We start from the raw sequence: 423,466 nt of genomic DNA, 5'->3' as shown, positions 1-423,466 counted from the left end.
TTTGCGTCTTTTAAGGAATTTGTCCATTTCACCTATGCTTATTGGCATAAAAATGTTCATAATGTTCTTTTAATATCCTTGTCCTTTTAATGACTAAATTTCATAGTGATGAAACCTTTTTAATTCCTGATACTGATAATTTGTTTATTTTCTTTATCAGTTTGGGTAGGGGGGTTATCAATTATATTGCTCTTTTAGAAAAACAACTTTTGCATGTATTTCCTTCCATTTATTTCATCCCATTTATTTCTACTATTTATCATTTCATTCATTTTGCTTGCTTTGGTTTCAATATGCTGGGGGTTTTTTCTAGTTACTTAAGACAAAAGTTTATTGAATTGAGTTCTTCTTTTTAATGTAAGCAGGTACTGTTACAAATTTTAGTGTTTTCATTTTAATTTAATTCAACGTATTTTCTAATTTTCCTGTGATTTTTCCTGATTCACAGGTTAGTTAGAAGTATGATTCTTAATTTCCAAATATTTAGAGTATTTCAAGTATCTACTTTATTTCTAGTTTAATGCCATTATGATCAGACTATACACTTTGTACGATTTAAATCTTTTTAAAGTTGATGACATTTGTTTTATGGCTCGGAATATGGTATCGCTTAGTGAATGTTTCATGTGCACTTGACAGGAGTGTGTATTCTGCTATTGTTGGGTTGGTCACCTATAAACGTCAATTAGGTCAAGTTGGTTAGTGCTTTCCAAGTTTTCCATATCCATACTAATTTTCTGTCTACTTGTTCCATCTGTTACAGAGAAAATTAATTGTTGCACTTGCCTGCCTCACAGTCCATGGACAAAAGGCATCTGCATTCTAACAAGAGTTGCTGGCCCCAGAGCGGGAAGAGGGGACGGCGCGACTGTGGGTGTGAACGAGGCACTCACTTCGCACTCACTGGAGTAAATATCTTCTCTTTGGTCCGGCCAGAGGATAAACCCATAGTCCTTAAGTCCTCTCCTCCGCCTCAGCAGCAGTTCTGTTTTTTTTTTTTTACCAGGCCCCGCCTTTCAGCCGAACGCACCAATTAAAGGTACAAAAAAAAAAGTTTCTCAGTACCTCGTCCCGGACTGACGGACTCTCGCGAGAATTCGTGGGGCTCCGACTGTTTCCGCGCAGATATCGCGAGGCGATTGGTAGCCGGGGGAGGGCTGCGCCGTGGCCCCGCCTTTCCGGAGCGCGGGCGCGCGGTGGCGGGAATTTCGCCTGTTTGCGGTTTAGACCCCAAAGATTCCTGTTGGTGGTCTGGGTCACAGGAGGCAGGTTTCGGGAGCTGGAAATGTGAGCGGGTACGACAGGCACCGCGGGTAACCGACGCCCCGGGTCCTTGCTGCAGCCGGGTACGCGGGATACCGGCACCCCGCCTTCTCCGCCCGAGTGCTGCCAGGCGTGGGCCTGGTGGGTCTCGCCTCCTCCTTGGAGGGTCGGGGTTGGCCCTAGGGGTTGCTTTCCTAATTTCCACCCCGAGCCGGGGAGGGAGCGTTCTCCACCCTGCTGCTGGGAAACGGGCGGAGAGTGGTTTAGAAACGTTGCGGAGGGCGCAGTTCTAGGCAAGCCCGGGACGCTATGTCCTGCAGACATTTCTTTGCTTTTCACCTTGTCCTGGGCTGCAGAGCCCGACTTAGTGGCCGGATTTCGAGGTCCCTGCCACAGCCAGTTGGTTGTGCATTTTGTCTTAAGTTCTGACAGCCTTGATGGACGGAGGGCGAGGGGGAATTGGGAATTTGGCCTCTGGGTTTGTTCGTTTGTTTTTCCTTCCTGCTGGCGGACGTCTTGAGAACTTTCTGAAGTAATCCCCACTCTCTCGGCCCCACCCCCCCCCCCCCAACAGGAATCTCTTCACACCTTCTCTTTGGAGCCCTTAATGATACGACGAACCCCAAGTGTTTCAGAACATGAAGTAAACAATGGAGAACTGTTCTGCTGCATCGACGTTCCTGACTGACAGCTTAGAGCTGGAGCTGGGGACGGAATGGTGCAAACCTCCTTACTTTTCTTGTGCTGTTGACAACAGAGGAGGAGGAAAACATTTTTCTGGAGAATCCTACCTCTGCAGCGGAGCCCTTAAGCGGTAGGTAAAACTCAGAGACATTTTCCCTCATCTGATTATTCACCAGTTTTTTAGGAATGTTAGTTATTTCAGCCCATTAAACTTTGGTGTTCACCAAGTCGTGTTTTATAAATCAGCTTAGTATATCATAAGGGTACAAATGATTATCAGTTCTGCTGGCTTCTTGGTAAGGGCATATCTAAAGTATTTGGGGTATTAGGGAAAACTTCCTTGGTAACTGATGTTCCCTTACTGTAGGGAGCTGGGCACTAATTTTTCTTCTACTTAAAATGAATTCCTAACTATCTGAGCCTTTTGCAGTAGTATTTCCTTCTAAAGAGTGTGATAATATTCTAGAGCTTTCCAGTAATATTTAAGAGAGACAAACATTTTTTATTGCCCCTGTTCCTTCTAATCCTACCTGCACATATAGAAGTGTATAGACTTATTTTGCCTTGGGCAGGTACATATATATTACAGTAAAACTGTTCTTGAAATATTTTGGTAATACCTGCTGAGGCAGTTTCAGTGAGGAAACTATTTTTGTTGACCTTATAGTTGTACCTTGTTAGAAATCTTAAATAGAATACTCAACTTCATTAGTTGGATACTATTCTCCAGACATGGCTCAGAATAACTGTTAGCAGTTTTAAAATTAAATGTCCCCTCAAAGGATGAAATTCTACAACTGAAGACTACTGGTGAAGACAGGCAGAAATATGTTTTTTAGAATTCTTGTTGATTTTTCCTCTTAAGTTACATTACACTTTAGTCGTACATTTTATCAATATAGAAGATTGACGTTTTAATACAGTCTAGCTATTGTAATCTTGAATGTGTAAAGTACCAAGGCATTTTCTGACTTTTTATACATGTCATGTATAATATGGATTCAAATAATGTAAAGAAAAGAGCCGTCGTATTATGGTACTTAGTATACTTTTTATGAGATTGAAACAATTTTCATTTCAGATTGATTTTGAATCTTGACCCTTTACCAACTAATTTTGAAGAAGATACCTTGGAAATATTTGGCATTCAGTGGGTTACTGAAACAGCATTAGTGAATTCATCTAGAGAACTCTTTCATTTATTCAGGTATTTCTTCGTTATAACTTTCTGTGAGTGTAGGTGTTGTTCACTTTTGTAAATTACGTTGTTGGGTGGCTTCTAATACTGATATTACAAAAGACCAGAGGAATTGTGCTGGTTGCTCACTTGATTATCTTACCAGTAACAATAATCAAGCAGCAATGCCTGATGAGTAATGGTTTTAATGAGTTGCGTTTTCAGAATCTTTATTCTTTGCATTTGACACATGTATTGACAAATATTTAAGGCTTTGAACTATAATTTTTAGAAGAAAATTAAAATATTTTTGTTGTGCAATAGCCATAGTCTTTCAGTGATCTTTAGAGTATGGTCTTAACAAATAAATTGTTTAGACTGTGTAATAGAAATATTAATTATTTGGACAACATTTAAAATTTTTTTAATGAAAAATTTTAAGCATACACAAAATAATAATATAATGAACATCCATATACCCTCCTTCAGTTGCAGTAAACAACAACTTTTTATTACATTTCCTTCATCTGTCTTGTCTCCTCTTCTTTTGGCCTAAGTATTTGTAAGGAAATCCTAGGCATCATGTCGTTTCACCCATAAATACTTCAGTATGAATTTCTTAAAAATATGTGCTTTTTAAAAACGATGAGGACGGCCAGGCGCGGTGGCTCATGCTTGTAATCCCAGCACTTTGGGAGGCCGAGGCGGGAGTTCGAGACCAGCCTGACCAACATGGTGAAGCCCCTTCTGTACTAAAAATACAAAAATTAGCCAGGCGTGATGGCATGCGTCTGTAATCCCAGCTACTCAGGAGGCTGAGGCAGGAGAACTGCTTGAACCCAGGAGGCGGAGGTTGCAGTGATTTGAGATTGCCCACTGTACTCCAGCCTGGGTGACAGAGCGAGACTCTGTCTCAAAAAAAAAACTCATCTCAATTAATAAAAATTAAAGTTCTTCATTATCATTTAAGACACAGTTCATATTCAGATTTTAGGTAATTTTAAACAGGAGTCAGTTATTGAAAGCTAATTATTCCAAAACACAGTAAAAATCTATATGTGATACATTTAAAGGAAAATGGAGAGGTGGAAGGAATTCTCTCACCATCATCCCATGAAACCTTTTGAAGAGACTTAAACTGTATCTACGCCATGTCATACGTTTTATTGATAGAACAGGCTCAGTGAGTGATCCTCTGTAATCCTGAAGATTACAGAATGAGCGAGTCTTTATCTAGGACATAGGTTATAAATATGGGTTAATTTTTAAAGACTTTGAAATCAACTAGGAAGAATAGCAAGAAATTGCTATCAGGAATTAAGATGGAACATGATAAATAACAGCTTTCCCTGATACTTTAGTCTACATTATTCCTTTTTTGAACTTCTATTGTATAACTGTATGATACAGTTTAAAATTTTATTATGTAACTGTTAACCTAGAATGTTTTATGTATCTTAAACTTCTTTTTTTTTTTTTTTGAGAGGGTGTCTCACACTGTCACCCTGGCTGGAGTGCAGTGGGGTGATCTTGGCTCACTGCAACTTCCGCCTCCCGAGTTTAAGCGCTTCTTTGCCTCAGCTTCCCGAGTAGCTCGGATTACAGGGTCCCCCCACCACGCCCGGCTAATTTTTGTGTATTTTTAGTAGAGATGGGGTCTCACCATGCTGGCCAGGCTGGTCTTGAATTCCTGACCTCAGGTGTTCCACCTGCCTTGGCCTCCCAAAGTGCTAGGATTACAGGCGGGAGCCACTGCACCCCATCTTAAACTTCTTTTTTTTTTGAGACGAAGTCTTGCTCTGTTGCCCAGGCTGGAGTGCAGTGGTGCGATCTCTGCTTACTGCAAGCTCCAGCTCCTGGGTTCACACCATTCTCCTGCCTCAGCCTCCCGAGTAGCTGGGACTACAGGCGTCCGCCACCATGCCGGGCTAATTTTTTCGTATTTTTAGTAGAGACGGGGTTTCACCATGTTTGCCAGGATGGTCACGATCTCCTGACCTCGTAATCCGCCCGCCTCGGCCTCCCAAAGTGCTGGGATTACAGGCAAGAGCCACCACACCCGGCCGTAAACTTAAAGATATAAACAGTATCTTGCTGATGGTGAAGGCTATGGTATTTGAAATAATTTTTGAGATATATGCAGTCTTTAATAGATAATTTTGGAAGGTCAGGCAAAGATGTATTTTATCTTTTCTTAAAGTTTTCATTACCTGAAGCTGATCCTTTAATTAACATTCACAAGGTATTAATCATCATCCCCAAATTAAAGAGGTATTGAAGCTGTGTAATTTGGAAACATTGTCCACGTAATTGTTACATGCTTTAAAGTGTTCTAAAATTAACTCTCACCTTACATTTTTAAAATTAGGCAACAACTGTACAACTTGGAAACCTTGTTACAGTCCAGTTGTGATTTTGGTAAGTTTAAGGTGTGTTTAATGCAAAAGGGAATGGTGCTTCATTATAGTGAGTTGCACATGGGTCCATGATGGTATAATTGGCATATCATGATAATACAGAGGAAGCATTAGGCCAGAAGTTTACGAATTTAGTGTTCAGAAAAGTATGACTTTTTAAATTTTGTTGTAGCTGAGATATATAGTATTTTCCCAAATCTGTAGATTTTAAAGGTAAAACCGACTTAAGCTAAAATTCTCTGAAGAGAATTAGTACTTGTTTTGGAGGTAGGGAGTGGGATAGAGAACTTAAATGAGAACTAAACAGTGCCAGACCTCATGCTGTCTTCTTGATTTTCTTTTCTGCTTTCTGCTTTTGTGTTTGCTTTTGGTGTGTGATGGATTACTGATTTTTTTTTCTTTTGTTTAGATTGGTATAGTTGGTTTTTTTTTGCTTTTTTTTTTTTTGATAGGGAGTTCTGCTCTTTTGTCCAGGCTGGAGTGCAAAGGTGCCATCTCAGCTCACTGTAACCTCTGCCCCCCGGGTTCAAGTGATTCTCCTGCCTCAGCCTCCCGAGTAGCTGGGATTATAGGCACCTGCCACCACCCCCAGCTAATTTTTATATTTTTAGTAGAGATGGGATTTTGCCATTTTGGCCAGGCTGATCGCAAACTCCTGACCTCAAGTGATCCCCTGCCTTGGCCTCCTGAAGTGCTAGGATTACAGGCATGAGCCACCGCATGTATAGCTAAGGTAATAAAGGGAATTGAAGGGCAGTGTGTTTTAGTGCAGTCTGGCTGCTTCTCCTTTCTAGTAATTTTGGTGCAGTGCAGTGTTTAGAATCATGGCCTTGTCACCCTGGCTTCCAACCCTAGCTAATTGTGGGTCTTACGTCAAGTAATAGTTCTAACTTTGTTGAGCGTGTTAAGTGCTTAACACAGTGTCTACCATTATTGATGCCTAGCAACCAAAGACTACCTGGAACACTTTTGGTCAAACAGAGGTTTATTAGATTATGAAAAAAGGAAAAATACACATTACAAGGAAAAGCTGGGGCTTGTCAGTAAGAGGGAGTAGGAAGGGACTTGTGATATGTTTGGGGCTCATTCTGGTGATTTTCCGTAGGGCTTAAGGGGGATAAGGCTATATTCTGGATTGGATGCTGTTAATTAGCAGGGGCAATTTGAAGAGTGGGTATTTTAATTTTTATCTAGGAGGTGAGACAAACAAAGGGAGCATCCTAATTAGTAAAAAAGTATTGTCCTGGTCACTGGAAGAGGGAGGATGTGTTTTTTTGTTCATTTTGTGTGTGTGTGTGTGTTTTGTTTGGAGTGTGTGTGATTGCATAGTGCCATGTTTTGTATTCAGACATGGTTACAGAGGTTTTGTTTTTGTCTTGTTTCACTGTAATGGAGTGGCCCTGTATCATTATTATTTATTATTATTATTATTTTTTGAGATGGAGTCTCGCTCTGTCACCCAGGCTGGAGTGCAGTGGCATGATTTTGGCCCACTGCAACCTCCAGCCCCCTGGGTTCAAGCAATTCTCCTGCCTCAGCCTCCTGAGTAGCTGGGATTACAGGCGCACACCACCACACCTGGATAATTTTTGTATTTTTGGTGGAGATGGGGTTTCACCATGTTGGTCAGGCTGGTGTCGAACTCCTGACCTTGTGATCCACCCACCTCGGCCTCCCAAAGCGCTGGGATTACAGGCGTGAGCCACCGTGCCTGGACTATTTTTTATGTTTTATGAAAATTGTTTATTTTCAGTAGGGGATACCATGGCCTAGCTGTTAGCTATCAGCTTTTAGGCTGTTTTATATTTTTTGTTTTCTTAATATGTTACGTGATTTGTAAATGTTAAGTATTATTGTTTCATTATCATCTGATGGGTCCCTGGTTCATGCCAGGTACTTTGCAAGGTACTGACGAATCAAAGAGGAAAAATATGCTGCTGATGAGTTTGCAGTTGTGTAGACAGCTAGACATGCAAGCATACATCAGCTTGGTAAATGAAAAGGTACGGTGATAAAGGAATGTACAAGCTGCTGTGGAAGCCAAGGGCTTTGTCTATCTGTGAGCTCCTCACTAAATGATGCCAGATCTGGGTCTTCACAGATGGGAAGAAATTAGCTAGGCAAAAGATTTGGGAAAAGTTTTTCGGACAGGAAGAATTCCAGGCAGAAAAAAATAAAACTGTATAAACAAAGACGTGATGTGTGTAAAAACATAAAAGTTTAGAGAGCATGGATTAAATATTAATTACATATGGTTGGATCAGAATGTGTGTGAGTGATGAATTTGGAAGGGATAAAAGCAGAGTTGGCTTTGTAAACCATGACAGAGAGTATGATTTTTATTTTGGAACTCCTGTGGAGCCACTAAAAGATTATAGTGGAAAGAACCAAAATACCTTTACCTTTACGTAGAATAACTTAAGTAAATTGGGTTCATGGAAGGCATTTATTATGATAGATTATTATTATTACACTTATTAACCTGAAACCACTGCAGTGGACTATTTGTTAAGATGGTTGTTTGTTACACTGACATTTTGGCTGTTTTTGTTGCTTAAAAAAGCTTTTAATGACAGATTTTGGACAAGTTAGTGGTGTTAAATATTATCCATACATGAACATGTCCCTGCCATGTAGCTGTGTTCATTAACTTGTGTAGCTACCCTTGGACCTCAGCTGTGCCAAGAAGTCCCTATGTAGTTACTTACTGCCAGATGAGTATAGTTCTTGTTCTAGCCATTATGCTTCCAGGGTTAATTTCCAGTTGAGGCAGAATAACATACTTAATGACATGTTTTGCTGACAGCTGTTTTTTTTCTCTCTTTCCGTCTCTTTGTCTCTGTCTCAAGACAGGGTCTCACTCCATCGCCCAGGCTGGAGTGCAGTGGTGCGATCATGACTCACTTCAGCCTTGACCTCCTGGGCTCAAGCAGATCCTCCCATCTCAGCTTCCCAAGTAGCTGAGACTACAGGCTCACGCCATCATGCCTGACTAAAATTAATTTTTTGTAGAGATAAGGTCTCACTATGTTGCCAAGACTGGTCTCAAACTTCTGGGCTCAAGTGATCCTCCCGCCTTGGCCTCCTAAAGTGCTAGCATTATAGGTATCACCCACCACACTCAGCCAAGAGCTATTCTTAAATATAATTGTTGGTGTTACCCTGTCTCAGCTATTGTGTGTGTGTTTTTTTTCTCTAGACATTCCTTATGGATTTTTTAAAATGTCTTCTGTTTCTGACTTCATGCTTGTTTTCATCCATCTTGAATATATGGAGTATACATTATAACCACTGTTGTTGCTGCTATTAATAATTCTTCTTTTTGAGAGGGCATCTTGCTCTGTCACCAGGCTGGAGTGCAGTGGCGCCATCTCGGCTTACTGCAACCTCTGACTCCCTGGTTCAAGCAATTTTCCTGCCTCAGCCTCCCGAGTAGCTGGGATTACAGGCACACGCCACCATGCCTAGCTAATTTTTGTATTTTTAGTAGAGACAGGGTTTCATCATGTTGGCCAGGATGATCTTGATCTCCTGACCTCGTGATTCGCCTGCCTCAGCCTCCCAAAGTGCTGGGATTACAGGCGTGAGCCACCATGCCCGGCCAATAATTCTTTTATCACTGTCATTTCTGAAACTATTTGTATTGATTAGTTTTTCTCCTGATTCTGTGATATATTTTTCTGCTTCTTTGAATATATAGTAATGTTTTATTGTTAGATGAACATTGTGGGTTTCACATTGTTGCTTTCTGGATTTTTATTCCTTAAACTAGATGTTGAATTTTGTTATGGGTCGCTATTGTGTAGTTGTAATCCACTGGTTCTTCTTGAGGCTTGTTTTAAATTTTGGTAGGACTTTTAAAAAGCAGCCTTTAATGTTAACTTAGCCTAGTAAATTAGTCTAGTAAGGCTTTGAGAATTCTTTCTCGTGCGTAGTCTATTATGAGATTTTTTTTCATGCTTGCTGGTGAGAACTTGAACTATTCCCTGGCTTGTGTACTCTTTATAGGGAATTGTTTTCTGGTGTTTTTCCCTGGCGTTGGGTAATATTTTTCATGCTTGAACAGATCGATACTTAAATCTCAGAGGGACACTTCTGTACCCTTCCAGAACTCTATTTTGTATAGCTTCTTTCTTCTTGGGTACTTTTGCCCTGCAAATTTGGACTTCCCTAAACTTGGATCCCATATCTCCTCATCTCAAAGAGTGAGTTGGGCTGTATTTGGGTTCTCTTCCTCATATTGAAGCCTGGAAACTGTCTCTAGGTGGGGAGCTGGTACAGTTGTAGGGCTCAGTTTCTCTCTGGGAGAGCAATCTTATATTGTCTTGTGTCCAGAGCCTGAAAACTTGCTTGACGTAATTTTTATGGTTTTCAGCTTTACAGTGGGAGATGGAGCAATCTGATTATTTTACTCCGTCTTGCCTGGATGCAGATGTTCACTGCAGTTATTTTTAAGAGAGTACTGCCTTAATGGGCCGAGAATTGTGAAAATTGGGATGATATGACTTTTTATGGGTGAAATAAAGCCATAAAAATGCAGTTTAATATGGAGGTATTTACACAACTGCTTCACACTTATGCTTCTATTCTGCCACAGTAGTGGCATGATTGTTCATTTGAATTAAACTTTAGTTTCATGTTTAGTATGGCTGTAAATTTGTAGCCTATAATTCTCATCATGTTTTCTTTGCTTTTGTTTACTAGATTGTCTCTTACTCATTCTCTATATAATGATTATTAGTGTTTTGCCCATAGTAACTACCTAGATAATTATTGCTGATATAAATGCTGAAGTAAGTGAGGGAAAGCTGACATGGAGTGAGGTTGGGAGAAAGGCAGCAACTATTAAAAGGTCGTTCAGAGCTTTATAAATTATTATTAGGAGTTTTGATTTTATTCTAAATATAATAGGTATTCTTTCAAGAGTTTTGACTTGGGAACAAGATAAATTGATATACATTTTAAGCAGATTTTTTACTTAGTGTATAGGGGGACAAAAGAGAGCATGGAAAGACCTGTGAAGAGTGCTATTGTGGTGGTTTAAGTGTTTATAGGGAAAATGGATAGTTTCAATGTATATTTGGTTATTAACTTAATAGGACTCTGAAGGATTAGATACGAGGTTAAAGGAAATGCAAGAATCAAGAACCATATAGGCTACTGGTGGCACCATTTTATGAAAGGCTGAAAACAAGGACAGCATCAACAGGTTTTGAAAGAAATCAAAGGAGGTATTATTTGCACTGTCTGAGCAATCCAAGTATAGGTGTTAGGCAGTTTAACACGGAAGGTCTGGAGTGCAAAGGAGAGATGGGGTTGTAGATAACCCTTTTAGAGTCATTATCATTTATTAATAAAGGAACTGATGAGATCATACATATGGGAAGAGATATACAGAGAGTAGAGGATTCAGGACTGAGTCTTGAAGAGACCATATTAATAATAGAATTGAGGAGGAGGAGCCAATAAAAGAGGTAGGACAAAGGATACATGAGGAAGAAAGAAGACTCATTATCTGGCACCATGAAGCCAGGTGTAGCTAGTGCTACTGTGGGAGCAAGTTACTTGAGGGTAGGCACTGTCTATTAGATTGGGCAATGTGGGTGTGATTGGTGACTTTAATAAGAGCATTTTTTGAGGAGTAGCGGGGAGCAAGAACCATAAGAGAATGTTTAATATAAAATGTTACAAGATAGAGAATTGCTGCCGGTATGGCTTACAACATTTTTTGTCACTGCCCATGATAATTATTTGAACTATGATTAACATTGTCTATTTTGGTTTCAGGGAAGGTATCAACTCTACACTGCAAAGCAGACAATATTAGGCAGCAGTGTGTACTATTTCTCCATTATGTTAAAGTTTTCATCTTCAGGTAGGATATCAGATGAGTATTTTGATCACTGCATGAATTTCTGTGTGTATTCACACAGACTCTAGTTGTTTATTTTATCTAATTATTTTTTAGGTATCTGAAAGTACAGAATGCTGAGAGTCATGTTCCTGTCCATCCTTATGAGGCTTTGGAGGCTCAGCTTCCCTCAGTGTTGATTGATGAGCTTCATGGATTACTCTTGTATATTGGACACCTATCTGAACTTCCCAGTGTTAATATAGGAGCATTTGTAAATCAAAACCAGATTAAGGTTTGACTTGTTTCATTTGATTTTTAAATTATCAGCTTTTTCTCCCCACAAGGAGTATTCATTCAAGAAGGAGAGAAATTAGTCAGAATTACAGCTCTGGAACCTGACTGCCTGAGTTGAAATTCTTGCCCCCCATCCTCCTTTTATTAATTGTGTGCTTTTGGGCAAATGACACCTCAGCCTCCACATCTGTGTAATTCTTACAACTTACCAGAATCATTGGATGAATTAAATAAATTCATATACATGAAGTTATTAAAACATAGTAGTCATTGAATCAGTAGCTATTCTCTTGATTTATGACAGTATAAGTGTCTGAAAATTTTAAAGCAAATGAAATAATCTTTATTTTCTGAAATTTTTATCATATATTACAGTAAGATTCAAGATCAGCTTATAAAAAAAACTTTCAAGACCACATCATTATGTGTATTCTGACTTTTGAGGCCTTTTTGGAATGTGATTAAGATTGTTTTGACTGTGCCCTTTTTTTCCTACCTGTGATAATCATTCCCTCTGAAGTTTGGTTTTTAAAACTTTATATTGTTACCGTGCCTAGCTTATAGATAAGTAATAGATTCTGCCTATGAAAATGGGAGCTTATATGAATAACAAATTATGGTAATTCACAGTGAGATTCCCTGAAGTCTCAACCCCTTTCATTATATTTGACTTTACCGTTTTGAATAATATTTACTCTTTATGAATATATCTTTGTTAAAATATAAAAACGGCTAAGCATGGTAGCTCATGCCTGTAATCCCAACACTTTGGGTGGCTGAGGCAGGAGGATTGTTTGAATCCAGGATTTGAGACCAGCTTGGGCAACATAGCGAGACCCCATTTCTACAAAAAATTAAAAAGTTAGTCCAGTGTGGTGGCACATACCTTGTAGTCCCAGCTACTCAGGTGGTCGAGGTGGGGGGATCCCTTGAACTCAGGAGGTTGAGGCTGTGGTGAGACATGATTGCACCACTGCATTCCAGCCTGGATGACAGAGCAAGACCCTATCTCAAGAAATAAAATAAGTAGAATTAAATGTTTACATATTTCTGTGAAATGAAGCAGAAACAAGTTTTTCATCAGAGATCAATATATGTAATAATAAAAGCAAAGTTCTAACTGAATTTACAAGTTAATATATCTAATCGATAGAAAACAAATAGGTAATTGCTTTTAATTACGTCATTTAATAAAAAGATTCATGAGTAGATTGTTGAGGGAGGGATATTTTCCTTACTAGTTTCTGTAAATTGGACTGGTTTTTATTTTCTGGTTATCCATCAAATATGTAAGAAATAAAAATGAATAATTTATATAGCAGCAGAAATAAAAATTTGTGCACTGGGGTCCTCAAACTAGGTTTTGCCTTTCATAGGCTTTTTAATTAGGCAGACTTGAAAAGATAGGTTATTTGAAGCTCAGAAGACTAAATTTTTAAAGCAGGGGAACTTTACAGTCTTCAAAAAATAAAAAATCACACACTAAAATACTGTTCTTTTCTGAAACAAAAAAGCATAATAAAATAAAAAGCATCTTTCAAGACTTTATATATTTGTTATAACAGTCTTGTATATGAAATGTCTTGTTTTAATTGGTACTTCCAGTTGAGCTTCTTTTATTTTTTAAGAACTCTCTAGGTATATATTAGTTGTTCAGAATTATGTATTGCAAATATTTTCTTTTATTTACTTTTTCATCAAGTAAGCTGACTTTCTAGGTCGATTTGAATTTTTTAGATAGTTATATTTTTCCGTTTTTTGTTTTATCTATGCTGTTAAAATATTTTGATTGTTGCTTTTATTTCTTTAATTCATGTTATTTTTAAACATGCAGTGAGGTGAGAAGTCTAACTTTAGTTTCTTGCAAAGTTAAAAATCTTATTTTTTATTGAATGACCCATACTTTTCCCATCGATTTCAGATGCCACATAAATTTATTTCTGTCTTGTCTGTTCTTGCTGTTTGTTATCTATTTCTGTCCCAATATTGTTTTGTCAGTGTAGCATTTTATTTTGTTTGTATACCTAATAAGGCAGGTCTACTCTTCATCATTCTTTCTATTTGTTTTAATGGAACATGTTATGTCATTGTATTTATTTTTATAGTGATGCTAAATGCTGACAGGAGGAAGGTTATTGATAACCCAGTATAACACAATACTTGAAAGTGCTGGGTTTTGACTCAGGTAGAATTGAGTTTGAATACTAATACATGAATTGAGAGGTAAATTTTTTCACCTCTTTTAACTTCTGTTTCTTAATGAGATGACAATAATGTCTACATGACAGTCTAAAGTTCTTTTGTTAAAATATTTTATAGGAGTTCCTGGGTACTCATACATTAAAAAAAATTTCCTAGCTAAATTCTAAAACAAAATTATGAAAATACGTGTTAAAAAATTCTTTTACTGCCTTGCAGCTGTAGTAGAATCAGAGGTTGGTTGGAAGGTACCTTTACTATACAAGTCTATTCAGCAGCCCCAAGGTGGGTTTGTCTTAAACCAACAGATGAAAATATTTCCTGCTTTCAAAGATCTTCAGTGAAAGAATCCTCTAATGAACAAGACAGAGGTTTTCCCTGAGCTTTTGAATAGTGGTAGGTTAATTGGTTCTTTATCCTTGTGTTTATGGAGGAGTATTGTGACATGCTATGAAATACCTAGTAAAATATTAATGAATTCTCAATCACAGTTGATAATGTCATCCACAGCTTTTTCCACCGTCATGGCATTTATTACATCTCCACTTGGATATACATTGGCTGGTGCTAGAAATTCTTTACATGCTGGGTGAAAAATTGAGTAAGTTTATGGATTTATGATTTATATTCTTTTTAAAATCAGCTTTTATTGCTTTTTAAAATTACATAAGTAATAAGTGCTTTCTGATATTTAAAAAAAAATCAAATAGTAAACAAAGTATGAAGTAAAAGTTTTACTCCTTTCTTTCCAGAGATAACTATTGGGAACAGCTTGGTTTATCTTTCCATATTTACCTTCTATCTGTTAGTATACATATATAGAAACTCATAGGTAAAATTTTGTTTTTGTTTTTAACCACAGATATGATCATCATACTGTTCAGTGTGATCTTTCATTTATCAGTGTTTTAGCGATCTGTTTATGTTAGTACCTATAGTTCTACTTTATCCATTTAAAGGCTGCATGTTATGGTTCTACTATATTTAGCCATGCCTATTTTTAAACATTGAAGTTACTTTCATTTTTTGATTTTACAAATCATTTTTCACTGAACACCCTTGTGTATAGAAATATATCTTTAATCTGCGTACAAGTTATTCTGTAAAATATTCTTAGAAGTAGAGTGGCACATCGTAGTTTTAATATGTATATGCTGCTGTTTTGCTGAATAGTAAGTCCTGCTGATATATAGGCATTAACTGTAGTGTGCCTTTACTTCATACTCTTGCCAGTAGTTGATATTATCAATTATATTTTATTTTTTGCCAGCTAACATGTGAAAAATGAAATGGCTTTTTTTTATCTGCAATTTCTTGGTTACTAGTGAAGTTGAACATCTTTACGTTTTATTGTCTATATTTGCTTTATTAATTACTCATTGTATTTTGCAAATTTTCCTCTTTTTTTAGTAGGAGTTTATACATATTATGGATAAATATCTTTTATCCTTGTGGATATGTTGCCCATTTATTTCTTGATGTTGCTCTTTGGCATTTTTAAGTTCCATTGGCAACCTGTCACTTAGGTTGTAAAGATGTCTGTTACTCCTACACCTGCTTTTCTGTTAATAAATACATACATATATATGTCTATATATGTATATACTTACATATATATGTCTATATAGGTATATACTTACATATATTCATACACAGAAACATATGAAGATGTACACCAGTATATAATTTCCTCTCATGTGGACTCTGTATTTCACATTAATATATTCTTAGAGTAATACTCAAGTGGACTTATTCTGATAAGTAAAAATTTTGGTTATCTATTACCTTGGTTTGCCCTATTTTATGCCATAAAACAATTGCATGGGATCAGTTTATCAGTATTTGTTAAAAAAATAATGTTTTAAAGGCTTTGTTGGTTAGAAATGTGGATGAAGATTTTATGTTGTTCTCTCTCTTTTTTTTTTAAGTTGTGTTGCATTAATGCTTCTTAAAGATAGACTTATTAGGAAAAGAGAAGTTTATTAGATGTTACTTGGAAGAATTAGAAACTTTTGGGCTGGACGTGGTGGCTCACGCCTGTAATCCCAGCACTTTGGGAGGCCAAGGTGGGCAGATCACAAGGTCAGGAGATTGAGACCATCCTGGCTAACACGGTGAAACCCCGTCTCTACTAAAAATACAAAAACAGAATTAGCCAGGTGAGGTGGCGGGTGCCTATAGTCCCAGCTACTTGGGAGGCTGAGGTGGGAGGATGGCCTGAACCTGGGAGGTGGAGCTTGCAGTTATCTGAGATCGCGTCACTGCACTCCAGCCTGGGTGACAGAGACCTCGCCTCAAAAAAAAAAAAAAAAGAAACTTTTGAAGATAATGTTTATCAGTGCTCATATGAGAAGGTTGTCCTCAAATTCATATTTTATTTGCAAAAAAAAATTAAAAACTGTATGTTTTAGTTTTGTTATAATTTAAAGATGTACAGTCACTTTTTCCTTTCTGACTTAGTAAAATCTGTATTTTAAAACTATTTTTATTACATTTTCAGAACAAGTTGTATATGGTCATCAGTTTATGAATCTGGCAAGTGACAATTTAACCAACATCAGCCTATTTGAAGAACATTGTGAAACTCTCCTTTGTGATTTAATAAGCCTGTCACTCAACAGGTACGACAAGGTAATGCTTTAAGAGTTTGTATTTTTGAGACTTAAAGACAGTATTCAGTCCTTAATGCATGTCGTTTAATCTGTAAGAATTTAAACTAAAATGCTTTATATGTTCTAATTTTATATTTAGTTGCTATTATCTGGGAGCTGAAAGGGAAAACAATTTTTATTTAAACATCTAAAAGAGGCTGGAATTGGTATTTTAGAGCTTTTCTTTTTTTCTTTTTTTTTTTTTTTTTAAGAAAAATAGCCTTTTCTATTTTGACAAAAATAAATAAATAAAAATGATGTTTACCGAAATCACTGGAAGCCTAATTTCTATCCAAATAGTAGAGGCCAGCTCTTTAATAATGTATTGTATTACTGTTGTGTAATAATAAAATAAATGCTTACTTAAAGTTACTTTACACATTTTAAGAGAGGATTTTCTTGCTTGTTTTCATAAAAGGTCTCGAATCTGGGTAAAATTATGTGTTTTTATTAAATTATGTTTATCATAGAGTGTTTAATGGAGACAGTGATTTAAAGGTGCTACAGAACATGTTTATTTTTAAGTAGTATAAATGTTTGTAGAGTATTATCTGTTATTTTAGATTACAAGCGTAAAGACTGTTTTTGGGAAATCAAGATTGAGGGAAAAGGAGTTTTATAATTTTTCAAAATTTAGATTTTTTTATGCATTATCAATATTTTTACAATTTAGTGTGTATGTGTATTAGTGGATTAACCAGATATGATAGAATAACTTTTAAATATTTATTTATTTTTGTTAATTGACAAAATTATACATATTTATCATATACATCATGTTTTGATATGTGTATACAGTGTAGAATGGCTAAATATAGCTAATTAGCATATGTATTATCTCACATTCTTATTTTTTGTGTGAGAACACTTAAAATCTATGCTTCTAGTGATTTTCAAGAATACAATATAGTACATTGTTTTTAACTGTAGTCATCATGTTGAGCTTATTCCCTTATCTAACTGAAATTTTATATGCTTTGATCAACATCTACCCCGCCTCCCTCCTAATCCTCCTCACAGCCCTTGGTAAGGATCATCTTACTCTGCTTCTATGAGTTCAGCTTTTTTAGATTCTACATATAAGTGAGATTATGTGTTACTTGTCTTTCTGTGCCTGGCTTATTTCACTTAATTTAATGTCCTCCAGGTTCATCCATATTGTTGCAAATGACAGCATTTCCATCTTCTCAAGGCTGAATAGTAGGGTCATACACTGTGTAACAAAGTTTTAGTCAGTGACAGACCACATATACAAGGTAGCTATACCACATAGCCTAGGTGTGCAGTAGTAGGCTGAAAAAGTTTAAGTACAATAAATCATGTTAGCCTAAAGACGTGCTTCTCAGAACATGTCCTGCTGTTAAGTGACACATGACTGTATTCCATTGTGTATATAAACCACATTTTCTTTATGCATTCATCTGTTGATGGACAATTTGGTTGATTCCATGTCTTGGCTCTTATAAATAATGCTGCAGTGAACATGGGAATGCAGATATCTCTTAAACATACTAATTTCATTTTCTTTGCAAATATACCTAGTAGGATTGCTGGATCATGTGGTAGTTCTATATTTAATTTTGTGAGGAATTTGCATACTGTATTACATGATGGCTGTACCAATTTACATTCTCACCAAACTGTGCAAGGGTTTTCTTGTCACCACTTCCTCTCTGGCGCTTATTATCTTTTGTCTTTTTGGTAATAGCCATTATAACAGGTTTGAGGTGATATCTTATCAAGTTTTAATTTGCATTTCCATAATGAGTAGTGACGTTGAGCATTTTTCATGTACTGCTTGCCCATTTGTATGTCTTCTTTTAAGAAATGTCAGCTAGGCGCGGTGGCTCACGCCTGTAATCCCAGCACTTTGGGAGGCCGAGGCAGGCAGATCACAAGGTCAGGAGATCGAGACCATCCTGGTTAACATGGTGAAACCCGTCTCTACTAAAAATACAAAAAATTAGCCGGGCATGGTGGTGCGTGCCTGTAGTCCCAGCTACTTGGGAGGCTGAGGCGGGAGAATTGCTTGAACCTGGGAGGCGCAGGTTGCAGTGTGCCAATATTGCGATATTGTGCCACTGCACTCCAGCCTGGCAACAGAGAGAGACTCTGCCTCAAAAAAAAAAAAAGAAAAAAGAAAACGTCTGTTTATATTTTTTGCCAATTTTGTAATTGGGTTGTTTTCTTGCTATTGAGTTGTTTGCGTTCCTTATATATTTAAAATACTAACCCCTTATCAGATGTATGGTTTGCAAATATTTTCTTCCATTCTCGAGATTTTCCCTTCATTCCGTTGATTTTTTTTCCTTTGCTTTGCAGATATTTCCTTTTTATTTTGATATAATCCCATTTGTCAGTTTTCATTTTCATGGCTTGTGCTTTTTGGGGTCATATCCAAGAAATCATTTACCAGACCATTGTCATATAGCTTTTCCCCTATGTTTTCTTCTAGTTTTATAGTTTCAGGTCTTACATTTAAGTCTTTAATTTATTTTGAGTTGATTTTTCTGTATGGTGTGAAACAAGGGCCTAAATTCATTCTGTATGTGGATATCCAGTTGTCCCAACCTGTTTATTGAAGAAGCTGTCCTTTCCCCGTGTCATGCTCTTTTCATCATTGTCAAAAATCAATTGTTCTGTTTTGTTCTGTGTCTGTTTGTGTGCTAGCAGCACACTGTTTTGATTACTGTAGCTTTGTAGTATATTTTGAAGTCAGGTAGTGTCATGCCTCGAGCTTTGTTCTTTTTTGCTAAAGATTGCTGGGTCTATTCAGGACCTTTTGTGATTTCCTACCAATTTTAGGATTGTTTTTTCTATTTCTGTAAAAAAGTGTCATTAAATATTTTGGTAGGGATTTCATTGAATCTGTAGGTCACTTTGGGTAGTATGGACATTTTAACAATATTTCTTCCAATCCATGACCACAAGATATTTTTTCTACTTACTTGTGTTGTATTCAGTTTCTTTCATCAGTGTTTTTTATTTTTCAGTGTATAGGCCTTTTACTCTTTGGTTAAATTTATCCCTAAGTATTTTTATTTTTGTAGGTATATACTATATATGGGATTGTTTTATTGATTTCTTTTTTGGATAGTTTGTTGTTATTGTATAGAAATGCTATGGTATTTTGTATGTTGATTTTTGTATCCTGCAACTTTACTGCATTTATTTATTCAAATAATTTTTGGTGATGTCTTTAGAGGTTTCTATATATAAAAGATCATGTTATCTACAAACAGCAACAATTTTAACATTTCTTTCTGTTTAGATGCCTTTTCTTTCTTTTGCATAATTGCTGTGGCTAGGATTTCTAGTAACATCCTAATACTTTTTTTTTAACTTTGTATTAGGTTAGAAAAGTGTACATAACTTACGTAAAATATTGCATACATTATTAATTTAAGAAGCCTAGCTATATTTGCAAATATAGTGTACATTCTGTGCATTATCTAGGGCTGCTGAGGATTTTTTTATTAAAAAAAGGTAGATAATTTAGAAATTACTGAATCTTTATAAATCCCTAATAACTGTATTCATTCTGTCTTGCAAAATTTTTACTCTGTTTACAGTGAATCAAAATTTATTTTCTAATCTTTTCATTAGAAGTCTTTTGTTGTAGATGACTCAGGGCAAAATAAGCAAACTAGCCCTGAGGTGTAATCTAGCCCATTACCTATTTTTGTAAATATAGTTTTACTGGGATATAACCAGGTCCATTTCTCTTACCAGGTATCTGCGGCTGTTGTACTGAAATGGCAGAGTTCAGTAGTTGTGACAGAGACTGTATTGACAACAGACTCTTAAATATGTCCTATCTGGCCCTTTATAGAAAAAGTTTGCTGGCTGGGCGAGGTGGCTCATGCCTGTAATCCTAGCACTTTGGGAGGCCGAGGCGGGTGTATCACGAGGTCAGGAGATCGAGACCATCCTGGCTAACACGGTGAAACCCCGTCTCTACTAAAAGTACAAAAAATTAGCCGGGCGTGGTGGTGGGCGCCTGTAGTCCCAGCTACTTGGGAGGCTGAGGCGGGAGAATGGCGTGAACCTGGGAGGCGGAGCTTGCAGTGAGCCAAGATCGCTCCACTGCACTCCAGCCTGGGTGACAGAGCGAGACTCCATCTCACAAAAAGAAAAAAAAAAGAGAAAGTTTGCTGACCACGGCACTAGATGATTAAAATTTTTTTTTAAGTTGAAATCAAATTAATCTGTGCTTTTTGTTTTAAAATGGAAATTTGTCTTAAAAGTTAAATGAAATTGCACATTTTCAATAAATAATTTTGTCTAATTGAGAATAAATTCTTAGTCATCTAAATCATTCTTTTAAAAGTATTTGAAAGATATATGGCATTTAAAATTCTGCTGCTGTCTTATAAATAACACATTTTGGTTATTTTCTATAGGTTAGGTCTTCTGAATCATTAATGAGTGACCAGTGTCCATGTTTATGCATTAAAGAATTATGGGTTCTACTTATTCATCTTCTAGACCACAGAAGTAAATGGTTTGTCTCGGAAGTAAGTTGGAAAATTGATGTGTTGGTTATTGTTACTAACCTTTATATTGATTTAATCCAATGGTTTTAACTGAGAAAAATCTTAACTTCCTTTTTTATAATAAGGCAATAATAACCACCAATAGAGCAATAACTGAGTACTGAATATCTACTTTATTTTTAACCCTAATTATTTTTAGCCCCAAGTTAGTAATATGAAAAATCTAAGAGCAGTACAAGGTTCAACCCTTACTTTTTTTCAAGTTTTGTTGTTGTTGTTCTATCAGAAATCTTTCAGACTAAGGTATTTACTACCCATTAGTAACCTAGAAAACATTTTAGTCAGGAAATACGGCAGATTTAGAAGATTTGTGGAGAAATAAAACAGGTTTCTATTACTCAATTTTATAGCAATTTCAAGGAGGGAGGAAGAGAAGCAGAAAAGGGAAGATGAGAAACTTTCACTTCATTTTCAGTCATGTCTTCAGAACAGGGCTTTATTTTATTTCAAGTGCTGTAGGTTATTGAAAAAGAGAAGTATCCTAGGCAGAAGTAAGTAAAACAGTCTGTTGTAAAACGGTATTAAAAATGGTTTATGTTATATGAAAGGGTACTTTTGATTTTTCATGGATTTTAAAATTTTCCAGTTTTCTGTAATTTGGGGTTTGGGTGCTGCTATCTTTTTTTTTTTTTTTTTTTGAGGCAGTCTTGCTCTGTTGCTCAGGCTAGAGTGCTCACTGCAGCCTCCACCTTGGCATGATCTCGGCTCACTGCAATCTCCGCCTCCCAGTTCAAGCAATTCTCGTGCCTTAGCATCCTGAGTAGCTAGGGTTACAGGCATGCACCACCGTGGCCAGCTAATTTTTGTATTTTTGGTAGAGATGGGGTTTTACCATGTTGCCCAGGCTGGTCTTGAACTCCTGACCTCAAGTGATCTGCCTGCCTTGGCCTCCCAAAGTGCTAGGATTACAGGCATGAGCCACCATGCCTGGCCTGCTATCTTTTTTTAATAACAACTCTATTTTTGTAGGTTTGCAAGTACTGTATTTATTTTGAATTATTATTTTAGCATCAAATAAATGTAAACTTAATATATTTTTGTTTATTGAGTAAAAAAATTTATTTTCATAACCTAGAGGCAGTTGCTGAATTGTGTAAATTTGAACTTTGGCTTTCAGGCATTAAGGGGTACAAGAATAGAAGATAAAGTTCAGAGTTTATCAAGTTGGTAGCCTACAACTACACCAGTTATCCATAAAACTGGGCACTCAGAAAGATGAAGTAGAAACTCAACTAGATTTGTAAGGAAAACTGACTGTCTTTAACTGTGGTGCTTTTCAGAAGTTTAAAATTGCGTCTGTGTGTTTTTTGTTGTATTCTAGCCCTTATGTGGGTTTACAGACTGAGTTCATGTTACCTAGATTTTATTAAAAATTTCAAACCATTGAGCCCAGGATATCGAGGATACAGTGAGCCAAGATTGTGCCACTGCACTCCAGCCTGGATGACAAAGCAAGACCCTCTCTTGAAAAAAGAAAAAAAAATTTCAAGGCATTGAATTCTGGGTAGCCAAGAAAAATGGATGGATGCCTAAACCCACATCTCCCTACATAACCTTCCAACAAAATATAGAACAGCAAAATCAAATATATCTACTGTTGACTCTTGAACAATGTGGGAGTTAGGGATGCTGACCGTCCCCCCAACATGCAGTCAGAAAACTGCATGTAACTTTTGACTTCCCCAAAAAACCATTGGTGGCCTACTATTGACTGCAATCCTTACCCATAACATAAAGAAACAATTAACATGTATTTTGTATGTTGTATGTATTATATACATGATAAACTAGAGAAAATAAATGTTAAGAAAACCATAAGAGAATATATATTTACTTCTCATTAAGTGGAAGTAGGTCACCATGAAGGTCTTCATCCTCATCTTCATGTTGAGTAGGCTAAGGAGGAGGAGGAAGAAGAGGAGGGGTTGGTCTTGCTGTCTTCGGGGTGGTAGAGATGGAAGAAAATCCATGTATAAGCGCACCCATGCATTTCAAACCCGTGTTGTTCAAACGTCAGCTGTATACAAAAACATACGTATTATATAACTGCAAATGGGAGTGCTTAGTACTGTCAGTTTTAAAAACAGAAAACCTCTAAAGCTCTTACCACGAGCCTTTCTAGCAAGGCAGGGCAGTCTGAGAAAAACTACTCTGAGAAGAGAACTAACAGTGGTTATAAAACTGCTTTAAAATCATTGCCAGAATGTGAAGATACTGAAAAAGTTTTCTTGTAGATCGGAGAACTGATAAGAAAGAAACATAAAAGTGTCCACATGACATGGAGTTTCTGTAGAAGGCAAAAATGAATCATGGTACCCATTGGTGATTGGGTGGTGAAGGGCACCAGAAGAGAAAGCAGAAAATTTAGGGTCTTAAAACACCACCACCAAAAAAAGAATAAATCAAAGGACTCATACCCTCTCCCACCACCAAAAAAAAAGAAGAAAGAAAAGGAAAGGAAATTCAGTAAAGAAATGGGACTTTGGTGCATTGTCAAAAGAAGGTAACCCTGAATTAAGAATCTTTTAAGCTAATCCTAATCTACAAAATGAATGGAATGAAACTAGACCATTATAAACTTACTAGAAGAAAACAGATTTGATAACACTTTAGTTGATGGTACCCTCTCCCCCAGAAACAACCATAAAACAGAAGAAACTGACAACACTGTAGATTGAATTAGTTTGTCTGTTCAGACTACATCTGGGAGTATAGAAAAACACCTTGAATAAGATACTCAAATGTTAAAAACAAATGGACAGAAAACCGGGGATGGATGGAAAGAATACATTCAATGCAGGAAAGAAATAGGAAGAGGAAAATTATATCCGTATTGACTAAATTACAACATGACTGAGGGAGAATAGACTTAAATGAAAATTTAATAAGGGGCATAGAAGAAAGGTTGAAAACAACTAAGGGAATAAAAATGAGATAAATATGAAGAGAGTGAGAAAATGGTTGAGATGGAAGGTAGGCAAGGAGGAAATAACTGTACATATAAATGCAATCCCTAGAGAAGAAAACAGTGTGATATAGCTAATATTAAAAACTATAATCAAAGGAAACTTCCCAGAAATAAAAGATCTAAATCTACGTATTGAAAGGGTCTGCTGGATAATTTGAAAGATTAACCCCAAGCAATCCACCCGAAGACAAGTCTTACTAAAACTGTTTCACTTTAAACATAAAGGAAAAAATCTCCAAGTCCTCTAGGCACAAAGACCAAACAACTTATAAGAGCAAAATAATTTTATTGGCACTAGACTTGCAAAGTCAACTTAAAACAAGGCCTCAATGCAGCATTTAAAATGACTCAATGAAAAAGTGTGAGCCAAGGATTTTGTAACTTTGACCCTAGCAATCCCACTTCCAGGAATTTACTCTAAATGTGTACCCTCCAAAATTAAAATGCATATGCATACGTTTATTTATTGCAGTATTGTTTTTATAATAGTATAGTAGAAACTAAATTCTTATATATAAAAGAGTAGTTGAACAAACCATGGTATATCTGTACTCTGAAGTATTATTCTGTATTAGTGTGTGTTCTCCAGAGAAACAGCCAATAGGATATATAGATATATATATATATATAAGATTTATTATAATGAATTGGCTCGCAGAGTTATGGAGGCCAAGAAGTCCCGAATCTGAGGTTGGCAAGCTGAAGACCCAGAGGAGCTGATGGTATAGTTTCCAGTCTCAGTCCAAAGGTCTGCAAACCAGGAAAGCCAATGGTGTAATTTCCAGTCTGAGTCCAAGTCTGAAGGCAGGAAAAGAACAGTGTTTCAGTATGAAGCACAGGGAGTCTTCTCTACCCTCGGAGGACTTTTTGTTGTATTCAGGCCACTAATTGATTGGATGGCACCCACCCATATTAGAGAGGGCCATCTCTTTACTCAGCCTACCAATTAAAATGTAACTCTCAACGAGAAAACCTTTATAGACACACTCAGAATAATATTTAACCAAATATCTTGGCATCCTGTGGCCTGTTCAAGTTGACACATAAAATTAACCATTCTATTTGTAGTTGTACAATAGAATGAGGAAGATATCTGAACTGATACGGAGTGAGTTGCAGAATGTATTGTTAAATGATAGAAATAAAGTTCAAAACTATAGGATGATGTTACCTTTTGTATAAGAAATTAGGAAAAAGGCAATGTGTGTGTGTGTATATATATGTGTTCAATTGTGCACAAATAAATACTGGAAAGACAAACTATTGAGATTGGTGGGTAAAAATAAAGATGGGTGGGTGAAAATGGAGTGGAAGGGTTTGATGTAATTATTTGGGTAGTTCTGACTTTAGAATCGTGTTAATGTTCCACATGCCCTAAAATTAAATCAATCTGTATGAAAGGTGCACTCAATGGAATATAACAGAAACAACTGAACTTAAATGTATTTTAAATGAATAACACTCTTTGAGGGGATTGGCAATGTTAACCCAGGTAACTTAAGAATGTACTATTTTGACACTATACTATAAGGCTAAAGACAATCATAAAGAATTGTAAATACTTAGGAGATTTGTTTTTTACATTGTTATGTGAGGATTAGCAATTTTAAATCTATTATATTTGTATTCTTGGACTGGACAAATTAATAAATACATTGTGGGTAATTGGAGTCAGGTTTGTCTGTGTTGGGGAATTGAGTTACACATATGGAAAGAAGGAAAGCCAGCATGAAGCACATTATGTTGGATTAGAATTTGTTATAGTATGCAATACTTCTTTTTAATATATAGGACTATATATAAATGTATATGTGTGTGTGTGCATACCTCCATTTCCTACCTTTTTCACTGGGTGGGCTTACAAGCAATGATACTGAGTAACAATATACACATTGCAGCTATATCTTAGTTTCAAAATAACCATTCTGTAGTGAAAGGAAACGAGTCTTTGAACAAATGGCTGATTACAGGATGAAGCATGGAAAGTAAACATGAGCCTGAAACATCTTGTACCAGAAACTAAGGAAGTGCTCAAAAAATGATGAGTACATGTCAGAAGGACATGAGAGTCAGCCTTAAGGTCTATAGGCTAAAATAGCTTTATTTTACCTCACTTTTTAAAGATATTAATAGGTAAAGAATTTTAGGTTGACAAATACTGTTTTGATACAATAAGGATATCATCCCACTGGCCTCCATTGCTGTTGAGCTACAAAATAGTAAGGGATTGTAATCTGTTCACTAGGAATCTGTGAGTCCCTACTGATATAAACAAATTGGGAAAAGGGAAGCTCTTCCTAATAGATGTAGAGTCATGATGGAATTAGAAAATCACCATTTGACAACCTCCATGGTAATTGTTTCAGGCAAGAATCCTCAATGGATGCTTAAAGTAGTGGACAAAACTGATGAAAAACAGCACATTTACATAGTTTGTTAAGATCTTTACATAATATTTATCAATTATAAAAGGGAAAATAATAACTTTATAGTACAGAAAATGTGGCAGGTACTACCTTAACCAAGCAATCAAAGTTAACTAGTAATAGGACAGATTGATATCATGTACCATCAATATGATGCCTTGAAAGAACAAAAATAGACCAGGTGTGGTGGCTCATGCCTGTAACCCCAGCACTTTGGGAGTCCTAGGTGAGAGGATTGCTTGAGCCCAGGAGTTCAAGACTGGGCAACATAGAGACGTAATCTTTACAAAAAATAAACAAGATTACCTATGTGTGGTGGTGGCATGCCTGTGGTCCCAGCTACTTGGGAGGCTGAGGTGGGATGATCACTTGAGCCCAGAATTTTGCACCAGTGCCCTGTAGCCTGGGCAACAGAGTGAGACCCTCTCCCCCCACAAAAAAAGAATAAAATGTGTAATGTCAGACAAACCTGAAAAACTGGTATACTCTAAAAATATCAAGGTTATGAGTGGTATAGTCTGAGGAACGCTTACAGATTAAAGTAAGCTGAAGAAACATTAAATGATGGGATAGCTAAATGCACCTTATGATTGCTGCATAATGGTATAGTAGGCTAATTTTGAATAAGATCTGTTATGCATAATATAACAAAAGATGGAAAACATGAAAGAGTGGTTAAGAGACATTAAGAATAGAGAGGATGTCTGATATACTTCTAACTATAGTTAAAAAGGAAGTGGAACAACAAAAATATTTGAAGAAAAAATGACTTGAAAATTTTCAAATGTTAGTGAAAGCTAATCAGATAAATTCAGTGCACCCACATAGGGTAAATAAAAAGAAAAAACACACCCAGATAACATCACAGTGGAATCACAGAAGACCAAAGACAAAGAGAAGAAATTTAAAGCATCTTACAGAAAAATGTGTTACTTTATTTTATTTATTTTTTTAAGAGAGAAGGTCTCACTGTGTCACCCAGTCTGGAGTGCAGTAGTGTGGTCACAGCTCACTGCAGCCTCAACCTGTTGAACTCAAGTGATCCTCCTGTCTCAGACTCCTTAGTAGCTGGGAGTACAAGCACATGCCACCACACCTGGCTAATTTATTTTTTGTAGAGACAGGGTCTCACTGGTCTGCCCAGGTTGGTCTCGAACACCTGACCTCAAGCAGTCCTTCTGCCTTGCCCTCCCAAAGTGTTATGATTACAGGTGTGAGCTGCCACAGCTGGCCAATATAGTACCACTAAAAGAGTGACAATTGGGCAGCTGACTTTTCAACAACAATGGAGGCCAGTGGGAATGATATCCTTATTGTATCAAAACAATATTTGTCAACCTAAAATTCTTTACCTATTAATATCTTTAAAAAGTGAGGTAAAATAAAGCTATTTTCATTGAAGCAAAATTGAAGAGAATCCTGAAGGATATTTAGGCAGAAGAATGGTGATGCCAAAATGGGAATTCTGACATGTAGAAGGAATAAAGAGCAAAGAAAGTGGTACATGTTTTGTATAAATCAGTAATATAATTTATTGGAATTAAAAAACGGCTAAAGCACATAGTAATAGTACCATCTAAAGTGAGTAGGACATAAATGAGCTACTCTTTTAAGGTTCTTGTTTGCTCTAAGAGAAAGGTCTATGTTAATTTACCAAGACATTTGGATGTGTAATGTTTATTTCTAAGATCATCACTGAAAGAAGAAAAGTAGACTTTTTAACTTCCAAGCAGGTAGAGGGGGAAAAAATTAATATTCAACCCCAGAGAAGGAGGTGTTGATGGATACAGTAGGTATACAAATAGAAATATGGAATAAGATTGTAGATTTAAAACTAAATATATTAGTCATTATATTACCTGCAATGGTACTACTAAAAGCTCCATTTAAAAGACATATTGTCAGGATATATTCTAAAACAGAATATATCAAGGTTCAAAATTGATAGAAAAGATACAAGAAAGTGACGTATTAAACAAATATTGGAAAAATTTTGACTTTAAAACAAAAAAGCATTAAGTTGTTTTATAGTGATGAAAGGTTTACTTTATCAGGGATAAATTTAAATTTGCATGTGGCTAATAACATGGTGTTAACCGTAGCAATTTAAAATGGACAGATTTTCAAGGAGAAATACACATGCATAGAAATAATGAAATATATTTCTAAATAACTCATAAGTTAAAGAAGAGATGATGGAAATTAGAAAATATTCCAAAGTAAATAACATTCTGTAAACTAAAGTTTTGGGACTACAGCTAAAAGTTATAATTAGAGGGAAATTTGTAACTGTATATGCAAATACAGGAAAAAAGAAAGATTGCAAATGAACTAATAATTTATCTCAAGATGTTAGCAATAAGCCCTTCATAGTAAATCCAAAGAAGGTAAAAGGAATGAAATTATAAAAATAACAAAAAATTATGAATTTAAAACAATGAAAAGGATAAAATGAGCAAAAGTTGGTTCCTCAAATTGATACCTAAAATTGGCCAATGTTACTTAAGATGGTTACAAAAATACTCAATACTAGAAATATAAAAAGGAACATGACTTCAGTTTCTGTATACATTAGAAAGGTAAGAGATACTGTCGACAACTTTATGTCTAATAACTTGAACATTTACATGAAATACCTAGAAAAACCTAAAACTCACTAAATGTTCTGCAATAGTAGATTGAATAAATGTTTTATCATATAGTCATATACTGGAATATTGCAATAAGCTATGGCAGTTTTCATTAATATAGATGAGTTCATCAGAAACGCAGCATTGACCAAAGAAGCAAGTTACAAAAGAATTAGAAACAAGCCGCTTGAGAATACAGACATGCATTTAAAAAAAACAAAATACAGATGAAGCCACACAATATATAATATAGGCTGGTATACCTGTGTGGCGAAACAAAAAAGCAAGGAAATGATTTATCATGAAAGTCAGCAAAATTGTTAACTACTGGATGGAGGAGGAAGATGTGGTGACCTGTAAGGTACTTCTAAAGTACTATTTATGTTCTGATTCTTAACCTGGGCATTTTTATTATTTCAGTTTTATATATGTGTTTTGTCTTTTGTATATATGCTTCATTATAAAAATAGAGAAAAACCACGAAATCAAAGGTTATTGAAACTGTCTTAATGGAATCAAATTACTTCTGTTTCTATAGTCATTTTGGAACTGGTTGAATAAACTACTTAAAACACTGCTTGAAAAATCAAGTGACCGAAGAAGATCCTCTATGCCTGTAATCCAGTCCAGGGATCCATTAGGTTTTAGTTGGTGGATTATTACTCATGTAGCATCATTTTACAAGTTTGATCGCCATGGAGTACCAGATGAAATGGTAAGACTTCATTTTTTAAAAACTTTCTTATATTGTCAATTAATATGTAATTATTTGGACAAATTAGAAAATAAGTGAGCAGAAACAAGAAAAGTCAGACTACAATCACAGAGATAAATTATTTATGTATAATGTTTCTGTAAACATCTTGAAAAATTATAAAGTTTATGTTTTAATTGTTTAATTAAAAAAAATTACTTGTAGAAGATTTGGTATGTAGTCCTGGCCCTGCTACTGAACAATTGTGTGACCCTGAGCAAATTACTTAAACCTTTCTAGCTTTGTCTTCCGTTAACAAAAAATCATGGGATTGGATTGTCACAAAGATTCCTTCTAGTTTTAAAATCTATTATGATTGGCAAAGAAATTTCTCGAGGAATGAATTACTTATTTTTGTGAATAATTTAATAAAAGTACTTCAGAATAGCACTTCTTTAGTGAAGCTTTTTGCTAAGATAACTTATTAAACAACCATGAAGTTTGCTTCAAATACAAAGAGATTTTAACTAGTATATTAATTTCTCATTAGAAACATTTTTTACAGTGTTACTTAAAAACCCTATGAATAAAATCAGCTAACAGATGTTTACTTTGAAGCCCTATTTTTATACAATTTCTACCATATTCAGAAATTAATAGTATTGTATTATTGTATCAGCCTATCAGCTCCATAAAATAAGCATCTAGAATCATGAAGCCAACTTGTCTATATTTTCAAAATTGCCATTTTTTATGGCAGTGGTTACCAAACCTGGCTGATCATTAGACTTGTGAGTTTTAAAAAATCCAGGTATCTAGTCCAGCTGCAGTGGCTCATGCCTATAATCCCAGCACTTTGGAAGGCCAAGGCGGGTGGATCACTTGAGATCAGGAGTTTGACATCAGCCTGGCCAATGTGGTGAAACCCTGTCTTTACTAAAAATACAGAAATTAGCAGGGCATGGTGACGCACACCTGTAGTCCCAGGTACTTGGGAGACGGAGACAGGAGAATTGCTTGAACCCGGAGACGGAGTTTGCGGTGAGCCGAGATCACACCACTGCACTCCAGACTGGGCAACAGAGTGAGACACCATCCAAAAAAAAAAAAAAAAAAAATCCAGATACCTAGATCTTAACTCTGGAGGTCCTGATTTGGAGTTTGGAAATCCTGATTTTTAAAAAGTTCCTTGGTTCTCATCCTCTACGAGGTATGGGAGCCATTGCTTTATGAAACATATTCTTTAATAGGCTTGATAGATTTTCCTCTTTGGAATATTGGATAGACCCAGCTTTGAGAAGTCATCCATGGAATCTGAGGGTTAGTTAGTATTAATATAGCATCATAGAAATGGAAAGGGTCTCAAAAAGTCCTCTAAATAATCCCCGTAATAATAAAAGGTCCTGTAGGAGATCCCAGAATATAGTGAAATAGTCAGAAATTGCTCTGAGAAGTTCACACACGGCCCAGTATCAGTGTATTTGAGTATTCTACCAATTTATTGAGAAAAGTCAATGAACTTCTCACAGAAAAGAATTGTATGTTTTTTGTTTGTATCCATGATTATTTACCATGCTAATACAGAGTAAATAATAAATTTTAGCAATTGCCATTATTACTATAGTAGTGCTTTTATTAAGTGTTTTTGTGGAGTTAATGTGATTTCACATCTTTTAATTATTAGAATATTAGAACTATATTAAAGGAACTAAGAAAATTTACCTGTAATTCTAAGGTCGTAATATAAGCATTTGCATTTTTCTTCCTCTCCAACTTTAGTTCCTCCAAGTATATATTTCTCATTTTAATCAATGTAAGTAAGTATGGCAATTAGTTAAGTGTTTCTGAGTTTCTGTTGTGTATTTGCATAATATTAGGTGCCTATCAGAGAATACACATGAAATAGATTGTACTACTTTTTTTTTTTTTTTTTGAGATGGAGTCTCACTCTGTCACCCAGGCTGGAGTATAATGGCGTGATCTCGGCTTACTGCAAACTCTGCCTCACGGGTTCAGGTGATTCTCCTGCCTCAGCCTCCCGAGTAGCTGGGATTACAGGTACACACCACCACGCCCAGCTAATTTTTGTATTTTTAGTAGAGATGGGGTTTCACCATGTTGGCCAGGCTGGTTTCGAACTCCTGACCTCGGTTAATCTGCCTACCTCAGTTAATCTGCCTGCCTCGGCCTCCCAAAAGTGCTGGGATTACAGGTGTGAGCCACCGCACCCTGCCAGATTGTACTACTTCTTGCTTCAAGGAACATGCTTTTAGGTTATTAAAAACTTGTTGGAACTGTATTAACACTTTTTTGAGTGCGTAGTATATTTTAATATTAGTTGATATTGACCCCGCCAGATATTCTCAGTGTGGTAGGCAATCTAGTCACATTAGGATATATTGTTGCCATTGCTATTGTAATATGGAATTGCAGTGATATAACCACCTATGGTTGCAGTGCTGAAGTCACTCTTCTATTTCTTTTTTTTTTTTTTTGAGATGGAGTCTCGCTCTGTCGCCCAGGCTGGAGTGCAGTGGCGCAGTCTTGGCTTACTGCAAGCTCCGCCTCCCGGGTTCATGCCATTCTCCTGCCTCTGCCTCCTGAGTAGTTGGGACTACAGGTGCCGGCCACCACGCCTGGCTAATTTTTTGTATTTTTCGTAGAAACGGGGTTTCACTGTGTTAGACAGGATAGTCTTGATCTTCTGACCTCGTGATCCGCCCGCTTCGGCCTCTCAAAGTGCTGGGATTACAGGCGTGAGCCACCGTACCTAGCCCTACCCTTCCATTTCATACAGAGAACTCCAGAGGAGATTATTGCTTTTATTAGCTCTGAATCAAGATAGTAAATGAATTGTCTGTGTTTAAAATAGCTTAACTTGCGTCTTTTAATATTTGTCAGCAGTTCCTGATTTTCTTTTGCCACGATTTTAAAAAATCACATATTTTATGTAGAAGGTTTTAAAAGAAAAGGCTGTGATAATTAATAGAAAAAGGATATGATAAAAATGATGAGGATGTGTAATATATATGTGTATATGCACATGTAAAATAAACTTTGCCTTTATATATGAGTCCTCAAAGAGTTTATTTCTGGATTTCCTAAAGGTTTTTAAAGAAAAGCTCTCTAGTTAATAATAGTTTTCATTAGGGGTAAAATATGTGCTGCATTTGCAACATATTTAGTATTTCACAGTGACTGTGTATTATCTCAGTGAAATATTTTAAAGTAGGTGAGAGGGTAATATATTCATTTTACAGGTAAAGAAATTGAGATACACAGTGGTTAAATATCACCCTATTTTATCTCTTAGATAAACTTGATATTAGATTTCTCCTAAGGATTGCCTCTTACGAATAGGTCTTTGGTAGGGTAACCATGTGTTCCATTTTGCCAGGTACAGACAGTCCCACTTTATACCTTATTATCTATTCATCCTAACTGGTTAATTTTTGCTTTTATCCTCAAAGTGTTTCAGCTTAATTGACAAATCAGATAGTCATTCTAATCCATGAACATAAAGGCATATTGACGTATTGTTTCTGAGAGATTATATAAGATGTTAGTTTGGGTCTGGAATCTGTTTAGAATTTTGAAAATTTTTTTTTCTCCTTATGATATATTAACATAAGCAACTACAATAGAGAAAATGGTTGTGCAGTAAGCATGCTTTATTCTACTAACAAGTAATCTGGAGTGAGAGATGATATGAAGTAATAATGGCTAGTCATGTGTTCTTCACCAGAGAAATATCTATAATCTTGTGGCAGTGTGGCGATGTTTCAGTTTTTAAACGTGAACTGCTTTGCCCTGAAGGTTAATGTGAAATCTTTACATTTTAAATAGGTTTAAAATGTAAACCTGTAGTGGATTTAAATCACAAAGCTATAATGGATTTAACTCACAAAGCTAGCCAATTTCTTAGTGTAGGCCTGTAAGAAAAATCTGGTATCTCACTTTTTATATTAGAGTCATTAGATTTTCTTACGTTTCTGTTTAATGCTTTTCTCTCAGACAAGATGAGAGTGGGTTACTCTCTCACGATTCTAGTCATCTATTTTAAAACCAAATACAGTTTAAAGAGGAAAATTACTTCTGGGCATTGCAAGGGGTCAGTTTTAACAGTGTTTTCTGTACCCAGAACATAATGCAATTAGTCAGGCTAGCTGATGCTCGTCTTTGAATCGTCTGAAATAGTAACCAGATAAAAGTGTGAAATGTAACCTTAAAATGAGAGTTGCACCAGACTACCTAGTCTGCTGGAAGTGGAGGGTGGAGAATCTGTTCTACATATCTGGTAGAGATCCTACCTATACTAACGTTTAAATGGGTATCTTAGTTTTAATGCTGAAATAAGAAATATAAAATGTAGCCTCAAATTGATGACATCCTACCTGCTTTCTATCAGCAGATTTAACTTGGTATGTAGAAAAAAAAATGCTGTAGCTGCCCAAAGTGAAATTTTATTGTGGAAGAAAAATCTATATCTCTTTGATACATATTCTCTTACCCTTGATTTGGGTATGACATAGTTGTCATTCTTTTCTTTGAATTACAGTTTATTTTTGTTTTAGATTATAGCCACAAAACTGATTTATATAGTTGAAATTCTTTGGGTGAGAATTACAGTTTTTCTGTAATTCTTGTGATTCAAATGCTTTGATAACACAGAATGATTGAAATATACTCAACACTATCCAGTTATAAAGCTAAAACTTAAATTATATCAACCCTGTCATGGCCCTTCTCACTTGGCACTGGAGGTGACATTTTCTTAATAAAGAATGATACAAAAATGAATTGCTGAAATCTGAGGGAAGGCATGTTAGGTAAAAAAAAAAAAAAAAAAAAATTGGTTATTGGTACGTGTTATAATAGAAGAAATACAGGCTTTGGTGCCAGATAACCTTGGATTTGAATTCATTCTTTGATTTGTACATACATGACCTTTCTGAGACTTAATTATGTTTTCTGTGAAATGGGGAAATTTTTTTGAGGAAGCACTATGTCAAGAACGTAACACAGTAGACATACAGTATTGATAGAAGAAAATGAGCTTTTTTTGAGAGACTTTTAGGGCCAACTACCAAGTTTCAGGGGACAGTCCCTAAAACTGTCTTTACTTCTGACACCAGTTGCAAGCTCAGGGTTCCCAAAACGACCTTAGGTTTGATAATTTGTTAGGACTCACAGAACTCACTGAAAGCTATTATTTTGTTTTCTTAAAGGGGAAGGATATAAATTAACATCAGCCAAGGGAAGAAGGGCATAGGCCAGAGTCCAGAAGTACCAAATGTGGAACTTCTATTGTTTTCTCTTAATGGAGTCAGGCCACGTTCTTCTCCTGGCATCAGTGTGTGACAGTATGCAGGGAGTGTTGCAAAACGGGTGCCCACTCAAGCCTCAATGTTCATAATTTTTATGGGAGTTCCATTATGTAGGGGTGGACTACTGAATTGCTCACGTGGCTGATTTCAGTTTCCAAGTCAACTGACTCAAAGCCCCCAGCCTGAGACTATTGTTGCTCTTTGGGTGTGACCAGGCCCTAAGCTAAGACTATGTGGGTGTGTCCAGCCTTCACTCTCTATCACATAGTTAGATTATCCAGTATGACCATAGGACCCTAGTCAAAGATGCTACTATCAGGCATAACATTCCCAGGGCCCAGAGATGACCTCCAGGAAGCTATGGGCAAAGGTCAGATCTTTTTTTTTTTTTTGAGACAAAGTCTCCCTCTGTTGCCCAGACTGGAGTGCAATGGCACGATCTCTGCTCACTGCAACCTCTGCCTCCTGGGTTCAAGCGATTCTCCTGCCTCAACCTCCCTAGTAGCTGAGATTACAGGCACGCACCACCACACCCTCCTAATTTTTGTATTTTAGTAGAGACGGGGTTTCACCATGTTGGCCAGGCTGGTCTTGAACTCCTGACCTCAAGTGATCTGCCTGCTTCGGCCTCCCAAAGTGCTGGGATTACAGGAGTGAGCCCAGCAGGCCAGATCTTTTCTTTGGGCAAGGCCAAATTCTTTACTCCACATTTTCTCCCAATAAATGCTTTTTTGCATTCATTTTATTTGTGTATGTCAAAAAGTCAACAATTTTGCTAAAAATAACTAAATCATTGTATTAGTAATCTATTGCTGTGTCACAAAAGTATCAGCTTAAAACAAACATTTATTATCTCACACTCTCAATTTCTGAGAATCAGGCATTCAGGAGAAGCTTAGCTGGGTGGTTCTAGCTCAGGGTCTCTCATGAGGTTGCAGTGAAGCTATCAGCCAGGGCTTCAGTATCTGAAGATTTAACTGGAACTGCAGAATTTGCTTTCAGCTTTACTTTAGTTGGCACAGTGCTTCAGTTTCTCATCATATGTGCTGTTCACAATATAGCTGTTTCCAGATCAAGTTAACAGATCAGAGTGTCATAAAGATGGAAGCTTCAGTGTCTTGTAACCTATTCTTGGAGGTGACATACTATCACTTATATTGGTATTGGTAGTCTGTTAGTGACCAACCCTCGTACAGTGTGAGAGGGAATTGTAGAAAGCATAAATTCCAGGAGACAAAGGTCACTGGGGGACATCTTAGAGGCTGACTACCATACTCACTGTGCTCTTTATTAAGAAAATATTGATTTACTGATTTACTGTATTTAGCATTTTACATGAATATTGCCTAGCCATTTAAAATCATGAGAATTCATTATGCTTTAACACTTTATTGATCATTTGAGTTCATGCCTCTGAACAGCATATTCTTTATAACAGGGATAAGAAGGGTATGATGAAGGTCTTTCTTTTACTTTTTAAGGCCTCAGGTTTTGCTTTTTGAGGTCTTATGATTACTTTTCTTTTTTTTTTCTGAGACGAAGTCTTGTTCTGTCACCCAGGCTAGAGCGCAGTGGCATGATCTTGGCTCACTACAACCTACACCTCCTGGGTTCACACCATTCTCCTGCCTCAGCCTCCCGGGTAGCTGGGATACAGGCACCCGCCACCATGCCCGGCTAATTTTTGTATTTTTAGTAGAGACGGGGTTTCACCATGTTAGCCAGGCTGGTTTCCAACTCGTGATCCACCTGCCTTGGCCTCCCAAAGTGCTGGGATTATAGGTGTGAGCCATCGCTCCTGGCCATGATTACTTTTTATACCGTTTTTTTCCCTTCCACATTAGAAGCTGGTTATTACTTGCTTATTCTTTAAAATGCTTTCTTTGCTTTTGGTTTTGTCCAGTATCCACATATCCAGAACTTTAAGAACTGAATATTAAGTGAACTGAGTATCCTGTGAGAATGTCTTCCAGGCTTTCCTTTTGGAAATGTGGAATTGTTTTAAGTGCCTACCTAGCCTTTGTGAAAGTCCTTTTTAGCTTTCTTCCTTATGGAAATCATTCTAGATAGTCGAGGTTGTCAATTTATTTTCTGTATAAAATTTTTAGTTACTTTGTTTACTAAAGTAGATGGTCTCAGGTTTGTTATTCACAAAATGAAGGAAAAAGCTCTAGTGATTAAAGTGGAAAATAGGGATGATTACTCAGCATAAAAAAAAAAACAAACACCAAAAATACATGTGGCTATATAATTTTTTTTTTTTCCTGTTGGATTTTGTATCTGAAAGCAGAAATTAAATATTTGGTAGAATATTTATAATCTTACTGAAGCACCACTGTTACAACTCCTGATATGGTTTGTATTGGATTGGAATAGTTGTACATTTTTTTCTGCCAAGTTTGTTAACTCTTTACCAAAGGAATATTAGAAATTCAAGAAATCACATTGATGCTGAATGATAGAGGAAAATGTACTGCACACTTAATTTGCTATACCCTAATTTTAAATATAGGCATAATCAAGAGCAATAATTTTGATGCACTATTTTCTCCCTTTCTAGAGAAAAGTGGAATCAAATTGGAACTTTGTAGAAGAACTGCTGAAAAAGTCCATCAGTGTTCAGGTATGCAATTAAAGTAAGACAGTTTGTGGATTTTGCTTAATTTTTATGTTACAAATTTTATTTTTAAAACCAAGCAAGCTGTTAAAATGATTCAGAAAACAAATAACTTTCATGCTTTGAAGGGTTAACTCACAGTAGTTTCTTTTAGTGATTATTCTTTAAAGATTTTTAACACTAAGTTGTCAGTTAAAGGACAATAATATCCTAGTTGATGACTTTGACAAAATGTATTCAAAATAAGTGGTAGATGCTTCAGAACTGTATGCCATTCCTTGACTGTATGATATCAAACTAGGTGACACAATGAGGGAGATAGTCATTGGCATTGAAAATTCAGCTATATCCTCATCACAGCAGGAAGGTGACTTGCCTTGCTGAGCAATTTGTCTTACAGGCTTGAATCATATTCTAACTGATAAGGTCCTAGTTTCTGACCATTCGTTTCATACCTTATCATTTTTCTTTCTGCAGAGCTGTTAATGTAGTGCTTCATGGCCTAGAGGTCAGACTTGACCTCCTTTTAAAATAGTTTTAAACATGCTGTTCATCACATTTTTAAACATATTGTATGGAAGCCCTGTAAAGTTTTGTAATATGTTATCATTTTTGTAAGAGTTTATGGAGAATTATAATAAATAATATTTTGGAATTTGGGAAATATTTTTCTTTTAAGAAATAAAGATTATTTAAAACTTGAAGAGGAATAAAAAATATTGTAGTATAATATTGCTTTATATGTGTGTGTGTGTGTGTGTGTGTGTGTGTGTGTGTGTGTGTCTGTAGTAGCTATGTCTTTGGAAAAATTTTAATTGCTTGAAATTTTCTTTTACCCATTATCTGCATTAACTCTTACTTTTTTAGGAAACATAAAGGCATTTAGTTATAATATGAATCACATAATTATGAACTAAAAATTTTAGCTTAGAATGCCAAAGAATTCTGCATACATAAATTGGATCAGAAACAAATCTATTATCTTTTTATAATCTTTCCCATAATCCCTGTAAAAGTTTTGTTTATTGTATTTTGTCCTATATCATGTTCATTGGTTGTCCTCATTTTTTTTGAGAACATATTGATTTAGTAACTTAAAAAGTTTTTTATGTATATTTTTTATTTCAGAATGAAGGGAATTACTAAAAAGTGGTTGTGAAATAAGATGCATATTACAGTGGCCATTGTCATTTGTATCAGTTACTAATTCAGTCTTAATGCTTTAACCAAATCCAGAGAATTTCAGTAAAGTCTGGATAACATTATTATTCTATTGGGAGTTACTGAATCTGAGTCAGTAACTAGGGGTTTAATTTTCAGTTAGGTTGTAACTGCTTGTGTTCTTTAAATTGCTTTCTCATTGACCCATGTTTCTGTTGTATTTAATAATTTTTAAACTCCCTTTCAGCTCTAACAGTGTATGAATTTATGGTTTTGCACTCAGCTGGTTTTAAGTTACAGAATATTTCTTAAGAAGCTTTAAAGGTTTATATGGATAAATATATATATTATATATATTTACATAGATCTCAGCCCTGCACACCAGAGGCCTGGATATAAATTCAGCTCTGTTGGCTGTTGAGGGAGCATAGCGGGAGTGAGACTGACCTTGCTGGCTGCATGGGAGCTGGGTGAGGCCTGCCACTGCCAGCTTTCCCCCACTTCTCTGGAGACCTTTATGAAGCAGCAGAGGCAGCCATAATTCCCCTTCGAACATAATTTCGTAGCCCTGAGAACTGCCCCCGCCCATACCCACTCCACAGTGGTCGCATCAAGCCCTGCCCAAGGAGAGTCTGAGCTCAGCCATGCCTAACCATTCCCCCATCTTATGGTTTGTATTAGGGTTCTCTAGAGGGACAGAACTAATATATATGGGAGTTTATTAAGGAGTATTAACTCACATGATCACAAGGTCCTACAATTGGCCACCTGCAAGCTGAGGAGCAAGGAATCCAGTCCAGGTCTCAAAGCTGAAGAACTTGGTGTCCAATGTTTGAGAGCAGGAAGCATCCAGCACGGGAGAAAAATGTAGGATGTGAGACTAAGCCAGTCTAGTCTTTTCATGTTCTTCTGCCTGCTCTTTATTCTGGCTGAGCTGACAGCTGATTAGATTGTGCCCACTTAGATTAAGGGTGGGTCTGCTTTTCCCAGCCCACTGACTCAAATGTTAATCTGCTTTGGCAGCACCCTCACAGACACACCCAGGATCAATACTGCATTCTTCAATCCAACCAAGTTGACACTCAGTATTAACTATCAACAGTCTTTCTCTACCCACCTGGTAGCCGAAGATAGAAAACATAAACTCATGGGAGCTCCATGGCCCCATCCATCACCTGAGAAACCTGAATACTTATGCAGGTGATTTCAGGGCAAGTTTATGTCCCCCCTGTAGTACCACAGCTGATGCCCTCTTGAAAGTGCCACCTCCTGGCTGGAGGCCAACCAACTCAAGCCATTACGGCAACTCATAACAGAACAACCCTGCACCAAGGAAGGAGAAAACAACATCTAATTTCATTACCTGTAACATCCTGTTTAACCAGAGGTCCTGAGTCTGTCCACATGACAACTTCACTGCTAGCATAACCAGCATTCAAGAAAACCAATGTACTAAACAAAACTGCAACCAAGGATCCTCACAGAGTCCATTTCACTCCCCTGCTACCTCCACCAGAGCAGGTGGTGGTATCCACGGCTGAGAGACCTGAAGATAGATCACATCACAGGACTCTTTGCAGACACCCCCCACCCCAGTACCAGCCCAGACCCCAGTAGCTCTGCTGGGTGACTAGACCCAGAAGAGCAATAACAATCACTGCAGTCTGGCTCTCAGGAAGGGGGAGAACACCACATCAAGGGATCACCCTGCAGTACAAAAGAACATTAGTCCTTGGATCTCAGATCTTTCCTCTGGATATGGTCTATCCAAATGAGAAGGACCCAGAAAAACAATTCTGGTAATAGGACAAAACAAGGTTCTTTATCACCCCCACAAGATCACACTAGCTCACCAGCCATTAATCCAAACCAAGAAGAAATCTCTGAATTACTAGAAAAAGAGTTCTAAAGGTCGATTCTTAACGTTACTTAAGGAGGCAACAGAGAAATGTGAAAACCAGATTAAAGAAATTTAAAAAATAATAACAGATATGCATGAAAAGATCTCCAGAGAAATATATATCATAAATAAAAAACAATCACAACTTCTGGAAATGAAAGACACATTTAGAGAAATGCAAAATGCACTGAGAAGTTTCAACAGTAGAATCAAACAAGTAGAAGAAAGAGCATCAGAGCTTGAAGACAAGGTTTTCAAATTAATCCAATCCGATAAAGACAAAGAAAAAAGAATTTTTTAAAAAAATGAACAAAACCTCCAAGAATATTGGGATTATGTTAAGTGACCAAACCTAAGAATAATTGGTGTTCCTGAAGAAGAAGAGAAATCTAAAAGTTTGGAAAACTTATGTGAGGGAATCATCTAGGAAAAGTGCACTGGCATTGCTAGAGATCTAGACATCCAAATACAAGAAGCTCAAAGAACACCTGGGAAACATCACAAAAAAGATAATCACCTTAGGCACATAGTCATCAGGTTACCTAAAGTGAAGACAAAGCAAAGAATCTTAAGAGCTGTGAGGCAGAAAGCATCAGGTAACCTACAAAGGAAAACCTATCAAATTAACAGCAGCTATTTTAGCAGAATACAAGCTAGAAGGGATTTGGGTCCTATCTTTGGCATCCTTAAACAAAATTATCATCCAAGAATGTTGTGTCCAGTGAAACTAAGCTTCATAAATGAAGGAAAGATATAAAGTATTTTTCAGACAAACAAATGCTAAGAGAATTTGCCACTACCAAGCCAGCACTATAAGAACTGCTGAAAGGAGACCTAAATCTTGAACCTCAAAATATACCAAACAAACCTCTTTAAAGCATAAATCTCACAGGGCCTATCAAACAATAACACAATGAAAAAAGGCACTCAGGCAACAACTACCACAGTGAATAGAATAGTACCTTACATCTCAATACTAACGTTGTATGTAAATGACCTAAATGTGTCACTTGAAAGATATAGAAGGGCAGAATGGATAAAAATTCACCAACCAAGTATCTGCTGTCTCCAAGAGACTTAACACATAAGGACTCATAACTTAAGGTAATGGGGTGGAAAAAGATAGTCCATTCAAATGGACCCCAAAAGTGAGCAGAAGTAGCTATTCTTGTATCAGACAAAACAGATTTTAAAACAACAACAGTTTGAAAAGACAGAGGGACATTATGTAATGATAAAAGTATCCAACAGAAGAATATCACAATCCTAAATAGGGAACATACACAACTAACACTGGAGCTCCCAAATTTATAAAATAATTACTAGACCTAAGAAATGAGATAGATGGCAACACAATAATAGTGGGGGACTTCAGTACTCTACTGACAACACTAGTCAGGTCATCAAGCCAGAAAGCCAACAAAGAAACAATGGATTTAAACTATACCCTAGAACAAATGGACTTAACAGATATTTACAGAACATTCTACTCAAACTGCAGAATATACATTCTCTTCACCAGCACATGGAACATTCTCCAAGATAGACCATATGATAGGCCACAAGTCTCAATAATTTTTAAAAAATTGAAATTATATCAAGTACTCTCCCAGACCACAGTGGAATAAAATTGGAAATGAATTCCAAAATGAACCTTGAAAACTATACAAATACGTGGAAATTAAATAATCTGCTTCTGAATGATCTTTAGGTCAATAATGAAATCAAAATAGAAATTTAAAAATCCTTTGAACTGAATAGTAATAGTGACACAACCTATCAAAACCTCTGAGGTACAGCAAAAGCAGTGCTAAGAGGAAAGTTCATAGCATTAAATGCCTACATCAAAAAGTCTGAAAGAGCACAAATAGACAATCTAAGGTCACACTTCAAGGAACTAGAGAAACAAGAATAAACCAAACCCAAATCCCATCCATAAGTGGGCTAAGGACATGAATAGGCAGTACTCAAAAGAAGATATGTAAATGGCCAAGAAACAGATGAAAAAATGCTCAACATCACTAATGATCAGGGAAATGCAAATCAAAACCACAATGCAACACCACCTTACTCCTGCAAGAATGGCCATAATTTAAAAATAAAAAAAAAATAGATGTTGGTGTGGATTTGGTGAAAAGGAAACACTTACGTTGCTGGTGGGAATGTAAACTAGTACAAACACTGTGGAAAACATTATGGATATTCCTTAGAGAACTAAAAGAAGATCTAACATTTGATCTATCAGTGCCATGGCTAGGTGTCTCTCCAGATGAAAAGAAGCATTATGAAACACTTGCACATGCATGTTTATAGCAGCACAATTTGCAATTGCAAAAATATGGAACCAGCCCAATACCCATCAATCAATGAGTGAATAGAGAAAACTTCTTATATATAGAACATGGAATACTACTCAGCCTTAAAAAGGAATGAAATAATGGTATTTGCAGGAACCTGGATTGAGTGGAGACCATTATTCTTAGTGACAACACTCAGGAATGGAAAACTAACCAACATATGTTCTCGTTTTTAACTTGGAGGTAAGCTATGAGGACACAAAGGTGTAAGCATGATATAATGGACTTTGAGGGCCTGAGGGGAATGGTGGGAGTAGGGTGAGGGATAAAAGACTATACTTAGGGTACAGGCCGGGTGTGGTGGCTCACGCCTGTAATCCCAGCACTTTGGGAGGCCAAGGCAGGTGGATCACCTGAGGTCAGGAGTTCAAGACCAGCCTGGCCAACATGGTGAAACTCTGTCTCTACTAAAAATACAAAAGTTAGCCGGGTGTGGTGGCATGTGCCTGTAATCTCATCTTCTCAGGAGGCTGTGGCAGGAGAATCACTTGAACCTGGGAGGCAGAGGTTTCAGTGAGCCAAGATCACGCCATTGCACTATAGCCTAGGTGACAAGAGCAAAACTCTGTCTCAAAAAAAAAAAAATGACCATACTTTGGGTACAGTGTATATTGCTCAGGTGATGGGTGCACCGAAACCTTAGAAATCACCACTAAAGAACTTATTCATGTAACCAAACACCACCTGTTCCCCAAAGACTATTGGTTGTGGGGAAAAAAGTAGGTCAGGTGACCAGCCATCCTATCCTGGTTTGCATGGCCCAGAGTTTCAGTGTGAAACCAGGAAACATCTGAGCAAACCAGGATGAGTTAGTCACCCTAGAAGTAGGAATAATATGACTAATCTAAGAAACATGCTCTATGAATTTAGGTCTAGCATAAAGTCAAAATATCTTTCCTATGGGAAAAGAGGCGATTATAATATTTATGAAGAAGTAGTTCTGTGGTTCTCTGCTATTCCTTCAGTTTTAGTGTTCCTTGATTGTATCAAATTATATTCTATAAGTAGTATAGGACTATGTGTTGGATTTCTGGAAACCAATTTTGTGGGAGCAGTAGTAGGTAGTTGTAAAGAATAATATATTTGGATAGAACTGTCAGTTTGATTATATCTATTTTCCTCCCATTGAGGTAAATTGAAATCTGACCATGGTCATGTACTTTGACTTGATCTCCAACAGTGACAGTGGTGAAAGAGTCCATTTGCTGTATTTAAACAAAATAAAAATCTTCCAAATATACAGCAGCCTTCAAATAAAATTAGTGTACACTTCATTATACTTTTTGTTTTTATTTTTTGTTTAAAGAGACAGAGTCTTTCACTGTCACCCAGGCTGGATTGGAGTACAGTGGTGTGGTTATAGCTCACTATAACCTTGAACTCCTGAGCTCAAGCACTTCTTCTGCCTCCTTCTCCCGAGTCATTAGGACAGGTGCATGCCACCATGTCTGGCTAATATCTTCATTTTATAGACAGATCTTGCTGTGTTTCCCAGGCTGATCTTGAATTATTGGCCTCAAGGAATCCTCCTGCCTCAGCTTCCAATAGTGCTTGGGATTACAGATGGGAGCCACCGCACCCAGCCTGACCACTACAGCTTTAATCAAGCAAATAATGTTTTGAATTCTTTTTTCTAGCTAGAGAGGATCTGCCAGAAACAGAGGTGGAGTTTTAGTTTAGTAAAGAGAACGTATATTGCTCAATTTTACTTACTTAAGTACAGTTTTTTAGAGGTAATCCTATTTAATATTTGTGAATGCTAATTGTAAACGTGTGTTCTACCTTTGGGAACAGCATTATTGTTTTCATATGAGAAAGATTTTTCATCTTTTGCTGCCTGCTTTTTAAAAGCCTCATTGTTTTCTGAGATCACAGAAGTAATTTTTAGTTTTATAAAGGTTATGGAAGGGTATTTAAAAAGTAAGCCTGATTTTAAAAAATTATTTTGATTTTTTAAACACATTAATTTGGAGAGTCCAGGAGTAGAACCAACTCAGAATGTGATTAGATCTAAATAATGTGGGACAATAGTCTTTAAATAACTAACTAAAAATCAGTGTTTCTTGAGTAGAAGGATCGTAACTGGGATATTGAAGCCCAACTCTATTCTCTCCTAAAAATAAATCCAATTAGGCAAACTTCTGGTAACAGTTACTGTTTAGACTGTGAATAAATTTTCTTCTTGTGATGGTTTCTGATAGGTAGGCTAGTTATGCATAAATAAATGAGTCTTTGTTAAATTATATATAATAACCAGTTGTTAAATTGCCATTTCTTTTTTCTTTTTTTTTTTTTTGAGATGGAGTCTCGCTGTTTCGCCTAGCGGAGTCAGTGGCGCGATCTCGGCTCACTGCACTCCGCTAGGCGACAGAGCACTCCGTCTCAAAAAAAGAGCTAAAAGAGTGAATGTGCACCTTATTAGTCCAATTAAAGATTTGACCTATGTAGTATGCCCAAATGTAATATGCGTACATTTGATTGTTCAAAATAAAGATAAGACATTCTTTAGAAAAGGACTAAAGCAGAGATTAGAAGCAGGCATATTCATTTAACGGACTTATTGGAATATTCATTAAATAGCTCATATTCTCTCCCCGTCTGATACACTCAAACACACACACACACACACACACACACACACACGAGATGAGACACGCTGAGAGCCCATAAGGGCTTCTGAAAATGTGGGAGATGCGTAGTACTCCTTGAGCCAGTCAGGTTTAAGGCTTTGTGGAAAAGAGGCCCACAGGCCTTATGGCTTACTAAAAACAATCTTTAATCAGAGGGCATGGAATTACATGTCTTTAATCAAATCTCTGGTAGGGTTTGCTTAAAACTGACAAAATTGATATGTATCATCTTAAGGAACAATACTATGACCCTGTTGCATTTATTATTTGATCATCAGAAGAGTAACATTGGTCTAAAGTACATTTCTCTCCTGCAGATAACAAAACGATAGCTATCCCTGTGCAAGCACTCTGCTTAACACTTACTGCACATACCTTCACTTAATACTTACGACAGTCGTGTGTAGTGATATTTCTGTTTCCGTTTTATACTTTTACAGACTGAGGCCCAGAATGTTTGAAGAACTTGTCCAGGTTCACACAGCTAGCTTAGGAAATGGCAGAACTGAGATTTGAATTTTCATATGTTTAACTCCACTGTTTGGTACCTAGCATTCATACTTTTGCTTTTCCCAAACTTTGCATATTTTTTATAGTTTAAATATGTTTTTCTGGATTTTACATGGTAAAATGAATTTCAGATGTTAAATAAAACCCTTCAGTGTGAACTTTGATAACATAACCTACTTTTTTACCTTATAAACATGATAAAATTAGTATGCTTTATTTCAATTCAGTAATGTGCCATAGGAATCAATATGAACCTGGATCTAGTTTAATATTTTCATAATAAAATTAGAGGATATTAGTGATGGACAGAACCTTGCCTTCTTTGGTTAAATAAGCTTAATTGTTTATTAGAGAAGCTAAATGTCTTTCCCTAAGCCATAACTCTACTTGTTGGGAAGAAGCATCAGAACCCAGATCTCAGTTTTGTTCATGAATCATTTATGGAGGCTCTTTGGTGAAACAGGCACCGTGGCGTATATACCATGTGGGTATTATTCTATCTTTCAGAGAGCTCTTAGACACTTGAAAGCAGATAAACATTAAACTTAACAAGGTAAGTATGATGATGTAGGTATGCCTAGTGTGCCATAAAAGCGTAAAGAAAGGCCACTTATCTAGTAAGGGAGTTAGGAAGTTTTCTGGAGAACTTGTAGTTTGAAGTGTATTTTAAATAATGAATAAAGAGTTAAGGCCTTGTCCAAAAAAAATTGTGCATTGCTGCTTTTTACCCATATTTGGGTCACTCTTCATTCATTGAAAAGGTTTTGTACCAAGATCACTGTGTTCTTCTTTACCTGTACACTATTTCTGCTAGTGACCCTGACGTTATTGGGTATAATCGAACTGTCCTTTCAATTTCTTAATAGCCTCACTTCTTATTAGATTTTCTTTTACTTGCCTTATCTACCTCCTCCCATGGTTATACTCTACAGCTTTTCACTTTTCATTTTTCTTTTCATTTTGCCCGTTACCATTGACCTTTTCATTTTTCTGTCCTCTTCCATTTCCTCACTTTGTTTCTTAAACAATATACACAACCAATTATTTTTAATGAATATTCCAATAAGTCCATTAAATGAATATGCCTGCTTCTAATCTCTGCTTTAGTCCTTTTTTTTTTTTTCTGAGGCGGAGTCTCGCTCTGTCACCCAGGCTGGAGTGCAGTAGCGCTATTTCGGCTCACTGCAAGCTTCGCCTCCCAGGTTCTTGCCATTCTCCTACCTCAGCCTTCTGAGTAGCTGGGACTACAGGCACCCGCCACCATGACCAGCTAAATTTTTGTATTTTTAGTAGAGACGGGGTTTCACCGTGTTAGCCAGGATGGTCTCGATCTCCTGACCTGGTGATCTGCCCTCCTTGGCCTCCCAAAGTGCTGGGATTACAGGTGTGAGCCACCGTGCCCGGCCTTAATCTCTGCTTTAGTCCTTTTTAAAAGAATGTCTTATCTTAATTTTGAACAATCAAATTTAGGCATATTACATTTGGGCATTACTCCATAAGAAACATCTTTAATTCCATAGCCCTTAACTTGTTTTAACCATGAAAAAGCCATTCTTTCTCTCCTATCTCCCACACCACCCACAACTGAATATTGTGAGAGAAAATCATACATTCATTTTTACTAAGATGATTGACTTTAAATTGTTGATCATAATCTCAAATGGCCATCAGCTCTAGAATGTTTGCTTTTCTGCTCTCCAAAATGACTTAATGACTTACTTCAGAACTTCTCTTTTTTTTTTTTTTTTTTTTGGAGAAAGAGTGTCACTCTGTCTCCCAGTGCAATGGCAGTCTCGGCTCACTGCAACGTCTGGCTCCTCCCGGGTTCAAGCGATTTTCCTGCTTTGGCCTCCCGAGTAGCTGGGATTATAGGTGCCTGCCATCTCGTCCAGCTAATTTTTGTATTTTTTAGTAGAGATGGGGTTTCGCCATGTTGGCCAGGCTGGTCTTAAACTCCTGACCTCAGGTGATCCACCCAGCTCGGTCTCCCAAAGTGCTGGGATTACAGGTGTGAACCACCGTGCCTGGCCCGGAACTTCTCTTTGACATAAAATTTAATACGTACTCTTCTCCAATCCATTCGGGTTAACATCTTGCCTCATAAATCATTGAAAAATAGAATTGGTCAGGTAAGAATTCCTATCTTTACAGCTTTAAATCTCCCAACACATCTGCTTCATATTCAACCTCTCAGACTATTCTTCTTTTATGTTAGAAGTGTCACTTTCTATCAAGAGCTAATTCCTTCCCTCGTGCACTGGATCTTAACTCTTCTCACCTGTTCAAGGACTTTATTGTTTGTGTATTTTCACTTAAATATTTACTTCCTCACCTCCTAGATGTCCTCAGCCATCCATAGTTGAGCTTCTTCATCATAGTCTTCATCAAGCCCCAAACTGCTCTGGGAAGGCCGTCAATGACTTCCATATTGTTTCTTCCAAGGGTTCTTATTTCTTCTTTTTGTAACCTCTGAGCAGAGGTCAATCCTGTTCACCATTGTCGTTTTTCTGAAGTACTTCTCTTGGCATCCGCAATGCCTGGTTTCCTTTTTACTTCATTGACCACTTGTTTTTGCATATATTCTCCACTTGCTTCATATGAAAATGTTATAATATCAAATGGCTCTCAGTTATGGATCCTTTTATCATTGACCCAAATTTATGTCAACAACTCTGACTTTAATCCCTTAACTCTAGACCCATAGGTCAGATTATCTGCTTAATAGCTCTACTTGTATACCCTGGACACTCACCTCATAAGTTCTTCCTTTAGTCTTTGCCATTTCAGGAAATAGCACCATTGACCTATTTCCTTATGCAAAAACCTGAAACTTCTTTCTTTCATACTTTAATGTAATTTACCAGCAAATCCCACTGAATCTTTTTCCAAACATATCTTTAAAGTTTCAGTCTTATAGTTTCGCACAGTCGCCTCCTACCTGGTCTCCCTGCATCTCTTCTTAACCCCTCTATTCACTCTTTATGTATAATCCAGAGCAGTGTTTTTGAAACAATCACATCATGTCACTTCTGTGCTTACTCTTTTCCAGTAGCTTCCCAACATATTTAAAATACAATCCAAATTTCTTACCAAGACCAGTAAAGCCTCAAATGAGATATGATGTCTTCCTGTCTAGAATTTTATAATACCAAGCCTACTAATAATTGAGGAACTTTCCACTCATTTTCTCTGCCTTGAATGTTTTTCTTCCAAGTCTTTATTGACTTTCATTTAATCATGTAGTTCAATTGCAGCCCTTCAAAAGGCTTTTCCATTCATAGCAGCTAATAAAATAATGATGCTTATCCTTTACCAATTACTTTGCCACATTACTTTGCTTTGTTTCATTTTCACAGCAGTTACTTCTGTTCAAATTTATCTTGTTTTAGTGTCCTTTTCTTTTCTTTCCAAAAATGTAAGCTCTACCAGTACATGTGCTATCTCTGACTTACTTGTTGTCCTATGCCTAGTACGTTAAAACAGTGCCTAGTATGTGGTAAGTTTTAAATACAATTGTTGAATGATTGGAATTCAGTGTGTTATTTAAAAAATATATGCATGGTTATATCGTCATAGAAAAAGCATCTATGTTTTTTCTACTTCCTTTTCCTCCTGTTATCTCCTAAAAGGTTAAAATAGATGTACTCTGACAATCCTTTGGTTTTAGAAAGAACAACTCCTATAATCCTATAAAAAGATTTGACCAAGTACTTAAGTATGACCAAGCACTCTGGATTTGTGTACATCTTAATCGTTACATCATTTTTGCCACTTCTTTTTGGTTTGGGTTCCTTTTCTGGTTTCTGGGTTTCCAGTACCATTCAATTATGAAACACCTGTAATTTTTAAATAATTGAATTAAAAGTCGAGTTATGTGACTTCTGTTATCTGAATGTGTTAATGGTGTTTAAAACATGTTTTTGGAAGTATGTGTTGTGTTGATTTAGACCTAGTCTGCATATGAGAATGGGTATGATTGGGTGACACATATTTATTTTCTTTTTAGCTGCAGGTTATATACAGCACAATATCAAGTGAAAATGTTTATATTGCCAGAGCCCATTTACCTTCTCATAACTTCAGTTTATTTTTTAGGGTGTCATTCTAGAAGAACAATTACGAATGTATCTTCACTGTTGTTTGACACTTTGTGATTTCTGGGAGCCAAACATTGCAATTGTTACCATTTTATGGGAATATTATAGTAAGAACCTGGTGAGTGAATAGAATAGGAATTTGCTCCAGGAATTTTAAAAATTTGTACATATTTGAGGAATGTCTTTATGGTTTAATTATGAATAGTTATGGATTTTTCTTAAAAAGTTAATTTTTTTCAGAGTAGATTGGAGTAGCTCGTGAATAGTTTTATCTTTAACATTGTAGAGCTTTGTCATAAGGGAAACAGCATTTGGTATCCTTTTTCTCTTGAGAGCAAGGGTAAACAAAGTAGCTAAAATGTATCAGATATTTATAAAATCTTCATTTATAAATGTTTCTAATAATAATTGATTGCTCATGACACATTGAACAGGCACTGCTGTCCTGAGTAAGAAACAATCCTGGCATTTGAGTAGCTTATAGGCTACTAGTGGGTGGGTATACATACATTGTGGGAAAAAAGTTATAATTGTGGAACTCCAGAGGAGAGGGTATCTAACCCGGTATCTGTATTTGTGGAAGACTTCATGAGGTCATAATTTTTGAACTTGGCTTTGGGAATGAGTAGAATTTTCTAACAGAAGAAAAAGGGATCCAGGCAGAATGAACAACATGGACAAATACATGGAGGTATGAAAAAGCATGGTCTGTTCCTACCATGTTAAATAGTTCTGAATTATAGGCCTCGGATAACTATGGAGAGACCGAAGATAGGAGACTAGAGAAGGCAGTCTGGGGCTAGGCTATGAAGGGTTGAAGATAATGTACAGTTAATTCTGGTTTATTCAGGAGACACTAAATAGCGAGGATGTGACTTAGGTATGTGTTTGAGAAAGCTTTTTTTTTTTTTCTGAAAGTGGTGTAAATGAATTGGGTACAGACAACTTAGTGGTTTATTGTAGTTGTATGAGCAAATGATACTATGGCTGAGAACTGAAATAGGAACAATATATTTAGAAAGGAGAGGATGAGTTTGGAAGATTGAAAATTTAAAGGTAGATTTAAAGGATTTATACTTTGTATATAGAAAGGAAATTTGGGATGTTTTGGGTTTGGGGTAAATAATTAGTGAACCTCTCAATCAAAATAGAAAATGGTAATGGAAGATTTACAAGTAAATAATGTTTGGATTTGTGGATAATGGAGCTTATTAAAAAATTAGAAAAATGCCCTTCTCTGAAGCATAATTTTAGGCTAGTTGGAGAAATGACTGATTGTAGTCTTGAGGCAGGAAGAGTCCAGGGTGAGTCTAGGGTGTCTTGTCATACCAGAAAGCAGGAAAGGTATCAAATTAAGCTAGAGTCATGTCAGAAGAACACAGGAGCCAACCTGAAGGAATGTCCATTGCCCAGAAAATGGGAAAATTTGAGCATAAGAAAGAATAATGACTGCAATAGATTAAAACATATTAAATATGTTTAAATCTCTGAGTTTATGCTTCTTTGTAAAAAGTTACTCTGAAAAAAGAAACACCTAATTCTGAAAACTGTAAAGAAAATACAAACTATATTTTAGAGTAATCAGATTTCTGATGAGTTAATTAAGAAAACGTGATAGAATTAGAAGTCACCATTTTGTACATTTAATGAAATAAGGCATCTGGGCAATGATCATCAATGCTACGAAAACTGTTAAGTAAAAGGCTTGTGGGACCACTAAAATGGGTGGACCAGGCTGATAACCTGACCAGTTTTAACATCACAAAAAGTCAGAACTTATGTGCCTTTTTACTAAATGCAATAGGAACTACTTAGTACTACTGATGAAAGATTCTTGTCAAAAAAGTCAACATAAATCTGATGAAACCTCTAGATATAGCCACCAATTTACAGAAAAGGGAAGGGAAAAAAGATTAAGTAACACTAGAGCCATACAAGCAGCTAAATTTAGAACATGGGAAATTTTATACAACCAATGACCTGATATTAAAAACAAGTGGTATAACAAAAACATTGGGAAACTTAAAGAATAAAAGAGCCCACAGTGCCATGCATATCACTGAATGCAATGTATGGATCTTGTTTGTATCCTAATTTGGACAAATCAACTGTTAAAAACACATTTGGGGGACAATCCAAAATTTGGACACCTCTTGATGCTCTGTACTTTCATGGAATTTTTATTTTAGAGAATCGTGTTCATGTAGTTTTTGTGATTAAGATGAGTCAGACTTTTGATGAACCAACTAACTGGGATTTGCAGCTTACCATTTTATTTACTAAGAGACTAATAATTGTTTTCTATCTTTTTTTTCCCCCCTTTTAGAATAGTTCCTTCAGTATTTCTTGGCTTCCTTTTAAAGGCCTTGCTAATACCATGAAGTCACCCTTGTCTATGCTTGAAATGGTGAAGACTTGCTGTTGCGATAAACAAGATCAGGAACTATATAAATCCAGCAGTAGTTATACTATTTTTCTTTGTATTCTGGCAAAAGTTGTTAAAAAAGCAATGAAGAGCAATGGCCCTCATCCTTGGAAACAAGTCAAAGGAAGGTATATGCAGTATCTTCTGTCATGAGTGTGCACTGATATCTTTGGATAGGTGTTACTATTTGTATTTTGTTATGTTTACTTGGGATTAGAGTCTTAATTAGTTATAATGTTACTAGGTAATCCATTATATGCATTTGATTAAAAGTGATAGAAACAAACATCTTCAAGTTGTACGTTGGTAGGTAATAGTTTCAACATATAAAACTTTTGTGTTCTTTGAGCCCAGCGGTTCACAAGCACTGGTTTTTTTGGTTTGTTTTGTTTTTTAAATGAGAACTGACCACAGTATAGTAGAACCAGATAACTAATGTTCTCATTTGGGAACTATGCTGTTTTCATTTCTGATAAAATAAACTTTGGTCACATTAGTCCATTGTTTTCTCTGTCTCTTTTGAGAGTTTTGCTTGTTCAATGAGTATACTTTTAAATTGTCTTTCTTTTTTCTACTTCCTTTGCCTATATTAGCTCTTTTCTTAGCCTTCTTTGTGCAGTACACCACCATCTACCACTTGCTCAGATTATTTGTTGAGACCTCTCAGGGAAGAGAATACTAGGTAGGGACTTCTCAAGAATCACTTAATGAAATTCCTGTTTGAGTCCCACAGTGAGTAATTCTTATAAGGGTATGGTGATATGGTTTGGATATTTCATTTGTCATATACTGTTTTAAATGCCAGCTTCTTTATTAAATCTACAAGAATCACATGGCTTAAACAGTTTTTTTTTATTTTGTTCTATTTGACAGTTTGTTTTTGAATCTTAAGCAATTTTATGGAAGACATAATACTCAGAACTTTATGGCTAAAAGAAGTCATTGGAGTTTATTCAATAACAAGTCTATTAGACACATACTATATGTCAAGCACTATAGTGGGGATAGTAGTAGACAATACAAAGATAATTAAACAGATTTTTACTTTTAAGAGTTTGTCAGCTTTTAAGTATTTATAAACATTTAACTCTCATGAGCATTACTCATTTCTGTCCTGAATAAGCCAGTTATAGAAGTTGCAAAACTTAAGGCCAGGTGTGGTGGCTCACACCTGTAATCCCAGCATTTTGGGAGGCTGAGGTGGGCGTATCACTTGAGATCAGGAGTTTGAGACCAGCCTGGACAACATGGTGAAATTCTGTCTCTACTAAAAAAAAAAAAAAAAAAAAAATAGCCAAGCGTGGTGGTGCGTGCCTGCAATCCCAGCTACTCAGGAGGCTGGGGCAGGAGAATAACTTGAAACTGGGAGGTGGAGGCTGCAGTGAGCCTAAATTGCGCCACTGTACTCCAGCCTGGGCAACAGAGTGAGACTCCGTCTCAAAAAAACAAAAAACAAAAAACCAACAACAACTTAATTCGTAAGTAGGAATTCAGATGAATTGTTTTCAATTCTAACCCCTTAATTGATGAAAGAAAAGAATGTCAACTATTAACTATATTATCTATTGTACTATTTTGTCAACTATTGTATTAAATAGTATTGATGGGAGATTTTTAAATGCATAGTTCTTTGCAGATGGCTACAAAGAATTTTTCTAACGCCTTGCATTGTCTTAAGGTATAAGTAAAATAAGAGCAAGTGTTCGTGAGGGGGTGCAGGGAGAAAAGAGTTTAAGGAAAATTGTTACATAAAATTGTCCTGTTAAGATCTCTGTAAAAGCATATCAAATTGTATTTAAAAGATTATATATTCTTTCTTATTTACTAATCAAAATAAGAAAAGAAAGGTGATGGGGGACTTGAATAAAAGGAAAAGCCATGTACTATATGAAAACATTTCTACTTTCCTTTGGGGAAAGCCATTGAATCCTTTGATTCACTTACAGGTGATTTGCTGCATCATTGGGAAATTTCAAGGTAGGGCCATTATGTGTTTTCTAAGTAAAAAAAGTGACAAGGCAGCATCAAAATAAAGAATTAGCTTAAAATTTAATGAGATTGTTATGAGTATTGAAACAAATTTTCTTTTAAGAGATACAGATTTTTGTGAATGAAACAATTTTATTAAAGCATTTTTTAATGTTTTACAGAATATATTCAAAATTCCATCAAAAAAGAATGGAAGAACTAACTGAAGTTGGTCTACAGAACTTTTTTAGCCTTTTTCTACTGTTAGCAGCTGTTGCAGAGGTAGAAGATGTTGCAAGTCATGTTTTAGACCTCCTGAATTTCCTCAAGCCTGCTTTTGTAACGTCTCAGAGAGCCCTCATTTGGAAGGGTCACATGGCCTTCCTCTTGATGTATGCCCAGAAAAATCTGGACATTGGTGTTTTGGCTGAGAAATTTTCATGTGCTTTCCGGGAGAAAGCAAAGGAATTCTTGGTGTCTAAGAATGAGGAAATGGTACAGAGACAGACTATCTGGACCCTTCTTTCCATATACATTGATGGTGTTCAAGAAGTGTTTGAGACCAGCTATTGCTTGTATCCTTCCCATGAAAAACTGCTTAATGATGGATTTAGTATGCTTCTGCGAGCATGTCGAGAATCTGAACTTAGGACAGTATTGAGCTTCCTACAAGCTGTTCTGGCCAGAATCAGGTATGGTTTTCAGTTGTATGCTAATTTATGATTTGTTTTATATAATTACTTATGTGGATTTTATATTAAAGTTATATATATGCATATATACAAATACACATGAAATCCAAATGTAGAGGAAGGATTTAGTTTTCTACTACATGGGCATAAATCAGTACAGGTTGAATATATCCGTGTACTAAAATGCTATTATATGAAAAGCTTGGGACTAGAAGTGTTTTGGATTTTGGATTTGTTTAGATTTTGGAATATTTGCATATGCATAATGAGATATTTTGAGGAGGGGACCCAAGTCTAAACATAAAATTCAGTTATGTTTCACATACATCTTATACACAGGCTGAATGTAATTTTATGCAACATTTTGAATAATTTTGTGCATGAAACAAAGTTTTGACTGCAACCCATCCCATGAGGCCAGATACAATTTTCCACTTGTAGTGTCATGTTGGCACTCAAAAAGTTTTGAATTTTGGGGCATTTTGGATTTTGAATTTTCAGATTAGTGAGGCTCAACCTGTAGTTTTCAAGCTGTTTTTCAAACAATAGCTTTTCAAAAGAAAGCTTATATGCAAACACAAGATGCAGAACTAAAGTCAAGAGCAGCTCTGGTGCAGTCTGAGAGCCATGCTTTCTCTTAGCCCTTCCTTCCCCTGCTACCTCTCAGAAAAGTGTATTATTACCCAGAGATACGTTACAGATATTCTGAGCAAGATCATGAGCTCATGTCTGAGGTGGCTTTTACTGAAGCATTTGTAATTTTGTGCCCATAAGGAAGTTTTGGTCACATTACACCATTTTTTAAAAGTGACTTTCTTTAAATTTTTGCAGCAAAGTCATAGCCTTAGCTGCATCAAATGCTTTGAAATAAACCAGTTTGCTCTGAAATTAACATAGATAATTCTATTAATAACACCAATCACCTATACAAAACTTACTGTTTTTCAGATCCACTTAAATTATGCAGATATGTTAAATACACTCAGACACAAACTTGATGTGGATAAGAACAATGGTTATGATATTTATTGCCTTTAGGCACTTTTCACATAGCAGTTTTACCTTTGAAGTACATGTTCTTAAGAAGTTAAATACTACCACTCAGTATGGTTACTCACTGTCACAGAAAATGATTGTATTTGAAATCATGTCCAAAGATAAACAGACTGCTTCCCTCCTCCTAATATCATATTACAAATGTTGCATCTGTTTTTCAGAGGTGCTAAGCTTGGCAAGATTTCCAAATTTTGGGAATTTATTTATTATCAAATTTATTTCTATTACTAGCTTGATTTTCTCTATTCTATGCCGTGTTTTCATGGCGGGTTTTATACTTCTTCCAAATGCCAACTTTGTTTTATTTCTTCAGTTTTTAAATAAATGTTAAGTGATTCCCTGTGCTTCTTGGGAAAATTAGAAATTTTTATGTTTCCAATATCAGTTTTGGTTTGTCTCTATATATCTGTCTGAATATACAAAACAAGAAGGAAGAGGAGGGTGTTGGTCTAAGCCATCCTGGTCATGGAGAACTATAGTCCCCAAAAGATGTCAGAGCATAGGAATAAGAAAGGAAGAAAGAGTATGGGCATCTTCAGAAGAGGCAGTCGTGGGGAAAAAAGTAGCAGAATCCATATATCTTTCTGCCTTTTCTGAAAATAGATAAGTCCTTTTTAATTCTTTTTAACAATTATATTGCTTCTTACATAGTTTTTTTTTTCCTCATAGGTTCGTATCCTACAAGTACTTTAAATTTAATGTGTTAATTAAAAATTTCTGGCAATCTTTTTGGTTTTTGTTAAAATTATCTTTATATTGTTTGTGTAATATATTATCATTTTACAAATGGGGGACAAAAGAGATATAAAGTGACAAGTAAATCTGTCTCCTCAGCTTCACTTCTTCATTCTCTAGTTCAGTAGTTCTCAACTGGGAGTGAGTTGTCCCCCAGGGAACATTTGGATGCCTGGAGACATTTTTGGTTGTCACAACTAGGGGGACAGCACTGGTGAGGTCAGAAATGCTGCTAAACACTCTACAGTGCTCAAGACAACTCCTACAACAAAGAATTATGTCGCCCATCTTCAGCAGTGCTAAGGTTGAGATACATTGCTCTAGTTCTAATCCATAGAAATAAAATTGTTTCTATAGAACCTTCCAGATATCTCCTTCCTACCTACATACATATATATACACACACTATATATGTATTTTTATATATATACATATATGTATAAAGAATGTATAAAGAATGTATAGGATATACACATATGTGTATATAGAATATATACATATATATTTTGAGACGGAGTTTCACTCTGTGCACCCGAGCTGGAGTGCAGTGGCGCCATCTCGGCTCACTGCAACCTCCGCCTCCTGGGCTCAAGCAATTCTCCTGCCTCAGCATCCTGAGTAGCTGGGATTACAGGCACACACTACCACGCACAGCTAATTTTTATGTTTTAATAGAAGCAGGATTTCACCATGTTGGCCAGGCTGGTCTCGAATTCCTGACCTCAGGTGATCCACCCGCCTCGGCCTCCCAAAATGCTGGGATTACAGGCATGAGCCACTGTGCCCAGCCGTATATTTAAAACACAAAATAGATGATCTTTGTTTTGCAAATTCCTTGTTTTATTTAATATTTCCTGAACAGCTTTTCATGTTAAAACATGAAAACCTACCTAATTCTGTTAAATGACTATTTACTGTCTCATTATATAGATGTGCCAAACTTTATCCAGTTGCTAATAATGGAAATGTGTATTGTTTACCAGTTTACGTTTATTTAACATCTTTGTAAATGTATTTCTGTGTACTTGTGGAAGTATACCTATAGATTAATTCTTAAGAATGAATTGGTGTATGTGCATTTTAAATGTGAATAGATGTTACCAAATTTCATACCAAAAAAACCCATTGTACCAGTTTTTACTCTCACTGATAATGTATGAAAAAGCTTCCATTCTCATTTTTAGATCATTGTATGGAGTGTATTTAGAAAAGCATTCTAAGATAAGAAATAAGGCTGGGCGTGGTGGCTTATGCCTATAATCCCAGCACTTTGGGAGGCCGAGGTGGGCGGATCACGAGGTCAGGAGATGAGACCATCCTGGCTAACAGGGTGAAACCCCGTCTCTACTACAAATACAAAAAATTAATCGGGCGTGGTGGCGGGTGCCTGTAGTCCCAGCTACTCGAGAGGCTGAGTCAGGAGAATGGCCTGAACCCGGGAGGCGGAGCTTGCAGTGAGCCGAGATCGTGCCACTGCACTCCAGCCTGTGTGACAGAGCGAGACTGGGTCTCAAAAGAAAAAAAAAAAAACTTCGAGACCAGCCTGGCCAACATGGTGAAACGCCGTCACTACTAAAAATACAAAAGTTATGGGCATGGTGGTGTGTGCCTGTAATCCCAGATACTCAGGAGGCTGAGGTAGGACAATTGCTTGAACCCGGGAGGTGGTGGTTGCAGTAAGCCGAGATCACGCCACTGCACGACTCCGTCTCAAAAAGAAAAAAAAAAAGGTAAGAAATGAAACACAGAAGTTTGTTAACAATGTCAGTTGAAGCTTGGTAATAGGCGTATTAGACTTAATTTGAAGGCTGGATAGACATTAAAAATACAAAGAAAGCAAAAAAGAGAGGAACTCTTTTCTCTATTTCACATTCATTCACCAACTTCATCTTATCTTGAATCTCCTAACTGGAACTTTTCTTGGTATGTAATTCTTTAAAAATAGTAACTAGAAACACAAGAATAATTCTTACATTCTTGAAAGAGTTAATGCTTATAAATACTGTCTTCTTTATTCTTTACTAATCCTGCCATCCCTATTTATAGGTGAAAAAAATGGAAACAGAGACTTTTTTGTGGCTCATCTAAAATAACACATTTAAATTTCAGAACTGGCACTCAGACTCTTAACCAACTATACCACAGCTGCCTTCTTACACTATATTTTTAATTAACTTACTTAATTTTCTTTTCTTTTTATTTTTACAGGTATAGAGGTTACAAGTGCAGTTTTGTTACATGCATATATTGTGTAGTGGTAAAATTTGGGCTTTTAGTGTAACCATCACCTGAATGGCTTATACAGTCTTTATAAGTTTACAGATAACTAAACCAAAACTAACCATACCACTACATTAAAAAAAAAAAAATTAGAGATGAATGAATGAAATCTGCAAACTTATTTGCAAACCTGAAATTATTACCACTATTTGTATAATTCTGAGTGCTTTTACATTTTGTTTTTGCTACAAAAAAAGGGGTAGTTGCTTATTGGGGACTTTTGATTACTTTCTTTTTATTTTGTAAGTTTTTTTTTTTTTTAAATGAGTCAGTTGGAAAAAATGATTTGAGAGGTGTGGAGACAAGTATATCACATTTTATTTATAATAATTTGTCTTTGATTTTTTTAGTACTATTCCAACCCTCTAAATTTCACTTCTTGCAATAAAAACAAATTTTTGCTCCTTAAATTCAATTTAGTAGAAATCCTTTAGCATTAAAGCCAAAGTTATTTCAGGAGTGTTAGAAAAATATTTCTTGCAAATATATTGTGAGTTATGATGTATCTGTTAGTCTGTGGGACACTATTCAGAAGTACAGAGGTAGAAATCAAAAAAGGATGATGAAGAATGACAATTATATAAAGTGAAGTTAAGTTTACATTGATAGGAAGAGTTTCTTGTAACTGCACCTGGATTCAATTTGTAGTTTGCTGTCCTCTGGAGTGTGAGTAGGTGATAGGGGGTTGTGCTATTGGCCTTCAGGATTAGCCTGTGCAAAAAGGATCAGATGTTTATGTTGATAACATTTGATTCCTTTCACAAATGTCTGTTTTGGTTTTGTCTTATGCTGTCAACTATGATTGAAAACAATTGCCATAAAAAACCCATCAAATCATGTTCAGCTTATATTGCCCAAATCAGCAGTTTTAACAGATACAAGTATAAGGTCAATGTATGAATAAAAATAGTGCAGCAATATGCAAGTCTTTATTAATGCTGTTGTATTTTAGGTACTAACATACTTTAGTAATTTGCAAACAGATTACTGTATGTAATAAAAGGAACTATGACTTGGATAGGTTCATTTTATCCCATCAGTTTTTAGCATTTCCAAGGCAAATATTATCAAGGCAGTCCAGCCTTTAGTTTGGGATTTATTGGAGATGGGCCCAAGAGATCATTCAGGATTGTTTACCTTAAAAATAAAGAAAGAAGGGAAGAAGAGTTGGACAGGAAACAAGAAAAAGTTATTTAGGTATTCAGTTATGGAGATGTATTCCTAATTTCTTAACCCCAAATCTGGAACTTCATTCAAGATTTTTTGATAGTAGTTTTTTAGATATGCCATATACTGTTAATACTATCGGGTCAAAAACATTTTGGATAGTTGTTAAAAATTAAAGCATAAGCTCGCCGCCCCCTTTAGTTAAGAGCAGAGCTAAGTTATTTGAATTTGGGTTTAGGTAAGGAAGATGGATTATATAGATTGATGATATTTATTCCTGGCTGCATCTCTGACAAGGGAAATAATGAAATACTTAAACCTTAGCCATCTCTTCTGTTTTCAAATTCAGGTGGGAATAGGTACCAGTCCTTGCAAAAATGTGTGTATAAAGTGTGTGCGTGTGTGTGTTGAACTGGGTAATAGTTTTACAACTGTATGACAGAGAAATTATAGGTAGGAAGGATCTATGATCACTGATTAAAGAGAAAAGCAGTTCCCTCTAGGCTGTTTAGGAATAATAACTTCATATGCTTCTTTCTGCTAACTGGAGCTGATGGCTCACCAGAGCATTCTTTATTGCTGATTAAGTAGCATTGTGAAAATACTGACTTGGTTATGTTAACTAAATGCCTATGTTTAAAACTTCGAATGTCAAATAGTTTTAGCAGTCATCTTTAACATTTCACATTACCTCTCTGGAATCACATTTTAAGTTCTCACTTGCTGTTATTTGAGGTTAATATAAAAATGGCAGTCTTTCATTTGTGGAGTTAGGTGTAGCCAAAAGCTTTCCTTTAATTATATCCATTCATGCTGCTATAGTTGAGGGTCTGTCAGCATTTCCATTATAAACCTCCATTTTCGGGGTTTTATAACACAGCTATGAAAATTAGCTCTGGGCAAAAACTTGACATACAAGGCCTCATGAGATTCTCCCTCCCTCCCCATCCCCCTTTTTCATTTTTACTGAAGTAAGGGTGAGTGATTTCAAAATGCCTTTTGGCATCTGAAAATACCATTTGGAGTTTAAAAAGAAACAATAAATTTTCAGGATTTGTACCTGTTTGTTCTACCACTTAAGGGAGGTTGTGGACTTATGAATTTAAGCCAAATAGATATTGATCAACTGACATCCTATTTTGTATTAAACAAGAGACTAGTTTCAAAGATGTCTAAAGGCAGTTGAGAACTTGCCTAAAATGCTAAATACTGAGACTAAGAAATAGTTCAGAAGCGATAATTACCTTTTTGAGATGCTGTGTGCTGAACTACAACTTCTTCAAAGATTAAGGTTATTTTCCCTGGCTTCAAAATACATTTTGAAAATATATATATATTTAAATTCCTTTTTTTCTCTCCCTATAAGGCTAGAAGATCATCTGCTTGTTTTATAACTGTTTTGACATTTGAAGTGTTTGTGTATGAGCATGTAGAGAAAAACTGTTTATTATTCTCTTCAAATATTTTTATGCTCAGTAGTTTTATTGGTATGGTATTATTTATTCTCCCCAAAGATTTTTGGTTTTTCTTTGCTTCTGTAAGAGAACTGGGGATTGCCTAGGCAAAAAAGGAGGTACAAGAGGAACTGTTCACTTGAGGGGCTGCTGTATGCCAAATAATTTATATAATATTTCAGGAAAAATAGAAATGATACTTTTGACAGCATGCAAGCTTTTTCTTCCTTTTGTTATTGGGTGTTCTATTAGTATGAATGGGTTACAGCTTTTAATTATTGACAGTTTACAACAAACAAATTTGAAACTGGATAGAATTTTTAATCAAATGAGTTATTTCTGTAGTTTGCTCAAAATGTCTGCTCTTTCATTATATATAATTTTATGGAAATTTTGAGGCAGTGTTCTAATAATTTTTGGGAAACACATGTGTATGCCCTCATGGTAATAAAATCTATTACCAGTTTTTATTTGAAAAACCAAGTAGAGATATTGTTGCTTACAAGGAGTAATCCATTGCCTTTTTTCGTTCCTTCAGAGAAAGCATGGGTATCTCTAAGGGAATACAGTATAAATCTTAGTATTTCAGGAATGTATAAAATATGTAAAGAAAAACTTTTTTTCCTAGTTAAATATTTTTTATATCTTTCAGCTGAGTATTTAGATATATACTATAAATTAGTATTTTCACCTTATTTACTCTTTATCAGGCTTGAATTTGGCATAATGTATTTCTATTACATATTTTATAATCCCATGCAGTAATATAAACTACTCAATATATTAGCTTTGCAGAGTTCCACTTTTTTGTGTTTTGCTGAAACATAGATTATCTCCTCAGTTTTTCACGCATAGGAATTAGTATTTGGGTCACTTTTTCAGTCCCTATCTAAATCCGGTACATAGATACGAGTTTTCCTTAAATAAGTATAAAGCGATTCATTTAAAATAATGTGAGGAAAAACTTATGTGCCAAAATCTTGACTTACTTATTTGTAAAATGAGGATAATACCACCTACCTCACTAGAATGTTTTGGGAATTATATGCAATAATGAATATAAGGCAGTTAGCAAATTGCCTGGCATATCAGTAAGTGTTCAATGAATGTTAGATAATGCTATCATCATAAGTATTGTTTTCAAAAGAACTCATAATCATTTCTTCGTTATGCTTTATGCCTGGCAACATCAATGGACGTGTGTGTGTGTGTGTGTGTGTGTGTGTGTGTGTGTGTGTGTGTGTCAGGGGTCTTATCTTGGATGGTTTTTTTACCCATTCTTAATATAATACTTCTAGCATAGTGACCATTGAGCAAGTTTTGTTGTTGTTGTTGTTGTTTTAGTGTGTAATGAATCGTTTTCTTTAAAAACAAAGAATTGTAGGAAACAACATTGCCTCACTGCAGTGGACCCATTGGAAATTGTAATGCTATGTTACTGAGTGCTGCTGTAGAAAAAGTAATTTTTAAAGGTACAAATGTGACATATATGTATACCCTTTCTTTTTATAATCAGCTGATTCTTTTGGTAAGGTGGGGAGCGTGTGTCTTCTTTGGTGAATTCCTTTTATCTTCTTTCTTTTATTCTCACAGATGTCATTACCTCTGTTTTTAAAACATTAATACTACTTGCCTAATCACCCTGCCTCCAATGCCTTCCTTCCTCAGATTATCTTTTTTAATGGCTTTATTGACATATAATTCACATATCATAGAGTTTGCTAGCTTTATTCAGATATAATTCACACACCATACAATTTATTGGTTTTTAGTATATTCATAGTTGTTTTGTACCCATCACCACTATTTTAGAACATTTCATTACATTAAAAAGAAACTTTTAGTGACACTCTAATAGACACAGTAGAAAATTTCACATTTCTTATCATGGTCTTTAAAGCCATCCACAGTCTTCTTTTACCTTAATCTGTAACTTTTTCTTGTGATTCTCCTTTAGTCAGATGGAGCTACTAGTTCTCAAGAAATCCCCAAGTCTTTCTACCTTTATTTATATCTTCTTGTCCAACGAAGTTGAGGGTCAAAGTTGACAAGTTTGACCTCTTGTCAAAACCAATTGAGGGTTCAGGCCAGAACATGACCAGTATAGCAGAGCTGAAGCTGAGGACTGAATAAGCATGTCATGTGAGAGTCACTGCTTAGAAAAAGGTTAAGTTGGGGGAATGGAAGTAATTGTCAAAATCAAGAGTCAGAAGTGGTCAGTGTTGGTAATAGTAGACATAGGGGTGAGATGGCAGAGTATAGAAAAAGAAAAAACTAGAGGTATTTGAGGAGAATGGAAAGTGTTTTCAGAAGTTAGTAGTATGTTGATGAGAGGTAGAGATGGAATTAAAGAGCATCATATATGGGAGGAGCCAGTATTCCAGGCAGGAGACTTATGCACACAGCAAGTTTTGCTTTTTGCCTTTGCTTCTTAAGGAACCTCTAGTAGTGCCTGATAGTTGCTGCTGTCAAAACATTGTATTAAAAAGCAGGAGCTTTAAGGTCAGTAAACCTGAGTTCAGATCACCCTCTTTCATTTACCAACAGTGCAATCTTAGGAAGTTACTTAATCTTTTCTAAGTTTCAGCTGCATCTTTGTAAAATAATATCCACCTCATAGGATTTCCATGAACATCTGCTTAGATTTCTGCTGTCCAGTAGGGTAGCACTAGCTATGTGTGACAGTTTAAATTAGTGAATATAAAATAAAAAATTCAACTGTTCTGTAACACCAGCTATATATTAAGTCCTCAATAGCTATATTTAGTTAGTGGATAATGTAGTGGATAGCAGCAGAAAGACTTGCCAAGGGATAGCACTGACTTTGATGCTGCACCTGTCCAGAACATGAATCATAATAAGCTTTCAGTACATTCAATACATGTTGGTTTTCTTCATTTATCTTTTCTTCATTTTTTTGTGAATAATATTCATGTCAAGAAGCTTCATGTCAAGCTTCTCTTGAAATGCATGCTTGTACATTTCAAGAGAAATGTATGCTTATCCGTGTGTTACCAGTTGATATGGTTTGGCTCTGTGTCCCCACTCAAATCTTATCTCAAATTGTAATCCCCACGTGTCGAGGGAGAGACCTATAATCCTCCATGTGTCAATGGACAGAGGTGATTGGATCATGGGGGTGGTTCCCACATGCTGTTCTTGTAGTATTGAGTGAGTTCTCACGAGATCTGATGGTTTTATAAGCATCTGGCATTTTCCCTGCTAGCAGCTCTTCCTCCTGCTGTCATGTGAAGATTTCTGCTGTCCAGTAGGGTAGCACTAGCTATGTGTGACAGTTTAAATTAGTGAATATAAAATAAAAAATTCAATTCAGGGGTCCTTGCTTCCCCTTCACCTTCCTCCATGATTTTGGGTTCCCTGAGGCCTCTCTGGCCATGGGGAACTATGAGTCAATTAAACCTCTTTTCTTTATAAATTACCCAGTCTAGGGTGTTTATGGCAGTGTGAGAACCGACTAATACACCAGTCTTGAATAATCTCTATTCCTGTTGAATTTCCTGAATAGTTACTAAATCTCTAATGTCCTTTATTGTTTTTTACCTTGTGTTGTAATTATTTTCTAAAGGGGAGACATATTCATGAAAAACAATTTATTCAACAAATTTAACTAGTATTTTTGAATGCCTACTATGATAGTAGGCACTTAGGATATATCAGTGAACCAGTCACATGAAGCATATGTAGTATGCACTCATGTATTTTTTACATGAAAGACTAAGATGGTAGAGAGGAAGGACAAAGAAACTTGTATTTATTTAAACCATCACTTTTTCACCATTTCATACTACTTGCTAATGGTTTATACTTGTCCTGAAATTTTATATGCTTATCCAACAATTCTTGCCAGTGTCCATATGCAAGCAGACAACAGTATCCATGCAGTCAGGATATGGATTTAATGCATAATCTGAATTTCATCTCTGTGTTTATTGTCTTCTAAGTACCCATGGGTAGAAGGGACCTCTAGAGGATGATAGGAGGTTTGTTCTTCCCAGTTGAAAGGTTTTCGGTGTTATTGAAAAATTCAGTGTGTTTTCCTTAGTATTTTCTGGATGACTATTATTATTTTATCTTTCTAATTCACTAGTTATCATTGAATTTTTTCCACTGAACTATGGAAACAGGTGCAGCAAGTGGGTCCTTTGAGCCTTTACCTTCCTTTTGAGACATTTCGGAACCAGTCTCTCAAGGCTGGGTCTGCAGGAACACTTTGAATCTACAAGTGCAGATTGTCTGTATTGGGATTAGAGTGGAAGGAAGGCATTTGGAAGAGGGAACTTAGAAAATGGAATGAAGGAAATAATCAATAAAACAATTTAAGAAAATTTCTCAGAACCGAAGATTCTGTAATGAAAGGGCCTATTGAGTGACTCCAGCACAACATAAGAAAATAGAATCACAGCAGGGTCCATCTGTGAGAAATTCAAAATACTAGCTACAAAGAAAAGATATCAAAGCTTTCACAAACGTTCCTCACCCTTGTTAGTCTTCTGGTTTTTTATTTGCTATGCCCCTGATTATAATCTGTAGTTGTAATCTAGGTCAGAGCTGATATTTAACCCCAGTTCCTAATAATTATATAATTAACGTGGGAGGTGAATGAAGCTTTATAATTAGATTTTATTTGGCTGGGTGCAGTGGCTCACACCTGTAATCCTAGCACTTTGGGAGTCTGAGGCAGGCAGATCACCTGAGGTCAGGAGTTTGAGACCAGCCTGGCCGACACGGCGAAACCCCACCTCTACTAAAAATACAAAAAATTAGCTGGGCGTGGTGGTGGGCACCTGTAATCCCAGCTACTCAAGGGCTGAGGAGGCTGAGGCAGGAGAATCGCTTGAACCTGGGAGGTGGAGACTTCAGTGAGCCGAGAATGCGCCATTGCACTCCAGCCTGAGCAACAAGAGTGAAACTCCGCCTCAAAAAAATAAATAAATAATGAATTAAAAATAAAAATATATTAGATTTTTTACAAGATTACTCCTACTTTCAAGAAGCATAGAATAGAATAGAGCTTTATGATTTCTGATTTATAGTTATTACCAAAATTTGAAGTTACCAGTAATATGATTTTTCTAGGATGAAACCCAGAAAATTGTCTTCTCATAATTACAGAGGAAAAAGAGAAAACATAAGGGTGGAGAAAGAACACTGTAAAACAGAAACTAGAGTGAAGAACATTGGATAAAAGGAGAAGGAAAAAATAAATATACTCTGTAAAGAAAGCATTTCATTCCTTTGAAAGTGGATCAATTCAGTTGTTTAGGGAATAGAAGTGCCATGATTATTTTTCTTTACCAGCCACTGGAATATTTCTCTTTAGCAAATGGCAATAAATCAAAAGATGATGGGATGAGGCAAAAGCTACTTTTCCCAATCTTATTTATGTCACTGTGATTCCTAGTCTGAACCCTGTGGTTCACTATAGGTGTTTAGACCACCCAGATCTTTGAAGCTTTAGATGAAATTCAGCAATGAGTTTGTAGGAAGACATCACTACTGTGCTCTTTCATGGCACCACACGGTGCTGTTTCTTAAACCAAAGACAGGCTGTCATAGTAAGTATATTGAAGACTGGTAAATCCCATTCGTGACAGATTGGTTAAAGTTAACTCTTCTCTGACTATGGAATAGGTTAAAAACACCTAAAATTGTGACTTTGGTACATTGACCTAGTTTAAAAAAACTCAGTATGATAAACTGGCATTGTGGCTTTTGGTTATAAAAGGGAAGTACTTGGGAAGCAAGTAAAATTTCAGCATTTACATTCAATAAATGCACTAGAATAAGCTACCAGACTTTTTTTTTTAATGATGTAATATGACAGTGAGGGAAGGAAACCAATCTTAATTATTCCTGTAATTAATTACTTTTGGATTAATAAAACCTCAGAAGGCACTATAAATTGTGGAGAAAATAGATTCATTATAGTTTTAAAATACTTCTAGCTATTCTCACCATCTTACTGTTACCCTAAAGCTATTTTCTTTAAGATGTGTTTTGTAGAAAACATCAGAGTACATGTTTAATGATATGAATTTACTGTTGCCACCATATTGTTTATGGGAAGCAGTTCTTAGCTTTCTTCATCCGCCTTGTGGAAAAAGGTGAGTAACTGCTGTTTGAAATTTTATTTATATTTTAAAGAAATTGAGGACAAACAAGGAGTGAAACTAGCATTTGAAACTCTTAATTTCAATTGTTTCTTCTTTACCTTACAAGATATATATTTTTCTCTCTTTAGGGTATCTCTTGTCAGATTTAAGGCTTATTTAAAATGAAAAGAAAGCTGGAGCAATTTTCTTTATTCCATTTCAGTCTCCTAAGGCCTATTTCCCCCTGGTGAGCTCATAGCAACAGGGGGGTTTAAGGGAATTCAGCTTTCTGCAAATTAATGTCTCACATCATGAAAATTCAGGACTTTTTTTTTTATCTTGAAAAGTAATACAGTGAGTGCGAGTATTATTTCTTGCCAGCGGGTGGAAGATGAATGATTTTGTCACAGTTTTACTGCTTGATGAGCAGTGTCCTGAGGGTCAGGCTTAAGTCTGTGTCACTATGCTGCTCATTACTCTTGAGCTAAATAAGGGCTGATTGGATCTAAATTGCCTAGCACATGGGCCACAGATGAGCTCAGTGAGCAGGGGATGACCTGCTATTCAGTCTGGGAGTAACCCCGGTGTGCAAATGCAGCATTAGAACACTGTGGGAGAATGAGAGGCTACCGGCTGCTGCCAGCAAAAGAAATCGAAATGTAAAAACTCTTTGATGCTGTGATGTTAGAATTTGAAATGTAGGAAGTGACAGGTTGATGGTACTTATCAGCTTTGGCTGGATTAGAGAACAGTGTCATCTTGCTTATATAATGACAGAAGAATGAAGTCAGCAGCTAACTACTGTGCAGAGCAGAGCCGCTGCTGTTGCCACAGCCAGTCATTGCTGCCTCCTACTGGCAGTTTTCCTGGAAACTAGTAAAATATTATAAAGAAAAAATCCTCCTTGTTGGTTTCAAGGAATCTTGAGCTCTTTGGTGGTGAACAGCCGCTAGTGAAACAATGCAAAAAAAAAATATATATATATATATATATATATTTAAAACATGATTAATTGTGAAAAAAATCAGAAATTGGGAAGTTGATTGTTCTAGAATTTTCTAGTGAACCAAGGATTAATCCATTTATGAAGTGAAACTCCCAGGGCAAGAAACCTTGTACACCCTTCCTGGAATAGTATTCTTTCAGGGGGCCTCAACTGGGTTGGTTGATCTCTTAATTACGTATTTTTTTCATCATCAGTAACAGGACTGTGCAAACAACTAATCTTTAAAATCCAGAAACCACAGTGTTAGCACAGTTTGAAAGGCAGCTGATAAAAATATAAAGTAAAAAATGCCCCGATTATGTGGCTTATGCTGCATAAATCTCTCTCTTAAGGAGGAGGTGGGATGGAAGAAAAATGTTTCTCCTATAAGTCAAATGATTTGAAAAAAAAAAAAAAACAAAAAAAATAGTAAAATCTTATGATATAAGATCTCTTTGTTTCATTTTACTCCTACAGCTGTAATTTTTTAAGAAATCAATATTAGGCTGCTATTATATATATTTCTGGTGTTAAACTTAGAAAATGTAGATGGATTTTTTAAAAAGTTATTTAACTCACCATGCTGAGAGAACTACTATTGATATTTTGTTGTATTCTTCTACACATTACTATTCATATACTTTTTTAAAACCAAAAATAAGATTAAATGCTGTTTAGTGGGCTGGCTTCTTCGCTTACTATATCATCAACAACTTTCCATATTGATGACATCTACATTATTATTGGTGTTCATTGTGTAGATATACCATAATATTCCATGGTGTGGATTAACTATTTCTTATTTGTGAAAACTTCTGCTATTTTGAATTTTTCACCATTAGATACAAGGCTGTGGGGAATGTGCTCCTGTGTGTCTTGGCAGGGCTCTTGGGTATTGTACAAATTGTGTGCTGCATAACCTCAAGGGTACCATTCACAGCAGTGTAAATGAGGCTTTGATCTTCATAGACTTGTTTGATTATGTGTAGAAGGTATTTTTTTTAATGATTTGATTTAAAAAATAGAACCTTAGATGTAATTCTTAAAAATGAATGGGAGCCATAGCGTATGTTCAAGATCCAATTACATATATCCAACAGATGCAAATTTTTAACTAGTTGAAAAACCTTAGACTAGAAAATTTTTTTTTAACTTTTTCCAGATTTTTAAAACAAAGCTGTAGTTCTGTAGATGGAAAAACAGATAGGAGGCTTCTAGAGCCTGTGGTGAAATGATAGGTAAAAGGATTAATAAATTAACTTTTATTTTCCAGTATTAGTATTTTTTCTATGCTTGTTAGTATAGGTACCCCACTATTTCTCTAAGCCTTTTTTCTTACTATTAATATCAAATATCAAATAACATTTTCAGTGTAATTTCTGAAGCAGTTGAAGGCTCTAGAGAGTTTTTAATGCCTCTCTTTTACATTTTTATATTATCAAATTTATGTATCTTGCAAAGAATGTAAATAATACAGAATTATATGTAGTAGAAGATGAAACTCATTCTTTTCCTAAACCCTACCCTTCGTCTGCAAAGGGAGCCACTATGAACACTTTGGAGAATATTTTTCCCAGCTGCTATTGCTTCTCCTTTTATCTACACTGCCTCCTTTACCACCTGTTTTATTTTGAAGGGTGGGGGGACAAAAGTGGGATTATACTATGGAAATTTCTACAACCTCTTTCTTTTTTTTTGAGGTGGAGTTTTGCTCTTGTTGCCCAGGCTGGAGTACAATGGCGTGATCTTGGCTCACCACAGCCTCCACCTCCTGTGTTCAAGTGATTCTCCTGCCTCAGCCTCCTGAGTAGCTGGGACCACAGGCATGCGCCATCATGCCTGGCTAATTTTGTATTTTTAGTAGAGATGGGGTTTTTCCATGTTGGTCAGGCTGGTCTTGAACTCCCGACCTCAGATGATCTGCCCACCTTGGCCTCCCAAAGTGCTGGGATTACAGGCGTGAGCCACCATGCCTGGCTGCAACCTCATTTTCTTCACAGAAAAAAATATCAAAGACATGTTACTCTGTCTACAGACACACACACACGCACACACACACACAATGTGCTCATGCACTGTTTAAAACTGTGTAATATCTCAAACTTCATGTATATAAATCAAACGACATTTAACCCAGTGAATGTTTAGGAACTGTACATAGTTTTTAGTTGGCTTGGCTCTTGTTTCCAAGATCCTAGTTGCTTAAAAATTTGATTTGCTTAGCTTATCTAACTGGGATATTCACTGTATTTCAATTTTGTGGGTCATTAATATATCCATTGTCAAAACCATTCGAGCAAATTTTCACTTCAGTCATTTCGTATGTGTGAATCATACATAGAATAGTCTTTTGCTTATAGTAAAAAAAAATTACTGTATTTTTCAAAATGTTACAAATGTGAATTTGAATCCTGACTCTGCTCTTTCACTGTAGTCTTCAACAAGTCTTGTCACTTCTTTGAACCTCAGTCTTTCTGACCTGTAAAATGTGTATAATGATACGTATTGAAGAGCTGATTTGGAGAATAAAAAAGGTAATATATGTCATGTCTAACAGAGTACCTAGCGGTGATTGCTTTTATAATCATTACTGTGTGTTGGTTTCAGAGAAGTAAAGTGAGAGAATGGTTTATTAGACAGAGTTTTCCATTCTAAATTAAGATTTTTTAGGGCTCCATTCTGAATCAGTACAATGATAGGTATTCCATGAAAAGAATACTATTTATGCTTTAAGTACATAAATTGCTTTCTTGGTCACATCTCTGTCCCCTTTTATTTTTCTTATGTCTTTGGAGAAAATTCTGCTGTATTAATTTTGTGCTTATGCATGAAACAGAAATGTCTGTATTTTCCAGCCAGTACACTTATTGAGTGCCCATCAAGTACCTGCCATGACAGACTTTGTGCTGGTATTGGAGAAAGTAGAGATGCATAAAATCAGAATGCTGCTCTTAAGTGCCCCACAGTGTAGTGAGGTAGACATATAAACAAATAAATGAAATACACTGTGATGGATAGAATAATAGACAGATGTTGGAGACTTTTCTTAAAACTTCCATGTCACTTACAGAATTTTCTCTGAGATTGCCCTACATAAAATAAAGCATGTGATTAGATTATGTGGCAGTAAGTCAGCTACACTATGTCATATAGATGATAGGTGGCAAATATTAGAAGGGAGGAATTTTAAGTCTTTAGAAGTTTGTGTTTATTTAGATAGCAGTTCAAAAGTTTTTAAAGTTTTTCCTGACATCTTTCACACATTCCATTAATAATAAAAATAATTAACTTTGCTACTTGTACACATATTTAAGGTCTTGAGTGAATTGTTATTATAGCACTGTGTTATTGATACACTTTGCCGCATTTCTTTCTTCTGACATCTACTTTTCTACTTCTGACATTAGGTGTCAGAGAATGGGAATAGAAGAAAAATAGATGTCAGAAGAATATTTTAATATGAAAAAATAGATTCTAAAACCAATGTAGTATTGCTTTGTGCATTTTAAAAAGTTTATGTACATGCTAACAACACGGATGCTACATAGAGCTGTGCAACTTCCTTTTTTTCTAATGCATTACACTTTTGAGGTATACTACTAGAAGATGAAGATTTTACATTAGGGAAATGAAAGATTAAGTCAAGAAGAAGAAATCTTTTGATATGTTTGCTTTGAAAAGCCTATAACACAGAATGTGGATTGTTCTGATACCCTCTTATTAAGTAATCTATTTTTTCTTTTAATATTAATTTGCCACAAAATTGTATTAAATACATCAATCTTCTATACATTACGTATGTTGCAAATATATTGGCCCCACTTGAAATTTGCATTTTATGTATTTTTTTGGATGTGTAAAAGTTTTAAGGGATTTTTATATATAAATGTCATAATCTTAAAAAATTATATACACACACACAAAAGTAAACAGCTAACAGTTTTTTAATTGTGGTTTCCTAAGAGGAATTCCAATGTAATTCAGCAAATGTTTTTTGAATGCTTCTGTGTCCCAGAACTGTGCTAGTAAGTACTCTTGTGTACATGAAAATGTTCCTGCACTTGTAGAGCTTATAGTATAGTAGAAAGCATTTATACTATCATGCCATTTAATGCCACCAAGTTTTTATGTCTCCATGGTCATTCCTTTTTAAATTCTGAAATGGTTGGACCATTAATTTGATACAAAATATGGAATCTCTTACATTCTGCAGACTACTCATGGAAGATGGTAAGTGGCCTCTGGAATATAAGAAATTACATATATTAGGTTGAATTAATGGTCCAGCTATTTCAGAATTATATTACAGTAGAAGTTTTGTGAGAACGTGTAACCAAAATATCCCTTGTTTCCCAGAAGGCAAGTGTATTTTGCCTAATTTAGAGATTCAACACAGTTCAGTCTTTCCATGATTTCTATATGGACTAATACAACACAGTTCAATCTTTCCATGATTTCTATATAGACTAATACAGTCATGTCTTGTCTTTTGGTATGCTGTTCTGAATTTGTCATTTAGAATGTACTAGTGGGCACCAGGAACTTGAATAACTTAAATATATGAACTTGTTTACATGTTGGACAGATGTATTTATTCTCATTGGAATAATGATTGTGGGAGAATGAGTCAGATTAAATTTCATATACATAAATGAATCTTTTCTCTTACTGTTTTTTATGGCATTTATTTTGGAAACCCTGAAGTTAGAGAATCCTTTCTTCACCCTGTTGTCTGCTTTAGTTCTTTTCTTTATGTTTAATACAAAGATTCAAAGTGAAGGGGATAGGTTAAAATTGATACCTGATTCTGTTCACTTATTATCTTGCATATTAAGCACTTTTTATATCTCCTTGGTTATTCATTAATACAGTATCTACATTTATTTTAGGAGCAAGAACTACTGGTTTAAGGATATATAAGATTTTTAGGAAAAAGCAAAAGGTTGGATATGAAGTGATGGAAAGAGCCTTTTGTACCTAATTCAGCTCTAACTCTGGGACCTCAGGCAGGTCCCCATATTTTATTTCTTTCATCTGAAGGATAAAGGATTGGATTAGATTACTTTAGTGTTTCTAATTATATCAATTATATATTGAATATTTTAACATTTTTAAGCAAATTTGCTTTTCTCTTTAAAGTTGATATAGGAAATGGAAATGTGATTTACACTGCCAGCACGATTAAATTAAATTTTACTAAATTACCATTATTTAGTTTTCTGCTTATATAGAGCTGCTTTTTCTCACTTTATGTAGCATGCATAAAATAAAATTACAAAAAAAGAATGACATAGGAAAGACTTTTCTTAAGCATCAATTTATAGTGCTACAAATATTATCAAATATTTACTTTGAGTGATTTTTAGATATGTATTAGTTAAATAATTTAGTCAAAAAATACTGAGATAGCTGTGTTATTCAAGAAATCTTTTTCGATAGAGACATAATAACTATGTCATAGTTGATTACTAAACAGCATATTTGCTTAGGGCCTTTTGTATGTCAGAGACCTTAAGCAGTTTGAGTTCTCATTATCTTTTGCTTTGGGTTGAGGAGAGATTTGAAGAGAAAATTACTAATAAATTGGTTGTAATTGTAGATAGCTTGAGGTCAGTGAAGGTAGAAGAGTACCCAGGCAAGTATTTCTTGGGTGCTTTGTATGGACTTACTCTCTTACCGGTACTAGATAGGATATGAGAAAAGCACAAGATATTCTCTAGTTGGAGTATATGATAGCACACAGAATATTAAAAAGTAGTAGTGGGATACTGTAGTAATTCAGTAACGCTTTTGAGTGCTATTAGTGCAAAATGCTTTTTGGTTTGTGTGCAAAAATAAGGATTAGATTCTGTTCTTGGGGAAATTATTTTTTAGTAAACCGTACATGTGTATAACTAGTGTAAAGTGAAAATTAATGAGTAATGAACACTTGAAGATATTTGGGGGATTCATCAGTAGGAGAAGGAAGAAAAAGGGTGGAAAGAAAGGATTAGGAAAGATATTTTGAAATAGATGGCCTTTGAACTGGGTATTCAAGAAGTAGGATTTATACCTGTGATAAGGAAGGAGGAGGGGTAGGGAGAGCCTCTTGAAAGAGGTTGGATGTGAGTGGCAATTACCTAAGTTGTTGAAGAAGAGAAGTGAGGAAAAAAATGCTAAAACAGGAGAGTGACTTAAGAACTGGAAGTTGGGACGGGTTAAATGTTTTTTAGGTAGCGATACAAACTAGTCTGATGAATGCAGAGGATACATGCTCCAGTAGAAAGTTATACCAGATTATGAAGGACTTTGAAGTTAGGGCCAGAGTGTAGACCTGGGTGAGGAGGAAATCAAAGACTATAGGTTTTAAGTAGAGGGGTGTGATGAGAGCAGTTCTTTATACCCTTCATATGCTGTTCTGTCTCCCTGAATCATAAGATCCTTGACAGAAAGACCTTACCTGTTTCTTTCCCTTAATCCGTCTGCTTGAAATGCTCCTTGATTTCTTTTCTGCCTGGAAAGTTTATTTCCTTTCGGGTGTAAGTGAAATATACAGTTTCCCCTATTAAGGGTTTCCAGGTTCCCCAAGAGGCAAGTGTTGTCCTTCTTGTTTGCCCTGTTCATATTTGTATCACCCAGAACATTTACCACTTGAAATATCTCCTTCACTAGACTGATACTTATTGAGGGCCGGGAATTTGTCTTATTCATAATTATAACTTCAGCACTTAGGTATCCAGCTAAAAGTGCATGACGTGTCTGTTGAATGGTGATTATATAGATGGTTCTGGCAGTAATATGCCCAATGAATTGAAAGAGAACTTTAAGCAAACTTTAAGCAAGGAAACTAGGTAGGAAATCATTGTGGTAATAAAGGCTAATAATACAAAAATGCCAAAGTAATTTTTAAAAATACATAAAGGTAGGAGAGTACATTAGTTTTGAAGTCATGACTGGGATTGAGTGATAAAGGGAATAAAGGAAAGGAATGATCTGATGACTCAGGTTGGTCCTGTATGTAGTCAGGCAATAATATTTAACCAACATTTTCAGTAATTAGGAAATTTTAGGAATTATGACTTAGACAAACCTAATAGCTTCTTATACTTAAATACATCTTTTACTTATGTTTAACTACTGATAAAATGTTTCACTGTTCCTGTGGTCCAAGATTTCTCTCATTGGTGCTCTTGACCTTATCACCCTAAGGATATCAAAACACTTTAATATCATCTCATTTTTTCTTCAGTTTCAGCCATATAAATGCAGAGGTTGGAAATTTTCAATGATTTCCATATGCCTGTATAGTTCTTTTCATGTGTAATGTTAAGAGATTTTGGAGGGGATAGTCCAAATATGAGACATACCTCTTAATTGTACTCCTTCAGCAAGTTGACTATGTATTTGTTGTCTCTTCAGTTAAGAGAAGGTCTTATTTTTTCTGAACAGGGTTAATTAAGCCTTAGTGCAGTGCTTGGTACACAGAGATCTGACTTAGAATCTTCCTGTGACTGGAAGACTGGTGTGACCACAGTATTTCCCCTGACCAAAGAGAGAGGAGAGCCTCAAGTGAGCCCTTGCTTTACAGCTTCTGAGAGTTCCCTTTTGAAATAGGGTGATGACCTTTAACAGATGGTTACATTTATGTGATAATTTTTTTTAAAGCAAATAGTTGTAATGAAATTATGTTTTTAGGCCAGAAATATATCTTAATTCCTATGACTTACATGTTTTGTACATTGAAGTATAACACACAGCATTAGGCCAGAGACTTCTGTTCCCTATTTCATATACAAACACAATTGACCAGAGGAGCACTTGATTCCTTCAATTATTGCCCTCTGAATCCAGGAGTGATATGGAGCAAACTAATCAGAAGCAAACTTGATAGAATCATTTGCTCTGCTATAATTTACTTACAACTCTGGAAAACTCAATTATGGAAAAATGAGTGGAACATTAAAATCTTTTTGAGAAAGAGTTTACCACAAAGTTGTATTGCCTATATATTTAAAATAGAGAATTCTCACGAACATTTTAGTTTTTTGACTGTAGCTTAAAGTGCTGAAGTTTCACTACATTAAAAAGTATTATAATTTTAAAGATATTATATGATTAATTTGGCCTTTACTTGTCTTTAACTTAGGGTTAGGTTATATTTTATTTCAGTTAATGATGGGAAAGAAAGAGCTCCAAGGTAGTGTTAACATAACTTAAAACTTTTAAATTGCCACTATATTAAATCATTAAAAACAGTAATTTTAGATAACTGTTATTCTACCTAAAATCTAAACATTGGACAGTACTTAGTTTTATGCCAACTTTGTACTGAGTAAATTTGATATGGTCCTTATGATGGGCGTTTAGTGTCTCTTTTAGCCATGTTTAGATGGTATTGAAAATTTGTATTCTGCCTTTCTTTTTACCCCTTTCAAAAAACATCTTAGAGACTTTCTTTTTAACAAAAAAGTCTTTCCCCACTTCTCCAAGTGTACTTTTGATAGGTATATTGTTTGACTGTTAGGACAAGAATTATGATAGATACAAACACCATTGAATTTCTTTGTTTTCTGTAGGATAAGAATATAAGAACATAAAACAGAATTTTGTTTTATTATATAGTTCATTATAAAAAGCATGTTAATTTAGTGCTTATATTGAAGTTTTTAAATTTAATGTGAGACATGTTTTCCTTTAATTTTACTGAAGGTCTAGTGTGTGTGTGTGTGTGTGTGTGTGTGTACATGCGAGGTTCAGGAGAAATCAGTTTTGAATATTCTCCAGCAGCCTTTTTTTTTTTTCCTTGTTAAATGTGTGCTATAAATTGTGCTTCTTGAAAGAGGTAGGAAGGAATGTGGAAAAGGAAAGTAGAGAAATTAAAAATCATTTCAATAAAATGCTTTAATTTATGCCTCTGCAGTTAAGCAGTGCTCCTGGTTAACAGAAATACCCTTCAGCTACACAGGATTTTGGAGGGTTGGAGGGCACTCATTTGCACATAAATAGCCATTAACTGATAAATTCCCAGAGGTCTCCTGTTGCATGTTAGTGGTTCTGACCTACTTAGCTAGCTGGAATTTGTTTTACAGAATTATTATAATTCTATCCTTGGTGCTTAAACTTTGTGATTAATGCATGCCTCACAATACAATTAAAGTATAATTACACAGTTTTGCAGTTTCCTATTGTGGAGTTATTATTACAAAGATCTGGATTTTGCAAATAGAAGAGTTACGGTTTCCATATTTCTCACTTTTGCTGTTATTAGGTGATTATCTTAAATGGGACCATTTTATGTCTGAAGAAGGGATTGGAGGGAAGGTGAATCATTATTAAATGTAGCATTTGTTAGCTTGGAAATGATTGGGTCAGCTAATGTGTGGTCATTTTTGCATGCTGTCTGCATTGACGTGTCACAGGCATTCTTAAAACTGTTTTGTGCTTTTCATTGTTGCTTTTTCAAGTGTTTCTGAATTATAGTAGAATCTTCACACCATTTTCTAAGAAAAGTAGTGTTGGGTTAAATGTTAGGAAACAGTAGAGAGACACAGTGGGTCTCAGGAGATCTAAATTCTGATGCTGACACTTGCTGCTTAGTTATGCAGAACAATTCATGTCCCTGAAAGTTTGTCGCGTCATCTGAAAAATGAGTAGTTTAGACTAGAAAGGATTGGAAAACTAAGGCACTGTTGGTCAGATCTTGTCCATAGCCCATTATTGTGTAGCCATAGAACTTAGGATATTTTTTACATTTTTAAAGAATTGTAAAACAACAGGAAGAATATGTGAGCTAGACATTGCATCTGTAGGCACAGCAACTTAGTCTGGGCAACATAGGGAGACTTAAATGCTTAACCCTGTCTCTTAAAAAAAAAAATACGTGGCCGAGTATGGTGGCTCATGCCTGTAATCCCAGCACTTTGGGAGGCCGAGATGGGCAGATCACGAGGTCAGGAGATTGAGACCATCCTGGCTAACATGGTGAAAACCCGTCTCTACTAAAAGTACAAAAAATTAGCTGGGCATGGTGGCGCACACCTGTAGTCCCAGCTACTCCGGAGGCTAAGGCAGGAGAATGGTGTGAACCTGGGAGGCGGAGCTTGCAGTGAGCTGTGATCGCGCCATTGCACTCCAGCCAGGGCAGCAGAGTGAGACTCCATCTCAAAAAAAAAAAAAAAAAAAAAAAAGACACTGTACATGGCCCTCAAAGCACAAATATTAAAAAAAAAAAAAAATTGCCAGCTCTCTGGCTAGATGTTCTCTAAGGCTCCTCTCAATTGACATTCAGTATTAAATTATAATTATAGTTGATTTTTTTTTTTTTTTTTTTGACACTGAGTCTCACTTCATAGCCTAGGCTGGAGTGCAATGGCACGATCATGGCTCACTGCAGCCTAAATCTCCCTGGCTCAAGTGGTCCTTTCACTTCAGGCTCCCGAGTAGCTGGGACTACAGGTGCATGCCACCATGCCCACCCCCTACCCCCGCCTAATATTTTTAGAGGTTGGGTCTCACTTATTGCCCAGGCTAGTCTCGAACTCCTGGGCTCAAGTGATCCTCCTGCCTTGGCCTCCCAAAGTGTTGGGATTACAAGCATGAGCCACTGTGGCCAGCCCTAGTTGATTCTTTTAAAATGCTAATGTTTTATAGCTCTATGCATTTGTTTTGGGTTTCATTTCTTTCACGTTCACTGTTTAGAGTGATCTGTGATGTCATGCCTAATACCTGCCTCTTCAGTGTCCATTATACATCCAGTTAATGTTATCTTAACCATGAGGATGGTAAATTTTCTGAAGATTCATAACTTGAAATTTAGGTTTCTACTGAAAGGAATTCCTAGTAATAGATACTAAGATGTCAGTTCTATTGAAGGGGAGGCATGGGGATGAAATGCTTGACTGACTTTGAAACACTTAACAATGTCAGTTTGGAACACTTTGAAAATTTTATCCTGTTTTATAAAAAAATACAAATACATGCCAAATAATATTGTTTAATAAACAACAACAACTTTTTCTATAAATTTTTTCGGAGCATCAGTTAATCTATGCTGCTGTGTTACAGTAGGGTTTGGCATTCCTCACTGTGTCATTGAACATGGAAAGTATGGGCCACTGTTAAAGTTTGGCTGCCTTTAAGTGGTAGTCAGCTACTACTGCTGGAGAAATTTAGCATCATATATTGTTTACTTGTTAATATGCATTAAATATAATGAGCTAAGTACTTTTAAACCACTTTTATTCAATATTGTGGGGGAAAATTTAGCCCCTTCCAGAAGAAAGAGATGGTCAGAAACAGCTGCTTTGTAAAGTTGGCATACAATCATTATATTTCTCCAAAGAAAAAATGGTTACCCTGTAATAATCGGTCTAATGAATTCAGAAATTCATTGATTGTCCCAGCTCTGGGTAGATTAGGTAGAGACTTGCTTCAAGGAGTGGAATTTATGAAATGTTTGCTGCATCCAGCAAGCAGAGCTGCTATAATACAGCTGCCTCCTCAGTGGTTTGCTTTGATCCTGTGGAATGAAAGGACAGGAGGATCAGCTCAGGTCTAAATGAGATTACAGCTGGTTCTGCAGCTTATCTGGTCTATTGCCAACTAGTGTGGCTTTGCACGTCCTAAGGGGTTTACAACAGAAACTGTTTATTGAGTATCATCGGTTTACTCAACACAAGCAGGCTAATCCTTCCCAGCCTCAGCATGTTGTAGAATTGTGCAGGAGCCAAACCAAAAGCTGGTGTAGCCAGACCCTCTAGAGCCCTTTGTCTCGCTGTATATTGATTTTTACCTGAGTTAAAGACAGTAAAAAAAATAAATAAATAAATAACCAGTCCTGTTGTGAGCAAAAGGTTAATCTTACCTAAAATCTTACAAAAAGCATCTGTTAACCCTAGAAGGGACAACCTCCTTTTTTTGCCTTTTTAGTCAAGTGGGATTTTCTAGTTTCGAATTTTGAAGAACAAGATAAGAAAAACAGCTTAAAAGATCTTGCTAGGCATTCCAAGTTAAATGCTTAAGTCTCTTCTAGTAGTGCAATAACAAAAAGCTTTGTATGTGGAATATGGGTGATGTGTTTCTAAGTAGTAAGTTTTTGTTTTATATCCTTTTTGTACAAAGCAATTATTTTTTTTGATGTGGCAAACAAAATGCATAAAAACAAGGCTGGAAACCTTAAGGAAAAGAACTCAACTGCCAACATTAATGACCAGTAGTCATCTTAACCTGATCATCCCTTGATTAGTAGTATAGTTCTTTAATGAATAAATGTTGGTGATTAAGAGTATTATAAAGATACACCTCTTATAAATAATTCTGTGTGTGCTTTAGTCTTATTTTACTATTAGGTACTCTTTTAAACCTTCAAGTGTAAGAGTTTAATTATTACAGTTAAATCTTGAACAAAGATGGTTTATAGTGAAAAATGCTTTGGAGTCAGATACACCTGGGTTATAATTCCATTTCTGTTACTTAGTGGTCAAGTTATTTAACCTCTGAGTCCATTTTTTCATCACCAAACTGTAGATGATATTATTTACTTTACAGTATCTAAAAAACCAAATTAGAAAATACTAGAAAGTAGTACTGAGTTAATCAGGTTAGTCAACGCTAAGGTAATAGCTCAGGAACCCAAAGTCATTGAAGATTATATGCATAGGATCCCTCCCATAATGCTAGAAAGGATATTTAAAAGTTGTGTTGCAGCGATCTTCGCAGCTTTGCTCTATATATATAGATCTGAAACATCCATTGCCATATTTAAAGGTATATGATCTCAGGCAAGTGGATAGAGAGGTTGCCAGGTAAACACCCTTCTGTTAGTGCACAGGAGTAGCTACTTGGAAAGCCATCTGTATGAAATCTATGCTAGTTTAAAATTCCTAGGAAGGCCTGAATAGTAAACTGTTATTTAGGATAGGTGGGTGAGCTCTATTTATGTCCTTTCCAGCTTGAGTGATTACTCAGTTGTTTAGTACACAGCAAAATATATGTAAATATTGTCATCTGTGTTAAGTGCTAAGTAAAAGACAAAGGTATGTTGTTATAAGAAGAATACAGTGGTCTCTTGGTTTACTTTCTCCTAATTGGCAGTGAACATGTGTCCTCTGCTATATGTAAGCACAAAAATGTTACTGTGGAAACATTTGTAGGCTTTCTAAAAGTATTGTTCGAGGGAATAAGCTAAGACTGATATTTATCTTAAACACATAGCTTGTCCAATATTTAAACCTAATGGACAAGATGTGTACCAGTTGAAAATGTAATATTTATCCAGTCATTTCTATTCTGTCAATCTAGGCTCTAAAGCAATAGATTGCACTCATAGAGTAATAAATTTTTAGTGAATTTGGAGATAAAGGCTATTGGTGGTGATTGCTTAAACTCTTTTTGCTCAATCATCTGAATGGTGCAAATCAAAGCATTTTGTCAGACTGTGAGAAGTTTCACCTAGATATTGCTTCCCACACACGCGGGTCACCATATAAATTACATTCACGGTTTTACAGCATAGCTGGTGCTGGAAGTTAAATTGATGCCCAGTGGTGGAACTCGTAAAACATTTTCCTGTTAACACGACCAGGCAGAGTTGACATTGTTGATGGTGGGTTCGATCTAATAAACTATTGGGTCTAACAGTGATTTTTACTGTGTTTCAGAGATGATGATGATACAAGTTTAGTGATCCAGCAGTTCTTCCTGAATGACAGAAAATTAGCTCCACTGTCTATATTACCAAATGCTGGGAAGAGTAAGAGTAAGAGGTGATTGAAGCCTAACGTAACCACATGTTCTGAAAGATCATGAATTATAGGAACAAGCTCTTTAACTCAGTGTATACCTTCTTTATAAAGAAAAACACTGATTTTTCTCAAAAGAATATATTATATATTATCTGTTGGAAATACTTTATTATTACATTATTATTCAAATATGTAGGCTGTGTCCACCTTTCACAATCTTTTACACAGATGTTGTAAGCTGATTATTGTTTCTGAAAGGAAAGCAGGTTTACATTTTGGTTACATTTTTTTCTGTGTGTTTTTTAAAGTTACTTTCTTATAAGGACTTTAAGCTTTATCAAAGATTTTTAATTTTGAACTACAGCAACAGTCAATCTAAACATCTTATTCCCATAAGAGTAACTTTCAGGGGTTAATTTCTACTGGCAGTTACAAACAATGGGTACTGTCTTAAGATTTATTTTGAACTACTTTTGCATTGTTCTTAAAGCTTTATGAAACTTTGTCTTATTTGAAAGTAATTTTTTTTTCCAATTTCTAGTTAAAATTCACAGGATGGTAACAAAGCCCTACTCTTTTATCAGTGTAAGCAAGTATCTTTCCATTTCTTCCTTGTTTGACATTATATCTGCTCCTATAGCACTGTTGCACATTCATACTGAATCGGTGATCTTTTTGTAGTTTTGTTCCATTTTATGAGATATCACAGGTCTTTTACTCACCACTTTAACATTTCTTATCCCAGCATATGCATGGATTTTTTTTTCATCAGGAGATGAGCTTTTTTGATGTGCAGATAAATGTTATCAATGGTGCTACGCAGATGAAACCTGTCATGTACAAATAGCATGTATCAAGCCCTAAGCATGCAGATACCAGATAAATCGGTTCATTTGCTGAAGCCTTGCAAAAAGAAATTAGTGCTATAATAAACGCCTTTGAGGCTCTCAGCCCTAATAATGGAGCTTTATAATAAACCCCACAGATCATTGACTCAATGGATAATCTTTTAGGAAACTTTTTCCCCTCCTCTATCTTTTCCTCCCTTTTAAAGAACTACAGTAAAAGTGGTAAATAGCATCTCTATAGGGAATGTATGTGGTATGAAACTACATATCTGGAAAACCATAATTTAAAATTAAGAAATTTATTTACTGCTAAATATGATATTATTCTAAACGAGCTTATACTTTTTGATGATTTTCATAATTGATCTTAAACATGTATTAGTCACTGCTTTTTCTACATAGAATTCATATTAAACATTCCTCCTAAGTTAGTGCATTTTGTACATGAGGTTACAGTTGGATTGTTGACTACAACAGAGGCACAGAGTGAGGAGATCAAAATAAGGCAGAAGAGGAGTCAGGGAGAGAAATTGAGAGGAGGCATTCAGCTTGTACTTAGAAGTGTTTATAAAGTGGTAGAAAGCAGAAGAAAGGGGATGGGGCTTATACACATTTATGTATACACAAAACTTTACACATAATTTCAAGGAGTTTGCAGATTTCTAAAGATTATATATGTACTGCAGGTTTAGCACTATATTACAATGGTGACTAGACTGTTATTTCCATTAGGGTTTGGTTATACTTTTGATGAATAAACACTTTAAAAAATATCCCTAGGTACTTTTTGACTCTTACTTGACTGAGTTTTGAAATCCAAAAAGAAAAAAAAAAACAAGTCACTATTGGAGCTGATGATGAGGTTTGTAGATCCATTAACACAATTGGCAATGGTCACTAGTTTCTGGTTGTATAATTTACTGCATTTTTTGAGTGTGAGAGAAGTGTTGAGGATGCAGAATGCTTAAGAGGTTTTAGAAAAATTATTTATCAAAGAACACTACTTTTCCAGTGCATTAGCTATTGTAATTATACATTGGTACAATCTGTTCACATAGAATTGGATTTGATTTAAATGGAGGTGGGGGGAAGAGACTGGACATTTTCAATATTTATTGATACATAGTCCGTTAAGGTAAATTATAAAGCAAATTTCACTGTGACGGGAACATTTGGGTTGATGTAGTTAATAATCAGTCAACATTACCATTAGACCCTTTATTTATAAAAATTTATTACCAACAATTAGGAAAAATGCTCACAAATGGACTTCAGCCCTAGCTTACTTACTGTGGAATAGTTGACCTCAAAAATCTTTGGCTCTTTACTTTTAATAAAATGACTCCAAATTTCTTTTTTGAAGCAATGCACGCTCCCCCACATAGCATATAGCCACTAACCACATGTAAAATGTGGTAGAATGATTGCAGTTGTCATTAGAGGGTAGCAGTGACTATGTACTACTGTTTTCGAAAAAGACTGCTGGGATGGTGAGAGCTAAGCTAGTTTTTAGAGGATAGTTTTATTAATTAGCTTTAAAAGGTGGTCTCCATAGGTTCATAAACATAATACCTTACATCTAGGGAAAACTAAAATGAAACTTTTGAAAGCAGCAAGAACTGAATAAAGTTTATTGAGAGGAAATATGATAATATACATAAAATGTCTCAGCATATGTTTCATATAGGTGTTCTGTGCTGGATAGGTAGAAAAATAAAGTAGTTTTTCTTAAAATTACCCTTATCTCTGAAATTCATTTGTCCTGAAACCAGTCCAGAATTTCTTAGATTGTTGGGAACGGCTTCTAGGAGACTTAAAACAGCTATTTTGTCTAAGTCTGCCTTTGTACTATTGTAGATACTACCCTGTGGTTATATTTCTAATAAAATTCTTTGTTCCTCCCACCTCCCACCCCAAGCTTCCCAAGTGTGAATTCCTTTAGGTCAGGTCTGCATCTTTTTCATCTTTGAATCTCTAATTCCTACATAGTGCTTCTTATATGCCCTTTAGAGCATAATATACTATGTAATAACATAGTGGGTAAAACACCACAACAGCAATCCTTTTATTATGCTTACAGATTCTGTAGGTCAGGACTTTGAAAAGCCAAGGGCAGCTCTTATCTGCTCTACCACGTCTGGAGCCTCAGCTAGGATGATTCAATGTCTGGAAGTAACTCTAATTCAATGTCTGTGAGTAACTAAAGGCCGAGACTAGAACAGCTGAAGCTGGAGGATCCAGTTCCTAGATGGCTTCTTCTTCAGTAATACATCTAGTTTCTAAGCTAGAATGGCTGGTGGACAAGCTTAGCTGGAACTGTTGACCTGAGTGCTGTCTGTGGCCTCTCGAACAGGGTATTCTCAGGGTCATTGGACTTCCTACATTGCATTTCAGGGCTCTAAAAGTGAGTATTCCCAGCAAACAAGGCAGAAGCTTTATGGCCTTTTATTACCAAACCTTATAGCCACATAATGTCATGTCTGCTGTGCTCTTTGGTCAAATCAGTCACAGGATCTCTCAGAATCAAGAAGTGTCAAAGAATTGTGGCCATATTTTAAAAATTACACGTTTTTCAGCAAACAGTGGAATAGCCAAAGCAAGACAGAGATAGAGATGCAGGGTGGGGGAGGATTGGGAGGAGGAAGAAAATTAAAGATTGTGAGGTGTTCTTAATATCATAGTAATTATTGGCTCCAGTGCTGCTAAGTTAGATAGATTGGTGGTCTCTTCCAAAATGAAAATGAGGGCATATTCCATAAATATTTTGTTCACACTGTTGCTTGTATTCTAACTTTCTTTTTTAGTCACCAATTCCTAACTGCCCCCCGGCCTGAGCTCATTCTTTTTTCTTCTATGAGAATTCAATACATAACATTTTGGATAAGATCTAGTGCATGTGTGCTTGCACAGTTATACCCTATCCATTTACATTTGAAGAGGAAGATAATTGTATTTGAAATCCCAAAAACCAGTATAACAACTTCACATATTTTATAAGGCATGTACATTTTGTTGTGAGATTATTTTCAGAGATGATCTCACCTCTGAGTGCCTTTAACCCCAAGGACAAAGATCCTGGACCTTAACTAGTGGTCCTACCCACGTGATACTCTGGTAGTAGAAAACTTGGAGACTGACTAGCTTCATATTCAGCCATAATCTCCCCCTCTTTTACTTTCGTTCATTACGTTGTACCCACACACTTGCTATTAAATTTGGAGGATGAGTTCCTGGAAATGGGAGCCCTAACTGAATACAAGCAGTGCAAGTTGTCACAATCAGATGATGATCATTCTGCTCTTCTTTTAGAAATTACTAACCTACGATGACGTCTGTAGTTCCTTATAGTTATAATGCCAAAGGATGTACCCAAGCCTTAATTGTGGCCTTTACCCTCAACCATTTCCTTGAAGGCATCTTGTGATGCTGTAAAACTTAAATTTTAACATCCAGCGTGAAAATTTTTATTTTTTTTGTGTGTGTTAACTTCAGGACTATAACTTGTTGGTCATAATGATGCTTATAGGTGAAGCTGATGCTTATGGGTCAGCACCGAAGCTTATGGGTAGCTCTGCCCATGCTCACTTTTATTAGATGAGAGCATAAGATAACGCTTAAGCATTGGCAAAATGTATAGATATAGATATACAAATGTATAGATATAATTATGTATCTATATATGTGTAGTATGTTGTAATGAGTAATATAGATTCGTATATGTGCAAAGTCACACTGCACATACTCATCAGGTTGGGTTTTTTTAATGAAAATATTTCAGAGACAACTAGCATTGTAACATTAGCACAGTGCAGTTAAAGAGGATGTTTAAATGTATAAATATATTAGGCAATCCTTAATAAGCATTAGATTATCTGGGAACAAACCATGAGGAATATATATGTTGGGTATATAAGTTGGTTTTCTCTCATTTCCAGCTACCTTAAAGACTTTACTTTTGGCTCTAACTTTTTGAGATGACATGATCCTCTATGACCTGTTCCTTATCAATACTATAGTTACATTATACAAATGTATAGTTACATTGTTCTTATCAGTACTACAGTTCCTTATCAATACTATAGTTACTGGCACTTGACTAAAGGTAATACCGTCTACTAGTAATACCACACTGTTTGTGAATCCCTTCATGTACCATGCAATTTCATGTCACTATGCTTTACTCATGTTATTTTAACTTTCTGCAACTCTATTATTTTTTTAATTAACTAATATGACTTCTGTAACAGGTAATGGCATGTCTTCTCCAGGAAGTCTTCTTTGAATCCTGTTTTTTACTCTTTACATACCTCTGTCTCGGCACTTAACTGTACATTCTTTGAAAGGAAGGACTATATTTGATAACATCTAGTACAATGGCTCATGTAATTAACAGACATTGACGTGTTCATTAAGATGATCTGAACTATTAGGTAGAATGATTCCTGAGTCTGATTGTACTCTTCGACTCTAGGTCCAGATTTCCAAAAATATTTTCGATAGTGTTACTTCAATTTTCTCTTTTCATATCAAATTATATCCTCCTGTTATAATTAACTGTCCCTCGTAACTTTCAGTTTTTCTCCCCCAAAATTTGGCAATGACAGGCTGCTCCTTCCTTTCCCTCACAAAATGCGAAATAATTAGTGTTGGCTTTTTCCTTCATAAAGTAACTGAAAATGCACATTAGCTCTTACCTGGATGTTTACAGAAGCTTCTTAATTAGTTTCTTTTATCTTTAGTCAGTTCTTGTTCTGACCCATTCTGTTTGCCATTACCTGATTAATCTTTCCCAAAGCACTTTTTTCATTATATCACCCTCCAGTTCAGAATCCTTCAGTGTCTTCTTACCACTTTAAGAATGAAGTCTTGATTTTTCTTTTAACAGCAGGATTAACCATTTTTGTATCTCTAGCATCAGACATAGTGACTAGCACTGAGTAACTTCTTCTGAAGTGAATGAAGAAAACATATGACTGAACAAATGGAACACCATTTGTATTCTTAAATTTATTGCCTTCCAATGCTACTATAAAAATTCTCTATTATAATCAAAGTGGTTACGTTTTTTTCATTCTTCAAACACCTTGTTCTTTTATATATTCCTTTTAAGATGTAAATTATATTACACTTCTGCTTTTCTGGCTTGTTATCCACTTGGATTTTATCCAAAGTCCTTACATGGCTCACAAGATCTTACATGGTCTGGAACCCTGCCACCTCTCCAGTTCATCTGCTGTTCATCTGTCACCCATTGTGCTTCAGCCACTTTGGACTCCTGGTTGTTGTTCCTTGAGTCTGTGAAACTGTGCCAGGCCCAGCACCTTTGCACTTTTTCTTCTCACTGGAATATTCTTCCCCATATACCTGTGTGTTTCCCTCCCTTACTTATTTAGTTCTTTGCTCAAATGTCACCTTCTTAAAAGATGTTTCCTGATCATTGTACAAGTACAATGTTATTGTACAAAGTTCTATCAATCATCATCCCCATACTGTGATTTCTTTTTTATACATAAAGCTCACCACAAGTTCAGGTATTACATGGTTGTATGTTTAATTATCTGTCTCTCATTAGAATATAAGTTCCAGAGGGCAGAGACTTTGTCTGTTTGCTAGTTTTGTACCCTACTGCTTAGAACGTATGCTGTATATGTTGAATTAGAGAGTAAGTGATTTGATTTTATATACCTTTGTGTTTTTACTTTCCTCCTTTTCACCTAAACACTCCTTACCTATCCTTTGAGAATCTCTTCCACGCCCATTTTCTTGTGCTTCCCCCCAAAGGTTTTTCTCCTCTGAGTTGGTAAAACAATCTTATACTTTGTTTTGCACTTATACCTATAGAGTAAAGGAGTATTTTCAATCCTCCTCCATGACAGGATTATGTATGATCTTGTTACTTAGTCTATGAACTGCTAGTTGCATGGTCATTGCCTTATCTGTTGCAGGAATTAAATAAGGCCTATTCAATAAATGAAATAATTATTGATCAGAAAATCAAAGATTGTTTATTGAAAATATATATGCCAGATCTATTCTAAGTGTTTGGCCTTTATTAATGTAATTCTGTAGGTACTATTATTATCCCTTTTTTTTTAGATGAGGAAAGCCAAGAAGGTGACTGCCCACAGCATGGTGCACCATAGGATAGCAGCATCTGCCTGGTAGAAATGTAGACCCTCGGCCGGGCATGGTGGCTAACGCCTAGAATCCCAGCACTTTGGGAGGCCAAGGTGAGCGGATCTCAAGGTCAAGATATCAAGACCATCGTGGCCAACATGATGAAACCCCGTCTTTACTAAATATGCAAAAATTAGCGGAGCATGGTGGCACGCACCTGTAGTTCCAGCTACTCGGGAGGCTGAGGCAGGAGAATTGCTTGAACCCAGGAGGTGGAGGTTGCAGTGAGCTGAGATGGCGCCACTGCGCTCCAGCCTGGCACCAGAGCGAGACTCTGTCTCAAAAATAAACAAATGAGGCCAGGCACGGTGGCTCACGCCTGTAATCCCAGCACTTTGGGAGGCCAAGGTGGGCAGATCACGAGGTCAGGAGATCGAGACCATCCTGGCTAACACGGTGAAACCCCGTCTCTACTAAAAATACAAAAACATTAGCTGGGCGTGGTGGCGGGCGCCTGTAGTCCCAGCTACTCGAGAAGCTGAGGCAGGAGAATGGTGTGAACCCAGGAGGCGGAGCTTGCAGTGAGCCGAGATCTTGCCACTGCACTCCAGCCTGGGTGACAGAGCGAGACTCCGTCTCAAAAAATAAATAAATAAATAAAATAAACAAATGAAATGTAGACTGTCAGACCAACTGCGTCAGGAATTAAAAACAAATAGTAAATATTATGATTGGGCCCAATGCTGAAGTTGCAGAAAGATCTTTAGTGAGGCCAAGACATTAGTAAATTTGTAGAAAGATATACAGATAATTTTGGTGGTAGTCAACATTGGGAACTACTTACAATAATAACAAGGAAGTGGATCCTTGTTACTACTGTGTTATAAAATACAGTGAAACGTAACTGAAAAACTTAAGTAATTTTATACTCATAATCATCTACAAAGTCAAGACTAATGAAAATATGAGGGTAAATTCTAAAAATGATGACTTCTTACTGGTATGTTTTCATACCAGTGCTAGTTACTGTTTTTGGGACACAGGCAAGCAACTTCATTTTAGGCACTTCACCCCTTTTATTGTATGTAAGACAGCATTATTATAGGCATGCTTGGTTTGCTAGGTTCATCACTGGATTCCTGATTTGTTGTTCTTTCCCAGTCTTGCAAACTAAGTCAATTTTGGAGCATAGGAAAATTGTAAATTATCACACATCGTTGACCTTTGGAATCCCTATAGAGCCTGGCACTCCCCAGAAGTATTAAACTTTTAACATGTATGCATCTGGTATATCACCTGGGATTAGCTGTTATACTACTTTATAACTACCTTTATTAAGAACTTACATATGAATGAGTGAATACAGCAATGCGACATTTGGAGCATGTATTATTTATTTGTGTAGTAAAATGGTATTTGAGGCAGCTGTAGCATAGTGATTATGAATTGGGGTATTGAAGCTAGACTGTTTGGGTTCAAATCCTGGCTCTGCTGCTTACTAAGAGCATGACCCAAGCAAATTACTTATCCTTTCTGTACTGAGATTCCTTGTCTATAAAATGAGGACAATAAAGTACCTACAGATTAAATTAGTTATAAAAGGTCAAACACTTAGAATAGGGCTAGTACATATATTATCATTAAACAGTTTTTAATTCTCTGGCCAACCCTAATAGTTACTCTTTATTGAATATGTCTTATTTAATTCTTGCAGCAGATGAGGAAATGACCATCCAACTGCTAATTGGCAAAATAGGATGTATACTTTAGTATGTCTGTCTCCAAAGCTTGTATCTTTCTAGTGATGTTCGAATGCCTCTAAGAACATGTTTATTAGGATTTAGAAGCAGTAGTGCATATTGTCTTGCCTTACAGTCTATGAAAGTGCATATTATTTTGCCTTGTCTACAAAGTATTTTTACCTAAATGCTGTGACTTTAATGCTTTAGCAGCTCCATAGAGGACAGTAGGGCCTTATTTCCATTTAACAGATGAAAAACTGAGGCTTAGTAGTTTTCCAGAGTCACAAGCTGATCTTTTCTGTCTTAGACAAGAGCTCATTTGAAGAATTCTCCTTGCATCTCAAGGAGCCCTTATTTTTCTCTGTAATTATATGTGACGGTAAGCATCATTGCCACTGCTGTGCTTTATCATCAAAACAGTCAATAAACTCTTGCTTTGATTTCACATATTCATTCATTCATTCATCCATCCATCCATCCATCCATCCATCCATCCATCCATCCATCCGTCTACCACCTACTTACCCCCTCCTCCACATATGCACAGACACACAGATGTACTGGGGTGTCTGTTACATGGAGGCATTGCAAAGTGTGCTTGAATGCTACTTGCCAGCCTGGTTTCTCCCTGACAATTTGGGCATGCACAGGATTGGGACTCAGGATTGAAACTACCATTATCTCAAATTGAGGCTTTGTAAAAGTCTCTTCATACCTAGAAGTTGTCTATTGTTTTTTCTCATTTTTTGAAGACAAGATTGGATTGATGATTTTTTGGATAACTTCCACTGTTTAAATTTCAGGGATTTTTTGTTTTTCTGATAATGCCATTACCTTAGTTATGTTATATTCTTCCTGGATAATAAGGCAGAGTAAGCCCTGTTTCACAGATACAAGCAAGTATGATGAGAGGATTCAGTGTCTAAGATTTTTTAGTGAGTTTAGCTGAAGCTAAAAATGGTTATAGAGTGTCCTGATTCCCATTTAGTTTTCCATCAGATCAATAAGATACTTGGAATAATTACTCATAGTGGTTTGGAACAACTTTTTGACTTAAAATTTTCCATTATATTTTTCACTAATAAAGATTTTTTTAAAGTTACCATGTTTGCAGTAGAGTTAAAAGAATTCAATTATTGCTGTTAATCCTTACCAGTCATATTTATTATATTATGCTTTTTCCATGTGATGAAAAGTCCATCAATAGACAATTTTAATTTTCCTTAAACTTTGAGGCATCATGTATTAGAAATAATTAATATACAACTGTGAATACCAGGAAAGTGGTATATAGGATGTCATACCTTATTCTATAACAGTTATAGGAGAAACAATGGTATGCCAAGATTAGAGGCGAAAACTATAAGCAGTGGTCCAGTAAGTGTTCCCAGAAGCCTGCCTAAGTTACTAGGGAGGAGCAGAAACTGAGAGACCAGACTGGCAGGTAGAAGTTTCAGGTACAGGGTTCCATGCGTCTCATATGATAGATGCCTCAATAAATTTGTGTGTCTGTGGGGATAAGGTATCTGTGTGGGAGTAGAGAGGTGGGGGCAAAATGGATAAGTAAACATGAAATCAAAGCAAGAAGTAGCAGACAAATAAAAACAGGAAATCTTGGAAAGTGGGGCAAAAGAGCAGTCAGATGAAAGAATCAGGAAAATACTTGAAGATAATGAGGAAAGCTAAAGGAGGCAGGGTAACTGAGCTAAAATAGAAGCGTAGGAACACCTGGATAATTGGTATGTGAAAGTGTGGGTGTTTATATAGTGTAATGATAGGCTTCTAAACTTTTCAGAATGTTATTTCCTGTGGTCTTCACAATAACCCTGTTAGGTGGATATAGCAACAATTGTTCCTGTTCTTGACTCTAAAGAAAACAGCGAGTTGGGAGGTTACTTGTTTTTCCAAAGCCACACTGCTCTGGATAGCTATGCTAATAACCATGTTTATTACGCAGCATAATTACTCCTTTTGTCTCAATTTTCTCATATATAAGATTTGAATAATAATTATGCCTACCTCATAGGGTGAGAAACGATGCTTATAAAACACTTTGCATGGTGCTGGTCTCATAGTAAATACCAGTAAATGCTGGATGTTGCTGTTATTTCCACCATGAGAGCTGCAATTTGAATAACTTGACATTCAGCAAATTTATTTTCTACTATACTGTATTGTATCTTTTATAATGTAAGAGAGCTGGTTACATGTGTGTATTTCCTTATCTGATCTTGTATTTCCAAACTGATCTTAATGTGAAATCTGTCTTTACTCAAATAAAACAATTGCCAAGTGTTGGGAGATCCTACATCCTTGTGTTATGTCTTTCAGTTTCTGACCAGAAATCACATATTTTTCCTTTTATGCAAAAAATCTACTTACATATTTCTACTGTTTGTGTTGAAGAAGGTAAATAATGCCTCATAAAACAGCCATCACCTAGAACTATATTACATTCTTTATAATATTTTATGTATGTTTTGTGTTTTCTTTTACATTGTTACCTCTAGTGACAGAGCTTCTTCTTTGCATTTTTGTAAATGTACCTTCAGCAGATATGCAGTGGTCACATCTAATATAATTTATTTTTCAGTAGTCTGTATAATTAGTTTTCTGGTTCAAACATGTGATTTTAAAAAATTACCAGTGTCTGCAAGGAGTATTTCTAGCTATTTGGCTATAGTGCAAAAATTTGGTTCTTCCTTCAGACTTCTATTACAGTGCACTCTTGGCATTTCCTGTATTTGTCACTCACTGATTTCTTTATGCTTAAATAAATTATTATTATAAGGTCTTAAACAACTAGGTTCTGGTTTAAAATAGCAGGTAATCATTTCTTCTTATCCAGACTGAAAAAGCTTGAACTTTCAAACTATTGAGCAGGAAACATTTTGCATATTCCCGGGGATATTAGCTGCTTTTCAAATCCAAAAACACAAAGTGGGTGCACATTTCCAACACAAGTGTGGTTTGGGGTCAGTGTCTTACCCTTAGTTGAAACTTGTCTTAGCTGTTTTAACTCAACCTTGGAGGATGTAATCTATAGCTTTAAAATTTTTTACCTCACAATGGTTTTTTTTTTTTAATTAATTATTCTTTTTTTTTTTTTTTTTTTTTTTTTTTTGGAGACAGAGTCTCGCTGTTGCCCAGGCTGGAGTGCAGTGGTGCAATCTCAGCTCACTGCAACCTCTGCCTCAAGCAATCCTCCAGCCTAAGCCTCCCAAGAAGCTAGGACTACAGGCACATGTCACCACGCCCGGCTAATTTTTTGTATTTTTAATAGAGATGGGGTTTCACTATGTTGCCCAGGCTGGTCTTGAAATCCTGAGCTCAGGCAATCCACCCACCTCAGCCTCCCAAAATGCTGGGATTAGAGGTATAAGCCACTGCACTCGGCTTTTTTTTTTTTTTTAAACCTAATGGATTCAGAACTTTGAGTCCTATCCCCACGTTAGCTCATACTTATACTCCCTGGTACCTCAACGTTTTGTTGTGGAGAGGTCAAAGGTGGTTCACATTTGTTGGCCTTTCTCATTATTGCCTTGAATACATGTTTTCTAGCATCTCTTCTTATAGTCTTTCCTAATGTTAGAATTCTGATGTTGCTCCTGGCCCTTCAAAAGACACAGCTACATGTGGCTTTTCCAGCCCCTTTTCTTAAGCTTTCTGAAATTCCTTTATTTTATTTATTATTATTATTATTTTTAAATTATTTTGAGAAAGTCTTGCTCTGTCACCCAAGTTGGAGTGCAGTGGCACAATCTCGGCTCACTGCAACCTCCACCTCCTGGGTTCAAGCAATTCTCCTACCTCAGCCTCCTGAGTTGCTGGGATTACAAGCGTGTACCATCATGCCCGGCTAATTTTTTTGTATTTTTATTAGGGAGGGGATTTCACCATGTTGGTCAGGTTGGTCTTGAACTGCTGGCCTCGAGTGATCCACCCACCCTGGCCTCCCAAAGTGCTGGGATGAAATTTCTTTAACCTAAGTAGAAAGAGAAGATAATTTATCAATGTTTAATTCACTTAAAACTTGTGTATGTGTAGGCGCATAAGGGTGCATGTCTTAGTGTGTAAAAAGAAAAGTGGGCTTCAGAGTCAGATTTAAGTTCAGATGATGGGGCCAGCCCTTTCTAGCCATGTGACCTTTGGGCATATTTAGCTTTCCTACTGTTAGCTTCGTCATCTATAAAGAGGATTAATGATACCTATCTCATAGAGTTGTTCCGATTTTAAAAGAATTTAATTAATTTAAGGAATTTCTAGCACATATATAGAGGTCGATCAGAAATGTTACTCCTTCCTAGGGAATAGGTTTTAGTTAGTAAATAAAATGGCTTTTTTAGATATGGTGAGCAAAATCCATCCTACTCAAGTACCATAAGTTATTTATTGTCTTTTGAAACCAATATACTTTGAAAAAGCTATAAAGGGCAGTAGAAATGGTGGTATTATTTTACATGGATTCCACTGTGTAGAAATGTACTGTGAACTTTGCTATGTTGATATAGGCAGTTGAGTTAGTTGCCAGATAGATTTTAGTGGTTTGTTATTTATCTCACTCTAAGATAAAGGAACTGAAATGGTTCTCTAGCCACTAGTTCAAGTTGAAAGCATCTCAAGAAGTTTTTACAGAGAGGACATAGCAGATATTTGGTTAGCTTTTATGAGAATTGTTTACTGTATACTCTTTCCCCAGCCATTTGTTCACTTGTTTTTTGAATATTTCCTGTAGTATTAAGTAATATCCCATAATTTTCCAGGAATTCCAATGTAAAGGGGCTCAAGGCCCTAATGTTATACAGTTTATACTTAGAATTTTTACTCACTCTTGGGTAGTTATGCGAAATATTCTAAGATGTGATCTTATAACCAGCTTGATCTTTTTGTGGGATTGCTTTAGATACACATGCTAGTTCTGTGTTTTGTATAGTTCTTTCATGTTATCCACTTCCCCTAAACTGTTTAAAAACATCAAACATCTTTTTTAAAGTACTTAATTATTTTTCTTAGTGGAATGCTATCTCTATTAAAGGAAGTCTTCTCCATAATTTCCATTGGTTATTTTTTGCTGCTTTCTGTATAATTGAAAAAAAAATGCAAATGTAAATGTATCCATGCATTTATGTCTACTCAGTTGATCTGGCAGTAATATAAACAGAAACAGGAATAATAGCATGGTTGTACATTTAGTTTTAAATAATCATATTATCAGTGGGTGCACAACATAAATGCCTTCTGTTCCACATCACTAAGAAGATCTCTTATTTCCCTCTCTTTGGTAACCTCAATTTCCTGCACGTTTCTATTAAGGTCTAGAGATATCTAAATTTTCGATTGAATTAATCAGCAAAGGTGAGTAAATGATTAATCAAAATTTGAGGCAGTATCGAATTATGTTTTATTATTTTATGAAGAGCAACTTGTTATTGTATATTATTGCCTACCAAGTGAGAATGATTATGAATCTTTTGGGACCAAAGTAGTAAGATTGTATCTAGCATAGTTTTGTCTACTACACAAGGCCTGTGTCTTCTAAACAAGGAAAGTATTTTAATTTAAAATACCACGCATAAGCCAGTTGTACTTACCTTCCTCTTGGTACATCCATGTCCTAAAGCCCTCAGGAGAAAATTGTTTTAAAAATTGTTTTCATGTCTAGATTTTAAGTAAAAATCACTTGTCATGTGTGAGTTGCAAAATGCAGACCTTCATTCTGAAGCTGCCTCTTTCTCATTTGGATCTGACATATTAAAAAGCATATAATTAATGGTTGACATTAGTAGTTAACATTAACTTTATGATGCTTAATATGCCATCATTCATCCATCAAACAACCAGAAATGCATAATGTCTTGGCATAAAGGTTTTAATTATATAAAATGTTTCTCATATGATATAAATGGAAAAAGCTCAAAATGTACTTTAAGAAGATTTTTGTAAGCATTTATTAAGGGTGTTAGCTGTATTTTTATTTCTTTTTAGGAGTATGCATCAACAATTGTGTCAGGAACTTCAAAGGGACAATGTGGACCTATTTGTACAGTCTTCATTATCGGCTAAAGAGCGCCACCTTGCTGCAGTTGCCAGTGCACTGTGGAGACATTTCTTTTCATTTTTGAAGAGTCAGAGAATGTCACAGGTAGTGCCTTTCTCACAACTTGCGGATGCAGCTGCAGGTCAGCATTAATTATTAATTTGCTAATTTCTCTTTTTGCAGACTCTTTGTCAGTATTTTCCTTTATTTTCTTAGTAACAAACTCTTGTATAGCAAACATTTTGTCAGCCAGAAAGATGAAACAAATTACATATTAATAAATTGGGATCCTTTGGCTTATTTATTGCTAAAAATTAAATGATTATTTACTAAAAATAAGATAATTTTCTATCCTGAAAATATTGAATATACATAAGCTTTTCTTATGCATGTAATATTTTGGAAGGTAAACTAGCATTTGATTACGTGTGATTCAAGTAGTTTATTTTCAAATTGTATGAGCAGATACATAGGTATAAGATGAAGTTAATTTGTGTAAAGAGCAAAAGAATATAAAATAAATACCACTTCAATCCCAAGAAGATGAGATCAGAATGACACTGAATATATAGGATGTTATTGTTCTGACTTCTACTAGATTCTACTTTAAGTTGTAATTTTTACTTAATTTGATTATTAACCTAAAGACATGTCCTTAGGCTTTAAGGGACTCTGGATCTCATGAAATTATAGGTAAGAATTTGAATATATGCGCATATATATCATTTCTAAGAAGAGGCCATTGTCTTCTCAAGGGGGTATTTTGCTCAAAATATGTTAAGAAGTATTGGAATAGACAGTGATTAGTATGGTAACTCCATGTACTTGAATGAAGTCCATTTAAAGGTATTTAATTTATTTTTAAATAATAGTTTTAAAAACCTAAGATTTAAACCAATATTTATCCTAGTGTATACGAGGAAAACTGAGCTTAAAGTGCTGTGTAAAAGACTAATGATTTAAATTTGAAAAGATTTTGAATTCTGATAACACTTCTATAATTAGGACTTTACGATGATAGATTAAAGAATTGTGACAGGACAACAATTTTCCAACTACTGTAATGTCTATGAAAATAAATATTGATATTCAGCCAGTTTAAGCAGTCATTAATAGATGATATAACTTGTGTACATGCATCATCCCAACTGCCAGTCAACAAAAATAATAATGCATCAGTTCAGTCAGTGCTGTCTTAGATGCTGAAGATAAATGGTATATAAATAGAAAGCAAAATATGTGTACTTTGGCTTTGATTTGAAATAAAGACTTGATAGTTTAGGAGAGAATGATTTTCTTCATTTAAAAAAAGTTACTGAATACCTAGTTTAATAGGCATTGGAGAGATACTAATGGAGAAGAAGGACAAAAATACTTGTTCTGATGGAGCTCATAATCTAGTGTTGGGGCATAGGAAGACCACTAAATGAGTAAATAGTGTAATGTGTGGTGATAAATGCTGTGGGAAAGAGTGGAATATAGGATAGGAATACAGAAGGCCAGAGGCAGTTGTGATTTTAAATAGAGTGGTCAGGAAGGCCCAAGTAAGTAATATTTGTGCAAAGAACTGAAGGAGATGAGAGACCATGCTTTGCAGAAGTCTGAAGGCAAGAACATGTCTGGTGTGTTTGAGAAACTATAGGGAAGCAGCAAAGGCTCATGTGGAATGAGAAAGGGAAAGAGAACTAAGAGATGGATCAAGAGGTAATGGAGAGCTAGTTTGTGTTCTGCCTTGTAAGTGGTTATAAAGACTTTTGGTTTTACTCTGAGATTGGAAGCTGTTGAAAAGTTTTGAGCAGAGGAGTGATAAGAGTCCTCTGGCTGCTAGGTTGAGGCTAGACTTATAGGAAGACTAGGCAAGGGGAAAAGCAGGAAGGCAGTTAGGGAACTATTGTAATAACCCAAAAATGAGCAGCTGTGGCTAGAGTGGTGGCAGTAGAGGTGGTGAGAAGTGGTCAGGTTTCCCATCTGAAGAAAGTATTTTCAAGGTAGAGATGACAGAATTTGCTAAGTGGGTAAGATACGGTAACCAAATAGATAAAGAGAGGAATTAAGGGTAACTATAGCCATTTGCTGAGATGAGGAAGATTGAGGCTAGAACAGATTTTATGAGGGAAGATTAACATTTTTGGTAATTTTTTTTAAGATGTTCATTAAATCCAAGTAGGCATGTTAAGTAGGCACTTAGATAATGATCCTAGAGTTCAGGAAGAGGTCCAAGCTAGAGATTTGAAGTTGGAAAGCATCCATATATAAATAATTCTTTAAAACCATGAAACTGGATGAGATCACCCATAGAGCAAGTATGGATGAAAAGAAAAGTTTGAGGACTGGGCCTTAGGGTATTCCTTTGTTCAGATTTGTAGGGTCAGGAGAAACAAGAAAGGAGACTGGAGAGGAATGAAGGTAAGTTAAGAAAAAGCAGGGAAGTGTGGTGCCGTGGAGCCCAAAGAGAGGAAAGTGATCAACAGCTCAGTTTCTATAGATGGATCAAGTGAGATAAGGTCTGAGAATTAGTCATTGGATTTAATAAGAGGGAAGTCACTGGTGACCTGAAAGAGCAGTTTGTATGTAGTGGAGAGGCAAAGGCCTGATAGAAGATGATTCCAGAGAAAAGGTGAAAAGAGCAATTCCAGACTGCAAATTTAGATTAATCTTTTTGAATATCACTGTTTAAGAGAAGTAGAAAAATGGGGATAGTAGCTAGAGGGGTCAAAGAGGAAGGTTTGTTTTTGTTTGGTTTTTAAATAACATGGGAGACATTTCAGTATATTTAAAATGCTGACAGGAATGCTCCAAAGTGAAGGAAAATTGCATGGTACAAACAAAGTCACTTTTGTTTTAGTGCCCAGATAAAATGGGATCTTATAGAGAACTTGGCCTCAGTTCATCTCTAGTAGCAGAAGAGAAGGCAGAATAAGTGAGCCCAGATGAAGGCAACTGCGTAAATGTGGTAGCAGCTTGTGATAGTTCTCTTCTGATGTTTCTTGTTTCTCTGTGAAGTATTAAGTCAGTCCATCAGCTGAAAATGAGGAAGGGGCAGAAGGTGCTGGCTGTTGATGAAGAGTGAAGAGAAGATATGCAATTGTACCCTAAGAGAATAAAAGACTGAATGGACTAGGGAAATGTCATAGGAATGCTGGCCAATTCTAAGAGCCTACTTGAAGTCTGTAGTCATAAATGTAAAGTGGTATCAGTCAGCATGGTTCTTCTTCAGCCATTTAATACTGGTACATGTGGGGAAAAGGCCAAGAGTTTGAATTAAACAGGTGATGATTTTTCCAGGCGAGTACACAAATCAAGAAAGGAGCAAGAGTTGGTAGTATAAATGAATGAGTATAATAATGGACCATGCAATCAAGTGTCCTAAAAAGGGACAGGGAAGGCATGGAGACAAGGAGGGATGAGGAAATGGTTGTAGGATCAGTGGATTTTAGGTCCTGATGGAATCAAAGAATTGTTGGAGTTGGGGGAGAAGAGGAAAGTTGGAAAGCTAGTTTGGAGTCAAAAATTGGGGTACTTTACAATTGAAATTACTGAGATTGTAGTTACTGGTAATGCCAAGGTCGCTGGGTATCAGCATGGGAGTGAATGGCTGACGTAGAATGGAAGATAGATTCATTAAATCAGAGGAGTTCAAGAAATCAAGAGTCCATGACACTGGAGAAAAATAATCACAAAAGATTATGGCAGGAGTGCTGTTGGAGAGCATGATAGTGAGCTACAGTCTACAAAGAATGAGAGGAGGAGGTGAACTAGGAAGTAGTAGGTAAATGCAACAAAGATAGTGACTGATATAACCTGATGATATGAAATTCAAAGCTAGCAATTTTAGGGAGGAAGAGGGGAGAATAGTCTAGAAGCAGCAATGTGGACCAAGGAGTAATCTCACCCTGTTGGTAGATCAAGTGGTATACGGGGAGTGGGAAAATAGACAGCCACCCCGTTTCAGAAAGCTGCATAGGAGTTCTTAATAAATAATGTATTGGCAAACAAATTAATATCATACAAAATGAGTTTATGGGTTCCCAAGAAAAATCACAAAATAAAACATATTTGTTTAGCATGGTTAACTAAGGAATTCTAGTTCCTAGACTTTGTGGGTTCTAAAGGAAGTGGAGTGTCATTGATTGTAGGAGATCTCTGTTTAATAGAAGAGAATGTCCAGTGTCTAAGGTGAGAAGGAACTGTTCACCTGTGGCAGATGACAGGCAAATTTGCTTCCTTAGAAGACTAGATGCTGGACATATTTTATAAATAGGTCTTTTGAATGGTGGAGGCACATTAGCCAAAACCTCAGGCATAGAATTTGTAATTAGAGGGAGCCATTATAGATCTGTAATGATAATGCAGAGATAAATTCTTCTAGGCCTTTCTTGGAGATCTAGATGCTACAGAAATTTCTATGACAACATGAATTTGTTCAGTTTTAGCTTTTTGTTTGCTCTACATTTCTAAGTAGAACATTTTATTATTTGTTACTTAAAAAAAAAAAAAACACTTGTTATAATTGGCCAGGGGTGTGTGGGTCAGAAATGGTTTTTAAAGATTCCTGACTTTAAGTTTCTCTCATTTTGAATCTAGACTTTACTTTGCTAGCAATGGACATGCCAAGCACAGCTCCATCAGATTTTCAGCCTCAGCCAGTTATATCAATTATTCAACTTTTTGGTTGGGATGATATCATCTGCCCTCAAGTTGTAGCAAGATATTTAAGTCATGTCCTACAAAATAGGTACGTGCTTTTATTTCAGGCATACACATTAATGCAAACCTGTGACAGATCAGTATCCTAGGAAGCTAAGAATTTTCACAAATGAGGACTGATCTCTACTACATATACTCTCACTTTGTCAGGTTTTTGCTTTCAGATATATCAGCCTTTCGACAGTAGTAATAGTAAGAACACTAACTTATATTTTGTGGCCTGCTTTAAAAAAAAAAAGTTGTTTGTTAAGCCCTTTCAAAACTGTTTTTGTAAGACTGCCTTATCATCATACTGAAGTGACCTTTCTACACATCCCACTGTGAAAGAAATTACACATTTATTATTACTGAATCTGTAAGATACTGGTATTTATTACAGTCTTCGTTTTAATGATAGCTTTCCTTTTTGCTGCTAGATTTTTAACTGTTAACTCACTCTTAACTCATGAGATCATGAGTTTTCACTCTTAACTCATGAGATCATGAACAAGATACTTCACCTGAACAATGTCTTCCTTATCTATAAGTATTTCCTGCCACATTACACAAGAGATCTGAGGAACCTCATTGGAAAAAAAAATAGAATGAATAAAGTTACAATAGAAATAGTGTAGAGTGGTCAGGAAGACTTGAATAAGAACATCAAGATGAGAGAAAATAAAATAAATATACAAGCCTAAGAGGTCTTAGTCCTCTTTTTAGTAACAACTGCTTGTAGAGTGAGAGAGCATATTCATGACCACTTCTCTGTTTATTTTTTCTAGGGTTTTTATTTTTATTCTACTTGCCACTTTCTTCATTACTATCTCACATAGCTAGTTATAATAAGCCCTTGCTTTTCTCTTGGTAGCCATAGTCTTTCCTGTCTTCGTCCTTAGCATAAACCTACACATACGTCGTGTGTACACATGGCATATGTGTAGGTTTATGAGATCTTAGTCCTCTTAGGCCTGTGTATTTATTTTATTTTCCCTCATCTTAACGTAGTTTTTGTCCAAGCTGCCCATCAGTGGAAATGAAGAGAGATGTAGTTGGTGAGCTAAGTCTTTTCCTAAGGAAGCTTCAATAAGCAGTATCATTAAGTATACATTTTTTCATTGGGCTTTCAGTTGTAAGGTAAGAGAGTTCAAATTCAGTTGGATTACTTTTACAATCCCTTCCAGTTTGGGAATTCTTTAATAGTAATGAACATTTATATTATGCATTAAAGACTTTTGCTGAAATAATTTGAAATAATTTCTACTTAAAAAATGATATTGTTAGCGTATTAGTAACATTTGAAGAAACTGAAATGCAAAGGTGCTATATAGCTTTGGGAAAGTTATAAGGTAATAAATAACCAGTCTGTGTTCTTCTTCATTGTGTCCTTTTTTATGACAACTTATATTCGAGGTATTTCAAAACATTTTTAGATTTGTGGTTTGTATGAATTTTAAAAATTTTGGACATTACATAACATTTTATATTTAGGTTAAGACCATCCCCATCCTCTCTACCCTGACTAATGAATGGGTTAGAAATCAGGTTTAGTGGCCAAGCACGGTGGCTCATGCCTGTAATCCCAGCACCTTGGAAGGACAAGGCAGGCGGATCATAAGGTCAGGAGATCGAGACCATCCTGGCTAACACGGTGAAACGCTGTCTCTACTAAAAATACAAAAAATTAGCCGGGCATGGTGGCGGGTGCCTGTAGTCCCAGCCACTTGGGAGGCTGAGGCAGGAGAATGGCGTGAACCCGGGAGGCAGAGCTTGCAGTGAGCCAAGATTGCACCACTGCACTCCAGCCTGGGCAACAGAGCGAGACTCCGTCTCAAAAAAAAAAGAGAAAAAAAAAACCAAGTTTAGCCAGCCCATTGTCTTCATATAAATAATTATTTTTTAAATCTGGCAAATGGTTTTGGAATTCTTTGTGAGGTAATTTTTAGTAACAACTCTCCGTATAGTGAGAGAGCATACGTTCATGACTACTTCTCTGTTTACTTATTCTAACGGACACTGATATTTATTCTACTTGCCACTTCCTTCATTATTATCTCACCTAGCTAGTTATAATAAGCCCTTGCTTTTTCCTTGGTAGCCACATTCTTTCTTGTCTTCTTCCTTAACATAAACCTACACATATGCCATCAGTGGAAAAAGGAAAATTGAAAATTATAACATTAAAAATGAAAAGAAGGATATTTGTTTAACATCTTTTTGGGTTTATCTGTAGTATTCATTTTCAACAATGCATGCCTACGTTAGTGTGTTTGTCTGAAAAATCAATGAGGCCAAGGAGTTGCAGGGATGTTAGAATGTTTTTCTTTACTTCTTAATCTCTATACTCAGGAAACGTTTTTGTTTTAAAAATATTTGTCAATTTGTTTCTACAGCACATTATGTGAAGCACTTTCTCATTCAGGCTATGTATCTTTTCAAGCCTTAACCGTAAGATCATGGATTCGTTGTGTTTTGCAAATGTATATTAAAAACCTCTCTGGGCCTGATGATTTGCTCATAGATAAAAATCTGGAAGAGGCAGTTGGTAAGTAAGTGTACGTTTTTTGGGGAGGATGGGGGTATCTATGGAAAGCTATTTGCTGTCTAGATCATTTGTTATGTAATTAATAGAAAATATACAAAATATTCGTAATTGGGTATGAATACAAGCAGAACTTAATTTCCTTTTGTAGCCTGTTTCCGTTTTTTTGTTTTGTTTTGTTTTTATTTTCCTGTTACTATATATGACAAACTTCTCTGCTATAAAAGATAAAAGAACTTGTTTCCTTGGAAGCCAAGGACAGAAATTTGCTTCTCAGGTGACAAGCTATTTTTTTAAAGAAACTGATCACGAAAAAAGTAGAACTCTGAAGCGAGTAACCAGATATCACACTGTGAACACCCTAAAAAGAAAAATACCCAATTATGAATAATTCTCTCCCATTTTATATTAGATATTTTGCCTTTCTTCTGCTTTACAAGTAGTCATTGAGTGATATCTGTACTTTTTAAAAAATGTCCCATGCAGTTCTGTTGTCTGTAGGACATGTCTTTTCCCAAAGCTATTGTTTGTGGCCACTTGTTATTTTCATGAAGGTTGGCCTGAAAAAAATCCTCCAAATTTATTTTAATATTTTATTATATTAGTTGGTGTTACATGAATAACTTTTGGGGCAAGGATGTTCATAAGTGAGAGAAATTTAATTTGAAGTCCTTGTGTGGAAATTTGAATTTTAAAAGAAAGCATGTCATAAGTGAAGAATACTGTATTACTTCTCATATATACATTATATATATGTTGTATGTGTGGTTATGTATATAGTATGTTATATAAATTGATATAACAAATACTATTTTATTTTAACAGAAAAAGAGTACATGAAACAGTTGGTCAAACTGACAAGATTACTATTTAATCTCTCAGAAGTAAAGAGTATTTTCTCAAAGGCCCAAGTTGAATATTTATCCATCTCAGAAGACCCTAAAAAAGCACTTGTTCGATTCTTTGAGGTATTTGTCATTTATTAGTATAATTGTCCAGATTAATTACAATTAATTTTCAGAAAAACCTGAAGTATTCTTAAAGTTTTTCTATAAAATGAATTCTTATAAATTGAATCATATTATTGATTGCCTGCTATTATAAAGTTCTGGAGGAAGAAAAATGTGAATCTAAGGTATAGTACAATTCACACTTAAGGACAGCAGAAAAATTACATTAATGAAGAATAATAAAACTAAAGAATACCACAAAAAAGCTTTACTCTAAGGCTAATCTAAATTGTAGGAATATTGACACAGTTGCTGGACAACCGCATTGTTCAGATGCTTGGGAACTGAATATCCTTGTAAACATTCCATGATACTCCCACCTTAGTGTTTATCACCCTGTAGCGAACAGTGTAGGCATAAGCACCATCTACTTCGTATGATAGTATAGTTGGAGCATTAAAATCCAATCCATTTGTTTTGTTTTGTTTCCATAATAAACAGTACCATTCAAAATTTTATTTTTAATTATTAATTGTACAGAAATTTATCTATGTGAGAGTGTTTGTTTTGCAAACCTAGTTGTTAATGTGTTTGGATTAGTGTCTTTTGTAAGCTATTAATTGTAAAAGTTGGTTTATTTTCCCACAGAGTGGTTGGTATTAGCTGCAGTGAAAATAATTAAAATCAATAAGCTCTTTCCATAAATGTTAATTCTTCCATTGGTTTCTATTAAGTTAAAGTACAATTGTATGACAATTAGAGATGTCATGCAATCTCTAAAAATATTTGATAATAGTAAATGCAGATGTAAAATACACATTCCATTTGGACCCTTATTTAGTTGTTGATTGGATCTGAACCTGCAATTAAATGCCTGTGGTGTGCTAGGAGCTATAATGGATCAGAAATAGAGCTAGAAATCAAGTTCTTCATTGATAGTTTTCATCTAGCCCAAATTAATTGTTCTTTCACCACTAAGAAAATGAGTTTTTTGCTGAATGCTAGATAATATTATGCTAGAACTTCGTAGGGATTTGAAAAATCAAAAGAAGTAGTTCTTTATCTCAGGTGGCCTTTACTTCTCTGTGGATATAAGACATACACAAAGACTAAAATAGTAACACAAGGCATTATATGCTAAGTGCCAGTTGGTTGACAGATCAATCAGTAGGTAAAGAATTTAAAGCATTTTAGTATAAGAAGTTTGGATTTTATCCTGTGAAGATTGTGAAGGCTTTGTAAGTTTTTAAGTAGATATGATTTGGTTAAATAATTTTTTTAATGAAAATAAGTAACAATAATATAACTTAAAGGTGCAGAGAACTGTTGGCCAAAAGCTAATGAGGTTTAGAAGGAATCAAAGATTGAATGGTTGTGGGATTTCTGAATGGATATGAAATAAATGCTGTGTTTGACTAAAAGAGTGATGATACCTTAAGGAGAAATAGGAACATCATGATTTAGGGTGACAGAGAAGTAGGTGAGGAATTCAGTTTTAAATTTATTCATTTTTAAGTTGTGTCAGGTCTCCCCAAGATTATCCCTCGGTTCTGTGATTCATAGGACTTAGCATATAGTTGTATTCACAGCTATGACTTATTAACAGAGGGATACGAAGCATAATCAGCAAAAGGAAAAGATGCATGAGGAAAAGTCTGAAGAAACCAGGGACAGCTTCCAAGATTCTTTTCCCAGTGAAATTACACAGGATATGCTTAATTCTTTCAGCAAGGAATTGTGACAAGACATGTGAAACACTACCTGCCAGGGAAGTTCCTTAGTGACTCAGTGCCCATGGTTATTATTGGGGACTGGTCACGTATGCCCTCTTTGCCTCATACTTAGAGAATTCCAGTTCCAGAAGGAAAGCAGGTATTCAGCATAAGCCATATTATTTGCATAGACCAGTTTAGGATCAAGGAATTGTAGGAAGCTTTTCAAAATCTAAGACCCCAAATACCAGCCAAGAGCCAGCCTTGCAAGCAGGACATTTTAAGAGTAGCAGTCTTGGGTCTGCTGTATTAACTCTTTTCTGCACAGAAATGATAGTATGACATCTAAGTTATTATTATCAAGGTACCGAGAAATACATGTTTTTTAGGCTAGGGAAGTTAAGCCTAAGCATAGAGCAATATTGAGAAGTCTAAGGCACTGGTGTTCAAAAGTGTAGTCCATAGACCCCTGGGAATTACTGATACCACCTGCTCAAAACAGTATTAATATTTGCACAAATAGTGTAAAATCTTTTACATGAATCAACACTGCGGCCCAAGATTATACTAGTATTCATTATAATTGATACTGCCATGCATTTACAGAAGAAAAAGCCAGTTTCACTTAAGAATATCTTCAATGAAGCAGTAAAATTATTTATTTTATTACGTTTTGACTCTTGAGTACATGTACTTTCAGTATTCCGTGAACGACAATGCAAAGTGCACTTAAAGCACTTTTGCTGCATACCAAAGCAATGTGGTTGCCTAAATGAAAAGCACTTGTGTGATTATTTGAGTTGCAAGCTGAACTGACTGCTTTTATCTTAAAAGAACAACTGACAAAGTATGGTTATTCAGACTTGGCTATTTGGCAGACATTTTCTCAAAAAATGAATGAAGTGAGCCTGTCACTTCAAAGCAAACAACTGACAGTATTTGTTGCTAATAATATAATTCAAGCTTTCAAGAAAATTAGAATTTTGAGAAACTTGTATTTGTCATCGTGATCTTGAGAGCTTCCCGATACTTATTTTCTGATGAGAATGGTGGTGGTATTAGCAGGTGTGATTTTTTTTTCCTGATATAAATAATGAAGTGTGTCAACATTGGGAAGCTGTGTAACTCAGTGAACCACAATTTTCCAAATGACGAATATAGGCTTTTTAAAAAGCATTCATGGATGTAAAAGATTCACTCAAAATACAGGATAGACCAATGGCTTTTAATTTAACAGAATATAAAATGTTTATTGACATGGTTTCAGACACCATGGTTTAGTTACAACTAATCTGTAGGAAATACCACTTGTCAAGTTTTGGTATAATAGCAAAGAGGAATTCTCATGGTTATGTGAAAAATCTTTCAAAATATTTCTTATTCTTCCAGCCACATATATTTTTGAAGCTGTATTTTCTTCATCTGCAGCATACCACAATAAATCATACAGGAGCAGATATAAGAATCAAGCTGTCTTTTATTAAGTCAGGCATAAAAGAGATTTGTAAAAATGTTAAAAAATACTACTTTTCTCACTAAATTTGTTTTTTGTTTGGGAAATAGTCTTTCACTAAAATATGTTACTTACATGTAATGTTCATTATCACTTTTCAATGAATTAATAAATAAAATTTTCTAATATCATAAATATCAATAGATATAACCCAAATAATTAAAAGCTCTTCAAGATCCTCCATTTTTAAGTGTGCAAAAGGGAACAGAGACCAAAGAGTTTGAGAACGTCTAGTCAAGGGAAAGAAGTGTAGAAAACAAAGGGAAGAGAGCTAAATAGAGAGGAATGGGATTAGTCAAGTATATCTCTTGTTCTTATCTGCTAATCTCACAGTCACTCATTTAGGTTCACTGACTTTCTTATCTTTTTCATTTCACATTTTATTGTCAGCATGTCCAACTTTAATGTCACCATGGATGACTTCTATTAAGCTTTCATTTCAAAGCTTCTGTAGTACTCTTTCAGTCTTTCAGTGAAAGAAGTAGTCTTTCACTTCTCCCCTACTTCATCCACCCACTTCCGTGACTAAACCCGGAGCAGTGGAATCTCTTGGAGCATCTGAAAGCTCATTGACTACCATCATCTGTCCTTCCAGCTCATGAGTGACCACACTGTAATCTTCCCCTCTCTGTTATCCTAGGACAACATTCTCCCAAGGCCTCACTTCCTTCCCTATTCACCATAATTAGACCCCTTAGGGCCTTACTTCAGCTACTCTTACCAACATTCTCACAATCTTGAATCTTTTTTCTTTTGGTCACACCTACAAACCCTCAACCTTGGCTCAGTGCAACCACCTCTTCTCTTTCCTTTGTCTTACATGCTGAGTGCTGCAGAAGAAAAATCACAGAACTGTTTGTATTGGTGCAATTCATGGTCCAATTTGGGTCATTGGAATTCATTATAAGTTCTCAAAAATGGTTTGAAAATTTTATTAGTTTACTTAAACTTTCTTTTTATTTTTTTTTTTTTTTTATTTTTTTTTTGAGACAGTCTTGCTCTGTCACCAGGCTGGAGTACAGTGGTGCGATCTTGGCTCACTGCAACCTCCACCTCCTGGGTTCAAGCCATTCTCCTGCCTCAGCCTCCCAAGTAACTATGACTACAGGCACACGCCACCACACCCAGCTAATTTTTGTATTTTTAGTAGAGATGGGGTTTCACCATGTTGGCCAGGATGGTCTCGATCTCTTGACCTCATGATCTGCCCACCTTGGCCTCCCAAACTGCTGGGATTACAGGCGTGAGGAGCCACCGCACCGGCCACTTTCCTTAAACTTTCTAATCCATCTCTTAGCCAGTCTTCTCTTGATTCTTTTGTGACCTTTCACCCCTTGCTTATTCTAACCTTTCCTCAATTTATTCTCTCATTTATTTCCTTTCCTCTTCTTCTCATGTCTCTGTTCTTCTCTTACTGATTCACCTCACATTTCTCTCTACCACTCTCCATTTTGCCATCTCTACCTTCTCTGCCCATCCTTTTTTTTTCCAAGAAGTTAAGCTGGCATCAGATGGCTCATAAAATTCTAGGAAGAAAAGTGAATTCATATAATAAAGCTGAACTTTTTAGAGGTTTTGCTTGTAAAAATTTGGCATTACTTGTAGGTTTTCCTTGTAGGGGAATTTGGGGATTTTGAATTCCTAGTAATCTGGGAAATATGGTGAGCCAACCTGTCTGGAAGTCATGATGTGATTTAGTTACAAGGTATGTGTACATAAGTTTCACATTTTTTTTTCACTGATATTTTGCTAAGTCGGCCCTTCTATAAGTAGTTATTGGTGAGTTTTTAAGATTTCTTCCTTTAACCTTTATTTTAATAATAAAAGACAAGACTTAATTCTTTTTACTTGTGTTTTAATTCCTATGTCTCTTTATTGGAAGGTTACAAATGAAGGCTTAAATGTAAAGGGTATGGGTGCGTATGTAGAAAAAGAGAGAAAAATTATCTTTATGTTCCAAATCTTTATGGTATAAACTTTGGGAAGTTAAATAATGTTTTTCTTTATTTATAGGCTGTTGGTGTAACTTACGGGAACGTCCAGACACTTTCTGATAAATCTGCCATGGTCACAAAGTCCTTGGAATACCTTGGTGAAGTATTAAAATATATTAAGCCTTATTTGGGAAAAAAAGTTTTCAGTGCAGGGCTGCAGCTGACTTATGGAATGATGGGTATGTATTCCTGGCATTATTTTGCTAGTAACATTTCCTTAGGTTGAGCCTATACTATCATGATGGATAGGTATATATTGGCTAAATCACTACCCTCCATACAATCATAAGAGTAATCTGAAATACAGTGATTTAGCTTAAAATAATTCATGTTGGCCTTCAAATGTATCTCTGTCTTGCTCTATCTCTTTTCAATACTTTTGATTGTTTTAATATTAAAATTATGATCAATACAGAAAATATGCTGGCACCAATTGCTTTCAGTAGTCTGTCATGAGTCACATTTCAATACCTGAATAACTAGAATGGACCTTTTTTAAAAAAACGCTTATCTATTGTTAGAATTAAAAACATCAGAAAACTATCGCTTACATCTATTTCTATGCTCTGCTCTGTATGAAGGAGATAGGATTTAATACAGCACTAAAAATATTTATGCTTCAAATCTTGTTTCTCACAATACTCTTCCCTTTTCAAAAAGAAATCATTTTCTATGCCCGTTCTATAACAATGGAGTTTATCTTTCTTTAGGAAGTCAGTGATTAACATATCTTTTTTTCACGAAAACCATGGTGCTAACCAAAACTAGGAATTGGATAAAGGTAAATGAGAAAGATTTCCTTAGAAGTTTTTATATAGAATTTAAGTTTTTTGTTTTTTTCCTTTATTTCTCTGTGGTCAAAACCTTTTATCTGTTCCCTTTAATCTTATGAATGTATGAGTAAGCCTGATTCGGGTTGTCTGAAACCTTTTATCTTTGTTGTAAAAGATAAAGGCGAATGTGAAAATGTGTAAATATAGAAGATGTAAATTACAGGAAAAGCTATAGCAATTCAGGCATCTTAATTTTAGAGAAAAATGTAAGTGAGAATTTATAAGTTTAATAGTAAAATACACATTAATAAATATATTGGCATTCATGCTTATAATTTATTAGTGTCTACAAAAGTTTTCTGTTTCCAGATTTAGATTTTTGCCAAGATAAATGTCTGATATAGACATGGGACAAAATTCTACTTAGGAAAAATTGAAGACTTTCTTTGCTTTGCTGCCTTGTTGATTTTTGTCTCCATGCGCAGATCTGTATTCTTTCCTTTTGTCTAGGTTTCAAAGACTAGGAAGAGTATATTGCTACAGTGTTGCCCATTTATTTGTTAGGAATTAGGATAGGTAACTTAATGATTTCTTCATGTTAAAGGATTAGAATAAAACAGAGAAAGAGCAAAGTATAAACTTTGGAGAGCTCCAAGGTGTTTTAAAATGTGTTGGGGTTGGGATAGCATAACCATTTGAGGGAAGGAGTTAACCACTGAAACACTGTACTCTATTTACCTTGACAGTTCCTAACTGGGGACACCTCTGCTGTTCACTTACAAGGTTGCAAGACTGCTAGTGAAAGGCACAGAACTGTTGATGAAATCACCTTTCATATTAAGGAGAAGGCATCTGTGATCTTAATTGTAGCTCAGTTATTTCTGAAAAGGCATGGTGGATCCATCAACTTCTCTCCTCTGTAGATTTTGTTTTGTTTTGTTTTTCTCATTCTTCATATCTGATAGTTTTCTGTTTCCATGTATAAAGCTTTCAATCATCCCTGTCTCTTTGGCCATTCTTCCCCATTTTGCTTTGTAATTGAAATTCAAGTCATGACCCTTTGGTGCCAAGTGCAAATTTCCCCACTTTTCCCACATTGCCAAGTAGACTTGATCATCTCTCTCATTACACTTCATCTATCCTTTTCTTGTGATATGATATTATTTATAGTTTGCCATTTGTTAAAATTACTTGTGTACTTGACATGCCCCCACCAAATTTCAAACTTGTAGTAGCCATCTCTTGAATTTTTTATTCCCATTGTCATGTATTTTGAACAAAAAAGAACAATTATTATGTATCAGGTGCTGGATTGAGAGTTAGGGATACATTAGTTAAAGAGCTCCAAAGTAGGAGATAGTGTATACTATATAAATATTTATGGAATTTAATGACTTTATTAATCTAGCAATAGTATATATTTTTTAATGTTCTTTTTGTTTTTCTTTGTTGTTGTTGTTTTTGAGACAGAGTCTCCCTCTGTCACCTATGCTGAAGTGCAGTGACGTGATCTCAGCTCACCGCAACCTCTGCCTCTGGGTTTAAACAATTCTCGTGCCTCAGTCTCCTGAGTAGCTGGGACTGCAGATGTGCACCACCATGCCTGGTTAATTTTTGTATTTTTACTACAGACAGGATCTCACTATGTTACCAAAGCTGGTCTTGAACTCCTGGGCTCAAGCAGCCTGCCTGCCTCAGCCTCCCAAAGTGCTGGGATTACAGGTGTGAGCCGCTGTACGCAGCTTTTAATGTTCTTAAATGAACAAAATTACTTTCTAACTATAAAGATTTAAAAATGTATATTGTAGTGATCCCAATTTTTACGTAGGGTAGAAAGTAGGCAAAATACATAGGATAGAAAATACAGAGGATAGAAAATGAGTAAATACTCAAGAGCTTGTATAGTGGTTATCATTGAATGGAGAGATTGTATTAAATTTTTTTGTATTTTCAGTTTTATTTGTTAATAAATAATATATTTATAGCCAGAAAAAGAAAAAAAAAAACTTAGGTTTTTACAAAGGTACTGTATGTATTTAAACCTTTCCCAGTTTTTTACTTTAAAAATCTTTTTATATTTCCATTTTGCATTTTTAATAACACACACACAAATATTCATTGCTGAAACCTAAAAAGTAGGTGTCTGATAGCAAGGAGTAAAACAAATATCTCCACCTTATATGAACTCCTAAAGCTTACAGTCTTCAACAAAGTGTTTCAACCGTTGCAGAAAATGAAATACAGTAGTTTCCCCTTATTCATGAGGGATATGTTCAACACCACTAGTGGATGCCTGAAACCGCAGATAGTACCAATCCTATGTATGCTGTGTTTTTGCCTATACATACATACTTATGATAAGGTTTAATTCATAAATAAGGCACATAAGAGTTTAACATAATAACTAATAATAGTATTAATAGAACAGTTGTGACAATAGACTCTAATAAAAGTTATGTGAACTTTGTGTCTCTCTCTGACTGCCTTCCCCACCCCCTCGTCAAAATATCTTATTGGTATCCTATACCACGGGCAACTAAACTATACCACGTGGTACCCTATATCACCGGTAACTAAACTATACCATGTGGTACCCTATAGCACGGGTAACTAAAACTGTAGAAAGTGAAACATACCTGTATTGCACCTGAGAGTAATAAGAATCATTTCATATGCCAGTGATGATAGCAGTTCCCCTTACAGGTATATTAATGTTTTTAGAATATAAGTTCTTCTAATATTGCTGTCATACTGAAATTCTCCACCAACTGAAGAAATGAGGAGCAAGCCAGCATTATTTAAAACTTTGCTAAGTGAACATTGTTTCTTTATGATTGATTATTGTACTTCCTTTTACAACAAAAGATGAATGTTGCTGTTTGTTCTTAAAAGTGATAATTTGTTGAGTTTTTTTCTTTAACATCAGTATACTTTTCCATAAGCATATTTTGGTTTTCCTTCAGAGCTTAAATTTTAAACTCTTTATTTGATGGAAATGACTTTGAATTTTATCGTTTTTGCTTTCTAGGATGGAATAAAATATAAAAGTTTATGCAGTAGATGTACCACTGTGCTTTTTGGATAAGCATTTAATCTGTTTTTAAATTCATTTTTCAGTAAGGAGACCTCAATAGTAATAATATATCCTAATGGGAATTATATATCTGCTCTTAATTACTTTATTAAACAAAGGGTGCTCATTTGTTAAGCTTTATTATCATCAGATGTGGCAATTAACAGACTTCTAGCACCAAGGAAGCCATAATATATTTCAAGTAGCAAAGAAATCTGTTTCTCTTCATTCAGAATTAAAATTTTGTTTGTTTATATTAAATAATGGAAAGGTGTAAAAACTGAAGTTCATGGAGGTTAACTGAAGTTGGTGGAGGTTAAGTGATTAGCTTATAGCTAATCCTGCTTTCCATGTATTAACAATTAAATTTAATTATACTTCTGTTGCAAACTGGATTGAGGCCACTTACATGTAAGATTAAAATATGAAGAAATAGGGGTACCAACAAATAAATATAGAGTTTCATGGTGAGGCCCAGGGAAAATTAGTATGCATATAAAACCATAATGTATAATCCTACAGTATTCTTTAAAAGGTGGATTGTTAATTTGCATTTGGGCATCCTAGCAACTCAGAGGGAAAGCAGAAAGGGAAATCCTGAATAATTTCAACATTCAGCCAATGTAGTCACATAATGTATAAATATATTCCACTGTATGTGTGAGTGTAAACAGGTTGACTAGCCCTTGTCTAAAATTCTTGGGACTAGAAGTATTTTGGAGTTCAGATTTTTTTGGATTTTGGAATACTTGTAGTATACTTAACCAGTTGAGCACCCCTAATCCAACAGTGTGAAATTTGAAATGGTCTAATGAGCATTTCTTTTGATCATCATGTTGGCACTCACAAACTTTTGGATTTTGGAGCGTTTCAGATTTTATATTTTCAGATTAGGGATACTTAACCAGTGTATATATTAAATGCCAGTTGCTCGGAAAATGTATGTTTTCCTTGGCCCAAAACTCTATGAAAAATTTGTCTCTTTAGTGAAATATATGAATTGACATAAATATTTGTTACTTCTACTATATGTCTCTTCCTATTCCCTACTTTAATTTGGTCCCATGTGCTTTCAATACAAATTTTTAAATTAAGTGACAAAATGTTCTGGTCAGAGGATAACAACAACATGCTGTTACTTCTCTTCTTTGTTAGGAATTCTTGTGAAATCATGGGCACAAATCTTTGCCACTTCTAAAGCCCAAAAATTACTATTCCGGATCATAGATTGTTTACTGCTGCCACATGCAGTATTACAGCAAGAGAAGGAACTGCCTGCACCTATGTTGTCAGCAATTCAGAAAAGTCTTCCTTTGTATCTCCAGGTATAGTATCTGTGGTTGCTTAAAAGTTTAAAAAAAAAATATTGAAACTTTGCCTTAAAAACATAGTTTACTAAATGCAGATTTAAAAACTGTACATTATAATCTCAAATGCTTGTGTGGCACATTTATTGAACATATTTTAAATTGCTTTTATGTTTGGCTTTGGAAACAAAAATGAAAAAGCAGAGGAGCTTAAAGTTGAGAGAGGAGGTAGATGAGCACAGACACTTATGGTAGTGTGCTCAGTATTTTTTTTTTCAGACCTCATCTATTAGACTATGGGTGAGGAGATATAAGAGAATACACTGTAGAGGACATCAGAGGTAAAAGAGCAAAATGGGTAGGAGTTGGAGGGCTTTTCATTTCAGAGGGAGCAACATGTACAAGGGCATGAGCTTTAAGAAAATATAGAATGGTTCTGTTGTGGCTGGAGAGTCATATGGGAGGAGCCATGTAATGGAGGGCTTTATATTCCATCCTAAGAAGTTTGGACTTAATCTTTTACATGGGGACCTGATGAATTTGGAGCAGAGAAGTAGAAGTGACATAATGATATTTACATTTTAGAAAGATGATTCTGGTGGTCATATGTAAGATAATTGGTGTGGAGGTTTTGGAAAGCAGTGGTAACTAGTTCCTTGTAATAATCCACATATTGTCAGAAGGTTTTGACCTAAGGCAGTGGGAATAAAACCCATAACAGCAGATTTCAAAAACATTTGGGAGCTGTGATTAAGAGTACTTGCTAATTGAGTGTTGTGGAGGAACTCAAAGAAGTGAAATGCTTCCTAGATTCCAGAGTGGCTATCTGCGTAGATAGTAGTTCTACTTACTAACGTGGGAAATCCTGGAGATGTCGGGATGAAGGTAAGGATTGGTTTCTGAGCAGCTTTAGTTTGAGGTAGGCAGTTGGAAATATTGATCTGCCATTCAGGAAAGGATGAGACTGGAGGTGTACTTTATTATTCATTAGTGTCTGATGTTAAAGATAAGTGCTTCTTAATTTGAGGTCCAACAAGGGAAGCTGAGGAGGAAAGGGAAAATGGATTTTGATTATGTAACAATCTTTTTTCAAAGATGTATTTCTTAACAGAGTTTTAAGATTCCTGAGAAGTTTTAAATTTTCCCTCTAATTTTTATTCATAATAGCATTTAAAATGAAGTTTAGTGTGTTAATCTAGCAGAATGACAAAAAGGGGAGGCAGCCACACCACAGCCTGAACCGCCAATCCCACAGAGGGAGAGATGAATAGAGGGGAGTGGTGAGCAGCAGGAGAGTCTGGAATATTTCTTCCATGTGGTCCTCTTAAACCCAAACAGTCCATTTAATAAGAATTCTCTTAAGCTTCGTAAGTGGTAAATTTAAAAGTTTGGTGTATTATCTGTTTGGTAGAACTGGAGCTATGTCTTTAATTTCTTCATGGTACCCAGCTCTCCTCTTCGGAATTTTCAGAAAATATTCATTTATTACTTCATCTTCTTCTGATTTAATGTGCTTTTCCTTAAACTACTCAAGAAACAGAGTTGGTGGTGGCGGGTGGGTTGGGGGAGGGGTTCATTGTTTGATTTTTTTCAGTTGTTTATTTGGTACAGTTTTAACAGCTGTATGCTATTTTTCATTACAAATAAACTTTCAGAATTTCTTATTGGGTAAGTACCCGTTTACAACTAAAATGGAGACTTCAAACATTTTAAATTATTTCTCTTGGAAAATACGTTGTGAGTCACCAAGTACCAAATTAAGAGTTAACTTTTATAATATAATGTATTGCTGTGTTGGTGATTATCTATATTTAGTAGCATTTAATATTTACTAATACTAGCAGAAAACATTATTTTCTCTCAGAGTATTGGTTTAAGTATTAAATACTGTAATATATATGAAAGTATTTTGTTAACTGCTATACAAATGTAAGAGATTAAATAAACAGACATGCAACCAGATATCAAGAGTTCTGTGTGACTGTATTAAACTCTTCACTTTTCTAAACCTTAGTTATCCTAGCTGTAAAATGGAGATACAATATTACTAACTCAGTGGTTCTTTGAGAAATTTAAATGAAATAGTGAATATAAAGCACACAGCACAGTGCCTGTTATAGGAAAACTAAGTAAATTGTTATTCCGAGTCTTAATTTCCATATTCCTCGCCCTTTGTTATTACTTTAAAAAAGATTATCAGATTTTTAGCATGGAAGACTTTTAGCAAAAATTGTATAGTCTTAGACAAAATAACCAGTACCTAGAAAAAAATGACCTAAAGGTGTTTTATAACTTTGTAAGTACACATAAATGTAGTTGATGAGCAAGATGTTCAAGTGTTCTGATGATTACAGGAAAAGAATCTGCCTTTGTCTTCCTACTGTTCTCCCCTGCTTCCTTTGTCCACACCTCAGACACACATGCTTAGTTAGATGCCATATCATATGTATTGCCCAGGCTTAACTCCTTGTAATTCGTATGTACATTATCTGTGGATTACGTGAGGTATCCTTTTTGATTTTTATATTCTCACATGATTATTAATGCTGGGGACTTCATTAGTGAGTTTCTAAATATTGTTTGTTCTTTGAAACTTTACCTCTTAGTATTTCTTACTTTTTTTCCTTGTAGGGCATGTGTATCGTGTGTTGTCAATCTCAAAATCCGAATGCCTATTTGAATCAATTGCTAGGGAATGTTATTGAGCAGTATATTGGGCGATTTCTTCCAGCTTCACCATATGTTTCAGATCTTGGACAACATCCTGTTTTGCTGGCATTGAGAAACACAGCCACTATTCCACCAATATCATCTCTAAAGAAATGCATTGTGCAAGTCATAAGGTACATCTAAATATTAAATATAGGTGGTATGTACAAATTATTAAGCTCTATTAAAGTGATAAAGTGGCATTTCAAACATATTGGCAACCCTTAGGATACTAGTAGTTCAGAAGCTTTTTGTTTTCCTGAGAAGCATTATCTAAGATTTTATTAAAATGACATTTGCTTATGGCAGCCTAAGACAATGCTCTTTAAATTCCTTCTCTTTTCTCTATGTAGCTATTACCTTCCTTATATATGTCCTAAAGGTATATTTTTGCTTTTTAGTTTTTCATCAGATAAACAATATTTGTATTTTATACTGTATAAAACACAGTAATTATATTTGGCTGGGTGTGGTGGCTCACACCTATAATCCCAGCCCTTTGGGAGGCAGAGGTGGGTGGATTACTAGAGGTCAGGAGTTCGAGACCAGCCTGGCCATCATGGTGAAACCCAGTCTGTACTAAAAATACAAAAAAATTAGTTGGACATGGTAGCGGATGGCTCTAATCCCAGCTACTCAGGAGGCTGAGGCAGGAGAATTGCTTGAATCTGGGAGGCAGAGGTTGCAGTAAGCTGACATTGTGCCACTGTACTATAGCCTGGGTGACAGAGCGAGACACCATCTCAAAAAAATAAAATACAGTAATTATATTTTATAAAGATAATTAAGTGAAAAAATGAATGCTAATATTGGAAATGAAGCACCCTGAAGTCTTGTTAGTTTAGTCTTAACTCAGTTTTATTAAGCAAATGAAAAACAAAACTTCTTAAATATTCTACTAAGTCTATATCCTTTAACTTTAACATTAGAAAGTTCAGTAATAAAAAATGTTTTGTCATTGCCTTCATGTATTATTTATTTTTATATGAAATTAGCTTTTAAACTTTAAGATGCTATGGTGATGTATGTTATTCTTATCTAGTATTAGTTTTCTGTGTTTTTTAATGACCCAATAATATCTGTTACCTCTCATAGAATTCCATGCCTAAAATCTGTCTCCCCTCTCACCTTTTTGAGTTCTTAGTGTCCTGTTACTCAGGTTTGGAAGCTTTATCTTCTTTGCTTCCTTTCCTTGCCCATCCTTTGGCAATCCTGTCCTCCTTTTCCTATTTCTCTTCCCTTAGTGCATTATACCTAGACTATTGTCAGAATCTCCTGACTGCTTTCTGCATCTCTAGTCTTTTCTTCTAGTCCACCCTAAACAATGCCCCCAGATTACTTTTCCTAAAATACTCTTTCATTATGAAACTTCCCTGCCATTAAACCTGCAATATCTTTTTTGTCCATGAAATAAATTTCATGCTCCTTAGCTCTCTGCAATCCATCACTTACCGTTTCCAAATGTATTACATATGGTGTCATACAACCCCTAATAAGATTCATATTGCCCCTCCAAAATGCCTCATACCTCCCTATGTCACAGCTTTATTCAAATTGCTTTCTCCATTAAAATGTCATTTTTTTGGGCTAAATCCCACGTATCCTTTATAAAACCTACACCTGATATGTCAGTGTACCATGTATGTTTCCTTTTTTGAAATCATATGCCCTGTACAGCTCAATTTGCAGAATTATGATAGTTTTGCCTTACTTGTATCTGAATTTCCAACAGGATTGTAGTAACCTAACACAGTGTTTGAGATATTGCATAAGTAATTATAGTACAAACTAAATGACAGATGCTGAAGTGAAATTGAATCTGTAAAACTGTTTAAAACCCCAGTGTTTAGGATCCCAGAATTAGTTGACTTTCCTATTTACTTAACACACAGTGAAAATGTTTTTCTTGTGGTTTATAGTTGAAGGCTTTTTTTTTAATACTCAGGAAAGATATAGAGATTGTCTTCTATGACTTCTTCCATGCCATGCTTCTCTATTCCTGCACTCCCTCATCTGAGTTAGGGCTCTTTTCTCTGAATTCCTGAGAATTCTGTGCTTATCTTTGTCAAAAGCACCATTATGCTATATTATAATTGTCTTTTTCTTTTTCTCATTTAACTTCTCCACTCCATGGTGGGCCTCTTGCTTTCAGAGACCATATTTTATTCAATTTTATATTCTTGTTCTTAGACATGTACCTGGCATTCCACTGGCGCCCAATATATGTTTGTTCTAGGCATTAGGAATTCAGCAGTAAACAAAATTGGACAAAACCTCAAAGAATGAATTTTCTAATATGTAGTATTTGTTGGAAGTCACTGTAGGGAATAGAAATAATTACTAAGACATAGTTCCTGTCCTTATGTTTATAATACTTAGTGGTTTCTCTTCCTTATGGTTATTATTACTTTGCAAATATATATATATATGGATGTCTAGTTTATATTTAGCTGTATTTGACAGATTTTCACATTGTCTAGACATTTGTAGAAACTAAGCAATTCCAACTTTTATTTATTCACTTAATAAATGTATACTGAACACTTGTTATGGGCCCGGACCTGTTCTAAGAGGTGAGAATATACAAAGATGAGTCAAATTATTATCCTTATGATCGCTCTTGAGTTCTAGTACTAAATTTTGTCTTGTCTTGAGAGATAATGCTAAATCCTAAATTAGTTCTCTGAGTCTTTAACTTGCTGGAGGAAGGAAGGAGATAAAGCTTGAGTGTCCTATCTTATTCCTAGGACAGTCCTCTGTTTGTTTGGAAAAATAAGACTCCTTCCAAGTCCTTAAATAAATAGATATGAAGAGAGATTTCTTTATGCAAATTTGACATTAGAGAAAATGTTGCGGCATTGAGGACCCAATGGAGGAGATCAGACTTGTATTAGAAAGGGAAAAAAAAAACCTGCAAATTAACAGTTAGGCTTTCATTTGGATTTTGAGTTCATTTTAAAACAAGGTTGCTTTCAATTTAGTTTGTGACTATATTGTGCTTTGGCCCTCAGAACACACCAGAAAGATATACAGTCAGTCATTGCTTCTAAAATCCTATGTTTGAAGATAGCATGGTAAAATATACATACTTTATACAAGTGGCACTGTATTAATTTGGGGGGTAAATTTTGCCAATATCTTTAAATTATATGCCATTTGGTCTTGCTCTATTGAAGCTTTAAGCAGAGAATAAACAAATTTTGCTTCTTTTCAGGAAATCCTACCTTGAGTATAAGGGGTCCTCACCTCCTCCTCGCTTAGCATCCATTCTGGCCTTCATCCTCCAACTCTTCAAGGAAACTAACACAGACATTTATGAAGTTGAACTACTCCTCCCTGGCATTTTAAAATGCTTGGTGTTAGTCAGTGAACCACAAGGTTTGTTTGTAAGCTTATTTTTGTTACCATTTTCTTTTTACAAGTTAAGAAACTACTGTTTCCCCTCAATTTAATGGATAGTTACAAAATATATGTGATTCTTTTATATCTCTTGATATGGGTCATGGTTAAAGAATAAACTCCAGCTAGCAGCTCAGATTAGGTATGATAAAATGGTTAAAAACTGAGATGTTTTGGTCCATTTTAGTTTTGGCTTTTTTTCTCCCCTTGAGGCAAATAGTTTATTTAAGGGTTACTTCCCTTGATTAGATTTGTTAACCTCTCAAAGAATATTTGTTCAATTTGACTTCAGTATTAAAGGCAATTTGTTAAATATCAAGTAATGAGAGGTCATCATACTTTTTTTATTCAGGTTTTTGCTGGAATATCTAAGCTGATTTTTGAGGCAAACCGGTAGGGGTCCTTTGATTCTACTCCTTTTGTTTTCAGTCTCATCAGCCTTACTTCCAGTGATTGCTTTAAAATAACATTTATTGGCCTGGCATAATGGCTCACACCTGTAATCCCAGCACTTTGGGATAGAGCTCTTAGGTCAGAATAAATCTCAAGCACTGACCTCAAAGGAGCCTGAATTTGATTAGATTAGTCCTTAAAGCAATTTATGCCCCAGTGTATTACTAAAAACATTAAAACAATCACCCAGAAATTAATTAGTGGAGCTTAACAGCTGAGTGTGATCAGGGAAAGGGACAGTCAAAGAGAGTCCTGCCAAAACCATTGTCTTCACATGGAGACTGTGGGCGTACCTGAGGTTACATCACCTCAGAAGCAATATCTAAGGCAGTGAGAGGGCAAGAGGAGGAGTGGACTTCATTATTTAAAAAGCCCAATTTTCACCAAAAAATTACAGGACATGCAAAGAAACAGACACATACAATCCATATACTGAGAATAAAAGCAGGCCACAGGAACTGCCAGTGAGAGCAGTCAGATATTGTCTTTAACAGACAAAGACTTCAAAGTAACTATTATAAATATAGAACTAAAGGAATGTGTGATAAATGAAGAAAACGAAAGTATGGTGGCAATAGGGAAAGAAATTTTATGAAAAGAACCAAATGGAAATTTTGCTGAGTTGAAAATTTCACCAGAGGGGCCCATTAGTGGATTAGAACTGGCAGAAGAAAGAATTAGCAAACTTGAAAATAGATCAATACAGATCATACAATCTAAAGCACAGAGGACAAAAAAATGAAGAAAATGAACAGAGCTGTTGAGAAATGTGGAACACCATTAAGTGCACCATATATACAACAGGTGAACCAGAAGAAGAGAGAAAGCCAAAAAAATTGAAAATAAAATATAATTTCTAAAATTTTTTCAAGTTTATTCAAGAATATTAACTTATACATTCAGGAAGTTCCACTAACTCCAGGTAAGGTAAATGCAAAAAGATCCACAAACAGATACATTATAGTAAAGATGCCAAAAGCTAAAGGCAAAGAAAATCTTGGAAGTAGCCAGAGAAAAATGACTCATCCTCTACAAGAAACCCCAGTAAGATTAACAGCTGACTTCTCAGAGGAAACTGGGGGCCAGAGACAGTGGGATAGCATTCACAGGAATTAAAGCAGGAGTGTAGAGGGGGACCTGTCAACCAAGAATCTTTTTTCAGCAAAGCTACCTTTCAAAACTGAAGATGAAACAGACCTTCTCAAATAAATTAAAACTGAGAGAATTTGTTGCTAACAGACCCACCTTTTAACAAAATGCTAAAGGAAGTTTTTCAGACTGAGACTGACCCCAGGCAGTAATTTGGATCCACATAACACACAAAAGAATTCTAGTAAAGATTATCATATAATTATTAAGACAGTATAAATTCACATTTTTTCATCTTTATTATCTTAACTGGTTTTTAAAAAGCATTTGTATAAAATAATATTGTTGGGCCTATAACTTATAGAAATATAGTATTTTATCAATAACAATAAAAAGGAGGTGGTGAGAGAAAACAGTATTAGGCTAAGGAAAGGACTCCACATGGCAACTCAAATACCTGGGAATAAATGAAAAAAAAAAAAAAAAAAAACAGAAATGATAAATAAGAAGGTTAATATAGGATGAGTATTCCGTATCCAAAATGCTTGGGAACAGAAGTGTTTTATATATCAGATTCTTTTGGATTTTTGAATATTTGCATATTTATTATGAGGTATCTTAGCAGCAGGACTCAAGTCTAAACATGAAATTCATTTATGTTTCATATATACCTTAAACATGTAGCCTGAAGGTAATTTTTTACAATATTTATAAATAGTATATGCAACTTGTCACATGAAGTCAGGTGTGGAATTTTCCACTTATGGCATCAGGTCAGCTCAAATACTTTCAGATTTGGAAGCATTTGGAATTTTGGATCTTTGGAATGCTGGACCTATATAGCAGAAGTTAAGATATGTATTTGCTGTTCTCTCTTTTCTTAGCTTCTTTGAAAGACATAAATTTATATAAAGTAAAAATTACAACAGTATACTTTTAAGTTTTAACATTTGTAGATATTATATAATAAGTATAACAATACCACAAAAAGGGAGAGAAATAAATAGAGCTATATAGTGCATAGGATTTATGTTTCTGTATTTCACTAGAATTAGTATAAATTTGAAGCTCTGATAAGTTAAGGTATATATGGTTAGCTTAGAGTGACCACAAAGGAAATAGTTCAAAAATAATTAATAATTAAATGGGCTAAATGCCCCGATTAAAAGACACAGGCTGGCAAATTGGATAAAGAGTCAAGATTTATCAATGTGCAGTATTCAAGAGACCCATCTCAATGTGCAAAGGCTCAAAATAAAGGGATTAAGGAAGATTTACCAAGCAAATGGAAAGCAAAAAAAAAAAAATCAGGGGTTGCAGTCCTAGTCTCTGATAAAACAGACTTTAAACCAACAAAGATCAAAAGAGACAAGGCCATTACATAATGGTAAAGGGATCAATGCAACAAGAAGAGCTAACTGTCCTAAATGTATATGCACCCAATACAGGAGCACCCAGATTTATAAAGCAAGTTCTTAGAGACCTACAAAGAGACTTACACTCCCACACAATAATAGTGGGAGACTTTAACACCCCACTGTCAATATTAGATCAATGAGATAGAAAATTAGCAAGGATATCCAGAACTTGAACTCAGCTCTGGACCAAGCAGACCTAATAGACATCTACAGAACTCTCCACCCCAGATCAACAGAATATACATTCTTGTCAGCACCACATCGCACTTATTCTAAAAATGACCACATAATTGGAAGTAAAACACTCCTCAGCAAATGTAAAAGAACAGAAATCACAACAAACTATCTCTCAGACCACAGTGCAGTCCAGTTGGAACTCAGGATTAAGAAACTCACTCAAAACCGCACAACTACATGGAAACTGAACAAGCTGCTCCCGAGTGACTACTGGATAAATAACAAAATGAAGCCAGAAGTAAAGATGTTCTTTGAAACCAGTGAGAACAAAGATATAACGTACCAGAATCTCTGGGACACATTTAAAGCAGTGTGTAGAGGGAAATTTATAGCACTAAATGCCCACAAGAGAAAGCAGAAAGATCTAAAATTGACACCCTAACATCACAATTAAAATAACTAGAGAAGCAAGAGCAAACAAATTCAAAAGCTAGCAGAAGACAAGAAATAACTAAGAGCAGAACTAAAGGAGATAGAGACACAAAAAAACCTTCAAAAAAATCAGTGAATCCAGGAGCTGGTTTTTTGAAAAGATCAACGAAATAGACCACTAGCTAGACTAATTAAGAAGAAAAGAGAGAAGAATCAAATAGATGCAATAAAAAATGATAAAGGGGTTATCACCACCGATCCCACAGAAATACAAACTACCATCGGAGAGTACTATAAAGAACTCTACACAAATAAACTAAAAAATCTAGAAGAAATGGATAAATTCCTAGACACATACATCCTCCCAAGACTAAACCAGGAAGAAGTCGAACATCTGAATAGACCAATAACAGGTATTGAAATTGAGGCAGTAATTAATAGCCTACCAACCAAAAAAAGCCTAGGACCAGACAGATTCACAACTGATTTCTACCAGAGTTACAAGGAGGAGCTGGAAACATTCCTTGTGAAACTATTCCAATCAATAGAAAAAGAGGGAATCCTCCCTAATTCATTTTATGAAGCCAGCATCATCCTGATACTAAAACCTGGCAGAGACACAACAACAAAAAAAAATTTTAGATCAATATCCCTGATGAACATCAATGCAAAAATCCTCAATAAAATACTGGCAAACCGAAGCCAGCAGCACATCAAAAAGCTTATCCACCACGATCAAGTCGGCTTCATCCCTGGGATGCAAGGCTGGTTCAACATATGCAAATCAATAAACATAATCCATCACATAAACAGAACCAATGACAAAAACCACATGATTATCTCAATAGATGCAGAAAAGGCCTTTAACAAAATTCAACAGTACTTCATGCTAACAACTCTCAATAAACTAGGTATTGATGGAACGTGTCTCAAAATAATAAGAGCTGTTTATGACAGACCCACAGCCAATATCGTACTGAATGGACAAAAACTGGAAACATTCCCTTTGAAAACTGGCATAAGACAAGGATACCCTCTCTCATCACTCCTCTTCAACATAGTGTTGGAAGTTCTGGCCAGGACAGTCAGGCAAGAGAAAGCCATAAAGCGTATTCAGTTAGGAAAAGAGGAAGTCAAATTGTCTTTGTTTGCAGATGACATGATTGTATATTTAGGAAACCCCATCGTCTCAGTCCAAAATCTCCTTAAGCTGATAAGCCACTTCAGCAAAGTCTCAGGATACAAAATCAGTGTGCAGAAATCACAAGCATTCCTATACACCAATAACAGACAGAGAGACAAATCATGAGTGAACTCCCATTCACAATTGCTACAGAGGGAATAAAATACCTAGGCATCTAACTTACACGGGATGTGAAGGACCTCTTCAAGGAGAACTACAAACCACTGCTCAACAAAATAAAATAAAAGAGGACACAAACAAATGGAAGAACATTCCATACTCATGGATAGGAGGAATCAATATCGTGAAAATGGCCATACTCCCCAAAGTATAGATTCAATGCTATTCCCATCAAGCTACCACTGACTTTCTTCACAGAACTGGAAAAAAAACTATTTTAAATTTCATATGGAACCAAAAAAAAGTGTGCATAGCCGAGATAATCCTAAGCAAAAAGAACAAAGCAGGAGGCTACTTTGTCACGCTACCTGACTTCAAACGATACTAGAAGGCTACAGTAATCAAAACAGCATGGTACTGGTACCAACACAGATGTCCAGACCAATGGAACAGAGCAGAGGCCTCAGAAATAACATCACACATCTACAACCATCTGATCTTTGACAAACCTGACACAAGCAATGGGGAAAGGATTCCCTATTGAATAAATGGTGCTGGGAAAACTGGCTAGCCATATTCAGAAAACTGAAACTGGATCCATTCCTTACACCTTACACAAAAATTAACTCAAGATGGATTAAAGACTTAAACGTAAGACCTAAAACCATAAAAACCCTAGAATAAAATCTAGGCAGTATCATTCAGGACATGGGGATGGGCAAAGACTTCATGACTAAAACACCAAAAGCAACGGCAACAAAAGCCAAATATATAAATGGGATCTAATTAAAGAGCTTCTGCATAGCAAAAGAAACTATCAGCAGAGTGAACAGGCAACCTACAGAATGAGAGAAAATTTTTGCAATCCATCTGGCAAAGGGCTAATATCCAGAATCTACAAAGAACTTAAACAAATTTACAAGAAACAAACAACCCCGTCAAAAAATGGGCGAAGGATATGAACAGACACTTCTCAAAAGAAGACATTTATGCAGCCAAAAAACTTACGAAAAAATGCTCATCATCACTGGTCATTAGAGAAATGCAAATCAAAACCACAATGAGATACCATCTCACACCAGTTAGAATGGTGATCATTAAAAAGTCAGGAAACAACAGATGCTGGAGAGGATGTGGAGAAATAGGAACACTTTCACACTGTTGGGAGTGTGAATTAGTTCAACCATTGTGGAAGACAGTGTGGCAATTCCTCAAGGATCTAGAACTAGAAATACCATTTGATGCAACAATCTCATTACTGGGTATATACCCAAAGGATTATAAATCATTCTACTAAAAAGACACATGTACACATATGTTTATTGCAGTACTGTTTACAATAGCGAAGTCTATTGTGAAGTCATCAATACTTGGAACCAACCCAAATGCCCATCAATGATAGACTGAATAAAGAAAATGTGACATATATACACCATGGAATACTATGCAGCCATAAAAAAGGATGAGTTCATGTCCTTTGCAGGGACGTGGGTGAAACTGGAAACCATCATTCTCAGCAAACTAACACAAGAAGAGAAAACCAAACACCGCGTGTTCTCACTTATAAGTGGGAGTTGAACAATGAGTACACATGGACACAGGGAGGGGAACATCACACACCGGGGCCTGTCAGGAGGTGGGGGACTGGGGGAGGGAGAGCATTAGGAGAAATGCCTAATGTAAATGACAAGTTAATGGGTGCAGCAAACCAACATGGCACATGTATACATATGTAACAAACCTGCACGTTGTGCACATGTACCCCAGAACTTATAGTAATAATAACAATTTAAAAATTTGGAAGACTACGTTAAAAAATATTCACTTAATGTAGTAAGAAAACAGTAAAGGAGATTAAAGAAACAAACACGAGTCATTAAGAAAACAAAAAGTAAAATTGCTGATGTAAATCAAACTATATCAGTAATAATACCATGTGAAAGGATTGACCAGTCCAATGAAAAGGCAGAGATGATCACAATGGATTCTTAAAAAAACAAGATCTACCCATATGGTATTTACAGGAAACACTATAGATTCACAGATATAAATAGATTGAAAGTAAAAGGATGGGAAAAGATAGTTGTGCAAACAGCAACCACAGAAAGCTTAAGTGACTATACTAATAGCTCCATATGAATTACTAATTTATATGGAATTACAGGGGACCCAGAATAGCCAAATCAATCTTGGAAAAAGAAGAAGAAAGCTGGAAAACGCATACTTCTTGATTTCAAAACATGTTACAAAGCAACAGTAATCAAGACAGTGTGATAGTGGCATAAAGATAGATATGTAGGTCAATAGAATAGAATTAAGCGTTCAGAGATAAACCCATGTTTATGGTCAACTGGGGTTTTTTTGTTTGTTGACAAGAGTGCCAAGACAATTTAATTGGGGAAAAGTAGTCTTTTCAACAAATTTTGCTAGGTCAGATAGCCACATGCGAAAGAATGAAGTTGGACCCTTGTTTCCTACCACATACGAAAACTAACCTAAAATGAACCATAGACCTAAGTGTCAGAGCTAAAATTGTAAAAGTCATTGAAGAAAATATAGGAAAAAAATCTTCATGACCTCGAATTTGGCAACAGATTCTTAGCTATGGCACTAAAAGCATGAACCACAGAAGAGATAAATTGGACTTCATCAAGAATTAGGAGCTTTTGTGTTTCAAAGGACACTGTTAAGAAAGTGAAAAGACAACCCACAAAATGGGAAAAAATACTTGTAAATTATATGTGATAAGGAGTGTGCATCTATAATATATAAATAACTCTTAAGAATAAGTGGACAAATAACTGAATTTAAAAATTGGCAATGAATCTGAATAGGCATTTCTACAAAGAAAATAAACGGCCAATAAGCACCAGAAAAGGTGTTCAACATCATTAGTCACCAGGGAAATGCATATCAAAACTACCCCGAGATATCACTTCATACCCACAAGGTTGGCTATAATGAGGGAGTCAGATAATGAAAAAGATTGGGGAAGATGTGGAGAAATTGGAACTCTCATTTAATGCCATTGGGAATGTAAAATCATGTTGCTACTTTGGATAATAGTCCAGTAGTTCCTCAAGCGGTTAAATATGGAGTTACTGTATGACCCAGCAATTTCACCCCTAGATATATATATATATTTAAGAGAAATGAACAAATATGTCCACACAGAAACTTGTAAATTAATTTTTATAGCAGTATTGTTTATTATAGCCAAAAAGTAGAATACTCATCGTTTGATGGATCAATTTAAAAATTTTGATATATTTATACAATGGAATATTGTTTGGCTATAAAAAAGCATGAAGTACTGAAACATGCTATAACATTGATGAATCTTGAAAACATTATTCTCAGTGAAAGAAGCCAGTCACAAAAGTCACATATTATTTCATTTATTTGAAATATCCAGAATAGTTAAATCTATAGAGACAGGTCTAGGCATGGTGGCTTACGCCTGTAATTCCTGCAATTTGGGAGGCTGAGGCAGGTGAATCACTTGAGGTCAGGATTTCGAGACCTGCCTGGCCAATACGGTGAAACCACATCTTTTCTAAAAATACAAAATTAGCCGGGCGTGGTGGCATGCACTTGTAATCCCAGTTACTCGGGAGGCTGAGGCAGGAGAATTGCTTGAACCCGGGAGGCAGAGGTTGCAATGAGCTGAGATCATGCCACTGCACTCCAGCCTGGGCAACAGAGGGAGAGTCCGTCTCAAAAAAAAAAAAAAAAAAAAAAAAAGATCTGTAGAGACAGAAAGTAGGTTAAGGGATTGCTTAGAAGGAATCGGGATAGCTAAAGAGTGTGGAATTTCTTTTCAAGATATTGAAAATATTGTAAAATTGTGATGATGGTTGTACAACTCTGAATATACTAAAAGCCATCGAACAGTATACTTTAAATGGGTAAACTATATAGTATGTGAATTATATGACAATAAAGCTCTTCTTTTAAGAAATAAAAAGGCCAGGTGTGGTGGCTCACACATGTAATCCCAGTGCTTTGGGACGCCAAGGTGGGAGGATCACTTGAGACTAGGAGTTCGAGGCCAGCCTGGGCAACATAGCGAGACCTCCATCTCTACAAAAAGCTTTTTTAAAAAATTAGCCAGGCATGCTGGCATGCACCTGTAGTCCTAGCTACTTGAGAGGCTGAGGTGGGAGGATGGCTTGAGCCCAGGAGATGGAAGTTAGAGTGAGCTATCATCACACCACTTCTCTAGCCTGGGTGACAGAGCAAGACTCTGCCTCTTAAAAAAAAAAAAAAGAAAATACTCATTTTTTTTAAAAAAAAAAAGGTAGTTCAGTTAAAGAAAAAAGAAACTGCATCTAAAATGAGAAGTTATTTTAAAAAGTTGTAAAAAGTTTTCAAGTAAAAGGCAAGGATGCTGTGTGTTCCTTAGCCACGAGCCTCATCGCATGGAAAACATTCTCTACTACCTAATATTCATTATGTTCATGTTCATCATATATTTTGTGCTCCTGCTATAATTTAGGGTTACAGTTTCTGAACTTTTTTTTATTCTTGGAAAAAGCACTTTTTTCTCTGGTTTCTTATATTTAATGTGTCAAAAACAACATAAGAATTTAGTAGCATTCAGAACATATTGGGTTTTCTACATCCTTTCTTGGTATTTTTGCATTATTTTTGTGTACAAGCACACAATTTTAAAGGATTTAGTTAAATATTTAAAGAATGTAAGTATTCTTTTTATACTTTATTATCCTTTGAAAGGAAGATAGCATCACAAACAACATTTTGCATACATATTTGGCTAATTTTAAGTGAAAAGAAATTGTTCACGGTATCTAGTTTGCTACTTACATGTTTGTGAGGGGGTGGGAGGAATATGCTTATGAATTTTTAAAAAATCAATCTGCCTGTCTGTAAATCAGCTGAATTTGTAAAGGCTTTCTTTTGTCGGTATGTTACTGTTTGTAGGATTAGGATGGTGTAACTTTTTTGAATATGGGCACCTTTCTAAGAGAAAAATAGGTCTTCATGTATTATTTCAGACTAAAAAGTAGACTTTTAAACTTTTATATTTTCTTAAAATGGAAGATAGGTATACTTTAGAATAAAACAAAAACTTAGAACTATTTCATTTTGAAAAATAGAAAAAGGATGTACATACTTTAAGAAAACAACATATTTTTCTAAATCAAGAGTGTTCATAAAAATGAGGATCCAGATGGTCAATTCAGACACAGTGCCTAATGCTGTAATTTTTCCTTCTAGTTAAAAGGCTGGCCACAGAGAACCTGCAATACATGGTAAAAGCCTGCCAAGTGGGGTCAGAAGAAGAACCTTCCTCCCAGCTGACTTCTGTGTTTAGGTAACTGGAAAATATGCCACCTGGCAAGGAAACTATTGCCAGCCATTTGACAGCCAACATGTTTTTTAAATAACTAATTATCCAAAACATAATGTGTTACTACTTGTTTATAGTATTTCAATTATTGTATTTTTGGCAGTAGTTTTGTTACACTGTGATGTTTTATTGAAAAATAAAAGTGCCAGTGAAAAAGATAAGTGAGGGGACTTAAAATTACCTGTGAATTTAGTGAGGAAGAATCTTGCATGAACAGTCATGTGTCTCTTAACGATAGGGATAAGTTCTGAGAAATGTATAGTTAGCCAGTTTCACCATTGTGTGACCATCAAATAGAGTGTACTTATACAAACCTAGGTGCTATAGCCCACTCTGCACCTAAGCTATATGGTATGGCCTAATGGTCCTAGGCTGCAAATCAGTATAACATGTCTCTGCACTGAATGCTGTAGGCAGTTGTAACACAGTGGTAAATATTTGTGTATCTAAATGTATCCAAACATAGAAAAGGTACAGTAAAAATGCAGTATTTTAATCTTATTGTACTGAACTACCATTGTACATGCTATCTGTCATTGACTGAAATGTCATTACGTGGTCCTAGACTGGGTTTGAGAGAGTAAAGTGGGAAATGTGAGTCATGATGACAGGTACACAGGCCTTCAGACCTTGCTAAACATGTTCCGCTGGATCCATTGTAGAAGTACATGTCACTGCTTTTCTGACTTGCTTTAGTATACTAACTGTAGCTTCAGAAAGCTCCGTTATGTTTAATTTGTGAAGCATGGACTTTATAGAAGTAGATCTATTGTTCATAAGAATAACAGTGCAACTTGAGGCATATTTTCTTTTTCTTCCCTGTCTTGTTCCCTTTAGAGTCTTGTGCTGTTAGGGCAATACGTTTTTGTATTTCTTTCTGAAGATTTCTTCCAGTTCACCTTTATTATTCCTATCTCTGCCTTACCACTACCATGAGAAATAATTTGCGTTCGTTTCCTTCATTCTATGTTGGATCTTTGATACCTCCATTTTTCTCATCACATAATTAGTGCCTGTCAAGTGTTTATAGTTTATTTAAATTGTGATCAGTCAGTAACAATGGATTTGTGAAAATTGTGAAGCCCTAGGAGGGGAGAAAAGGATTTTCTATGATCAAAGATTGAATGTTATCTATAATTTACTAAGCGAGGTGGCTTTTCATTTTGTTGATTGGTAGTGGAGGGTAGAGGTTTTAAGGCTAAATATAGAATTTTTATTTATAAAGACCTTCTATGGGTCTAAAGTCTTTTATTCAGTTAAGGAACATAAAATATATTAGGAATAACTTGCTTTCCTCATAAAAATATTGTTTGACTTATATAGAGCTACAAAGAACTAAAAAATAACTAGGAAATCTGACTTTTTTCTGTTACTGTCTCCCATATCCTTTCCACTCAGATTCAATATGTAGAATATTGCAAAAAAGTCCCGGGATTAGATTTTTACCCCTTCTTCTCCCTCCCAAGCTTCCAACTCTTCCCTTCCCTGCTCCTCCCCACAGTGCTTTCACTCTGGTCATGGCTCAACTTAAATAAGCCACTTCAATTCTTTATTTTAAAGTGTTTTAAATAGTTTTCATATTGCATCCAGATTCTTACAGTAAACTTTTATGAAATGATCTTTGTTATGTTCAGTTCATAGTTGATTGCCACGTAGATACCAACACAAGGAATTGCCCCAGGAGTAATCCTAAATAAACCTGTTTTACTTTCAGGCAGTTTATCCAGGATTATGGTATGAGGTACTATTACCAGGTTTACAGCATTTTAGAAACAGTAGCAACATTGGACCAGCAGGTTGTCATCCACTTGATTTCTACCCTTACTCAGTCTCTGAAGGATTCAGAGCAGAAATGGGGCCTTGGCAGGAATATAGCACAAAGGTATGTTTGATAATTTAATTACATTGGGGGGGGCAGTGATTATAAAATTTATATTTCATTTTATAGAAATGATTTATTTTCTTATTCCCCAAAATTTGGGTATGTTCTTTTGAGATGAAAAATGTTTCAGTACTGTGATTATCAGTTTTACAAAGTGTGAATAGAAGTAGCATGGCTCATCAGCAAACTTAGCAAAATCAATACATAAATTTGCATGTTTTTCCTTTCAAAGTGACCGCTTTAGAAAGCTGTATATTTCAGCAGTGCTGCTGTTGCTCAAAACGCATTTCAGTGTTCCTCATTGGGAAGTGGACTTCATAGCCTTGGATGTCTTGTTTTTTAATAAAATTTATGGTGGCAAATCATAACCGTTTGAGGGATGCTTGATTTATTTAGTCAACTGTATCATGTGTATCTAGTGAATAAGTGACCCAATTAGACAGTATAGGTTTTGGTCAAAAATAGGAAATAAGACTTTTTTTTAATAGGCTCATAACTCAACTGAAAATAGTGCTGGACTATTTAGAGTCTCAACATTGTGGGAATAAGCCTATATTTATTTCTTAAAGAAATTGTTTTAGAGTAGTCAGTACTCACAGTGGAATTTTTGTGTCCTAAAGGTTATTAAAGAATCAAAATACAGTTATGTGTTGCTTAACGACAGGGATAAGTTCTAAGAAATGTGTAGTTAGGCGATTTCATCATTTGTGAACATCAAATAGAGTATATTTACACAAACCTAGATGGAATAGCCTATACCACACACCTAGGCAATGTGGTGTGGCCTATTGCTCCTAGGCTACAAACTTGTATAACATGTTACTGTAGTGAATACTATAGACAGTTGTAACTTATGGTAAGTATTTGTGTATCTAAATATATGAAAACATAGTACAGTAATTATATGGTAGCAAAGATTTTAAAATGGTATACCTATATAGGGCACTTACCGTGAGTGCAGCTTGCAGGACTAGTAGTTGCTCTGGGTGGGTCGGCGAGTGAGTGGTGATAAATGTGAAGGCCTAGGCCATTACTGTACACTATTGTAGTAGACATTATAAACATAATACATTTAGAGTACATTAGTTATTTCTAAAATTTTTAGTTTTTCAATAATACATTAACCTTAGCTTACTCTTTTTTACCTTTTAAACTTTTTCTTTTTTTAACTTTTTTACTCTTGTAAAAAAGCTTAACACACACATTGTATAGCTGTACAAAAATATTTTCTTTCTTTATATTCTTGAATAAGCTTTTTTCTATTTTTAAATTATTTTTTATTTTTAAACTATTTTGTAAAAAATGAAGACACACACGCATTAGCCTGAGCCTACACAGGGTCAGGATGATCAACATCACTGTCTTCCACCTCTACATCTTACTTCACTGGAAGGTCTTCAGGGTCAGTAACGCACATGGAGCTGTCGTCTCCTGCAATAAGGAAGCCTTCTTCTGGAATACCTCCTGAAGGACCTGCCTGAGTCTGTTTTACAGTTAACTTTTATTTTTATAAGTATAAAGAGGAGTACACTCTAAAATAACAATAAAAAGTAAAGTATAGTAAATACATAAACCAGTAACATTCTTTCTTATTATCAAGTATTATATACTATGTATAGTTGTGTGTGCTAGACTTTTATATGACTGACAGTACAATAGGTTTGTTTATACCTGCATCACCACAAACAACACGAGTAAGGCATTACACTAAGACATTACAATGGCTACAACATCACCAGGCATTAGGAATTTTTCAGTACCATTATAATCTTAATGGGATCCATCATTGACCAAAATGCAGCCCATCATTGACCAAAATGTTTTTAATGTAGTGCATGACTATAATCATATGCATGTGTGTCTGTTTATCTGTACAAATACACACTCTAATGAATATGCATATTCCAATTTTTAGACAAAAATTTTTTATTAAACAATATATGAGATCTTTCTTGAAGACATGACTATGTTGATTATAGCTTTAGCTAACTAATGGAATCCATTTTTTCAATGCCATTTCATATAAAAGGCAGGGGGTGCGGACTGGAGAGATCATCCTTGTAAAGCTTTTGTATGCCAGAATGGAACATCTCCTTTCTTCTGCATGGTGACTTGGCTAGCCTCCTGTGGTTTTCTAAGGAGAGAAGATTGAATCACTTCAAATTGTAGCTTGAAGAAATGGTGTTTATTGTCATGTCACAAAACAAGCTCATGCACAGACATGTCTCACATCTGGCTTCTCTGAGCAGTCTTCAAATTTGAGTGAAAAAACTAGAGAGGCTGTGTGTGAACCACCCTAATGCAGTATGTTGTTAAAACAAATATTCTGGCCTACTACCTTGTGTGGTTATGCAGGCCCATAAGAAGTTTGGTTCTAAAGATTCTGAACAGAACAGGTATTTAGACTAGTGAGATAACTACTAGGCACAATAAATCATCTAAAACACCTTCCAAATACAGGGAAGTACTAGAGAATGTAGGAGGAGAAACAATATTTTATTTTCAAACTTTGTTACTTATAAGAAGTTAAAAGAAGAAAATGGGATATATACTGAAATTGCTACACAGGTCTATTTTATGGTTACAGAATTTTTGTTTTAATACTTACGCTTGTGATACAAGTCTTCCCATTGTAATCATACCATCATTGTCCTTAAATAATATTCCATGAATGCATTTTATTACCCGTGAGCATTATAATATTTCGGAAGGTTAATGAACTTTTACATGTCATTTTTAGCACACATTTTATATATAAAAATCATACTTTAATACATCTTAACATCTAGGTTTACTCACAATAGATATAAAGCATTACTTTTTAAGAAGTGTTGTGCTAAGCCTGCTGGATGGATGGCTGAATAGATGGATGGATGGATGATGGGCAGACTTAATTTGTAAATACTGAAATGAAAAATAATGAAAATGTTAATATATTTGCTTTCTTTTCTTTTTTCTTAAACAGGGAAGCCTATAGCAAACTTTTGTCTCACCTTGGACAGATGGGACAAGATGAGATGCAGAGACTGGAAAATGATAATACTTAATATATTTTGTGATTCATCCTGTCTATTAATTATCAGTATCTAAAGCCACATTGTTCCACTCTAATTCCTACTTTTAATTAATTGTATAATGTTCTGTTTAAAATAATTTCTAGGATTTTTTTTCCTTTTATATCTGTAAGTAAAAAATGTATAAATAAGGAACTGAAGGTTAATTAGCAACTGTGTAATAGGATCCTTGGAACTTTTTACAAAACTGCATTCTACCTTGATGAAATTTTAGTTAAACTAAATTAAAGAAACATTTTCTGAGAGTGTTTTCTGTGTGTGAGTATTAAGCAGATACTTCATCCATAGACTTTTTGTTGTAGTATGACTTCCTGCCTCCCTGCCTTGTGACTGATTTGTCATGTTTATTTTTTATTTTTACAATAATAGTTATGTTTTAAAATGATACTTTTTCAAAGTACCTGGCTACCCTATACTGTGTTTTTGGTGGGGGAAAGGTGTTGGGAAATGTGACTGTGTATTTGTTTTTCTTTTTTATATGTGTGAGGCAAGTTAACAAAGAAAACCCTTACAAAGCACACTTAACTGTGTTAGGAATGAGACTGAATCTGGCTAAAGGATTATACAGCTGATATCCAAAAAGAAGTGTAAACATGCCAACAGGGTTTATATTTAGGTTCCAAGAGTTGCCAAATTTTTTTTTTATTCATCCTTTCTTTTGGAGTTGTCATTAAAAAAAAAATCATATCAGGAGGAGGAAATAAAGGAGACTTTAAGAGGAGAGTAAATAAAAATATTCTAGAAAAGTAACAATAGTAGTGGTCTGAGAAGTCAGCTGATCCATCTTCTTGCTCTTTAGCCAGAGCTTCTTATAACTTAGCATTTTATCCAAGAAACCTGTTTAGTTTCCTTTAACAACATTGTTTCTCAACTTTTGAACTCTTAACTCATCCAGATTGTTTTACCAGTTGGAGCTTGTCCTTGACTCCTTTTCCTATTGAGCATTATTTGGTTGAAAGAGCTCCAGTCCTAGTTTTGGGAACCCACCTGGGTCTCAAACTCAGCTTTGCTTTATGATCTTGAGCTAGTTACGTAACCTTTCTCAGTCTAGTTTCTTCATGGAGAAGAAAAGAAGAATCCCTTTACTATTTGACAGTGTTGTTGTGAGAATCAATGGGATAATGTACGTGAAAATATTTGGTGGCCCAAATTCTGTTGGGAAATGTACAGACACGATTAGTTTATTACTCGTGCACAATTAAGGCAAAGAACACCTCTCAATTTTATCTTTCTCTAATGATATGTCCCAGATGAATGATCCCACTTTCCAATGTTTTCTTACATCATGTTTTCTAACTTTGAAGTACTTTGTTTCCTTCTTGGGATTATAGTCTTTATCATGGTTCTACTCTTCCTTCAAGAAAACATTTCAACCCTTCTCTGGCTCAAGGAGTATCTTTAAAAATGAAATACTTTGCAATCAGTATTCTGTAGTTAATAGCGTTCTCTTAATTATAATCTGTGAAATCCAAAGGAGTGTCTGTTATTTTCATAACATATAAATGGTCCTTCTCTCAAATCAGCTTCATCAAAGGGAATAAATGAAAGCTTAAGGCTGTTTAATAGACTTCATAACACTGAATTTCTTTTCATCATGATAGTGACTTACTAAACAAATAATGTATGGCTTGGAAAGTTCCAGCAGTCACTAAGGAGTTTTATCTATTTAAGGTGATGCCTTTAAAGAGGTTATTTATGTGTATATGTGTTTTTGTGTGTGTGTGTGTGTGTGTGTGTGTGTGTGTGTGTGTGTGGGTTTTTTTTTTCCAAAGGAGATTGATAAAGATACCTTTGAGAATCTTGCTCCTTAGAGTATGAAAACGTTTAAAGGATAGGAAAAGCTGCTACTGAATCATGCTTTAGGACATATATCTATAGATACTAAGAATAACTAAAATTTGTACTTAAGAATGGTAACAACAAAGTGTGTAACAATATGTGTGTGTATTATATGTTTTGTATTTATGTATAAGTAACTTTTTTTAAAGCTTTTTTTTAAATTGAAAAAAGAAGAAAATTTATGGCTCAGTTCCTTTTTTTTAAAATCTTCACTGATCCTTCACTTATTACTACAATCTTGCCCTCTTTCATTCCCAGACTTGGAGTCCCTTATACCTGCTTCTTTAATAGCCACTTTCCCTAAATACCCTGTAATTTCTGAGGCTGCTGCTTCTACCAGTGTAATACAAGCCATTGTCTTTTGGTCAAATCTGAGTTTGTTCTCCTTTCTCATGTTCTTTGTCCTCTCTGTGACAATTGTATTTTCTTTTATCTTCCCATCATTTCCACAATGGTACTGCTCCTTCCTACATATACAGTTGACCCTTGAGCAACACAAGTTTGAACTGTGCAGGTCCACTTATATGTGGATCTAAAATACAGTATTTGTGGGATGCAAAATCTGAGTATATGGAGGACCAACTTTTTGTAGAGGCAGGTTCCTCAGGGTTAACTGCAGGACTTGAGTAAGTGCAGATTATGGTATGCACAGGGGATCCTGGAACCAGTCCCCAGACCAAAAATGACCACTGTATCTTGAGAGCACCTTCATGGTCTTCTTTCCTGTCCCCAGTCGTAAGATACGACCCTTCATCTGCTTTGTCTCAACATTCTGTTAGTGGTGAACTGATAACTCCAGCTTTTCTCTCTCTTTTTTTTTTTTTTTTTTTTTTTGTTGTTGTTGTTGTTGTTGTTTTGAGGCAGAGTCTTGCTCTGTCGCCCAGGCTGGAGTGCAGTGGCACGATCTCGGCTCACTGCAAGCTCTGCCTCCCGGGTTCACGCCATTCTCCTGCCTCAGCCTCCCAAGTAGCTGGGACTACAGGTGCCCGCCACCACGCCCGGCTAATTTTTTTTGTATTTTTAGTAGAGACGGGGTTTCACCATGTTGGGCTCGATCTCCTGACCTCATGATCCGCCCGCCTCGGCCTCCCAAAGTGCTGGGATTACAGGCGTGATGAGCCACCTAGTGCTAATTCATCTCTAAACCTCTGTAGTTGGAGTCTCCTGAAATCTCAGACTACCTCCTGCTTTCATTTTCTACCCAGGGAATACACTATTGTCCTAAGTTATTTAGCCTTGAAATGTCAGAGGCATTTTAGGTTCTTCATGTTTCTCCCACTTTCAGTTGATTACCATTACAGGATCTTAGGCTTCTTTTTATCTTTTTGCAGTGCCTTGCATCCACTGGTTGTTTGTTTTTTCTGTTGGGCACTACTTATTTCCTTACCTCTGGTTTCTTCTCCTACAGCTTATGTTCTGAAATGTGTATTCCTAAAATACTGTTTTCCTCTTGTTACTTTTCTGCTCGAGGACTTCCAGTAACTTACCATTGTTTATAAGGTGATGTTCAAACCCTTCAGTCTGGAGACTTTCTGCCACCTATCTGACTGTACCTTTATCTTCAAGCTTATCTCTTTCCAAACAAGAGGCTCATTTAGCAGCTTTCTCTGATTGCCATGTTCATCCTACACTCAGCCTCATTCAGTTTACAGCATGGAAACTGTATAGGACCTCTTTCCTATAGAAATTGAAGACACTTAAATAGGAAGAAAATTAAAATATACATTTGGATACATGAGTATTCCAGTCAAATAATATCTATAAAATACCAGATAGAGTATAAAAGACAACTGAAGGACAACAGAGTGATGAAAGGACTTTATTAGGCATTTGGATTTGGTTATGATTTAAATTTCAATTTAATTAGAACGTTTCCATGGCAAGGAAGGAAGCATGGAGGACTGTGGAAAAGTCATTCAGTATTGAGTTCATTTGCATTAGAGGAATTTCATAGTTTAAAACTTGTATATCTTTACCTATCCTTCGTATGTTTTCTTCTTAAGCATATTTGACTTTTTCTACCTCAGCATCTGTATAAGAAAATATTTGTGAGTCAGATGTTTGTGGGTTTTCCTTACCTATTATTATTTTCTTCCATGCTTTACAACACATTTTTTAAACTACCTTGTTCTTAAATAATTACACGGACCTGCTTCTGTGTACTTTCACAGAATCTTTGACAGTTAAAAATTGTATGTTATATAAAAATTTGACAAGCTTCTACAGTTAGGAAAAGCCTTTAGAAATCTGCCTTCCCCAAACCGTATGTTATCATAGCACTCATGTCTCCCCATGTCTAAAAGGTAAATAGATACAGAAACCTCACCAAAAGTTGAATCATCTGTACTAAACCACTGCTTTTTTATCCAGACTTTTTATATAAATCTTTTATTTTCCAAAAAACTGATCTTTTACCTACCCCTCTTAGAGTTAAAAATATTGCCTGTCAGGCAAGAGTATAGTATGCCAATATAAATAATATGCTTTATTTGGTTAGAAACAGTTGGTTTGGGAAGCTAGCAACATAGCATATTCTTTACAAATTTAATAAGGTGTATTTTGATACTGTGATAACCTGCATTGTAAATTACCAAATGGTTGGAATTGACCAGTTTATACTTATTAAAATTTTTGATGTGCCAATGGCTATCCAATTCATTGCATTTGTGAATTGTGCTTTTAGAAAAATTGTGGACATTTTAGTTTTATATACATATTTATGAGTTATTTGTGCATATGATAAAATTATATATAATAATAAAAGTATATATGTAACTTACATTGTGCCCTTGATTATTGAAAACTTCCTTTTTATAACAGATTCACTGTTTGGAAGCTAAAGTAAAAATGAGCCATGTTACCAGAAGTAATAATTTCTATCTTATTACTGATGTTTTTATACTTTGTGGTAAAACTATGGAAAGTTAGGTTTTCAGATGCTGTGGTAGCTGAAAGAGTTTGATGTACATGTGGTTAAAGTGTGAAGAAAATATGAAGGAAAAAGTATGAAAAGTACCCTAGTCATTACCTAATTGCTATTTTGTTTTTAAGGATCTAAGAAGTGTTATTGCATTGTACAGATTATTTTAGAAATTCACATCTTTGCTGGCTTTTCCTTTAACACCAAGAATATCTGTTATCATCTGTTTGGTACTGTGTTTTGTTTCCTCTTTTAAAGTAAAATATTGAAGTGATATTTAAATGTTTGCAAGTCTCATGACCTTCCTATAGAAATTCACATTAGTATAATAATTTACATTACAAATACAATATAGCCTTTAATTTTGAAGAGTAAAAATGGAAATGGAAGATGAATTACTATAGTGTAGTTCACTTAAATCGAAAATGTATATTTGAATAGTTTCAGTGAAATTTGGCTCATATGACCATAGTTTAATAGAATTCTTATTTCTATTATTGATAACCTTGAATAAAAGGATCTAATTATAAGTTATCTAGGTTTTTTCCCTTTTAGGGAAGAGATGTTATGTTTTTGTACTACTCTTGGCTATAGCTGTAAAGGATGTGTCTGAACCTGGTAAAACTTTTTAAAATTCTGAGTTCAGTTCTGTAATATTAATGAATATTACATTATAAAGATCACTTAGGAGGGGTTTAATATATGCTGATTTGTTTTATATGAATTGTTAGAAATATATACAGAAATAAGGGTAGTTTCAGGCTACCTTTCAGGCTATTATTAGTTGGGCAAGCTTATTTTTAGAGCTTTTCCCTTTCATTGGTTGGATGTAGGGCCTGGGAATACAAATAGATTTTAATAGTTTTACTAGGTAAAACTGCTAGAGAGAAAATTCATGTCCCAAGTAGAAAAATTAATATAGCTGAATACTTAAGTCCTTGTTGAAAAGTTTTCTGAAATACTGGAGTTCATTTTCCTGCCTTGGTAAGGCATTTTTAAAATTTAGTTTAGATGGCTTAAACCATTTAAAGAAGCTGTCTTCATTGTAAATATCAATTGTCAATATCAATTTTCACTGTTCAGAACTGTCCAAATACTCTTAAGGTTTGTCTATACTAAATTCCTATTCTTTTTAAAATTTACCTGTTTTCCTTCTCCCTAGTCCCCTTTCCTGCCCTTTAAATCTGAATAACCAGAAGCCATATATTCAATGTTTTATGTATTTTCAATGTTTTGTGTATAACGATATATGAAGTTAGTGAATTCTGTAAGACAAAAAGATCGTTTTTATTCACTTTTGATTACAAAAAAAGGTTACATGAATAAAATAACAATTTCCTTTAAGAGAGGGATTCCTGAATGATTAAACTGCCAAGGAAAAAAGAGTGAATTCTTCCTTTTAATAAAGGTGACCTAGGTCCTGAGGAAGTTAGGAAAAAAGAAAAACTCACATTATACTTGTTAAATTTGTTTTCAAATGTGATTATTAAGTTGTTGTATTTATTTTTTGTTATAGACAAAGCAAACCCAAAAACTAGTCTAAAAAAGAATTCCTATGCATTATTAAAAGAGATAGTAATAAAATATGTATTGGTGGTGAAGAATTCCACAAGCACTCAAGATTGACATAACCTTTAACAAAGTGGAAAAACTTTTATTAGAACTGCCAATTCTAGGTTCAAATTTATGTCAAAGCACTTTATGGTACCATAATTAGTACAACTAAATTATTTTTTAGCTTTAAATGTCATTTTTCACTAAATGATTTTAAATAAGACATCTGAGAGTTACTTGAGGCAAGTTTAGATACCTGTACAAGTTTAGATTTTGAGAAACTCCCTATTTCCTCATTGTGTGTCTCTTTCACATGCTTTTTAGAATCATTTATTCCACAACATGTTTCCAAATTCTATCTAGTAATTTTTAAACTTCAAAAATAATCTCCCTGTTCAATTACAAGGTTCTAAAGACAATAAAATACCTTATAATTTCAGTAACAACATTTTTCTTTTTCTTGGGCAAAGTATTACAAAGTGTTCGCCTAATCCTCATAATGTTCTTTTAAATTAACGTGGAAATCAGTAATTATCCTCCTTAAAAGGTGGGAAAACTGAAGCACTGTAAAGTTAGGTTCTGACCCAAGGTCAGAGTAACCAAGGTGAAAAATCTGGGTATTTCAACAACTGCTGTTCCAGTGTATGTCTATTATTATTCGTATCACCTTGAATAAAATATGGCATTTAAAAATTTATGATGTCATAATGCTGAGTGAGTCTCTACTGAGCAGGGCTGCATAATGTTAAATTTTAAAAAGAAAAATTACAAGCCCGGCTTTAAATAATAAAGGGATTAAGTACAGAATATATATATTTTTAAGATCATCGATGCCATTGTGTCCAATAAATTGCCTTACTAACAGTGTTATGTTGTCTTAAGACAGTGCTGATTAGAAAAAGTGTACAAAGAATGCTCTAAAGACCCATGGAACACAATATACCTTAAATTGGCACTAAGCTATACCACAATAAAAGTCATACATATTGAATGTTGACATACACTGAGAAGGGTGACGAGTTTTCAATAACGTATTTTAGAAAATTGTTCATTTTTTGCTTAAATTTATCCGAATATAAGACCTATAAAGCAAGACAAGGAAGCATGGAGCACTGAGTCTTTTCATGCCCAGTATCCAACAGTCAGAGCTATGTTTTCCTCCTGTTCATGATGGCTTGGCTTTTCAGATGGTGCCAATCCTGTGATGAGGCACTTGAAGAGTTTGAAGGTTAGGGCATGTAAAATATGGAGCTGGAAGGAAGCATGCTGCTATTCCATTGGAAGCAAAAGGGAGTGTAGGCCCATAGAATACTTCTTCTTTGCCTTCTCTGCTTACATCCAGTACCTACAAAAGAGGAAGAGAAGAAGCTTGTGTATCAAAGATGACTGCTCAAAATAAAGCTATGTATACATAAAAGAAATTCTGAACTTAAATTCAGTTATGTCACCATCACCATATCTTAGGAATTCTTTTTCTTGCTTGGATGGTACTAGAAATATTTATTAAGCTCCTACTAAATGCTACACTATGTTAGTATGTTTTTGGATGTACATATATACATACATGTATATTTATAAGCATTTAATCTTCAGAACAATTATGAGGTAGGTAGCATTACTTCATTTAAGAAAACTGCCTTAGACAAGTTAAATAACTTGCCCAAACTAGTTAGTAGGCAGTCTGACATAATGTTGGCTTAAACATCCTCATCTGTGAAATGAAGAAAACAAGACCTTGCAGCTTTGTTGTGAAAATTGATGACATCTAGCTCAGTGTCTGGCAGGTAGTGGAATATAACACAGCTTAGTAGCAAATTCAAAATTCAGTCGATTCTGGAAGGTTTTCCCCAGTTCTTTCCTGTTCATGCTGGAGTTTTTTTGTTTGTTTTGTTTGTTTTTGGGGTTTTTTTGTTGTTTTTGTTTTTGTTTTTGTTTTGAGACAGGGTCTTGCTCTGTCACCTAGGCTGGAGTGCAGTGGTGCTCACTGTAGCCTTGATCTCTTGGGCTCAAGCAATCCTCCTGCCTCACCCTCCTGAGTGGCCAGGACCACAGGTGCACACCACCACGCCTAGCTAATCTGTAAATTTTCTGTAGTGATGGGCTCTCGCCATGTTGTGCAGCCTGCTCTCAAACTCCTGGGCTCAAGCAATCCTTCCACCTCAGCCTCCCGAAGTGCTGGGATTATAAGTGTAAGCCACTGTGCCTGGCCTCTCTCTTCTTATATAGCACAGCCTCTGTTAGTCAGTGCCTGCTGTCTCCTAACTGAACCTGGCTGAATCTTTGAAGCAGGAAAATTCTTTCTTCAGGAGAGCTGCTCTCGCCCCATTTGTCAAACCTATTAGGCTCTTTCAAGTCTGCAGTTATCATCTTGATCCCTTTTCATTTGACTTTTCTCTAACTATTTAAACATTTGCCTCCCGTGGATTTGGTGTTTTAAAAAAATGAAAGTTTGTCATTGACATTATCATATTGCAATCCACCTTGAGTCCCTTTTCCTTCATCTGCATCCTGGACGTAGGTGTTTCCCAATATTTCAATCACAGACCTCTTTGTACGCGTCTTTAATGATCTAGTCCACTCTCATGCCTTCATCTATCACCTGTGTGGATAAATCTTAAGACTTTAACTGCAATAGGCTGGGCGCGGTGGCTGATGCCTGTAATCTCAGGACTTCGGGAGTCAGGCAGGTGGATCACGAGCCCAGGAGATCGAGACCATCCTGGCTAACATGGTGAAACCCTGTCTCTACTAAAAATACAAAAAATTAGCCAGGCGTGGTGGCGGCTGCCTGTAGTCCCAGCTACTCGGGAGGCTGAGGCAGGAGAATGGCTTGAACCCAGGAGGCAGAGCTTGCAGTGAGCCAAGATCGCGCCACTGCACTCCAGCCTGGGCGACAGAGTGATACTCCGTCTGGGGGAAAAAAAAAGACTTTAACTTCAACAACGCATTATTTTACAGGAAATGGGCCCTTGAAATTTGGGGATCCATGTTTCACAAAGGAGGAAATTACTAAGAAGTCCTAGAATAAAAGAAAGAACAAACAAGTGGAGATTAGATGTCCCAATCTCTTTATTGAACAATATACCCTGTCACTACTAATTTAAAATAACTCACTCATATACTAAATACAAACGTTTTCTCTGTTCTCTTGTTAATTGATGTATTTTCTTTCAGTGTCACATTTACAGTTGTTTTGACTAGGTAAGGCAAGACTCCTCATTTATTTTCAAAATTTTCTTGATTATTCTTACTCATTTACTTTCCTAGAGAATCTTTCAAGATTAGTTTGACAAGTATCACTACTTCGCCCCATGAGAAAAGGGAAAACCCCGGTGGGGTTTTGGCTAGTATTTCATTAAATACAAAAAGTAAATCAGAGGTCATTTAGTATTTACCACAACTCTATAAGGTTAAGTATTGTCTTCAATTTACAGAGAAGAAAATTGATACCGGAAAAAATTAAGTGACTTTCTCAGGGTCACACGGCAAGTGGTGGAGCCAGTATTTGAGCTCAAGACGCAACCCAGAAAGAGCAAGGATTTTGTGCCCTCCCTCCTGACTGAAAACATTTTTAGAAGGCAAAATACTAATGAGATAATCATCCAGAGAGCTTTTGTCTGGTTTCCTGGGCCAACAGAGACTGCATATGTTAAGCAGATGTAATGTATTTAATCTGAGAAGGGAAAAGGAAGCATTGGCAGTTTTTCTCCAAAACACTCCCCTGTAAACTGGCTGAAAGAAGGCGTTTGGGAGAGTGTGGTGCCAAGCTGGCACTGTATCCTCCAGCCAAAAAAAATAATAGTAAATGAAGATAACAGTAGAGGTGATCTAGAAACACAGACTAATCACTTGCACACTTACGCAGCTGCTCCTTTATGTGCCACTTGTCATCCATGGCACACAAGATTAGAGTCAAACCTCTGTGACAGACATTAGTTTACACACCCACTAAATAAACAAGAACACCTTCACTTTCGTCAGTAATCTATTTCCATTATTTTCCATGAGTGTTTGTTTATTACTAACAAGTCCAAATCTCAACCTAAGAGTATCTCTGCTTTTCTCTTGTTTGGGTTGTCCTTCTGATGGATAAATAGTCTGTGCTAAATCAGAGTAGTAGCAGGAAATAAAGTATGCTTTTTCAACATTGGACATGCTTCATCCCACTGTGGTTGAATCCTACAAATCACAGTTAAATGAGCTTGGATTAGGGTCCAGAAGGGACAGTTAAGTGAGAAGTTATTGGCTGGTACTTTTGAGGGCAAAAAAAAATTAGTACTTCCAAATGTTAATAGAACAATCTCAGAACTATTTAAGTATGACTTCCATTAATCAGCCATGCTCTTGGATTAATGATTTGTGGATTAATCTTGGATCAAATATACAGATTTGTGACTGACGACACAAAAAATTTAAACCTTTATATTTTTAGTATGCATATGATTTTTTCCCCACTATGCTTCTGTACTTCTCAACCCACTGACATACTTAGGAATTTCCACTGTTAAGCATTTTCTCATAAATATTATTCCAGTCTCCCATCATCTTGCCTCTGTTGGATGTTCTTTAAGTAGTAAAGAAGTGGCCTACTTTTGAACATGTAGCTATTCTCTCCAACCATCAATTTAATTTATTACTGTTAGTGTATTGAAACCAATTGTTCTATCGTCATCCATAACATAAAAAAATGGAGCTTTAGTTCAGAATGAATGGTAATATAGCCTGTAACTAGCTGTCATTAACTAAAATGAAAGATACATGTCACTATCCATGAATACCTCTATTTCAAACATCTCTTTAAGTGATAATCCATATGCTTATAGGGATACTTATTACCTATTAATAGTAAAGGCTCTTAATAACAAATCGTCCAGATGCAGTGGCTCACGCCTGTAATCCCAGCACTTTGGGAGGCCGAGGTGGGCAGTTCAGGAGTTTGAGACCAGCCTGGCCAGCATGGTGAAACCCCGTGTCTACTAAAAAATACAAAAAATTAGCTGGGCATGGTGGCACATGCCTGAAATCCCAGTTACTCAGGAGGCTGAGGCAGGAGAATGACTTGAACCCAGGAGGCAGAAGTTGCAGTGAGCCAAGATCACGCCACTGCACTCCAGCCTGGGTGACAGAGCAAGACACTCTCAGGAAAAAAAAAAAAAAAAAAAAAAATTAACAAATTTGTCTGTGCTTTGTAGGACCAGTGTGCCAGCCAAAGGAATAAACGCAGTATTTGCCAAAGGATTGATTCTGTTCATCAGAATGGCTACTGGAACACAGAAATACCCATCATGCTGACTTTTATTTAAAAGCAAATATATTAGAATATATTATTGTACAATCTCAGAGGTGAAACTTATTCCACTAATACAGGTGTTGACTTAAAAAAATAATTGAATCCCCTTTGATAATCACCATAATCCTGAGGATACTCTCAAATATCCTCAGTGGTTTAAAATATGCATTTGTTTACCTCTTCATTTCTTGTGGATAGATTTGTTTGAAAACAGCCAAATGTCATTAGCAATTAATTAGTGTATATGATTAGTGATCATTTACAGAAAAATTCTTTGGTGACAAAAAACAAATGATGCGACTACGAAGTTTTTTTTATTTAAGTTTCTATGTCTTACAAACTAACATTCACGACTGTTAACAAAATATGAGATGTGGAAAAAATGTGCACTATGGCAGCACTCTGATCTCCTAAACTTGATACGTACAGCATTTTCTTTATTTCCTCATTATGTTATGATTTCCACTAATTTTCTATTCCTTGAGCTAATCTGATACTAAAACTAGTAGAAATATGCTCATAAATGTATTTAAAATTTACAATTTTATTTCATGATAAACCCAAACTTACTTCCATTGTGCAAGTGATCAAATGAAGGGTCCCAAAGCCATTTAAAAAACAGTGTTCCAGCACTATAGAGAACTGTTGCCCAGTTCTGAGTTCTACCAATTCTGAAAAGCAAAAAATAAAAAGAAACCTAAAAGACTATGAAGGACTACCAAATACATGCTTGGATGAAGACTAGAAGCACTCTTTGAGAGAAAAGTTTGTTCATTTGTTGTTATCCGAAAGACAGGACGAAGCTCTAGTCCAAGGCAGCTTTCCATTAACTAACTAAAACCAGTACAAGGCAGCCTTCAGTGAACTCCCTTAAAGTCTTATGTGGCTCTTCATGTGTGTGTGGCTTTGATAATTCTTTTCTCCTGTATTATTGTTTCCCAGTTTATTAATTTTCTCTCATCTTTATCATCTCTCCTCTTCTACTTTCTTTGAGATTACTTTTTGGTTCATTTTCTAACTTATGAAGCTATATCTCACAAGCTTTGCTGTATATTGTTTTTATTATCACAGTTCTGGGAATTTTTTTGAGTTCCATTATGATTTCTTCTTTAACCCATAAGTTATATAGCAATGTGTTTTATTATTTCCAGTTATGTAGGGGTTTTTTTTTGTTAAGTTCTAACTTAATTGCATTGTATTAGAGATACATAATACTAAACAATACTTAATTTTTTTAACTAAAGTTTTCTTAACCCTAACCCTAGTACATGACTGGTTTTTGTAAATGTTCCATGTATGCTAAGAAAAATACAGTCTTTCCAACTGCTCAGTCAGAACCCATATCCATTCAGACAAGCTTGTTAATTATATTTTCCATATCTACCTTACCCTTGCTGACTTTTTTAACTTCATCTATATGAATAATAGAAGTACTTTAAATTCCCCAGACAAACCTCTGTCAAGACAAATCAAGAGAAGAAGAGACAATATTATGAATGTAAAGGGAGATATAACTAAGGATAACACAACAACTATATGCTAGCAATTTTGAAAACTTAGACAACATGGAATTTTCTTCAAAATATATGTACTTTATGAGATGTGACTGAAAAAGAAATAAAAAGGTTGAACAGTTCTGCAACTATTAAAGATATTGATGCAGTTGTTAAAAATCTTCCCATAAAGATGCGATTAGATAATAAAAGTAGTTATAAGGATATACTTTTCTGGAGGTCAGGAAGAAAGGTCAGGGCTAATACATGTCAATATTTTATCAGAGAACATGTAAAAGAGAAAACTATGGTAATAACTGTAAAATAATAATAGGAATAATACTATGAATGTGTCTATCAATGAGGGCTATTGCTCTTCTGAAAGGCCCAGCTGGCAACTTGCCCAGCCTGGGCTGCTCATATGCTGATGCACCAGGGCTATTCTTTGGGACAGAGGCTGTCCCTATCAGACCAGTCATAAACCACTACTGCTCACAGCCTCTGCCGTGAAGGAAGAACACCCTTGTAGGTGGCATTTGTGGGAATGAATGAACTGTAATATAGAAAATAAGGCAATGGTGTGGAAAGGAAGTATTTGTAAAGCTTGGGGGATATGAAGGAACTATTGCCAAAGATTTTTAGAATTTTTTGGTTTATGAGAAAGGGAACGCTATCCCAGTTTCCCAGTTTCCAATATATATTACATATATTTTTCAAAATTCATCCTCATTTTTATTTTTAATAGGGCTCAATAATTTATTTAGGCATCATTTTTAGGATACAGGATGAAGTTTAGTGGCTGAACTAGTTGCACAAAAAACGGGACGTTAAGCCTCTTTCTAAACATAAATATCTCTTTCTTCAGTAGCAGCATTGCAAAATGTAACCTCGCTGAACCACTTGAACAAACTTCAAAAGGAACTTCTACCACTCACCTGGATACAAGCCAGAGGCTCATTTGTCCAAATTGAATATCCACCAACTAAATATATTCTCCCATTATGGACAGCAACTCCAGATTCATTTTGGCCTAAAGTAAAGAGAATTGAATAAAAAGAAAAAAAATCCATTTCTTACATATTTTAATTAACCCTTTTGCCACTGAGGGATACAATTTTCCTTTGTGGCACATTTGTATACTCCATGGGATTTTTGCAGCAACTAATCACTGCCTCCCAGTACTCAGAAAAATTAAGCACTATTTCTCAGAGAATGAATCTGTCAGGTCAGAACCAGGCCAAAACACTTATTAGCCAGCCAAGTTAGTAAGTACAGCATTAAATACAGCAATAGTAAGCCATGTAGAACTGAATTCTATGCTATGTCACATGCCATTAATTTACAGTGGTGGAAATAAGGTATATTATAGAAATGCAAACACCTCTTCTATACCCGCAAATGCTTTTTAGACAAGTGCTTACATTTGTAAAGTAACAGCTGCAACCCCAAGAAGCCAATAAAGCAGAGCCATGCCCCTAGCATGCCCCAAATGAAGACAAATGGCAGAAGAGATTGATCAACTTGCTACCCTACCTTTCTTTACATACCCAACATTTTAAAGATTATATTAAAGTTCCTGAGCTGGGACCAGCCTGGATAATCCCTAGATGCTGACACGCCAAAATGATGAAAGGTTTCCCCTCCCATTTCAAAAAGAAGACAGAATAACTCACTACCACATATTCTTCCCTGGAGGCCATCACAGAGTGAAAGAGTCTCTTTTTATTGATGGGCTGACACAGGATTGACTGGGGTAATAAATAAGCTGGATCTTACAGCAGGCAGAATCACAGATCCAGAATCGAGGGCCTAAGGTACCGCTAAAACTCAGAGAGTTTCTAAGTCCTTGTCCAGTGGGCCTCAAAAATCATTTTGCAAAAACAGGAGCTCAATACAAGCATCTAAACCTCTGATTAGATTCCCAGCGTTGCCTCCCCCAGCAGCAGCTGCAAGGGATTGAGTGCCCACTCAGCATATTAAAATGTCTTAACCCAACCTACCATTTTCAGTTTGTGATTTTTCCTATTATTTGAGCAGACATGGAAGGGATCTGATCACTTGTAGATGTTAACAATGCAAGCTGACAAGGGGGAAAAGTTATTCACTCCATAAAGAAACATGAGGGGTAAGTTGTTCACCGTGTTACTTTCATCCTTTTTTGGGATGAGGAAGGTCCATACCTAATGTTGCTCTGTGGTAAATGCTTGGATGGGTATTTGTGGCCAAAAATGCAGCTAAACTCCTGTGTACAGAACCACTTAAGGGTTTCATTTCTAGGAGAATACTCACAGAAACAATACTTGACAGTGACAAATAATGAAGACCATGCTCCTAAACTCCTGAACTCACAAGAAATAAGACTAAAAGCAGTGAGAAGTAAACAATAAATTCCTTCTGTAAAGAGTTATTAAATCCTTCAGTGTCTGGTTCCTCCTACTTGTATCAGAGTTCCATCTTAACACTGATGGATGATAATGGACTTGACATGCCTCTCAGCCATATGAGGATGTGCATAATGGTAGTAATATAGGCCCTGAGAAACTAGATGCTCAGCTACCTAAATGAGTCCAGTTCTGTTAGAACATAAATGATACACACCTTTCTGGTTAATAAATGCAGGTTCTTCTACAACTATGCACTTAATATTTAGTGATGCCCTAAAGATGTCTATGAAACAAGTTTGGTGACTTCTTGAATCTACTTTTCCTGATTTACTTAATCAAAGGTACTTGCCAGTCAGCAGGTTGAAATTACAACGTGTCCACTGGTCAGTGTCTATGTTGTAAGAATCTATATGGCGCACAAGGATCCGGTCATTATTGTAGTCTAGGTCATTGCCTCCAAGAACATAAAGCTTCCTTTGTACAGCAGCCATGGAATGGTAGACCCTTCTCTGCAGCATGGGGCTACGGCTTATCCACTTATTCTGAAAAAAGAAATTTAAGTGTATTCTGTTAGTAGGAGACCTCCATGTCAGAAAACAGCAACGAGTGCCTCATAAGTAGTGAGAACCCTAATGTTTATCAATCAATAGATCAACATTCTGTTTGAATGTTGTTTATATATATTGAAAGGTATGGGCTTCTTACATGAGAACAAGTACAAAAGAGCCACATATTCCAATTGTTTTTGCGATTTACACACGGCATCTCCTCTAGTTTGTGTTGCATTTTATAGTGCATTTTGAATTACATCAGGGGAACATTGAAATTTTCATGATGTTTATCTCACCCAATTCAGAGAATTTACTCATGCAAATTCATTAAGAGTGAAAGCACATGGCTAGGTATACTATATACAGTGGTGCAATGATTAAGAAAATAGTTTCTGGATCCAGACTACCTGGGTTTATAACTTGTATGTGATCTTGAGCAATTTACTTAATATCTCTGTGCCAGTTTTCTCATCTGTAAAATGGGGATAATAATGCCTACCTGATAAGCCTATTGTGAAGATTAAATGAGCTAATACACATAAAGCACTTAGAAAAATGCACATGAAAAATGTTCAATACATATTCATTTTTTCAAAATGATGTGATGATAATCATTGGGTACCTCAGGCCGCTAGATAAGCTAGGGTAATGGTTTTGCTGTTCTTTCCAAAATTAACCTCCTGAGATCAGTGGAAGAGCTAAGATTTGGTTCAGCAACAAACCACCCACATTTCCTTTTATCAGCCTCCTTTAATATATTAACAGTCACATCTTTTGCCAAATTGGGAAAGGTTATTTCTAGGCACACATTTATTTGTTTTGGTGGAAGACTAAGTTTTGTTTTGTTTTGTTTTGTTTTGTATTTGAGACAGAGTCTTGCTCTGTTGCCCAGGCTGGAGTGCAGTGACATGATCTCGGCTCACTGCAACCTCCGCCTCCCAGGTTCAAGTCGATTCTTCTGCCTCATCCTCCCGAGTAGCTGGGATTACAGGCAAGTGCCACCAAACCTGGCTGATTTTTGTATTTTTAGTGAAGACGGGGTTTCACCATGTTGGCCAGGCTGGTCACAAACTCCTGACCTCAGGTGATCCACCCACCTCGGCCTCCCAAAGTGCTGGGATTATAGGTGTGAACCACCGCACCCTGCTGGAAGACTTTTTTATATGATAACTTTAGGGAATAGTGAAACCTTCAATATTTGGTTCCTGTTCACCCTCAGTAATGGGAAGAGTATGCCCAACCTTTCTTAAAATAAGGCTCTCATTGTAAAATTAAATGAAGACCAAATATGACTTTAATTTTAAATCTCAACTAAGTAATGGACAGATAAGTAAAGAAAGTAATGGACAGGTAAATAACCCTAACAGTTTTCTTTCTACATAAACACTAAGCATACAGGAAGAACCCAGATTCCTTTTTGCCAAGAAAAATTTGGATTTCGGCCAGAAAAAAAGTCATACGATGTTTTGAATACATAGAATTTCACCATTTCACAAAACTGTAAGGGAAGAAGCAAGACACAACAACAATAAACATTTTGTATAAAAATTGGTCCACTCACTAATAGGCATATAGACTAGCTCTTTTAAAGATACACTCAAGAAAAGAAGTGATTTGTACAGCTTGAAAAGCTTGCATTTATCTGTTCCCCCATTTGAACATATAATAAGAATTTCCTTCCAATCAAATGTCTTCTTTAATAAAATAGTCAAGCCTGCCTTTCAGCTATTTTGCTAATATCTATAATACATTACACATGAATGTATTTAACTCAAAACTCTGAGGACGCTTTTCTTAGGTGTTTTCTATGAAACAACCCATTACAGTATTAGGAATCAATGTTTGCATTAGCAGTCCAGTCCCCTGCCACCAGACTATGGACGCCATCTGGTTTGCAAAGCCTGCCTGCATCCCCTGATTATATCTTTAGCTTCCTTCACTGCAGTGCCTGCCAGGTGAGCCACCAACCGCTGCAAAGGCAAAGAAACAGAGAGGCCTGGTGGGGTCATTCCTAATAAGCTAGCATGTGAATACTAATCAGTGGTGGGGAAGCAGAGGTCACCCCAGCCTGCCTGTTGGCAGGTAGCAATGTGCTCTGTGGCAGATGGCAGGCATTATCGACTCTCCACAAAGGCCTAGAAGAGAAATAAGCACCAGGGCTGAATGATAGAGTTATTGAGATTCTGAGCAAGATGCAAGCAGATGTGATGTTTGCCAGTACCCACCGTAAACAATATGCCAGCAGAATTTTTTAAAAGAGCATGTGTGTACAAACATGAAACAGAACTCATTTGAGAAATGTTAACACCTTCTTCCTCTTTAACCACATGTGCACCAAACTCAAGCAACTGCAATTAACGATCCCTCTTGAGACAGCTGACCCATGGACATTTGGTCTCTGAAATCTACAGCTTCTAATGACATCAGGAAACACACTTTGCAAAGAGAGAAATGCCTTCATTAAATACAGAATCAAGTAATTGCTAAAATAAAAAGATACCAAATACACTGAGTCCACTAGGGACATAGATTTGGTGGCCAGTCCCAACCCAGACTGCCAAAGCCAACCTGTTGTGTCATATCCCATTACATTCAGCTGATGAATATTAAGCCTACAAATCATTTTGGAATACCGTCATAATCAAAAATATTTACATTACCAAAATCATAGAAATGGCAAAATTCAGCAGGCAATTGCCAAGGTTCATCCATATTTTAGTATATGGAAAAGAGAATAAAAATATTTCTTTTGGGGGAAAATAGTAATTGGGTGTACATGAAATGTAGACAAAAGAAGGTACAGGCACCATCCATATGCATATTCAACCCCCAGCTGTTAGATGAAAACCCTTCAGATACTTCTCATCTCTCAGATTCTTCATATACTTCTACTTTAGACTTGTCCTAGATACTGTTTTAGGTCATTTGGGCTATATTAAGTTAATACTTGTTTTTTAGAATAAACCATAAGCATGATCCCCTCCTAGAATGGCAGCCCCTTCCAGAAGGACGTTACAACAGGACAATTCAAATCATTTCTATATTATGCAGAACTCTGAAAGGGTGATGTATTCTGTATAGCACAAAACTAGAGGAGCTGAAATGTTTTGAGTAACAAAACAAAAAAAGGAACCAAAAAGCAGTTTATTCAGATGCTTCCTTTTCTCTATATAAGCTAAAGATGCATATCTGTGTGTGTACACTTGGCATTCCAATTACTAATTACTCTGGAATCTTTTAAAATTCATTAATTAAGATAATGAGGTGTTCTTACATGATTCTTACCTGGTTAGGTTCATACACCATTAGCCTGTTCTGATATTGTGCCGTATTAGTTACTCCACCTGTAATGGATTAACATGTGTTAGAGCTTTTCATGAATAAAAAATAGGATATTCCAACATAAGAATGAGATACAATTAAAGGAGAATTAGCTACTGCTGAGGATCTGTTTGTATACCCTCATGGTGAGCCCATGACATAATTAAGAAGCTTATTGTTGAAGCAGTTTCATTTTCAAGAAACATTTCAGAAGCAATCCAGTTAAGAGCAAGCAACAAGTATGCTGACATTACCAAGAGGACCCCAATTCTGACAAGCTGTTCTGCATGGCCAGAATGAGGGGCAAAGTATTAGGGAGTGAGAGTGAACATAGTACACATAGACAAATCTCTACACAGTTTATGCCAGGGACATAGTTATATGGAAAATTCTTGTCCTTCACTAAATTGTCAATTTTAAAGCTCTAACATCCGTACTCTAACACAGTGATATCTTGATATCTCTTGATATTACTTATCAAAAAATATCTAAAGCCAGTGCTGTCCAATAGAATATAACAAGAGCCACATATGCAAGCCACATATGCAATGATAAATTTTCCAGTAGCCACATAAAAAGTAAAAAGAAACAGTGAAATTAAATTTAATAAATTTTATATACCCCAGTATAGCCACAATTATCATTTCAACATGAAATCAACATAAAAATTATTAAGATATTTTATATATTTCATATTCTTTTTTTCATACTAAGTCTTCAAAAGCCAGTGTATATTTGACACAACGCATCTCAGTACAGATTAGCCATGCTTCAAGGATTCAATAAGTCACATGGGGCTAATGGCTACCATACTGAGCAGCACAAATCTAGGGCTCTTCAGTGCAATTGCTATTGTGGTGTACTCTTTTGAAGCCCTCTTGACAACTGCTTAGATCTAAGAGACCTGAGACCCACCTAATCAAGAACCACTAAAAAATCATCACACTTCCAGCTAAGTTTCTCTTATTTGTCCTCATACTTCTTTTCATACTTGTAGTGTATACTGAGCCCTGTAAAACCCAGAAATTATTCATTTTGCTTTAAGTTTTACCATTAAGTGGAAAAACTCTAAAAAAAAAAAACATAAAACAGCATAGTAAGAAAATATCACCAATAGATATTAAATGTTAGATAATAAAATATCAAGGATATGGGACCAAAGAAATCTATCTTTAGAAATATTGCCTTACATGTAGTTCTAGACACTGGTGTAAAATGAATAATATTCTTATTTTAATCAGTATCACAAAGAAGCAGCTAATTTTTCAATAAAGATATAAAATTAAGCCCGACTAAAAAAAGTTTCCTACTAGAATTTTTTGAATTTAAAAAACAAACACTGTTAAAATGCTGACCAAGAGGGCCTTAACATTCCCCCAGCTTAACTAAACTAAATAGGTTGCTTCCTGACTCTAGGCCCCTTGACCTCCCTTTTCTTAGATTACTTACTTTAGAAAACTTGTAATCATAACTTCTTTCTCTCCCTCTTTGAGATGTAAATCATTTTAAAAGCTGCTTGCCAGTTTTATAACCCAATAATATCTTCCTTAAAGTCCAGAGAGCCATCCCTTTGAAATGTAATCATCAAGGAAGATAGTGCTCTATATCCCAGCCTCTATGGGAATGTAGGACGGTAACTTTTTCTTTTTTGAGACAGAGTCTCGCTTTTGTTGCCCAGGCTGGAGTGCAATGGTGCAACCTCGGCTCACTGCAACCTCAGTCTCCCAAGGACCCTAACTGTGATAGACACCAATTTGCACCAAACACAGATGGCCTAATCACAGAGACCAAAATTGTCAACTCAGAAATAACTGCATGGGTACAACACATCCATTAATCAAGCTCCTCTGAAATGTTCTTCAGTACTTTTCTACTAAATCACCCCAGTGCTTAAAAACCATCCTCTTAAAAACTTTGCTTAATAGAATTGATTTCAGACTGTATTCTGATCTCTCTCTCCTATTGCTATAGTCTTGAATAAAGTCTTCTTTCTCTGTTTAACCTTATCTGGTGCAGTTTTTGCTTTGACAGTTCAAATACTTTGAATAGGTCACCACCATCAACTACATGGCTAGGAGTCAAGTCAACAAGAATCCAGAGGATTAGTGTCTAATCCTTAACTGAGCTGGAATAATCAATCAAAACTAATGGATACATAAAGGGGAAGGAACCTATCCAGGCCAATCATTACTCTCTCACTCAACCCCAGGAGGGAGATTATATCTTTCATATAATTGGCTTTGGCTATTATTAACTAGAGGACTATTTTTAAAATTATCTCAGAAGCTTGAAGATTTAAGATTTTAAAGAACAACAAAAGCTTTGTCTGCAGAGAAATCCACAAAGAACACAGACATGAGCCTCCTGCCCTCAAAGAAAGTCTTCTCTGGATTTCTCATTGAATATCTCATTTTAAAAATGAAATCAGAGGAAAGGAAAACACACTTAAGAAAGCTGAGGCTGAAATGCCTATATAGTCAAGATGTGTGTCAAAATAAATATAGGGTTGTGTTTGCTTTTACTCCCAACCTTCCCTTTCTTGTGTGATTAAAAACAGAATGTTCAATAATTCTTTCTCAGCATAACCACACAAGAATAATTTAATCTCTTGAGACTTCACAAGTCTTCAGGGTTAAAATAATTGCTAGTGCTTTTGATCTGAGCCATAACCACCAGATTAACGTCCAGCTTGCCTACAATCACTTCTCTAACTGAAATGGAACCGAGGGCAAAGCTCCACCCATCATTTAAAGACTTCAAAAGTTTCTCTACTTGTTTTAGAAATATGGGACATAATTAATATCTACTGTAGTAAACTATCTGTTTTATGACACTATTTGAAAATACTTACACTACTGTATGTATCAGACTCTGCCCATTATAGATTAAACATACAACCAATGGATTAGAATGTAGCTATTACATCCCCTCTCCCAAGCAGGGCATACAATTTATCTCTATGCTTTTCAGAATTATTATTTACTGTCTTCCACAAATGCATCTATAATACATTTTCTTCTTAATCTGCACTCAGTAATTAGATTCTTTACCCTTACATACAAATTTTCACTCAAATGACAATGTTTAGAAATGAGATATTAAGTTACTAGTTGGGAGTAAAAATTAAAGTCCCAGTTATTTGATATTAATAGATTCCCTCTAGAATGTTAAACCACAGGAGGTGCCTAACAAACCTAGTGCTGCAACTTTTGCCAAGTCAGGATTGCAAAGAAAAACCTTGGAAACTGGTTCTCTTGCCTTCCCCTTTGAAATAATTTACAAATGAGCATATAAATAAAAATCATTTTTCTCTCAATACTAAGATACATTTTAAAAAAGCATCCCAGTTTGCAGCCCACATTTCTTTAGCAGTGTTACTCATTTGCAGGGCTTTATCATTACATTCCCTTCACATAACACTCTTCGCTTTTAGATTAATCTGCTGAAATGAGATGCTAAGGATTTGCATACAGATTTGACTATACAAAAATAGATATGGAATTAATAACAGTCTCTATATGTTTTAATTTCTCCTAGACTGGAGTACCCTTGCCTGCAGCAGTATTCCTGGCTTTGAAAGTCATCAAGCTGATTTGTCTGCTCTGGGTTACGATGCCACATGCTGCTATACTGTCCCCTGCAATCAAAGCACTTGCAAAGATAGATTCCATGCCTTCCTCTATCGAGTATATTTTATAGATTGGCAGTTTTGATCTCCCTCCCCCACCCCAGGGAGGATAATCTGCATCTTAACAGCTTTCTATAGATACATCTGTCATTAAATATGCCATCTCATATCAGCATCCATTTTTAAAACCAAGTTTTCTCTAACTTTGAAGTGCCACAGTGAAAGTAAAGACTTTTCAGCCAAAATTGAAAATGAGCAACCCTGTCTTATACTTTTGAACTGTGACTTAAAGATATACTGCAAGGTCCCCCAAAGTCAAATAAGTCTTTAAAAACTGCCAGAAGGAATGAAAAGTTACCACCATGCTACCAACAGTGAGAAATGCTTTCTATCATCAAGACAGGAGAAAAGCATTTTTCTTAAGCTTCCCTGTACAACTCGCCACAAAATGTTGTGACAAATGGATGAGTGCATACTGGAGAGATGACAAGTGACTGCCAAACAAGCAACCTTTGTCTCTGCTACTGAGATCACTGACTCTCAAACTCATATTCTACTCAAAAGCAACAACTGGTCAATGCCGGCAGTGCTCATAAAATAGAGTGTGTAGAAAAACTGCTCTCATTGTACATGGTCAGACTGGGTCAAGTCTGATGGCTCTGCTAATTTTTTTTTTAACGACAAAAAATACCTCTGTTGGTAAATAGAGTAAACTCCAGGAGTAGATGTCTATGGGTCGTAATGCAGTGCTAACGCACTACCAGGACAGAGTGGGATGCAAAGAACTGATCCCCACACGCAGGGTGGAGGAGCATGCTCCAGGTTGGAATTCTGCCAGCAAATTCAGGATTGAGGAAAACCATCTCAAGTTCTCTGCAACTGTCTTGGAGACCTGCAGTGGCCAGGTTCACACTAGTCTAAGGGAAGAGTTTCAGGACAGGCTGTGGCATTAACATGGGTCCTACATGACTATATCCTTGGGGAAGCCATTTAACACAGCCATGCTCAGCTTCCTCATATGCAAAACAGTGATGATGATACATTCCTCATAGGTTTCAGATGAACTAGAGTGCAAAGCATAGAGACAATCCACAGAGGGAAGTTTGCTACAATCCTGTAGCTGTTTATAAAAATTTCTTACCATTTCCATAAACTTTCTCCAGTTCTTGAAAGACTATAACTTCACGCTTACAATTTAATTACCTAAAGAACAACCTGCCATTAAGTGCAAGTTCCTATTAGTCACTATTTAGAGGGCTACACTCATTGTTAGCCCTTAAAAAAAGTAATACCATAGGAACATTTATAATAAATGCAAAACCAAACTTACCTATTTTTATATGACATTAGACTGTCCATATTTTCTGGATGTTTATAATACTAAACAATTACAGCTAAGAATCTTTCTACTAAATTAGCATCTTGAATAGAAGCATACATAATCCATGCATTAAATTAAAACTAGTATCCATATTATTTCTGTCATACTTGAGGAACCCACACAGATGATGGGTACTTAATATACTCAAAACCTGCAAAGTCTCTAATTTACAAAATACCTATAAAGGCAGGGTTGCTGCATTTGAAAATAGAAATTATGTCATTTAGAGCAAATAGGTGCAAACTTGTGACCCAGAAATATGTAAAGTATGCATTATGTATTGTTTTAAATAAATGAAATGATAAAATGGGGGTGAAATCAACCATAATGCAGATATCAATTAGATTCACCTGCCCTTTATAATCTCAATAATATTCACTCTAACTCCCATTCCTCATTCTGTAGAAAGTTGAAATCCTGCCTCCAAATATTTTTGCACATTCCCAGCAGGGTCAAACTCTCAAGGCCACCTCTGTCTGTCTTTCATGTCCCAGCTTTGCTGTGCTCTTGGATCTTTTATCTCCCTTCCACCATCAGCTAAGTTCTTCAGCCATTCCCTATTTCTATGGCGTAGCTTTAACCATCTTCTCTCCTCTTGGGAATAAAGCAAATGATATTGTTCACATATTCTTTAGTAGAACAATACAGCTCACCATTTAGTTTACCGTCTTTTACTAGACCCATCTAGTTAGACACAAAACAATCATCTAAACAAAGGGGGTTCTCTCCGTGAGAAGAGTTTTGTAGCCAACGATTTGGACATTAAAAAAAACAAAACAAAACAAAACTTTACAACACCAATTTTAAAGGCCATTAGACTCCTGTAGTATGTAATTCTTTCAGAAAAAAATTTCTAATCTACACCAATGTATTTTAGAGTAGTTCCATTTTATCACCTTTCTCTTTACATTTTAAATTTTAGAAACTGAACCGTAAAATCGCAGAAAGACATTATGTGTCTCTTCTCACCCCTGAGAAGAATGGACAGTTAAGCAATTAAGGACAATCAATGATTGTTGATTCTAAACAAATCCCCAGATAGCACTCTGCTTCTGTGTATCATTTACTTTCAGTTTTATGCCATTTGGAAGTTCTTTTTTACAATTTAAGCATCTATTTTGCAGACCTTCACTGTCATGATAAACAACTGGTAACCTGTGTGGTTTGGTGGGAAAAGCATGGTCTAAAGAACCAGAGACACAGAGTTCAAATTCTAACTCTGTCAGCTATAAGCTGTGTGATCTGTGGAGTCATTTAACCTCTTCAAGCCTCATTTCCTGGGCAGTGATGTGAGGGTAAATCAACAAAGTGCAACTTATTCGGGATACAGTTAAGACAGTTTAGGATGAAAGCTTTGTTAATTATTTGGAGAATGTAGGTGATCTGATTGCTTTCTTTCCTTTAAATCATTTAGCTCTCTAACAAGCATTGTAGAATACTACATTTCTGTTTGTTTTCCACCTCAGTTCAATACTAGAGTAGCTTTGTTTTCATCTCTTTCAGATGGGAGGTAGGAAAGATTGGGGCACAAGTGAAAAAAAGAAAAAGTAACTGCTGGGGGCAGCTGGTTGCTAGGATCTAAAGCAACAAAGATTTAATTCTTCATGGACATTCTAATTCACTAGGAACTTTTAAGTGGATGTGCCAAGTTATCCACCTCCTAACCTCTACCAGGCAAGTGGCTTCCTCACATCATGGCCGCCTCCAGGGACAACAAGGGGGCATTCTCTTACTACTTACTCCCGCAACACACACTTTTCTCCCTCAAGCAAATCTTCAGCTCTTGCCTCTCACCTAACTGAGATCCTAGCTTGCTGAACTCCTTCCAGGAGGATTCTCTGGACTATTCCAGTCTCATAACCTTTCATCATGAGTGAATCCACAGATCTGCCTTCTTCAGTCCTCTGCTGAGCACCATAAAACGACAGAAATTTGAAAACAGAGCCACTACAGTTTTGTGGTTTCCAAGGTTAGTGTGGATTCTGAACACCTATTTTTCTTTAACCTGTTAATTCCCTCTGTTTTCTCTCAGAGGCTTATTCCAAGGTCACTCTCCTCAGGCCCTCTACTTAGTCCTGACAGGCACAATCTCGACAGACCTGTTTCTCATTTGAATCAATCTACAAGAAACCTCCTCAGGTTCCTGCCCCTCACCTGTGAGCTTACCTAGGTTCACACCCATAATTATCTCCTTCCCTCCAGGCTTAAGGGTCCCTCCCTTCTCATGTTCAAGACCTAACCCCTGCCCAGTTCCTTGCCTTTCAGTACACTGTCTGTTTTCAATATTGTATCCTCAGGACTCTTCACTGTTCCTGGTACCTGGGAAATGCTCTCAGCGTTTACCAGCCAAATGGATGCCCCTCCTCCCTACACCTTCAATTTCACTCTCTTTCCTTATTAATATATATGCTCGGTGCACTTGCATCCTTAAACAAACAAAATCCCTCCTTCACCTCTGGATTTCGTCTTCTAGCTACTCAGCCAAACTCCCCTCTTGCTTCCTTTTCTCAACCAACTCCCCTCTTTCTTCCTTTCTTTCCTTCTTAATCTCCTTTATTCTTACTAAAGCCAAAATGCTATTTATTAATTTATAATGAAAAAATGAGGCTGTTACATGAACTAAAATATGTGAACAACTAAAAACAACACATTCTCTCCCTAAATGTATACAGGAAGCCAGACTGTTAATTGGAAAGTTGTCTGATAAGCTCAGATTCGGGGAATGAAGTTTAGAAAATATGCTTGTTCATTAGTATTAGACTAAGAAAGGCTTTATCCTAACTTTTTGCCAAGGTAGTCTGCACCTGGGGTTTCTATTTCCTCACTTTTCAATCATACCTTAAACTACTGTATTCTAGTTTCCGCCTTCTTCCAATTTCCTGAAACTGCTTTCACTACAATTTTCCCAATTAAAAAATGCAGTGGAAATATTTTGGACCTTGATATCCCTGTAGTGTTTCCCAAACTTCTGCCCTTAGCCCCTTTCCAGACAAACTCTTATCCATCTCTCTTGTCACACTCTCTGCCTCCTCCTCCTATTATCTCACTTAGATTTGCTCTGAGAAACCAAAGGAAAGATCTTCTCTCTGAGTCTGAGAAGAGGGGGTTTTGAGGAAAGTGAAGAAGTTCCAGCCAGTGAAGGAAAGGGGTGAGAGAGTAGCAGTAGGGGATAGAGAGGGCTGAGAGTGCCACTGTGCGTGATGTGCTGAGAATATACCCATACCAAGCCCTCCTGCTAATTGTCCTCCTCCCACAGGTAGAGCCACCTAGGTACAGGGACAGAACAAGCAGATTACTGGGTTTGTCAAACACTGCATGTTTCCCAGAGGACAAGATAATTATTGAAGTGATTGGACCATGAAGTTCAAGTGTGAGGACAGGGAGGAGTTAATGGATAATAGAAAGTAGCCAATGGACCCGCAGCTAAGTTAGGCACCTCCAGGGTTAAAATAATTCCTCAATTATTTTAGGTGCTACCTTTCCTGCCTTCTGCAATAGTCACTCCCTGCTTTGCACTACTTTTGTACCTTGGAAAGACTTCTGCTGTCACCCTCTAATTACCTGTTTAAAAGTCTGTTCCCTCTACTATATGCTACTTTAATGCTCCAGCACTATCCCGGAACAGGACTTGGAGAGGTTAGGAACTTGAGCTCAGCATCTCATCATGGATAAGAAATGCAGCACAAGTTTTGTGTGTGTGTGACCACGGTCTGTGGTCTCAGTGCACCACAACTCAGCCTCTGCTATGCCTGCTGTTAGTTCCCAATATTTTGTCTACAATTCTTTTTTTTTTTTTTTGAGATGCAGTTTCGCTTTTCTTGCCCAGGCTGGAGTGCAGTGGTGTGACCTCGCCTCACTGCAACCTCCACCTCCCGGGTTCAAGCAATTCTCCTGTCTCAGCCTCCCAAGTAGCTGCGATTACAGGCGCCCGCCACCACGCCCAGCTAATTTTTGTATTTTTAGTAGAGATGGGGTTTCACCATGCTGGCCAGGCTGGTCTCGAACTCCTAATCTCAGGCGATCCGCCCGCCTCGGCCTCCCAAAGTGCTGGGATTACTGGCGTGAGCCACTGCACCCGGCCTTTGTCTACAATTCTCAAGATGTAAGTAAAACAATATCTGCAAAAAGATAAGGCAATTATATTTTTAAATGTTAATAAAATTTTACATTATTTTAATTAATACTAGAAAAACCCAAGTCCTGTTAGTAGCTTTGAATAAATTGAAGTTATTTAAAATGGGGCAATGCAAACTTCATATAAATTTAATCAAGATGAAAATACACATAGCTTCTAGGGAGTTAAGCCTTAACAAATGTCCTTTCCTTAATGAAATATCTGAAAAATTATTTGATTGCCAGCTCCTAGAGGGCAGGAAGTATGTTTGCTAAATTAATTTCATGTATCTGTGACTCAGCACTATACTTTACAAGGATGTGGCATTCACCAAGAGAATCAAGAAAGCACTAAATATTGCTTTTGAGTAAATGCAATAACATTTGTCTTATTTTTATAGTTTTAAAGCACTAACTTTGCAGTTAGCCTCTTATTTTGCTATCATTTGATGAAAATGAAAAAAATAAGCTGTTCTTCATGATGAGCTCAGGATTAATTTTCCCTCACACACAAAAAAAGGTTCTTTTTAGTAGTTCACAAACTATACCTTCCAACAGAGAGCATATATTTTAAAAACACAGCTGTAGGATATTTAAGAGCTTATTTTACCTTGATACTGCAATTTTCAAATCAAAATGGTATGGAACACTTGTGAATTGGGTCACAATGTCAAACGCTACAGGAGCCTGTACAATTCGACTCTAACATCTTTAATTAAATGCTAATGGATATGTACACGCAGCAGGATTTTCTGGATTCCTTTCGGCTTGTCATACTTTTAAAAACTATAAACAGGTTTCAAGATTTCCTGACCCCAAAATGGACCAAAATGGGGGAGAGGTGTGGAGAGGGAGTGAGCACGCTGGAAATGTCAAGTCTCTAAAGAAACATTCATTCTGTGTTCTAGAGAACAGAACCAAGACCCTAAAATCCACCTTCTATAATCCATACTACCCCCACCTCAGGCAAAGTTTGCAAAATACCAGAAGGATGCCAATGATTCAATTCCCATCAATTAAATTGGAAATACATGATTACTTGGTAAAGGATAAGGAATAGCCTCAAACATTTTCATCTGCTCCAGTAAATCAGGTTACACTCCCAACTCAGTGATAGGCAGGGTGAACTATACCTGTATTTTTGTTAAGGGGCCCATTAGCAAATCTAGTCACCCCTCCCTATTCATGTTTAGATTCACAATTGATTTATTATAAGCTGGGCCTGAGGAAAGAGGCAGATGACTGAAGGTATTAGAAATGTCACTGGCGATTTCCTCTTCTTTCCAATTAAAGATATTGTACTGTACACAGCAAAGTGAGTTTTTCATCTCAAGTACACAGTAAGGAGAAACAAACCTGAGAAAATTGTGATTGTTTTCATTAAGTTTGGTTAACAGAGGCAGCATATATTAGTGCAAAAGAAGAACAAAGAAAATGTATTTCCTTTCACAGTAGGAGAAAAACAAAGTGAGATAGCAATAAGGATCTGTAATAGGTTGATAGATTTAATAAAATGGAAAAGGAAACATATAGACACATATTGAAAGGGAAGTCAGCTTGATACCAGGACGACGGATCTAGCGAGTCTAAGAGGAGCTTCTGTGCTTTCTTAAGGCCTCACTGAAGAAGGTATTAAATCGTCATATCTTTAAGACTATGTAAGGGAAACCCCAGCATTCTTTTACAAGCTAGGTTTACAGCCAAAACACAAGGAATATTTATTAAAATATTTATGAGAAATTCATACAAAACTTAGAAAATGCAGTGCAAAATTTAGGAATACAGTATATTAATAATATATGAAACTAAATGAGTCAATGGAAGGAATGTCAATTGGGAGAAAACATAAATGGCATTGATTTCATAAACCCATCGTTGTTTTGCCATCCAAGACAAGTACAGATCTGTTCCTTCTGTTAGCAAAGACTTATTTGCTGCCTAGCTTGAAATTTCTCCAGCACAGCTAAAAGAATATAGTCTTGGTGGTTATTAACTGTTGAAATATACATTTAAAGAAAAAGGAACAGTAATTAGATAAATGAGGTTTTAATTTAAATATATCTACATATACTAACATACATACTTGTTTCTAATGTTTCTTTGGTATAGAGCCAGTAAATGTTGGGTCCACTTCATCTGTCTGCTTCCTTAGTCCTAGTCTTCCCTTCATTCATTAATTTATTGAGCACTTAAACCCTGATGTGAGCTAGGTTCTGTCAATAAAACTCAGTGAATTGCCAATAACTGAGGCACCGCTCAGAGAAGCTGAGCCTGTGACTATCTTCCTGGTTATTGAGGACAGCAGAAGAACAGTCAAAGTCCAAATGAATTTAAAGAAGTGCAAGGGAGAATTTTGTCAGAGCAGGTGTTAGAACACTAGAGACGATTATTGAGGAAAGCTGAGAAGCCTTTGCAGGTGTACTTAAAAGTAATGATTTCTTCTAAGTACAAACATCAGGGTTATTCTTAATATTTAAGTTTTTTACCCTTTCTATTCCTCTTAGTGCTTGATGACACAGAAATCCAACAAGTTCCATTTGGATTACAATATGAGTATCTTCCAACTGGGAGAAAATGCAGCTTTCTTCCTGATAGAAAAACCTTTCAAAGGAGAACACTTAGGGCCTTTCTCAAAACTAAGATTGAAAACACATGTTTATAATGTGATGTTGATAGCATATGCCTCACAGACTCCTTCTGTATAAGCAAAAAGGCAGCCCAGAGGGGTGTGATGGGTCTGTGGGTGTAGAGAAAACAAGATTGGCAAGGAGTAGTTAATTGTGGATTTTGGGTTGTGGGTACATGGGGTTCATTATTCTAGTCTCCCTACTTTTTCCATAATCAAAAGGTTTTCAAAAGAGATGAAAAGGTAAACTAGAGCTCAAACTGTACCATCAGTAAAAATAGGAGAGTAAATAGGAATGAAGGGTTAGAATGGCACAAGTAACTACCATTCACGGATAATTAAAAACAAACAAACTTTGTTTTAGGCTGGGCACAGTGGCTCACGCCTGCAATCCCAACACTTTGGGAGGCCAAGACTGGTGGATTGCTTGAGCTCAGGAGTTCAAGGGCAGCCTGGGCAATGTAGTGAAACCCTGCCTTGACAAAAATTACAAAAATTAGCTGGGTGTGGTGGTGTGCTCCTGTAGTCCCAGCTATTTGGGAAGCTGAGGTGGGAGGATCACTTGAGCCTGAGAGGTGGAGGTTGCAGTGAGTCGAGATGGCACCACTGCACTCCAGCCTGGGTAACAAGAGTGAGACCCTATCTGAAACAGCAACAACAACAACTTTGTTTTGGTAACTTAAATCCCTTCTCTCAATGCACAGCATAGTGATTACTTGGATATATACCTATTGATATACCCAGAAAAATGGATTAACTGGGCTTATACTTCTCTTGCCTTGTCTTTGATGAAATGGCTCTAGTCAGGTAGCCAGGGGTGAAAGAAAAAGCAAAGGACCTAGATAAACCACAAGCTGTGCAATACAATCCATGAATAATCAAGAGCTGACAGGAGAAGTTCTGGTAGGAAAAAAACAGTTGTGATGGACCAACAATTTCCACCTTGAATTTTTATTCCATTAGTCACTCAGAAAGTCACAGAAAGGCATATTATTTCCAATTACATTGCTCTCTAGAGTAGGTGCTCAATAAATGAATGTTAATTAGCTAAAATGGCATGCTTGGTTCAATCTTTCAATTACACATGGCCACAGTATTAAAGCTTGACTTTTAAATATATACCACAATGAAAGTGTGTTTTGATAAATCCAACATGAGGTATGTTCTACCTGATATCCAAAGAAGACCATCAGCCACATATCCAGCATGGCATGAAAGGGATCTGTCAAAGGACTGAACAAAAGTCCATTTGTTCTTCTTGGGGCAATATCGCTCAACTGTAGGCAGAACCTGGCGCAGTTCATTTCTGCCCCCAACTGCATAGAGGTATTCCTCCATGGCACCCAGCACAAAATGCTCCCGGCAGTTTTTCATGGGTGCTATCTCTGCCCAGGAATTACTGCGGGGGTCATAGCGACAGGCAGTCCTCACAGCACACGTCCGGCCACTGGCATGCTCAACTTCCCCTCCTGCCACAAACAGGAAGTCCCCCATGACTGCCACACAATGGTGGCTCCTTCCCACAGGCATGGGAGCCAGCTCACTCCAGTTGGCAATGGCAGCTATGAGAGCATTCTCCTGATCAACAGGATTGAAGTACCGAAGTTCCTTGACCTTGCAGACCTCGCGCTTTTTCCCACCAATGATATACAGAGTGTCTGACTGGAATCGTGGTTTGGTCCTGCGAGTCTGCCAGACAGGCTGTGCATAGATGCTCTGGTGGTATTCCAGGGCCTCGTTGACAAGGGCTGTTGCAGTCTCACTTGCTTGGACAAGGGGGTGGGACAGGGCAACTGTATGGAGAGTATCCACATCCATTAGGCCAAAGCGGATGTATTGCAGGAGCTCGTCCATGTACTGGTAGTGGCAGTTGTGTTCCAACCACCTCACAGCTAGCTGAAACAGAGGGAAGTGAGATGAGAGGAGACACAAAGGTAAGAAAGAAAGAGAAAGCAACAGCATATAGGTAGGTTACCTGTATTCTTCCAGGCAGGTAATAATACAAACTTTCTTACAAACAGTATAACTGGAATATTTTGAAGCCCATGTGAGGAACTTTTTTTCCGTCTCAGCAAAGACACAAAAGCACTCAAGACATTGCTGTAGGGGTAAGAAACAATGTGAAGCAACACTGATGGGGGCTTCAGATACCATTTGGGGTGAACAGTAATTGATTTTCAAAGAATGAAAATGCTGTTGTGAAACAGCCTGTTCCCTTATGTTTCATGCATAAGAGGCTCAGTACACCCCACCACCAGGAAATGTCAATGGTGGGAGGTGTCATCAAAGCTCAGGTAATATATGTCAACCCATAAGCCAAGGTGCTGTATCAATATGAGTAACGTAAGAAAATATGTGATCATCTGAGACCACAGGGTGTACTTGAGAGAAAGTCAACATAACACTAGCAGAATGATTTAGAAAGAAAAAAGACTCCCCCTCCCACCCCACATCCCTTTAGTAGGTATAACAGTCAGGAAGCAAGAAAAGAAAAAATAAGATTCTAACCTATTAATTTTTTCTCTCAATTAACTTTTACCTTGAAGACAGTTGTAATTTGCACATGTAAGATACTGGAAATTTGTTAGAGTCGTTTGCACAAAAACAGAATATAGAGGAGATCATCTTTGTATTATGAACATAATAGCAGAATGTAATCCTAACCTTTTTATTCCTTTCAGATCTCTTCTAAGAAGGAAAGGAGTTATAACATTTTGATATGAGCAAAGAGAATTTCTTAAAACTAAAGCAGGTACATTGTCATACATAATAAAAATTATTGTTTAATTTTGTTATAATAATTTTATAAATAAAATTATATATTTATTATTAAATAATAAAGAATATTGTTTCATTTTGTTATTTATGATAATGTACCTGCTTTAGTTTTAAGAAATTCTCCTTTTTTTTTTTAAAATTAAAAAAATTCATCAGGGCCAGGCATGGTGGCTCACGCCTGTAATCCCAGCACTTTGGGAGGCCTAGGCAGGCAGATCAAGAGGTCAAGGGTTTGAGTCCAGCCTGGCCAACATGGTGAAACCCTGTCTTTACTAAGACTACAAAAATTAGCTGGGCGTGGTGGCACGTGCCTGTAGTCCCAGCTACTCGGGAGGCTGAGGCAGGAGAATTGCTTGAACCCGGGAGGTGGAGCTTACAGTGAGCTGAGATCCCACCATTGCACTCCAGCCTGGGCAACAGAGCAAGACTCCATCTCAGGAAAAAAAAAAAATCATCAATGAAAAAACCACAATTCATTTATGGAGCACCTAAAGTAATTTAATTAGTGTGACTTAATAGTTAAGTTTGGCAAACCTTCCCACACACCAGCATAATGAAGTATATCTAACATCTCAGTCAACATATTTGATATGAATTATTCTTAGCAGCACTTACATTAAAGTAGATCTCCCAGACAATGTGAATGTGAGTCTGAAGGAATTAGCAGGAAAGAATGAAGCAAAGAAATAGAATATTAAATAATTTTGATAGGGACAGGAGGCAGGAAATTCTGGGCAGAAGAAGATGGGTCCCCACTGAGGGCCCCACCCTCAAGCCTGGCACCGCAGCCCAAAGTGAGAACATACATTCCTGTTTCATGCTGGAATGTTGACTTTTCCAAAACCACCCATGATCCACCCCACCCCCCCATCCTGTACCCATAAAAACCCCTGACACAGCCAGCAGAGAGGAGAAGTGACTGAACATCAAGAGGAGAAGCAGCAGCTAAATGTCAGAGACTATAGTTGGAGAGAAGTGGCTTGACTTCAGAGGGACAGCTTGACAGCATAGCTTCAGAGAGGAGTCCAACAGGGGATGGCCAGACTTCAGGGGAAGATTACCTTCCCACCCCATCCCCTTTCCAGCTCCCCTTTCTACTAAGAGTCACTTTCATTGGCAATAAAATCCCCCACATTTACCGTCTTCATCTTGTTTGTGTGACTTCATTCCTCCTGAACGCCAGACAAGAACTCAGGTGCCAAGAGGGTGACCCTCCACTGAGCTGTTAATATTTAAGCCATCCACAGATGGCAAAGATAAAAGAAGGTGTACCATAACACTCCTTCTGGAGCTTTGGGGGCTACAGGCACTCCCCACTAGATGCTGTGGTGGGGCCTGCACAGAGTTTTGCTCCTGCCAGTGCCCAAAAGCACTTGCCAGGTCCTGCACTCACTCACCTGCATGTTCCGTCCCATGAGGGGTTGGGTGCAGCGGGTTCGAGTGAGTGAAGTTTACCTCTGCTGGCACTGAAGCGGCTGGCTAGCCCCAGCACCCGCATTCCAGTTCCCGCCCGTGAAGGGGTCAGGGAATCTGGAGGCCCGCCCAGGATCTTCCTCTGGGAGCCTGCCTAGGATACATCAGAAGGGTGAGTAAAATGCAGATCTGTCTCTTCTTGTCCTCAGACTTTCTTCTGAGCTATGCCTCTTGCAGGGGACAGGATGCAACACTGCCATCTCTCTCTTTCCTGCAGGTGAAAGGAATGTTGGCTCTGTTTCCCTTCATGGAGGCTTAGCCACCATGTGGGACCAGAATAAAGTCCTGGGGCAACTGAAGGCATCTGGCCAAGGCCACTCCTCAGTGTTGCTGGAAGGCCCCTGGACTGGACCCAGTCCCAGATGTAACAGGTGGTTGGCTAAGACCCCCCCCCCCCAAGACTTTTCTGTGGTATCTTTCCTTTCTTCCTTTGTGGTTTGAAATGGCTCCTTATCTGTTCTTTTATAATGTTAAGGTTTTGCTACAAACTTCAGAAATGTTACTAAGTAGAATAAGCATTTGGCCCAGCAATCAGATAAGCAATTCAGAACAATGTGAATTGCCACAACCATCCCCACACCAACAGCAGCAGGCTTCTGTTTTGAGTTTGCCCCTGCCGGCACCGAAATAGCCAGCTAGCTCCATTGCCCGTGCTCCGGTTCCCGCCTGCAAAGCTGTCAAGGAAAATATCCTGCTTCAATTTTATCGTGCTTTACTTCCTTTTTGAACCATGGAATCAGGATTCTGGGCTTCCCTGTTCAGATAACAGATTTTACTGGGGGATCAGGGGAAATGTACTGAGGGAGGGAAGAGGAAATGTGGTATTCTCAGACCACTGCTCCTTGGCAAACACAAACTGGGTTTTCAACCCGGTGAAAAGAATCACTAAACTCTCTAAGGCACTAGATGATTTCAGACATTCAGAGTTTCTGCATCCAGTTGAAAAAGGGCTCCAGAAAGGCAAGATGCATTTTGGGCTTGTCTTTTTAGTTTTCTGAATGAAGTGAACGTGGAAGTGAATTCACTTCTGCTACGTCATGAATTGCATCTCTTAATGAGTGACAGAGTGAGAGAAATGAAAAAGGAAATGTCGCTAGGTGCCAAGGAGGCAGACACGGTAGAGGTCAAACAAGCGATACACTCTAGATGCTTTTATAGAAGGTAGCATTTTTAACTAAATAAGATACCAACCTGACAAAAAATTATCTATGTATGGTAATATCTGCAATAATCAAAGATATTGCAAAAGAAATGAGTGATATGGAAAAATGGTACTCATCAATCACCAGGTCTCTGCCAGAAGTGGAGACAGTTCCCACATGCTGCACCCTAGATTTTCTCTACCCTAATCTTGGAATTTTCAAGACACGGGGTTCCAATTATTTCTGGGGAGATTGTTCAGCAACTTGATAAATAATTTTCCACTCTTTGCCCACAGTGTTTTTAAAAGTTCTCAGGGATAAAGTCATCCAGCTCAAGGTCATTTCTTATGCACCAGGGAAAAATTTCTGAAACGTAATATTTGCTATTGTTCCTAATTTAGTCAAGTAATTCTAGCTGATATTGCTTTGCTCTGCAACCAATTTCTTGGCATTCTTATATCCTTACAGTTCTGCATCCACATAGATACTACCGGAAACAGCACTAGAGACATTAGATAAATATCCATGTCTCCATAGGCTCTTTTTATAGCATAGTGCTGCCCATTTAATTATTTTTCTCTCTCCTCATAAATCAGCTCTTCCTATGCCATAATCAATCTTCTGGCCCATCTCTGAACACCCTCCGGTTTATCTTTATCTTTCCAGCAAGCAGTGTTACTAACTGCGTGAGAAGCACACAAGCCTCAACTAAGCTATGCTTTTAAGAAAAACTCTAAAGAATAAAATTAGCCATGGAACGGTGACCACTGTGATCTATTACTGATTAATTTCTGGTTTGTGGTCTACTATCATCCCACATCACATGTGTCATGATGCTTTCTGTGTTCAATTTCTCCAAATACTATGTATTACAGAATATTTTGTGCATAACTATTAGTTTGCATTTTCTGAGATATTTTTATCTTATTTCTTTCCAACATTTCTAACTTCTCATAGATTTCATATAACTTTCAACTTTTATCATTTATTAATATTTTCAGACTATACAAGTCATCCCTACTTGTTGGGTTTATATTTTTTTCCAGATCAAAGGTGAATCTAATTTACAACTAACCATCTTGTCACCAACTACAAACTTAACATGTACACAAATTACACGGGGGTTTCTGGTCAAAATGTAGGCTCTCATTCAGCAGGTGGGGGACTGGAGGATGAGGAGTCTGCACTTCCAACAAAGTCCTTGTTGCATATGCCACTGGTCCATGTACCACACTTTGAATAGGAAGGCTTTGGACAGATTTCCATTCATAACAGTATTCTCCTATCAGGCTGTCATGAATTTAGTTACTCTACGAAGCTGTATTTATTAACTGTTCCATCCACTATGGTAAATTGCTGCCTTATCAGAGGAAATTCACTCTGTTTTTTAAATTTAAGCAGGTATAAATCCAGTGAAGTTGAAGTAATGCTTAAGTTATGATATAAGATACTTAATTAGCTTAATATTACGGATGAGGTAGCATTTTTTGAGACCTTGGTTCTATACAGTCTATAAATCGATGGCTGATTCTGATAACATAAAGTAAGCCATAGAAACACTCTGCATTTTTGCCTTTGCAATAATAAACACATAAATGTAAAAGTGTTACTGTGCTCTGTTTTTACGTTCATAAGAATCTAAAGGAGAAACCCCACTGAAATCACAGATAACTCTTGTTTATTCAAATAAATAATTAAAAAATGGCAAAGAAAATTCAAAACAATGGGCCACTTCAAAATCACCTCTGTGCTGTGAACCTCATCTAACATTATTCACTGCCATGCTGGTGGAGGGAATCCTGGAGCCCATTTAAGGAGCTTAAAGACTACTACAGTAAGAGGAAAGCTGATTTATCATTGGGGCATCATAAAACCCAAAGACAACAGTTAGCTTTGTGGTATATTTCGGTGCTTAAGCTTGAAAAAAATTATTCTTGGAACTGGTGGCTTTTAAAATAATGGCATTACACTGAGAAAGCACAACTCAGGGTAAGCTGAATCCTATTCTATCTTATTTATTCTGGCATACTGAAATCCCTATCACCATAAACTCTAGGATTTAATGGGGAAGAAAATGGAGCATGCAGCATTTTTGGTGGCCAAGCCAGCAAGAGTGGAAAAGAAACAACAGATTCAGTTTAGGAGGACATTACGAAAGAGTGCTTAGGAAACATGGCCATTAGGTAAGACATTTCCTAAACCACCTGCAACACAGCAGACCGTCATTTCCATGTACAACAGGAGGTCTCTCAAGCACCCTGCCTGACCCAATTCATCTGACCACAATGGAGAATTGTTCCTTCCTAAAAGGAACATTAGCTACAGCTTAATCCAACTTCAAACCAATTGATCCTCAGATATTTGCTAAGAACAGCACCTGACCCACAGTTTGCTATACATATTTGTGGCATAAATGGAAAATTCGGTTTTTAGGCTATTTCTCAGATTCTCTCAAACAAATAGTATCAAATCCTTTATTCACACATACATACACACATATTTATTTATCTATCACAGGCTTCAGTTTTCTATTTTATTATCTCATCTTTATGGCTTTCTTATAAGGCCTTTATAAGCCCTCAAGGCTCCACACTGCAGCATACAGTGCCCTAAACTTAGATTCATAAGCCCTTGTTTTCTTCCCTCACATGTTTGGTGTTGGCCACTTCTATTTGAGATTCTTGGCAAAGCAATAAGCATTGCAGTGTTTTAAACCTTCAAATAAATTATAAAATATTTGAGCAAGAAGAAAGCTGAGTCCACTTGGCTCAAGCTTTTAAATTTTACAAATGGAAATCAAAACCAGACAAGTTAACCGACTTAACCCAAGTCATACAATGAATTAGCAGAAAAGCTAGAACTAGAAACTGTTTTTAACTTATACCATGTATTTTTTAATTATATCTACTTGCCATTATTTTTCCATCAATAATTATTTCAAGGGAAAATCCAGGCAAATGCACTAAGTCCAAACATAACTTCTTTTTTTTTTTTGAGATGGAGTCTTGCCTTTCGCCCAGGCCGGACTGCAGTGGCGCGATCTCGGCTCACTGCAAGCTCCGCCTCCTGGATTCACGCCATTCTCCTGCCTCAGCCTCCCGAGTAGCTGGGACTACAGGCACCTGCCACCACGCCCAGCTAATTTTTTGTATTTTTAGTAAGAGACAGGGTTTCACCGTGTTAGCCAAGATGGTCTCGATCTCCTGACCTCGTGATCCGCCCGCCTTCGCCTCCCAAAGTGCTGGGATTACAGGTGTGAGCCACCGCGCTCAGCCCAAAAAATAACTTCTATATTCAATAAATTAGAAAAATAAATTCTGCTTTAAAAATAAGAATGTTTTGCTTCAAAATAGGTTGGTAGTATTTTTCAGTGAGCCTCATTTATGGATTACTTCAGAAATAAAGACCATAGGTTTATGATACCAAGTAAAGAGTTTGTAATTAAAGAACAAATACTGAGGGAAAAGGACATGTCTTGAGTGTTGAATTATTGCTTCCCTTTTTATGAGAATACATATTTCACATTTAATTTTTTTTTTTTTTGAGACAGGGTCTCCTCTGTCACCCGGAGTGGAGTGCAGTGGCGCAATCTCAGCTCACTACGACTTCTGCCTCCCAGGCTCAAGCGATTCTCCTGTCTCAGCCTCCCAAGTAGCTGGGATTACAAGCGTGCGCCATTACCACCCAGCTATTTTTTGTATTTTTAGTAGAAACGGGGTTTCACCATGTTGGTCAGGCTGGTCTCAAACTACCGACCTCAAATGATCCATCTGCCTTGGCCTCCTAAAGTGCTGGGATTACAAGTGTTAGCCACTGCACCCGGTCTATTTTTTAAATGTATTTTAGTTCTAGATTATTTCTTGTTAACTAAATTTGACCCAAAAATATACAGAACAGATAATCCCTTCCCTTTAGTTTTCTCAGCATATCCCTACTGATTGCTACTCTACAGAGTAGAATATATGATATATAATCCTAAACATAATAGTATAATTCTAAATGCTACAAATTTTGTCCTAGTTCAATTAAAATATGCAATTTAATCATATGTATTTCAGAAATATATCAATTATATGAAAAAAGTTATATTCCTAACATTATCAAGTCCTCATATTGTGATTCTAATTCCTTTATTGTTCATGTGAAACACACTCAGACAGAAGCTGCTGTTTTGATATCTAAAATTCCTGATTCTTTTAAAGAAGTGGATGTTTTGAATTCCAACTGCTTGTATATATCCATATATATTATACACTATGACCCCAAAGGAATGCCAAAACAATGAAAATGTTATTCTCCGATTTCCAGAAAATACATTAATTATGAAGACATCCCAAATTCAAGAATAAACATTATTGCACTCTTCCATAGAACTGTCTTTATATCTTGCAAATATATATAAATACAAGTGCCCTTAAAAAGCAGGCTCTCATCAGATGAGTGATCAAATCTTTTAAAGCAATGCTAACAAAGAATAAAGCCCTATGTCATTGTCTAAAAGTAACAAGTATTTTTTTTTTGTCTTGGTCTACAAATATTGTCTTTCACTGAAAGGATGTTCTTATCACAGAGCTCATCATGAAGAGCTGAGTAAGCAATGACTGGTCTTTTTGCTCATAGCCTTTATTCTGCTCCTTGGCCAGGGGCAGCTATTATTATGTTCCTATGTAAAATCTGGTTGCAGATAGCTCTGCTGAAGGTGCACACGGAGCCCTTCTCTTTGCAGAATCCCACGCTGTGAGGCACAAGTGTCCATATCCTTACCAGTCTTGTCATCCCATTGAGGTAAGCCAGGGCACCAGTCTCCCCTCAGTGCACAAAAGGCAGCACAAATTCCACACTTCTGCAAATTCAGAAAAAGACAAAGGAAGGGCACAGGAGCAAGTCAAAAACTCACTCCTGAACCTCCATCAAACAGCAGGGCATGTTGATGAGCTCTTGGGCAACAAGAAGTAGGAAGCCAGGAAAGCGTGTTTTAATAGAATGGATGATGATGCATAGACGAATCTTTTCCTTTCTAAACAGAGTATCGAGCATGCTCTTTATCTTCTAATTTGTGTTCTCAAAGGGAAGAGTTCAGTGATCATTCTATATTAAAGTACATTGTTTTAGATATTATTTTATAATGCCTTGAATTCTAATAAACATAAAACTTTAGCATGTTATCCTTTTAATATTACATACAGTTTCTTTAAAAATGTGATGTTTCCCTAATGCAAGTGAGCAGGTGTTGCGATTTGCCATGCAATACTACACAGAAGCTCACCTCTTTAACGTGAATCATGTAAGGTGAAATAATGGTGTCATAAACCAGAATAGCAACTGCCATAGAGAGAAAAGTGTATACTAATAAATAAATGTGACAGATCTTATAGTTACATTCTCTTCCTTGAGACCAAATGAAAAGTTTCAGTTCAAAAAGACAACTTTCCCATAAAATCGAAAAGCACCAGAAACTAGGGACGCAGCATCAGAGCATTTTCCTTTACCAGAACAATGAAAATGTTACCATGGAGGAATATTAAAAATTATAACAGTGCTCACCTGAGTGCTATAATTAAAACTGCGTCAACATTTTCCTTGTAAGACAGATCTTTCAAGGGAGATTGCACATTAACCATTATAGCTGACTACAGACTTATGTAAGACACATAGGCTATTTTTTCTTCTAAGAAATATATTTCAATGGAACCAAATCTGATGAGGCCCGAGGCTCATATACTGTAAGAAAAAAAACCTGACAGATTTTTAAAACAATATTCAGCTTATCACAGATGATAATAATACATTATTTCATTGTTCCTTTAAAACTTTGGGAAATTGAAAGATTGGTAAATGTTATTATGTTCACCTTTAGCATAAGATTTGTTCTCTGGTAATCATCTTTAAACACATGTTTTAAAGTACATACTTCAGAGTTCCAAAAGCGAAAAGCCCTTGCAACTAAAGGTGTCTATTTCCCACAAATGGGGATAAACACACAGGACTGGAAGAACCACAACAAAAACTACCCTCAGACCTGCCACATGTAAGTTCCAGATATTTAGTGGGGGTGCATGAAAAGTGACCTGAGTTGTCCCTTTGCTCAATCTTATAACAATAACAAAAGAGGATTTATTTAAAAGGTAAATTTTATATCAAGATGAAGAGAAAATCAAGATAGGATAAGAGGTGAGGTTAATAACCTGTGATATCTTCTCTACTTGTGAGATTCAGCCACCAGTGTAAGCTGATCTTTGGAAAGCCAGTATTAAAAGGGCAATGTGAGTATATGGCTGACATTGGATCAGTTATTTGGCTCTCATTTTTAAAATAAATTAGTTGATGAGAGAGTCTCCTCCTTCTCTAGGATATACGTCACCTATGGATCCACCAAAAATATTTTAAAGTAGAATTCTCTAATTTTCCTAGAGGTGGTAGAGGCAACCAAAATTAATCTAGTACCCAAGTCACAGGTTTCTGTAGCACAGAGAGTTTTGATAAATCTCTTTTCAGAAAAACAAGGTGACATTTTTTTGTCTATAATTCTGTGCTCAGCAGAAATGTCTGCGTGAATGTTTGCATGTATGAAAGTGCACATGCACGTGGGGCCAATGCAGAGAACTAGGTTACATCATAGTCACTCTCCCTAGGAACAACTTTGATCAGATTATATCATGAAACTGAATAATAATACCATCTCTTGTAAAAATAAAATTTGTGCCAAAGAATACAAATTTCAAATTTATTAAGGTGACTGCTTCAAGGTAATATTGGTTAGAATCCCAGAATAAGATTTTATACATGGCTGGGCGCCTGTAATCCCAGCACTTTGGGAGGCCAAGGCGGGCAGATCACAAGGTCAGGAGATCGAGACCATCCTGGCTAACATGGTGAAACCCCATCTCTACCAAAAATACAAAAAATTACCCAGGTGTGATGGCAGGTGCCTATAGTCCCAGCTGCTCAGGAGGCTGAGGCAGGAGAATCGCATGAACCTGGGAAGCGGAGCTTGCAGTGAGCTGAGATCGCACCACTGCACTCCAGCCTGGGTGACAGAGCGAGACGCCGTCTCAAAAAAAAAAAAAAAAAAGATAAATTCAAGTTTTAGTAAATTGTTCACATATATTTTACCTCTGGACTGTCTTTAAATGTACCATTCCCTCCATGAGGGAATACAGTGGTATATTTACATTTATATACGTTTATTTATATATAATGGGCATATTTATATTTCTATGTTTATTTATATATAATGGTATATTTATATTTATTTACCTCGTAGAGGTAAATATACCTTCATGATGGTGGAGGGTGGGGGAGGAGGGAGAGGAGCAGAAAAAATAACTATTGAGTACTAGGCTTAATATCTGGGTGATGAAATAATCTGTACAAACCCCCATGACATCAGTTTACCTATATAAGAAACCTTCACGTGTACTCCCAAACCTAAAATAAAAGTTATATGTATATATACCATTCCCATCCCATATCTAGTATATACAAAACTTTTAAATGGCGAAAATGTCCTACAGGACAATAAAAAACAGCACCACCCTTGCCAATGATGCCATAGGAAAAATGAAACCCATTCTTGGTCTCCTCATATTTGAGCAAAACACATGTACAGTTATAGAATAACACCCTATAATTTCCCTTCAGTGGTTTGATCATAGTCTCTGAGCCAAAAGACAATATTCATCCATCTAGTCATTGATGGCTGGGATTGCATCAGAGCATTACTCAATACTGGATTGATGACATGAGACTTCTAAATAAAATGATAGCTCCTGCATATTTACATAACATGTCCTACTAGATGTTGAAGGAACTTTGCATGTGGTCACTGAGGTATTTAGCTTATATTGTATAACTACACTGGAAAATGAGAGAAAACCAATTTGGTCAATAAAAGAAAACCCTTCTGTATCACATTGGCAATAGGGACTAGAGTGACCTCATGTGGGTCACAACACCCCCCATTGTTTCCTAGCTACTGCATGCAATAAGGATGCATTACCAGGGTGAAGTCAGCTGAAATGGCCAGGGAAATCCTGATGCTTTTTTCTATCACAAATTGGTATATGCCTATAGAGGTAAATCTGACACAAGGAAAAGAATACAGGACTTGATGTCAAAAGACCCATTTCTGCAACCTAATATATTTGTGCATTTATGAAAAACCAACATGCTGATACTCAGTTTTATCAACATACTGATACTCAGCAAAACAAGTATGATAATACCTATGTCATAGGGTTCTACGGAAGACTGAATGCGATCAGACATGTGAAGGTGCCTGGTAAACTGATATTTAGACAATGTACAGAATTTATATGATGGCAATATGCCTCCAAGAGATGAAGGTATTCCCCAATATAATTATCCTTTTAAATTCATGATAAAGCCATCACATGCAGACCATTTTTATGTAATACAACATTGTGTGTTAGTGATGTAAATTTTGAGAGATTGCTATAGTTGATAAGAAATTTGCTATACAGTATTAAATACTTCACATATTTAAAGTGATAATAAAACCATGGCAGCACAACAGATTATAAACTAGCTCTTATGATTAACCATATTTCACACAAATAAACTCAGTAATTCTAATCCAGTAATTTAAGTTCTGTGGCTTTGTTAAATTCAACGTTGGAGAAGCATGAACGAATGCATGAATGAATGAATGAATGAAAAGGGAGAGACAGACTGAAACCCAGTTGTTTTTGTACAATACTCAGCATATAAGTCACTTTCATCACTTGGCTTGGATCTCCCATTACAAACACTTCTCGTTTTCTTAAGTGTCCATTATATGTCAGAAACTTGGTGAGAAAGATTCTAATCAGTGTATATCAACGTTCTCATTTGCCATTCACTTCCATTAATATCATAAAACTCGAGGCTTATTCTTGATTTTGAGTGTCTTGATATGTTCCTGTAAAATATTCTAATGAAATTTGGAATTGTTGGAGGTAATCCTGCAAATCTGGAAGTTTAAGCCTTTTGTAGACAGATTTTTCAGAAACGCACACGAATCATCTTTCTATGTTGTCATTTCATTGGTGTTTTAAATGTTGCTGGCACATTTATACATTTTATGGTTTAAAAAAACTGTTTAATTTGTAAACATGCATCCTGAGAGCATTAGGCCTTTGAATATTTGTTCATGAATTGATTCAAGAATAATGAGCTTGGCTGAATGCAGTGGCTCATGCCTATAATCCCAGCACTTTGGGAGGCCGAGGTGGGAGGATTGCCTGAGCCCAGAAGTTCAAGACTAACCTGGGCAACATAGGGAGGCCCTGTCTCTACCAAAAAAAAAAAAAAAAAAAAAGCTTGGCTGCAGTGGCACATGCCTGTGGTCCAGCTACTTGGGAGTCTGAGGTGGAGGGATCACCTAGGCCTGGGAGTTTGAAGCTTCATTAAGCCATGATTGTGTCACTGCATCCAGCCTGGGCAACAGAGCAAGACCGTGTCTCAAAAAAAAAAAAAAAAAAAAAAGAATAATGAGCCAAGAGCACAAGAGCACGTTCACTGGCAAATGTGCTCACCATCTGAAATCAAATCTTCAATATTATAACCAAATGGACCTCAAGGGCTCAAGCAGCTGCCCCAGGTCACTGACATAGGGACAGTCAGATCCCTCAAACAAGTGGTACTATGATGAGTTTAGATGTCCAGAAAGTACCCAAGTTGCATTTAAGGATTTAATGTTGGCAGCCTCCAAATAAAAATAAAAGAATAGTCAAAGGTAACTTTAAACATCTTTTAGAGCCATGGGGCACAGAGACTGGCATGGGGGAACCCATAAACTGAAGCACAGGACTAAACACTGTCAGGGCCAGACTCTACTGTCAAGGGGATAGGACAAGGAGCACTGCCAGCCAGCTGGTAGGGCTGGGGAAGGGGAGCCAGGGTCTACACTGTCAGTGAGCTGCAAAGGATATACATAAATTTGATGGCACCACTGACTACCTGTACTAGGTGAATTTCAGTCTGGCTACTGATGTTGAAAAAGCATATTTTGCACTGCCTTCTCTAACTTCATTTCATCATAGTATAAAAAACTAGGGAACTATGAATCCTCTATTTCTACTTTGTAACACCTGTGAGTACAGTACACACAATTTATATATATATATTTATATATGTATTTTTTGAGATAGAGTCTCACTCTGTCACCTAGGCTGGAGTACAGTGGCACAATCTTGGCGTACTGCTACCTCCACCTCCTGGGTTCAAGCAATTCTCCTACCTCAGCCTGAGTAGCTGGGATTACAGGTGTGCACCACCGCGCCTGGCTAATTTTTGTATTTTTAGTAGAGATGGGATCTCACCATGTTGGCCAAGCTGATCATACAAATAATATTTTTATCGAAGAAGATACCCTCTTCACCACAATGATCACAGATTTTTTTTTTTTTTAACCCAAATAGAAATTTCAGAGAAGATTTGGGCCAATGCCCAGGTAGTCATATCAAAGGATTTGGGTTCCACAAGGATCATTACAAACAATAAATGTCAGATAAGTCTCAAAACAGAAATCAAGCATGTAAGGAATCAAAGCAGCAGAGACAGGGGGGCAGGGCTTAGTTCGGGTGGGAGAAGTGGCCCAGAGAGCCCAGCGTGCAGCAGTCATGCAAAGAAGTCAGAGATGTAGAGAGATAGCCCTGTGGTGGAGAACCAGCCGCCTGATAGTCTCAGAAGACTCATGAGAGAAGAGAGGACTGTGGAGGAGGAAGGAATGAGTAGAAGGTAGTAGCTGTTGCAAAAGAGAATCTGTAGGATAGTTGAGAGAAAGACTGTATTGCAGCCTCACTGAGAACCATCAATGTCGAATGAAAGAACACAGGAGTCCAATCTGGGGAAATCACAGGTCTGAAACATTCTTTATCAGATTAGGAGGAAGAGCAAGGTGAACCCTGAAGATAGAGAAGGCCACACTGAAGAGGAAAAAGAAACTGGGCCCCATGAGCAGGCCCAGCCTGGTAGCAGAAGCATGGCCAGCACAGGCAGGCAATGAAAGGCAAGAGGACCCAAGCGGGAATATCACCGTTGAGGGGTGCAGTCTGGGTGGACAGAGTCTGCTTGAGAGCAGGACAGTGGCAGTCATGTCATGCAGGTGTATGAGGGAAGAAGGCCCTCTGTGTTGGAGATGACTTTGATATAAAAAGTACAGACGTGGGGAAACTCAGAACTCAGTCAGGCTTAGACCAGAAACAATTTGACAAAATGAGTTATGCTTTCTTTAAGATGAAACGGCCTTTGCTTGAGTCCCATTACTTTAAAAACATAGCGAACCTATAAGATAAAATAATTCATTGTCACAGATCCCACAAGTTAATATGAAAATTAAACTTTGCATTACTTTTCTAATAGCAAAAACTATTGATTGACTTGACTGATGCACTTCTCTCCAAATTATCTTTTTAGTTCCCATTGCTTAACCAAAAACAAGACATAACAAAGCAATAATTTTATGAAGTATCCCTGAGGTCTATTTTACTATTTTATAGAGCTAAAAAAATAATCATTTGTGGTGTACTGCAGTGAGGAATCTTGTGAGACCATATATACACAATCCCATTCTCATTTATTTTTTAAATAAACATTTTAAACAGAACTGTTCATTAAATAAGGGCTGCATTAAAACAGCAACTGGATTCAATGACTTAATTCATTTTTGGAGACTTCTCAGGTGAGACTGAATGATCACCTAATGACTCTCTTTACTATTAAAAAACAAATAGGGTTTTTTGAAAGCAAGAAAAAAATAATGTGAAAATAGAACACTTGAAGTAAAATTACAATAATTATGATGCTGTCACTTTAACATCTATAGACTTAATTGTTTTCCAATTGACATGTGAGAAAAAATGTCCCAGGCTAGGTAAAAATATGCTGCTGAATGTTCATTGGAGGAAAAAAAAATAATGAAGACAACAAATAAAAAAAGGCAAAACGATTCTAGCTCTCAGGTGCCTAATATATGATGAGACCACTATGCATAGCTTGGAGACAGAAATAAAGGTTTTCCTTTATTTTTTCTTTTCCTCTATTTTTCTTTTTTAAAGGGTATGCATGAAAGCGGTACAAAGCTCATTATAACACAATGTGAGCTGCACATTGTAAACACCAGCATTATTAGATGTCTGTATCGTTTTTAGCCTATACTTCAAATAGCTGCAAGATTAGGTGCTGGATTTATACAAATTGAAATTTGCAACTTTTAAAACCTTAGTGCTTCCACAGACAAATCTCTGTCTTCCTTCCTCAACCCCTCCCCTATGTTTGCCAAGAAGGAGGGTAAAAGGAGTAAGATGCTGTGTTTGGAAGCAGGAATTCTACAAACTGTTGTGAGACATGCTAGTGATAGAATGGGGCCTTCACTTTCATATATGTGCCCATTTTGAATTTACTGCATTTGCTGGTTACTGTGCGAAACAGGGCAGAACAACTGTGTGAGCTGCTGCATTAGCAAACTGGCTAAAGTATCCCTGTCGTTTATACTTTCCCACTGCACAATCGGAATGGAAACATTTGCTCTATTGGAAGGCAGTGATAAGGACGGATTTTTAAAGTTTCCATTTTTAAGTGAAAATGAAAGCAAAATGCTCTTCTAGATGTGTTGTGCCTTTGAGCTCCATTTGAAAAAAGAAAAAAAAAAGGCAGAGAAAGCTGCTGTGAAGGTCACCGAGTGAAAGAACTTCCTCAGGGCACAGAATAAATTAAATCCCAAGGAAAAAATAAAATGTGATTTCCAGAGTGTGAGGCACAAACTCCAAATGACAATGATTGACAGCCAAACTATATCCGTGCAATATCCAAGACTGCACGTTCTCATTTACCTCAGTGTAGCCAGCAAGCGCCCATTAAACATCCGTCTGATGCCCAAATTAACCTTCTTGGCAAACTGAAAGAGGCACAAACTATCATAATCAACCTTTCATTATCACAGCAGCCTCTAGTTAAAGGGTCAGAATAATTGTGCCATCAGAGCCTTGATTGTTTTCAATCAACAGACGGCTGGAGTGACAGCTCGGTGATGGAGGAGTCTGATGAAACCGCACCAGGCCTAATCAGAGCAGATGAAAGGAAGGCATGATTGGTGCAAATGAACAGTCGTGCCTCTCCTTTTCATTTACAATCTGAAATTACTCTTAAATTTGCGTGGTTTTTTTCCCTCCCTTATGAGCACCACTGAAAGAATGTTTGACTTATTATGAGTTCTGACAGTGCAGAGTTATAAAACACAGGTAGGGTTATCAGCTGAGGCTTTAAGTGGGTATTCAGCATAATTCTAACAAATTCGCTCTTGAAAAGCACAAAATGACTAAAAAGGCTTCCAATGACCTAACCTCTCAGTGCTGTTTCATTAGCAGACCCATTTATTCTGCTGCTGTTAAATGATGAGAAGATAAAACCAAGGGCAGGAATATCCTGTAAATGTTTTCCCCCCGTCTCACTGCTCTGCTTACTTCAGTATTAGTTCCTTTGCCCCAAAATCCTTACAGTTCTCTAAAAGCAGTAAGAACATTAAGAGCTCAAAAGAGCTCATCCATCAGAGGGCATGCCTCAAACAGGAGTTGTTTTTGCTTAAGAACTTGATGCTATGGTGGGAACCACAATTGGTAGGAAAGGGACTGGAACCCACCAATCCAATGTGGATATCAAAAAGAATATCTGGGGAAAAGGAATTAAAAATTCTGCAATAGGCCAGGCTAAATCTAGCATAAAAAGGATTTGGAGAGAACTGAAACACCATAAAGCTGCATCTATACAGCTGCTTCTGTTAACAAACTATTGGCATTAACATCCTTAAAAAGTTTAGTGATGAATGGAATATATACGCTTGGAGTGGTGAAAATAAGCTTCTACTTTCTATTTTCTTTAATGCTGAGACCAACGAGCCAATGGTGGGAGTATTATGATTTAGGTCAGTGCTGCAAAACAAAGGAAAGCCTTTTAGCTGCAAAGATTAATATGCATCTAATATGTGTGTGTGCATGCGTGTCTACCTGCAAGTGTGTGCACTGTGTGAATCCCACCTGCATATGTGTAAGTGACAGAGGACAGGACGGCTGTTGGCTCAGAATCCAAGGTGGCTTTTAACCTCTTTACTCAAAATTTTTATATAAAACTTATGCCATTTTATTAGCTACGTTGGGTGTGAGAATGATGAGATGGGGTATATAACTAATAAGGTAAAAAGAAGACCTATAAAATAACAGTCTTGAATTTTCCGTGCAATATTTAGCAAAATTTGTTGCCTCTGAACCGGGCCTCATTTTATGAGCCAATTGCTCACCAGGAATGTATCTAGAATGTACAAAATTCATGTCGTTCTACCTACATGTAAATGGACTTCAAGCAGAATATTGCCAAATCTTGCATATGACTTTCTGCAAAATCTCAGAGTTTTTGTTTTGTTTTTCAGAAGACAGTTGTCAAAGAAAGCTATCTGGGAAATGGTTCAAACACATGTATTTTCCAAATCCATCCTCACTCTCACACACACTTTCTCAAGGGCTGCATTCCTCAGCAGATCACTTTACTTCTTGTGTGCTCCCGGGCACCTTCCACAAGCTTTATCAATGAATGACACATGCTCCATCATCTCCTGAGGGTTTAGTTCTCTCAGTGTGGTGTTGGCTTTTTAAGGCATGACTTCCTTCTGCCTAGAAGGCATTTTGTGTATAGGTCAAATAGGAGTGGCTTCAGGATACTGACTACACATGGGGTCGAAAACAGGATTTCCCAGCTGTTTCACAGAGCATGAAGACGAGAAGCAGGCCAATTTGGGTAGGTGCCTATTCTAACTCCCAGAATCCAAGGGGTGTGGAATTAATCATTCTAAAGCACTACACAGCCCCTCTACATTGCCTAAAACTTACATGAGATGAGAAGAGCAAAAAGATTCTTCAGGGGACCTGGCAAACCTGATAAATCAACCCCTTTGTTTACTTCATTATTTACACTTTATTGGATTTATATGGGGCTTCACTCCAAAGAGTACATAGTCCCAGCAGTGGGCAGAATGAGAAATTGATTACAGTCCTCAGCAGGTCCAATGTCATTCTCACTGCCAAAGAGCCTAAAGTGTGTTTGCCACTTAACTAAGCATCGTCCTTTCTGGATGGAGAGGTTTAGTTTTAGTTTCAGCTGTGAGTAATTTTCCATTGTGATTGGCTGACTTATAGTCAATTTAGTATAATTAATGCCAAATTACATTGTAATTCACGTAGAATTACAAATTAAAAGCTATATTAAGAGCAAATGAATTAATCAAAGTTAATGATATTATGCTCACTTGTTTTAAAGTGTTAATAAGATAGGTCCTCCTAAAACGTTTAAACTTTAACGCACCATCCATCACTCCTTTAATTACCCAATTTCCTTGTGTGGCCAGAGAAGGTAGTGGGCATTCCTCATCAACAAGAACACACACAAAGAAGATATGTGTCCTCAGCCTCTGGTGTGTGGGGGTCTTTTTAGCTCCTGTTCTTGAAGCATAAGTAATACCGTGCCACTTACCAATACTGACTTGTAACTCTTCCTATAGACAAAGGAGAACAATGCACAAAATCTTTGATACATAACTTTAGAATCAGTCATTGACTTTTTTTCCCTGAATTTGTCTTCCTGGTTATGCTTTCTCTACCAGAATATCAAAATAGGTTTGCAGTTCATCAACATGCCACCGCACGTAACAAGGAGGAGGTGGTCAGAGGAAAGGGTGGATCCTCACCATGGAGAATGCATAACTCTGTATTATGAGCATAAAAAAAGCTCAAGAATGATGTATGAATGCTTCTCCTGATTATGATCTCAGAATGGCCACTTTTCTCCTCCAGGTGTGTTGAATCAGGGTGTTATTTTTCCTTGTAGCAGAAGTTTTGGAGGCAAGGGTGGGAGAAGCACTTCTAAGGAAGTCAGTATTCAACAATAAATGTTGAGGCTTCTCTTGACATCTCCTTAGAATGTAAATAATTCTAGAGCCTCTGGGTCACTTTATAAGTAAATTTACATCCTCTCCTATAGAACTCCCAGAATAGCAAATCTCTATGGTCTGACACAGCCAATTAGCATGAACATCATTGCTATTCAACTGGCCTAACATTGAAGAAAAAGGACTCACAGGGTCATTTGTGTTGGAAAGAGACTAACATTTATCAATTTCAAGAAATTTATATCTTTCACCCTCTCTCTTGAACCCCATATCTAAACCATCACCCAACTGTCAATTTATGCTGCATACATTTCTAAAATTTCAATATATTGGGCATAAAATGAAGATGGAATGATCAATCATTTCCATTTGTTCCATCCAATCTCTGGTCTCAAATAGGGACAACAGCCTACAGACTTTTTCCCACACAGTCTGTGTCACTGCAACAGAAATAATGGCACTCCAGGTTCTTTTTTACTCTAATTTATGTCTCTTGGTCAGATTTTAAAGAGATCCTCCCTTATCGGCTTTCATTTCCTGCTTTATACTACACCATCGTGTACTTTGAAGGAATAAAAGATGGTTCCCTCCCTCTGCCAGAATTCTCTAAGCATTCTTCCTTATCAAACCATCCAGAGCCTCAGTTTCTGGGCTCTGATCAAGAAAGACCCTCAGCAACACTTTCCTGTACGACTTTATTGGAGACATTTTTGCAACTTCCCACAAAGTCTCACAACAGGTGAAAATGAAAACTGGTAATGTATTAGGAAATGTCTACTTCTGGCTCACTCATTACAGAGTAATATATAAAAACGTTTGACTTATGAGATATATAAGGTACTTTGAGTTTCTGTTTTCTTAAAGAGTTGGTGTATTTCAAGAGAATACAGTGAGACCTCCATTGAAATCTATACTGTGAAGTGAGTCAACTATTGAACTTCTGGAAGCTTTAGTTTTCTCACTAGTTAAAATTTGGATCATACTTGCCTTATCAACCTTAACAAGGGTGATGAGAGACTCAAGAGAAATTATATGTGTGAAATGCTTTAAAATATAAAGCCCTCTAGGCTTGTAAAGAATTATTATTGTTGGTATTATTATTGATGGACTTCTACGCTAGCCTCAGGGTTTCTACCTCATATATGGCTTATAGTTGGGTTTTATTTTTAAATCCCTGATAACCCAGGTTAGCAGCAATATTACTGCAGGGCACCAATGCGTAAGTAATATTCTACAGTCATCTTTTTCCTTCTCACAGCAGCAACAACAAAAATATCAGTCTGGAAACAACATGAATCACAATGAAAATTAGAAGCAGAGAACATAAATATGTCATATCTCATAAATCACCTTGTTGTTCTGTTGTGCTCATTCTTTAAAAAGAAGGAAAGAAAAAAAACTATTAACTCATGAGAACAGCAGCACATGAATACAAGTTGGGTCTCCTGTAATTTCTGATAATCACTGCCCCTCACAGCTACTCAGCAACGCACAGCTCTAGCACTGAGGATTAGCTGGAGCAAAGCCCCTCTGAAATGAACATGTCATGCGTCTTGCAAAGGCATATACCCCAGACAAACAACAGCAAAGCCACGAGTCAAGCTACTGTGGGATGCACCCTCACAGAGGAGTTAGCCGCATATAGATTAGAAGGAAAGATTAAATATATGCTCTGGCAACTAGGAGCACCAATCCCTGAAATAGCAGTGTTACTCTGTGTCCAGCTAGGGGCCCCTCAAAGGATAAAACATCCTCTGGGCAAAACATTATTTGGGATGCAAAGGAGCCACTGTTTATTCTCTTCACTAACATCTAAGAAGAAGGAAATGGAGATACCCTCATCACATTTGTAGAAAAAAACTGTATGTAGTTGGGAGAAACTATAAAAAGTTTCAGAAAGAAAATTAAGAAGTGGTACAAATTTGTAAGTTGGGACCACATGTACGAATTTGATGAGTTTAAGAAATGGTAACTTTAAAAAATAGGAGATATTATGAAGATACCCAGAAAGTAGCTATCTGGGAAAATAATAGTAACAACACATGCATGTATGAAAGAGAATTGGCCGGGCACGGTGGCTCACGCCTGTAATCCCAGCACTTTGGGAGGCCGAGGCAGGTGGATCACGAGGTCAGGAGATCGAGACCATCCTGGCTAACGTGGTGAAACCCTGTCTCTACTAAAAATACAAAAAAATTAGCCAGGTGTGTGGCACATGCCTGTAATCCCAGCTACTTGGGAGGCGGAGGCTGGAGAATCACTTGAACTCGGGAGGCGGAGGTTGCGGTGAGCTGAGATCGTGCCATTGCACTCCAGCCTGAGCAACAAGAGTGAAACTCCATCTCAACAACAACAAAAAAAAAAAAAAAAGAAAGAAAGAGAATTGAAGAAGGGCAGGAACATGATGAAAAATTATAATTTTGTTTGAGGATAAGAGTTCTTAGTATTTTATTCTATTTCTAGTTACCAAGGTCCAAATATTAAAACATGAACACAGCTTGTAGAATTTTTTGATTAAATGTTTACCCACAGCCTGATTTGTTTGAGGCTTGGACTGTATCACATGGATTGACAAAGGTTTGCGAAGCTGTTTAGAGGGTGCATACAACTATCGAGAGTTAACAATAAGCAAAGCATTGAACAAAAGGCGAAGGGTCACTGGTTGGTATTGAAACATCCAGTCAAAAGCATGTCATCTCCATTGTACCCATATCATTTCAACGTGCCCCAACTTGGCAAAGAAATCATTATGCTATTTGGCACAGGTCAGTCCCCACTGGGAAGGCATTGGGCAGGTGGGAAAGAGCAGCAAGCGGAAAGCCCCACATCAGACACTGTCAGGCCCATGACAGCAGGACCCTGTTGGTGCTTCCCATTACTGACTACCCAGCACCCATCATATGGCAGGCAATAGTAGTACCCCACAGGACATGGCTGGGTAGAGCAGGCACTCAATAACTATTTGGAATGAATGAAAGAATGAATGAGGCATATGTCATCTAACAGAATTAGAATTAGCAACATGACACAGACACGGAGGCAGGCACAGAGGCCATGATTTGTTCAATCCATGGGCACTACCCAAGGGAACTAGAATGGTCATGCTCTTTTTTCTGTTTCGTTTTGTTTTGTTTTTTTTCTTCCAGACAGGGTCTCGCTCTATTGCCCAGGCTGGAGAGCAGTGGTGCAATCACGGCACACTGCAGCCTCAACTTCTTGGGCTCAGGTGAACCTGCCCTTTGGGTAGCTGGAACTACAGGTGCATGCCACAATGCCTAGCTAATATTTTCGTAGAGACAGGGGTCTCACTATGTTGCACAGGCTGGTCTCAAACTTCTGGGCTCAAGCGATCAGCCTGCCTCAACCTCCCAATGTGCTAGGATTACAGGCGTAAGCCACTGTGCCCAGCTAATCAAGCCCTTCTTAATTCCTGTTAAAGTCATAGGATTAATTGGATGCACCTCTGTGCCCATCGCCTGAGTATTTCTGAGCTTCTATTACAAATTTAGAAGCTATAGACCAAAGTAGACATAGCTCAAGAATTAGAAGACATGAGTTTGATTCCTAGATATGTAACCTCAGTTTTCCCTTTTGTACTACAGGAGAACAAAGCAATAATAAATGAAGATGCATTTTCAAAACTGTGATGTGATATTCAAATTGGAAGTATTTTAATAGTATTGTTTGACATCTAGTACTATTTAAATTCCTTGCTTCTTCCTGGCCAGAGGTACATTTGGGTCAATTTATCATCGAAGGATAAAAGATGAAAGCTGAGTACATCACCAGTGTCTTCTACTTTCCAACTGTAAAGGGATAGTAGCTTTTTGTTTGGGTTCACTTCTGGGACTCCTTTTGAAGAAAATGATTAATTCAAACTGTAACGTGGCTGATTCTGTGGTATACATAAAAGCCCAGGAGGAGCGTGTCAAAAAAACCACTGCATTTGAGATTGTTGACTAAACAATATGTGGCTTATGTCTCTCAAGATATAAAATGAATGTGTTATTAAGAGTATGACTTAGGGAAGCAAATTTCCAACAAAAATATAAGGAAAAATGCAGTCTTTAAAAGGCCAAACTCATTTTCTATATCAATTTTCTTAGAATAAATCCAGCCTAATGTAGGAATAGTAGGATGTCTTATTATCCATTCAATACATTTTAATATGGAAACTCTACATTGTTGTTTTTATTTATTATTAATAGAGTGCAAGCAGTAGGTAATGCAAACACTACAGCACAGCCTCTGCCTCTAGGGATGGATAATCACGGACAAATATGAACAGGATTGCCCCAGCCCCAAATCAGGTGACATGGTCCCTCTTTGCCACACTAAAATAGGACATAACTTGGGTTTATGCAATTACTTTTGCACCAACCTAATAGAATAAAGGAAACCCTCCCTGCTGAGGTCTTACCTTGTTTGACGCCACTCACATAGCCAGCAAATTTTTTGGTCTTAATATCTACTTAAGTCCAGGCAAAGTCAGACTCAGAATACAAGTAGGAAGTGTCCTCAACCCCCAGGTTAATGAAGTAAGAAAAGTACTGTTCTTTTTTTTTTTTTTTTTAGCTGGAGTTTCATTCTATCATCCCAGCTGGAGTGTAGTGGCGCAATCTCCACTCGCTGCAACCTCTGCCTCTCGCTTCAACTGATTCTCCTATCTCAGCCTCCAGGCCTCAGCTGGGATTACAGGTGCCTGCCACCACACCTGGCTAATTTTTGTATTTTTAGTGGAGATGGGGTTTCACTATGTTGGGCAGGCTGGTTTCAAATTCCTGACCTCAAGTGATCTGCCCGCCTCAGCCTCCCAAACTGTTGGGATTACAGGCGTAAGCCACCGCGCCTACCCAGAAAAGGACTGTTCTTACAAAATAATAAGTTCTCACTAAAAGTAAGAAACAGTTAATACATTAATAATTAAAGGAAAACAAAACTTCCCACTCAGAGATAAAGGTGAAATAAATTTCCTTAACCTAACTACTGAATATTTTTGTAAAGCATTTTACCCCAGAATCTAGCTCCCAACACTATGCCTAGCATGTAACAGGTGGTCAAGAAATATTCATTTTTATTTCCACAAGCTGTTTTCTTTCATTTTTAAATATCCTTCTTGTTTCTGCTACTTTGGAGATAAAATAAAAATTCAGAGAGCTGTACTTATGGTTTAAAATCAGGAGGATTCTCTCCATTTGGGAGGAGGCCTGGAAGAGGGAAATGGAGTTGGCAGATCTGTCCTCTGCCTTCTTTCCACTCTAGCATAATTTTGGGTATTTAGTAGGTGCTCAGTACATACTGATGGGTGGAGAGCCATACTTTCTCCCTATGCTAGTGTGTATAAGAATTGATGTTATATTTTTCTATATAGGCTTTTTCTACAAATTGTACTTCCATGGAAAACAGTAATCTCCCTCTTACTCTGGTGAAAGAGAACCTAAAGGCAGAAGAGGCAGGAAATGCATGTTCCTGAAAAGAAAACAGAGCTTACTCAGCACTTCCTATGGAAATGAAAACAGATCTGATCATGAGAATGATACAGAATTACTTCTATGTGTTGTTCTAAGTTTTTTTTATGAAGAATTGCCATGTTTTGGCTTATTTATTTAAAAATATTTTATTGACAGATAAGGATTGTTTAGATTCAAGGTGTACAATATGATGATTTGATAAGCATATACACTGGGAAATGATTACCACAATCAAATTAATTAACATATCCCTGGAACCCATGCTCTATATTAGATCCCTAGAACTTGTTTATTTTCTAACTGAAAGTTTTGTGCCCTTTGACCAACATCTCCCCATTTCTTGCACTCCCCAGCTCCTATGGTAAGACCCTGGCTCATCAGTCTGAAAATATATGCAAAATCTAACAGAAGATATTTAACAGGGCCCTACTGAAATGAAGTTCTAATTGGGAGCTAATATCTGAAAGCAAAATCAAACAGATAGAGATTTGCCAGGTCACAAAGGCAAGTGACCTAATGTCCCATATTTCCATTTCAGCTGATTTGTTCAGTTTTAGTCTCCTTTCTTTGAACCCAATAGTCAATTTGGTGTCTTTCATCTGGAACCTGATAAATTGCTGGCCTTGAAACATAAAACCAAATTGTTGAGCTGAATTGAACTAAATTTTAAAAAAACAATATATTTTAGGGAACTTCTATGTCCTTATCCATCTAAGGTATGTATGTGAACAACTCTCTATGTTACCTCTAAATATAGAGTGAAATTAACCAACAGATCAAGTCATTTCAGACCATGGAAGGGATGAAAATTTGTCTAGGAGGAACCAAGAAGACTTCTGTGAGAGAAGAGACTCAGAATAAAGCTTAGAAAGGTCAGATGGAAAAAAAAGAACAGTTCCAAGGCATCATCTTGGGGTATTTTACAGGTTCACAGATCCACAGAATGATTACCGTGGCCTGCATACAACACATTTTGTCAAGGAAAGGGCTTGGGTAAGGAACAGCAGGAAAAAGTGAAAAAGAGTTGGTTCGGTGAGGTTAATTTGAAGGTTCTTATGACAGGTCTTCAGAGCCAGACTGCATGAAATCTGGTGAATAATGAAAATTAGACCTTTCACCAAATATGGGATGGTCCCAGATGACATTATCAGTACATAGTAGAAGAGCCACCTGCGTAAGTGTGTGTGTGTTTACCATGCTCTCATCTAAGTTACTGGTTGCACATATTAATCAAATAGCACGCCCCCCTCCATCCAGTTTTCTATTACCTGTCCTACCTTGTGCCAATTTCCTTTCTCCTCCCCAACACCTTTTGCTTCACACTTCTTCTTTAAGACATGGGATAGGGATTTGTCAAAGTCAATGAGCACTTTATTACAGTGAGAACGTTCCGTAATGAACAATTCAGCAATTTAATGAGATTCTGTAGATCTGTCTCCAGCCTGTCCATCAAGTTTCACTTCTATAAAGCACCCTGACACTAATCCTCTGGCATACCCAATCTCTACTCTGGGCTGAATATTAGATTCTTCCATGGTATATTGCATTACTAGCATAACCTCAGCAAAAATGATGAACTTAACTATACTTGAGGCAAAATAGCGGTCTGATTTGATTTTTCTCTATGGGGTTGAATATGAGGGAAATACTTATTTACTAAGATAAAGCAAAAACAGTTTCTTATTGCCTGCTGAATGCCTAAATTGATAATATTTATGTGAGTCTTTTAATTCTTTCTTGAGGACCAGGTATTAAAAAAATTATTGCCTGCAGCAGAAAGCAGCTTTTAAAATTCTACATTATAATATTAGTAACCTTTAGAGAGGCAATTATGATAACTCTTAAGTGGATAGTATGGAATTTTCTTGACACTCAGCCATCTGCACATTACCACGTCAATCTCTGGCAGTGCCTTCAACTGCGCCACAAAAAGAGATAGAAGCCACAAGGATGGTTAGCCTCAGATGTCAATTCAGTTAGAAAAAATTAAATGCAGGATTCATTCCAAATCTTTCTTTTTCCCTTGGGAAGTGAAGAAAATTTGACTACTTCCCATTTTGAATTGACCAAAGTAAATTCTGTTGATTTGTGTTTATAAGAGAGAGCCAGAGATAATTGAAATTTCTACCAAAAACAGATCCTTGTCAACCTGTTCAACCTCTGCCTGAACAAACATTACCAGAAATACCCAAGGAGCCACAAAAAATTTATTCTTTAATGTTTTTTTGGTCCTTATATTTTCTTTATCAAGACAGTGTGGAATATTGAAGACATGGGGGCAGGTGTTAGCAGACTTAAATTTGAAGGCTGGCTCTGCTCTGTGACTCTGAGTAAGGCACAGAAGCCTCATTTTGTTCATCTGGTACATGCAGTGATAATAGCCATTCTTTCAGGCCTGCTGTCAATAAGTTTGCAGAGAGCCTGGGACCCAGAAGGCCTTCAGGACGCTGCAGCTCTTTAATTCCCTCTGGTGGAAGCAATAATGAAGAGGGAAGTTACTGATTAAAGTAACACAAATAATGAAATAAGGCAGAAAGGCATCAGGAAAATAATCAGTCAGTAGAGTTAGCTACTGAATAATTAACAGCTACCTATATGACAATTTTGGCCAGAATTAAAATACTCTCTAAATATTACTTGATAAGATACCAGGGATTCACTGTTTAATCAGCTAATAGAAGACTTTAAATTTTCCCTGGTAGTCTGTATATAATTATTTTTCAAATGATTGTGAAATCTTGGAGGCATGGCACCCTACAAGTAACAAAATGGCTAGCCAGTGCTTCAGAGAGTGAGATAGACAGGCTGTAATATGGAGGAGGAAGATAGGCTCTCTGACTATTCCCCAAAGACACCAAGTGGATTTTTCAAGGAATAGTCACTGGGGATGAGCAGAAGAGGATTTAATTGAATAATCAACTTCAAACCACAAAACATCCTCCTGTCCTCTAGACAAGGGAGCGACACAATGTGAAAAGAATGCTATGTCAGGCGAAAAGGCAGGGCTTAGGAAAATAGCAATGAATGCAGAATGAACTAAGGATGGAGATTTTTCCACTGCCATGCAAGAAGAGCTTCATTTCATTCGAGATCCAAGCTGCTCTCTATTGCAACAAAGAAATGTTTCTGAATTGTTTACAGCAAAGGCCCAAATTTACTCTGATTCTCCTGGTCTTAAATATGCATATATATCACTTTACAATCCATTTTTTTGTCATATTTTGTTTAAGAAACAATTTTTATCAGGAAAAAAACATCCCTTGACTCAGATGTGACCACGTTAGGTTCTGGGAAGCCACAGTGAGGGTCTCATGGATTGCCCCTGCAATTCCCTGAGTTAAGCGGCAGAGTCCGCTGAGGGCTCTGAGCCTCAAGGGCCAGTGTTCTCCAATCACTTGTCCATCAAGGAAGCATGACTTCTAAAACAACTCCATGAGGACCAAAGCCACTAAAATAGTGGTAATTGTTCCTCAGTCCTTTAACTTCCAATCACGGCATGCTTTTTCAGTGCCAAAAGCGACCGTGCACAGCGCCCTTACCTGCCAGATCTGCTCTTCACTCAGGGAGGTCAGGCGGTCGCTCTTCAGCACCTCCTGAAGCAGGCAATAGGGAAGCGTTAGAACTTCTTCTGGGCGGCTCTTCAGGAGTTCAGAGAGATGTTTCACTAAGAAATCGATCACTGCCTTCTCCAACAAAGTGAGGTTAAAGAGGTCAGCAAGTCTGTACAGATCCAAGTAATTAAAGCTATTTAATTCCTGGGTGCCAAAAAATAAAAATGAAAAAAGATCTCTTAGAAATAAATCCGAGAAAGAGCAGGCAAGAAATTCAGATTGACTCACTAAGGTTTTCATCACAGTGGTGGGAGAAATGGGAGGGCTAGTATAAAAAAAAAAAGAAATCACAATTATAAAGTTCTGCATAGAGAACAGCTATTCTAGAATTCATAATTTTTCCTCATTTTACTCCTCTTAAAACCCATATATTTAAAGACATCTTAATAAAAGGAGTGAAAGGGGTCTCTGGTTTCAAGGGCTGAAATGTTACTTTGCAACATTCTAGAGACATTTTACTAATGAGGGCAATTGCTTTTTCTACCCTTACCATATTTTACAGCTTTTTCTCTACTAAAGATAACGTAAGGGCAGGTAAATGGCGATTCATGATTAGATGACATAAACTATTTGAAGACAGACTGACTCCGCTCTTTTTCCAAAACTTCAAACTAAGTAGGTCTTTAAGTCAAAACAACCCATCCTGTCTTAACTAAAATCCAGAGTTTTATATACAAGGTCTCAGGAAATGAGGAAATCTCACAGAAAAGACTCCTGTTTGAATAATTCTATATTGAATCCACCTAAGATGGATGATTTGTAATTGTTCTTTGTTTTTTTCTCAGCCTCAGACATTCCATTCTTCCCACCTTTTTGAAGAGTTTCTGCAGAAATGCTTCAAATTTGGGAGGATTTTACCTGCAGTCTCAAGCTCATAGCCAGGGCTCTACAATTATGCCTCCAGAGAGCCACAGCTTCCACTGTACCTTTGTCACTGTACCCCCACAAAAATCAGAGATACAGTACAGTTGTTGAAAGAAAATTTGCATATGTCAAGTAGAATGAGAGTGGGCTATTTCCTACTTTCCCCTCACTTTTAACTTACAATTATTAATATAATTATGAGCAATAGTTTTCCAATAACTTGAGGAATGTATAATGCTATCAGATATCCATTTCACTCTATAAATCCAAGTAATTTTCAACCTACTTTTCCCCTTTCTGGTTACCTGAGAGTATCAAGAACTCCTTACTGAGGTGCATAGTTTGCACCTCAGCAGATAACTGTATAAAGTGGGGAGCTGAAGGAAAAAGAAAACTCACCCCAAGGCAATGACAACATAGCACACACTCCTCCTTTTGGGGCAGATGGGCTTTGTGAGTCTTAAGCAAAACCATTGCTTTTTGTCCTTTTGGTTAAACCATGTGTAAGCAAAATAAGCACCAATAATGCTGCTTTTAAATTTTCCATTAACGTGATGGGGGAAGGTGGGAAGCAATAAACTTCATTAAATGCCCAACAATAGTACGGTGGATGGGAAACAAAAATTACTGCTGTTATAGAAAGAGTGCCATTTCTAGTTATAAAAAGTAATAAATGCTCATTTCATAAAATTCAGAAATACAAAGTATGGAAAACAAAAATCCTTCATAATTTCACCATGCAGAGATAATCACTATTAATGTTTTTGTATATATACTTCTAGACTTTTAAAAAATAAGTCTTTTATATGTTGAAAAAAGAGAATAGTTGCATTTAGGACCAAACAAACCATCAGCCACCACAGGCACCTGGAGGCAACCAAGGCAGGCAGAGAAGAGCAAGGGCGGTGGAGGCAGGCAGACTCGGCTCAAATCCAGCTTGACACACCATTGGCTGGGGCCTCGGGTCAGTCACTGAATCTCTGTTATTCCCCAAGTACAATTTTTTTTTTTTTTTTGAGACGGAGTCTTGCTCTGTCGCCCAGGCTGGAATGCAGTGGTGCGATCTCAGCTCACTGCAACCTCTGCTTCCCAAGTTCAAGTGATTCTCCTGCCTCAGCCTCCCGAGCAGCTGGGACCACAGGCGCGTGCCATCGCACCCAGCTAATTTTTGGATTTTTAGTAGAGATGGGGTTTCACCATATTGGTCAGGCTGGTCTTGAACTCCTGACCTCATGATCCGCCCACCTTGGCCTCCCAAAGTGCTAGGATTACAGGCATGAGCCACGGCACCCAGCCTTCCCCAAGTACAAATTTAAGAGCTCAACAAGCTCATAGGGTTGGCATAAAGATAATGTATGAAAAGCACTTACCATAAAAGTTTGGCACGTGGAAAGTACACAGTAGGTTGCGGGGGAGAGCAAGAACAATAAAGTATATTTGAGCATTGTTGTTTGGGATCCATAAACCATGATTAATCACTGATGCAAAGAGGTCAAAATGAAGCATGTGTTCTCTTTAAATATTCAAGTCTTGAATAAGGCACACCATTAACTCAGGGAAAGAGGGGGTGGCCAAAATAAAAACCATAGAATTAAGATAAAAACTAATTGCAAGTTAATGCCTTCCACATCTATATGACTGACCCACATCTTTCTCCTAAGCTCTGAATTCATTTTCCCAACTGCCTATAAGAAGATGCTGTCTCTTGGATATCCCACAGTCATAAACTCATCATGTCCAAAGTCCAAACTGAGCTTTTTTCTTTCTTTTTATTTATTTATTTTTTTTTTTTGAGATGGAATCTTGCTCTGTCGCCCAAGGCTGGAGTGCAGTGGTGCTATCTTGGCTCAGTGCAAGCTCCGCCTCCCGGGTTCATGCCATTCTCCTGCTTCAGCCTCCCGAGTAGCTGGGACTACAGGCGCCCGCCACCATGCCCGGCTAATTTTCTGTATTTTTAGTGGAAACGGGGTTTCACCGTGTTAGCCAGGATGGTCTTGATTTCCTCACCTCATGATCCGCCCGCCTCGGCCTCCCAAAGTGCTGGGATTACAGGTGTGAGCCACCGCTCCCAGCCTAAACTGAGCTTATTTTATGATAGCCTGCATCTACTCCTGTATCTCCTCTTTTAGATAACAGTCACATCTAGACACCCACATCAAGAACCCAAAAGCTGGCCTACATTCCTCCCTTACATCTAGTCAATCGCCAGTCCTGTCTCTTTTTCCTCTTTAGTATTTCTTGTTCTGTTCCTTATCATCCCGTCTGGACTTCTTGCAACAGTGTCCTAAATTACCATTCCTGCCTCCAGCAGCAAACTCTCAATCCTCTCTTTTCACAAGAATCTACCATATTTATCATCTCTTTAAAACCCACTGATAAGTCTGATAAGTTATTTGCTTTGGGGAAAAAGTCCAAACTCAGTAACACTGTATAGCCTTCCATGACCGGGGCACTGCGATCTTCACATCCTAAGGTGCAGCAACCCTATCCACCCTGGCTTGGCTCTAGCCATGACAACAACCTACACATTCACACCATGTGCCAGGACTACAGCAGGAATTGGCAACACAGATAAGCAAAAAAAGGCAAGCCCTAGGCCTTATGGTATATATAGTCTACTGGAAGAGAAGGCCATAAATCAAAAAACCTTACAATTACATGGAAAACTATAACTGAGGTAAAAGCTACAAAGAGTAGAATATAGGACTATGAGTGTCCATAACAGGGATTTGACTTGGAGTTAATAAAGGACTAACTTGGAGTTGACTTGGAGTGGAAAGTTAGTAAAGGCTTCCCTGAGAAGCCGTTTGATGCTGAGAGTTGAAGGAAGAGCATCCTTTGTTCACTTGGCAAAGGGTGGGATGGGGATGTATATTAACAACATTTTATTTCTGTATTCTCCATGTTCTGGCATCTGGGGTTTCACTGACTGAGAATAGACTGCCCCTCCCAGGGCTAGCCAATTCTTTGAGAGAGCAAACGGCTTTCATATGCAAACTAACCAATCCAGAGCCCATACTCTAAATCACCTCCTCTATGTGGCTTCTACACTCCAGGAGGCAATAGTCCTCTGTCCCCATCATCCCAGGGCCAAGTACCAGACAACCAGAGCCAGCCCCTACACTCGTGAACCCATGGAAACTTTCAAACTAGCCAATCATAAGCCTGCTAACCCTGCTTTGCCCACTTCCTTCCTGCAGATACCACTATAAAGACTCTAGTCCACTTTTCCCCCCTCACTCCTTCTACCTCCTCACCAACCCTGGGGCTTCCCTATGCAGTCCTGGAGGTGTGGTCTGTGCCCTCTTATTGGAGCAGAAACAAATCATGTTTTCAATGGTAATTGTCTCCTGATCTGTTGGCCTCACCATAACTCAATAATAACAAAATCTACATTTTAAAACAGGATGATGGTAGGATTTCAGGGAGATGCTCCAAGCCAAAGAAGCAGCATGAGCAAAATTCCTATGGGATAGGAATTGTGTTTCCCTTGTTTCATCTGAATATCCTATACAGCACATCTCCCTTCCTCTCCATGTCACCGTCAATCACATTTCTCCATCTTATTTGTTTTAGAGCTTGTCACCACCTATAATTATCTTCAGCATTTATTTGCCTACTTGTTTATAATGTGCTTGTCTCCTCCCCTGATCCCCCAGTAAGCTCCATGGGAGGAAGGAGCTGCTGGTTTGTTCACCACTGTATCCCCAGAGCCTAGAACAATGCCAGGTACGTTCAAGCCACACTTGCTGAATGAAGAAACCATATCATCTTTTCAACTTCCCTGGGTCAGGTCAAATTGACCACCTCTTCCTGTGTACTTCTACTCTGCCCTCTGCAAATATGTCTAGCACATCACTTGTCACTGCAAGCACCCTTTAACTGCAGATCTATCTCCCTCTACCAAATCTAAGCTTCTCGGAAGCAAAGATTGTGTCTCATGCCTTGTGTGTCCCTGGTATCCAGTAGGGAGCAGATGCTTAATACATGTGTGTTTAATGAAAGAATACCCATGAGCTTTTTCTGTTTACTTATAATTAGGCAAAAACAGAATAGCCCATGTCTTTCCAATATGCCTATCCAATTCTGAACCTTGTCCAAATCAGGCCATTTTTCATATCTCACAGGCCTTCCTGATTGTCCCTTTCTCTTTCTGGCCTTCTGACACGTACACACAAAGGCAAAGCCAGTGGTCATCCTGTTTTCTGCGTGGGAAAATTGGTAATAATGACTAGAGTTGAAAGTGTTACTGAACAAGTATAATATAATCATTCTTCTGTGACAAAAAAATCAATCCACCCCAAATTTCTTTTACAGTCCAACAGAGAATTATTTCCTCTATCAATTGGCTACTTAGATCAAAAGATTTTAATATCTTTTCAAATGATACTTTTTCCTAATTACGAGATTGTCTCAGCTCTCCTGCATTCTGTGACTTAAAAATGTAAGTATCCAGGTAGCGGTAGTGGTTTTGAATGGAAATTACAGCTCAGCAACAAGAAACTCTCTTGAGTAAAAGAAAATCTTACTCTTTTTTTTTTCTAAAAAGGTTTCATTTCTGTCACACTGCTTCTCACTTGAAATTTAGTTTCTATTCAGAATTATGGTGCATACATTGTTGTTCTTTAGGGAATATTTTTAAATAGTATTTATTTTCCTTTGGTTTAGGGCTATTTGGCTTCTCTTATTCCTTCTATTTGTTTCTCATAGTGTGAATGACAAGTTAAATAAGAGAAGAGGAGCCATAAAATGTGTCCTCAATACCACACTAGCTATGGAATAAACACCAGTTTTTCAAGTTCAATAATTTTTAAACTTTATATATTCCCCAAACTCAGTCTTTCTGTGTGGCCTCTTTCCCTAATTGGTTCCTTCAATGGTTATTCCCCAGATTAACTACCAAATACGGTAGGGGTAAAAATATGGGAAAGGCAAATATTGTTTTATTTTGGTTTATATTCAAGTGTAGTTACATTTGCAAGGCAATTATCGAGCAGTTAGGACATGAATGGGAGGAAGGAGGGCAGTTTGAGGACAGTGTTGATCCTGTGGCCTTTCAGCCCACCCTTCCCAAGCCAGTGAAGGCAGCAAGAGAAGGAGGAGTCTTGGCCTCGGTGATGTCCCCTGGTGGGTCTCATCTGCAGCAGAGTGGCCATGGCCTTTGCGGTGTCTCTCAATATCTCAATTATGCAGGAACTACTAATAAATGACCAAAGTTCATACAAGAAGTACTTTGTTTATAATTTAGAGTAGATTTAAGCCTATGAAATAATGCCACCCAGACTCACTTGTATTCTACTATACCTTCTTGAATGAGAGAAAAACATGCAGCCTTATGCCTAGAGTCTGCATATTTACCACACATAACCCACAGCCTAGCTTAGGGATGTCACGCTCAAGAGCTGTGTCTTGTGTGCCAATGATGATACAAGCTGAGAATCATCTGAATTTCTGAAACATAGTCTTAGTTTTGGCTACCGCCGTGGCTCCCTGGCTTGTCAATAACCCCTTGCCCATCCACACTGCAGTTTAATCATGCCTCTGACACAGAAATTATACACATTATGCATAATTATATGATATCTGTTTGTGGGGTAGATAATGGAGTTAGTCTACAGTGGATGCAGTCATCTTAAAAATAGGTGTTTTGACATTCTTAAAACTAGATGAGGCACCCTTCAAAACAAAGCCTTAAAAACACCTATTTCTCTTGCTGTCTCATCTAGTTCTGAGAATGCCACTGACGTGTGAAAGAAAAATAAGCATCATGTACTATCACTATAGAAAACTATGACTTGGGTTAAAGATAATAAACTCCTCTCAAGGTTAAAACAAGAGTAATTTCATTTTGATTTCCCAAGTTTTCCCCCTCTAAGATGTCCAAATTGAATAGGATTACAGATTTTTCCGGGTAATAACACTCAACAGATGTGGCTATTTTAACAATGCTTTGTTTCATCAATGTAATTATAATCTTTCATTTCCAATTATTGATGCACTTCACTTAGACAACTCTCCTTCGAAATGTCACCTAAATTACCCCATGTCGATACTTTACTATAGATAAAGATAGGCAGGAGACATAGTGGTTCTATGCCCATGATGTAGTAGCATACATGAAGTTCTTATATAAAATGTTGATTTTATATCACAATTTGAAAATTTCTCTAAATGAAAGGCCATCCTTGGCTCTGTAAGTCAAGAAATTCTCTTTTTAAAACCACTCCCAAATCTATTCCAAACAGCCTGAGAAACCACTCTACATAAAAATCAGTATGGTTTGATTTTTAACAATGTTAAGTCAAAGTGAAATTTAAAAATTGTATCAGCTGCTTATAAGGACCAAGTAGCAAGTAGGATACGGTAAGTATAAGGCTCTTTATCACTGAATGAATTCTAATGCCTCCCACTTCAAGTTTCCTATCACATACACATAAGCTTGTCACTAAGCTATTCATGCATGTAGCTTATCTTCAAACTATTAAAAATGTACCTAGTAAACTAGTAAAAAGTAGATTTCGCATCGTATGCTTTTTGTATTCTGCACAATGTCAATCATAATGTCTTTCTCATAGATTGCAACAGAGAAGTATTTGTTGGATCAAGAATGAAAAAAAAGCAAACAGTTGTGAGGCACATCTATGACTTTACATGAAAAGAGGAAATAATAGCTTGGTTATAGATACAACTTAACAGTTGGGCAAAATAAACAGCTCTCCCACAATTAACTGAGAAAAGTGTTCTTAAGTACTTAATCTGAGCTTCAGAAAGTCCCTTGCGATGCTATCTAGGTACTGGGTTTTTCATACAATTGGGAAATAAAATGGAATGCCCTCTTGTGGTGCCAGATACATGAGGCCTGACTTCCACAGTGAATCTTGGGTCTCCTTGTTTTCTATATGTTAGATTTTTCCCCCTTTCCCCAGAATGTTGAAAAAGAAGCTTACTTCTCTTGGTTTTTAGTGATGATCAGAAAAAGATAAATGTGCAAACTGTTTGCCAAAAAAAAAAATCAGACATTATCAAATGAATTCACATTAATTTTCCTTTATACCATAAGCAGAACTTTGAGACTCTTTTGTCACAAATGATTATTATTTGTGAAAGATTTAAAGACATCGTTTGCTTCAGTAGACTTTAAAAAGCTTGTGAGAAAGGGGAAGTTCTGTAATATAAATGCCCTTCCCTTCTGCGGGACAACCCAGATCAGATTCCATCTCCAGGGAAAGGCAGGCCACTCCAGCTTGGAGGACTTTCCCTCCTCTGACTTTTAATTGCACTTGCTATTTGTATCATTTGTTTGACTCTTCTCTCTCCAGCTGTGCATAAAGGTGCAGATAGTATCTTTAGTTCTTTAGATCTTCCTCTCTGTCTTCAGAAAGTGGCTACCTAGCAAGTTTTGATTGATATACAGTGGGTAGGCAAGAAAAAATGCCACATCTTTAAAATTTCAAATTTTATTGCTTTTATTTCTTAGTTTATGGCAAAAACATAGATTTTCCTGCTCCTCTAAAAATATTTAAATATTTTACAATGTAAATAATTTATTAAATATTAATACATTTATTTAATATTTAAATAAAGGTACGTGCCTAGAAATGTTAGCTACACTGGAGATAAATATGGCAACCTAAAAAGATGGGAAAAAGCTATTTCCTGAACTTTTCAGAACTGTGTGCTACTTTTAGCATACGTATGCACCATGAGGTGCATTGCCATCTTAGTCTTCATGATTTAGAAATATTATAAGTACACCTAATTGTGCATATTTACTTAGGTTCCTAATTTCATAGTTTCCCTGTCTCCTTCACTGGGTGGTAAACTGCGGGAACAAGGCACTGGTGGTGTCTTTAGTTTAGAGCTGTAGGAAAAACACATGATTTGGAGCTGACCCATCTGGATGGCCTCAGGAAGTGGTTAATCTTTTCAAGTCTAATTTTCTCATCTAAAAATTGCGAAAAGTGACACTGCATTCCAGATCTGTGATAAGGATTCTCAAAAGTGCAGATAAAGTACCTTCTACATAGTAGATGCTCAACATACAGTAGCTATCATTACTCCCTTTTACAAATGCTGTTAACAGTACTTAAACTATAGCTTTGCATAGTCCATACTCACTGAGCGGGTAAAGGGAAGAAAACACTGAATGTCTAATATGGACATTGTTTTTCTATGAGTGTCAGCAAAAACCATAGCTGTCATTTCTTTTGTACTCAAAAAATACTTCACTGGAGATAAGCAGGGAGAACAGATAGAGACATTATACTGGACCATAAGCAAGTATGTATTACTATAATATACTCTGGTTCTCAAGCTCTATATTACTCATAGCAGAAAAGGCACATGGAGAAATCTACGGATGGGGGAGCTGCATTTCTTTATGACCTTATTTGAAAGATAAACTCCTTGGGGAAATACAATTTATTCAGATTATCAAGACCCCGCTGTGCAAATCTACAGTCTGGGAGCACACTATGGAGATCAAAAAATATTTACTTTATTCTGTTGGGTATAAAAGCTTTTAATGAATGCATAATTAAGACAAAAAAGTGTATACGGCTTTAGAAATTCCACTGCTGAGCCAAGCCATTAATATCCAAGGCACCATACCCAGTTGTGATTCCACCTGTTTCCTATTTTGATTACAACTGAGTTATAAATCAAGGTATTATGTGACTACCTAACCTGGTGCTGCAGGAAAGGTTGGTACTCCAGGAGTAGAGAAAGCAACATAAAGGGGGCTGGTGTGGATGTGCGGTAAGGTCTGGCCTTTGGAACAGGTTGAAACAAACCAATAAATAAACAAAATCCAAACCTTTTAATAGCCTTGGGATCAGTTATATAGGAAAGAAGTTATCATGTTTATTGTGCATGTGAAGGGCTCTGTGAATTTTCTCAACATTGTCATAGAGTTGATAGGATAAAGTCTAATTGTTATAGAAGAAAAAATGAGCAATTCATTGACAATGCAGGCCAGATAACTTGTAATATGATAAAATAATCAAACTCAGATATGTTTATATGTATAAACATACAGAGAGATATAGGCATATTTTGTATATAAATATGTAAATATGTATGGACAACTGTATGTAATGATATATTCAAACATTGATATGCATATGTATATGATACAATTTGATTAAATGAAAACAAAGTATTAGCAGCAATTCAAAAGTACAAGGAAAACTCCAGCATGCTCTAATTTTTGGAGTCTTGCAAGGCCTATTTAAATACATTTGTGCTGTGTAACAGAGGAATTCTACAATTAGGTTACTAGTACATTTTCATAATCAATTGTATGCATAATACCCAAGGCTCATGAATAATTTTATATTGTTCCTTGGGAAATTCTCTAGTAAGCTGGAAATCTAGTAGGGAGGAAGTGAAACATAGCCGTCAACAATAACTAATAATTCTGGCCCCAGTCACTACGTGCTGCAAAATGCTGTTTCAAAGTTCACTAAACCTGACTCAGCACGTAAGGAGATTGCCAATGAATATGGAATATATATAAGAAATTAATATATATATATATTTTCTTTTAATTGAAAATAGTTTATCTGAGCAACTAGGGTTTTAAAACTAAAATTTCAATAACTGTACTTTTTGAACCAGGATAGGCAAAATCAGTTTAAAAATGTTTAAAAGAATAGTATAGAAGTCATTATCATCTATTTCCCTACTTGCTCTAGTACACAAAGTCAGATTGCTGAAAATTAGCCCAGTACTGCAGACTTTAAATCATCCCTCAGTATGTCAATCATAACTTAATAAAGTAGTTTTTTTGTTTTTTTTTTTTAAATCCCTCACTTACCTACAGACTGTCTTAATCATTATTACGAATAAGAGTGAGACCTGGAAGGTTTTTTTGTTTGTTTGTTTCAGATTTGCATTATTTTCGCTTTTTATCTTTTGGATGCTATGAAGCATACATAGCATCAATATCTTTATGTTACTAGGAGCAATTCAAATTCATCTAAATGTGACAAATACACTTTCAAAATCTGAATATCAGTGACTTAACAGTCAGGTACTTGATAAAAAGCAGTGTGGCAACAGAATCTAGAGCGGGAGTTCTCAAACTGTGCTCCCTAGTTCAGACATCAGCATCCCTCAAAACTTGTTAGAATACAGGTTCTTAGGCCCTCCCCAGACCTCCTGAAACAGGAACTCTGGAGTGGGGCCCAAGCAGTCTGTTTTAGCCATCCATTCAGATGATTCCTTGCATAATCAAGTTTAGGAATCATTACTCTGGAGTATGCATTTCAGTGAAGACAGGAATGACTCTGTCCTGCATAAATATACTGTTGCAGCAAACAAACTGTGTGACCCGAGGCCTTCAACTGTGCCTCTGAAGTAGGCAAACGTTATACTGAATGTTCAGGACTGAGGCCAGGGTATCTGGAGCCAAGTCCATGACACAGACAAGCAGCCACTTCCTAGGGCCTGTGGCACATGCCCCTTGATGTGCAGCAGGAAAAAGGTTGGTAGCCTGGTCTAAAAGATACTTGTGGATAGACAGTGAGGAAGAGGGGAAGAGAAGTCTCCACCCCTTCACACTCCTTTCCTTCCTCTGGAAGGAAAGCCAGAGGAAAGAAAGACAGCTGGAGGGAAATGAGACACATGGATAGCATTCTCCCAGTAAGGAAAAATTCAGATTTTTTTTCTTTTAAATAAATACACAGTTTTTATGTTCCCTAGTCAGGAAGCATAGGATATCATGCAACTTTATAATCAAAGTTTCTATCATAGGGAGCTCTTATGGTACATGCAGAAGGAATCCAATCAGACAATATGTGTTTCTAAGTACCACCATGCACTAGAACTAGAGATGAAAGACTTTTCCAATTGTTTCTTGGATTCTGTATACCAGGATGGAGAAAGATGTTTTAATTATAGAAAGGGCAGGGGAAACAATACAACAAAATTTTCTGTCTACAAAGTGTCAATACCATGTATTGTGTTGCTTTTGTCAAAGCATTATTTTATTATTTATTAAAGTACAATTTCAGTATGATGTTTTCAAATTTCAGAGGCAGAAAGAAAGTGACGGTTCATTTAATTATTTGTGGCTTCTAAAAAACAATGTATGCATTTCAGCAAAATCAAAGAGAAGTGGCTAAGAGGAAGAATATCTTTTACAGAATGGTGATTATTCCCCAAAATTTCAGGAACAGATTTGTCCAATAGGTTGTCAATTTGAAGTAGGCAGAAAATTTGCTGACATTTCCAGAAATGAGGGAAGACAGGGGTGAGGGGATTGGGTAGGAGGATAACTGTGGAATTAATAGAGGAATTCACAGGTGAAGCACCACATTATATCGGCTCTGGTTTATAGAGCACTCACCGATGTAGGATACTGTGTTTGTAAGATACTTTGCATGCACTATCTCATTGAATCCTTCAACATCCCTAAAAGGTAGACTGTATATAGGATACCATATCTGTATTTCACAGATGAGGAGTTGGGGGGCAAAGAGGTTAAGTAACTTGTCCGACATCACACAACTTTGGGACATAAACTTATGTCTTGGGGAGACAGATAAGTAAATTAACACAAACAATATGGCCTCCCAGAAGATTGCCCATAATTAAAGAAGAGGAGGAAGATATAATTCCAACTGAGTAGATTGATCAGGCAACTCTGGAAGAGGAGACAATGTGAGCCAAGTACTTGAAAGTTAAATAGGAATTCAGAAGGTGACAAAGTGAGGGAAAAATAATTCACAGAAAAGGAGGTTTCGTATGAAGAGGATTAGGTACAGGGAAATGCACAAAGTTCATAATGACTGTGGAACAGGCATTGCACATGGGTAGTAAATTGTCAAAAAAAAAAAAGCCAAAGAGATAGCACATTTCATAATAAAGACAGGCCCTGTGTACCAAATTAAAAGGAGTGAACCTCATCCTGAAGACTATGTGAACCACATTCATCATAATGAATAATTTTAAGCAAGGATATGACATGATCAGGTTGTGATTTTTTTAAAAAATCAATCAAACAGAATTTTTCATGGATTAAGAAAACTTTTCAAAATCTATCAAACAGAATTTTGGAATTCTGTACTGGAATGGGGCAAGAGGGAAAGCAGGTTCATCAGTTAGCAAGAAGTTGCTTTAGTCCATAAAATAAGTAATGTGGATCTGATTGAAGACAGTAGTAGTGGAAAGAGAGACAATGAGAGAGATTTAACAAGTTAAGGGGGTGGGGCTGAAAGGTCTCTGTGTCAGTGTATGTGGGGCTCAAGGAGATGGGAGATTCTAGGATGACTCCTGGTTTTCTGGCTTGGGTTCACACTCAGAGAGGTCATGTGCCTGAGAAATACCCAAGCCGAAGTGTAGACTAGGCAGCTGGCCTGGAGCTAAGACAAGCTGTCCATGGGGTACAGTCAGAATAGGGTACATTATAGAGACAAGAAATAGAAAGGACATGGTTCTGCAACCAAAAGATGGAAAGCTAGCTTGGATTTTAGGGAAAGAAATTGTTTTGTGGACCAGACAAATAACTTAGATTGTCCAGTGTTGATTAGCATTAGACTACAGGCAGGGAGCGCAGCTGAGTTATTGCAGGGCAGTCCAGGAAAAATAGTCCCAACCCGAATGACGTCAATGACAAGGAGGAGAAAGAGAAGGTAGCATATCTGAGAAAGATTTAAATGGCTAAACCAACACTATTTAGTGGAATTCATGAGGTCTTGGCAGAGTGTAAGATTATGCCAAGGTTTGAGTGACTAGAAAGATGATGGTCCCTTAACAAAGACAGGGAGGATGAGGAGGAACAGGTGTGTGAGACTGGGCAAAGGCGAATTTGGGCAGCATGTGGCATATCAAGTGAAATGCTGGCTGAACATACAGGGCTGGAGCTCAGGAGAGAGGGCTGGAGTCAGTAACCCTCCCCAGATGCATGAAAGAGAGTGATAGTGAGCAGAAGGGAAGGGTGCCCATGCAGAGCTCCCATGCTTTGAGGGACAGTCAAGGAGCTAATGGAAGAACACTTGTAAAGGTATTGAAAATGAGTAGGAGGAGAATAGGAGAGAGCCCCGAGAAAGAGAGGAGCAGGAAAGAATGCAGCTCCCGGTGTTTAAATGCTGTAGAGGAGTCACTTAGGATACCACAAAGGCCTGCTGCATCAGACAATAAGGAGGCTTTGGTGACCTTTGTTGGAAGAACTTTTGAGGAGTAATGAAGGCAGAACACTGAGTTCAATGGGCCTGAAGAATGAACAGGAGGTAAGGAGTGAAGACACTGGGTACAGTTGGGTAGTGAGGGCAAGGAGCAGCTGCGGTAATGAGAGATGAAGAAGAGTGTCTCCTGCCTTATTGATCCTATTTATAAACTGAAAGAAAAGTGCCAGTAAAGTAGGAGAAATCAAAACCAGAGGAAACACAGGGCGTAACTGATGGAATAAGGAGCAGAAAGGTGGTTTAGCTTCAGGAAAGAGGAGAGACATTTCACCATGACTAGAAATATTTACAGATGGGTGGGTGGGAGAATAAATATCTCAAATGAAACACAGATCTTCTTTTACACACCCCCCACCAATTTCCAAGTATTAATAATGGAACTCAGTGAGATTGATGTTTGTTTGTTTTGATTATTGATTCTGAACTCTAGCATGAATAAAATCCTGGAAACACTTCATTTTTAAGAAGAAAAATGCATACTGAAAGTGATTTTAAAATCACCCAGCTGACAACAGTTAGCTTAGGTTTGAAATGACTAATATTATTAGTGAACTCTTTCAAGAGATATTCTTTCAGGAGAATCTTTCTCCTCTTTAAAATCCTCACAAACGAAGATACAGTCAATCCTACATTATCCATATAACAGATTAAAATGCTGAAATGACTTCCCTGGCCAGCCAGTGTGCCTCTGGGCTGTCGCTTCCTGACATCCTTTAGTGTGGGCTTAGGGAATAAAAGCCAACATAATAGCATATGAAAAAAATTAATTGGGACCCTAAAATGGCTACTGCAGATCTTATGATGCATTTCAAAGCCAAATATGAATGTTATTTGGCAAATATGATATTCTGGATTACCCATGCCAGATAGCAAATACTCTTGATTAGAACAAATAATTACTAGTTGGCTATGATTTAATAGGTCTGATACATTTCCACCCTTTTTGATCATTTTCGCTGATTAAAAATAATCCAAAAGATTAAACCACTTGTAATATGTTTTCCAAACTTTGTACTTTAACTTTCTCCAAACACAAAAGCCTCAGCTCTAGTGAACTATGGAACAGCACTCAGTGCATTTGATTATGAGTATATTAAATATATATGTTGGTACAATCATTTGTCTTCTCTAATGTGGGAAAAAATGGTTCAGTGTTGAAGAAAAATGAACATGAGTTATAACTTCTCCTCAATCTTGAGGAGAAGTTATTGTCTTCAGAACACCCACTATATATTATGTATTTGGGTGATACTCTTAATTTAATAATTAAAATTATAATAATACATTGTTTAGAAGAGATAACCTCCTATAAGTCATTGTAGTATTACTTAATTAAAAATGATAATCTATTATAATACTGTAAAATATGTGAGCTCCTCAGTGTCAAATTTAATCCCCGAAGAAAGTATTTTTAACAAAAAAATGTATTCAGTGGGCAAAACTAATGAAAGGCTGGTAGTATATTTTTCCTACTATAACATAAATTTTAATATTTAAAAAGCAGAGAAAAATTACTTAATGGAGGCACCTTTCAATCCCTCAGTACATAATGAACTCCCACGATGTGAAGGGAGGGAGGGTATAAGGCATAAAATCAGTATAAGGTGTGATCCCTCTGCTCGAAAGCCCCACAGTGTAACTGGAGGTGGTGAGACATTTTCCAACTACATTAAACCATGTGCAGAATGATGCAAAAACAGCACTCAGATACCTTCAGCCCTGATGTAGGTATTTCAAGAATCTAGTGCTTCTCAGAATTGAAAGTGGAAACATAGTTTCTTACTGAAATTGCCATTGGTACAAAAAAAAAAAAAAAAAGGAACAAAATCACCCAGAATTCTCCTTAACTCCCTAGTGAGAGAATAGCATTTTTTAAACCTTTGTACCTTAACTGAAGAGAGAAAATAACTAATTTTCACTGTAGCCCACTTAGTGTAAAATTTAACGAAGACAAGGGATGCTGAGTAAACATCAGTTACAGAGAAGGAGATTTAGGGCAGGACCCTTTCTCCCTCCTGTTCCCTTTATGTTCCTCCTTGGCTTCTGAGTGAAGAATAGTAAGAATTTGGGCTTTGCTTTACTCGATGATCCACATGTGCACGCTGTAAACAGAACAATGCCTTCAATCTGAGGAAATGATCTTTCATGCTGTAAAAACAGAAAACAAAACAAATGCAACAGACCCCCCCCTTCTCTGTTTCCCTTACAATGATAAAATGCTCTACCTATCGCCCTTGCGTCCCAGCCTCTCACATCCCAGCAGCACGCCTCCTCTTGCAGGTCACGTCTTTCACATAAAAGTGCTAAACTAATGCCGCTTAATGACAAATTAATGTCCATGAATAAAAAATACACCTCTAATAGCATAGAGTAATTTGCCATTACAATATCATCATTGGACATGCCCCTGGTTTAATACGATGTATTTAATTCATAACCTAATGAGTGATATATAAAAAGAGGGAGATGAACCCTGCAATTACATTTATGTGAGTCTGTCACCTTATTTGTAAAACCTTAGAGTCATTTACATTCAAATTAGAACAAATGAGTGATTTCACAAAGTGTGCTGATAAATGACCACAGCAGCCCAAGACAAAACTGTATTTCCTGTGAACACATTAACAGTTTCCTATTATTTGTTAAAAATTACAGTGCATATTGCCCAGTGTGGTGTGAATAATGACTTTTTTACTGATTAGGTCAGAAGACTAATATGTAGCAAAATAAATAATTTTTCTTTTCATTATTTTTTCTGATTTTTGCTTTAAATTAACTACTGAATTCTGGTGGATTCACACTGCCACCTGCTGTCTAGCAATAGATATTAAACCTATATTCCTATCAAAAAGGGAGTTGCGTATTCAGTACTTTGGTGGTTTTATTTGAAAAGTCTACATGATGGTTCTGTTTATCAATACATTTAAATTGCATATTATTAAAAAGACAATGATACTTGGTGCACATAAAGAATGGTTGTTAATAAAACAATATAATATGCTTGGGCAAGGTGATACAAAATGTATAAACTTTTTTTTTTCTTTTTTGGAAAGGTAACGGCAAAAAAGAGACATCTTCATCAAAGCTTCTGATGCATCACTTGCAGGAGATGTAACACAAAATTCAGTTGCCAATATTCCTGATCTTATGGCATTGTGCATCAGCAGAGGTGATGGTGTGTGTATGTGTGTGTGTGTGTGTGTGTGTGTCTGTATGAAGTTTTCCCCATTCCTACCCCTTGGTACAATCTAAAGGGGACTGAGAGGCTCTGCCCGCCACTGAGGATATCTACCAATGAATCTTCTCCCCTAATGGCAAGTCCCAATATGAAAACTCTGCCTTAGGGCCCAGAACAAAGCAGGCTAGGAAAGGCACAGTGGCTGGAGATGAAGCCAGGGAGGAACAGGCCTGGCCTTGAAGATGAGGCTAAAGACTTTTGTGGGAGAAATAATGCACCTGAATGATGATCAGGGTAGCTAATGAAAGTTTTCAAGCCAGATCAACATCCTAGTTCTGAATTTAAGTTTCTCCATCTGTAAAAAGAAAACAACACCCACCAGTGTTAAGGGGTGACTTAGCAGTGGAAATGGGAGTCCCTGCAAAACACTCAGCATGGATAGGCCCTCAATATATGTGGTTCCCTTTCTTGGGAAAGATAGTGATGGTCTGGGGGCCATGGGTTACCACAGATTGAGGCTAGAAACAAGCAGACTGCTCAGGAGGGTACTGTAACCTATAGACAAGATTAATGGGAGCCTAAAGAAAGGCACCCCCCCATCAATTAGCATTAAATACATTGCCCAGCTTTCCTTTTTCCCACACACATGCTTTGAGAACCTGTGAGAAGGCTAATTAGGGGGCTAATTAAATAGCTGTCCTCATTGACACAGAGGAGCACTGCTCCTGCCATGTGGGGTTCCTTTTCTCAGCAGCCTGCCAGAGGAAATGAAAGAGAAAGGAGCCCACACAGTGCCAGGTATCCCTTTCCTTTTCAGGAGGGCAGCAGCACCATTTACATGTTCACAGGAACTGCAGGATGGTGAGGCTCAGGGAGCTTCCACCAACGGTTTCCCTTGGAGCTGCTTTGTAGTGAGCACTGGAGGGCAATGGTATATTTGAGCCGGTCTGCCCTTCACTCCTCTGGCAGAGAAACCAAAGAAAGAATGGCATTTTAAGAACAACAAAACAATACCAGACATCTTAGTGAAGAGAGCGGTTTCAAAAACTCCTAGTTGACAAAGTACCACACAAAGATAGAGAATATATCAGCATTGATTGAAGGGGCACAATTCCTGGGTACATTTTAAGCACTGGGAATTTTTCACATTAATAAAATATTATTTTTATATACTCAATGAAATAGTCCCACATTAAATTAAAAATCAGTTGAACAATATTACCAAAACACAGCAAATAGATATAGCTATGGAGACTATATCAAAATATAAAAGTAGATTGAATTGACCCAGTCTGTGATTTTTATAATCCTAAGAGAGAAGCAGGGTATATATATTTTTTAAAGGCTGAAATAAGGAAGGTTTCTACGTCGACATGATTTTGATACTCATATAGTCAAAATTTCCTTCTACAAGTTTGACATCTTGCAATAATCACAGATAAAAAGAAAAAGTAAAGTTACATGACAAAATGAAAACATTTGTGAAAAGTCAGTGAAAATTTCAACCACTATTCAAGAAGCCTGAATAATAACGGTCCACAAGCATGTATGCATGCTACACTTTTACCTCAGCACAATAATGAAATGCAGAAGTTAAATTCCAAAGTATACAAGTCACTTAGTATCTCAACAGATCACCCATCTGATGGGATAGAGGAAAATACCCATGGACCTTTAATGTTCATCTGGAATTCTCACTTACAGAAAATTATAGGCTTAGGTATACCCACACACCCCTGCATATACACACCATTTATAATGTACATCATGATAACTAACGCTCTAACCAAACTGTGTCAGCATGCATCACTGATTACTATCTGCCATGGGGAAAGTGAATCAGGTGATGATGCGTAAAGCCCAAGTTGCAATATTTGATGTAGAAATGTCAAATAAAAGTAATTTTAATTTCACAAGTCAAACACACACTTTTGAAGTCTTATAACCTTTCTACATGATTCCCATTTGCTACAGGCAGAAAGGGATTAAAAATAGCTTTCCTATACCACGTAACAATATTGAGAGGAAAAGAAAGGAAAATAAGGTAAAAAAAAATCATTAACCATTTACTGTTAGATTAAATGTGCTCAAATAATCATAAGAATTCCATAAACTGTATTTGAATTTTCCTCAGGTGAACATGGCTGACCTTCCTCACACTGTCTCCCTGGGAAGTGCTGGTTCCTATTTTCCAGGGTTGCTGGGAAGATTAAATAAGATGCTAGATGAGAAAGAGCTTTGTAAACTACCTAAGAGGTAACAGAAGTCAATGATAAAAGTATACATTTAAAATTACAGAAAGTGATTTAAAAGGAAAATAAAGTAATTGGGCAGGAAAACAAAACTTTTCTGCTCACTAATATCATGTCATATGCACAAAGATAGTGGAATTAAATTGTGTGATGAATTTATTATTTCTTCAAATTAATTTTTTAATGCTATAATAAATGCAAGTGAAGGTGACACCAGTGGGGGAAGTGGGAGGATCCTAAAATTGCAAATTAGTTAGTAACACTCTATAAAGTCCAAGAGACTCATAGCCATGCTGTCTGCCTAAGATGCCCCACAGACTCCTACCTAACAAGAAGTTTTCATCCAACCAAGAAATGGTCTTTGGAATCAGAACGTCCTACCAGCCATATTGCCTCAGACAAGTTGGATATATTTTGAGTCTCTGATGTTTTAGATCTATAAAAATGGGCAAAGTTATTGTGAGGACTGAATGTGAAACAACTGTGAACACACAGTCAGTGCTTGGTGTTCGGGGGTTTTCTCTCCCTCCTTCTCATGGGGCCTTTCCTGACCAGCAAATCAGGGAGGAATACGCACATTACTCATCCCTTCTCCGGCATTTACTGCCTGGGAAGTTCACATGGTAATTAATTACATAGGACTTTGTGATTTACTAGATACTGTTACTGAAATCTTCAATGACTATTAGACTTTTCTTGCATTTGTGATTATTTCCATAACCAGACAATATTGCTTCGGACTAGGACTCCTTTTAGCGACACCTCCCCCGGCTCCTGCAGGGAACCCTGTGCATGGTCACTGAGTTGATCGGCTGCTCAATGGTCGTGGGGACCTAAGGTGGGCAGGACAGTGGAGGAAGACTCCTGCTTCTGTGATTGGATGCAAGAGCTGCAGCCGCCCTCCTAGGAACTTCTCAGCTTGTGTCCTGGAGAAACTCTACTACCACAGCCCACACCCCACCCCCACTTTACCTGTCATTCAGCTCCAGTTGTTGGGGGCCAGCTTATGACTGTGGGGAAAGGAATGTGAAGGGTGTATGAGCAGGATGCAAGCTCACATACCTGGATGAGATAGTGGGAGCATAAATTGAGAAGCTCCAACAGCTGTAGGTGACTGCCCGCTGCTAGCACATCCTGGATCACACCTGGCTCCAGCAAAATCTGTTTTGTTTGTTAACAAAAATAAAACTATCAGTTACACTTAAAAATATAATGCTGCTTAATATGTAGATATACCATAGTATATTTAAATTGCTGCTTTACGTACTCTATTTCAATTAACACTGTTCCTTTTTATGGAAGTCAGTTCTTCTCTTCCTGTTCTGATTAATGAGCTGTGGCCCTTACTCTAACAGCCAATTTTTCTCTTTACTGCATGTGCTGATACCATTTGTGTGTGTGAAGCTCTGCACTTAACCACTTATTTTTTTGTAGAAGGGTATAAACATTTTCAAAGAAAAACATAACCCTCTTAAAATTCAGTTTGTGATATAATCTTATAAAATGCAAAAGAACTGAGTTTTAGTTTTTCAAAGTATATTTCAGAATTTTGCTCTTTAGTAGACCACAGAAACAGGTATTTTAGGGAAAGGGGCATATGTTTCTCCTTGCCATATAAGACCAGAGGTGGATATTAGTCCATTTTACTTCTAAGTCCTACAACAGTAAGCTTCATACGCAAACTTCCATTTTCCTCTTTCTCAGTCTCAGATTCTCTTATCCTTTCTATTTAAAATAAAGGAGGTTCAACTAGCATTTTCAGAATACAAAGACATCACATAGAGGTAATGCCTCCCAAGTATCCTGGTGATACCAATTTTTCACTTTGTTAAGTCCAATTATCTACCTACTGCTGCCAGCTCTTGAGCAGCTGATCAGGGCTGGAAAAAAGGCACACGACCATGTTGACAAAATTCACATGAATTACTGCCAGGTGCAAGGAGGCCTTTAGTGATGCCCCAGCCCTCCATTCTAACCCATTTCCCCAGCCCAGTGCTTCCTGAATCTGGTCTCTGGACCAGCAGCATTGGCATCACCTAGGAACTTATTAAACTGCAAACTCTTGGGAGCCTCCCAGACATACTGAATCAGTAAGTTTCAGGGTGAGGCAACTAGTGTTTTTAACAAGTGTCCTGAGTGGCTCTGATGCACAGGGAGGCACTAGTCAATTCACCCCTCCACTCTACTACTTCAGCACGCTCCTTTCTCAAGCCTCCAACTCCTTCTCTGCCACTGGATTTTCACTTCATGATCTTTGAAAACCTCTTACCACCAAATCTACCAACCTATCTACCTACATCTGTATCAGTACCTTTTGCTCTCCCCAACAGTCCACTTGTGTGCTTGATCCCAACCCCTTCTGCCTGCAATTCTCCCCTCTTGTTCCTGCATCACTATAGGTTCTCTTTCTACTGGATGGTAGGTTTGAAAACCTCAGGGTCATTCTTGACTCTTGTTTTCCTTAGGCCTTATATCGAATCCATCAGCCAGTCCTGCTGGTTCTATCTTCAAAATAGTTTCGGAATTCAATCACTGCTCATGACTTCGATAATCACTGCTTTAGTCCAGTCCATTCCTCTTCCTAAACTTAACTGTAATCACCTCCTAGCTAGTTGCACTGCTTTCTCCTTTGTCCACTCACACTATCTGTTTTAATAATATCAACCAGACTGGTTCTTTAAAACCACAAATGAAATCATGTCACTGTTTTTATTCAGAACTTTCTGAAGACTTTCCATCTCCATGAAAATAAAATCCAAAAAGTCTCCACTATAACCTAAAAAGTTATTGAATATGCTGAGCACCTTGGTGTTTACAACTAGTTGTTTGCTCTGCCTGGGCCACTCCCTCATATACTTCAGATAACGTCTTACCTGAGATACCTTCCCTGACCATCCTATGTAGAACAGTAACCCACCCCTGAACAGCCATCATTCCCTAGCTCCTAACTTTGTTTTATTCTTCACCATAGTGCTTACCACCTCACATTATATATCTTTTTGCCTATTTGCTAATTTTTCTCTGCTCAGTATAAGTTTCAGGAGAGCAGGGACTTAGTCTATTTTGTATCCCCAGCACTTAGAACAATGTTCAGCACACATAGCTGTTGCTCAATATTCATGAAGTTACTTAATTAAAATGCTAATGAATTAATTGATCTCTACACATGTTTTTTATTCAGAATCAATTTTAACTAATTTTATAAGAAAGAAAAAAGGACTCTATATTTCTAAGTGGCAAAGTAAAGAAGTGAAAAAGTTAAGCACATGTGGCAAAAATACCAACACTCATCTTATTCTGAAAAATCTTTATATCTCCTTTTCCATCTAGTCAGAAAGAGAAACCCGTCTTTCGCCAACTCCTCAAGGAAGGAGGCTTTGACTGACATTCACGAAATTAGTGCAGCTCCCATCAGAGGAGCAAGGATGTTGTATAGTCTTGCAGAAGAGGCATGGCCTAAGGAGGAGAATGGGGAATAGATGGATTAGAAAGGTTGGTTTAGCCTTTAAATCCTGTCAGTTGCGCTCATTTCACACAACTGGTATTTATGATAACCTCCAAGGCTCACTAATAGCAAACACAAAGACAGTGATCACAGAGAGACAAGATGAATATTCCATAGCATGTGTTACATGTCCAGCAGGCTGACTTCCAGAAGCCTGCACATGAAAAACCCATACGGCGATTGTTTTTGTCTTTTTTTATTTTTTGTTTTGTAGTTTTTTCCTTCCACTCATTATAACATAAGTTTTTCTAAAATATGCTTTAGCACAGAAAATCTCTAAGTGCTCTTAAAGGGTTGGAGAAAGAAACCCTACCAGGACAGCTGTTCTCACTTATGGAAACAGAACCAGTGTTTGCAAACCTCACTGTACCAGAGGCTTTTGATTCAGCTTTGTTGCTCTTTGGTGACTGACTGTTCGAATATATTTTTCCAGGGAATTTGTGTTTGGCCAGCAATGAAATCAAAGGTCAAGTCTCCTCATGATTTACAGTGTGGTGAATTTATCTGTCACCTGCCTCGAAGGACTGGCCAAAAGAACAACCTCTGCAGAAAAAAAGGGATCTCAAACACACAGGTTTATGGAGAACAACTAAGACAGCTGCATTTAACTTCTGCCAAGCATTATATTTAGGTATTTCAGAAACATACCCATCAACATGTAGTCTGACACTCAAACCAGGACAGATAGGAAGAAGGGTGACTCAAGGACCACCTGCAGGAAGGAAGAGATGTTCCCCAAGATCTGAAAGCACACAGGGTGGGAATAGGAGCTAATGTGAGTGGCCTGACACATCCAGTCACTCATCAGTCTGGAGGAGCATATCACAGCTAGAGGCATAAACAGTGGACAAGACAAAATGTCTTAATAACAAGAGATCAAGAAAATGCTAGATACATAAAGCCAAGTGGTCCAGAATCCAGGGGCGGGATGGGGCGGGCTGGGGGAAGTGGGGGGAAAGGAAACCCTAAAAGAAGCCAAACTAGGTTGGGCATTGCCTCTACCCCCAGTGACGCTCACCTGCTTGGGTGGAGCTCACCTGTAGAGCTGGGGCTTCTCCAGATTTGCAAACAGGTTTTGATGCAACCAGGAGCAAACTTAGGTGGGGGCATGAATGTTTCTTGTTCACAGAACCACCTGTATAGAGGATTCTTTCCCCGCCTGACCTCCAGGTGGTGGAACACAAGGGGCTGTTCTCGAATGAGGGATGTTGGACAGTGCTAGCAGAGAGGTCACCTCTAGTCTCACCTCACCAAGTAATGAGATGATCACATCTCATTACTTGGGTCTGGCCCAGGAACATCTCCTGCAATTTGTAGCAGGCAAGGTCATATGAATAAGGAGAGGGCCACGACTGATTCCCATTCCAAATGCTGAAACTCTACACTCATTTTGGTGGGGATAAGAACCGACCAGTGGCTGTATTTAGGGTGACACAGAATGGTGTGACAAAGTAATAGTGTAAAACCCACAAGTGCAGGAGAAGGGGATGGGTACCTGGTAGGAGAAATTATGTCAGAATTCAGTCATGAGGTGGCCCAATCACCCTCCTGGTAGGAGGCACTCTTGAATACTGTGTGCCAACATGTCCTCTGGTCACCAATCCAAGCAGGGTTGGTAGCAGACAGGAGAATTTGCATGATCTCCAATGAAGACCCTCTAAACTGCAATAAGACTGGGACTCCTGGTCTCCAGGCAGAATATGGGGCCAGAATCCGGTGAAAGAGGAGGAGAATGGGACCTGAGGTGAGATTCTGTATAGAGCATGATGACGTGGGCCACCTCAGTCAGTGCCCACACCTCACATGGGGGCTCTGGGAGGGTGGAGCTGGGACTGAGCGGTGGGAGTAGGGACACCCCACAGTCCCCAGGGCATCCCTGCCCCTCCTTCTTCAGCTCATCCTCCTGGATCATCAGATGTCCACTCTCTCAATTCTGTCTTCTTTTTCTCTTTATTTTCCCTCTCCCTTATACCTAGCCTCTTGGATTGGTGGCTGGTAGGGACTGTCTTTAACAGCCATGGTAAGTCTCAGTGTGACCTTTTTTTTTCTCCTGCCTGTGATCAAGTGAGTTGGCATCTTCAGAAAATTTTGTATCTTCAGATCTTCAAAGCTATCTTCTTCATTTCTTGCATAAGGAGATTTTTTAATTACCTGCTTCTTGGTCTATGTGTACAGTGGACTGAAGGATTTGAGCATGTTAAAATCAGACAACTAAGGTCTTTAGTAAACACACATACCATGTGTGCACATGAACAACACGCTTTTGCAAGCAAAACAAGCGCTTGTACAACTGCAAATTAGAGTGGTCTAATACCATTTATGAGAATAAATGATTACATTTCCTCCCTTCTTTATAGTTTGTTTCTTTGGTATTTTTTTTTTCCTGTATAGTATTACAGAATGGCAAATTATCAGAATCTTGAATTTATAATCATCAAATGAACTGGATACAACAGCATAAATAGCTGTTAAATGATCATATATTCAACACACATAAAATGTTTTGCATAAAGTTATTTATGACAGAATTCTCACAGATGGAACATGAAACACAAGATCTATCTAGCTATGAGAAATTTCTACCAATCTAGTTTTAGTTTCAAAACCACTGCACTAAGGACTTTTTATCCACAAGGTGGCAGCCATTTAAAGGAAAAGAATTTTCTAAATTGACTCATGCACTGCACATCTATATCTGACATCTGAAGTTTATTTTTAAGAAAGAAAAACATAGTTCAGGTAAGGATAATAAAACACATGAATTCCAGTTTCTAAATGTTGTGATCATATTGGGAAATGTTCATAAATATGCCTGTTGAAGTGCTCCATCTGAGCAATACTGGCTAGAATTCAGTAGTTCTCTATGAATCAGAGAATTCAAACTTTTGAGGCTTGTATTTGGAAAACCTCACCATGTAGCCCCAACCTGCTGTTAAAAACTTTTCTCCAGTTTTATGACCTTCTGGTCCCTTTGCTAAAGCCAGTAATCTACTAGTCTCCACACTCAGGCAATACCTTGTTCTCCATCTTCAATGTCCTCCTCATTCCTTTAATTTCCATATGTCAAAATCCTACTCATTTCAAGATCCAACTCTAAATCCACTCCTTATACAAAGCTTGGCAAGATCTCTCCCCACCCCTACCTCATCCTGGGTCTCCACAGACATCTGGTGAACTAATAAGCCCATGTGTTCTAGGTCACGCTGTCTGCTTTCAAATCCTGGCTCCTACACTTGCTGACAGAATCAACTTGGGAGAACAGCTCAACTCCAGGTGCCTCAGTGTTCTTATTTGTACAGTGAAAATAATGATGTCTACCTCAAAAACTGTTTTAAGGACCAAAAGAATGCTTGTGTATCATTACAATTGTGTGTGTCTATATGTAACAAAGCAGCTTAAACAAATATAAGGGTTACTTTTCCAATAACATTTGGATTAGGCCACTTAGAGTGGCAACCAGCCTCCTTGTATTTTCCTGCTTGGCAAATCTCAGGCTGTGGTTTCATGGTCTCAAATTGGCTGCCATACCACCAGGCATTATGTCTACATTCAAAGCAGAAAGAAAGGAGAGGTCAAAGAACAAAAAACATTTGCCAGCTGAGTCTGGCATTGTTTATCAGAAAAACAATAGATTTCTTACAAACACTGTTACAGAGACTTCCATTTACATCTCATTGGCTGGGTGGCTACACATAGCTGTAAAAGAGCCTGGGAAATTAAATTTTTATGGCTAGATGCACCATAGTCCCAAATCAAATTAGAGTTCTATATAAAGAAAAAAGAGGAAATGAATATTGGTAGGCAATCAGGGCATTAGCCATGGGACTTAGCACATATATATATGAGGAAAACTACAAAACTCTGATGAGAGAAATCAAAGAAAAACTAAATAAATGGAAAGATGGCCCATGTCTGTGGATAAAAAGGACTCCATATTGTCAAGATGTCAGTTCTTCCCAACTCAATTTATAGATTCAATGTAATCTTATTCAAAATCCCACAGTTATTTTTTGTGTATTAACAAACAGATTCTAAAGCTTATATGAAGAAGCAAAAGACCCAAAATAGCCAACACGATGTTGAAGGAGAACAAAGTTGGAGGACTGACAATACCCGCTTCAAGACTAAAAAAAACTACAGTTATCAAGACAGTGTGACATTGGCAAAAGAAGAGAGAAACAGATCAATGGAACAGAACAGAGAGCTCAGAAACAGACTCACATAAATATGGTCAATGAAAGAGCATAGATAATATTATAGATAATATAATAATAATGGATAAAAGATAGTCTTTTCAAGAATGGGGCTAGATTAATTGGACACTCACATACAAAAATTGAACCTGGACACAGCTCTCAAATCCTTCACAAAAATAAACTCAAAACGGATTACAGATGTAGATGTAAAATGCAAAACTAGAAAACTCTTACAAGGTAACATAGGAGAAGATCTAGATAACTTTGGGTATGACAATGACTCTTTAGATACAGCACCAAAAACATGGTCCATGAAAGACATAATTGACAACTTGGACTTTTTTAAAATTAAAAACTTCTGCTCCACAAAATACACTATTAGGAAATTGAGAAGACAAGCCATAGGCTAAGAGAAAATATTTGCAACAGATACATCTGCTAAAGGAATGTTATCCAAAATATCAAAAAACAAGATCTTAACACTCAACAATGAAAAAAATGAACCATCTGATTTTTTGAAATGGGGGCGGGAGGGGGGTGTAAAAGATCTGAGCGGATACCTCACCAAAGAAGACAGGTGGCAAATAAGCATATAAAAAGATACTCGGCCGGGCGCGGTGGCTCACGCCTGTAATCCCAGCACTTTGGGAGGCCGAGACGGGCGGATCACGAGGTCAGGAGATCGAGACCATCCTGGCTAACACAGTGAAACCCCGTCTCTACTAAAAATACAAAAATTAGCCGGGCATGGTGGCGCGTGCCTGTAGTCCCAGCTACACAGGAGGCTGAGGCAGGAGAATGGCGTGAACCCGGGAGGCGGAGCTTGCAGTGAGTCGAGATCGCGCCACTGCACTCCAGCCTGGGCGACAGAGCGAAACTCCGTCTCAAAAAAAAAAAAAAAAAAAAAAAAAAAAAGATACTCACATAGGAAAACTGCATTTTTTGTACATATTTTGTTAGATTTACGCCTGTTTAATTTTTGGGGTATTAATTTCTAAAAATAGTTTTAACTTTTTAAAACAGTCCCCCAAACCCAAAAGATGAATAATATGTTGTGATACATGAAAATTATATGAAATTCAAATTTAAGTATAAATAGAGTTTTATTATAACATAGCTATGCTTATTCATTTACATATTTGTCTCTGGCAGTTTTCATGCTACAACAGCTAAGTTGAGTAGTTGCGAAATAAACTTTATTTACTTTTTAAAATAGAGACAGGGTCTTGCTATGTTGCCCAGCCTGGTGTCGAGCTCCGGGGCTCAAACGATCTTTCTGCTTTGGCCTCCCAAAGTGCTGAGACTATGGTCGTGACCCACTGCACCCAGCTGTGACAGAAACTTTATATGGCCTGAATTATTTACTGAATTATTTTTGGCTCCTCACAAAAAAAGTTTGCTGATCCTTGGTCTAGAGTATAGGTAGGGGCTGGGAGTCAATAGCATAAGATAATAGCAAGTTATTTGTCAATACCAAATAACTTGGGTCTGGATGACATCACCAAGGAAGCTAGTTGGATTAAACAGGAGGGTTCTGAAGCAGGAAGGATTTGAAGCCTACAGAGTGGGGAGGAGCAAGCAAAGCCACCTGGAAAGGAGTGACGGGAAGGCTGGTGGTGGCACAGAATAAAAGCCCACAGTGAGCAGTGTTACAAAGGCCAAGAGAGAATAGGCAGGCTGGTGGGCCGGGCCTGGTGGCTCACGTTTGTAATCCCAGCACTTTGGGAGGCCAAGGCGGGAGGATCACGAGGTCAGGAGATCAAGACCATCCTGGCTAACATGGTGAAACCCCGACTCTACTAAAAATACAAAAAATTAGCCGGGCGTGGTGGCGGGCGCCTGTAGTCCCAGCTACTAGGGAGGCTGAGGCAGGAGAATGGCGTGAACCCGGGAAGCGGAGCTTCCAGTGAGCCGAGATCGTGCCACTGCACTCCAGCCTGGGTGACAGAGCGAGACTTCATCTCAAAAAAAAAAAAAAAAAGAAAAAAAAAGAAAAAAAAAGAAAAGGGAGGCTGGCTATGCTGCACGAAGCTGTGAGGTCACATATGACAGTATTTAATTAGATTTGGCAATATTTGTGACTGCCAAGAACAGTTTTAGTGGAATGATGAAGATAAAAGCCTCCAGACTTGGAGTGGAAAAGTGAGTGATAAATGAGTGAAAGTGAGGAAAAATAACTTTATGTAACACTTTTCATAAGCTCTGCTGTGAGAAGAGTCAGAGAAATAAGTGGTAGCTCAAGAGGAATATAGAAATAAGAAGGGGTTTTTTTTTTTTTTTTTTTTTTTTTTAGACAGGTTCTCAGTCTGTTACCTCGGCTGGGGTGCAGGGGCACGATATCGGCCCACTGCAACCTCCACCTCCCAGGTTCAAGCAATTCTTTCACGTCAACCTCTCAACTAGCTGGGAGTACAGGCACATGTCACCACACCTGGTTAATTTTTGTATTTTTAGTAGAGACAGAGTTTCACCATGTTGGCCAGGATGGTCTTGAATTCCTGGCCTCAAGTAACCCACCTGCGTTGGCCTCCCAAAGTGCTGGGATTACAGGCATGAGCCACCACACCTGGCAAGAAAAGGATTCTTAAAGGTGAGCAATAGAATGCAGTAGAGGAGAAACTGATGGCAGAAGAGACAGCAGCAGGATAACAGGAGTGATATTGGACAGAGTCGGAGGGAGTGGATCTGGACCCTACGTGGGGGAGATTAGTCTCTGACAGTTCAGGGATACCCCTCCCACTGTAAAAGAGGGATATACCCAGAATAAGTTCAGAAACAGGGAGGGTTGAGAATTTGATGGTAAGATGATGAAGATCTTCCTTTCTGTTTCTATTTTCTCAATGGACGGTGACTTTTCCTTATGATATGTGTACTGGAGGTAGGTTAGTGAGGGGAATGTCTCTAAAAAGAGAAGAGAGAGGGTGAGAAACTCATCAAGAAGAGGAGGAAAGCAAATTTACTAGGGAAACAGATTAACATTGCCTGGCATTGGGTATCTGTCTGAGATTTGGGGTCATGGATTTGAAGTGAAAACAGTGACTTTCTCCAGTGCCAACCAGCAGAATTGATTCTTACAGTTGGATTCAACAAATAATTCTCCAAAGATGCCACAAGCTGGAATCAATTTTTATCCTCTCTTATATTTTTTTTAGACAGGATCTCACTCTGTTGCCCAGGCTGGGGCGCAGTGGCACGATATCAGCCCAATGCATCCTCTGCCTCCCGGGTTCAAGCAATTCTTCCACCTCAACCTCCCGAATAGCCGGGAGTACAGGCTGTATTCTTTGGGCTGTGCCAAGTTGTTCCTACTTTGACAGATACATGATACATAGAGATGAATGGCTATCATTAGTTTTTAAGGTGCTATATCTGTCTATTCAATTACTATAGAATAAATGCCTATTATTTTCTTCCTGCAAAGTATAATGCAAATTACTGTCTTATTTTTCAGGCAGTCCTTGACAAAGAACTACAACTCAATTATCCATTCTCCTACCTGAATTAGTGCAACTTTTGAAGCATCAAACATACTCAGGTATTTTTCTATGTTATATATGCAAATAATTCAGATCCCTGCTAATCCATTTCTTAAAAATGCAATGGTGTGTTGATCTGGCATTTCCAATCACAGTTTGACCTACTGTGAGAAAGCACCAATGTACATTTTCTCATCAGTGCATCCCTAACAACTAGTAAGTCCTTAGCATATAGTAGGTGTTCATTAAGTATTTGCTGAATTAATGAATCTAAATTTGAGAATAAAATGTAAATGGATGGTTTTTATGAAGTATACAAAAATAAAATATTCACAAGTTAACTTAGAGTATTCAATACATTCAAATTATGCCTTCATTTGAATGTTCTCATCATTATTTTACTCAAATGGAATATAACTTCCAATATAAATCATCTTAAAAGTACTGTTTAGCAAATTATTTATCCTGATATTAATTACAATTTGACCATATATTTTTGCTATCATGTTGCTTTCTTTTTAAAAAACTTAAGTTAGAATTGTAAAACTCCCATATACTGCTGCTTCATACAAATACTGAATACTTCCAGCAGAGGGCTCAAGAATTCTATTTTAAGGAAAAAAGAATTCCTTATTATGAATATTTAAGGAAAAGTGAAAGAAAAGAAAGAAAATAAGATGTTTTGTAGTCTATGCATACATTATGTGTAGTCTATGTATTTTGTAGTGTATGTGTAGTATATGCACAGACTACAAAATATCTATGTATGAATGCATAGTATATAAATAAAAATGCATAGTATATAAATAAAAGGCATAGTACACAATAAATTTATTTAATACATTTATTATATACTATGCATATAAATGCATAGTATATAAATTAAAAAAAACAAATGTACTTATATCTTACCTAATTCCAGAAAAGAAGTTGAAGTAAATTACAATCACAAAATCTTTATAAAATCACATAGACATATGGGCATCTGAAGAAAATGGGCATCCGAAGAAAGCAGAAAGATAACATATAACATGTAAGTAAGTGAGAATTTGAAGTGAAAATATTTTTTTACTTTTAGTCTTATTAATAATTTTATAAAAATTTGGGTTGTGTTTTTTCATTTTCAAAGATAAAGTAATTTCTTTTTATAGAATTTGCAGTATCCTTATATTTAGTGCTGAAACAAGGAGGAAAAAAATTTGGGAAATGTGTGGAATGATTTATTTATGGAGCAAGCTGGGAATTTGGAGGCACTTCATTTTCATAGGCAGAGCTAATGGGCTGTAGCATTCATGCCTACAACTAACATTAAGATCCCTCTGGGATTCCAAAAATGTTCAGAAAGAGGTCTCAAATCTTTTTATTCAGTCTAGTTACTTATTATCTTCTCTGCCTCATTTCAAAAAGGATCTGAGGCATCAATACAAGCATTTAAATATTAAGAATAAAAATAACTCAAAGCAAGAGAAAAGAGGAAACAATATGAGGTCAGGAGAGAATGTGTGTGCGTGTGTGTGTGTGTGTGTGTATCCATCCTCATAACTATTATAAGTGGGTCACAATGTGGCTCTATGCTTCCTAGCATCAAAACTGAAAAAGAAATGTAACCTAATGCAAGATTAAAAGGTGAAAATACTAAGGAGATTTCTAGATTCTCCAGACCCTGAGATGTAATGGAAATTTCCCAGCAGACATTAAGAGGGTTATTGAATGATTTGCTTGATAATACTTCTAATAATACCATCAGAAGTTTATATTATAGAACATTGCATAAAAAGTGAAGGTTAATAAAGAGATTATTTAAGACCCAGACATCCAGTTTTCTGGTTTTCTGGCTTGATCTAGGTATAAAATTTAAAATATTTAAGAAGTCCTTCTCAATCGAGTCAATACTACCTTCTCAGGGAAATTCGGAAATTTGCGGGGATATTTCTGGTCCTCCCAGGAGGGTGGGCAATATTGGCCTTTATTGGGCAGTGGCTGGGAGGCTAGATGCCAGGCAACACACAGGGCGGTCACCAACCATGAGGACTGACCTACAGCCTGCACGCCGGAATGCCCTGCTGGGTGTGCAAAGAAGTGAAACATTTGTTTACACAGATTGAAGCCCCGAACCTAACTCTGTTTTACATATAAACACATTCTTTGATGTTCTGTGTCAGAATACATTGGCTTTTCCAGGAATGCTACGCCCATAAAAACAAAGAGAAGACTGTTACTTTGTTTTGTTTAGAATTGTATAATACCAAGAGTTGTTCATTATTTTGGAAAATCATGTCACATGCCACCTGGGATCTGTCCTTGTGGTATCTGAGTTGACAGTACAACATTCATTCACCAGTCTGCATCTGCATGTGCATCTGCTGTCCCAATCATGGTGATTCTCCCTATGGGGGCAGACAGGAGACTACTTCATTATGTCTTTTGGAAGGGTTGTACCCCAGCATGTACACACTGAAATATAAAGGATTTTAAACACAAACTTCTTTCGTTTGTTCTTTTACATATGGTTAGGAAATTCTATTGGTGCTTAGAGTAATTTGTGTAAGTATGTTATATTGTCTAGGAATTTCATTTTAGGATAGTAAAGGTGGCCTTTTTATATTAAGGACTGACAGTTGAGGTTGAGAACCACCAAGCCAGATGAATAGACTGCATATCTTCTGGGGATCCTTTATGTGTAAAATTTCTCCTAAATGAACTTCTAGTAAGAGTTGTCCAGAAAACAGGATAAGGCTGGAGCACAATTGTTCTTTTTTTCTCAATAAGAGAAAAAGTTCATGTGCTTTAAAAATCCATCAATAGGCTGATATCTTCTTATGAAATTTAAGGAACTAACCAAGACTCCCCACTATATAAATGATTAACTTCCCTCCACTAAGATGATTTGAGGGAGCACCTAAAGGAAGGATCGAAATTTCTTTAGGAAATGATTCTGAGTGCAGTCAACACTCAGAAATTCACATGATCAAGAAGGAACAAAGTTGTAATGATTTCTGTGCTGTTTACCCACCATGGCAAAGTAAAAATCTCAGATGCACACCATGGATTATGAAATATGTAGCAATGGAACTTTCTGTTGAAACATTCAGAAGAAACAGGTGCACAGAAGTGCAAAACCCACTGAGTTAACTAGGAGGGTTGATCTACTGTTTGGAGTTACTGGATACTCGCCATTTCTACTTTGGAGAATGTCAGAGAAAGACTGTTTATTGCCCCACCTATGACAATAAAACCATTATCAAGAGCAAAAAGGAAATATTTCTTTTTCTATTCCCAATACTGGCAATGGGGTAGGGTGGGAGGTGCTGAGAGTTGGAAGGAGAATGGAGGAAAGAACAACAAATCCAGCTCATTTGAATGGATTTTTACACAAGGGAGATATGGTTAAAACACAGAAGGGGCCACACTCATCCTTGTCATCTATATTATCTAAGATATCTGGAGACCCTCACAGTGTTATCAGTGTGCATGATCTGTACATACGACCTCAGGCACCTTAGCCCACAGTGGGTTCCTCAGCACAGAATTGGTGCCAGAAAAGATTATAAATGCTGTAAGAATATTGTTCAAACACATGTGTTTTTTGTTTGTTTGTTTGTTTGTTTGAGATGGAGTTTTGCTCTTGTTGCCCAGGCTGGAGTGCAGTGGCATGATCTCGGCTCACTGCAGCCTCCACTTCCCGAGTTCAAGCGGTTCTCCTGCCTCAGCCTCCTGAGTAGCTGGGATTACAGATGTCCACCGCCACACCTGGCTATTTTTTTTATTTTTAGTAGAGATGGGGTTTTGCCATGTTGGCCAGGCTGGTCTCAAACTCCTGACCACAGGTGATCTGCCCACCTCGGCCTCCCAAAGTGCTGGGATTACAGGCATGAGCCACTGCGTCCAGCCCACATTGTGTTTTCATTAGGTGACTGAGTTTAATAATATTCCAAAGGAAAATGTCTGTGCCTGAAATGTGACTATTACTCAAGTAGAATGCTAGATTAATGTAATAGAGTCTGCCCCTATTTTTGTTATTTCACTCCGGATGGCTTTCAAGCCCCACCTTTCCCTATTTTCCTGCTTGCCTTACATCTGAGCAAAGGTTTAAAAAAGCCTGAAAACTCTCTCCAAAATACACAAGCCCTACCTGCGGGTAGCCCTTGCCCCTGCCCCACAATAAAAGCCAAAGCCAGCCATACCTCCATGCTCTCTCAAGCCATTTTTGCACCTGCTTAGGAGTCACCCTGCTCTCTCCAGAAAGCCTCATTATGTGAGGAATAAACCTTTTCACATCCTGTTGGGGTGTGTGGCATTATCAGTCTCAACATCCAAATCAGATTTTGGGTTGGGGGGTTGCGCATTCTATTTCTGCCAAGTGACAGCAAGAAAATGAAGACATAAATTTATAAATTATTTGGGAAAACAGGAATACATTTTTCAAAAATCAAAACATACTGAATTGGAAAGCTGATCTTAGAAGGGTGGCCACAGTTAAACTTCTTTGCACAGAGACATTTTAGACATGAATCTGCTGAACGAATGGCTTTATGATTCTTGCAGCACAAACTAGACTCTGAGCACATTCTGACTGGATAGCACAGAGAAATTTAATAAAGGAGAACAGACTGGCGTGAAGCAAAGACTGTCACTTAGAATTGGCCCTGCCCTACAGGTGGGAGGCCCTCCTACATGACCTGACTGTGAATCAGCTGTTCTCTGTGAGAAAGAGACAGGTCTTGGGACCAACAAAGCTGTTCATATTTTATGACTTCACTGTCAAACAGGAAGCAGACTAATCTGCTTGTTTGTTTCAATAATGCACTGATAAAAGAGAAAATCTACCCCAAGGCAAATAACTAGTTTCAAAAGATCTAAAAAAGCAAAAAAGTAACTGATGAAATTCAAACTTCCTCTTTTGTTTCACACTTCTCAAACTTTCCATGTCAACACTCCAGTTATGGACTCTGGCATAGCTCTGACAAGAAGGTAAGGAGAAATGTCACTTTCTGCAAAATTCAAAATAAAGTAGTTCCCCCCCGCCCCCCGTTATCGACGGTTTCGCTTTCTACGGTTTCAGTTACCCATGGTAAACTGCAGTCCAAAAACATTAAATAGAAAATTCTAGAAATAAACGATTCATGAGTTTTAAATTATGCACCATTCTGAGTGGCATGATGCAATCTCCCACCATCCCACTCTGTCCTACCAAGACATGAATCATTCCTTTGTTCAGCATATCCTCATTGTAGATGCTCTCTGCCTGTTAGTAACCTAGTAGCCCTCTGGGTTATCAGACCACTGTGGCAGTATCTCAGTGCTTGTGTTTATTTTACTTAATAATGGCCCCAAGGTACAAGAGAAGTGATGCTGGTGTATTGTTATAATTGTTCTACTTTATTGTTAGTAATTGTTGTTAATCTTATTGTGCCTAATTTATAAACTAAATTTTATGACAGGTGTGTATGGATAGGAAAAAAACATAGTATATATAGGGTTTGGTACTTATCTGAGGTTTCAGGCATCCACTGGGGTCTTGGAATATAGCCCCAGCAGGTAAGGAAGGGATGCTATATTCTTCCTTAAAATGTGGATTTCACTGTGTACCCTCCAGAGTGCAAGGCACAGTGGAGGTGCCTCAGGGCCTTTTACTTGCCAGGTAGGTACTGCCAGCTAAAGAAAGGATTGGGAAGCTAAAATATTTAAACCACTGAATAGTCTTAACACTACTCCTGAGAGAAACATTTTAAAAATTTTCTCCCATGTTTGCTCCATGTGCTACTATTTAGCTCAATTGGGTTATATTTATAAGTAAATCCGACAGAGACTTTCTCCATATAAATGGATACTTCTACCCCTGAAGGGATGGTCCATGAGAAAGCAGATCCAATTAAGATTCCTGTCACTCTGCTGCCTGGCCTGATGCTCAGGTCTCCCGAGAAAAGTATTCTGCTGTGGGGAATACAGTTTCAATGATCATCAAAATGTAATGCACAGTGTTTGCATTATCAGGGCTATATAAAAAAAGTCATGTGAACTTATTAGGGAACCAAATGACAATCAAAAAAACAAAGTTACTATGGTGAGACCTCTGACTGAATGAATATTTTTAAAGTAATTTTTCCCTTAACAGAGTATGATAGTTTTCTTGATTGCCAAAAGGCTTCAAAATAAGAACAGTAATGGTGATACAATATTTCCTTGTAAAGATCGTATTGAAGCATTCTCTGGGTCAGAGAAATGTATTTAGGGTGACTATCCCCCAAGAGATGGGTTCTTCTATGATTTTCAGAAGCCAAGGGCTGGAGTTACTGAATAATAAAGAGAAATGCAAGGGAACACAGATCCCAAGGCATCCTTCTTCAGAAGCCCGGATATGACATAATTGGTTCACAGCTGACAGAGTTAGCAGTGCCTGGAAGTGGAGAATTGTAAAGGGGACTATAAACGTCACTATCATTTGGTGCAGAGTTTATCTCTCCACTGGGTTTCTGGAACCTCTTCATCAGTCTCCAAGGGACAGAAAAGGAGGAGAGCTCTCCGGAAATTAAGAGGAAGCTAACTAGGTTTCAACCCTTCCTCCACTACATGTAAGGTATTTATCACAGTGCTTGGCATATAGTGTATATTCCTTGACATCATCATAGCCAGAGTGTTAAACAATAAACTTTATTGTGGTTCGCAGTCCTATTTGCTTCCATTTCGGTCCTAAGGTACTCAAATTTCTAAAGGCTTATCCCAAGGCCTTTGGTGCTGGAAGTTCTACTTTCCAAGCAGGGCTCTTCTTTTTATAAAAGGGTCTTGATGTTTTCTGCTCTTCACTGTCAGGCTGGGTTTTTTGGTTTTTGCTTTTTGATTTTCTAAAAACACCTGCCTGCTCCTGGGTGGCTGACCTCTTGTCTAGTTTGGACTGGGATCCATCTCCCAGGCAACATTTCCATCAGAGTATTTCTCTTCCTTCTTCCTCATACCTCTTCTACTCAGGACTGGTCTGAAACATGAAAAAACTTGGCCACAGTTTCAAAGTGAGGAGAGTAAGGGAGGCCAGAGTAACAGGATGGGCCCTCTTGCCCACCAGTGTAACTGGAGTTTGTATTTTCTTAGATTCACTTTGTCCTTTTCTCTCTAAGGCAGATCTGCCCAGAGTCAGTTTATGTCACCATTTGCTTCCAACCTTGCTCCCAAAACAAGCCCTGCAGAGCAAGAGCAGCCTGGCCTCTATGCCCTCCACCATTGGTTCTGCTGTAATAATGGCCTCCATGCATGGCTGTGCAAGGACACCCATGAAGACTGCACTGCATCCCAAGGTCTATTCAAGCAGTGTCCCAAACACAGTGTGCCCAGAAGAAGGGCATATTTCTCATTAGTGCAAAGGCAGAGTGAATGCTTATGCAGCCCTGTTTGCTACTTGATAGGAAATGCATGCATTTTCAGAATATGTATTAATATTAAGAGGAAAATTTGCTTTTTCTTTAAAATTTCCTGGATGAAATCTGTAGGCCAATTTTAAGAAGGCTACACTTTAGAGCAATGTGTAGGAGGAACACGCACACATCTTGTTACACTTAGAGGCATTCATTCATCACTCCCACTCTATACTTCCAATTTCTCTCCAAGACAGCAACAATTTTCAGACACTTAAAATACGTACATTTCATACTATGCATATTACAACTGACTAAACATATAATCAACTGTTAGAAATAGCTATAGGCAGATACACTCGATGTTAACCCTGAATTTTTACAAATCTATATACATATCACGGATAAAGACTACATGTCAGTGAATGTCCCTAATACTAAATAACAGTTAAGAAACTGAAGAATTATGCTTTCACTCACATTCCTATGCTCCAACCTTTTTGCTTAATGTTAATGTCGACTCCATAGTAAGAGAAAGCAGCTGTTCAACAATCTCAAGTAAACTGCAACTTCATTCTTTTTGCCATCAGCTGTGTCCATGTCTCAAAGGGAAAATAGATTTATTACAAATTAAAGATGTTTCAGAACCAAACTTTCTTGGATGTTGTTCAAGAAAGGCTGTAGAGGTATCAACTTCTACTCTGTGGCAAAGAGTGATCACATAGGGAGAACAAGTCTAAGCCCTCATGGACTGACTTGAAAAGGCACAGTTTCCAAGTTTAGAAAACCACCAAGATAGTGGACTCTGTAAATGCCCAAACACTTTTCTGCCTCCTTCAACAAAGTATAACAAAGTATAACTTAATCTTTTCTTAATGACAGATTATAATAAAAAACGAACAACAGACTTGAAATTAGTAGGACTCGGTTTGACTAATTGGGCCAAAATATATGAGAGAATGATCTTAGTCAATTCACTGCATTTCCCTGGGCCTGTCATCTTTCAAGTGGGGTCACAGCATTCCTTAGAGCTGTTTTAAAGATTAGTTTAAACAGCACGCATAAAGTGCCTAGTGCTGTCCCCTGGCTTTTTCAGAAGGTGCTCCAGGAAATGTCAGCCCCCTTCCTGTCCTCTCAGCACACAATTTGAACAGATGAATTACTGCTGTATGCCACAGACTGTCATATGCCTCTGTGGATGCACAGTCAGAATAAGTCTCTGGTGTTTGGACAGAATAATTGCAACCCCAGATCTGGCCCTAGGACTTGCTTTTCTTTCTTTCTTTTTAAAGGCACTTACACCAGATATATTTTCATCTCATTTGGCTTTCTTTTTCTCATAAAAGTAGAATTTAAGCACCTAAGGCATATGACTCCTGGGCAATGGGATATGGCTGCCCTTCTGCAAATATCTTCCTGCTTTCCAAGTAGGTTTCTTCACCTTCAAAAAGTCAGCTCCCTTTCTGCTATCTTCACTTCAGTTCACATTTCATAGATCCTTTGTGTGACAGGAATTACACGCACACATGCGTGCACACACACACGCACATACACATCAACTTAGCCATTCTGAAGGAAATCACAAAGCAATCAAGCAAGCAATAAGGCAGCCACATATATTTGCATGTGTATTTTAACTCAGCCTTCCCAGGAATTTGTGCTCTTGAGTTTCCTAATACTTCAAACATGCTTTACAGACCATTGCCTCTAAGCTTAAACCATTTAGTTGCTAATGCAGCTGAGTGCAGATATTATTTACTTGGGTAGTTTTACAAAAAAAAAATTACTATTTCATCCCATGGCACACCTGTGAAGTAAGAGCTATGGGTTTTCAATCTTACTCTAGAGATGGGCAAATACAGATGTGACTGCATGTAATTCAAGTATAAAAAGAGAAATAATAAGACAGAATTTAGAGATGGTATCTTTCTTCACATCTGTAAACCAAAAAACACAAAATACATGATTTACTCACTTCACTAGGAATATATTTTGGCAACTCTGTGAATGATAATGGCCTGCCTTAATTTCCTAAGTCTTGAAATTTGGCTGGGCTAATCTTGAATTTGTGATCCATCACCTTTCTTTCTCCTGTTATACTTTCTACTTGATTAATGGCTTATTTCCTTTATACTTACTATTTTCTTCTAGCTGCCAGAGTTGCCTCAATTATTCTAAGACACATATCTTAAATTCTACTAACTCCAGAAAAGAGAATAAATGATATCATACGTTTTAATAAGCCTCTAAAGAAAACTTAGTGAAAAATAGAGACTACAAAGACAATAGAAAAGATTAATGAAAGTGAAACTTCATTATTTGAAAAGATAAAATCAACAAAACTTTAGCCAGACTAAGAAAAAAAACGAGAAGATTCAAATAAATAAAATCAGAAATGAAAGAGAAGATATTACAACAGATATCATAGACATACAAAGGACCATAAGAGACTACTATGAATAATTATACACCAAAAAATTGGATAATCTAGAAGAAATGGATGAAGTCCTAGAAACATACAACCTAGCAAGACTGAATAAAAAAGTAATAAAAAATCTGAACAGACCAATAGCAAGTAAGGAGATTATATCAATACTATTAATAAAAAATATCTCCCATTAAAGAAAAATCTAGGACCTTATAGCATCACAGCAGAATTCTACCAAACATTTAAAGAAGAAAGAATATCAATCTCTCTTAAAACTCTTTCAGAAAATTAAAGAAGGAATACTTTCAAATTCATTTTATGAGACTAGCATTATTCTGATACCAAAGCCAGACAAAGACACTACAAGAAAAGAAAATTCCAGGCCAATATCCATGATGAACATGGCTGCAAAACTCCTCAAGAAAATACTAGCAAACTACATTCAACAGCACAGTGAATGATTAAAAGAATCATTCACTATGATCAAGGGAGATTTATCCCTGGGATGCAATGATGATTCAACATATGCAAATATTAATAAATAAATGCAATATACCATATTAACAGAATGACAGATAACAACCATACGATCATCTGAATAGATTCAGAAAAAGCATTTGACAAAATTCAGCATCCTATCATGATAAAAACTCTCAACAAGTTAGGCATAGAAAGAATGTATATCAATACAATAAAGGCCATATCTGAAAAGCCCAGAGTTAACATTATACTTAGTGGTGAAAAGTTGAAAGCTCCTCCTTTAAGATCAGAAACAAGACAAGTATGCCCATTTTGACCACTTCTATTCAACATAGTACTGGAAGTTCTAGCCAGAGAAATTAGACAAGAAAAAAAAAATACAACTGAGAACTCGAATAGTTAAAGCAATCTTGTGCAAAAAGAACAAAGCTAGAGCCATCACAAGAAGATGAGAAAATAAATAACCCAATCAAAAAGCTGGCAAAGGACCTAATAGACACTTCTCAAAAGAAGACATACAGATGGCCAACAGATATATGAAAAAAAATTCATCATCATTAGTCATCAGGGAAATGCAAATTAAAACTATGGTGAGATATCGCCTCACCCCTACTATAAAAAAAAGACAATCGATAACAAGTATTGATGAGGGTGTGGAGAAAAACCTTTGTGCACTGTTAGTGGGAATATAAATTAATACACCCATTATGTTAAACAGTATGGAGGTTCTTCAAAAAAGTAAAAATAAAATTACCATATGAACCAGCAATTCCACTTCTGGGTAATAGCCAAAGGAACTGAAATTAGTATGCTATAGAGACATCTGCCTACCCATGTTCACTGCAGCATTATTCGCAGTAACTAAGATATGAATGCAACCTAGTTGTCCATCATCAGATGAATAAAGAAAAGATGGTATGTATACACAACATACTGCTATTTAGCTTTAAGAAGCAGATAAATCCTGTCATTTGCAATGACATGGATGAACTTTGAGGACATTATGTTAAGTGAAATAAGCAAGGCACAGAAAGACAAATACTTCATGATCTCACTTATATGCTGAATCTAAAAAAGTTGAACTCATAGAAGTAGCAAGTAGAATGATGGTTACCAAAGGCTAGGGGAGGGTGTTTTCTTAGTCCATTTGGAGTTGTTATAAAGGAATACCTGACATTGGGTAACTTATATAAGAAAGAGGTTTATTTGGCTTATGGTTCTGCAGGCTAAACAAGAAACATAGCTCCAGCATCTGCTTCTGGTGAGGGTTTCAGGCTGTTTCCACTCATGGCAGAGGAGAAGCGGAGCTGGCATGTGCCAAGATCACATAGTAAGAGAGGAAGCACGAGAGTGGGAAGGAGGTGCCAGCCTCTTTTTAATAAATAGCTTTTTCAGGAATTAACAGTGAGAACTCACTCACACCCTGAGGGAGAGCATCAGCCTTTTCACGAAGAATCAATCAACATGACCCCAACATCCACCTACAGACCCGACCTCCAACACTGGGGATCAAATTTCAACATGAGATTTGGAGAGGACAAACATCCAAACTGTAGCAGGGGTGGATGGACTAATGGGAGATGTTGATCAAAGGGTATATAGTTTCAGTTAGACAGCAGGAATAAGCTGTAGTGATCTACTTCACAGAATGGTAACTATAATAAATAATAATGCATTGTATAGTTCAACATTGCTAGAAGAGTGCATTTTAAATGTTTTCACCACAAAAAAAATAGGTAGGTAGGTGAGGTGATAAATTTGTTAATTAGCCTGATTTAATCATTCCACATTGTAAACATATATCAGAACATCACATTTACATCACATAAGTATATACAATTATTATTTGCTAATTAAGAATAAAATTAAACAAAAATAAAATTCAGTAGAAAAATGAGCTCCCACACATTCTTCAAGACACAAATACCACCCTATCTGTAAAATTGTGTACTGATAGCCACACCTGACCACATGCATCCTTCTCCCACTCTGTTTTGTATTCTGCTTCTGTTATAACTCCAATACCAGTGAGGATTTTAATCATGTATTTGCCTGTCTTTCTCTTACTAGGATGTGAGCATCTCAAGAGAAGACACTTTCATTTTAGCATAGAAGATACTAAATCCACGTTGGATGAAATGTTGTTAAAGAACAACAATTTATAAAAGGGGAGCTAAACATCCAGTCTGTATTTGAATTGATTTATTTGAGTAGTTCTCAAATGTAAATGGATATCCTCTGATGTCCTATAAATCCTATAACAACTTTGGTCATTAATGTATTAGGATTTCAAACCATCACAATCTACTAATCTAAATGCCTTCAATTCTGACTCTGAGATATGTGGAGGACATGGTACCAAGACGTTGGACATAAATTTTTGGGGATCTAAATTTTTTGTCTTGTTTTTAAGGCAATAAAGCCATGATTGAGTCACCGAGCTTCAGTGATAACAATGAGAATCCATTATCTTGCAAACTCTTTCCCTTACGATAGTTCTTTAAGATATTCAAAAAATTACACCAGCAAGCACTGAGTTAAATTTAAAATACTATGTTCACTGGATCATATTAAAAAATCAAATTGCTTTACTTACCTTTCCATAACTTTAGTCATAAAATTAAGAGGATGTGAATCTTATTTTTAACATCAAAATGAGTAACAAGAACAATAACTAAATCTCATACCTCAAGGATAATCTCCTTTGGTTAGATGTAGTTGAAATGTTAAACTTTACAGATCACATTTAATACCATACCTGTCCTGTGTATGCAAACTCCAGAGCCTGCTTTAAGCCAAGGCTGGTCACACCGTGCAAATTAACCTCATCAGCTCCACTTTCCACCATACAAAGACTGAACATTGCCTGAGGTGAGGAAAGGGAGAAAGACAGTTATGAGACTTTGACAGCAAGGGAGCAAGACAAAATTCTAGAGAGACTAGGGGAAAAAAAAGTTTTACAAATTAATAATTGATTTTGATTTTTGAAATGCTTCTAGAAAGTGTCATTCACACAAACCACTGCAAATCATTTTGATGTCTGAACAGTTGCAATAACAACACACACAGGATGGCATTCCTCACCATATACAGTACTTCTATATGTAATACACAGTCTCATTTTGAGGTGATAGTATTTAGGCCCACCGAACGCTTTCTCTTGGTCCTGGATTCTCATTGCTACCAAGTTATATGCAGCAATGCCAAACATCCTGCCCAATAGGACATGAAAAGCCTTCATCTTCTGACTTCTCTGCTTTTTTCTGCCTCAGTCCAATGAAACAGCTAGTTCCTCTCATCTGCCATTGTATTAGTTCATTTTCATATGCTATAAAGAACTGCCTGAGACTAGGTGACTTATAAAGGAAAGAGGTTTAATTGACTCACAGTTCAGAATGACTGGGGAGGCCTCAGGAAACTTACAATAATGGTGGAAGGCGAAGGCGAAGGTGAAGGCGAAGCAAGGCACCTTTTTCACAAGGCAGCAGAAAGGAGAAGTGCCGAGGGAAGGGGAAGAGCCCTTTATAAAACCATCAGATCTTGTGAGAACTCACTCACTATCATGAGAACAGCATGGGGGAAATCGCCCCCATGATCCAATTACCCTCCATCTGGTCTCTCCCTTGACATGTGGGGATTATAGGGACTATGGGGATTACAATTTAAGATGAGATTCGGGTGGGGATACAAAGCCATGTATCACACACTCCGTTTCAGTTGTTCTCAAAGTGTAGCCCTTGGACCAGCGACATCAGGATCACCTGGGAACGTGTCTGAGTACAGACTCTCAGGGCCCCAATGCAGATTTACTGAAACTGATACTCCAAGCAGGGCCCAGCAATCTGTGCTGTAATAGGCCCTCCAGGTGACTCTCATGCCCACTTGAATTTGAGAACCACTCAGCTATTCAGTGCAAGTGAATTTGCCCCCAACCAATTCTCCAAATGGCCAATTTACTGCAAATCAGTATGTCAAATGAAAATTTGAAATTAAAAAGACAAAAACTTGACAAATTAAAACAAATGCATTTTAAAAGGAAAAAAAAAATACAACCCCATGCTAATTTGTGCACCTTTAATCTTTGACTTAAGAAATATAAAGAGAATTCAATTTTGTTTACTGATAATGAGAGAAGTTTTGTGGGAACTGTTCCCTGAGATTCTGCAGTTTAGCTAACTTTATAGTCATAAAAAACAAAACCAAAAAAACCTCACTATGCTATGTGGTATTTAGTTCATGCTGAATTTTTTTAATTTGAAAAATGTGATTTTTTTTTTACTTTTGCCAATGTATCAATATTCATCTTTTAGCAATTTTATTTATTTATTTAAATTTTATCAATGCCTAAGGAATGTACATATTTCAGGGGTACATATGATAATTTAATATAGTCTTAATTTTTAATTGCCAAATCAGTGTATTTGAGATATCTATCACCTTAAAATATCTTTTCTTTATGCTTAAAACATTCAAATTATTCTCTTCGAGCGATTTTCTTTTCTTTCTTTGTTTTTTGTTTGTTTGTTTGTTTGTTTTTTGAGATGGAGTCTTACTCTGTCACCCAGGCTGGAGTGCAGTGGCACAATCTCAGCTCACTGCAACCTTTGCCTCCCAGGTTCAAGTGATTCTCCTACCTCAGCTTCCCGAGTAGCTGGGACTATAGGTGCCCGCCACCACTCCTGGCTAATTTTTGTATTTTTAGTAGAGATGGGGTTTCACCATATTGGCCAGGCTGGTCTTGAACTCCTGACCTTGTGATCCGCCTGCCTCAGCCTCCCAAAGTGCTGGGATTACAGGCGTGAACCACTGCGCCCGGCTGTCTTCTAGCTATTTTCAAGTGTACAATAGATTACTGTAAACTATAGTCACTCTACTGATCTAACACTAGCTCTTATTTCTTCTATTAAACTGTATATTTGCACTCATTATTCAATATCCCCATCATCCTCCCCCTCCCTACGACCCTTCCCAGCCTACTGGGTAGGGTAACCACCAATCTACTCTATGTCTTCATGAGATTCACTTTTTTTAGCTCTCACATATGAGTGACAACTTAACAATATTTGTCTTTTTGTGCTAGGCTTAGTTCACTTAACATAATGACCTCTAATTCCATCCACATTGCTGCAAATGACAGGATTTCATTTTTTTATGGCTAAATAATATTTCTTTGGGTATATATACCACATTTTCTTTGTCCATTCATTCACTGATGAGCACTTAGTTAATTCCATTTTCTTTTTCTTTTTTTCTTTTTTTTTTTTTTTTGAGACAGAGTCTTGCTCTGCCACCCAGGCTGGAGTGCAGTGGCATGATCTCAGCTCACTGCAACCTCCGCCTCCTGGGTCCAAGCAATTCTCCTTCCTCAGCCTCCTGAGTAGCTGGGGCTACAGGCACGTGCCACCATACCCAGCTAATTTTTGTATTTTTAGTAGAGCGGGGTTTCACCATGTTGGCCATGCTGGTCTCGAACTCCTGACCTCAAGTGATCCACCTGCCTCAGCCTCCCAAAGTGCTGGAGTGCTGGGATTACAGGTGTGAGCTACTGCACCCAGCCCAATTCTAAATTTTGACTATTGTGAACAGTGCTACAATAAACATGGGAGTGCAGATATACTGATTTCCTTTCCTTTGGAGATATATATAGATATATAGATATATTTATATATATACTGATTTCCCTTCTTTTGAATATATACTCAGTAGTAAAATTGCTGAGTCATATGCTAGCTACATTTTTAGTTTCTTGAGGAACCTCCATACCATTCTCCATAGTGGCTGTACTAATTTATTCCCGTCAACAGTGTACTAGGGTTCCCCTTTCTCCATATCATTGCCAGAATCTGTTATTGCCTCTCTTTTTGATAAAAGCCATTTTAACTGGGGTGAGGTATTTCAGTGTAGTTTTGATTTGCATCTTCTGATGCTCAGTGACCTTCAGCATTTTTTTAAATATATCTATTGGACATCTGTATATCTTCTTTTAAGAAATATCTATTTTTGCCCATTTTTAAATTGGATTTTTTTTTTTTGCTAGTGAACTGTTTGAGTTTCTTATATATTCTGGTTATCAATCCCTTGTCAGATGGTAGTTTACAAATATTTGTCCCCATTCTGTGGGTTTGCTCTACACTTTGTTGATTGTTTCCTTTGCTGTGTAGAAGCTTTTTAGCTTGATGAAATTCCATTTGTCTATTTTTGCTTTAGTTGCCTGTGTTTTTGGGGTCTTAATCCCAAAAAGCCTTTGCCCAGTCCAATGTCCTGGAGCATTTCCCCAATATTGTCTTCTAGTTATTTCATAGTTGGGGCCTTAGATTTAAGTCTTTAATACATTTGGATCTGATTTTTGTGTATGGTGAGAGATAAGGGTGTAGTTTCATTCTTCTGCATATAGTTATGCAATTTTCCCAACACCATGTATTAAAAAGACTGGCCTTTCCCCATTGTATGTTCTTGGCACCTTTGCAAAGATGAGTTGTCTGTAAATGTGTGGACTTATATTTGGGTTCCCTATTCTATTCCATTGATCTATGTGTCTGTTTTTATGCCAGTACCAGGCTAATTTAGTTACTATAGCTTTGTAGTACATTGTGATATCTGATAGTGTAATGTCTTTGTTCTTTTTGCTCAGGGTGGCTTTGGTTATTTGGGGTTTTTGTGGTTCCATTTATATTTAAGATTTTTTTCTATTTCTGTGAAGAATGTCATTGAAAATTTGATATGGATTGCATTGAATCTGTAAACTACTTTGGATAGTATTGTTATTTTAGCAGCATTAATTATTCCTATCCATGAATACGGAGTATCTTTCCCTTTTTTTGGCATCATCTTCTTTCATCAGTGTTTTATAGTTTTCCTTGTATAGATATTTTACTTCTTTGGTTAAATTGATTCCTAGGTATTTTATATTCTTTGTACTATTGAACTAATAGGATTTTATTTTAACAAATGTTATTTTTTTATCCTCACAAGTCTATACATTTTAAATTAATATGTATAAGATGGACAATATAAACTGATGACCCATTATTCCTTGTAGAGATCTTCATTTCCATCTCACTGCATTAGAGAGTTTTATGTTTTCATAATGAAAAGGATTATTTTTGAGAGCTTAATTTATAGTTAAACCTTTCACTGTTAGAAACACTAAATTATTGCTCTCTTGCCATTTAAGAAATTTTCTAAAATATATTTTAAATACAATTTGAAAAAATAAAATAATATTCAAAATATCTTAAAGCTATTGGGAGTATTTAACATATAATATATTCAATTATATTTGATATATTAAAAAGCTAACATTCATAATGTACTTAACTTTCAGAAATTTACTTTATCATAAATTTTAAAAATTGAACATTTTTTAGAACTGAGGATGTTCCACATAGTACAGCTTAGTGCCAACAGAAATTGCCTTGACCACTATATCCCCCCATAGGGGAAAAGAGCAGGAGGATTCCTACAGTCTTTGCTGCTAAAGATCCCCAGTCTTTACCAACACAAATCCCAGCTGACAGAGATGCCTGGAGCCCATGCCTTGCATCCCCTGGAGCTGGAGGGGGCCACTCTGGCACCCTGCACCCGGTACGGCTTCACATGAGCCCACACCTGGGTGTGATGTCACTTGTCTTACACCTGCACCAGGACCTGGCACCCCCATGCACCATGACAGTGTCACACAATCCCCAAAACCAGTGCCCCTGCACATTCCTCACAACTTGCACTGGACCCAGAACTACCACACAGCCCACCCATCATCACACCTCAGGTGATTATTTAAGAACCACCACACACCCCACCCATCATCACACCTCAGGTATCATCACATCTCAGGTGAAAGTCTTCCCCACCAAAGCCAGTCTGTAATATCTGAAAGATGTAACTGCTCCTTCAAATGCTCAGACACCAATGCAAGGCTACAAGGAACATGAAATGTCAGGGAAACATAACACCACTAAAGGAATATGATAATTTCCAGTAATGATCCCAAAGAAATGGGGACCTATGAATTGCCTGACAAAATTATTGTTTTAAGAAATTATCATTGAACACATATAGACAACTCAATAATATCAGGAAAGTAATACATAAACAAAAGGGAAAGTTAGAGAAATGTAAATTTTATGTAATACATAAATGAAAGGGAAAGTTAGAGAAATGTAAACCACAAAAATGAAGCAAACAAATTCTGAAGCTGAAGAACACAATAAATGAAATAAAAAAATGCGACAGAGAACTTCAATACCAGACTCGATCAAGCAGAGGAAAGAATTAGTAAACTTGAATACTGGTCGTTTAAAATTATCCAGTCAGAGGACAAAAAAGAAAAAAGAATAAAAAGGAGTAAAGAAAGCCTATGGATTTTATGGAACAATATCAAGTAAACCGATATAGATTATGAAAGCTTAATAAAGAGAAGAGAAATAGAAAGGAGAAGAAAGATTATTGAAAAGGAATAATTACCAAAAACATTCTAAATCAGGGAAGGAAGTGGACATCCAGATTGATTAACCCCAAAGAATCCTAAATAAGTTGAATACAAAGAGATCTGCACCAGGATACATTATAATTAAATTTCAAAAGTTAAAGACAGAGAATTTTGAAAGAAGCAAAAGAAAAGTGACTTGTCATGTATAAGGGAACCACCTCCATAAGACATCAGTGGATTTTTTTTTAGTAGAAATGTTGCAGGCCAGAAGAGAGTGGGACGACACATTCAAAATACTGAAAGAAAAAAACTGCCAAGTATACAATATCTGGCAAAACTATCCTTTAAAAATAAATGAAAGAGAAAGTCTTTCCCAGGGAAACAAAAACTGAGAGAGTTTGTCACTCCTAGACCTATTTTACACAAAATGGCTAAGGGGGTTCTTCAAATTGAAAACAAAAACATGCTAAACAGTAACGTGAAAGCATAAGAAAACATAAATCTCACTGGCAAAATTAAATATACAGACAAATATATAATAATGTAACACTGTAATGGTGGTGTGTAAGTTACTTTTACCCCAACATTTAAAAGATAAAAGACCAAAATTTGTTGATGGATACACAATATAAAAAGAATTAAACTCTGACTACAAAAACACAAAGTTTGGGGGAGGTGGTAAAAGTGTGGAATTTCTGTGTGCAGTTAAGTTGTTATGAACTTAAAATAGACCATTGTAACTACAAGACATTTTATGCCAGCCTTGAGGTAACCACACAGAAAAAAACTTATAATAGATATACAAAAGATAAATAGAGAAGAATCAAGGCAAATACTACAAAAATAATCAGATAACAAAGGAAGATGGCAAGAGAAGACGAGAGACCGCTTTTATTCAACTTAGTACTGGAAGTCCTACCCAGAGCAATTAAACAAGAAAAAGAAATAAAAAGCATCCAAATGGGAGAGGAAAAAGTGAAATTACCTCCACAGATAACATGATTATATACGTAGGAAACCCTGAAGATTCAACCAAAAAACAATGTTAGAACTAATAAATGAGTTTAACAAAGTTTTTTGGTGCAAAATTAACATACAAAAATCTGTGGTATTTGTGTACACAAACAGGAAAGTCATCAAAAAGAAATTTAAGAAAACCATCCCATTTACAATAACAAAGAAAATACTTAGGCATACATGTAATCAAAGAAGTAACAGACTTGTTAACTGAAAATTATAAAACATTGGTGAAGGAAATCAAAGACACAGATAAAATGGAAAGACATCCATGTCCATGGATTGAAAAAAATGTGTTAAAATGTTCATACTACCCAAAATGATCTATACATTCAACACAACCCCTATCAAAATTCAAGTGGCATTCTTTATAGAAATAGAAAAAAAAATGCTAAAATCAAATGAAACCACAAAAGACCCTGAATAGCCAAAGAAATCTTAAACAAAAAGAACATGCTGGAGGCATCACACTTCCTGATTTCAAAATATATTACAAAGCTACAGTAATCAAAACAGTATAGTACTGTCATAAAAACAGATATATAGACCAACAAACAGAATATCCCAGAAATAAATCCATGCATCTATGGTAAACTGATCTTTGACAGGGTGCCAAGAACACACAATAGGGAAAGGACAGGCTTTTCAATATACGGTGCAGGAAAAACTTGACATCCGCATGCCAAAGAATAGAATTGAACCCTTATCTCACATCATATGCAAAAATTAACTTAAATGTATTAATGACTTAAATGTAAGACTTGAAACAATACAGAAGAAAATGTAGGGGAAAAGCTCCTTGACATTGGTCTAAGCAATAATTTTTTGGATAAGACACCAAACTACTGGCAACAAAAGCAAAAATAAGTGGGCTTGCATCAAACTAAAACCTTATGCATACCAAAGGAAACATTCAACAGATTAAAATGGCAACCCACAGAATGGGAAAAATATTTGCAAGCCATATATCTGATAAAGGGTTAATATCCAAAATATTTAAGGAACTCAAAATTCAATAGCAAAATAAATAAATAATTAAATAACTGAATTTTAAAATGGTCACAGGATCTGAATAGACATTTTTCCAAAGAAGGCATACAAATGGGCAACAGGTATATAAAAAGATGCTCAACATCACTAATCATCAGGGAAAAGCAAGTAAAAACCACAATGAGGGGTCTCCTCACACCCGTTAGAATAATTATTACCAAAAAGACAGAAGATAAGTGTTGGTGAGGTTGTAGAGAAAAGGGAATCCTTGTTTATTGTTGGTTGTAATGTAAATTGGTACAGCCATTATGGGAAACAGTAGAGAGGGTACTAAAAAAAATTTAAAAAGAACTAGCTTATGATCTAACAATCTCACTTCTGGGTATGTATGCAAAGAAAATGAAATTAGTATCTTAAAGTGATAGCCACACTCCCATGGTTATTACAGCATTATTTACAATAGCCACAATACGGAAACAATCTTAATGTCCCTCAACGGATGAATGGATAAAGAAAATGTGAGACATACACACACATACGAACATTATTTAGCCTTAAAAAAGAAGAAAATCCTGCCATTTGCAACAATATGGATGAACTTGGACGACATTATGCTAAGTGAAATAAACTAGACACAGAAAGACAAATATTGAATGATCTCACTTATATAGGCATATGGTGGGTTTAGTTTCAGACCAACTTAATAAAGCAAATATCATAATACAGTGAGTCAGACATATGTTTTGGTTTCCCAGTACATATAAAAGTTATGTTGACACTATACTGCGGTCTATTAAGTATACATACAAAGTGAACAGTGCCTGACATATGGCAAGCTCTTAGTAAAATTTATATTTTGTGGTAACAATAAAATGTAGTGAAGTTTCTTTTATGTATTCCCTGGCTAAAAGGATTGATATGTTAGGAGAAGCACCAGTTTCTGTTGTTGTTTTTTTAAATCAAGTGTGGCTATAGATAAAAAAAAAAAAAAGCTAACAGGAAATTGCCTTTAGAGTTAAGTAGATTTTGTTTATGCATTTGCAGAAGATTACCCGAAATTCCAAAATTAAAAAACAGATCACAGTTAAATAAAAACCTTTAGTTTATAAAATGTTGAATTTGCTTCTGAACTCCTTGAAAGAACCTGAAAGAAATTTCAGTTGTTTTCAGTGTCTGCTTTTTATTACATGAGTGGTTAAGTTTTTAACATTCCCCACACCAACCAAGTTCTTTTTTCAGATCTTCCAAGTTGTAATTGCCCCTGATGTGCTGACGGCCTGCTTGCCACCAATCCCGTATATACAGCAGGACTCAAAATAGCTTAAACTGCAGAAGAATGATCTGGGTTAATGAAATGGAAAAACTTCCTGAGAACAAAGGTTAAAAAAACAAAATAGGCTGCCAAAGGAGTTTTAAAAATCGACATTTCTAGGGTCTTTCAAAAGTAATCAGGATAACACTGGCATAGAATAGGGATCCTCATCAGAGAGTTAGTAGAGTTGGGAGGAAAACACAATTCCTTAAATAATGTATATCTATATTTGCACGTTTGTATGAGCAATAAAGGAACACCATATTGGTAATCATTTTATATCAATACAATTAAATGCATCTATAATTGCTATATTATAGAGTACGATTGTAGAGGGAAAAAAGAGACTTAATTTTATCCTGTTTACGTAAGTATCTTTTGGATCACTGCAATGAACATGTATTACTTATGTATTTCAAACAACTCCCTTTTAAAAACTTTATTTTTAATGTTCAGAACTATGCAGGAAGATACATCTGGTTCTATAAACTACTAGTCATGTGGGCAATTTATCTTGAAACTTTGGCTAATTTGTTACCTTCTCTGAGCCTCAGGCTCTTTATCTGTAAAATGGGAATAATACCAACTTCACAGGGTTGTTATAGGTTTAAATACAATTATGCTTAATGTTAGGCATAATATGTGGCACATAGTAAATGTTATATAGAAACTGTCGCTATAATCCAGGTTGATGGTCTTACTGTCCCATGTCTCCCTTTGACTCCAATTGAAACGAGAGCTGAGAAACAGCACCCTCCACTCAACTGCTGACTAAATCCATTCATTTCAAATAGTTTCCAAATGACAGTCTCACTCTAAATCCCTATCTCTGGCTTCAGGACTTTACTTTTGCAACATACTCCTAGACTTCTACTTTATGGAATGACCCCATTATAAAAATCATCACCACCACTTCTATAAATACAGAACTTCCACTTTGACATCACATCATACTGTTTTAGAAAGTTAACATTGCCAGGCACCGTGGGTCATGACTATAATCCCACCACTTTGGGAGGCTGAGGCTAGAAGTTCACTTGAGGCCAGGAGTTTGAGACCAGGCTGGGCAACATAGGAAGACCCTATCTCTACAAACAATAAAAAAAAATTAGCTGAGCATGGTGGTCTGCACCTGCAGTCCCAGCTACTCAAGACGGTGAGGCAGGAGGATCACTTGACCCCATGAGTTTGAGGCTGCAGTGAGCCATGATCACACCACTGCACTCCAGCTTGGGCAAAAGAGTGAGACTCTATCTCAAAAAAAAAAAATGTTAAAAACTTAATGCTTATAATTTTTAAAAACTAGAACTAATCTAAAGATTAAAAAAGGGGAACTATTATATCAAGGTCAATGTCTTGGGTATAATACATTTAAAAGATATCTCAATTAGGAAGAGCCTCATTGGATACCACTTGGTGATAAGGAAGAACTTGGCCATTTGGTACAGTGAAACACCAGTTGCCTAGTCTATCCAAACTAGTGAAACAATGTCCAGAGACCTGCTAGAAACCAGGAGGAAGGTCAAAGTCTCCTTGGCAGCAAAAGAGGTGATGAGACCAGCAGTAATATTTTTAAGCATATAACATCTTGAAAAGGTAGAGTGCAGGCTCCATGAAGGCAGGTGCCATATCTCCTTTTCTCACTGTGGTGCTCCCAGATTCTAGGAGTGCATACATGCAATAAATACAGAAAATGAATGAATCAACCAATATCATCTTCAAAACTCATCTGCAGATGATGTCCTACCACCCTACAGTGTCATAAACAAAAAGAATTCATTCTATGTAACAGAAATGTTCTGCATGTAAGGTGTTTTAGATACCAAAATGTAAAATCGTAACTAAAGAGAAAGAGCATCTACTGTAAGCTAAACATTTGAGAAACACAAGTGAGTTCAAAGCTAGACATTTAGAAAAAAAAGAACATATGTCAATGTTCTCTATCAAGTCACAACATTCTGCCAAAGCATGGGATAAAGTTCTGCTTAGAAATATGAAAGCATTGCACAGACTCATGCTTGGTTCACAAGATTTTGTCTTTGGGAGAGCCTCGGCCAGGCTGAGATTTACAGTCATCACAGCTCATTTGTGGCTGATAATGTGCTGCCACCAACAACAAACCTTTCTAATTGAAAACCTAGTTTGTGAGTATATAATCCACTTTAAGTGCCTACCACAGAGGGAGGTGTGGATTTATGGTGTGTTATTCCCTCTTTATTTCACACAGAAGTGATGCAAATTGAGTCCTAAAATCACAGTATGTGACGTTTTCTTGAGTCATGTTACTTGTCATGCAGACACAAGATTAGTTACAGCTACATTTTAGGGTGGTACCTTACGACACAAAACTGACAAAAATTCTACTACATCTTCATAGATAAGTAAAATGGCAGATGATAGACTTTTTAAAGCATCTGGTAAAATATGATCTTTTTACCTGGCAAACTATGTGCAGCTTTGGAGTTACTCTGAACACAGGCAAAACCACTGCGACTCCCATTTTATCAAGAATACAAATAATCTTACAGGTGAAATAACTGAATTGTTTGGAGGTACATTCAACCCTTACATTTTATAAGCATTAAACAGAGTTAAATGAAAGTAAAAAGACATGTTTAAGGAAGTCATTGAAAAGAGCAACTCGCAATGATTACAGTAGATCCATTACATCTTACATCTTCTATATGCCCACTGTTACATAATTAATGATGTTTACAATGGCCATGAGGCATTACAGAGATTTGAACTAACTTCTGAATCAACAAAGATTACATTTTGCTCAATTTAGTGTTAATGGTTATTAGCCTTTATTACATTTTGGTTACACCTCACATATAGAATGGGTAGTAAATCTCAGTTAATGAGACCATTCAATTAACTGCAATAGTCCATTCCCTTCCATTAGGGAGAGGAGGGTCCCAATCACAGTTAAATTGGACTATTTACCTCCTTTATCTTGCAAATGAAAAAAATAACCCAATCCACCTGGAGAGCTAAATGGTATGAAAGAGTGAGGATGTTTGGTTGGTGGTTTTCTTTCCTCTTTACAATTGTTTTAATTTTTCCTCCCATAGTATAATAATACTGTCAGAGAATAAAATATCACAAGACAAACTAAAACAGTAAAATTATATTACTGTAAATATAATTAGGCAACACAAATTAATATCTGTAAAATACCAATTTTCCCTCACCTTAACCACATAAAGATCCATCTTATATGCTAAAAATTATGTTACATATTGTTTTTTTTCTAAAATCTTCAAATATGTAGCTTGTTTATTTAAAGGATCTAGCTGCATTTCACAGCTTTGCTCTTGGCACAGTTGCTTCCTAAATTAACTATACAGTGATAATGAGCTCTTCAAAACAAGCATCATTATGGTTTATCCTGTCTGTTTAGAATTCTCCTCCTCTTGAATGTGGCCATGTTTCAACGACCTGGGTCTTCTGGGAGAGGAAAGGGTGGAATAAAAAAAGGACACAAATCAAGTTGTTTCTTAGCCAAAGTTATGGTAATTGTGAAGGCCAGAAACTGCTGCTCACCATGCAGTTGGGTAACTCACAAAATTTGTCCTTGCCAGTCTTTCTGTCTTCTGGAAAGTGGCATCCACACATTTGACTTCAGCCTTGGGTTGCCCTCTCAGATCCCTATGGTTCTCCTTATTCCTCTGGTAGTTCTGTTACTTTCTAATTGTATCCCCTGAACGTGGGATCACAATACATTCCTACCCACCATACAAAGAAGTCCATTGTTTTATCTATCACAAATTTGCCTCTTTCAGATGTTTAGGGATGGCACTTTTACGCTTTCTTATTGAATACATTTGCTAAACCATTATTGAATGAATCGAATTAATTGAAGAGGCTGTTTGATCTCTCGCATATGGCAGCCAATGGCACAATCCTGCTCTTCACAAACTTCTAAGGACACCCCAACTGAGACATAACCTAGATTTCCTGAATTTTGACAGCTGTCCTAAGACAGAATTTGGGGCTTGCACGAAGGAATGACTGAGCAGTTGTGATTAGAGTCTGCATGGATCAGAGAAAATATGAAAAAAGGAAATTTATTTAGAGAACAGTGATATCAGAAAAGGTTGAAAGCCTGCAGAAAGAAGTGAAGCAACTGAGGAGACAGAGAGGGGGATTCTTTACTGAGGAAAATATGATAGGAATTCAGGGAGAATTCTCTAAGACCAGAAGAGACTCCTGTGTGGTTTTCAAAGCTGTGCTGGGTGTGTGTAAGAAGCAAGACTAAACTCTAGCCTCTCTTCTGCAAATAGAATTTTGGAATGTTAACACTTTAGAGATCACTGGCCCTTCCCTACTTAAGGTGTGGTCCCTGGAATAGCAGCATTGGTATTGCCAAGGAACTTGTAAGAAATATAGAATCTCGGCTCCTACCCGACACTTACTAGATGGGAAAGCTGAGTTTTAACGAAAGCCCCAGGTGAACCACATGCACATAAATGTTTGAGAAGCACAGCTGGGGTAGTCAGTCCTCCCCGCCTTGCAGCACTCCTTGCATACTTGAATACTTGAAGTGATGAGACACCTAATATTTTTCATGACAGGCTGTCCCTTGCTGGAGAAATATTAGTAAAACCTTCAAAATATTGACTTCCAATCACCCTCTTGATAGCTTTCTCCCCTTGGTCATAGGAGAAGGTCAATGAGTTCACTCTCTTTTCTGCTTAATAGCCTTTCAAATATATACAGTAACAGCTCTAGAGTCTCCTACTGGAAATAGTATCTAATCTGAATTCTCGGAGTCATAAAATGTTAGTGCTTGAAGCCAATGCTCGAAGTTTTGTAGGCTGGGCAGAAGGCCTGAGTCCAAATCCCAGCATGGGAGGACTGATCCCTAGATTTGGAGGGGTGGGAGTGTTTACTATACAGAAAATAAAAGGTATTTCAAAAGAAAGAAAGTGGATTCAAGGACATGGTCTTTGAAAGAGTAAATCATCCTAAGCTTGTGAATGGTGGCAGTGGTAAGAACTTTCAGGAAAATCTTTCACACTGTCTCCCTTTTCCCCCAATTATTTTGGTTGATTTTCTCTGGTCCATTTCCTTCTTATCAATTTTCCTTAAGACGAATTTCATGTGGCTACCTCAAAGCTGCTTTTGACACAAATCATTCAGAATATTCCTATGGAATTCAAAAAGTAGAAGTTTTTAACAAGTTTCAATTTGTCATAAAGAATGACATGGAAGTTTCTTACCTGCCCAATCTGATATTGGTAATGGCTTCCTGCAGCCCCGTTGAGGGCTGTAAGCCACATCCAGCTCAAGTGAGAGTGGTCAGGATCTAGTCATAATGTCTGTCATGGGTATAAATAGGGACCAGGAGCAGACAAGTACTAAAACACACAATTTCTGTCCTAGAATTCACAATGTCATCCATAAGATCTGTTATCCCTTTTCTTTTTCTTTTTTTTTTTTTTTTGAGAGGGAATCTCCCTCTGTTGCCCAGGCTGGAGTGCAGTGGCGCAATCTCGGCTCACTGCAACCTCTGCCTCCTCGGTTCAAGTGATTCTCCTGCCTCAGCCTCCCGAGTAGCTGGGACTACAGGTGCACGCCACCACGCCCAGCTGGTTTTTGTATTTTTAGTAGAGACAGGGTTTCACCACATTGGCCGGGCTGGTCTCGAATTCCTGACCTCATGATCCACCTGCCTCGGCCTCCCAAAGTGCTGGGAATACAGGTGTAAGCCACTACGCCCAGCCCTGTTATCCCTTTTCTATAGAGAATTTTTTAGAAGAATGTTGAAGATAATAGTGTGGAATTTCCTCAGTTATCACTTATTATCTTAGTCTCTTAAAACTCAATGTAAACTAATGATCGCTCTTAAAATTTTAACCCTCAATTTCAACAGTCCCTCTCTTATTTTTAATGTCCTCTCTTAATAACTTTTTCTTCAACATCTAACATAAAGGAAGGTATATGACCATAAATATAGATGCCCAGTCCAGGTGTGGACCCTCCCTTCGATCTTGCATTTTATTCATCACTTTTGTTTGACAGCTGTGAGTCAAGCAATACCCACTGGAGACCATCTCCTTTATTAGGCATGCACACAGACAGGGCAAGAGCCCAGCTAACAGACTGTTTCATTTAACCCCATTAGTTGCTAAGCAACCATTTCCCTGGCACCTTCCTAATCTAAGAACAGGTCAGCTCAATGAATATGAAGAGTTCAAGTCTTCCCAAATGTTCGAGTTAATTTTTTTTTTTTTGAGACAGGGTCTTACTTTGTCACCCAGGCTAGGGTACAGTGACATGATCATAGCTCACTGCAACCTCGAACTCCTGGGCTCAAGCAATCCTCCCATCAAGCTCACTTTTTCTGCAAACACATTTGATGCTTTGTCCATGCAGGCTAACACAAAGTCTCTACATCTTATAAAAATGGGGAAACAAAAGGGTTTAGGAATCATCCACAAGCTTTCAAACACCTTTTAAAAAATAATTAGATGGACTTCTTTTAATCCTATGAACATTTATATATATATAATGTATTTATTTCTCAAAATTTATATAATTATATTTTACATATTACCCATCTTGATCTTCATTTTCTCTTGGGTGAAATGAGCTTTGCTCCATCATTAAAAGAAAGATAAATAGTTTTTTCTTCTAGGGCCTCCCTATAGCTCTGGTGTGATAATGAGAACAATGACAATAGCAACTCATGTTTACCCAGCTTTTACCATGTGGCAGGCCCTGTGTCAGAGTCCTACTTGAATTAAAGTTTTATTTTCACAACTCTGTGAAGTCAGGTACTACTATTACCTCATTTTAAACATGAGAAAATGAGACCCAGTGAAATTAAGCAAACGGTTCAAGGCGATAAAGCTGGTAAGAGGGAGAGTCGGGACTTGAACCCATGCCTTCACCACCATTCTTCTGTGCCTACTCAGGTGCCTCCCTCTCAAGTTGGAAAGACTGCCAGATAAACTGGGAAACTGGTAGGCCCTTCAATTCAAAGAAAGACAAACAGAATCAGGCTGTGTTTAGACTTACAGACCTCCTCTCCTCCACTTCTTCAAACCACAGTTGACCTCAGAAGGATGAATATTCATTGCCTACCTGAGAAATGCATTCATATCTATTACTGGAATTTCACATGAAGTTAGCTAATTCCCATAATTGTAGCAGGATCAGAAAGCATCTAATACTTGTATTGTGATTATAAAGTGATATGAATGATTTGATATGAAAATCTCTCATTAGAGTCACAGCTCTCTGAGTGAGAAGCATACTGATAATTCAATCTTTCAGGAGTTCAGGCATGCAAGCCCAGAATGCAGTCAACATCAGATGGGCTAATGAAAAGCAACCGATTCAACAAGCAGCTGGATCATCCCACTCTATGGACAATTCGTTCCAAATCAGATTTTTACAAAGACGATAAACAGAATCATGGCATTTCTACAGATTCCAATAATTCTTTATACCAATTCATCAGGCTCACAGGATCAGATGTCTTCTCCTCTTTTGTAAAACATCTGCCTTCGCTCAACACTAATTTTTAAGAGTTTAAAAATTCCATCAGCTTTATTATCCTTTAAACATGTGGTCTTCTTTTGGATGAAGCTGAGGTTGACCGTATACCTGAGATCAAATAAGCATGAATGCAAATTTTACTTTAAATAAAACAGCATAAAAGTTATAATCTTAAAAGCATAGAAAAGATATGGCAGAAAAATAAAGTGATATTTCAATATATATTTGAAACAAATACATATAAAGGGGCTTAGCACAATGACTGTCACAGTGTAAATGATAAAAAATGTTAGCTATTATTATTACTTTAAAACTATTTTTCTAGCTTCATAATACTTACATTTACTAGATGTGAATCAGTTTAAATAAAAGAATAAAATGTAGACCAGACTTCACCATTATCCATCCATTCACTATAATGAAGACAATGAACTAATTATAAACGCGATAATGAAAATTAAATGAATGACTGAAATGTTAACAATTTCTCTGGCATTGATTCAAATAATTTTAAAGAAGAATATGATGATGGCTCTTTAGAAGGCTCTCAGCTTTCTATTTAAAAAAGAGGTAACATTTGACCAATATCACTGTTACCTGGTAACTTACCTTGAATTGACAAAAGGAAATCCATTTTTAATGAAATGTGCTCAGTTTCAAAAGGAAATTATGAAGTCATTTAATTTGAAAAAAAAAAAAAGCAACAACAAAAACCCACATACTTCTTCATGTTCACAAGGTCCTGTCCCACAGTACATCAGAATCAGCCTTATCCCACCACCATGTGCAGACTCTATTACAGCAGCTATGTGGCTGCTCATAGTCAGCCAGGCAATTAATGCTTATCGAATATCTACCAGATGTGAGGCTCTGTAACAGCCCGTTTATAAAATGCCAGGTTGACTGCTTAATTTGGCTTTGCAGAATGTCAAGGCCGCTATTAATAGTGCTACTTTTTCTGACTAAAATTAGAAGCTATTTCTTGAGTCCTCTTCCTAACAGATACTACCTAAATGATTAATCATCAGACACAAAGTGGACAATGCCAACTTCTACTCACAGACAACAGTATAATATGATTTAGGTGACAAATTAAGCACATTTTCATCTCTGGATGATTTTTTGTCAATTTCTACAGCTCCTTGGACTATATTTTTTCACACATTTTTCAAAAGTCACAATTGCTTTAGGACAAGACAAGAAGAGCCTATTGCAGCTTTTCAGGACTCTCTTCTGAACCAGATTCTAATATCTCCAGAGAGTTACAAGTTGAAGAGAAGAGAGACCACAGTTACCACATTAGGTTCCCAATTAGTTAGCCAAGGATTTTCCTGGCCCCTAGTTCTCTAGTGGCTTCAGGTGATACTATCCATGTAGAACTAGGCCAGCTGGATCTGAGAAAACAGTGAAAAGCCTGCTGGGTGACAAGTCTTTGGGACTTACAATTAAATCTCCATTTCAGCAGTATGCATCCACTAAGAATTCAAGAAATTCTACGTTAAGGAATGGGTACAATCCTTGTTGCCCTGGATTTTAAATGAATCTCAGCATCAGTAATGCCATACTGTCATGTGTAGAAAGAAAACAGAGACAGTGACCCTTGTGTTTCCCACCCCCACAGCAGCTTCTGTAAGGATAAAAACAAAAAATATATATTTAGTTTTAAAGAAAATCAGTTTTACTTGTGAAATTGAAAGAAGTTACACTGATCAGTTTTATATTTACAAGTGTATCTATAAATTCAGTTTATAGATTGTCAGCTTATAGTTTATAGATTGTCAATGCTGAAAAAATATGATCCAAAACCCCAGAGGGGAAAGATCTTTTGCTAACCAGTCCTATGCCTTCAAATGTTTTAAAAAACCTAAATTGTGGCTTTTTTGTCTTTACAATTTCTAAATTATATGTATTTAGTAATATATGAATATAGTTGATATGGTTTGGATCTCTGTCCCCACTTAAATCTCATCTCAAATTGTAATCCTCATAATCCCCACATGTCAAGGGAGAGACCTGGTGGGAGGTGATTGGATTGTGGAGACGGTTTCCCCCATGATGTTCTCATGACAGTCAGTGAGTTCTCATGATATCTGATGGTTTTATAAGTGGCAGTTTCCCCTGCTCTCTTCTCGCTCCTACCACCTTGTGAAGAAAGTGCTTGCCTCCTCTTCGCCTTATGCCATGATTGTAAGTTTCCTGAGGCCTCCCCAGCCATGTGGAACTGTAAGTCAATTAAAACTCTTTCCTTTATAAATTACCCAGTCTCAGGTATTTCTTTATAGCAGTATGAAAATGAACTAATACAAGTCTTCTTTAAAAATTAGGTGATCAGGGCTGGGCGCCATGGCTCATGCCTATAATCCCAGCACTTTGGGAGGCTGAGGCCAATGGATCACCTGAGGTCAGGAGTTCGAGACCAGCCTGGCCAACATGATGAAACCCCATCTCTACTAAAAATACAAAAATTAGCCAGGTGTGGTGGCAGGCGCCTGTAATCCCAGCTACTTGGAAAGCTGAGGCAGGAGAATCGCTTGAACCTGGGAGACGGAGATTGCAGTGAGTTGAGATCGCACCACTGCACTCCAGCCTGGGCAACAAGAGTGAAACTCCATCTCAAAAAAAAAAAAAAAATTAGGTGTTATCACAGGTAAAATTAGAGTCCTCCTTTCTGAGAAGGTAATACAGTATTTGAGCAAAGACCTGCAGAGGGCAAGGAAGGAAGTCATGTAGCTATCTAGAGGAGTAATCCAGGCAGAGGAAACAGCTGTGCAAAGATTCTCAGGTGCCTGTCTGAGGGAATAGCAAGAAGGGCAGTGTGACTGGAATGGACGGAGGTTGAGAGTTGTAGGAGGGATGACAGATGATGTAGAATCATGTACCCTTAAAGACTCTGGCTGTTATTCTGCATAAGAGTAGAAACCGTCATAGGGTTTGAGCAGAAATGACAATCCAATTTGTGTTTTCAGTGGGTTCACTGGGGCTGCAGTATTGAAACAGACTCCAAAGCATCAAGGATTGAAGAAGGAAAACAGACTAGGAGGATACTGCAAAACTCCAGGCAAAACATAATGGTAGTTTAGACCAGGGTGGTAGTACTAGAAGTGGCTGGAGTCTGGATATGTTTTGAAGGTCCAGCTATGGGGACCTGCCAGCAGTCTGGATGCAAGAAAATAGAGTCAAGGATGACACAGATAATTGCGGCCTGCATTAACTGGACAGTTGCCATTAATTGAAATTGAAAAAACTGTGCAATAAGCAGTTTTGTGGGAGAAAACTGGAAGTTTGATTTAGGACACATTGGATTTGTGATGCCTCTTAAACATCCAACTAGAGATGATAAGCAGGCTGTTGGATATATGATTTCACAATTTTAGGGGAAGTCCAATTCGGAAATATAAATTTGTCAGTCATCATCTCTGGTGGTTAATTTCATGTGCCAATTTGACTTGCCACAGGTGTTTAGATATTTGGTAAAACATTACTCTAGTATGTCTGTGAAGGTGTTTCTGGATGAAATTAACATGTTAATCAGTAGACTGAATAAAGCAGATTGTCCTCCTTAATGTAGATGGGACTCATCTAGTCAACTGAAAGCCTGAATAGAATCAAAAGACTGAAAAAGAGGGGATTCCCTCTACTGACTGTCTTCATGCTAGGACATGCCATCTTCAGGCTTGAACTGAAACATCAGCCCTTTCTGGGTCTCACGCCTGCCAGCTTTCCAACAGAAACTACATCATCGGCTCTCCTGGGTCTCAGGCTTTCAGGCTGACAGTAAAACTACACCATTGTTGAAAAACTACCTGTTGGGTACTATCCTCACTACATGGTGATGTGGTCATTCATACAGCAAACATCAGTGACACACAATTTACCCACGTAATAAACCTGCACATGTGCCCCTAAACCTAAAGTAAAAGTTAAAATAAAAAACCCAACACTATTGGCTCCCCTGGGTCTCCAGCTTGCCAAATGCAGATCTTGGGACTTGTCAGCCTCCATAATCGTATGAGCCAACTCCTTATAATAAATCTTTTTTTCTCTATATATACAACCTATTGGTTCTGCTTCTCTGGAGGACTCTAATACATTATCATATAGGAATACATATATACTACCCTATATAATACATCATCATATAGGAATACATGTATGTGTGAGATCCTGTGAGATCACCATGGAAGCTAATAGAGACAGCAAGGTGGAAGGACTGAACCTGGGTCAGTCCTGTAATTTTAAGAAGCTGGGGAGATTGGGAAAAACTAGCAAGGAAGGTTCAGAAGGGGCAGCCAGCAAGTGGGAGGAAAACCTGGAGAATGTGGAACAAAGTCAAGTGAAGAAAATGTTTCAAGGAAGAAATAGGAAGTGACTGAGATGCTGATGCGTTGAGGAAAATGAGGACTGGAAACTGATTATTGAACTTGGCTGTATTTTATTTATAATTTTTGTATCTATATTGAGATATGGTTCTCATTATGCTAGTCTTATAAAATGAGGTGTGTGGCTTTCCATCTTCTTCTGGACTTTAGAACAGGTTTATGTAATATAGGAATCAGCTATTAAGTAAAGAGTTGATAGTACTAGTAGGAAAAAAATCTAGGCCCATTGCCTTTCTGACAAAATGTGTGCTTATTTTGTCAACAAAATAGGCCCACTTTTGATAATTACATTTTTCTATAAACTTGTTACCAAGATTTTGAAGTTTATTGGCATAGAGTTTCTATAGTATTTCTGGTAATCATTATTTTCATCTCTAGATAACACCTTTTTTCATTTTTTATATTGTATTTCTTTTTTTGAAATTCTTGAATAATTTGGTCAAAGTTTATCTAAATAATTTGTATTTTTAAAAAATAGTATAGGCTGGGTGCAGTGGCTCACGCCTGTAATCCCAGCACTTTGGGAGGCCGAAGCGGGTGGATCATGAGGTCAGGAGTTTGAGACCAGCCTGGCCAACACGGTGAAACCCTGTCTCTACTAAAAATACAAAAATCAGCCTGGCACGGTGGCTGGCACCTATAATCCCAGTTACTTGGCAGGCTGAGGCAGGAGAATTGCTTGAACCCAGGAGGCAGAGGTTGCAGTGAGCCAAGATTGCTGCACTCTAGCCTGGGCGACAGAGCAAGACTCTGTCTCAAAAAAAAAAAAAAAAAAATTCGCCGGGAGTGGTGATGGGCGCCTGTAGTTCCAGCTACTTGGGAGGCTGAGGTAGGAGAATGGCTTGAACCCGGGAGGCAGAGATTGCAGTGAGCCAAGATCGCGCCACTGCACTCCAGCCTGGCGACAGAGGGAGACTCCGTCTCAAAAAAAGAAAATAGTATAAAAATTTTTTTGCTGTTTCATGAATGTCTGCTTTTATGCTTATTTACTTCCAATTATTTTATTACGGTTGAAAGCATAGCTCTTATTTTGGATGTCTCCTATTTTTAAATAAATGCACCAAGGTTTGGAGAGGACACTGATGTGCCACTCAGATCCCTCTTTAATGAAGAATTCTTCATTCCTAGCTGCTGAGAGAACTGTGGGCAGACCGACTTCACCTGCCAGCCTTTTCAGGGATTGACTCAGCTACTGTGAGTGCTTCACCCGAAGTCCCACACCTTACCGGGGTGGCCCACATCCAGTGACTAATCTTTGCAAGAATATAAGTCCTAATCACACTGGCCAACTCTGAAAAACATTTTAGCTCCTGTGTTCCCTGTGGAGTCCACTGAGGCTGTCGTTGGGCTTGCATTGAAGACCAACTTCTCCTTCCTGCCTTCTTTACCTCCCTTCTGCAGTTATTGGGTCCAAGGGCTCTTCACACTAATCTCTGTCTCAGAGTCTACTTCCCAAGGAACGCAAATTGCAAAAAGGCTATAACTATACTTCTTCAAGTCCATATTAAGAACGCTGCTTTTTTCTGGTATTCAGTTTTAAATATTTTGTAATTTCTATATTTGTTTTCCTTTTATCTCATAGACTTTTAAGAGTATTTTTTACAATTGCAAGTATATGATAGGAGGAGGCTAGATTATCAATTTTGTTACAGATTTCTGATTTTAATGAGTCCTTTATGTCCAATTATGTACTTGATCAGAACAACCTACTTAACTATCATTTTTGTAATTGTTTCATGTGTGCTGAGAATGTGTACTATCCATATCTTCCGTCTACATTTAAAAAAATCTATATGATCTGTCAGTTTCAGAGAGAAGAATGTTAAAAATCTCCAACTGATTGAGAATTTGTTAATTTCTCCTTATGATTCTATCATTTTCCTAACATATTTTGAAGGTTTGTTAAGTGAATATAGGTTCATAACTGTCATCTGATAGATTGTTACTTTGGCCAGCATAGAATTTCTACTTTTTCTCCCTTCCAATTCTGTTCATCTTGAATTCTACTTTATAGCATATTAATATTGTTACACATATGTTTTTGTTAGCATCTGACTAATATTTTTTCTGAGGTACATTTCTTTATTAATAAATATACTTGGATTGATTTTTTTTTTTTTTTGAGACTGAGTCTTGCTCTGTCGTCCAGGCTGGAGCACAGTGGTGTGATCTCGGCTCGCTGCAACCTCTGCCTCCCTGGTTCAGGCGATTCTCCTATTCTCCTGCCTCAGCCTCCTGAGCAGCTGGGATCACAGGAGTGCGCCAACACGCCCAGATAATTTTTTTTTTTTTTTTTTAAGTAGAGACAGGGTTTCACCATGTTGGCCAGGCTGGTCTCAAACTACTGACCTCAGGCGATCCGCCTGCCTTGGTGTCCGTGCCTGGCCAAATTGATATTTTTAATAAATCTTAGTTTGTATCTTTCAACAGATGCCTTTGATCAGTTCACATATTTTGTGATTACTAAAATATTTGGTCTAATATCTGTCATCTTCTGTTGTGTTTTTACATTCCATGCTTTCTCTGTTTCTTTTTTTCTCCTTAGAAGTATGTAGCATTGAAAAAAGTTTCGATTCAATATTAATTATACTTACTGTACTCTTTTTGACTGCATCAATAACTAGTTTCCACACTGTCCTAGTTTCATCCACTTGTTGAGTCTGTTAATGATTTTGTATTAACTAAGGTAATGTGGCATTAAAATCTTAGGCAGTTTTATAATAGATAAAACCCAAATTCCCAGTGACTTCACTCACTCATGACACAGCATAGTGTGTGTATTCCTAGTTAAGCCATCATCCACATGATCACTTGGGGCCCAGGTTCCTTCCATCACGGGGCTCTGCATTCCTCTAGGTCCTCTGCTGCCATTCCATCTGGCTTGTAGATGAGAAAGAGAGACTGTGGAACAGGTACCTCTGTTTCATAACCATTGTGTCCTTCTAGTCATACCCTCCTGGCAAGGGCTAGTCATATGGCCCCACCTAGATACAAGTGGGACTGGAAAGTGAAGTCACTGGCTGAGAAGAATTTCCAAGCCATATCCCCAAAAGAGAAACCTAAATTGGCTGGCCATCTCTGCCACACTCTTGTTTCTATAATTTCCAGAATAGTCTGGCTTGTCTATCACAACTTCAAGATTAGAAGACCCTGGCTCCTTTGCATGGTACCATTTATTTCTCTGTCTTCCATCCTTTTTTCCACCTAACCCTTGCCTGACTCCTCACCTTTGTTCTGTATTTGGCATTATCTGTTCCATCAGTCCCTCTCCAGAATGGAATGCTACCAGCAAACCTCAAACTATAGTTAGAGAAGGGCAGCAACTCTCCCAATGATGAGGGCATTCCCTATGGTAGCCAAAACATTGGGTAAGAACCCTGGAGATTAAGAAGCTTCCAGCTGAAATTAGCTATGCTATCTGTCTCTGAGTTCAAGTCAAATCTTTTAGATGCACCAGCTTGGCTCTGCTTATTAATCTCCTAAATCTCAAGGACATGGCATGGGATAACTCATCCAGATGTGTCCAGGATTTTTTTTCTTTTTTCTTTTTGAAATTAACATCTATAAAACGTCATGCTAATTTACTCACCAAATTCCAGTCATACTGACTTTAAAAACCAGTTAACATTTCCAACCTGTATTTAGTCCATTTTCACACTGCTATAAAGAAATACCTGAGACTGGGTAATTTATAAAGGAAGAGGTTTAATTGACTCACAGTTCCACATGGCTGGGGAGGCTTCAGGAAACTTACAATAATGGTGGAAGGCAAAGGGGAAGCAAGGACTTCTTCACATGGCAGCAGGAGACAGAAGAGAGTGAAGGGGATAGGGCCTCTTATAAAACCATCAGTTCTTGTGAGAACTCACTCATTATCATGAGAACATCATGGGGTAAACCAACCGCAGGATCCAACCATCTCACACCAGGTCCCTCCCAGGATTATGGGGATTGCAATTCGAGATGAGATTTGGCTGGGGACACAGCCCAAACCATATAATTCTGCCCCTGGCCCCTCCCAAATCTCGTCCTCACACTTCAAAACACAATCATTCCCTTCCAACAATCCCCCAAAGTCTTAACTCAATCCAACATTAACTCAAAAGTCCAAATCCAAAGTCTCATCTAAGACAAGGAAAGTCCCTTCCACCTATAAGCCTGTAAAATCAAAAGCAAGTTAGTTACTTCCTAGATAAAATGGGTGTACAAGCATTGGGTAAATACACTCGTTCCAAAAGTGAGAAATTGGCCAAAATAAAGGAGCTACAGTTCCATGCAAGTCTGAAATCCAACAAGGCAGTCATTAAACCTTAAAGTTCCAAAATGATCTCCTTTGACGCCATGTCTCACATCTAAGGCACACTGATGCAAGAGGTGGGCTCCCATAGCCTTGGGCAGCCACCCCTGTGGCTTCGCAGGGTACAGTCCCCCTCTCTGCTTTCATGGGCTTGCATTGAATGTCTTCAGCTTTCCGAGGCACACAGTGCAAGCTGTCAGTGGAGCTGCCATTCTGGGGTCTGGAGGATGGTGGCCCTCTTCTCACAGCTCCACTAGGCAGTGCCCCAGTGGGGACTCTGTGTGGGGGCTCCGACCCCACATTTCCCTTCTGCATTGCCCTAGCAGAGGTTCTCCATGAGGGCTCCAACCCTGCAGCAAATTTCTGCCTGGACATGCAGGTATTTCCATACATCCTCTAAATCTAGGAGGAGGTTCCCAAGACTCAATTCTTGACTTCTGTGCACCCACAGCCCCAACATCACATGGAAGCCTCCAAGGCTTGGAGCTTGTGCCCTCTGAAGCAATGGTCTGAGCTGTACCTTGGTCCCTTTTAGCCATGGCTGAGATGCAGGGGACCAAGTCCCAAGGCTGCACATAGTGACGGGCCGACCCATGAAACCATATTTTCCTCCTAGGCCTCCATGCCTCTGATGGGAGGGGCTGCCACCAAGATCTCTGACATGCCCTGGGGACATTTTCCCCATGGTCTTGGCAATTAACATTCTGCTCCTTGTTACTTATGCAAATTTCTGCAGGCAGCTTGAACGTCTCCCCAGAAAATGGGTTTTCCTTTTCTATTGCATCATCAGGCTGCAAATTTTCCAAACTTTTATGCTCTCCTTCCCTTTTAAACATAGGTTCCAATTTCACATCATCTCTCTCACATTCAGAGTTCCACAGGTCTCTAGGGCAGGGGCAAAATGCCGACAGTCTCTTTGCTAAAGCATAGCAATAGTGACCTTTGCTCCAGTTCCCAAGAAGTTCCTCATTTCCATCTGAGACCACCTTAGCCTGGACTTCACTGTCTACATCATATCAGCATTTTGGTAAAGTCCATTCAACAAGTCTCTAGGGAGCTTCAAACTTTCCCACATCTTCCTGTCTTCTTCTGAGCCCTCCAAACTGTTCCAACCTCTGCCTGTTATCCAAAGTTGCTTCCATATTTTCAAGTATCTTTATAGCAGTACCCTACTCTCTGCAGTATCAATTTCCTGTACTGGTCCATTCTCACACTGCAATAAATACCCAAGACTGGGTGATTTATAAAGAAAGGAGGTTTAATTGACTCACAGTTGCACATGGCTAGGGAGGCCTCAGGAAACTTACAATCATGGCAGAAGGCAAGGGGCAAGCAAGGACCTTCTTCAGAAGGCAGCAGGGGAGAGAAAAAGGGAGTGAAGGAAAAAGAGCCCCATATAAAACCATCAGATCTCCTGAGAACTCCCTCACTACAATGAGAACACCATGGGGGAAACCACCGCCATGATTCAATCACCTCCCACCAGGTCCTTCCCCTGACAAATGGGGATTATGGGGATTAAAATTCGAGATGAGATTTGGGTGGGGACACAGAGCCTAACCATATCACAACCTTTGCTCTCATACTAAGCTATTCAGCAGAGTAGGAGGCAGGTGAGAATGGGGTTGGGAATTTGACCTTTGAAGTCCAACAGATAAGGATTTGAGACTTGGCTGCATCCTTTATGAGTTACATGACCTTAGCTGGGTTACTTTACTTCCCTAAGCCTCAGTTTTCATGAACACAAAATGAAGATACCTGCCTCAGAGAACTGTTGCATGGACAGTGACAAAATGCAGATTATCTGGCTTATAGTAGACAATCAGAATTTGTCAAATGGGTCAATGAATTCTTTTTCTCTAAACTTCAGTAGTAGTGCCTATGAAGTCATATTTAAATTCTGTGTACTGTTTCACTATTGTAGTATTCTTGAAACATTTTTTCACTGTGCAAACACCATCACCATACTGTTGAGTAGTAGCCCTAATATTTACATATTTATAAATTATAAATTATATAGACATACTATATACCAATTTGTTATATATACTATAAAACAAACCCAAAGCAGAAATAAAGTTGCAAATAATAATTTACAGATACGAAAAAAGAAACTTTTTTTTTTTTTTTTGAGACGGAGTCTCGCTCTGTCACCCAGGTTGGAGTGCAGTGGCGCGATTTCGGCTCACTGCAAGCTCCGCCTCCCGGGTTCACGCCATTCTCCTGCCTCAGCCTCTCCGAGTAGCTGCGACTACAGGCGCCCACCACAACGCCCGGCTAATTTTTTGTATTTTTAGTAGAGACGGGGTTTCACCGTGGTCTTGATCTCCTGACCTCGTGATCCGCCCGCCACGGCCTCCCAAAGTGGTGGGGTTACAAGCGTGAGCCACGGCGCCCGGCCAAAAAAGAAACATATACAGAGAGAAAATTTCCTTCCCCTGCACCCTCAGGGGTGCACAAACCCCTACTTCAGAGACCACTGCACTTATGTTAATTTTTCAGTTTAAACTTTAGGACAACAAATTTATAAAATGAGCATTTATCCCTTTTGACAAATATTGTTTGTGGCAACAGGGGAAATAACCCAATATAATAAGTCACAGCAAGTTGCAAAGTTGGCTTGACTCCCATAATACGCTGTTTTCTTCCTTTGCCTTAGTAGGTGATAATCATTTCAGCTCTGGGAACACTGAAAAATTAATATAAATTCTGATTGAAGGTATTTGTGGAACTTATATCAAAAGATTGAATAACTTTTTAATTAATACTTAGGCTGTTTACTAAATGTTATTTTATCCTTTCATGGAATCAAAATGCCTTAACTGGGTATTTCATTGTTAGACCTGACACGTGTACATGTGTGTATGTGTGTGTCTGTGTATGTATGTGGTGGGGAGAGCAGGGTGACTTCAGGGACTTTCTTAGTAAAAACAAAAACACCACCTAGCATTGGTGTAACTATTTTTATTCCTTTCTAAGCACTGCCACTTATATTATATCAAGTGATTTTTTAAATGGAATAACAAAACAGGTACCATTCTCTCCATTTTACAACAACGAAACCAAGGCACAAAAACTGAAGTGAGTTTCCTCATATAATGTGGCAACTTAACAATAGAGAGGACATTCTAATAAAAAGTTATTTAACACTAGCTCAGTGCACTTTTCTGATACCAAACTGCTGAAATACACTGGATATTAAAATCTGCATCTTCTATGATGTGCAACTTTACACATATTTTTCTCATAAAGTACAAGGAATGTTATTTCTCACAAGAAAATGTACAATTATTTTAAGAGCATTTACTATATTTCACTTATGTAAAGGCTAGGAGGGGTAAGTATCCTTTTCTCACAAAATTACATGTCATGACATTTCTGCCATTTAAGATTACAAAACTCACTGACCAAACACCATTTAGAGGCACAGAGATCTCTATTATTAACAAGAAAAAGATGAAATTTTGAAAAAGGGCTCTTTTGGACTTAGAGTGCTGAGGAAGGTGCAGTGAAAAATAACCACAACCAAAACAATAACAATAATAATAAAGTTTTCTACATCAAACATGTCAAATCCTTCTGACTCTCTTTTGATATTCTGCTTTGAAATAAAGGAACCCAATTACTTCTTATATGAGAACCCTCATATATAGTTTAATTGCTCTTCAAATCTGAAACCTATGACTGAATTACGTTTCTCAACATTTTCAGGTGGCACTATGAGACCAGGATTACAGAAATGATAGTAAGCAAAGCCACATCTGAAAATTCACAAAAATTATGAAAAATTCACTGCAGCTAGCAACTGTTAAGATGCCTGTATTAGTTTCCTTGCTACTGTGATAGTACCACAAACTTCGTGGTTTAAAACAACACAAATCTATTTTATAGTTCTGGAAGTCAAAAGCCCAAAATGCGTCTCACTGGGCTAAAATCAAGGTGTCAGCAGGGCTGTATTCCTTCTGGAGGCTTTAGGAAGAACTTGTTTCCTTGTCTTTTCCAGCTTACAGAAGTCACTTGTTTCATGGTCTCCTCCTTCAAAGCCAACAATCACATCACTCCAACCTCTGCTTCTGTCCTGACTCCTCTGACTGTGACTCTGCTGACTCTTTCTTCTATCTTTAGGACTTTGTGGTTACATTGGGTCCAGCTACATAATCCAGGATAGTATTGCCACCTCAAGGTCCATCACTTCATTATTACAGGCTCCAGAAATTAGGGCATGGACATCTTTGGCCAGGGGGTCTATTATTTTGCCTACCATAATGCTCAATAGCTAATGGCAGACATGAACAGGGAGTACTCAGTTCCACACAGCTTGGTATAATGGAAAATGGAGGGGGTTTGGAGGCATGTTTGCCTAGGCTAGGGTTTAGACTCTAGCATTCAGCAGTTACGTGATTGATTACAAATTAATTCAATGTTTAGCAAACTTTAATTCATCATCTGTAAAGTTGTTGTAATATCTACATTTAAGGATTATTGGGGGGATTAAACAAAGTAACAAATGTGAATACAACTAGGACTGAGGTTAGCAAACAAATAAAGAAAGATTTTTAATAAACGCCAGTTTACCTTCCTTTCCATGTTTAGGTTTTGCAGCTTGAATAACAATCATTATTTCCTTAGTAAGAAGTGTATTCATTTTCTGGCCTATCCTTGCATCATTAATATCCTTTTCTACTCAGAAGTTTTAAATACTTTTATGTCAGCATGTCCATAAGCAGGAGATAAGTTTGTAATGACTCGGATGCTTAATTTTAATTCAAGATAAATGATCACTCTGAATATGTATCTATTTTTCACACTACAGTGAATTGGGGTTTTAGATGAGTTTATAGAGTTTCTAAAGGTTGTGACAAGAAATTCAACAATTTTATAATTTAATAGTTTTCTTTGCTCTTTTAAAGAGACTTTTCTCATTCATTATGCAAAAAGGCACAAATTTCCTTTTATTATAGCTTTGAGATTCACTCCCACCACACACATACTTGTGATTAGTAATTAATAATTGTCATCACTATTAGAAAACTTGTCTCATTCCAACCATTAGGGCATAATTCACTGGCTTCTCTAGGTGATTTATCACAAAGCTTCTTAAAAGTGACTTTTGCCTAAAATATGAAGATATGGTTCCTATTATTTTCAGCAACCACCTCTTGCAGGATTCAAAGAAGAACATGTCTCCCATTCTTAATAAACAGCAGTTTTGTTAAATGACCTCAAGTGCTAACCTAGTAGAATTTAACGTGAACTTGGCTAGACAAGAGATAAATGACCTAGCAATGATATGATGGCATACATGATAATTCCCTCATGTCCAAACGCTGTCCCTCCTCCCACTACCACTCATGATAAAATAATGGTCCACTGGGAAGCTCTCATTTACCATCTAGAAATAGAACCTTCTTCTGAGCAGGCTGTTAGGTATAGCAGGTGTACGTGTTAAAGATCAGAAAATGCTTCCACACATCCACTGGTATTTGCTTTCCTCTGCTGGACAATCTCCAGTAAAGAATAGTAAACTTGGTACTTCAAATTTCTAATATGCTGTCCAAAATACTCAGTGAAACTAATGATTGTTTTACTACTTAGGAAAAAAAGAAAGCCTAATAAGATACATAAAGGAATGTGCCTTTTATTCTTCTAGGTACTTTTTTATATTCAAAAGTTCTTGATTTCCCAAAAGCCACTATTTCCTTCCCTAGGTAGCAAGATTTGAGGTCATTTGAGGATATTTGTTTTTCAACATTAGGACCAAAATACAACACACAGCAGAATATTAGCAAGTATTTTTTTAGGAAAACACTTTTGTGGTTCCTCACTCATACACACACAAAATTGAGGAAACATGAGGGATAAATTCTTCAATATCTAAAATAACAAGATGATATATAATCAGAAATAGTTAAGGGGAACAATGCACTATATAGGATTCAATTTATAAACTTTTGTAATAATTTAAATGATGCTGATAAATGTTTTAAAAAATATTTGCTACACTTATTATCTGCAAAGTCCAGGGCTGGGTATTCAGCTATGATCTGGGGGAGAGGGAGAGACAGACATATGAACAAGTCCTGACTCTTCTAATACAGCAACCCTGCTCCACCAGCCCTACCAGAGCCAAGCACCACTGCTGCTGCAACTGCTGTCTTACCTCTATACCCATTCTGCTGATCCATTGCTTCTATCACTTTCCACTGATTGATAATCTGCAGTGAACCAGGAGCATGGCATAGAGTGTCCTATAAATATTTTTCTGTATGCTCACTTTTTTTTTTTTTTTTTTTTTTTTTGTCAAATCAGTGCCTGATCCTTTTCCTTACCCTAAGTCTAGGGAAAAACCCAGTAGCTTGTTTGGGCCATTTCAGTTTGTTTATTCTGCCTTCCTCTGTGTGAGGCTAAACAGAAGTCTTCATAGTTCTCCAGGCTGCAGGCTGGAGACATAGAAGCCTCTGTGTGGGGCCCTCTCACTGACAATGCCCCTCAGTCCCCAGAGCTGGTATCAAAGCTTTTTCAAGGGGAATGCAAATTACCTCCCTTCTTGACCTTAATTATAGTGTCTCAAAAACATATAATCTCCACATACATTTTTTAAGACACTAGAATTAAGATTAAGAAGACCCTCACGTGCTTTTTAAACTGCTCTTAAATATGAAACAGTCTGATGCTTTAGTAGGTATGAGCATGAAATACAGGCAGTCTTTCCTTCTACTGTCCAGCAAGATCACATTTCACTTCCATCAAATAGGGAATTCAAAGTAGTAAACAAATTATGTTCAAAACAGTAAACTAGCGTATGTAACAACAACAACAAAGCATGTACAAATCCTCCCTTTCACAATATACAAAGCAAAGGAACATCTCGCATGCATTTTTCCAGTCCATACACAACTTTCCAAACATTTCAAAGTACATTTATACAAGTGCTCTATTGCAAATTAAAACAGAAGCAACAGCATGGCCAGTAAATCCTAAAGTGTCGATAGTGAAGAGAGTTTTAGGTGCCCAGAGAGCCAATGTGTTTAAAAGATTAAACATTTACATTTGAAAAGCAAAGCCTTGCGAAAAATTATTTCAAAATAAAAGAAACATTTAAATTTAAAATATAGATGAAATTGGTAAAAATTGTCTCTGCTGAATAGCCTTAAAAATACTGTTTCTTAACAGAATTTTGGTTTATAAACCAAAATTCCACTCTATTGTGCTTGAAAACTAGATACCATCACCAATACTAGTAAACCATCAGTTTAACATCTAGTATGTTTCAGACCCTTGGTTTGCAACTGACATTTATCTTATTTAATTTCTACATTAGCCCCATTAAGTGACAACTCACCTGCTTTTACAATTGGAGAAGAATATAAAACTTAATGATATAAAGCCACTTGCCCAAGGATATACACAGCCAGAAAGTATGTGAACAGAGATGTTATAAATTAGACTGGTCTCAGTCTAAAACTATACTGCCCTTCTAATTAATTATCCTATAAAAATGCGGCTGGGGAGCCAAGACGGCCGGCTAAGCACAGCCAGGAGGAACATCTCCCATCAAGAGACAGGGACATAGGGAAGAATGAAATACTCTCTGAGCAGATCTTTGGAGAGAAGGCAATGAGTGGATGGAAGGAAGACATAGAGGCCAGGCTGGAGGGAAAGGATGCTAGGAACCCTGCACAGGGCTGCTGAGCAAAGGGACTCATTCCTGGGCTCCAGCGTCTCCTGGGGAAGGAGTGAGATGAACAGCCAAGGTATGGCCTGCTCTCACCTTGGATCTCCAGAATCCTATCAGCAGGAGACCCCATGACCTCCACAAACACTTACCCTGGCAGGGAGAGCTGCCAGGAGAGGTGGCAGGAGCAGGACTCCAGCCAGTGCACAGCTCAGAGAGTTTGGCATGGGAGTGGCTGCAATGGAGCACAGCCAGGGACACCTACGCTCCTCTAGGAGACATTAGCCTAGGGGTGACTGTCATACCTGGACACAGCAGGGTGGTCTTCCTTGTGAGATGGGGCTAGTCTGATCTGAGCACTACCCTGTCTTCTGGCCTCTCCTAGGGCTCCAGACTGGTTGCACCCACTTGCAGTGCAGCCTCAGATGCCCAAACAGGGTGCTTCCTGGAAAACTTTACCATAGCTCCTTTGCTGGCAGACTGCACCTGACTGTCAGAGAGTTCCAGTGCACTGGAACCGGCTGAAACACACAGGGCTGCCACGGTCTTCCCCCACCACAACCTCCCTCTGCTGGTGCTAGCACACCCTGACACCCAACCCCATGCCACCACCACTGGCACAAATGCCAGACAACCTGTTACCACAGTGCCCTGACCCTGTCATGTCACCACCACCACAACCACCTGCATGAGGAGGTGCAGCAGGAATGCCACTGCCCTGCTTCCACTGGTCCCACATCCCAGGCAATTCACATACACACTGAGCATTGCTGCAATCGCTGGCATGTGCAAGCGAGCACAAATTCCACTGCCAACACCTTGATGAAGTAATTTAGTGGGCAGCCCTCATCGGGGTGTTGTGGACAGCAGACTGGGAACACTTTGGCCCCTCCAGTGCAGCAGGTTCCTAACCTTTAGGGGCCAGAGAACAAAGCTAGGGCCCCACTGCCAGCCCCCCAGAGTTAGAGCACATAGTCCAGGAGTGCTGAGCTGAGCCTTGGCCTCATAAAATCTTCCACAAATGAGGCCAGTTGACTGTACCTACCTTATAGCACAATCAAACTCCCAAGGGTATCAAAGATGAAAAAGCAAAAAACCTCATCCAAAGGACAGCAACCTGAAGACTGAAGAAACATCAGCCCATACACATGAGAAAGAACCAGTGCAAGAACTGTGGCAACTCAGAAAACCAGAGGGTCTTCCTACCTTCAACCAGCCACGCTAGTTTGTCAGCAATGGTTCTTAACCAGGCTGAAATGGCTCAAATGACACATAGAATTCAAAATATGGATAGGAACAAAGATCATCCATATTCAAGAGAAAATCAAAACCCAATCCAAGAGATATAAGAAGTACAATAAAATGAAACAGGAGCGAAAAGATGAAATGGCCACTTTAAGAAATGATCTGGTAAAGCTGAAAAGCTCACTTTAAGGATTACATAATACAATCCTAAGTACTAACGGCAGAAATGATGAAGCCAAAGAAAGAGTCTCAGAACTCGAAGACTACCTCTCCAAAATATTTCAGTCAGACAAAAATAAATAAAAATGAGTAAAAAAGAATGAGCAAAACCTCCAAGAAATATGGGATAATGTAAAGAGACCAAATCTACAATTCATTAGCATCCCTAAAAGAGAGAGAGAAAAAAACAAGCAACTTAGAAAACATATTTAAAGATATCTTTCATGAAAATTTCCCCAACCTTGCTAAAGAGGCCAACACTAAAATTTGGGAAATGTGGAGAACCCCTGTGAGACACTATATGAGATGACCATCCCCAAGACACATAGTCCTCAGATTCCATAAGGTAGATATGAAAGAAAAACTCTTAAAAGCATCTAGAGAGAAGGGGTTGGTCACCTAAAAAGAGATCACCATCAAGCTAACAGTGGACCTTTCACCAGAAACCCTATAAGCAGAAGAGTTTGGGGGCCTATATTCAGCATTCTTAAAGAAAAAAAATCCAACAAAGAATGTCATACCTAACCAAACTAAGTTTCATAAGCAAAGGAGAAATAAGATCCTTTTCAGACAAGCAAATGGTACAGGAATTCATTACCACAAGATCTGCCTTACAAGAAGTCCTTAAAAGAGTGCTAACCATGGAAACAAAGACCATTACTGGTCACCACAAAAACACATTTAAGTATATAGAGCAACTACACAATCAAGTCTGCATAGTAACCAGCTAACAACACGATGACAGGATCAAACCCACACATATCAATATTAACCTTAAATGTAAACAGTATAAATGCCCAAATAAAAGGCACAGAATGTCAACTTGGATAAAGAAGCAAGACCCAACTGTATGCTCGCTTCAAGAGGCCCATCTCACATGCAATAACCCCGATAGGCTCAAAGTAAAGAAATGGAGAAAAATCTGCCAAGCAAACAGAAAACAGAAAAGAGCAGAGCTTTCTATTCTAGTATCAGGCAAAAAAGACTATAAATCAACAACAACAATTTAAAAAGACAAAGAAGAGCATTACCTAATGGTGAAGGACTCACTCAATGAAAAGACCTAACTATCCTAAATATGTATGCACCTAATAGAAGGGCACCCAGCTTCATAAAGCAAGTTCTTACAGACCTATGAAGAGACCTAGATAACTGAACAATAATAATGAGAGGCTTAAACACTCCACTGATAGTATTAGATCATTGAGGGAAAAAACTAACAAAGATATTCAGGACCTATACTCAGCACTTGACCAAATGGAACTAACAGACATCTACTGAACTTGATGCCCCAAAACAAGAGCATATACATTCTTCTCTTCTGTACATACTATACATTCTTCTCTTCTGCACATACCACATACTCTAAAATCAAGCACACATTTAGCCAGAAAACAATCCTCAGAAAATTAAAAAAAATAAAAAACTGAAAATATACCAACCACATTCTCAGAGCACAGTCTGATAGAAAAGACATTAATACTAAGAAAATCTCTCAAAACCACACAATTATATGGAAATTAAACAATCTGTTACAGAATGACTTGGGTAAACAGTGAAATTAAGGCATAAATCAAGAAATTATTTGAAACTAATGAGAATCAATTCACCACATGCCAGAATCTCTGGGACACAGCTAAAGCAGACTGAAGAAGAATGTTTATAGTAATAAATGCCCACATCAAAAAGTTAGAAATATCTCAAATTAACAACCTAATATCACACCTAGAAGAAATAGGAAAAGAACAGCAACCAACTCCCAAAGCTAGCAGAAGACAAGAAATAACCAAAATCAGAGCTGAATCGAATGAAATTGAGATGTGAAAAACCATACAAAAGTTCAACAAATTCAGAAGTTTGCTTTTTGAAAGAATAAATAAGAGAGATAGACCACTACCTAGATTAATAAAGAAAAAAAGAGAGAAGATCTAAAAAAACACAAACAGAAATGACAAAGGAGACATTACCACTGACCCCACAGATATGCAAAATACCCTCAGAGACTATTATGAACACCTCTAGGCACAAAAACTAGAAAACCTAGAGGAAATGAATAAATTCCTAGAAACATACAATCTTCCAAGACTGAACCAGGAAGAAATTGAAATCCTGAACAGACAAAATGAGTTCCAAAATTAAATCAGTAATAAAAAGCCTACCAACCAGAAAAAGCCCAGGACCAGACAGATTCACAGTCAAATTCTACCAGGTGTACAAAAAAGTGCTGATACCATTCCCACTAAAACTATTCAAAAACATTGGGGAGGATGTACTCTTCCCTAAATCATTCTATGAGAGCAGCATCATCCTGATACCAAAACCTAGCAGACCCATAACAAAAAAAAAAGAAAGAAAACTTCAGGCCAATAGCCTTGATGAACATAGATGCAAAAATCCACAACAAAATACTAATAAACCAGACCCAGCAGCACATCAAAAAGCTAATGCACTACGATCAAATAGGCTTTTTCCTTGGGAAGCAAGGTTGGTTCACCATATGCAAATCAATTATTGTGACTCATCACATAAACAAAACTAAAACCAAAACCTTATGATTCTCCTAATAGATGCAGAAAAGGCTTTTGATAAAATTAAATATCCCTTCATGTTAAAAAAAACTCAATAAACTAGGCACTGAAGGAACATATCCCAAAATAATAACAGCCATCTACAACAAACCCTCAGCAAACATACTAAATAGGCAAACGCTGGAAGCATTCCCCTTGAGAACGGGAACAAGACAAGAATGCCCACTCTCACCACTCCTATTCAACACAGCACTGGAAGTCCTAGCCAGAACAATCAGGAAATAGAAAGAAATGAAAGGCATCCAAATAGGAAGACAGGAATCAAACTATCCCTGTTTGCTGATGATGTGACTATATACTTAGAAAACCTCACATAGCCTCTGCCCAAAAGTTCTGACATCTGATAAACAACCTCAGCAAAGCTTCAGAATACAAAATCAGTGTACAAAAATCAGTAGCATTTCTATACACCAACAACGTCCAAGCTGAAAGCCAAATCAAGAACTCAGTCACATTCACGATGGCCATAAAAAGAATAAAATACCTGGAATATAACCAACCAGGGAGGTGAAAGATCTCTACAAGATTTACAAAACACTGCTCAAAGAAATCAGAGATAATACAAACAAATGGAAAAACATTCCATACTCATGAATAGGAAGAATCAATATTGTTAAATGGCCATACTTCCCAAAGCAACATATAAATTCAGTGCTATTCCTATAAAACAACCAATAGCATTCTTCACAGAATTAGAAATAACTATTTTAAAATTCATACAGAACCAAAAGAGAGCTTGAATACTTAAAGAAAAAAGAACAAAGCAGGAAGCCTCACATTAACTAACTTCAAACTATACTACCAGACTACAGTAACCAAAACAGCATGATATTGGTACAAAAGCAGAGACATAGACCAACGGAACAGAATAGAGAACCAGAAATAAAGCCACATACCTACAACCATCTGATCTTTGTTAAAGTCAACAAAAACAAGCAATGGGAAAAAGACTCCCTATTCAATCAATGGTGCTGGTATAACTAGCTAGCCATATGCAGAACTTTGAAACTAGACCCCTTCCTTACAGTATATACAAAAAATCAACTCAAGATGGATTAAAGCTAAATGCAAAACCTAAAACTCTAAAAATCCTGGAAGATAATCTAGGAAATACCATTTCAGACATAGGCCCTGGCAGACATTTCATGACAAAGATGCCGAAAGCAATTGCAACAAAACCAAAAATTTATAAATGACTAATTAAACTAAATAGCTTCTGCATAGCAAAAGAAACTATCAACAGAGTAAACAGGCACTATAGAGAATGGGAGAAAATTTTTATAAACTATATATCCAACAAAGGTCTACTATCCAGAATCTATAGGGAACTTAAATTAACAAGCAAAAAACAAATAACCCCATTAAAAAGTGGGAAAAGGACATGAACAGACACTTTCTAAAAGAAGACATACATACTGCTAACAAGCATATGAAAAAATGTTCATCATCATTAATCATTTGAGAAATGGAAATCAAAACCATGATGAGGTACCATCTTATACCAGTCAGAATGGCTATTATTAAAAAGTCAGAAAATAACAGATGCTGGCAAGGTTACAGAGAAAAGGGAATACTTATACACTGCTGGTAGGAATGTAAATTAGTTTAGCCATTGTGGACAGAACTTTGGCGATTTCTCAAAGAACTTAGAACTACCATTTGACCCGCAATCACATTATTGGGTACATACCCAAAGGAATATAGGAATATATATATTTTCTACCATAAAGACACATGCATGTTCAGTGCAGCATTATTTACGATAGCAAAGACATGAAATCAACCTAAATGCCCATTAACAGTAGACTAAATAAAGGAAATGTAGTACATATTCACCATGGAATATGTACTACATATGTACTATTCTTTTTTGTGTAACCATAAAAATGAAAGAAATCATGTCCTTTGCAGAAACATGGATGGAGCTGGAGGTCACTACTGTAAGTGAACTAACGCAGGAACAGAAAACCAAATACTGCGTGATCTCACTTATAAGTGGGAGCTAAACACTGAGTACACATGGACACAAAGAAGGGAACAATAGACAGTGGGGCCTACTTGAGAGTGGAGGGTTGGAGGAGGGTGAGGATAAAAATACACCTATAGCGTACTACGCTTAGGACCTGAGTAATGAAATAATCTGTACACCAAACTCCTATGACGCACAATTTACCTATATAACAAACCTGCACATGTACCCTGACCCTAAAAGTGCAAAAAATAATAAATAAACAAAAATATGGGTTCTTCATAGAGTTTGAAAAATATTTGTTTTTGCTCTTAAGCTATATTCGTTATATTTTTAAATTATGCTTTTTTCTTGAAATATTTTAAAGTAAAATTATTAGTCAACTAGGGATTCCCAGAAGCAAGTCAAGGAATTGGTAGAATGAGTAAAGCAAATTGCTTTCTCTAATGTGAGTGGGCTTCATCCAACTGGTTGAAGACCTGGAGAGAATAAAAGGCTAAGTGAAAAAAGAATTCCTTCTCTCTGCCGGGCTGTCTTTGAGCAGGAACATTGTTCTTATCCTACCTTTGGACTTATACTCAGACTGGAACTTACACCAACACCTCTCCTAGTTCAGGCCTTCAGACTTGGACTAGAAGCATACAACCAGCTCTCCTGGGTTTCCAGCTTACCAACTGTAGATCCAAGGACTTCTCAGGTTCCATAATCATGTAAGCCAGTTCTTTACAGTAGAGTTATCTATCTATCTATCTATTCCTCTTAGTTATGTTTCTTTGGAGAACTCACACTCAATCAGTGTCTGATTTCTCTCTTTTGTAACAGCATCAGTATAACGCTCTTCTTAGGCATATACATACGTCTAGATGAACGGCAACAACCTTTAACAAAAGAGCCAGGCAGATCATCTTCAGAGTGCTACTCTCCATCTAAAAATATCTGCTTTCATTATCTTAGAATCACTCAACTTTGACACTAAGACCTAATAGACCATGACTATTATCTGTTCTTCAAAGGAATACATTTTGTTTTTACAACCTAATAGTTCAGTATTGGGCAATATAGGGAGACCCTGTCTCTACAAAAATATAAGAAAAATTAGCCAAGTGTGGTGGCACATGCCTGTGGTCTCAACTACTCGTGAGGCTGAGGTGTGAGGATCACTCAGGTCTGGGAGATTGAGGCTTTGGTGAGCCATGATTGTGCCACTGCACTTCAGTCTGAGTGATAAAGACCCTGTCTCAAACAAACAAACAAACAAAAAAACAAACCAAAACAAAACACAAAACCTTCATTGGAAGGCCACCTTTCTCGAAAACAATAAAACAATTATGAGACAGTTGTGAGGTACCTACAAAATTTTTTTAATTTAAAAATTTAATTAATAAAATGTATGTTTTAGACCAGTTTTAGGTTCACCAGTAAAACTGAGTAGAAAGTATAGAGAGTTCCACATAGCTCCTTCCCCCTCCACAAGCACAGCCTACTCCATCAACATGCCCCACCAGTATGGTAAAATTGCTGAACCAACATTTACACATCATTATTCACCAAATCCAAAGTTTACGTTAGGGTTCACTCCTGGTGTTGTATATTCTATGGGTTTTTATAAATGTATGATTATTTGTATCTACCATTACAGTATCATATAGAATAGTTTCACTGCTTTAAAAATCCCCTGTGCTCCATCTATTATCCCTCCTTCTCTCAAGTCTCTGCCAAACACTGACCTTTTATTGTCTCCATAGTTTTGCCTTTTCCAGAATGTCATATAGTTGGATTCATAGAATAGATAGTCTTTTTAGACTGGCTTCATTCACTTTGTAATATAAATTCAAGTTTCACCCATGCATTTTCATGGCTTGATAGCTCATTTCTTTTTATTACAGACTAATATTCCATTTTATGAATATAGCATAGTTTACCTATTCACCTACTGAGTAACATCTTCGTTGCTTCACATTTTGGAAATTATGTGCAGTATTTTTTAGAGAATGTTTTTGAGTAATTAGAATAAAAATTAAAATGTACCCCAAAGTAATAGTGACAGGAATTATTAGAAAGATACCCATTCTTGCAAGTTTTATTTGATGTCTAGAAAATGGCACAAGTATTTTCAATAGAAATTATAATCATATTTATTACCTCACAAGGAAATCATAAATTTTATCTAAAAATGAAATCATGTTTGTCTACATTGTATTGTATTTCTATCAGTGCTCCTCAAAGTAGTCTGTCTGTGAACTGCTCCTTAAACATCTGGGACAAGATCAGAAATCCGGTTACCAGCACACAAATGAACTTACTACATGCTTCCTCAAGAAAGACTTCCTGTCAAAAAATGCCCATTGAACTGACACAGTGTGTAACAATGTAGTTCATTTACATCCTGTAGCTCATCAGCATGCATAGTTAACAGGCACTTTGCAGACTGGCACTTATCCATGGACCACACTTTGAGTAGCATCAATTAATAGTTTTATATAACACCCTTAGAGTTAGCCTTCCTTTCCCAACTCTCTAATAGTACCACTTTGTTGAATTTTCCTGAGTCCTCCTCAGTCTTCTGCAGAATATGTCAACCTCCTGAAACCCTTTCCTTTTCTGGCTTTGATTAAAATGTACACTTTGCTTATGTTTTTATCTTTGACTTTTCCTTCTTTGTCCCATTGGCCATCTTTGCATTCTTTTTCTACCACCCAAGTAAAAGCATCCTTTAGGTTCTGATCACAGACATTCTTTTCCTGCTCTCTTTCCCTCCCCATGTAGTCTCTATTCCTGAAGTGTCAACAATCATCTCTATGCAGAAGCTGTAGTGGTGATGTTTTAGGAGCCCTTGCAACATCCGGCACAAACTTTTTTGCATGTAGTAGACGCTCGGTAAATGTCTATGAAATTGAGATAATGGTGAATTACGTGCATGTGGTTTATCTGTTCTTACCACATTAAGAACCATAATAAAGAAGCACATTTATTCAGGAAGTACCAATAGCTACTGTAATAAAAATATCAAATAAGATAAAATATTAATACTAACTAGAATCTAAAAAATTAAAATTCAAAGTTTGAAAAACATTTAAAATAAAAATATCAGAGGCAAATTATAGCTTCACAGAGAAAAATAAAGTTGTCATCAGAAAAAGAAAATAGCAGGGAAAAAATGGTCCTAATACCTGGATTTTTACCTTTTTATACTGTCAGGAATTGTTCACTTCAAAATTCCATCAAATATGGTGAAAACAGATGAGTACAATCTGGAAATAAATTATTTTATTGATGTTTTTGATATCAAAATTCAAACAAAAACGGAAATTAACTCTTTGTTGTTGTTGTTGTTGAGACAGAGTCTTACTCTGTCAATCAGGCTGGAGTGCTGTGGCACAATCATGCCTCACTGCAGCCTCGACTTCCCAGGCTCAAATGACCCTCCCACCTTAGCCTCCCAAGGAGCGAGGACTACAGGCACGTGTGACCATGCCCAGCTAATTTTCTAATTTTTTGTAGAGATGGGGTGTCCCTATGTCGCATAGGCTGGTCTTGAACTCCTGGGCTCAAATGATCCTTCTGCCTCAGCCTCCTAAAGTGTTGAGATTACAGGCATGAGTATCCATGCCCAAGGGAAATATACTTTTTGAAAGCAATATACATTTGTATCACTTCCCCACAGCCTTGTTAATCTGCCTATTAGATGCCTCCTTAAATTTTTTTTCTTCTTAGGATCTTCATAATATCTTCCAAGGTAATAAATTCTTTAGCCATATTCTTCAATTTCTAACTAACGTTGTTCTAGTTATTAATGATTTCTATAAACAGATTTTATAAAATTAAGTGTAAGCCAAAGTATTCATTTGATGGAAAATAACGATCAGTTTACCATGTAATGCATAATTCAAATACTGTAAGAATGATACTCTGGTGCCTCTGTGATCAACACATGAAATACAGGTGGCAGAGAAAGAAAAGAACTTAACATGTGCAAATATGCAAGAATTAGCAATGCTGTTGTTTTTGGCATAAACATCCACTTATCACAGGACTCAGTAGTACTTGCTTGGCCTCAAGCAAAGTAATTAATCACAGGGCAGGATAGTGTAAAATTGACTAAGGAAAATATTGAACATCATGATATTTAATTTTAGTGACATTCATGCACCAATTAGACAACTGCAGGGTAATGCTTTGCTATTTAGGACAGTAGTAAATATTTATATGCTTACAGTAACCATAAAAAAGCTAAACTAAAAATAATCACTATATGTATTAAAGGACTTGGGGTTATTTTACTATTATTTTTATTAATTCTTTTTCTGAAAAAGAGATTTAGTGTATGTTGTTCCAAGTTAAAATTTAATTTTTGAGAACTGTTTTAATCAGAATGTGACAATATTCCTGCAGATCAAACGAGCAGATTCTAATTACAGCATCGAGCCCAGGGACTGCTTAGTATGTGCCCAGAAGAAAGCTGTGGCGTGGATGACTGAATGAAAGACTGAAACTGACTACTAAAAGGCTTTTAATATTCATATAGTATTTGACAGTTTACAAAGTATATTTATTTTTAATTTTAGTTTTTAAGCAAAAGGATAATTTACTGGAAGTATACTGGAGGTTTACAGACTCAATGGAGGTTGAGGAGCAGGCTAGGAATAAGGCAGAAGGCTACAGTCTTGGGGGCTGGAAGCAAAAATTACTGTCAATGTTATGCTGCCATTTATCCTTTATGTAATAAACACCACGTGTCACTACATGTGATTTCTGAGAAGCAGAAATGGTAATGAAGAGTCTACAAAGCAACCAAATAGGAAACAACATGAATCCAACATTGATTCCATTTACATATTTTAAAATCAGCAGTACTGTTACCTTCAAGCTGTTTTTGGTTGGTTGGTTTGTACGTTTTTTATGGTTTGTATGGTTGTTTGTATGTTTTGTAGTCTCAGCTACTTGAGAGGCTTAAGCAGGAGGATCTCTTGTATGGTTTTTTTTGTTGTTGTTGGCATGACTGTTCATGTATTTTGTGCACTCCTGTGCAATGGTGTAATCATGGCTCACTACAGCCTCCACCTGGGCTCAAGCGATCCTCCTGCTAAGCCTCTCAAGAAACTGAGACTGCAGGTGCATGCCACTACACCCAGCTAATTTTTTTTTATAGAGACAGGGTCTCACTATGCTGTCCAAGCTGGTCTCAAACTCCTGAGCTCAGGCAATTCTCCCCATTGGGCCTTCCAAAGGGCTGGGATTACATTTACGAGCCACCATGCCTGGCCACCTTCAAGTCTTTATAGGACACTTTCTGAGGAAATAAGACAAACTAATGTCTTAACCAATGCATACATATGTGGGTGTTTTAGGGGATAAATTCTGGAGAGGGGTTTGGGAGGGCCCACCCACATGACACAGCAAGAAACTATTCCAATCAGATAGCAACAGGGAGAATGAAGATGGTCTATGTGGGCCAGGCACTGTGGGTTCTAGGGTACAAACATCAGAAAGGAAAAGACACTGGCTCCAGCCTCAAGGAGGACAGACATCTTCATACACATAGCCTTCCTCATTTGCTTGCTCAATGGTACAGCTTCTTTCCAAATGTCTTGTGCCTGCTCTTTTCCCAACACTCTCCAGACCTCAAGCCTTTGGTCAGCATGAACATCCCTTTGCTCCCATGCTCCCTGACCCTCAACCACACTCACTCTTGTCTTTCCTCCCCATCGCCATCCATCACAATGTCCTGTTTACCTACCTCCCAACCCATTCCTCAAACTTACCCTCTTCTCTCCAGCCATCTGCTCCTTGCTTACTTCAGGCCATCATCAGCTCTTACTTAACCACTTTTCATGCCCCTAATGTGAATTATTAAAATTTGGGCTTCCTGTTCTTTATTTTTAAAATAGAGATGACAGTAATACCCATCTTACAAGTTTCTCTAGAGGATTAAATGAGTTTGATACACATAAAACATTTAGAATAGTTGCCTGAGAACAGTAAGTGCTCAATTAATTATTATTTAATATTAATTAGTTATTATTGTTATTGCTTGAGAATGTTGAAGAGAGGAAAAGGGATAAAAATAAGGTTAGAGCCCAAAATACCACGCCAAAACTGGTATACCAATTACATTATATTGCAGTCATTTGGTCACTTGTTTCTAACTCCTGCCAGACTACGAATTCATTCAGTGTCTAGAAAATGGTAGGTATGTAACAAATACTTATTTATTGAATTTTTAAAAACCTATTTATTTCTAATTACATATTATACTCATTTATAGTCTTTTATGTAATTTTAATCAAATAGCAACTAGAAAGTAGGATTATAAAATACATGAAACACAGATTGTTGTTGTTGTTGTTGTTTTAATCATGGGATTTATGCCCTTTTCTCAATTCTAAAAATTACATAGGCAGGAGCACGCCCAGCCTCTAACGGAAAAAGATGCTCAAATATTTAATTTTCCAAAATGTCATATTTGAATCACTTTACCAACACATATACGAAGTTATGTTAGACAGTCAAGACATCTGTTTCCCTGGCCAGAAACTGTAGGCGTTCATGGAGATTTAAGCTGGAGATAGCAAATGTTAGACAACAGCTTCCAGAACCTACAGAGTGGCCCGCAGCCCAGGGCTGCCCACGCTGGGCCCTGTAACTTATGTGTACCCACTGTCAGAGGGGCTTCCAAGGAAGCAGGGAGAAGAGGCTGACTTGTCCCCACCACTCGAGGCCCCTCATTTCTCTTGCTATCTCTGTTTCAATACTTCCTCACTTAATAGTGTTCAACAGTAGTTTGGTGGACTTCACTAGTGTTTAGTTGGTCACAATCTCTCTGAGATGTTACTGGTAAGGGGGCTGCCACACATAGTACATAATCTTTAATTCCTGGAAGGTGACAAGCTGAAAGTATTAAGATTTCAAAAAAGGGGAACCTTACATATGAACTTAACGCGGTGGCAGAGGGTGATCAGGATAGGGCTTCATGAGAGACATCATATTTGTTGGTTGTGAGAAACCTTGGAAGATGGACAGGGTAGACTAAGAGCTGAACAGGAAGTTACAGGTGGAAAGAATGGTCACTAGCAAAGCTGAGAAGTGCAAAGGCCCTGAGGTGGAAAGAATGTGTTTGGAGAATAGTGTGGCTACAACACTGGATAAACAGACAAGGGAACAAAGGGGAGGGTGAATGATGATGAGACAGTGTGAAGCCACTCCTGGAGCCTGGTAGGCAGGAAGTGAGGGGCTCAGGAATACCTTAGCAGGAAGGGAAAGTTAGTCATGGAGTCATCTGCACAATGGTTTGAAAAAGAACAGCCAGAGGAGGAGAAAAGTTAAATGGCTACTGGAATGCTCTAAGCAAGAGGGAAGGTGGTGACAGAGTCAGGAAATGAAAAGTTGGGAAAGGATGAAATTAAAAAGTTATTCTGACCCATCAAAAAGTGAGTGAACCTGCAGTAGCTGAGCCTAACAATTAACTGAACTTCCTTCACCGTAACACCTAGGCAGAACATGACCAGGAATTTCAAGTTAGTCCAAGAAGTGAAACAGCTCACATTTATTGAGTGTCAGGTACTATGCTTGGAGCTTTATATACCATATCTCACTTAAGTCTCTGTATCAACCCATCCAGAGAACTATGCTTGGTGATTATCAATGTATAGATGAAAAAACATAGGTTCACAGAAGTAACGGGATTTGGCTATGTTCATAGAATGGATAGTGAAGAAGATGAGTAACCCCACAAACATTTATTAAAATAGTGCCTACTATTTGCCAGGTAGTGTGGGAAACAATGGTGAACAGAACAGACAGATTAGGTCCCTGCTGCTAGATTCAAACTCAAATCTGACTCATAAGCTCATCCCTTTCTTCTTTCCACAACTACTTTGCACTTTGATGAAAGAAGTCCTGGTCTGACTGTTACAGCATCTGGCTAATGCTATGCTGTGCTCACACTGCTTAAATTAAGCCTAACATTTTTGTTATTTTTTAAAGCATTATTATCTGGCTGAAAAATGTGTTTTTTCACTTTCTTTTAAAATGGTGATGATCACAGGAACTCATAGTACTTTGCACGCAACTAATCATTCATTAATCATATTTTAAACAAGAAAAGCTGATATTAACTCACAGACCAATATAAAGGAAAAGATCCATCAAAGCTTCGGCCTTCTTACTCTTGCAGTCCCACCTTCCCTGAATCAGAACAACAATTACTTGAGCTTCAAAATAAACTGCCAAATATCAGAGTACAGAGCACAAAAATCTACTTTATACCAAAGTACTTAATTAACTTGAACATATCACACTAAAAGGAAAAAAAACATAAATAATTTGTATAGTTTTATTTTCCGGATATTAAGAATTGAAATATAAATGGAACTATAAAATATTAGAAAACATTTCTTCATTCCCTTAATAAATATTTATTGAGCCTTTATGAAACATGAGGCAACATTATGAGTATTGTGAGAGGCACAAATTACTAAGACAGGATACTCTTTCCAGATGTTTCAGTTTGATAGAGTATAAGACACAAGGAAAACAAATATTCTAGTTTAGGGCATGTGACTGTTGGGAGACAATTCTCCATGAGTTTCTTGCATTTTGGCATATATTGTGAATGAGACAACTGTTTTTTGTTCTGAACTTTCTTTTCAAGGATGTTTCTATAGCAAACAGCCTTGGAAGACAGAGTAGTATCTCCCTCCAGAGCAAGGGGTAGGTTTGTTTACAATCCTGGAAGATACAGTATCTCTATGTAGAGCAAAGGGTAGCATGCTTACTGTCCAGAATAATAATGTCTCTCTCCAGAGCAAAGGGTAGACATGTTTGCTACTCATTATAAAAGACTCCGGTTCCCTAACCTCAATGATATTCTCCCATAACACAACTCACTCACAAGCTGGCCCTCTTCATGTCATCCTGTGGGAATTGGGGCTCAGAAAAGAGGTGCAAAAATGCTGAGACTTGATTACTACTGCCATTATGAGGATAAACTCCTTTGTTTCTGATTAGGAGTCTTATGTCTTCTACCAGCATCTATAACAGTGTGGTAGCCTGACTAGTTAGCTTGCAAGTAGGGTAAAAATCTCAGAATTTTGATAGTTCCTGACAGGAGAAGGGTGCAACAATGGCAACAAAATGTTCCCCTACTTGTGTCTATGCCCTTTTGTACACCCTCTTAAAATGATTCTGATGATTCTGGACTTGGCCATCTGACTTGCTCGGCCAGCAGGGGGGACATTAGCAAACAAGACCCAAACAGAAGCTTGAGAAGCACTTGTGCCTTGAGGCTGGTCCTCTTGTGTTCTTAGGATTTAGTTGCCACGTGAAAATGCCTAGGCTAGTTTCTAAATACATGGCCCAGCTTCCCTTACCACCCCAACCAACAGCCTACCAATCACCAGCCATGTCAACAAGGCCAACTTAGATCACTAGCCTCCAATCAACCCTTTGATTAACCACTGATGCAAAAGCAAATCCAGTAGAGATCAGCTGAGCTGACAGACCAGAACAATTCAGCCTCTAGGTTTTCGGGTACTTTGTTATGCAGCAAAAGCTAACAGAAAATACTGAGTATAAGGAAAAAATTACTTCCAGTATGGTATCTATATTACAAGCTCCATAGGGCTCAGCCTATGTCTCTTAAATACCAAAACTCCAGCACTTAGCACTGCCCAGATAACAGTTAAGTGCCAACTGCTCCAACTTTATTCGGCTTTCTCCATCTGAACAATCAGTGCACAAGTCAGTGAATTTTCATCTTACAAGCAGCTTATGAGACTGAAGGAAATGCACATGAATCCAGCAGAGCACACAGCTTAAGTGGAAACGGCACAACTTGGTACTGAGGGAGACAGATGTGTGAAAATCAGCTCTTCTACTTTATATCTGGCAGTCCCTGGGCAAATTATTTAAACATATCGTAATTTAGTTCCCACACCTGCAAAATGCAAATAATGAAGTTTCTCCAGAGGCTTTATAATATAGGTATTACAAAGGAGGCACTCTTTGTGCATAACCTATTAGAGTATGAGGGGCATTGTGGTGGAAGAGTTGAGAAACTGGGAGTAGCAGCAAACACCGTTAAATGCCAACAAGTGAAATGGTCTCTTGCACTCACATGCGCGCACGTATTGATACGCTCTCCCCTCTCTCTCTCACACATACACAAATGTGCGAAATCAAATCATTTCCCAAAATGAAATTCAAAACCGGGATTCCAGCCAAGATGGCTGACTAGAAGCAGCTAGTGCGCATTGCTCTCAGAGAGAGAAGAGAGTAGTGAGTAAACATTAGCTCTTCAACTGGATTATCCAAGTGGACACTTTCATCAAGGAAGCAATACAATCCACACAGAAGTGAGAAGAGTGAGACAGGACAACTGCCCACCGGGGAGAGGCGAAGAGCCAGGGGAGGCCCCCCACAGCCAGGAAACGGTGAGTGAGTCAGTGAGAGTCCCTGGGGACCCACACTTCTGCCATGGACCTTTGCAACCCTGGGTCCCGGGAGCCATGGATCCCCTGGTACCGGACACCGGCAGCTGCATCTCTGGCAACAAGAGAGGTCAGGCTCCCGCACAGGCCCACCAGGATGGGGGCAAATCCACAGGGCTGAGCAGCAGATGGAGTGCACGCCTCACCTCCACTGCACCTCGCCAGACATGGCCCACTGGCCTGGGACTCTACTGCGGCCATCGCAGCCCTGCCTGAGCTCTCGGGTCGCAGGCAGGCCGCCATTTCTGCCGCTCGGAAGCCCTCGCTCTTGCTGCCCTCAGGCTGGGGAGGGAGCACAGTGATTAGGGACTATCATAGACCCCCAGCACAGCGCAGCCACCTTACCCGGAAAAGCGGCCTGTTTTCAATGCCGTCCCCCGCCCCTGCTACTCCTCACTGGGCAGGGCCTCTAGATCTGCGACCTTGGCCACTCCCTGCTAGGGCTCTCCGCGGTAGCAGCTCTGCACTTTCTTGGAAGGGATCTCCCGGAGGTAACAGGCAAGCTACTACTTTTGCTGCTCTGAAGCCCTCGCTCCTGTGGCTCTCCGGCTTGGGAAGGAACGCAGTGATCAGGCACTAAGGCAGAGCTGCCTTACAGAAAAGCGGCCAGTTTTCCACACAGGTCCCCACCCTGCTACCCCTCAATGGGCAGGATCTCTCCACCTGGGCGCCTAGCACAACCGCCCTGCCCTGGCCTGAACATGTCAGTTGGTGGCAGCTCTGTGTTTCTTTGGGGAGGAAATCCCCAGAGACAACCCATAGCCCCTCTGCCATTACAGCTGCGATGGGTACCACCCTTACTGCATTGGGGAAGGAACAAAGGGCCTGGTTGCTATGCTGACATCCCTAGCACACCCAGCCACCATACGGAGAGAAACCCAATGTCTCTTCTCTGTGAGCTCCCACCCTGTATTCTTCCCCAGGAAGGACCCTTCAGCTGGAATTGCAGAGCAGACACCCCACCCCCAGCTGAGCATTTCCACTGCTAGTGGCTCTAAGTTTCCCTGGGAGGGGCTCCCAGAGGCAACCAACAGACCCTCTGCCACCGCCAGTGCACTGGTCCTGCCCTTGCTGCCCTTGCATTGGGGAAGGAACAAAGAACCTGAGGGCTTCACCTGCACTCCCAGCACCAAAACCGCCATAAGGAGAGGAGCCCAGTCTCTCCTCCCCATGAGGCCTTGACCCCCTGCGCTTCACCAAGCAGGGCCAGTAGTGCAGTCACCACAAGCCCCGATTAAACATTCCCATTAGTAACGGGTCTGTGATTCTCTGTGGTGGAGCTCCTAGACAAAACCGAAAGCCCCTCTGCCACTGCCACTGCAGTGGTACTTCCCTTGCTGCCCTTGGACTAAGGAAGGAACAAAGACCTTAAGTGCTTTACCTACACCTCCAGAAACCACAGCCATCTTAAAGAGAAGAGGCCAGTCTAGCTCACCTATGAGCCTCCAATGCTCCCTGCTCATCACCAAGCAAGCCCCGCCCCCACCCCAGCTTGGGCCCATAACACAGCTGCCCAACTCTGGGCCAATCACACCAACTGGTAGCAGCTCCGTATTTCTCTGGGCTGGAGCCCCAAGAGACAAGTGAATGGCTCTCTGCTACAGCCACTGCCAAGGTCCCTCCCTCTGCTGCCTCCAAGTTGGAGAGGACACACAAAGCCTGAGCTCACCCCAGAGCTGCAGTGTGCACCCTGGGAGTGCCAATCCAAGATCTGCAGCCAGAAATTGACTGGGAGAAGAAACTACACTTTCAGAGCACTAAGAGGGAGCACAGCTGAAATCGAGAGGAAATACAGAGGAGCCACGTGGTTGAGCAAGAACTTACCATTATACTTAAGCACCATTTACTGGATCACAGCCCAAACTTCAACACCAAAAATACTTGCTAACATAACCCCCACCCCCATAAAAACAAGGACAAGAAATCAGCTGCAAATAAAGATCCTGCACAAAGCCTCAGCCCTTTGAAAACATCCAGAAAAGAGGCAACTGAATGTACTCAAATTGTAACTGTGAAAGGAACATCAGCACACAGAGATAAGAAAGAACTAGTACAAAAACTCTGGCAAGTCAAAAAGCCAGAGTGTCTTTTTCTCCAAACAACTGCACTAGTTCCCCAGCAAGTGTTCTTAACCAGGCTGAAATGGCTGAAATGACAGACAGAGAATTCAGAATATGGATGAGAATGAAGATCATCACAATTCAGGAGAAAGTTGAAACCCAATCCAAGGAATCCAAGGATTACAATAAAATTATATAAGAGCTGAAAGATGAAATGGCCATTATAAGAAAGAAACAAACTGATCTGATAGAGCTGACAAACAGTACAAGAATTTCATAATAATAATCGCACTTTTTTTTAACAGCAGAATAGACCAAGCTGAGGAGAGAATCTCAGAGCTTGAAGGCTGGTTTCTGAACTAATTCAGTCAGCCAAAAGTTTAAAAAATGAGTAAATCCTCCAAGAAATATTGGATTATGTAAAGAGACCACAGGTAAGACAAATTGGTATCCCTGGAAGAGAGGGGGGGAGAAAAAGCAACTTGGAAAACATATTTGAGGATATTATCCAGAAAAATTTCCCAAGTTTCATTAGAGAGGTGAACATTCAAATTCAGGAGATGTAGAGAATTTCTGCAAGATACTATACAAGACGACCATCCCCAAGACGCACAGTTGTCAGATTCTCCAAGGCTCACATGAAAGAAAAAAATATTAAAGGCAGCTAGAGATAAAGGGCAAATCACATATACAAACAGAAACCCATCAAGCTAACAGCATGCCTTTCAAAAGAAACCCTACAAGCCTGAAGAGATTGGGGCCTATATTCAGCATTCTTAAAGAAAAAAATTCCATCCAAGAAATTCATATCCAGCCAAACTCAGCTTCATAAGTGAAGGAGAAATAAAATCCTTTTCAGACAAGCAAATGCTAAGGGAATTCATTACCAACAGACCTGGCTTAACATAGGCACTTAAGGGAGTGCTAAATATGGAAATGAAACATCATTACCAGCTACCACAAAAACACTTATGTATATAGGCCACTGATACAATAAAGCAACCACACAATCAAGTCTGCATAATAACCAGCTAACAACACAATGAAAGGAAAATCCACACATGTCAATATTTTTTTTATTATACTTTAAATTTTAGGGTACATGTGCACAACGTGCAGGTTTGTTACATATGTATACATGTGCCATGCTGGTGTGCTGCACCCATTAACTTCTCATTTAACATTAGGTATATCTCCTAATGCTATCCCTCCTCCCTCCCCCAACCCCACAACAGGCCCCAGTGTGTGATGTTCCCCTTCCTGTCTCCATGTGTTCTCATTGTTCAATTCCCACCTGTGAGTGAGAACATGCGGTGTTTGGTTTTTTGTCCTTGCAACAGTTTGCTGAGAATGATGGTTTCCATCTTCATCCATGTCCCTACAAAGGACATGAACTCATCCTTTTTTATGGTTGCATAGTATTCCATGGTGTATATGTGCCACATTTTCTTAATCCAGTCTATCATTGTTGGACATTTGGGTTGGTTCCAAGTCTTTGCTATTGTGAATAGTGCTGCAATAAACATACGTGTGCATGTATCTTTATAGCAGCATGATTTATAATCCTTTGGGTATATACCCAGTAATGGGATGGCTGGGTCAAATGGTATTTCTAGTTCTAGATCCCTGAGGAATCGCCACACTGACTTCCACAATGGTTGAACTAGTTTACAGTCCCACCAACAGTGTAAAAGTGTTCCCATTTCTCCACATCCTCTCCAGCACCTGTTGTTTCCTGACTTTTTAATGATTGCCATTCTAACTGGTGTGAGATGGTATCTCACTGTGGTTTTGATTTGCATTTCTCTGATGGCCAGTGATGATGAGCATTTTTTCATGTGTCTTTTGGCTGCATAAATGTCTTCTTTTGAGAAGTGTCTGTTCATATCCTTCACCCACTTGTGGATGGGGTTGTTTGTTTTTTTCTTGTAGATTTGTTTGAGTTCATTGTAGATTCTGGATATTAGCCCTTTATCAGATGAGTAGATTGCACAAATTTTCTCCCATTCTGTAGGTTGCCTGTTCACTCTGATGGTAGTTTCTTTTGCTGTGCAGAAGCTCTTTAGTTTAATTAGATCCCATTTGTCTATTTTGGCTTTTGTTGCCATTGCTTTTGGTGTTTTAGACATGAAGTCCTTGCCCATGCCTATGTCCTGAATGGTATTGCCTAAGTTTTCTTCTAGGGTTTTTATGGTTTTAGGTCTAACATGTAAGTCTTTCATCCATCTTGAATTAATTTTTGTATAAGGTGTAAGGAAGGGATCCAGTTTCAGCTTTCTACATATGGCTAGCCAGTTTTCCCAGCACCATTTATTAAATAGGGAATCCTTTCCCCATTTCTTGTTTTTGTCAGGTTTGTCAAAGATCAGATGGTTGTAGATATGCCGCATTATTTCTGAGGGCTCTGTTCTGTTCCATTGGTCTATATCTCTGTTTTGGTACCAGTACCTTGCTGTTTTGGTTACTGTAGCCTTGCAGTATAGTTTGAAGTCAGGTAGCGTGATGCCTCCAGCTTTGTTCTTTTGGCTTAGGATTGTTTTGGCAATGCAGGCTCTGTTTTGGTTCCATATGAACTTTAAAGTAGTTTTTTCCAATTCTGTGAAGAAAGTCATTGGTAGCTTGATGGGGATGGCATTGAATCTATAAATTACTTCAGGCAGTATGGCCATTTTCATGATATTGATTCTTCCTACCCATAAGCATGGAATGTTCTTCCATTTGTTTGTATCCTCTTTTATTTCATTGAGCAGTGGTTTGCCAACGAGAACAAAGACACAACATACCAGAATCTCTGGGACACATTCAAAGCAGTGTGTAGAGGGAAATTTATACCACTAAATGCCCACAAGAGAAAGCAGGAGAGATCTAAAATTGACACCCTAACATCACAATTAAAAGAACTAGAGAAGCAAGAGCAAACACATTCAAAAGCTAGCAGAAGGCAAGAAATAAGTAAGATCAGAGCAGAACTGAAGGAAATAGAGACTCAAAAAACCCTTCAAAAAATCAATGAATCCAGGAGCTGGTTTTTTGAAAAGATCAACAAAATTGATAGACCGCTAGCAAGACTAATAAAGAAGAAAAGAGAGAAGAATGAAATAGATGCAATAAAAAATGATAAAGGGGATATCACCACTGATCCCATAGAAATACAAACTACTGGGGGGTGGAGCCAAGATGGCCGCATAGGAACAGCTCCAGTCTACAGCTCCCAGCGTGAGCGATGCAGAAGACAGGTGATTTCTGCATTTCCAACTGAGGTACTGGGTTCATCTCACTGGGGAGTGTCAGGAAGTGGGTGCAGGACAGTGGATGCAGTGCACCAAGCATGAGCTGAAGCAGGGCGAGGCATCGTCTCACCCAGGAAGTGCAAGGGGTCAGGGAATTCCCATTCCTAGTCAAAGAAAGGGGTGACAGATGGCACCTGGAAAATCGGGTCACTCCCACCCTAATACTGTGCTTTTCCAACGGTCTTAGCAAATGGCACACCAGGAGATTATATCCCGTGCATTGCTTGGAGGGTCCTACACCCACGAAGCCTCGCTCATTGCTAGCACAGCAGTGGGAGATCCAACTGCAAGGCAGCAGCCAGGCTGGGGGAGGGGCGCCCGCCATTGCCAAGGCTTGAGTAGGTAAACAAAGCAGCCAGGAAGCTCGAATTGGGTGGAGCCCACCACAGCTCAAGGAGGCCTGCCTGCCTCTGTAGACTCCACCTCTGGGGGCAGGGCACAGCCAAACAAAAGGCAGCAGAATCCTTTGCAGACTTAAATGTCCCTGTCTGACAGCCTTGACGAGAGTAGTGGTTCTCCCAGCATGCAGTTGGACATCTAAGAACGGACAGACTGCCTCCTCAAGTGGGTCCCTGACCCCTGAGTAGCCTAACTGGGAGGCCCCCCCCATTAGGGGCAGACTGACACCTCACACGGCCGGATACTCCTCTGAGACAAAAATTCCAGAGGAACGATCCGGCAGCAACATCTGCTGTTCACCAATATCTGCTGTTCTGCAGCCTCCACTGGTGATACCCAGGCAAACAGGGTCTGGAGTGGACCTCCAACAAACTCCAAAAGACCTGCAGCTGAGGGTCCTGACTGTTAGAAGGAAAACTAACAAACAGAAAAGACATCCACACCAAAACCCCATCTGTACGTCACCATCATCAAAGACCAAAGGTAGATAAATCCACAAAGATAGGGAAAAAACAGAGCAGAGAAGCTGGAAACTCTAAAAATCAGAGCACCTCTCCTCCTCCAAAGGACACAGCTCCTCACCAGCAATGGAACAAAGCTGGACGGAGAATGACTTTGACGAGTTGAGACAAGAAGGCTTCAGACAATCAAACTACTCTGAGCTAAAGGAGGAAGTTCGTACCCATGGCAAAGAAGTTAAAAACCTTGAAAAAAAATTAGATGAATGGCTAACTAGAATAACCAATTCTAGAGAAGTCCTTAAAGGACCTGATGGAACTGAAAACCAAGGCACGAGAACTACGTGACAAATGCACAAGCCTCAGTAGCTGATTCGATCAACTGGAAGAAAGGGTATCAGTGATGGAAGATGAAATGAATGAAATGAAGCAAGAAGAGAAGTTTAGAGAAAAAAGAATAAAAAGAAATGAACAAAGCCTCCAAGAAATATGGGACTATATGAAAAGACCAAATCTACGTCTGATTGGTATACTTGAAAGTGACGAAGAGAATGGAACCAAGTTGGAAAACACTCTGCAGGATATGATCTAGGAGAACTTCCCCAACCTAGCAAGGCAGGCCAACATTCACATTCAGGAAATACAGAGAATGCCACAAAGATACTCCTCGAGAAGAGCAACTCCAAGACACATAATTGTCAGATTCACCAAAGCTGAAATGAAGGAAAAAATGATAAGGGCAGCCAGAGAGAAAGACCAGGTTACCCACAAAGGGAAGCCCATCAGACTAACAGCTGATCTCTTGGCAGAAACTCTACAAGCCAGAAGAGAGTGGGGGCCAATATTCAACATTCTTAAAGAAAAGAATTTTCAACCCAGAATTTCATATCCAGCCAAACTAAGCTTCATAAGTGAAGGAGAAATAAAATCTGTTACAGACAAGCAAATACTGAGAGATTTTGTCACCACCAGGCCTGCCCTACAAGAGCTCCTGAAGGAAGCACTAAAATGGAAAGGAACAATTGGTACCAGCCACTGCAAAAACATGCCAAATTGTAAAGACCATCAAGGCTAGGAAGAAACTGCATCAACTAACGAGCAAAATAACCAGCTAAGATCATAATGACAGGATCAAATTCACACATAACAATATTAACCTTAAATGTAAATGGGCTAAATGCTCCAATTAAAAGACACAGACTGGCAAATTGGATAAAGAGTCAAGACCCATCACTGTACTGTATTCAGGAAACCCATCTCACGTGCAGAGACACACATAGGCTCAAAATAAAAGGATGGAGGAAGATCCACCAAGCAAATAGAAAACAAAAAAAGGCAGGGGTTGCAATCCTAGTCTCTGATAAAACAGACTTTAAACCAACAAAGATCAAAAGAGACAAGGCCATTACTTAATGGTAAAGGGATCAATGCAACAAGAAGAGCTAACTATCCTAAATATATATGCACCCAATACAGGAGCACCCAGATTCATAAAGCAAGTCCTTAGAGACCTATAAAGAGACTTAGACTCCCACACAATAATAATGGGAGACTCTAACATCCCACTATCAACATTAGACAGATCAATGAGACAGTTAACAAGGATATCCAGGAATTGAACTCAGCTCTGCACCAAGCGGACCTAATAGACATCTACAGAACTCTCCACCCCAAATCAACAGAATATACATTCTTCTCAGTGCCACACTGCACTTATTCCAAAATTGACCACTTAGTTGGAAGTAAAGCACTCCTCAGCAAATGTAAAAGAACAGAAATTATAACAAACTGTCTCTGAGACCACAGTGCAATCAAACTAGAACTCAGGATTAAGAAACTGACTCGAAACTGCTCAACTACATGGAAACTGAACAACCTGCTCCTGAATGACTACTGGGCATATAACGAAATGAAGGCAGAAATAAAGATGTGCTTTGAAACCAATGAGAACAAAGACACAACATATCAGGATCTCTGGGACGCATTCAAAGCAGTGTGTAGAGGGAAATTTATACCACTAAATGCCCACAAGAGAAAGCAGGAGAGATCTAAAATTGACACCCTAACATCACCATTAAAAGAACTAGAGAAGCAAGAGCAAACACATTCAAAAGCTAGCAGAAGGCAAGAAATAAGTAAGATCAGAGCAGAACTGAAGGAAATAGAGACACAAAGAACCCTTCAAAAAATCAATGAATCCAGGAGGTGGTTTCTTGAAAAGATCAACAAAATTGATAGACCGCTAGCAAGACTAATAAAGAAGAAAAGAAGAAGAATGAAATAGACGCAACAGAAAATGATAAAGGGATATCACCACCGATCCCACAGAAATACAAACTACCATCAGAGAACACTATAAACACCTCTATGCAAATAAACTAGAAAATCTAGAAGAAATGGATAAATTCCCCGACACATACACCCTCCCAAGACTAAATCAGGAAGAAGTTGAATCTCTGAATAGACCAATTAACAGGCTCTGAAATTGAGGCAACAATTAATAGCTTACCAACCAAATAAAGTCCAGCACCAGATGAATTCACAGCTGAATTCTACCAGAGGTATATGGAGGAGCTGGTACCATTCCTTCTAAAACTATTCCAATCAATAGAAAAAGAGGGAATCCTCCCTAACTCGTTTTATGAGGCCAGCATCATCCTGATACCAAAGCCTGGCAGAGACACAACAAAAAAAGAGAATTTTAGACCAATATCCTTGATGAACATCAATTCAAAAATCCTCAATAAAATACTGGCAATCCAAATCCAGCAGCACATCAAGAAGCTTATCCACCATGATCAAGTGGGCTTCATCCCTGGGATGCAAGGCTAGTTCAACATATGCAAATCAATAAACATAATCCAGCATATAAACAGAACCAATGACAAAAACCACATGATTATCTCAATAGATGCAGAAAAGACCTTTGAGAAAATTCAACAACGCTTCATGCTAAAAACTCTCAACAAATTAGGTATTGATGGGACGTATCTCAAAACAATAAGAGCTATCTATCACAAACCCACGGCCAATATCATACTGAATGGGCAAAAACTGGAAGCATTCCCTTGAAAACTGGCACAAGACAGGGATGCCCTCTCTCACCACTCCTATTGAACATAGTGTTGGAAGTTGTGGCCAGGGCAATCAGGCAGGAGAAGGAAATAAAGGGTAGTCAATTAGAAAAAGAGGAAGTCAAATTGTCCCTGTTTGCAGATGACATGATTGTATATCTAGAAAACCCCATCGTCTCAGCCCAAAATCTCCTTAAGCTGATAAGCAACTTCAGCAGCATCTCAGGATACAAAATCAATGTGCAAAAATCACAAGCATTCTTATGCACCAGTAACAGACAAACAGAGAACCAAATCATGAGTGAACTCCCATTCACAATTGCTTCAAAGAGAATAAAATACCTAGGAATCCAACTTACAAGGGATGTGAAGGACCTCTTCAAGGAGAACCACACATGTCAATATTAACCTCCAATGCAAATGAACTAAATGCCCCAATTAAAAGGCAGAGAGTGGCAAGTTTGATAAAGGAAAGACCCAATGATGTGCTGTCTTCAAGAGACCCATCTCACATGCAATGACCCCCAAAGGCTCAATGTAAAGGGATAAAGAAAAATCTACCAAGCAAACAGAAAATGGAAAAAAGCAGGGTTGCTCTTCTAATTTCAGACAAAACAGACTTTAAGGCAACACCAATAAAAGAAGACAAAGAAGGGCATTACCTAATGGTAAAGGGTCAATTCAACAAAAAGACATAACTATACTAAACATATATTCACGCAACACAGGAGCACTCAGATTAATAAACAGAATTCTTGGGGACCTATAAAGAGACTTAAATAACCACATAATAATACTGGGAGACTTCAACACCTCACTGATACTATTAGATAGATCATTGAGGCAGAGAACTAACCAAGATATTCAGGACCTGAACTCAACACTTGACTGAATGGGCCTAACAGATATCTACAGAACTCCTCATCCAAAAACAACAGAATATATATTTTTATCATATGCACATGGCACATACTCTGAAATTGATGACTCAATTAGCCATAAAACAATCCTCAGCAAATTAAAAAAAACTGACATTATACCGATCACACTCTCAGACCAAAGTGTAATAAAAATAGAAATCAATACTAGGAAAATCACTCAAAACTACACAAACACATGGAAATAAACAACTTGCTCCTGAATGATTTTCGGGTAAACAATGAAATTAAGGTAGAAGTCAAAAAATTATTTAAAAATAATGAGAACAAAGATACAACACATGAGCATCTCTGAGACAAAGCTAAAGCAGTGTTAAGAGAGGAGTTTACAGTACTAAATGCCCATATCAAAAAGTTAGAAAGATGTCACGTTAACAATCTAACATCACACCTAGAAAAACTAGAGAAACAAGAGCAAACCAATCACAAAGCTAACAAAAGACCAGAAATAACCAAAATCAATGCTGAACTGAAGGAAATTGAGATTCTAAAAATCATATAAAAGATCAATGGAACTAGGAGTTTGTTCTTCAAAAGAATAAATAAGATAAATAGACAGCAAACTAGACTAATAAAAGAAAGACAGAAAATCCAAATAAATGCAATCAGAAATGAAAAAGGGAATATTACTTCCAACTTCACAGAAATACAAAAAAAACCTCAAAGACTACAAACCTCTATGTGCACAAGATATAATTTAGTAGAAATGGATAAATTCATGGAAACATACAACCTCCCAAATTGAACCAGGAAAAAATTTGAATCCCTGTACAGACCAATAAGAAGTTCCAAAATTGAATCAGTAAGAAGAAGCCTACTGATATGGTTTGGCTTTATCCCCACCCAAATCTCATTTTGAACTGTAGCTTTCATAATCACCATGTGTCCTGGGAGGGACCTGGTGGGAGGTAATTGAATTATGGGGGCAGTTACCTCCATGCTGTTCCTGTGATAGTGAGTGAGTTCTCATGAGATCTAAGGGTTTTATGAGGGGCTTTTCCCCCGCCTGCCCCCCCGCCCCACCACTTTGCTCTGCACTTCTTGCTGCCACCATGTGAAGAATGACATGTTTGCTTCCCCTTCTGCCATGATTGTAAGTTTATTGAGGTCTCCCCAGCCCTGTAGAACTGTGAGTCAATTAAATCTCTTTCCTTTATAAATTACCCAGTCTCAGGTATGTCTTTATTAGCAGCATGAGAACGGACTAATATACCTATTAACCTGAACATGCCCAGGACCAAATGGATTCACAGCTGACTTCTACCAGATATATAAAAAAGAGCTGGTACAATTCCTACTAAAACTACTTTTACAAACTAAGGAAGAAAAACTCTTCTCTATGTCTTTCTATGGGACAAGTATCATCCTGATACCAAAACCTGGCAGAGACACAACAAAAAAAGAAAATTCAGGCCAGTATCCTTGATGAACATAAATGTAAAAATCCACAACAAAATACTAGCAAATCAAATCCAGAAGCACATCAAAAAGCTAATCCACCACAATCAAGTAGGCTTTATACTTGAAATATAAGGTTGGTTCACTATATGCAAATAAATAAATGTGATTCATCACATAAAGAAAACCAAAAACAAAAACCACATGATCATCTCAATAGATTTAGAAAAGGCTTTTGATAAAAATCAACTTCCCTTCATGTTAAAAGCCCTCAAAAAACTAGGCATTATATGACTATGCCTCAAACTAACAAGAGCCATCTATGACAAACCCACACCAACATCATACTGAATAGGTAAAAGCTGGAGCATTCCCTTTGAGAACTAGAACATGACAAGAATGGCTACCCTCAGCACTCCTATTCAACATAGTACTGGAAGTCCTAGCCAGAGTGATCAGGAAACAGAGAGAAATAAAAGGCATCCAAATAGGAGGAGAGGAATCAAACTATCCCTGTTTGCAGATGATGTGATTCCATACTTAGAACTCTCCACATAGTCTCTGCCCCATATCTCCTAAATCTGATAAACAACTTCAGCAAAGTTTCAGGATACAAAATCAATTGTACGAATATCAGTAGCATTTCTATACACCAACAACATCCAAGCTGAGAGCCAAATCAAGATTGCAATTTCATTCACAATAGTCACAAAAAGAATAAAATACCTAGGAAGACAGCCAACCGGAGAGGTAAAAGAGCTCTACAAAGAGAATTACAAAACACTTCTCATTGAAATTAGCGATGATACCAACAAGTGGAAAAATATTTCATGCTCATGGATAGGAAGAATCAATGTCGTGAAAATGGCCATACTGCCTAAAGCAATGTACACATTCAATGTTATTCCTATCAAACTACCAATGATGTTTTTCACAGAATTAGAAAAAACCTATTCTAAAATTCATATGGAACCATAAAAGAGCCCAAATAGCCAAAGCAATCCTAAGCAAAAAGAACAAAGCTGTAGTATTGTTTGTAGTATAGTTTGAAGTCACATTACCCAAGTTCAAACTATACTACAAGGCTACAATAACCAAAACAGCATGATACCAGTATAAAAACAGGCACATAGACAAATGGAACAGAATAGAGAGCCCAGAAATAAAGCTGCACACCTACAACCATCTGATCTTTGACAAAGTCAATGAAAACAAGCAATGGGAAAAGACCAAATTCAATAAGTGATGCTGAAATAACTGGCTAGCCATATGTCAAACATTGAAACTAGACCCTTTTCTTTCACCAGGTACAAAAATCAACTCAAGAGGGATTAAAGACTTAAATGTAAAACCTAAAATGATAAAAACCCTGGAAGATAATCTAGGAAATACCATTCTGGACATAGGTCCTGACAAATATGTCATGACAAAGACACCAAAAGCAATTCCAACAAAACCAAAAATTGACAAATGGGACCTAATTAAACTAAAGAGCTTATGGACAGCAACAGAAACTATCAACAAACACACCCCACAAAATGGGGAAAATATTTTGCAAACTATGCATCTGACAAAGATCTACTATCCAGAATCTATAAAGAAGTTAAACAAATTAGCAAGCAAAAAATAAACAACACCATAAAAAAAGGGGGCAAAAGACATGAACAGACACATTTCAAAAAAAGACATACATGCAGCCAACAAGCATATAAAAAAAGTGCTCAACATTACTAATCATTAGAGAAATGCAACTCAAAACCACAATGAGATACTATCTCACACCAGTCAGAATGACTATGATTAAAAAGTAAAAAAATAGCAGATGATGGAGAGGTTGCAGAGAAAAGAGAATGCTGATACACTGCTGGTGGCAATGCAAATTAGTTCAGTCATTGTGGAAAGCCGTTTGGCAATTTCTCAAAGAACTTAAAACAGTATTACCATTTAACCCAGCAATCCCATTACTGGGTATAGACCTAAAGTATTACAAATCATTCTACCATAAAGACACCTGCATGTGTATGTTCACTGTAGCGCTATTCACAATAGCAAAGACATGGAATCAACTTAAATGACCATCAGTGGTAGACAGGATAAAGAAAATGTGGTATGTATATATTGTGGAATACTACACAGTCATAAAAAAGAATGAGATCATGTCCTTTGCAGCAACATGGATGGAGCTGGAGGCCATTATTCTAAGCTAACTAACATGGGAACAGAAAACCAAACACCACATATTCTCACTTATAAGTGAGAGCTAAACACGGAGAATACTTGGATGCAAAGAAGGGAACAACAGACACTGGGGCCTACTTAATGGTGGAGGTTGGGGGAAGGGAGAAAATTGAAAAACTAGCTATTGAGTATTATGCTTATTACCTGGGTGATGAAATAATCTGTACACCAAACCCTCATGAAACATAATTTACTGACATAACAAACCTGCAGATGTACCCTTGAACCTAAAATAAAAGTTCAAAAAAAAATCCAATACTGAAATGCTGAAACCTAAGTAGAGAGAAGTTAACACCAAGAAGGCTATATTACGGTCCATTAAAAGACAAAATTCCTATTCCATAATCTGCATACAATCTGAAGTGTTTTGCTGATCCAAAAGCCCCTCTGAATAATATGACCTTTCTGAAAGAAGAATACCTGACAATGTGAGTGAGGGTGTGTGAAATGTATAATTATATTAATGGAACTAAAAGGCCACTTTACAGATACTCTGTATCATCTTTGTAGTTTAGAATTAAATCCCTACTTTTTATTTCAGAAACAGACATTTCAAGTAATTACCTCTTTATCTTCTACATTACTCAGTTTCATCACATTTAATACGCTTTTTAAAAAAGGCTGTCTTCTATGCTTTGGCATCTTTGAAAAATCTCTGTGACTGCTACTTGGCAATTAAGTGCAGTTGATATTGTCTCTTAAATAACAAAACCAACAGTATTATTAGAAATATTCAAACCAATCAACAAATTGCTCATGGGCCTAAGTTGGTGTCTGTAACATTTAGGCTTTACTGGGGGAAATTAAAAAAACAACACAACACAATTAAATTGTTTATATTCCCATTTATATGGAGATTCATACCATTATGTTCCAAAAGTATTAGTCACTTGTTAACTGAAAAAACATTGAAAAGAAAATTAAATAGGCATTGAAATAATGTATATTTAGAAATTAATGTTTCAAAACATTCTGGCTAATAATTGTCCAGGTTTGCTATTTTATGTCCATATATGAAGCAGACTATCACACTCGTTAAGAGTCAAACATAGATTTCGATTCCAGATCTGCCATTTAGGAACTGTGTGACTTCTTACTGATCCTGAGTTAGTGCAAATTACTTAGTCTTTGTTATTGTTTCCATATATGCAAAATGGTCATTTTAATAATATGTATATATATGTGCACAATGGGTTGTTGTGAGGATCAAATGAGATATGCATATAAAATCCTTTGCTCACCATGTGAATCACAAGAAGTGCTAATAAGTGGCATTTAATCAGCTATCACTATATTATGTACTTTCATCTTCAAGAAAAACAGCAATCTTATTACCACATGTAATTTGCTGTTGGAAATCAACCCCAAAGCTCTGGTAAACAAGATGTGTCTTCATTAGCCGCATGCATGTACTGACCATGAAGGTCCATTAGGCCTATGAATCTCTGTCCTTGGAGCAAATAATTAGAAAGCATTAAGAGTATATATAGGCTGGCCGCGGTGGTGTGTGTCTGTAATCCCAGCACTTTGGGAGGCCGAGGCGGGCAGATTACTTGAGGTCAGGAGTTCGAGACCAACCTGGCCAACTTGGTGAGACCCCGTCTCTACTAAAACTACAAAAATTAGCCAGGTGTGGTGGCATGTCCCTGTAATCCCAGCTACTCAGGAGGCTAAGGCAGGAGAATCACTTGAACCCAGGAAGCAGAGGTTGCAGTGAGCCAAGATTGCGCCATTGGCACTCCAGCCTGGGTGAAAGAGCGAGACTTTGTCTCAAAAACAAACAAAACAAAACAAAACAAAAATATATATATATATCCGAAACAATACATATACTTAAAGACTTTTAAATTTTAACAAATTGTCTTATAGCTTGGTCTTTGATCCTGAATCCAGAAGCATCCTCTCACTCCAGTCTGCACCCCCACATGAAGCACTACAGTGCCACATTTTCCCATGGTGGTAAAGTGCCAAGCACTCCTTGGCTCAGATGCCAAGGGAGGTCTGTTCTACATTGGAGGGACATCCAGGTGCCCTGCCCAGAGAGGACCCAATGGGGCCCCAGGAAGCATTCTACCCAGGAAAGAACAAAGGCCCCCACCATTCAGCTCTGGGGGTACCACCTAATTGGCTCCTGGTTTAGTGACAGTTTGGGAAACATTGTCATCCTCTCTTTATCAATATTTTACGAGAAACAAACAATGCTGACTTACCCGGAAATAGTCACTGCATGCTGCTAGGACTGCCTTGTGAGCATGGAATTTCTGTTCCTCAGCAATCAGGGTGATGTCGCAGAGGATGCCATCACTCCTCTGCTGATTCAGCGCTGCCAGGACACTGTCATTGTGAGATTCGGAGTGGCAGAGCCTCTGGCCTGTCAGCATTTCTTGAATACTACAAAGGAGAGCAATCAAGTCAACATTTTTCCTTTTCCCAGCCCTGTGGGCCAGCTGCTCTCTCATTCCTTGAACATCGACTGAGGCAACACGGGTTCCAGTGCACTCTATGAGTGTGACCATCTGTTCCCTCATTTTCTTTCTCTCCACCATTCTCTTGTTCTCCCTTTTTCTTATTCTCTCTGCTTCCCTCCCTGCAGGGTCTTTCTCTCTTTTACTGGTGCATCTCTTTCTGCATTTGTGTTTGTGTGTGTTCATCTGTGGCTGCATACTGACCCAGGTGTCTGGACCTGCAAGCCTCTGTTTCTGGGTCCCGTCCCTTCAGTGTGTGAACATCTCTGAGTGCAAAACTTCCTCTGGATGTGCATCTGGGCATGTGTATATGTGTGTGTGACCCTTCCCACTCTGTCCCCTCTCTCTAATTCCCTGATTCCTTCCCCACCTTTGTACCTTACCATGTCTCCCACAGGACACAAGACTCTGTTAACACATACAAGAAAACTGAGCAAATGTTAGGACAAAAAGGGCTGCAAATGACCATTCCATGTAAAAGGCAATTAAACCAGAGAAGCTTATTATTAAACTTCGGAAATTGTGCACCATAAGAACATCAAAAGGAATGCATTGTAAATGAAAACAAATTTAAAGCTGAAAGTAAAATTTATCTATTATCAGCATTTAGTTTCTATGTGTGATCATTATACTGGATTTATGAATGACTATATAATTTTCTTTTTGTTCTACTTTGTGAGATTGCTAACCTCACACATTGTGAAACTTACCCCTTCACTCTCTACCCCAACCTAAAACATTTATCCTTATGTCCTTTCAAAAGTCCTAGGTGAAGCTCTAGATCATTCTACAATAATACAGAAGTAATGCCATAAACACAAAATGCAAACTTTCACTTTACAGACAGCTATGGACATTTCCAGCTTATATCAACGGGAATCTATACAGTGCTCTAAAATCTCAGAACTGGTATTGGACTAAGACAGGTGATCTGCCAGGAATAGGTTACTCCCAGAGTGAAAGCAAGAGCCATCAAGCCCTGATTCTGGCCAGCAGATCCATCTCAAAGCTGAGTAAAAATACCGTTGGGATGATTAAGCTGTGTCTCTCCCATGTTGGTAATTCCTGTATCCAACCCCTCCCTCTGAATGTGAAAGAGTTTCTCAGGGGAGCCAGAGTTGCCACCAGCCTAGTTTGCATGGTGGGTTTATTTGGCAGGGCTCTGCTCAGCCTGTGGTGCCAGTTGGCTGGTAAATTACAGTTAGGTACAAATCACCATCTTAAAATTAACCAAATACTTCCTGTGAAATGCCAGAAGGCAGTCATTAAGCTTTATTGGACAGTTTTGACTGGGAAGCATCAGAATGTCAGAAATATGGAAAGAAAAAACTTGACAGACGGTGATGATATAGGAAGTTCCTGTGGGAAGGTGGGAGGATTATTTTCAGTTGAAATGTAGCAGTGAGTTTTGAAATGGTTACTGTCACTGAATATTCATCTAGTAGCTCAAGCTATAGGCAGACTTTAAAATCAGTAATTAAAAACCACATTCAGAAGCATAAATAATTTTTTGCAAGTTTCTATGCAAAGTCTAGAATGGAGATTAATTAGCATCACTCAATTAATTAGCATCTCAAATCAAGAAATGGAATAGTAATAGAAACATTGTATCAGCCAAGTAAAGCTTTAGGATAGTCTTTGAAAAATCTTTCCTAAAAGGATGACTTTTTAATATATTTGAGAAACACATAGTGCTTACCGTGTCCCATGAACTATTCTCAGTGATTTACAATGACTAGTTCATGTAATCTGCACAACAACACCATGAGGCAGGTACTATTATTATCTCTATTTTACAGATAGAAAAACTGAAGGTCCAAGATCCGGTATTTTGAGAACCTATCACCAAGAATATAACAATGTAATTCCTCCTCCTGCTTAAAGGAAAAAAAAAGAGAAGAAGTCAGGTACGGTGGCTCATGCCTGTAATCCCAGTACTTTGGCAGGCTGAGGCAGGTGGATCACTTGAGGTCAGGAGTTCAAGACCAGCCTGGCCAATATGGTGAAACCCCATCTGTACTAAAAATACAAAAATTAGCCAGGCATGGTGGCGCGCACCTTAATCCCAGCGACTCAGGAGGCTGAGGCAGGAGAATTGCTTGAACCCAGTAGGTGGAGGTTGCAGTAAGCTGAGATCATGCCACTGCACTCCAGCCTGGGCAACAGAGCGAGACTCTGTCTAAAAAAAAAAAGGCAATCTGTAAAGATCTCAAAAATCTATGCTTAAGGGGAAAAAACCATGTAAGTCCCTATTAACTTTATATTATGTATAATGAATCTCAAAATCAGCCTTTTAGAATAATATACATGAACAGAACAACATGACACAGCAGTAAGAAATGTTTGAAATTTTTCTTCAAAAACATTTATCTTCATACTGTGACTGAAAGTTTTGGGATGGAAAATAGATTCTAATCATTATAACCTTAGAAAATATATTTGAAACTTTCACAACTTACTTTCTCCACTTTTATATCACCTTAAATGTTAAATAAATGTATTTCAAAATTTCATTTGTAGTGGAACCGAAGAATATATTAAGATAATTGCCTTAAAAAGTTTTCCAAATATAGTGCCACAATTCCTGTCCTTATTATTAAGACTGAATCGGTATTTGCATTTTATATGTCTCTTGAGAGTGAATAAATCTTACCAGAAACAGAGCAGCTGTAAACTGAAATTTGGCAAAGAATAAAAGCCTCAGCTTTTAAACAATAGTGATGCTGCACAATTTCACAGGATCATTCAGCTGGGCTTGAAAATTCAAGCTTCAAGAAAACAACAAGCTAAATATTTAAGACAACAGTTGGCACAAGATCCCAAATATTTTGGAACCAATATGTTAGGGATCCTTAAAAGCAGAAACAAATACTCCAACATTTGGCAAGAAATAAAGGCCTCTTAATCAACAAATCATTATTGTATTCTGAAAGTAACTTCCCACTCAACTCTTGGATGTAAATTTGTAAAACATCTCAACCCTCTAAATGTTAAGGCACACGTGGCCACAGAACATAGCTGGAAGGGAGCACGCCCACTTCACCAAGTCAATAGTCATAAACCAGGGAGGAGATAAATCGAAGACTGTAATGCACTATGTCTAAATTAAAATGGGGAGCAGACACATGCTTGCAAACAGCTCCCTCAGCATCTAGAACATATATCAAATTAGCAAACTAAGCCTCTCAACTTAGAGCAATGTCCCTCAATTTTTTGAGAAATAAAGGAAGGAAAAGTATATCCTAAAACTTCTAAATTTCTGGAAAAAAGACTGAAAGCAAGAACCATATTTCTCAAGGAAACACAGATTTGAGTGTCATCCTAAAACTGGAAAAGGTCTCCCACAGAAGCCATGTTGCCACCTCAAAATTCATCAGTGAGTGCAGACAGTGTCCTGGCTTCCCCAATGCAACCTCTTTCTCTGAGGGATGCCCTAGAACTGCATCAATACAAAAGAGTATATGCTATATTAATACCATAGTAACACTCTATTGTATTGTGTTGTATCAATACAATAGTAATACTCTATTGTAGGGATACACCTATACAGTAGACACTAACCACACATGGTCACTGAGCACTTGAAATATGGCCAGTCCAAATTGAGATGTACCATACATATAAAATGCACAATGAATGTCAAAGACAATATGAATAAAAGAAAGCAAAATAGCTCAATATTTCTGTACTGATTACATGTTTAAATTATAATATTTAGGGTATGTTGGGTTAAATAAAATATATTGTTAAAATTAATTTTACCTTTTTTAGGGCTGGGCATCATGACTCACACCTGTAATACCAGCACTTTGGGAGGCCAAAGTGGGCGGATCATCTGAGGTCAGGAGTTCAAGACCAGCCTGGCCAACATGGTGAAACCCCGTCTCTACTAAAAATACAAAAATTAGCCAGGTGTGGTGGCGCATGCCTGTATCCCAGCTACTCAGGAGGCTAAGGCAGGAGAATTACTTGAACCCGGGAAGCAGAGGTTGCAGTGAGCCGAGATCACGCCACTGCACTCCAGCCTGGGCAACAAGAGTGAAACTCTGTCTCAACAACAGAAAAAAAATTTTTTTTTACCCTTTTTAATATAGCTACCTGAAATTTTAAATTATAGATATGCTTCTCATTATGGTTCTATTGGATACTCTATGAGTTCCCAGGGATATATGTCCCTCTGTTTTTTTCCACCTGAACACTGTAACGGCTTTAGGCAACCCCCGTCAGGCTGCCTGTGCGAACTGCTGTCCCTGTATTTCACAGGACCCCACATAGGCCCTCATGCAACAATGGAAAGCCCCAGACTCCCTGAACAGTAAGATGACCTTTTAGTAATGCCAGGGAGCAACCATTTGATCAGCCATATGTCAGTATCTAGTAATGGGGAAATAAATAAACGAGGTCTCAGGAAAGAGGATTATTCATAACTTTAAGCCTTTAACTTTCATTCTGGAATTGATCACAAAAACTAATAAATCAAATGCAGAGAACGATGTTCATTATATCATATTCCCTACTCAGACTGAATCACTGCTTTAGTGCAAATTGCTGCTCTGAGGTCACAGAGTTCACATTTTTGGTCACAGAAATCCTATAGGGTTTGATGTTCATGGAAAGAATTTTGACTAAGTTCTGTCAGTTTTAAAGTTGTAAATTCCGAAAACAGCTATATGGTTTTAAACATCTGCATTTCAAATTTTAAAATTCAAGTCAATTTCTATGTCAGTGTTTACCTACAACCTGGATATATAAAAAATATGCAGTAGTTTTTAAGTAAGACTACCAATAAGGTGTTACATACTTACATATTAAAAACAACTAAGTGGGATAAAGATTCTCATTTCTTAACTAGGCTACTTTACACAAGAAAGAAAAAGGCTGGACAAAAAAAAATCTAACAGTAATAATTATGCATAATTATCTCAATTCAGTCTATTGGTGAACTATCAAGTGAGCATCTTAAATCACTTAAATTATGTAGTCAAAATCTTTTCATGAAAATTAAAGACATTAATATTTTAAAAATTATATTTAAGGTAGCAGGATATTAAAAGACCCTATAATAAAATAATTTCATTTCTATAGAACACTTTATAATTTATAAACACTTTAAAATGAACTTGATCAACTAATAGCAATGGTCATAGTAATAAGCAAAGAAGATACAGTATGCTTAGACAATTATTAAATAATGAAAACTCTGTAGAAAGGAACTTAATTATGAATGAATAGTTTTGTTTCCTTCCTTCCCTCATTCATTTACCCCACAAATATTTATTAAGCCTGTGCCAGGTGTTGTGCTGGGTACTGGGGATAAAATGGTGAGCAAACCATATGTGGTAGCAGCCCTCATGGAACATTCAGTGTAGTAGGGCAGTTACACATTAATCAAATAATCTGGCCTCCCTAAAGAAATAATACTTGAGCTGCTGGCTGAAGGATGAGAACAAGTTAATCTTTTAAAAGTGAAAGAGAAGGTTTTCCAGGCAGGAGAACAGCAAATGCTACGATCCTGTGGCAGGAGGGAGCATGGCCCTTATAGAGTGTCTACAGAAAGTTAACAGCTAGGGACAAAGGAGAACACGGTGCAGGTAAGGCCCGAGCAGCAGAGGCCTGAGCCCACTTGTGCAGGAATTCTGGGCCAGGTTATCCTAAGGGCAATGGGAAGTCACAGAAAAGGTCATTCAAGCTGTAGTACCAAGAGCAGTAGGGGAGACTGGGCCAGACTAGAGCAGACCTGGACTGTGGCTGTGGTTCAGCTGAATGATGGAGTTGGGCCTTGGAGCCCAAGGAGCACTCAGATGAAGTTTCAGAAAGGTGAATGGGATTAAAAGCTATTTAGTGGGAAAATCTACAGGTCTTGGTGTTAGATTACATATGGAGGTGAGTGGGAGGAAGATTTCCAGAAGACACCTATATTTCTGGCTTATACAACTTGATATTTCCAGAACAGGAAACAAATGAAAGAGAATCAGAATTGTAGAAGAGAATGATGATGAATTTGGTTTGGGACATGTTAAGTTTGAGTTGTCTTTAAGACATCCAAGCACAAATGTCAAATATGTAGTTTGATTCCTGGATCTGGAACTCAGAAAGGAGTCTTTGCTAGAAATGTAAATCTGAGACTCATCTGCATAGAGAAGGTGACAACACAGCTGTATCTCAAGAACATGGCTGAGAAACAAGCAACACTCAAAGGTTGCTGAGAAGATATGAAAGATAAGTTTGAAGCACAGAGGCAGGTTTTGGCCTAGTTGTGGGAAAGGATTGCCTCTTGAGTGGCAGGGAATCAGTGGACCAGAATCACATACTAAAACTCTGGGCACTTTTTGGCTTGTTGAATCTGAAGATTTTTGTGGAACTAGTCTCCACTAGACAACGTAGGCATGGAAATATGAATAGATCGGTTCATCTGGATTGGGGTTTTCTCAAGCAAATGCATCAAAAATACAGGAAATGAGAGAACTTAAGGGTTTAGCAACAGTGATAGAATCTAAACTGCTTAAGAAGGAAAATGAGGAAAGGAAAGACTGGATGGGTTGGTAGAAAGTAGCAGGGCCAGAAAATGAGACATTACAATGAGGTCAAAGTACAACCATATTTTGAAAAAGGAGAGGAGGCTGTGGTAAGAGTAAAATGGCTGATAGCGTGATTTCAGAAACAGAGCAATTACTAAGGATAACAAGGTCTGAGGTGTGGCCATGAAACTGAGTGGCTGAGTGCAGGGAGATGGTCTTTGGAGATAAGCAGATTGAGGGTCCAAGGACCATGAAGCAGACATATCCTCCAGGCTGACATGAGGGCCCTGGGGGTGTAGTAAGGGGTTTGTGATGAGGAGGAAGACTGCAAGCCAAGTGCCGAAATGCTCAGTGAATAAAGGACAATGACCCCGACTACAGTTAGGAAGAGGAGAGAGATAAAGGGCATCATCTTCAGAAGAGCATGTCTTTGTTGTTTTTGTGGCTGTGGCTTTCTCAAACAATCAATTTGTGGAGTAATGGTCTAGAAGCAAAACCATGCCCTAGGAGGATGACACTCTCTCTACCCATCCTTGAAATACATGGGATGTGAGGAAATAATAATGCCACTACTTTGAGAGGGCTACAAGGGAAATGGTCCTCAGAGGAGGATGGGTCTCAATGAAGTCGGAGGCAAACAGAGCTTTTCAGGACAAGGAGATGATACAGCAGAGCATGTGGTTGTGTTGTGACACTTCCACATGGCACAGTGGGAGAGTCTGAGAGGTGGGGAAGGGAGGGCTCTGGGTTGAAGCAGAGAAGGAGAGAACATCATAGAGATTACTGCACTGTGGAAGACAGTTGATTAATAAGAACGGGATGGCAGACTTAAAAGTAAAAAATTATTTTAAGTATGCACACTGATCCTGGTAGCCAGAAATAAATAACTTGGCTGAGGTGGTGACAGACAGACACCATGGTCTCCATGTGCTGTATTGGTTGGATGCCAGGTCTAGAGCAGGGTTTCTCAGCCTCAGTATTATTGACATTTTGGGCTAGATGTTTTTTTTTTTGTTTTTGTTTTTGTTTTTTGTTTTTTGTTTTTTGCTGTAGGGGGCTGCCCTATGCATTGCAAGATGTTTAAAATGATTCCTGGCCTCTACCCAGTAGATGCCAAATGTATCCACAATCCCCGTGACATCCAAAAACATTGTCAGATATTGCACAACGTACACTGGTGGCAAAACCATCCACCATTGAGAATCACTGATTGAGAGCAACAGACTCACATAGGGAGTGCAGAGGCGTTACACCTGCTACAGCAATGTCACCAGTTCTCAACACATTTCTGGAACAAATCACCTCTAATAGCTTCAGAGTCATGGAAAGAAGCTGGTCTCATTACTTAACAGACACCCAATTCTTAAGAAAAATGTATTCCCCAGGTTTGTCATCTCTCTTATTCTTTGCTCTGAAGATATTTTGACTGTTCCCTCAGAGGATGATGCAGATTTACCTCCAGTGAGACTATTCAAATGAATGCCATGCATTTTCTCATTGGCTGCCCCTCAGTTTCTGGAATGTGCCAAGCTCCTTCCTGCCTCAGGGCATGCCCCCCTTCAAATCTCAGGTATACAGCCTTTCTCAGGAAGGCATTTTCTTGCTCTATCTATCCTGTACTTTTCCTTCAGAGCACTTTCACAATTATTTTTGTGTCGTTACTGGTGTGCTTATTTGTTTAATGTCTGTTTTCGCCATAGAATATACATTTTAAGAGGGAAGGAACCTTATCTGTTTTATTCATAGCTGGGTCCTCAGCACCAAGCAGAGTGTTTGGCTTAATTAATATCTATTAAATAAATGAATTATTAAAAGGAAATGTTGTGAGCATTTTGAGAATAAGCATTGTACTCCCCAAAGTGATTGCCTTAGAGAGGGCTCTCCCTCTCTCTCTCTCTCTCTCTCATTCTCTATCCCTATCTCTCTCTCTATATATATATACACATCTCTCTATATATACACATCTATATATATATATACACACACACATATATATGTATAGTTTTTTGATTCCTTTTTTATGTGATATACCTTTATACTAGCATACCTCATGTTTGAGGGAAGTTAGCATCCTAAATAAGAAAAAAAGATTAAAAAATAGTATCATTCAAAGAATCAGGAAACATATTTAGGTTTGACAAATAAGTAGGTCACAGCAGTTAGTCCTTGTGCCACCACAGTAAATTCACAAAAGCTCTGACTAGTTTGATGATTCCTTCAAATATGCATTAAGCCCCTGCTTTGTGCTTGATCCTAGAACGTGCAATGCACTTATTTCAGGGCTCACTACGGCATGTGAGGACATATCCTACAGGGCATACCTGAGGCAGCGTTCAGACGGCATTTTCCAGCTGGGTTCCTCAGGTTCTCAGCCTTAGAAGTGTGCAGAGGAATCAGCAAGCATTCCAGCTGAATAAAAAGACAAGAGAAAAGGGTGCATTGAGCTAAATGCAGAAAAGCACACTCTGGGTCTTCCTGATGCTAAAGTTTCTGAATTCCAGGGAGACAGCTTGGAGAGCTTTACTGTCCACATAAAACGTTCTGACACAATGCTCCTTTAACAAACAAGTAATTGTTCTGGATATTTTTAAGTGTTTTCACATTATTGAAGCTTCAAGGACTAGGAAGTAAAATATGTTTGAGAATCAACAATAGTAATTAAGTGTTGAAGTAAAAATTAAAACAAGAGATGGAATGGCCAAAGGAAAGAAATTAAGATTGGATAAAATAAAGACACAATGATCTAAACCACAAATACTAGTTGACTTGTCATTTATAGAGATTTTATTTTCCTTCCAAATATGATTAGTGGAATTAAATTAAAATCAAGTACCTCATGGCTAAGTGTCTACAGAAATATAATTTTCCATTCAAGAGCAGATTTCTGAAAAGTAGGTGGAAAAAATAACATAGAGAGAGAATAAAAATCAGTAGGAAATGAAAAATGGATTCTTATAGGGGCTTCAATATTGCATGATTGAAATATATAACAGGATGCAGTTGTCAGGCTTGAAATTGCTCCTTGGCTATTCAAGCACATTTATTCATTTAGTCCCTGCCCCCATCCCGTGTCTTTGTTTTTAATCACTGGAGTAACTCTGACTAGAAAAATAAATTATTTGAATAGTCTGGGTCCTGGTCCATGACTACACTTTACAACCCTCAGTAGAGGGTCTAGCTCCCATTTTCTAATACACCCAAGTGGCTAAATTAATTATAATCTGGATAAGCTAAATAGGCTTCCTTCTGTCTCAATTTTATTTTGGAAAGCAATAACAGGAGGAAAGTGCTTATGAAAGGAATATGTTAAGCTGTGCCTATTTCTGATGATTTGTATAAAAGAGAGAGCTATGATTTACAATCTGAGTGAAATATAATATTTGTTATATTGTGTACAAACCCTCAATTGGTATGACTGCATACTTCATATAGTATATCATAGTTGGTTAAGTATTCCATTTTATTGAACATTAGGTTGTTGAGTTGCTTTGAACATTTTTCACACAACTATATTTTTATTTCTTATTTTCTTTTTTTAATTATTAAAAATAGTATGTCTCTACTTCCATTTATTTCTAACTTAAGTCTGGACAAACCTAAAAGTGAGTGTCATTTTTTAATTGCTCCATTATGACTGAGCAGCACGGGCAGTCAGAATAATTCAAGGCACGTTGTTTAAGTAGCCAAGGGACTTGCTTAGCAACCTAATGTTGCTACAGTGTCCTTTCAGAATCTAGGTTATAAACTCATCTTTTGTAGCCTAACACAAACTCCAACAGGCATGGACACTTGAGCTTTAAAACTGCAAAGAATATTGATTACTATAGGGAGTTGTAACACCTTAATCTTTCTGAAAGTCCAGTGTTTTTAAAACACTCCCAACAACTGAATGGAGAGCAAAAATCCTAAAGTTAAAATAATCTCAAATTAAATGGCATCTAACTAATAAGTCTAACTTGATATGCTTCATTTCAAACATGATCATTAAAAATAATAAGATAGATGAAATTCTCTTTTACAGACATTTATCGTTTGGAGACCAACTCACTAAATCAGGTGTTTTCTAAAATTGTTGAATCATAATCCGCTATATACTACAAAGCTTAGGGGAATGGACACCATTTTAAACGTGAATTAACTAGGTGCCCACCAGTGGTAGACTGAATTTAAAAAATATGGTTCATATATACCATGGAATACTATGTATTAATAGCTGTAAAAAAGAAGAAAATCTTGTCCTTTGCAGCAATATGGATGCAACTGCAGGCCATTATGCAAAACGAATTAATGCAGGAACAGAAAAACAAATAACACATGTTCTTCTCACTTCTAAGTGAGTTAAGCATTGAGTATCCCTAGGCATAAAGATAGGAAACACAAACATTGGGGACAACTAGAAGGGGACTGGGGGCATGGGCTAAAAAACTCCATTGCTCGTTACCTGGGTGATGGGATCATCCGTATCCCAAACCTCAGCATCATGCAATATACCCATGTAACAAACTTACACATGTACATGCTAAATCCAAAATAAAAGTTGAAATTATTTTTTTCAAAAGGTGAGTTAAAATGAGTTAAGGATTAATCACCACTGGAAAAGGTTTGTTATATTTACTATTTTTACTACATATTATTTACTATTTATTATTCCCTATATCCTCCATATATTTATATACTTGATTAAAATGTATATATTGAATTAAAATTTGCTAGCAAACACATTTGTTTTTGTTTTTGTTTTGTTTTTCTGTTGAGACAGGGTTTCGCTCTGTCGCCCAGGCTGGACTGCAGTGGGGCGATCTCGGCTCACTGCAAGCTCCGCCTCCCGGGTTCACGCCATTCTCCTGCCTCAGCCTCCTGAGTAGCTGGGACTACAGGCGCCGGCCAACACGCCCTGCTAATTTTTTGTATTTTAAGTAGAGACGGGGTTTCACCGTGTTAGCCAGGATGGTCTCGATCTCCTGACCTTGTGATCCACCCATCTGGGCGTGCCAAAGCGCTGCCATTACAGGCATGAGCCACTGCGCCCGACCATATATTTGTTTTTATAAAAAGTTTCTCTCACCATAAATAGAGTGAACAACATGGCTACTTGTAAGCTCCAGGCAGACACTTCTTCTCCCTCTTCCCACCTCCTTGCACTTTTTCCCATGCCTCGCACATGGATTAACCCAAGGCTGTTTTCCCCTACAGCCCAGGGAAATCCAGGCCAGTCTCCTGCAGTTCCCCTCCTCAGAATCCAGAAATAATCAGAGCTGAGCCAGCTGAGTGGAGCATTAGGAAGCAGAGCAATATGAAAAAAGGCCAGAGTTGCTCTCCAGGTAGCCAGCATTTAGGGCTGCTCACACACTCTCAAGAGATAGAACTGCATTTATCACAAACCCCAGGGGAGTGCTATGTGGGGCTGGAAGCAAATGAGGTGGCTCTTTTTCTGTCACTTAAGAGTGATCACCTTTGAGATCTCTTTCAACTGTGATCATCTACAATCTTCTGAGCCATTGGCATGACAAAGATTCTCTTCCAGACCAAACCCTAGTCAGGCTCCTCTGAGCTCTTTTTCAAGTAGGCCCTGTCCTTGGGCATGACCTCAGGAGCTTTGTGGTCAACCACTGAATAATGGCAATATTATTTTGGTGAACAGAGAATTTATTGATTTTACTGAACATTTAAAGACAAGGAATGTATAAAAATAGTTAATAAAACATGTTAAAATTTTAAGTATCCATCAGCCTCTCAGTTCAGCTTAATGAACCCGGGAAGGAGGAAGGGATTTGCCTCTATTGCATAACTACTATAAAAAAGCAAGGCAGGGAGGGTACCAGAATAGCCACCCCAAAATATGCCTCCTCAGCACAGGGATCATTTTGACCTAAAAGCCATTGAGAACCAGCAGATGCAGGAGTAGCTCTAAACACAGGGTACCGTTTTCCTTTTGTAAAGAAAATTTACATTTATAAAGAACATTTTCATAATTTCTTTTTGTAAATGAAGTTCTCTTCCTCTCCTGGAACAGGAAGAGGAGGACTCCTAACTCTTATCAATGGAGAAGGTACTGACTTCAATCTGCACAACAAACCTTACTCAACAATTCTTGTTTACAGTACTTTTCCCAGTCATCTTTCTGTAACTTGTCTTTCCCATCCAGAAGCCCCAAACCCCTTTTCCTTTGATAATCCTAGGATCGTATATAAGGCCAAGTTCTAACCACTCCTTTGGGTTAGTCATCACTGGGTGCCCCCACATGTATCTGTGATGAACATGGAAATAAATTTCTGTTTGTTTTTCTCTTGCTAATCTGTCTTTGGTGGTCTAACATATGGAGGCCCTGCTGAAAAATCTAAGATAGAGGAAAAAAGATTTTTCCCCCTCCCCTACAACAGGCATAGTGGTTTTCATTTAACAGTGTAAAAGTTCAGCTACTGTAGTAACTTCTCAAAGTGAGTAATGACCCCCAAAAGACTAGTACCACAAATTTCAGTCTTTGTGATGAAAAATACAACCAAATAAATCCAGCTTGCAAACAAAAATAAAACACACATTTTACAAAATGAAGCTGTTTGCACATATCAATATGCAGCTAGGCTAGGGTAGTTTCTTACCTTTCCCAAGACTCAGTTTCTTCATTTTCTAAAAATACAGATAATATCACCTTATCACAGGGGGCTGTATAGTGTATGTAGTGTACCTAGTGCAAAGGCTGACACATCACAGGGTCTCAGTAAACATCATTGTGTGTCTTCTTTTATTATAGAATACAAATATGAATCATGTAGTGATTTGCTCCAGTGACAGGTATCTCTGTGAATTTTTTCTTTTGTTTCACTTTTTGCTAATGTAGTTCATATGCCAAATACTAGTGTTTTTAATACCAAGAATGTGTATAGCAGCAATCCTTCAAGGACTGTTCTCAAGACAACTTTACAGCTGGTGAAGACTCAGACCCCCGTCTCCAAGCTCTCCAGAGGAAGCTGGGCATTAACCCCCAGAAACACAGCAAAAATTTCTTAAAATACAGCAATTTTTTCACATAATTGAAATTATTTACCATCCTCACCCTTAGGAAATATTCATTAGTGGAACGTTCTCCATTTCTGGTAAGTCTCTTTTCAAATATAATCTGGTACATAGGATTGATGGGGTCTAACCTCTTAATAGTCTTTATTTTTATTAAAATGTTTCAAAGTTGCTAGAGTCTCACTTGGGTTTTTTTGAAGTCAAACCTGAAAATATATTTACACAGACAAAATAAATATCTTATTAAACCATAATAGTGAGCAAGTGAAACATGATTAAGCCTTCCAAACTAGCTGGCTAGCTTTTAATTACTTACTTCTAGTTGATCTTAAAACTGCCACTGGCAAGTTATATGACCGAAAAATACATAACTAAACTCCCACTAGTTACCTTATGGGTAACGTCTCTGACTATGGGTCACGGTAGTAACGGTGCTTATAGTTATTTTTCAGAAACTAGGGGGCAGCTTTTGTCTAGTTCAAGCCAGTTGAGACCTTCAACTTCACAAGTTGGTTGCACAGGTTGGGCCTGCAACAGCTGCCTGAAGAGGGACCTTTTTGATATCAGAGAGCCAAAAACTCCATTATCACATTATGCTAGTGCCACCATTTTCTGCACATATATCCTATGAAGAACCATACAGCTCAATTACCCTTGTGCAGAAGCCCTAATTACCTCACCTTTCCGACTCACCAATCATCTTTCCCTATACTTTAGACCACCCCACTTTCTATCACATACATACCTCCAAGCCCTATTTTCAGAGAGGTAGATCTGAGATTTATTTCCCTGGCCCTGCACATTGCAGCCTTGTGAATAAAGTCTTTTCTTTTTTGCAAAAACTGTCACCACAGTGATTAGCTTGCTGCATACAGGCAGAACGAGCCCAGCCAGTAACAAAAGGGGTAGGAAAAAAGTAAGTGTCCTATAGGTCTTGATGACATACAAAGAAAGAAGGACCAGACAAGGTAAGTTAGTTTAATATAATCAATAAACATAAGATACCAAAAATTAAGCTACCTTAATTATGTGGATGCATACCAATCCTACCAACATATAAGAGACTGGTGAAGAACTCAACTCTGACCTTTTTCTTCTACTGCCCAAATTCCTATCTAAGGGGTCTGGGGAGTCATGCCCTACAAACCAAAAAATCTCATCCAAGGGGTTTTATTTAACCCTATATAATGTGGCTGACTTTCCAACCTGACTCTGGCATAATATCACATGGCAGATAAAGAAGGAAATCAAAATATTTTAACCCCAAATATGTCTTCTTTGCTATGTCTTGAAATAGTCCTCCAAAGCTCACTCTTGTGGGGAAAATCTACATTCTGAAGAGAATCCCCTTCCTTGTCCTTCATTTTTTTCCTGATCCAGGAGACAACTGACTTACAATCTATTCTTTCCGAAGCCTCTACCTGGGGATTACTTCTGTATAATGAGAACATTGGTCTCCACAACCCCTTACCTTAACCCAGACATTCCTTTCTGTTGATTCTAGGTCTTTAGACAATAATTAAACTCTTTCAACCAAATGCCAATCAGAAAATCTTTGAATCTACCTATGACCCAGAAGCCCCCGCTTCCAGCTGTCATACCCTTCTGGACCAAACCAATGTACATCTTACATGATTGACTGATGCCTTATGTCTCCCTAAAATGTATAAAACCAAACTGTATCCTGAACACCTTGGGCACATGTTCTCAGGATCTCCTGAGGGCTGTGTCAGGGGCCCTCACTCATATTTGGCTCAGAATAAATCCCTTCAAAATATTTTACAGAATTTGACTCTTTTTGCCAACACTGGTTTATTCATGCTATTATCACATATTTGTTTGATAATGTTTTAGTGTAATACTCCAATAATACCTTATAATTTTTAAAGAGAAAAACAAACAGAAGTTTATTAACATGTTCAACATAAATACATGTGGGAGCCCCTAGTTATGAGTAACTCAAAGGAGTGGTTAGAACTTGGCCTTACATACGATCTTAGGATAATCAAAGGTAAAGGGGTTTTGGGCTTCTAGATGGGAAAGACAAGTTATGGGAAGATGACCAGGAAAAGTACGGTAAACGAGAATTGTTCAGTAAGAATAGGGAAAATGCTAGTCCTCCTCTTCCTGCACAGGTCATCATGTGAGTGGCAGTGCAGGCCTTTCTCAGTGTCGTGTTAAAAGGAAACGATGGTGATGACAATGATGATAATGATGAAGATGATAAAACCTTAATTAAACATGTAATAAGTGTGCAGCACAGTGCTAACTTCTCCCTAGCTTATTTACTACCCCTATTCTGTATGGATCTGGATAATAAGGCATAATGAGGTCAAGGAATTTACTGAAAGACACACAAGTAATAAATAGTGAAATCAGGCTTCAAATCCAACAGAGCCCATACCCTTAACCACACCTAACAGTAAAAAAGGGAACTATTCTAGGACACAGTCATACCCTGAAGTGCTAAAGAGACCAAAGACCAACAGTACAAAGGAAGTTTCCAATAATCTAAGATGCACACAGACTATGTAAGGTAATACCTCTGTCACTGGAAGTGAAAAATAGGACCATAAGACACTTGGCATTGTTCTGAAGATGATTCAAATGCTCCTAGGCCTTCCTGATCCATAGAAACCAAAGGCCAAGGATCAGAACCTGCAACCACCGCATGCTAGTGTCTCCCAAGGAGGCCCTGATGTGAGCTGAATTGTGTCCCCCCACAATTCATGTCTTGAAGCTTCCAATACCTCAGTATGTGACTGTGTTGGAGATTTGGGCTTTAAAGAGGTAATCAAAGTTAAAAGGTTACTGGGTGGGCTCTAATTCAAAATGATTGGCATCCTTCTAAGAAGAGATTAAAACACATGCAAATACAAATGAAAGACCGCGTGAGGACACAGGGAGAAGGCAGCAACTGTAAGCCAAAGAGAGAGGCCTCAGAAGAAACCAACCCTGTTAACACCTTGATCTCAGACTTGTAGCCTCCAGAATTGTGAGAAAATAAATTTGTGTTGTTCAAGTCACCCAGTCTGTGGTACTTTGTTATGGCAGCCCTTTGCCAGTCTCTTCCATGCTACTGTGGCTCAGAAGCTGTCCCGGGCCTGCAGACCACACTACCTCCAGGTCTGGGATGGTCTGTGCTCTGCTCAGACAAAGCTGGACCACAGGCATGCTGAGGAATCCATGACGTTGGAGGCCTCCTGGGGCCTGAGACAGTGGCCTCTCCACTACTGTCCTCTTGGAGCATCTGGCCCCCAGCTTTCAATTTTCCAATCAGCGCTCATCTTTCTCTAGGTGCTAAACCCCACCACTCTTGGAGGAAATTTTCTCTGGGAAGTTGCTTTCAACACCCAGGCATATAATTTGCTTGTTTTACCAGAACACTCCCTTCCAGCTTTCATAAGTACTGTGGGGGTCCAAGCAGAGAGGGATGAGGGTCCAAAGTGTAGACGCACAGCCATATGCTTGAAGCACCATCACCTCCCAACACTCCATCCCTGAGGCCAAGCTGTGTGTGCACCTGCATGCCTTCTGCATAACTTAGGGTGATTTTTTTTTCCTTGGCACTCCTTCTACCCAGCTACCTTCCATGGGTAACCCACTAGTCTGTCAGATATGACCCTTTCTGAATTCTTTCCAATGGGTGGGGAAACATTGCCTAGCTCCACGTGCTGAGAGATGTGAAGATCCAGTTCTAGCCAAGATAACTGGATACATGATGATCAAATGAATACAGGCAATAGCTCTTGGCCCACTTGATCGTCTCACTGCCCTACTTAAAGCTGTTGAGATAAAGTCAAACTTCTTAAATTAGTACCCCTTCCAACACTACCAGCCTTGTGTTTTACCACTTGATCCTTCTTCTTCTGGTTACAGTCATACAGACATACTCATCAACACTCAATTGTTCTCTCCCCTCAGGGTACCAGTAACTGCCATCTTCACTGTTTAGAACTTTCTACCCCTCCTTTTTGCCTGGTTAACCCCTATTCATCCTGCAGGTTTCAGATGTCACCTCCTCTGGGAAGCCCTCCCTGATCCTCCCAGGTCACAGTTAATTACTCTCCTATATGATCCAATAGCACCTATAGATCCCCACTCACAGCATAATCAGCACTCTATATAATTACTTGTTGGGGTGGGGGGTCTACTGCCCTAGTTTCATTTCTACCTGTAACCCTTCCCTAGACAATAAGTTCTTTAAGTGAGGTGATCATTCATTCTGGAATGGTTATGTTTTGCATATTGTCCCAGTGCAATTTACTAATCACATCCCATTTGTTCTCTTTTGTTTCCCAGTTTGGATGATAAATTATCTGGTCATCCTGTCTATATGGGCAGGATCCACATCTATCTTGCTCACTGTTTTAAATCCTCATGGACTACCATTATTCTTACAAAATCCTCCAAAGCAGATAAAGTAAAAGTACAATGTATTCTGTTTTAAAAATGAGGAGCATGACAGATTATTTGCATATATTGAATCATGATGTTTTAGTTTGTATTACGAAATTCATTCCCTAAAATAATGTTACATTAAATAATAAAAGTTTCTTTATATAAGAATAAGGATAAGGTATCTAGTCACCCTCATGAATACAGCTGGAGACCTTGGGAACCAAATTAAAATATAATGTGTAAGTTCTTCCAGTCACATTAGCACATGCCTTTTCAGCTCTTATTTTAATTTAATTTTTAGCTCCATCACTCCTCTATGAATAGAAACATAAAATGCATGGATCAGTTACACAGTCTTGTCAAAATAACCTAACCTGCAATTATAACATCCTGAGGTGCTTTTTAAAAATATTGCTATGAAAATTTTTTTATTAAGGAATTTCTTAAAGCTTTCACACCAGTTAAAATTAAAATAAATTATTCATCTTCATCTTTATAGATGACACAATGTAGATCTTGAGTGTTTTGCTAGTACAGAAATTATTTGTATGATAAATAACATATTACTTTATAATATGACAAAATGAACATTCTACATATATGTAATTATTTTAATTAGAAAGTCCTGTAATAAAAAGTTCTTAATCCAATAGCAAATGACCATTCTCCAGTGATTAATTTTTGCCTTTTAGCAAATAGAAAATATGAGATTTAGAGTTCCCAAATTTATGATCTAGATGTAATCCAGACTCCATTTTCAAATAGAGAAATGCTCTTACTTTTGAATTTTAATATATAGACTGTTCATTCATCAAATATGTGCTAAGCGCTTAATACATTTCCATTAATCATTGAACTAGATATCAGGAGTGACATAAAAAGATTAAAAATAGTCTGTGTCTTCAAAGAGCTTATAATCTTTGGCATAAATCAAAAAGCTTATAATCAAAGGCATAACATCCACATTTGCAGTTACCCTAACAGTATAAGACATTCTGCATTTTCTTCTATTGAGAGAGGTACAAATTTTCCTCATTTATAATGTCTAAAATTGGAGGTGTATTTTAAATCACTATATACCTTAATGTGCTACTATTTTTTTGCCTTGAAAAACCTGATGTGCTTCTTACATCTGCAAGAAACATTAGAACTGGGGAAACACTGTTGTTCAAGTGCCTACATATGGGCTAGGCGTATGTATGTACATGTGCTAATACACTTAATTCTTACAACAATCGAACATTATAAGAATTAAATGAGCTTTTTTCCCAGAAGAAAAAGGAGAGGCTCAGCAAGCTGAAATGCTTAAGGTAAAACTGGTAGCTGCTGAAGCTGAGACTCAAACCCAGCTCTTACATTCTGCTGCACCACTTTATCCTACCAAAGGAGAGGCATGTGGGTTAGAATACTGAGTAAAGACCAAGTAGGGGAGCACTAAAGGATGGAGAGAAAGGAGAAAGCTTTCCAAATGAGAAGCACAACACACTCAAAGATATGGAGACCTCCAAGCTACAGTTTTGTAAAATGAGAAACCTGTACTACATGGAGATGCAGCATAGTATACAGGTAAGAAGAGTGGGTTCTGGAAGAAGACTGTTGGAGGAAGAGGTTTATATTCTGGCTCCAATAGTGCTTATGTGACCTTCATGAAGTTACTACATTTCTCCACATCTCAATTTCCTAATTAGTAAAAGGGGCATAAAAATGAAACTTTCTGATATGGTTTGGCTGTTTCCCCACCCAAATCTCATCTTGAATTCCCAAGTGTTGTGGGAAGGACCCAGTGAGAGGTAACTGAATCATGGGGGCAGGTCTTTCTCATGCTGTTCTCGTGATAGTGAATAAGTCTCATGAGATTTGATGGTTTTAAAAAGGGGAGATTCCCAGCACAAGCTCTCTTTGCTTGTCTGCCACCATATGAGACGTGCCTTTCACCTTCCAGTATGATTGTGAGGCCTCACCAGCCACATGACATGGAACTGTAAGTCCAATAAACATCCGTCTTTTGTAAATTGCCCAGACTTGGGTATATTTTTTGTTGTTATTGTTGTTTGAGATGGAGTCTTGCTCTGTTGCTCAGATTGGAGTGCAGTGGTGCAATCTTGGCTCACTGCAACCTCTGCCTCCCAGGTTCAAGCAATTCTCCTGCCTCAGCCTCCTGAGTAGCTGGGATTACAGGCACCCACCACCACGCCCAGCTAATTTTTATATTTTTAGTAGAGACGGGGTTTCACCATGTTGGCCTAGCTGGTCTCGAACTCCTGACCTCAGATGATCTGCCTGCCTCAGCCTCCCAAAGTGCTGGGATTACAGGCATGAGCCACCGTGCCTGGCCTCGGGTATGTCTTTATCAGCAGTGTGAAAATGGACTAATACACTTACCAAAAGTTAAAAGTGGCAGATTGAACACATATCCATTCAAATGTTTGCACTGAATGCAACTCACACCCTGATTTAAGGAAACATTAATTTAAAATATTTTTTTCATCTTTCTCTTGAGGAAATAACCTCACTGAAACTATAGTAAAGAGATGAAAAAACAACAATAAACCCCCAAGATCAAAGAGAACAAGAGAAGAAATTAAAAACATAAAACTTATTGAAGATAGAGAACAGAACAGTTGGATGCATAATAACTGACTCAGCAGGAGACAAGAAAGGCAAATTCCAACCTGGCAATGGGCAATTCAAAGAAAAAACTCAATTTGCATCAAGGAATATATATCCAAAAGACTCAGGAACCAATGGTATGAGTATGAGGTTCATGCTGTGGACTGAATGTGTCTCCCCCAAAATTCAAGTGTTCAAACTCTTATATCCAATGTGATGGTACTGGGAGGTGGAGCCTTTGGGAGGTAATTGGGTAATGACAGTGGCGCACTCATGATGGGATCAATGCTATTATAAGAAGAGACAAAACAGAGCTTGCTTCCTCTCTCGTTTCTCCACAATGTGATGGTCATCTGTAAACTAGGAAGCAGGTCTTCCCCAGACATTGAATCTGGCAGCATCTTGATCTTTGACTTTCCAGGCTTCAGAATTGTGAGAAATATACTTGTTGTTTAAGCTACCCAGTCTATGGTAGTTTGTTATTGTTATAACAGCCCAAGCTGGCTAAGACAGTTGACAATAGAGAAACTAGGAGAAAAAAATCTATTTAAAAAGCAGTTTGAACTCTTAGGTCCCTTCCCCTAATCTGCACTACATGGTTACTGTCCGTCTCATCCCAGTGACAGAATGGATATTTGCTCTCTGGAGAAAATAAAAGTATCTCTAGACTGGGGAATGCCACGTTCAGTAGAGGGTAGAGGTGCCATCTGAAAAACAAAGAGAGGGAAAGTTTACACAGAAAATGTGGAGCCCCTAAGCTTTCATGTTCCATTCAACTTCCAGAATGCCAGCAGCTAGGTTTATATAATCCAGGGAAATTAGAAGATTACTCTCTGGGGAATATAACTAAGCCAACACCAAACCTAAGAAGTCTGACATCATAGGTTTCCCAAATAAATGGCTCAACCAGATCACTTTATGGGGTAATCGCTGCATAACAAGCCTGCCCATGTGCTCAGAGCTTCCAGCCAGTTTTTTTTCTCTTTAATATGAGTGAATATCTAAGCATCACCAAAATTTTGAAAAGAAAAGAGAATTATCTAAGCAAAAAAAAAAAAAAAAAAAAATTGAAGGAAAGAAAACTAAAACAATTTTTTCCACTGTAGTCTTCCATATCCAAACAAATTATCATTTTTTTAAAGTCTAAAAATAGAATAAAGATGTTTCCAGACTTGCAAATTACAAGCAATTATCTCCCAGGCATTGTTTCCCAGGAAGTTATTAGAGGATGTTTTCCACCTAAACAAGGGAGTACATATTGAGAAAAGGAAGACATGTGATTCAGGAGACCAAGGATTCAACACAAGAAAGAGATGATAGGAATTCTCAGGTGATAGTGAAGGAAGTTCCCAAACTACAATTATTAAAAACAGGCAAACTAGAGGAGTTCAGAAAGATCCAGAGAGACTTTGACCAGAAGGTGAAACAGAAAACCTAATGTGGTTTCTATCAATTTACAGCTAGAGGAGAGTTTGAGGATTGAATTGTTGATAACAATATAAAAACATAAGCAAAAAAAAAAAAAGACAACTATTAATGAAAAACAAAAGTAGTGCAGGAAAGGAAAAGTAATCATGGTTTGATTATATAAATAACATTTAGATTGTCATAACCATATAAAAATGAAATAATGATCCAACCAAAGTATCAGTGTAACTAATTGAGAGAATGGAGGGATGGGAAGCCTGTATGTATGATGGCGTGATTTTAGGGAATGAATGAAGAAAGCTAAATTTTCTTTTTTTTTTTTGAGATGGAGTCTCACTCTGTCACCCAGGCTGGAGTACAGTGGTACAATCTCGGCTCACTGCAACCTCCACCTCCCAGGTTCAAGCAATTCTCCTGCCTCAGCCTCCTGAGTAGCTTGGATTACAGTTATGTGCCACCACACCCGGCTAATTTTTGTATTTTTAGTACAAACAGGGTTTCGCCATGTTGGTCAAGCTGGTCTTGAACTCCAGGCCTCAAGTGATCCTCCTGCCTTAGCCTACCAAAGTGCTGGTATTACAGGCATGAGCCAACAAGCTTGGCAAGAAACCTAAATTTTCATCTTTTTTCATGGGAAACCAATCAACTCAAACATCAAAAACCAAGACTGGCAACATAAGCATGTTACTGAGAAATATGGACGTAAATAAAGTAAGTTCTCACATACATTATTGATAGATTCTTGGAAACAATGTATAATGAATCAAATTTGTAATCATCTGATGGGGTCTTCTTGCCTGCTGCACAGACAAAACTAATTCACCAAGACAGCAGTCTTGTGGTAGAGAAAGAGTTTAATTAATGTAGAGCTAGCCAAGTGAGAGGACAGGAGTTTATTACTCAAATCAGCCTCCCCAGGAACTCAGAGGCTAGGGTTTTTATGGTAAGTTAGCAGGCAGGGGACCAGGGAATGGGTGCTGCTGATTGATTGGGGATGAACTCACAGGGTTGTGGTAAACAATCCTTATGTGCTGGGACAGCCTCTGGGTGGGGGCCATAGGCCTGGCTGAGTCATAAGTCATGGGTCCTGGTGGAGTCAATTGGTCACCAGAATACAAAGGTCTGAAAAACATCTCAAAAGACCAACCTTAGGTTCTACAATAGTGATGTTATCTATGGGAACAACTGGGGAAGTCACAAATCTTGTGATCACCTTGTGATGATACATTTACTACAGTGCAGTAAATGATTATAGAAAGGCAAGCTATGCTCACCTCTTTACAGAATTCAGGCCCCTCTCACAATCCTAATCTTGTGGCCTTTCATTAGTCTTACAAAAGGTAGTTTCAGTCCCTGAACAAGGAAGCGTCAGTTTTAGGGAGTAGCTATTATGATTCTTGCTTCAAAGTTAGACTTTAGCTAAATTCCTCCCATGGTTAGCTGGGCCTACACCTAGGAATAAGTGAGTCCAGCCAGCCTGTGAGGCTAGAAGCAAGATGGAGTCAGCCATCACAAATTTCTCTTGCTGTCATATTCTTTACAAAGGCAGTTTCAATTTTACCATAGGCTAATTCATAAAAACAAGAGTTAAGTTCCTATGGCATATTTCTGGTCACAAAAAGTCACCAAACTTCTTTTAAAAAATGCCCAAAACACTTCTAATATTAAACAATGAAATTAATATGAGCTATACATACATTTAAGAAACATTAATAAAAACAAGTAAGATAATTATTTACCCAATTATTCCAGTTCAAGGTCTTGGGTGGCTGAAGCCCATCCTAGCAGCTCAGGGCAAAAGGCGGGAACCCATCCTGGACAGGATGCCATCCCATCACAGGGTGCACTCACACACACTCACACTCACTCACTCTGGGACAATGTAGACACACCAGTGAACCGAATGTGCACATTTTTAGGATGTGGGGGGAATCCAAAGTACCTGGAAAAAACCCATGCAGACATGGGGAGAATGTGCAAACTTCACACAGACAGTGGTCCCAGCTGGGAATCAATTTTTTTCTCTGATTGACCTTGTAATGAAATGGCATTGAACAAAACAACGCTACTCCAGGACCTGCTGCTATCTAAAGAAACAGCTAAAATAATTGAAAGCAGTTGCCTCTTCTATACTTCCACATAACAAGCCTTGTGGATTATTTGACTCTTTATATAACACTGGTAAAAATAAAAGCTAAATTTAAAAAATATATAAAACTTATCTCACAAGGTATACAACTTAATTAGCTAAATTATAACTAATGCGATTTATGAGACAGACAATTAAATGAGACAATCCAAAGTACATACCAGTTTTGGTATGCATATTGCTCAATATTAATAGTGAGCAATTAATATTGTCTTGATGATGATGGTAAGATGATGGTAGTGATGGCAAACTCTAAGGTATCAGTAACTACCTTACCAGCGATGGTTAAGGTACAGGGTGTGGGGTGGCGCACTGTCCAACATGCCCCACATGGCCCAGCCCTCTTTGGAAACTATTTAAAATAGACCTAGAAACAACATACTGCTCACCTGACTCTGAGTATTAGTCGCAAACTTTCCTCCTGCTGCTGTCCCCTTATAGTACCCAACTTCTAGCCACAGACACTAGGTAAATGCAGCCCAAATTCATAATACTCCAGGAACAAGGTGTATAGGGCTGTTGACATCTCCTCTCATGCAAACAGCTCAGTTTGTTTCCTTTGCCTGAACCCAAGCTGGTCCTGGCTTCTTCCCTGTCCTACTCAGCCTGTTGAAGTCTCCCTTATCATCAAACCGAGACCATGTGAGTCTGACCCATGTATATTTTTCCATTATTAATAATAAAATTTTAAATATCATGTTTTAAATTTCTATTTAACCACTTTATGTTTAGATCAGGTCACAGTTCTAACCTAACTTACAAAACATTCAGAATTACACGTTTTGTGAGAAGTACTTTTTTTTTGTTCAAACTGAGTAATTTGTATTACAAGGCTTTCTTGAGTTTAAGAAATCAATGACAGCTATATGCACATGTCTACCCCCAAAATTGCATTTTCTCACTATCATCTCATGGGCTCTCAGATATAAGAATGTCTTCTGTTGTGGAATCAAAGTAGAACAAGAGTCATATGTGAAATGCCCTTGTCTTGTTACTAATATCAATGTCTATGGCAAAGAGGACAACCCTCAGCTATTCAACTGGTTATGTTAATTGGTGTGACGAACATGCTAATTCTCTCAGATAAAATATTTGGTTTTCCATGAAAATACATCTGGCCAGGTTGAATAACAAAGAATTTACTGTAACTAGTCGTTCACTAACCATTCACTCATTCACTCATTCACTCACTCACTCAACTCATTCAATATTTAAATAGCACTTACCATACACCAGGAATGCATGTAAAGGAGTAAGATTAAAATGATTTTGTAAAGCAAAGTGTCTGGGTTTTTTTTTTTTAACGTGACAACTGATAAAAGCTATCACTTAGAGCATAATTTTCCTTTTTAAAAAGAGATGTAAGGTAGAAGAAAGAACGTGGGCATGAGGTGAAGTTCCTTCAGCTGGGTTGAGCTTCATGTTAACTGACATCTTAACTATGAATTATAGGGGCAGGGATCACATCCCACTCTTCTCTTTGCTAGAATGAGCTATGTTCCTAGAACACTTACTAATAAATGTATTGTTTAGACATTGTTCTTGTTTAGAGAGCTAATGGTTTTTTTTTTTAACACAAATGTAGAAATTTCAGACACCTCCAAAAACACTTGCCTCTGTCATTAAAAATGTGCTTCTAAGTCTTTTACAGAATATGCACATAATTTTAACAACTTTGAGATATCAAAACTCAAAAGAAATCAAAATTTCATTTTAATTTTTAAATTAATATCACTTTAAAATCTTGGCTTTGAAAAATACACTGTGGCTCTGTTTTAAGACAATATTACATTGTCCTGCTTTTTACAGAGTAACTGAACAGCAAGATAAGGCACTTTGAAAATATAATGAGCACTCAAAACACTAGCCATAATTTTACTATTAAAAAAGAAAAAACAATATTGATTTAAGTAAAAAATTTTTAAGTCAGTAAATTTAATTCCAGTTATTAGTGGCAAACCATTTACCTACTGAATTTCCCTTCCTTAGTTTTACTACTACTAAATACCTTTGTGAAATATTAAAATTTAGGAGGGGAAAAAAAGAGAGAAAAGTTCTGCTTTCGGAATCACAGTACCAATTACACTATGAATATTTAAACAATGCAAAATCATTAATCTCACCAGGGAACTCTGAAGATATGATCTTATGAAAGTAAATGAGAGATGTCATTAATAATCTGTATTATTAATGTGAGTCAGTCAAATGGACTCACCACTGTGAGTCAGTCAAATGGAAAATATTCACAATTTTTACAAAAATAAAAATGAGATTATCAAATACTAACTCAGTCAACATTACACAAAAAGATGGTGGCAAGTCTACATCTGTGGAAAGAAAGGCTGGTCGGGGTAGATGGTGGCAACATTAGAAATGAACCCAGAGACACTGGATCTGGGTAAATGAACAATGATAACAAGTGTGAACAAATGTGAAGGATGGCAAAAAGAATTGCATGAAGAGAAAACTGACTAACTAGAATATCAGAGCTGGAGCTATGGAGACTCAATTTAAATGAAGTAAAATGCATGAGGATTTTAGAAAGACTCATCCATTTGAAAAGTTATTAATTCCTACTATGTGCCATTACCTTTAGAAGACACAGTTTAAAACAAGACATGCAATGTCCCTATTTTCACAGAACTTACATTCTAAGAAGAATAAACAGTAAATAGACAAACAAGAAAACACTGGATAACAATGGCTGCTAAAATGCACAAAACATCGTGATGTGATTGAGTCAACAGGTGTTTACTGTGTTGTCAGGGAAAGCCTCTGAAGAAATGAAATTAATCTAAAATCTTACTTATGCAAATATCAAAATAATAAAAAAGATTCTAAAGTCGGAGATAAGAAAGTTTTCTACATTATGTTTTGTAATTTCAGAAATGTTTGAATTGCTACATGACTTTTTCGCATGAGTCAGAAAAAGAGGAGGAGAGTGGAGTATGTTTTCTTGGCTCAGTCAATAGGCTTGGGTGAGCTCGACAAGTGGGAGGATAAATCTGAGAGAGAATTGCATTGGGGAGGTGGAGGGGAAAAAGGCTGTCAAATCCATCACAGTGACTGAAGTTAAATCCCTCCTTCATCAATCCTAATTTTCCTAATGCACAAAATCTATGATCACATAATGTTGTTTTTTAAAAAAGTGTATTCTCTAACCAAGATATTATTACCCTTTGTGATATCCTGTACTTAAAACTGCTAAATACTATTAGTGAAAATAAAACCATCATGTTTATTTCATGAAGAAACAGACCCAAAGTATATCCTATGATTTCAATAATTATGTATCACACACAAAAAAAGAGACTTGCCCACATAAGGACACACCTACATCACAAAATTTTTCTGTAGGTCTCAGGAATCATCTGATGTCTTGGTTGAATTTTTTTTCTCCACATTATTAAAAACAAAAATATTTGGTCTCTCTGGAGAAATGTCTAGGAATACCAACTATGATGATCTACCAAGCAGAGGATATGAACCAACCTCAAGTTTGACGTACAAGGTGAAATAACTTTCCCAAGATCACCAATCTAATAAGTGGTAGAACCAGGATTAGAATCCAGGTAAGTCTGACTAAAATTCACACCGCTCATTGTACATTGTGCTGCGTCTAGCATTAGTAACACGGAATAGCTAGACTTCAGGGATTTTCCAGAGAGCAAAAACTCTCACAATTGCCCAGTAACTTCTAAGTAACCTACAATAGACAATTTTCTGAAAAATGTTCATTTCTCTTCTGGATCCTCTAAAATCTAGCCTTGGATTCCAGAAAGGCATCTAGCCAAACCAAACATTTAGGAGCATCATACAATTCATTTCTTTATGCCAAGACCAGAAAGAAGTCCCTCTCAAGGATTCTCTGAAAAGGACACTGTGTAGTATCCTTTTGACATAAGATAAGGGTGCAAACTTTGTAATCAAACTGCCTAGGTTTAAATCCCCAGCCACTACCAGTGTGACTCTGGACAAGTACTTAATTCCTCTCTGCCTCAGTTTCTTCATTCTATAAAATATGATTAATATAATACTACTTACCTCACAGCATGTTTATAAGAGTTTAATGAGTCAATATAATTACTAAGAACAATGCAAAGAGCATAAAATCCGTGAAAGTGTTAGTTTTAATCATTATTATGCCAGAGTACAAAAGGCAATATACCTTCCCATCTGTACTCCCAAATTACCATCTCTGTATATATTGAGGTATGCCATTAATAAAAGCATCAGAGAAGAGATGTGATAACCCTGTAAAGATGCTTGTAAGACATTGCTCATGACATTAATCACACAGTGTCCTTTTCATGAGAATCCTTGAGAGGGATTTATTTTTGGTCTTAGTATAAAGAAATAAATTGTATCGATGTTCCTAACATGTGGTTGTGTCTTATTTATGTTAAAATAAAAACTTTAGACAAATTAAATATAACAGTTTATTTGAGCAATGAACAATTCATGAATTGGGCATCACTTGGAACCAGAGGAGGTTCAGAGAACTCAGCTGTGCAGCGTGAGCTTCAGGCTTACACAGGTTGAATGCAGAAGCAAAACTAAGAAATTACTTGATTGGCTACAGTTAGGTGTTTGCCTTATTTGGATATGATTGGTGGAAAGTCCCCAGTTAGTGGTTAGTTGATGATTTCAGCTGGTTATGTTTGTTTCATTTTACTATTAACACTGGTTTCATTTACTTAGGTAGGAACCCAAGGTGCTGGAGCCGTCTCAGCCTAATGGCCTCCCAGATAAATTTCTTTTAACATTTACAAATGCTTTAAATCAAGAAAGTAATCAAGCTGCTTTTTTCACAATGACTACTAAGGAAGTTTAGAATTAAATATGTGCCCACTGTTAATAAGTATATAGAACCCAATATTTTTCTACAATTCACAGCTCATTTTATGGCCGTTCCCTTTGTTTTTCTTTTACCATCATTTCTCATTTGTTAACCCTTACACTTTTTTCCCCCTAAGTAACCAGAGTATAAAACAATCAGCCAATCCAGAGGAATAGTAAAGGGAAAGATGGGAATATAAGAGCTGTTATCTCATTAGGATCTACCTTAGGTCTAGTTGGAGCAGGATTGGCAAAAATGGCAAAAACATAAGATGAAAATTACAAATTCAGAAGTGGCCTGCCACTACCGTGCTTTCTCCCATACTTGTCCAATTATCAATATTATAAAATAATTATCCAGGCCCTTGTTCCTCACTACCTATTTCTCACAAAACAATTACAATAATTCCTAGCTCATAGCAGTGAAGTGACAGATTCTTGACTTAAGAATCAACAAGTAATTATTTAGTGGTCACCATATCCAGGCACTTCTAGGTTCTTGGGACATATCAGTGAACAGAACAGACAAAATGCCTGCCCTGTGGAGCTAACTGTCTACACAAGAAGACAGACAAACAATAAACATGGCAAATAAGTAAGTGATATGGTGTGCCACGAGATAATAAGTGCTTTAAAAAACTGAGCACCACAAATGGGATCCAGATGAAGGATTCACGTTAAAAAATTCTTTTACCAGAAACTGAAAATAGATATTATATATCTATTCTTAATGGTTAGATTGGTCTAAAAGGAGATATCACTTAAAACAAAATATTTAAAATATTTTTTTCCTAAATAAACTCATATTTTGAATATCTAAAAGCTTACTAATCCTGTTGATACTTCTTTGGTAAAGTGAATATTTTTCCATGAAACAAGATGAATCTCATCTTATCATTCATGTAAACCCTTATATCCCAGCCATTTAAGTAAAAGCTAAGACCCCAGAAAAAGTTAAAAACCATCCTTGTCTGGCCTTATACCCCACACCCATAACTGCAGAAACTTTAACTACACAATGAAGACCAGCTCCTCAGTTCCAGGGTTTGTCTCACTAACTCTCAAAACCATAATCACCCTGTCAGCCTCCACATTCTCATTATTCCACACTGTACAACAATGCCAGCCTCTGAATCTACTGATGTAGACACCAACGGGGCCCAGGTTCATGCCAAAAGCACTGAACATGGCTCTAAAGCCTGTGACTCCCCCGGGAAGCTACCACCCACTTCTCTGAAGAAGACACTGCCCAAGAATGCCATTTCCTACAATGACCAAAATTTTAAGTGCCAGTGCTGCCCAAGTCACCAATGTTGTGCACTCAGGATCCCATAGGGGTTTCAGTAAAACAATGCTTAAAATTTTTTTTCCTACCCTTTTTAAAGCACCCCTCTCTTTCTAGGACTTGGTCTTGAGTCTGAGTAGGCTTGGGTGAAGGGACAATTGAGTGGTAGGCACTGTGCTGCACTTGGAAATTAAACTTTTGCTCTGACGCTGGCCCACTGGGCTAGAACTAAGTGTGTGCACCTTTATTCTCTCCACAAGGTCTGTGATCTCTGAAAGGGCCTGCCCCACAGGCATGCCCCAGTCTTAGGGTACAGGCTGGGATTTCTGCTCTAAGGGAGTTGGATGTGGTTTTGCAACTCTTCAAAAGAAGCATGGTTTTGAGTTATGTGGCATCATGGTAAGCAACAGACAGTGTTAGCATTATCCCTGCCATGCACTATCCACAATTAGCATAAAGGGCTGGCACAGCCATGTGCTAGGATTAAATGATGATGTTTAAAAACAACAATAAATAAAAATTAAGTAATGGAAGCTGCATCCAACCTCTCAAGGAAATGCTTCCCAAATTAAAACAAAAATATTTTAAGTAGTTTATAACAAGAGACCTAGAAATTCAGCACAGCACATTGGAATTATCTCATAAATGGCAGAACTCATACACTTTAATCATCTATAAAAATAAAGAGTTGTCAACGTCATGTTATATTCTTAGAATTATAAATTTAAGAGTAAAGACGATCATTCTTCCAATAAAGAAAAGCTCTTGTAAGTCCATGAAAAGCTCTTTTCCTTCCTAAGACTGTTTATTCTTCGATGAAGAATAGATTCAGAAGATTCCACCAAAGAAGACAGTATTTCTTTTATTTTCCCAAGTACAGCAAGGCTATGGTGTACAGTTTACTGTCACTTCACAGATTTGGAAAGTGTTGTGAAGTCACCAACAAATCTCGTCTTCTAACCTCACAACTTATTACTCATGCAACTTGAACAAGTAATATAGCCTTTCTGAGCCAACATTTATTTCTCCATTAAGACAGAGGTAAACCTACATCCCCCACAATACTTTTAAGACTAAATGACATGATGAGTTGGCAAGTACTTCCTGAACTATGAAGTACAATATGAATATATAGCATCATCAAACTCATAAAACCCATATGGCAGATGGGGCCATTGTAGTAGAATATTAAGTTATTAAGTTATGTTAATGACTTGAGAAATCTAATAAAACTAATTTGTTCCCCACAAACAGCATTCCTTAGAACCATATTATGTAGGTCTATTGTAAAGAAACTTAAAAACAACTGTTTAAACTAGAGGAAGTCCATCATCCTTGCATAGCATTTTAAGCCAGAATATCTGAATAAAACAAGAACAAATATTTTATTCTTGCCTAGGCTCTTTTAGATAGTGCCTTTTATTCTGATACCTTGAATTCATGCATGCCTCATAGGTAACATTTTAAATTATTTAAACACCAGTTAATATTACTGGTGTCAGCATGATCAGTAATTACCGTCTTAATAATCACAGGCATCTAATTCCAGTTGCTCCCATCTTTGATATAACGATGAGCAACAGCCTGGAGGACAAGAACTGACAGGGAACGAATACAGCTGGGGGTCAAATTAATGCTGGTGGTGAACTAGCTTTCAGTGAGAGGCACATGCTGAAAAATGAGACCACAGGTTGAGAAGGAATTAATGTCCTGAGAGTTTTGTACAAAATAAAATATTTTCTGAACATGAGAACAGCTTTTGAATCTAGATCTGAAGAAGCTGGCTAAATAAATCATACCTCCAACAACCTTCTTTTCAGTAATTATAAAAAGAATGCATCTGCACACTCGTTCCCCTGCCAGATATGACTTTTCCCTTCCCCAGATGGCTGGGGCAAGTGTCTGTGCATATGGCAAAAGAAAAAAGCAGGAAGCTCGAAGTGTTTAACTGGAAAAGGAAGCAGTGAAGGCTTATGAAATGTGTTTGTGCGAGGCACTACAGGGGCCGCAAAGCCAAAGAAGAGCAACCAGTAAAGACAAGACCTCGGAGACCTGGGTCCTGGTCCCGGCTCTGCTACTAAGGGTTTCACTGGCCAAGCCAGTTTGTTTCCCTGGGCTTCTGCTTTCTCATACAAAATGTGGAGGAATCCAATTAAATCAGTTTGTGGGATTTACAGCTGATGTGAAGTTATCCAACATTGGGGGTCAGCAGTAATAAGTAAAACAGGTGTCAGCCTGTGTGTGGGTGAGAAATCTCCTTGGTAGAACAGTATAAGGTTTTTTTTTTTTTTTTACTTCTTCTTGGAAATAGAAGTAAATATCATATTACCGCACAGGTCTTGTGTGAATGACACCAAGAGACCAACCCTTTAAGAGCTGGTTCTAGAGGAATATGAACTCTGCATTTACCATAAGCCAAATCCATTTTGAGGAAAAGAATAATGGCCCTATCACAGTCCTTTACCCCAGGATAGGTGGTTAGAATGTATGTGTGTATGTATAGGCATGTGTGTGTATGTATGTGTATATATGTGTGTGCATATGTGTCTATATGCTGGTATGTGTATATGTGTATATGTATGTGCATATATGTGTGTGTATGTACAGAGTGTGTGTGTGTGTGTGTGTGTGTGTGTGTGTGTAGAGGGAGCATGAACAATACATCTCATTTCTCTTTTCTCTTTTAGCCTACAGTCCCTCCTCTAAATCTCTAGCCCTGAATGCTTAATTTAATTTTTAACTGTGGCATGTGGGCAAGAGAGAGGTGAACAGGTTGCTACACATTACTCAGGCTTGATCGAAAGCCATTCTGCCGTAAGGAGTGATTCTCTGCAGAATGAGGACAATAAAAAACTAGAGATGGAGGTAGAAAGGGAGGTGGTGGCATCAGAATAACCTGGGGAAAGTCTTTTTCAATCTCTCTATGCTTTCTCCCCTCTCTCTTCTTCCTTGAGAATCAAATATGACCCTGAAGGGATATTCTGAATCACACACACACACACACACACACACACACACACACACCCCACAGCTGTAGCAAGTCACTGTTACTGATTTCCTGAAGTGGGATAAAAGATTGAGGATTTCAATGCTAATGTCCTTTCCAGCCTTAACACTTCAAGACATAGCTTCTATCATTCATATACTTTCAAATTAAGAAAACACACATAAGATAACCAGAGAACAACAAAAGGCAACTCTCCACAGCTAAATGGCAGATTAGATGAAGATGTCTAGAACAAGGGAAATTATTGCATGGTAGAGCTAATCAGGAATGGTTTCATGGAGGAAATGGGTATTGAGCACAGATGGCTTGATGCACAGATTTTGGACTGAGATTGAGGTGAAGAAGCATGTTGGGCATCTGGCAGGTGCGAGGTGGCAGCAGTAGCTGGAAAGGATGGTGAGGGGGACAGCAGTAGTACAGGGGCAGCACCAGTCTGGACTGACCCAGACAAGTGGGGCCAGCAGATCTTGGGCTGCAAAAGGCAGTGAAGCCTAAGCTAACAAACAGTGACTGTGGGGTAACCGCTGGCTGTAAAGCAGGAGAATGTTAGAGCAACACATGTGCTTCAGGGAACTCTTTCAGATCATGGCCCAAGATAGTTAAGAACAGAGGTTTCTAAAGGGGTTCCATAAACAGACCTTACCTAAGTTACTATATATACAGTACATATGCCAGTCTTTTTCTGCATTCTTTCTCTGAGACCATATTCATACATGCATTTTGCATAGGAATAAGGATCTGGACCATTTATTTGATTCTCAAAAAGTTATGGGACAACCACTTCCTGCACCTGACCCCTCATCCCAATTACACACAACAGAGAAAAAGTAAGAGGTCAGAGGAAAGTGTTCCAAATTGTTCTTGGGGGTCTTCTCATTGCTTAGATGGAAGAGATCAGTAAAGGACAAATCAGAGAAAAAAGGCAGCTATGTGACACCAACCCAGGTGATCCTTGTGCAGCAGGGAACCCCACAGAGGCTCCTGAGAGGATACTTTCTCAGGCTCACTTATTCAAGAGATAGCATAAGAGGGGCTTTCGTGGATTACGTGAAGTTGACTACAACATCTAGTCTTACCTTGATTGTTTTTTGGTCATCACATCATATCAAACCTCTTCTGCTTAATAATATCAATGCTTCTCAGAGCTATCATTTCATTTGACTAAAATGTAAGTCACTCAGAAAACTTATTTAAGAATTAAATCAGATTAAGTATGGCTAATTCTTAATGGGAATAACAACAGGTTTTTCAGAAAATACATGATAAGTAAGAATCATGATATCTCTTAAATTAAATATCAAAATGCATGTTTGTTTCACCACTTCCTAGAGAGAAGCCTTAGTATTTGGTAAGAATATTTCTCAAAGTTAATATTTTTGAAACCAGTGTCAACCCAGGTGGAAAGAACAAAATATACCTTTTTCACTATCTTTATTAAAGTAGTGCTGACTTGAACAGGCGAATCATAGAAGTTGTACCTTTTAAAGCATTTTCAAGCAAAATTTATTTTTTAAAATTTCAACCTTGTAAACAAACCCTTGAAAAGACTTGAAAAATTATTTACAAAAGTACAAAGGAAGAAATAATGGCTAAGAAAGGCTAATGAGCTATCAGTGCCACTCTACAGTAAATCCTAAGGTGTTAATTATCTGATTTCCAGGACTATGCACTTCACGTTTCTATTTTTGATTTGTACATTTCACATCATCTATTACGCTTTCCATTCTCTGAATTCCAACAATTTGTGCCTGTGTTAGTGATGCTTACCTTATGCCTACATCACAATTATGGGTGTATTATTGTTATATCTTTTCTCTCGGCTGTTCTATGAATGTATTCAGGGCATGGAGCGCCTCTCACCTCATTTCTATATACAGCATCCAATAACGTCTGCTAAATGAATGACTATACAGCATTTAGAGAGTAAGTACGAATCTTACTACAAAGTCTGGTGTGCAAGAAACTGTTCATTTGCCTGTTTTCTGTAACTCAGCTTATTATCTGTTCTACCAGTTGGGAAGCTCTGCCTTCTTGGGGCTGCTTAAGCAGGGCTATAGTATGGTTCTGGGATTTAATGCAGTGGCATAGTAATGAGGTCTGGGCTGCAGTCTGCCTTTGGTCTCTGAGTCACCATGCATGCTTTATCTTGACCAACATCAAATTCAGTTGCCACTTTCACTCCTCTACATTTTGGATATCAGCAGCATTCTGCATCAGTAAATGCTCTCTCCTTGAATCACACCACTGCATTGGCTTCTAGGATTCCAGTCTCTCCTGGTTTTCTTCCTTCCTCTCTGGCTACACTTATTTTTTTCTCCTTTTTGCTTATCCCTCTCTACCTAATCATTAAGAGCTACAGTTCCTTGAGATTTAATTGATCTATTCTATCCCTAGGCAATTTCAATCTCAATCAAAAATCATATTATGGGTCCAATGTTTTCTATGACCTCCAAACACACAATAACCTATTTGATATCTTCATCTCAACGTCCTAAAGACAGCTCAAATTTAATATTGCCATAATCACACAGTTGTATGGATTAGTACTATAACCCATATAAATGGCACCAACATTAATGCAGTTGTATGGAATGTTACCTTCGCACTTGCAGTTGTATAGAATGACACCTCCACCTACGCCCATGTAGGAGTCATCAGGTTTCTCTTCCCTCACCCTCAATATTCAATCCAGCACCAGGCCCTGAAAATTTTACCTCCTGAGTTGTCCTTAGGCAATTTCTCTCCTTCTCTATTCCCACCTCCCTAGGCTAAGCTACTTCTATGACCTTTGATCTGAACCAGATCAATGGACTCCAGTGCCCTCCTATTCTGATTACTGTTCCCCTGTAATCAGATCTCATCTTAGCCTTCCAGTTCCTGCCACTTCATCATTACAATCATTCCTCAATGGCTTCTCGGCATTTCTGATAAAGATACCTATCTTTATAGGCCTGTGTGCAGTCCTTCTCTACCCGTCCTCCAGCACATTTCCCCCTTCACTGCCCTTGGCTCTCTGCACCCCACTGTGTTGACACTGTGTTTCCTCCTAGAATTTTTTCCCATTACTTGAAACACTCTCCAATCTCTCCATTTTGCCTCACTGATGCCTCATGTCCTTCAAACCCCCTTAGGGAAGGCTTCCTCATCAACCTCCAGAGCAGGTCAAAGCTTCCCACTTTATACTTTTAACAATGCCATGAACCTCTCCTCCTCAGCATTTATTTGTATTGTAATCTCACTCTTAATTGTGAGATCGTGTGATAAATGCTTCCACTAGAGTGTCAGCTCAGAGATGACAAGTTCCTGACTATCTTCCTCACCACTGACTCATCAGCCTTTGGCATAATGCCTGACACTTGACAGATGCCCAGTAACTGTGTGCCAAATAAGCATTCTTTACAGAGTAAAACAGTATTACTGAGAAAACTGGCAATGTTTTTATAAGCAAAAACACCAATGGCAGCTTTAAGAAGCAATAACAACACAGAATACATCAGTATTTTCTAACTTTCATCCTGCAATGACAGAATGGCAGGAAGAGGGGAGAGGCGGGCCATGCAAGCCAATAAGGTGTGGCCCATGTCTCATAGTTGTTTGCTAGCTTTAGAGACTGAGTAATGGAAAATGTAGATGGTGGTCAAAAAAGACTGCCTACATTCACATTACCCTACATCCATAGAGCAGTAATCCTGGGAAGAAAGGCCTGCTGTCCTCAGTGAAAGGGGAGCAGCCATTAGCTTCCTGGGCCCCTGCAGTTCACTTTAGAATATCATAACAGTCAACAACAAAAACGTACTGGGTGCTGAGTCTGTGTCAGGCACTAGACAATGAAACTTACATACATCACTGCATGTGGGTCACATGATTATACTGCAGGGTGGGTGTAACTGTCCCCAGAGCACAATACTGGGGTTCAAAGAAATAAGTAACTTTCCCAAGACCAAATAACTTGTATATGAAAGAACCAGGATTCAAGCTTAGGCCCGTCTATTTCCAAATCCATTCCATCTATGTATCCCCTGCTGCTGCTGCTGCTGCTGCAGGAAGAGAGAAAGGAAGCTACAAGCAGCCAAAGCCCACTGGCTGTGGAGGAGGCCAGTGGCTGGTGAACAGTGTGGTCCACAGGCAGCCTTAATACCACTGGTCATCAGGGAGGACCAGAGCAGTCAGAAGCAGCAACAGCAGCACAGAGAATGCTGATGAGGTATCTGCAGGACACGAGAAGCATGCCGGAAGGTGGAGCCCAGAAGAGAAGGTGTCCACTGTGGGGCCCAGCCCTGCCCCAGTACCACCTGGCCAGGGACCCCAGGACCCTCTGGCAGGGAACAATAGGGAACCTAGTGGAACTGAAGTCTGATCCTGATGCTGGTGAGCCTGAACCACACATTTGTTTTTTTTTCCACTATGGAATTATCTTGTAACTATAACTTCACTACTCTGGTGGCCAGAGACACCCTTGGTAAATATACAGCAAATTTGGAGCTGTGATGCTTTGAGAATGACAGACTTAGGAAAACATATACAGATAAGTTACTGGATTTCTTCAAATAGTCAACTCCTAGGGGCTTTAAGGGTTTTTCTGTTTGTTTGTTTTAAATTATTCATTACTTGACAAAGAGGCTTAGGAATCAGAAATACATAACACTAAAGGTTGTCAAGGAATCAGTATTTCCTGAGAGTGTGTTTATTTACAGAGTCTGAGAAGGAGACACGGTTCACATTGGGGAAGAATTAGAAGGCAGGTGGAGAAATGCTTTTTGAGACCAATCAAGCTATGGGTATTCAAGGGTTGCCAGAAGTTTTTAGAAAGAAGAGTGACATGATGGAAGCCACATCTCTAAAGATATTAGTGACAACAGTCCCTAGGAAGGGATGGAAGGATAAAGAAAGTGGCACAGAGAAGCTGTAAGGAAGCTGAAGGCAGAAGGGCAGCTGTGAGGATGGAGGGTAGAGGGGGACACGGGAGGAAGTGGAAGGAGAGGCTGAGAGCCCCTGATGACTGAATATTGAGGCAGGAGTACACATTGATTCCATGCTCTCCTCCACAACTGAATGAAGAAATCATGGAATCATTCATTAATAGAAAACGTGTGAGGAGTCAGCTCATCTCCCTGAGGGGGACAGGGCAGTGGAGGCACACCCAGAGAACCTCAGGATTGTTGCCCGACAGACACACATGGATGGAGTACAGGCACCCCTACATCTCTCTTCCATTTCTGTCCAATTTCCCCATGTCCTGACGCTAGTTATCTGCAAATAAGTTCACACACACACAAGAAATATGGTAATATCCAAATTTAACAAATATGCAGCTCCTTCATCTTTTGAACCACACATGCTAAGCACTAAGCAAATAAGACAAATATGCCAATGTCTAGAACAGGCAAATGTACAGATGTAGAAGCACAGCAGAGGTTACCTATGATGGAGAGGGGGTGGCGAATAACTGCAAATGGGCATGAGGGAACATTTTGCGGTGACAGAAATGTTCTAAAACTGGATTGTGTTGGTGGCTACAGAACGCTATACATTTGCTACAAACTACTGAACTGTACACAGTTACAATGGGTGAACTTTAATGATATGTAAGTTTTCCCTCAGTAAAACTTTTTTTTTTTAATCGATAAGAGCTGTGGGGAAAAAAATACAGGGTAAGATGAATTGAGAGTGAAGGGGTTGGGGTGGTGGGCAGGTTGTAATTTTAAGCACAGTGATCACAATGGACTTCATTGAGAAAGTGACATTTGAGCAAAGACCCGAAGGAGGTAAGACAGTGGGCCTGCGGGTAGGCAGGAGGCAGGGCATTCCAGGCCGAGGGTATTACCAACTGTGAGACACCAGTTCTAAGGCAGGAATGGGCAAGGCAATGGGAGATAAGAGAGGGATAGATGGTATACAGGGTCTGGTTCTTGGGATGGAAGCTGCTGCAGTTTTAGGCAAAGAAATATAGCCTCATTCAGGTTTTAAAACAAAATTTTTGGCTGCTGTGTGGAGAAGAGTCTATAGGAGGCAAAGAAGACCTTCTGGGGATCTGCTGCAATGATTTAAGCAACAGGTAATGTTGACTGGGACAAGAATGGTAGTGGGAAGTTGTGACATATGGTCAGATTCTGGGTATACTTTGAAGGTAGAGCCAACAGAATTTCCTGACTGTTTGGATGTAAGTTGTGAGAGGAAGAAGCTAAGGATGTTTCCAAGGTTTGGGTGCTGAACAACCAAAAATGGAGAGGCTCTGGATGAGGTAGGCTTGAAGGAAAAAAAATTGTAAAGCATGTATAGGGAACTATGCTACTATGTTCTATGTGCCAAATCATTTCACTTTCTTTGGGTGAGTTTTTAAAAGGCTTCCTTCACTATAAGGTAGGTTTCCTTCCAATATATTCATTAGTTAAGATACTTTAGAGAAATGAACGGCCATGCAAAATGTAGACATGTCTATTTAAAATCCTGATTCTTAGCATTCTTTATCCTTAGTCATTGGATTATGGAATATCTCATTTTCTTATAATTTCTTAATTATATTTCTAGTGACATTAGACTTAGCCTGCCTATAAAGGTCCTACTGCTGGCCCCAGCTGACCAACAAAAAGTACAGTGACACCAAAGGCAGTCAGTCACTCCTGAGTGATTCTCTTAAAGGGACAGGCTGAGCTGAGAAAAGGCCCAATCAATGTTGGGATACAGTAATAAAACCCGTGTCCTATCACAGAGCAAATTCAAGAAGCACCACATAGAAGGACCAAAATTCAAAGCCAATCTCTCTTAAGATTTATTTCTCCTTAGGAGAAACTGTGAAGAGATGGAGTAGAAAAAGGTCATATTATTGCATAGAGATTTAAATAAATATGTACTGTCATTTCCTGATGTAAAACAGAGATTTTCCTTTCTTTTAATTCTAAATTTACATATATTTTGTTCCTTCTTATTTATTCTGCACATTTGGTCACTGGACTTCTCTATGCAGTCATTATCATTAATACACAAGTTAGAAATACACATTAGACTCAGCAGCTGTGCCCAAGGCTATTACTCCCTATAATTTGGCACAGATGGCCAAAAAGATAATTTTGGCTGGATGGCCCAATACTAACCACCTAATGAGGCTGCAAGTTCAAAATCAATTGATGATAGACGCGGTTTCACAGTTAGTGTTCCCTCTTTTCTCCCAGACCCCTCCTCTTTTCCTTCACAAAAAAGGCAGAAGAGTCCAACCAAAATCTAATTTGCCGAAGTTCCACAGACAGCATTTACCTTACTTTATGGGGGGAAAAGGTAACTCAATAAAACAATTCTAGTCCTGAAATGGTCATTCTTCAGGTCAAAAGACTTTTTCTTCAAGTCAAAATATTATTAAGTATTAAAAAGTTTCCTGCAATAGGAATTGAGCAGGTTTGTACCTAACTCAACATCAGGGAAGCCATCACAATAGTCAATAATAATTAAATTACCATAGACAGGCAAACCTAAGTATGATGTCTGCCTTTCTCTCAGCTAGTCACACACCACAAAATGAATTCTCTTAAAATTACAATTAAGCAACATCCTGCCATGCATAACCTTGATCATTTTTGTAGATGTCGGCAATTCATTTATGCCTTCCAAGTTGTCTAATGGCAAGGTTTCTTTTTCTTCTTATCTGTATACTGGTGCTTAACAATTGCATATCTCTTCAAAATGCCTAATATTCAAAAGCACATTTTGAACTCTCGCAAAAATAAAGATCAAGCTACAATTTGAAACTGTAGTCTCTCTGCTCCTCATATCGTGCTATATCCATACTATCCTGCAGCAGTTCACTACTAACCTGTTAATCAATGACCCATAAGATTATATCCACAGTGGAAATGGCATTCTCCAGTTGGCTTACATAAAGCCATGTAATCACTATCAATGCTCTAAATCTAAAAAGTATAAAATTAAAAAGTATTTAGTTTTATCTTATGCAGAAATGTATGTTATTAATCAACCGAGCTACCATATGGACAACTATGAGGATATTAGCTGCTCTCTGCAGCAATCCGCCTAATTAGTTATACACAAATTTTAGTAGAAAATGATAACCTCTGTTTCAGTAGTAAAGATGTTAATCACACATCAAGACTTCTACCCAGACAGGGCACCTGGTTGGTAGAGAATTGTTTGTGTTGTTTAAATGTCCACTGAGTATCTGGAGAGCACTGACATCAGAACTGATTTAACTTGCTATTTTTTTGTTGTTGTTGTTAAGTGTCAATGACAAGAAAGCTGAGGCCCAGATCCAGATGGCCTGGCTGGTCCTCGGAAGGTAGGAATAAGAAGCAGAGTGTGAGCAGCTCACTGCACTCTAGACCACATCTCCCAAAGTAGACCTATCACCATAATTACTCAATGGGAGTTTCTTAATACACAAATGACTCAATACTAATGCAGATTCTCACACAGTAAGTATAGAAGATCCAGTAATCTATATTTTCGAAACAACCTCAGGTCATTCTGAGGACCAGCCTTGTTGCAAACCTCTAGAGTGCACGTATTTGCAGGACAGTGGTAAATATATGATTTTCTGACGCAAGGTCCTACAATGCCCAGTCAAAAGCAGTATCAGAGCACTCTTAATACAAACAAAGCACTTAACATATCTAATTTTATGTCATGGATGACAATGTGAGAAAAGTGAGATTATCTGTGTTATCCCAATTTATACAGGAGACTTAGGCACAGAGTTCTGAAGTCAAGGTCACTCCTTACAGAGTGAAAACTCAAGGAAACTGATTCCACCTGCTTTTGCTCTCCCAATCCACTTACTGTGTCAACCCCTAGCCTAACTGTAATCCACAGAAGCAATAACAGTGAGAGATTTTCAGTACTGATCTGTGACTCAAGCCACCATGAGTGACTGCTGCCTAAAGAAAAGGCCTTATTAACCCTGGCACTGTCCTTAGGAGGTCTCAAAACTGGCCAAGGAGGGACATGTGGCTGGCTCCTGGGAGATGACCCTCTGTCCCAGCTGAGATACTGGTGGGTGCTATTCCACCACATAGAAAGACTCTCTCCTGAAACTGTCAATATGCTTCCATCCCTGAGGTCAACCATGAGGCTCCAGATACAAAGGGGAAATGAATCACATCTAAGAACTAAGGAAGTTCTTGAGAGCAATGATAACCTGTGTTTCTTAAACATCTTGGTCAACAGTTGGCCACTGATGTGAAGGGCTCACTTAATGTTGAGAGGCAAGAAGTCTTCTTCCAACCTTGCCTTGTCCCTGCATCCAACAAAGGAGTCTTACACCAATAGCTGCTGACTGAGGCACTCTAAGTTTCCACATGAACAAAGAATGGATGGCAACGGAATTCTGAAGCAATCACAGGATATAAATCTCCCAAAAGAGGTCCAAGTAGAGGAAGCAGAATTCCAAGAATACAGTGCCCAAAAGGAAAAATTCAGTAATCAAGGCACGTGTTTTGAGGGGTAAGGGAATTTCATCCCTTACTGGGTCCAGGAGTAAAATATGTCGTTGTTTTCAAAGGCGTTATGTTGGGGTGATGCTCCTGCACAGATAAACCATGTAACTAATTCATCCTGTCCTAATTCCATGCTAGTGAAATCCTTAACCACTAAACCCTTAACCACTAGGAAAATGATGTGCTGGTCAAAGAATTCCACCCACATCTGCAAACCCCTTGGCAGTTACATATACAGAATATATTAATATTTGATGTTAAAGCAATTAACAAAATGTAATGACAATAATTAATTGCAGGCTTCTGATGGCTAACATTGATAAAAACAGCATGAAACACAGAAATCAAAAATTGGCAACTTGGTAAGGTACAGTGGCTCAGATCTCTAATTCCAGCACTTTGGAAGCCCAAGGTGGAAGAATTGCTTGAGCCCAGGAGCTCGAGACCAGCCAGGGAAACATAGTGAGACACCCATCTCTACAAAAAAATTTTTAAAAATTAGCTGGGTGTGGTGATACACACCTATAGTTCCAACTACATGGGAGACTGAGGTGGTAGGATTGCTTGAGCCCGGGAGATTAAGTCTGCAATGAGCTGACTATACCACTGCACTCCAGCCTGGGTGACAGAGCGAGAATCTGTCTCAAAAAAAAAAAGGGGGGGGGGGAAATTGACAACTTTGTGAAACAGTACAAGGTGAGAGAAGGGAAACATCAGAAAACCCTACAAATGACACTAAGACTCACAAATCTTAGGGATTTCAGAAAAAAGTCAAGTTAAATGCTATATAGAAAGGCCTAAGGGCTGTGCATGAGTTTCTTAAATGACTTTTGCTCTATTAGGAGGCCCCATCTGTAGGTGATCTTGAATACCTCCAAGAAATGATAAATAGCTTTGGCCCAAAGCTAAAGAAGATAAGCTATGGCAAAATTAAATCAGATTGTAGGTAATTAATGTTTTCATGGAAAAAAAAAACATTGATTCCATATTTCTTTAGGCTTTGAAATCTCAAAAAAAAAAAAAAAATAACCCAGTCAGTTCTATCAGCTCAAGGACATCAGGCTAGGAAAGACTAGTGAATCTTTATGCAGCCAAAGGGGCATCTGATTACATCTACACCACTGCCTATCACAAAACAGTATTTTTTTTAAGAGAAAGTCTCCTTTCAGAAAATGTCAAGCAGAGTAGATGAGGAAACAAGTGAACGAGAGACTCTATCAAAATAAATCTCCTCCACTCAGATATCCATATTAATTATGAACCTAAATTTCCAAAATAATAACCATAACTATTGCTTGGGGAGTAGTTTAGAATAAACTGGTATCTTCACATTTAGAGTAGGCTTTTTTTTCATAATGATTTTGTAACTTTGCTGGTCTGTGAATGTGATGCAGACAAAAGACTTGGCACTGATGTCATCTCGGCTACCATATTTTTCAGCTGAGAATCTACATCTCACTATAATCAATCTCCATTACAAAACATTTTTTACCATATTCTTTTCTGGAGCTATAAAGAAATGAGTAAAGGATTTTCTGTCTTTAACAATCACTAAACTTGTCTTTCTTATTTTAGGTATCTCAAGTAATGTTACCAACTAGTAAAAATGCATCTGAATTATGAAATTGCACTATATCTTTAGAAATATTGAAATATATAAACATATGCATACATCCATACCAGGTATAAGCAGAACACATTTAGCACAAGAAAAAGTATTTTATTTAAGGACAGGCTTTATAATCCATTGTATGATGAAAACAAAGCTTAGCTCAGTCTATGGGATCCTACAATATACTGCTCAGGCTAACTTCCTATGTGGTAGGCTGCTAGCAGTTCCTGCTGCTGTCTAGGTTCTTCTTAAGCCCATGAGCCGGGGGGTGACTTTGAAAAGAGTCAGGCCATACTAATCTCATGTGCACTCCTGGGTCATCAGAAATCCACATGATATTTCAACACAGAAGAAGGAGTTGCTGGTGGGAACAGGGAATGAGTGAGGTCGTGGTGCAGAGAAAAAGAAAAAAACATAGATTTAACTAGAAAGTATTCTGTTCGGGAAGATTTTAATCCTATCTGACTTGAAAGAGAATTTGAGGAGTGTTTTTTGTTTGTTTGTTTGTTTTTTATCCTGGTGAGCTTTTGACCTTTTCATAAAATTTACATAATTCAGCATGAAGGGAAACTTCTAGTTGTCAAGAAAGATGTGGGCTCTAGAAATTGACCTTGCAGAAAGGCTAGGAGGTCTGTACCCGCCAGGTACTTGATGCTGCCACTATTAATTCTACAGAGAACACAAGGGGCAGCTCTGTGCTTTTTGCAGATGTGGACCCCTGAAGAGATCCTATGATAGAGCCCAGAGAGCTGCCTGGGTAGGAGGAAACTGACTGACCCTCCCTCCTTTTCCTTGTGACCAGGCCGATGCTCCAGGAGCTGCATAAAAGAGGGAACAGTGGCTTGTCAGAGAGAAAAGACATCATTGAGTCCAAGCTATGCATCCCTCTCCCTGGGAGAGCCCATCTAAGCAGCGTACTGCATCACTAAAAGCTCCATAGCATAATGAGGGTAGCTCTGCTCCAAGGTCGGCACACCAGATTAAAACATTTTATATGGCTCAGGAAATTTAAATGAATTCCACCATCATTTTGAGGAAGGCAAAGGAGTGGGGAAAGGGGAGGCAGAGGGAAGGAATTAATAAGTACTGAGATTTTATTACACACCAACAATGTACTAGATGTTTCTATGCATTTCTTATTTAATCTTAAAACAACTCCATAATCTAGGTAACATAATTCCCATTTTACAGATGAGGAAAATGAGAGTTAGAGGGGATATGTAACTGGACTGTGAGTCACAGAACCAAGAAGTATCAGATTTAGTATTCAAATCCAGGCTCCAAGGCTCAGGTTCTTCTGGTTGTGCCATGCTACCTTGCACTTTCAATTGTAGAACTAAAAATCATAAATAATAAGGTTTCTAAGTAATGATTTTAAATGAGGTATCAGAATTTGTGTCATAAAAAATTGCAAAATGCCTCCTCCACTGCTCTATTGTCTGTGCCATTAGCATCAAATATGTTCTCACTGAAGCAATCAGCTAGGATGGGACTTCTTTTTCCATCAATATCTTGTATAACAAACGGGTTGTATCATCTGGGTGGGGAAGGGAGGGGGTAGCCTGCTTCTAAGTAACTGGTACTGGCTTATCTGGCATGGAAAGTAGAATACATTATGCCTCAAATAAACATGTAGGAAAATGTTGTCAAGAGTCCATGAAAACTGCCAAAGACATTTCTTCTTCATTTAAAAATTATCTTATCAGGTTGGTGACTCCAACCTTGCAAGGGAAGAAGCTATTTTAGACAAATTTACAGCTTTCAATGCTTTCTGCCATATGTGGAACTAATCTGACTCCAAGTCAAGTCTGCAAAACTGTTTTTTTTCCTACATAGTTCGTTTAAAAATCTCACCAAAACTTATAGTGCCATATGTCAAAATCAAGTTAAATTAAATACATTAATGCATTGCAATGTGTATACGAAATAGGGAAAGAACAAAAGAAATATGAAGAAAGTTGAGCATTTCACATTGCTCAGCTCCTCTTAGGTAAAGATCTTGACAAGAAGGGCCTGGGAATGAAGGTTCTGATTAGAAATGCCAGGAAAAAGGTGAACAAAATGAATTCTATTTACTAATTCTCAACAACAGAGAAAGTAAAATGTTCTAGGATAAATTCTTAAGTTCTGCTCTACAAATTGGAAAACAATTCTGAAATAATAAGCAGTCTTATAGGCAGAGAAGGGAAGTAAGACACTGCCTGGCACAGAGACATAGCCACATCTATCTCTGCTGTCACCAAAAAGCCCCTTGCTTATTAAGAAAGATGGGCTCCTTACAGTATCATTTTTTCATAATATTTTCCATTACTTGCCAAATATATCTGTGAAGAGCAAATCATCATATTGGCTTATATTGTACTTGATAGGAATTAAAATCCCTCCAACTTTAAAGTAAATTCCTGTCATGACAAATATCCCCAGTGCTAGACTCTAGCTATGACGCCTTCTATTTTATTTCATCCTGTTACCTTGTGCTGAACATTCTAACAGGTAGCTCTCCCACCCAGTCACTGAAGATCTAGTAGTTAAATGCAAGTCTAACTCCCACTTGCTTGTCACATTTCTTTCATATCTCTACTGATGTAATAAATAAAAACATTGACCCAACCAGGATCAAGATTATAGTACATTTATCTGTCACCAAAGCCTTCTGTCTAGATTTGAGTACAGCTTTTCAAATGGTTTACAGCCCACATTTTTCCTTTACTTGTCCCAAACATATAAGACTTCATCAAAAGTATATGCAACCTTAAAATCTGTATCTGTAAGAGCCTCCTTAGCCTCCAAGTCTATGACTCTACTAGAAAAAAACGATTACATCTTTTATCATCTAATTTGCCAGAATCTTTTCCCATTTTTGAAAATCCATATATTTACCCACTCCAAATGAATTCATATAAAACGTGTATGCTTTTTCTATAGAAAAGTGATATCATGAGAGGAAATTATATACCAGCCATCAGACATTAAAAATGTAGACACATCATCATGGTTTATGGGTATTTATTGTGTGCCAGTCTCTGTATAGAGAATATAATACTTGGTTTGTCCCTTGACTTTATGTTCAGTCTTTAGAAGAATCAGTACTACATTCTCCAGATTCTCCTCTATGGCTACAACTCCTCTCCTAGTCTCCTTCCCAAATTTGTCTTCCTCCATCCCCTCCCACCCATCCGCAGTTGCATCCTCTGCTGCACTCCATCTTCCAGACCATAGTTCTTCCACAGCTTTCATCACTCGCTCAGCTACAGTAAGCTCATCAATATTAGGTATCACTAGCATCATCCTCTTAACCCACATTTCCAACAGACTGTCTGGTGGAGACTCCCATCTTTCAATAGCTATAAGGATTTTCATTTAATATAATCATACCCAGCCATCAAGTTCCAGCACTAATCCCCCTACTACCTAGGGACTGACCTGATCTCCACAATCAGAACATTTAAAATTTTTTCCCTGTGTCTGAGCTTCTATGGAATCTTATATTTCCATTGTAACATTTAACACATAACTCCCTCAAAATCACAATTATGTACATGTCTATAACCTGCATTAGGTAACAGTTGAGAAGAAGGAATGTGAAAAGAGAAGAGCAGCTGAAGTTGCAAGATTTCTTTCATTGCTCCAATTGGACTTCACAGTCTTAGATCCTCCATCTGTAAAATGGAAATAAGATGCCCACTTTATAGAGTCATTGTGAAGCCGATATGGAAGTAGCTTGCTCACAGAAGAGCTCGAAAAGTGGACGCTGCCAGGAGCAGTGTGTTTGCTCTGAATCATTGAGGGCAGAGACGGTATCTCCATGCACTCAGCCAGGACTTTGTTAGAACATTACTAACACACACCTGCATAGCTCCTTACTAGAGGTGCAACATATTTCCATGAAAGGAAAACTGAAATGGCTTTATTTACTGTTAAGGCATCTTTCCAGAGGGGGATTTTGGAATAAGAGAACCATGAGAAGTCGCTGTTCAAATCTTTTGGCTTTTCCTTTTAACTACACCTCTCTGGATCCACCAAAGAGACAATGTAAATAAAATGACACTCCTCTCTGACTACTTACCTACTTCAGTGAAGTCCACTAGCATCTCTGTAGCTCTAGGAGAAACACGAGAAAATGGCAGCTTCTCAAGACGTATTTACCTCACTACAAGATAGTTATTAAAGGAGTAAACATTTTGTATACCAGGGTGCTGGGATTTAATGTCTCTGAGTTCCCACTTATGTTTTCATTCCTTTGGCATCTTGCAGTATTCAGTGGTGGGTTTTACCTAATTATCTAACACTTTAATCAGACATTTTCATTAAAGGCTCAGGATGCTCCATTTGCTGACCAATCCTACGTCTTCCTATAACAAGCACTCAACTGAGTTTTTCTCCACTTCTTGGCCTTATGGCAAGAAAAAAAACATTAAGCCAGGAACATAAGTTCTAAACTATATATGCTTTTGTTTCACCAGATTCAAAAATTCCTATTTTAGAGCACTTCATGGTCTTTTATTTTCTGAGATATAAGACAGAGATCTAGAAAACCTCAAAAAATTTTTGAACCTGTTTATTGAAAAACAAAGGTAGAGCATTTATTAGACTTTAATATTGAAATAAAAAACTGATCACTCACAATGATGGATGTATTTTTTCACATCAGTATTTTGTTAGAGAATACTAACTTATAATTGAGTGAGACATCAGTAATTATGGGTTGCTAACTAGCAGGCCACAGGCTAGATATGACCCAGATACAATTTTTAATGTGGTCCTTACAGTTTTTAAAATTAAGGATACCTCATAAAAAAAATCCAGAAGCTTCTGTTTTCCTTAAAAAACTGTCATGTTTTAGAGCCTGGACAGTAACAATCGGCTACAGTGGAGTGGGAGCTGCCTCCTTTACAGTGGTTTGCAAGTTCCAGAGGCCACAGTTCACACTCCACTCCCTACCCTCTCTCCCACGTGTCTTGTCTAGGCCTGCTCCACTCCTTTATCTCACTTGTCAGATCCCTGCACACATCTGAAACGCACACACAACTTTTTTTTAAAGGCAAGGAGACTGGATCCAGAAAGGGCTTCCCCATTCACTAGCTGTGACCTTCAGCAAGGTTTGAGTCTTGGGTTCCTCAGCTTTAAATGGAAGGTAATTTATTGGCCTCAAAGGGTTGTTGTGAGGATTAAAAAAGAAGTATATGAAAAGTGCTTTCTACACTGTAATGTAAAATGTTTGTCATCATTCATCTCCCAAAGCTCTGTGAATTGCATAAATCCCCTCTATCTACCTCTGTCATTATTTGGCTTACTTGCTCCTCACATTATTTATTACACTCTCTATGACAGAGTTTAAAATCTAAATTAGAAGAATTTGACTTATTTCCTTGGGTCATTTAACAAGAAGTAGAAAAGATGAACAAATATCCAAGGAAAACAAAATTAATTCTTGAATGCCAGTGGATCTTTACTGGGCCATTTGTTTGTGATGGAGGCATGAAATTCGTGCAAAGTGTAATTACTGGATTGCTGATGCCTTCAAGTACTGTGTTACAAGTTCACCCAATAGACACCCGAGACCTCAAAATAAAACAAAACTGACAGCCCAGGTATTAGGCTGACCTGTTCCATTGGCCTATCAGTGTTCCAGTAGAGGACCCAGTCCCATCAGAAAAAAAACAAAAAGCAAAAACCACTGCACTTTCATATAAGCTCTAGTAAGCCATGGCACACATTTTATATCTATCTCTATCTGTGTATAGAGATAGATCTAAAAATAATCAATAAGAGATTTTTTAAAAAACAGAATCTTCTCAGAAATGAGCAGAGGTGCAAAAAACTGCGCTTCAATACTGATGCAGGGGATATAAAAATGCTAGCAAAGATGTATGTCATGAATGCTACCTTCTTACGTTACGAATTCACAAACGTATTCCTGTTCTGGTCAATTTACAATAGAAGCTCATTCTTGTGTGGGGAAACACAATTAAATCATCTGCTTTTAATTTAAAATAATCACGACTAAGTGAACTGCAAAATAAAACTGGAAATAGAGGGGAAGAAGGGATCTAAACTGCAGTCATCTTTCTTTATAAGATCACCAAAATGGGAGTAAATTATGATTCAAGACACAATCCGTTGAAAAATTCATCTGACGAATCCTTTTTAAAGCATACCATATAGTGCAATTACGGCTTTTCTTGAAGTTGAATGAAACCGCCACCTGAATACAGATTAACAAATGCCAAATTACGAAAGGTCCTCAGTGTATATTTTATTTTAAATATCAAAATAAATAACGGCATCATTTAAGAAACCAGTTCTTTCAATAGATGTCCCACGGCTGATGTTTAAGCAAGTCTCCTTGGCAACCAAGGAGCACAGTACATATTGGGCTCAGGGGGAGGGAAGAAAGGGGGAGCGACTCCAGGGCTGGCAGCATAAGTAACCTGAGTAGTGGCTGCTCCCGTTAGACGACACGGGCAGAGGCTGCATGGGCTGCAAGCCCCTGAAATGTCAACTCCGGGTCTGCCCCCACTTGGCGCACCAGCAGCCTCCCACCCTCTTCCTCAGGTCTGCAGAACAGGTTACAAGGAGAGAGACTGGCTTACCCGATGGGGTGAGCGGTCTGCTGGGTTAGGTGCCAGAGACGGCAGCGCAGGCACCGGCCTCTCCTTGATGCACAATGGCTCTGCTTCGCCCCACGATGCTGAGGTTAACAGAACCCGCAGTAGCTTCGCTCTGCTGGTTCGGGGATGCAGTAGCGAAGACGAGCGTCCTAGCGTGTTTGTGTGTGCGAAAGTGTGTGTGTGTGTGTGTGTGTGTGTGTGTGTGTGCCTGCGTGCGTGTGTGCGCGCGACTGCCTGCGCGCTCCCGAACTGTCGCGCGGGGAAACTGCTCCCTAGTAAATAAAAAGCCCTAGCCAGCACTGCAGGTGGCACGTCCCGCTGACTCCGCCCCAGGCGGTCGCGTCAGACTGGAGACGCACCTTGGCACCCCCGGGGCGGGTTCAGACGCCACAGGGCTCCGCCCCCTCCCGCCTCCAGCTAGCCCGCGCGCTCCCTCCCCCTCCCCCGCGATCCCGCGCACATCCTTTCGCCACCCCGCGCGCAACGCCACCGCCCGCCGCCAGCGCGCTCGCTCCCCTGCCGCCCCCCGCCCCCGCCCCCGCCGTCGGCGAGCTGCCAGCGCGCGCCCGCCGGTCCCGGAAGTACCCTCCTCCACGCCGCCCTCCTCCTCGCTCTCCGGCACCTGCGTCGCCGGCCCCTGGGTCACATGCGCAGTCTGTAGCCACCACTGCGGCGACTGAGACCCGGGAACCCAGCCTGCTCGCCCCCAGACTCCTTTCCCAGGGCTGGCGGGCAATCTGAGCAAACAGACCCCGTGGCCCTAACTCGGTGTTCCAGGGAGTCCTTGCTCTGCTAACTTGTGAAGTTCAAGTTGCCTCTAGTCCTAGCGGCCCTACAGTGGCCCTCCTTAGGATAATACACTCTATGGTACTGACCAGAACAAATTCACAGTAACTTTAAGAAACGTCAGGGGAACCAACCCGCCAGAGGTGGACGAAATCCCCAAGCCTGAGAAATGAGAAAGGGTGTGATTACTGTGGTTACTACTAATTCAGCAATAAAACCGCAAACAGACAACAACCACAGAACCATACCATTAAATTCCAGGGCCTGGCACACTCAAGTGCCACTTCCGAGTCATTCAGGTCACTCCTGTGTAAAACATGCTGAGAAACTCACACTAAAGCAAAGTGGGTAATTTTAATAGGTAAGTATTCCACCACCGAATTGAAAACCTTAGTCCAACGTGGAGGTAAGACACCAGAAGCAGGAAGAGTGTAACTAAATTGGAGTAAACTGTATTTTGTAGAAGTTCAGGATTTAACTTACTGCAAAGATAGTATGTTAATCCTATTTCTTGCAGGTTTATGTTCTGCCACAGAGTTGGGCTAGGAACAGTGCCCTGATCTATTTTGAGGTGTCCTTAATGTTCTCATTGGTCTCAAATCAGTGGTTCAGCGATTATTTTCTACTTCTAGATCCACAGGATTTGGGGGTTTATTCGTTTGCTCCCTCTGGAGGTTATCTGTCTGGCTTGTAGTGCTTCATTTTCATGGTTTTGATATCTGGACGCTAGGATGCTGGGTACCTACTTATCTAGCAGTCCTGGACACAGCATAGGACAAGGGAAAGAATGACAAACAACTGACTACAAACATTAGGTGCAGTGTCATCCTAAGAATTTTTCATAAGCAACTTGATAGTTTTCATTGCGTTGTCTTCTATCAGAAAATCGAATATGAAAGCGTCTTTGAACCAAAAATATTGACAGTGACTGGTATCAATAAATAAAACAGTCCTTTAAGATCCCCAAGGTGTTTGTCACTAAAGTGAGAATACTTAAAATTTTAAGCCCATCTATATTGATTGGATTATCTGTTTAGAATAAATAGCAGCTATTTATTTAGTATAATTAAATAGAGCAAAGACTATAATTGCATTTACACAGGAAAAGAATATTTACACCACCAACTCACCATCTGTGTGACTATGGAAGAGTCTCTTACTGCCCAAGCTGAGTGTCTCAGGGTATCTCCTGGCCCTAGCACAATGTCTGCCACATAGTATCGGCTCACTAAATATTGTTCATTGACACATGGCGTTGAGGTTTAAATGGTAAATGCCTAGTAAAATGTCTAGTTCAGAGAGGGCAAGATTTTCCTAAATGGCTCCTTAGTATTGATTTAAAGTTTATATTTTGTCTTAAGTATTTTATTTCTCTAAAATAAGAGACATTAGTTTATTCAATAGCCACCAAAATTCAACACAAACATATGTTGCAGTTTACTCCACTCCTAGAGGAGCAACTAGGTGTTAGGCACCATTTCTCTCTTAGGTACCATTATATATAGTCTTTCTCCTTATTAAGAAAATGACTTAAAATAATACTTCCCAAAAGCTGTTTTTTGGAATACTTATTATTTGTTCAGCAATTTTTTGAGCTCCTAGAATGTGTTAGGTGGTATAATCCATGTAGGTCTTTTAGTTGTCAATAAATATACATTGTTCCTGTTTCAATCTAGTGATGTTATGAGGGATGAGCTGAAGAAGATTTTTTTTTTTTAAAGTGTGAGTCTTTGGTTGCAACTGAAAACTCTCTGCCTAATTTAGGCAAGAAGGAACTTAGTAGAAGGATATCAGGAGCTCTAAGAATTGATGGGAAGCCTAGCTAGATACCCAGGATAGAAAGCCAGCAGGAGAACTCCAGAGGGCACAGAAGCAGTGACAACAGGATAATATCAGGACAGGAATGTTATGAGATGGTGTCTTCCATTGCTGAAATGGGTGAGTCCCAATTGATTGCTCTTTGTACTCCCAGTTGTAGTCTGCAGCTTCCAGTTGTTTTAGCCTGGAGCATTGGCCTGTCCCTCAGTTGTGGTAGTGTGGGACCCCTGCTCATAGCCCCACTAGATATAAAAAGAAAAGTGGACACTGGGTGGCTGGAAAATAGCATATATTCACTATAGGAAATTGGGTGCCAGGTCAAATGAGTTGGGGAAACACTGAAAACTAGGTTCATGTCACATTGGTATATTAAAGACTGAGGTCTTACACGAAAGAAACCTCTTTCACTTTCTTAAACAAGTATCCTAGAGTTTGGTTGAGTAGGTAACACTTTTTTGTTTTTCTCAGCTTGCCTCTTAATATACTTTGATAAGCATCTTGGAACACAAGTTTCTGCAGCATTTTTTTCATCTATCATCAGCTTGTCCATGAGCCAAGATATAGGAGGGTAGCATAAATCTAGTGCTGTGAGTTTTTATAAAGTCTGTATTCTAACAGCTCTGGAAGAATCAGATTTGAAACTGTCTCTACACAGATCAGATTTCTAGCTAAAACTACATCATGAAAGAGAGCTATGTCATAGTTCTTTGTTCAATTCCTGATAGCTGCCTCCTCCCGAAGCAAGTAAGGAGGAAATTGTCATTCTTAATGCCAGTGTCGTGGTTTTCTGTCACAAACCAGTAGTGACATTAAGGAATCACTGAGCCATATTTCTAATTACTGTACTACTCAAGAGAACAGAGCAGCATTAATTATGCCAAAACCAAAATTGATTTTTGGCTGATGTTCTCTAGTTTTCAAGTGGATAACACAAAACAACTCTAGCTAACACTTAGCTTTACTCAATTACCTATGGGTACATTTTGTAGCTAATTCATCCTATTCATCAGGAGCCAGCGCCAGTGTAACTCAAAACTAGTGCCACAGGAAACTTTTTACTGTTAAACTATTTCATGTTTACATTTTCTCTGCCACATTCTGTGATATCAAATGCTGTTGTTGTTTTCAGTCTAATTCAACATAATCAACTAGTCACATGATGGGAGCTTTGTAAAAATTTACAGTGCTGAATAGAAAATAGCCCCTAACTGTAAGAAAGAATATCGTAATTACATAATTAAATAGGTTCAACAAAATATAAAGAGGATTCTTAGTCATCATTAAGATAAGGCAGATTTAAAAATAAATTGTAATTTTCATGTATCAGATTGGCAAAGATTATAAAAAGATTACAATACCTAGTGCTACAGAGAATATGGGTAAAGAAGAGCTTATGAGAATCCAAGTCAAAAAAATATTTTGGAAAACAACTTGTCAATATTTACATTCATTATTTTTTTCTTAAAAGCTCATACTTTTTGGTCCAGTAATTCCAATTCTAAGAATTCATCCTAGGGTTACCTCAAACAAAAGTTCAAAGACTTATGTGAAAGGATACTCATGATAGCTTGGTAATATTTGAGAGAGAAAAGGGGAGGGAGAAGGGAGAAGAGAGACAGGGACAGAGAGAACTAAAGGTCCATCAGTTGGGGACCAGTCAAATTATGAAGATACCAAGTAGCCATTTAAAAAACAGATTAGATCCTTGCAGACTGATATCAAAGCTATATCACTAAGTGAAAAATGCAAGTGGAAGATCAATAGGTATAATGTGATGCAGTTTGTGTAAAAGTAGAGGAAGAGAAGGAGGGAGATGTGTGTGTGTGTGTGTGTAATTGTGTGTGTTTTTCCATTTTACTGGCTCAGGAGGAGAGGGGTGAATCTGAAGCTGGCTCTGTTCAGTGCCATACACATCAAGGTGCTGGACCTTCCATGTCACCTCAGTACCATCGATGCTGTGTGTCACTCTCTAACCTGGGGAACTCACACATGTCCTAGGCCATCAAAAGGTCAGGATAGGCCCCTCTTAGGGCACATATTCTCTCCTCCTGGATTTTGGAAGGTGGAATGCCATGGAAAGGAAAACTAACAGTTGTATAGGTCTTAGTTGAATGAAGACTCAGTGCCAACAGGTCCTGGAGGTGACCAGCAGTGCTCATAGTGTTAGAGGATGGTGTCTGTGATGCCAACTCTGCTCTCCAAGGATTTTCCTTGACCAGGTCCCTTTCCCTGACCATGTTCCCTTACTGAGTAGTCATGATCTTCCCATCATCCCAGCCCAGGGAAGCCTATCCAGTCCTCCCAGTTAGCAAGATTCACTCTTCCTCATCGGGTTTTTTTCCCTGAAACTCTTTCTGTTCCTGTGTAAATAGACCCTGCCTTTCCACTGAGGACTGGCCTTTTGAAACTCATTACATCAAGAAGCAAATTCGGTTGGTTGATTGGTTTTCTTAACCTGTGGTCTCTAATGTTATCCCTCCACTGAGGCAAGTTTTATAAAATGCCTACTTAGTTGAATGGGCAAGAGCCCAAGTACGAGAAAACACCAGGAACCAAAGGCATATCAGTTATAGCTAGAAATATCTTAAGTAAGCAACTTGATTTTCTCTGAAAAGGGGGATGATGTGGCTCTTTTATTTTTCATTTTCTACCTTTCTGTACTGTTTATTATTTTTATGATGAGCATGAATAATATTTATATTAAAATACATTAGTAAATTAAAAGCATTACTTTTTAGAATCAATTTATAAAAGTGGCTATTATAACACTTTTAATTGCATTATTGGAAAATAATAAGCATCACAGTCAGAAAAAAAATTGCTTAAATATTGTGGGAATCCTAAAATTAATCAAGCAAAATTGGAAACTACATAACTTCACCCATATATAAACCTGGTAGAAGTAGAAGATTCAAAAACAAACAAATGAAACACATATGAATACATATTTCATATCAACACATTTCAACGTTTGGTCAGCATAGACTCAAGAAATCTACCTTTCAGTTCTAATTCCATATTCTTTCCTGACCCTTTCCCGTTCTCTTTAATCATAGTGACAAATGAGTCACAATACTTTTAAATCAGAGTTCCTTGTGTTAGTTACAGGTTTTTGCTTCTGTTTTAAGCAACTGAAATTGATTATTGATAACCTCATTACTGGAAATAAAGTGAAGAAGATACTTAATTGGAAGGATACTGGTGGCTCATAGAATTGAGGGACTGGGAGGGAAAACCTGAATATGCAAGCTTTTTGTAAAGCCAGGAACCCAAATAACTCCACTCCATCCAAGATTCAAATTCCCAGGAGAATCTAATTGGTCAAGTCTAGGTCATGAATCTCTCACTGTGCTGAGACAGGGAGAAGAGAGGTGGGGAGGACAGGGTATGTGAAATGGGGAAGGAGGACTTCCCCCAAGGAAGAGTGAAGTTCTCTTACCTCCATAAGGGAAAGGGATGCTATACTGCACAGGCGGAGAGATGGCTCTTCATTTTCTCCATCTTTTAAAAGTAGACTTAATTGAGGAATTTTATTACTTCCTTTTAATATTTTCTTTTACTATATCCTCTCCTGCCCCATTACTGCTTCAAAACACATTTCCAGTGGAATCAGAATTGGTATTTTAAAACAAATTAATGCAAGTTTTAAAGATATAAATTCTCTTTTAAAAACTGATGAGTAACCCACTGAATGTGAAGATGTCTCACAGTAGCCTATTTTGAAAATTTTCTTTCATGTTTAGGCCACTTATCATGGAATTTAAATTGAACACTTGGTGATACATCAAATTTTTAGTTTCTAATCTTAGAACTTTGTGTGGGATCAATTTTCACAGAAAGTTCATCACTATTTTACAGTAGTATAATGTAGATTAATGTACCTGACACTTCTAAAATTCTAACCCCACAGTAGTAATGTGTGAATTGAAGCATGCCATTAAGAAAAAAAATTGTTAACCTCATTCACTAAAATCATCCATTCATTCAAATTTAACTAATGTTTCCCAAGCCATATCAGCCTGAAGGTAAAAATATGTCATAAGAACTGTCAAAAATAACACAAAAATATTTCTCCAGCTTTAGTCTGTCTGATTAACAGAAACTAGCATCCCTGAATTCCCCAAATTTTATTTCAAGTTCTCTCAAAGGTATTTTACCTATGAGCTCTGTTAACTCACCCTACGCATCCTTGCTAGGACAAGAAATGGCCCTTTGTAGATATTGCGAGTGAGACTACATGGCTGCCTTGGACAGCAGCTCTTTCCGTTTTTATTTACTTCTTTTCCTCCTTTTTATAGCTTCTTCCTTCTAGGCCAGTGGTTCTCAAGAAAAGGTGATTTTGTCCCTCAGGGGACATAATGTCTGAAGTCATTACTGTTTTGCATGCCTAGAAAATAAGAATGCTATTGGTATCTAGAGGGTCAATCCAGGGAAGCTGCTAAACATCCTACAATGTACGGAACAGCCCCTGCAACAATGAATTATCTGACCTCAACTGTTAGAAACTCTTTTCTACGCATAGACCTCAGTCTCAGAGAGGTAGCTTAGGGGACAATCTGAGTAACAAACATATTCTGTCCTCAGAAGTCACCAGTCCTTTGATGTCCTTACACTAAAGATGCTCCTTGTCTCTGACTTCACTTAGGGTGATATTCTTTTCCCTGAAGTCTCTTAAGCCCGTCACAGGAATTGATCCCTGGCACACAGAGAACCACACTCAGCAGTCTTCCTGACAAACCCAAACATGCCTGAATACCAGAGGAGGCCCAGTTGAAGTTCCTGCTGAGACCCTTGCAATATTAATGATAGGATTGCCTCCTCTGTGAAGAATGTAATGATCATTTGAGGTATTGAACAAGAAATGGTGCCTCTGTCATAGCTGTTGTTTTCTGTTGCCAGCATCTCTCTCTGACCTCATCCTCCTTCTGATAACAGATTGGGGCATGGACCTCAGGTCAGACAGTAGACCTTTCCCAGGATGTTTTACTTCTAAACTCAAGCTGAATAAAGAGAATCTCTTTTCTGGTCTGAGGACTACAGGTTATGAGTCTCCAGGGGAACCATTTTGTGACAGTGAGGATATCAGGCAGAGAGATCAGGGAGGATGGAAAGCAAGGAGAAAAGAGGAAGTGACAGGGAGGAAGTGATAGTGCTTGCATCCTAGGTTATCCTAAGTCCAGCTCCACTGCATACTTCCCAGCATTTAATTTTGTTTGCAATAAATTTCTCATTTTCTGTTTAAGTTTGGTTAATTTGGGTTTTATAATTTCCAACATAAGAATCTTGGCTAATATGCCCGTCTTCAAAATCCTTGCAATTTAATAAGGCAGATAAAACAGCATGTGAAAAGTGCTTATATAAAGTATACATAGGGTTCTCCTAAGGTTGTTGTTATGTTTTTGACTCTAGAAAGGGTTCAGGGTTGTTCCTATTACAGTAGTTTATTAGGTTGCATATTTGTGTTTTATGCATTTTTCCATAGGTTGATTATATTTCACCACACATAATTTTTAGATGGAAAAACAGTTCCTTTATGATGAGCACCAAAAAAATAGCACTATAAACGTGTAGGAAGGAAAGAATAAATAGTATATAATCTGGGTCATAAATCATATGTTTTGGTTAAATAAGTGTAGAGGAGGAAAGAAATATTTCTTCTATTCTCTCATGTTTTCACTGGGGCCTTTGAATTGAATGGGCAAAATACAGATTAACAGAAGAAAAGACATACAAAAATTTTTGTGTTAATATTCTAATTTTTATGTGCACAGAGGCCTTCATAGAAAAGAATGGAAGAACCAATGAAGCAGTTTGACCCAAGGACTCACGTACCATTTTAACAGAGGGTGATAAATTACGGGAAAGTGACAAGGCAAAGGAAAATAGGTTTGAGCTTCAAGAGACAGTAAATTGTGGGATGGTAATATGCAAGGGAAACTAATGGAAAGTAAGGGTTGCTTTAGTAAGGTTTGTTCCTACAGACTCATCTTGGTGCTGACTTTTGTTAAAGCAAACTAAATATGTCCTGAGAAAGACTGTACTTCTATATTTGAGCCCTTGTGGATGAACTGTGACCTAACTTAATAGGTAGACAAGATTGAAAACCTAACTTAGGAGTATGTGCCTATAACAATATCTGAGTTTTGGCCAATCCTAGCAGCCATATTTCAACCACTCATAGACTGCCGAGTGTTCAAACTGTGTTCAAATAAGGCAAATGCCAACCTGTAACCAATCCAGCTGTTTCTGTACCTCACTTTCGATTCCTGTATGTCTCTCTACTTTTTTGTCTATAAATTTGTTCTGACCACAAGGCACCTCTGGAGTCTCTCTGAATCTGCTGTGATTCTGGAGGCTGCCCAATCTGTGAATCATTCATTACTCAATTAAACTCCTTTTAATTTAATTCAGCTGAAGTTTTTCTTTTAACACTTTCTGTCGCTAATGATAATGGTTGATCTCTTTCTTTTTTGGGAAAGGAAAGGGGAGCACCTTTATAAAGGCAAATTTATGTCCTGCTTTTAAGCCGATGGGGGAGGGCAAAGAGCTTTTTCTGTGTTTTCTGCTTTTAATTGCCTTAAGCTCAAAATAATCCTTATGCCAAAGTGGCATATTTTGGGGTGGCATATTCTGACCTTTTTCATAGGTAAACATGGAATCATATATACATAGTACTTTTCCAATTACAGAGCATTATTAATTCTCACTCTTAATAAAATTCTATGAGTATTATCCATCCCTTTTTTTTTTTACTCCATGGATAGAAACTTATCAATTTATTGAATTTGCCAAGAAATTAATTGCAGAAATTAATTGGCTAAAATCCAGCTTTTTATCTCCCAAGATCAGTGCTCTTTCCTCTAACTCAGAGCTGCTTCTAAGTTGAGGAGGGAATCACAAAGAAGACAGCCACACTATTCCTTCCACTGAGCTCTCGGGCACCTGGCTTGTGTTGCTATCATCTGTTGCCATATTTTACTGAAATTTTTTGTTCATATGTCAGTGTCTTTCATTAGGTTGTGAGATCTGCAATAGCATAGCTATTATCTTGCCCATTTGGAGGGTCTTATCTTTTTTTGTGCCTTTTACCATGCCCAGAACAGCTATTAGAAAACAGCAACCACTCAGTAAATATTTGTTGGATGATGGGTAGTGAGTGGATATGAGTTAAGAAGCAGGAAGATACAAAACAGCTGTAGGTACCATTGAGATTAAATTATAAATTTCAGTAGAAGAATTTGGAGAAATACTTTCAGAAAAAGTTGAGGCAAAATAATGGGAAGCTATAAATGCTAATCCAAAGTCTTCGTACTTAAGTCAGGAGGCACAAGTGACATTTATTCTTTCTTTTTAGGAGGGTTGACCTTCTTAATGGGTTGGAGGAAGGGTCATTGAAATTGTCCAGGATTGCCGGGCGCAATGGTCCGTGCCTATAGTCCTAGCTACTCAGAGACTGAGGTGGGAGGATGGCTTCAGCCCAGGGGTTCTGGGCTGTAGTGTGCTACGCTGATTGGGTGTCTGCACTAAGTTCAGCATTAATATGGTCACCTCCCGGGAACAGGGAACCACCAGGTTGCCTAGGTGGGGTGAACCAGCCCAGGTCAGAAATGGAGCAGGTAAAAACTCCCATGATGATCAGTTGTGGGATTGCATCTATAAATAGCCAATGCACTCCAGCCTGGGCAACATAATGAGACCTTGTCTCTAAAAAAAAAATAAAAGAAAAAGAAATTGTCCAGGATGTAAGTGCTGGGAACATGGGATACAGTGAGGACCATGGAAATGGAAAGGAAAGGAACGGTGTTGAGGCTTTGCCCAGCTAAACCCCCTTCTCCCTCATGACAATGAAGGGTGACTTGTCTGGGGATCTGCTAAAAGGGCGATAGTGCAGGGAGGTAGACAAAGCATAATCTATTTGGTAAAGCCACATTTCAAATGCTAGCAACATCAAATGCAATTACTAAGACCAAAGGACCAGAGGCAGAATTACAGTTAAGGCTGAAGAGCCGATAATTTGGAGCCCACTAGATAAAAAGTCAAAGTTAAGCAAGGACTTAACCAGTACAGAGGATTTTTGGTATTAGTTTCCTGTCATAAATTATCTCAAGTACAGAGGCTTGAAACAAGACAAATACAAATGTATTATATTACAGTTCTGTAGGTTAGAAATCTAGCATGGGTCTCACTGGGCTAATATCAGGATGTCAGCCAGGCTCAGTTTCTTTAGGATGGCTCTAGTGACACTGTTTCTGTGCCTCTCTGCCAGCTTCTAGAGGTCATCCACCCTTTTTTGCTTGTAGATTCCCCCGCTTTCTTCAAAGCCAGGATCATTAGGCTAAATCCTTCTCATGCTGCCATTTATCTGTTCTCCCTTTTCGCCTCTCTCTTCCACTTTTAAGGACGGTTCTCATTACGTTGAGTCCCCTGGATAATCCAGGATAACCTCTCTACTTTAAAGCTAGCTGATTTACAACATTAATTCCATCTGCAGTCTTAATTCTCCTTTGTCAGGTAATATAATCTATCCATAGACTTTAAGAATTAGCACATGGACATCTGCCCACCACACCCTTCCCCCATGACGGAGGGGACAGTGCCAGCCTGGCCTGCAGGAGGAGAGCCCTAGTTATTAAGGTGCACATATGTTAAGGGAAAGCCTGGCAATATTCTGATCCAGGCCACTCTCAGAATCATTACTTTCTTTCAAAATTTTTCTCCAACTATGAACAGTTAACTCTCATGTTCTTAAGAGAATTTCTTATTCATGAAAGTAAAGCTCACCTAGTCTCCCTACCGACCCATCTAGACTGCAGTGTGCTGGAGCCTGCTTGCACCGCTTGCAAAAAGTTATTGGTAAAATTTCAGGAATTTGGCAATGTCACATTGACATCAGTCAAGGTAGGACTGTTTACACCATGAAAATGAGCAAACACTAAAATTAGGGCTTTTCCCCTGAGAGCCAGGTATTAAACATGTGCCAGCAAACCACTGGGTATGTATCCATTTAAAGTGAGTGCTGCTAATAGTCAAGCTGGGACCTACATTACGTTTCAAAGACAGTGATTGGTTATTGCAGTTAGTCTGGGTCTCCCAGACAAATGCCAATACCAGATAGACCATAATTTGTCTAATTAGCTTCTGCTCTCAAATAGGATATGCAGAATTCAGTTTATTAGTTGCTGGGGTGTTGCCAAGGCTAATTGGAGTTATGATGTACCTAAACTGGACAGTACTGTCAAAAAGGCTGTACCTCATTAATAGTCCTTTCTAATCTTAGCAAGATTATACATAGCCACAAATCCCATGCTTGATAAGAGTTCAAGCACTTCAGAGCTGGTTCAGAAAGTGGTGACTTAGCAGAAACAGAGAGCAATCAAACATTGAAATAATTTTGCATCTATATTCATTCAGACAACAAAAAATTGCGAGCTTCTCCTAGGAATATGAATACCACAGTAAAACTGATAGTTATGGTTCCTTCTCCCACAGGGCTTACAGGGTACCTTGGTGAGAAGGGAATATGTGCAGGTGGTAGGGAGAGGAGCAGACAGACAAATAAGCAGCAATTACAATGCAGAGGAACTGGATCATGGAAGTAGTTAGGAGGGTCTCCTCACTGAGATTTTCCAAGTCAGGCAAGGAGTCCTGGATAAAGTGACACATAAACAGAGTCCAATAAGTAATAATAATAATAATAGCTAATACTTATTGAGTACCTTGTATGTTTCAGTTTAAGTCCTAAGCATATTTTCTTTTCATTTGGTTTTTGTAACATTCATGGAGCAAATATTATTAGTATTATCCCTATTTTACTTAAGAGGAAACTGAAGCATAGCTAAGTTAACTTACCCCAAGTCTCACCGCCAGGGGAAGAGCTGAGAGAGTAGGAGTTTGCCATTTTAAGGGATAATGGAGAAAAGAGTATTCCAGTAAAGGGAGCAACACAGGAAAAATCACAATGGGTGCTAGGAAAAGAGGAAACTTATTGACTAAAGATGCAAGGGGAGAGTGATGAAATATGGAAGCTACAGAGAAAGCACGAACTGAGAAGCAAGGTTTATCTGTTTGGTGGTTAATCAGGGTGATGAGCAAGTTGGCTTACTTTAAAGCACCACTGCAGCCTCCGTATGGCAGCAGAGGGAGGAAAGCCAGTGAGGAGGGTGAAATCCAGGAAGGAGATGAGAGTCAGGAATGGGAAGGGATTAAGAGTTGAGGATGCTGCCAGTTTTCTGCCTTGGACACCTAGGGAGGAGGTGATGGCCACCACTGAGCTAAGGGACACAGGAGAAAGAGCAGGTTTGTCGGGGGAAGATGATGAGTTCAGATTCAGAACATTACGTCTGAAAGGCCTGTAGGACTTCTGGGAAGACATCTCTATAAAGCAGATGGCTGGAGTGATAGATTTGGGAATCATCAAAATAAGATGGAAATTGAAGCCAGCAACAGGAAGAGATTACTCAGAGAGAGGGTGCAGAGTGAGGAGCGCCAAGAGCCTAGGACAAAGCATGGAGGAAATCTGTATTTAAGGGGTGAATGGAGGAGTGGCAGCTGCCAAAAAAAAAAAAAAAAAAAAAAAAAAAGAAGGACCGAGCAGGGAGATATATGGAAAAAGAATATTTCAAAAGAAGGGCATGGCCAATTTTGTCAAATACTGCTGAGTAATAAGTAAGAAAAAGACCAAAAAAAATGTTTATTGGATTTAGCAGTTTGAACTTTATGTTGTGCTTTGCAGTACTTTCTTTAAAGTGGTAGAAATCAAAAGCTACTTGCCCTGGGGTGAGGAGTAAATGGGAGGCGGGAAGTGGAAATAAGAATTAATTCTTTCAAGAAGTTTGACTTTGACAGGGGAAGAGATTCGGGGTAGAAGGTAGAGGAGACAGCACTGGAGGAGATTTGACCACACTTAAATGCTGGTGGGAAAAAATTGTGGAATAAAAGGTCAAAGAATAGACAGCTGATTGAGAAGCTTATTGTTTGTAAAGAGCTAAAACCAGTGAGAACCATGGGGGGAAGTTGAAAATGCTTGAGTTGGTTCTAGGTCCCTCAGGAAGTAGAATGGGTCAGGCTGCAGGACTGAGAGTAGCACAGGATGCAGTAATCTGTATGTGCACAGAAGTCTTTTTCTTCGCAAGAGACGTCAAGATTTTCTATCAGGAAAGTGGAAGACACAAAGAGAATTTGCAGTCAGCAACTCATAAGAGGGCCCACACCAGAACTATGCCATCCTGGCAGCTGGATCTTGAACTCCCAGCCTCCAGAACTATGAGAGAATAAAGTTCTGTTGTTTAAACCCCCCAGTTTGTGGTACTTTGTTACGGCAACCCTAGAAAACTAATTCAGAATATCAAAGCATTAGGTGTACAGTTTTAAAAAGATACTTAAGATATAGATATGTATTATTATGTTATTTACACAATTAACTATGTTCATTTTACCATACATGTTCACATAGAATTTATGATATATACTGAATATAACTATAATTTTGGTAAATAATGGTATTTAAAATAAAATTGGCAATTAATTATCCTGGAAAATACTCCCTTGAGTGTCAAAGCTTGTGCTGCTTCTAGTTTTATGGTTCTCTTATTTTATCAACAAACTGCATGCCAAATCTAATTGCTTCATGGTAATCCAGATTAAAATCATATTCTTATTAATACTGAGGATTTACCTAAAAGGCTTAAGGGATTATGTGTGGAAATGCAACAGAAATTGAGGAGTAACTCAGTAACTTCCATTAAGATACAATTGATTTTAAAAATCAACAAAAATTTTAAACTTGTATTTTATTCTCAGAAACAAGCATTTACAGTTTGCAAATTAAGTACAATTAAACATATACAGTTTGCAAATCACCATATGAAGTGCTGTAGATATGTGGAGGCAAGTGATAATGATACTGCTCCACATATAGTTGGGAAGACTGAAAATGTAAAAATAATAAACACAAATTAGAGTGCTCATACACAATGCTGCAGATACTATTTTCTCTCATGAACAAGGGAGCAAGCCCTTCTTTCCTCCATCATATAAACACATCCTTGGATCTTCCCCTTTGTGTGTCCTCTCTGACATAGCCACAGAGACAGGTAAATTTTGTCTAATTTTTTTTTTTTGCTTTATCTTCTGTTGGAATCTTTCTTGTTCTTTTTCCCTGGGGATGGGGTTATTAAAAACAGGGAGGTCATATGTGGGACCTCCCTGTGCCACTCCCTGTTCCCAAATGAAGGAGATTCCAAAATAGGGTGTGTTGCAGGTAGTGGAGCAGTCAATGGTAAATGTGGGCGGCAGCTACAGCGCCCACTCCCAAAGTGATAGAGAAAGCAACACCTCATAATAGAGCTGCAGTCCAGTAATCTGGCTCACCTCCAAAACTGGCTGTGTGAACCTTGTCTCTGAATGCATGACAGTCTTCCTCCTGCCATTTTTCCTTTCCCACCTGTCACATGTGTGGAAAAGTGCAAAGTACAAAGTTCTTTAAATCTTCTATTTCAAAACTACCATCTGTCTTCTTAAGATTTTTTACAATACCAGCAGGACACAACTGCTGACATTCTATTTCTAATTTTTAATGTGTTCAAATCACAATCCCTGCACACAAAAAGACACATGCTTTCAAACTCTTCTGAATGTGCTGATGTTCTGGCAATAACTCTATTCTCCTTTTCTGGTTAGCTCTCAAATGTTGGACTGGAAATAATTACTACAGAAGGAAAGAGCACTGGATGGGAAATCAGTATACCTGAGTTCTAGTCCTGAACCTGCCTCTAACCATCTGTAGCATCTTAGGCAAAGTTTCCCCTATCTCTGCTGAGTCTGTTTCTGCTCAGCTTGTCCATTATGGAGCTAAGAGATGGGAGTGCTTTGACTGCCTTTGCTGAAGAGTAACCCACAACAGTGCGAACAGAGTAGCAGTATATTTGCTCTTCCTAAAACTGTGGGATAAGCAGGGTTGCAAAGCATAGTCCAGAACCAAAATCAAGACCAATCACACAAGATTGTTGAATCTAAAAACTGGGTCCCAAGACAGAAAGAAGGTCCAAAAATAAGCCTTCGTGACACACATGCAAAATTCCAGAACAGAGCAGTTAATTTTAGGAGTTGACAGAAGTGTTTTTCTCTTCTATCTTCTATCTTTTTTCTGTCTATCTCTACCACCCTCACTTCCATGTGGTTCTGATAGGGATGCCGAATTCTCTAACCCTACCAAAGGATAGGCACTTGACCCAAGGCAGGTCAATTGGTATCCCTCTTGTCTGATAACTTAAATCTGGAGTAGAAAAAAATCCAGCAGCAGAAGTCAGCTGGTCTTCAGTGCTTGAATGGTAGCATCTTAGCCCTTCTGCTGCTTAGATCCCTGGAGCTGCCCTTGTAAAAGGTCAGGTCTTCCTTTATCAGGTCTCTGTACCCTTCAAACGGACCCTCTTTTTTGCTGCAGTGTTCATTCAGTTTCTCCTGGTTTCAGCAAAAGAGCAAAGCATATCCCCAAATGGTAGAATTCAAATAGGCACAAGTACGAAGCTTTGGTCTTCTTGTGCAGCAGAACTCATCCTGGGAGAGCTGGCTGGGAGCAAGCAGGAGGCATGCTAGAGTCAGCACCAGAAACTGGTGAAGGGGAGGGGGCAGGACAGTGGCAAGAGGATAGGGCAGTAAAGGGAGGGGGGTGCGGACAGTGGACAGCTGTTCATTGAAAAATGAGCTGATTATCCTAGATGATGTCTAAGTTCTAACTAGCATCCTATAATTCAAAGTGATCAACTCCATAGCTCAAATTATTACTGCCATGTTTTAAGTGAGATAGAGGAAGAAGCTTTGGTCTTTTTCTCTTTTCGTCTTGCTTTTTGATAAGAATCTAGTGGATGGGAATATCCAGAAGTGTAGGATGATGCATGATTCCAAGTGTTCTGATTCACTACTATAAATGCAGAGGGGTGTGCATGTGGCAGAACCCTGTTAATAACATTCATGTGACATTTTTTATGTGTCTCACAAATGAATCCCGCCAAATCATTAGGCGAGCCCAGTTTTATCATTACAAGTATACGTTTATTCTTGAACACCTCTGTGTGTGGCAAGGTTTTGGTATGTTTCTTTTCTAGGAGTATTTCTTGATGTTAATTAACATCAGCTTGTACTTTTGTACCCTGGGCTACCATGACATAAGAAACCTTTGACTTATCTTGAAATTTCCTCCTATTTCCCTTGTACATTATCAAGGAGTATATTTTCTGAGTCTCAGATACACAACTCTACCATTGGTAGCTTTGCTGCCCTGTGATCCTTTTGGGGGTTTTCTTGTTTAGCTGTTATAGAAGGCACAACACCAGTACACAGGAGTACAATGTCAAGCACGCTTCTGCCTCAGAGCCTTTGTAGTTTCTGTTCTCTTGGCCTAGAACTCTTTTCCCCCAGGTGTCCACTATTTATGAGTCCATGTATCTTTGGTCTGTTCTATTGGTTTCTGAGTTAGAAGATGGAAAATTAACTAGTCATTCACATACAAAGAAGAGCTATTAGTTGTACATCTTGAGCGCTAAGCAGAACTTTGATTTGAGGGGTGGAGTTAGGGGCTGGCAAAGGAGCAGGGATGGGAAGCTGTTATACACATGAATCATATTTCACTTATCATCTGACTCAACCAACCAGTTAAAACAAAAATGACCTTTTAGCAGGAATTGATACAGAAATGAGCTGGGCGAGTTAAGTTGTGGCATCCTAAGATCACAGAGTCACTCTTCTGATGAGCAGCAAACAATGTGGCCTCTTAGGGGTAAGAAACTGGTGAAAGGGAAGCCCACAGGCAGTGTGCTGAGTAGAGTGAAACATAGTTTCAAGAGCTTCCTGTACATAGAGTGTTTAGCAATCACATTATGACTTTATTACTCAGATTCATTGAAAACACTTGAAAAAAATTTCTGAGTGTGAACCCATCCAAAAATCTGTACCTTTTTCTCATTCACAGCTCTTTGAACAAGACTAATGTTATTTTGTGGTTATGTTTTAAAAGAGCAGTCCTTGTCTTTGGTAAGATGTACTTAGAATAATAAGATGTATCACTAAAAGAAGGATTTTTTAAAAATAATGACTAGTGAGGTAGAAAATGGGAAAGTATATAGAAGAAATTAGATTTGCCATAAATTGGTAATTATGGATACTGGATGAAGAGTACCTGGAGATTTGTTGTACTAAACCCTACACATTTAAATGTGTTTGAAATTTTCATAATCAAAAGTTATTTTTTAGAAGACTACCATTAGATTTCTAACAAAGCTGCATTGCTAAATAACAAGATTCTCTCTGACTTGCATAAATACTTATAATTTCTTACAGTAAATATATTAAGACCACTTATCAAAATGCAGCTAGCTAGGTACATGAATTATCTTTTTGATGAAAATGGGAACTTCACATACTCTTTTACTAGATCACACTGCTGAGAGCTGTAGACAGACGTCATATTTTTAGCCTTCTCTGGAGACTTCTCTGGAAGCCTTCTCTGGACATATAAGAGCTACTGTGCCCATGGTTGTGGGTTGGGAACCTCTAAGTGAACAAGATTGCATCCATACATCCTGAGCTTCTATGGAATCAAAAGCTCTAAAAAGGATTAACTACACCAAGAGTGGAATGAGAAAAAATAGATGACTATACTTATTCAGCCTCTGAATCTCAAATCCCACTATTTAGGTTACTGTTGCTGTCTATCTGTCCAGCTCAAGTGGAAGTCATATCTAAGCAGTGCCACTACAAAGACCTCTTATTAAATAGATATCCCTAAGAAAATTGGACCAAAAAACTTAACCTCCCACATGGATGAGAATAACAGCACCTTACCTGGTCTTTCTCTTCTAAAACATCCTTTATGTAGCTGTCAGTCATCTTTCTAAGAGAGACCTATGGCTCTCTAATTTCCACTCAAGAGACCTTCACTCAGAGAAAATAAAAACCAGACTCTTTCCGATCATTTTAAACCTCTACCACCACCTGACCTGCAATGACTTCTATAATAGCTATATCCCATTCTCCCGGTCTCTTTACCCATCCCTCTTCATTCCACCACCCTCTTAATCCCCAACTTTATTCTTGCTGTATTCATTTTCTATTGCTTCACAACTAATCACTACAAACTTAGAGGCTTAAAACAATATCTATTTATTATTCTATGGTTCTGTAGGTTAGAAGTCCAAAGCAGGCTTAACTGGGTTCCCTGTTTAGGGTCATTGGGGGTCATAGACTTCTGTCTACCACACCTGCCTCCCTGCCTCACCTAACAGTGTCACATCCAACAGAAATGAAACTCGGCAGAGGATTGTGTGCACTGATGCTTAGGGGTGGCTGTGTGCAATTCCTAGGGACAATGGAGACAGAAGCTAACAAAAGGTGGGACTACCAGAATAAAAAGGCAGAGCTGTGCCTGCAAGGTCATGGATTGACAATAAGAAACTAATCCAAAAAGTCTATGAGCAAGGACACTTCATATACTTCCCAGAGTATCCTTCACCATTTTAAAAACAGCCTCAGGCAGCTAAATGGTTCTCTTAAATATGTATAGTTGGGTATAATACTACAGAGTATTGCAATAATGTGTTAATGAATAAGGAATCTGAAGATACTAACTTCTAAGCCATAAAGTGCCAATCAAACCTAAACTATAATTATTAAAATGTTTCCTATTATATTAGTATTTTGTTATATAAAAGAATAATAGCTAATAGTTTTTGAATGTTTACTGTATGACAAGACTTATGCTTTCAAATGGATCATATCTCACAACAACCCTATGAAATAAGTAGTATTGTTATATTTCCATTTTACAGATAAAGAAACTGAATACCAGAAAATTTAAGGAGCTTACCACAAAATTATGCAGTCAGGAAGTGATAGAACCAAGATTCAGATGCAGGTTTGTCTGATGCCAAGCTGGTTAGTAATCATTATGTTACACCATGGCTGCTAAGAAAAGAATCAGAGACAGTTACAAAGGGAGAAAGGACCAGACAGACGGAGAGAACAAACACAGACCCTAGCTCTGGAGTTATTGAGTTGGGTTTACCAGTTAAGGTAAAATGCTTTGGTTACAACTTGCTTTTCACATATTTTCTGGGGTCCTTCTGGAATTCCCTGTTCTATATTCTTTATTTTCATAATCTTTCATAATCTTTGAAATGAAAATGATTTCTTGAGTATTTGCTTGTTCTTTGCATCTTTTCACTTTTTTTTCCCTGTGCCAAATTATCAAGACTACCTTCTGTAGCTGGGGCCAAGATGGACAACTGTTGTATTGATTAAATTGCTATGGATGGAAAAAAAAGATCTCATTGGAATCAAACCAAAACTGCTATGATGAGGTGTTCCTTACTTCCATATAAAGCAAGTTCATGAGGACATGGAGGGACAGATACAGTATGAAAGCAAACTGATGCAGCAGGGAAAGCTGGAGTGAAGAAAGAAGACAGGGAATTGTTATAAATGGGAATGGAGAGCAAGGGGAAAAAGCAAACTGATAAATGATGTTGGAAATTCAGTTGTTTATGGGGAAAGAATTATATCCTTACATCACAGAGTGATTTTAAATGTTGCCCTGTACATAATCACATCTGTCTTGTCACTATTTATTTGCCTATTCCTGTAACAATACCATACCATAAAGTTTTATATCATATTCTGATATAGGGTAAGTCCTACCTAATTGCTGTTTTTCTAAAATCTATTGGCTATTCTTTCATATTTTCTTTTCTGGATGAACTTTATTATCAGTGATCGAGCTTCATTAAAAACGCTATTACAATTTTAATTGAAATTGAAAGTGTATCAAATTAATTAATTTTTTGAATAATTGACATTTTTACACTATTCAGACTTTGCATCAAGGAACCTGGTATGTCTAGCCATGTGTGTTTCTTTATGTTCTTTCATAATTTTTGTGGTTTACTAAGTTTTAGTTTTACACATATTTCAAGTTTATTTCGAGATGCATAATAATTTTTGTGGTCATCATCCATGAAATTTTTTGACCATTATATTTTCTTTCTTTTTCTTTTCTTTTTTTTTTTTTTTTTTTTGACAAAGTCTTGCTCTGTTGCCCAGGCTGGAGTACAGTGGCCTGATATCGGCTCACTGCAACCTCCGCCTCCTGGGTTCAAGCTATTCTTGTGCCTCAGCCTCCTGAGCAGCTGGGATTATCGATGTGCACCATCATGCCTGGAAAATTTTTGTATTTATAGTAGAGACGGGGTTTTAGTATGTTGGCCAGGCTGGTCTCAATCTCCTGACCTCAGGTAATCTGCCTGCCCCAGGCTCCCAAAAGTGCTGGGATTACGGGTGTGAGCCATTGCCCTGGGCCTTGGTCATTATGTTTTCTAACTGATGGGTAGGATAGCTAGCTATTCAGCTACCTTATTAAATTTATTTATTAGATCTAATAGTCTTTGCCAGATTCTCTATAATTTTCAAGGCAGACAGAAGTGCTAATTTTGCAAAAGAACAAATAACATAACATTTATAATTCTTATTTCCTTTTCTTGTTCTTTGTGAGCTGGTCAATACGATATTTGCCATAATTTTCTGAATTGTACCCTTTATAAAGTAAAGGCAGTTTTCTTCTATTCCCTGTTAGCTAAATGTATTTTTAGTAATGGGTGTTGAATTTAACCAAATCTATATTGGGAATCCATTGAAATGATTACATAGGATTGACTGAACTGCCTTAATTTCTGGAGCTCAGGGGTACTCTTCCAGGCTTACTTGGTCATTGGCAAAATTAAGTTCCTTATGGTGGTGGGATTGAGATATCTGTTTCTTGTGGGCTGTCACATCGGGCCTCCTCTTACCTCCCAAAGGCCCTGAAGTTCCTTGCCATATGGCCTCCTTGCAGGTTCTCTCAAAGATCCTCTAACAACATGGCAGCTTGCTTCTTCAAAGCCAACAGGAGAATCCCTCACTCTTGTCTCCTAAGGTGGTCTTATATAATGTAAAGTAATCATGAGAGTGACCGTAATCTATTCTATTCTGTATCTATTCCTTATTCTATTCTTTTCTATTCGATTGTGTTATATTCATATTTGCTATATTCTATTGGCTAGAAGCATGTCACACAAGGGAATGAGAGTAAGTATTATAATTGTATATATATTTATATATATTTTCTTTCAATTTAAAAAAATGTCTCCATATTTATGATCGTATTCTTTCCAAAAAATTCTTAATGTATTTTATTTGTTCTTTTATTTTCACTTGAATTTGTCAGATTTTATATTCTCAAGGAACCAACTGTTTTTTTTTGTTGTTTGTTTTCTGTGTGGTTGATTTCTGCTTTATCTTCAGTCCTTTAAAGAAATTTTTTGATTTATCTAAACAGAAAGAAAAAAGCTGGCGGCAACATGCTACCTGACTTCAAACTATTCTACAGGGCTACAGTAACCAAAACAGCATGGTACTGGTACAAGAACAGACACATAGGCCAATGGAACAGAAAAGAGGAACCCAGAAATAAGACCACACACCTATGATCATTTGATCTTTGACAAACCTGACAAAAACAAGCAATGGGGGAAAGGATTCCCTATTTAATAAATGTTGCTGGGAGAACTGGCTAGAATATGCAGAAAATTAAAACTGGACCCCTTCCTTACACCATACACAGAAATCAACTCAAGATGGATTACAGACTGAAATGTAAAACCCAAAACTATGAAAACCCTAGAAGAAAACCTAGGCAATACCATTCAGGACATAGGCATGGTAAAGATTTCATGACGAAGACACCAAAAGCAATTGCAACAAAAACAAAAATTGGCAAATGGGATCTAATTAAACTAAAGAGCTCTGCACAAAAAAGAAACTATCAACAGAGTAAACAGACAACCTACAGAATGGGAGAAAAGTTTTGCAATCCATGCATCTGACAAAGGTCCAATATGCAACGCCTATAAACAAATTTACAAGAAACAAACAAATAATCCAATTAAAAAGTATGCAAAGAACATGCCCAGACACTTCTCAAAATAAAACATACATGCAGCCAACAAACATGAAAAAAAGCTCAATATCACTGATCCTTAGAGAAATGCAAATCAAAACCACAATGAGATAGCATCCCACACCAGTCAGAATGGCTATTATTAAAATGTCAAAACAAAAACAAAAACAAAAACAGATGCTGGCAAGATTGTGGAGAAAAAGGAACACTTTTACACTATTGGTGGGAGTGTAAATTAGTTCAACCATTGTGGAAGATAGTGTGGCAATTCCCCAGAAACCTAGAGGCAGAAATACTATCCAAGCCCACAATCCCATTACTGGGTATATACTCAAAGGAATATAAATTGTTCTATTATTAATAAAAAGACATATGCACATGTATGTTCATTGCAGCACTATTCACAATAGCAAAGACATGGAATCAACCTAACTGTCCATCAATGATAGACTGGATAAAATGTGGTACATATACACCATGGAATACTATGAAGCCATAAAAAGGAATAAGATCATGTCCTTTGCAGGGACATGGATGGAGCTGGAGGCCATTATCTTTAGCAAACTAACACAGGAACAGAAAACCAAATACTGCATGTTCTCACTTATAAGTGGGAGCTAAATGATGAGAACACATACACACATGGAGGGGGAACAACAAACACTGGAGCCTGTTGGAGGTCGGAGGGTGGGAGGAGGGAGAGAATCAGGAAGAAGATCTAATGGATACTGGGCTTAATACCTGGGTGATGGGATGATCTGTGCAGCAAACCGTCATCTAAAGTTGATGACTGTAGTGAACAAAACAATAAGCCTTCCAAAAATGTCTCTTAATCCCTGAACCTGCAAATGCTACCTTACATAGCAAAATGCACTTTACAAATGTGACTAAATCAAGGATCTTCAGATGGAGAGATTATCCTGGATTATCCACGCAGGTCCAATGTAATCATAAGGGTGTTACGATGGAAAGAGGGAGGTAGGAAAGTCACAGAGAAGGAAATGTGACAATGAAGTGATGCAACTGCTGGCTGCCAAGAAATGCGGGAAGTCTCTAGAAGAACCCCTTCCCCATTTAAAGTAAAAAAAAAAAAAAGGCATCCAGGAGGAATATATCTCTGCTGACACCTTGATTTTATCCTTAAAAATCTCATTTTGGACTTCTGATCTCCAAACTGTAAGATAATAAATTGTTTTGTTTTAAACCATTTGCGGTAATTTGCTAGCAGCAATGGGAAATGAATACAAATGAATACAATGACAAAAGTCATGAGTGCAGTAACCACAAAGCAGGCATCTGGGCATAATTGCTGGTTGATCATTCTAATCTCTAATCTGAGACCCAGTGTTCCTCAATATGAATACTGGATCTGCACAAAGCCTAGTTTGTTTTGGTTTTGAGTTTGTGGCACTACCCCCCGCTCCCAGTATTCTAGGTTTTACAGACCCAAAACACTGCATCACTATGAAATTGGCCAAACTTGGGAACCTTGTAAATTATTTCAGTTGGACTCCTACAAATTCTCTGGTTTCTAATCTGGAATCCAGGCCCTGGAGAGGTTCTCTCTGCCTGAACACCAGAACCTCTGCCAGAATAAGTCATTCCTCCATAAATCTGTTGTGCTCCTCACTAGTGGTTGAGATTTGATTGATGAAACCTCTGAGGGCTGTCCTGGGCCCCTTGAGCCAACTGTCACCTGGGTTTAGCTACTGTAATCCTTTGGAGAACGCAGAATGCTGTTGAATTATGTTCAAAAGAAGGAGTACCCAATGGTAAAAGTCTAGGCAGAGAGAAAGACATGAGGGCAGAGGGAAACAAAGTGGGGACTATTTCTGTGGCCAATGTCAGGCACAGGCAGGTGGCATTTTATGCCCGAGAACTAATGATTCCCACCCATATTCCAACCTTAATAAATCTAACAATACCACCACGTGTGCTGAGCACGTTAATCAGCAAATAAAAATCAAATTTAGCATTTTTTATTTTTTAAAAATTAAATTATTGAAGAACATGAGTCTTACCGTAATCTCAAATTTTTTTATCACTTTCATTCACCTATTCACCAGAGCTTCAGAATATGTGTCCTTTTTAAAACTGCTCCCTTCTCCTCTGAAAAATGAAAAACAATGCAAATATTGAACATCAGATTCTGAGCTGGGCATTGTACTAGACACATATTTTTAATCTGTGTAAAACCCCTTAGGTGATTACTATTATCCCAATTTTAAGATGAGCAAAGTGTGTTCAACCACATTAAGTTACTTGCATAAGGACTCACTTCTGGAAGCAGGGCTAGTGTTCAGGCAGAGAGAACTTGTCTGGGGTCTGGACTCCAGCTCAGGGATCCTACTTGTCTTTCAGTTCATTTGACCTTTATTTGATAATTGTTTAGTACCTACTGTGTACTAGCTGTTCAATGTGTTGAACAGTGAACAAAACAGACAAAGTTCTGTCCTCAGAATTTACATTCTAGTGTGTTGTCAAGACCCTGGGTTTATTAGTATCTTAAGATATTCAGCCATACACATGCATCATAATACTCCACTCAGATGGAAGCTTCATTCTAAGCAGCATCCTAGTTATACTTTCCTTGGGGATCTGACTTCAATCCTTAACATAAGCCCAACAGGAGTTCTTAAGTTCAGAGTTCCTGTTAATTTATATGTTTTGACAAGAAGAGCTGGAATTATGCATTTATGGTTCAGGTTTTATTTCCATGATTCCCAAAGGGTGACAGCCAATTGTGAGTTTCTGATGGAGTGCATCTGCCTTCTGTTTTGCAATTTGAGGGCCTGAGCAGCACTGGGCCAGGATCAGGCAAAGCAGCTGACACATGCTGGAAGCTCTTTCAATGTTGAATCCAAGCTCTATTGGAATGTGTGAATTCAAATAATTATTTCATATTGTAATCCCTACTGTCCTGACAGTCACTTCTAACATTACTTTTTCATACTGCCCGAAGTTCGGTGGAATTTCTATGAAAATGAGATTTTCACTTTTAAAATATTTTAACAGGCAGTGAGTCGAATTGCTACCATGATTAAAGCACATAGACATAATGAGGCAGATTAAAATTTCTTAGCACCCATAGAAATAGAAATACCGTGCCTAAAAAGCCCTGAATCACAAGCATGCTTAAAAGTATCAAAGATAGAAATCTTGGAGCAGCCTGCCACCTTCAGGATAACTTCCCAGTTAATGCTATCTGAGATCACTGATTTCAGCTTCTATAAATTCCAAATACCAATCCCTGTAAAAATGTTCAGTATAATTAAATAAAGGGCATTTAAATTAGAGTGGCTGAAGCCGTCTTCCTTGCAGTGCTTTTGCTCTGATTAAGCATTATACTTAATGATTACATTAGTTTTCTTTTTAAAAAACTTTCCCTTTCTTCATTTTGGTTCTTTGATTCTTGTTTTATTATTATTATTCTATTCGATTATCTTTACATCAATATTTTCTTACTTTAAGCTGGTTAAAAACATCCACTCTACTTCATTTTGCTAAGCAGAGATCAGAACACTAAAAATAGATTTTGCAGCCACAGTAAGAGAAATACTGTAACTTCCTTCCTACTGCTTCCTTCCTGGTGGGTTTTATTTTAGATTAATAACAATATTTCTAAAGGGTCTTAAATAAAAGCAGCACTACAGTAACCCATTCAGGAAATGGAGAGAGACGGAGAAGGTGAATGTAACACTCGTTTTTTTGTTTGTTTGTTTTTTTTTTCTGACGTCTTATTGTCTGTTCCTTTCATTAAATTACACAGAGGCTTAAAAAGAATGAAGAAGGCAAGAGAGAAGAGAAATAGGAGAGGGAATGACTCAGCATTTAGTAGCATGGAGAAGTAAATTAGTAGCAAAAATAAGATAAGGGAAAGTATAACTAAAATCGATACCATTAGGTCAAATGAGAACGGGATGTAAAAAATAATGGAAAAAGAATACAGTGGCTTGAAAATGCATCAGGCGGGGGGACAGGAAAATAAGAGGCATTTAAATGAGAGCGGCTGAGAACAAATACTCATCGAAAGGGAACATCCTTTCATTATTTTCCTTTCACAAAAGCAGGAAAGGGCAACTTGAGAGCCCAGTTTGACCCTGGTTCAGTAAGTTCCATTTTTATCGGCTAACTCTTTGGTGGCATTGCCCTGTGAAACAACTTCAAGGTCAACTTCCTTACGACTTTGATTTTCAGCTCTTCACTGAAACTTTGGAATCACGTGGAGTCTTATCCAATGCTGGGCCTCACTCCACAAGAATTAAATCAGAAAGTCTGGGGTAGGGCCCGGCACAGAACTTTACAGAGCTTCCCGGGTGACTCCCTCGGAGTTCCAGCGTTAAAAGCAACCGTGGGTCTGGGGACTTAAGCCCCGCCACCTCCCGCCGGAAGCGGCCCTCGTGGGAGCCGTCACTCGCCCCGAAGGGAGGGGCTCCCTTTTAAATGCCCTGGGCAGAGAAGCGGTGTGTGGCCTCCCGAGCGCTAGGGGGCGACGGGCACGCATTTAAGCGCCCGCGGCGGGGCTTCCCCTCACTTGTGCGCATGCTCCGGGTGTCCCGGAGTTGTCCTGCGCCGGTGTTCCCACGTGCGGCCTGAACCTGAGCGCATAATGTTATGAGGAGATGGGAGCACTAGTGATTCGCGGTATCAGGAATTTCAACCTAGAGAACCGAGCGGAACGGGAAATCAGCAAGATGAAGCCCTCTGTCGCTCCCAGACACCCCTCTACCAACAGCCTCCTGCGAGAGCAGATTAGTCGTGAGTGGTGCGAGGGCGTTTCGGGGCCCGGGGGCGCGGAGTCCCTGTGCTGCCCGGCTGTCCCTAGCGTGGGTCCGGAGGCCGAGGGATCGGCGTCAGCCTGCTCGGCCGCAGCCGCTCGGGTTGGCGGAGCGTTGGAAGGGGGAGCCGCCAGGCCGGTGACATTGAGACTGTCCTCCGCGCCCGCGGTGAGGTCGGCGGCCCCGCCTACTTCCGAGACCCAGAGGCAGCAGCCAGTGCTCCCGCTAACCAGGCCCTCGCCGGCTGCTGTCACGGACTTGATACAGGGAATCAAAATCCGAGAGGGTCACAGAGCTTTCTCTAGGGGTCTTCACTGGACGATGGACGCAGAGCCTGACCTGGAATTTTGATTTCCATCTAAAGTATTTTCCTAACAGTCCAAATGATTATGTTTATTTTTTAAAAAAATTAAAGTGGTTAGGCCGGGCGCGGTAGCTCAAGCCTGTAATCTCAGCACTTTGGGAGGCCGAGGCGGGCAGATCACCTGAGGTCAGGAGTTCGAGACCAGCCTGGCCAACATGGCTAAACCCCGTCTCTACAAACAATGCAAAAATTAGCCGGGCGTGGTGGCGCGCCTGTAGCCTCAGCTTGTCGGGAGGCTGAGGTGGGAGAATCTCTCGAACCCGGGAGGCGGAGGTTGCAGGGAGCCGAGATCGCGCGACTGCACTCCAGTCTGGGCAACAGAGCGAGACTCCGACTCAAAAAAGAAAATAAAAGAAAGCGTTTGTGTTAAGCGTTTAGGATATTACAGGAAATTTTCCTTGATTTTAATATTGTGACTTTTTTCCTTTCCTTAGTCTATCCAGAAGTTAAAGGAGAGATTGCTCGTAAAGATGAAAAGCTGCTGTCGTTTCTAAAAGATGTGTATGTTGATTCCAAAGATCCTGTGTCTTCCTTGCAGGTAAATGTGTGTTTAATTAAGTGAATACACAATTTACTTATTTTGGGGCTTCAGGAAAATGATTAAGTGTGGCAAGTAGTAAAAAGAGTGCTCTGCAAGTGTGTGTTGTGATCAATCTACACGCCTTGGCAAAGTTTAAGCACACTGGTGTAAGACAGCAAGACACTTATGCCTTGGTTCACTGGATATTTACCAGAATTCTAAAATAACTTGTGGAAGTATTGATACAAGCAACTGTGTGAATTATTTCATAGTATTTCAGAATTTGTAGGATTTGGTAAGGCATTACTTCCAGTGGTTGTCATTTGAGTGACAAAAGCAGAGCTTTAATATTATTTTCTCATTCTTCTGTGGATTGAGGTATGTTCTAATCTCAGAGACTCCTTTAGTAAGTGGTGTTGTTGGATTTTGTGGGGTGTTCCTGTTTGTTTTTTTAAGGATGTATTCAGATAGGATATTTAAAATTAGAAGGATCAAAGAATACATTAGGAATGGGAACCTATGTGTAAATCCATATTCTGTATTATGTAAGTCCTGGGCACAAGTGCTTTGTATATAGTGATGAACAAAACTAGTCCTTATTTTCACAGGGCCTATGATGTTGTGAAGGACACAGCCATTAAACAAATGAGCAACAATGTGACCATAATTATGGGAAAAGTACGTGCACTGCTGAGTATATTGGAGGGACCTCTTTGAAATGGGAGGATCAAGGATGGTTTCTGAGGAAGTGATAGTTATGTTCAGGCCTGAGGAGGGATCAGTTGGAGTTAACCAGATGAGTTTTTGGGGGCAGGAAGATTCTAGTTAGGGGTAAAGTTTGATTAAAGGCCAAGGAAGTGCCAACAACTTCCAGATTTTTTTTTTCATTCTAAAATATTCTGGTACTGTCCCTCTCTCTCTGGATATTTGCACAGATAGAATTATTAATATAATTTTCACTACAGAGGAGAAATAAAACAAGATTTGTTAATCGCTGCACATAGTAATTGTAGGGTTCAGTTATCACCACATGCTCACATGAAAAAAGTATAGGGTTAATGTCTGTGTTCTTACGTCATTTTAAAATAGGTGTTGAGTAATACTCCCCAAGTATTCTTTCTCTCATGTTACTTAATTATGCATCTGAAAATTCACTCTTGGGAGCAAAAAAAAATTAATGCTTTGTATGTATAAGACTCAGTTATACATATAATGCGTAAAGAGATACGTATATAGTGATATTAAAATTTCATGGGGACATTAGGAAAAGTCTAGATTCCTTAGGGAGAGTGATAATGAAAACTGGAATTGCCTTTTGTTTATGTTCTGTGTCCCTTTTTTTCCTTCGGGCAGTTCATGGTTGTGATGCCTCTAGACATCATTGATACTGTGCCTTTCATATGGCAAATAATTTATTTGTTGTCTGACTTTTTAACATATTTATTCAAAATTCTGTCAAATATTTCAGTCTTTTTGCCTTTTGTGGTAAAGGAATACTGGGCCCACTCTACCATCATATAAACTCTTCTGTATTTTCTTCCAGTAGTTTTATAACTACATTTTATATTAAAATCTTTATCTGGCATTAAATGTGGTCTTTGATGTGTGGAATAGATCAGTTGAACCTCTTTTCAAACAGATGGCTTGTTGTGTAAATATAATTTGTTGAAGAGCCCAGACCTTTCTCCACTTACTTAAAATGCATCTCTAGATACACATATGGGTCTATTTATGGACTCATCAGTTTTACTTATTTTTCTATTTATACACTAGAACCATAGTTTTAATTAATAGAGCTTTATAATGTGTGTTGATATTTCTTATAGTCTTCTCTCATTCTTTTAAAAAGTTTCTGGTCTCTTTTCACACATTAATATTTTTCCAGATGAATTTGAGAATGAAATTGTCAGGTTCTTTAATAAGTCCTATTTGGATTTTGAGTATAATTGAATGGGAATTTATGGATTAATTTGAGGAGAATTAACATTTTAATTATTAAGTCTTTGAGTGGTAAAGGGAACGTTGTTACTGTGATGGGAGCTTTTTTCACTTTAAATTTAAACTGTTTATTGCTGCTACAGTAGTCTTCCCTAATCAGCAGATAGGTTCCAAGACCCTCAGTAGATGCCTGAAACTGAGCGTAGTACTGAACCCTATATATACTGCTTTTTCCTATAAATATATACTATGATAAAGTTTAATTAACAACTAATAAAATGGAACAGTTACAACAATTTCAGGGTTCGAAGATTCATTCTTATTATCCATGTTAGCACTCTCGCCATATGATTTTTTTTCCTCATTAAGTCAATAACTTTTACCTTTTCACTTGAAGGAAGCACTTTATGGCTTCTCTTTGGCATAACTGAGTTGCCAGCATCACTACCCTTGTGCTTTGGGGCTATTCTTGGTAAAGTAAGGGTTACTTGGACACAAGCACAGTGATGCCACACAGTCTGATAACCAGAATGGCTACTAAGTGACTAACAGGCAGGTAGCCTGTACAGCATGGATACACTGGACAAAGGGAGGATTCACATCCTAGACAGGATGGAATGGATAGCGTAAGAATTCATTATGCTGCTCAGAATGGTTTGCAGTTTGAACCTTATGGATTGTTTACTTCTGGAGTTTTTCATTTAATATTTTTGGTCTGTAGTTGACTTCAGGTAACTGTAGATAAAGCCAGGTACTACTATATATCAGAAAGTGAGTGGTTTTTATAGTGTAGCTACCCACATTGCTAGGTTATTATTTCTGTTAGGTTTTCAGTTGATTCTCTTTTCTAAAGATATATCTATGTAGAATTAAAAACTTCTCTTTCTAGTATTTTTACTTCATTCTTTTATTGTGTTGTATACATTAACATGCCAGTGAAAGTAGGCATTCTCATCTGTTCCTTCCTTCCACAGGATGTCTCAAGTGTTTCAGCATTAATTATAATAGAATGATACTTGTTTTCGATTAAAAAATACTTATATCACGTTTGGGACATTTTCTTCTATTTTTAATTTCCTAAGGGTTTTTTTTTTTTCAGTCGAGAGGATTTTGAATCTTCTTAGATTTTTTTGTGTCAAATAATTATTTATTTTAGTATTGACTATTAATTAGAAAGGAAATCTGAATACAGATGTGCTTGGAGTGGAAGGAAGATCTACCTTACCTGGGAATAGGAAAATAGCTTTGAGATTTGGAAAGTGAAAAAGTTGAGAAGAGTGTTTCAGGCCTAGTTTGCAATATAAAGATACAAGAGTGTGTGATGCCTTTGAAGAATGGTTAGAGTTCACTGCAGTTATGAGAAAATGTGAAATGTGAATTTGGGAGAAGTGAGTTGGGATGGAGAGTGATAGGGGTCAGATCGTAAAGGCCCTTATTTTTCTTGCTAAGGAGTTTTGTTTTATTCTGAAGACAATGGGAAGTCATTAAAGAGTTAATGGTCAAAAGTGATGTTAGATTTGAAAGTAGCCTGGCGGGGGAACAAAGTGCATTTTATCTAATTAGAAGAGACCAAATAGGAGGTATTTGCAGTCATTTCTGCAAGAGACATTGGCTTGGACTAGGGTGATTTAGTAGTATGGGGGAGATGTGAGTGAGTTTGAGAGAGACATATGATGCAGTGTCAACAGGATTTGGTCATTGATTGGTGTAATGAGTAAGGGAGAGGGAGGTGCAAGTATAATCTCATTTTTGGCATGAGAGGTAGGTAGTGTTGGTCATTGAAATTGAGGATATGGGAGTAGAACTGGTGATAGGTTTAGTTTCAGATAATATTGAATTTGAGGAGCATGTAGGTCATTTAAGTGGAGATACCTGTTAAGCATTTGGGTTGGGAAATCAAGAAAAGGTCTTGGTTTACGATCACAGCTTTGGAAGTAATTAACTTGTAGGCAGTAATGGAAGTTAGAGGAGTGTGTGGGATTACTTTGGAAGAATGTGTAGAGTGAGAAGAAGGCCTGGGCACTCTTAAATGTCACACACTGACATTTAAGGGTAAGCAAAAGGAAAAGGGTCCATGAATAAAACCCCGAAGGACCCACTGAAAAAACCGATGGAAAACTGTGAGGGGGTGGCATGGAAACCAAGGGGGAAGATAGTTATAAGTACATTGGAGTGGTCAGCAGTGTCAGATGTAGTGAGATACTATAGTGAGTTCAAATGAGGTCTAAAAAGTGTCCTCTGAATTAAGCAACTAGGCAGTCATTAGAGATAGCAAGCATTATTTCTTTTAAACATTACCTGAAGAGAAGGAAACTGGTCATAAAAGAGGTGTTGGTTTTGGGTTTGGTGGGCATGTTAAAAAACATAGTAACTATAGCATTTCTATATTTGACCAAAAAGCAGCAGTAGGCACAGTGCAGTAAAAAAAGGAAAAGAAAAGAAAGAATGATAGGCATAGCTAGGAAACAAGAATGGAATGCAGAGCACACGTGCTGGGATTAAGCTGGGATGGGACAGATAGATGGAAGGATGGGTGTGCATAGGTTGTTTTATTTATACTGGAGTGTATTGGAGGCGTTAGTTTATTTTCTCGGGAGAAAGATCACTAGCAATATTTCAATTCATTCAAGGTGTTTGGGAGTACTGAGTATGAAATACAAAGCTGGGAAACAGAATAGATGTTATCAAGCCAGCTGTTAGGGTGGCATCAGAATCCTGCCCTTTTAAAACAGGTGCAGTTTTTAATAAATTATTTTCATTGTTCTTTTAAAACACGTGAAATAATGTGGTGAGTGGATGGTATACATTTGATTATTATTTTCTAGAGATGCCTACATTTCTTAATGATAGAGCTATAGTTATGAAAAGGCAATGTGGCAAAAGTACTATTAAACTATGGCTCATTATAATAAGAAAATGAAGTTTGGAAAATCGTATATAGAATTTGTGTTAATCCATTCTTGCACTGATGTAAAGAAATACATGAGACTGGGTAGTTTATAAAGAAAAGATGTTTAATTGGCTCACGATTCTGCAGGCCATACAGGAAGGATAGCAGCTTCTGCTTCTGGGGAGGCCTCAGGAAACTTATAATCATGGTGGAATGGGAAGCAGGCACGGCTTATATTGCCAGAGCAAGCAGAAGCGGGGTGTGGGGGAGGTGCTACACACTTTTAAACAACCATATCTGGTGAGAACTCTATCACGAGAATAGCACCAAAGAGGGAAATCCACTCCCATGATCTAGTCACTTTCCACCATGCCCTACGTCCAACTTTGGGGACTACAATTTGGTGACATGAGATTTGGGTGGGGACACAGATCCAAACCATATTAGTTGTTATTTGAAGAGGAATAGTGTAGATTTGAGAAGTATGAAAGTAGATGTCAAATCTTTTCTCTCATCCTAAAACCTTTTTTTTTTGATACTAGGTAAAAGCTGCTGAAACATGTCAAGAGCCGAAGGAATTCAGATTGCCGAAAGACCATCATTTTGATATGATAAATATTAAGAGCATTCCCAAAGGCAAAATTTCCATTGTAGAAGCATTGACACTTCTCAATAATCATAAGCTTTTCCCAGAAACCTGGACTGCTGAGAAAATAATGCAGGAATACCAGTTAGAACAGAAAGATGTGAATTCTCTTCTTAAATATTTTGTTACTTTTGAAGTCGAAATCTTCCCTCCTGAAGACAAGAAAGCAATACGATCAAAATGAAGAAAATCACAGAAATTTCCTATGTGTACTCCTCATCCCTCCTGCTGTATATTTTCTCATTTTTTGCGTAATAAATTATGTTAATTACCAAATATTTAATGCTCTCATTGTGAGGGCATACTCTTAATATTTATTGAGCTCCCTGACTTTTCAAGATTGCCATAGAATATCTTTTGTTTTATTTTAATTTGGTTTAGGCATATTTCATAAGTGCATGTCAGCATGACTGAGCACATCTGTACCTTTATTATGGTGAAAGAGTTAATTTGTTATTTTAGGCACATATACCAACTTTTAAATTGGTCATATTACCCCTTGGGAAATGTCCTGAATCCCTCAACTGAGTTTTACTTTCCAAGTTAGGTGTTTAGTTCATTCTTCTCATGCGATAGTGAAAGTAAAAGCTTTCCTGACCCTTAAGACTGACATTTTCTCGTTAGGGAAAGAGACTCGATAGCAGGGTAGACTAACAGTAGTTCCCAAATAAAGGCACACAGGAGAAAATGAATCAATAGAATCTAATTAAAATTACTACTCCAGGGAATAAGAAGTATTGAGGATTTATTTTATTTTGAATTGGTTTTAAGTATGGAATAATTGTCTTTACAGTTATAAAAAGTAATTAGTGGTGTTTACAAAATGTTGGGAATTTCTGCTTTGACAGATAGGTAAGTCCCATGGGAATTTCTGCTTTGACAAATAGTTAAGTCCCATGGCCTTCAGAGAGGCAGGAAGCAGAAACTTTCAAAAAAGTAACATTTCTCTGGATTTAATGTGGAAATAGAGAAAAATTTAAAGAATAATTAAAAAACCATGGTAGATGAAATTTGGTGATTACATATAGTTTCGGATGTTAATGCTAGTTGAGAGAAGAGAAAAAGATAGCAAGTAGAAGCAGAGAACAGGATCATTGGAAGGGACCTGAGAAATTGCCATTTCATCCATTTTAGCAAATTTAATTAGCATAGCATGTACCAGTACTAGGATCTTGAGTGAGTGTGTGAGTTTAGCTCTGCCTAATATATTACTACTTGGGGGATCTTTGGGAGACTATATCTTCTTGGAGATTGAGTTTCTTCTATAAAATAAGCATAATGCTACCCTAAATGTAAGGGTTATCATGAAGATAAATAATAAAGGACTACAAAGGACCAAGCAAATAGGAATTATTTTTTGCGGTGGAGAAACAAGTGCCTGGGGAGAATATATGACCGAAGATTCTGTAGTTTATGACTTAAACAGGCCCAGAATTTAGTTTTTCAAATCCTAGTAGTGTGTTTTTTCTGTCTTGCCAAAAAGCAGCACACCTCAAAGAAGGGAAAAGGTGTGAATTGTGGGTATATTAGGGTTATTAGTGCTTCCGAGGGAAGATAGGCATCACTACTTCCCAGAGATGCCCCTGGAAATGATATAGAGGATGTTGAAGAATTCAATGTGATGACGGAATGAGGCATTTGTAGTAATGCTGAGAACAGAAAAATGGACTAAGTGGAAAATTTGTAAGCATGACTTTGAATGTAGATTTGTTATGTGAACAAACTACCTAGTTTATTTTTAGTTCAATACAATAATTGTTTTAAGAAAACATGAAATAACTACTCAATATAAAATGCATTTTAAAACTGTAAATAAGTCAAAACTTTATTCTTTTTATCATAATGGTCACTAGCTGAGTCACAAATACTAGTACACTCTTCTGAGCCATCTTCTTTATTCATATCTACATTGTGTGGTTAGGCATCTGTTATGTGGTGTCACATGATAAAATAAAGAACTTCTTCCCATACCATTCATCAGTCCTATACTGCGTTTTATTATATACAGGAGAGCACTTGGTAGCAGTGATGTCAGAAAGTGCATGGAATTTAGATTCAGAAAACAGTTTAGATCTCAGGATCACCACTAGCCATGCCATCTAACATTTTAAAAGTAATTACTGTACTAGGGTCTGATTGAAGTGCTTTACGTGTATTAACTTGCTTAATATTTACCATAGGTACAAGGATAAGTAGCCATATTTTAGAAGCATAGAGAGCTTCAGTAACTTCAAAGATTACTTAGTAAGTGTTGAAGCCTGGATTTAGTCCTGTTAGGTTATTTTCAGAACCTTGTGCTTCTAACTGATACGCTATGTTGCCTTTGTAAGATTATGAGAATTAATGAGATGTCATGCAAAGTGCCTGAGGCATATGAGGACAGGACTACTCAATGCTCACCGTATATGAGAATCATCTGTAGAATTCTGGGAAAATACAGATGTCTGCTGTGAGAGGCTGGTGTAAGTCTGGGAGACGCCTGGGTTCATGGATTCTGGATCACGGGTGTTTAAAAAATATCTATGACCAGTGCCACCAGCATGTTCCAAATTGCTGATCACTTGTGCAGGTGAAATAGCATTCTCTGGTCTAAAGTTTATTGTGAAAGAAGGTAAGGATCAGAGAATAGACAGAAGGGTGGCCTTGAAGGAGTTTGAAGAAAGGAAGCTTTCCAGATGATGGAAGGGAGAAGGAAAGAATTTCAGGAGATTCAAAGATTTGGGGATAGGGTGAGGAGAGGAAGGAAGGAGATTAATAGACTGGACAGGAAAGCCAGGATCCAGGGAGCTGATAGAGGAAAAGCTCTCAAGAAGGGAGAAGCCTTCTACAGCAAAGTGGGTGGATTTGGGAAAATTCTACCATAAATAAATAGGATGACCATATAATTGTTTGCCCAAACTAAGATACTTGAAAAGGGACACCAATTACATCATGATAACAGGGACAATAGGCATAAACTGGAATGTCCTGGACAAATTAGGAGGTTTGATAATCCTAACTGCAAGAGGCACTGTTGGAGGACTTAAAGGCCACCTGCGAGCTGGATGTAACTGTCTTGGCTCCAACTTGCCAAGGTTTAGCATCTCACCATCACTCAGGAATGATTCCTGTCTGTACCGGGGGGCTTTGCTTCGTCCCCAAATACTTGTGTATGGACATCCCCTCTTCTGTATTTACTCAATGCCCTCAAAACACCCATAATCTCAAGAAAAGGAGAGTGGGGCCCTGAGCATTTAGTATGAGGAGGCATCTAATACCCATACTTGGAGGGATTGAACTGAAGGGCTCAAAGCACCCTGAATTGGGGCTGTGCTTAAAGATAGCCTGTTGGCTACAAGTTGAAAATATACAAGAAAAGAACAAGTATAAAGGATTAAAATGGTTTTATGCACCTCAAATAGCCATCACTCATTGTTTGATAACTATTTTGTCTCAACAAAGACCAATCTATGAAACAGTCTGAGAGAAGGAATGTATTTTTTTGTTTTTTTGTTTTTTGTTTTTTAGTGTGGATGCTCCATTTCTTCTGCTTCAGGAGTAATAGGACTGTATTACTTATTAGAAGGAATGGTGAAAATCAGAAGCACTTATTAGGTATAAATCCCTATGTAAAAATCCCTATGTATTAGGTATAAATCCTTATGCTTTAAATTCAGAGCATTTGGGTCACGAATTCCAGGTACTCCCATACTTTTTTTTTTTTTTTTTTTGCCACTGTCAGTGCCCCAACAATAAAACTAAATCTTGGGAGCACTTGTGAATAGAATTGTAGAAGAGGGGCTCACTAGTTAGAAGAGTAGAATCCTGAGCAGAGCTGGAGTTCTGTATTTTTCAGTGTATTGATATTGTAAAATATATAGTAGGTAACATCAAAATTCCTTCCTTCTCTGCTTCCTGTGAGGAAAAAGGTAACAAGGAAGTCATTGTAAAGATGAATAATTTGGGAATACGAATTTAGTTAAAATGGGATAAGCCAGTACCTGGGAATTGAGAAGTAATCCCTGAGATGAAATGGATGACAGTAGAGTTGATGAGCAGGGAAATTCCTCAGTTACATGAGAGATAATAACCTTTGGAAAGGTTATCTAATTCTTAAACAGAAAAGTTACCTGACTGACAATCAACTCTGCTTATGGTTGAAATGCAAGCAAAGTAATAATTTATATATAGGATTATTGACATCCACATATGGAAATAGAAGGGGCCACTGAGGAAAAATAGATCAATTTCTAAAATAAGCCTTGGACCTTTTTTATTTCCAGAAGAATAAATATTGATTAATATGTATTTGGTAGTAAAAATTCCATTTAGAGCTAATGATATTTGAGCAATTTTGCCATGTGTGTCTGCTTTATAGCATTTTGTATGGGGAATATCATAGCCAAAGTTTTCTCTGAATGTCTTCCTGCATTTCAGGGTAAGCATAACACAAATCACCTAATACTTTAACTGAACTATATAATAATTACTACATGTATTTTAGAATTAGTTTTAATTTCCTTTCATTTTTCAATGATCCTGTTACACAACCAGGCGATTTGTATGTTTATGTGTAACATACCAGTATGTTATTGTGTAATATTTAAATTTTACTTTTTTACTTTTAATTGTTTTCAGTATATGGCATTATGATTTGCCATGTCTTTATATGGTTTGGCAAGTATAGAAACAGATGCTGTTTTTTAATTGCCCATGTAAGAAACAATACAAATGAGCTCCTATTTATTATTCACATTATTTTTAGGTGTAGGGAAATACTTGCATAGAGTCATAGAGTATTCAACTCTGATTGACTTTGCTTATTGCTCCTTAGGCCATTATCCATTCATTATTCAATCATTTCTATATTAGTCCTTCCTCTTCTGGTGCTGGCTCAGAACTGATGCTATGGCTTCAGATAAGGAGCATAGAAATGGGGAAAAGCCATTTAAAATGCGTCTTGTAGAAAGAAAGGGGGATAGAGAGAGAGATTGATTTATTACATTTTGCTTTACAAATATCTCAGAAATCCTGCAACACCACCAAAGAAAAAGAGTACCTTGTCTCTTCTTAAATTGTTCTTTTGTTGCATCTTTTTCTTTCATCACCAACCCTGATATTTCTGGAGGAATAATAAAAGGTAAGACAATATTTTTTAAAGACCCAATTTAAGAGATTGTAAAGCCTCGAAACAACATTCTTAATAAAGCCTTTAAATATTTAGGTTACCACATTCTATTTTTTTCAGAGACCCATTTCTAGGTAGGTCAAATGTGCAATCTACTTCTGAATATAGATTTAAGATTAATAGCATTTTTTAAAACTTTCTCTGCTTGCACAAGTTATTAAGCAAAAAGAAGGCAAACATTTCAACTTTGCTTAATAGCTGTTTAAAAGATAAGTGGCTTTTCAAATTCTTTTCTCAAATCAATAATATTACCAGTTGTTCATTCATCACAAATATTTATTGATATGCCCATTATGTGCCAGGCACTTATCTAGAGGCTGGGGATACTGCATGGAAGATAACAAAGTTCCAAGTCTCATGGAGCTTAAGTTTTATACTGTTAGCTGCTATTCAGTTATCTATTTCTCCATAACAAACCATCTCAAAACCTAGCAGCTTAAAACAATTCATTATTATCTCTCATGATTCTGCAGATTGAAGAACCATTGAAGCTCAGCTAGATGGTTTTCCCTTGGGATCTCTCATGTAGTTGCAGCTGGGGCTGTTGTCGTCTGAAGGCTCACCTGGGCGGGACATTCAAGATAGCCTACTCTTATGGCAGCATTTGATAATGTTTGTTGGCTGAGAGTTCAGCTAAGGCTATAGACTGGAGCATCTATAGGCAGCCTGTTCATGTGGCATGGGCTTCTTATAGCATAGTGATTGGCTGGGTTCAAAAACAAACATTACAGAACAAAGAAAGTGAAACTGTCAGGTCAGCTGCTGCTGCTGCTGCTTTTTTTTTTTTTTTTCCTTTGAGATGGAGTTTCGCTCTTGTTGCCCAGGCTGGAGTGCAATGATGCAATCTCGGCTCACTGCAACCTCTGCCTTCCAGGTTCAAGTGATTCTCCTGTCTCAGCCTCCCAAGTAGCTGGGATTACAGGTGCCGGCCACCACACCTGGCTAATTTTTCATATTTTTAGTAAAGACAGGGTTTCACCAGGTTGGCCAGGCTGGTCTCAAACTCCTGACCTCAGGTGATCCACCTACCTCGGCCTCCCAAAGTGCTGGGATTATAGGCATGAGCCACTGTGCCTGGCCTGTCAGCTTCTTTAGGCCTGGGCTTAGACACTGGCAAAGCATCACTTCTTTATTCTATTTGTCAGAGTAGTCACAAAGTCTGCCTTGATTCAAGTGTAGGGAACATAAACCGCAGTATGGGAAAAGTGTCAAAGAACTTGTGGCCATCTTTGCCCTTTGCAGTGCATCGTATCAGGAAATACATGATGTCAATTTGTCTCATTTTGATGATGTTAACTTTGATAGCTTGGCTAAGGTGGTATCTGTCAGATTTTCACTATAAAATTACTATTTTTTGTGGTTAATAAGTTATTGCTTAGGAAAGGGCATGAGAAGCTCTGGAAGTGTTCTCAATCTTGATCTTGGTAGCCATTGCGTTAGTATATGCAAATGTACAAATACATCAAGCTGTACATTTCAGAATAAAGCATTTTACATACATTAGTATATTGTGTTTAATACTTTAATAAAAAAGAAAAAAATTAAAAAATTAAATTCACCATTTTTACCTTCATATCTTGCCCTATTGTGCATCCTTTGGTTGTTTGGACAGTGATCCCACTAATCTCCCAATTACAAAGACTGCAAAACTCAGACACAATGACTGTTCTGTAATTCGCCCCTGCCACCAGCTTCCTGCTTCAGTAATGACTCTCTATAATTCAGTTTTCAACTAGCACTCAGGCTAATTTTTCCAAAAACACAAATATGAAAATGCTGCTCCTTTGTGATAAATTCATTCTATCATCTTAGGATAAAATCCAAGTTCCTTAAGTTGTAAGGAACTCCGTGCCTACTTAATCTCTCCAAACTCATCTCTCACGACTTTCTCAGTGTGAACTCCAGCTTTCCTAAGTTTCCTACCGAGATATGTATTTACCTATGACCTAAAATGCAGAATAATACTTCAGAGATTTATTGAATGGCAGTTTAGTTCAATTCTAGCTAGTGAATATTACTGAGTGTTAATTTGGTGCAAGGCTCTGAGCTATGTAAGAGTTATGATAAAGAATAAAAATAGTCCCTCGCTTGCTAGTTGGGACAAGAGAAGTGTGCAGATTACCCCATTACAGGGCAAAATTTAGTAAGTGCTGTAAGTATAAACACAATGCAATGGGGAATCAAAGGTGTGAGAGATGAAACCCCTGTTGAGCATGACTTATTTGCCTGAATTAATGGTACTGTCCCAAGAAAAATGAATGGAGCTGCAGCTGCCATTTAAGGGGAAAAAGAATACAAAAGTAATTACTTCACCAAAGAATTCAGGTTCCCAGCAATCCTAGTCCCTTTGTGTGGCTGGTGTATTTGGTGACTATGCATGTGGAAGGTCTTCCACTCCCTGTGAATACACTCCAGTTCTTGAGAGGCTATTTAAGTATTCATCCTTTGTGTGGTTTTGATTTTCCTATGCTGGTAGATATTGTTAGCATTTTGATTTTCTCTTTGCAGAGCACTGCTGTGGCTGGTACAGTGGAGGCTGGCACTCCACCTTGATGCTCACTGTGGGGCTTTTGTGCAGAGTCTGTTATCCTCAAAGAGCCCTCTTTAATGTTTACAGAGAAGGTGTGACCTCTAGCAGAATCTCAGAGCTTCACATTTTATTAGACACCTAATGTTCTTTCTATACCTACTATTTATATTTATGTGCATTGGAATCCTTTGGCTATATAGCTGCTATAGAAGAGCCAACTGCATTAGCTTGCTCGGGCTGCAGAATAAAATATCACAGACTGGGTAAATTAAACAAACAACAGCAATTTATTTCCTCACAGCTCTGGAGGCTGAAAGTTTGAGATCAAGGAGTTGGCAGGGTTGGTTTCTTCTGAGGCCTCTCTCCTTTGTTTGTAGATGACCATTTTTTTCTCCCTGTGTCTTACATGGTCTTTCCTCTGTACCTGCTTATATGCTAATCTTCTCTTTTTATAAGAACACCAGTCATATTGGATTAAAGCCCACCCTAACGACCTCACTTAACCTTAAGTACCTCTTTAAAGGCCCTATCCCCAAATATAGGCACATTCTGAGGAATTAGAGTTTCAGATTTCAACATATGAATTTGAGGAGTTGGGGACACAGTTCAGCCCATAACACCAACTTGTGTCAGATTTTAGCTGCATATGTTTATTTAAGGGCACAAGTTGATCTTGGTGCATTTTGCATAGCATAAAGTTCAGGCTAGTTTATGCTGCAATTGAGACTGAATATTTCTGTTAATGATAATTGGGACATCTGCTCATTGAAGCATTGTATAGCACTGGATGATATCTTAATCAAAATTGAGTCTAGTTCCCTCATTTTGCAGGGTCAGGTCTGGTGTCTAAATTCAAACAGTTAAAAGCAGAGTCTAGAACGCAGCATCCTGTTCCCTGATCCACCATGCAGTGTTTCACCTACCCTGTAATAACACCTTAATTTCCTGAAGATGATCTGGAGATGCTGGATGACTTCAGAGTTTCTTTCTTGTCATCAGAAATAAAATCAATAGTAGGTATAGTTTTTGGTTTAAGAGTTCTAATTGTGTTCTGGTGCTTTGAATATATTTGCAACTCATATTTAATATTTATAGTAATTTTACATAAGTGAATTAGCAGTTTTAGAGCATGTTAGCAAGGCACATCTGTGTTCAGTTATCAGCTTCCCCACTACTGGAAAGTTATTTAAACATTCTCAAGTTCATTCTCCCACCAACAAAGGTCACCCACTATTTATATAGCCGTGACGATATGTCAAACTAACCAGAAATAAGTGTATGAACTTCATGGTCTTCAGAATAAAACACAACCCACATTATAATAACAATGAAATTGCCCTACCGTAATTGTGATAATGATAAAGAATTGATTTCTGGATCTCTAGAATTATCTTCTCTAGCTATTATTGTCTTCATGGCTTTGTAAACTTAAATCCTCTCTTATGCCCCCCAGTTTGTAAACTTGTATTACAATTTTGAATTTTTTTCAGAAACTATAGTATGCTTTATTAGTATAAAATAAAGTGATTTTACCTTGTAAGAATTTAATTAATTAGAAAGAGCAGAATTCTGTAACATAAAATTTTAATTTAAAAGAAATGTCAAACTTGACTTGTGATAATAGATCATGAGAGATACTATGAGATATAAGACATTGGAGAGAAGATTAATTCATAATGATTTAGCTTGATACATAGTATAATATAGTCAGACTCCATCACTTGGAATTTTTTTTTGCTTGTACTGGACAGAAGCAGATCATTTTAAAAAGTGATCTCAAAGAAAGCAGTTATTTTGAGTTTAAAAACTCAAATTGTTTTGAGTTTTTAAGAGCAATTTATCCTCCACAACAAGTTAAAGAATTTAGTATATTGCAATGTATTTGAGGAAATTATGCTAATTACAAATGCCATGATTATGTATTATTTCCTCAACTGGACTTCTATTTAGAAAGTCCAGTTTATATATCCTAGTTTGTCCTGTGAATTTACAATGGATAAAACTGCATGCCTTTAAAAGTATGCTATAGCTCAGAAACTTGTCATTCGTACAGTTTTTCCTTTTGCTAGCTTGATTTGAGAGATTTCAAATCAATTATGACAAATTTTACTTCAGCGATGGCAAATTTTTAACGAAACTAATAATCTATAGGAAACCCAGAAGCAAAACCTTTTATTCCTTTGTAGGATAGTATCAATATATGAACCATTGTGTTTATAATGATAATAATATTACCATGGTACATATTTACAGTGTTTGTTATTTGCCTGACATCATGCTAAGTACTTTCCTTTCCTTATTTCATTTTATCCTCAAAATTATTCTATATGGTGGTTTCTTCTATTATCTCCACCTTACAGATGAGGAAACAATATTAGAGTGCTGAGTACTTACTTGACCCCAGGCTGTATTAGAAGTCAGTGGGGGAGGGGCTATCCCAGATGTGATTCCTCTCCAAAGTCCTCATCTTGACCACGGTAGGAGGTGGGGGCTGCCTCACCATCACTACACCTGTATTCTACTTGTAATTCTCACTAGCAAGGGAGACTCTTTTTAACTTCGAGACCGGGAATGAATATAACCAATGCATACAGCAAAGATTCCCAGAGACATAAATTTCAAAGGGATATGATATATCACAGTGACTCTTACAGGGGAAGTGGTCATTGGGTATAGCATAAAAGGAGAAATAGGAATTCACTGTGGAGGAAACTTTAGTATAGAGGGGACGTATGTGCCAATGCATAGAGATGAGACAGAGAATGTGGGAATGACCAGTTATTTTACCCAAATCTGGGTCAGTGGTGTGCCTTGCATTCTTTCATCCCACATAATTCTGCTCCCTACAAAGGATTGTGCATTTGATTACTTTCACAGGCTTCAAACACCTAGACTATCTAGTACTGCTGGAGAGTATCTTTCCATTTCCAGACTCTTATGCAGTCTTGCTATTTGCCTCATCTTTGGTGAGCCCTTGAGGTGCACACTCATGGTTCTGTGAGGTATCCTGGGTGATGGGATGCTGATGGAGGCTTTCAAATGCTGATTAATTAGACCTTCATAATTTAGGCATTTCATTGGCTCAGAGAAAGAAGGTCAGCCCCTAAAGGAGGCTCCTAAAGACAGGCACTGAAAGCCCTCGCTTCTCTGGACAACATCTTATTATATTTCTCATGGCATGTTGGTTGTTATGGTGATAGCAAAGGAGAGGAGGCTGAGCATGTATGGTTCAATGGAGGTTTTGCTTTAAGGAGAGGGAAGTAGTAGGCTCTAGAAGGTCCACTCTCATTAAATGGTCTTGGCTATCATGTCACCTGTATCTATGATGCTGGTATATGTTCCATACACAGCAAATACACCCAAGAATCCTCAAAACATAAGAAAAGGAATATGACATCCGTGCTTGTTTTCTTCCATCTAACTAGCCTCTGCCATCACTTAAACCTCCTGACTTGCATCTATAGTCCCATCCCAGAGGCAATACTGGTACATTACCTCTATTCTACTCTTTGTTAACAGCACTTAAAGTTTTCAAAATTATTTCTCCAGTTCTATCACTTACACATCTGGTTTTAACAATAATAATTAAAACACGAGTAAATATCTAACCATATTTAACCCTTCTTATTCTTTATGTCAGTTCAAATATTGTTTCTACTGACTTTGACTTCAAGCAGAATTAACTAATCCTATTGGTTTGGTCTCATAGAGAGACCTGAGATTCTAGAAAATGTACATGTTACCCCCAACCCCATACCTAACAGTTTTGAGTGAGAGGGATTTGAGTGGCCAGACGTCATATAGGGGCTTTCCTGAACTCTCTCCTTCCCAGCTGATTGTGATAGAATGTCTTTTTTTTTTTTTTTTTTTTTTGAGATGGTGTTTTGCTGTTGTTGCCCAGGCTGGAGTACAATGGTAGGGTCTTAGGTCACTGCAACCTCTGCCTCCCGTGTTCAAGCAATTCTCCTGGCTCTGCCTCCTGAGTAGCTGGGATTACAGGCTCCTGCCACCACACCCGAATAATTTTTGTACTTTTAGTAGAGACAGGGTTTTACCATGTTGGCCAGGCTGGTCGTGAACTCCTGACCTCAGGTGATCCACCTGCCTTGGCCTCCCAAAGTGCTGAGATTACAGGCGTAAGCCACTGTACCCAGTCTGATAGAATGTCTTTTTAAACAGACACCCTATCAGTCAGAACTTGGAGGCCATACAGTGCCCCTTCAAACAATTATGGGTATGAAAAATGAAAAATAGCCTCCCCCACACTCCCTGCTATATTAATTTAGGATTTGGAAGGAAGCTGGGAGGGGCTGGTCTAGATTTTGTTCTGGCCTACTTGAAACATCAAAGAATGAGACAAAGCAATTGGACACAACAGTATTAAAAACATCTTTGGTCAAAAGGTGAAGGTGGAGCAGCAAAAGTTTATCCTTTATCTTCTGACAATGGTCCTTCCTCATTGTCAGAGAGAGAAGGAAGGTAGGTTTCTTTTTGAAAAGGAAGACATAAAACGTTGTCAAGAATTTGAGGAAGGCAGTTTGAATTTTTCCTTGGATTTTCAAGAATCCTATTTGCATATATTAATACTTTTACTTATTCTAAAAATAAAAGAGGAAAATGATAGTTTTGAGGCTGGGTAAGCCAGGGATGAAGATACAGCTAAAAAGGTTTTAAAGTAATGCACATATCTGCAGCAGTCTTGATTTACTTTCACTGATATGTCAGAGAGGATGGAGAAAGGAGATTAAGCTATTTTCCTCCTCCAGGACTCAAACTCCTCTCTTTCCCAGCAATCTAATTTTCCTTTTTCAAAATTCCAACTTCGTGTTTATTTTTTTCAATGTAGTATACAATTTAGCCGATCATTTATCCTTCCTCATTCATCATGTTGTATACTTAGCTTAATAAACATCTTATTCTCAGAAGGATTCCAGAAGAAACTGAAGTCACAGAGGCTCATTTCCTTGCTTTACCTCAGAACAACACAGTAATATTACCTAGATATTTCTATTTTTACCCTATAATGAGGACACTCAATCTAAAATTGCACACAGCCCTGAGCTGCTACATTTTTGGTTCACTTTAACCTGAATAAGGGCTTCAGAGTTTGCTGAAATCAGATTCATGCCATGCTTGTTTCAAGGCAGTACATGGCTTGTTACTCTCAGAATTCAATGTTTATTTCTCATTGTAATGAAAAAGGCCCTCTGGCTGTCTAACCAGCTGTAATTTCTCACTAATCCTGAATAAACATTTCAAACCATAATGAGTCAGTGTTGAATTTTATGAAGAAAATGGAATTAAGAGTCAGAGTAATTTATAGCTGTACTGGCCACCCATTAAAGTTTTTCAACAAATGTGGGTGAAGCAAAAAGATGTAAGGCAAAAAGATGACTGTGGTTTTAAAAAATGTGGAATAACAGCTGAAAAAGATTGATGTTACCCTACTAGACTCCTCTGTGAAAGAAACAGGCAAAACTTCTGTCCTTGCTGGTATGAGACCTCCTACTCCACGGTAAGAAAACCTGCCATAAAGATGAGGTTGGATCCCCCAAAGTGGGCCTACATTTTAACCTAGGAGCTGACCCCGCAGGATCCACCACGGCCCACACCCTCCAACCCTCGAAGATGATGGGTTTTAGCCTGGAAGGAGAGCAACCCACAGAAGGTGATCCCTGTATCAAAGAGGCCTGGGCCCACATGCTCTCTAACCTGCACTTCCTTTGAGACACAGATAATGGTACCTTGGTGAGTGAAACCAGAGCATCAGTAAATTAAGAGCTCTCCTAGGTGTTTTGAAAGATCCTTCTCTGTATCCAATCTTTAATGCCCAGGCATTTGCTTGGGTATTGTCTTCCTGAGTCTCATGAAGTTCCCTTTTTACCCCGTGAAATAACAGGATACATTTTTAAAAAATAATTAAATGACCATTCAACATTTGAGCCAAAAGGAGTCAAATAAAAAACTTAAGCTTTTGAACTTTCCACACTTTCAAAGCTCTAGCCTTGGGACCAGAAAATGGCTTTCTTTGTTTGAAATTGTACATTTGGCTTATTAGTAGAATTTTGAGAAAGATCAGGGAGCCTCAGTATGCTCAATGATGGCACAGGAAGTTGGGCTTCCACAAGAAAGGGGAAAAGAGAAGCTTGAAAATTCAGTTAGTAAGCATGGGTTCTGAAGTGCATGAAGTTTTTGCAAAACCTGAATGCAAAAGCATTCAGCATTACTCCTTGGAGCGGGCACGGTGCCACACATCTTCTGAGTTGCCAGTTTCTCTGGAGCTTCCGTGCTCTCTTAGAGGAGAGAAAATTATGCTTAATTTTATATTCACTGGTTGGATTTCTTAAACCACTTTAAATATCAGAGCAGCATTCTTAACATAAACAGAAATGTTGTTCGGAACTGATTATTTAAATGAGTTTTTCACTTTCACAGGCTGGAACTCTTTCAGGAGATTTTGTTTCCAAAAGAACTTTAGAAAATACTAGCATAGATGTTTCATTAAACTAAGATGTGATAAAGGCCGGAATCCTTCTAAAATTACCGATTATAAATCTTCAGAAAAACGGATGGCTTATACATATCGAATCTGTGCTTGAAAACATCATATTGCCAGAAGGCTGCGACTCAAATTCAGAGTAGAAAAAGAGATGCAAAATGTCTATCAGGAATGTTTAAAAATAATCAGGCTTTTTGGCAGAAAAGTAAAACTGGTCACTGAATTTTGGCTTCTCTAGTATACAACAATACCAACCTTAGATGCTGAAAAAAGACTCTTACAGAATGAATGGTTCCTAGCTAAAGAGAAATTCGATTGTTTTAAAATATACTGACATTTACATAATCTGTTTTGCTTAAAATGGCAGTGCCTTGTTTTAAAATAATGATGTTAGGCTCTTGAAAATGATTTGAATCTTGTATCTGAGGACACTATGATCATAAAATCTGACTCAATGAGGGAAGAAACATGTATCCTCATAGGCCCTACAGAGGAAAGCACCAGACTGACTCAAGTTTTTGCCTTATTTTTTCTCTTAACATTTTATAATGCAAGGGCATGTGTTTCAGGACACTTTTCAGCATCCCACTCCATGTATCTCTTTTTGGAAATTACAGCTGCCCCAGGGAGTGCTATTGTGGGTACCCCTGGAGGGAAGAAGGATTTTATGCAGCGTAAAAAAAGGAAAAACTCTATGTATATGTTTTTGATCTTGGTGTTTCCCTCTTTGACAGTAGATTGGTCTTTTATATTTCTGTATTTCATTAATATAGAACACAGAGAAATTGATCAGTAAATGATATTTATTTATTTATTTGAGTTGGAGTCTTGCTGTGTCACCCAGGCTGGAGTGCAGTGGTGCCATCTCAACTCACTGCAACCTCCGCCTCCTGGATTCAAGCGATTCTCCTGCCTCATCCTCCTGAGTAGCTGGGATTACAGGAGCCCGCCACCACACCCAGCTAATTTTTGTACTTTTTAGTAGAGATGGGGTTTCACCATATTGGCCAGGTTGGTCTCGAACCCCTGACCTTGTGATCTGCCTGCCTTGACCTCCCAAAGTGCTGGGATTACAGGCGTGAGCCACGGCGCCCGGCTCAGTAAATGATTTTTGAATGAATAAATGAACACTTCAGACCATAACAGATCCACATAGACAGAATCCAGCCTGTATCATACTACAATTAATATAACACATTTTAAATAATAAATTGAAGGTGTTCCATTAAAAATGAAAAAGTTCAAAGCACATGTAAGCTAAGAATTGTTTTTCTCTCATGTGTCTTTACAGTGTCACTGCCACTTAGTAGACGTTACTCTTTCTGGAGCAGTACTGGGGGAACCAAATTGTGCAAGACTTGATAAGCCATGCTGAAGAGTTTACAATTGATGCATTAGGCCCCAGGAAGCTCCCGAGCCATTCTGAACATCAAAAATAATTGATGAGAATAGTATGCATGGGATAATTGGGGCTGTGAAAGTGCTGGAAAGCAGGAAGATGGGGTAGTAATTTATTTCGACTCGTTCAGTTGTTGCAGGAACAAGAACTGGTCTTAGATGGTGTCAGTAGAAATGGAGAAAAGATGGATATTAGAGGTATTTTGAAAAATTACAAATTCCTTGCAGGCCAGAATTTTGTTTTACTTCTGTCTGTGCCTGTCCCATCACCCCAACATCAGGGGTGCTAAGAACCTGATAGGCATATGTTGGAGTAAATTGGACTGTGTGACAGGACATAGTGAGTGAAGATTAAATATATAGCAATAATGCCTACAATGCCAATGGTGGGCTGCTTAGAATTAATATTCAGTTAGATTTTTAAAAATGATTCCAATATACCAGGGAATAGGAAAATGGTGATATTCTTGAGATACTTTCCTGGCATAAAGGTCATAATTAAACACCAATTCCACATTTGCTTGCGGTACCTTTGAGCCTTCTCCAGACGGAATTGTTTCCTCCTCTGAGCTTCATGGACACTGTTCACTAAGCATATCATTGTGCATATCACATTGTATGGCTGTTAATTCACTCGTATTATAACTTCTTGAAGGTAGGGACCTAACCATGTTATTTTTAAAAAATTGAGGTATAATTATCACTCAGAAAAATACATAAACTATAAGTGTACAGCTCAGTTACTTCCTACTTATGTATATACCCATTGTAACCACTACCTAAAGGAAGATATTGAACATTTCAGTCATCTCAGAACATTCCCTCCTGCTTATTCGCAGTCAGTAATGCCTCAGCCTCGCCCCAGGTAACCACTGTTCTAACTTCTATTGTGTAGATTAATTTTGCCTGTGAACTTCATGTAAATGGAACAGTCTTATATGTGTCTTTCTGTGGACACATACATTCATTTCTCTTGGGTATATACCTAGAAGTGAAGTTGCTGGGTCATAAGTGTGCACAGTTTTTATGTTATTATAAACTGCTGGCTGGGCATGGTGGTTCACACCTGTAATCACAATACTTTGGGAGGCCGAGGCAGGAGGATTGCTTGAGGCCAGAAGTTCAAGACCATACTAGTCAACATAGCAAGACCCTGTCTCAATTAAAAAAAGAAAAGAAAAGAAAAAAAGTTTAATAGTTTTCCAAGGTTGTTGCATTCTACTCTCCCTCTCACCATTAATGAGTGTTGCAGTTGCTCCACAGCTGCACCAGTTCTTGGTATGGCCAATCTTATTTTAGCCATTTGGATAGATATGGACTGTGGTTTTAATTTGTATTTATCTGATGAGGAATGATGCCGAACACCTATTCATTTGCTCGTTGGCCATTTGGATAACTTATGCAAAGTGTCTCTTGAAGTGTTACTTTTTGAATACCCAATGTTCAACATAGTGACTGGCAATTAACAAATATTTTTAAAGGTTTGTTGAATAAGACAATAAGAGTAAATAAAACTGGCTTTATTTGCGAATGTTTCTTTGTCACTGGCCACAGGAAATGGGTTGTGGAAGTGATTAGTTCCTATAGTCCATTTAAATTTGTTGGTTTTTGAAAATATCAAGACATAAATTCTAAACACAGCTGGTCGTATTTGTGATAGAAGCACTTGTGATTTTACATTAAATTTTGGTTCATTCATGCATTTAAAGTATTCGTTATCATAGTGTCTGGAAGCCCAGAAAGCCTTTAGACCAGAATACAAATTGTAACATTATCTTCTGTTTTCCTTTTATCATGTTAATATGATAGATTAAATATGATGTCTAAAATGCAGGATCTATTCTACTAGCTACACATTTTTATTTGATTGCTAGACTAGAAATGTGCTTTCTAATCCCTTAATGACAGATGAACTTTTAAAAATATGAAAAAAATTCAAAGTCCAGATTTAAGATTATTTTATATTTTAATAATGATTTTTCCAATTATAGACTAATAGCCAATTTTGAATATTTATAAAGTATGGCAATATAAAGAAAAAGCAACTTTATATTTCTACTGGGAACATATGGCCTTCTTGTTGTGTTTTGCACACGTGTGTGTTTGTGCACATGTAAATATATGTGTGTGTGATCCATGTAGCTGTTTATTTTTGTAGTTTCAATTTTCTCCTACGATAGATTGGAGATCTATCATACACATATATTGTATGCATATGTGTATAAAGAGAAAATTTGCTTGTTTTATATATGTGATATCTTTTGTGTAGCTCTTTGCTTCTTGTAGCAAATCTGAAAGGGGTACTTATTAATCTTTTTCCACTATCTGTGCTTTTTCAGGATGACAACTGTATCCATCTTTCCTGTGCTCTGGCACCTAACATCATACCTTGTGTATATAGCGTCATACCATCTTCATATAACTCATCAAATGTTAATTTATTAATAGGCTTTGAAAGCTGCTGGCTCTTTCAGAGACTTCCTCATTGTGATGAGAAGGCCAGATTGCATGTATTAATTAACACATGGGCTGTGCTATGTGATCCCAATGGATGTGAGAAATTCATGGTTTGCTTCCACTCCTGAGGTTTTATAGATTCAGATGCTCAAAAGGATCCTTAAAGATCTTCCCATAGAATTCTATGCATACAGGCAGACAAATTGTTGAATTCTCTAGGGTAGCCATGAATTCTCTTGTAATTTTCTAAAGTGCAGACTATTGGAATATTTTATCAAGTACAGTCTCTGCCAAATGTTACTTCATGGGTAGACTTAATTAGTAATTTAGTTATGTTTGAAATAGCTCAATTTCAACTTCAACTTTGTTAACCTTAAAACATAATTATATTCAATATTTAGGTGATAAGAAGAAAATGACAGCAGAAAGCAGTATGCTGAATTTATACAGTAAAGATGTTTATTCTCTAAATCTTGAATATACAAAATTGTAGTCCTGCAAGTTAATGTGATGCATAGTTTTAAAATATGAAAATTAAATGTGATTTCATAAAATTTCACTTGTAGAGCAACAAACCTACAGGAAATAGATAAGTGTAAAAATAGTGATCTCTGATTTGAATCTATTTTCCTTTAGATATTTTAGCATGAATAAATGCTTTGTGTATAATGTACCTTCGAAATTACCATTAAAAATTTTTAGAACAAAATGAAGTTTATGTGGCTCAATTGTGAAAATCTTACACATATTTGAAATGAATTTTTTAAATTTCAAAATGTTTAATGTAAATAAAAATGCATCCTTATCCCAAATTTTCCCCTCAGGCAATGGCTAGTGCCAGGTGTTGGGAAGATGGCTCCTCCTTTATAATTGTCTCCCAAGATTTTTCTATGAAAGGAGAATCTACTCAAACACCTTGGGTAGGCCAGGATGGCTCTGAAAGATGGGCGTATAACCTTTCCTATCCTGTGACTTTTCTAGGCATTATCATGTTCAGGCTGTGAAATTTTTGGCAGCAGTGCTACCAAGCAGCTGAACCCAGGCATACTCTGGTGTGAGGAATGCTAAGCCTGCGTGTCACCACTGACTCCTTACGAGGTGGAAGGGTTCTGCTTTCCTTTTTTCTGCTGCTCCTTCCCCATAATGTTATCAGTCCTTACTAGGAAGAATGAAGCTTTTGAGTGTAACCAGAGTGCATCAGCTGTATTCTTTACAGTTGATTATTGGCTAGTAACTAGGAACTCAAATATTGAGCCCCTACCCAACGTGGTGTCGAAATTCTGTAATAAAAGAAGTCACTTGTAAATTTAGTTTTCCCTGCATCTGAAATATCATTTAACTAAGAAAACTCAAAAATTCAATAAGCTTAATGAATTTAAGTTCCTTGGGTAGTTTCATATCAAAGTATTTAGTGGGGTTAAAATAACTTCATATGCTATATATTCCAAAACTTATTTCATATTAAGTACAGAGCATTACAACATAGTTTGTGCTTTTTGTGAATAAGGAGATGGAATGTTTATGTTGTTTACTCTCTGAAATGCATCCCATTAAAAATATGATAAGATAGACACATTCTATTATTAATCCCCAATGTTCCCTTTCCCATTATATATCATGTCTGCTGATCACTGCTTAGGAGACCTTGTTGGCCCCACATGTTTTTAAAATTGCCAATTAACAGCCTTGCCCAGATGCAGCTTGTTACCAGCCACAAAGGAGAAATGTTGTTTTATAACAAGCAAATTGTTTATTTTGTGATTGGGCTAAAAACATGTAAGTAGAGCTATATGAAACAAGGGATGTCTTCGGGGTTAATTGGAAACTGAGAACCTTCATCACAAATTTTACTATGTGCTTCAGTGCCTCTCCTGTGAGTATAAAAACCCTGGAGACCGGAGGTGTTGTTTTGCTTCACTCAGTGCAAACTGCTTTGAGACTCTTGGACACCATTAAGTCAAATTTTAGTCCAGACATTTTGTTCAGACCTAAACTCTGAATGACACTTTCTCAGTTGATTGAGAGGGAAGAACAATATCTGGGAAATATTGATAATGTGATACAAATGCCAAAGTGTTCAACTTGAGCTTTTTTTTCCTGTGAAGTTAAATATGTACATATATTTATGATTATGATATATGTAAAATATATCAGCCCTTGATGTTTTATGTTCTGCTGTAAAAATGTTATTTTTTTCTCTGTCTTACACTCTGTGGCCTGGATAATGATGTCTTAAGTCTGGGCATGTTTTTCTTGAGAAGCATTTGTATTCTTTTTCTTTTACATGTTCCCTCCTACTTCAACTTTCCTCCTCCCACCATGTAGCCCCAAATAAATATTTGCCTTCTCATTTTTAATCTTTTATGTTTTATTATATTACTGTGAGTTTATGGACCTACACAAAAAGTTGCTGTCTGAATAAAATAATACTTGGTCAAGTTCTAAAAGATATATCAATCTAGATAAGTTCATTTAGAAATAAATATTATCTACTGAATCTTGTGAAGATAAGATCTAGTCAATGCTTATAAGAAGCATATATTCTAATAGAAATAATAATAACAATATCAACACATTGCAGTCTTATATTGTGTCAGTGTAAAGTACTTTACATTCATTATCTTCTAAGATAAATTCAATTATCCCCATTTTTCAGATGAAGAGATCAAGACCCAGAGAGGTTAAATAGCCTAAGATTATGTAGGTTAAATGGGACCCAGGAAGGACAGAGATTTTGACTGAATCTGTCTGACTCAAAGCTGACATATTTGCATCATGCGTTAACATAATTGTGCAAAGCATTGGGTGATTGAGAGTTCAGGTGTATAGACGAATGTTAGAAAAGAGAAAACAATTCCAGATTTGGATTGTCAGGGGTAAGTTCTATGGAAAAGGTGAGCAGGTAGCAGTGGTAGGTTGAAATTGTGAGAAGAAGGCTTTGAGAGCTCTTGGGAAAAAAATTCACACCCTATGCAAATCTGTGCAGGTTGTTCCATATGGTGTCTGGAAGTGCTCAGGGTCCCCACATTTGCCAGTATTGTCAGGCAGCCTATGCACAGAGTGAAAACTGTTCCATTAACTGAGCCTCTGGGTGGTCTTATATGTTCAAAGCCCAGTGGGTTTGATTTGTTCTATGCCATTGACATAGAGCTTTTGGGAAAATGACAGCATTAGTTTCAATTAGGGAGTTCTATACTTGTCAGAGATTTTATAGTTTACCTATTTTCATGAAAATGATCTTATTTTGTTCTTGAGATGGAGTCTTGCTCTGTCGCCCAGGCTGGAGTGCAGTGGCGCTATCTCGGCGCACTGCAAGCTCTGCCTCCCAGGTTCACGCCATTCTCCTGCCTCAGCCTCCCGAGTAGCTTGGACTACAGGCGCCCACCACTAGGCCCGGCTAATTTTTTGTATTTTCAGTAGAGACAGGGTTTCACCGTGTTAGCTAGGATGGTCTCCATCTCCTGACCTCGTGATCCGCCTGCCTCAGCCTCCTAAAGTGCTGGGATTACAGTCATGAGCCACCGTGCCCGGCCGATCTTATTTTGTTCTTAACAAATTAGGATGGGCATTATTATCCTAATTTTATTAATGAAGAAACAAAAGCTCAGAAAGGTTTTATAATAATAGTATTATACCACATATTATTGTTTGCATCTTTCTATTTTCCTTAATATATCATTAGTGTATTCTTGTATTAGTATTCTTTACATCATAATTTTAAATAGCTGCATGTATTTCCTCATATAGATATGACAGTTACCTTAAGCAGTATTCTGCTATTAAACATTTAGGTTGATGTTATTCCTGTATTGCCAATGGTGTGGGAAAAGGTCTCTCCTATATTGTGTGTATTACGAATGGGGATACAAATTTGACAATATCAATTACAATTTTAAATGTGCATGCTCTTTGAGCAAACAACTCTACTTTTAGGAAAACATGAATTAGAAATAATCACACACATACAATAGCAGCATTGTTGATATTTGAGGAAACATTGGGAACAGCTTAAACATACAAAAACTAGAAATTATTTAGATTGACCAGGCATAGTGGCTCATGCCTGTAATTCCAATAATCTGGGAGGTCAAGGTGGTCAGATTGCTTGAGCCAGGGAGTTTGAGACCATCCTGGGCAACATGGCGAAAGCCTGTCTCTACAAAAAAAATACAAAAAAATTAGCTGGGGATGGTGGCTTGTGCCTGTAGTCCCAGCTGCTTGGGAGGCTGAGGTGGGAGGATCATCTGAGCACAAAGGTCAAGGTGGTGGTGAGCTGAGATTGCACCACTGCACTCCAGCCCAGGCAATAGAGTGAGACCCTGTCTCAAACAAACAAACAAACAAAAAACAAAAAAAAAGAAATTAGTTATATCATGGCACATTCATGCAATGAAATACTCTACAGCCATGAAAAGGATCCAAATGTGCTGTCAAGGGAAGCTCTCCAAAGTGTATTTTGAGTAAAAACATCAGATTCCATAATAGTATGAACCCATCTATTAAATATGTGAATATATTACACCACATGAAGGAAAAATAAATATGTGAGTATAGATTTGCATATTTACCAAACATATCTGGAGTAATATAAGACCATGAAAAAATGATCTTTGGAAAATTTATTGGGTGGGTACATGAGTATGCTAAGCAAGGAGTTGGAGGGGCTTTCTATTTTATGCACTTCTGCTTTTCCTTAACTTTAACATTATTTTTATTTTTAAAACAGAAGTTTTCTGTGGGGAAAAATAAGTGTCACAGTTTGATACAGATCCAGTCTGCTTGGCTCCTAGCCCTTCAACATAGTTTGGCCCAAATAATAGTTATGCTTTAGTTGCTTTGTGCAACCCTTTCCACTGCTGGCTCTTTGCTCAGTAAAGCTGCCCTTAGCCTAGGTTACCTCCTCCGCCCTGCAACCACCCTCTCATCCAACACTATAAACAAGACACACTGAAATGTCTCTCCAACCTCTCTCATCTCTTACATAGCCTGCTTTTGCCTTTCCAACCAAGGAGTGATATGTAAGACTTTTTTCCACCTAATTTTCTGAAAGATCACACTACTTAGTGTGATGAGTTGCATATTCAGACTCTGTGCTGTCCTTCAATCTGGACCCATCCTACTTTTGTATCCGACAGATATATACCAGATGAAATTCCTGGTCATTCAAAGTCTCATTTCCAGTACTGATGTATGCTTCACCCCTGTTTTTTCATTTTCTTAATTGTTTTGAACTGGATCAGAAAGGGGAGAATTGTGTGTCTCTACTCACATTTCCATTTTTACCTGGAACTCATAGAGCTACTCAGCAATGAAGCCAGACCCAGGAGGATGTATCAGGCAAAGGAAATAGCACAAGCGAAGGCACAAAGAAAGAACAGGGTACATTGGGGGAACTGTAGTTAGGCATTGCTTGAGGATGTCGCCTTCTCTTTATGTGCCCTTAAGCCATAATTACACCTCCCTCCACTACATATTCACAGCACCTCATGCTCATGGCAAGCATCACCAATTAATTATGGAGGTGACCTCACAATTCCTCTCAGCAGAGTCCTCCAGCAGCCATCATCTGGGGTACTGGTATATGGGAGGAAACCCATTTTCCAACTCAGCCGTAAAGTCTACCTGAGTCCCCAGATAGAGCTGGTACTGTCTTTGCAGTGCAACAGTGACAATTGCAGTTATGGCAATAACATGCTGGTAATATTCAATGGGTAGCACTCATTCTAATTTATTTAGTAATCATACATTTTCACTAATCTTCCCATTCATCCTGGCAGGTTTGAAGACTCTGACATAAGACATTACTATGTGGTTGAGAAAGAAGTCCAGGGCTGAAGGTTCATTTCAATTTAAGAGATAGAGAGAAAAATCACTTTTCTCTACTGATGTATGATTTATCTCTTGGCTGTTTCCCATGCTTTTGAGTGGATTAATATTTCTGAAGTCTTAATGTATTGTATTTATTCTCGATGTTTATTTACTGACAATAACAGCTCTGACCAATGACATGGCAATTTAGAGCATTTAAAATTTAAAATGGTTTCCATGTTAATAGCTGGAAACCAAAAATGTTTATTTTATAAGTTATTTCTAGTCCTGAAGCAATTAAGATGCACTTCTACTTTTGACAGGTCACTTTTTTTCTTGAATGACTAGGGTCCTGGAGGTACTTGCAGCCTAAAAAAAACCCCACTAAAATCATGAGCTAAATTTAACTCTTATGAGGGTACTTTTTGAACTCTTCCGTACTATTACAAGTTTTTAATTCTGTTTTCAATTAGAATGGCTTTAATGATCATCATTAAAATGTTTATAGTTAAATGTAAATTCAATTCTTTATAATGGAATGCCTTAAGCAACATTTAACTTAATAAGAAGAAAATAATATTTTCCTATAGTTTTGTTTTTAAAATTTATTGTCCAAATCTGACAAAATCTAACCAAAAGCAGAAAACTGTCCTCTGACAATCTTTCCCTCTAAAATATTAATGTTTTCATTTTTATCTGTTCTCTTTAAGTTCTTGCCTGTGCATAACTGAAATTTAAAAAAATTGTAGTGTAATATAAAAAATAGTTTATTTTATTGTTAGAAATTAAATTTCATATTTCATGACCAAGATGCAAATCTTAATAAATACCATTTTCTCTTAAGGTTACATGTTTTTCATAGGGAGATTTCATGGATTTACTCCAAACTCCTTTTCTGGTGCTTACTCTTACTGAATTTACATGTCACATGGCTTCATAACTCATGAAAATACTCCTTCATTGATTCCATGCAGTAAAAGGCAAGAGAGCTTTCAAATCTAGAATCTGTTGGCTTTTTGGACAACTAAGGGTGTTTGGAGCTCCTTCTTTCTGTATCAGTAACTTGATGCTTTCTGAATTTCTGTTTTTAAAAACATGTCATTTATACTCTTGCAAGCCTAAAGTATTTGAATACTGGAGGAAATTGAAATTTTATAGGCTATCAGCACAGCAGATCTATCTTTGCTAAGAAAGTGAGGAAAAAATAGTAGGCTTGTGTCCAGCTGCAGAACTGGGTTATTGAGGCAAGAGATCCAAGATGACTTGGTGAAGGGCATGCTTCATCCTGTCCTTCAAGGCTACAAGAAGTTGTGGTCATGGAAAAGCAGAAAGCCAAGATGTTTGTTTTGCTAAAATACAGTGACCTTGAAAGCAGGACAAGAGTTCCTGCTTTCTTTAAGGTGGCCCTGAATGTAGTTCAAATATTAATCTGACCAGGTTTGTACTGCATAGTAACTTGTGAAAGGCCATCTTTAGCTTCAAAAATCAAGATCCAGTTTTTTTTTCTGCACTATCTAGGCTTTAAATTTTCCTCATAGGTGTCAAACTCACATTGATCTTATAACTATTATAATAGCACTATCCAAGATCATCACAAGCTTTTAGTATGCTAGGTACTTGTCTAAGGAATTATTGTTTAATTCATTTGATCCTCCTGTGAATTTGGTACTATTATTGTTCCCACTTTTAAGATGACATGACTATCGCACAGAAAGTTCAGATATCTTACCTAGGTTAAATGAAGGATCTGGGAGGGTGAATCAGGCAGTCCTGTTCCGGAGCTTACAGACCTAACCACCGGCTAAGCAGCCTCCCACCTGCAACGTGGCTCAGAGAGAACAGCTTGTATGTTGAGAAGTCTGTAAGTACTTGTCATGGAAACCTCAAGTGTATGAATAGAAAATGGGAGTTGATAGAAACATCTAATATGTATTAGTGTAGAATGTTTCAAAAGGTATTTGAATTTTAAATTTGGGAAATATAGCCTTTTCTATTTCATAACATTGCACAGGATGGAAAGAAACTGCTTGGATGCGACACTTAAGTGGAAGGCGATGAATGATGTGGCCTTAAAGCTGCCTTCAGGAGTTTGGGTGAAAGCCCTTTCAGGCTGCATTTCAACCTTGGTTTCTAAATCATGCCCTCGGTCTCTTCACACAATAGCACAGTGTAGATTCTCTCCCCTTGTCTTCTCTGTTCACATAAATCATCTTACTTTGTGCTTTCCTCCAATTAATGTTCATGAGATGCATCCTCATTATGCATCAAGCCCTGTGCTGCAGCAGGCTCTCCAGAGCTCAGCCCAAGAAGAGCTTATTGGGATATTTAGGGGTAAATTCCAGACCCCTAAGCAAATTTCACTTTCTGAGATGGTTGTGTAAAGAAACAAAAAGAGGCCTGGGAATACAGTAATTGAATGTGAGGAAGAAAAATAATCCTCCCAAATATTTTTTCCAGTACTCAACAGGCTGCTCCCTCCTGCTCTGGGCATCTTCCTCTTCTCTTGGCAACAGCTGGGAGGGAGGAGACTTGCTTTTGAGACTTGCTTTTAATGGAGAGTTGGCTTCCCTCTGATTCCACTGTTTGGATTTCTTGAACTAATGAGAGGTGCCAATCAAAGTTATGTTTCCCCTGTTTAGTTAGCTCATTTCACTTCTTTATGCCATTTAATAATGGTGAAATCGGTCATCTATGAAAGCACTGTGGAGTTGGCCTGTGTAATCGCATGTTCTTTGTTCAGAATTCAGTATGGGTGGAAGAAACAAATCCAAGCCTATTGCTGCTGCATTTGAGGATTTGTTTGTTTTTTCAGTTTTTATTTTTAAAAGTTTTGGTGAAAAATGGAACAAATTATTTAAGATTCCAAATTTGGACTCTTCTTGATTCAATAAATCAAATGCTTCTGAATAATGTGGTATTTAAGCAAGAATCTTTAAAAATAACTATTTAGATTCTGTTAATACAAACAACAGCCAAAAACAGAAAAAAAAAAACACAACTCCTGTAAACAAGAGCTTCTGTGAGTGAAAAAGCGAAAAACAAGCTGTGCCAAGACACAAGAAGTCAGCAGATACACTGACAAAGCTGAAAAAGGGATGAAAGAGATTCATGGGTGTTTGCTGATTCTTGGCTTCTGTCCTCACCTGTCCCCACACTATTTTTTTTTTTTTTGATACAGGTTCTCATTCTGTCACCCAGTCTGGAGGGCAGTAATGTGATTATGTTCCCTGCAGCCTCAACTTCCTGACCTCAAGTGATCCTCCTGCCTCAGCCTCCCAAGTAGCTAGGATTGCAGGCACACACCACCATGCTTGGCTAATTTTTCTGAAAGAATTTTTTGTAGAGGTGATATTTCACTATGTTGCTCAGGTTGGTCTCAAACTCCTGGCCTCAAGCAATCCTCCTTCCTGGGCCTTCCAAAATGCTGGGATTATAGCTGTGAGCCACTATACCTGGCCTTGAGTTAGTTTCTGTTACTTGCAGCTAAAGTAGTCTTAACTAGTGTTATAAATAATATGAAAAACAACAAAGTCTTAAACATGTAATTTATGGCATGCTTTTTGCAGACAGTAGTGTACTGGAAACACTGAAGCGCTGAGATTTGTTTACCTTTTGAGGCTGAGCAGAGAATTGCTTTGTGGGATGGGAGCTAATACTCAGCTATAGCATTTTCAGGCCAGGCCTTTATACCCAGGAGGGAAGGAGAATATTTTAAGAGTAGGGAGAGGTCAGTGGGTTACTACAGGAAGGCACAGTACTGTCAGGGTAAGAGAAGGCACATACCTCTGTTGGCCCATTGATTGCTACCTTGGATTGAGGGAGTTGATCCCATTAGTAAAACAGAAGAATTCTGGGGCATTTTGGAAAGATCCTGGGACACAAATACTGGCAGGGAGACATCTGCCTACCAGATCTCTTATCCTGACAGCACTTCCTACTTCCATAAGATGCTCAAAAGAAGCCAGAATTAATTAATGCATATAATCCAAACATCATGTTGTACACCATAAATATATATGATTTTTAGAAAAAGAAAAGAGAAAGTAGAGAATGGAAGGAGTGAGAAATCAAGATTTTGGAATAACAAAAATAATGTAAAATTTATATAGATATAATATAAAATAATATCTCTTTTTGAAGTTGCTTCAACTGTTAAGCAAAGAAGGAGCATGAAGGTATGTATACTTCGGCACCTGCAAATGGTTTAAGGAAGGAAAACGAATGTGTGGATACAGATAACATGGAACTAGTGTGCTTGTGAAGCACATAAGAATATAAGATTAAAGAAAGTAAAGTGGATAGGACAGAATATGAATGATCTGACTTGTTAATTTAGACACCTCATGCTTTGTTTTATCTTCTACTTGCTGTCACAGAAATGGAAATTGAAATAATTTTCTTACCATCCAGGAGACTTTGAAGAGTCAACCCTTCCTGACCTCAAGGAAAGGGAAGCCTAGTTTTAAGATTTCAGCTCTGTATGTAATGGTCCTTCACAGCTCATTGTGAAAGAATGAAAGGGAGTATAAGGTTTGTGAAAAGAAGCAGAATGGCACAGAGAAGTTGAGACAAGGAGGGACCTCCCTAGCCTGACATGAAAATGAACCTAGAGAGGTGAGATCCTAGATACCAGAGTTGCCAGCCTCCTGGGAGATCCCCATGTCCTACTCAAGGCATGCAAGCAGAGAGTTTAACAGACCATGTCAGGCTTAATTAGTGAAAATGCCTTCTGCACTCATGACAAAAGAGATATAAGAGATATTTCTCTTTCTTCAGCCACCACGGATGCCTTCTGGTTTCTGGGATGGGATTAAGAGCCTAATAATGACCCACATAGAATTTAATTCCAGTGGGATAGAAAATAAGGCAGAACTTAGTTGAAATAATGTAAATTAAGTGATTTCTCTTCTATGCTTCAGGTTGTATACTGACTTTCTTACCAGCTACATAGTTTTACCCAATATTGGCCTCTGTCCAAATACTAATAATGCATCTGCTCTTGTTTTCTGTGAAGGTAATATAATTTAGGTACACCCTTCTGCAGGAAGTGTGTTTTCTTCTCTTTGTAATTCAACATCTGCTTTTTTTTCCCCTTTATGGAATCAAGCAGCTGTACTGAGAGTGAAAAAAATTAGCCTTGATTTGCAAGATACCATGTTTCCCCAAAGAGATGGAAGTACCCCTATCATTTCTTTAATTCTGGTTCAAAAGTGTTAGGTGTTGATATATATGATGAATTTATTTGATAGGGTCAGACTTCAGTGCATTTGCTCACAAATTTTAGATCTCTCTCCTTCTAAGTAGCCTGGATATATGGAACTCAGATTTATACAAGGAATGGATTTGTTTTACATAAACAGAAGCCTGGAATTTAAAGGAAAAAGGTTTCGGCTGAGGTACTTCCTGGTTATTAAGTAATGTCAAAGCCTGATTTTTCTCTTCTTTGTGTTAATGCTCAGATAAAAGGCTCACAATGTGGAGGAGTAAAGTCTTAAATCTGTGATAATTCAGGGGTCTTGCCTTGAGAGAAATGTCTATCAAATAAGAAGCAGCAGAGAGCAGATATGAATTTGATCTGGGCAAGTGCCACAGAGTGCTAAAAGCTTTCCAAAGGAAGAGCAGATTCCAGGGTGGAGCCCAGCACTGTTGCAGATATGCAGTTTTGTTCCTAACATTTGTTGACTTAGATATGGATGGAGGAAGGACAGAAGTTACCAAATTTGTTTGAAGGCTTATTTTTTCCTAATGATAAAAGTAGTACATGATCAACTGAAGAAATAAAAAATGAAACATAAAGAAAAAAATTAACAATAGTTCCATCCAGAAAAAACTATTATAAACATTTTGGTGCATTTCTACAAGTCTTTTTGTATGCACATATGCATACACACACATACATGTAAATATATATCCAGATATATACTGGAATATACTGTAGATACTGCTTTATATTCTGCTTTATTCACTCAAGAGTGGATCATTAGCCATGTCTTTAAAAGTTTTTCACAAATACTTTGAATGACTGCTGAATTAGTCTGTTTTCACACTGCTGATAGAGACATAACCAAGACTGGGCCATTTACAAAAGAAGGAAGTTTAATGCACTCACAGTTCCATGTGGCTGGGAGGCCTCACAATCATGGCAGAAGGTGAAAGGCACATCTCACATGGTGGCAGACAAGAGAAGAGGGCTTGTGCAGGGAACCTCCCATTTTTAAAATCATCAGATCTCATGAGACTTATTCACTATCATGAGAACATTATGGGAAGGACCCCCCCCTCATGACCCACCCCAGAATGGTGGATCCACTGTCAGCTTGCACCATGTGCCTGGAAAAGATGCAGATACTCAATGCCAGTCTGTGAAAGCAGCCAGAAGGGAGTCTGTACCCTGCAAAGCCACAGGGGTGGAGGTACCTCCCACCAGATACCTCCCACAACACGTGGGAATTCAAGTTGAGATCTGGGTAGGAACACAGCCAAACCATATCATTCTGCCCCTGT

The 423,466-nt window shown here is 37.7% G+C and overlaps 3 protein-coding genes and 1 pseudogene across 51 annotated transcripts, besides 13 other annotated features; 3 read left to right on the top strand and 1 right to left on the bottom strand.

The window, feature by feature from the left end:
• Positions 1-355: 355 nt before the first annotated feature.
• On the top strand, positions 356-142,230 carry MMS22L (MMS22 like, DNA repair protein). Of its 24 annotated transcripts, none has more exons than XM_011535674.4 (25): positions 356-1,039; positions 1,838-2,077; positions 3,029-3,154; positions 5,493-5,542; positions 11,329-11,416; positions 11,510-11,687; positions 14,399-14,489; positions 16,389-16,519; positions 20,943-21,056; positions 29,658-29,834; positions 37,701-37,763; positions 50,411-50,530; positions 52,739-52,965; positions 54,988-55,497; positions 97,701-97,894; positions 102,337-102,487; positions 104,832-104,983; positions 105,806-105,948; positions 111,169-111,328; positions 116,151-116,320; positions 118,934-119,145; positions 122,226-122,389; positions 132,524-132,620; positions 134,371-134,538; positions 134,771-135,749. In XM_011535674.4, the coding sequence occupies exons 2-25, from the start codon at positions 1,914-1,916 to the stop codon at positions 134,904-134,906; spliced, it is 3,786 nt and encodes a 1,261-aa protein (XP_011533976.1). In that variant the 5' UTR covers positions 356-1,039; positions 1,838-1,913; the 3' UTR covers positions 134,907-135,749. The 24 variants fall into 24 exon arrangements, 23 of the variants coding, with proteins under 23 accessions (XP_011533976.1, NP_001337528.1, XP_047274531.1 ...); NM_001350599.2 differs by lacking the exons at positions 356-1,039; positions 134,771-135,749 and adding exons at positions 1,175-1,295; positions 137,504-142,230; XM_047418575.1 differs by lacking the exons at positions 356-1,039; positions 134,771-135,749 and adding exons at positions 1,175-1,313; positions 137,504-142,230.
• Positions 899-958: an enhancer, noted in NCBI's record as "active region_24849". NCBI's record gives its function as "activates an Ori minimal core promoter by ATAC-STARR-seq in GM12878 lymphoblastoid cells {active_cell/tissue: GM12878}" and the evidence as "EXISTENCE:reporter gene assay evidence [ECO:0000049][PMID:35858748]".
• Positions 1,339-1,598: an enhancer, noted in NCBI's record as "active region_24848". NCBI's record gives its function as "activates an Ori minimal core promoter by ATAC-STARR-seq in GM12878 lymphoblastoid cells {active_cell/tissue: GM12878}" and the evidence as "EXISTENCE:reporter gene assay evidence [ECO:0000049][PMID:35858748]".
• Positions 81,191-81,391: a silencer, noted in NCBI's record as "peak5971 fragment used in MPRA reporter construct". NCBI's record gives its function as "represses an SCP1 promoter by STARR-seq MPRAs in K562 erythroleukemia cells {active_cell/tissue: K562}" and the evidence as "EXISTENCE:reporter gene assay evidence [ECO:0000049][PMID:32103011]".
• Positions 142,231-143,637: 1,407 nt separating the features above from the next.
• Positions 143,638-386,308, bottom strand: KLHL32 (kelch like family member 32). 26 transcript variants are annotated; one of them, NM_001323252.2, is made up of 12 exons: positions 359,365-359,663; positions 358,930-358,976; positions 317,308-317,395; positions 308,214-308,394; positions 242,792-242,899; positions 219,665-219,763; positions 199,050-199,265; positions 169,882-170,608; positions 156,929-156,987; positions 153,442-153,634; positions 151,644-151,738; positions 143,638-145,270 (listed from the first exon to the last, which is right to left on the bottom strand). In NM_001323252.2, the coding sequence occupies exons 3-12, from the start codon at positions 317,328-317,330 to the stop codon at positions 145,109-145,111; spliced, it is 1,863 nt and encodes a 620-aa protein (NP_001310181.1). In that variant the 5' UTR covers positions 317,331-317,395; positions 358,930-358,976; positions 359,365-359,663; the 3' UTR covers positions 143,638-145,108. The 26 variants fall into 26 exon arrangements, 23 of the variants coding, with proteins under 23 accessions (NP_001310181.1, NP_443136.2, NP_001310189.1 ...); NM_052904.4 differs by lacking the exon at positions 358,930-358,976; NM_001323260.2 differs by lacking the exon at positions 358,930-358,976 and having other exon boundaries at positions 169,882-170,604.
• Positions 186,508-187,656: an enhancer, noted in NCBI's record as "VISTA enhancer hs676". NCBI's record gives its function as "enhancer in: hindbrain (rhombencephalon)[8/11] | forebrain[8/11] | branchial arch[5/11] | ear[6/11]" and the evidence as "EXISTENCE:transgenic organism evidence [ECO:0001131][PMID:17130149]".
• Positions 234,344-234,638: a silencer, noted in NCBI's record as "tiled region #4079; K562 Repressive DNase matched - State 3:PromF". NCBI's record gives its function as "represses a minimal TATA promoter and a strong SV40 promoter by Sharpr-MPRA in K562 cells {active_cell/tissue: K562}" and the evidence as "EXISTENCE:reporter gene assay evidence [ECO:0000049][PMID:27701403]".
• Positions 234,383-234,442: a silencer, noted in NCBI's record as "silent region_17410". NCBI's record gives its function as "represses an Ori minimal core promoter by ATAC-STARR-seq in GM12878 lymphoblastoid cells {active_cell/tissue: GM12878}" and the evidence as "EXISTENCE:reporter gene assay evidence [ECO:0000049][PMID:35858748]".
• Positions 234,623-234,682: an enhancer, noted in NCBI's record as "active region_24847". NCBI's record gives its function as "activates an Ori minimal core promoter by ATAC-STARR-seq in GM12878 lymphoblastoid cells {active_cell/tissue: GM12878}" and the evidence as "EXISTENCE:reporter gene assay evidence [ECO:0000049][PMID:35858748]".
• Positions 292,111-292,610: an enhancer, noted in NCBI's record as "H3K4me1 hESC enhancer chr6:97439657-97440156 (GRCh37/hg19 assembly coordinates)". NCBI's record gives its function as "activates a minimal SCP1, AML or CMV promoter by ChIP-STARR-seq in primed H9 embryonic stem cells {active_cell/tissue: H9 hESC(primed)}" and the evidence as "EXISTENCE:reporter gene assay evidence [ECO:0000049][PMID:30033119]".
• Positions 331,371-331,571: a silencer, noted in NCBI's record as "peak5970 fragment used in MPRA reporter construct". NCBI's record gives its function as "represses an SCP1 promoter by STARR-seq MPRAs in K562 erythroleukemia cells {active_cell/tissue: K562}" and the evidence as "EXISTENCE:reporter gene assay evidence [ECO:0000049][PMID:32103011]".
• Positions 350,751-350,951: a silencer, noted in NCBI's record as "peak5969 fragment used in MPRA reporter construct". NCBI's record gives its function as "represses an SCP1 promoter by STARR-seq MPRAs in K562 erythroleukemia cells {active_cell/tissue: K562}" and the evidence as "EXISTENCE:reporter gene assay evidence [ECO:0000049][PMID:32103011]".
• Positions 359,627-359,936: a silencer, noted in NCBI's record as "silent region_17409". NCBI's record gives its function as "represses an Ori minimal core promoter by ATAC-STARR-seq in GM12878 lymphoblastoid cells {active_cell/tissue: GM12878}" and the evidence as "EXISTENCE:reporter gene assay evidence [ECO:0000049][PMID:35858748]".
• Positions 369,396-369,692, top strand: RN7SL509P (RNA, 7SL, cytoplasmic 509, pseudogene; annotated as a pseudogene).
• On the top strand, positions 386,500-395,076 carry NDUFAF4 (NADH:ubiquinone oxidoreductase complex assembly factor 4). The gene is made up of 3 exons (NM_014165.4): positions 386,500-386,725; positions 387,544-387,647; positions 393,000-395,076. Exons 1-3 carry the CDS (start codon positions 386,590-386,592, stop codon positions 393,285-393,287), a joined length of 528 nt encoding a protein of 175 aa, NP_054884.1. The 5' UTR covers positions 386,500-386,589; the 3' UTR covers positions 393,288-395,076.
• Positions 386,578-386,677: an enhancer, noted in NCBI's record as "active region_24846". NCBI's record gives its function as "activates an Ori minimal core promoter by ATAC-STARR-seq in GM12878 lymphoblastoid cells {active_cell/tissue: GM12878}" and the evidence as "EXISTENCE:reporter gene assay evidence [ECO:0000049][PMID:35858748]".
• Positions 399,039-399,138: an enhancer, noted in NCBI's record as "active region_24845". NCBI's record gives its function as "activates an Ori minimal core promoter by ATAC-STARR-seq in GM12878 lymphoblastoid cells {active_cell/tissue: GM12878}" and the evidence as "EXISTENCE:reporter gene assay evidence [ECO:0000049][PMID:35858748]".

Source organism: Homo sapiens, chromosome 6, assembly GCF_000001405.40.
Source record: "Homo sapiens chromosome 6, GRCh38.p14 Primary Assembly".
Lineage (NCBI taxonomy): Eukaryota > Metazoa > Chordata > Mammalia > Primates > Hominidae > Homo > Homo sapiens.
The sequence above is the reverse complement of the archived record's forward strand: the minus strand, read 5'-3'. Positions and strand labels throughout refer to the sequence as shown.

What these genes read in the sequence shown, in the direction of transcription:
- MMS22L (XM_011535674.4), top strand. Translation starts at nt 1,914, where the DNA reads ATGGAGAACTGTTCTGCTGCATCGACGTTCCTGACTGACAGCTTAGAG. An exon ending in ATGGAGTACCAGATGAAATG is followed by an intron (nt 29,835 to 37,700) that starts GTAAGACTTCAT and finishes CTCCCTTTCTAG; the next exon opens with AGAAAAGTGGAATCAAATTG. An exon ending in TGCATTGTGCAAGTCATAAG is followed by an intron (nt 119,146 to 122,225) that starts GTACATCTAAAT and finishes GCTTCTTTTCAG; the next exon opens with GAAATCCTACCTTGAGTATA.
- NDUFAF4 (NM_014165.4), top strand. Translation starts at nt 386,590, where the DNA reads ATGGGAGCACTAGTGATTCGCGGTATCAGGAATTTCAACCTAGAGAAC. An exon ending in CCTGCGAGAGCAGATTAGTC is followed by an intron (nt 386,726 to 387,543) that starts GTGAGTGGTGCG and finishes TCCTTTCCTTAG; the next exon opens with TCTATCCAGAAGTTAAAGGA. An exon ending in ATCCTGTGTCTTCCTTGCAG is followed by an intron (nt 387,648 to 392,999) that starts GTAAATGTGTGT and finishes TTTTGATACTAG; the next exon opens with GTAAAAGCTGCTGAAACATG.
- KLHL32 (NM_001323252.2), bottom strand. Translation starts at nt 317,330, where the DNA reads ATGCCGTCTGAACGCTGCCTCAG. An exon ending in CATGCAGTGACTATTTCCGG is followed by an intron (nt 242,900 to 308,213) that starts GTAAGTCAGCAT and finishes TCCTCACCTCAG; the next exon opens with GCAATGTTCAGTCTTTGTAT. An exon ending in TGGTGTATGAACCTAACCAG is followed by an intron (nt 153,635 to 156,928) that starts GTAAGAATCATG and finishes TTCTTTTTTCAG; the next exon opens with AATAAGTGGATAAGCCGTAG.